At 40.7% G+C, this 505,279-nt stretch overlaps 17 protein-coding genes and 1 long non-coding RNA gene across 69 annotated transcripts; 7 read left to right on the top strand and 11 right to left on the bottom strand.

Moving 5' to 3' along the window:
* The first annotated feature begins 60,398 nt into the window (after positions 1–60,398).
* Positions 60,399–73,135, top strand: dpys (dihydropyrimidinase). 2 transcript variants are annotated; one of them, XM_058053530.1, is made up of 10 exons: positions 60,399–60,556; positions 61,276–61,549; positions 61,930–62,088; positions 63,017–63,196; positions 63,460–63,649; positions 63,732–63,888; positions 64,048–64,189; positions 65,405–65,547; positions 67,052–67,259; positions 68,047–73,135. In XM_058053530.1, exons 2-10 carry the CDS (start codon positions 61,298–61,300, stop codon positions 68,104–68,106), a joined length of 1,491 nt encoding a protein of 496 aa, XP_057909513.1. In that variant the 5' UTR covers positions 60,399–60,556; positions 61,276–61,297; the 3' UTR covers positions 68,107–73,135. The 2 variants fall into 2 exon arrangements, with proteins under 2 accessions (XP_057909513.1, XP_057909514.1); XM_058053531.1 differs by lacking the exon at positions 60,399–60,556 and adding an exon at positions 61,030–61,162.
* Positions 69,539–72,718, bottom strand: LOC131105424 (dendritic cell-specific transmembrane protein). Its single transcript, XM_058053536.1, has 3 exons — positions 71,408–72,718; positions 71,000–71,335; positions 69,539–70,424 (listed from the first exon to the last, which is right to left on the bottom strand). The coding sequence occupies exons 1-3, from the start codon at positions 72,452–72,454 to the stop codon at positions 70,374–70,376; spliced, it is 1,434 nt and encodes a 477-aa protein (XP_057909519.1). The 5' UTR covers positions 72,455–72,718; the 3' UTR covers positions 69,539–70,373.
* A 1,919-nt stretch (positions 73,136–75,054) lies between the features above and the next one.
* rims2a (regulating synaptic membrane exocytosis 2a) lies at positions 75,055–187,062 on the bottom strand. Of its 32 annotated transcripts, none has more exons than XM_058053505.1 (33): positions 186,584–187,062; positions 186,001–186,186; positions 165,622–165,654; positions 164,825–164,917; positions 160,277–160,487; positions 150,710–150,999; positions 130,023–130,972; positions 123,261–123,328; positions 121,508–121,627; positions 120,587–120,686; positions 120,348–120,471; positions 118,613–118,659; positions 118,333–118,445; positions 117,375–117,422; positions 115,001–115,131; positions 114,710–114,881; positions 113,396–113,549; positions 113,273–113,296; positions 112,040–112,108; positions 111,826–111,964; positions 109,923–110,039; positions 107,567–107,752; positions 105,274–105,380; positions 105,050–105,082; positions 99,868–99,968; positions 97,271–97,437; positions 96,480–96,719; positions 88,742–88,959; positions 79,673–79,814; positions 79,142–79,254; positions 78,973–79,074; positions 78,747–78,886; positions 75,055–77,742 (listed from the first exon to the last, which is right to left on the bottom strand). In XM_058053505.1, the coding sequence occupies exons 2-33, from the start codon at positions 186,168–186,170 to the stop codon at positions 77,539–77,541; spliced, it is 4,926 nt and encodes a 1,641-aa protein (XP_057909488.1). In that variant the 5' UTR covers positions 186,171–186,186; positions 186,584–187,062; the 3' UTR covers positions 75,055–77,538. The 32 variants fall into 32 exon arrangements, with proteins under 32 accessions (XP_057909488.1, XP_057909483.1, XP_057909478.1 ...); XM_058053500.1 differs by lacking the exons at positions 109,923–110,039; positions 123,261–123,328 and adding exons at positions 110,564–110,629; positions 122,852–123,063; XM_058053495.1 differs by lacking the exon at positions 123,261–123,328 and adding an exon at positions 122,852–123,063.
* Positions 187,063–188,022: 960 nt separating this feature from the next.
* On the bottom strand, positions 188,023–195,062 carry dcaf13 (ddb1 and cul4 associated factor 13). The gene is made up of 11 exons (XM_058053532.1): positions 194,850–195,062; positions 194,296–194,495; positions 194,083–194,190; positions 193,897–193,986; positions 193,638–193,793; positions 193,393–193,470; positions 193,222–193,304; positions 192,832–192,996; positions 192,178–192,313; positions 188,774–188,937; positions 188,023–188,254 (listed from the first exon to the last, which is right to left on the bottom strand). Exons 1-11 carry the CDS (start codon positions 194,917–194,919, stop codon positions 188,167–188,169), a joined length of 1,338 nt encoding a protein of 445 aa, XP_057909515.1. The 5' UTR covers positions 194,920–195,062; the 3' UTR covers positions 188,023–188,166.
* Positions 195,063–195,183: 121 nt separating this feature from the next.
* On the top strand, positions 195,184–198,102 carry LOC131105423 (mitochondrial folate transporter/carrier-like). 2 transcript variants are annotated; one of them, XM_058053534.1, is made up of 8 exons: positions 195,184–195,381; positions 195,565–195,773; positions 195,866–196,016; positions 196,084–196,169; positions 196,654–196,808; positions 197,095–197,208; positions 197,325–197,470; positions 197,547–198,101. In XM_058053534.1, the coding sequence occupies exons 2-8, from the start codon at positions 195,581–195,583 to the stop codon at positions 197,668–197,670; spliced, it is 969 nt and encodes a 322-aa protein (XP_057909517.1). In that variant the 5' UTR covers positions 195,184–195,381; positions 195,565–195,580; the 3' UTR covers positions 197,671–198,101. The 2 variants fall into 2 exon arrangements, with proteins under 2 accessions (XP_057909517.1, XP_057909518.1); XM_058053535.1 differs by having other exon boundaries at positions 195,266–195,352; positions 197,547–198,102.
* A 416-nt stretch (positions 198,103–198,518) lies between these two features.
* LOC131105449 (collagen triple helix repeat-containing protein 1-like) lies at positions 198,519–202,769 on the bottom strand. 2 transcript variants are annotated; one of them, XM_058053582.1, is made up of 4 exons: positions 202,633–202,769; positions 200,307–200,525; positions 199,917–200,133; positions 198,519–198,961 (listed from the first exon to the last, which is right to left on the bottom strand). In XM_058053582.1, the coding sequence occupies exons 1-4, from the start codon at positions 202,744–202,746 to the stop codon at positions 198,819–198,821; spliced, it is 693 nt and encodes a 230-aa protein (XP_057909565.1). In that variant the 5' UTR covers positions 202,747–202,769; the 3' UTR covers positions 198,519–198,818. The 2 variants fall into 2 exon arrangements, with proteins under 2 accessions (XP_057909565.1, XP_057909566.1); XM_058053583.1 differs by having other exon boundaries at positions 202,675–202,763.
* Positions 202,770–202,967: 198 nt separating this feature from the next.
* On the bottom strand, positions 202,968–211,632 carry LOC131105264 (frizzled-6-like). The gene is made up of 8 exons (XM_058053208.1): positions 211,495–211,632; positions 210,036–210,418; positions 207,283–207,479; positions 206,630–207,209; positions 206,100–206,519; positions 205,467–205,615; positions 204,983–205,372; positions 202,968–204,023 (listed from the first exon to the last, which is right to left on the bottom strand). Exons 2-8 carry the CDS (start codon positions 210,207–210,209, stop codon positions 203,873–203,875), a joined length of 2,061 nt encoding a protein of 686 aa, XP_057909191.1. The 5' UTR covers positions 210,210–210,418; positions 211,495–211,632; the 3' UTR covers positions 202,968–203,872.
* A 727-nt stretch (positions 211,633–212,359) lies between these two features.
* Positions 212,360–235,657, top strand: klhl32 (kelch-like family member 32). 4 transcript variants are annotated; one of them, XM_058053211.1, is made up of 11 exons: positions 212,360–212,534; positions 213,493–213,608; positions 215,614–215,791; positions 220,933–221,040; positions 225,132–225,230; positions 226,907–227,122; positions 231,339–232,065; positions 232,882–232,940; positions 233,990–234,182; positions 234,547–234,641; positions 235,244–235,657. In XM_058053211.1, the coding sequence occupies exons 2-11, from the start codon at positions 213,496–213,498 to the stop codon at positions 235,403–235,405; spliced, it is 1,950 nt and encodes a 649-aa protein (XP_057909194.1). In that variant the 5' UTR covers positions 212,360–212,534; positions 213,493–213,495; the 3' UTR covers positions 235,406–235,657. The 4 variants fall into 4 exon arrangements, with proteins under 4 accessions (XP_057909194.1, XP_057909193.1, XP_057909192.1 ...); XM_058053210.1 differs by having other exon boundaries at positions 212,360–212,726; positions 215,617–215,791; XM_058053209.1 differs by having other exon boundaries at positions 212,360–212,726.
* Positions 235,526–250,326, bottom strand: mms22l (MMS22-like, DNA repair protein). 8 transcript variants are annotated; one of them, XM_058053202.1, is made up of 27 exons: positions 250,237–250,326; positions 250,120–250,170; positions 249,859–250,042; positions 249,507–249,632; positions 249,313–249,365; positions 248,514–248,601; positions 248,233–248,410; positions 248,022–248,115; positions 247,464–247,594; positions 247,205–247,318; positions 246,946–247,122; positions 246,498–246,560; positions 246,277–246,396; positions 245,640–245,875; positions 244,147–244,363; positions 243,596–243,885; positions 240,604–240,785; positions 240,182–240,332; positions 239,466–239,605; positions 238,982–239,124; positions 238,550–238,706; positions 238,309–238,454; positions 237,999–238,210; positions 237,732–237,898; positions 237,083–237,179; positions 236,807–236,974; positions 235,527–236,728 (listed from the first exon to the last, which is right to left on the bottom strand). In XM_058053202.1, exons 3-27 carry the CDS (start codon positions 250,023–250,025, stop codon positions 236,653–236,655), a joined length of 3,693 nt encoding a protein of 1,230 aa, XP_057909185.1. In that variant the 5' UTR covers positions 250,026–250,042; positions 250,120–250,170; positions 250,237–250,326; the 3' UTR covers positions 235,527–236,652. The 8 variants fall into 8 exon arrangements, 7 of the variants coding, with proteins under 7 accessions (XP_057909183.1, XP_057909185.1, XP_057909187.1 ...); XM_058053204.1 differs by having other exon boundaries at positions 250,120–250,154; positions 250,237–250,318; XM_058053203.1 differs by having other exon boundaries at positions 250,120–250,154; positions 250,233–250,309.
* A 10,795-nt stretch (positions 250,327–261,121) lies between these two features.
* Positions 261,122–365,934, top strand: LOC131105409 (uncharacterized). Its single transcript, XR_009119929.1, has 3 exons — positions 261,122–261,349; positions 338,142–338,222; positions 365,713–365,934. It is a non-coding gene; the product is annotated as an uncharacterized LOC131105409 (long non-coding RNA).
* Positions 365,935–382,431: 16,497 nt separating this feature from the next.
* Positions 382,432–383,899, top strand: pou3f2b (POU class 3 homeobox 2b). The gene has a single exon (XM_058053350.1). It carries the CDS (start codon positions 382,504–382,506, stop codon positions 383,644–383,646), a length of 1,143 nt encoding a protein of 380 aa, XP_057909333.1. The 5' UTR covers positions 382,432–382,503; the 3' UTR covers positions 383,647–383,899.
* Positions 383,900–390,100: 6,201 nt separating this feature from the next.
* fbxl4 (F-box and leucine-rich repeat protein 4) lies at positions 390,101–400,701 on the bottom strand. Of its 3 annotated transcripts, XR_009119966.1 has the most exons (10): positions 400,343–400,701; positions 398,771–399,405; positions 397,326–397,653; positions 395,571–395,815; positions 395,180–395,393; positions 394,858–394,929; positions 393,643–393,767; positions 393,319–393,506; positions 392,314–392,569; positions 390,101–392,033 (listed from the first exon to the last, which is right to left on the bottom strand). XR_009119966.1 is itself a non-coding variant. In XM_058053955.1 (9 exons), the coding sequence occupies exons 2-9, from the start codon at positions 399,265–399,267 to the stop codon at positions 392,406–392,408; spliced, it is 1,833 nt and encodes a 610-aa protein (XP_057909938.1). In that variant the 5' UTR covers positions 399,268–399,405; positions 400,343–400,701; the 3' UTR covers positions 390,101–392,405. The 3 variants fall into 3 exon arrangements, 2 of the variants coding, with proteins under 2 accessions (XP_057909938.1, XP_057909939.1); XM_058053955.1 differs by having other exon boundaries at positions 390,101–392,569; XM_058053956.1 differs by having other exon boundaries at positions 390,101–392,569; positions 400,460–400,701.
* A 14,545-nt stretch (positions 400,702–415,246) lies between these two features.
* Positions 415,247–424,286, bottom strand: faxcb (failed axon connections homolog, metaxin like GST domain containing b). 4 transcript variants are annotated; one of them, XM_058053577.1, is made up of 7 exons: positions 424,138–424,286; positions 422,825–422,946; positions 421,428–421,563; positions 421,150–421,346; positions 418,857–419,074; positions 418,150–418,266; positions 415,247–417,639 (listed from the first exon to the last, which is right to left on the bottom strand). In XM_058053577.1, the coding sequence occupies exons 1-7, from the start codon at positions 424,171–424,173 to the stop codon at positions 417,317–417,319; spliced, it is 1,149 nt and encodes a 382-aa protein (XP_057909560.1). In that variant the 5' UTR covers positions 424,174–424,286; the 3' UTR covers positions 415,247–417,316. The 4 variants fall into 4 exon arrangements, with proteins under 4 accessions (XP_057909560.1, XP_057909562.1, XP_057909559.1 ...); XM_058053579.1 differs by lacking the exon at positions 424,138–424,286 and adding an exon at positions 423,096–423,389; XM_058053576.1 differs by lacking the exon at positions 424,138–424,286 and having other exon boundaries at positions 422,825–423,390.
* Positions 424,287–424,581: 295 nt separating this feature from the next.
* coq3 (coenzyme Q3 methyltransferase) lies at positions 424,582–429,095 on the bottom strand. The gene is made up of 6 exons (XM_058053575.1): positions 428,761–429,095; positions 428,107–428,244; positions 427,233–427,332; positions 425,974–426,240; positions 425,662–425,821; positions 424,582–425,291 (listed from the first exon to the last, which is right to left on the bottom strand). Exons 1-6 carry the CDS (start codon positions 428,913–428,915, stop codon positions 425,119–425,121), a joined length of 993 nt encoding a protein of 330 aa, XP_057909558.1. The 5' UTR covers positions 428,916–429,095; the 3' UTR covers positions 424,582–425,118.
* Positions 429,096–429,724: 629 nt separating this feature from the next.
* pnisr (PNN-interacting serine/arginine-rich protein) lies at positions 429,725–436,648 on the bottom strand. Of its 3 annotated transcripts, XM_058053572.1 has the most exons (12): positions 436,464–436,616; positions 435,922–436,027; positions 435,636–435,809; positions 434,157–434,422; positions 433,671–433,833; positions 433,213–433,400; positions 432,998–433,126; positions 432,813–432,912; positions 432,277–432,330; positions 431,691–431,885; positions 430,524–431,604; positions 429,729–430,097 (listed from the first exon to the last, which is right to left on the bottom strand). In XM_058053572.1, the coding sequence occupies exons 2-12, from the start codon at positions 436,007–436,009 to the stop codon at positions 430,064–430,066; spliced, it is 2,472 nt and encodes an 823-aa protein (XP_057909555.1). In that variant the 5' UTR covers positions 436,010–436,027; positions 436,464–436,616; the 3' UTR covers positions 429,729–430,063. The 3 variants fall into 3 exon arrangements, with proteins under 3 accessions (XP_057909556.1, XP_057909555.1, XP_057909557.1); XM_058053573.1 differs by lacking the exon at positions 432,277–432,330 and having other exon boundaries at positions 429,725–430,097; positions 436,464–436,617; XM_058053574.1 differs by lacking the exons at positions 429,729–430,097; positions 430,524–431,604; positions 431,691–431,885; ... (1 more) ...; positions 432,813–432,912; positions 432,998–433,126 and having other exon boundaries at positions 433,249–433,400; positions 434,221–434,422; positions 436,464–436,648.
* Positions 436,649–438,907: 2,259 nt separating this feature from the next.
* usp45 (ubiquitin specific peptidase 45) lies at positions 438,908–460,950 on the bottom strand. Its single transcript, XM_058053733.1, has 18 exons — positions 460,297–460,950; positions 459,458–459,566; positions 459,100–459,269; positions 458,646–458,746; positions 458,056–458,156; positions 451,534–451,685; positions 449,346–449,441; positions 448,936–449,066; positions 445,617–445,704; positions 443,468–443,549; positions 443,146–443,237; positions 442,796–442,852; positions 442,554–442,685; positions 441,826–442,432; positions 440,950–441,047; positions 440,789–440,875; positions 440,536–440,677; positions 438,908–440,041 (listed from the first exon to the last, which is right to left on the bottom strand). The coding sequence occupies exons 2-18, from the start codon at positions 459,558–459,560 to the stop codon at positions 439,911–439,913; spliced, it is 2,370 nt and encodes a 789-aa protein (XP_057909716.1). The 5' UTR covers positions 459,561–459,566; positions 460,297–460,950; the 3' UTR covers positions 438,908–439,910.
* Positions 460,811–463,704, top strand: tstd3 (thiosulfate sulfurtransferase like domain containing 3). Its single transcript, XM_058053735.1, has 4 exons — positions 460,811–461,041; positions 461,181–461,348; positions 462,445–462,604; positions 462,767–463,704. The coding sequence occupies exons 1-4, from the start codon at positions 460,903–460,905 to the stop codon at positions 462,819–462,821; spliced, it is 522 nt and encodes a 173-aa protein (XP_057909718.1). The 5' UTR covers positions 460,811–460,902; the 3' UTR covers positions 462,822–463,704.
* A 7,580-nt stretch (positions 463,705–471,284) lies between these two features.
* prdm13 (PR domain containing 13) lies at positions 471,285–477,279 on the top strand. The gene is made up of 4 exons (XM_058053372.1): positions 471,285–471,559; positions 472,527–472,658; positions 472,766–472,886; positions 474,792–477,279. Exons 1-4 carry the CDS (start codon positions 471,392–471,394, stop codon positions 476,267–476,269), a joined length of 1,899 nt encoding a protein of 632 aa, XP_057909355.1. The 5' UTR covers positions 471,285–471,391; the 3' UTR covers positions 476,270–477,279.
* The last annotated feature ends 28,000 nt before the right edge of the window (positions 477,280–505,279 follow it).

The following is a 505,279-nucleotide window of genomic DNA, read 5'->3' as shown; positions in this document are numbered from 1 at the left end:
TTTATAAAAAATTGCCAAAATTATTACACATATATTAAAAACAACTGTTTATAATATATTTGAACAAACACACTGAATTTGTAGAATTTTTACGGAAAACAAATGTATTGTCATTTGATTTGATTATTATTTTTCACATATACCTGTATGTTTTTTCTTGTATTGTTCATATCGTTACATTTTGATATTGTATTTATTGTTTTATTGTTTACAATCTCTTGGAACATATTATTGGACACAGGTTTGAAGGATACAAATGTTTGTTTAAGCAATAATAGAGAAGAAGGGAATAATTTTGCTCATTTTTTATAATGTAATTTTGTCTTATAATATACTTCTATATTTTGAAAATAGTGCTTTGCCTAAAATCTTTGTCTTTGAAATCAAATCTAGGAATATGAAAATGTTCAAGTGAAAAGTATACCGTAGGTATCAGTATTAGAATGACCAGTACTGCCTTGGCTTTACTCTGTATCGAAATCGATAGCAAAAATTTGCAGTATCACGCAACCCTACTTAACATTTTTATACCACTTTATTTTTAAATCTACACGGATATAGAATTTCCAGACTCAGGATGTGCATTTTCCTAATATATATATTCTACATATGCTGTGTATATATGTATATATACATAAAGAAAAAGATATACAATATTTAAAAAGTAATAATAGTAGTCATAGTGATAACACATTCATATTTGAACAGCCATGTTCTGAATAGTTGCCTAAACTGGAAATCACTCCCTTCAATTAGCCTGTTGGACTGCAAAGGAAGACAAGCAAGTGGCCTGTGAAATTATCTCATAACCCAATTCCACAAGTTTGGAATGGAGTCTAAAACCACAGAATAATTCATGTGGCAGACGGTCAGCGGTGGTTCACCTCCATAAGAGCATCTGCTTTGCAAAACTCCTCATCCTGTGTTCCCTTCTATCCTTTGGCGGCTCCTGGTGAATCGGAAAATTTCTTTCCATTGATCGCAAGGAGCTACACATAGTCATTGTTGTCCGTGCCCTGAGAGTATATACAAAAATTGAGATTTTTGTTCATAAATTTATAAATAATAACATTTAGACAACTAAGAAAATGTGTTTATTTGAAAAAAAACATCATAAAGTATCATTTTTATCTGTGTTAACCTGATATTATTATTAGACTTATCATTATGAATTAGAAACATAATCAAACATATCATTAAAATAGAAAAATCACCCTCTGCATACATATCAGCAACAACTCAAATTGCCAGCTAAACATTAATTTAACGCCACTCCTAAATCCTGTGACTTCAACATGATTCTTCTCTGCTGTTCCTGAGCCCCGGTGGCTCGTTTGTAACCATGTGTGATTGACAGGTACATATCTGAAAGAGAGAGTTTTTTTTTTGTTCCCACTGCTCAGACCAGATGGTCGTGATAATTAACATGATACTGTTTTCATCGCAGGGGAAATCACTGACACAAGGTTGGTCATATTAATAGGTTAAGGTAGATACTGTTTGCTGTTGGGAGGCTGCACAGTGCAACCACATAATCAGATTATTAAGGGAACGGTCGATTTGATGTGCTAAATCATTTGATTATAACTGCCAAGTTACATTTAGGGGACTGCCATTCAGTGTCAATGCAGTGAAGGTGTTCTGTCTGGTCGCTGCATCATGTTCATGATTAGAAAAGGTTTTTAAAGGCTCATATGAAGAGGATGTGTCGGGGTGGGACGTGTTCGTATTTACTGACAAAGTTTCAACCAGATTATATGCGCCACAAGTGACTGGTTTTACAGTGATTACAGCTCTATTTTCTGAAGCAATGGTGCTTTCACAGTGGACATGAATGACTAATAACATTACACTGTTGATAAATGACAGGACAAACAAAGATGAACAAAAATATGAAAAATTTTGATACGAATCGTCACACCTCTAAAGCTTACGCATGATGGCAGTGCATACACAGCAAAGCACAGCATCTCCCCCACAGTTGCAATTTCATAGTATTATATTGCTTAAATCGAGTCCAACGTATTTATCACCAATTTTTGACTCTCTCTGAGAGCGCGACAGTACCACCCACCCGGGAAGAAGTACTTGCAAGCAGTGTTGAGAATGTAAACAAAGCCAAAGTAGGCTGTCTTTTTTTGTACATTTTTATGGGTCAGACACCAAAACTCAATTATTACTGAATGATACTGTTGTTGAGAGGTAAAGAAGTAAACTTCCCCCCTTTAACCAAACAGTCAGCTAGCTAGACTACATAGCTGGATAGTCTGAGTGTACCGGGCGGCATGGCTAAGGTGGTAGCGTACTCGTCTCCAAACTTGAAGGTTGCTAGTTTGGGCAAGATACTGAACCCCCAGTTGCTTCTGATGCTGCATCATCAGGAGGTACATTTGATAACAGAGACTTACTATTCTAAAATGTTGTTGTATTCAATATTAAAATACATGTCTCTCAAGGAAATACATTTGTGTACCTTGGCTCTTGGCTCTCTTAGCCCCAAAATGTCCTACCCCCTATTCTGTGTGAACTGCTTCTTGGGTCCCTAAATAAATAACAGTACCGCTGTTGCACACCTATCATGTTAAGTAGTACATCTCAAGTGTTTTAGCCTTTTCTTTGAGGCGGAAAAAGTCGTAAATGAGATCCGTTTATTTGTTTATCTGTTTATTTGTATACTTTTGCCACTTTTCTGACCTAAAAATATTGTCACAATTATGTATTCTCATGTTTAACGATGCCCAAGCATCAGATAATGAGGTTTTGGATGGTTCTGCACTCTTGTTTTTTTTCTAACACTGAGTTCTGAATGCGATCCGGACTTCCTCATACGGGCTGCAGAGTGCCTGTACTCAGTAAAGGCGGACAGACGTAGAGTATATAAAAATCCAAGGGAAAAGACTGTTGTTCCATGGAAAGACTGCAGAAAGAGGTGAAGAATCTGGAAGCTCTGGAAAGCTTTCTGTATGGGTTATTGTGTGTAGTTGCTCTACAGGAGTCCATAGCTCAATACAAAGCGGGACAAATTTGTAACTGAAAAGGAGTGCATATGCTGTCAAAAGAAACTCCATCAATCCTCCAAAAAAGTACCAAAACAATTTTCGGACCACTCAATTTGGGGTAATTACTCAGTACAAAATTAGAATTAATCATTCCTTTATGACAAAGAGTTAATTAAATATTGATTCATTTCTTTCCAAATTCATACTTTGACAACACTTCGTTACAAACATGAAGGGATAAAAGTGTACCATTATTGTGCTAATTTGCCTGAATGGAATACTGCCATACTCACAGCTGCCTGTTCCCTCACTATTTGCTAGTGAGCAGCTGTGCTGCATGTAATGTCACAGTGCTGGGCATGACAAATTATTCGCTTGATGTCGTGGAGTGGATCACACATGTCCAGTGACAGCCATCGTTTTGGACAGGAACTCCATCGTTAAAGAGCCGCTTCAGCAGCTAAAGTTGGACAGCAGTGTTATGAGTTTGCCTGCTGTGGTGTCACCCTCTGGCTGTTGGGGATTGGTTTGTCTCCATAGGAGTGTGCGTATGCCTGAATATGTGTGTGTGTGTGTGTGTAGGTTTTAGACACAAGTATCCCATTGGGAAATTGTAACATTGCTTTAAAATTATTATTTTTTTAAACAACCATAAACGGCCATTGTGGCTGTCCAGTCTTTCTTAGATGTTGTTGTGCAGGTTGTGGCTAAACACTTGAGGCCACAATCCATCCAACCAGTAGCAGCAAGCAAACAGATGTCTGAGCGAGTGCCCATTCTGATGGCTAAGCTGCCAAAACCACCGGCGGGCCTGGAGGCCTTCGTGGCACTTCTTTCCAAGCAGGCTTCATTCTCCACATCACCATCTAACACAAATTCTCTCCTCTTTCCCAAAATTATACCATTTCTTAACATTACTACAGAAATGTATCCTCATATGCATATGATGAAAATTATGCTAAATTACACCAGACGACTACAACTACTATTTGGTAGTCTTAAGTTATAAAAATAATTATTATTTTTGTATTTTATTATCATATTAAAATACAAATAAAGCATGCATCCCAGGAGTGCAAATGTGTAAATAAAGGAGAAAGTGTGAGACGGAGCAAGAAAGGCCCAGTATACTGCTAATCAGTGTCTTATGTGGTCAAACTGAGATTGTAACACCTCCTGGGAAAAACAAATGCTTTTAATGGATTAGAATCGTAGTATATGCACCATTCGACTTTCAAGGACGTACTTCGGTTAAATAACACTTGCTTTTTTTTTCAAAAGACTGCAAATTGATTACAGTTGTGAGGGAATGCAGCCTGTCGAGGGAGCAAAGGAAGTGATTCTTAAACGGTGCATTAGATCTGTAAACATCAGTTTACTACAAACCTCTACACTATGACATCTGAATCAATATCGAATATCTCCAAAAATGTAATAAAATACATCAATACATTTTGAAGCATGAACCACGTTTTTAAGGTCATGCCACAGCATCCTAGTAGGATTCAGGTCAGGACTTTGATGAGGTATTCAGACGTGGACGTGGTGGTGACGTTTTGGGTTATTGTCCTACTGCAGAACCCAAGTTCATTTCAGCATGAGGTCACCAACAGATATTCTCCTTTAGGATTTTTTGGTAGACATCAGAATTAATGATTCTATTTATCACAGCAAGTATTCCAGGTCAAAACAGTCCCATACCATCACACTACCACCACCATATTTTACTGTCGGTATGATGTGCTGTTCTTTTTCTGAAATGCGGCCTTACTTTTTTTGTAATGGGACACACAACGTTTGTCTTGGGGATCATCAAGATTTTTCTTGCAAAATTGAGACGGGCCTAAATGTTCTTTTTGTTCAGTAATGGTTTCTGCCGCGGTTCTTTGCATGTTCTTGCAAGTTTTTTTTGTGACCTCTCGGATGAGTCATAACTGCGCTGTTGGGATCATTTTGATTGGCCAACCAAAAAAACATTTTCACCACTTGTGGATAATGGCTCTCACCGTGGTTCAATGTTTTAACTTGAACATTTCTTAAAAACAACCGACCATAATTGCCCTATAATACTCACATAATTAGGCAATACATTTAGTAAACTGTATTATTTTGGATGATATATACAGTACATTCATACAGGATGTGTATCCATCTCCACCTGGTCCCTCCTGGGACCCACAGAGGAGCAGGAACATAATATAGTCTGTTGGTGTATTTTATGTGTGTCTGCTGGTTTATTACATATGCAGAGGCATCAGTGCATAGTAAAATGGAAAACTGCATCAGTGTATTCAGAAAAAGGCAGACCGAAGACAGCTCAGAAAATAAATCTACATCTGCCAGGCTCCATGCAAACGGCAGGGCCATCCTTAATGGTGAAACCATTGATGAAAACAGATAAAAAATTTTAAATATTCAGACATTCCTTTCACCCAGTATCAAAAGCGTCCAGATGTGGGAAGCTGAAGTTGTATCATGAAGGGGAAGACAGCCATTGAAAGGAATTCCTCTGAATTTTCAACCATATAAAAGTATTTTATGGCATGCAAATAAATGGTAATTTTGGATTATGGAGAAATAAAAACATGCCAATAAACCCTATCATTTGGGACTAAAACTCCACAAACAGGAGACACTTTCAATTTCCCTTGCCTGTCTCCCTCTTTTAGATGCTTGCGATTGCCGCAAAATTAATCCATTCAACAATCTGTGGCTTAAATTTGAGGATTTACAGTTTTTTTTAGAATATCAATAAGTTCCAATTGAAGGGAGGATTCTTTTGCAATTCAGGCATGTTCAGGCGATAACGCTAGAGTTGGCATGAAGAGAGGCGAAGATGGATTAATTATGCAGAGAACATGGAAATTCTGCTTATCATCGCTTAGCAAAGGAGCCCAGCTCACATAATCAGAAAACGAGGATGAAAAAAATAACAATGCAATGGCACCTTCCAGCCCATCGTGTTACAAGTTAGATTTTTCCTGTAATTAAAAAGTAACATACAATTATATGCATATCTCTTATGCAGGCTATGAGTGGGTGTATATTAAATAATTGCATTGCAATATGAGGTTTGAAGTGAAAAACAGAATAAAAGTTTAGAAAATGGTATATAGCTCCCCTGGGTTGGATTGAACTACTTAGAAAGTGGGCATTTAAATTATCTTTGCAAAGCAAGCGAAGACAAAAGCAAAAGAGAAATGAAGCTGAATATATATTTATTTACAGGCCAATAAACAGTGATTATGTCTAAAGGCAGTTATTAAATCCCCATTGAGAGTGTTATGATATTGAAAGATACAGTAGGCGAAATAATAATTTATACATTTCACCCCTTGACATGACAAGTCCAGAATTTTTCTGGAACAGAGACATACTAATATTTTTTGAATCCTGAAAAACATGTCTCAACGAACATTTCAGTAACACTATGGACACCTTGTGATCAGTGTAGAATACTACGTCACTCACAGGACCTTTGAATGCATCTTCTGAATGTCAAATCTATGCATTTCATTCAATTTAGCCATTTTAAGTAGTAGTAGTCTGGAAGTTCCGCTGTGTGTGGAATAAATTAAAACAGACCGTCACCGACACAATTACAAAGTGGGGTTCGGCAGTAGTCTGTAAGTCCTCTGGAGCACTTGGTAGTGTGACCAATCACAGCGGTGTGGAAGTGCCTGGAGTTACGCTGTGTGTGGAATAAATTAAAACAGACCGTTACCGACACAGTTACAAAGTGGGGTTCGGCAGTAGTCTGGAGGTCCTCGAGAGCACTTGGTAGTGTGAGCAATCACAGCGACCTGGGAGTGCCCGCAGGTAGGCTATGTGTGGAATAAATTAAAAAAGACCGTTACCGACACAATTACAAAGTGAGGTTCGGCAGTAGTCTGGAAGTCCTCGGGAGCACTTGGTAGTGTGACCAATCACAGCGGCGTGGAAGTGCCCGGAGTTACGCTGTGTGTGGAATAAATTAAAAAAGACTGTTACCGACACAATTCTAAAGTGGGGTTCGGCAGTAGTCTGGAAGTCCTCGGGAGCACTTGGTAGTGTGACCAATCACCGCGGCGTGGAAGTGCCCGGAGTTACGCTGTGTGTGGAATAAATTAAAAAAGACTGTTACCGACACAATTACAAACTGGGGTTCGGCAGTAGTCTGGAGGTCCTCGGGAGCACTTGGTAGTGTGACCAATCACAGCGACCTGGGAGTGCCCGGAGGTAGGCTATGTGTGGAATAAATTAAAAAAACACCGTTACCGACACGATTACAAAGTGGGGTTCGGCTGTAGTCTGGAAGTCCTCGGTAGCACTTGGTAGTGTGACCAATCACAGCAGCGTGGAAGTGCCCGGAGGCGCACTGTGTGTGAAATAAATTAAAATAGACCGTTACCGACACAATTACAAAGTGGGGTTCGGCTGTAGTCTGGAAGTCCTCGGGAGCGTCCGGGGAAGTCCCCGGAGGCGCAATGTGGGTGGAATAAATCAAAACAAACCTTTTTGGAAAGCCAACAAAATACAGTTGGAATAGGTGCAGATTCTGGAAGATCTAGAAAGATTTCTATGCGGGTTACCGTGTGTAGATACTCTATAGGAGCCTACAACTCAATACAACCTCAGAACAGAGGTCTTTGCCGCATATCAAACCCAGAACTACCTTCTCCTGATGATGTAACATATTCGCCCATCCCGACTTTCTCAACACATCCCGTCGAGCAAACCCGTTGAAACTTTCCAGTCATTCTTCTCATCTGAGATAGCTTTCCAGTTCAGTTGCGGATGGCGGCAGCCTTTCAGACCGCGCACCTGTTGCTGGAGCCTTGATTTAGCTTCAGAGGGCACTTTGACAAAAGAGGAGGAGACGAGGATGAAGAAGAAGAAGAGGCAAGGGGAAAGATGCTTATCGAAGGCTCTCCGCTGGACAATGCATTTTCACTCACCATTCAAATGTATCTGTGGAATGCTTGAGTGATTCATTACAGCAGATTCTTAAGTGTGACAATGGACCTCAGAAATGAGTGATGGTATCTTTTTGCTGATTTCATTTCCCTGATCCTCCTTATCCCTCTGGCCTGTGTACTTCTCTTAATTAGAAAGTAGAGATTTCCTCTCATCAACGAATGGGTTTCATGCTCTTCTCTGTCACAAATCTCCTGTCCGTGCTATCTCTCTTCTCTCAACCCGTGACTCCTCCGGAACGCGTATTGTCCACTTCAGCTTCAATCTCGGCTGCAAGTCTGGTTGGCTTTGGGGATTCATAAATATTTATAAACCGATTAAGAAAGAATAATAAAGTTATAAGACATTGGGTCGGTTACCCTTGAAGAGTGCTCTGGATGACTCCCCAAGGAAGGGGAATGTATCCGAGTGTGACTGAGTCCTTCATTTCTTCATTTTATTTACTTCATTTCTTGCAGCATTACTAAAGAGTTGTTTCCATAATGGTAGAGATGGCAAACTTTTTTTTTTAAATTTAATTTTTAACTTGGTCAACCCTGATATTTATAAGTAATTAATTATGAGCTATGATTAGCAGGACGGTAAAAATGAAAAATCTATTACTCATGTTTCTTTAGCTCATAATTGCAGTATCATCATGTTATCATGCAATTTAAACTGAAGTATGATTCGGGTTTTTACATCCCAAAGCTCGTCAATGCATCCAGTGTAACAATCTGGTGCACTTAAGGGACTAACCACGGGAACGCCATTCTGGGTGACCAGAAATGGCTTCCTGGGTGGGAAAATCTGAGAACGGCGGCTTGTCGTTGCCGTGTATACATAAAAATACGAAAACATCAATGTCACCGATACTGCATTGTCACCATCGTTCCCATGTGTTTTTACTAAAACCTACTAAAAGTCTTCTAAATGCAGCTTAATGCAAATGTGATGGCGTATCTGTAGGACCCTTCGATTGCATACTTCATACATCTTTTATTCATCATCAACTGTCAGTGGAAGTCGGCTGGGTTATCTTCATTTAGCACAGCATGCTAGTGCAGCCGTGTGTGTGCGACTCAGGCTGGATGAGCGTGTCCATTTTTTAAATACTGGGCCAAATTGTCTAATGATGCGTTGCATCAATAATTAATGGACATTTTATTCGCTGACACAAAAAAACACACACACGCTATGGTGGTAAAATGTGTAGAAGATAATTTTGGAAAAAAATTAAACAGATTTTATAGGTCCTTAATACCGTTATGTCATATAAAATGCAAGCAAAATTATAAAAACCTCTTTGGACATTTAATTTATTTGTTATCAGTGGTTGATGCTCAACAACGTTAACACAAAACATGTTTTTATAGTTTTACAATAATACTTTTACATGCAGAAACCAATTCAAAATACAAATAAATGATGATTTGAAGGGATACATTAACATTTAAGGTTCACCTTGAAGACATGATTATTCCCAAAGACACAATGTGACAGCGAGATCAACCACCAGTTATTGGCTATTTTTTGGCTCTACGTATATTGGGTTATCGAGGTGAGAAACAAGAAATAACTCATGGCAAAACAGGAAGGAGGCTGCATGGCGGTCGTGTGGTTAGCGTGCAGACCTCACAGCTAGGAGACCAGGGTTCAATTCCACTCTTGGCCATCTCTGTGTGGAGTGTGCATGTTCTCTTCGTGCATGCGTGGGTTTTTTTCCGGGTACTCCGGTTTCCTCCCACATTCCAAAAACATGCTAGGTTAATTGGCGACTCCAAATTGTCCATAGGTATGAATATGAGTGTGAATGGTTGTTTGCCTATATGTGCCCTGTGATTGGCTGGCAACCAGTCCAGGGTATACCCCGCCTCTCGGCCAAAGATGGGATAGGCTCCAGCACCCCCCACGACCCTTGTGAGGATAAGCGGTAGAAAATAGATGAATGAAAACATGAAGGTGGTGTTAAATAAAGGTAACCTTTAATGTTAATTTATCATTTATATGTATTTTTATGAATACATTTGAGGGCAACATTAATATTTTGGATTAATTTATTAAATTTTTTAATGTTTTTTTGTACGTTTACTTTACTTTTTTACTTTTTACTCAAGCATATCTTGACCCTTCAAACTTCAGACAATTCCACATCTCCAAAAATGCAGTCCTTAGCGATGTGGTGAGTCTTTTTAAGAGGACAGATTGCGTCACACCCAAACTAACTTGTGCTCAGGTTTTTAGGGACGGTCTAAGTCTTTACAAAAGTGCCATGTATAATGAATAAAATGACCAGTTTCCCCGTTGTTGTTCATGGTGCTCGGGGGTGAAGTCTTACAATTATCTATTATATGTGGGTGGCCGTTCACGGCAGCATCAACTCTTGTTAGTAGCATGACTGCAGAGGAAATGAGAGCGAACCGCCCCAACTAATTATCCTTCCCCACTTCCTTCAATATTAAGACATTAATGTTGATTAGTCTTTCTAATTAGGTTATGCTTTTGATACCACTTGTGTTTTTTCCTTCTGGCTTTTAAGTATGATAATCTCTTTATGCATACTAGCCTGTAAAGTTATTCCTTCATAGTCACAGACATTTGCAACTGCATACAAATTGGAGAGGTATGTAATTCTATTAATGTATGTATTAAATGTGATTTATTTTATTTTATTTATTGGTGTCATTGCTGTCACATGGTTTCTATGGATTGGACAAGTTTACAATAAAATAAACTACTAGAAACTGATAACCCAAATTGTGCTTTCAAATAACGGCTACATGCGATACAGAAGCGCTAGTACACGGGGACATGACTTGGGAGAAAAAGTCAAGTCCGTTGTAAGATTGGGTCTGGAGTAAATTATAGTGAGATTCTCTCAGAGATGACAGATGGAATCTGTCTGTTAAGGCTTGATGTGGAGCTGCAGGTGATACATGATGTGTGATAAGGCGCTGACGTCACAGCCGCAGGTGCCTCTTGTCATCCCCCCACCACCCGCCCCTGTGACCCCCCCCCCCCCCCCCCCCCACCACTTGTGTGGAAAATGGCATCTCTCTGAGTGACTCACAGAATACTGCAGTGATATCCCTGAGGACACTCTTTACGACATCTTTAAAACTCACATTCATACCTATGGACAGTTTAGGGATTCAAACCCAGATCTCCTTACTTTCAATGACAGCAAATGTAAATCTTATACTTTAATTGTTACTTCCAAATATTAATATTCAATCTACATATACCCTTTCCCAGTAGCTCTCTGCACATGAGGGGACAAATATACTACCTGTATACAGTCTGTGTATGCTATGTTTAATTTATTCCACCCCCGGCCCTCTTCTAGATACGCCCACTCCACCGTGATTGGTCACACGAGTGATATTAAGTATTCTGTTCACGACACAAAATACTGATGAGACAAGTCATGAAGTCAGCCATGGCATGTCCGACATTATAGTGAAAAACGGTCTCCTCCCTTTCAGTGTGGAAGTGGTAAGTTTTTCGCTTTTTAAGTTTAGAAGAAATAAATTCAAGGATAACTGGTTAGCTTGCTAGCTCGCTGACTTGCTCGTCTTGAATCCCTGCAGCATAAGAGTTGTGCAATATGATGTGAAGAATGGATAATACGAGTGTAAAGGTGACTATAGGTGTGTTATTTCATGTCTACAGGGCTCTAATATTACTAAAAAAATATTTCAAAAGTGATAAACAATTTGGATTGCGAGTTCAATTCCACCCACAGGCCATCTCTGTGTGGAGTTTGCATGTTCTCCCCGTGCATGCGTGGGTTTTCTCCGGGTACTCCGGTTTCCTCCCACATTCCAAAAACATGCTAGGTTAATTGGCAACTCCAAATTGTCCATAGGTATGAATGTGAGTGTGAATGGTTGTTTGTCTATATGTGCCCTGTGATTGGCTGGCGACCAGTCCAGGGTATACCCTACCACTTGCCCGAAGACAGCTGGGATAGGCTCCAGCACCCCTCGTGAGGAAAAAGCGTTAGAAAATGAATGAATGAATATTTTTTGTTTATTTTTCAGTTGCTGCCATGAAACGTTTATCAAAACCCCCACTTCTCGCCCGAAGACAGCTGGGATAGGCTCCAGCACCCCTGCGACCCTTGTGAGGATAAGCGGTAGAAAATGAATGAATGTGAGGGAATGTTTGTCTATATGTGCCCTGTGATTGGCTGGCGACCAGCCCAAAATCATCTGGGATAGGCTTTGGCATACCCCCGTGACCAAAGTCAGGACAAGCGACATTGAGAATGAACGAATGAACTAAAAAGACACGATTTGTTAAAAAGAGTGAAGTTAAGAGTAATATTAATATGAATAACTTGACTGCATACTATAATGGGAGGGAGGGCATATTATTGGAAATGCTTTGTGAACAAACAGGTATGTCTGTAGTTTTTGATAGTGACATCTTTCCACTGCAGACATTGAGTGGGGTTTGAAGGACTTATCATTGTGAAATGAGGAAAAGTAAATATATGTTGCTTGTCAATAATTATGAATGCTTTGCCTTTTGTTTCGACGCAGCCGCTATGTATGTTGTTGTCAATGTGCCATTTGGGGCTCGGCTGCACTTGCGAGATATACCGTAGAGAGCAGTCCGTGTTGCCTTCGCTGTATTGTGATATTACAGCTTGCCACAGTCCTTTCATGTTAACGGATAAACACTGGCTAACGCTATATCAGCTCTCAGGTTGTGTGTGTTTATACATAAAACTGCCTTTAATAGGAGATTGTTTTAAGGTTATTCCGTGCAGTAATGCCGGAATTCAATTAAATCCTATGGCTGTGTATGAAAACGGGACAGGAGGGCAGCATTCAGTTATATAGCTTTGAACTACAAATATTTTCCATTAATTAAACTGGATTCCAAGTTGTTTAATCAATTTCAGAGCGCCAAATAGTGACAATCAACCGCCTGCGGTCAGGGTGTGTGTAGAAAGTGTGCAGAAAAAGAGAAAAAAAAAAATACAAATGCATTTGTCTGTTTGCAATGCTACCAGTGGTGCTTGCGCATAGGGTCTCACTAATTAACCCCCACACTGATAATGTGCTTAATTACTTTATATTGTGATTTCGTTTCTTCCAAGTGGTTATTCTCCTTTTTTTTTTTTTTTATCCCTTTCAGACGGCAGAAATAATCTTACACGCCTCAAAGGTGCTGAGCTGTAAATGCAATGTCCCAGTGAAACCTCAACATAAGCAGGCATCTGTGGATAGACTTTGTGATTACCACCACATTGACATCAATGGAGACACCATTTGACACCTGGCCCAGTGAGGGAGCAGCGTCTGGCTCCGAGAACTCTGATTAAATAGAAAAAAAAAATACCAAAAACTTGGTGTAATTTCGTCTGATCCTCACAGTGGTCCTGTGTCTGATAGGACACAGGACCTCTCGTCACCTTTACATTTCTCTGGGCTCATGAAAAGACCAGACACAGGTTTGATAAAAAAAAAAAAAAAATGAAAGGAAAAAAAAATGTGCCAACACAAAATGAGGTGGAATGAGCCTCTGATCCTCAGTCTTTTGATATCTGGAGGAATGACTGAGCAACAACTTACCTGGAGCACATTATTTAGTCATTTGAATTTGGTAATGGTAATGGTTTTATTTCATTTGAACATGCATCGGATTACAATTGAATGCATCACATAATCAGTTCACAGTTCCACATGTCCAAAAGGAGTAGGAAGAAGCAAAGCTTATTAAATCCTACCCCTCCATCTGGTACTTTTACAATCAGTAACTGTTACATTTGTTCACTTCCTGCTTTCCAAATATAATTTTTTTTTTAATCGAAGTACGAGGTGAATATACAATATATTATACAATAAATATACAATATACAATGACATCGGTACCATAGTAACTGTCAATATAGTGATATTTATAGCATATCATGTCTGGTTCAAGACTCTTCATCATATATATATATATATATATATATATATATATATATATATATATATATATATGAATACATCCTGGCATGCAGAAAAGGGAATATGAAAGTGAGACGCATTATTGAATATTTATAAATACCCCTCCATCTGGTACTTTTGCAATCAGTAACTGTTACATTTGTTCACTTCCTGCTTTCCTAATATAATTTAGTTTTTGTTTTTTTTTCAATTTTTTTTACTGAAGTACGAGGTGAATATACAATATACAATGACATAATCGGTACCATAGTAAGTGTCAATATAGTGATATATATAGCACATCATGACTCTTCATCACATATACATATACATATATATATATATATATATATATTTGAATACATCCTGGCATGCAGAAAAGGGAATATGAAAGTGAGCCACATTATTGAATATTCATAAATGCACCGTTAAATGCATGTTAAAGGATAATACATTTAGATTTTGGCAACAGTTCTTCCTACATAACACGCAAAGAGAGCAACATGGCGGCCATGAATTCGCCAACAATCACTCAATTTGAATGACCGCTTGAATTCAAAGAAGTTTATCTGCATCTATTTATGGAACAATGCACTACAAATGAGTGCTGAAGCTGTGGAACATCGGCTAAATACAATTTGCTTTGGTAATGACTTGGGATTGTTCGTAGATAACCACACACACCTGCATTAACAGCATTATTCACCGCCCCGCCCTCCTGTTTGCGGTGGGCAATGAGGATAACACCTGTCTCTGGTTATTTTAATTTATGGCTCAAACCCATTTAAAGGCCTTACACAATTTGTTTAATTTCTTATGTCATTTGCACTCTGTAATTACAGTTATTCCCCTCATATTTATCAGGCTATGTACCTGTAATGTAAAAATAAGACCTCGCCGAATCAAAATAGTGTTTAATTTGATGTCTCGGGCTGTCAAACAACATTGTTGGAATGGCGTAATTAAGATACATTTATCTTGCTTATTTTATTTTGTGGATATTGCGAGGACATGTGGGACCTTTATGATAAGAAGGAGGGAGAGAACATTGAACACTGCTGTCCAGTATCTCATGGTTATTGTGAGAAGCTTTCAGTGAAATTAATGGCATGGCCCAGACTGCGGTGTGACCATGTTAAAAAAAGGATGCAGATGTGCCTAGAGGGCATCCAGGAGAGGAAGCAGCGTGGATTCACACATACGCCATATAGGCATGGCCATCAGTGTCACTTATTTTGGCAAAAGTGTGGAAGTTACACTCCGGGACCACCAGCAAATGGAAAAAAAACACAAGTAATTGAAACAATAAAAAAAGGCCTGCACTTTGATTTCAATCAACATTTGCAATAAGAGTAACTTTCAGGTTCAGGACCTTCCCCCGTCTCTCTACAGGATGCCTCACACACTTACATGCATAGGTATTAGCCACTAAAGAATAGACGGAACAGACGGAATCAGCCTCAACATTTTGGGTCTCACAGCAACTATGATGTGTTCAAGGAACAGCGAACAGTATTAGTGAAGCAAAAAGACAAACATGTAAAAATTATGAGTTTCTTCTGCTCAGTTTTTTTTTGCTGAAAACAATTTTGTAGAAAAAACTCAAACCAGTGCTTCTCTAATAGTGGGGCGGCAGCCCCCCTGCGGGGTCGCATTTTACATATACAAATTTCATGTTCAGTCTGTCACAGATTAATGAATAAATATGATCAGTTTCTTTAATATTTCAAATCAGACAGACCAACAGATGGAATCAGCTTCAGTGTTGAAGTTATATATATAACATTTTGGGTCTCACAGCAACTATGATGCGTTTGAGGACCGGTGAACAAAGTGTAAAATCTCAACATTTGCTGAAATACATTATTAGTGAAGCAAAAAGACAAACATGTACCAATTATGAGTTTTTTCTGCTCAGTTTTTTTGCTGAAAACAATTTTATAGAAAAAACTCAAACCAGTGCTTCTCTAATAGTGGGGCGGGAGACCCGCCCCCGGGGGGTTGCATTTTACATATACAAATTTATAGTGCTCAACATGCAATTATGCCTGTATTTCATGTTCAGGCAATAAAGTACAGATTGATGAATAAATATGATCATTTTTTTTAATATTTCAAATCAGACAGACCAACAGACGGAATCAGCTTCAGTGTTGAAATTATATATAACATTTTGGGTCTTACAGCAACTATGATGTGTTCGAGGACCGGTGAACAAAGTGTAAAATCTCAATAAAAATACATTATTAGTGAAGCAAAAAGACAAACATGTAAAAATTATGAGTTTTTTCTGCTCAGTTTTTTTGCTGAAAACAATTTTGTAGAAAAAACTCAAACCAGTGCTTCTCTAATAGTGGGGCGGGAGCCCCCTAGGGGGGTTCCAGGGGGATCACATTTAACGTTTACAAATTTATAGTGCTCAACATGCAATTTGACTCTTGACTATGCCTGTATTTCATGTTCAGTCTGTAAAGTACAGATTAATGAATAAATATGATCAGTTTCTTTAATATTTCAAATCAGGGTGATGTAAAAAAATCCCTTAATAATTGAGAATATAACAAATTTCATTCATTTTGTACTGTTTTTTCCTCACAAGGGAAAAGCCGCCAGGGTGCTGGAGCCTATCCCAGCGAGAGGCGGGGTACACCCTGGACTGGTCGCCAGCCAATCACAGTATAATAATTTTCTGAGCGGTAAATACAGAAATGCCCGATTGCAACATTTTATGGTTCTAATTTCTGTAGTGTCAGTTAGGTTCTCATTCATTCATTCATTCATTCATTTTCTACCGCTTATCCTCACAGGGGTGCTGGAGCCTATCCCAGCTGTCTTTGGGCAAGAGGCGGGGTACACCCTGGACTGGTGGCCAGCCAATCATATTATAACAATTGCATCATTTTATGGTTCTAATTTCTGTCGAGTCACATAGGTTCTCTTCATGCACAAAACGTTACTCTTGTGTTAAAGCTGTTGGTTTGACTGATCTGAAAGAAAATATGAGACAACTGCTCCCAGCTAAGTGAAAAATTACTCCTGTGGAGAAACAGATTTTTGGAAGGTTTTTCCTGTACGCAACCTGCTATATTTCAAGAGTGATTTTTTTTTTCATAAGCAAATGAAAATTAATTGCAATGAGGGCCGAGAATTTCCTTTTGGTTTTGCTTGAAGCAGAGTGCCAGAATGGAAGAGGACAGCTGTAGGGGAAGGCTGGCCGACCCGCTGCCTTCTGCCTCTCCCATGCCTAACTGCGCAGAATGGGGGACCAAAAAAAAAAAAAGCCTCCAGGAATACTGGGTAAACACTAAGAGCTCCTCACATGGAGCTGCACAATTTCCTAACCAACAAGCTCCGACAATGTCTCTTCACTGCTGCACTTTTTGCAGCGAGTCATGATCAGGGGAATCTGTCAGCGACTGGTAAATACGATCGCACGCACACACCAAGGTGCTGAAATTGCACACAAACATTCATTGCTAATGTGCTTCAACAGCTCGCAACAACAAATAAGGTCAAGCATGTTGTAAGTGATTCCGGCTCTTCTCAATTTGCGTGTGCTCTCACTGTACGAGTCTGTCAAGGCTGAGCCATGAGAGATGGGCCAGATAGTGCAGGCTGAGGTAGGAACCATTTTCACACTCTTACAATTACAGGAACCGTCATTACATTGCTCACTCTTACGCAAATACAGATAGACGACCCCCACCCACCACCCACCACCGCCACCACCCAACCCCCTCCAAAACTTACGCGTAGACTAGGAGGAGAAAGCAGCTCACTTCTGTTTGTTAAATTAATCGCTTCCTAAATGGCTCCAGGCCAGGCAAAGTTAACATTTGCAGTTTCAAAGGTTTTCAGCGCTTGCAATGAGCCATGAAATTACTGCATGCCGTCGAAAATGGCAGCTGATGAAAAGCCCAAGGAGCAGGTCCCACAGGCAGAGGGAACTTGGAAGTGAAATCTTCAGCACAAAAGTCGCATTTGTGATTTGGGATCACGGACAAATTCACAACGAAGCTCGGAAACGTGCGATCCCAGCGTTCAGGAGTGGGGAAAGTTTCTCCGTGAGACCAAGATGAAGACCACTCTGTTTGTGGCCTGGCGAAGGGGGGGGCAGTGCTCATCTGCAGCCAAAATGGACTGACCCAAATTTCATTTGATGAAATCAGGGTCGACTTTGCAGTCCTGCACTGCTTATCACCATCAGAATAATTAGGGTGAAGGAGTTGGGCTCAGCCTAACCTGACCAGTTCACACCAGCACACGAATGCAACACCTCTCATTTGCATATTGACTGCATTTGACTACATCCGTGGTTTGACACAACTTTTGCATTCCGGACAGATCACCACGCTATTAAGATTCGGTGAAACCAATTTTCTTGTCAAATCATAGCACATTTTTCTGTTGTCGACTTGAAAAAAAAAAAAAAAACACAAACGAGATGAACATGAACAAGATGTCCTCAAATCTCCCACGGTGCTGTGATCGCAGCTTTTTCTTTGCCAGGAAAAAATTTGCAATCGGAGAACCAAAATGTTGATCTATGTTTTAATGTTGGTATGAATATAGAAGGTATTTTTAAAAATAACATCATTTTAGAATATATTTATTTATTCATTCTATATGCCTGGTATACCATAGAATATTAAAATCTCATCTACAGGGTCAAATTTAGAAGTATAGAGATTTATTAATTAAAGAATGCATTACATTTTAATGGTGATTTGTTAACTCAGGCTGCAGCCTCATTAATAAAGGCCCCATGGGGATTTCAGCGCCATCATCTCAGCAGCAACCCGCAGGCTGCGGGTCCTGTGGCCATCTTAATGGTATGTAGATTGATAGTTGACAAAGCAATTAATCACAGGGGGGAATACCATCTCCTCCGTGTCTGCAGCTGGAGCAGGAATGTTTCCCCAAATGTTTTTTTTTTTTGTACGATTTCAATTTGCAGAGAACGTTTGGCCACTACTTAAAACTGGATTTAAAGTGGGAAAAATTTAAAAAATAAAAATAATAAATTAGCTTTTTCATTCTGGCTGATACTAATTTTAAATTTTACATTTATATGAGTTAAAAGGAAAAAGACACCCATCATGATACATTGCTTCATATCATGCAATAATAAAGAGAACGACTCTTTAAGGGTAACTGGGAAAAAGGGGTTGCAAAAGTTGCAAATTGGAAATGAATCAATGTACTTCATTTGAGTGTGTATTTTGGTGCAAGTCATGCATATTATAATGGAGAATATTTATTCCACTTTTTCCCACAGATTTTTCTGTTTTTTTTTTTTTGTATTATTTCAATTTGCAGAGAATGTTTGGCCACTACTTAAAACTGGATTTAAAGTGGAAAATTAAAAAAAAAAATAATAATAATAATAAAAATAATAAATTAGCTTTTTCATTCTGGCTGATACTAATTAATTTATATGAGTTTTGAGAACACATATTTTAAAATGCATGATTGAAAGCTGTAATGATATATTGCTTCATATCATGCAATAATAAGAGAGAAACTCTTTAAGGTTAACTGGAAATAAGGAGTTGCAAAAGTTGCAAATTGGAAATGAATCAATGTACTTCATTTGAGGTGTGTATTTTGGTGCAAGTCATGCATATTATAATTAGAAATTTTAATTTTAATAATTATAATTAGAATATTTATTCCACTTTTTCCCACAGATTTTTCTGTTTTTTTTGTACTATTTCAATTTGCAGAGAACGTTTGGCCACTACTTAAAACTGGATTTAAAGCGGAAAAAATAAAAATAAAAATAAAAACAATAAATTAGCTTTTTCATTCTGGCTGATACTAATTAATTTATATGAGTTTTGAGAACACATATTTTAAAATGCATGATTGAAAGCTGCAAAGAGGAAAAAAAAGACACCCATCATGATATATTGCTTCATATCATGCAATAATAAGAGAGAAACTCTTTAAGGGTAACTGGAAAAAAGGGGTTGCAAAAGTTGCAAATTGGAAATGAATCAATGTACTTCATTTGAGGTGTGTATTTTGGTGCAAGTCATGCATATTATAATATTTATTCCACTTTTCCCCGCTGATTTTTTCTTTATACAATATCAACCATAAATTGAATCGATTTGACATTTATTGTGAAGTATTTTTACAACAAGTATTGAACTCCACCACCGATGCTGCCGGGAGAAGCGAACAGAATGTGAAAGCGTGTTAACACGAACACAACAATGGCATGTCGAGTGGACAAAGGCCACGCGAGTCCCCGCGCCACTTGAATACTGTTGTTTAAAGAATCTCCCATTTTCCCTCCTAATTACCATACCCTCTCCAGAAAGTCCTCTGTTGCTCCATCTGTCCCCTCCGCCGCTGACAGACATGCTCTAATCACCTCGCATGGCAGGCCTCACATGGGAAAAGACTACACAACCGCCATACTGTCACAGATACAGAGCTGCTACTGGATGCCAGCACCTCACAGGGGGTAAGCTATAAACACTAGCCTCAGCCTTGTGTGGGATATGTTCAGTGATGTGCACTGAAATGGAGCCATTTCATGTTACAGATCTCCCACAAAGCCCAACAACATTGATGCCAAGTGGGGTTTTGTATTGAATATATGTGAACATATGACGGCCCGCCTGTAGTCCATCAGTAGCTTACATCAAAATGGTCTTAAAAAGAATAACCTGGATTTTGGACCGAGGCTGCAGGTTTACATTAGGTGGCATTGAAAGTGTGCATCACTAATCACAGCAGGAGGGCGTTTGGAAGGAATAACAGTATGTTTTTCATTTTAAAATAAGTCAAACTGAAAGTGAGGTAAAAAAAAAAAACAGCCCCTCCAGGATATTGCAGGTTTTTTTCGTAGCAGCTTTTTCACAAAGTTGCATCAAAGTTGTGGTTTTTTTTTTTTTTCAATAACATACAGTGGCGTTATTAGGCCTATTTTAGGGGGACTTCAGCGCCCCTAAAATGTTCTTAAGCCCTCCTAAATAATTTGATATTTTTTTATTGATTTTTATTTTTTATTTTTTGTTGATTTTTAAAGAAAATCTCTGACAAATTTAATATATTAGGGCAAAAGCAGGCTAATAAACAAGCCAATAAGCAGGCTAATACTAGCCGACTACTACTACTACTAGTAGTAGTAATAATCAGAAAAAGAATATTGATGATAGTAATAATAATAATAGGCTAATTAATAATATAATAATGATTATTATATAATTGATCACTGTCCACTGTACTTGTGTAAATTTAATGGTGGCCTAAAACAATTGAGTATCTCTACTAAATCTGTCAAAAGTGGGAAAGTTATATCCCGGTTCTTGTTCCTTATTTGTGTTTTGGATATTTTGATTTTTTGGATTTTTTTGAATGTCTACTACATTCATTCATATCCTGTGCATCTCCGGGGGGCTAAGCCCCCCCTTTCCCCAGAACCTAGTGCCGCCGCTGATAACCTGACATCAGTTGTGTTTTGAAAATTTTAACATGGACAGCAATTTCCCAGTCCCTCCAGGATTTAATGGAACTTTTTGAGAGAACTTAATAATAATAATAACAATACATTTTATTTGTATAGCGCTTTTCAAAATACACACTTTACAGAAGAATGAAGTTGAATAAAGCAAGTAAACAGAATAGAAAACACACCAAAATACAACATTCATTGGTTAATACACAGTTAAAACATGAGTAAAAGTGGGGCGGGGCACTTTTTTGATTTCCTGAGTACATTACTGCTTAAGAACAATGCAAAAACTCTCAAAAGCCATTACTATATACATAAATGACACTTTCTATAGCAACTGTACACTGACTAAAGTATATCAATGCATATTCAAGCACATTTACATGAACAATAACAACTTTATTGTTCAAAGACACACAAGCACCTGACTTGCTGGAACAACAGGCTTTTATCGAAGGCTTGAATTATCTCACAAAAGTCACAATAATACCAAACATGAGCTACTATTGTGGCTGTAAAACTCAACACCTGACGCTATTTCCTGTCCGCCACACACTGAGCTCCCCCAGCAGCCTTCATCCTTCTGTGAATTCTAGCTTCAGTTTTATTTTACCGTCTTGACAACTTTCATGTGTTCCCCATCGGGCCTCTCCATGGTCTCCCAAACTTTTCCCCAACGCATATACCGAGGAACTTTCCGATTTTGCCAGAACGCTTTCTCATCTTGACAGAGGAGCAGCCGAGGGATCGCTCAAATGATGACAGCCATCGTGAAAGGGCAGATAAGCCCGTGTGGCTTTGCCTCTGATTGTATGTTCATCTCATTCTGATCCAGCCGCGATTCTAAGCCCCTGTCTTGCAGTCCTCACTCTCCCAAACGTTGATCTTCTGCATGTCATTGAAATCGTCTTATAGCTGATCCAGGAGACATGGGAGAAAGTCACTGTTTTTCACCAAACTTCAAACATGGCAAGTGAGATAGCGTTAGCTTTTTTGTGTGATATGACTGACTGACCATTTAACTTTCTGAACACCAGACAGTTTTTTTTCCCACACACGCTATTATGTAAAATTTATTCATTTTCTATGCTGCTTATTCTCAATAGAGGCACTGTTATATGCTGGAGCCTATTCCAGCTAACGTCTGGGTGGGATGCACTATGGACTGGTCGGCAGCCAATCACAGGTCACATAGACAAATGACCTTTCACACTCACATTCATACCTATGGACAATTTAGGGATTCAAACCCGGATCTCCTTACTTTCAATGACAGCAAATGTAAATCTTATACTTTAATTGTTACTTCCAAATATTAATATTCAATCTACATATACCCTTTCCCAAATGTACTATCAAAATATAATATACTACCTGTATACAGTCTGTGTACGCTATGTTTAATTTATTCCACCCCCGGCCCTCCTCTAGGTACGCCCACTCCGCCGTGATTGGTCACATGCGTGATATTTTTATTTATTTATTTAATTTTTTAATATTATGTTATTCTGTTCACGACACAAAACACTAATGAGACAAGTCATGAAGTCAGCCATGGCATGTCCGACATTATAATGAAAAACTGTCTCCTCCCGTTCAGTGTGGAAGTGGTAAGTTTTTTGCTTCTTAAGTTTAGAAGAAATAAATTCAAGGCTAACTGGTTAGCGTGCTAGCTCGCTGACTTGCTCGTCTTGAATCCCCGCAGCATAAGAGTTGCGCAATATGAGGTAAAGAATGGATAATAGGAGTTTAAAGATGATTATACGTGTGTTATTTCATGTCTACAAGGCTCTAATATTGCTAAAAAAATATTTCGAAAGTGATAAACAATTGGGTGGATTGAAGTGGTTAGCTCGCAGGCTTCACAGCTAGGAAACCCGAGTTCAATTCCACCCTCAGCCATGTATATGTGTGGAGTTTGCATGTTTCTCCGGGTACTCCGGTTTCCTCCCACATTCCAAAAACATGCTAGGTTAATTAGCGACTCCAAATTGTCCATAGGTATGAATGTGAGTGTGAATGGTTGTTTGTCTATATGTGCCCTGTGATTGGCTGGCGACCAGTCCAGGGTTTACCCCGCCTCTCGCCTGAAGACAGCTGGGATAGGCTCCAGAAAATGAATGAATGAATGATAAACAAATGAAAACTATGAAAATATACCTGTTATTAACATTGAATGCTATATTGCTATATCGTTGCTATAAATGAGGGATGACCGTATATTCAACCAATCAGATCAGTGACACCTGCTTAAAGCAAGTAAAGCAAAACTGCTGAGTTGCAAGCGTAGTGATACAATATCATTGTTTCCACTTCAGATAGCGCTACTCCTGCATCACGTTTATCACAACTTCATTTCCTATTTAATTCCACCATTTGCTATGAAAATCACGCCAGTCGTCGGTGTGAAAGTGTCTCTCCCTCACATCTCCCCCGTGGGGAGTTGGTTCACTGCTCACTAGAGTGTGCAGGGGGGGCGAGCAGCTCTTTTCACTTAACTTGACATTTCCAGCTCCACTGTCTGCGGCGGGTCCTGTGTGGTGTCGCATCTCAGGCTCTTGCATCATGCACTGCTGAACTCTGTGGGCCTTAAATGAGATCCCAAAGGGAGCAGAGAGGTATTATCTTAGCCACTAATGAACACTTTAGTTGGAAACTATTCTATATGGTTTATACCAAGAGGCCGCTTCCTTTCCAAGGTTCTGCAGTACATGGACCAGCCCAGAAGGTTTGTACCTCCATATTTGACAGGATGCATCAGTTTAGTGCAGGGGTGGGCAAACTACGGCCCGGGGGCCACATCCGGCCCGCCAAGTGTTTGAATACGGCCCGCCCAATCTTTCAAAAGTATTTAATTTAAACTCAACATACAACCTGGCATCATGGCCTGAGCCAAACTTTTGATGGTTGTATCAATTTCGTTGTTTGACATGGTCTGTTGTTTACAAAGTGCTCCTGAAAAAAGAGACACAAGCACATAATAATAATACAAATTTAAATAATAATTATTATATTATTATTATAACTATTATGATTATTATATTTATTATATTAATGCTAATTATTATATTAATTATATATAATAATATTGTTATATTTGCATATTTTACATAATAATAATATAATAATTATTATTTTAATTTTATTTTAATTATTATAATATTTTATTATTTTTAAAATATTTAAATATAAATATAAAATAATAAATAATAATAGCAGATTGCATGACAATTTTACAGATACAATAATACCAGGTGGACTGTTACGTGTAAAATATATAGTCTGCCCCCCGGAAATTTTGTTATATCAATGCGGCCCGTGAGTCAAAAAGTTTGCCCACCCCTGATTTAGTGGATGCCAATTTTGGTCTCATTTGACCAGATCGCATTCTCTCACTCTGTTAAAATAAACATATAAAAATGTATCGTAAACTTAGAAAACTACAACGGATCAAATCATTACTTCCGGTATTGTCGTATCTTCTTTAAATACCGTCATGATAAAGGGGTCTCTAATAGGGGACGGAGGAGGGGAGGGACTCGGAGCTGTCAAGAGAGGCCACCGTGGTCAGGAGAATGGCAAAAAAAAAAGGAAAGCCTCCCCGCCTTTATCTGCCATTTCCTGTTCCATTCCCTTCCTACATTAATAATCTGTTAGAGCACACAATCGCACAGAACCATGAGAGATAAAACACGGATGACAAAATATCAACTTCCTGCTACAAAACTCGAAACCGTTATTAGAATATCAGGCTCAGAGGATAATTAATTTCGACTTTAATTACTTCCACTGTTGCTGTAGATTAGATCGCAGGTTTGAGATGGGTTATTAAAACAACTGGGGAAATCTGCCAACATAAAAAAAGTTAATTTCTCCAACCTTGTCTCTTAACCTGCTTGTTGAGTGATGTAATTACGTGTGTGTGGTGCAGACAAGGGGTGATAGGATGGAGATGAAAAAGACACTCGATCACTTCAGAAGCTTAAAGGATTTTGGCCCACCATACTTGGAAATATCAAAAAGATGGCAGTACCATCTCGTGATGAGGTAATAAAACAGGTATCACTTCGAGAATATGAGTCATTGAGAAATACGTTTTATAATACAAAAACCATATTTTTTTTATTGCTGGCATTTATTGCCCCCCTACCATTGTTTCATGTTGGTGGAATCTTTATACTTTATTCTGGAACAATTTAATTTTGAAATTATTTTTATTATGGATTGAATGTAATTATTGAATGAACTTAGTATGCTAATACAATCAGCACTTTAAAATGATGGATGGTAATATTTTCAGTGCGCATAGAGAGTGTTGCATCATTTTTTTTTTTAGGTTTTTGCAAACGATTGCACATACAGAGTGATGCTGGACACTTTATACGAAAGGACTACATTTGTACAACATCAAAGCTTATACAATACCTAACAAAAGTCAGTACTCATATTCTCATATTTCTGCAATTTTGAAGTGACTGAAGAAGTGACACTTTGATGCAATGTAAAGTAGTCAGTGTAGTATAGAAACAGTTTCAAGGTACTGTCTTCTCAAAGTAAGTCTACTTGGCCATTAAAGGAAAACTGCACTTATTTTGGAATATGAAGTCCATGCATGGTATTCTTCTGATGTTCTGATACTTGTTTATACAGGGTCAGGAAAAATGATCTGACACATTTGTAGGTTAAATAAAAGGCAAATAAAGTAAAAAAAAAAAAACAAAAAAGTGTTTTTATTTTCAAAAAGTACATATAATGACATTTGTTTTTCATATAATGCCATTTTGCTTTGTTCCTTTATAATGCCATTGTTTTTTGTTTGCTGCACGGCGGTCGAGTGGTTAGTGCGCAGACCTCACAGCTAGGAGACCATGGTTCAATCCCACTCTCTGCCATCTCTGTGTGGAGTTTGCATGTTCTCCCCACATTCCAAAAACATGCTAGGTTAATTAGCTACTCCAAATTGTCCATAGGTATGAATGTGAGTGTGAATGGTTGTTTGTCTATATGTGCCCTGTGATTGGCTGGCCACCAGTCCAGGGTGTACCCTGCCACTTGCCCGAAGACAGCTGGGATAGGCTCCAGCACCCCTCGTGAGGAAAAAGCGGTAGAAAAATGAATGAATGAATGAATTTTTTTTTTTATTTTTCAGTTGCTGCCATGAAACGTTTATCAAAACAAACTAATCTGTAACTGCAACACAATGAGCGTTCCGTTTGCACTTCAATCTTGGTAGATATGATGTCACGATTGGGATTCACCCCCTCATGACAGCTCTTAGTTTTCCTCTATTCCTCTGTTCCAGTGTCTACGCCCTTATTTGGCCACTACTTCCTTTGTTCCCGTTCTAGCTTAGTTTCCCCTTGTATGCTCTTATTTTGGTACTCATTTCCTGTCTCGTTTTCGTTTCCTACCTTCCACATCTGTTTCCTGTTTTTCCCTCTCCTATTTAGTTCAGGTGTGTGCTCCTTCAGTTTGCTGGTTCATTACGTACTTTTGGTTCGGTTTGAGAAGTTGCCGTTTTTCCCGCTGCTGCAAAGCAATCATCAATAAAGAAAGTAAACCTTTTTATCTGCACTTTTGGTCCTGGGGTCTCCACGCAACGACGTACCCGCCGGACGTGACACATGATCCCGTACCAGCTGGAAACACCATCTTGTTATGGGTTACCAACTTCAGAGCTACTGGATCTGCATTGAAACGAAAATCAACCGGTCGACCTCGCACCACCAGAACTGATTTAACTGAAATTTTGTTTCTTTACTTTATTTGCCTTTTATTTAAACCTACAAATTTTGTCAGATCATTCTGTATAATCATCTCCAACAAAATGTTTTCTCTCTATGGAAGTACGGCAATGACAAGCTCCACCCAGATCACACACGCCCAAACCACTTCAAGATGAGAAAATGCATTCATGTATAATAAATATTTCTGCAACATTATATCATTAGCGACATTGCTATAATATTTTGCTATAATGGGTGTGTTCATATCAGCTGATTCAATGCTGACTTGTCAACATCAGTCAAGATAGCATCACATTCCCTCTCAATGTTACTCAGATGATTCATATCAAATACAAAGTGCGTATTTAATACAGGATTTGAAAGGCTAATTAATTTACCTCAACAGTAAATAATTAATCATCTTCCGACCAGGTCACACACCATAGCAAGGCATCATAATACACATGCGTGGGAATGACTAATCTTAAAATCCCTGCCACACAATAAACGGAGTGACAGAAAGAAAGGTTATATGAGATAAGTCTCCAATCATGAAAGTGGATGCCAAAAGAAGAGGACAGTATGTAATGAAGTGAGAGCAGGGGTCGAATGTTTAAAATAAGTTCAAGAACAAAGATAAAGCCCAAGGATGATGTTATCTGCAGGATTGAAGAAAGCATTTCAGTAAGAGATTGGTCGCAATCACCTAATCAGCCCGATTCCACCCTGCACTGTTCATGTCTTCCATCATATGCTATTTCCACTGCCCCAAACAGTCAATTTTCACTGTGTGTGTGGGGCGGGGGGTCTTTGAGCAAAAGGGTTTCAGAAATCACTGATGGGTCTGTCATGGTGGAGGGTGGCCTTGCATTACCAAGCCGAGAGAAGTGTGAATTGAAATTGTGTCAAATGCACTCGTTATTTTCCTCATGTTTACAACTGGACATTAACCACCCACCCCGCCCCCCAAAATGCATATATATATTCATTCATTCATTCATTCATTCATTCATTTTATACCGCTTTTCCTCACGAGGGTCACGGGGCTGCTGGAGCCTATCCCAGCAGTCTTCGGGCCAGAGGCGGGGTACACCCTGGACTGGTCGCCAGCCAATCACAGGGCACATATAGACAAACAACCATTCACACTCACATTCATACCTATGGACAATTTGGAGTCGCTAATTAACCTAGCATGTTTTTGGAATGTGAGAGGAAACCGTAGTGCCCGGAAAAAAAACACAAATGCACGGGAAGAACATGCAAACTCCACACAGAGATGGCCGAGAGTGGAATTGAACCCTGGTCTCCTAGCTATGAGGTCTGCGCGCTAACCACTCGTGTAGCTCCATGAAATGTTAATATAAATGTTAAATCTAAAACCAAGACAAAGATTCTGAGAGGTCCAGGAAAAAATTGTATATACATATATATATATATATATATATATATATATATATATATATATATATATATATATATATATATATATATATATATATATATATATTTCACATGGGAGTGGGGGATATGTGCATCTTTTTGTGTACTATGCTTGTTTTGGCATGGTTGTTCATTTCAATAAAGTTATTATTGATGGACAACCTCTTGGTCATTTTCATAACCTACCGTATTTTATACCAAATCACAATCAAGACAACCAGTCCAGGGTGTACTCCGCCTCTCGCCCAAAGACAGCTGGGATAGGCTCCAGCATAGCCGTGACCCTCGTGAGGAAAAGCGGGAGAAAATGAATGAATGAATGAAAATCACAATCAAGACAACCAGTCCAGGGTGTACCCTGCCTCTGGACCAAAGACAGCTGGGATAGGCTCCAGCATAGCCGTGACCCTCGTGAGGAAAAGCGGTAAAAAATTAATGAATGAATGAAAATCACAATCAAGACAACCAGTCCAGGGTGTACCCTGCCTCTCGCCCAAAGACAGCTGGGATAGGCTCCAGCATAGCCGTGACCCTGGTGAGGATAAACGGCATATTGAGATAAGCACTTTTCATAAGATCCATGAGGCAGGTCAACTCAATGTTATTTTCCAAACAGTTCCACGGGCCGGATGAAATTTCCGTGCGGGCCGGATTTGGCCCCCGGACCTCAGTTTGATACATAGACCGTAAGTGATGCCGAATGGAAAAACCTCATGATTCGTATTGAATAAACAAGGCTCTCTAAACTACAATCCAATGTTTTACTCTGCCATCTCCCTAACAAGCTTATTTCTAAAAGCTGCTGAAGATTTACCCAAATCCTCTGGATTCCAGTGCGCAACTGAGATCCTCACAAAACACTGGCCCATAACATTTGATTTGGACGACACCCGTTCGCCACACTCTGTGAACAATCTCTGTGCTCATTTGTGAAGCCTTTAGTTGGTCATGAGTTTGCGATTATCAGCTCTTTGGTTTTGGCGGCAGCTCACCAGTTGTAAATGTCGGCATGGACAGAGGCCCCCCGCTGAGAGCGCTCCAAAACTTGGACTCTCATAATTTGACCGCACATGCACGAGGCAAAGGCCAACCACGCTCTGAGCACCAAGCGCCTTTGTTCGGCAAAACATTACAATGTGTATGTGAGTAAGGCATCGTTACATAAACACGTTTTATTCAAGTTGAGCCAAAGACAAAGTGTAGTGTAAATAATATTAAGGCTATCCAAAATACTGCGCGGGGAACTTTTTTGGGCCACAGTTCATAGTTACTGATCCTCAGTATATTCTAAATATAACATTTATTCATATTTGCCCGAAGACAGCTGGGATAGGCTCCAGCATTCCCGCGACCCTAGTGAGGATAAGCGGTATAGAAAAATTATCCCTCTAGCTTGAGCTGTCCTCTTCATCATGCAGTAGCATTTTGAAACATGGTGGATTTTCTGACACACTATAAAAAAAGACACACTATAAACCTTGCAATCCCTCAGCCACTCGATTTTCCCACTCGATTATGAGACGTGAGATGGTGAGATGCTTTTTTCATCAGGGTTTTGATTAGACTGCACGGTGGACGAGTGGTTAATGCACAGACTCACAGTTCAATTCCACCCTCGGCCATACCTGTGTGGAATTTGCATGTTCTCCCCGTGCATGTGTGGGTTTTCTCCGGGTACTCCGGTTTCCTCCCACATTCCAAAAACATGCTAGGTTAATTGGCAACTCCAAATTGTCCATAGGTATGAATGTGAGTGTGAATGGTTGTTTGTCTATATGTGCCCTGTGATTGGCTGGCAACCAGTCCAGGGTGTACCCAGCCTCTCGCCCGAAGACAGCTGGAATAGGCTCCAGCACCCCCTGCGACCCTCGTGAGGATAAGCAATAGAAATTAATGAATGAATAAAAACACGATTACACCATAAGACTTTAACATGTGATATTAAGCATCCACTTCCTGATGCTGCACTCTAAGCATCATGGGAACTGTAGTTCTTTTCGTCTGGAATTAGTGTCAGGGTTCAAAGTCTGAAAAATGACACACAGATGCCCTCCCAGCTCTTTAATAAGTCAAGGTTCTGTTTACAACGCCAAACAGGAAACAACAATACCAAATAAAAGCACCAAAGCGGAAATAACAGCAAAACAAAAACAAGAATCCAGAGTGTCAAACTGTTTCACCCCCCGTCATAAACAATACATTTAAATATAAAAAAGCATTGTGGCTAATGCATGTTGGATTAGCCAGAGACTGAGAGAGGGCAAAAATAATTAGTATTGAGAAGTGATTGCGCTAATGAGAGCAGAATTTGAATAGGATACTTTACTTGACCTTCAGTGTTATTTTGCCGTCCAAGAAAAAAAAAAGGCAGATTCATAATTATGCTCTAAAATGCACCATGAAATTGTTATAATGGACTACCTTTCTGGAAATGTTATCAAACATTGACTTTAATTTTTACAGCAACAACCGTTGTTTGTGTGCAACCTGAAAAAATGAGATGCCGGGTCCCCGGCCTTGACAACCGCTGCTGTTCATGCAGATGAGCTTTTTTTTTTTTTTTACTCGTTTCCCCTGAGTCTCTGTTCCTAGGGATGCTGTGGCAAATAAAATAATACTCTGATAAAACTGAAATATTTTATGACAGAATGATAATCATTGCAAACGTACGTGCCACTGATATGAGACTGTTGCAGTTGGGGGAGGAGAGAAAATAATCCTTTTTGTGGGCTTTAAAAAAAAATGAATCTCTGTTGAATCACATCAGAGAGAGGAAAAAAAAAACTCAAAGACAGTTCCAAGATGAGCCAACTCTAGGAGAAAATGACCTCCTCGTTTTGGTGATAAAGTTCTAGCCAAAATATGATATCAGCCCACGACGTGACTCATTAGAAATGTGTGTATGGCGTGGAGGCAGCTCTCCCTATCTGCCAGTGCCTGGCTTGCTGACTGATAAGAGGCAAATGCAAATGTCCTGATAAGAACTGAATGCAAATATGTATGATATGATATTCCCTGGGAATTATGTGCGGATAAAACAAAGTGTTTTATTTTCCTGTAATTCTTTCAGGTTTGCCAAAAAATGTTCTCTCTGTTTCTCCTTTTTCCACTCGTTTTAACTTTTGGAATTTGCATTTCTTCAAAATTGATTGGGCCTGCGTATTATGTTAAGCTATTTGTTTGTCGAGGATGGTAATTAGTTACTGTAATTACGGCAATGACAGTTTCTAAATTGTTTTTAAAGCATTACAGTGTGTCTGTGCCAGAAGATTGTAGTACTTATTTTAGGATTTAAGCATTTGCTGGAAACACTCCCACTCTAAGGCCAAAGTGGGAATTTTTGAACAACAAAGCAGCCGTTTTTCAAGCAAAGACATTTTTGAAAATGTCTGTTAATTTGCACTAATTGCTGGTTTGACTGCGTTGTGTAGTTTCTTCTCCAATCGGGGACTTGTTACTGATAGGATGTCTTGGGGGATCAGAGTTGGCTTGAAATAGTTGAAATATGTTTTTTTTTTTTTTTTTGCCGGGCACATTCATTTCACTCGTACTTTTTATGTTTGCTGTGACCCAATAAACAAAATGTTGTTAAAGGCGTATTTGTAATTATTGCTCTCGGTGTAGGCTATGCACGCTTTCAAGTGTAGTAAACATTAATTAGTGTGGACACACACAGACAGTTGGAGGGTTTAGTGGGTGTTTTATGTTCAGCAAAAACAAGACCTATATGGAATACACGTGTAACAGGACTGCCAAAGCTGCTTGACAGTACTTTCAAATATAAACATACTTGTCCCTATGGTTAGATGTAGCGTCTACATCGGGCAAAACCTCTTTGAGCCCAGGATCCCTGGTCTCGGCTATGAACCAAGGCAACATCTACCTTGAGACATTTTTTTTTTTTTTTTACCATTTTTCGGGCCATTCGGGGCATTGACAATTGAGCCACAGACCACAGATGGTCCCTGGACTGCGCCCCTGCTGTTGTGGCACTGATTTGATAATGCATTTATTTTTATTATGCATTAATGCATTTTATTTTATAATTTTTTTAATACGATAATACGAGTATAAAGATGATATAGGTGTGTTATTTCATGTCTACAGGGCTCTAACATTGCAAAAAAAAAATTTCAAAAGTGATAAACAATTGGGGCTGGAGAAGTGGTTCGCTCACAGGCCTCACAGCTTGAAGACCCAAGTTCAATTCCACCCTAGGCCATCTATGTGTGGAGTTTGCATGTTCTCCCCGTGCATGCGTGGGTTTTCTCCGGGCACATCCCAATTAGACAGCATGATAAATGCACAGGTGAGCCTGGCTACATTAAAAGGCCACTTCAAAGTCGATGCTAGAACTTACTAACGAAAAATAAAACAAAGCAGAAAACAAAGCATAATGGCTGCATGGCAGTTAGTTAGTGGTTAGTGCGCAGGCCACACAGCTTGGAGACCTGAGTTTAATTCCACCCTCGGCCATCTCTGTGTGGAGTTTGCATGTTCTCCCCGTGCATGCATGGGTTTCCTCCCAAATTCCAAAAACATGCTAGGTTAATTAGCGACTCCAAATTATCCATAGGTATGAATGTGAGTGTGAATGGTTGTTTGTCTATATGTGCCCTGTGATTGGCTGGCGACCAGTCCAGGGTGTACCCCGCCTCTCGAAGACAGCTGGGATAGGCACCCTTAAATAAAATGTAAGGATGAAAATAAAAAAATGAAAAATAACTAAAATGTAAGCTTGTCCCTTACAGAGGGCAAAATGAATAGCTTGGTCTCATGAGGATGTAGAGCCGGAATAAATATGCCAAGCCAATAAAAAAAAAAAATCAAGATTGTTGATGTCTTCCAGTTTTTCACAGCAATATCTAATCATATTTTGTATATACCTTTGCATGACAGTGATGCAACAAACAAAGAAATCATGGTAAGAACAATCTCGTCCTCAAGGTCTTCATGGCTCCACCACTCCAGAAATGCAGCATTTCAAATACAGTACTTCCACGACTTGAGAACCCCATGGGCAAGACGAGTAGCATCCTTTTCAAGTATTATACTTTAAGTGCATAATTGGATTTATTATTAACATAATCGAACCTCGTGCATGTTGACTTTGGCGTTCCCCTATGACCCGCGCTGCTTCAGGGAGGGATGCTGAATGTACCTCCTTGTCCCAGGAGCAGCCTTTTGTCTCCCAAACCTCTAAGTTCATGTTCAGTCCTGATGGAGGTTGTATCATTGTGTTCATTTCCAGGGAAAGCCTTCTCTAATCAAACACGGAATGTTTGTAGAGGGGAATCGCCTCATGTTCTCCAAACTCTTTGTTTCAATGATCCAGGTTCAGTCGTCCGTCACCACATTGCGGTTCATATTTTGCGACTTCATGCTACAGTTTTGAGTCTCTAATTAACCTAACGTGCTTATTTTTGGAACGTGGGATGAAGACAGAGAACCCATGCACGGGTAGAACATTCAAGAGATGCCATTAGGGTTCATGCAAGCATATTGTGGGAAATATACTCAATAAAAACATCAATTAAAACATTGCATTGTTATATATTTGCCATGATCCTTTAGGTACAGAAGTAGGACATAATTGATATTCCACAGGGACGATGTAACATGATCATCAATCATTACTTTTGAATTAAAAGAAACTTGACAGACGACATTCTTTTCTGTTTTATGTTTATTTGCGATCAAGTGTACATGCATAATAATTAGGCTATTATTATGACTATCATCATTCTTCTTCTTCTGATTATTACTGCTACTTCTAGTAGTAGTAGTACTACTACTAGTAGTAGTAGTAGGCTAGTATTAGCCCGCATATTGACTTGGTTATTAGCCCTATTATATGAAATTTGTCAGAGATTTTTTTTGTAAAAAAAAATCAATAAAAATATCTATATAATAAAATAATAAATAAATAATAAAATAATAAAAAATCATAAAAAATATCAAATTATTTAGGGGGGTTAAGAACATTTTAGTATAAAATAGGCCTAATGACGCCACTGCCTTCGAGTCTTACAACATGAGAAATGCTGACTACAGTCTTGGGTGCGCCGCTCTAATTTACCTATTTACCCGAAAACAGCTGGGATAGGCTCCAGCATGCCCATGACCCGAGTGAGGATAAGAGGCATAGAAAATGGATGGATAGAGTCGCAATATTCCATCCATCAATAGTACATCCGGCTGCACGTTGGACGAGTGGTTAGTGCAGAGGCCTCACAGCTAGGAGACCTGAGTTCAATTCCCCCAATTACATCTCTGTGTGGAAGGTGCATGTTCTCCTTGTGGGTTTTTTCTGTGTACTCCTCCCATAAATTGTCCACAGGTATGAATGTGAGTGTGAATGGTCGTTGTAGCTGCTGTACTTAAACTGTGTGTATTAAACACAGTATATGCCGTGTTATACAGTATATAGAGTATGTATTATGAAGTTATAAACTAAAATTAAATCACCTAGTAAATAATAAAAAACACAACATTTTGTCACATTGGTCTGATTGGTCATGAACTACACACAATAATTATGTTGTGTGAAAATACAGCACAAGCTCAGCCATCACATTCATAGATGCACCCACTAGTTACTTTCTAATTAAGGCCTAATTAACTGCACGTAACAATAGAATGATATTCCTCCTTTAAGAAATCCCTTTGAAATTATGCAAGATTAAGGAAAGTTGCTTGCTAAATTGGTGTGTGCATCTGTAATTTAATTGCATGTGAGGCCATTAATTAATAAGGTGCTTCCTTTAATAGTTAATGTATAAGTGCAATTAATTAACTCGCCCGGTCGTGATAAAGTGTCAGCAAAATCAAACAAAAACAATTAGCTTTTTGAGGCAAGTGTCTAAAGCTTTAAAAGCTTTGCTCTTCCACTACTGGAGTTATGCAGTGTAGATTTTAATTTGGATGGGGAGCAAGCCAGAGAAACACAGTTGGCATTCATAAGGGAATTACTATGTTGTAATTATGGGATAAGCTTATTGTTACATGATAAATAATTTGAATCTGTCCCCGGCTGGTTAGGGTAGTTCCTCTTTTTGCGAGAATGGACTTTAACTTTGCATTTGTTTGGATGAATGCTAAGATCATATAATATTAACACAAAGGCTGTAGATTATTATTGTTTTGAAGACTGTGTGTGGTTTGCACTTTTAAACATATCTGACTCCTTGAAAACTTTTGATGAAAGCGTTAATGGGCTGTTCTTGCATCACAACGTGACGTGGATTAAACATCCCATGCCATCATTTAGAGAAAGGGTACAAACATCTCTGACGTCTTACGTAGATGGCGTCGGGAATGTATTTAAACAACAGCGATATGAGGCATATTTAAGGAGAAATAGCACCTAAACAATCTGTTAGCTTTATCCTTATCTGGTATAAATCAATGGCTTGGGGTTTTAGCCGGGAATTACATGCCGTGTGGCTGTTGAGGCACAGTAAATTGGGTTCCAGGTTGCAAAGCATAAACACATATCTGGAGCGTGTTACTTTAAACAAGCCCCAGCTATTATTTGCACAGCCATATTACCTTGAATACAAATGACAGCATGACCTCAATTTTCTGCACAGTGTGACTGAGTGGAAGAAACTAACGCTTCAAGTGCTTTTCCTTTGCAAAGTGCTTGTTTGGTCACAGTTTCACTCCAATTAGAGAGTCAACATTCTGTTTAATATTGAATTTGTAAAAAAAAAATAACATACAAGGTCCCTCTGCTGTATGCTTTGTTGAAATACATGCCGGGTTTATGCTTAGTTTAATGTCGCACACTCTTGGAATTCACTTTCTTTTGAACAGGTAACAGAAAGCATCTCACTTAACAATTACAGCATATTAGCTCCATGTCACAAAATATCTCCATTCATTTCCCTTTGCATTAGCCCCTCTGCTCCGCACTCCCAGACAAGCTGGGATGTTCACAGGGTCCGCAGGGAATTAGGGAATATTTTCCTCTGCCAGTGATGCACCCAGTGGGAATAGAGGTTGAAACTGTGTGACTATGTATCTAATTAGTTCAGTTATGTAATTGGTGCGCTGATAATCCTCCAGGACTGCAAGTTGTGCACCTTCGAAACAAGAGACAGAGTCGTCAACATGCAGGCGAGCACGGACTAAGCTGCTAATTGCTGCATGTGGTAATGACTTGCAATGTAGTACGTTATAGCCCTCCGTGGTATCAATAGAGGATTTAATACCTGCTTTTTCAAACCCACTTACACACTATAAAATGGTGAAAAATATAACCAACATTTGATATCATACATGTTCATATTGTTAAAGTGATATTACTGTATATTATATTACCCCGGGATAGGCTCCAGCATACCCTGTGACCCTAATGAGGTAAAGCGATGTAGAAAATGAATGGATGAATGTTTGATGGATATTATTCATTCATTCATTTTCTACCGCTTATCCTCACGAGGGTCATGGGCGTGCTGGAGCCTATCCCAGCTGTCTTCGGGCGAGAGGTGGGGTACACCCTGGACTGGTCTCCAGCCAATCACAGGGCACATATAGACAAACAACCATTCACACTCACATTCATTACCCGATTACCTGGGGTAATCGTGTTTTCATTCATTCATTCATTTTCTATTGCTTATCCTCACGAGAGTTGCAGGGGGTGCTGGAGCCTATCCCAGCTGTCTTCGGGCAAGAGGCGGGGTACACCATGGACTGGTGGCACAGGGCAAACAACCATTCACACTCACATTCATACCTACGGACAATTTGGAGTCGCCAATTAACCTAGCATGTTTTTGGAATGTGGGAGGAAAACCCACGCATGCACGAGGAGAACATGCACACTCCACACAGAGATGGCTGAGGGTGGAATTGAACTCTGGTCTCCTAGCTGTGAGGCCTGTGCGCTAACCACTCCTTTGTAGTTTTTCTGGAAAATTTATTTTTTTAAGAATGCTATGACACCAAAACTCTTCCTTGACCACCGTAGCCATTATTGTGTGCTGACATTCGAAATCGGCACCATTACTAACAGAGTTTATACGTGACATCAGCCAGCACTCCTGATTCTGAAGGCCCTGGCCAGATTAGAGAAGCTGACATCTGATTGGACAAAAAAAATCAATCAAAAATCTATCATACACATACACGTACTAGAAACAGTGCAGCCAAGAGACACGCTACAGAATGATGATAATTGAGTGTTAGAAGTACATTCATACAAGTTCATGGAACAAATACTGTTTGTCATACTAGTGTCTTATCTTTTATCTGAGTAATAATTTGCATATTTGTTAATATCTTTTGTTAAATGTGATTTATTTGATTGCAAATGTCATGTGTTTCTGTGTGTTACATTACTTCTATAGATACAAATTGAAAAAAGATCAATTATTGATATGCGTTTAAATAACTACATGATTAATGGAATATAGATTTAATTCACATGGCTGTATGAAGTGTTTTTTTCATGTTTAAAAGATGGGATGTCTGGATTTAGTGAGAGACAATATGAGACGTATGTGTAGTCATTGCAGTTTCATCGCAGTACATACTGGACCTTTGGGTTGAATCCAGTACAAATGACTGAGTTTTCTGGTCGGGTTCACTGACTCTAACTCTTGACCCTCATCCCGAGGTCATCGTACAGCGTCAGTCTCAACCCCACAGGGAGCCAGGAAGTCTGGAAGGCAGAGAAGGTGTCAGTATCCTGCGGTGTGACTTGTCATGTCCAATAACAACGAACAACATAACATCATTTAACCTTTACAACATGTGCATCGATCCATCTGGTTGTTATCATGCTGTGATCATTGCTCGGCTCAGAGCTGCTCAAGCTTTAGGGACTGCTTGTATCTCCCTCACAATATTACTCGGAGACAAAGAGATCCAGTTCTCTTTTTTTTTTCCAGCCTGTCCTTCGATCATCCTTCATAGACGACTTTGTCTGCAAAAACAGTGGGAAGACATCACTGACTGTTTTCTTTGAAATGCACTATGGGAGGGATGAGATGGAATCTCAGCAACACACTGGGGCGGGATGATACAAAATATGCAAAAACATGTTCAATTTCTACATGGACTTTATGCACATTCTTCCACTTCTTCTGCAGTTTCAAAATAAATAGTAATAAACAACTGATTCATTTCCTAACATACTGCCTTTTACATTGAAGTCTTACTGAAGTATACAAAACATTTAACCACCAACATGATCTTGAATTCATTCATTTTCATTTTCTACCGCTTTTTCCTCACGAGGGTCGCGGGGGTGCTGGAGCCTATCCCAGCTGTCTTTGGACGAGAGGCGGGGTCCACCCTGGACTGGTCGCCAGCCAATCACAGGGCACATAGAGACAAACAACCATTCACACTCACATTCATACCTATGGGCAATTGCAACAACATGCAAACTCCACACAGAGATGGCCAAGAGTGGAATTGAACTTGGGTATCCTAGCTGTGAGGCCTGCACGCTAACCACTCGTCCACCGTGCAGCCCGTTTTATAAATACTTTTTCCAATTTCGAACTAAACTAAAACTAAACTAAACTAAACTAAACTAAACTAAACTAAACTAAACTAAACTAAACTAAACTAAACTAAACTGAACTGAACTGAACTGAACTGAACTGAACTGAACTGAACTGAACTGAACTGAACTGAACTGAACTGAACTGAACTAAACTAAAGTAAAATGTACTAAACTAAACTAAACTCAAGTAATTGTAGTATTTATAGTATTATATAGTATTTGGAGTCGCGAATTAACCTAGCATGTGTTTGGAATGTGGGAGGAAACCGGAGTACCCGGAGAAAACCCACGCATGCACAGGGAGAACATGCAAACTCCACACAGAGATGGCCGAGGGTGGAATTGAACCCTGGTCACCGTGCCGCCCTATCTTGAATTCATTCATTGTAAAAGAAAAGTACAAAGTAACTAAAACATGGATCATTATAAGACATTCACCGATCAGCAGCGTGTACATTAAGCTTATTAAAATGTAACCTGATCCAGTACTTATACATTAAGTACTTGTACATTATACATGCTGATAAGCGTCTGGGAGGAATTCTCTTATCAGATGGATGCTGCCTGTGCTACAGGTGGCGGCCACATTGAGCACTCGTAAGACGGGAAAATCCACAACAAATTGCCATCAACATCACAGCAAAACCAGCAGCAACTGGTACTAGTACTACGTAACTAATACTTGTATTACATCAACTACTCTATGTGAAATCAAATAGCTCAATTGAGTTATCGTAATTTCCATTGGACATTATCCAATATGACACTCTGACTCACGGTATCATCTTACAAAGAATGCTGAAATCATCACACATCAACTTAACACTGAAAAGGTACCTATGAAATATACAATACAAAACTGGTTTAAAATTTAAAAAACAACATTTTAAACTTTTGCCCATAATGCATTTAGTCCTAGCAAAGCATTTCATTGGTTATTCCTGCTGGGCGATGCGATGACGTCAGCCTCTCTCTGGGCTCTTCTGGCACCCCCAGTTTTTTCATAGGTCACGAATGGTTCCTGTGAACCACATTCCAACACAGGAACCAATTGTGACCGATGAAAAAACTCACAAACTCTGTACACTAGGGGGTGCCAGAAGAGCCCAGAGAGAGGCTGACGTCATCGCATCGCCCAGCAGGAATAACCAATGAAATGCTTTGCCAGGACTAAATGCATTGTGGGCAAAAGTTAAAATAGTTTTTTTTTTAATTTTAAACCAGTTCTGGTGTTCGATAAAGAGCTACCTGGTCCTCACGTACGCCGTTTCATGACGTGAATAAGTGCGACTTATAGATATACATCGACAAATCTGTTTTTCTCTCTAAATTTAGTGGGTGCAACTTAAACATCGGTGCATCTTTACACTAGAATTTATGGTAATTATTTTGATATACAATGTGTAGCGTAAATATAGTTCACTGCAGTATCACACCGTTATTTAATATGTAATATTTTAAAGCTGCATACAGTATTCAGTAGTCAACTGGCAGAGGAACGGGCATTAAAGGAAAGCACAATGAAGGTAATGTTAGCGAGATATGTATGCTAAGTAAAATGGCGCTTTAATAGAGTTTTTAACTGTAGATCTAGAACAGAAAATTGGACATACATTCTAATTGAATACCTGGTGGAAAATGCACCTTACACACCGTTATAAATCATCTGGAATCAGTTTTCCTGAACTCCTCTCTCCCACTCACACACTTTGTGAACACAGAGCAAGGCTTTTTCAGCCTCTGATAAGTGTTAATAAATTACCTGAATTTGAAAATTAATGGCTAGCTGCCTGCTTCAGGGAGATATCATTGTGTTGAATATTTTGATTTTGTGATTAGATCAAAATGTCGTGAATTCCTAAACAGGCTCCTTGTCCGGGCTCTACTGATCATAAACTCTTCCCCTCTTAAAAAAAAACATTCCATGCAAATGCGCTGATATGAAATAATTAGAATGAGTTTGGCCAGTATTTTTCTGCAGTAACATTTGCATGACTTTAGATCTCATCCGACTGATCTGCTCTATGCTGGGAGAAAATATATGTTTTTGTGCAGCGTGCCCACACCGATCCACCCCCAACCCCACCTCCATAAAAATTTACCTTGCCAGGCGAGATAATGGCTCATATTGTGATGTTAAAGAGGCTTGTATTTACAAAAAGAAACAAAGGCTAGGCATTCGCCAGCCCTGGAGAACATTCATTAGGCTCTTGCTGTCTCTGTCTATTCATACACTGTATCAGTGGCATTCCAGCTCCGTGTGCTTCTGTATGAGGTGAGCATCAAATAGATTTCCACATTTTGTCACATTTTCAGCTTCGTGGTGAGGTGGGGGAAAGTGTGAATCGCTAAAAGCCAAAAGCTAATCATATTTTTTTCAACAAATATTTGCAGTTTCTTTGTGTCGTTATATCCATATATCACGTCATCATTAGGCAGAACATAAAGAATACATTTGAGTAATATGCATATTAAGTTAATTAATATAAACCCTAATTCCCTATCCCAAGCCACTGGAATCATAAATCAGCTGGACAAAAGCTGATAAAGTATGTAGCACAAACATTCCAGCACAGCACCTCAGATTTGTGCTGATTTGGCCTTCATTGAGGAACGCATAGCAGCATACCATAAGGTGTCTTCAATGAAGACGCTTAGTTCCATGACACATTCATCAAAGTATCCCTCGTTTATTGCGGTTAATTGGTTCACGACCCGGCCATGATAATTTCCGCAAAGTAGGATTCCTTATTTATAAATTAGATATTTACATAAATAGAGCACAGAAAATGTATCAGCCTTATAAGAGTCCTCTAAACATGAAATAACACCCATATCGTCATTTTTATACCCAATATAGTAGACATAAACAATAAGTAATCTCTGGCATAACAAACTGAGAATTTGACAGCGTACTTCCTGTGGTGCCATCAAAGTCATGTTACTGACACCTCGTCACTGACACCCAGTGAACATTGTACAGTACTTGACCCTAGTTATGGAATGGAATGGCCTTTATTGTTAGCTGATGTCAATCACTTCCCAGGTCCCGCCCCTTAAAGGTGCAGAAATTACACTAAAGATCATGTCTTCTGAATATTTTACAAATATAAGGCATAATTTATGCTGAGAATACCTAAAATATGCCATATATATTAGATCATAATCGACCAACAGAATAGCAATAATTTATTAATTGGTTTATTTTTAAAAACTGAAGCTGCAGAATTCAAATCACAAAGTGGCGAAGGATGATTGTAGCTCATGGTGGTTATGTTTCAGGACCATCAGCGAATGGCAAAAAAAACAGTAATTGATTAAAAAAAAAAAGTCTATTTTTGATACAAAGGTTTAAACTTCTCGGCTTCACAAACTTGTTAAACAAATGCAATTATATAAGCTGATCAATGAACTGGACAGCCTAACCTGGTCATTAAGCTAGCGCTAAAGCTAAGGCATTTCCCCAGTCCGCGTCTACATAATCTACACTGCTTACCAGTACTAATTCCTGTAAGAATTTAATAAGGTCGGTTAATTTGTGTTCAAATTAACTTGCTGCAAGTTTTGAGGCTTGAAACATCTCACAGCAAATATGGTGCATTCAAATACTGTTGACCAAAGTGTGAAATCTCAATGATTGAACACTGAATATTCCCAGTGAAGCATCAATACATAAAAAATGATGTGTTTTCTGACAGTGGTACAAGTAAGCGACACAATTTATCTTTATTATCATGTATTTATCAATCGTTAACGACTTAGAGTGAGTGAAATGTAATTTCTGTGGTAAAAATTTTCCGAGGAAAAAAAAAACTAAGCATTTTTTGGGTCATGAATGCTGAATGGCAAATGTGCGGTGATCCATTGTACGATGTGAAGACATTTACTACTACCATAGTTTGATCAAATGACAGAATTGAGCTAATTATGACATAATAGCTCATATATATTATTTTCTCAGCGGTATGTGAAGAACCAGTAGTTAAACCAGTATTATTGTCATTGCTACACCATATTATTGTAGATTTGGCTCCATACAGTAACTGTGTTTTTGTTTTTTTTTCACTATGGTCGTAACTATATGCAATAGTATGCATGCAGGACAAGGCTGTGGAGCCAGAAGATAGCAGATACTCAGATCATAGATTCCCAAGCTATGCTTTCAAACATCATGTTTGACACGACTAGAAGCTGAGAGCTGTGTTTGTGGAGCCGTGGAAGCGTGTGCACGCACATAAGTGTGTGTGCTCAGCAGCTGCATGGGGCCCCAGGGACCGGCCTGTGTAGAATGGGTCTCCACAACCCGTAGCTCATTAGTGGATAGTGAAAGGAATCCACACAGATGGCTGTCAATCTTCAAAAAAAAAGTTGGCTATATGAGACATGTCAATTGAGGTTCAAGCTCCTTCTGCTTATTTCACCGACACTGTCGAATTCAAACGATATTTGTTTGAATTAGTCTGCCCAAAAAGTACAAAAACCCAAAAGCATGTTGACATCAGAAAATGTGTTTTCTAATGAACGCTCAGCCAACTGAACAGGAGCCTGCACTTGTCATTCATCGCTATAAATTACTCCTACTAGCTTGACATTTTTTCACTGCTACAGATGATGGGCTTGTCTGTTTTGCGGGATGCTCTGTGTTTGGACTGGAAATATGACACCCAACAGTCTGTTAAGATTAAAAATCAATTACATTGTTTACCTGTCAAAGTAGGAATCGAGGGCAAGCGTGCTGTGGCTGTTACAACTCAAACACCGTTACCTGCTCCTGTTACTGTTATTCAATTAACTAAATAACTACTTTTGATGCAGTAGTATAATATCACAACATGCTTCAATATGTTTTTGCTTGATTTTTTTCTCTCCGAAAATAGGCCGTTCATTAGAACATACAGTAAATATATCATTGTTACACTCAACAAATATACGTATCAACGCCATGCTTTGTTTTCATTCATTCATTTTCTACCGCTTATCCTTATGAGGGTTGCGGAGGCTGCTGGAGCCTATCCCAGCTGTTTTTAGACGAGAGATATATATCTTTCTTGCAGGTGATTTGAAAGAAGTTAGGAGTATAATATAGAAATGCATTCATTCATTTTCTACCACTTATGCTCACCAGGGGTGCTGGAGCCTATCCCAGCTGTCTTCAGGCGGGGTACACCCTGGACTGGTCGCCAGCCAATCACAGGGCACATATAGACAAACAACCATTCACACTCACATTCATACCTCATAACTCACATGGACAATTTGGAGTCGGCAATTAACCTAGCATGTTTTTGGAATGTGGGAGGAAGCCGGAGTACCCGGAGAACATGCAAACTCCACACAGAGATGGGCGCGGGTGGAATCGAACTCGGGTCTCCGAGCTGTGTGGCCTGCGCGCTAACCACTAACCACAGTGCAGCCATTATATGCTTTGTTTTCTGCTTCAATTTTTCATTAGTAAGTACTAGTATCGACATTTTGAAGTGGCCTTTTATTGTAGCCAGGTACACATATGTGTTTATCATGCTGTCTAATCAGCATCTTGATATGCCACGCCTATGTCACAGCTATTTCCGAATTATTATAATTTAACGATGTGTTTATTATTGTGGTTGTAGTTTGTCGTGTTGTTGGACCGAATTGCATCACACTGAGAGGCGATTGAAATATTTTGACCTCCACAAGTTGCTAATGTCGTTGTGTCCGGTGAGAACAGTACAGTGAGTATTGAGTGTAAGACACAGCTCAGTGTTTTTAAGTGAGTGAGGCAGAAAGCGAGGCTTCTCCGAGTTGCTCCGGTCCAAAGATGCCACTTTTCAGTAATTGTACATAACAGCAATCTGAACACCACTTGAGCTGACCTACTTATGAGGCTCAGAAACTTTCTATCCTGCAGCCAAGTCTAAAAATAACCCTGTGGCCAGTTTTAGATTCATCTCAACGGAAACCCTGACAGTTTTACAGAGTGCCAGTGACAGCAGCAGTGGACGGCCACATTTTAAACATTCTTGGTAGAGTTGCCGCACAGAATTTGTGAACATGGATTTTTGAATTTCGATAATAAAAGCACTTTATACACTTCCATTTTTGTGTTACTGTTGTTTTGTGTGTGTGCGATTGCAGTGAAGTAGCACTTCTTTCATCACTTGCTCTGAATAGTAGTAAAACCACTATGAGGATAAATTGGTTTCATGTCCAGGCATGTTTTTGTGATGCTTTTTCTTTCCCCTAACATTTCTTTTTCGGGGTATCTTTGTGCAGTCGTCGTCTCTTGTTGTACGCGTGGCTCCTTTAAGATGATTGGGAATTAGAGGCTTTTCATACAGCGCATATTATGCAGCTTGGTGGGACTCTATTAGTGTGAATCAAAGAGGACAGCAGACAGTGTAAAGCCGCACAATAACGTGACGGCATGTGTTTTGGCCAATAAATAACAAATCCGACAACAAACTGCACCAGCCGACGCAAAATAAGCAATTAAAAGATGATAGTGGGATGTCTCCTTTTGAGCTAGATTGGGATTTTTCTTAAAATAGTTTGATTATAATAAGGATTTATATGTTTTGTCGCATGCAGTGCAATTAGGGCCAAAATGTTGTCCCTGAACTGACACTTGCCAGTGGCTTGAATAAACTCTTTTTTCCATAAAATCTGAGGTCTACTTCCCTCCCCCTCGTGACTTACTCTCCTCTAGTGTTCCTCCTCTCAGAGCATCTTGGGAGCATTGAGCTCAGACAGCAGGATTAGTCAAGGATCCATCTTGAGACGCAGATAATGTTTTGCACACAGACTTGCCTACTCTCCACTGCAGCTTCTGCCGCGCTGATTAGAACTCCAAACTCCACCAGAAATGGCTATTTGTTCTTAAGCTGTTTTTCCCCCCCTCCCTTTGTTGTGCCGGTTTGTCAGCCATCCCTTTAATTCGGTGCAATAACAAGTCACAAGTAGGTCAAGACAATGGAAGCAGCTAGCAGTGGCTGGTGTCACAGCGGACTGACAGCGACATGGAAGAGCCACGGGGCTGTTCGGATATGCCCTCCGGCCCCCTTGCACTGGCTAAATGGCTGCAAGTGGGTGGCAATGCTAAGTTTTTGTTTTTTTTCCAATATGCTGTCTATTCTTAGGATCAGTTTGAGATACAGCACGGCATGAGAGCAACATCAGTGCAATACATATGAACACTCCGCTTACACTCTACTGTGCATGGCTACAATAAAAGACCAGTGGCAATGCTAAGTTTTTTTTTTCTCTAAGATGCTGTCTATTCTTAGGATCAGTTTGAGATACAGCACGGTATGAGAGCAACATCAGTGCAATACACATGAACACTCTGCTGTGCCTGGCTACAATAAAAGGCCAGTGTCAATACTAACTTTTTTTCTCTAAAATGCTGCCTATTCTTAGGATCAGTTTGAGATGCAGCACGGTATGAGAGCAACATCAGTGCAATACATATGAACACTCTGCTGTGCCTGGCTACAATAAATGGCCAGTGGCAATGATACGTTTTTTTTCTCTAAGATGCTGTCTATTCTTAGGATCAGTTTGAGATACAGCACGGTATGAGAGCAACATCAGTGCAATACATATGAACACTCTGCTTACACGCTGCTGTGCCTGGCTACAATAAAAGGCGAGTGGCAATGTTACATTTTTTTTCTCTAAGATGCTGTCTATTATTAGGATCAGTTTGAGATACAGCACGGTATGAGAGCAACATCAGTGCAATACATACGAACACTCTGCTTACACTCTGCTGTGCCTGGCTACAATAAAAGGCCAGTGGCAATGCTAAGTTTTTTTTTCTCTAAGATGCTGTCTATTCTTAGGATCAGTTTGAGATACAACAGGGTATGAGAGCAACATCAGTGCAATACATATGAACACTCTGCTTACACTCTGCTGTGTCTGGCTACAATAAAAGGCCACTTCAAAATGTTGATGCTAGCACTTACTAATGAAAAATGGAAGCGGAAAAGAAAGCGACAGTTGCAGACACACATCTGTAAGCAGAGTGTGACTGACAGGTGAGCCCACCAGCTACATTCACTCACGTTTCTATAAAATGTATACTCCAGATACTTTATTTGTTTTCTCTTGTTTTGACATTTCCTTCTGGCAATTTGTTGTTAAAATTATTTTGCAAGGAAAAAACCTTGTGCAATGACTTATTTCTGTACCTCATTATTTGAGGTGTAGCAGCTAAGATAAAGCACACAATAAATACAAAAAAAAACAGTTGGGGCCAACACTGAACAGTGAAAAGTCTGTTTTGGCCCAATTTAAATCTCACAATTATTGAAATCAAACAAGCTGACATTTGAATATTAATAGTCTCCATTTTGCGCAAATGAAAGTATTACATGTTTTGTGTGATTGTCAAGAGGGGTGAAAAAGCGTTTCAGTTTCAAACGCACAAATGTGCGTACGCAACACTGAGGCAAAGCCTGTGTGAATTTCATTTGGAGACGGTCTCTCCTTCCCTCCACATTGTGGGCTTTTAAGACACTGAAGTGACTGTTCTTTGTCCATGTAAAAGGAGCCCATTATCAAAGCATTAAGATGTGATTAAACTGACATTTTCTTAAGGGAAACCAAAAGACTATGGAATAAAGAGAAGAAGGGAACTACATCCAGATCTTATCAGTAGAGAGGTGGTACGGTCGGGGCGGGAGGGTGGGGGGGGGGGGGGGGGGTGATAGAGGCCGATCTCTGAAGGAGCTTATTATAGAGCAAGTTAAGAAGACCAGCGCAGTGGTGTACTGATCACGGGCATGCAAGCCAAATGCACCTGTTAGATTTCACTATCAAGTCAGCACTGAGCACCGGATCCCCCTCCACCCCCCCAGACCGCTGCTAGTGCAGGCTTCAAGGTCTGTTTAATAAGGCATTTTAACAGCATGTGACATTTCTAACTTATATAACTTCTAACTGCCTTAATATCACCTGCAGAGTGGTTAGCGCGCAGGCCACACAGCTAGAAAACCAGGGTTCGATTCTCCGCTCTTGAGTGGGTTTCCTCCCACATTCCAAAAACATGCTAGGTTAATTAGCAACTCCAAATTGTCCATAGGTATGAATGTGAGTGTGAATGGTTGTTTGTCTATATGTGCCCTGTGATTGGCTGGCCACCAGTCCAGGGTGTACCCCGCCTGGGATAGGCTCCAGCACCCCCTGCGACCCTCGTGAGGATAAGCGGTAGAAAATGAATGAATGAATGAAAGCACGTTTACTCCATAAGACTTCAACACATGATATTAGCATCCACTTCCTGATGCTGTACTCTAAGCATCATGGGAACTGTAGTTCTTTTCGTATGGAATTAGTGGCAAGGTTCAAAGTCGGAAAAATGGCACACAGATGTCCCAGTTTTCTATAAATGAAGGTTCTGCTTACAATGTCTATATGTGCCCTGTGATTGGCTGGCGACCAGTCCAGGGTGTACCCCGCCTCTCACCCGAAGACAGCTGGGATAGGCTCCAGCACCTCCCGCGACCCTTGTGAGGAAAACCAGTAGAAAATGGATTGATGGCGACTCCAAATTGTCCATAGGTATGAATGTGAGTGTGAATGGTTGTTTGTCTATATGTGCCCTGTGATTGGCTGGCCACCAGTCCAGGGCGTACCCCGCCCGAAGACAGCTGGGATAGGCTCAAGGCACCACTGGTAAGCATAAGCGGCAGAAAATGAATGAATACATTTCTATATTATACTCCTAACTTCTTTCAAATCACTTTCAAGAAAGATATATATTTCCAATACATTTCAATGAAAAAAGGAGCGATCTTAAATGAATCTACTTTTTATCCTGTTTGTGTGCTTTCTGATTTCGATCTCTGCTATCTAACTTGATGTGCATCCAGGGACATGTCGCACAATGAAAACAAGCAATATTCTGTCAAAAGATCTGAGCTGAGATACAAGAGGCACGTTTTGATTTATGGTCTGGTCAGCTTCCTTCTATGTGACTTGCATGATACTTCCTCACTTTAATTATACCTTACACTTTGGCTTTACATGATGTGCTGTATATATCACTATATTGACAGTTACTATGGTACCCATTATGTCATTGTATGGTCATATCACCTCGTACTTCAGTATGTGACAAAAATACATATGTATATATATTAGGAAAGCAGGAAGTGAACAAATGTAACAGTTACTGATTGTAAAAGTACCAGATGTAGGTATAAGATTTAATAAGCAAACTGTGCTGACTCTGTGTTTTTTCAGCCTGCAATTATGTATGTACGTAAGGGGCAAACCTTAGGGGAACTAAAAGGAAAGATGACATTTTCCCCCCACATTAAGATGGCAGGTAATTAATTATACAAAATTATATTTTTGTAATCAAGAATAACAATTTTAACATGACATATTTGTCAGAATAGCATAATTGCTAACAAGTTAGTCAATACTTTTCACAGTTTTTATTTCTTTGAATTGTTTTTCTCATTCAATTCAAAGTACATTATCACCTTGCACTTCGATACGTGACAAAAATTGAATAAATAAAAACAAAATAAAAAATATAAAAAATTATAAAAATTCATTAAATACATAAAATTATAAAAAATATAAAAATTATAAAAATTATAAAAATTATAAAAATTATAAAATTATAAAAATTATAAAAATTATAAAAATTATAAAAATTATAAAAATTGTAAAAATTATATTAGGAAAGCAGGAAGTGAACAAATGTAACAGTTACTGATTGTAAAAGTACCAGATGGAGGGGTAGGATTTAATAAGCTTTGCTTCTTCCTACTCCTTTTGGACATGTGGAACTGTGAACTGATTATGTGATGCACTCAATTGTAATCTGATGCATGCAATGAAATAAAACCATTACCATTACATTTCAACTCTGACATTCCATCCTACCTGGTTCATCCGACCAACTAAGGTCAGCTATCAACATACAAACACAAAATAAACAACATTAACAAAATAGTTTCTTTCTAAAATATATATATATATATATACTGTATTTTTGGTGAAGTGCTAAAATGTGAAGCGGTGTGTTGAGTTGCACAACGTGCTGCATTGTTACAGTCCAGACACACTCCCGCTGAGTTAATAAATCTGACCTCTACTTAATTAGAATAACAGAACATCCTCCACTGAGGAAAAAATCAGCATGAGAATTTTTTTAACTAATCGCTAATTAAGATTATACAAAAAGGTAAAAAAAAAAAAAACATGTCAATTAAGATGGTAAATTTTGGTAAGGGAGAAAGTGCATGTGGAGCTTTAAGTTGAACTATGTTGCTAAAACACATTAGCAGTGAAAATCAGCATATTTACATATACGTATGCTTGTGTAGGATATGACCATAGTCCACCATTTTGTAAGCAAAATGGAAAAGTGTAGCTTTGCTTCTTTAATTGCTAATTTGGTAGCATTGCTCTTTTGACCAAGTGAGGTGAACGGGGCCAGAAACACAGCCACAACATCATAATTGTGCTGTAATAACTGTGGCTCCGCTCTAGTTTTGAATCTTGGCCCCTGCTGCTGTGAGGGCTGTAATTCTGCAGCAAGGAGTGTTAAGAGGATATCATTATCATGTGTTTTCTCCAGTAAGCTGCAGATTTAGTTAAATATAGTAGCATTTTTGTTTCCTCTTCTTTTCAGTTTTGCATTAAAGCTGGGTCAAGCCGACCCCTCCCATGGCAATTCTTTTCAAACCGAGCTGCCAAAGCGCCTCTTCTGCCACAAATGTAGCCAATATCGATGCCATGCGCGAAAACTGATTGAAAAGAGACTTACATGTTTCAAAGCATGCTGGGAGCTGGGGGCCAGGCGAAAGCCCAAAGTATTAAAGCTGAGATAGCCACCAGTATGCTACAAACGAGCCGCATAAGCCTACAAGTCAGACAGAGCATCATTATTTTGCAAAGATAAATGTACTTATTAAATGCTTATACTCTTATTTTGTAATTGGGAAAACCAAATTCAGGACTTAAAGGGACGGCATGGAATTAGATATAATACAAGAACACCACCAGTTAGCATACATATGTTCCCAGTAGAGGGTTAAAAAAACTGATTGTTTTATTAAAATTCATTCATTCATTTTCTACCAGTTACCCTCATGAGGGTCATGGGAGTGCTGGAGCCTATCCCAGCTGTCTTTGGGCACCCTGGACTGGTCGCCAGCCAATCACAGGGCACATACGTATAGACAAACAACCATTCACACTCACATTCATACCTATGGGCAATTGCAACAACATGCAAACTCCACACAGAGATGGCCAAGAGTGGAATTGAACTTGGGTATCCTAGCTGTGAGGCCTGCACTCACCACTCGTCCACCGTGCAGCCCGTTTTATAAAAATACTTTTTCCAATTTCGAACTAAACTAAACTAAACTAAACTAAACTAAAATGTACTAAACTAAACTAAAGTAAAATGTACTAAACTAAACTAAAGTAAAATGTACTAAACTAAAACTAAACTAAACTAAACTAAAGTAAAATGTACTAAACTAAACTAAAGTAAAATGCACTAAACTAAACTAAAGTAAAATGTACTAAACTAAAGTAAAATGTACTAAACTAAACTAAACTAAAGTAAAATGTACTAAACTAAACTAAACTAAAGTAAAATGTACTAAACTAAAGTAAAATGTACTAAACTAAAACTAAACTCAACTAAAATGTACTAAACTAAAACTAAACTAAAGTAAAATGTACTAAACTAAACTAAAGTAAAATGTACTAAACTAAACTAAAGTAAAATGTACTAAACTAAAACTAAACTAAAGTAAAAAAAAATTCCTTGCCATTTTAATTTTCTGTATTTTAAGTTTCACAATAAAATGTTTGAATCCTCTCTGGTACTACCAGAGCGGCTCTCTGCAACACTTGGGTAATGTTGACATACCACATCCTGTTATTAGCCTATTTATACCAGAACCCTTCTTCCTGTCTGGACATTTCTCTTGCATTTCCTTTATTATCCATGATTTTCTGAAAAAATCTTAATTTCAAATTTCAAAATGCAAATGTTGACAGGCATGCTAACAATACAACATTGAGTGATGTAATCATTATGACACCGCAGATTTAGATGATAAATGACAAATACTCAACTAATCCTATTCTATCATATCGCCATATCAATATAGATTAGCGTTCTTAATTATTGAACGGGATTATTTTTTTGTGTCATATGCTTGTAGTTCATCAAAAGCTGGCAAAAAAAAAAAAAAAAAAGATTCCCCTCGGACCAAATCCCCACAGAGTCCCATTGTTATCTCAGTATACTGCTTGCCTTTAAATTTGCAAGCATAATAGAAATTCCGTGGCCAAGTGTCGAGCTGAAGACTGCGTTTGCATATTTATTCAGCTGTCATAACTATCACTTCAGATCATCACAGGAGATAAACCCGTGAGATGAGGGAATAATGGCACTCGCTGAGAGGCTGCTGGATGATACAAGCGTTTTCTTGAAAACACAAGGAACTTGGGCAAACAAAGAAGGCGCTCTATACCCGGCTATGAAATTCTAAACGATGGTAATGTTGTTGATGAAGTGGAATTATGACAACCTGTATGGTTTCTGTGGAAAAAAGTCATTTCAGCACCACGCTCCACTCTGCAGGCACCTGCCACAACATCAGCAACAATATAAGATATTTAAAACATATGTATTTAGTACACAACATGTATTATTATTGGCTCTACGCTCATACATATACTATTAGTGGAACAAAATATTATTTTCTGTATGTTGACTGATTCAATTACATAATTCATATCATTCCTGCAATGCATGAAGTACTACAATATTTCTGAATATACATGAAAACATGATTCAAATGATTTCACCCATACAAGTAACAAAAGGATGCCGCAGCAGACAACCTCGGAGGAAAACGCTGACAAAAAAAAAAAAAAAAGAACACAGTTGCTGACATTTTGTGAAAGAAGCATCTAAGGTCATGTTGTTGATACCTCTTGCAAGAAAAAAAAACAAATGAATCAGCATCTGGGGAATTGGAGGGAGGGGGGCATGGACAATGCACATTTTGATTTAGACTCATGTATGAGATTTTGACTGAAATAAAATTTTAAATTTTCATCTACATATGAGTTTATTTATATTGTGCATTGTATCCTTCGAGTACATGCATGCTCTTTCCATGAGGACAGCATAGAGGAGTTAATTGAACAATATTGCTGCAATCACACAAGACATCAGTAGAAACTCTACTCAACGGTGCCATCTAGCGGTCGTTTTGCCTCATAACCACCACTCGCCGTTACAGTAAGACTTCCTCCCTTGCTACATCCGAGTAAGTTCGGATAACAATTATCTGTTGTATTTGCATTAATGTGATTACTTTGTGCGCAGACTCATCTGACTGCAATTATAAAGAGTAGCATTAAATCGCTAATTAATTAACTCAATTGTGACTAGATTGATTAATTCTCGACAAACATGAGATCTCAGCGAGTAAATGAGCTCTGGAGTGCCGATGCATGAGGGAGTGCTGCTGCGGAAGTCATTTTGATTATCTGCAGACACATGTAGTTGCAAATCTTTTAATTAACAAAGGCACTATGTGTGCTGCTTGGCCGACCATCCTGCTTTATTACTTGGACTGAGAAGTTGGTCAGTTTGGGCAAGTGATTGAGAGACATCTTTGTTATAAAGTTTTGTTACAAGCACACAAGGAGGTGTTTTGTTTTGTTTGTTTGTTTGTTTGTTTTTCCTCAGTCGGTGAGAGTGTGTTCTGGTAACAAAAATGGGTCTTGACATGAGAAGCCATCACATAAAAAGAGATTAGGATCCACGCAAAGCAGATGGTCACATAAATCATCCATTCATGTGTCGGACTGGCATGTCTGTTGCAAAGCAATGAATCACTGTCTATCAATATGCAAATGATTATATTCAAAATGCAATATATATACAATGAAAAGTTCACAATTAAGCTGATATATTTTTCTTTTAAATAAGTGGGTCTAAATTGATCCCACTGATGGCCGCTTATTTTTTATTTTTTTTTATATTCTATCAATTTTCGCCCTTTTTGTTTCATTTCATGTGTAATTTGTTGGCCAGTTAAAAACAATCCCTGGGACGGAAACGGCCCCCATGGGCACACTTGGACATCCGTGTTTTTAATAGATAACTCATGATTAATTGATTTGTGAGATGGAATGATTAAATGATTGCTAATAATCCTAAAATGTGTTTCTTTTCAACTGCATTTTTAGCACGCCATTTAAGACACGTCTCAGATGTTGATCCAGAATGAAGAGTAGTGAATCAAAGCTTTTTCTTTTCCATTGAGCACATAAAAAAAACCGCTTCATCCGTGAGATACCATTAATACTTTAAAGATTGAAAGTACTTTTTAATTGGATAGAAGCAAATTATTTTCAATCCAGAAGGTGCACTGAGGCACACAGAGCTCTTGAAATTTATTTTTTATTTTTTTGCAGTAGTGAGCATAATGATTAATCACGGCACTAAATTTGCCTCACAAAATGAAAAGCAAACTTCACGCAATGCGTAATTTAATTGTTTCTGTACACATTTTGTGCCTCCTATTGTGGGAGGCTTAAGATTTTTTTGTGTGCGCTAAGCAGCTGCCTTGTGATGCTTGAGCTCCAATTGTGTGACTGACAAATGTTTTGAAGCAGTTGCAGACTGCAGTGTCTTTGAAGGCATCACTTTTGTCACATTTGGGCGATACGGAAAATTTTGGTAGCGATCCAATACCAAGTACATTTGAGGGGCTTATACCGATACTGATACCGATTACTACCGATGATTTTTAACTTGAATGTCATTGAATGACTGTATGTTCATCACGATTATAATTGGAAAAAGACACAGGATTAATATGTGCATGTGCACATGAACATATTTTCATATTATATATCTTATATGATATGTATTATTACAAATATTCTTATTTGTGAACAATTTAACCATACAGAAATATAACATTATGAACAAAATAATACAAACATTTTTATTACATACAACAACAACAAATTTAAATTAGGAAAAATAACAAAATCGAGTTTATAATTAATATTAATTAAATGTAATTAATTAATATTATATTATTGTATTAATTATTTAATATAATTAATATTGTGTCAATAAAACAATACCAACAATATAACAATACAAACAACAAAACAAAACAGAGGTATTTGTGAAAATCAACATTGAAAAGCACTCAAAAATATGTATTGATCCCCATACTACTCTTTGGTATCAATAGTATCGATATTTGTATCGCTTCACCGGTTCTCTAATTTGCAGATTACACACATGGAATATTTATTTCAGAGCTGAAAATGGCCTCCGAATATGATATCCATGTTAAGAGGTCATATGCATGCCCTATATTATTTTGCTCAATGTTAAAATACATTTTTTGATGCTCCAGTCTCATTTCAGTATAATTTTAATACAATTATGACATAGATTAATTGATTTAAATAAAAGAAATAAAATGCCAAATCATGGGAAAGATTCCCTGATATCAAAAATACAAAATTGTGTGATTTTAATGAGATACAGCATACAGTATTTATATATAGTAGTACTTAATTGCACCTTGTGTGTAGTAAATACACACCGAGGAGAGCAGTGCCATCTAGGTGCCAATAGGTGGTACTGCAACCTGACAGCCTTCATTATTGTGTTCATGCGTGCATGAATATTCAAGACCAGACTTTTTTTTCCTCCCCTCACGCGTGCACACATTATAAAGTTATCCACCATGCAAAAAAATTAATCCAGGTATTACAAACCAGATTAAACACAAAAGCAAACATAGAGACACAGACATTAAAATGCAAATGAGTGAATCGAAATGTCTTCATCTGTTTCCTATTCCACACTTAGTCATTGTAAGTAATGTGGTGGTCAACTATCACTTGTATTGGTGTAAAGAGACTGTGGTTTATGGTACAAGAAAGCATGTTTAGTGTCACTGACGGCGTGTTCAGCTGATTGCCAAAGGCTGATTGCCAACGCATTCACACACAAACACATTCTTTATTTTAGATGCAGCAGCAGTTGTTGTTTGTGTAGGAGTGTTCATCCTTGGGGGGTGCATATTGTCAAGCAAACTGTGCTGACTCTGTGTTTTTTTTCAGCCTGCAATTATGTATGTATGTAAAGGGCAAACATAAGGGGGAAAAAAGTAAAGATGACATTTTTTCCCCACATTAAGATGACAGGTAATTAATTGTACTAAATTATATTTTTGTAATCAAGAATAACCATTTTAACACGACATATTTGTCAGAATGGCATAATTGCTAACAAGTTAGTCAATACTTTTCACAGTTTTTATTACTTTGAATGGTTTTTCTCATTCAGTTCAAAGTACATTATCACCCCGTACTTCGGTATGTGACAAAAAATTAAAAAATAAATAAATAAATACAAAATAAAAAATATAAATTAATAAAATACATTAAAATATAAAAAAATATAAAAAAATATAAAAAATATAAAAAATATAAAAAATATAAAAAATATAAAAAATATAAAAAATATAAAAATATAAAAATATATATACAAAATATTAAATATAAAAAATATAAAAAATATAAAAAATATAAAAAATATAAAAAAATATTTAAAAAAATATTAGGAAAGCAGGAAGTGAACAAATTTCCTGGTTACTGATTGTAAAAGTACCAGATGGAGGCTTAGGATTTAATAAGCTTTTCTTCTTCCTACTCCTTTTGGACATGTGGAACTGTGAACTGATTATGGGATGCATTCAATTGTAATCTGATGCATGTTCCAATGACATTAAACCATTACCATTACCATTACCATTACCATTACCATTACCATTACCATTACATTTGTGGTCTACATTCACCTTGGACGGCCAAAGTCACATTCAGTCACACAAATATGTGTGTGTGCAAGACATACGCGTCCAATGCCACAGTCCATCACACTCAGAGGTATATGCCCACTCAGCTTCGCTAGTCGAGAAGCAACTAGCTAACTAACTCCTCTGGTTTGTAATGCTGCTCGACAAAAATAAATAATGACAAGCGTCTGTTCCTAAATCCAGCCAAGTGGTAACTTTTCTCTTTCAGCAACACAACACAAGACTTTTGAGGAGATGCCATTGCTGCTTCACTGCTTTTTCACTCCCTCTGATTACTCCTCTCATCTTATGTAAATCCTCTTAAGTCACATGTTATTGTTTATTGCAACTGTGAAGGTTAGGTGTTCCTAAGCCCCGTGCGTGCGCTTATCTCACCAGCGCATGCATCTTTGTCTCTCCAATGTGTCTTGCTTTGCTAATACACTAATGGATGAGGAAAGTTGTCTGTCTTGATGCAGGGCAGACAACCAATCTACTGCAGTTGGAAGCTAATCTCTCCCATTGGCTAACAACTCCTCGTGAAAGGGAGGCAGACGTATGCATCAGGGATATCTCGGCACTATCAAGAGTTTGATGTTTGGAGGGGTTGGGTTGTTTAAAGAAAGTGACATTATAAACAATTCCAAAACAAAAAGTGCAATGGACTACTTTGCTTGCATAACACAGTTTGTTCTAAAATGATTAACTTTTAGTTAGAATATTCTCGAGTTAAACAATGTCATAGTTGGTTTGCGCATTTGGAAGTGAGCCCTGAAAGAAGTTTGGGATAGCTCTGAACGCTCAGTATCAGACTGTGTTGTAAAACTGTACCTTTGTGATGTCACAGAGGGACGGGCTTCCTTATGGGCGTGGCTGTAGGCGATATACACTCTATGATTCTCTGTTTACAAGGCAAGCTCAGGAAAAAGTTATTGGAGCAACTGGACTGTTTTTGTGAACATGAACGTGAAATTTTGACCAAACTGAAGCCGAAAGTAGCATAAATGTCAGACATGCTGTGCGTCCATGGAACTTTGACAGAACCACAGTCCCGGAAAAAAACATTTTTCCACATTTTCTAGTGTTGTGCCAAGATTGACTGCAGTTCGTAAAAGTGGAACCCTTCTTCTGAGCTCCACTGCACCAATGGTGCATCTGACAAAGTGTGTCTGACAATGAGTGCTCCTCCTCAGGCAGGTGAGGTTGGAGTAGCTGCCAGTAACTTCTAAACACTTTTCAATTAGCTCTCCAAAGACTTTATTCATTTATTATGAAATCCTATACCCACTATATTAGAAAGTGGGAACCAATCACAGTAGAGTGGACATGCCCGGAGGTGGGCTGTGTGTGGACTACATTAAAACAGACCGTTGTGGCGGGAAGCACAAATACAGCTAGAAAAGGTGCAGATTCTTGTAGATCTAGAGAGTTTTCTGTGTGGGTTATTGTGTGTAGCTGCTCTACAGGAATCCACAACTCAATACAAAGGGTCAAAAAATGAGCATATTACATCCCCTTTGAGAATAGGAAAGATAATGGCACTTATTTATATATATTTAAATAATTATTACTATATTTACAGAGTGTAGTGTTTACAAAGTGTATGTATTTGCATAAAGTAAAAAACATGACAAACATTACATTTTGATTACAAATGGATCTTTTAGATGCACACAGTAGCGCCCGCAACACATGCTTTCATGTCATGGTCTGCAAAAGTATATACAAAATCGGTGGTGGATTGATTATAAAGCATATTCATATGTAGTTATTGCCACACAATCAACAAAGCACAGAAATAATAAACAATAACATATCAGAAATAACTGCCAAATGATTTAATAATGGAGTTTTGATTAGTTTCTATTCACCTGTAACGAGAACAGTCGCCATTGTCAAGTGTGGGAATGCACACATTTGTCATCGAACTACACATCACAGGGATTTATTAAGTCTGTTCAAAGATTGGAGGAATGAACAGCAGCTTAATATGGCAATGACATCCGTATGAATGTGAAAGGCATTTCTTAAAGCGAATGATTGTTTGCTTGCCAAAACTGATAACTTGAACTGCTTGCAGTAAAAAATCTGATTGAACCGCTCCCCATTTGGCTGGATTAATTTAAGTGATAAAATGCAGAAACAGTGTGCTGCCTGCAGATACCAAAATCATCAAAGGCATTGCCAAGAAGGTGGATCACTCTTAGCAATAGTCCCAGAAAAAAAGAGAAATCAAGCCCAGTTCTGTGGACCTCCACATTTAGTCAAATTTGGAGGTTTAGTTTCCTGATAATGCCAATTGGAAAAGGGCTGAAAATATTTTTTTTCATGTTAAAAAAAAGTCCATATATATTACAGGCAATGCAATACGAAGAACTGAGTTATCTTTTCTGTTCATTAATTAACATTAACACATTTAGAATTATATAAAATGTGTTTTTTTTGTAAAACATGAGAAGTAGAATGGGAACGGTTGAGTTTATTTTGACATATATTTTCATAAAATTACATTACTTTGCAAGCTTGAAGAGAAGTGAGAAGAAACACAACTTACCCAGTGGCGATAACCTTGTAAGAGCGACAACAAGTGAGTAAAAACACCGTAATTACATTTAGAACTACAAATACATTTGATTCTTGGTTTGTTCATTTAAAATTGGCCATCACTTCATCAAAATGAAGTAATTTAAATATTTTATCTCGGCCAGTACCTCTCAAAAAGTCTATCCAGCTTTATAATTACATTCGGACTCTCCTCCAGCCTCCACCTTTTATCATGCAGTTAGGACTACTTGTTTAAATTCATGCCAGAATGTTCTTCCATCACACGTTTTCACACCGACAGGTAAGTGACCGAGTCTGAATGAGGCTTGAGTGTAATGAGTAGTAATTGCATGAAGATTAAGAATCATTTATGTTTTAGATCCAGCTCTGTAAAACTGGACAGATCCACCCCGGCGACATTGCGTGTCAGGCATGTGTGATTCATGGATGCTTTAGCTCCACTATGCCCTCAAGTGTGACGCGGGAGCTGACTACGCAATAACCGCTTGTGACGGTTTTGGGGCGGGGCAGACCCCTTTTCCACTATAGCGAACTTTGATGTTTGTGCTGGATTTTGGAGTTTGCACTACCTACCCACCTACCTACCTACCTACCTTATTATGCTTTGAGCAGGTTTGGACTTAAAACACTGGTTGTTGTAAATAAACAGAATTTTGGACAACACATTCACATTATAGAACATCAAAAGTAATAACAATGCCATTACTGAAATTAATTTTGCATTGTGTAAATACTTCCAATTAAAAATCCATATAAGTACGCCTGTTGTTCCTCCTTAACTCCTATTGGCCGCCTAACCCCGCCCACCTCTTTTGCCTTCCATCATGGCGGACTTTCAGCTCCATCCCATACGAGTCCCATTCGTTCGCGTTTGCGTCTGGAGCTCCAGTTGTTTTTTTATACGGTCTATGATGGTGGAAACTCATTCTCTGTTCTGTCATTGGTCCATTTACCTGTCAATCATTGTCGTCAGCCAATAATGTTCATGAGTTCATGAGCGTTTGGGCGTTAGTGAGGAAAAAGAAAAACAAATCCAGGAAGCTACAGTTGGACAACTGTTCTGCACACCGCTGCACACTGGTATATATATATATACACGTATAATTTGTGTTGTTGTCTGTGGTCATTATAGTTCTTCCGAGTTTTGAAGTAGACGATACAATCTGGCTAAATTTTGACAGCATATTTGATTAATGCCCTGTCTTTCTGTGTAATGTCATTTTCCCCACATTCTCACCAATTCAAGCTAGCTCGAATGGGTTCGTTTGGTCTTCTTACCGAATATATTTTTTATACTAAGACTCGTCTTAGAAAGTATATTGGAGTTTGTTTTTTTCTTCTTTTCACCTTCGACATGTTTCAACGGCCACCTGCAATGTTTTTTCTGAAAAGCAACAAGTGACGTCACACTTCAGGTGACATTTGAAACACTTAATATACATTTCACTGCAAAGTAATAATGTTACTGGCATCCTGAAACCGCCATCACACATTGCAAACAATTGTAATGACAATTTGTCGCCCTCTAGCGACTCAGTTTAGTCAGGACCTCCAGTGAATTGGAGGGATTGTATGTCTGCTTCAAAGTGTATTTGTAAACTGAGCCATCACCTGTTTGGTTTGTTTGGATTGCTTGCATAAACTCAGCTCAAACAAACAACAGTTGTCAGAAGAAAGGCCACTAAGGTTTGATAAGAATCCACCGTTTTGTTGACCTGCTGAATAACGCCATGAACTTTGGAACAGGCACTTGTCAGTTATTAAAGCTATTGGTCTGTTCACTCTGCATTCTTTTACAGACATTTATCCGTGCGCAACAGAATGGCTGAACCCAGAGGGATCCTGATAAAAGGAGGCAAAGTCGTGAATGAGGATTGCTCTGCAATCAGCGATGTCTACATTGAAAATGGGAAAATTGTGGATGTTGGACAGAATCTTCGCATTCCGGACGGAGTGAGAGTCATTGATGCCACTGGTAAACTGGTGATCCCAGGCGGCATTGACCCCCACACGCACATGGAGCTTGCATTCATGGGTACCAGGACTGTGGATGACTTCCATACGGGAACAAAGGTAGCTGATTTTGGTTTCTGAAACGACAGCGTTATGTATTTACCAAAGTCGTTATTGTGCATAGAATTTAATTCAATATAATATGCAGTGTAAAAGGCGTAGATGCTAGTTTTGTTGTTGTAACACAGCGTAATAATGATATATATATATATATATATATAGTATACTAAATATCTACCTCTGATCTGAGTTCAGCATTACACAATGAAACATTCACCATAATGTATCCCGTGTACTGATGTTGTAATCATCCCAACACTGCATATAGAAGTAGTTGTGAAGCATCCCACTTTCAAACAGGTGACATTGTGCAAGTGCGTCAAAGTCTTTTACCAGTTAATCTTCAACTACCAACGTTGTGCTTGTGTGTATTTCATCAGGCTGCTTTAGCAGGAGGGACCACAATGATCCTGGACTTTGTCATCCCCCAAAAAGGCAAGTCCCTTACGGAGGCCTACGACTGTTGGCGCAAGGCAGCAGACAGCAAAGTATGCTGTGATTACTCGCTGCATGTCGCTGTCACCTGGTGGAGTGACCAGGTGAATAGTTAGCACCACACAACACTACAGTATGCATTATAAGATAAGGTATGCATTATATGCACTACAGTATGCACTATTTTGGTCATTTTCATATGCGGTTCATCATCAAACTTTGCAAGAATGCTTTGAGTTCATTAGTGGCTGTGTTCATAAAAACATTTGCAGTAGATCAACATTTTTAATGTTAGGCATTTAAGACTTAATTTGGTTGTAAAAACAACATATTGTTGTCCAATGCATGTTGACTACTTATTAGCAATGCATATTCAATCAAATTGTACTTACTATTGGTATAAATTAAAGTAAGTAAAAGTAAAAAAGCGGTAAAAAACAAGTAAAAAAGGCCCCCAACATCGAAAGCTTTAAGTCTTGACTTAAAACCCACTTTTATGAGTCTTATGGTCCTGTGTCTTTTAGTTCTTTCTTTTTATTTTAATTGTTTTTATTTTTTATACTTTTATTGTTTTGCTTCTTGTTTTTAATATTTTAATATCTATTTTACTATTTTATTTCTTATTTGATTTTTTTAGTTTTGGAATAAATTCAATTTGTACCTTTTATTTATTGTATTTTATTTTTACTTTTTATTTTACTAGTCTGTGCAGCACTTTGTTTATAAAATATATATATTTATCTAGAAAATATAAATAAATAAATAAATAAAAATATATACATATATACGTATATATATAATATATATATGAATATAAATAAAGTGGATTGGATTGGATAAATTAATCATTTTCAATCATAACAATTGATAAATGAACAGAAATACAAATAGAATGCATTCAGAAGACGCATTCAAAGACATATGATTTGTAGTATTCTACACTGGTTACTCAGTAATTTTACATTGATACTGCCCAGATACTGTCTTCAGAACTGAACATGATGACAGGTGTTCCATTTTTGTCGTACCCAGGTCAAGAAGGAAATGGGGGTTCTGGCCAAAGAGAGGGGAGTTAATTCCTTCAAGATGTTTATGGCCTATAAAGACGTGTACATGCTGCAAGACAGTGAGCTCTATGCAGCCTTCTCCCAGTGTAAGACCATCGGAGCAATTGCTCAAGTACATGCTGAGAATGGAGACCTCATTGCTGAGGTTGGTGGGACCTGAAGTACACGTCTAGTAAATTGGAAAAAAACACCACTAGGTGGCAGCAGATATTAAATATACAGTATGTATACAACTGTGGCCTTTGTGTCAGACATTAATATTGTATGATCTGACTGTTCCAGGGCTAATAATTATTACCATTGATTATTTTTTATGTGAGCTTTTTGAAGATAAACCACAGTCTTAAATTCTTCTTTTATCACCTTTTATTCTGCTTTATTGTTCTCCCCTCCATTGGGATTCATCAGGGGGCCAAGAAGATGCTGTCCATGGGCATCACGGGGCCTGAGGGTCACGAACTGTGTCGGCCAGAAGAGCTGGAGGCCGAAGCCACCCAGAGAGCCATCACCATTGCCAATGCTGTCAACTGCCCTCTCTATGTCGTCCATGTCATGAGCAAATCTGCTGCCAAAGTGGTGTCCAACGCACGCAGAGATGGTGTGATGTGATATTTAATCATGTCCTACTGAAAAAGCTCTCTTTAATTGAACTGAAGGTTTTTTTTTTTATCTTGTAACAGGTAGAGTGGTGTTTGGGGAGCCTATTGCAGCTGGACTGGGAACTGATGGGACTCACTACTGGCATAAGGACTGGGCTCATGCTGCTTTTTTTGTCATGGGTCCTCCCCTTAGACCTGACCCCAGCACCCCTGGGTACCTCATGGACCTGCTGGCCAAGTAGGTGGAGCATAAGAGAGAAGCAGACGTGTAGATCTAAGATGGCATGGCTATTAGTGCATAACCTTATACAGTATTAGTGTTATTGTTGTTATTGAACACCTATTCTCTATCTCACCTATTCTTCTCATTCATTCAAACGTTTGTCCTCTTAATTAGTGATGATCTCAGTGTGACGGGGACCGACAACTGCACATTCTCAGTGTGCCAGAAGGCCCTCGGAAAAGACGACTTCACCAAGATCCCTAATGGAGTCAACGGTGTGGAGGACAGGATGTCTGTCATTTGGGAGAAGGGGGTGGTATGTCCCAATCACAAACATCTACACACATGCTCATTTTTAATAAACATGTTAAATAAACACATGTTAAACACATGGAACACGTGGAAGTGCTTGCAGATGTGAATGTCAGATTGTCAATATGTGTCAGTCCTATCACTGTAACACCTAATGGACAGAGGAAGCAGAAAAAAACCCTTAAACTGTATTATGGAAAGCAGGAAGTGAACAAATGTAACAGTTACTGATTGTACCAGATGGAGGGGTAGGATTTAATAAGCTTTGCTTCTTCCTACTCCTTTTGGACATGTGGAACTGTGAACTGATTAGTGATGCACTCAATTGTAATCTGATGCATGTTCAAATGAAATAAAACCGTAATGGTTTTATTTCATTATTACCAAACCTCATCGGGCCCCTGAAACGCCTGTGGCCCGGGTCTTGCGATGTTTGAAAAGTGTTTGCAAGACACAACCCAGGGTGCCATAGTTTGTTCTTTTTTAAATATTTTGTTAATAGTAGTGTTGTCATGATATTTGGTACTGTCAAATCTACAGGTACAGTTTGTCAAATCCAAAACCGCTCTTAACAGACACAATCAGATTTGAACCATTGTTGTATATGTCTGCTCATACAATGTGCATTTAAATCAAATAGTGGTTTCATTCGGGTGCCTTGCAGCACACAATTAACACTATTCTTCAGCTTGTCCAAGCCTGTGCTTTAATCTATACTGCTTCCTCTGCTTCCTCTGTCCACTTAGGTGTTACAGTGATAGGGTTGACACATATTGACAAGCTGACATTCACATCTGCAAGCACTTCAGATGTTCCATTAACCTGACATGCATGTTTCTTCACTGCTTGAACCGCTTCTTTATTTTGCCAACATCAGTGAAATTTCGGACTCAATGAACTCCATGAAACTAGGCCGTTGTATCCCACTGGGATGCTTTAGATTTAAGAATGTGTGCCATCTATGTAGAACAGAGGCCATTTTTAAAATTGAGAACACTTAGAACAGTACTAGAAATTTCAACATGTCAAATTAATTTTCCTGTATATCAGATTTTGATGGATTTCATTTGATTTTCTATGCGATTCTACAGAAATGGCTGTGTAGTGCTTTCAAATCTCACATCGCCTCACATCGGGTCTGGTCTGCTAATTGCGCACCGAGCCATCAACTGAGCTCTCTTACTCAAGCAGCCTTATTTGTGCATATCCAACTTCCCAGCACAGCGGCAAAATGGATGAGAATCGATTTGTTGCCGTCACCAGCAGCAACGCAGCAAAAATCTTCAACTTCTACCCCCAGAAAGGCCGCATCGCCAAGAACTCGGATGCTGATGTGGTTATTTGGGATCCCAAGTTGTCACGGTGAGGAGCCCGCAGAGAGTTGTGATTTTTATGGCGACGTTTCAGGCACTAGGATTATTTGCTTAAACTGCAAAGTACATTATAACATTGAACATACATGGTTATTAATGTTTTAATTAATCCATTAATAAAAATAAATGAATAATGTTTATTTAAATAATATTTAATTTCATATTTTTATTTAAATAATATTTAAAAGCCATGTTGTATACATAGTTTAATCATTTACATAAAAAAGTGGGTCACAGAGTTGTTTTCAGTGGGTCTTGCCGAAAGAAAATTGACCTGATGCAAAAACAACCTGATGTCCCTGAAAGCACCTCATGTCCGTGTTATGCGCTTGCTACACCACCGCCATACGCTTGCTATGTTTATTGCTGATTTGTCCAAGCTTGAACAGGAGGGAAAGGACATTGATCGTGAATGTAACGTGCCGTATGCAATGCATACGCAATGTATATGCACATACACGTTGCATCACCATCATCCAAAGCGGCCAACTTATGAGACATGAGGCCATTGACTGAGCTTCTGGTTATGCAACTGTTGGTAGCCCCCGGTGCCGGATGTTATGGAGCAACACTTGCAAAGAGAGCAATTAATTACACAGTTTTACGGATGGATTCACTGCAGCAATTAAACACGAGGCATTCATGCTGGAAGCCATCAGTAGGATGGATGCATGGATGGATGCATGGATGGATGGATGGATTCACATATATAGATGTAATTTACAAGAATTGTTCACAATATTAACTGTTATTTCGTATTTACTTACAGGAAGTTGCATTAGGTCCGAATGAGCTCTTCTCCAATCCACATCAGTGCTTAGCGATCTCCCTGAGGGACTCAGCCCAGATTCTCTTTCAAGTAGAACAGTTTTCTGGGTTATATAAGCGAGCATGTGTCGTAGACCACAAACTACTGACTGTCTCCGTGCCTTCGATGACACGGACATGTGTTTGAAAAGACCACTTGTGTTGGGACTTAAATTTATTTATTAATGACAAAACGGTAGTTAATAATTCTGAAATCAGATTTAATTCTGAGTAATTTCCTCATAGCTTCATACTGTCAATTCTGTAATATAAAAATGGGATAATCTCCTCCATGAACTATTAAGTCTTAACCCCTTTGCATGAAATGCACTAATGTTGTGAATTATCTTACAACCAGATTAGGTATTTTGGATGGCGTGTGGAATGAATGAAGTTCTGTAGCGTTCACTGTGGGAACAGAACTGGAAGAGTCAGACAATGATGTAGAGAAATTCCTCCAATCTCTCACATAAAAGCTTTCCAGATTTTGTCCACAGTTTACAATATGTCCTTTTGCTGGTTCTGCTTCCCCCCAAAAAACACAGCAAAGTACAGGACACTAGCAACCACACACTGGTAGAAGATCTCCAGCAGCTTGCTGCCCAAATTGAACCACCTAAGCTTCCTCAGGAAGTAGAGTTCAACCAGAAAGAATGACCCTTGCTTGGATCTCTGTGTCATGACAGGAAGATTTCAGCCAAGACCCACCATCAGGCTGTGGACTATAACATCTTCGAGGGCATGGAGTGTCACGGTGTGGCCGTGATCACCATCTCCAGGGGCAAAGTGGTGTACGAGGACGGTCAGCTGAAGGCGACGCCTGGCTGGGGAAGATTCATCCACAGAGAACCATTCTCTGACTTTGTCTATAAACGAATCAAACAGAGGGACCAGGTCAGTAAATATTTGCGGAAAGAGAACAATTACAGAAAAGTCAAGTGCGTAGCGCGGTGGTCTTGTGGAGCACTTAGACCAAGCAATCCATAGAGGAAATTACGGTGATGTCATGTCACAGTGCACTAGGATGAGAAACTTAGTTTATTTGAATTTTATTTTTATTTTTTCCTGATTTTTTTTTTATAACCACTGCTACTCCTACTAATACTACAGTTGCACTCGTAAGATTTCTAATTCAGAAAAAAACTCATGGCTACAAGGCCTTAAGATGATAATAAATAAATTAATTTATCATACAATATGTGAAAATTAACCTCACAGCTAGGAGACCAGGGTTCAATTCCACCCTCGACCATCTCTGTGTGGAGTTTGCATGTTCTCCCTGTGCATGCGTGGGTTTTCTCCGGGTACTCGGGTTTCCTCCCACATTCCAAAATCATGCTAGGTTAATTGGCGACTCCAAATTGTCCATAGGTATGAATGTGAGTGTGAATGGTTGTTTGTCTATATCTGCCCTTTGATTGGCTCGTCTCCCGCCTCCAAACAGGCAGAAAGAGGATTTACACCATAGATTGGTTTCAGCACCTTACCGCATTTCTTCCATAAAACAACAGCCTGAACAGAGTGAGCCATTTTGCCAGCCATACAGTCTCTTTGTGTCAGTAAAGCAAAAATATACACATCAAAAAAAATGTCCTGACCACATTGCCTTCTATCTGTCCTCTGAGTTGCTTTCGACTGCACAGAAGATAACCTTTCTGTTTGCTTTGGCTTCGGCCTGCAGGTGGGCCAACCTACAGCTGTGATCAGGCAGCCCTACGAAGGGAAAGTCATTTCTGTGTGAACAAGTCAGCCGCTACATGAAAGCCACGTTGAATCTCCAGCTGTGTGTGTGTTTTTGTGAACGCACACCACCTTCAGTGCCTGAACAAGTCAGCGCTCTACATCTCATCCAGGTATTCCTGCAAGTCATTTGTACAGACTACTGTCTTTAATTAGTGAGGATGGGAGAATGGTGACATTGCTATATTTCTTCCACTATGTCCGCTCACTTATATCAGCTTTCACATTTACATTACAAATTATTGCAAAAATAAAAGTGGCAAATAGGAAACAGTGCCGCATTATGCTTTATAGGGCACAAATGATGAATGAGCGTGTGCTGTGCTGTTATCCCAAGCATTCCCTTTGATGGAACACACCTTAAATAGACCTGTCTTGTGTGACAGTAATGAGACTTTTGTTGACCCACAGTGGCTCCGCATTTGCATATTCAGCAGCATTACATATTATCATAGCCGCTCCGTCTATGCCCATAAATGGAGCGTAGTCTTCACCTCCTGTGTTAAATAGGTCTGCAGCTCTTGGCGAACATCACGGGGAGGTTGCGGTCCGGCTGGCATGCCGGCGTGGTTTTCTGCCACAGGGCCGGTTGAGACATAATGTGAGCTTATCAAGTTGCCTCATGGGTCAGTGGCAGCGTGTGACTCACACAAGGCCCACTCTTTTTTTTTTTTTTTTAGCTGTATCACTTCCTTCCTCTTACTGCTGACCGTGGATGGGATGGCGCCACGCAGGAAGGAATAGTACAGTTGAATCACGTAATATTATTTACAGTACTTTGCAGAAGTCTAGCTAGCTTTGATGTTCTGATGTCACCGTCAACGAGTCATTCTGGAAAAAGTAAAAAAAAATAGATTTATTGGTGCCATCAATGTCAAATATCATAAAGATAATGAAAGGCTGCAAGTGTCCACCGTACACCTGTACGCCGATGCGTAGTGACAGTACCGTGGGAGTGGAAGAAATGCTGTGGTGTTCGCTGCACATTGAAGGGACATCTGTCTTGGATTATGTAAGCTCCCTTCTTGTCTATGCGCACACATAAGCATACGCACAAATACAACACTTCCTCATGTTGCATTATTAAAACATGCGCTGTCAAACAGTATAACATTCACAATATATGTCATAATTTCTTATTATTGCTATTGTTTTGTTGTATAAAATCTATCTAGTACCCCAGGTAATCAATTTACCTGGGGGCCACTGGAGCTAGGGTCTGGGCGAGCCCCCCCCCCAAAAAAAAACCGCATTTATTAAAAACAGAAAAATATACAAACTTTTTCAGTGCTTTGGTTCCGATTTTCTACAATAAAAGCTCAGATAAAACATTCCACTGTTCTCAAATATCTTAATTTTTATTTTTCTGCATAAAACAAGATGAAAAATAAATAAACAAATCAAGAATAAAGAAAATCAATCAATCAGTAATAAATAAATAAATATAATAATAATAATAAAACAGCAAATAATAAAAACCTAAGAAACCACATATAGTTGGTGGGTAGACAAATTATTTTTTTCAGATTAAAATGAACAAAGCATTATTAGAGCCCTGTAGACATGACAAAACACGACTATAGTCACATTTATACTTTTCTGTATTTACAACATATTGCGCAACTGCAGGGTCTTGAGACACATGCTAACTCGCAAACTAGGGGGCCTAAATTAGCGTCCTGCGGGCCACATTTGACCCGCGGGCCGCGTGTTTGAGACCCCTGATCTAGTATATATGCAGTACACACACACACACACATTATTATTATGATGATAGCATAAAATCACATACAATATTCTCAAAAATCATTAAGCATATAAATAGATGATTTAGGTAGCAAGTTTACTAGCTAGAACATGATGTCCGTGCAACCTGTCTGGTACTCCGCTGTACACGCTCCGAGCTCGAAACATCGTCCACCGAACGAGCGTGGAGAGAGCTCGCAATCAAGCTAAAAGTTGTCAAATTGATGTCCACCATGACTCACGGAATGAGGTCCTTCCTGTAAACTTCACTGTCATCCGGGTTGACATTGTATTCCGACTGGTCCTCTGGTTCTTTAACCTTGGTCACCAGATAGGAGATGAACCATCAACTTGATGTTCAGCATGGCTGTTGAGACATGAGGGAGGGAGCTAGCATTCGTTAACAATTCAAACTGATTTAAAGTACTGGATATCAGCTGCCATCGTCATTGCACGTGATGTCATTAAAATAAGTCGCCATGCAATGGATGAAGTGGGAATCTTTGAAGTCCTCAACTTTCCTCACTCAACATTGTCCTCTTCCGGGAAAAGCAATGGACACCAGAAGTGTGGCTGTTGGGTGAAAAACATAATTTAACATCGAACCTCAACTATAACTTTATTACAGTAAACCTCAGATATATCGTACTCGGATATATCGGAAATTCACTCACAACGGACAGATAAAAAAGAACCAATTTTTCTGTAATGCATTTCCAATAAAAATTCATTGCATATATCGGATTTTTTATAACGGATTTCGCCTATTTCGGACAAAATCTCCAGTCCCGTTCCAATGCATTTCCATTAAATTTCCCTCGCATATATCGGATGGCTGCATCGTGGCGCTCCGATTCGCCGAATCGTGACAGGCCGCTATACGACATCATTTGCAGCGTTTGCAGCGTTGCCTGCGCATCCAGGTACATTGGAAACATAGTCAAGGAAGTGCCTTTTTATAACGGATAAAATCCGATTCACGCATATATCGGATTTATATCCGGTATATGCGTGAATCGGATTTTATCCGTAAAACGGACATTTTCCGGTATACGCATATAACGGATTTCGCTTATATCGGACAAAACCAGTGGGAACAATTGAATCCGATATATCCGAGGTTTACTGTATTATGGTATGATCCATACCTTACTGATGAGTGAATGAAAGCTCCTATTCTGTGCTTTTTCCCTCCCACTCGTTGACCTTTCCCTCAGGATTTTGCCATGCAGGTACTTTATCCTTTCTTCTGCTGCGTTAGAGTAGAATCTCTCAAACACCAAGAGCTTGAACTGCACGGCTTTGGCCGCCGCTGGTGCCATCATGAGCAAGATCAGCAGAATGGCAGCCAGCGAAAACACCGAGCTGTAGAGCATCGGTTTGGGATTGGGGAGGCACTCCTTCTCAAAGAGTGTCACAGAATAAGAAAAGTCCTTTTGGTGGTTCTCCTCAGCCAACTGTATTCCGATTAGAGTTGCTACCCCCTGAAAGAAAAAAACGGTTCATAAAGAAATATGAACATTTTAAAAATGTCCGATTTGTTTCATGAAACTTACTTTGAGGCTTAGCAGCAGCGGGACGTGGAAGGGTTCCATCTCTGATAGCTTGGTGGTTACTATAGCAACAAAACAGTACAATAAAGCATCCACGGTTATAAAAATAACCCAAGCAAATAAATGGCACACAACCGGAAGGCCAAATTTCAACAGCGCTTTTCCTTCCTGGGTTGTAGGACGGAGGGAAGGGAGAGCGGGGTAAAGCTTCTCCTCCTCTGATGTGAGAGGAAGAACGTGACGCCTTCCCGCCGCCTTCTGCTTCTCATCATAACGAATGAATTTGCCGCTGATAAAGTTGTTTTTGTATGTCATGTCTGTGCAGTAGTTTTTTATGTGCAAGGCTATAAAGATGGCGAGCACCAGGAAACTGATGGCTGGATAAACTCCTTCCTTCACGGACGAGACTGTGTTCACAAAGGTCAAGGCGTATCTGACACTTTGATTTAGCTTCACTTCTGCTTGGCTGAGTCGCTCCCTGAATTCTTCCAAGTCCACTTTGGATGAGATCTTAAGCTGAGAGTCCAGGTTAACCACTCCGAGATCCGTCACCCCTTGAAGTACATCAGCCAGCCATTTCAACATGGCCACGTAGTTCCTGAAGGGAGCCGTGATGGACATCTTCTTCGCTCTTAGGTTACAAATCATGCTCCGCACCAAACCTGTGAGATTGTCCAAAGTGTTGTGAATATTCCCGAGGATCACTAGACTTGTCCCAGCTGTCAAGAGCAAATTCCGACTCTTTTTGGTGAAAATAGAGACGATCAAAAGAGTCAGTAAGCATCGTATTTTCTTTGACAGGAAAAGGGCTACCGTTAACACCACCCCATGGAGGGCGGAGATCCCCCCAGCCACTGCTGGGTTGGAGTTGAGAGTATAGAGGAGATACAAGAGGAGCAGGATGCTCAATAGGATGCTAGGGAGGACACATACGATGAGGAGGACAGTGGTTCTCTTGAAGTTCTCTCTGTTACCGCTGATGAAAGCATCCACTGCCATAGCCCCGAAATCCTTCAGGCCTTGGTTGAGCCTCATCCACAGGGGTAACATCTCTGGACTTCCTGAAGGACAGTCTTGATGTGTTGACGTGGACCCGGGCAACTATTATTGTGTGTGTAGTCTGCCGGTTTCTTAAATAGTACTGGAACAGGAAGTGGTTGCTAGCCGCTGTCATTCGTCATGTTTGTCATTGCTGTTATTTTTTTACCCAAACAAAAGAAGAAGTAAGATGTGGAGATGGTATTTGAAAGATGATGTTTTACTTGAAAAAAACATTATGTTGCATTTTGACATCAAACATTTACAGACTGGTGGAAGGACCCCCCCCCCCCCCCCAAAAAAAAAAAGTAATTCAATCAGGTATGTGTCAAAAAAATAAATACAAAATAAAAAAAAAAAACGGATTCTGCGCGGTGGAGTAGTGGTTAGCGCGCAGACCTCCCAGCTAGGAGACCCGGATTCAATTCCACCCTCAGCCATCTCTGTGTGGAGTTTGCATGTTCTCCCCGTGCATGCGTGGGTTTTCTCTGGCCCACATTCCAAAAACATGCTAGGTTAATTGGCGACTCCAAATTGTCCATAGGTATGAATGTGAGTGTGAATGGTTGTTTGTCTATATGTGCCCTGTGATTGGCTGGCGACCAGTCCAGGGTGTACCCCGCCTCTCAGCTGGGATAGGCTCCAGCATCCCCCGCAACCCTCGTGGGGATAAGCGGTAGAAAATGAATGAATGAATGAATAATAAAAAATATGTGACAACAATATAAAAATATAAAAATATAAAAATATAAAAATATAAAAATATAAAAATATAAAAATATAAAAATATAAAAATATAAAAATATAAAAATATAAAAATATAAAAATTAATCAAATACATAAAAAAAAAATAAAATAAAAATTATATCAGAAAGGCAGGAAGTGAACAAATGTAACAGTTACTGATTGTAAAAGTACCAGATGGAGGGATAGGATTTAATAAGCTTTGCTTCTTCCTACTCCTTTTGGACATGTGAACTGATTATGTGATGCATTCAATTGTAATCTGATGCATGTTCAAATGAAATAAAACCATTACCATTACCATTAAGAACACTCCTGATCAAAATGTTAAGCCCAATAGAAAAAAAATGAGTAAGCAATTTATTGCAAACAAGCATTCAACTGAAATAAGGCTGCTCATCAGCTGATCAAAAGTTTAAGACCATCACTCAAAAAAGCACCCAGAGACCCGACCTCGGAAAGATGGATGAATGGATCATGTGGAGGCACTTTGTAGGCTATAACACCAATACAACATGTCCCTTGACATAATTGTGTCCAGAGAGAGAGCGTGCTGGAAATAAAAATGTAAATTGATATAATGTTGAGGCATGCCGATTTAAAAAGGCTCCATTTCTTTGGCGTCTGCGTGAGCCGCAAGCCACGGGCATCAGGACTCAGTGTTCCAACGGCACATTAAGGCACCATGCAGCTGCGCCTCACAGCACACGTGCAGCAACATTTTGGAGCACTTAAGCCTGAGGAGACGTTTTGCAGCAGGCTGCTACAAAAGAATGCAATAACAGTGCCAGCATGTGACAAATCATTCTGCTTTTACTCCTGGAGAAGAACATATTGATGAAACATGGGAGAGAAAGGATTTGTCATTTTCTGTGGCTTCCCGAAACACAGAGGAATGAATTTTCACTCGTTTCTCCGAGTTGACATTGCTTTGGATGCTGGGCCACAACAGATTTAGCACAGAAGCTAGCTTGAGATGTAGCATTTCTGCGTGGAGTTTGCATTGTTTGACATTGTGTGTGGGTTTTTTTTAATTCTTCGGGTACTTCAGAGACATCCACTAGTGTGGAGTCCTTCTGTGTATGCCTCTAGTGGGTGTGTCCCCAAGGACTGGTTAGTATATTAGTATAGGGTTGGAGTTGTTGCCGACATGGCTGGTGAATGACCGCCATGTGTGGTGGCAAAACAGCTCGTTAGTAGCCAGTAGACAATATTTGGGGGAGAGATGTGACGACAGTCTAAGTAACTTGTTCTAGTTTGATGTACCGGTGGTCGGTACCGGTGGTTCTCCCCATCCAGTGTGTGTGTGTGTATACTGTATATATAATATTTGGCTCAACTAAACCTATGACAGTAATCAAGAACATAATGATATCCTTTATCAACATTGTAATATTTATAGGTCAGAAATGAGGAAAAACCTAATAGGTCCCCTAATTTAACTTAGCCCTAGTTTTAGCTTTTTTGTTATGTTCATTCATTCATTCATTCATTTTCTAGCGCTTATCCTCACGAGGGTCGCGGGGGTGCTGGAGCCTATCCCAGCTGTCTTTGGGCGAGAGGCGGGGTACACCCTGGACTGGTCGCCAGCCAGCCAATCACAGGGCACATATAGACAAACAACCATTCACACTCACATTCATACCTATGGATAATTTGGAGTCGCTAATTAACCTAGCATGTTTTTGGAATGTGGGAGGAAACCGGAGTACCCGGAGAAAACCCACGCATGCACGGGGAGAACATGCAAACAAGGGTGGAATTGAACCCTGGTCTCCTAGCTGTGAGGTCTGCGCGCTAACCACTCGACCGCCGTTTTTTTGTTATGTAAAGTACAAAAAACTAAAATAGTTAAGTGATGATGACATTTCACTCAGTGTAGAGATGCAACCACGTGTTACTACGCCAATTCGCCAATGTATTCATCCGCCTATGGATTAATCCGCTCATCATCTTCATATTTATGAAATTCTAGTCCATGTACCGACATCATATTTACATCGCTAATCGTGCATCAATTCCAATCCCGAAGAACACACCAGTCCGCATTAGTGTAATATCATTTTTTAATTTTTAATTTGAAAAATAACTTACATAAATCTCTGTACTCAACCATACTTGACCAAGACATAGCCTTGGCATTAACACATTGCACCAAAAAAGAGAAAATGAAAAGGCATTCAAAAGGATAAATTGATAAATGTCTTTTTCATCATGTGAGGCATTTTTCCTGCTCCAGAAGAGTGTCATCACGGAATCTTGTTTATTCAAAGTCTGACATCTAAAGGTATGTACAATGAAAATCAAAAGGTAAAATATATACTGCAGTGACATTAAATTCATTATCTCCGCGTGGAGAAGGAATAATGCCCCAGTTCAATTTCATTCAGACATACTGCAACCATAAGATTCTTATACTTCCCAGACATGAGAAGTCGTTAAAATTACCAAAAATAGAAAATAAAAAATAATCAGGTGTTGGCTTTTAAATAAAACTAACAAAAATATAGTCAATAAATGTCATTTTCATTGAAACAAGAACATTTTCTGTGGCAATATCCCATGTTATTTGAACCTGTGATTAGCTCGTTTCATAAAGAGTGCTTGTATTGAACCCCAGCAACGTGTGTTCTTTTTGCAGGTTTGCTGCCTCTTGATTACTTATAGACCTTTTGCTGCACCGATACACAATATTTTTGCATGTTTGTCAACAATAACGAAATAAAATACACAACTTGTCAACCCCCCCTGATAATAGAAAATATTTTCCTTGTCACTTTTCTCCTCATATCCTCAAAGAAAACACAAGTGGAATGTTTTGTTAAAACGTCAATAATTGGTCATTGGAAGACGGAAAAGTAATTTAGTTGACTTCAATTTAACGTGAGGGAGGAAAAATGAATGAAGCTGACATGCACTGTACAAGAAATTGCAAAAATTCCAAATATCCTCTTTATCAAACATGCTAGTTACTTTAAGGTGTGCCCAAGCCATGTTGCAGAGAATCCTTTTCAACATGCTTGTTAAAGAAATCAAATCCAAACTCAAATGCATACCAAAACCATATTGAAACCGTGAAATAAGCGGTCCTAAAATGTGGACACTATCAGGGGACTGGACAATGGTAGTAATGAACAGTACAATGTGAAGTACCCTGGGACAAGGAAGAAAAAGAGAACCATGTACAATTTGCACATCATGTTAATCTTTATAAGGCTCGAGCCTTTTTTAACCATGAAATAAATCATTTACATTTAATTTCATTATCACTTTTTTTGTCACACAAAACATTATCTGTTAAATACTCCAAAATTGTCCCCCCGCCCCGCCTCGTCTTGCTGACTCTTGAATGTTCTAAAGACTGATAAGAGATGACTTTTATCTCAGTCACGATGTTGCATTCACTCCCCTTGAAAACCATGCACGAGTGAAATTTATCTTTAAAAATAATAGAAATTGTTGAAAACGGCTGATCGGTTTTATTTACTTTTCTTCATCTTTTTTTTTTTTTGCAAGTTACAGCCTCAAGAAAATAATTTTCTTTTTTTTTTTTTTTTACTCAGCTAAATCGGTTTGTCCATGCAAATGAACTAAAAAAGGAAAATATATTTTTCTCAGATAATTGTCATACAATATATCAAAAGAGAACGAAAGAAAGATGGTAGATTGCACATCTTTTTATCGGGTTCGGATGACTCGCTGATTTGTAGCCACTGCAGGATCGCCTCTGATTCATTCTGTCTGCTGAGTTTCCAGCACATAAACCGAGAGTCTGCAGGCTATTTTTTTTTTTTTTTTTAGAGGATTTAGAGTGGAGTGTGGATTCAAGCGGGGGACGCACCTCACCCAAAGTAATGGACTGCAAAAACTCCTAGGCCTGCTGGCGTGGCGTGACCAAGCATCCGATGAAAACCACTGTCACCCAGGGAAAAAAGAAACAAAAAAAACAAACAAAAAAAAAAAAAACAAAAAAATGAAATCAAAGCCAAACATCTATTTGTCATTCGAAAAGGGCTTCTGTAGAACTCGTTTAGTGGTTCCCAGTGCTGAACCCCATGGCTTCGAATTGGATGAAAACCTGGAGATGACAGATTCCTCGTGCTAAGGAGTTCATTCCAGTTTCGTCCCAAGAACAACAACAACAACTCCTGGCAATCCCGGCCGCCAAGCGCTTGCGGTGCGCTTCACCACGTGCACCACGTGTGCAACGTTTTTTGCTCAAAACACAGGCTCACATTTGCTCCCCTAGAAACAGGCTCAGAAGACACAACATCAAGCATGCAGTGTAACCGGGGGCGTGACCTTTCATCGCAACATTGGCTGCTACAACAACGCTATCGGTCCGCACGCTGCTATGACCGCGAGAAACTGTCCAGTGAGGACTGGGAAGCTCTTCTTGTCAGGGGGGCCAGAGTCGGGTCCACCAGCGAGGAGGGAGGAAAGAGCTTGAACCAGCCAATCACCATGTTGGACAGGTCCAACTCATCTAACAGTATCTGAACCGCTCCCATGAAAGATTTATGGTCCATGCGTCCATAGTCGCCCCAGACAATCACCTAAAAAACAAGAAGCCGTGTCAAAGACTTGAGTCCAACAGACAAGGGGACACAAAAAATGAAGGATGTGGGGGCCACGTTCATGATAACCATTGTCAATATACCCATAATGGTACCCATTGTCAATGTATGGTCATATCACCTCGTACTTTGGTACGTGACAAAAAACTAAAAAACAAACAAAAAAAACTTAAACTATATTAGGAAAGCAGGAAAAAATTATAAAAAAAACAAAATACAAAAATTTATAAAATACATTAAAAAATATAAACAAAACATATTAAAAAAACTAAAAAACAACAAAAAAATTAAACTATATTAGGAAAGCAGGAAACAAATAATTAAAAAAACAAAATAAACAAAATAAAAAAAATACAAAAATTAACAAAATACATTAAAAAATATTAAAAAAAACATATCTGACGGTGTATTTATAAATATTCAATAATGTGTCTGACTTTCATATTCCCTTTTCTGCATGCCAGAATGTATTCAAATATATATATATACACACAAGGATGAAGAGTCTTGAACCAGTCATGATGTGCTATATATATCACTATATTGACACTTACTATGGTACCCATTATGTCATTGGATATTGTATATTCACCTCGTATTTCGGTAAAAAAAAAAAAAAAAAAAAGAAAAAAAAATTATATTAGGAAAGCAGGAAGTGAACAAATGTAACAGTTACTGATTATAAAAGTACCAGATGGAAGGGTAGGATTTAATAAGCTTTGCTTCTTCCTACTCCTTTTGGACATGTGGAAATGGGATGCATTCAATTGTAATCTGATGCATGTTCAAATGAAATTAAACCACTACCATTACCATTACCAAAACCAGTCCAATGTAGGGCAATATGTGCTATCTGAAGAAAACCATCCCCATCTTAGCTTTGTGTTCTGTGTGACAAAACAATTCTATTTTTACACTAATAAAAATTGCCCACGGGCCGAACTTTGGACACCCCTGCAAAAATATGAATGCTTTTTTCTCACCTGTAAAACTTTGCCTCCAGGTTTCTCCTCGAACGGCAGTTGCTGCTGGTAGAGAGGATCCAAGGTTTTTCTTGCTACTTTTGTTTTCTTTTTGGCTATGCAGACTCCGTTCTCCAAAAGGTAGACCTTGACATATGGTGCTGGGAAGAAAACAGAATCATATATCGTTTTTGCTTTCTTATCAGTATTTCTATATCAACATTTAGCGACGCCCGGCTGTAATTACCTGGCAGTGCCTTGGAACCTGGTTTTCCTACAAGGCCGCGAGCTCTGATGACCTCCACCTCCAGTGCTCCCTTCTTCTCCACCATGCCGATTTGGATGTCACCTAAACAACGAGCAGAACATCAGAATTTCTTACTCCGGCATAGAACAAGGATAGTTATTCTTCTTACCCATGGGTGGAGTCGCCAGGGTCTGTCGTCCAACCAGCTGGGCGGGCCCGAGTCCATCCAGAAAATCACTAAACTGGGCATCGGAGGACAGCCTCACACCAGGGAAGATGAGACTACATCAGAGGAAGGACAATCCTGTTAATATCTACAGTATTTAATAAATAGCTTATTGGATGATGAATCAAAATATGTTTATATACTGTTTGTTCGCCTTTGGAATGCTGGAGCCTATCCCAGCTAATTTTCACCAAGAGGTGAAGACAGTCAATGACAGGAAACATCCATACATTCTTTCTATGCCGCTTATCCTAATTAGTGTCACATGGGTATGCTGGAGCCTATCCCAGATGAGTTTGGGCGAAAGGCAGGGTACACCCTGGATCGGTCACCAGCCAATCGCAGGGCACACTCACAATTTTGGGGGTGAAAAAGCACCACGAATCAGCAAACTTGAAGATCTGTGGATGATGTGTGGGGCATCTATGACCGATCGTTCGGTCTAATTTCAAGACGGATCCTTAAATGACTCACTTTCCTTCGGAGCTGTAGCTGTTCATGCTGCCATCCGTGGACTCCCGGCTGGCCTGTCGAGTCATCCTGCTCCTCATTTCCACTGCCAGTCCCGTCTCCGTGCTCCTCTGGATGGTGCTACGCAACTTCTTGCCTCCTGCTTCTGCACGTGAACAGACAAGTGCAAGAGAAAATGGACGAGTCAGAAAGTGTCGATCTTCTCAATACTGCAGCGATACATACAACTAAACAATTCTATGAATGCACCTCCACAACAACAGACAACATTTATATTACTTTAACCAAAAAAAAAAATCATCAAAAGAGCGCTGTGGCTTTATGGCAACCTGGGAGCTTCTCCACCTTCAAACAACCAGTGTCTCTTTTTCTCCGGCTAATCCAACATGACAGCTGACTGCCTTCATCAGCCTGGAACCAATCATCTGCTCAGACCTCCCAGCCTGCATGCAGGCCACATGATGTACCTAAACTAAAGCGCATAAATGATCCACCAAAAGACACAACGCATGCCTCATTGGAATGTTCTACTCAGAGCTAAATGTTTGCAATCTGATCCACATTGTGAGAAGTACAATGTCCGTCTTCGCAGGTTCGTTAGAATGCATCCTTTATGGTTCGATTTCCTTCCCACTCCTTCCTCTGCATGTCTTCTTCTCAGCAGAGCAGCTCCTGTTTGCGTGTGTGTGTCTCACACACAACATGTTTAGCCTTGAAATCTCAGTGATTTATTCGCCTCTTTCTGCTCAATGCATCTTACAATAAAAGCAACGGTGACGCAGGCCGTGTGACGTTCGTAGCGCACAACAACTCATTGAGCTTGGCTGCTGGATGTTGTCAATGAACATGGGCCATTTTACACAGAAACGCATAGATTGGAGGAACCTCACGAGGGCAGGCATAAAGAATCAAGTTTGGGAACAACATGGTCCGAAGTAGATATTGATCATCAATTAATCAATAGACCATTAATTGTGGGTGGTGTCACTCAAGTGTGTGAATGGTAAATGGGGGTCCACTTATATCACAATTTGAGCATGAGCAGTCCATCACAGTCCACCCAATACCCTGACAATACGATGACCTGTATGACTTTAATAGTACTTCACCACGGGAATCGAACCTACAACCATCAAGTTTGGAGGTGACCACTCAAACACCTGAGCCGCACAACATATACCACCTCATGTACCACCTGACAAATGAATGAAACGTTTGGACACAGTAATATTATCATTAAGGCTGATCAAATGATTAAAAATTTTAATCAGATTAATTGCATTTTCTGTGATTGGCTGGCGACCAGTCCAGTCCAGGGTGTACCCCGCTTCTCGCACGAAGACAGCTGGGATAGGCTCCAGCATTCCCGCGAGGATAAGCGTTAGAAAATGAATGAATAATTGCAGTTTTGAAAGAAATTAATCACGATTAATTCTCATGATTAACTACTGTATGTCTAAAATTTGGCCATTTTTACTCTATTTCAGTTCAGTTCCAAATGACCTAAATATGTCAATCAATCTCAAAAATACCACACAAGTATCTTTAATAGTTGCAAAACATTTAAATTACTGTGTTTTTATGAGTTATGAGGGGCTGCGTTCAATGACATTATGTAATTTAGGGTACATTTACTTGTTTTTCAGTGTTTTCCAGCATACATAAATGTAGCAAATTGTACTTCCTGTCTATTCACACACACAAACACACATTATAAAGCTCTAATTGTAATATTACTATAACATATGCCAACGTTGAAAAAGAAGTTCAATGCCCATGACTCCTGCGTGGCAGGTTTGTTTAAAACGGATACCAACCATCAATCAAGCTTAATTTTGTGTGAGCCGCATGTTTACTTTGAAATGCATGACTGAAGATGCCCACAATGTAGCCCACCAGACATCGTCTGAATTTTTTTTTCCTGCATTGCTAAAGTAAATAAATACTGTTGGATGCCTAAGTGTAAATCCGGTAGAACCACAAACTGCACAATAAATTCCAGGCAATCACTCTCATTCCCAATACTAAATCTTTGGTTTCCATTAGCTGAGTATTTCTCCACATATTGATGGGATGTTGGCACATCCAATGTTCAGTTCATATCAGCAAATGAACCAACAGAAACTTTGTCAAATCCTTTGACTGACCAAAATGTACGTAATTCAACCAAACACCTGCTAACATCACATGGTTCTCCTAAAAAGCGAGGCATCTTCTTACCTCCATCATCTTCATCAAAGGAGTTCATGCAAGGGAAGTAGACAGCCAGGGCTTCAAAAGATGCAGATAAGCTCATCTTGCTCTGGGAGCGCTGGATACGCATCCCAGCAGCCGGAGCAGAGGTATCGTGCCCCTGCCTGCCCATGGTGACTGGTGGTCGGCTTCTACGCGGCGGATCGATTGATCGACGGCTGAAATAATATCGAGTCTGCTTGGAGATTGAATATAAGCTCGTCTGTCTCTGCGGAATCTGGCGTCAGCTGTGGATGTTTCCTCAGTGGCTGCCTCAGTGCTGCTGTGTGCCTGATGCTCCCTGCAGCCCCTCTTTCTTCAGGGGAGGGGGGGAGGGGAGAGGGCAGCATCACACTCAACCAATCAGAGGGCTCGGCTTCTTAAACCAACTTCAACAGACTCTACCGAGAGATCCTGTTTGCCTCCACTAGTCCATTTGCACCAATTCATTTACCTCCATTGACTTGTTCCTTTCCATCCCGGTGCTTCATAGCGCTATTCATATCTGCTATTTTCATTCATATTCATCACTATAATTTTTTCCATCCCTCCTCTCCACATGCTATGCACAGAGGCCAGTGAAAACAAGCCGTCATCATGGCTGCCAGCAACCTTGTTCCTTCTTCAACCGCACTTGAACGTGCCAGAGTCATCTCCTTTATTGTTCTCATTGCCATTACTATCATAACACAGCTGTGTTGACCGCTGAGGAATTCTGTTTGCACAAAACGACAACTCCAGATGATCATCACATTCGTATGCTCAACCTAAAAACGCCATTTACCATCCGTCAGCAACTTGGAGTTCACTTTTCCTTTAACAATAACACAGCACGTGCCCACGCAAACGTCAAACTGTGCGCTTTCACGTCAAACAAATCCAAAAATTAACCCTTTTGGATCCACTTCTATGCTGAAGACATCTGAGGTCAACCTGATTTAAATGACTTGAGGAGGACATTGGTGCTTCACAGTTATTATTATTATAATGATATTATTATTGTGCCTGTTGTGTGATGATTCAAATTGGCCGGTGCTTGTTTTCCTCACCAAACTTTAACATTACTGACACCTAGTGACCAGTGTAAAATACTACATAACGTCTTTGAATGCATCTTTTGAATGCCGTATATTTGTATTGTAGTTCACAAATCAGTTGACAAAATCTTAATTTAAAAATAATTTCAATAATAATTATAAATAATAATAATAATAATAATTATAACTTATAATAATAATAATAAATAATTTAAATAATATTTAACATAATTTAAAAATATACAAAACTTGCTAGTTTTACGTATGTTTTAGTTGTACTTATAAATAATTTAAATAATAATAATTAAAATAAAAAAATACAAGTCTTTGAATGCATCTTATGAATGCCGTATATTTGTATTTTAGTTCACAAATCAGTCGACAAATTCTTAATTTAAAAATAATTTAAAAAATAATTATAAATGATATTTATAATAATAATAATAATAAATAATTAAAATAATAATTAACATAATTTAAAAATATGCAAAACTTGCTAGTTTTACGTATAGTTTTAGTTGTACTTGCTAGTTTTATTATAAATAATTTAAATAATAATAATTAAAATTTAAAAATACGTAAAACTTGCTCGTTTTACATCTAATCGCACATAAGCACACACACAAACACACAAATTGCTAGTTCTTCCGCCTCCTTGCTAAGATGCAGCACCTATTTCCGTGAATGAGCCACTTAATGGTTGGAATTGATTTGCAGGTTTCTTCTGGGTCAGCACAGCCAATAACAACTCTAAACATCCATCTGGAGGAAAGTGGACACAAGGTAACAATTGGGTAATTTTAATGGGTACTCTTGTGGTGTTTCTTTTTCCTATTTGCTTGGCTTTAGACTGCCTGCTATAAGAACAACATCACCTACTTTGCTTGTTTTTGTCAGCGTCTCCAGCCATCAGTCTGACAGTCCTCTGGATTGAGTTCTGAACAGAAGTCCATATTCTCCACTGACTTTTCCTCCAGAAAAAGCAGCAGTTTACATATTATTATGACTATTCCTTATAAGACTATTCCTTATATGCTAAAAGGGGACTACTCTTAGAGTTCAAATTAAAAAAAATCCTCATATGTGATCAATATTTGGTTATAATTACACACTAACCATATATTCATTTATTTATGGTGGCCCGCCACAGATACATTTGAACCACCGCACTTACTGTACTTGCTACGTGCTAACTGTTTGCCCTCACTCATAAACACATAATAATGGGACTATTTTTAACACAGCACTTACACATCTGGTGTGCAAGAGAATAAGAAGACATAGCAGGAGGGACAAATGTGTCACATTTCTGGACTTAATAACATAAATAACATGCTGGTGCAGCATGCTGGGCTTGATTATATCATTGTAGAATTAGCATAATTGGGCAATTATGCTATATATATATATATATGTATATATATATATATATATATATATATATACATACATATATACATAAAATAAAAAATATATATTTTAGATATCAATGTTTTTATATCATTGTAATATTAGCATAACTGGGCGATTATGCTAATTATGCTAAATTATAATCAAGCCCCAGCCACAAATAGATTGCATTAGGGTGGGAAATACTGCGTAAACATTGTTAATTAATCTTCGTATACAGTAATTCCTTGTTGATTGCGGTTAAGTGGTTCCAAACCTGAACATGATAAGCACATGTCCACAAAGTAGGATTTTTTATTTATAAATGGAATAATTTTATGAACTTCTAAATACTAAATACTGTTTTTAACATAATTATTCGTGCTCTAAACTCACTTTTACACTCATATTAGCCAATATAGTAGACATAATACCAGACAATAAGACATTAGATGCAACAAACAATAACAAAAATGTATCAATACTGACACCTAGTGAAATTATACATATTGTGTCTTTAAATATGTCTTCGGAATACCTTTTATTTGTATTGTGAGTGGCTTCCTATCCTATGTTTGTACTTTACAGAGTTTCTTTCACTACTTTCATTCTGCCATGTGTCTCCCACACCACACAGGAACATTAAAGATGATAAGAACAACATGTCCTCATATAATATATTGTATCTGATTAGAATTCATTAGAATATAATTAACACAGTGCTGATTGATACTCGGCAGTCAAAGAAACAGAGGGCAATACGCCGTCCTTTCAACAGTGCCAACAAAGTAATGATCCCAGTCAAGCAAGAAAGACACAGCAATTACTTTCCCGTGTGTCTCAGTCTCCCCCGCCAAGTGCGTCAAAGGACACGTGGCGACAGTCAATGCCGCTTCCTCAAACAACACACTCAGCACGTGACGGTTGGTTCAACTTTTGCACCCCTGAATGTATTCTTAACCAGGCACCTGCATGGACAACGGAAGGCGAGAGGCTTTGGAATATTTTTCTCCGTCGTACACGTACCAAACGTGACATGTACTGTACTTAAGAGAGTTAATTAGAACTGCTGCACGTGGATGCATGTTTACCACCTGAAAAGTCATAATTATGTCTTACTGCTAAGACGCTAACAGTGTTATCAAGGTTAATTGCCATCGTATTTATATTCGCAAAAGAAACATAATATTGGTTTCAGCTCTTTAACGCTTGTTTTGAAGACTTTCCATTGTAGTCCTGAATATGCGCTTGCATCACATCAGCATGACTAATATAATTTACCATTAAAGCACGGTGACACATACGTGGTCTCAGTCACAAGCACATCAACCTCAGAGGACTGGAATCTGAAGAATGTTGCCAGTTCTCCCGCAACAGGAAAAGAGTGTAACATCCCAGAAGTGTTGCGTGAAAAATGTCTTGATTAATGAGACCGGTCGACCAGACAGAGCGTCAGAAAGCGATGCCGGCCCCGGACACTTTAAACACAACTTACAACGGAGTGCTACTATCCAGACGCACACATTCTTAGACTTACAAACGTACACATAGCCAGACACGGTATAATACCCAAGGGTAGTTTACACTTCCTGCAGCCCATCTTTGATGTTGTCCAGTCTTAGAATATGATCAGTGTAGCAAAATGAAATAATTCAATAGTTATTCACCTCATAAGGTGAAATATTGTGTGAGATTGTTTCAATCAATCTCATTAATCGGCTTTTTGGCAACACAGATTCAAAAAGTCATAACGCCGCTGAATTTAATGACCCAATGAATAACATTGAAAACCAGGGCATGTTCATCACTTTCTAAAAATAAAAAATAAAAACTCAAAAAACAGGGTGACCAGGAAAGGACTGTGAAAACAGGCCATGTCCTGGGAGAATAGGACGTTTGGTCACCATGCTGTATAATTATGTCCTGATATCCACAGGTGAGTGCTTGTATTTCATTGAATATAAAAATAACTAGGGCTGCAGGGTGGACGAGCGGTTAGCATGCAGGCCTCCCGGCTTGGCGACCCAAGTTCGATTCCACACATTTCTGTGTGGATTTTGCATATTCTCCCCGTGCATGCGTGGGTTTTCTCCGGGTACTCCGGTTTCCTCCCACATTCCAAAAACATGCTAGGTTAATTGGCGACTCCAAATTGTCCATAGGTATGAATGTGAGTGTGAATGGTTGTTTGTCTATATGTGCCCTGTGATTGGCTGTCGCCTGAAGACAGCTGGGATAGGCTCCAGCACCCCCGCGACCCTCGTGAGGAAAAGCGGTAGAAAATAAAAATAACTACATCTCATACTGAAAAAAGTATTATTGCCAGGCTTCCTCATGTCAACATTTAGAGAAGGTAAGAAGAGGAAGTGATTTATTTTGGTTGCAAAAATGTAAAAATATCAAGTTGGAAGTCAATATTTAGTCAGAAGCACATTTGCCCGGTAGTCATATGCAATTGAAGGTATCATTTGTGCTGTCATCTGTATAGCACTCAACTGATTATGCTTAAAAAAAACATTGAACAAACGTTTAATGATATTACGCCATTATTGTTTCACTAACCTGAACATCTATACATTAATACATCTTCTTCATAATATTTTCACCACTGTAGAAGCTGCTTGCATGCATGTTGAACTACCAAATCCTGATGTACAATCTATGAATATGAAATAAGAGGAATATAAAGATGGTAAGATAAATGTCAGAGAGGAGGAGAAAGCACTAGGAGGGGTAAGAAGGCAGCAGCAGGGTACTGCTTTCCTTCAGTTTTGATTGTACCTGTGCTACTGTATTCCTTTCATGCATCATCCTGAAAGCAGCATGTCTGTTCCGGACCTCTGGGAAATTAATTAGCAGCCTCAGCCGGGTGAGGAGCTGCTGAGATAAGAGTCCAGCGAAACACAGATAAATTACCTCTGCTCATAGTTCAGCTTTAAAAAAAAAAAAAAAAACACAGAAAAAAACGAAACAGTCATTTTGAAAAATGTGTCGGTCCAAAACAAGTTTTGCTTATTATAAAAACAGCAAATGATTTGGCCTAATTTATTATATTATCCACATCATTAAGCAGCAAAACCTGAATACTGACTGGCCTCCAAAGTCTACTTTTGATTATTATTATTGCTTTCATAACTTGTGAACAGAAAAACAGCTGACAGTGTGGCACCGCCAAATCAATATAACACAGTCTTCCCTCATTTATTGCATTTAATTGCTTTTAAAAAAGTTTTTTTTACATTATTAGAGCCCTGTAGATATGAAATAACACCCCTATAATCACCTTTATACTCGTATCTTCTTATATAGCAGACATAATATCTCACTGTTGGCATTAGGAAAGGTATTTGTTGTTCTCTTAGTCTCTCTTAGTCTCTCGAATGTAATGTGGGTTGATGGTGTGGCATTAAAAAATAATACTTTGTTTACACCAAATTAAAGAAGCAGCTGTCACTATAATAGAAATCTAAGCTTTAGTCATAACTTAAGAATAGTTTTGAAACTGAGTGGGAAAGAAGGAAAAAGTAAGAAGCCAAAAATGTACCACTTCCACACTAAGAACGTTTTTTCCACTATGTCTTTCACAATGACTCTTCATCCATGGCTTACTTAATGCAGGCAATGTCTCGTCAGTGTAACACACCGAGCTCACCAAGGGTACCACTTTGGGTCAGGCTGTTTTAGCTAGAGGACTGCAGCTGAGGAGGGCAAGAGGACCAATCGGATAAACTTCACATAAACTGACACAATTTTAAAGAGTTTAAAGAGTTATAACGTACATAAAAACAAATTAGGTCAATGACGTCCAGGGCTTTACCTACGACTGGATGCAACCTCAATGCATAAAAATAAAAAATCATTCAAAAGGAATCTAAATTTAAAAAAATCAGCATTTGCCAACCCTTCCCACTTCCTGTCTCAATTCTGTCATTTACACCGAGACACACCACCGACAATACGAGGCATCCTTTATAAACACCGCCACCGTATTCAAATGAGCATCAGAAACCTGACAGCCGCATCGGGAACATGGCAACAAGAGCAGCGGTGACACAAATTCCAAACTTAAATGATAAATGATCACAGACGTCATAATCAGCGTCATTATGCATGAAAACGAAACAAGACACAACATAACAGAAAGTAATAAGTAAGCAGTAGAGACATTTCCAGAAGTGACGGAGCCTAGAAGAAAGAGGGAGATATGAGGAAAAAGTCACACTGTTGGCTTCATCTCCAGCAAACGCTTTTGCCGAGTCCAAAGCCTCCCGACAGCACGCTAAAAGTTGTAAAAAGGAAAAGCTGGATAAAAGAGAACACAGACATGATGTAACGACATAAGACGACCACAGGACAGATGCACATATAAGACGCACAAACGGACACAACGGCGATATGAGCTTTGACTTCCTACCTGTTTGGCTTAGCTGAGAGGTGCTCCGGCTCTTGCGCGACATGCCAACCATGGCCTGCATTTTGGCACCAATGCTGGAGCGCCTCTTCTTGTCGTCAGTGCCTACCGTGCCTACTGCCGTATCCGACTGACTGCCGTCCGTCTTTTCCAGGTTACACATGTCACCGCTGATGCTGGTGCTCTTCGTCAGGTTCATACCGCTGGACGAGCCCATTTGCCTGTTTTTCATTTTGGATGCAAAGTCACTGTCAGCCACCACCATTGACATGGGGGGGAGGGAGGGAATAAGGGAGGCGACAACAGAGATGGCCAAAGGACAGGAAGACCAGCAGAGAGGATGTGACAAAGTAAAGGAGAGGATGAAAACAGAAAAAGGAAAGACGACAGGAGAGGGAGAGGAGATGAGGAGGTGTGGGGTGAAAAGAAGAAAAGCACAGTGTTCAGGTACAGGAATTCATGACAGACATTACAATATATAGTCCAGGGTGTGTATGCCTGTGTGGCGAGCTTGACATTTATTACTTAAACAGCATCAGGCTGCACGTTGTAAGTGGATAGTTAATATTTACAACTCAAAACAAGACGATGTGTGATAGGATTGACTCAAGTTTTTTTATCGACTGCTGTTCCCAAAGTGGCGGCTGAACGGTGTGAGAGTGGTTAGCGCGCAGACCTCACAGCTAGGGGACCAGGGTTCAATTCCACCCTCCGCCATCTCTGTGTGGAGTTTGCATGTTCTCCGCGTGCATGCGTGGGTTTTCTCCGGGTACTCCGGTTTCCTCCGACAAGGGTCGTGGGAGTGCTGGAGCCTATCCCAGCTGTCTTCGGGCAAGAGGCGGGGTACACCCTGGACTGGTCGCCAGCCAATCACAGGGCACATAGAGACAAACAACCATTCACACTCACATTCATACCTATGGACAATTTGGATTCGCTAATTAACCTAGCATGTTTTTGGAATGTGGGAGGAAACCGGAGTACCCGGAGAAAACCCACGCATGCACGGGGAGAACATGCAAACTCCACACAGAGATGGCCGAGGGTGGGATTGAACTTGGGTCTCCTAGCTGTGAGGTCTGCACGCTAAACACTCGACCGCCGTGCAGCCCATTCCAAAAACATGCTAGGTTAATTAGCGACTCCAAATTGTCCATAGGTATGAATGTGAGTGTGAGTGGTTGTTTGTCTATATGTCCCCTGTGATTGGCTGGCAACCAGTCCAGGGTGTACCCCGCCTCTCGCCCGAAGATAGCTGGGATAGGCTCCAGCACCCTCTGCGACTCTCATGAGGAAAAGCAGTAGAAAATGAATGAATGAATGAATGTTCCCAAAGTCGATGGATACATTTTAAAACCAAAAAGGCCTTAAGCATTTCGACTTTACTGTAAGATGTGAAGGATCCGACCTTGATGCTGCTTAGCAGTCCACCAAACAGAAAGAAACTAAGCTAATGGTTTACATTTCTGTGTCATATTTTTTGTCTTCTGCAGAGTTGATTGTCTTGTGCTTCCTATTGAGGGCGCGGCCTAAATTAACATCTTATTTTAGCTCATCATGTTACGCTATTTTTGAAGGGTGCTGCAGAAGTCATCTCATCAGCAGTACGGACACCCTTGGGCTATGGATCACAATGGATAATGTTTAACGTTAATCATTTATTGCATGTATGGGGTTCTTTTATACAGCGTGTACTGTATTTCAGTCATTTCAATTGGGAAAAGGCAAATCTTGAAGATGCCTCGTACCTGGGAATCAATATCGTTATCTGGCGGTACCAATTTCTTTTGTGTGTGTTTATGTGGTAATAAATATTTATTTAGTTCATAAACACTGTGTGCCTCCGGATCGGTTGTGATCATTGTTAATGTTAATTGTGACTGATAATATAACTTTTCACAGCTCTTATTAGTAATAGTAGTAGTATGGCTGAAGCTAAAATACATTTTAGTCAAGAATCTATGATTACTGGTATTATGTTATCAAAACTAATAATCACTCATTGCAGTGCTGGCATTGAGTGGCATGTTTGGGAAGGAACGCTAAGTTTTGTCATCGCCGCTGAAAGAAGACAGATGTCCACGGTGTGGACACGCTGCTATGCTCTTCCTCGTAATCCGCTGTGTTTATGTGTTTATGCCAGTACCCGTGCCTCGGGGTTCTGCAGTGGATCAGTCTTCCCTCCACACATAAATATTGAAAACTTGCTGTGGCATCAGTGCCTTTAATTAGTTAATGTACTCCAGAAGCTTCAGGGAAAACCTGATTGTTTGAAAGGTTATTGGCTAACAAGCCCGTGCAGCAAATTCAGAAGCCTGCAATTTGATGTCAAGTTGTTCTAATAAAACGGGACACAGTGTCCCATACGGTATATGTAGTCAGCAGTCAGTATACTCCTAAATAAAATCAACATTTTAGAAGTACAAACTCTGCCAGAAAAAGCACAAATCAGATACACTCATCGCTCATCATGTCCGTGGATGTGCTGGATGCTTTTTCATTGGAGGTGGGAGGGATGGAGGCGTGGGTGCGCAGCGCTGCGCCAGACTGCGTGACTACGAAATTAGAGCCCTATGAGTCTGTGCTCAAAGCTCATTTGCCTAAGCAGGAGTATATCTGTTAATGACGTCAATGATCATTCGTTCATTCATTTTCTACCGCTTATCCTCACAAGGGTTGCAAGGCGTGCTGGAGCCTATCCCAGCTGTCTTCGGGCGGGGTACACCCTGTACTGGTCGCCAGGCAATCAGTACACTCACTCACTCATTGAACTCGGGTCTCCTAGCAGTGAGGCCTGCGCGCTAACCACTCGGTTGCCGTGCAGCCCATGTTAATGATCAATTTTTGTTAATTTTATAATTAACAAAATAGAGTCCTATTCGGGCTGCACGGCGGTCAAGTGGTTAGAGCGCAGACCTCTAAGCTTGGAGACGCGTGGGTTTTCTCCGGGTACTCCGGTTTCCTCCCACATTCCAAAAACATGCTAGGTTAATTGGCGACTCCAAATTGTCCATAGGTATGAATGTGAGTGTGAATGGTTGTTTGTCTATATGTGCCCTGTGATTGGCTGGCGACCAGTCCAGGGTGTTTCCCCACCTCTCGCCCGAAGACAGCTGGGATACGCTCCAGCACCCCCGCGACTCCAGCACCCCTGCGACCCTTGTGACGATAAGATAATGAATAATAATAACGATAATGAATGAATGAATGAATGAGTCCTATTCCCAAATCTACTAATGGGTTCATTAATGAGTCTGATCATATCCTCGTCTCATTAAACATTACTAAGTAAATGAGCTCAACTCTGAAGCCAAACCCTATTAATATGTTGATATAACTTTGACCTACGTATGCTCCAATCAACAACAGAACCCACTGGCATCATACGGTTCTTCGACAGTTCTTCCCTACAGTTTCGGCTCTCACGCTAATCTCACTTAGCAAATGTCCTTGCTTAAAAAAATAGACCTCTGTTAAGGTTTGGGATTTACACCTCTGGCAAGGAACATAATGTTCCTTATAATGCAGATTTTGGAACACATTTTTTTTTATCTAGAGCATGATGTTCCCAAGGAAGAGCAAAACCCGGACTGTTGTTTGTTTTTGGTTTTGTCAGCTTTAGTTACAGTGTTGGTCACACTCTGAAGGTTACTGAGAAAAAAGGTGACAAACCAATTACTGTCAAATGTAATAAACAAAAAGGATAGAAGGAAATGACCCAAATGTAGATTTGAAGTCAAAAATCCTTTAACAGCACATATCAAAAATCATATAAAAAGCCTGGCTTAGGTTATTCAGTGAAGTATGTGTCCATGTAAACTGCTGTGCTCTTAAACTATACATCTGCAATGCCTTTTCCGATCTTCGATGGGAAACATGAACTTTGCTTTTGTTAATGAGATGAGCTGTTGTTGAATGAGGTGGATGGGTTTTAGCAAATGGGATTCAAGCAAATATCCTTTCCTTCCTTTCAGTAATGATCGGTCCCTGTCCTTGAAAACACTGGTCTTACTCACATGAATGAACCGTTACCGGGGCAACGCGAGTGGACGATAGCGTCGAGGAGAAGAGGTGAGAGATTTAAAGTGCAAATGGAAGCCTGGACCCATCTTGGAGGCAACTGGACACGTGTGTGTGTGTGTGTGTGTGTGTGTGATTGCCTCTGTGTGAAACCAAAGTGCTCATAAGACTAAAACCACATTTGGCTGTTATGATGTTTTTAACGTGTAGTAGATTAGTATTTACACTGTGACCTGAATACACAGTGGATGAGTCACAAGTAAATATACCTCAAAGCCATGTTTCTGTTGAATCAGTTTGCTTCAGTGCATTCATGGTGTGAGCATGGCTGAACAATGAACAAACCTTTTACAATTACAAGCCAGCTGCCTTACAGTATTGGTCAATTTCAGTATTTTAAGGTCCTCGTGTGGGTTTAATTTTGTTTTTAGTGTGTGTTAGCTCATTATCTGCAGAGCCACAGCTGCATGTGGGTCTTCAACATAGCTGTTTTGATGCTAATGGTTGCAGATCCATGGTGTAGGCTAACGCCAGTGTTGTCAACAGCAGGAGATAAGAATGTATCTCGATTTAATGTTCCTTTGTCCTCTCAAATTAATATTACACTAAAATTGAGGAATTTTTATTTTTAGTTTTATTTAGTTTTTAGTGCAGTGAAATCTTGCTTATGTTGTTTAGTTATCATTTAGTTCTCACAAAGACCTTTGCACTTAAAATATTCTACAATATCAATCAACACATTTTTTATTATTATATATTTTTATGCATTAATATTAAAAATAAAATAGTAATTAAATTTATATTGTAGGGTATTTGTATAAGTATTTTATTAATGATAAATTAAAGTAATTGTTTAAAATTGTGCTTTTTGGCTCAATGTATTTGTATTGTGTGATGAGTAAAGCTAAAATACATACAGAAACATGATCATCGAATTTCTTATTGTGTGATTTCTCCGAAAAGCACAACTTGTGAGTTTATACTGTATACTGTCACAAGTTTATACTGTAATCGTCATGAAGGACACAGTTTATAGTCTGATAAATGCAGGGTTGATCCAGATCACTTTCAGTCAAGTATTGGGATCCTGCTTGAATACAGATTGGTGGGACTAAATACAGTCACGGTAAAAAGGAAATATTAGCATGCCAAATATGTTTTTAGCTAAAGATGCCAATGCTTTTTTGGTCATGCCTGTATGAAATACAACCAAATCAGCCTAATATATGCAGCCAAGGCCAAAAAAATTGTCTTTTTGGCTTATATGACTATACATCTTTAATATGTCTCATAAATTTGGTCATGCATTTATTTAAAAAAAAAAGTTTAAATGGCTTTTTCCCTTTCCTGAAAGTGACCGGTCAGTAGCCGACAGGTGATGAATGATAGCTGTAGCATGCCTAAAAAAGAGGTTGGGTAGGTTGTGGGAATGCCAGGGTATCGGAAGTGGACGTCACACAGTAACACACAGTAACACACAGTAACACATAGACATTCAGACAAACAAAATACTGGCAATACAGATACAACATTCAGCAGAGCGGCACAGATAACAGTGAAGCAACGTACAAAGTACAGCCATCAAAGATAAATATTGGGACAATTGTCTCAACACTCCTGAATAAAAGCCGAAGAAAAAGCCTATAAAAAAATCTAGCGTGGTCAACTATGGCTTTTAAGTTACATTTACAATCGTTTTGCATGTTTATTTTTCAAGAAAGATTATATTTCAGTGTTTGTATTTTGCACTTTCTATGCTCTTGTGTTTTTCCACTAGTTCTACTCCTTCCCGAGATGTGTATTTGCAGACAGTTCACACTGCTGTAGTGTTAGTCCTATATAAAGGGGTAATGCTATTAGCGTAATGAGTTTTGACTCAAGACAAGAAGATACTGAGTATTACTTGCTGACAAGTAGAACTAATGTGGATCCTGCTGTGAACTCAATTTGATGGTGGGGACATTGTATTAGCTTTGTAAGCCACTCTTGCTCTCTCAGCTATAAATACGTTTCTTCTTGACATACTTTAGTTTGGACAAATAGGTCAAAATAACTCTTTTGGGGCCGCAATAAAAGTGCCATCATTGATTGGATAATACTCAAAATAGCTATAAGGTCCTTACTGTGATATGGAGTTCACATTTAGTGACCGGTGAGTTTGCTACAAACGCCCCCTTTTGAACTTTGACCTAAACTAATTGCGTTATTATATTGTGGGATGTAAACAATTGTGCATAATCACAGGATCAATTTAATGTATGATCAGCAGAGAGCTAACAAAGCTACACTGTATGTCTAAGCAGTGGGATGAAGCTAATCCAATTTAGCCCCCTTGCTATGTGGGGGCTTCTGATAAAAAAACAGCAGACGATCCCTGAAGATCAACTACTCTCTTATACCTGGTTTCTCTTGAAATAACACAAGCATGAAAATGTACATGTTTGGTGCTTGTGTGTCTCTACTTGATATACAAAGGATCACCGCTTTTCGTGGGGGATTTATTGTAAACATATTAGCGACTGGCAAAAATCTGTGAGGAATTAAGGCCCTGTCCACACAGGAATGTATTACTGGGTGAAAACACACATAAGGAACACATACAAAACTGTGAGAAATCAAAACTACTGAAGAAACAAAAAAAACGCATGTGTATCTGTCGTCTTCCATTTCCACTTGATTTTTTCCAGACTGATGATCAAGTGGAAATACTTGTGCCAGTCAAAATAATCTGATATTATACTGGCTCTTCGACAGAGGTAGAAAACCTCGATGTCGTCATTTTCAGAAAGTAGTGTTTTGCTTGTTTGCATGGCCGCATCATTATCAGATTTTCGCACTTTGCAAGACATTTAAAAAAAAATACTTTAACCTGAAAACATTCCTATGTGGACGGACACTAAGCGTTTTTTAACAATTTTTGACACAGAACTTTGCAGCACGCAACAATAGCGTGTTCATGGCGTGTTTTGGGGGGCACAAATGCTGAATCAAGAATGCTTGAGGATCCACTGTATGTATGATATTTATTAATGATTTTTGTATGATATATATTGTCCTTGTTACACCAGCAAACGTAATAACTGCCCACAAACGTAATACAATTTGCTACTGCAAACGTAATACTGAATTCATGTATGAATGTCATAGTTATTACATTTGCAGGAAATTATTAGATATGTGGGAAAGTGAAAAAATACACAGAAAAAATATTATTCAAAGAGTATCGTTTGAATACATTAAAGGAATCTTTACTTATTAAATTATAATTTATTTTAAATTAAAAAAAGATAAGATAATTGTGATAATTGCAATTGCTTTAATAAAATTATTATTATTATTATATTTTATTATTTTTTTGATTATTTCTTCCCCATATACACACAAAATCACACATACATTAATATACTGTAACTAAAACGCACATGTAGGCCCACAAACAAAATGTAATAATAATGCAATAATTTGTAATAAATTCAGTATTATGTTTGCAGTGGGCAAATTTTATTACGTTTGTGGGAAATTTATTGCATTTGCGGGATTATTACATTTGTGGGCAGTTATTACGTTTGCGGGTGTAACAGTCCTCCATTTTAATGAATGAGGAATAGTCACTCTACCTTTAAACAACATTTTGTAAACGTGCAAAATGGTGGACACATGGCAACTGGAGGCCTATATTGACTACTGGGAGTGTGCAGTTCGAGGCTGCCACACTTGTTACCTGAGGTCAGTCTCTGAGATACTCCGCTGGTGCAAGTCGTCTTCTTTTTCCAGCAAATCTTCATGACGCTGTTCGTGTGTGTCTACTTCGCTCCCTGATCCCTTTCTCTCTCCCTGCACCATCCCTTCCTTATTGGCCCTCGTCCCATCCCCTCCGCCTCTCCCGCCCGCCTCTTCCTCTTCTAGTACTTCAACTAAATGCTCATCCCCCTCCCGAGACGGGCTCCTTGATCGTAAATGGCTGTAGATGGAGACAGAAGCAAGACAGCGGCACATGCACAGCAGAAAGAAAACCAAACAAAGCATGAGAAATGTCAACAAGTGGAGAAAGAAAGCCAAACACACTTAAGTAGTACAGCCAAGATCAAAAGCAAGTGAAGACAGAAACATAGACTTACGGCAACGTATCATGCAATACGGTACATTTGTTTTTCTCTCATGTAAGAAACACCAACATGATGAATGTGTTTGATGTTTCCGCAGATGTGGACAAGCTTCACCCACAGCTTCAAATCAGTGGAGTTCAACCATTTGGTTCTAGATTTTTCTACAACAGAGCCAAACCTGAACTCACCGCGGGAGGGGAGGCGAAGAAAATGGCAGTGCATTTTCATCGAGAGGAAAACCATGTGCAAACAATTTCAATGCAGAAAATGTCTGAACATGGGAACGTATACGGGAACAAAACACATTTCAGCTGTGGGGGATTTGTCCACTTCTGAAAAAATGGATTCACGGTGAAAAACGTCGAACGTCGTCTGGCCCCCCCCCTCCCACTAGAGGTCAGCCTACCGGATCTTGCGGTTTCCTTGTGGCCGTTCAGACTGGACAGACATGTAGCTCGTGCTGCTGAACCGAGAGGCACTACTGGTTCTCGACACAGCGGACACGTCGCTTACATCACTGTCTGAAGACTTGGCGGACAAGTTATCCGAGCCCCGTGGATCTCGACTGGAACGCTGGAGGCAAGACAAAAACAGGATAACACAGGATATGGTAACCTTTTTGTGCAATGCAGCCGATTAACAATAATAAAATAGGAGGTATAAAACCATAACTTTAGATAGCGTTTGCTGAAACAGAGTGTTATTAACTTCTCCGTTTCATGGGTGACTATGATCTATTATTAGTCCATATGTCACCAGAACACTACATACGTATTATGGTCACTAGGTGTCAGTATTGTTCATCACCTTACATTACATTACCTCAGGGGTGGGCAAATATTTTAATACTATTTTTACACTAACTTATGCTTATTATATTCCTTGAATTATTTTACATTTTATTTAAATTTTATTTTATATTTTACAGTTGTGTTGTTTTTTTAAAACTAAATAAGACATCCGACCTGCAAGTCATGTTGCCAGTTTGCATGTTTAAAGTTGAAATACGCAACTGGCTGGATTCAAATGCTTCGTGGACCACATGTGGCCCCCGGGCCGTAGTTTGCCCACCCCTGCATTACCTGAACTTATTTTTTTGCTTCTGAATTTGTCCTTTCTTAAGCTTAGATTAAATACTTTGGAGGCTAACGAGTTAGCTAGGTACCTTGCTATGCTTAACGCAGCAGGAGTCGCTTGTATCCCCTAGCATGCGCGTAAGATGCTAATTACATGCTAATTACATGTCAAATTGACATCATAGTGAGGATAATAATAATAAATAATAGACTAATGTCATGCGATTGACCCACGGATGCTACAACAAGAAGGAACCAATGCTAACACCAATGCTAAAGCTTAGAGTAAATACATTGTAGGCTAACAAGTTAGCTCGGTACCTAGCTAGTATGTTTAACGCAGCAGGAGTCTCTTTTATCCCCTAGCATGCACGTAAGATGCTAATTACATGCTAAATACATGTCAAATTGACATCATAGTGAGGATAATAATAATAAATAAGAGACTAATGTCATGTGATTGACCCACGGATGCTACAACAAGAAGGAACCAATGCTAACACGTGAGTTATTATGTCTTATAATCACTTGTCATATCTACTATATTTGATAATACAAGAGTAAAGATGATTATAGGAGTGTTATTTAATGTCTCCACGAATCTAATAATGCTAAAAAACATATTTGTTATGTTTGGAACCAATTAACCGCAATAAACAAAGACAGACTGCATATGTAGATGCTGAATCATTCCTGCTGTGTTGATGTGTATGTTGTAAATAAAGTTTTGAAGAATAATACCAGGTGAAGTCATGCTAAGTGCTCAGCGTGACAAAAAGTGAGTGATCTTTTCTGGTAATTGTGAACATTGTTTTGTCAATGGCACTTCCGAGAACTATATTATTCAACAGACAAGGACAAGTCAGAAGCTCTCATCTGCTTTTTATAGCCAACAGAGCACACTTGGCTAGCGACGTATCATGTGAGCGTTTTCATAACACAGACTTAAAAGGAAAGCTGGGCAGCCACACATGAGTTTGTCCCAGACGATAGCAAGACAACAGACTCAGGCCAAGGTCTCCACAAATGTACGGAGTAGTAAACACTTAACTCTGCAAACGCTCAATGCCACATTCCTTGGCTTTAATAGAAGTCAGGAGATAGTTCATCCCATCAACTAAAGACATTTTGACATTTTCCTTCAATGTGAAAAATTCAAGTACGTTTACAATTTTTCTTTAATTATTTGACATTTTATTTTCATTTAATTTTATTTTATATTTTACAGTTTTGTTGTTTTTTTACTAAATAAAACATTTTGACATTTGCCTTCAATGTGAAAAATTCAAGTGCCTTTATAATATTTATTGAATTATTTTACATTTTATTTTCATTTAATTTTATTTTATATTTTACAGTTTTGTTGTTGTTTTTTTTTACTAAATAAGACATTTTGACATTTGCCTTCAATGTGAAAAATTCAAGTGCCTTTATGTATTTCTTGAATTATTTTTAATTTTATTTTCATTTAATTTATTTTATATTTTACAGTTTTGTTTTTTATTAAATAAGACATTTTGACATTTGCCTTCAATGTGAAAAAATTCAAGTGCCTTTATAATATTTCTTGAATTATTTTACATTTTATTTTATATTTTACAGTTTTGTGGCAACATAGAAAACTTTGCCCCTTATGGCGGTGTGCCACAAATACACACAATACAACACAAATACACAAATAAAACTTTTTTTTTTACCCTTGCTCGTAAACACATTGCTAATTTAGCGAGTATTGTGACCGTTTTAGATTGTGTTTTTCTGCTAATAAATGTAGCAACGTGTTCTGGTCTCATTAGACACTTTTGGAGAGTCTAGCGTGAAAGCACGTTCTTGGCAACAATTAGTCGATGCTGCTGTGAAATTTGATTGTATCAGCTCAAACCCCTCCCTACACAAATGCTCAACCGTCCATCATTTTATGTTTTACCTTGTGGTAGTCCTGCTCAAGTCGTGAATCGGAGCCAGCTCCCTGCTTGTACTTGTTCATCTTCATCTTCATCTGTCTCGTCCTCTCCTCCATGTCCATACCTGAGCAGAGAATGACACATTTCATACAGAAATCCAGTATTGAGTAAAATACCTGCATGTGTGGGGAAATATTATATATACAGCAGCGAGACACAAGCTTCTGCTGTGCTATATAAAAAGGACAGATCGTGGGGGGTGGAGGGGGGGCTGAATGGTCTGCCTGGTCAGCAACAATATACTTGAGAAACAATCTCTTGTCGGGTATCTGGTCTTCATAGAGAGCATTGACCCGTCGTGTTTACACCAGGCCTATAGTTTATTACACGAATGCACACGTGCTCACACACACACACACACACACACAGAAAAAAAAGCTAATAAATGGAAAGCGAAGAGATGCACATTGATTTTTCTCATACAATTTTAAATTCGAAAATTAAATTTTAATTAACACATTATAATGGGACTGTCTATACAGTACATACAGCCAATGGCATCCTAACTCGCGGCTTTCTGGTCTTACTGGACACTTTTGGAGACAAACATGAAGGCAGGTAGTGTCAATCCCTCATTTTTCACAGTTAATTAGTTCCGGACTCAACCATAATCAGTGATAATCTGATCACCCTGATGGTCACCTTTGCATTAAAAAAAATATTTGTGCAAAGAAAATTTTTATTTAATTATTTTCTAGCCAATTTGCATGTTAAAATAAAGAATCACTTGTTCTGTTTTAGGTTATGAATGAAAACCTGCAAGAAAATATCCCATTTTGGTATATTTCATGACATCAGGGCAGCACTGTTAACTGATATACTATTTCTGTTATAATTTATTGATGAATTACTGTACAAAATGCTGTAACTTATTGACGTATGATTATTTTTTGTTTGATAAATGCTTCATTTGCTAAGAAGGTAAGCAAACCACGTACATTGCAAGCCACTTAGCATGCACAAAAGTAAGATTCATTTTTTTTTGCAGGCTTCTGTCATAAATCAATAAATAAAACTGTGTGTAAAAGTTAAAAAGGTTAAAAGTGCAGAAAAAAAAATCATCCAAAAACAAGAAGCCACAAGCGTAAATCGTGAGAAAAGCGTGAGAAAAGCGTACAAGACAAGTGAGTTGATCGGAAGTGGGTGGGAAGGGCAAACCAGGAGGATTCTTGGTGTAACAAAAGAGGAAGCGGAATTAGAGAAGAAACACGATGAAAGAAAGACAGACCTGAGTTCGTCCCACTATGTGAGGCCGTGTCTTCTGGGTTCACATCCAGAATGGACAGACACAGACAGAGGAGAGGAAGATGGGTGTGAGAGGGAGGATGTAAGGAGGGATTGGGGTGAAGACAGAGAGAAGGCAACACAGAAAAAAAGGGGATAGGGCATAGGGAGTGAAGGATTAGGGGAAGGGGGACACAACACAACAATACGACACAACAATGACAAAGCGATAGTCAAACAGCAAACACAGACGACTCAAACAAAAACACCAACACAAAAATTCCACCATGGGCAAAGTGAAAAGTCAAACATCGAGATGTGAGGCCTGATGAGGCTGAGGTAGAGGCTGAGATTGTCATTATTAGAAACTAGAGACGACGAGGGGGGGGATTGAGGAAGAATGAAGATCTGTGCTTGAAAAGGAAAAAAAGGTATGTCATAATCAAGACATGTTAAAGCGCTGAACCGGAAAGCTGAGCTCTGTAGACTCGGAGGAGCAGGAGAACGGCGGCTAGCAGGAGAGGTCAACAATAAAGTCTTTATAGGCCAACTTTGTACAGACTGGAAAATAGCTTTAAAAGAATAAATCAAATGCAAACATGCTAGAATCAGGAAAGCACACCAAAGAGCACACAAGTAGAAATAAAGCGTACAAACATCTGTATACCAAGTCTAAAAGGAAGTCAAACATTTTGTATCCTTTCACACAATTTCTCCATTCCATCCTCCCTTTCAGCAATACTAGAATATTCTGACAAATATTTTCCTTGCCTCCACTGCATAAATAATATCCAGTGCGGCTGTCTAAGCAAGCACTTGACTTCTTATTCTTCCATTCCAACCTCCTTGGTGCCACAACCTGTGTGTCATCTAAAGCTAATTCTGGAGATAATTTATCCTACGCTTAATTAGTTCACAATTCAGGTCAATGACGGCTTGTCATGTGAATTATTAGGAAACTATGTGTCCGCACTGGTTAGCATCTCTTTTTTGGGTCAAATATTTACACCAACATTTTGCCATATGTATTCTTAACATATACTATATAGTGATACATACATACAGTATATGGTATTGGAATTGTGCTACTGCTGAGGTCAGAATGAAAATACAAAAGAGCGTCAACTCCGTGTGAGTGTGTGGGGACGATCCACTGTGCTTCTGTCTGCCGCCATAACAGAGAGGTACAAAAAAATGCACAAAAAAATGACATGTAAATAACAACCAGGTCAAAACTGGGGGGTGGTGGTGGTTGATCTCGCTGCCACATTGTGTCTTTAAGGACAGTCATCAAAAATCACTTATTGAAAGTAACATTATTATCATTATTATTTATCCCTTTCATTCAACATGTATTTATATATGTATGTGTGTAATGGAAACAATTGTTTTATTCATTCATTTTCTACCACTTATCCTCGCAGGGGTCGCGGGTATGCTGGAGCCTATCCCAGATGTCTTGGGGCGAGAGGCGGGGTACACCCTGGATTGGTCGCCAGCGAATCACAGGGCACATATAGACAAACAACCATTCACACTCACATTCATACCTATGGACAATTTGGAGTGGCTAATTAACCTAGCATGTTTTTGGAATGTGGGAGGAAACCGGAGTACCCGGCAAAAACCCACGCATGCATGAGGAGAACATGCAAACTCCCCACAGAGATGGCCGAGGGTGGAATTGAACCCAGATTTCCGAGCTGTGAGGCCTGCGTGCTAACCGCTCGGTCGACGTGCAGCCCCTTCATGCCAAACTATAATTGTAAAAGCATAGAAACGTGTTTTATGTTAACATTTTTGGCTTATTTCTTATGGGAACGATTGATTTGGTGAGAATTTGTTTCTGACTCAGACCCTCTGGAACAAATTAATGACGCTAACCAAGGTACCACTGTATCTAGACATGCAAAGTACTGGTGTCTTTTGGTTTTGGGACAACAACTCAACAGCTACTGCTAAATATAATATAAAATAGAAGGTAAAGTGTATGAAATCATGTGTGCAAAACAACAAATGAAGAGTGTTGTGGCACCATAACATTGTAGTATTATACTGTCAATACACAGAATTCATAGGAATTCGTTAAAGCTTAAGTGTCTTAATGTAATTCTGTTGTAAGAAATAAGATTATAGCCATTAGGTATAAAATATCATATCCAACCATACAGACCAGCCATCCAGAGAGGCAAGAGAGAGTCAAACTAAATCCATCCGGAATGTCGCCATTTTCAAGACTGTATCAGTATCCAATAATTCTGCTGCATCATAACACATAGATCTACTACATCTGGCATGACTCGTTCCAAAGCAATCCACACAAGTTGTCAACAGAAGAACATGATGTCACTTTTATAGAATATGATTTGGTCTGGATGACAATACTCTATGAAAGTGACAGAAGGTTTGGAAAAAAGAGGCAGAATGCACACCCAGACCAACAAACCTGTGATACAGAGGGAGGGGTGTGTCCCTCCATTAGACAGCGAGCCATTTAGCCCCCGCTGCTGGTCTTCCCATGTTACTTCTATAATAAGGCACACACATATAACAATACCTGAGGCATGGGTTACTATGAATTACTATAATTCAGGTTGTAGGGTACACACACACACACACACACACACAGTGTATATATAATCCAAAAACAAAACAACAATATATATAAATTTGACCCAGTTTCAAAGCCATGAACAGACCTAAAAAATAAAATGATTAACTTACAAAACCAGCAACATATCAAATAATATTCCCCCAGTCTATATATATGCACGTGACTGTCAAAAAAACTGAGGTACAGACAAAAAAGAAAGTGTGCGCGCCTGCCTCTTCAGCACCACAACAATGGACAGCTCCCATGTAATCTAAAAGACTGGTGCGCCATCTGCTGGTCACTCACTGTAATGATGTCTTGGCTTTTTAAATAGCATGACCTGATTTAGAATTTGCGAGGTAAAATATTTTATATTCCAAAAATCAATATGTATTTTACCATAATTATTATATCTAAAATTAGTTTTGTGTGTGTTCAGTAATCCAGGTCAAATAGTTTTCCATTTCATAATAAGATGAAAATGAGGGACTCCTATTAAAGAAGAGGGCACAGATTAAGGCTAGGATGCCGTATGGGAGCAAGAGCGGAATAGAGCAGCAGAGATCACAATGACAGTGCTCTGTCCATATTAAATTCAAATTCAACTGCACACACATAAAGCACTCTCATTTAATCACATTAAAGCTGCTGCTGCTGCACAAGGAACGCAAAACCACTCAGAGTAGCAACGTATAAAGAATGCCACACATCCAATCCGCCTTCATTAGAGAGCAAACACACACAACCACACATGGACTTGCCTTTCCTGCCATTTACGGGTGCGCCTTGCATCTTTTCAGTGCAGTATGCTACTAGTAGAGACAAAAAAGGAGGCTGTAACTTCCAAACTATAGAAGACAATACTAATATTAAACACAAAAGACAATATTTTTGCATGAAGAAGACTTTTGACCATTATTCTGTTGTTAGCATTGGGATGGTAGTGATAGTAGTGTAGTGTGGAAAGGTCCAGACAGTGAAAGTACTATTTAAATACTATGACATAGGTACAGAAGGAAGGATAGATGGGGTTTGGTTGCCAAATAGAAGCCACGGAAAGCTCCGATGTACTCACACAAACCACAAAAGACTATCTTTGACAGGTTTTCTATGTTTTTGTAACATTTGTCCCTGAACTGAGCAGACCCAAGTATCTAAACACAACGGCTAATCAGACTCAAGACAAAGACATGCTAGTAGAAACACCACTATGTCAAACATATCTGCAACAGTGAGAGAGTGAGGTCCGTGGACCCGACCCATCATCATTGCAGACAGGGTTTTGGTGTTCAGAATGAAGACTAAACCCTTTACATACAGGTACAGACCTTCACAAGGCTCTGTTCCTTCGTCTCCATCTTCTATGAGAGAAATGGAAAGGGAACCGTGTATGTTATGAATGGAAAACAAGTCAAGACTAACCAAAACCTCGTTGCAAAACTGCAGTACCATTCAGACACCAAGACTAGTAACACTCAGAATCATTTCTCGTCTTTGTTTCTGACAGTGATGAAGCACGTAGTAAATATAACAAAACACCACCATGACTTACTTCCGTCTTTCCCTATGGATGGAAGCTGTGGGAGCTGTCGACCTCGTCTGCCCGACATTGGAGTACTGGTTGGGCTGGTCTGGACTGATCCACTACGAGGGTGAGCCCTATGTGACACAAAGTGTTTGAAAAGTGTTAAGTCACAAATCAGTGGCGAAGTGGATGCAGCTTCTGGCATGTTGCACCCACATACGTAAAGCCTGTTTAACTTGCAGCTGACTTAAGAAGAAAATGTAAAAAATAAATCTACAAAACTAACACATTTAATATACTCTATCAGATCATAACTCCAAATATTTAATTTGACCAAACTAGAATAACTGTGACTTCACTCTTTTAGTATTCCTAAACAATGAAGTTTGGCACATGACATGGGAGTGAGGGGTCTCATCAACTGTTGGGAACTGAGCTGCAACAAAAGAGGCGTGGAAACGCATGTGCAGTCAGTCATCAAGCTGCAAGAAGAAAAATGTTCAATGCAGAATTAGCAGACCAGACCGTTGGCACCATGCGTTCGGACCGTCTCCATAAGGACAAATCAGAAAGGAAAACAAACATAGGATGTTGTCGTAGAAAGATAAAATGCATCAGTTGATGTTAGCAACAAAACAAAAAGAAAATCAGCCCAACACTGCTATACTCTCACAAAAGTATGAGCAGTGCGTTCCAAAATAAAAAATGAACCAGCACCATACCAGGGTGTCGGGATTTTCGTGCTTTGGGCATGGAAGGAATGCAGCATCAGTGCTTTTGTGGACAAAACAGAAATGGGCAAGGTGAGTGGGGTGGGGGTGAAATAAGGAAAAGGGAGCAGGTACTGGAATTGTGTGTGTTAGCTGATGTGGTTTTCCTGATTTATCTGTGTTAGTGAGGTGAGTTTGGTCGGGGTGTTTGGGATTTCATGAGAAAGGGTTCAATTTTGGAGGAACAAATGTTTTAGTCAGGAGGTAGAGCTGCACTGAAATCCTTGTCGTTCATTTAGGACCCCTGGGCCATTGGGTTGATTGAAAACTGTACTTTTTAAAATTTGACTATTAATCTGTACATTTTGCATAAGATATACACTGCTGATGAACATATTAAGACCAAAAATTGCATGAATGCGCTGTTGGGTCATAATTGGGTTCTAAAAAGAGCTTCAAAATGCAAATATAAGAAATTAGAGTGAGACAAAATTGGAGTAATGCAAACAAGCATTGAAGTGAAATAGGCTGTTCAAGGTTAAGACCATTGGTATCCTTTAAAAGCCAAATCTTGGCAAAAACCGGGATTCAATGTCAGGTTATCACACTGTCATGATCTCTTGATGGCAAAGGCAAAAAAAGCTCTCTTTGAACGCAGTCATATTGAATATTGAACTCTCACAGCACGCCATTGGCTGTCCATCAGGACACAACATGATCCTTGGCTCCAATTGGCTTCCAAAATGACATAACATTTTTTTTTCCTTCAATGGAACAGTGGAGTTTCAGGATGTGCATGGGCGTCAAATGGCGCTCATCTAGAGATGTTACACGGGGGTCAACCCCATGACTGACGGACCTCATCTGCGTGGTAATGACTATGCTGACGCTGCAGTTCACAATGACATCCATCCATCCATTTTTCTACACTTATCCGGGTCCGGATCACGGGGGCAGCAGTCTCAGTAGGGAAGCCCAAACTTCCCGGTCCCTGGCCACCTCGTCCAGCTCCACCGGGAGGACACCAAGGCGTTCCCAGGCCAGCTGTGAGACATAACCCCTCCAGCGTGTCCTAGGTCTGCCCCGGGGCCTTTTCCCGGCTGGGCATGCCCATAACACCTCACTAGTGAGGCATCCGGACTAGATGCCCGAGCCACCTCACAGTTCACAATGGACTAACCTCACTCTTTTGGACCATTCAGGAAGAACATTTGGGTCCGGATGGTAAGGGACGTATACGTATTCCAGTTCCAGACAGTGGATGCCCTCAGTGAAGCCATCTTCATTCCCATGAGCCTCCTGAAAGCGTGCCAAAATATTTGAGGTATGGTCTTAAAAGTTTTAATCAGCTGATGAACCGCCTATTTCAGTTTAATGGTCATTTGCAATGAAGTGCTTATTCAAGATTTTTTTTTTTTGGTCTCACTCCCATTTCTTTTTTGTGCATTTTGAAGCTCTACTTAGTGTATAGCGGACTAAAAGCTACATAAACGTCTATATCAGTTGATTTCTCATTCCTGAGTGAACATCCCTCAGGGAAGCAACTGGCTAACAAAGGTAGGACCCTGAAATGATGCTGAGTTGGTTGACGACTCCAATCTGGGTCACACCTCGTCAAGGCAGGTGAGGGAGGGGCCGACCTCCCAGATGGTAGAGATGGCATGGACCTCATCATCGATGAGTCGTGGGGGCGTTCAGTAGAGCGTGAACGGGATGCATGGCGCTCTATTGTGGGCCGCTGGTCCGCAGACCGGGATCTGCTGTGATACTCGTGCCTATCCATGGCTCCGTGGCTCCTACAGAGGTTATTGAGAGATAGGCAGGAACTCAGTGGGGCCCCACGGGGCAGGGACAGGAGGCTGGAAGGGAGGCCAGTGTGGATGATAACAGGTGACCTCCTATAGGTGCATGTGTTTAAGGACCCCAGCGGTGTTTTGGGCTCGTGTTTAAAGACCACACCTGTGTTTTTGCCTGCTGTTATTCATTCACTAGCGGTTTTGTGTGACTTTACATAGAATCATCACAAATATCAATAATGCTGTGGTTATGATCCAGATGTGGTATTAAATGGTATTAAACACACTTCCATGCCGTACTTGTTTTTAAAACATTAAATCTTACCAGGCATTTGGAATAAATATATCTAAAGCATACGCAAAAATACAAGTGTGGTCCTTTAAAGCTTACATTTATAAAATCAGATGATTCAGCAACTCAGAAGAACAATTGGCTTTGAGTTGACAATAAAAAATGTCAGCATCTACAATACCTTAGTGGACATGTTTGAAATATAATGTATATTTGATTCAAATTACATGCAATTGTGTAGAATTAAACCTCTCTGAGTAGCTGAATTATTAAATTAGGAGTGTCAAGTAAGGATCAAGTGAACTAGAAGCATCTATTGTACTTAAAGGAACCCGTAGTGAGATAACTGTGAGTTGTGCTGGGCGTGGTCTCATTCCGGTCAGTGTTTATGTGCAGTTTTTTTGAGGTGCAGTGCAGAAAAGTGTATTTTTATACTGCATCTGGCTGGAGTTAGTAAGTGTTAAGGCACACAAAGTACAGATACAATCTTTTACAAGGAACTGTAAAAAAAAAAAAGAATCAAAGCATTTATCAATCATACAAAATGATGAAATAAATCAAATGCACGAATCTAAAGAATCACAAAAATCACGTTACACATTTTTCACATATACTTTTGGTCATGTGTCCAAAAGCACTGGAGTTATGAGCATGCATACTTTAAAGCCATTTGCTGAAATAATCATTTTAAAAGAAATTTAAAAAAGTAAATTATAGTGCAAAAAATTTCAAGCCCTGCAGAGGAGAATTTAGTCTAAAATAAATGCCTTAGAAACATATTTCCATCATTAGCACCATTGAAGAAATCAAGCGATCATTATTTGCAATAGCACACAATGATTAGTTGTTGTGCTCAAATAAATACAAAAGTACCATTCCCTCGTCGCTCCCGCATTGAGGAGATATCGCAGAAAGGCAAATGTTTACATTTACCCATTTATGTCAACATACAGCATCCACACGACTGTTTCCTCGTTATGTTCCTTCATTTCTCTTCAAGCTTCTTTGCTGCATTTAAACAGCCCGAATGCTGTGAATGCCAAACTGTATCGAGACGAAGAGCAGACAGCGTTACTGCGTCGCTTAGTAAATAACACTTTTCTTTCTCCGCTGCTTTAAAAGGAAACGGGACACAGAGCTCCGCTTAATGGCTATCTGTTCTATAGGCTGAGCCTGATTTGGAGTCCAGCTGAGCCTTGGGGGAAATTTTTATGACACTTTAATAAAGACAGCCAGACTCTTTGGAAGAGTACTGAGAACTCATCACTTTCCCACCCCAGAGGAGAAGCAGAGAGGCACAAGTGTAATTTCTGACTGAAAGCCAGATGGCAAAAGATTGAGGGGTCATTTACAGTGTTTCTGGGAAAGGGAGCATCTGAGATATTTCATTTTATCCGAGCACTGGGGCACTGGCATGGGTCCTAGAGGTGTATTGGTGTTATCAGCCCGACATCACATTCTGGCCAGACACCAGAACTTAAAGGGCAGCCATATTTAACACAGCCATTGTCAAAGCAGTGTTGCCAATAGCATGTAAAAAAAAAAAAGGACAACACTAAGAACCATTGCTTACACAATGTACGTAAATGGGGCGAACATAAACAAGGACGTCAATGAAGCAACACGTTGCTGTCACTAAACAACTGCTCTACAGTTATACGACGGACAGCAGCAACACAAATAGCTCTGAGCCTCAGACCACAAGCAGAGAGGCGGTTGTGTACCACACGTCTACACAATTCCAGAGCAGTGATGTCTCCTTGGCAGAAACCGATATCAAACACGATATCATTTTCTGGCATCACAGTCACAGAAAAATTAAAAAAAAATGGAGACGTCAACATGGGCGGATGATGCAGCGGCGCTGCATGTCAATACCTCTCGAAGTCATAGTCAGAAGAGTAGGTGCCCTCAGAATAGGCACGGGACATCCTAGTGGAACGCAGTAACCTAACCGCTTCCTCACGGCAGATTGGGTACACACGGTGGTTGCGGCTGGCAAGAAATATCACAGCTTGTCAGCATTGGTTGTTTACCCCCCCACCCCCCTACCCCCCGCCACCCATCCCCACACACAAGGGATAGCAACAACAAAATCTACCTGGGAAGGTAGAAACAAACTTTGAATGAACCTCTAATGTTCCCTATAAACACGCTCAAGTGAATGCATCATGAACTTCAAAATGGCTAACCTGAAAATGATCACTTTAAGGACCGCGTGGTCACTTAATGAAGGGAAATGATGATGAAATCCAGACTATGAAATGCTGATAATGATGATGATTGTATGGTCGCTTATGTTTTTTTGAGCAATCCCATCAATTAAAGGGAAAATACATTTTTTATTTAAAGAAAAATACATCGACAAAAGCTAATCTGGATACCGACTTAAGATCATAGCAGCAATAGCAGAGATACTGTAATAAAAGAAAACATGCCATATGGTTTGAAGTGTTTTAGGAGTATTTGGGCTGGAATGTGCAGGGCGGGGCTTCATGCAAGCTCAGGTTAACATCTACCTGGGTTCCTTTTGAGGAGCATCACTAGGCTGATTATGTCTGGGTCGAGGAAGGGTGAGAAAATGGCTGCGACCACATAGAGGGAGGACAGAAGACAGAGATGGATCTAAGATGGTGTGAAGGAAGGAGAGGGGGGGCTGGAGATGGACAAAATCACAGGCAAGCTGCTCCAACAATGAGGAAATCAAAGGTGAGATTCTAACATATTTCCAAATGTTGCAAGGCACCTTCAGAAGTTTCTTAAAACGTTCCTCAAAAGGGAAAAAGGAGCAGTTGAAATGTTCCTGCGTGGTTGTAGCATTACTGTACATAACAGAAGATGGTCCACTGAACACCTCACCAAAGGTACTGCAACAAAAGTACTCGACCCAAATCTGTATCATATAGACACACACCCCCCCCCACCAGACATTCATGATTTACAGTATCTTTACGAAATTAAACTTATTGAGCTATTCCATCATTTGAAACTTCTTAAATAATAGAATGCTGTCAATAGAAAACGCTGATTTAGCAGAGTTTCAGACAATTTAGATAATAGTGTTTTCGATGCCCGACACTGATTTAGAGGGAGCTTCAGAGAAATACTAACTTTAATTGGACGAGGGAAAGTAGCTACGGTCAGACCGTGCCAGGAAAATAGACACTTGGAGGGTGCGTTCGCACTTGTAGTCCAGACTTAAAATTCCTGGGGAGTCGTTTAGTTAGCTTTCACACGTCAGCAGGCCAAATAATTAAACATACGCATAATTTGGACCACAATCTGAATGTGTTTCTATGAAGAATATTTTGACTAAGAGGATGTAAATTACAAAAAGACGACAAAAAGTTATTCCGGACTGAGAGACATCTTTCTGTTTGGTCCGGTCCTGGGTTCAGCGGACTGTGGTCAGACGTTACCAAACAAAGTCTACTAGCAGAAAAAAATGATTACAGTTCTTTTTAAAAACAACAAAAATTATAAACGCAACATCCCATCTCTCACGAGCTGAACTCAAAGATCTAAAAGCTTTTTCGATGTACACAAAAGGCCCGTCTTTGTCAAATATTGCTCATAAATCTGTTCAAATCTGTGCTAGCAAGCCTTGTGGTCAACCCAAAGCACAAAGCTTAGGCTGGCCACAATAAAAGGCCACGTCAGTGTATTTTTACCTCTCAAATGGTAATGGAATACAAAGAAACACAACCACAAACAAACCAGCAAATGAAAACAAACAAAAGCATACACGGGTCATCCCAGCATTTTACTAATCGGTAGTTACCTTGAGGGTGGGGGGACGCTGGGGGACCGTGAACGTGCTCTATGTATTTCTGCAGACCGAGAGCAGTGGTTTGAAGACATCACCTGTTCTGGGACAGACAAAGTGGAACTCTGGAAGTCTCTTCCGTTTGGCCGGTAGTCTGTGAGAACATCAGAGAGGAAGTAGTCAGCACACCGAAGACGGTTTTAGTTTGACCATAGTTATTAGTTATTACCTGTTATGACCCCAACCCCGTCTTCACAATCATAGTCTGAGATCTCTCCGTCACTTATCCTCTGCGATCCTTTGAGATAAAGATAAAGAGAAGTTGACAAATGAAACAAAGAAAAAGGAAAACACAAACTAAATTGTATTACTTCATACTTCATTACACATACGGCATGTTTTGTTGGTACACTGACCCTTCTTATTGGCTATTGGCTTATTGGTTATCATCAGCAAAGTGCATTTTCTATGCCACTTATCCTGACTAGGATCACAGGTATGCTGGAGCCTATCCCAGCTGTTTTTGGGCGAGACGCGGGGTACACCCTGGACTGGTTGCCAGCCAATCACAGGGCACATATAGACAAACAACCATTCACACTCACATTCATACCTATGGACAATTTGGAGTCGCTAATTAACCCACGCATGCACGGGGAGAAATAATAAAAATCATAATAATAAAAATGTATTTGGTGCACAATAAGGTGCTATACTTCCGGAATCAGAATTTTTTTATGCATTTTCTTTGTATGGATGCTGGAGCCTATCCCAGCCCAGGCAAGAGGCGGGGCACACCCTGGACTGGTGGCCAGCCAATCAAAGGGCACATATAGACAAACAACCATTCACACTCACAATTTGGAGTTGCCAATTAACCTAGCATGTTTTTGGAATGTGGGAGGAAACCGGAGTACCCGGAGAACATGCAAACTCCACGCAGAGATGCCCAAGCGGAGAATCGAACCCATGTCTTTTTGATTTCCTGACTGTGCTTACATGCTAACCAGTCTGCTATATAGTATATTGGCACATAGTCACATAAAAAACACAAATATTAAGAACAAACAAAGAGCACAATGAGACAGTACTATGCTTTAAATTTTAAAGGGAGCTCTTAATAAGGATTAATATCACAGAGGAAAAGGAAGTGGTTTATATTTGTCAGGACTGGCACATTGGAATTTCATTAGAATGAGGGCTTAGTGCAGTTTTGTAGGAAAAGTTGCGGCTTGCAGGTTGGGACAGTAGGGGACCTGCGTCTGCTACCCTGAGTGGATTTCTAAAGAGCGGTGTAAGTAAGACACCGGCTCATCCCACTGAAAGATGTGAGGGAGCAGACACATGCCTCCTTAATGGACGGGAGGTCGAGAATAAAGCCACAAGAATGCATCATTCAAGAGGACAGCAGACACTCAAATGCACCACAGAAAGGCTCTGCTTGGGAGTGCAGGACCTTTACCTGAGTATGAATACGAGCCTTTGTCTGTAAAAGCAAAAGCAGCACGGTCGATGCGACACCCAGGACATATGGGGCTTGGATTTTAAATTCAATTCACAGGGCTTTATGACAAATAATACTTACTCTGCAGGCGCCGTGTTGGGCTTTCTCCATGGAGCTGCCTACGCTGTGTGTTTGGGGAGGAACGAGGGAGCGGGATGGAGGACACGTCATGTGTCTGTAGCTTGTACCAGTGAGGCTCGTCATCCAGAAGAGCTGTCTCCAGCTCAATCAGGATCTAGCAATAGGAAAAGACACAGTGTTTTAGACCATTCATTCATGTTCTACCGCTGATCATCATGAGGGTTGTGGGCTGTTTTCGGACAAGAGGCGGGGTACACCCTGGACTGGTCGCCAGCCAATCACAGGGCACATATAGACAAACAACCATTCACACTCACATTCATACCCATTGACCTATACCTACGTATGTGGGAGGAGTACCGGGAGAAAACCCACACAAACTACACACAGAGATGGCCAAGGGTGGAATTGAACACGGGTCTCCGAGATGTGAGGCCTATGCGGTAACCACTTTACCACCGTGCAGTCTTTCAAATGTTGGACAAACTATCCATGTCAGAAAAGGGAACTGAGTTTTTAAATGTACACCATTGTACAACAGAAATATACTATTACATGTAGACAAAAATATTAGTATACATTTAGCCATTCACCAACATTCATTCATTCATTTTGTACCGCTTTTCCTCACAAGGGTCGCGGGGGTGCTGGAGCCTATCCCAGCTGTCTTCGAGCGAGAGGCGGGGTACACCCCGGACTGGTCGCCAGCCAATCACAGGGCACATATAGACAAACAACCATTCACACTCACATTCATACCTATGGACAATTTGGAGTCGCTAATTAACCTAGCATGTTTTTGGAATGTGGGAGTAAACCGGAGTACCCGGAGAACATGCGAATGGCCAAGGGTGGAATTGAACTTGGGTCTCCTAGCTGTGAGGCCTGCACGCTAACCACTCGACCACCGTGCAGCCTTGCAAATGTTAGACAAACTATCCATGTCAGAAAAGTGAATTGAGTTTTTAAATGTACAACATAAATACACTATTTTATGTCAACAAAAGTATTAGTATACATTTATCCATTACACCAACATGAAGTGACAAAAATAGTGTTTGTAAAGCTAGAAAAGCATTCTGGTAAAGTTTTTCCAAAGTTCTTCCACACTAATTTGCATATTGGGGAAATGAGTCTCACTCAGACAGATCCGACAAAGTTGCAAGAATAGAAGAACTTAAAGATTAAGACGTTAATGAATAAAGGTGTCTAACCCGCCTGCTGGTAATGAAAGACTAGATGAAGACGTGTGTCCCAAGAGTCGTGTCTACATAGTGTACACCCCGGTGAGTGTTTTTTCCTCGTCTTCCCTACCTCCCCCAAGAATTCGCTCTCCTCTTCCCTCACTCTGGCTTGGTCCCACAACGTGATCTCCAACATACGTTCCCGAAACTCCCGCCGGTGCACCGGTGAATACATAAAGGTCTGGTTCCATTTGGGCTCTAAGGATTTCTTCACTGTTTTTGTTCTCCTCTTGCTTTTGTCACTGCGGGAACAATAATTCAAAGTATTTTTATTCACAACTATTACATTAAAGAGCCACAGAATGACTACACATCACTACACATTAACACGAAGCGTTCCTACGATCGGTCCTACACTTACCTTCTATCGGGGAGGAAGTAGATTTTAACATAAGGATTCCTGGGCCGACCATCTTCCCTGGGTGGGAGGTCCTTGGCTCCCAGGATGGTGACTATTAGTTGATGGCCGACTTTGTCGTACCACAGTTTGACCTGCAAGTGCAGAACAGAGACACAACTCAGTAAAGGTGATCTGAAGGAAATGTCGAGAAAATGCACAAAGGGGGTGTAATGCAGGAGAAGATACATTCACACGATTTTATTATATTTGGGTATTTGGTCTTTTGTTTCAACTTTGTAGTACACTTGAATAAAATATGGGGTCTTCTCCTGTATGCACCCATTATGGGAAAAAAGTTCAAGTCACATGCTTGATGGGGTTTTGTTTTTAAATTAAATATACTGTTAGATCATAAAAAAACATGGACACTTGTAGCAATAATGTAGTACTGATTCAATATTGTACTCTTAGGTATGTGACTAAAGAAAAGTGAATGTAATACCAAATAAAACAAATATGTTTGTGTTTGGTCTGACAATTTATCCAGCAGTGTTTCTCTTGCACAGATGAATAAAGGATATCGAAAGGAACCAAATGCAATTGTCTGGATTTCATTTAAACAAAGGTGAAGTGAAATGCTACAAGAAAGATGCTCTAACATTACCAGCATGTGCTCAAGGGAAATAATGCCATCTAGCAGTGAATAATGTCATAATGTCGCAGATATTGGACAAAGGGCACCGATATTGACATATCAATCATGCTCCTTCAAGTGTAATCAAAGGTAAATAGAAGTATGGACTCCAAAAGCAGACACTTAGAAGAGGTGCAGTACGACTATTTAACAGTGGCCTTAAAGCAATTGAAATGAAATGACAAAATAAATCTTCTAAGCTTTTTGTCCATACTTCATGGAGAGTATGATTATGGAGAGGGTCGGGTCGGAACCACGAGCTAAACTACCAGCGAACCATGCAGCATCGCAAAAGAGAAGAGTCAAGTTCATAGTAGTGTTCAAGTACGCGAGTGTACAGCTTTATTATCTTATCTAGTTAGGTTGGGAACAGTCTACAGCCGGGGTGGGCAAACTACGGCCCGGGGGCCACATGCGGCACACCAATCGTTTGAATCCAGCCCGCCAGTTGCTGTCTAAATATTTCAACTTTTAACATACAAACTGGCAACATGACTTGCAAGTCAGATGTCTTATTTAGTAAAAGATAAAAAATAAAATAAAACTGTAAACTTAAATTACATAGTTTGATGTGGTTTAATGTTTAAAGTGCTCCTAAAAAGGGACATGAGAACATACAGCTGATAGTATAACACTTTTACAGATAAAATTAGACAAATAATTCAAGGAAAATTACAAGCATAAAATAATGTGTGTGTGTGTGTTAAATATATGTTCTAGCCCCCCCCCCGGACAATTTTGTTAACTCAATGCGGCCCACGAGTCTAAATATTTGCCCACCGCTGGTCTAGAGTAACACATACAACTCTTACATACCGTCCCGTTTGCTAGGTAAAAGTCAAATGTTCATTTATCCATTCATTCACCATTTATATGCATTTTGCTTGTTTTCTGCATGTATACGTATAATTATTATGTTACTTTTGATTTTTTTCTGGGATGGATTAATTAGGTTTACCTTTAGGAACAGATTAAAAATGAAAACTGAGAGTTCACAGAATGGGGAAAATATGGGAAACTATTAAAATGGGAGCGTGCCAGGAAAGAAGGGCAGAATACGAAAGTTTCCCTTGGAAAACTGGAGGTTTGACAGGTATGGCTAAGATTGGGTTGCAATAAAGGAGAGACTTCAATAAAAAGGTGCGATGTTGTTAGGATTATCTGCAAGTGGTTTGTCAGTTAACATTTTCACTGCAAAATGTAACCATAGACCATTTAACACAAACATTCGACTAACTTTGACTAACACTCCATCATTCGAACTCACACAAGGAAGTCCTTCTGTGTATGTCTGTCACAGTTAGTGTATCACGGTGCAATGAATCATAAAATAACTCAAAATCCTTGTCCCCAGAACACCCTCTTGCACTGCAAACTTCAACATCCAAAACAGCGTGTGTACCACAAGATACAGTATAATACAACTTGAACCAGGCAATGGAAACGTTTCTAGAATGTTGATTAGTTGTGCATGCACTGCCAAGGCAGACTGACATGAATGGGTTAAAATGAGCAATAATAACTCCAATCAAAAATGGTGACAGCAAAAAAATCATAGAGAAGAATGTAACACAAGGCACTGAGAGGGAAACTTGAAGCATCAATTTCCCTGGAAATGCATTTTTTCCAACAAAAAAAGGCCAGTCAACAGTCAAAGAGCAAAGACCAAAGAGAGAGTGCCCTTCAGACAGGGCCCATTACCTGGACCCTAGGGGGAATAGGCGTTGTTCTTCTACTAAGGCTTTGGCTCTGGATAAGCAAAATTAACAACAAAAAGGAAATGTAATAAAACTAAAATCCCACAAAACAACAAAAGCTTATAATTCACCCAAACACAAAACAGAAGGGTTTGGCTTCCATTTGCATCTTAAAGATTTATTTTAAAGATATATTGTCTCTGCTCTGTTCATCAGATATTGCAGATGTAATAATCATCATATTAATGCCACTTAACTGGTCTTTATTTTTTTTTGCTACAATTTTTGTTCACATGACAAAAAACTATTTTACTAAAGACAACACAAAAACACACAGACAATAAACTAGGGGTGCTCCGATCCATCTGCCATCGATCTGTATTGTCTGATTTCTGTGAATAATCACCTCCGCCCCAATTGCAGCATCCAGCCAATAGCAACCAATGTTGGACTTACCTGTCGTTGTGAGAGTGATATAGATTTTGTCCCCATTGGTGACCCCTGATATCGCCAATAGTACATTTAAACATTTACACTGTGATCGGTAATGGTATCGTCCCATTTCACTCATGGATGACGAGTATCGGCAGCATAAATCCCAGATCGGAGCATCCCTACAATAAACATGTTAGGCAAATACAAACGTGTTCTTATGAATCCAACATTTCATAGTTGGTTTTGTCTTGTTTCAATGCAAATGTTTAACCCATTCATCCCAGGAGGGTTTTTTTTAATTAGAAAATGGACGCATCCAAACACGGTCAATGCAGAGTCGGCGGTCGGGTCTGCCAAATAGATGTGACGCTGTGCCTGTTTGTCTTAACAAACTAGCAGACCATTTTCTTGACACTTTGTGTCGCTATGAATATTGACAACTCGCAAAAACAGGAAATTAGATCAGCTGGATGTTCGTAAACCCATCTCATTAACCGACAAGGTAATTTATCACAAAAGTCACTTACTGAGAGCTGTCCTGACAAGTACTGGGGGGCATCCCTCAGCATGTTGGGACTCATGGGGGATGTGACAGAAATGGACGGGCGATCCATCTTTTGGGACTCAAAAGAACTAGAACCTGAAATATGACATGGGGGGTATAATTGGGGAATATAACACAAAAGGGAACAATGCAACAATGTGCGGTGGAAGAGAGATTGCAATCCAGAAAGAAGAAATTCATTCAGATTTTGTTCTTGTCTGATTAGCTGGCCACGGTGAGATTACGTAACAGACAAGACTCACTTGATTCCAGTTGTGCATGTGTGCTGTCTGGTATCCTTGGAATATCTCTGGAAAAAGAACAAAATAGAACGTGTGAGGATGAAAGAAAAGGATGAGGTGGAGTGAATCAATAAGCTCATGCTGAATGCGCGGTGCTTTAATGACCTTAAATACAACATTAGTCTTCATTCACACGGCAGAACCCTCAGCAGCACAAAGCAGGTCAGATATAGGAACTGACTGAAAACTGGTGCTGTTTGTGTGTCTGTGTGTGTCTGTGTGTGTGTTAGAGAGGTTTTCTAAGCTGAGTCAGAGCCAGAGAGAGAAAAAGACAAGTAAGAACATAGAATAACATAGGATGCCTATAGTATGTAAATATGACTGCAGTGATGCATCCACTATCATTCCCAATTATTCATTCATTCATTTTCTACCGCTTTTTCCTCACGAGGGTCGAACCTATCCCAGCTGTCTTCGGGCGAGAGGCGGGGTACACCCTGGACTGGTCACCAGCCAATCACAGGGCACATATAGACAAACAACCATTCACACTCACATTCATACCTATGGACAATTTGGAGTCGCCAATTAACCTAGCATGTTTTGGGAATGTGGGAGGAAACCGGAGTACCCGGAGAAAGTAGTACCACGCATGCACTGGGAGAACATGCAAACTCCACACAGAGATGGCCGAGGGTGGAATTGAACCCTGGTCTCCTAGGTGTGAGGTCTGCGCGCTGCGGTTACCGACAGTCAATAGAAACTTAGATAATGATGAGTAGTCATTGCACATAGGTTGGTCTCGCAAAAGTGGACCAGATACACATTGAGGATTGGTTTTGGAGCCCTATATAAAGGGCCAAAAAAGGCCAGCATTGTTAGTCCAGTGAACGGCATCACACCACGTCTATCAGGTGAACGTCTCCATGCACTGGTTATGGTGGAGGCTGGTTTGAGCTACAGTGATATAGTCAGGCGTATAGGCTGGTCCCAACCCACAATCAAAAACCTGAACGAATGCCAAAACACAACAGGCTCTATTGATGATAAACCGCCGTGTTCAGTGTGAGAGAGATTGACAACTCCTGATCAGAATCGCTATATCTGGTTGCATCACCTGTGAGACTGGTTTCGTCGTGCCTTTATTATTATTATTACATGTTTTATGATGTGTTCTTAATAATTGGCTTGTCAATTATTTCTTGCTTTTGTTGAGGAAGAGTCACAGTACAGTCCAGATATGAGGCTATCCCATTATAATGCATAATAAACACAATTTGATGTTTTATTGATTTGAACCAGGCTGCACGGCGATTGAGTGGTTAGCGCTCAGGCCTCACAGCTAGGAGACCCGAGTTCAATTCCACCCTCGGCTATCTCTGTGTTTGCATGTTCTCCCCGTAAATGCATGGGTTTTCTCCGGGTACTCCGGTTTCCTCCCACATTCCAAAAACATGCTAGGTTAATTGGCGACTCCAAATTGTCCATAGGTATGAATGTGAGTGTGAATGGTTGTTTGTCTATATGTGCCCTGTGATTGGCTGGCGACCAGTCCGGGGTGTACCCCGCCTCTCGCCCCAAGACAGCTGGGATAGGCTCCAGCACCCCAATTAGAAAATGAATGATTGAATGATCTGAACCAATGATTTATGTTCATGTTCTTGTTGATGTAAAATAATTCCTTTTGAAAACACGAACACGCTCATAATACAGAAGCACCAAGTGAGGTCTACTTTCAATGTGTGTGAGAACTCACCCTATGGGCCGTGAGACCACGAGTTCCACTTGTGGCTCAGGCTTGGATTCTAGAATGATATTGTAAACTTCTTTAAATGTGGCTCCTTGTAAAAGCTTCCCATTCCACTCCAGCACCTGGTCACCTGTAAACATGTCAGAAAATACATTATTGTGCATATTACCGCTACTAGAACTGTGGTGATGACTTTGGATGTTGTATTTAAATGCAAATGTAAACGTTTGGGTTGTCCTGAATACCTGGCCTGAGGTGTCCTACGGTATCCGCTAGACTTCCTTTCCTCACTTTAGTGATGAAAGCACAAAGTCTACCAGATTCCGTCATCTTGCCTCCGACCACCTGCAGTAAAGAGGAGAGGAGATCATATCAGCGTTGACATATTGATATCGATATTGATATTTTTGGCCCTGAGTTTCAACCAATGTATAGTTGTAACTCCCTACGGCTACTTCAATAAAGCTTTTCAAATGGAGAGACAGTGATAAAGTTGCGATTCTTAGGTTTGTCTGTTTGTCCAGGGTATGTTCAAGTCCTTCGGGGTACACACTAGTAGTTTTCTGTGACTCCGTAACATAATGCAAGCCTCTGGGCTAGAACTGTACCGTCGTCGTAAGACGCCGTACTCCACTCTCATCATACAAATAAAATCCTGCTTAATGGAGGCTGAATGCCAACATACAAAGGAGCTTAGGGAGGTCTGCTAAATGAAATGGCTTTATGTAACAGGCTGAGGCCAAAGCCGGGGGCTCGCAGAGGAGAAGAGAGAGGGATGGACTGCGAGGGCGAAGCCTGCAGACTGAATGATAGACTGACTGGCTGGCCGAGCTGCGCGGTGCATTTACTGCTGCTGAGGAGACTGAAATGCAAAAGGCGCAAACATGCATTTTTATGGTTCTCGTTTAATCAGTAATCCTTTTTTCCCATCTTGTTGTTATTTGTTCTCTCTTAGTAATCAAGCCTTTTGGAGCTGGAGTTGTTTTATAGAAGCATCTGGAATAGGCCAATAGACAATGATATGTGGCGCCTCTAAATGGCAGTGATTTCAAGATCATGAATATGAATCTAATAGTCGAGTCCCATTGAATAATAATATGGAGTACAGCTATGATGTAACACACAAATAACAGTCGGGGTCCATCACACAACCAAAGTAGACTCACCTTAAGACCGAGCAGAGCTCCCGAGTCTCTAGGCACACTTCCATCTTTCATTCTTTTATTGAGCAAAATGCGCCCTATTAGGCGATCCCCATCTTTGGACGGCTGCCATGTCACCGGATGCTACGAGGTCAGAGCAACAACAGACCTTGTGTTTACCAACTTCATTGTGATCACTCCAGGTATGTTCACAGTGAATGGGGGGCATTTTAATTCACTTAGGGGGAGAAAGTTCACACAAACTCGCTGCAGCAACAATAAAACATGAACTATCATATGTTTTAACGTGTGTGTTTATGGACGTTTCAATATACAGTACAGGAAAATAAAGATTCAAATCAAACAAAACTTAATAACAATAATGAATGTTATTCCCGGAGCTTGTGTGAACCTGTCGGGAGTGAGGGGTGGAGTGGGCGTCATGCAGCGCCCCATGCAGAGTAAAAGCAAGCAGCCCTGGCACTACTAAACCAGCTCATCAAAAGGAGGAGGGGGGCAATAAGGATCAGAGTCTCACATGGAGGATTCAGTACACACATCCAACCAATGTCAAGTGGGGGTGTGGGGGGGAGAGGAGACTATGAAAAGGGCTAAAAAGGTCGTCTTTGATAGAAGAACAAAATGACTGAGACAGAGATTAAAAAGAGGATGAAAAGCATGTTGAACACAACAAAGCCGTGAATACAAACAGCAGTGGAAGGGAAAAAAGAAAAATATATCTTCTAATAGTTTTGGTGCAAAACAATCCAATTTTCCCTACGGTGATTGCTAACAATCAGTTGGGTTTTTACAGAGAAGTGAGGGGGATATTGGCCAGGGGCGGGTTCTATCTGGGTTGGTTGCTGAGGGGCAGGGCAGCAGAGTGAGAAGGACGGCCTTTGTTAAAGGTTTGCCTGTCGCTCTAACAGGAAGTCTGCAGAGCAACAACACAACATACGGAAAAAAACAAGCATGCAACTAGAAGAGACCCACATTCCTTTGTGCCATGACAAACAGAAGGGTTCAGTGTCAGTGGTCATCTTTACAGCTACTGTAAGGTGTGGAGTTTGTCTACTGGGGTGCAAAACAGCAAGTACAAGTACAGTAGCAAGCAAAGGGGGGTGTCCCTGCAAGACTTTTTTTTTCTTTCAGCCACACCAAGCAAGGTGCAGCCAAAATTAACCGAAAACAAAAGAGGAACAAAATCGTAAAAGAAATCATTTTATACAATGTCAAATAAAACCCAAAAAACAAACATCTCACCTATTTACACTTGGTGACACAGAGCAAACAAAGACGGGGGAGGTCATATATATATATATAGATTTAAAAAAAATAAATAAAATGCAGGCTAGATTGTCTCAGTACCTTCTCACTATGGCTATGCTCCTCGTTTAGGGTAGTGCTACTGCACGTATCAACTCCTGAGTCTTTAACTTGCGGCTCACACCACGCCAAGTCCTCTTCAAATGAGTGTCCCCCAAAGCGCACCATTTTCTTTTGCCTCTCAGATAAGGTGTGTGCCGGCTCAGACATAAATGCCTGTTCAATTGTTTTTCTTTTTCCCCTTTGACTGTCCCCTAAAGGTGTGGGATAAAACAGAAAGAAAACAGAAAAACAACATGCAAAGGTGTAAATAAAACAAAGGAAACGTGAGATGACAAAAGACTCTGGAACACAAGGGGATGAGGGGAAGAGAAGGAGAGAGAGAGAGAGAGACGGATAGAGGTTACGAGGCAGGAGGGAGGGGGGGGGGGGGGGGCTCCACATGTCTCACCAAAGACATTGGGGAGGCCTCGCTGCTATGCCAAGATGCATGGTCCCACCAATGGCCATCCAAATCTCCTGTAAGGTGGAGGGGGGGAGGGTGCACGTACATGAGAGAGGACAGCAAGAGGGAGCAGTAAGGAGACCACAAACCACAACAAAGACACAAACCAGCACACTCACTGTCATGTACACAAACACATCATTTCACCCACTGCCTAATTTCTCAATCATCCGCCCTACAGTATGATCCCTGAGGGAAAATGACAGCCGAGGTTATAACACAGAAATGACAAATTTGAAAAAAAAAAATAGTTTTATAGTTTACTAGAGCATTCCGGTTGATTCGCCCAAGGCTTGTTGAAACAAGATACTTCAAGTCCTTAGTCAGCGTGTGCATGCTGATCATCTTCCATGACAGCACACCTCATCATGACTGAATGGATGAGTGAGTAAGCAACATTGGAAGAAAGTTTTACTTTCAGGAGTTAGATGGTTTCAGCATGATTATTATATTATTACATATGCACCCTCAGGTCACTAATTTCCATTGCACAAAATACCTTTTTATGCTTTTACACTTCTATTTAGATGATTTTTTTACTCAGATTTTCATGATGACCAAGCCTTTTAAGGCCAAGCTAGTCAGTGACTAAAAGACCAGGAGCACCTCATTCATTCATTCATTTTCTACCGCTTTTCCTCACGAGGGTCGCGGGGGGTGCTGGAGCCTATCCCAGCTGTCTTCAGGCGAGAGGCGGGGTACACCCTGGACTGGTCACCAGCCAATCACAGGGCACATATAGACAAACAACCATTCACACTCACATTCATACCTATGGACAATTTGGAGTCGCCAATTAACCTAGCATGTTTTTGGAATGTGGGAGGAAACCCACGCATGCATGGGGAGAACATGCAAACTCTACACAGAGATGGTCGAGGTTGGAATTGAACCCTGGTCTCCTAGCTGTGAGGTCTGCGCACTAACCACTTGACCGCCACTTAATACCTCAAAGTAACATGATTAGCTATACTGAAAGGCAAAACAAGTCTTGTGGTCAGAATAAAAAAACCACACATTAAACCACTAGAAGCCTTATAATTGGGCAAAATTCTACAGCATTCCGTCACATGTTCCTCGCATGTGCAGTTGTATCCGTGGGACAGGAATGGGGGGGATTCAGATTGCAGTGTCACACAGCCTTAACTGACCTCAATCTAAAGTGCACTTGGGAGAGCTTTAAAAGATGAGGCTCTGATTACAGCTGTTGTCATAGCAGGAAGGGGACACGGTAAATATAGACTGAGCCTGGACATATAACTGTTATAGCATGTCGTTTTTTTTTTCATAAATCGTTATCTTTTCCACTTTCAGATTCAGATCCGGATTAAGTTTTGACAACAGTTAACTTGTCCATTTAATGGACAGAGTTCTTCTGACACAATACTAGAAGTGAAAACACTTTTTGTTTTTACTACGCAAAAACAGACAATTTTGAGGGGAAGCACGGAATACAAAGAAAAACAGCTGGAGTAGGTGCAGATTCCGGAAGATCTAGAAAGCTTTCTTTGTTGGTTATTGTGTGTAGCTGCTCTATAGGAGTCCACAACTCAATACAAAGGGCCGGAAAATGAGCATAATAATGATAATAATGATCCAATGATGGGTGATTCTACACTTGTTTTCATTCCACATTGAAATTTTATACAGAAATTAAATCATTTAAGGCATCTATTAAACACATTCGGTTTTATTGGGGTTTTTATTCCAGTTTTATAACTTCGATGTCAAACATAAAGCTGCCATGCACATACTGTGCTATGATGGCAATAACTCAGAATAATTGTGACACACGTCATCTTTGAATGACGCCTCCACTAAATGATGACAGTGACGGAAAGATGATTTCTCCAAACACTTCTCCCGCCCCTCGACTCCTCGATGGAATTTCAGGTGGGAGGAGCTAACGTGCAAAGAGAGGATCGAGGAGCAAAGAAACGAGGAGCTTGCAAATTACAACTCGAGACAGACCCTGAGTGGCTTTTCAGGCAGGAGGAAACTCATCACAGCCATGAATTGTGAGCATCAGCAGTCTGCGCCCAGCCCTGCATGCAAGCCCCGGCTCCCAGGCCCCACAAAGTGCTGATTCAGGGCGAAGGCTGAGAGCAGGCGGTGGTGGAGTTCACCACCGGCATGCTCTCCATCACTTTGACAGCTCAATAAAAACCAGTGTAAACTATTAATTGGATCATTAATTATTGATGTTGTTTTTACTATAACTCACAGGGAGCACAAAAGAGGCAGGTCCGTGTGTATGATTAACCACAGTGTTACCAAGGTGATGGTGGCAGGTGACAAACATTGACGCAGATCACATGTAATAAGTTTTAAAATATGAACTTTGCTCATTTTATAAAATTAAGATACTATTTAAGTAATGTATATTACATACACAATAGCACAGGCTTATTTTAGCCTCAATTTAGGAACATATTTTCCAAAATATTTGCCGTACGGAGGCAAAAAACAGTTCCCACAATCATTAATCATTACGGACGTTTGACTGTCACTGCACATTGCCTACCTCTCTGCTGTAGTTAACCATCCAGCCCCCTTTTCTGTCTGTTCGGCACTATTATGAGACTGCATGTCAGGGGAATCAATAAAGAGTAAAACACAGGGAGAGGTTCATAGCGGTAAATCAGTTTCCAGCTCTCACAGGCTCGAGCCAGGCCCATTACAGCTGGCACACCCTCTCTCTCTCCTCCTGACTCCCCTTCTTCTCATTCCATCAAACCCTCCTCCCTCCACAGCAGCACCCTTGGGGTTTGAGAGGTTTGAGAGCATGAAAAGAACCCTGCTTAGCCTGCTATTACACTCGCATCTCCTCACCCGGGCAGGCTGAGTGCACAGACCCTGAGATGTTGACAGACCACATGGGGTCAAAAGGTGCTTTATGCAAGTATTTTCATCGCTTAAGGTCAGTTTGGCAATTCGCTAGGAATGTCCCATCATATCGACTGACCGATATTGGCATACAAATGAGATTGTAAATTATTAGTATTAATTATAGACCAAATGGTCCTCATTGGATTATAAAAATGAGATATAGATATCATTTTTCTGTCAATAATTATATTGTGCATGAGTAATGACATGCTCCGCAGAACAAGATGCTCAGTATGTCGGCAGTGTGGAATTTTTTTCTACATTTTGCCTTTATAATGCAAATATGCAATGATTGTAAAGTGTTACGTTTTGCTCTGCGTGTAATGCAGCGACACTTTAAAAATAATATAAACAAGCAAAACAGGAAGTGACGTAAAAACATGAGAAAACTAAAACTCGAGTCCAACCTGCCATGCGGAACATGAGCTAATACCCAAGGGGGGAAAGTAAGGCGTCTTCCTTTATTACCTGTAATATAATATCATACCACAGCACTTTTTATATACCATTTTTTCTGGACTATAAGTCGCACAACACCAAAAATGCATAATTAGGCACAAAAAACATACATAAGTCTCATTTTAATTTATTTTATGACCAAAACAGACATTCCGTCCTCTTGGAAGGCAAATTCTAACAATAAAAGAATAGAGAACAGGCTGAATAGATGTAAGATATGCTAACACAATGGTTATTCAGCTACACAAAAAATAAACGTAAACAGAAAAAGTGCTCAGTGTTTATGTAACATAAACTGTTTTTTCATTTATAAGTCGCTCTGGAGTATAAGTCGCAGGAACAGCCAACCTATGAAAAAAAGTGTGACTTATAGCCCGGAAAATATGGCAACTTGTATTGCCTATTGCAGTACTTGTCTTTATTTTGTACATGACATTAGTTTGAGGGAAGAGTTGCTGCCGACATTGGTAATGAAGTGCTGGATGACATTGGATAACGCTAAGAAAGTCAATCCCCAGCATCTCTACTTTTTATCCCTGTTGTATATTTTGCATGGGGAAGGTGACCGGCATGTACACATGCTCATTTGTTAAAAGCCCTTAATAAACTAACTAAAAGACAGAGAGCTACATACGGAACCAACACAAACCCTGAACCTAAAAACAGCCCGACTCCCTCCTTTTGTTGAGTGGCTACCTGGAAAGCCCCACATCAATAATGTATCACCGGTGCCAGGCCGCTTTCCTCAGCGCGCAGAACAGTTACATAACAGAACAACGCAAGATGAAGACTAAATGTATCAGACATGTGACAGAGGCGCTCACAAAGGCAAACTGTGCTACTGTACTCTCATCATCTTCACCTATTCAGTTAGTTTTACATCCTTCTCTTTCTGTTGTGCAGATCAAAGCCTTTCAAATAAAATCAATTTGCAATTAGAATGACCCTGGCAGAGCATTGAAGAAGCTAACAAACTAAACAAGCAAAAATAATCAGCCACACGTATCTCCAACAAGCATGATATTTGTAATACTTTATCCTGTTTCTATTTTCCTGTTGGAGTTAAACTGCGATTCAAAGAAGTACATATAATATATTGAATATAATATTCAAGAGGCGATTATGTCAAAATGGACAGTGATAATTAAACAGACATAAACAGCACAAAATGTAGTTCCATCACTACCTTTCACTACATTTAGTGGAGTTAGATGTGCCACAATAAAACATTTACCTTGATGATAATTATTCTACAAATTATTGTAAGAAAAACGATATTATGGTCAACACTATTTTGAGAGCATTTTTTCATTAATGTAACGATAATGCTGGAGCCTATCCTAATGCTGGAGCCTATCCCAGCTGTCTTCGGGCGAGAGGCGGGGTACACCCTGGACTGGTGGCCAGCCAATCACAGGGCACATATAGACAAACAACCATTCACACTCACATTCATACCTATGGACAATTTGGAGTCGCCAATTAACCTAGCATGTTTTTGGAATGTGGGAGGAAACCGGAGTACCCGGAGAAAACCCGGAGAAAACCCACGCATGCACGGGGAGAAATAATAATAAAATCATAATAATATTTTTTTTCATGGGGCTCAGAATTCCTAGCGGTGTTCCTGCCTCAGACTTCCAATAAAACTGCAGAAGCGCTCTGACGACGTGGCAGTGGTGGCGTATTAACCATGGAGTATCTGAAGCAGGAATCATCCTGTCATTAACAACTAACAAAACTAAGAAGCTAATGGTGGACTTTAGAAGGACTAGCAGGCGGCAAAGCAGGATTAATAAACCTATTAAGAAGGGCCGGTGACACCGTGGGATTTAAGATGGAGTCATTTGAGTCAGTGAGGGACAAGAGATGACGGAGCAAACTACTCGGGCTTCATGGGAAATCCTCCTCATCCTCTCCGTGATACTCGGCAGCAGCAAAATGAAGTCTTATTCAGCTCCACTGTCATATACAATTCATTCATTCCACTTACTTATTACATATAAATATGCAACCAATAAGCACTGCATATGCCATAAAATGCCCATATTTACTATAGTGTTATAGACTGAATACTAGAATGTACTACACCATTTGGACAGCATCCTATTTAGTCCCATCTCAAACGGGATTATCCAGGTGTACAAGCTCCCCTATGATATTACATTTGGTCTGATTTCAGTAAGACTAACATGTTCATATATACCTTAAAAGTCTGGTTACAATTATTATAGATTATTATATCATTTTTTGATGCAGATGAACACCACAGGCAAATTCATTCATTCATGCAGACATAGTATGTATTGACTTGGATTTCAAAGGATGCATACACACATTCATGACTAAGTGCATACATTCATACATACATACATTCATACACACAGACTAAACATACAACACACAATAGACTACAGGTAGACGTAAAGAGAAAGTATACATATAGACTGAAGACAAGGTTATACCTGAGCAATAATAACACAGCAATAATTATAAACATGAGACAACAAAACAAATAATATCTGCATCCTCTGGAAAAAAAAATGTAGTTAATGGAATTACCGTATTTTCCGGACTATAAGTCGCACTTTTTTTCATAGGTTGGCTGTTCCTGCGACTTATAAATGAAAAAACTCTGGACACCTTTTCCGTTCATGTTTATTTTTGTGTAGCTGAATAACCATTGTGTTAGCATATCTTACACCTATTCAGCCTGTTCTCTATTATTTTATTATTGTTAGAAATTGCCTTCCAAGAGGACATAATGTCTGTTTTGGTCAAGTAGTTTGTAAAATAAATTACTTGCAAAAAAATGGGACTTATACTCCAGTGCAACTTTCATTCATTCATTCATTTTCTACCGCTTTTTCCTCACGAGGGTCGCGGGGGGTGCTGGAGCCTATCCCAGCTGTCTTTGGGCGAGAGGCGGGGTACACCCTGGACTGGTCGCCAGCCAATCACTGGGCACATATAGACAAACAACCATTCACACTCACATTCATACCTATGGACAATTTGGAGTCGCCAATTAACCTAGCATGTTTTTGGAATGTGGGAGGAAACCGGAGTACCCGGAGAAAACCCACACATGCACGGGGAGAACATGCAGAGATGGCCGAGGGTGGAATTGAACCCTGGTTTCCTAGCTGTGAGGTCTGCGCACTAACCACTAAACCACCTGCCAGTGCAACTTATGTATGTTTTTTTCTACCTAATTATGCATTTTTGGCCTTGTCCGACTTATACTCCGGAGCGACTTATAGTCCAGAAAATACGGTAGAATGGACAGTGACCGCAAACTGGTTCTGTTAAGTAAAGAGAATGTCATCAAAAGAGTGATAAAAAAGTGCGAGCCCGTACCTTTCTCACTGACTGACTCACTCTCTATCTCCACATCCTCACAGCTGGTGTACTCAGGTGTAGTTGCCAGCTCCTCCTCCGAGCTACTCAGCGACACCTGCCGCATCTTCCCTCCCTTTTTGGTTTTATGGGGCTTGGGGGGCGGCGGCCGCACCGACTCCGACTGATCCGAGCTCAGCGAGTCATTCCTCAACATGCTCTCCATCTTCTCCCTCTTGGTTTTGCGGACAGCTGAGCTGGGGTCTAAGTGGTGTTGTTGTCTCCTCATAGGATCCCCGCCTCCACCCAGGTCACCCCTCCGAAGATCCCCAGATCGGTCACCCAGCACAGGGCTGCGGTGTGGGGTCGGGGGACTGTGGTTTGATGTTCTGTGGCCTCCAAGACCAGGACCCATAGGTCCTGGGGAGGAGCGGTCAACCGAGTAAGATCGCTGTCCCACCATAGGCGGACGGCGTTCAGTGAGATGTTGACGTGACAACCGGATGGGGGCGGGGTCGTCCTGCTCCGTGTAAGCAAGAGAGACATCGCTATGACGTCTCTCGTGCCTCAGGCGGCCCACCTCCGCATGCATTCTCATCTGCTCTTCATACGGCTGCGGCTTCACAGGGTAGCGTGCCAGGTTGGGGTCACTGCGATAGCGTGTCTGGAACTCCTCTTGTCGCTGTCTCTGGAGCTCATACTCGTTATGTGGCCCATCTAGCTCCTGGTCCAGAGGGTATTCCTGGGAGTGCCAGCGTCCAGGACCCTGCCGGTCTCTGTAGCCAGTCCATGCTGAATTCACATCTGGGTACATGTGTGGGCCCCGCGGAACCCGCCGAGGGTCCCCATCTCCGTAGTCAGACGGTGATCTGGGCATGCTGCCGTCTGTCGGCGCATACTGCGAATGGTCCCCCCCCTCCCTTTGGTCGTATATTTGGTTTGGATCCCTGGATGCAGATGGGCTTCGTTTCCTGTGTATCACATAGACACAAGAACAACAACATTAGCTGGATTGTTTTTACGTTACTTTTCTACGTATTGTTCAGTTGTGATTAATCGTAATGAGATTAAGCACATATTTTTTATGTTCAGTTTACTTTAAAAAGCTATTTTTTCTAGTGTAGTAATAGTAAAGTAATTATATTAATGCAATAACCAAAATGACACATACATACACTTTTAACCTAAATTTCGCCCTATGCTTTTCTGCCGTTTATCTTCACAAGGGTCACGGGGGTGCTGGAGCCTATCCCAACTGTCTTCGGGCGAGAGGCGGGGTACACCCTGGACTGGTCGCCAGCCAGCCAATCACAGAGCACATATAGACAAACAACCATTCACACTCACATTCATACCTATGGACAATTTGGAGTCGCTAATTAACCTGGCATGTTTTTGGAATGTGGGAGGAAACCGGAGTACCCGGAGAAAAAGCCATGCATGCACGAGGAGAACATGCAGGGTGGAATTGAACTCGGGTCTCCTAGCTGTGAGGCCTGCGCGCTAACCACTCGACCGTAAATGTAATATCATTAAAATCTTCAGCCATAAAACTATATAAATTTGTTATTTTTATGTTATTTCTATGCCCTTTTGTTAACAAACCCGATGATTTTCACAATGGCAACATTGTAAAGTGGAATATTTGGGATAAGTTTAGTTTCAGCGATTAATACTGATACTGAATTAGCATTAAAGTCGATTAAAACAAATAATCATTTTACCCATGAGCCCAAAAACAGTCCAATAAAAATTATAATTTCTACTGTAAGAGATAAAGGATGCCTTTTGAGGTCTTTGCGTAGCCTTTTTCTATTGAAACCTAAAAATATGATAGTTCAGGCAGGGACAGTATGATGGATGAGCATTTTGTATGGTTCACGAACCGCTGCTCGGCTAAGATACGGGGTGCTAGAGAGGAGAAGAAGTTGAGCGATAGCGCCCTGCAAATGTGAATGAGAGTCACACTACTATATGAATGCTGGAAAGGAGCTGAGCCCTTAAATTATATAATAGTAACACAATACTTTGTCACAGTTCCAAAAGTACCACTTTCACAGGGTTACCTTGTACCACGTATAGACCTACTAAGGAATACTCTTTAGAAACATACCAGTGTTTCCCCGACCAGTATATTGTGGTGATGCCCTGCTCCTAACCCCTGGAGAGTCAAATTAATTTAATTTGATTGTGGGTACACTTCACTAGGAAGTACTAAGTGTCTAAAAGTATATATATTTTTGCTAAAAATTGAGTATATTTGTTGTGAAAACTAGTTCGACATGCAAACAGCGAGATGCAACACCATGTGATTGTGATGCCTAAACAGCAGCACTGAGGTCTGTGTGACTGCTGTACTTATTGAGTCACCAAGTACACAGTGATGTACTCCCCTCCATCACATCCCCTTATATGGAAAGATTCAACTGTGATGTCTCCACAGACTGCGACACGGCTCGGAACAGGAGGTAGAGATGTGTGCAGCAGATCAAGCAGCTGTGAATCATCTGAACAGATGAAGAACCGAAAGGAATGTTTACGGGGCTGCAAGTGGAAATAAACATATAGAAGCCTGGGTTACTGTTCTTATCCTAGCTAATTATAGAAGTCCTCTGCTGTGACACTGTATGGATTGTGAGACCTCATTCAGTGGAATGACGGAAAATTATAATAATAACAAAGAGAGTGACTGGCAGTAGAGTTTACCAGGGACAAATACAGTACCATCATTTTAGGTCATCAATGAGTGAGAACATGGTTCTTAGTTAGACCAAGGAAAGCTTTCTTCCACATTCAGGCAGACTGTCCCTCACTTGAAATATATGCAGTGTGTGGAAATGGTAATGGTAATGGTTTTATTTCATTTGAACATGCATCAGATTACAATTTAATGCATCACATAATCAGTTCACAGTTCCACATGTCCAAAAGGAGTAGGAAAAAGCAAAGCTTATTAAATCCTACCCCTCCATCTGGTACTTTTACAATCAGTAACTGTTACATTTGTTCACTTCCTGCTTTCCTAATATAGTTTAAGTTTATTTTTATTTATTTTCAATTTATTTATTTATTATATAATTTTATAATTAATATTTATTAACATTAAATATTATAAAATATTATAAAATAAAAACTTTTATAAAAATAATAAATTTTAAAATTATTATATTTTATAAATTTTGTTTTTGTCACGTACCGAAGTACGAGGTGATATGACCATCCAATGACATAATGGGTACCATAGTAAGTGTCAATATAGTGATATGTATAGCACATCATGACTGGTTCAAGACTCTTCATCCTGTGAAATGTGAAATAACTTGGCGGGGAGGGCATTTTGACGCCTGGACCGAAGGAGAGAAGCGTCATTTTGTAAGTCAAAAAATTAAATCTGAAAAATGTCCCAATGTCATTCAAAGTGACCAAAACAGCCTTCCTTTTCCTTTACTATTACTCCTCAAGCTCTATGCTTGGAAGTGCTGCATCAACAACCCATCTCCCTCCTGCCCCTCATGTGATTCCACACATCAGTCAGCTGTCGCTTCCGACATCCCACATTTCTCCTTGCAGCACAAAGCCAACCTCGTGGGAAGGATGAGGCAAGTCGACTACATAGAAAGAGGACAAATGCAGTAACAGAAGTGAAATCATATACAATGTGTCTTTCTTTTTTTTTTTTTTGCTTTGTGTGAAATAAATTGTAGAAGAAGAGTAAGGAAAAAGATGAAGACATCCACTACACACGGTTCATCATAATACATTCACTCTCTCCAAGAGTAGACCAGATCTACATCAAACCGAGTCACTGAAAACCAGCTACATCATCAAAGTGCCAGGCCTGGGAGAAATATATTTGCATTAATATAATGCATAGAATGATGAGGTGGAATAATTCTACCCACCTGGACTTCTAATCTGCCCCCCCCCCCCCTACTTTTTTTCCCTCTGTTGGCTCGATGCCGAAAATGAATCTGTATATAATACCAAATAAAGTCTATTATAAGAAGACTTCCTGTTGAATTAGTCAGCCTAGCACATCTTCCTGCTCTTGTGATTGGTAATCGATGCTCTTTGCTAAGCAGACTGGTAGCTTGAACGGCGTAGCTGCTTGACCTCCAGCCAGTCCTCGCCATCACATGATGGTATTAATTCTGAAACTGAGCTCTCTTTAAGACCGCCAGTAGATTTTGCAGCAGGGTTATAAATTGTGCTTTCCAGCCACATGCAGTAAGGTGCAGGAAACTGTCGGTGCAGCAGACTGGCGGCGAAAAAGCGGACATTTAACATGGGAAGATATTATCAGATGGACATTTTTCATTTGTTATTTTGAGCAGTATAATAGATATACATTGTATTAGTGTAGGCAGGAATAAATGATGACATTTTTGTAAGTGGGCTATGCATTCTTGCTTCTCTTGTCGTGACTAATGATTGATCTTATACAAGACTTGCACATTCAGCGTGCTGATTTTTTCTTGCGTTATCTTCTTTCAATGGAGAGCGTGCCAAAGATGTGTTGTTGTCATTAGCCGGGCACGTTCCCTCTCAAGCAAATACAGGCTTTAACATTATTAGAGACCTGTAGACATGAAATAACACCTCAATAATCACTTTTACAATCCTAATATTGTTTGTTTACATCACATTGTACAGGCTATGGGATTAAAGCAGGAACATAACAGATGGTTGCCGCTAGCACCGCAAGCTAGCGAGCTAATTAGTTATCTTCACCATGGCTACCGCTAGCATAGCAAGCTAGCGAGCTAACTAGTTATCTTCTACAATTTACTACTCTAAAGCTAGTGTGTTACCACTTCCACACTGAGTGAGAGGAGAATTTTTTTTTTTTTTGCTCGGCTCTGCTGGCTGCATAGTCTCCATGCATCACAGGAAAGGAGTGCATCATTTGCTCAAAAACGTGATCATACAAAAAACGAGATTTGACGGTCTATAACTATATACAATACAACTTGTTGGAAAAAAAAAATTCCCCTCTTCTGGTAGCTTTTTTTCCCGTTCTTTTAATCCTAAGTAAAGAAATGGTTACATTTTGGTCAGTTATGCTATCTAAATCGGGGTGCCCATTACGCAGATCGCATAAACACCATTTGGTAGATGTCATATGAAATCAGTCAGCTTACATTATTCTCCCCTTCTGATTCGCTGCTGCTCCCCCACAGCTAAGAGTACATGAAGACACGTCCCACACAGATATGCAACTTTCATTATTATTTATTATTCCGATTCTAAACTAAATGCCTATAACAACAAAAGTCATTTGCTCACTTGTAGCAGCTCCGTAGTTACATACAAAAAGTGAATTTAATGCTTTGTGTCCTGAACGCCACTTATAGAAATGCGGGTTTTCTATACTTCCGCCTGTGAAACTATTATTTCTTAATTTGTTGGAAATTACGCCCATTGCTCATGAACGCATTATAGTAAGATTCTGCTCACCCCATACGCATCATGTCTGGCAGAGAATAAGAAGATGTAGCAGGAGGGATCACTGTAGCCAACTTAGCCACATTGGAGACTAAACCGGAGATGCTCTGAAAAGTGTGAATCTAACTAGTTTAGAGCGGAAAAGGTATAGATTTGAGTGTTGAAGTTAAATAATCCTTCAAAATGTCTTCCTGGCGAGAGGTTGGGCACAACCTCATCTGGTTAAATATACTGTACATGATCACACAGAGACATTCTGTCCAATCAGTGCCTCATGCTGTTCATACTGCGTATAGCTAAGCCTATGCACTGTACTGTACTTTCCGGTAGGTCTCCTTTATAAGACGACACACGGTTAGCATTCTATGTAGGCCAAGCCCCCAAAGAGTATGACATCAAAATTAGATACAGATCAAAACTGGTATGCTGTTCTTTCCTGTTCCTTGCTGCAGAAAAAGGTTAAAGGTGCAAATAATGCATTACTTTCTATCACGCTGAAAAGGCTAACATGCACAAACAAATCCCTTGCAGTAAACAAAGTATGACTATATTATACAGTATTTGCTAACTTGAACTTGAAGTACCGTGTGATACGGATTGTTGGGTTGGGTGTCATCTGACAGGGCTGTAGGTACTCAGTAGTTGATCATGAACATTTAGTAAAGTGTAATTTAAAAAAGACATCATAAGGACATAATTTCCCTGCAACATAACACAAGTCCAAAACTGGCAAAAAGACTCCAACGTCATTCAAGAACAACAATGATTAGTATCTAAAATACTAAGAGTCTGCTCATGTTTTAATGCTGGCTCAATGTTATACAAGCATGGATTCCTTCGCTTGGAAACAAAGTACCCCACATACTTACCATGCCATATATTTCATGCCTTTTCAAACAGTTGCCCAGAAACTACACAGCCAATTATACAACAACAGCCAAGCATGACTGAGGCATTTTAATGAACATCTAAGATGGCTGAATAGGAGATATTGTGACAGTACATGAACCACTGCAAAAAAAAAAAAAAATCTCTCGGAAGCTGTTGAGCAGCTGATGCATGTTTGGATTCAGTTTTGTCAACAAGCCAAACAAAAGAGTTGTATGGCTAATAATTTACAGTTTATATTCATTCATTTTTGGGGGGCTTTCAAAAAGAAGGACATTTGCTCCACAACTCAACTGATTGATCGGTCTGTGACGTGATTGGCTGGGTGTAAAAATCACATGGTCCTCCGAGTCCAACCTCTCGGGAGAGGTGAGTACATCAGTTGAGCACAAGCAACCAAATATGGTAACATGAACACCCGATGAACGACAACAAAAAAACAGACAGATCATAGATCCCCACGCCGCCATTTTTGGCCTCGTCTTTTTCTGACTGTGCAGTTTGAACCTGAAGAGGTGATAACTGAGGCTGAACTTGTCACAAATAAGCTGTGAATACTGTAGTGATTCTCCTTTAAGAATACAAGTGTACGTTGTTGTGGCTGAATAAACCCTATTTTTGTAGCCTCAGTCATAATATTAGTTAATTCTTCAACAATTTTCACTGTTTATTGCAACTTTCATTTCCTCACGGAATTTTTGTATAAACACCTAAAAATCTCCAGTGCAATTTTTTTTGGCAAAACCTCCAGCAAATCAGACTTTTCACAGCAGCAACACTCACAAAAAAAAGGCCTGCGAAATGCCGGGTGAACTGGATTGCACCCTCTGTCCTTTCTCTCCCCCACACAAACACAGCAACACACCAGCACTGGGTTCTTGCTAAGTATGCATTTTTCATACCAGAAAGCAACCCGCATTTGAAATCCGAGGCATTGATGCTGTCTGGCTCTCTGGCTGTACATGTGGAGAGGTAATGAAAAAAGCTGAGGGGTGAGTCAGGAGGAGGAGGCTTTAATTATTCTTGGAGACCAAAATAACATCTCAGGGGCCGGACAAAGTGAGAAGCCTCTTAAGAAAACAGCCAACAGTCACCCAGGCTGCACTCCTCACACCAATTCCACAGCAAGGTACTAGGAAGTAAGGTTATACAGTATGTTCAAGGTGAGCAGTGCTCCTTTGTTTATACGGTCGTTGCTGACAAGTGATGATGGCGTTCAGGGGTAACACCGCAAGTTTAAAAAGCAAAATCTGCCGACTCATTTGATATTCCGAAGACATTTTTGACATTCCCAACTAATCCTGCTAATACTCAGAACATTTACCTTTCAGACCAAAAGACCTGAGATCGAAAAGTGGAACTACAGGCGACTATTACTGCACAGTAAGTCCTTTGGGTGGGCAATCGAGGTGGAGTCTTTCATAAAAGAATGTTGCAAAAATCACTAATGGCGGAAACTAATTTATTTAATTATTCTGTAATTAACGGATTCACACCAGAGCATCCCCACACAGTCGCACAGTCTGGCGGAATCTGACCACAACAGCAGTACAATGCCAACACCATATATTGTACAATATATAGTACAGTTTTAGTATGCTGGAAAATACACTCCAAACAACTACATTCACCTTAAATTATGTAACGCAGGGGTCTCAAACTCAATTTACTTGGGGGCCACTGGAGCTAGGGTCTGGGCGAGGCTGGGCCTCATCAGGTTTTACAAAAAAAAAACAAAAAAAAACGCATTTATTAAATACAGAAAAATGAATAAACTTTGCTTTAGTTCCGATTTTCTACAAGAAAAGCTCTAACTCGCAAACTAGAGAGCTAGCAACCTAAATGGTAGCCTTCAAGTTATTTCCTTTAAACTTATATAGCCAAAAACTTACCACTTCCACACGGACAGAGAGGATAACTATTGACAGTTATTTAACCTTTAACATGAACATTAATCAAACATAATAATTTTTTCTGGGTACATGATACCATACAGCATCCATATCAAACTTGCGCAGGCCGCACTAACATTAAACTTTCATATCAAGGCGGGGGCCTCAAACTAGTGTCCTGCGGGCCACATTTGGCCCACAGGCCGCGTGTTTGAGACCCCTGTAACGCCCCCCCCCCCCCAATAACACGGTTTAAAGTGTGAAGTTCAAATGTTCTGCTACTGTGAAAGACCGTACCAAACAGGTTTTTTGACTTGTGTGGTATCTTTTAGTTTGATTGACATTGGGTACATAGTTTTATTATGAATTATGTGTAATTTACACAGAGTGAAACAGTCAACTAAATCTTACAATAAGCGGTGCTGTAGGTTCCAGAATGTCTGTTCACTTGGCAAGGCCAAGCCCCATTAACTTCTCATAAGTGATCATGATTGACTGCAGATGATAGTGGCTCTTTGTCCGCATAAACGGATGTATTTGACGGCACTGATTGTTGGGGCACCAATTTACGGTATACAGTAATCCCTTGATTATCACAGTTAACTAGTTCCAGACATGACGTGATAAGTACATTTCCGTGATGTAGAATTATTTAAGTATATAAGAGCATAAAAAACGTATTTGCAACCTTTTTACATTATTACTTGAGAGTTTTCACTAAATGCAAAAACGGTTTGCCACAACCCATGGGATTAGCAAAGAGACCTTTTTGCTTGTAGTCAGTGGCATTGACCAGCTGGCGTCTCAATCGATGAGTACACATCCAGACCTTTGAAAACAAGACTCAGACAAAAGGGCTGCATGGGTTAATTGTAATTGTAAAGGACAGCATCTGTGACATACGCCTTAAAGCCAGGCCCCTGAGAGACGAAATAGCGGTTTTGTATAGTGTCGCCAAATAACCTGATTACTGAGTGAGCTGGAGCCGATCACGACTGACTTTGAGTGAGAAGCGAGGGGGCACCCCGGACTGGTTGCCAATCAATCACAGTCCTTGGATTTCTCTGTTTAGGGCATCCTGTGTTACGTTGTTTTGTGATTACAGTATGTTCATTCATTCATTCATTTACTACTGCTTATCCTCACAAGGGTTGCGGGGTGCTGGAGCCTATCCCAGCTGTCTTCGGGCGAGAGGCGGGGTACACCCCGGACTGGTCGCCAGCCAATCACAGGGCACATATAGACAAACAACCATTCACACTCACATTCATACCAATGGACAATTTGGAGTCGCTAATTAACCTAGCATGTTTTTGGAATGTGGGAGGAAACCGGAGTACCCGGAGAAAACCCACACATGCACAAAATAGTGGTGTCCCAATGAGCTGAAATCAACATCAGATCATATGTTATACACAAGAGACCAAATGACTGCAGGAGGGTTCATTCCCTATTCTGCTATAGAACCAACATGCCCCAAATGCACAGAGTGAACTCTCTTGTCATCCAGCCTGTTTGGTAGAGACAGAAACGGGGAGAACATGCAAACTCCACACAGAGATGGTCAAGAGTGGAATTGAACTCGGGTCTCCTAGCTGTGAGGCCAGCGTGCTAACCACTCGGCCGCCACAGTATGTTCAGACTCCCATAAATTAATTAAAAACAGAATTTTTGTCCGTAAGCACAATAGATACCAAAGACCTAAATACAGTGAAGATAATACATTATGTGGTCAGTTTTGGCAATCACTTGATAGTTATGACCATCATCTACTCGGAAATAACGATGATCTTTTTTTTGCAAAAAAAAAAACACAACTGTCGGCCAAACAACGCCAAAACAACATGAGAGAGAAACTGGATGAATGCAACACAGTTCAATAAACCATCAAATGATAATGCACCACGTTTTTCCCTGATTGGGAAATGTGAACAAACTGAACGTCAACTTCTCCTCTTTTCCAGGCCACCCCGGGAGATCAGATCAACTACTATCCTAAAACCTAATGAGCTAGTAAATACTGAGAATGAAATGAATATTACATGGGGCTTCATTCACGCCGGCCAGCAGACTACAAAAATAATGAAGATGGAAGAAGTGCATACAGGAGGAGACAGTCACTGCAGCTTCCTATTCCCTGTTTACTCAGCATCTGCATGGCATGAGTCGGAGGCGTTTGATCAATCCTTGGCTGAGTTCTCTTCCCCGTTTGCATGGCGGAAGAGGCCCAGCGAGACGGCCAAATATCACGAGGGCCGGCTCATTTGCAACCCAAATGAACTGAGCTAATTGTACACGTTCCGGCAGACAGGGGAACCGCACACAGTGCAGTGTTTGCAAAATATGGAGATAATTAATTTCATTGAGCTTGTGAAATACCATCAGTGCTTCAAAAGAGGATTTGAGAACAAGCTAAGGATGAGACGGATGACGATCGCAATGGCGCCGGATAGATGCAGATGTTAGATTAAGCTTTTTGTGATTGTGTTATGACACGGCTTCTTGAAGTGTATTTTTGGTAATTGAATAAATTGGAGCATGAAATAGGTTTTAGGATTTAGGATTATGTGAAAAGCAGCCTCTTGGCCATTCATAAAACAATGAAGGCCGGTCCATTGTGTAGAACATATTAGAGGTGGAAATAGTAACAGGATTTCTTTACAAAAGCAGAATTTTTGATACAACCAACTCTTCTGTCATTATCAAAGATAATGTACAATGTTTTATTGTATCATTACATCTAACATCTACACATCCAGCAAGGCCCTACACTGTCAGCAGGCAATAACAGCAAAGTCAGACAAAGTTAGAGTCCCTTCAAAATAGTAAATAGCTCCTGACATTGACAAATTGCATCACACACTGAAGCATATGGTTGGAAAAAAAACACTGTCCATGCAGCTTATCTTCTCTCTACTGTCTAAAATGTCTATATCTACTGTCTATCTGTATGGAAGCAGAAAAAAACAAGGATCTGGTCAGTACTGGGTTGCAGACACAAAGTCAAATGCATGCTCAGTTCCAAACACAGAAATAGGGTAGTGCATGTATTCCTGTCATTAGTCCATTCGGTATAATAACATACGCTACAATAGCCACGTTTACATGAGGTGTTTTTCGCTTTCCGAATGACCTTTCTGAAAGCAATGGTATACATGGAAAGGAATATTCCAATGGCGTGTCTACATGTGCCGCTATAATTAACCAGAATAGTCAATGGGGCATGCGCAGTAAAGCGTAAACACCAACATCGAGTTTTTCTTTCACTTGTTGGAATAACTCCATATTGCCAGTTTTTTGTTCGTCTAGTCTTGAAATTTAGTTTGAATCAAAACGAACTTTCCGCAGCAGTCCAGTGCCGATTGCGCGCCTACATTTTTTTTAAATCGAAGAACGTCTCGAGCTGCGTGTTACGTCATATCTCAGCATTCGCTGAAAGAACGCACCCGGGAACAGGAAAAGATAAAGTTCAGTCTTGCTAATATTTTATTATTAAGCTCGGCACATGTTTTATATAGATATGTATTTTCTTTTTTAATAAAACTGGACTTGTGAATGGCGTATAGAAGGGTTTAGATTCTGTTCCACAGATGGCGGTACTGCACACAAAAGCTTGCCAACCGCCAATAAACAACAGAAGAAGAAAAAACACCACGAAGAAGAACGCAGTCTGACAACTTTTCGTTTGATCGGATTGGGGAAAGGTATATTCCACCCCTGTGAATCCGATTATATATTAATTTGGATTGGCACTTTTCTTTCGGAATGAGGTGTATACAAAGGTTACATTCTTTCCGTTTGAGCAAATAACCCGAATGGAATTGGAATATTTGAGTCCATGTATACGTGGCTAATGTTTACAACTTGGGGCAAAGATGAAAGTACACTCTAATGCTGAAACTTAAATGTCACTCAACCATTAATGATGCTTTAAGGTTAAAGGTCACATACCGAAATGCACTAACAAATGCCCTTTTGTGGGAATCAGTTTCGCTTCATGGGCATGAAAAGTGTACTCTTGTTTATTCCTTGTCGCTGCCTTGCTCATCCCATTTCACTGTATAGAATGATCTGCCCGGTCAGAACTATACATAATGTACAGCAAGGCTCGACAATAACGTTGTACCGATGGCCCGGGGCAAGTTAAAACAAAATTCGGGCAAGTAAATCCAATCATTAATATTCCCGTCGGGCAAGTGCACTTTAGCATGCCGTACTGCCAAGAGTTTTTTTTTTAAAGCGGTTCTTGTTGGGTGTTGGTAAAACACGGACTGCATAATTCCGATGGTAATTTGCAAACCAATCCTTGCAAATCTTGAAATGGACCAATCAGAATCGTTTATTTAGACCGCGGTCCGTAATCCACAATCCGCGTTTTACCCACACCCGTTCTTGTTCGCAATCAACCAATCAGCGATCGTTTTACTAGGAAAACATCTATCATGGCGTCCCTGCCAACATGGTCTAATTCTTCAACAACTTCTGAAGGAAAACACCAAAAAGTGATGAAACAGTGCCTCCTAAACAAGTATTTTATTAGCGGCAGCAAATCAAATGATGGCAAAGGTGAGTGAATCACATTGCTGTGACAATTTGAAGTGGTCACAATGAAACACCACCCATTAGATCCAATACCAAGTGCTGATTTTGCACAAGCTACAAAACCTAGCGGTTTCATTTCTCTGTGTATTTTTCTCACCTTTGCTTCACAAATTATTGTTTGACCATTGAGCATTTTTTCTGGATTAAAAACACTTTACTAGTACACAAATGTGTCAAATGTTTCATTGAGGTGCACAACTTATAAATATCACTGCTTACTACGACTACCATGTGTAAGGTAGCATGGCTTGCCATGTTAACATACATCTCCACAAATTTTCAGACATTCCTCCAAATACAATGCATCAGTACTATTATCTGATGAATTATCAGCATATATTGATATATGATATCATTATGGCAGTCTTTTCATTTTACATGGGGCAAGTTCGGGCAAGTAGTTCTCACCTTAAGGATTCCCCATGGGCAAGTATTTTTTGTTTTTAACGTAGAGCCCTGTACAGTACATCCAGCGGGGTGACATCACGTGTACCTCCGGCTGTGGGACTCTGCTGAGGCAACCTGCAACCAAAGCTGTCAAAGGTAATTTCACCTCCCTTGTGCGGAAACAGGATTGTCGTCCGGCGAAGCAAACCAGCGGTTGAGAACATTAGTCTCTCAGTACACAGCTAACTGCAAGCTACCTATACCGTCAACTTTTTTTTTCCTCTCTTTAGGTCTTGAGAGATATGATTTTGTGAGAGCAGAGAGACACCGATGGCCTCAACTATATTGATTCACTACTCATCCACTTTCCTCTGCACTGCTATTATTTTATCTTGACCATGCTGCTCTCTTTGGACACTTCTTTTTGCTCACTCTCCAGTGTGCAATCATCAAAACTCCTCTCTTAGACGCCCAAGTAATAAAACAGGACCTCCCTTATTCCTGCATACATCTCCCTTGGTGAAGACAAAGCCAATAAAAGGCTGGTTTAATTACAGTTGTTGAGTGCTGCCAAAACCCGGGTACAACATTACAAGGTTGAGGGCTGCAGAGAAGGGCAACTGTGAATGATGGGGAGCATGATTTGCACCCAAATTAGAGGTGGCACAAACAAAAATCTGGAAAAAAGTGGCTGGGAAGGGCTGACAATCATGGATGTATAAGGCATTTAAAGGGGAATTGCACTTTTGGGAAATTTTGCCCATCATTCACATTGAACACACATTTATTTCCCTTTTCTGTGCATTGAAGTGCAAGAAAACAAGTTAATATGAGCTAGCTAAGAATGGACATCATTGGAAGTACACATTTTGATGCTAAAAAACTCACAAAAAAACAACAAAAACATAACTGACTTAATATTACCCAAGCTACAGCAATATTGTTATTATAGCAGCTAAATAAAAACTATATTTATCTGGTGGACACTCGTCTCAGCGTCGCTCACAGACAGGACAGCCGGAAGAGTGGATTCCGAGCTCTCAATTTTGCTACAAAGACTCATGATAACAGCATGTAAATCGAATGTTAAAACTTTGTGGTTGAAATAGGTACGTCCCAAAATATGCATTGTTAGCTAGCTCATATTAAGTTCTTGCCTTGTGTTAAAATGCACAGAAAAGGGAAATAAATATGTATTCATGTTTCACTTAAGGATTGCGGATGAAGGACAAAATTCCCCCCAAAAAAGTGCAGTTCCCCATTAAGTCCATGTTGTTACCGGTGTGGTATGACACTGACGGTTCACTGGAACAGACGGAAACTGTACTGACGGAAACAAACAAGGACTGAATAGCAATTTGAGAGCGACAAAAGGTGTATATACATACAACAACAACTTTGTCAAAACTAGCCATGCAAAACTACAGAAAGAAAAACCCACTTCCCCACAACATAACTCATAAGAGACTCCAAATCGTCCACTGGTTGTGGGGTGTAACCTGCTTCTTGCCTCCAGCTCACAAAAAATGGAAGTATGAGAAACATAGCCTCTGTCTAATACTGTACCTTTTCATATGTCCAAATCTACTAATAAATGTAGAACACCCGACTGAAAAACGACTAATAGCAAGTGTAAGTAGAAAGTGACAAAGACAGTCGCTTCAGTAATGTCAGAAAAAGGGAGGGTGACAAGTTGAAGTTGCATTGTCTCAACAGTATGTGTGTTAAATGTCGGCAGCACTCAACTCACAACCATTCACATCTTCTGAGAACAGATCCCCACACCCCATTAGGACGTCCGCTGACACGCATGCATAATACATGGAAGTTGGATCTAAAAGCAAGCCGCCCATTAGCAGGCATGGCCTAGGCAAGGAAGATACAAAAAGAGAGCGAAAAGGAGGCCGCCTCTGACACAAACAGTCAAGTTCGAACCTTCGGTAGCCTCTGGTAATAGCGAATCACTTAAGTTCTGCAGCATGTTATGAGCAAATTCAAGAATTCAAGAGACAATACAAGCAGTTGATGTTTGCTAGAGTCTTGAACCAGTCATGATGTGCTATACATATGGTAATGGTTTTATTTCATTTGAACATGCATCAGATTACAATTGAGTGCATCCCATAATCAGTTCACAGTTCCACATATCCAAAAGGAGTAGGAAGAAGCAAAGCTTATTAAATCCTACCCCTCCATCTGGTACTTTTACAATCAGTAACTGTTACATTTGTTCACTTCCTGCTTTCCTAATATAGTTTAATGGGTTTTTTTATGTTTTATATTATCACTATATTGACAGTTACTATGGTACACATTATGTCATTGTATGGTCATATCACCTCGTACTTCGGTACATGACAAAAAAAAATATATTAGGAAAGCAGGAAGTGAACAAATGTAACAGTTACTGATTGTAAAAGTACCAGATTTAATAAGCTTTGCTTCTTCCTACTCCTTTTGGACATGTGGAACTGTGAACTGATTATGGGATGCACTCAATTGTAATCTGATGCATGTTCAAATGAAATTAAACCATTACCATTACCATGTTATCGTGTTGTATTGTAATCACAGTTTAAAAAAAAAAACAATTGCTAGCCTAAGGGTCATATAGCCCGCATTTTAAATGGTTGCCAGTTTCACCAGCACACCAACTCTGCTGCATCGCCTGCCCATGCACAGCTCGGGCGTGCTATTAATGTACAGTATATGCACGCATATGCATGTAAACATGACATGGTAAATGAGGCCAAGCAAGCCTTAAATACAAAACGGGGGAACTTGATGATATATAAGATCACTTCAATTTCCAGAGAAGCTTCAGCTCTTCCAGTTTCTCAGTGTTCTGGTCATGCCATGTGGCAGGGAGCCCGGCAATGCCGTAAATCATTATTGGTGCTATGGTGGAGGACAAGATCACAGTGCGGATGTAGGCAGCATAGGGACATTGTACTCCTTCCTCAATCTGCGTTATGTGTCTAACACTTATGACCAGGCTAATCATACCATGCTAAACCACATCCAACTTCTCTCAACATGCTAAAAACAGGCACTTTTGTTGGAGCTACATGAAAACTACTGACAATTGACATGATAATGGCAGCTGTGGATGTTAACTGTTTTGTGTGGAACCAGATTGTGTGTATATATTTGACAGTTTGGATCTGGAGTCTGGATTTCTGATCCTCAATACATGATGCATTTGAGTGTGTGGGTTGATGAGACATGGTGGGTCTGGTGTATTTACTTATTTTCAACTATACACAACCACTCCGTATTTGCCATACACACACACACACGCCTGAGCGTACGCGCTGCAGCAGTGTTGCGCTGGAACACACACACACACACACACGCACACGCAAACACAAGCGCAATAGGTTTCACCTCCGAGTGATCCTAATCCACGAACTAGCTATTATTTGTACTTGGAGCATGCAGCATAGGGTGATTTTAGATCTGCAGCAGCCTGACTTCTCTACCGGAGGTTGTTATTTAGGGGGGGGTTGGGGGGGGGGCATGGCTGCAGATCAATAAACGCAACAATCCTCCCACCACCAATACTCGTTTGACACCAGCGACGGGGAAGCCCTTCCTCATAAATTAGGGCCCGTCTTTGCAAAGGAAGCACTCACCCTATGTTGCTCAGAGCCTGCTCCAGCAGCTCAGTCTGCAAGATGTTCTGAGGCGCAGTGAAAGCCCCATTAAAATGGGATAGAACCGAGCTACAGAACTGACGCAATGTCTCAAACTGCATTTTCACCCTCTGCTTTCTGTCGCTTTATGCTCAGCGGCTCCCCTCTTAGCGGGCTTTCTTTCAGCCACAATATATCCCGGAACCTCCGTCGCCCCCGTCACACATTCTTCTCCGCGGTGTGCGTTGATTATTATCCCCCGGGGCGCATTAAACGCGACTACGACGCCGATCCAGTTCCATATTTCTCCTGCAGCTCCTGGCCAGAACGTGTCTTCAGATGATTCCGGATGGGATCTTTTGGTCATAATTCTTCGGACGTGAGGCAAGAGCGCGGTGCCGGTGCCGGTAAGGCGTCGTTTAACCCCCTGGTGTCGGCAAAAATGTCCTCTCGCGGGGCTGCGATAGGCGAGTGGCCGCCCGGAAGGCAGAGGCGGAGATGCATCCTACACCGCGGCCAACACCGGGAGCGGCATCTCCTGCCGTACATCAGCTGCTCCGCCTCGCGTAAGACCTATGAGCGGCACGCGCGGGCACACGCACGCACGCGCGTGCACGCGGACGCTGCTGCACTGGGATGCGTCCACGCTTTGTCATATCGCTCACAGATAGACCCGCTAAAAAGGCATTGCTGTCGTCAGGGGTTTTCCTTGTCTGGGCTGGGGGGGGGGGGGGGGGGGGGGGGTCGCGCAATCCGCTCATCTTTACAACACAGGAGCGTCGATTCCAGGGGTGGGGGGCACTGGGGGGGTCTCTAAAAGGGACGCCTTCCATCTAATTGACAATGTTATTTATCACCTGTCCATCTCGCAAAACGATGATATGCTATTTTAAAGGCACAATAAATAGTACACAAAGATACTTTACAATAGATATTTATGTGATATAGTGACTTTGAAATACACAGTATGCATGCATACTGAAAAATGAAAGGATGCAGGGGTTACTTTGATATTTTTAATTTTGTAAACAAGCTAAAGGCAACCCATTAGATATGCTAAGATGTGTTTTGGAAGGAAAACAGACTGCCAGCACTGACTTATAAGTGATAACATGTATTTATATCATTATTAATGTTAGTATTAGTATTATTAGAATTAACATTTCAATATGTTCTCATTACATAGTACATTTTTGCTGGTGTTTATGTCTAAGTAAATTGCTTAATTGTATTTTTTTGAAGGTGCCGCTAGCCAATAAGCAACAACCTGCAGGCGAGAAATGGCCCCAGGGCCGCACTTTGGAAAAGCCTGGTCTAAGCAGTGTAACGTTTACATATATTGGTTCAATAAAATCCTTCTCTGGCTGTGCGGTGGTTGAATGGTTAGCACGCAGACCTCACAGCTAGGAGACACGAGTTCAATTCCACCCTCGACCATCTCTTGCATGTTCTCCTCGTGCATGCGTGGGTTTTCTCCGGGTAATCCGGTTTCCTCCCACATTCCAAAAACATGCTAGGTTAATTGGCGACTCCATGAATGTAGGTGTGCCCCGCCTCTCGCCCGAAGACAGCTGGGATAGGCTCCAGCACCCCCGTGACCCTTGTCAGGATAAGCGGTAGAAAATGAATGAATGAATGAAAATCTTTCTCCTTAGACCAAAATAAAAGAGAAAACAGAATCGGAATCCATCCAGCAAAGGGAAAAGTAGGATAATGTTAACCAGTTTACTGCAACATATCATGTTTTTAGTAAATGTATTTCCACTCCACAAAATAATGCGCAATAAACACAGGAAGAAAAATGGTCTAACAATAAATAAAATGAAACTTTTCACTCTAATAACCTGTGAGCCAAAATGGGTCTAAACAATAAATAAAAGCATCCCATCTCCCTTTGGGAAAAGAAGGAAGAGGAAAGGAGCCACCATGTGGAAGTTAACTGCCTGACATGTCACCGACATTGAGAGATATGAAATCAAATGAAATCGTGCCTGCAAGCACAGCATGTTTCTCTCATGGGTGCATTTAGACTATTTTCGGGCTACTAGAGATCCGCTAAAATGAATTTTAGCAGTTCTAAAAACCTCTGGTTATAGTAATACTAATACATTGAATAAAACACTGCCACGGTGAGGAGAAGGAACATTTGTGTGGGGAAGTATTTACTCGGCGGACCACTCAACCGCAGCACAAAATTCATATAAACACTAAACCGCCAAATGGCGATAAACACAGTTGAAGGTTGGTGGAATCTCGCAGCATGAATGGAAAGTAGCGAGGTTAGCTTAGTTTAGCACGCTCGTGTGGTTTTACCTGATGCCGACATCACAACTGGTTTTCATTCACATTCCCAACAAACACAGGACACACTACCGACTTTATATGCTTTTATACATCCCATAATATCCCGTGCTAAGATCCATATTGCTCATTTGCATACTAACAGTGATTGGATGTTTACTGAGGGAAGGAAGGCGGGGCTGTGAAGACACATGAAGCACTGACACAGAAATGATGAATGAATGGTGCTGCTTTTTTTTTAGTTTTTTTTGGGGGGGGGCAAGCTATTTATTTAAGGTGTTGCTGCCCCCGACCCATTGTTGAGCCATCCCGGTTTATAACAAGTTTCGATCCAACCCCTCCTGCCAGTTTACAGTTGTTCTGCTCAGCTTCAGAACCCTCTCTCTTCAATTGCCATTGTTCACTCGCAACAGAAGCTAACAAGCTAAATGCTAAAAGCAGAATCCACGTTAACGACCTAACTTATTTACATATAAAAAGGTATAGGTACTCACTACTAATGAATGATGATATAAACAACAGCTTAGATCAGAGTACATAACTGTGGTGCGTTCAAGGAGTGCAAACTGACAAATGCTTGATTATCAGCGAACCACAAAGACATTCATTCATTCATTCATTCATTCATTCATTTTCTACAGCTTATCCTCACAAGGGTCGCGGGGGTGCTGGAGCCTATCCCAGCTGTCTTCAAGCGAGAGGCAGGGTTCACCCCGGACTGGTGGCCAGCCAATCACAGGGCACATATAGACAAACAACCATTCACACTCACATTCATACCTATCACGCAAACTCCACACAGAGATGGCCGTGAGGTCTCTGCGCTAACCACTCGATCACCGTGCAGCCAAGACATAAATGCGTAAAAATATAATAAAATAAAAAATTAAAAAAATCAAACAGGTAAGGATATTTCAACTTCATTTTACATCCCGACTGAGGATTTCAATCCAATACATTCGGTTGCAAACAGAGTTTTGGCAAGTTTCTGTTTTTCATGCCATGTTGTTTATTTTATGTGCACTTTTCTGATGTGTGATATGCCCGCTTGCTGACAGCCACCGTGTTTCGCTTTTGTTCATCTTGCTTTCTGTGTCACTCCATAAATAAATCAAGTTTAAACACAATATTCTGTCTAGTCCTGTTTGTATTCTCTACCTCAAACATTAAATCTGAAATGCAGTGCATTGCCTCGTATGGCAAACGCTATCGAAACATCTTCCTTTCTTAACAATTCACATTGACAATAACTGTCAGTAGACCACCTTACATACTGTAGCTGTTTTTTGGTGTGTGGGGGTGGATGATAGTGAAAGAATTGCTGAGTTAGTGCCCAATACGGTATCTGTGGCTCCTTTATTGGCCTCATGGGCTCCGGGTACAAGCTGAGACACACCTTGAATCATCGATCGGCGCCAACCAATACAACAGTCGCACATATTTGCGTTGCTATTCTGTTTAAAGTAAAAGCAACCCTCTAATAACTCATCCGAAACACCCAGAATATATTATACATATCCCAACATCTGTCAAATACATTTCAAACACAAAAACTGACCTGTCAACGGGTACGTCACCGTGTCCGGAGTACCTCAGTGACCCATTGTCGAGGGACACCTGTCTGGGCAGAAGCCCGCCGTGACGTCTGCTTCTGTCTGACGCTGGTGTCAAGTCCCCTGAGGCTCCCTGGTAAGGGTACAGTGACGGGTCCTGCAGTTTGGCCTTCTTCCCCTGCGGCCCGCCTTCAAACACACGCCGCACCTGACCAGGCACCGAGCCATAAAACCATGCCCCAGATTTGGTGAGGATTTCTTGTTGTTTTCGGCACAAGTTGCATACCCACATCACCTACAGGGAAGAGAAAGAGAAATATTAACAGGGAGAAGGTGGATCTTACTTTGTAGTATCTATGATGGGCTGCAATGGAATGATGTGTAAATGTATGCTAGTATGTCAAGTAATGCGTACCACTGTTGAGGGGTGAAAATATACACAAATCCAAAATATCTTCTTCCGAGTAATAATAATAATAATATGTGACTAATTAGTTATGAAATGTAAGATTGGCATTTTCACCCCCACAGAGACAAATTCAAGTACTTGAAGTACAAATAGTATTGATGAGGTGAAGGATGATACATTGTACACATGCAGCAGCCTGGATAGAGTATAATTCTACTTGTTTTTTTTTTTTTTAATCTCATTCATTAGGATGTATGATAGTACATTATACTGCGTTTTTTGGTTCACAGCATCCGCAAAGAGCCCACATAAGACAAAGCTCAGAATGCAGGTAATGAGAAATACATATTCCGCCTGTAAAGCCGACTCTCATTTGCATATAATGTGATGTGCATATTAACCAAGCTACAGTGAAAATGCTATTATTATTATTATTATTAACACATTATTAACACAGTTACACCAATCAAACTACATTATTGGCGTCACAATGTGCTCCAAAAACCTCAGGCGACTACTAAAGGGTAGCGCTACATATTGGAGCTGCTATTTTTTTTTTCATTATATAATGAATGAAGCATTTTAAGGGCGTATGCACGGTTTTTAATCGCTAAAATACGTGTTTTGGTAACAATGCTAGTTTTGGGAGGGGCCTTTCTAGGCAGCATATGTGTGTCCCATTACGTGTAGCTATGAGCTGTCTCTTTTTATCTCTTTGTATATCTTTAGACTACACAGAAAATTAATTTCTCGTATAAGGATTGTGGAAAATGGACAAAATTCCAAAAAAAGGGGCCCGTTTTCCTTTAATGAGGGAACAGTATGTAGAGGTGGCATGTAAGGCAATCTCAGTTAATGATCTTTAGTACAACAAAAAAGTCGGAAAAAAAGAGAAGCAGCATGTTCCTTTTGTTAAGCGCTCCAAGGACCGGAGAGATGGAGGTTTTTACTGCTCTGTGAAGTCGTGCTTTTATCTGCTCTACTCTGCAGCCGCAGCAGCCAGCTCACCACATTGGCCTCATAAATTCAGGAACAGACAGCAGCCCTGATCACTATGCACACACACACACACACACACACACACACACACACACACACACAAGCACTCACAGGAAAGGTCAATACCTCCTGGTACAGTGTAAAGTGACAGAATGACACACTGGTCTGGTCCCGGTGACCACATCTGGCCCATTAACATCCAGCACATTCACTTATTTTGAAGCGTGTCTGTGTAGATGAGGAACTTGCCAAATTATCGACAGGCCAACAGGCCGACAGACGAGCCAACACCTTTAGCGCCCCCTCCCTGGCAACCAAACTCCCGGCCTTAAAAGTCTCTGTGCTGAGTCAGTGCATTACTGCAGTTGGTAAGAACAGGACTTAAAATGTTTCCTCTCCTGCTATCAAAGCGCTCTTGAATCAAACACAAATGGACTCATCTGTGAGGATTTTATCAGTTTTAGCTCATTGGGTGACACCAGCTACGTTCATTAAAAGTAAAAACCTAATAACAAGCAGAAACAATACAAGCAGTTGATGTTTGCAAGGATGAAGAGTCTTGAACCAGTCATGATGTGCTATACATATCACTATATTGACACTTACTATGGGTACCCATTATGTCATTGTATGGTCATATCACCTTGTACTTCAGTACAGGACCAAAAAATGAAAAAAAAAAACCTTAAACTATATTAGGAAAGCAGGAAGTGAACAAATGCCAAGTTATTTCACATTTCACAGGATGAAGAGTTTTGAACCAGTCATGATGTGCTATACATGTCACTATAATGACAGTTACTATGGTACCCATTATGTCATTGTATGGTCATATCACCTCCAAAAACAAAATTTATCAAATATAATAATTTTAAAATTAATTAACTTTATAATATTTTTATTTTATAATATTTTATAATATTTAATATTAATGATTATTAATTACAAAATTATATAATAAATAAATAAATTAAAAATAAATAAAAATAAACTTAAACTATATTAGGAAAGCAGGAAGTGAACAAATGTAACAGTTACTGATTGTAAAAGTACCAGATGGAGGGGTAGGATTTAATACGCTTTGCTTCTTCCTACTCCTTTTGGACATGTGGAACTGTGAACTGATTATGTGATGCATTCAATTGTAATCTGATGCATGTTTAAATGAAATAAAACCATTACCATAATACAGTGGAACAGTACAGTTAGCGTACAATACGACATTGTATGTAATTAGTTCATATGTTACCTTTGTAGCCACATTCTACTCAAATGTACCCTCTCCTCAACAACAATTGAGTGTGAAACACAACACAAAGTAATTCATCCTCTTAAAATAACGTCATCGGACACGGACTTGGCAGCAGAGCAGGTAGGATACTGTATCTGTGTAATGTAATAATGTACTGTACTAAATGTCCCAATATTTCTAGCTGACACAGCAGCGCTACAGATCTCTGTTGTGACATTAACAAGCGGTCGTTTCTGATTGGTCAGAGACACTCACTTAATATGAAAAAGCTTTTTAAAATTGGAAATTGACAATTAGGATGAATCGGTTAGATTTAAGAACTGATTGGACGAAGGCGAGAAGGCGAAGAGAGAGTTGCAAGCAAAGGAAGAATGCGTCCTTACTTCAAGCTGACACATACTGTAAAGGGTGTGGCTGCCATCTATAATGATGAACTATTCCATATTCTAAAGTCAGCCACTTGCACACTCGCAGGCATGATGTAGCAGCCTCTGTGATATTGACACATGAGGCATTTATGTCCAGCTATCAATGTTACAGATGGCCGATAACTGTACTGACACACAATGGAAGCGGAGAGGCTACAAATTGTGCTTTATGCGTCCCAGTGGAGTGTAGTCAGTGAGGCCATGAATGTCTCTTTAACCGGGGTCATGAGAGAGCTCTTCCGTCAAACGTTAGTCATTGGCTAAGACCCACAAGAAAGTGGGCCCGGTTTTCCATTTCTGCTGAACAACTGTTTCAATTTTTGCAAAACACGTTGAAACTGAGCAGAATAAGCGAGAACATTAACTGGAATGAGGTCATCTGTCTAAGAAAATAATTATTTTAATGTGTTAGAATGATTACATTTTTTTTCAGCCATTGCAATACTGACACGTCAACCATATTCAGATACAGTAGAACCTTGGTTAGTGCCATTAATTCATCCCACCAAAATGGATGTTAACCAAATCAACTTTTACCATAATGGAAATCCAATTAATCCTTTCCAGAAAACCAAACATGTCCAAACAAATGTAGAAAACAAAGTGAAATGTATATAAATGATGAACTTTTCAGGTTACTTTTACTTTTGGCGACTTGATCCTTGATTCTTCCTGGAAACAAGAAAGCGATGGTGGATGATTTATCCCTTTTGTTCATCATTAACATCCATTTAGAATTGTTTTATTATGTAAAACTATAATTGTAAAAGTATAAAAAAAAAACAATACTGACACACCACCTACATTCAGATACAGTGGAACCTTGGTTAGTGTCATTAATTCATTCCTCCAAAATGGATGTTAACCAAAGCAACTTTTCCCATAATGGAAATCCAATTAATCCTTTCCAAAAAGCCAAACATGTCCAAACAAAATACATTTTTATGGTTTCATACATGTAGAAAACAATGTGAACTACATATAAATTCAGGTTACTTTTACTTTTGGCGACTTGATCCTTGATTTAAAGAGGAAGGCGATGGTTATTAATTTAGCCCTTTCGTTCATCATTAACATCCATTTAGAATTTTTTATTATGTAAAACAATAATTGTAAAAGTATAAAAACGTGTTTTGGTTCACATTTTGAGGGTCACTGCTGAGCTAACTAAGAGGATGCTAACAAGAAAGGATGTTTTATGATTATTAAAAAAAAGTACATTAAGAACAAAGTTGTACTCACGCAGTGTTTTAAAGGAAAAGTGCACTTTTTAAAAATTTTGTCCATCATCCACGTCTCTCTTTTTCTTGTATTCTAAAGATATAAAAACAGCTAAATAAAGGAATTTAAGAACGCACATAATGGGATGCAACTATTCTGCCTATAAAGCCTTATGAAAAAAAAAAAAAACCTCCAAAAAATGCCAGCAATGCATTTACATAATGTGACCAGCATATTAACCAAGCTACAGCGACATTGTCATTATTACTGTTATGGACACAGACCAGGAGCTGTGCATTGTGGCCCACAATCCATCCCAACAGTCTCTGCTGGTGAATGGTACATGCTGCTCCAGAATAGACTCTTAATGTGGGATCAGTCTTAACTGAAAAGTCCAGGTGCATCTTTTTGTCCCAGTTCACATATACTGTAGATCCAGACAACCAATTGACATTGTCAGTGGGTGGGGACTGAACAGAAGTCAGGCAACCACGAGATCATCAGCGACCTCTAATTAGAAGTAATGGGTGACAACAGGGGGCCGCCCATAGGTATGAATGGGAGTTTAAATGGTTGTTTATCTGATTGAACAGTTTGATGGATTTCGGTTTGACAGACCTGTGACACTAATGAGGACAATGAATGAATGAATGGCAGTAGTATTGATGCTTTCATAAAGAGGAATGTTGAAGTAAATTCAATAAATGATTAGCTCCATTACTGAAATATAGTTTACATTATTAAAAAATAGCCTGTATTTACTTCTGAAAATGTATTTCTTAAATTTAGTTGCGACTATTCATGTTCATAATCAATCATTAATGTGAACAGAGAAGGTCAGCGCAACGCACTAGTAACATAAGAAGAAAAATAGAATTGCTTTAACTCCCTAAATGCTATAAACAATGTATGGAATGAATATTAAAAGCCAGTCACATTGTTCCATGTGCATTGTGGATGTGCATGGAAGCAAACATATGGAAATGACATCACTGCCCCAATACTAATGGATCTGACTGTATATAGACACACATGCACACACACTTCCCTTCATCTTAACTCTTCACAGTTGAGTGCAGGAAGGGGGGGTTGGGGGCTGCAGCCCTCAGGCAGGGCCATTTCTCCTTGTGTTTGCACATTTCATAGTCATTGAACCTGCAGCTAAAAATAGAAAGCTAAAAACCAAGCACTACCGCACGTACCAACCGCTACAATATGTACAGTATACCCGACTAAATGAGCTATGAGGGATTTACTGATGCACAAAGACGCATTAAATAATGACTTTTTGCCTTTGCTGTGGTTCAGGTTGTGATAGGTCATATCAGCCATATACGTATGAGATACTGTATATGTACAGTATATGTGTGGTATATGTATGTCAAGAACAAATAAAGCAATACTAGCTAAGATGAAGGACAGACCAGTTATGTGTATGCAGTTTTCACTCCACTCTATTACAAACTTATGCGAAATAATAACAATCATAAACGACAAAGAACTGTGAGATGGGACGTGCTGCAATATTGATGGGGCAGCAAATGAGCTGTCATCGAGATCATATTGCCTTGCTTATATCTCTCCTTCACCTGGACTAAGGTGAGGTGAACTACTCATTAAAGACTAATTGTTCAGGGAGTGGAGCCTTCCTCGGAACATCCGCGACTGGATCAGGTCCAGATGAAGCTGCAGTCATTAGTAAGGATAGTAGCTAATTCACTATAGAAAAAAAATATATATATCGCCACAGTCGGTGGGACTGCAGTCATTTAACAGTGCATGGTAAGTCGATGAATGATGAATTTAAAGTAGCAACATTGTACAGATTATATCTATACTGTTTTTTTTATTGTTGTTGTTGCTCCACTGTCACAAGGCTTTCGGGCCACTTTCAAGCGCACAACAAATTACATGACATTTTAGTTGTGATTCACTGCATGTGCGGATGACGAAAATAAGGCAAGCTGCTACATTCACATGCTCCAATACTGGCTGCACGTGGTGAATTACATTTTAATGAGCTTCTAATTTTAGTGTGTGCGCCAGCAATAATAATAGACTTCATAAATATTTATGTTCCCTGTTTGAAGCTCAGAGACATGGGAACAGAGAGGGAAAATACTAGAATAAATCTGCAAATATATTGTACGTTTATTGGTGAATATGCGGCTTAGACACACACACATTCATTTTCATGGTCAGGCTTTGCTGTCTGCACATAGTGAGAGTTTCAAGCATGATAAAAGATAAATCATAAACTGTTTTCAAAAAGGTACACGCAGCCGTGCGATGCATCGATTTCAGAACACAACATATTAAGAGAGATTGGACAATTCGGCTTACCCATGGCACCGCTGAGAAAACAGTTCAGTCACTCCACAAGACGGTGACGGCTGTCTGCAGCTCTCCTAACAACTAAAGCGACCATCCGACCTTCAGCACCACAGACAGCTCCAAGTTCAGACAACAGCTGCCGGGAACACCGTGAAGGTTATACCGAAGACTTCACTGTCCACATCCGCTCCGATCCCACCAACAAAAAACGCAGTCTCTGCCCTAGTTTCTATCATGCAATAGCAGAATCCAAATATGGAAGGTCGTTGAGGGAAATGACTGATTTTTCAGTTTGAAATCCTTCCAGCCGATGCAAGCGGACTGTTAGAAGCTCGAGGAGATACATGCAAATCAAGCGACAACCTGACAAATGAGGTTAAGCATCCCACCACCACTGCATTAGTTCATCCACGACACGGTCAGACTGCCTTTTACATCAGCGAGCTTCATTTCTATGCGACAGCTCCCTCGGTCCAATAATAAGACGGAGACACACGCAGCAGCGCCAAATCTAGAGCAGAAATATTTATGTGTTGTCGTTAAGGACACTTTGTCATTTCCTGTGTGCTGTGCCCACTCTTGTTGGCACTGTCATCATCGTGCATTTGTCGTCATACTGTAACTGCAGCAGGATGAAGTCATGGACTAAATCATGATGTGAACTTACAGGAATGATGCTGCGGTCACAGAAAGTAATAAAAATAATCATATTAGTATTATTTTCTCCTACACATCAATCAGGACAGCTGACAATCATTTATGACAGACGCACAATCCTTTTCTTCTGCATATTTAATTCATTTTTCACTAATATTGACAAGTACAGACCACCAAAAATGTGACTCCATGACAGAGGCTATGTTGTTTATCCAAATTATTGATATATTGTGTGCCATATACAATATAGGCTCTCAACACCAGACACTTTGAAATAAAATCCTCAGAATCAGTAATTGATTTTCTGGACTCAACCGTGTAGCACAATATGGATATTGAAAAAAAAAATTTCAACCTTCCAAATTCAACCACTTTCAAAGCATTTCTGTGATTCTTAAAATTGTTTAAAAAGCCGTAATGGACAAATTTGTAAACAAAAAAAAGGGGGAATTTATTCATTCATTCATTCATTTTCTACCGCTTATCCTCACAAGAGTCGCAGGGGTGCTGGAGCCTATCCTAGCTATCTTCGTCCGAGAGGTGGGGTACACCCTGGACTGGTGCCCAGCCAATCACAGGGCACATATAGACAAACAACCATTCACACTCACATTCATACCTATGGACAATTTGGAGTCGCTAATTAACCTAGCATGTTTTTGGAATGTGGGAGGAAACCGGAGTACCCGGAGAAAAACCACGCATGCACGGGGAGAACATGCAAAATCCTCACAGCGATGGTCGAGGGCGGAATTGAACTTGGGTTTCCTAGCTGTATGGCCTGCGTGCTAACCACTCAGTCACTGTGCAGCCCACAAGGCAATCTGGTCTAAGAACACTAACCATCCATTTTCCAAACTTGTCCTCACTGGGGTCACAGATATGCTGGAGCCTATCCCAGCTGGCAAAGAGGTGGGGTACACCATAGACTGATCACCAGCCAATCGCAATGACCAGAAGTAAAGTAGCATAAACATTGAAGATGCAAAAAGCACATGTAGTGTCTTAAAGAGTTGATTTAATCGCAACTGCGATTAACTAGCTGGTTGCTCAGTTAATTTCAGAGTGCAATAATAGCTTTGCTACCTGCTCCTCCAGACATAGACTAGCCGCTTCTGTCACTGACACACCAGACTAGCGATGCTAAGGCAGCATATTCTATATTAATGATCATATGGTACATATAATATACGACACATATAATTGTGGTTCACAGTGGTAGTAGTCGGTTGTAGTTATTTCCGTCTACATCTACTCATTCATGAGATTCTATTTTGTCCAATTGCACATGAATATTTAACGCTACCATCCAAACGGTGTGCAATGAAGGTTGACGTTGAGGGCAACAAGGCCACCGCACTACTTAGTGAGCGATGACATCACCATTATTTACTAAGGGACACTTCCCAAAGGCCATTTGCCAGATCTCCAAATATTATTCCAAGTGAAGAGTTCAACATGGTAGTCAAAGTAGTAGCAAAAAAAAACATCAGGCCGACATAACTTAAGTACTAGCTATGCTTGTTATTTATTTTTCCGTAATAATCACCTTTGATATGCCTTAATATTAACAATAGTGTTCCAATGGGGCTGCTCTTCCATTATCATTCATGTTGGTTTTAAATCATTTTGGGCTGCTGTATGTGCATGTGTACATTTCACAACAACGCTTAGGACACATTGAGTGAATGTAAAAAAAAACAAAAAAAATGTTGCTAACCACTTTGTCCTCCTGTTGCAATTCCATGAAAGCAGGAATGCAGCACAGAAATAAAATAATAAAAGGGGGGAAGAAAGGGAAGATTGTGAGTGGCATTAATAGGTCCTGACAGTACCATCACATAGTACTAGTAGCAAATGATTGGATGGGATTGCATAGAAACATTTAAGCTTGTGATTAATATTAAAGCGGTCTAAGACTTTTTTTGTAAACTGGAGCACTTGAAATTCCTTGGTCGGAAAAATGAGAGGGAATAGTTCCCTCCAGTGGTGAAAATGAACAACTGTAGTTCAAGTGACCATGATGATAAAAATAGGTGTATATAAACAAGCTGTTCACCTGAATAGTAAACAGAATGAGAGCAGAAATATACTATATGTTTAGTAGATGGCAAAATACTGAAAAACAGGAGTTCCTGTGAGAGACATCATTGGCTCCACTCCCAGATTATGAGTCCACTGTGTAGCGCAGGGAGAAATGTGCCCGAGGACAGGACATCTGTATGTGTGTCCTTTATAAACGGAGAGTTCCAAGCATGCAAGCCAGCATTACCTTATTTGACCGCAGAGACACTCGTCCTCCGCACCGAGCACAGAATTTCGTTTGGCAATATGAACAGAGGTGGCCACAGCCGTCGGCAAATTTGGTTTTGTGGCATATCCCGCAGGTTGGGGCTTCGCTCTTCTGTTCCTGAGCCTGCTTTGTCTCGTCCCCCATCTTCTTGACCTGGTCCTTGTATGACTCAAACTGCTGGTGCAACTTCCTGTAGGGAGATAGATGCATGTTAAGCAGGACTAATGATGGTTGAAAAGTGACATCATGGCAAGGTAGGTTCCTGAAGTTAAATAGGTAAGAGCTCATGTCGTCGTGGTCTCCAAGGGATGTCCGGGGGGGGGTCACCTTCAAAATAATACAATTAAAAGTAGTTATTCCTATGGTTGGGGCCTTTGTCTTTGTTTTTATTACATTTTTAAGTTCTGACTGAATTGAATTTGAACTTTTACTTATTAATAACAGGTTTTATAAGTCTGTACAGCACTTTGGAAACATTGTTTATAAAATGTGCTATATAAATAAAGTGGATTGGATTGGATCATATGCCAAAAACCATAATGCCAAATAAGCCCCTCTACCTGCCCACACACACAACTTTAAATTATTAGTATTTATTCAAAATTATTTTAATTATATGTACAATTTACTGTTTACGCTGTACATTGTTGTTCATATTTGATGTAATCTATTTATTCTCCACATTATTATTATTATTATTTATGATACGGGAGCCAGGCAATGACATTTCTTTGGCAATTTCACTGCTGTGTTATTGTGCAATGACAATAAGGGAAGTATCTATCTATCTATCTATCTATCTATGGTACGCAGCAAAAAATATATACTTTATACTGTGAACACGGTGGCCAACTTAAATATCTACCTGATGTAAGGTTTTGTATTTTTTCAATGACAAAGGACCTTATTATCATTAGCTTTTGCCAGGAAATTGACCAGACTCCGAGAAGTGGTTATGTTAAGTTACACTATGTCTATTCTGCATCATAAGACATGATTAAAATGATATATGTTTTTTTTTCATGAGGTTTTCCAAAATAAAAATAATTTGTGAAAGTGTACTCCTAGTTCCAAGTTCAATGGTTTGATGTTGAAAATACCCCAATAAGACATTCATAGTAAGGCCATAGTAAATTCATAGTACAGTCACTCGATTGATAGCACATCACTAGATGTCCTATAGATGGCCTCCTACTGCTGCATACTGCAGCGTGTGATCTTTTGCAGAAGAGCCTGAACTCTTGACACATCCTTACAGCCTACTGAAAACACATGGACTCTTCGCATGCATTTTGTATGACACATGTCAATTGAGCGTCTCCTTAGAAACTAAACACTGGGCTGACTTCATAATATGGCGATTAGAATTGGTTTCGCCCACATATCCCCTGCAACATTCATTAGTGCTTGTGAATTATTAAAGGAGCACTATCCTTTTACCACATACAGCTCTGTGTTTGAGCTAAACGTGCTTCCTTTACTCTCGGCTAGTGCTTTGGAGCCTACAGTAAGCCTCGTTTATCGCGGTTAAGAGGTGACTGTGATAAGTGAATTCCTGAAAAGTAGGATTCCTTATTCATAAATGGAATTTTTAATAGGTAGAGCAGAGATAACCTTTTTGCACCCTTCTAAATACGGCTTTTAACTTTATTAGAGCCTTCTAGACATGAAATAGCATCCCTATAGTCACCATTGCACTCGTATTACCCAATATAGTAGATAATGTATAATTACACAGAATAAGCCGTCCATTCATTTTCTATACCGCTTATCCTCATGAGGGTCGCGGGCATGCTGGAGCCTATCCCAGCTATCTTCCAGCATGAGGACTGGTCGCCAGCCAATCACAGAGCAATCAAAGTCGCCAATTAACCTTTTTTGGAATGTGGGTAGCACCCAAAGAACATTCAAACTCCACACAGAGGGGAATCGAACCCGGGTCTCCTAGGTGTGTGGCCTGCGCGCTAACCACTCGACCAGTGAGTGAAAATCTGAATCACAATGTGACACTACCCGACGAACCGTGTGCACGTGCGGACGCTATTGTTAGAGTGCATGTGGCATCAAAACACGAGTGTGTCTCTTGTTGCACCCAGGAATTAGAAGTGTGATAACCAAGAAGAGATCAGTGTTGGACAGATCTCACTAAATCTCACTCAAGGGGAACACTGTGAAGCAAGGGCCACTGTCAAATACGACTACAACGAATAAACATGTTTTATTCTAACTTCACCACTGTACTATATTGAAGTATCTATTGTGATAAAGTGGCAGCAGGAAGTCGGTCCACCGTGTCCATCTTTGAGGTTCTCCCTATTGAGTCAAACTCGGTCAGATGTAGGTGAAACTGCCGATCAGTAATCATACACTCTTCATTGTAGCATCCCGTGCTTGCATCAGTATCCACGCTCTGTTACGTCTGGGATTTGCCCCCGAAATGACACGCTGCCAGTTACATGATCCTCTCTTTTGGACATATGGCAGACTCAAAGTATCCACAGCCAGGGTGAAGTACACATAAAGCAGACCTGTTCTTGTAGTCAATGGAACTTATCATGGAGAGGCAGGAGCTACGATACTCGTAAAATGTAGTCATGGTTGGCAGGTCCCTGAATGCATCTGTGAGTTGTGTGAGTTGGACATACATACAGTATACATGGTGTTGCAACTGTACTGCTGTTGATGCGTTAAGGTCAGAATTTAGTTATAAAAGCGCGTCAGATGTCCCACTGTGATCAAAATACCGATTGAAAAATTTTAAGAATTTCCATTTTACACTATTACGTTCTAAGCAGAGATTCAAAATGTAAAACAATTCATAAATAAACATAAATGGGACAAATATGAAACAATTGTGAGACAAAAAATAAACAAAGTAACCAATTTATTTATTTTAACAAGCATTAAAGGGGACCTATTAAGCTAATTTTTGTCCCTTTGTATTGAGCTGTGGACTCCTATAGAGCAGCTACACACAATAACCCGCACATACACTGTAAAGCTCTCTGGATCTTCCAGACTCTGCACCTCTTTGTGCTGCGTTTTCATGGATTTACCGATTACCGATCCTGATAATCCATGAGTGAAATCGGCTGATACCAATACCGATTACATACATGCAGTATAAATGTTTAAATGCACTACTGGCTATATTAGAGGTAGCTACTTTTACAAAATGAAAATGGCCAAAAGCTACTTTTCCTAGCTTATTTCAAGCCAAACAAAGTCGGCGGAGGGGATCGACGTTTTAAAGCAAGTATCGGCTGATGTCGATACCGTCCTTTTGCCACTGATATCAGTCGATAGTGTTCTGTGGCTGATCGATCGGAGCACCCCTAAAAAAAAAAAAAGAGCATTTAAACCGAGCGATCAGAGCCATCCCAAACTTCTTTCCAGGCTGACTTCCACATGTGCAAATTCTCAATTTCTGAAACTTTGGCATAGTTTAATAAAAGATTAAAATAAAATAAAAGATTCTAACAATATTTAGGTCAGAAAAGTGGGAAAAAGGACAATAGGTCCCCTTCAAAGTGAAATAGGCTGTTCATCAGCTCATCAAAATTTTATGACCTCTTGATGGCAAAGGCAAAAGAGCATTCTCTCTTTGAATATAATTGATTATTGAACAATTGTTGACGCAGTGAAAGTCAAGGTCAGGTTATTATGATATGAACATTCACTTTGGTCTCTCTTGGTTCCTTGGAGAAAGCATCTATATTTTGTTGGTGTTTCTTGTTTGGTTCTCTGCTCAAATCATGCTAAATTAATTAAACAGCTCTCATAAAGTTTAATCTGACTTTAGTGCTAATTTTAGCTTCATTATTTTTATGACATGTAAATATACATAAAGAAATCATTCTGATACCATGTTAAATGAATAAATCTCACGCTGTACTTTGAGGAATTGTGTCAAACGCCTTAGTAAAAAAATTGCTACTATATTTTATAACATGAGTCATATTATTATTGCATAATTGCAGGACGTTGTGAGTTTAATATATAATATATATGATATAATCAAAGTGAATTTTGGTAAATGAGCTTGCAGTATTTTCAATGCTGTAATTGTTTTTTCAGTTTGGCTCCACAAGAGGGAGACAAACTAACTTAAAGTCTTTTTCTTACACAACAGGATGCACACAAGTGGCTTCATAGTGAACTGAAAAGTGATTCATTACAGTTGCATCTCCAAAGCGGGATGTTGAGCAATATTAAGGCTTTTTATAAGCAATATGGAATAAGTAAGTCAAATGTATGTAAGAGTAAGTAAGTATGTATGCGTGAGGAAGGATGGTGGAACAATTAAACTGCACACATAGAGCTAAGAACGGAAGTTATCAGATCTGTTGTAAATTTGTTTAAAACTCTAAAACATAGTATGATTTGTAATGGATTATATACAGTATCACTGCAATCACACACACACACATACAATTATACTCTACTGTACACTCAGCTGCCGAGGTCATTGCTGTGTATTTGTAACTGCTGGCAAACAGATCCAACTGAGTCTGATCTACTACTTACGCGTCTGGTTCGGGCTCCTTGTCATTTTGGGACTTTTGCTGTGGCTGAAGAACATTATTTACCAGCTCTGTAATCCCACTAAAGGGAAACCACCTGTTCAAATAAGCAAATATAAGCGTGACTGGTACATTGTAGCCAGTTATCATGTCATCAATACAATATATATCCTGAGAGGGATTTGAAATATATACTTGGACACATTCACTACAACCAGAGCATAGAGAGAAGGCCGAGACATGGCGGAGAAGCAAATACTGCGACATTAAAAACCAGTGGGAAAGAAATAGAAAGAGGAAGCAAGAAAGCTGAACAGCCAATGGAAATGAGGCAGCACTAAATACTCAGCTGAGGAAAGGAGAGCCACTATACATTAGGGTCAGGTTTGCCTAACAAGTACACAGATTGGGTTAAGGTACATCCACGGTACAGTAAAGTATAGCACAACTGCATCTAGGACAGTGATTGTATTTCAAGGCTGCGTAAGCTGGTCCAGGCATAAACAACACACTAGGTAAGAAATAACAGCCACAGACATATAGGGAAAGATGGGAGGATTTTGCGTTTAATAATAAAAGTCATCAGAAAGGAAAAGCCATTGTCATTAACGTCATGGAAGTCATCCGCATAGCACGATGACAAAGTCGAGCCGTCCTACTACAGCGGCTGCATTCCAGGACTTTAGCGACATTTCTTTCCTCAGAAAAAAAAAAAGAATAGAGCGCCACATGAAGCATTACAGCACCAGATGACGAGAAGTGTCAAAGCCTAGAGCACTCTGGGTAATGTAGTTTACTTACTGTGCTGACTGAGGCTTTGGTTCTTCTTTGATCCTACAATGTAAACAAATGAAGAAAAAAAAAAAGATGCACAACTCAGGGCAGTAACAACACAAACAGATGAAGGGAAACACAAGAAACAAAATATAGAAAACGTAAAGTGATATTCAGCTTCAAAAATAGCTATTATTAGAATATAATATAGTATAATATACTACTATTATAGCGTGATAATATGATAATGATGATGGATTAGTCACACTGTAAACCCAAATAAGTTAGCAGAACTCAAAAAAACATATGTTTTGCATTCATAAACTCCAATTTTTAAATTTTTAATTTTTGTATTTATTTTTTTATTTTAATTTTGGGGTGAAAAGAGAAATGGTGTCTTCCCTTGCTTTCTTTTTCATGTTCTCTCTGCCATACATTCTCCATTCTTTAATGTTTGTTGTCATTTCAACTCTTTCCATAGGAAGAAGGTAACCTACACAGTACAAATATATCTGATTTATTCTTAATTAATTCTTGGTTTGATTTATTAATCTTTAATAGATACCTTTTTATATAAGTAACTATGAGTTAATTATTTTAAGTAGGTTACACAAATCTGCAAAAAAGTTCATATTAATCAAAAAGTTAAATAAACTGAAAAAAACAGATAATGCAACTGGCTATCAACATTTATAATTTTATAACTTTTAAGAAAAATTTAAGTCAACTGTACTTATGCTAATTAATTATTTTGAGTATTCGGATTTACAGTGTCTTAAGTTGTATGTGAACTATGTTTTTAAGTTAATCTTACCTAATATAGCCATAGTTCAATTTAATCAAAACAGTTAAAAGTACTCAAAATGGAACAACATGTTAAATAAACTTGACATATTTAAGTTATTAGAACTTTTTTAAGAACTTTGAGTACGCATAACTTCATTTATTTAAGTACTTTAAACATTTGGGTTTACAGTGCAGCATAACCATGAAGGTAGCAATGATGTGTCAATGATTGTGTAGGTTTACTCCTTTATTAAATATACGCCCAATTCATAATTTTATGGTAGGTTTAGCTCCACAAAGCATCCAATTGTTTTCTCTTTTCTGTCCCACTTCTTCTGAGATTTTTTTTTTTTTAATACTCTTGAGAACCTGCAATAAGTATTCATTTATATGTACAAACCACTGTATGAGTTGCTGGCACCAGCATAATTGAAGTACAAGTAAAGACACTCCAGTGGTTAGCACGCAGGCCTCATAGCTAGGAGACCCGAGTTCAATCCCACCTTCGGCCATCTCTGTGTGGAGTTTTTGTGGGGTTTTTCCAGGTACTCCGGTTTCCTCCCACATTCCAAAAACAGTTCTCCTCCCATTTTGTGTGGAAGTGGTAACTTTTTGGCTTCTTATTTTGTCTTTCCCCACCCTCGGCCATCTCTGTGTGGAGTTTGCATGTTCCCCCCGTGCATGCGTGGGTTTTCTCCGGGTACTCCGGTTTCCTCCCACATTCCAAAAACATGCTAGGTTAATTAGCGACTCCAAATTGTCCATAGGTATGAATGTGAGTGTGAATGGTTGTTTGTCTATATGTGCCCTGTGATTGGCTGGCCACCAGTCCAGGGTGTACCCCGCCTCTCACCCGATGACAGCTGGGATAGGCTCCAGCAACAACCGCGACCCTCGTGAGGATAAGCGGTAGAAAATGAATGAATGAATAAAGACACGCCCCCTCCTGAGGCTTACAAAAACAACCAATAACAAGAAACAAATGACATCTGCTGGTATGCTGGAGCCTATCCCAGCTGTCTTTGGGCTATACCACCATGGGACACTCAATCCATAACACACGTAGAGTAGCTTGAAGTCCCTGTTCCCCTTTCCAACATAATAGTTCCAGGAAAGTAAAAACGTGTACTCATGTGTACTAAAAGTGGCAGCTAAAAACAACACGGATCGCTTACAACTCCGGCAGCATACAATAGCAACTTAACGTCACAGGCCATCTTACATTAATCACATACTAAAAACATGTTTATAAATTGGTTATTATTGTGTCACAACTTCATGAATATGATATAACTTTCAATAACAATAACAGCTTACCAGATAATAATCCATATTTAGTTTCTTTGTTAGTTATTAATGTTTGCTTCTCATTATTTAATCATAATATGTCATATAATTGCTAGTAGCTTATGTTGACCATGCATGTATTGTGTTTAAAACTACTATAATTCATATATAATTGTTTATAAGCAGTATCGTAAGAAATTAGCCCACTTAGTAAAGCAAATAAACACTTAAGTCCAGGTACGGATTCTATCAAACACACAAGAACAGATATAGTTCTCCGTACCCCTCGGTCTCGCCGCTCTGTTTCCCGATGAGCCAGTCCATATTGTGTCTTCTGTAATATTTCTCTTTATGATCCCATCATCCCAGTCTCTGTGGTTGCAATACCAGCTTCATATTTATCTGATGGTGCCAACATGGTCGCCACTCACAAAGTGTGAGGCTCGTCTTCTATGTATGAGTCTCTGTGAGCCCTGCATGATCCCACGTGGGTTTTGTGCGTCTGTACAGTGTGTGAGTGTACAGCTGTGTGTGTGTGTGTAGCGTATTGTTTGACACGGGGCAGGAAAATGAATGAGTGTAAAATGTCACAAGTGACGTAGTCGGTACTCTGCCTGCTGAACACGGCATCACTAAACTGACATGTTACATTTCCACTGTCTCCTGTGAAACATGACACAACAAAATAAGAAATATTCATACCTAAATAGGACTTTTTGTCAGATATTTTTATCCATATATGTTCCATGTTGCTTATCTTCACTAAGGTTGCGGGGTATGCTGGAGGCTATCCCAGCTAACTCTGTCTAAGTCAATCGTAGTGTACAGATATTTTTATGTGAGGGATCATTTAGATGACATAAGATATTGACAAACTCACAATATTCTTGATATAATTACTTTGAGGTATAAAGAGAAAGTACACAAACTGCGGCCTGTGGCACACTGGAAAATTAAACCATAAAATTTTAAAAAACACGAGGAAAAATAGAGCAAAAAGTCAAAATGCAAAGAATGTTGACGCTAATATCTAACAATAACAAAGTTGTTATTTGTTTTTTTTAAAAGAAAGTTTGTTTTTTTTTGTAACAAAATGGTAAAAAAATGGAAATTTGTCATTTAAACTCTTTCCATAGGAAGAAGGTGTGCATGTGTAACATACACAGTACAAATATATCTGATGCAATGGATTTATTCGTAATTAATTCTTGGTTTGATTTATTCATGTTTAAGAGATACTTTTTTTTATAAGTAACTATGAGTTAATTATTTTAAGTAGGTTACACAAATCTGCAAAAAGTTCATATTAATCAAAAATTACAAGTTAAATAAACTGAAAAGACAGATAATGCAACTGGCTATCAACATTTATAAGTAGAACTTTTAAGAAAATTTTAAGTCAAAAACCAATTAATTATTTTGAGCATTCGGATTTACAGTGTCTTAAGTTTTTTGTAACAATATAGGAAAAAAAATGAAAATATCAGAAAACTATAAAATGAATCTGTTATTTTGAGGTTCTGATGTTTGCATTCAGCCATGGTTCAGTTGACTACTGATGCTACACTGCCCTCTAGTGGACACACATGATGCATACACATTTCACAGTAGTCACTACACTGCAGGCTTTTTGGGGAACACACATCATTCTTCCTGTATGTATACCCAAAGTGAGACAATCCATCCATCCATCCATCAATTCTCAATGACACTAATCCTCTGAAGCCTATGTGGAGATGCATCCTATAGACCTATAGACCCCCCAATTACACAGGGTCTACATACTATAGTATGTACTATAGATGTTTTTGGTCAGTGGAGAAAAGCCAGAGTACCCTCATACCTATGCAGATGCAGTATTTTCCATTTTTTAAAATTTATAAATTTTCCTCACGAGGGTTGAGAGGCGGGGTACACCCTGGACTGGTCGCCAGCCAATCACAGGGCACATGTAGACAAACAACCATTCACACTCACATTCATACCTATGGACAATTTGGAGTCTCCAATTAACCTAGCATGTTTTTGGAATGTGGGAGGAAACCGGAGTACCCGGAGAAAACCCACGCATGCACGGGGAGAACATGCAAACTCCACACAGAGATGGCCGAGGGTGGAATTGAACCCGGGTCTCCTAGCTGTGAGATCTGCACGCTAACCACTCGACCGCCGTGCAGCCCCTAGATGAGTATTTATTTAACAATTTGTTTATTATTATGGTTGTAGCTCAATCTAGCTTCAGTTATTCAACGTATACACCGCTTATCCAGTTCAGGGTCAAAGGTGAGCTCATTCACAGACTTGTGGTGAGTTTCCAAATGACCTAACACACATACTACGTGCATACTGTGGGAGGAAACCACAGTAACCAGAGTACAGTACACAAGCGCGGGAATGATAACTTAGTTGATATAGGTAGTAACAACTATCGGAGGAAAATGTTACATGCATATTTTAGTTTGTGTGTGAATTCCATTCATGTATTTTCATTCATCATGACAACAAACTGTCCAAAAAAAGTACTGCAAATTTCCGCAATTCTCACTAAAGTCACAGTGTGGCTTGGAAAGTAAGTGCAATATGACTCCTAATATTTTCCACTTTGGCGGGCGTAATCGTTCTGCCGCTCTTCCGCCCAGCGTACATACCAGCTGCTTCACAGAAACACTGATGCCACAGCTCTTGGAGTTGTGAATCATCACATTTCCCCACAGCTGAGCCAAGGTCAGCAACGTGTCACAGACACCTCGGCAGGTCCAGCAACTTCTGAAAACAGCCTTAAAATAATACTAATCATAATAATAACACAATAGCACTGGTGGGAATGGGAGTTTAGCAGCATTTTGGTCGAAAATGAGCACAAAAATGAGCATTTCTATCAATATCAGACTCTTGAAGAAGCATTCACTGTGGTACAACTAAAGTTGTGACAGTGATATAATGTTGTGATTATTATGTTAGTGATATTATGTTGTGATTATTATGTTAGTGATATTATGTTGTGATTATTATGTTAATGATATTATGTTGCCATAGGTGGAACAAGTTGGATAAAATGTGTATTTTTGAAGAAAAACCTTCTGCGTTCCATCCATCCATTTTCTATACTGCTTATCCTCACAAGGGTCGCGACCATGCTGGAGCCTATCCCAGCTGCCTCCAGAGGGAGAGGCGGGGTGCACCCTGGACTGGACCTTCTGTGTTATTATTAGTTATTTGTATCAATATTTCAGCTTTATGTTATGTGTTTTGTTTTGTTATGTTATAGGTTTTGTGGAAAAATTCCCCAAACTTAAAATTCTAATAATCGCTATGTCTAATTAGATTGCAGTTAAACCAACATCAAATACATCTGCATAGGTTAGCGTTTGTTTTTTTTTTTGTTTGTTTGTTTTGGGGCTGCACGGCGAACGAGTGGATAGCGCGCATGTCTCACAGCTAGGCAACCCGAGTTCAATTCCACCCTCGGCCATCTCTGTGTGGAGTTTGCATTTCTCCGGGTACTCCGTTTCCTCCCACATTCCAAAAATATGCTAGGTTAATTAGCAACTCCAAATTGTCCATAGGTATGAATGTGAGTGTGAATGGTTGTTTGTCTATATGTGCCTTGTGATTGGCTGGCCACCAGTCCAGGGTGTATTCTGCCTCTCCCCCGAAGACAGCTGGGATAAACTCCAGCACCCCCATGCGACCCTTGTGAGGAAAAGCGGTAGAAAATGAATGAATCAATGAATGTTTTGGGGCTGCACGGCTTTAAAGTGGATAGCGCGCATGCCTCACAGCTAGGAAACCCAAGTTCAATTCCACCCTCGGCCATCTCAAAAAAAGACTCACCCATGATCCTGCACGGGATAAGTAGTAGGAAATGAATTACTTAAGGTACGAAATGTTGAAATGCTTCCCAGAAGAGTAAAAATGTCAATCATAAGTGGCATCTCCACATTGTCTTCTGTTTACATTTCCTATCGATGTATGAGAATTGTGCTTTATGTATAGCGTCCAATGCTTATGCTCTTGCTTGTTTGCTTTGACCATGATTGCATGGACTTGTCCTCCTTTGCATGTGAATGCTTGGCCGTGTTCCTTCTCTGTCAGCCTCCTTTATTCATCCCGACAGATACATTTTATTCCAGCTGGGATCAGCACTTTTTCTTGGCAACTGACAATGTCCCATGTTAATGTCACACCTCCTCCCATTCATGGGTGTATAGCACCTCTGGGACTAGTCCACCACAAGGGTCATCAACACCAGGGTCATTGCCCTCTGAGCTACCCTGATCCCAAAGTGCAACATTCAGACAGAGGCTGCCGACTCCGGCTCAATGCCTTTTCCTCTAACCGGCTACCATTTAAGCATCAAATCACTTCACAAGCACAAATTCTGTCCAGTCTTGCTATCACCCGATTATTTCCAGTCTCATAGACAGCAAAAGCCTAGTTTTCTTGCCGCTTGTGCCTGGGGAGGGCTGTAACTGGAGCAAATTAACTTTAAATCCCCTTTAACACAACCTGTGAGATAAATAACAACTTTGCGGGGGAATTGTCCACGGTGACTTCATCTCAGGACAAACACTTGTCTCTCTGAACCTCACCCTTTACTGTTATAAGAACATCACGTGCTACATCTTTAAACACACACACACAAATCTCTCCATGATGCTGTTGATTCTGGTTGGCAGCAGGTGGACTAGACTCACTCGGTACCATAATAATAGCACAGGCATGTCTAACAATAGCCTGGTAATAGATACCCTGCCTATTGTTGTCCGAGCCTGCTCTACTCCTTCCTGTCCCAATTGATTGTCATCACTATCGGTGTGCTTAACTAAACTAGTACAGTGTACACACGGAGACAAGCAGACAGGCAATCTGATATCACCTCGCTGCTTCGGAGTCCCCACCCATCGCTTTTGCTAAAATACTGACGTAGAGGCCATATGGTGTCGCACACTCAAGCTGAAGTATCTGTTACCTGTTGCCATATTCAACGTAGAATAATATAGTACGGAGAGTTAAGTAGAGAGCGAGAGTAGATAGAGTTGAGAAGCGGTATTGTGCGAATGAATATAACTTTGAACATCTGTAGTATTCTACGGTAATCAGTATCAATTAGACAATAACCACTGCAGGAAGTACTGTGCAACAATGTACAGAAACAACAATTGTAATTGTAATTTGTACAAATTACTGTTTACGCTGTACATTGTTCATATTTGATGTCATCTATTTATTTTCCACATTATTTTTTATTTTTTATTTTTTATTTTTTATTTTTTATTTTTTATTTTTTATTTTTTATTTTTTATTTTTTATTTTTTATTTTTTATTTTTTATTTTTATACGGGATCCAGGCAACAACATTTCGTTGGCAATTTCACTGCTGTGTTATTGTGCGATGACAATAAAGAAAGTCTATCTATATAACAAAGAACTGTCCAAAGGCTAAAATTTCTTATTATTAAAAGTTCTTATTATGTCTTACTTTTGTCTATAGGATTATTGGACAATATAAGTCTAAATGTGACAATTATGGTGTTATTTCATGTCTAAAATACTCTAATAATGTTAAAAAAGTGTTTCTTTGCCATAACTATGACAATAATTCACTTATCATGGTCAAGCCTGGAACCAATTGACCGCGATAAACAAGGGATTACTGTATTTTAATGGTTTTGCACTACAACCACTACCCCCCCCCCCCCACACCACCCCACCCCCTCACCCAACCTGACCCTATTTTACTTACTAAACAACCAGGCCTCGGCATCGCAATGTGTAGCTCAGTGGAACAAATAATATTAAGGGATTACTGGGAGACAAGCCATCAGACTTTGGTAGAAGGGCACGATCCCTGGATCACCCAATCTCCTCTCTTTGTCCGTCCAACCAAGCTTCCTCATAGTTATTTTCATGGTGGATCATACACACCGGACCACACACTAAAGCATGCACGTATCCACACACTGGACCTGCGGAATAATGCATTTAAAGCCCCAACAAATACCTTCACCCCCTGGCAGGGTGAGCGCCAGCCCAGACTATACCATATGGAATATGTCCCAGTGTAGAATCCATGCTAGTGTCCTGTGTTCAAAAGACCGGACTTATGTAAGGCTCACAGCTACATTAGTGATGTCATGCGAATTACTTCTCTTTATCCTACCTTATTTACAGTAGGTCAGTAAGTGGCATCCGTAATCTACTGAAGCACTATCAGCATGTCACCTAGGTTCACCGAGGGAGGGGGTCTGACAACCCCTGACACAGATCCATCTGCATTCATCAACATCGTCTTTAATAAAACAAATCAGTAGAAAGATTCCCAAATAATCCACAGTCAAGTATGCTGAAATAATGATGCTTAATATACGGTGATTGTAGGGAAACACTGATATTAATACTCAGAATCAATATCATCATAAACCCTATGACACGCTATGATCCAAGACATGAACCACCCATTACATGTGGCGTAAAAGTAACGTCGCATTTCAGAAAAAAAAACCATCATACCAATAATAAAATAAGGTGGTGGTAGTGTGAGGGTCTTGGACTGTTTTGCTGTCATACAAAGCCATGTCGGTGTGGATTTTTTTTCTCCCTTAATAATAAAAGTTTTCACTTAAAAATGTCTTCACATTGACTGATATTTAAATTTGATGATCTGAAACATCTTCATATATACACTGTGATTGGCTGGTGACCAACCGAGGAGGGGGTGTCTGACAACCCCTGACACAGATCTGCATCATAGAATGGGTTTAATGAACGCTCAAACATAATTTTTAATAAAAACAAATCAATAGAAAGACTCCCAAATAATCCACATTCAAGTATGCTGAAATAATGATGCTTAATATACGGTAATTGTAGGGAAACACTGATATTAATACTAAGAATCAATATCATCATAAACCCTATGACACCCTATGATCCAAGACATAAACCACCCATTCCATGAGGCCTGAAAGTAGCGTCACATTTCAGAAAAAGAACATCATACCAATAATAAAATAAGGTGGTGGTAGTGTGACGGTCTTGGACTGTTTTGCTGTCATACAAAAGCCATGTCGGTTTGGATTAAAAGTTTTCACTTAAAAATGTCTTCCCAATGACTGATATTTAAAATTGATGATCTGAAACATCTTCATATGTCCACTGTGATTGGCTGGTGACCAGTCAGGAAAGTAGCACACTTCTTGCATAAAATGGGCTGGGAAAGACCCTAACGCTGTGACACCGCACATGAACGCTAAAAATCAATGCCGTGATTTGTAAATAACGCTTTATAGTGTTGATGAGACACGAAATTTGTTGCATCATGAACGATTCCACAGGAATCGATGCAAATGCATATAAGAAGGGCCAAGTAGGTGGCGACTATGTGTTTGAATTGCCAGCTTGTACCTACTTTAAACAGCTGAGTCCTGAATGAACACACACACACGCACACACAGAGGGAAGATTACAGAGCCTTGTGTAAACTATCTCTAGTAAATAAAGCAGCACTCACACCCAAACAGACCAACATGCGTGTGCACACTTCAGCAATTTTACATAGAATTTCAAAATATTAAACAAAGCAGTTTTATATCGGCTCCAAATGAATCGGTTAGGTATTGGACACCAAAAGAGGCAAACACACACAAATATGTATTAATGTGGCCGCCATACATATTATTAGTATTTACATATACTGTACGTATATACACTGTATAATCCATTTGTGGTTTCCTTTGACACCAGTTTTGATGATATCAAACCTGCTGGTTGGTCACCTGCTTGGTGGACTGAACATGTCGATGCTTATCAGGCTGATGAGTGAGAGAACACATCCTGTGTGCAAAGCGTCACGTTCACATACTGTAGGCTGCATTGATTTAACATATTTGATGGGGGGCCAGACTATAGTATATTTTACACATATACCGTATTTTCTGGACTATAAGTCGCTCCGGAGTATAAGTCGTACAAGGCTAAAAATGCATAATTAGGTAGAAAAAAACATACATAAGTCGCATTTTTTGCGGGTAATTTATTTTACTACTTGACTACTTGACATTACGTCCTCTTGGAAGGCAAGTTCTAACATTAATAAAAGAATAGAGAACAGGCTGAATAGATGTAAGATATGCTAACACAATGCTTATTCAGCAACACAAAAAATAAACATGAACAGAAAAGGTGTCCAGTGTTTATGTAACATAAACAGTTTTTTCATTTATAAGTCGCTCTGGAGTATAAGTCGCAGGAACAGCCAACCTATGAAAAAAAGTGCGACTTATAGTCCGGAGAATACAATAATTCATATAAACAGTCCACCTGTAATTATTGCATTAATGGGAATAAAAAAAGCTACCTTAACCATCAAAAGGTTGTCTCAAGCCATGATGCCAGGTTGTATGTTAAGTTTCAAATGAATACTTTGGAAAGAACGGATGTTTCCAAAGAACATTTGGCGGGCCGTAGTTTGCCCACCCCTGCTGTAGTGGAACAAGTCAGTTCTAGGAAAGAAGTCGATTTTCACAACTGCTCGGAGCCGGAAAACTCACCAGTTCCTTTTGATCAGTACTTACGACAACAGGACCTTTTTTTCCACTGCAAGAAGTTGGACTACAGAAAATTGGATCAAAATCAATTAGCATTTATTCTAACCTATCATCTATTAGTAATGTCTTTCCTTTTTGAAAAGTAGAATCTATCCATTCATTCATTCATTTTCTACTGCTGGAGCCTATCCCAGCTGCCTTCAGGCGAGAGGCAGGGTACACTCTGGACTGGTGGCCAGCCAATCACAGGGCACATATAGACAAACAACCATTCACACTCACATTCATACATATGGACAATTTAGTGTCGCAAATTAACCTAGCATGTTTTTGGAATGTGGGAGAAAACTGGAGTACCCGGAGAATATGCTAACTCCACACAGAGATGGCCTAGGGTGGAATTGAACCTGGGTCTTTTAGCTGTGAGGCCTGCGTGCTAACCAGAAATTATCCAAGGAAGCAATATTTTGCCTGGAATGTTCTATTTCCACCAAAAGTCAAGTGTATTAGTTTTTATATACAACTTATCAGCCTAAAACGCTCAAAAACATCAAATTGTTAACCAGAGTGTGATGTGTTGTGTTGTGTTAGTTATCACTCGTTTGTTATGACAAATGACTTAAGAGTATAAAACAATCATGTATCCCCAAGGGCATTTCAAACTGTAGCACCAGGTGCTGGAAAATCCCTTCAAACTTTGCTAAGAGGGATAAGAGCCCAGAAGAGAATAAAACCTATGCTGACGAGTGCAGATGTTATTTAGAACAAAGCCTGCGAGACAATGGAGTCCGATGTGCCAAGCGGGCTACAGGAGATGGCTGATTGCTTGTCAGTGGGGACTGAGGCTGTCATATCAGCAACGAGACCTGATAGCATCTCAGACGTCAATGTCTCTCCTCTCGTCTTCTCCCTGATGTTCTCTTCTCATTTCCTCACCTAGCTCCCATCCCAACGCCGCTAAACTTTCCACGTTGCCTTTTCCCGTTCCCTGTCCTTCTCCGCATCCTGATGTGTCGCAATTGGAGCAAACCATAATATGTACATATCAACACCATACTATCCAATCCAATCCACTTTATTTATATACGTAGCACATTTCATAAGTGAGTTTCCACAGTGCTGCACAGCACTAAAAAAGTAAAAATAAAATACAATAAATAAAGGCACAAATTGAATTTAATCCAAAACTAAAAGATCAAATAAGAAATAAAATAGTAAAATATTTAAATATTAAAAGCAAGAAGCAAAGCAATAAAAATATAAAAAATAAAACCAATAAAATTTTTTAAAAAGAACTAAAAGACACAGGACCATACGACTCACTTCAAGTTAAAAGCCAGAGAATAAAAGTGGGTTTTAAGACGAGACTGTTGGGGGCCTTTTTTACTTGGGAGGAGAGAGAGTTCCATAGCATGGGGCCAACCACAGAAAAGGCTCGGTTCCCCTCGGTCTTAACTAGTCTTAACTTAACTATACTAGTCCAAAACCCAAACAAAATGGCCAGGGGTTCGTTTAGTTTTATAAACAGACTCCGGCCAGGGAATCTTTCAATCATCTTCATCACGTCTGTGTGCGTGTTTTGTTTTTGTTTATAAAGTGTACACAGAATGATGACTAACTCAGTGTCTGTTTCCTTTCTTTGTCATATCCAGCACTGTGTGTCCTACGCTGATGATGCATTCAAGCACACTGCATAACAATCAATAACCCAGTTTGCAAGAAAGTTCTAACGAGGAAGTATGTACTGTACCTATCACTGTACACTCTTTAACGTTAAAGTAACTTTGTAATGGAGTGAAACAAGGTCTGTATGGTTCTTCCATCCTTCCGCCCTACTTCCACTCAACAAGAGTCTTCACTAAAGCGATGTTAAGTGTTCATTTGTCCATTAAACTCATCATTTATAAGTATTCCGCATTGTTTTCTGCACGTAAAACTAATTCATTCATTCATTCATTTTCTACTGCTTTTCCTCACGAGGGTCGCGGGGGTGCTGGAGCCTATCCCAGCTGTCTTCGGGCGAGAGGCGGGGTACACCCTGCACAGGACACATATAGACAAACAACCATTCACACTCACATTCATACCTATGGACAATTTGGAGTCGCGAATTAACCTAGCATGTTTTTGGAATGTGGGAGGAAACCCACGCATGCACAGGGAGAACATGCAAACTCCACACAGAGATGCAAAACTAATTATTTTCTGTAAAATGTGTTTTTGTTGACGAATTTACAAGATTTACATGACTTCCTATGGATACAATTGCTTCGGTTTTCATCTGACCTTTGGATGAAAACCAAGGTTCCACTGTACAATCATGGCTGAAATGTCATTCTGCATCGTGGATTAGAGAAACAGAAGGAGGAATGCTGCACTTGTCCAGGCCAACAAAGCTTATAATAAGTCACCTGTAAATACATTATAGATCTTTTTTTTCATGATGGGAGTGCTTTTCTAAGAGCGTTCCCCATCCAGCTGACCGTACTTGACAACTTGCCAACCTTCCAGAACCAAAACACAGTGTTACTTTAATTAACATGATGATGTATTCATTTGGCGTGTGTTCTGCTTTATATAGTCAAAGCAGCTTCCTCTCATCTACTCTCTCCCTTGGGGGAAAGGGTGGGGGGATGGGTGGATGGGTGCCTGTGAACCACTTATGACTGAATCTGCTCTTTGCCTGGGAAGACAAGCAACCCAGGAGAAGAATGGTACGGAAGAAAAAAGGGTGTGGGTGTGTTTGCTGGACTTCGGTATTTCATTGAACATAGTATAACTATCACAACATATACTTAATAAAAATATTACATAACTCCTGTTGTTCGTAGTCGAATCAGTAAAATAAATATGCATATTTAAGCAACTATAAATGCCTAAATGAAGCATTTTCAAGCATGGAAATTACTAAATAAATAAAAATACAAATACGAGGCATTTGAATGATGCATTCAAATACGTTAAGATGTAGTATTCTACGTTGGCCACCAGGTGTCACTGATGTTAGTGTGATGTTCAGTGAGACACACCAGATCCTGGCAAAATTATTATTAGTTATTGCAACTAATTAATCTCTCAGAACAGGCTAAACAATCTTTATTTAAAATCTGTAATTATCTTATTGTTGTCTACTATACTGTAGATTACTGTATATACTGTATATACTGTAGTAGAACATGTATAATGTATAATGGATGATATGTAATCTGGTTGAAATGATATTGAATTAAAACAAACAGCTTATGTTTATTAATTAATTGTTTTTTGGCTTATTTTGTGATTTTTTTACATGTTTCTTGTAAATTTATTATTGCTTTTTAACCAAGATTTTTTTTTCAATACTCGATTAATCAATGCAATGTCATTTTTTTATTTTGATATGCAAATGCACTTCTAGATACATATGATACATATAATATCTGTTATCTGTATTTTGCATATTGTTTTTATTTGCTAAACTAACTTCCTATTTCCTGTGGGGACATCCATGAAATCGTCACTTGACGTATGATGTGTTCGGGTGCCTAAAAGGCACTCAGGACACTCAAGTCGTACCATACTGTACTTGCACATTTGTACCACAACCTCCGCTCCTCTGAGAAGGTTTATTGTCAAGAGAACATCGAGCTTCCGTGTCGCTGTGACCACAGCTGGTACACCGAGCTCTCGATCAGATAAGTGTATGTAAGGTGGGGGGGGGGGGGGTAATTGGGGGTGGGAGGGGGTACATAGGATGTAATCAATCAAAGCTAATTCTAGGTCAAAGCTCGTCATGGTAAACATAAACCGACCCCCTATAACATTCACCATAATTGTTTACATACTAAATATAATAAAATAGAGTTCTTAGCAGCTGATTTGATATTTTAATTAGGGAACTATTAAGGTTAGCCCTTTGACCCACATATATTATGTACCCTATATTAACAGTTTTTTTCTGAAAAATGATTGTTTCATTACAAGTACAGTATATTAGTTTTAATGCCACCAACATCACACACGGGAACTCACACAGGGCGCCCGTGACTAGAGTGACTAGCTGTGTCAGCAAGCTACCAGCTAGGTTCTGCAACTGTGAGCCGCATTCTCGGAGAGGTGTGCCATGCTGTATGGATTTGGCACCGCCCCCACTCTTTCAGATGGTGCCGCTCTGTACTACGGGTTCCTTATACTGGAATATGCACGTAATGGATGCAAAACACGGGCCTTAAGGATACTCAAGGTGACACCTCGGGCCCCAAAATAGATGCATCTCAGTGGGAATCCCTCCTACAAGACAGCCAGAATAATTAACACCTCAAAGGAGGTCCCTAAGAAAATAACTTGACCATGACGCAATACACAAAACACATATGAAATGTGTTGGTTAAGTTAAACACTTTAGTTTAGATGCTTTACATGTCGGGTAGTTTAACCGTGTTAGATTCAAGTGCATGTTAATCACAGGCTCATGCTTAACTGCTTCAACGCTGCCGAGTGGGGCAAAGTTAGAGCAAAGATAGAAGCTAACCCCACTGGCCCTTCCTTCACTTATAGCCACCAAGCAGAAACAGGAAGTAGCCCCAGAGGAGAAAGGAGAAAAGGAGAAGTGGAGCCCCGGGCATTGTGGGGGTCACCCCATCGCAGGCAGCTGAAGCTTGCTTCAATTATATACAATGTCTGGTTGGATGGGGGATGGGGGATGGGGGTGCCATAACCATCATTACTGTTCTGTTCAGAGATGCACTGATGCATAGAATGCCGAGCTAGCCGACAAAGATTTAATGGCGCAAATACACCTGGAGCCATACTTTGTTATAGCTATGCACACATTTGTATGGTGTTCCACAAAAGGTATCTCCACGGCTGCATCTCCTTTTGAAAATGCACAAATAGGAACGTCGCTAATTACATGCATACGTGCTGCCTTTTCAGCCTAGCTCTCTCCAGCACCTCCAGAGAAATGACAGCAAGTTGGAGAGCCCGGCAGCTGGAGGCTTCTCTCTCTCTCCCTGCGTCCTCCACAATTCCTAGGATTCCCTTCGTTGGATTACACACTTGTATGTTCAAAACTGCCACTTTCCTGAAACGCATTCCAAGCTGCTGCAAATCTGGGACTGCACACATGCGCAAGCTATACGCGTCGTATATATGTGGCGGTGTGGGTGTTTGATTCTGACACCCCTGGAAATGCGACAAACCATTCAAAGACAAGCTAATCCACTGCAGCTCTATCTGCGCCGGGGCTGAGCAAATAAATGCTACCTTCATATATGCTTTAATGTATGCTGGTGTGATTCACGGGCAAAGAAGACAGTGGGGATTTACTCATTTAATGAGTCATGATGACTCATCTTGTCTACATCGGCAGAATACAGTATGACGAGCCAAGATGGTCCGACAAACCAAATTTAAAACATTACTATTTGACCATGAGAAAGGTCAAAAGGGTGGCTAACTACACATTTTATCGACAGTTGCAGTAGAATACTACGGAATATGACACATTCTCTGAACATGGTGGACAAAAAAAATATAGAAAACAATAAGTGACAATAATGATGATGATTGGACACCACATGATTTTTATCATTGCATAATTGATAGTATTTTATTTGGCCCCATAACTACAGTCTCGCTTCTTGTTTTTCTGCAACAAAAGACCTTTGAGTTACTTCCAACACAAAATAATGCATGTGATGGTGTAGAAATCCTCCCTCTTAGGACTCTAAGTTGGTTTCGAATCGAGGATAAGGGACTCTTAAAGAACCAAACTATAGAATAAGAACCAGATTGTTTATAACTGACAACAATACCTAATACATATGTCCGGGTTTATCTGCAGTCCCTGTATGCCTACAAGTAAGCGGGTCTTATTACAGCACAGCTGCAAAAAAACACCCTTCCTTTCCCTGCTTGGTCTTTTATACACTCAAGATTGTGTAAGAGGCTGGAGTCCTGGACCAATCAGCTTTCGTCACTGCCCTTGCTTGAACCGCTTCTTTCGTGGTGTTTCTACTTTGAGACTTGAGACTATGTGTTTGTTTTAGCTTTTATCTTTAGCTAGCAAAATTGAGTGAATACCTTCAATGGCAACTATTGGTGTAACTATTCAAACCATGGAATTTTCACATCACCTACAATTAAACAGTTTCAAAATACACATATAGACGAGAGGATCATAGTAAAGATCTCCGCAGGTTCCAAGAATGTGACATAGTATATCAACCCCAAGGAACTAAGGCTATAAAGTGAAGCAACACGGCAAAAAAGTAATAATTTCTAATACAGAATGTAGTTACCTTTTGACCTTTTATATGCCGACAGTCTTAACGGTTATCTAACATTCATTCATGACGAAGCTTTATCAGATGATGACTAACTAAAATGTAAAAATCCACTTCGTTTCAGAGAACGGGGATGTTTGACAAAACACTCCACTCTTGTATGGGGAGGGGGTGGATGTTGCAGGGTTGTAAAAAAAAAAAAAAAAAGGGGGGGGGGGAGAGGGAAGATAGAAAAGGCTTTAGTGATTCACACAACGACACATGGTAGCAGCTGAGGTAGCCGTGTCTTGGAGTACATGAGTCATGTTCCTCATGCAGCAGCACTAGGTAGGGGTTGCATGGCTTTCTTTCCATTAGGAATGCTGCCCTAGTGCAAATATTTACCTGATGGTGGAAAACAACAGCTCTAATGCATCCTAAAAGCTTGCAGCGATAGCTTTCACACTGAAGTCACTGGGCAAAGCTTGCAATAGATCAGACAGTCAGGCCACATAAAGCTGACATGAAAGAGCGCTTTTGCAAGACACACACAGGTCACTTCATTAGGGACACCTAGAAAATCATATGAGATCCTTCTGGCTTTGCAAAAATTTAAAAATAATAACAAGTTGGCTTTACATTGTGGATGATTGGCATTGCGCGGTGGACGAGTGGTTAGCAGGCAGACCTCACAGCTAGGAGACCCAGGTTCAATTCCACCCTCGGCCATCTCTGTGTGGAGTTTGCATGTTCTCCCCGTGCATGTGTGGGTTTTCTCCGGGTACTCCGGTTTCCTCCCACATTCCAAAAACATGCTAGGTTAATTGGTGACTCCAAATTGTCCATAGGTATGAATGTGAGTGTGAATGGTTGTTTGTCTATATGTGCCCTGTGATTGGCTGGCCACCAGTCCAGGGTGTACCCCGCCTCTCGCCCAAATACAGCTGGGATAGGCTCCAGCACCCCCCGCGACCCTCGTGAGGAAAAGCAGTGGAAAATGAATGAATGGTCCGAAACCAGGCTGCGTGGTGGTCGAGTGGTTAGCGCTCAGACCTCACAGCAAGGAGACCAGAGTTCAATCCCACCGTCGGCCATCTCTGTGTGGAGTTTTCATGGGTTTTCTCCGGGTACTCCGGTTTCCTCCCACATTCCAAAAACATGCTAGGTTAATTGGCGACTCCAAATTGTCCATAGGTATGAATGTGAGTGTGAATGGTTGTTTGTCTATATGTGCCCTGTGATTGGCTGGCTGGCGACCAGTCCAGGGTGTACCCCGCCTCTCGCCTGAAGAAGACAGCTGAGATAGGCTCCAGCATCCCCTTGACCCTCGTGAGGATAAGTAGCAAAAAATGAAAGAAGGGTCCAAAACCTATTATTTATTTACTACAAATAATGTGTATTTGTTCACCTTGTGAACCAATGACGCATAACAACGTGTAATGACGTAATGGCGTAATGACGTAATGACATAACGTGTGTATCCAGCTGTTGCCATTCATTCAATGTGTTTGTTTGGTGTTGTGCCGTGAGATCTTCCTCATGTAAAGTACGTACCTTGCCTCAATAAAGGTTTCCAAACATTAACCTAATCTACATGATAAACTTCACAGTGTGAATCCGTCCATTCGTTTTCTACTGCTTATCCTGTTCAGGATTGTGGCGAGCTGGAGCCTATCCTAGCTGACTTTGAACAAAAGGTCGACAGTAAATCATACATAAAAAGGGTTGCCAAGTGCTGTGTTGTCAGACTGTACCTATTGGTGTGTCTGAGAGTACACAGTACAGTAGAGAGCAGTACAGTAATCCCTCGTTTATCAGGGATAATTGGTCGGATTATTTAATGACTAATGAAGTCCTTTGCATCCATCCATTTACCACAACGCTTGTCCTCATACCAGGTTAAGCTGGAGCCTGGCGCAGCTGACTTCGGATGAGAGGTGGGTCACCAGCCAATCACAGGGCACCAATCACACTCACACCTATGGACAATTCAGTCTCCATTTAACTCGACAGTTTGCAATGTGGGAGGAAGCCGGCTTATCCTGACAAAACCCATGCACAGGAAGAACTTACAAACGCCTCACAGAGGTTTGAACCCAAGTCTTGCAACATTCTAACCACTAGTCTAACGTGCGGTCAGCTAATTAAGTCTTGTAATAAAAAAAGTGTGCACGATTGATGCTGTTTAACTAAGGTAGGTTGTTGTTCCTCATGTGAGACTTCAAAGAAGGGTTATTTTTTTTTCAACAGTTATGATGTGGCCAATGTTACAGGCGTTGTCAGCCTCCCTGTTGGATTCAGGATTGCATTCACCCACCAAATGTACCGAACCATAACAGCAAACAGACTCTAGTCCATTTCAACTGGCCCAAAGAGAGCAAACCCTAAAATCAAGGAGGTTCTATCTGCTTTATCACGTACCCACACACGAAACCTTCATCCTAATGATTACGTTGCAATAAAATATTACAGTCATTCATGTTTATTGTGGTTAATTGGTTCCAGACCCAAAACTTCTGTACATTTCCACAAAGTAGGATTCCTAGTTATAAATTGAAAACTTAATAGGTAGGTAGAGCATAGAAAACCTGTTTATGACCCTTATAGTCAACGCTACACCCATAATTCCCAATATATAAGATAAATAAGGTATAGAATATAGACTCACATATTAGCATTGGGAGTCTGAGTACTTCCTGCAGTGTTCCGTCTTGTAACATTACGGAAAAGATAAGGGGAGGCCTTAGAAACTTTTTTTTTTGGGGGGGGGGGGGGGGGTAGGAACAATCCAATACTACAACCACAATCCACAAGTCAAGAACAAATGCATAGAAAAAAATCCAGTGCATCCCATACACTGAAGAAGGAAATATAAATCTATTTTTCTAATTAACAATACATCAACTGCTTGAGTTTTTATAACCTGGGCAAGACTAGCAAGTGTAACATCCCACCATAAAGGAGAGTAATGGCCCACACTGTGAAGGTGAAAGGAACCGCTTAGAAATCCACGTTTTAAATAAACAACAAAACTCCAAGCCTTTCCAGTGGACAGCGCCTGGTGCTGAAAGAGACATCTGTGCACGGGAGGGTGTGTGCGTGCGAGCGTCTGCATTCAGCACTCACGCACACGCACACGCACACAGGACACCTTATATGATCTTTCCAGCGTCATGTTGTGTAATGTCGATGACTTACATGGGAAGAGGTGAAACAACTTGACGTATTTTTTTTTTTTTTTGACGTGAAAATGGCGCCGGTTGCTGCCACTCACCCAGCCCATCACAGTGTAGTGACACAACTAAGCACATACTGAATGTGCTATTATACAATATGAGTATTAAAAAAAAGAAACAAAACATAACTCAGCTAATATGATAGTGTTTTATATTTAAATAAAACAGGAAAATGTCGACCACACGGCGTCTATTTAATCCGTGTCTTGGATGTCAAGGGGCAACATGACCCACCACACAACTAGCTAGCACCCACAGCACCACTGCCATTAAAACCACCGTAAAAAAAACCAAACTCCTTACTTTAACATGGACTGTTCCTTCGCCTCTTCCTTCTTCTGTCGGTCCATGACACCGAGGATGATTTTCCTCTCCTCCTCGGTGAGGTGGCTGAGGTCCGGCATCTCCGGCATGGCGCCGGCCGCTGAGGCAGTAGGGCCAGGGCCGCCCTTGGGCCCTTGTGGAGCGGACATCTTTGACTCACAGTGGCTGCAAACATCAGAAAAGAATAATCAAACTGATGCATGTTTGTGTGACACTTCCATGTCGTTGAATCGAATGAAAAAGACGTCGTTGGAGCCGCCGAGGCTAACAGATGACATGTCGATCCTTACGCACATGAGGATGTGCTGCAGAAATATTACGCGTAGTTCCATGAAAAGCTCATATAATGACGTTGTCGGGTGCTTTGCAGAATATGAACAGAAGCTGTAAACAGATGATTGGTAGTGTCAGGTTGAGATCTACAATTAGTGCTACATGGAAAACACTAAGGATTAAATGGATGCCCTGAACAGACGGAAACGCTTCATTCTGCAAACCCGATTATGAAACGGGACAAAAAGATAAAAGAGAGGACTAAAATGTAAGGAAAAACAAGTCTTGCCTTTTACTTTGCAGTCATGTTAAATCCTGTCTAACCCATCGCTGCCATTCCTTAGAATTTCACTCGCATATTGAAATCAAATGTAAGGTCCGTCCGGTCCTTGTTTGTTTTTGGAGTCCTGACGCCTCCTCTGTCACTCAGCTTGGCTCGTTTTCATCCAGGTTGGTTAATTCTTGGAGATTTCTTAAATACACAAAAATGGATGCAATGAGGGAGTGATGGAGAGGGAGGAAAGGGGGGGAAGCAGGAGGCGGAGCGATGGGAACACATAGAAGAACCAAACCCAGAGGACGCTTAGCTGTTCATTGACAGCAGGAGCAAAGCAACATGGGAAACACGGGGTGGAGTCCCTGTGCATCTGGAGCGGATTCGTTCTAATCTAGGAGCATGGGCATGGAAAAGAACAGTACATGAAGACAGTTATGTACTTTTAAAAGGCATTATAGAGTGACACAGGTACGATTAGTTATGTCATTGTTTTAATGTATTAACTTTACCACTATAAATTGCAGCAACTTAATTTTCCAAGTTTCATAATTGTAACCACAACGATTTATTACGCTTTGTGGTTACAATTATTTAATCGTGTTGGTAAAAAAATACCAAAATGTGAATAGCATGATGAGGACTGTTTGAAGGACACCATTATGCTCATTTTTCAACCTTTTTGTATCAAGTTGTGGTCTCCTATAGAGCAGCTACACACAATAACCTGTACAGAAAACCTTTCCATCTTGCAGAATCCAGCTTAATTTCCTTTGATTTGCACTTCCTGACAAAAATGTGTTTATTCCATTAATTTATTCCACCCACAGGTGTGCCCACACGTCCAAAGTGCTTAATAAAATATAACCATATAAGGAAGTCCACCCATCTGTGATGTCACAAAGGAACAGTTTTACCACGCCTTTTAAAACCGAGCGTTTTGATCCAAAAAGCTGTTTAGGGCTCAAAACTGATTACTCTGAAAACTCTGAAACTTTGGCATCGTTTAACATGAGAATACAAAATTCTAACTACATTTACAGGTCAGGGGAAAAAGGGTGTTAAATGGATCAGACAATTATGAATTCAGTGCATACAGAAATTTCACCCAGAATCCAAACATCCCTAAGTTTTTGTGAGCAAATTCCTAAATGAAGTTAATCAATTTATATTACAAAAAAACAGTTATCAATGGACTAAACAAAACCTATGATTGTCTGACCTCAAGCTGGCTCAGGTATCAGTGTTGACAGGATTTAAAGGACTACATTAAGAGGATAAGAGGACGTACCTCATAAGCAAATTAGTACCCAGATTAACAACACACGCTTGAAGGAAAGCTTTACGTCAAACGCTCATGAAGCCCAAGTGAGAGTTGAATTACAGGTGGTGCCGATAATAAAACATCTTATCTTATTTAACTTGATAGGCCTTCACTGAGAACCAATAGACAGCAACACGTTTGGAGATGAAGGAAACTACATGTAAGGAAACTGATGTGTTCTTTATTTTTGCTAATTGGTATATATAATCACATTATAATTGAAGTCACATATCAACGCCACCCTGACGGTGTAGGTGTGTTTTGCCCTTGTGTTTCACTTGACCACAGCCACAACATGCTTATCCTTCTCAGACACCACAGGTACACTTCCTGGTTTGCTGTGCTTGCGGAGATTCCTCTCCCTAAAAGAGAAGGAAGAAACAGAAGTGAGTAAAAACATGTTAGTGATCATTTTATGAATGGATGATTACAGATGGGGATGAGAAAACAAGTAGGTGGGGGAGGAGAGCGATTGATCAAACACCTAAATCACTGGCGGCACTAACGTGTCCTGATAATAACACATAAACCACACAAGGTAAATCATTCACAGTAGCAGTCATGCAGGTCTGACGTGTGAGAATAGTGCTAGTTGAAAAAAAAAAAAAGTGGGGGTGTACACTGCAACTATGACTCAGTAGCAGCAGGTTGAAGTGGGACAATCAATCTAGCATCCGAACAGTGAATGAGTATGTACGGCTTATTGAGAACATGTCATGGGAGAGGAAGGTCCATCAGTGCCATTTTCCATGAGGCGAGTGGGACAACTAAAGGTCAGACGTAACCTGGCAGCAGCCCAAGGTCACTTTCACCTCCGCGAGTGGACGTGTGTCACTGCCGCAATTACCACTAAGAAACAGCAAAAGGAAATGAAAACCTACTTTTTGCGGCGAGCCTCTTTCATTAACTTCAGCTCCTTCGACTGGTTGAAGAGGGTCTTGGGGAGATGTCGGTGTTGAGCGATACGTCTGATCTGCGGGAAGTCCTTGTACTTCTCTGTCAGCTTTTTCCTGTAGTTGGTGGCCTCCCTCTCTCGGGGGGTCAGCTACAAATCATCGGGGGAGATTGGTCAGTTGGATTTGAGACACAGAATAGACAAAACTGCTCATTAACCAAACCACTTGGTGCCCGTTTGACAAGGTTCTGTAACAAGTCCAGAAACGGATAACAAAGATCATTCATCATGTAGATCATTAATAATCCGGCTGTGATAAGTGAATTTCCGCAAAGTGGGATTCATATTTATAACTGGAATATTTCCATAACATTAATAGCACCCTATAGACATAAAATAACACATATTTAGTCACCTTGCATTGTATTTGTATGCATTACCAAACATAGTAGAAATAATCAAAGAAAATAAATGTAATATTACAGCAGTAGCCCATGTTATTAAGATTATGATTGTGTTATTACTGTGCATGTTGTGAGATCATTTAAACCTACAAGTCTGGTGCTTGGCTCACAGATCAATTACTGACACCTAGTGACAAATGTAGAACAGTACATTCCCAATTAGAACATAATTTAGGCAAAACATGTTGCATTTGCTTCAATATGCATATTTTTCGAGTGTACTAGGACCCATTCAACCATGAAACAGCATGATTTATTTATAAAAAAATGTTTTTTTAAAAACCTTGACAGAGTAAAGCCGCGAAATTGGAACGACAACATGGCAAGGGTGGACTGTGCACAGGTAAATTATGCACCTTCTGCCATCTAGAGGAAGATAATTTAAATATTCTGTCTGTCATAGATGAAAAATATATATTTGTAGGAGATAAATAATTTCAGGAGTGAAATCAGATAACTTCTGCGAAATATCCAATGATCTCTCACAGCACACGGCACAGTGGTTGGCTAGGGACTAGGGGACATTAAAGCGTATATTTTTTTACTTTAATATGTACTTGTCTCGAGTGGTGTTACTATTAGTACTACTAGCAACAGTTGTGTTCTTAAGATGCTGAAGTGTTGACCTGCGCAGTAAGTAGCGACTTCATCCCAGCAACGTGGCCATTCAAAAGTGAATCAATGTCTATTAAAAAGTGACGAGAGAAGCTTAATAACGTTCATGCCGCTCATAAAAACCACAAGCTCCCTGAACTTGTGCTGGCTGAGGCCGCCATCCTCAAAGGCTTTTATTCTAATTAACAGCAATGATTTGTCTGGATTTAGTTTGTCAGAGCCGTGAGACGCTGATCTTGTTGGACTACTCTAATTCTTCAGGTAGCCGGTTAAAATCCCTACAAGACACAGCAAAACAACTTGCAGGCAATGGGGATTATTGTCATAGGAAAATGCTCTTTTTTTTTTAAACTGTGTCCCTCCAGTGGAACTGGGGAAGGTAGTCGGAGCCAGGGAAGTCTGGCCTACTGAGACTGCTGGCCCTGTGAACCGGGCCCAGATAAGTCAAAGAAATGGTTGGTTATGTGAAGAACAGTAAAGTGGACTCACATTCAAGACTTCAAGTAGTGTGATTTATTGTGTGACACGTACGAATGCTAGAAACATCTGCTTGTTTTTAAAATTGTCTACGCAGTTATAACTGATTTCATATTGGGAAAATTACATTGAATCACAAACACTGAGGTCGACCAGTGTCCTTTCAGCAGTCTCAACTATTCTTGACTATATGGTGGCTTTACCTTCCACTGTGAAGGAGTCCATTCAGAAGAATTTAAAAATGATTTAGTTTAAAAGGGATAGTTCAGAGTTTTTGACATGACACTCCCATCAACAGTGTAGTGCATCAAAGGTGAGTTCTGGGTGTTGAACAAAGTTTTCCGGCTACTTGGTGGAATCACTGTAAACGATATGCGTTCAAAAGAGTCATACATTTGCATCACAAAATCGTTTTCCATGACAAAGTCAGACGTCACAAATCGCTCTGCATTATTTTCTTTCCCTTTCGAATCACTGCACATTACCGCCTACGTATGTGTTTTACAGTGTTTACATGCATGGATAACGACCACTGCAACGTTGAGAGAGTTAAAGTGACAGCTAGAGTGGTATTGTCACAGAATAAAACATCTTAAAAAAATGGTGCGGACAACAAGAACGTGTCTGAATGGCCCTATATATTCCATGGCTGTTCTGTCACAGACTATCTGTGCTGTACTAACTAAGCTGTCTGTTAGGCAGCTTTGGCTTCAATGGTTGTAAAGTGGGAACCAAAGTGGCAAGGATCAGTGTGTGTGTGTGTGTGTGTGTGTGTGTGGTGTCCACAATGAGGACAATTACGCTCCTACTCACCCAAGACAGATTATCATGTTTTGAATAGTTTTGCTGTTCCAGCATGTGTTCAACAAATCAACTTGCCGGAAAACTTTATTCAACACCAAAAACTGACCAGAACACTACTCATGTAACGGAGTGGGGGGGAAAGTCAATGATGATGATGCACTACACTGCTGATGCGAAGTCTCTCTTTAAGAGCAAGTTTGCATTGCATACAATATTTAATGTTAAATGAAAAGTTTTAAAGCAGAACGGGAAATGCAGCAACTAGAAGACTGAAGTCTGTGATGCTTTGATTCAGCAGTTCAGTATTTCTTGATAATGAAAGACACTCTCCGTCCAACTTGATTGTTAATGCTTCATTATGTAGCGAACGGCCGTTTTAAGTGATTGGCCAATTTAAACTGCTGATAGGAGCAGGCTCCGTTTGATCTCTTTAAGTGCAACGCTTGCAAATAAATCTTCTCTTACACAGCGACAGTAAAACAAGTGCCAAGTGAGCCCATTCCGCAATCTGAAGCAGCATTAGTAGAATAAGCAGAACTGACTGATTTGGAATGAAAGATGGCTGTTGGAAATAAGGGCAGGACACCATTGATCTTTATTATATCGTCATAACTGATGTTTGGAGCATTAGAACATATCACGGCCTCTTAAAATGAGTTTTATTTGATTGTTAAGCCCAACATTAAACTTCTGTGGTAACAGACTGCACTTTTTGACTGTGTAAAGTTGTTACAAAAATATGAGGTCTGTGAGGACTTCCTACTGCTCCAGCTGGTACTTTTACTTAAATGAGTGATTCTGCTCTAAATCAGGCTAATCCTGACACTGTCGCCCACTGCCAAGGTGGGTATGCTGGCACAAGTAAGTCATTGATGAGTCAGGTAATAAATTGGAGACGGTGTGACACGTGTCTGACATTTGACAAAGATCGAAATGTTAACTGTTTAGTGTTAAAGTGTTTAATGTAATTTGTTGAGCAGATGCCCCCAATCTTCACCTGAAGTAAAAAGGTTTAAAAGGTGGTACTTACCACTCCTAGTTTTTCAGATGCAGTCGCTTTCCACAGCCGAATATTCATTTCATCCGACCCGCTCAAAATGTAGCGGTTGTCTGCTGACCACTTGATGCAGATGACATGCTGCATGCGTTTGGTGTGGTACACCTCCCTGATGGCAGAAGAACAGTCAACAGTGAACCTCATTCAGTCCCAGCCATTTTTAAAAGCTGATTCCTCTCAGTACCGGACATTTTGATGCTATTGACTGACTTTTTTAGGGCACATACAATATTGTGTTCTTGAACGAAATAGACAAATAGATTCTAATACAAATACATTAGACTCATATTTCATCAGAAAAAAAATTGTTTAGCCAAAATGATGAAACAATGCTGCCACAACATAACACAAAAAGTGGTTGTTTTACATGAAAATAAGTGTGTGTGCATATATATATATATATATATATATATATATATATATATATATATATATTCCATATAAAAGGGGGACCACTTATGCTCATTTTTCGACCTTTTGTATTGAGTTGTAGACTCCTATCGGACAGCTACACACAATAGAATATATACATGAAAGTTCCTATAAATCTGTAAACGAACAAAACTGTATTGCTTTACCTTGAAATGCCAATTTCAAAGTGAAAAATCTATTTAGGTTGGTACTGACCTACTACGGCCACTGTCCTTGGGGAAGATGCGGATGCTCTTGTCAAAACTAGCAGACACAAACTCTTTTCCAGTGGGGGAATAGTCAACATCTAGCACTGCAGACACGTGGTCCAAGTGCACGGTGACTGGCTGATGTAAGTGTCTCATGTCGTACGTGTAAAGGCTGGAGAAACAGAAACAAATGATCTGGCATTCATTTGAAGAAGCCTACATTGTAAAAGATACTTTTTTCATTCCAATGTAAAACAAGGGCATAGCGACATATATACATACAATTCTTGTTTTTGATATGGATATTGTATAATGCATTCCATCCTATATTTTTTTCATATAAATCATTAAAAACCCACAATTGATAGGACTTTCATGCCTGTCATATTTCACTCACTTATAGTCTTCATTACAACATGTGAAGAAATAAGCTTCCATTGGGTTCCATGATAACGTGTTGCTCCTCATTGTCATGATAACCTACAGATGATTAAGAAAAATACATAAATGTCCTTTTATGGAGTAAACAAACATCAAAATCTACAGAAAAGGCATGGTGTGACTGTACCTTTTTAAGAGGTGCTGCTTCTCTCATGTCATACAGCACAATGCTTCTGTCAGAGGAACAACTGGCAAGAAGTTGAGTCTGACAAAATAACATGACAATGTTACCACAATGTACAATATGTAATATTTGTGAGCAAGACTTGAATATGTCTTTAACAGGGAACATGGGGGAACATGGGGCATACGATCATTTCAATGATCAACTCAACTCGTATTGATGGGAAATACATTCTGTCAGAGACTCACCTCCACGGGGTTGAAACGGACAGAGGAGAAGCTGTCTACGCCCCAGGTGAAAGAACGGATGGGGCTGCTCCTTTGCTCATCCCAGATGTCCACCTGCTGGCCACATGTTGCAAACACACCATCCGTCTGGTGATGGTCAAGTCCTGTGAAGACTGTCTGTAATGAAAATGCACTTATTTTCACCACATGACAACTTAATTTATTGCAGTTAAACTTACAACCTTTGGTGGAGAACAGCCCTTGTGATGCAAGAACATACCTTGCCAAGAATTGTGTTAAGTGGCTCCTCTGCCTCCCCATAACCTGGGGCTTCCATTTTCCATTGCTTGATTGTTTTGTCATCACCAACCTGTTACAAAAACAATGTACGTTACACACAAAATTAAACAAAAAACATGACATAAAATGCTACATTCATCTTCAGTATGGTGAAAGGAGCAGTCACCGTGAAGAAGGACGTCCCACAGAAGCGTACAACCATTCCCCGGACAAAACCTTCATGGGCTTGGAGTGTGCGGATGCATTTCCGTGTGGAAAGATTCCACAATTTAACCTAAGGATGACATTTTTTAATGTTAATGTTTATGTGTCAAGCATTTGAAGAATTAACACAGACCAAATGTGGGTTATATGAAAGATAGGAATATTGAGAAATCACCTCCCCATCACAAGAGCCAGACAACAGCAATGAGAGGCTGGAGGTGTGCTTGGCCATGCAGTTCACTCCATCTCTGTGTCCATCCAGTGATGCAAGGAAAGGCTTTGCAAACACCCTGTCCAGCTTAGTGGCATTAAGAGCCCGGGTGTATTCTCTGCACACCTCGAATGGGTGAAGTGATGGGTCATAGTTTCTGGGGACTGGAAACAAAGGACACTTCAAACCATTGCTCAAATTTTAAAGATAACATTTTATAAAGTTAATGTTTAAATCACGTTTAATCTGGTTGACCCAATCTCGCGTCTCGTCTCATGAATTGAGTGTCTTGTGACACGTCTACTGTATAGGTAGGTAGGTGGGTAGACAACAATACATATTAAGGTTGCTTCAGACAGGGATTACATTGATTACATTTTACGATATATTTTACTGCTAACTCGATAGATATATTCGTCTCAACTTTTCAACGCTCGTACGTGCCGATACACTGGTGAATTTCAATGTGTTGCTAGCGAAACTAGCAATACTAGCAAGCCAAGCTAAACAATACTTACCACGCTGAATATCGAATTTGGTCTCCCGGACGTAGTCGTCCGGGTTCCTCGAGAGGACTTTTACTTTCATAACAAGTCGGACAAAATTCTACTTAAAATGTACTTGAGCTTAATTTTAAAACAAAGTTTGTAAACACAAATCAGCAGCCCATGTGTACAAATATCCGGGTAGTAAACCGCGGTGCATTGTGGGAGCTCAAGCCATGTCGATTATGGCGGCTAGGTGGCGCGCCAATATTTATACGTAACATTGTTTTGTTGTTCTGTAATAATTACATTTAAAATACTTTTGATCATTTCTGTTTGTTAAAATAAGCGTATTGTATTTGTATCGCATGTTTATTCGTAAAGTATGTCAAAACCGGAAGTACTTTAATGTTTCGCCACCCAAACGAGGGGCAAGCAAGCGGAAGCACAACATCTTCCCCCATCCGGTTGATGGCGATCAACTTTTGCTTTACTAACCGTCAGAGACAGGAGAAGAAGAAGCAAGGTTGACTTTGGTAACTGCTTGACACTATGCTGACTTAAGGTAATACTACCGCATGTCAAAAACGTGGATCACAAGCTAACATGCGTTTGTAGTTAGGTAGTAACAAAGAAGTCTATAGATATATACACTGTTATATAGTACTATATTTCTTCATTAGCGTAACGACATGTTGCTGTAACTATGCCGGATGAATGTAATGTAGATTTCTGATTCCGATCTCAGGGTAACATCAGCCAACATGAGCACCGGGCATGACCGCGGTACAGTCAGCCTCAGTGATGCCAAGCCGGACTCTGCCTCGTCATTCCCCGGGCACATCATGCAGGTTTTCAGGCAAATGAAGATAGAAAACCTGGTTGCTGGTCTCAGTGGAGGAGTTGTGTCAACTATGGTTGTTCACCCTCTCGACCTGGTCAAAATCAGGTTTGCAGGTGAGCCATACAAATGTATTTAGCATGTCTATAATGGACTGTGCATCCACATGAAATGGGACTTACATTGCTTTGACATATTTTTGCTGCAGTGAGTGATGGTTTGGAATTACGGCCCAAATATAACGGAATACTGCACTGTATGAAGTGTGTATGGCAGCAGGAAGGACTGAGGGGACTCTACCAAGGAGTAACCCCCAATGTGTGGGGCGCCGGAGCATCCTGGGGCCTCTATTTCTTTTTGTAAGCAACATTTTGATTGATATTGTATCGCCTTCATCTGATCTGTGATGCACTTCCTTCTCTACAGCTACGAAGCAATCAAAGCATACGTAAAAGACGGACGTCAGACAGAACTGAGTGCTGCTCAACACCTGGTGTCTGCAGCCCAAGCAGGTCAGTTTGTAACAATTTCAGTGTTGACACAGTCTTATTCTCAGCACTCAAGTCCACAACATTAACCAGATCCTCTGGAAGAAGTTCTTTGTCAGGTGGGCATTGTGAGCTGCAGACGGGGGGTCAGTCATCTTGTTCTATGACCCTTGGGATCTTTTAAAATAGGTTTAAAATAGCTGCCTTACAGCATTCAACCTCAGCAGCAATGACGCTCTGCTAGAGGCCTTGTTTGATTCTGTATTTATTTAGTTAAAAAGATACAAATACAAGTAGAATTAGCTCTAAGGGTAATTTACATATGTAACCCCGAGCAGGTCAAAGGTAGACGCCAAACCGTCACACAGAAAACCTGCAGTTTCACTCCCATGTCTTCCTTTAGGCATTTTTAAAGGTCTACTTAAAACCTCCTTAAGATCCAACCGTGCAAAACATGAAATGTATCATTTTTTCAACTGTATATACTGTAAATTATACATATCTCCAGGCATCCTTACACTCACCATAACCAACCCTATCTGGGTCACCAAGACCAGGCTTGTGCTGCAGTACAGTTCTGACCCAACTAATAAACAATACAAGGGGATGCTGGATGCACTGATCAAGATCTACCGCACGGAGGGTGTGTCAGGACTCTACAAGGTCAGTGTGTATTTGTACTACAGTGGAGGTTATTGTTTATTGTTTGTTGTTTGTTTATTGCAACAGCTAATGCAAAACAGACAGTAGTGTGTCTACAATGGTGCTGCTATTACCATAACCGCCACTAGAGGACGCTAAAATTGCATTTAGTCCACCTTATATTTTGCCAACATTTACAGCAAAACAAATATTCATTCACTAAATTGAGCATTGAATTCCCTTATGTTTATGTTTAGTGGCAATGAATGTGTCTTAAAATGACTTACAAGGTATAATCTTGTCTAAGGGTTACGTTCCTGGTCTCTTTGGAACGTCCCACGGTGCCCTGCAGTTCATGGCCTATGAGCAGCTCAAGAGACGCTACAAAAAATACAAGAAGGTTCCTGCAGATGCAAAGCTGGTGAGTTATTTACTAATTGATTGTACTTAGACATACAGAACCAGGGTTGATATTGTATTTTGTATGACTTGTATGCTAGTTTTTGTTACTCCATTGATCGCTTCATTTGTGAACAGAACGCATTGGAAAACATCACGACAGCAGCACTATCCAAAATATTTGCCGTGGCCACGACGTACCCATATCAGGTGGTGCGAGCTCGACTGCAAGACCAGCACAATACATACAACGGTGTAGTCGATGTCATCACACGGACATGGAGGTATGACTGACGGCTTACCAGCGATGCCTTCCACAGCTCTGTATGTTAAACATGGTTGTGTAATCGCTGTCTGCAGGAACGAAGGTGCCACCGGGTTCTACAAAGGCATCATCCCAAACGTGATTCGTGTCACTCCAGCATGCTGCATCACTTTTTTAGTGTATGAAAATGTCTCTCGCTTGCTTCTGGGTACAAGTTAACAATGTTTACAAGTAAAAAGGAACATTCACTCAAAATATATGAAATGGGATTGTGGAGCCACTGAATGGGGCGAGTCCTGATGCCTGGAAGGATGAATGCTGCTGTAAAATCAGGTTTTTTACAATATTAATATGTACATGTTTCAAAGGAACTTTCATAAAATGTTTGTACAGTGAAGCTAACATTTTGTTTATTCTGTCTGAAAAGATTGAGCAACAGTAGCAGAAAGCTTACATTAGATCATAAATATCAAATTCAAGGCTCAGATTTGGAAAATAAAGACATTTTTGTAGCCATTTTTTTTACTTTTTTTTTTTCCAATTATGGTTGTGGAAAATGTTTCAAAATCTTGCTTGTTCTAAATCCAAAATCCTTTAAAATTGCATGAAATATTGAATTTCTTCAATATTGTTTATATAATACTGTTTATAAAATATATAGAAAATCTGTAATGTGAATCATTTTCAATTAAAAAGTGAAAATACTTTTAATAGCTCACTTTTTTTTGTTGTCTTGTGCCATTTTCTTGTAATTTCCAGTCAGATGATACCTATTCAAAAATATAGGGCATTGAGCATAACTATTACTTATAATATTATTAAATTGGACTTTAGTTTAAAGAAAAAAATTCTGTGTCATTTTGGAAATTGTATTTCTCAGCAATAGTATTAAATGCTGGATACGCCACTATGTCCCTGACAAAGTATTTTGTCAGTACTCCATCGACTCGCTAGTACAAGGAGCCTTTTTTCGAATCTAATAGAGCACTGATAGAAATTACACTACCAAATATGCAAATACAGTTCGCCCAAATGAAGGACTGTATTTGATAATATGGATCGTTTACAAAAGATCACTTTATTGACAAGACTAGCGCGTATAAAAAGTCGAATGAGTACATGTATACATAAGGGCAATGACTGCCAACAGCACCTGTGAGTAGAAAAGTTACAGTACAAAGGTTTGTTTTGTTCTTTTCCTGGGAAAAGGAATGTCAAATCAAAAAACGTCCCAACAAAACATTCAAGTTACAATCAGTCATTGTTGTGAGGCCTCGGCAAACCATACCTGCTCATTTGGGAAGGCCAGATATCATATCGTTCCTCTACCAGGGCTAGTCCCGTTCCTCTTATGTAACTTTTTTTTTTTACTTGGGAAGCTCTTCAATGATAATCCTAGAAACTGAATTCCACCCCGTGGATGCATCACCGCGCGGATAGTCGGCGCAGGTCCCCACCCATACGGCCACGTCCACCAACCCTGCTTTCACACCCTCACACAGTCCCTCCACTGAAACAGAAAAAGAACAGGGACAAAGACATGACACATAAATTGTAGGCAACACCCAAAATGCATCGCCACAAAACTGCTGTACGGTATTACCATGTGACCTCTCCCAGTGCGCATTGGAAAATGTTTGCTTCCCAGACTACAAAACAGTTTAACAGGCATGACAATGACTCCTGATTTTCATGATTTCTTCATATTGTTTTCCCCCACAATCTAGATTTAATGTTAATGTGACTGGCAGCATCCATAACACAAAGCTGAGATGAAGATGTTTTGTTCAGTTACCAGAACATAAATTGTATTAAGGGTGAGGAGCTCAGTCATCCGGGAGGGGCCGAGGAGTCAGTTGAGGTGGCTCGAGCATCTAGTCTGGATGCCTCCCGGACGCCTCTCTGGTGACGCCCAGCCGGGAAAAGGCCCCGGGGCAGACCTAGGACACGCTGGAGGGATTATGTCTCATAGCTGGCCTGGGAACGCCTTGGTGTCCTCCCGGTGGAGCTGGAGGAGGTGGCCGGGGACCGGGAAGTCTGGGCTTCCCTACTGAGAGTGCTGCCCCCGCGACCCGGACCCGGACAAGCGAAGGAAAATGGATGGATGGATGGATACTGTATTGACCTACTGTGTTTCCGCATCCTTACATTTTTCTCTATGTAGCCCCGGGTCGATGCCAACCAGTGTTGGACAAGTTACTTAAAAAAAGTAATTAGTTATAGTTACTAGTTACTTCTCCAAAAAAGTACTCCAAAGAGTTACTCCACTACAAAAGTAACGATTCATTCATTTTCAGCTTCAGTAATATGGGTGTAGAAAACAGTAACGGCGTTATGCTGACAGTAAAAATAATTAGTTAGTAATTAGTTAATTAATTAGTTCCCATCATTGATGCCAACCCACGCTAGAAAAACCCCAATGGACATACTTTACACGGAACAAATCCTCACAAAGTCCATCATACCTGAGGATGTCCTGTGGATGTTGATGGTGGAGTTGAGCTCTGGACTTCCTTGGTCCAAATAGATGATGGACTCTATTGGCAGAGGCGCCACGCATTCCGCTCCGTTGAAGGTGAAGTACCATCTCTGGCAGCAGGCATTCTTGCACTTGAGTCTGAGGGAGCCACTAAAGAGGACTCGGAGGGCGCTGTCTGAGCGCAACTTGGTGAACGTACAGTCCTGAAACACAGACATGTCACGCCTTATAGTTAGAGTATTCCGAAGAGGAATGTCTGGAAGACATTTTATTAATACTTCCTGTCAGAAGCTATCATCCATCACTTAATTCAACCGTTATGAATCGGCCTGTTTCACTCGCAGCTCCAAACATCCGTCAATGCAAATACACTTACAGCGATTTTTCCCAGGTCAATCCCATAATTTAAGGAATTCCAGGCACACTGCTTGTAGTTGGGCTTCCATGGTTCCTCGAATATTTCGCTAATGCATTCGCCCTTCTCGCCTTTGAGCCCGTCACGTCCAGGAATGCCCGGCGTTCCCGGGATGCCGTTGGTTCCGGGGTTACCGTCTCTGCCAGTGGTTCCCGCTGGACCCTGCATGCAGCTGCCATACTGTAGGAAAAAAACAACAAGAGTTGAGACTTCCTGCTTTCTGGGAGTTAAAAGTTCACGCAGGGCGGACTGCTAAATTTAACTAAGTCATCATTAAGCTAGATAGTTGGAAAACTGTGATTATCCTGATGTTATGGTCCTGCTCGGAAGTTTAAACAAATGCAAGTAACTTGCTAATTACATTGCATGACTTGGCATAAGTTTTGTCCAGACTCCAAATGTCCAGATCCCAAAAGGAGGCGAGCCTTTAAAAATGCCTTTTTTCCCAGCATGCAACAGTTTACAGCACATGACCAAAAAGCAAAGGAATAGGAACAAAGAGCTTTTACTGCACATTCAATCTCCTTTCTCAGCTTGAATCCCTTTGGGTGAAGTCTAAAACTGCACTTCAAGAGATCACAATCTGGAAAACTGCCTTCATGTCGAAGTAATGATGGTGTTCTAATGTCGGATGAAGCAGATGGTCCACGGTCTGTTTTAGACATTATCATCCTTTCCCGGCTCAACCTGGAGATGTGATATCAAGCGTGAAGGAAACCCGGGGAACCTGCAGTTAAAACAGCAGACCTGAAATCTGCTCAGTTTGACTTATGTAAAATATCCAAGTGAATGTTTGATTTAAAGCAAAATGAAGGAACGGTCTGAGTGTTGCATTTAAGGGTGAATTTTCTCATGAATGGATCCACTGTCTGCCCGTCCACAGTGCTGACTTTTATACCAACTTCCTGCATCTGAAGCGCTGTGCTGCTGGCATGAATTATACAGAATATTCCCAACACAGTCCGTTTCTGTACATGCTGAACAGAGGATGAAATCACTGAATCTAAACTACTGGAATCACAGGAGGACTGCAGCTTTCCACAGCAAATATAAAGCTTGGCTTTTCAGGATGATGACATTTTTTTTTTGAATGAGGAGGTCGAGCTCGGATTTCCAACACCACAAAATTAGATTATGGAATAACATGCTGTTCATCCTATCCGTCCAATGTGGTAAGAAAAGTGCACTAAACATCTTTGGAAGATTATAAAGGCAAATTTGCTGCTTCTCCGAGCTTTAGGAAAAAAAGTGGGCTGTGAGTGCTGACTTCTATTGGGAGCTTCAGGGGGGTCTGGGGGGGGGGTCTCAGCAAAATAAACAGTTTCACTTTCATTTGATTCATTCCCAAGAGAGTTCTGGGGAATGGACTATAGCACTCTGTTTCACTAGTGGCCACCCACTAAATCTTGAGAGTCCACCGAAAGAGGGGTTATGGGAGAATACAATATTTGTCATTTTGACCCCCCCCCCCAAAAAAAAATAAAAACACAACCGAGAACCCACATTTTTATCTTGTTTCAAGCATCATATTTATAAAATATGTGATTTACATTTAAATAACACGTTTGGCCCCCCCCCAAAAAAACACAATCGAGAACCCACGTTTTTATCTTGTTTCAAGCATATTTGTAAAATATGATATGTGAAAATGTGTGACGTTTGCCCCCCCACAAAAAAACCACAATCGAGAACCTACGTTTTTATGTTGTTTCAAGAATCATATTTTAATAAAATGTGCTTTACTTATAATAACACAACATTGGCACCCCCCAAAAAACCCACGTTTTTATCTTTCAAGCATATTTATAAAATATGTGATTTACTTTTAAATAATGTGATTTACCCCCCCCCAAAAAAAACCCAAAACCGAGAACCCACGTTTTTATCTTGTTTCAGACATATTTGTAAAATATGATATGTGATATGTGAAAATGTGTGACGTTTGCCCCCCCCCCCCAAAAAACACAACCGAGAACCTACGTTTTATCCTGTTTTAAGCATCGTATTTAAATAAAATATGTGCTTTACTTATAAATAACACAACGTTTGCACCCCCCCCCCAAAAAAAGATGAGATCATGAGAGTCAATACAATATTTGTCATTTTGCTCCCCCCCCTCAAAAAAACACAATCGAGAACCCAAGTTTTTATCTTGTTTCAAGCATCAAATTTTAATAAAATATGTGCTTTACTTTAAATAACTCAACGTTTGCACCCCCCCCCCCCCCCCCTCCAAAAAAAGATTAGATCTATCATGAAGGCACCCGGTATCTCCATTCCCTCTTACCTTATCAGCGTCAGGATCCTTTCGGTATCCTCTACTTCTCACCTTTTCCACGCCATTCACGGGTAAAGTCAGGCAGACGAGCAGCAGCAGGCGCCGGGAAAGAGGAGACATCATACGGTGCAACTGTGCCTTCTCCCGGGGAACTTTGGTAGTATAGAGTCGGTCTGCCTCCAACATCACACCCCTCTCAGTGCACAGGAGGGCAGGACCAATGGGAGGGGGGAAAGGGGGATGCAGCCAACGTGTAAAGACGACCTGGAAGAAGACCATGGTGCTTAAGAGTTTAATAAATGTCTGCACTCTTGAATGCATAAATAGAAATAACATGCATAACTTTATGATTTCCAATATTTATTTGTCAAAATGGGTAGAATATAAAAGATACACGTTTCACAGGTTCTCTCAAAAAGTAACAGTATTATTTACGCAGGGAACTGCCAATAAATCAAAATACAGAGAATTGCCTCAAAAAAGTAGTACAATAGTTTGACAGTAGTTGAAGTATACTTGTTTCATAAATAATGACTTATCCTTTGTTTCCAGAGGATGGTTTTACAAGTCTGATCCCAACACTGACATCACTCCACTACACATGGAACAAATATTGGTTTACCTTGGAACACAAATTAAAGACAGATTCATGCAGTAACTTAAAAATACTAATTCACAGGATCAACCATGATAGAAAGATCTATACAACAGAATGACAAAAAAGGAGCAAAAACTCTTTAAGAAAACATTCTAAAAAGACAAGCTCTGCATTTCTACTGTAAAGTGGTTTTTTTCTTTTTAAGTAGAGTATGTTTGATGGGGTTTGAAGGCAAACTCTCTTGGTGGAAGACATAAAAAAACCACAAGGACACTTTCCTCTTACTGTCGGTTTGGAAACATAACATAATGACATCACATGCTAAAATACCCAGTGTAGTGACTAATTCAGCTAAAGAAAATATAATATTCACATAAATATGTCCATTGAGCTTCCCATAAAAAGTAGAGTTCATATTCACTGCATTTTATAATAGTTGGCATGCAGCTGTACTAATAAAAGCTTGGTAAAAGTACAAAACCACCCAAATTCTGTTAAAAGGCTGATAAAAAAATAAAAATAAAGAGGTAAATATCACATTGTAGAAATGAACATTCAGTGTCTACAACTCAACAGATACAATCAGGGTCGAAAGACGTAAATAAATACACCTGCTGCTGGTGTACTAGATCATTTTTGGATAGCATCGTCTCAGCAATTGCCGTCCTTCATGTCTTTGCTGTCCTCAGGCACCTTGGTCACCTGATGGTGGGTGGAGTCTTGGACGCTTAAAGCTGAATGCGGTTGTGCGACGGGATCCGGGACCGGTCTGACCTCTGATTGCTCGCTCATTGGAGTCATCCTAAACCGACCAGGACACACTAAATGTTATTCCATGCACATGCAAGATGTGTTTATGAATAATATTACGTGAGGAGTTCCCCAGGGGTCAATACTGGGACCAAAACCGTTCAACTTGTACATCAATGATATCTCCAAAGTTACGAAAGCTGTTTGGTAAATTTCTGGGGATCATAATACATGAAAATATGAGCTGGAAATCTCATATTACACATATACAACATAAAGTGGCCAGAAATATTTCAATATTGAACAAAGCAAAATTTGTTCTCAATCAGAAATCACTCCACACTCTTTATTGCTCTCTGGTTCTACCATAACTTACTTATTGTGTGGAAATATGGGGTAATAACTATCGAAGCTAAATGTACTGCAAAAATGGTAGTAAGGATAATTCATAATGCTCATAAAACTCCTTATTTCTAAAATTACAAATACTTAACGTTGCTGATATAGTTAATCTTCAAACATCTAAAATAATGCATAAGGCTAAAAATATCACTATATTGACAGTTACTATGGTGCCCATTATGTCATTGTATGCTCATATCACCTCGTACCACTTCGGTACATGACAAAATAAAAAAAAAACCTTTTCTAGGAAAGCAGGAAGTGAACAAATGTAACAGTTACTGATTGTAAAAGTACCAGATGAAGGGGTAGGATTTAATAAGCTTTGCTTCTTCCTACTCCTTTTGAACATGTGGAACTGTGAACTGATTATGTGATGCATTCAATTGTAATCTGATGCATGTTCAAATGAAATAAAATCATTACCATTACCAATAATGGGAGGTGTGGTTTAAATGAGACGAGTACAGTGGAACCTATAACGGTGAATTAATTTTCAATTCTTTCCTGGAACTAACTGTGTCCAACCTGAGAGGCATCACTGTACACAAGAAGGTTAGAAGGTTCACCAAGAGGTTAGATGCTAACAGTATTAATGGCTACCATTACCTTGCATCTGGCACTCTGCTGTGCAAACTCTCAGAATGGCTGCTGACCTTCCCGGAGCTCCCCGCTTTGCTACGTCTCTCTCCCCCTTCCCTGTCTCGCTCCTTGTCATCGTGCCTGGAGCTTCGGCTAGAGGTGCCCTTGTCCAGGTGCGCCCTGGCAGCGCATTGGAAGTGGAGCTCATTATTTCCCAGAGGTAAGGTTACTGAATTGGCTCCACCGGTTGAAGCAATGGTTGGTGTGGTGCCGGTGCTTGTGCCCATCGACTTTGAGATGACCTTGAGCTTGTGGGAAGTAGACTTGTAGTGCTTCTTCTTGTGCTGGACACGGCTGTTATGCTTGAGGAAGAACTCACAGGACTCTTGGAGCACCCTGCGGCTCTCGCTGATTGGACTGTGGGTCACAGAGCAAGACACAAATGACACAGAAATATACATTGTTGTAATTTGTGGAAAAATTAACGACAAGGCAACAAAAATGCCCTCACTCTCTTTTTCGAGTCCTGTTGAAGAAGTAGGCCCACTCAGAGCAGGTCTTTTTGCTGCTGACCCAGAACACTGCAGATATCCCAACCACCAGGGTCATCAAGTACTTGACCAAGAACAGAGTGAGGTCTGGGCGCTTGTGCACTATTGTCTGAGAAGGTATTGTTCATGTCATTATTATGAGAGGAAAAAAATCATTTAAAAAATCATTTTAGACTGTAACATTACAAAATATTGAAAAAGTGAATATTTTCTGCCTGTACTGTTTGTGTGACATCAAATTAAAGTGTTGCTGTGTAATTCCCTAATGTTTTACATGAAGAAAAGCAACACAAGAATGATACCATGGCTTCCAATCACATTCTCATTGTTCAAAGTGACAATTCTCTGAAAGTGGTAATCTGCTATTTTGGTTTACTTCACAACTCTTGACAATGAAAACAACGGGAATTGTTTTTTTGTACTGAATTGTACCTCTTTGCTTTTTGGAATTGTGTCTTTTTGAGTAAAACTAACCATTTGAAGACGTGAACCATTTTTTATGATGAGTTCAATCAAACAAAAAGCAATTTTATAAGAAAATGTTCTCCGATTCCCCCCCCCCCCAGCATCTTCAGTGTTACAGTGCTAGTTACCTTGTATGAACAGGGGATGCTGTATTCTTGGCATCGGTCATTGATCCACGTGTTCTCCCAGGTGCTGCGGTGACTCTGCTCATAAGTGTAGCATGCTAACAGGGTGACCAGCGGGACCAGGTAGAGGCAGCTGAACACGCCAATGCGGATCATGAACTTCTTGAGCTTTTCCTGGTTGCGCTCGTCGTGTTGAATAACTTGGCGTACGTTATTCAGAGAAACGATGCCGGCGAGGATGAGGAAGAGCCCCACTATGACGCCCACACATAGAGGAGCGATAACAAAGTAGCGGAGGGCGTCCAGATCGTACAGTCCCACGAAGCAAACCCCACTAATGTTGTCGCCTTCGACCTTATTAAGAGCTAGCAGCATGACAGTTAGCGCACCGGGGATCCCCCAGGCAGCAGAGTGGAACCACACCTAAAAAGACAGAACACACAGGAGGCCTTTGAAGCTTATCAAAGTCACTTCTGAGCATACATCAACCCTAAAATTAGTTTTTGTCAACACACGAGGGCCCACAATCTTACCGCTTTCTTCTCTATAGCCTCACAACTCCATTTGGGGCCAGCTGCGAGGAACCAGGTGATGGTGAGGATGACCCACCAGACGATGCCGGCCATGGAGAAGAAGTACAGGAACATAAAAAGCAGAGTGCAGCCTTTGCTCTGAGAGCCTAATGCAACTGTATCCACACCAGCAGGATGGGACGCCTTGCTGCAGGCTGCATTGTTGCCCAGCAGGAAGCCAATGAAGTATATGAGTGACACAAAGCTGTAGCAAACGGCATAGAAGATTATTGGACGCTCGGGGTAGCGAAAGCGTTTGACATCGATGAGGAACGTAAGGAAGGTAAAGAGAGTGGCACCCAAGCAGATGATGGAGCATATGCCAATGAAGCTCTTGGCAAATTCAATGTCCTTGGGTTTGAAATACATATTGGAACAAGGTGGAGCACAGTCCTCGGCGCCCAGGAATGATGCACCATAGCCGGGTTTGGTTTTCAACTGGAGTGGACACCAAAAGCCCAGGTCTCTCTTAGCAGAAGTTGAGCTCATTGGGGTGGTTGCTGGAAGATCGAAACCACCCAGAAAGCCACATGAGTCAAGTCTGAAGAAATAAAAGCCACATGTAAACGGACCGAGAAAGAAAATGTTGCATGATTGCTGTGGTTGTTACTTACTTGTCACATTGTAGCTCGGGAGGCCAGATGATACCAAAAATCCGGATGTCCTCCTGACAACCAGACAGAACAGTTTCACACTCCTCTCGACATGGTAGATGAACCATGTTCTGTTCTGTGCATGCTGGAAAAAAGGCTTGGCACAGGAAGTGGTGGACATTCGGGGAACAGTGCAGATTTGCCAACGGCATGAACGGCTGCAACAAGAACAATGACACGATGTTCAAAACTTACACAATATTGACCAAACCAGAACACATTGCACATTTGTTCTTGGTCTATTTCACATTCTGACATCTTTAACATTGGCTGAAGTTGCAAGTTTAAAGGAAAACTGCAGTCAAAATAGGTACCACCCAATCACATGTCATGTTAGCTAGCTCATACTAATTTGGTTTCGTACAAAAAGGGAAAGAAATATGTATTGATGTTTCATATAGAGATCTCGGTTAGGCCCTAGGCCTGGGACCATACTAAAAATGAATTAATTAATCACACAAAAATGAAAATTAACTATATCATTTTGCCGGGCTCAATACATCGCCATGTGCATGTGTGTCTATTTTCCTCATCTCCCGCCTCCAAACAGGAATTGCTCTCTTGGCATGTTTGAACAACACGAGTTGGACACGCAAACTCCACACAGAGATTCGAACCCCACTCAATTCAAGGCAACCAAAAGCGGATCCAAAAACCTAAAGACATTTTCTGACATTTGTATTTTAAAAAAGGGACACTTGACTGGCTTGAATCCATATTCTTCATTTGCCATATATACGTGGTCAGAAATGAGTGTGTGATTGTTAGTCAAAGAGGCCACTCTTGTGATTGGCTGGTGGATCACATTTGGCACAGATCACAAACTATAACATTGAAATAATATTTGAACTGTTTAAACCAATTGAGAACTCATAAACCTTTACATCAGACACCGATAATATTTATAATCATAATATACTGCAACACGGCCTACTATTCATGTCTATACTTTTTTCAATCTTTGCTGAAATTCAGTCTGGCAGCAAGTCCACTTCTCCGACAGTAAGCACCATTGTTTCTCAAGAAGCCGAGGTCAAGAAGTCCTTCCAAAATAGTCAAAAGAATGGTTTGATGCTACGTTTCATAGTTGAGGAGCCTCCAACGATCCAGCTATGTTCCAGCACATCAGTGACTCACTACATTTACTGAAAAGCTAACTGGTTCAATCTTGTATGTGTTGTTTTAATGTGTTCATAAATGACATCTGCTTTGACTCTTGTGGTTATGGTGCTCCTCAAAGGCATAAAAAAAAAAAAGATGACTGCTGGTGTCGTGTAGTCCTGTTGCTTCTACTATAAACTATCACGCAAGCCTGCAAAATGAAAGGTTTATCTTCTCTAGTTATTTACAAACAAACAATATTTTGCTTTAGTAGAGTCCTGTTTAATTACTCATCTGGATTTTGTCGTAAGACACGGTATTGTTTCTAAGAGGAGGTGCGATTGTGTACAGGAAAGAAAGTTAGTGAGTGATTAACAAGGAGAGTGTGTAGTCGACGTGGAATGCAGCACAGGCTTTGTGTGACTCTGGGCATGACCATCCCCTTCCTGCACAAATCAAAGGATCCACACAACAAAGTCGATGAAGTTGCCTGCAGCCAACAAGGTCACTGTGAAATCAGAAGCCTTTACTTTTTGCCAGACGCCACACAAAAGATTCCCTCAGCACATAAATCTTCATGCTCGATACTCTAACACAACCAGCGTAACCCAAACCTCCAGCCTTTGGGAAGGCCACAACCTATTACGCAACTGAACCTCATGTGTGTTCAGCAACCGTGCTATAAAGTATATACCTACAGTTCCTTTTTACTGACAGACCATTCCCTCTGGAATATGTCATCTCTTGCATGCTAATTGACTGTCATGGTGGTAGCTTGTGGCCTAACGATCCACCGTTATAGCTCATGCATCAGTGCACAGGAGTCGATCTGAACCAAGAACCAAGAATACACTGCAGAAAAACTCTGATCGGTGGTTTTTATCTGGGAAGTGAAAACACTAAAAACTACACAACATGAACAAAACTGAAAACTATTTTAGTTTCAAATTATGCTATGGGAAGGCCGCACAGCAGTCAAGTGGTTAGCACACAGACCTCACAGCTAGGAGACCAGGGTTCAATTCCACCCTTGCATGTTCTCCCCGTGCAAGCTTGGGTTTTCTCCGGGTACTCCGGTTTCCTCCCACATTCCAAAAACATGCTAGGTTAATTGGCGAATCCAAATAATTTCCAAATTATGAATGTGAGTGTGAATTGTTGTTTGTCTATATGTGCCCTGTGATGGGCTGGCGACCAGTCCAGGGTGTACCCCACCTCTCGCCTGAAGACAGCTGGGATAGGCTCCAGCACCCCCGCGACCCTCGTGAGGAAAAGCGCTAGAAAATGAATGAATGATGCAATGGGAAATCTCAGATGATCTCAGCAAACCTTGTGGGACACCATGTCAGATTCCTTTGCTTTTTTGTGATGCTTATTCCAAAAGAATAACAAGTCTTAACATGGGATGTTAGAAATGCAGGTCATCAGACAAGAGGGATATAAACTGACACTTAGTCCACCTTCAACATGTCCTCACTTGTTATCAAAGTGAGAGTTATGATGTTTTTTTACACTTAGGTTATATGTGTTGTGACAGTTAAGAATGTTAGAAATTGAGACGTGTGCACCACATTAGCTTGTTTCATGTTTTTTTTTTTTCTGAGACGACTCACCTCCATTTTACTGGCTGCGATATCCTGATCATAGTGCTCCATCATGTTGGGGAAGAAAGTCATGTTGTAGGAGAGTCCCATGCATCGATGAACCTCGATGGGCTCACAGGTAAAGAGGCTGTGAGCATCGCAGCGTCCCACCCACAGCAGCAACAGGCACGTCAACATGAGCATTGTGAGGGCTGACTGCAAGTTGCTGGATACTTTAATTTACAACGTGAAAAGGGTGGCTTCCTTTGGCCCAAATATGGAATTCCCCCAGATCTTATTGTGCCACCTATCCTGGGGTCATCTCAGGTTAGGCGATGGCAGTAGCAGAGGGTATGACTTCCCCATCAGCCCACTGGACGTACGTTTATATTAGTGAGAGGTCGCGGCCATCACTGTAATTACAAGAAAATACAACAGAAACTTCAGAGATTTTGTCGCACAAACTTATAATTTTGTTGCATTGGATCATTTGATATTCAGGTGATCATCTATTCACTGTATTTTTATACATCTGACAATGTAAATACTCTCGAAGTATTATACATTATATGTGCATCTTGTCATATTTTATATGTGATACCTCAACACGTCATTTATACAGGTAAATAAAAAATATCTACTGGGTCACAACTGGCTTTCATTTCTATGACAGATGTTGGTGAGGTCGATGGACCTTCATACTGGTCTCACTCAGGACTAGAGTCCACCGGCAGGCACATCAAGGCCTATCTCTCTCTCTCTCTCTCCCAAGTGGTCTCAGTCTTCCTGTTGGGTTTGATGCTTTTCATCCTGGACAGTGTTCACCTTTGACCAAACCACTAATAGCACAAATGGACTCTAGTGTGAACACACCCTGAAGCTCATCGTGCTACCAAGAACGCAGATGGAATTTAACTACCCATTTATCTACAGGTTTAACAACAGTTTTGGAAGTCCTGCTTTGGAACCCAGATGGCTGATGCTACAAATGTGATTAAGAAACTAGTTAGCTAATGGTAAAATTGCTTTATAACAATGATTATACATAAAGTATTCCTGTTTACTTTGGTGGAAGTACAGTTGCCCTTAAAATATTTCTAGTCAGTTTAGTGGTGTTTCTTTATTGCCACTAATCATGACAAATTAACTATTTTTGGCTAAATTAGGCAGTAGCATAACTTTATAAACACATATCGGGCCCTTTCGTACACCATAATAACAGTAAGTTAGCGAAACACAATCATTTAAAAATCAACAGCCGACGTGAGAAAGCATTTTAGAAGTGTTTGCATTCTGGTTAAAAACAGTGTATCGACTCGGTGCGGTTTGAATATTGTTTCCCCGTCAATGAAGCACCAACACCGGGGAGACCGTGAAGTAAGCCTCCATGCCTCAACTGCTAACCGTGGATAAAGGGGCCCAAAACTTTCGCTAAACAAAAATGCAACACCCGTAAAAGAAAAGAAATGGAACAAACAAGTAAACTTACCAACGAAGGAGATTGCAACAGTTGACTACATGGATTCACTTTGGAGTAATCGTGTATGATATTTGATAGTTTCCTGAAAAACTCTCAACACATTCCCCTTGCTCTGCTCCAGTCTCGTGCTGCCTTCAAAATCATGGGAAAATTTAAAAAGCACTATTCTTACCAAACGATTACGCTAAATATACTGAGAAACAATATAAAAAATAATACATTAAACCATTTATACATTTTGAAAAGTGTAATGGATTCTTTTTCTGACGTTTTTATACAATGAAGAATGTTCTTTATGTACATTCCCGATGAACTTAAAGGCAGCACGATGACTGCTGCGGATCCAGGGCGATCCTGCAATTGAAACTACAAGATTCGATACCAAAAAGATACACATCCATCATTGCCGATACCTATACTTGTTACTGTACAGTACTTGGACATTTTTAAGCTCACTAAATGATTTATTAATTATGTCATACACACACACACACACACACACACACACACACACACACACACACACACACACTATGTATATAGTTATAGTTATAGTTGGAGCAAAAATAAAGTCAATAATGCAAAATAACTACATAAAAAAATAAAAAATATTACGTATTATATTTGATGGATTGACTGGATATGTAATTCATAATTAAACCAAAACACTGGTGATTTATTTAATTAGCCTGGCTCATTCTTGCTACATTGTTGCGTAATTACGTCATGACGTCGTCCTGTCCTCGGAGGCCCCCTAGTGTCCAAACAGTGTCCAGCAGTGATGGACTCACATTGATACATTGCTATTTCCATATATACCACGTGGAGGCGCTATGTCCCCCTATTTGTCCACATTCATGTGACCATAGGGGAGGCGGAGTTTTGTTGTTACAATTTAGGTGCTACACTAACACAGATAAAGTGCCGTTTGCTCGCGGTTGTTGCTCTTTCTCTTTTCTGTCGGCTGATGTGCTTCAAAAGCGGAGTGCCTGGACATGAAATGACATTTTTGTCACAGAGGACGCTGACGAGGACTGGACGCTGATGAGGTGTGTGAGCTATAACATTGCCACATGTGACTATGTTCAGTATATTGTGTGTTATGGAAGTTTACGCCAGCATGGGAAGACCACCTTCCCGGTTTTGGAGCGAGGCGCTGGTCTGTTGCTAGGAAACCTTTTGACAGCTGGAAGCTTTTTCCCAAAGTGACTGTCAATGCAACAAAGATGTCTACTTCTCTGGTAGCCCAAACCTTCCTTTCATCACCATTTCACGACGTGTTTGTGACTGAATCTTTATTTATTGTATTTTCATCCGGGTTTTTTTCCCCTCACAGATCATCATATTCAGCTACAAATGACTCAGTCGAGTGTCACGTACAATATTGTGATTATATGTTCCTCTTTCATCATGTACTGTAAGTTAATGTAATATGTCAGCCTGCCACTGGAGATGTAAGGTAGCTCCCCCTGTCCGCCATCAGTCAGATGCATTTGCCTGTGGCCGTGTATCTGAAGGTCACTCATGAATGGATCGATAACTACATCTTGCCGGGAACTACTCTCAAAAGGAGTCAGCGGTACACTCAGTGCCGCCATCACTAGAGACGATGCTTCCATGTGTGTTCGTAGGTACACAAGCTTTAAGATACCCACAAATAGCCGCTATGTACAGTTCATGTGCCGTGTGGTCAGTAAGCGTGGAAAGCCACATGAATTTCACAGTACTGACCTCTACTGTACTCACATGCACTGAGAGATATTCGTAGGATCCAGTGTGTAATCTATGAAAAGAACATGGCGTCCGTTATTTCTCATTGGCTGCCACAGTTCATTGTGTTGAAAAAGGATCAATGATCAAAGTCAGAGTCAAGACAGAAGTTGGCGCCAGTTGCATCTTCACGCATTCCACGAGGTGTGTGTGTGTGTGTGTGTGGAGGGGGGGGGGGCACACTGCAGTTGAGTGGATGGACTGACTAAAGCTGACACTGTGTTCCGTCCTATCAAGCTGATGTGTGTTGCCACCGAGGAGACTAAGGTCCTCAGGAGACGCTTAGCACCCCCTCCGCCACAAGAGTCCCTTCGTTCTGCTTCCAGGGGCATGCCTTCTGAACCAGGCCTCAGGTAAAGAACCTGGTTTGTGTATACAAACTGAAAACTGTGTAGCTTTTTTAAATGCTCTTGACACGCCAAGGTATTCATCAAATGCAGTATTGGCCGCGATAGCAGGTATTTATCGGTTAACGCAGATGTGTGCCTCATGCCTGACTGTCCTATATAAGAACACGAAGATGAATGGCAGTTTAACACAGCAACTGTATCAAAAACGCTGCCATACCGTAACATTCTACGCCTTTTGCTTTAGGAATGCGCCATGCTAAGCCAGGCCGTGTTAAAGCTAGGATGAATTTGCTTCATTTCAAAGTGTTTCCCATTTAATTTGGGCCGCCACCAATACATTCGGCCCAAACTGTTTGCCCTCACCCAAACACATTATAATGCACCTGGTCTGCCAGATAATAAGAAAACGCAGCAGGGGAGTCGCCAACTTCGTGACAAAGTCGCTATAAGTAATCAAACCCTAGCTACAAATCTAATAGAGTCATTTGGCGACTAACATGAACGCACATCACTCTTCTCAACAAGCGGCGGGTGCTGCTGTGGGCCCCTCTCTAAACAAATAATAGAAAGAAAGTTCATTTGTTCTCTAAACATATTTGTTTTTACCCACTTTTTACTAATGCATTATGGTCTGTTATGTAAATCAGATGATTACATAAGTGCGCCACCAACCCACCACCACCACAAATAGATTCCAGTCATGTGGGAAACACTGCTTTTGCTGTATTTTCTTTAAAAAAAGAAAAACCTGTTGAACTGCCACAGGAGTACTGGAGCAATATGTTTTAACAAGGATACAAAAACGCTGCGGTTCAGGAGAACGGTGCCAGGACGAAAAGGCACGGTCACAGGAGTGAAATATGGGAGTAATGTAATAATTTCTTGTCTCCAACCTGTAGGTTGATCATTCAAATTCAAAAGGAAGTGTTGAACATTTTTGAGAAAATGCTATTGCGTGTCTACAGAAGTATACATATATTATGGTGACTGGTTTTACAGCCTTAAAACATATATAATAATTGTTAAAAAAAAATGAGGTTGTTTACTTCGGCTTTTGGCTTATTTTGGGAACCTACCCATGATGAATGAGGGAACACTGTATACATTTCATCATTTTCTTAAAGTCTTTTGCACAATATACAAATTCTACATAGTAAACATCCCTCATCAGGTTTTATATAATGTCACTTCCTGTCACATCCATGCAGCAAGGTATATATTGTCATTTTCTCCTTGGGCGCTTCCATCAGGTCCAATCTCCAAACAAACAACCTGACTCATCATTCATCTCACTTGTGGCCCGTAATGCACACACTGGCATGCAAACCCACACACGCCCATTATGTTCTCTGTCTTTCACCCCATCACCACAGAGTGTTGCCTCCTGGCAGGCTGCAGCACTCACAGGGATGGCCGACACTGTAAGTGGACAGAGATGGATTTGGATGCTCGGGTGGCATACTAATGATAGAGCAGCACAAGATTTTAGAAAATATGTCCTGGTCTGGCCACATGAGCCCAAAGCAATTAGAGTGTGTCAACCTGTCAGTCATTTAGACACAGTGACTGACACATTCAATTCTCCAGTGTCTTATCAATTGTGGGAAATTAGTAAGTCATGATGGGCAGATACAGTCATCAAACAATGCGTGTCAGGATGCTTTTTTGGGATGTGGGAGAAAACCCACGCATGCAAGGGGAGAACATGCAAACTCCACACAGAGATGGCAAAGTTTGCATGTTCTCCCCGTGCATGTGTGGGTTTTCTCCGGGTACTCCGGTTTCCTCCCACATTCCAAAACATTCTAGGTTATGGTATGAATGTTAGTGTGAATGGTTGTTTGTCTATATGTGCCCCGTGATTGGCTGGCAACCAGTCCAGGGCGTACCCCGCCTCTCGCCCAAAGAGAGCTGGGATAGGCTCCAGCATACCCGTGACCCGAGTGAGAAAAATGGATGGATGGATATTGTACTCGGTTATACTGCATAATGTATGTGTCTCCTTCAGCAGGGAGATGCTGACAGGACAAAGACTCTGCCAGTCCAAGTCCCATCAGGACACCGTGCTTGCCGCTCTTAACCAGCAGAGGAAGGACGGACTTCTGTGCGATGTCACGCTGGTGGCAGGGGAGCAAAAGTTTCATGCCCACAAAGCCATTTTGGCGGCATGCAGCGATTATTTCCGGGTGAGTTTGGAACCTAATTATATATAGTGGAACTTCGGTTAGCGTTCGGGACATTTTTCGGGTTTTAATTTGAACGTTTTTTTTTTTTTGAGCCGTCACTGCACAGATCAGAGCACTCAGTCAAGAGGGAAAACCTGACAGTGAACATATTGTCAGTGGGTCATTTTATTGTGAAACTCTGAGACCGCCCTGATTTCCTTTGTCATAACAGAAATCTAATACACTGCATATCATAGTGATGGACTGCATCACAGATATGAAGCCAAAATATTTCCTCTGTGGCTTTCAGCAGTGTAGGTAACTGTTAAAACTGACAAAGGCTACAGATTTTATTTTATTTCCTGAATTGTATTGTATCCAGCCCGTACAGTTTTCGACAAAAAATTCCGAACCACCTTCAAACTTTACATAACACGACTAATTTAGACAGAAATAACCCTTATGAGGCTTGTGCATGGCTTTGTTCATAGTTTATTGTCTAACTAAATTAGAATGAATTAGACACACTATATTATTCACAGTGTGATGCCCCCCATAGACCATGTACCCACACATGGCTGCAATGGAAATTGTACTTGCTACAGGGTGGTAAAAGGGCTACAGCACGGAAGCTACGGCTAACAGGTCAGATGTGGCTCTTTTGAGACTGCATTTTCCAATTGAAAATGGGCATGAAAGGATACGTGTGTAGTCATGTTGTCCGATGGACAAAAAATAGAACATTAACACCGAGTAAATAAATACACAAAGGGCATCTACCAATACTCCATGGAATGACAAAAAGCTAATTATATAACAAACCTGTAATATTAACAACATTTTAAAGAGCAGAGCAGCAATGTATTATGGGAATTAGCAATAGAATAACAGCTCAGTTAGTAGAGCACCTGGTTCTTAGTCTTAGCACACTGCACTTCACCATGTCAAGTTCATTTTCTTTAACTCATTGGGAAAATACATTTGCCAGACAATTATCGAATAATCAGAGAAGAGCTAAGAAATCACACTTTTCAGTTCCAGTTTTCATTTGCACAAAATATAAATCACTGACACAGTAAAGAGGCTACAGCACGTTTCTTCATCTGGTTGCACCCCTCATGTTTCTTGTCAAAGCTTTCGTCAATTTAAGATAAATGCAAAGCTCCGACTGCTGCTATCTGCTGTCAGATGAGATGGACTGCGCAAGGAAAAAAAAGCACCAATGAGATTTGTTTTAGAGACACAGAGCAGATTAGGAAATCAAAACTAATCCCTCTTGAAAATGAAGGGCAGCTTAAATTCATCAAAGTTGCCGTAGGATTACATCTCCTGTGTGAGTGAAGGTTATTTTTACCTCACACTTCAGAAAGGGTAGATGGGTGAGGCAAACCCCTGTCTGTCCTCCTTCCTCTTCTTCTTTCATCCAATTTTCAAATGCTGCTATGTGTAATGCGGACGGCTTGGATTATTAGATGAATCAGAGAGAGGTCTTCGTGTTTTCATGATATTATTATCTTAATTATTATTATTGAGGATATGAACAGTTACCATGTGTTTAATTGATTGATTGAATATCTTGTTTTGGTTAAAACAAAAAGATACTATGCCTGCTTTCATGGATGATTAAGGAAATTTGAAAAAAAAAATATTCATACTTCAGAGGCTGAAATCAGAGGATATTTAAATAAAAAAATTGTTTCAAAATAATTGTCAATTAATTATCGATTAACCATTAATTCATTGATTAATTGTTGCAGCTCATTATAGAGTCCAAGGAATGGAAACTAAAAGTATGGAAAAATATTCATATGTGAAAGACCGTTACCACTGTTCTGTAGTGTAAAAGTATAAAATGATACATAGCTAAAAAATAAAGAAATTAATTGATCTGTGTTTCTAAAAAGGTGCTTGCTAGGGCAATCCTGGAAAACATTTGGGAAGATTAACTAGCTGAATGGCCAATTAACAATTAAAGCCAATTCATTAATTGATTAATAAATTGTATAATCAATTAACTGTTGCTACATTAATTGTTGCAGCTGTAAAGATACACATCTATTTACCGAGTCCGGAAAAAAATCTGGAAAAAGTATGGCATTTGGAAATGTCCGATCCGTAGGAACCCCGTTTCTGTCACCTTCATCTAACTCCCTCAACACGCATACAGTACACGTAGGAGTGACTTGGAAACATGAATGCATTATCCGGCTCAGCAGATGTGAGTGATTGTAATGAAATACCTGACCAAGCGTGAGTTACTTGAATGCGTCACCTGCCTCTTCCAATGTCGTCACATTACTAAGACGTCTGGACATTAAATCAGTCACACCAGCATCTCTTTCTCACTGTCACACACACACACACCCTTGAGTTGGAACACAAATCTCATTAAAAGCTATTATTGTCCTAGTGAAACATTACCTGTGACAGTGCAACAGGACTCAGTGCCACTGCTGCAAGCCCTTAATGAAGATGCAAGAAGATGTAAAAAGTCATACAGGTGCTCCTCAGTTTATGGCTAATGCCAACATTCACTTTATTGCAAAAACAAAACAGGCTACTGTCGGACGAACCATGCCAAACAACATCAGCAAATTCAACTGTCCTACTGTCAACTATAACCTTTTTTCCCTAACCTAATTTTAAATCAAATTTGTTTCTCACAATATTAGGACTTTTTTCCAATTTTCTGACCTATAAATGTAGTTAAAATGTTGCATTTTCATATTAAATGATGCCAAAGTTCCAGATAATGAGGTTTACGGATTTGGAAACGAGCCCTGAAAGAAGTTTGGGATGGCTCAAAACGCTCAGTTTCAGAGGTCGTTGTTAAACTGTACTTTTGTGATGTCACAGAAGGGTGGGCTTCCTAATGGGTGCGGCTGTAGGCGAGATACGCTCTCTGCTTCTTTGTTTACGTTGTTTGCTACATTTGTTTTGATGCCACCATCAGGCACACGTGGTTGGAATTCCTGATTCCCTTCCAGTAGAAGAAAAATATTTGAATCTGTCAGGGGCATTTCACACTGGACTGTTTCGGGAACATGGGCTAGTATGCAGCTGGACTAGCCGACAAATGGTTACTGAAGCTTGACGCCTTTACATCGTTACTTGGTCATGCCAAAGAGTCAGAAGAGTAACAATAAGTAACAATTTATCAGTGTCCTAACTGTGTTTATTTTATGTAAGTAGCTGTCTGTGTAGCATTATAGAGTGTGCATACAGGGAGCGGGGTTGCTTATAGCTGTTTCCCACAATAATCAGTAGCTCTACCTGAGTTTTCTAAACACTGGTAGTCCCAAAAAAAATGTGTAATGACCGCATTACAAAAATAAAAATGCCGCCAAAAACAGCGCTGGGTCAAACAATGCGTTTTTATATCGTTAACAGATTAGTTGTCCAACAAAGACAAAAAAAACATTCTTCTAGCTTGGTGTGAGTACTGGCAAGTACCCAGAGTTGCAGTACTGATATTTGCATTGGATTAAAGAAAGTCACATTTAATCTAAATGTAGTTTTTTGACTGTATGGCTTAAAAGAGGAGGATACTGGAAGCTTAACTAAGTTCTGGTGTCTCTGATCAAACAAGAAGCCATGTTTATTTTGCCAGAAGGTCAGGCTGAGTTCATCAGCGTATTCCCCCTGCAACATCATTGGGAAAGGGACTGCAGTGAACAAGTGTGTTTCCGCACTGGATCTATATTCCAGGTCAGCAGAGCCATCCATCATCAGCTGTCCCTCAGCACCTACACCAAGGTCAGGAACATTCACGCTGACAAACAGCTCTGCAAACACTGCCTGTGCCCACAGTAATAACACTAAAGGGTGGATGAACATGCAAAGTACAAGCAGTTTTCCCTTTTCGCTCGGTGCCTGTGTCTCCAGCCGCTTTACTGTGTTTAACACTCATGTGTGCAGACTACGGTTTTGCCACAGGACTCCATGCTCAATGGACCAGTGGATTTTTAATTAGCTCAGTCTTAAATTCAACGAGGCTGTGCTCACAGCAGAGATGTGCAAGCTTCAAGTCCTTCCTAGTCTTGCATGGCCATTTGCCGCAGGAAAGCATTGCATTGCTGAGTTAAAGTTCATGTGTGTCATGAATCAGCAGGAATTGGATTGGGGTTTTGGGACAACTGTGCGTTTACAGGCCAGCCTCTGGGCCTATGAGGCATATAATGTGGTTGGACACTGGACTCTCAACACTAAAATCTGTGTTTGCTTGTGCTATTTTTTTTCTGACGAATGTCTGTTATTGAATTCCAAAATTTGACTCCATAAATCAAATTATCTTAACCGCAAAATTAGACACTGACATGCACATAACTAAAATGTGATGGATGTGCTGGGTGACTGCATCCCTTTGCCCTACTGAAGTGGTTCTCAATTATTTTCTGTCATGCCCCCAATGGGGGACAAAAATGGTTTTGCAAACGAACTAACCAACAAATTAAAATATCACCAAGTCAAATTATGAACTGGTATTTTGGGGCTAGGCAGATATTGCTCAGTCAGACACACATTGAAAAAGTATTGCTTTCAACTTTTATTTTGTATTCGCCTTATATTGCTAAATTAAGTGGTGATATTGATTAGATTTATTTCTCTGTATGATGCATTCACTGAAAAACCCAATTAGTTAACCTTACTTAAAATAGACATGCAAACCGATTGACTTGAACAAACTAAGTAAATGCAACTTTATAGCCATAGTTGACCAGAATAGATGTTTACGTTTTACTTGGTTTAACGTTTTTTTTCCCTAATTTCTTATCAGAGTTGAGAGAGTTGATATAAACACGAAGCAATCTGCATCATGTCCATGTCTGTAACATCACCCATTTGCCTGATCAATGGCTTAAACCCTATGTAGTTATTGATTGCAGCAATCAATAACCTCCTTTCCATTCCATTCACACAAATCTGTAATTGCAATCAGCAGGTTCAGACTGCATGGGCGTTGATTTTGCACGTCTGGTGGTGGTACACACGCTGCTTTGTGCATGACCAAAGGAGAGAATATATATATTATAGTGAGATATATAATCTATGCTAATGCAGTTCATTTTGCTGTCCAGATGTGCAACACCAACTCAAAGAAGAAGAAGAAATACACGTCAAAATCCTATAGCTGACCTCCATGTTTGGCTGTGTGTCTTCAGGCCATGTTCAGCCTGTGCATGGTGGAGAGCGTGGCAGATGAAGTAACTCTACAAGGAGTCACCAGTGTCGGACTGAAGCACGCCTTGGACTTTGCCTACACTGGACAGGTAAGCAAAACCAGACCAAGACTCTTGATTGGAGATATTTTGAATATAAATTAGCATATTTAGGAAACTTTTACTTCCATTGAAAAACACAATGTGGCACAATGTGTGAGAAACACCATCGGATTTAAGAAGTAACTCATCAAAATAGGAAGATGGCGTGTAAATAATAATTCTAAAACTATAAAAATGTGTTTTGTGTTGACATTGCTGGCTGTCTCTCTGGAACGGAATAATTAGATTTAAATTAATATAGTAAAAATGTATTCGGTTAGCGTTACTAATCCATGAGTCGGCAACCCGCAGCTCTTATGTCTCATTCTTGTGTCTCCCTTTGCAACGCACATTTTTGAAAAGAGTTAAACATATCCAAATTTCTGTAAGGCAGTAAATGCATCATGGATGAGTGAATGGATGCTCACCTGTGGTAAACTTGTACATACATACTTAAATATTTAAGTATACTTATGCTTCTTTCACCAGTGTGAGCCAGCAGAACAAATATAACTATATTTACAAATATGATTAAATATATGTACTGTAAATGAAAAGATAGATAAATGAAGATGACTTTAATATCGTACCGACTGTCACTCTTCACCAGTGCCAACCACATCACCTAAATAAATCATAACAAGGCTTTTGCAGATTACCATTTTAATCTCAGCAGCATAATCTCATTCCGCAGCGTGGCTGTGGATCGAGTGGTGGGAATGTGTGGCGGCGGCTCAATCACGTTGAACCACAAAAGAACAGTTTTTTTGTCAACACACATCATTGGAAGACACACTGTTCGTTTTCTGCTGTTTTCGTACTCTTGCAAGTCATAACAAGTGTGTGTTCATTTCTTACGACCTTTGCTGACCTTTGTACCGTCAGGTTTATTCAGTCCAATAAAGAGCCGAGCGACAGGCCCCGGAACTCACGTTGTAATTACTCCTAATTTTATTTCCATGGTGGAAATGAGCAAATAGTAGTTGGTTAGGGAGTGTATCTAGGTCAACAGCAGGCTTGCAAGCCTCTCTGCATGGATTGGCTCAGCTCCTGTCTGCCTAGAGGAGATGATAGCAGATGAGATGAGGGCAATATGCTTATCCCCACACCGTAAATAATGACCTACTAAAATCCTTCAGCCACATGTCATACGGGCCTGCAGGTTGACGAGACATGCTACCACATGAGGTCCTAGCGATACCGACGAATAAACAGCTCGAATTTGCGATGGGGGTGGAAAAAAACGGTTAGTTACACCCTCATTGTGTTTGGGATTTTTAGCATCAGCTGAGCAAGCATCAGCTTGGGAGGGAGCGGTGAGTAGCAGAGAGAAGATGCGAAAATGGAGCAATGGAAGACCAATTTAGCAAGCCAGAGCAAAGTTCTTCAGTAAAAACAGGCTGACAGGCGACGTGTTCAATGACCCGTTATACAAACCTCCATGCCGGACTATAGCAACAACCAAAGTCAGAAAAAACAGCAAAAAATAATTTTGTTTTTGGTGGAGGATCCCCCTAACTGTGTTGCTATAACCACATATTTCTGTCCATGGACTCTGATATGTTATTTGGTTTTCATGTTCTAATTATTTGACAAAGGAACACAGCAATAGTCCCCCCTGGTGGTCAACTAAAGATTGCAGGGACTAATCTCATGGCTACATTTGCCAAATCTGCCAATTCATGTCTACGGCCTGTCCCACCACCACCAAGAATTTAGTCACAGTTGTGCAACAATGCGGGCAGCACCGGAGGCAAGGTGGGTGACGTGTCTTGTTCAAGGACACAACAGAGGATGGATGACCTGCTCTCTTTCCTGAGGCACCGGCACCCCAAATCTTATGTGTCTTATATCAACTGTAATTTAATATGTTGCGTTCACTGACCCTCACCTTGGCTCAGACAAACCTTTACGTTATTGTTATTCGATAAAAGTCACTGCAGTTGATATTTTTTGTGATATTCATTTTCATTTTTCTGAAGAGAATGGGATGGGGGTGATTAACTCTGTGGCCCTTGGACCTTTTTCCAAATGTTACCATGCCTTGCCTTAGATTGACTTTGAATGCCATGACGCACGACAGCTATTTTGGCATTTTTATATGGTTGTAAAACTACATTTCTCTCAAAAATATATAAGTTCATAGCAGATGCGTGCCCTTTACACGCTCATTACAGCAGTTGTTCGTCTCCAGGTAACAGCTCGTAAGTACTTGGCGCAGTAAAAGTCCAGAAAGAGCTCTCCTCACTCCCACACTGAAGCAGACAATGTGTTGCAAAACACTGACTTTGGTCATGTGAAGTTCAGGTGCATTAAACGCAGCATAGCTAACATTCATAGTGGGTTTATTTTGAAAAAAGAAAAAAAGTTATATGACGCAATCGCATAGGGACCTATTATGGTCATTTTTCGGCCCTTTGTATTGAGGTGTGGACCCCAATAGAGCTTCCAGAATCTGCACCTATTCCAGCTGTATTTCTTTGGATTTTGTGCTTCCCGTGAAGCGGTCTGTTTTAATTTATTCCAAACACAGCCCGCCTCCAGGCACGCCCACTCCACTGTATTTGGTCACATTCCCAAGTGCTAACAAGGACTTCCAGTGCTAGCTACCCAACCCAACTTTATCGGAGTTGATAAACGATATAGGAGTTGTAATAAATAACAAACCCTAATGTGATGAGGAACAAAATGCTGCAACTTCTGTCAAAATCAAGCAGAATAATGTGTTCACATGAATGCTAATGAGCCGATGTTGGTAAAATTACATCATAATGTGGACAGACAGTCACACATTTCTTTGTTCCACCAAGATGAAAAACACCTATTTTGCCGTTCTCCGACCCATAAAATCTGAAGGTAAGATTTTGCACACAAAAAAAAAATACTCCTAACACTTCAGCCCACCACTGAGTAGTTGTGACAGGCAGTGGAGTCAGACACTGATGTTGTCGTTTTTCTCACCTCGTACTACTGATGCAGTCACGGCTCTGTGGTTAAGTAGGACAGCACTGCACAGTGGATTAGCAAAGGTTTGCTTCTGCCCTCTAAAGCCAAGGTGAGTCCACTCAGGCCGCACGAGTTGTCTGATTCGGTCGGAAAAAGTCTGGTGATAGTATAGGAGAACATGTTATTTTAGTTGACTATTGATCATGATGTTTTTAATGACTTGTTGAGACAATAGGGCTGTCAGAAATAGCACATTAATGGCGGCAACTCATTTATTTCATTAATTATGTTCAAATTTAGTGTGTAATTAACGCTTGCACATCACGTCAAGCCACACGTCTGTTATGACGGCAGATGGGAAGCATAGTGTAATTTCCACACATGGTCACGCAAAGTGTGACGGGATTTTGTAACTTTATTCTCACCTGAACACATCGACTGCAGTGTTGGAACACCAATGACACGTCCTCATTGTCACATGACGGCCATGAGATGCATTCACAGACTCTCTGAAAATCACAATAATATCTTAATCTTAATAAACAGAAAGAAAAACCACTGCGGAAGTACTATTTGCTGCCGTATTGTAATTGGGCACATATAAATCTAAAGACGGAAAGGAGGACAGAACTGATGTAAGCTATAAAAACAGAGCAGCATCTCGAAATGATGAGGGCAGCAGGTGCAAAAAATAATGCAACATAAAATAACAGCAAAATTCAATTCAGCCGACGATTAAGCCCAACAGACATGTCCATCATTGTAATTCATTTTTACATTACACTTGAAAGTACCTTGTCTAGACGGTCAGACCTCAGCATCTGCACACATGATGGAAATGTCAGTCTCATGGTGGCTTGGTGAGGACACATCCAAGGTAGGCGGATCATGTCATCTTGTTGGAATAAAAATAAGGGACAATATGATTACATGTATTTTTTTATTGATAATTATAATTAGGGATCTGTTCTTTTTGTGTATAAGGCTACAAACTATGGTTGTGTTGCTCCAACTCAACTAAGAAAAAACATAAAAATGCTAGGTAGGCTACATTCTATAGGAAAACTAAAAAATGACTCCAATTACTCCAAAAACTCCACCTGCACTTTTATATGAGACATGCGACTCAACAACTTTTCCTCTACTTTGTCCAGATTGTGCTGGAGCCAGCAGTGATTCAGGATGTTTTGTCTGCTGGGAGCCACCTCCAACTGCTGGAGCTCCTCAGCATTTGCTCCCACTACCTCATCCAGGTACTAAAACCAAACATCCTCTTCGACAATTCACTAGATCCAGTACATGATGTCGTGACCACTACACACTGCACAAAGTTCCAGCTAATCTCTTTTAATTACACAAATATTGCTATTGAATCCATTGATGTGTGTACTTTTTATACAGAGAAAGTCGTATACACTTGCTTACACATTAGTATTACTACTATCATACTACTGTTTTACTTCTAGTGTGGAAGCGGTTTATCTTATTACATGTTTAGATGCATGAGTGACAGGACCCTACACTCTTCCATAAGTGGGTCAAAAATGACCCATACTAGAATCAATGTGTTTTTATGCCAATTTTGCCATTTTGGTTAGGAAAAATCACTTGTATGATATTTAGTATTATATTTAGGAGTTGATAAGTTGATAAGAATCAAAGGTTCCTATTGGATTCCATAGAAAATGCATGCAGACCCACTTATGGAAGGTTGGGGTAGTAACACAAAAACTTCTTAAAATGTATAAAAGGTAAGTTAAAAACGTGAATGGCATAATATCAAAAACATGTTTTTTGAGGAATACCTGGAATATGAAACGATAAAAAAAATGTCATTACAATGATATTTCAAGAAAACAACCTGACCAGGTCATTTTTGACCCACTTATGGAAGGTTGGGGTAGTAACACAAAAACAAAAATGTCTTAAAATGTATAAAAGGTAAGTCAAAAATGTGAATGTCATGATATCAAAAACATGTTTTTTGAGGAATACCTGGAATATGAAATGATAAAAATTTTTCATTACAAAGATATTTCAAGAATTTGTCCATTTTTGACCCACTTATGCATCTAAGGATTAATGCAATGTACTGGAGAGCATATCTGCACTGTTTTATATCAAAAGCTGCCACAAGATGGCAGTGTCCTTCCATTTCAAGCTCAGTTTACCAAGATTAAAAAAAAAAAAAAAAAAAATCCACACGTACTGCCTTTCTCCCTCACTGCTTTTTCATTACACAGTGAGATTGAAATCAGCTAACACTTAATGTAAAAACTGCACATTTGTGGCTTGTCTGATAAAGCCCATGCACTGTGTAACAAATGTTTAGCAAATGGGACTGTGTAGCATTAGTTCTTAAATATACCGCTTCAGCATTATTGTAGTATTTTGGTGTGTGCAGTCACTGAGAGGATGCTAACGGCACAGTTGACCAAAGTAAGAGATCTTTTCTTTGGCTTTTCTTTGTCTTAATATCATTTCTACTGCACATATGTATGCAAGTCATTTTTCATCATTTTTTAAGGACAACTGCACTTTTTTATTTTTTTAAATTTTGCCCATTATCTACAATTCTTATGTGCGACATGAACACACGTCTTTCTCTTTTCTGTGTGTTCTAAAGATATAAAAACAGCTAAAAAAGAGGCAGTTAGTTAATGCACACAAATATGCCCACTATTAAAACACCATGGCTTTATATCCAGTCTACATGATAACAAGTAATACTTACTGCCAGTACTGCATACTACCTCTTTAGAATGCGCATAAAATAGAAATACATGTTCATGTCTCAAATTAGGAATGTGGATGATGGGCAAAATTCCCAACACAACACAGTTTTCCTTTAAATCTTATAGACCCTCAACTGGCGTCCCTTTTTCCTGCGCTCTGAATGCTCCCCGTGCATGTTATCCTTCCCCTGCAGGAACTGAGCAGCGTGAACTACTTGGAGTTGTACCGAGTGGCCGACCTCTTCCACCTGCCTGCCTTGGAAGAGGCCGTGGTGGACTTTTTGGTAGGTCACCTCTCTGAGCTGAGCCAGAACCGCCAGGAGGAAGCCCTGCAGCTGCCTTATCGCCTACTCAAGGAGGTGCTCAAGAGTGACCGCCTCACCTCGCTGAGTGAAGAAGAGATATGGAAGGTATGGAAGAGTGTGTGTGTGCGCGTGTGTGATTACTAGTTTTGCAACAACTTACGGCATTTAACTTAAGTGAGACTGAATTTAATAACACATTGATGTAATTTCTGTGTAACACCACTAGATTTTAAATGTGCGATTAATGCTTGCGTGTCCTGTAGTTTGGAGGAACGGGAAACAATGCAACTGAAACGTGTAGTTGGACAGCTACAGATTAAAGTCTTGTGAGTAGCAAGTTTAGCTTTAAAGTCCTGCAAGATGGTTCTAAGTTATTTGTATTACAGTACCTCATGTCTCATGGAATGGAAACGTCCATATTTATACAATGCAAGAGGTCCAGACTAACATTTTTACAAGGAGCACAGTGCCCTCTAACTTAACATTTTAGGAGAAAATTCAGGGGTGCACAACGAAACCGAATTGCAAAGTAAATAGCCATCTTGTTTCTGTCCATAGCTTCTGGAAGGCCTCATTGGTGGCAACATTATAACTCCAGTACCTATTTCCTTTTTTGGTGTTTGTCTCCTTGTTTCATCTTGTAGGAGTTAATGTTAGTTGGCAAACTAACTCATTTGCGCATTACTATCAACTACTGCTCCATAGACAACATGTCTATGATTGAGGGTGGTTCGGGTCCATGGCTGCACACTCACCATTTGTCGAGTGTTGTTGGTGGGGTCACAGGGTCAGTAGCCTCCTTCTGACGGATGTTTTGTTCCTACGACGGCGTTATAAGTCACATTTTAGTTATCCAATACAATTTTAAAAGATGCAGGAACAAGGGGTTACCGGTTAAAACTTAAAACAAATAGCTCTCCAAAGGGTTTATTTAATTATTAACTTACCCCGACATCGGCAGTAGTCCAGAAGTCCTCGGGAGCGCTTGGGAGTGTCACTAATCACAGTGGAGTGGGCGTGCCCCGAGGCCGGGAGTAGGTGGAATAAATTATAAAATTAAATAAATAATAGAATAAATAAATAATTTTAAATTATTTAATTATAATTATGGGCGGCACGGCGGTCTAGTGGTTAGTGTGCAGACCTCACAGCTAGGAGACCAGGGTTCAATTCCACCCTCGACTATCTCTGTGTGGAGTTTGTATGTTCTCCCCGTGAATGCGTGGGTTTTCTCCGGGTACTCCGGTTTCCTCCCACATTCCAAAAACATGCTAGGTTAATTGGCGACTCCAAATTGTCCATAGGTATGAATGTGAGTGTGAATGGTTGTTTGTCTATATGTGCCCTGTGATTGGCTGGCGACCAGTCCAGGGTGTACACCGAAGACAGCTGGGATAGGCTCCAGCACCTCCTCGCGACCCTTGTGAGGAAAAGCGGTCGAGAATGAATGAATGAATTTATAAATAAATAAATTTATAAATAAATAAATTATTTATTTATAAAAAAAATAAAATTATTGAATAAATTAAACAGCTTGTTTTGCAAAGCCAAGGATATACAGCTGGAATAGGTGCATATTCTGGAAGATCTACAAAGCGGGTTATTGCGTGTAACTGCTCCTTTGGAGTCCACAACTCAGTACAAAGGGCCGGAAATTAGCATAAACGGTCCCCTTTAAACTTAACTACACACTCGTAACTGTAAAATAACTTGAAATAGAACAATACATGCTTGCACTGTCGCTTCAAAAACAATACCGAGATATGAGAAACAATAATCAGAGCTTGCAACTTAAGACTAATTTCAAAGCCAGCCAAACACAACTAAAAAAAATGATTGACACAACACATAGCACATGCACAGTCTAATAGAACAAATGAAACACTGCCATCTGCATCTCATATACTGTTTGTTTGTGTTAGCCTGCAATCACAATGCTCTTTTTCCTGACTGTGTGTGTGTGTGTGTGTGTGTGTGTGTGATTGATTGTCATCCATTCATGCATGTGTGTAAGCAAGCATGTGCGAGTGTGTGCCTGTCTGATGAAGTGTCAAGGTGTGTGCGTCGACTGTGGTGTGAAGCGGCGGTGCCGCGTGAGGACTTGCCGTTTTGACTGTTCATTTGCGCCAATCAGCCTCCCCCCCCTTGCGCCCTCCCTCCATCACTCTCTCTCTCTCTCCCTTTCTCTCTTTTGCCCCTTCTCGTCTCTGATTAGGCCCTCCGCGCCTCCATCAGGGCCCCAATCCCCCAGCTGTCAGTCGCCTGCTCGTCTGATTGAAAACAATCAGGCCTCTGATGGCACAATTACCCTGACCCCTTAACCAGCCGCCGCCGCCATAATCAGTGTCTGATTAGGCTGCTTTGGGCCTCCTTCACTGCGCCCAGAAGGTTAATTTGAGCATCAGACGGAAGCGAACGGGAAGCGGGGGCCATCGTCCGAAAGTGTGAGGGGGAGGTGGGCACACCAATATCAGACCGATATAGCTTAGCTGTCAATCATCATCACTGTGAGTTTTCTCAGAGTCTCTCACGCTAGGAAAATCACATTTTCTCTGGCTTTGTTCCTCCCTCTTCTTTCTTGCCATCCTTTGCTATGCCTTCATGTAGCTCACCCCCCCCCCCACCCTCCCCTCCGCTCTCCCCCCTCACTATCTCTTCCCCTCTTTACCCTTTTTACGTACATAGAAGCGTGCACGCACACACTAGCACTTTTTCTTTCAGCGTGGGGCGGAAGGAGTTCATTTATTCTGTGCCCCGAGGAAGTTGTGTGATGCGGCGTGACCTTCACAGTCAGCTGTCACCGCGCAAACCCGCACACATGTGTATACACACGCACACACACACTGTCACCGCTGAGCTATGAAGAGGAGAGAGGCAGGGTGAATGACAGAGAACGGAAGGCAGAGATGCTTTTGAAGGAAAACTAACGCAAAAGCTATGATAACGACGTAACGGCACACAAAAATGCACCGCATTCTGTATTTTTTTTATTGCTTTGACGCAATTTTGACCAAAGTTGCCTATCAGAGCATTTTCTACTTCAAGAAAGATCAGTAAAAATGCACTTTGTTTGCACGATAATGAAATGGGTAATCTCCAGACATCTTGCCCACATTCACACCTCTCAGCATCTAAATAACCTTCCACAAGTCAAGTTCAATTACGCAGTTCGCCCGCATGAAACAAAAGAGTGCGCCCATGGATATTTACAGCCTTTACTCGTGGATGTTGTGTTTGCTTGAGTCTTTCCATAATAGCCTGCAGGCATCTTGAAAAATAATTACGATTAGGAGTCCTCCACTGTTTCCCCCCCCTCAAGTCAGCCTTTCGCTGTTGTTTGCAAATCTGTGTTTTCTTTACTGATTTTTTTTTTAACTGTTTTGAATTTCTTCACTGTGGGACGAATAAAGGATTATTGTATCTATTTTTATGAGCGCCGGTGCTGATAGATCATATTATTCTGTGACAAGATGTGCACCTCATTTGGGATGGAGCACAACACGCTATGATGTCATTTTTTTCTGCTGCTGTCCACCTATTGGGTGTATTTTTGTATGGCATTGTGGGAGATTTGTGGGTTTTTTTCTGTGATGTACTAATCAGTTCTGTAGTTCTGTCTTTTCCTCAAGCTAAGATTGTAAATATTGCAATGCACTGTTGTCATGATGCTAAAAAACTACAGATTAGTTAAATTTAGTGTAGTGGAACCTTGGTTAGAGTCCGCCCATGTTTTTTTGGTTAACATTGGAAATTGACCCCAAAATTTTGCTTTGGTTTTCGTTCATTTTACGGTTAGCGTACAATATGGCGTGCATCCTGTAGAAGCAGATTAGGTATGTTGCCGGTCTATGATGTCATGACTGGTCGCCAGCCAATCACAGGGCACATATAGACAAACAACCATTCACACTCACATTCATACCTATGGACAATTTGGAGTCGCCAATTAACCTAGCATGTTTTTGGAATGTGGGAGGAAACCGGAGTACCCGGAGAAAACCCACGCATGCAAACATGCAAACTCCACACAGAGATGGCCGAGGGTGGGATTGAACAAGGGTCTGCGCGCTAACCACTCAACCGCCGTGCAGCCCCTTGTTTTCATGTCTTTATTGCACAACATGCACAGATATTGGTCTCCATTACTGTCAATATGGTTTTTGGTTTATGATTGTAAGTAAATATGGAGATCTTCAAAGTTTTCAAATCAATCATGCCCACTGACTTATGAGCAGGTAGCTGATGGTGACAATGTTTAAAAGTTATCTTGCTGGAATTGAACAAGTGTATCTTTATCACCGCTTTGTCTCCCCTTTCTTAGTTTGTGGTGATGTGGTTGGAACACGACTGCCGCTACCAGTACACCGAGGATCTTCTCCAGCATGTCCGCTATGGCCTGATGGACGTCTCAACCCTACATCATCTAGCCTGCAGCCACCCACTGGTCCAGTCCAGCCCCACTGTCGCCACCCTGGTGGAAGAAGCCCTGAATTACCACCACGCCACCTTTGCACAGCCCCTCCACCAGTCAGCACGCACCAGGCCTCGCTTCCAGTCCCTAACGCTCTACATCGCCGGTGGAAGGAAACGGGAGGTATGCAGAGTCCAGGAGTTACGTTACTTCAATCCGGCTGCACAGGACCACGTACGTGTGGCAGGCGGGTCAAACTGGAGCGAGCTGGCGCCAATGCCCACTGGGCGCAGCCACCACTGTGTGTCTGTAATGGGGAACTTCCTCTTTGTTGTCGGAGGGGAGATGGAGCACACCAGTGGGAGGACGTGTGCAGTAAGGACTGCGTGTCGATACGACCCCAGGGCCAACCGTTGGACCGAGATAGCTCCCATGAAGGCTTGCAGAGAACATTTTGTACTGGGAGCTTTGGGCCAGTACCTTTATGCGGTTGGCGGCAGGAACGAGCTGAGGCAGGTGCTTCCCTCGGTGGAGCGATACTGTCCCAAGAAGAACAAGTGGATGTATGTGCAACCGTTTGACCGCTCGCTTTCCTGTCATGCTGGCTGTGTGGCTGAAAATCTGCTCTGGGTCTCAGGTACAGTACACACCAAAGGTGATCTTCATTCTACACGTACACCATGTGGGTAAAAGTAGCGGAATAGTCCAAAGCAAACTTGGGGGGATATTTAAGGATCTTTCCATAGAAATGGGAATATCCTGTACTATATGTGAATGCATAGGTAGTGTTACGGTACACAATGCTGCCTTTCATGCCACCCGTGCCGGGTCATTTCCAGGCAGTGCCCTAACACCCAGCCGTTGGATTTATCCATATTACACTGTATTCGTTAATTCCAGCATTCCTGTCCATAAAGCACTTGTTGGATAAGTTTGGTATGGAATTGCATCAGATTGCTTTGGGATGAAGGCTGCACGGCGGTCGAGTGGTTAGCACTTAGACCTCACAGCTAGGAGATGAGGGTTCAATTTCACCCTCGGACATCCCTGTGTAGAGTTTGCATGTTCTCCCCGTGCATGCGTGGCTTTCCTCCCACATTCCAAAAACATGCTAGGTTAATTGGCGACTCCAAATTGTCCATAGGTATGAATGTGAGTGTGAATGGTCGTTTGTCTATATGTGCCCTGTGATTGGCTGGCGACCAGTCCAGGGTGTACCCCGCCTCTCGCCCGAAGACAGCTGGGATAGGCTCCAGCACCCCCACGACCCTCGTGAGGAAAAAGCGGTAGCGAATGAATGAATGCTTTGGGATAAATTAGAACAAAGAACAACAACGGTAACCACAAGCTGCACTAGTACCAGTACTGGTACCAGTTAATAGTACCAGTACTAGTATCAGTCCAGTAAAACACCATTGCCTGCAAAGGTTTACTCTTTGCTATTTTTCCACAGGTGGAGTGACAAACACAGCTCAGTACCAGAATCGTTTGATGGTCTATGAGCCGGAGCAGGTAGCTATCTGTCACCAAGATGGTGGACATAAACACTATGCCAGGGGTACCCATTATGTTGAAGGTAGTGTGGGTCAATCGCATGTGTCACCCATGTCATAAACGTCACTTTGTAGATGTCATATGACATCAATCAGCTGCTGCGCCTCAGATCTCCCTGTTTCTATTTTTTTACCAGCCAATCAGCAAAAAAGTAAAAGCCTAAAGCTGTATCTTTATATGTATAATTTTTTTTTAAATCCTGTAATGTTTGTGTGCTTTATAAAGGCATTCCTTTAACATAAAATCGTCAGTGTGTTATGAAATCAAATACTGTATAATAAAATATGATTTTAAGCATGCAATATTCACACAGTCAATTACAGTGTAATGAAGTGAGCTGCAGTGTGTGTTTGTGTATGCATATGAGCCAGCTGTTAACGAGGCCCGTCTTAGTAAGGCATCGGATAACGTGGAGGTATGCGGCATGTATAAGTGTGAGGCGTGCATCCATATGGGTTTGTGTTTGTACATGTTGGCCTGGAAGGGAGGGAACGGATGCACGAGAGAGAGAGCGAGGGAGAGAGAGAAAGAGAGAGGCTCATTTGTATTCACCATGAATTTACATTCACCTGCCAGAGCAACAGCAACCCCCCCACCCACTCTACCCTCAACAGATGGCCACCCGTCAGCTCCCAGCAGACACACACACACATTCTGTTCCTCAATCAAGCCCTCGCTCCCTTTCACACACACACATTCTCCAACACAAAATAAGCTTCAACACACTTAGTGAAATGAGCAGGGACTGTGTGTGTAAAATGGAGTGGCTGAAACATATGATTAGAAATGGGGAGGGAAGTCATTAGTACAAAGCAGAGCCCCGGTGTCACGTTATTTATCTACTATACTGCACATACATCAATTACCCATTGCATAGATATGCTTAAATATTAATATTCCTATTCATCTGCCTCCCCTTCACTTCTCTCCCTCTCATAGTACATACATTTCACCTTCGTCGTCCCACTTTCTTTTGCCGATTAACCCCTCGTTCAACTCCTTTTCAGGACCAGTGGTTAGCTCGCAGTCCCATGTTACAGAGGCGGGTCTACCATGTCATGGCGGCAGTGAGAAGGAAGCTCTATGTGCTCGGGGGCAACGACCTGGACTACAATAACGACCGGATTTTGGTGCGCCACATCGATTCCTACAACCTGGATGTGGACCAGTGGACACGGTGCTCCTTCAGCCTCCTCACAGGTGAGGGAAGTGTGTGTGTGGGGGGGGGGGGGGGGGGGGGGTGCTCACAGGTGAACTTGTACACACCCCTTCAAAAGTGTTGGAATGGTGCAGCTCGGGAAAGAGGCGGGGCACACCCTGAACTGGTCGCCAGCCAATCGTAGCCACTTTAGGGGGCCACTTTTGGTACATTCCGTGCATTAAATAAAGGACCATTTACATCCCACTTAAAAATAGAGGGAAGATAATGGCTCCAGCTGGGATAGGCTCCAGCATAGAAAATGAATGGAGTATCTTCAACAATTTAAAAGTCGATATTTCAGCCTAAGACTGTCAGTGTCTTCTACTTGGGGGTTAGTAGAATTATCTTACTTCTCCTCCCCAGGTCAGAATGAGTCTGGAGTAGCAGTCCATGATGACAGGATCTACGTGGTTGGAGGCTACTCCATTTGGACCAATGAGCCTCTGGCATGCATTCAGGTAACAGATGCCGCCAACACGATTGTTTCATTCCTAATGATCTAAACGTTTCATGGTTGAAAAAAATAAGCGTATTAAATCAAACATTTAATGACTTTCCTCATACTATACTGGATGTAAAGGCAACTATAGGGGTGTTAGGTCATGTCTGTAGGGCTCAAATAGTGTTAAAAATGTATTTCTAAGGTGGGAAACTGCTCACTTTCCTCACATTTCTTTCAATCTTGCTCCTCTCCTTCCTTCCTTTTTGTGCGCTAACATCTGTGATATGTTTGTTTAACCCCTCCTTCCCAATTAAATTTGGACCAATCACATGCAGCTTTTACAGACAAACAGATGGGGAAAAAAGCCATCCCGCTCACGTAGCATTGTGGGATACTGTGTTGCACATATGCCTATTAAGTACATATAATATCTATTCTTATCCGTAAACATTATATTTACTTAACAGTAGACATTGCGGGACCAAATTTAAGAAATAGTTTTTCTCATATTAGTTTTTCTCATATTGTGAGTTTCAGTCAAAAATAAATGAAAGTTGAGTCTTTCCATGTCTTTCTTTTGAAGTATTCAATATATTTTTAAATGTACGTTATCTGCAGGTTCTGGATCTGAGCCGAGAGGGAAAAGAAGAAGTTTTCTATGGGCCAACGTTGCCATTTGCCTCAAATGGGATAGCAACCTGTTTTCTCCCAGCTCCATATTTCACTTGTCCCAACCTTCAGACTCTCCAAGTACCCCATCACAGGATTGGTGCTGTTTAATCACGATGCAAACATTAACGAATGATGGAGTGGACATCATTTTTCATCACAGTATTGATGCTTTCCTAAAATCTAACCATTATGGTGCAGTTTTAAGAAAAACAATCACCCCAAAGACATAAAACATATTTTTAACTGGCCTAATTACTCACTAACATGTTAATAAACCCGAGCATTTTGATTTTTTTCCCATATCCAGAGAAGGCAGCAGTTTGTGTGTGTTATCAACCTCTGTATTTGAAAAATGCATAACATGTTGCGACTTGTTTACTGTTAAACAATATATGCTTAATATTGTCAAGGGTATGCAAATGCTCAGATAATACATACTTGTATGTTTTACCAAGAGTGTGACTCAACTGATCCCTTGTTGGTGAAAGTGTATCAACTTTTCAAAAATAAATAACTGAATTGCAATGGCATTTATTATTATTATAGAAGAAACATAGATAGAAAAATGAGGTCTTGATGACTGAGCAGCAATAGATAAGTGAACAGTAAATTGAAGCGCTACGTGAATTCTCCAGCCAACATTGAGAGTGCAGCAGAACGGCAATGTGAGACCAAAGCGATGCAATGAATTGAGGCTGGAAAATGACAGAAAATGATACTTGGTGATTGTGGTAGACCGGAGTGACATTTTGTGTGATTAGGAGCAAACTAAATGATATTGCAAAGGACTGCTATGGATTGCAAAGGGACTAAAATGCAGTCTCCTTATAAAAAATATAAAAAATTCCTGTACAGAATCTTCTTTTGGCTTATCCAGCATGACTATCTTAAATTTTGAAATTCAGAAATCCAACATAGAGAGATCCAGGACCTGACTGTCTGCATCACTTCCCCATTCAAGCCTGGACTTAAAGTCTTTACACCATTACAGTGCAATAGAACCTGGCTTATTGATCATGATTACAGTTATACTTACGAGCTACAGCTGTTCATATATAGCATAATGTAATTTACTAATGAACACTAATTTAATGCCAATGTTTGTAATAAGCTAATATTTCATTTTTGAGTGCATTTCAGTGATAGAAAACGGAATTACTTCAGTGCAATTGCATGTAATTCAACACAAAAAGCCTGATCACTTTTAGTTTGACTTAGCCAGCTGACAACAACAAGTAAGTAAGACATCAAATCATTTGTGAGGTGTACGTACTTGGATTCCCCTTTTCTGTTTCTGATCAAATGGAGACATGAAAATAATGTTTGGAGATGATTTTCCGACTTTGGTAATTGTTTCAGTCCAATTCCAAACTTGCTATTTCTGCCTGCCCACTCTCCCCGAGTAGGCACAGCAATTTCTTATAAGCATTCCTGTTAAGCAGAGAGGAAGCAACATTAGTTGGCACATTAAAGTGAACACAACAATGAGTGTTTCACATGCTTATTCACCTTAAGGTTGTGTTCTTGCCGAGTCCCCTCTTGTGTTCTGTGTTTCTCAGACTGAGAGACAGGGTAGGAATGAGAGCTTGAACAGCAGGAGGATCTAAAACAGCCACTGTCTCTAAAACGCTGTAAATCTGCTTGTCATAGACTCTCTCATTCTCCTCCACAAATGACCTTGGAGTATAAAAAAAACACAACAGTACAATCATGACATGAGTCTACAAAGCGCTATTCAGTCAAAGTGTTGGTGCTGGTGTGTATTGCAACACTGCTAAGCATTACTTTAAGACAGAGATTAAGTGCAGGCATGCTCCTTCTGCAGATGCCGCTGCACAGCGCTCCACCACAAGTTGTACTGCATCCGTGCTCGTCTTCCTCACTGGACAAAAATATTGTAGATGGGACTCAAAAAAAGTCTCCATTTCGCTGAGGATATTCTGCAAGTACAATACTACTATATGCTGTGATACATTTTGCAGTTTTACAAATTAAATCAAGCATCTCATTGGAGGCTAGGTTCCCGAATTCAGTATGGGGTATTTAAATAAATATTAAAACCAGTGTGATTACAGTACATTTACACTTAACACCGAGTTATGTAATGCGCTTCAACGCTTCTGTATTTTATGTGTAACGTTAGTTGCATTCTTTTACTCAATATTATTTGTTTACCATGTTGTTACAGACATGCATGAAGATCTTAAGTGTGTATGAGTAAGGGGCCACCATGTCTGCAGGCATATGGGACTGTAAAAAGTTAACCATAGCATTAGAGGATCCTAACCCCCAAACATTGGAAGAGTGTACAAACTAGCTTCTAAAAACTAATTATTCTAATGTACTCTGTGTCCAGAAACACTGGTCACACAACTCCATACAACAAAATACAAGCGGTCGCCAACTCCTAACACACAAGTCCTCATGACCTTACCCTGCGGCTCACTGACAAGCATCAGGCAATGCAGTAAAGAGGGGAGTGGCAGAGTGAGTAAGGCGGGGTCCGAGTCACTGTTACGCCTCAGAAGTTCGAACAGGAACAACAGGACTGGCGCTAGACGAGGTGGAGGGGAATGACCTTTGAACTGAAGGAAGTTCTCACTAAGGGAAGAAAGACAAACAGGAACCTTAAACATAGTTGCTGCAAGATTGCTGCTATTAGTCTTGAGAACGGAAAATGAAGCCTGCTTTGGAAACTTACCGGAGCACCTCCAGGATGGTCCTCCTCAGGGAGGCTCCAGGGATGGTCGGGGTCACCTCGCATGCACCAAGAAGCACCGGGTGATTGGCAATGGCGCCAACAGAAGGTGAGGCGGGAAGGAAATGGTCAAGATATCTGCGGATGATGGAGTGTAGCTGCTGTTTTAGGTACGCCCCTTGCGACTGGGACACACTGGATGCCACTGACAGGCCCTGCAGGGGTTAATAGCAAAATAAAGGTCTTTTACAAGGCAAGGTCACACTACATTGCTGTATAGTTGTGTGTGCATGTGTTTCACATTTGACGTCACCTGCAAATATAACGGCAGGCTGTCCCTGAGAGCTTTGTCCTGCTGAGTGAGGTTGTTGGGGAGCAGCAAGCGATCCACAATGCGGAACAGCAACTGCTGTGCTTTGGATGTTACCAGCAGGGGGCTCCAGTGCTTCACGATGCAACCTGACTCAGAGAGGTGTCCCAGCATAAGTAAGAAGAGAAAGGTATAGAACCCCAAGAGAACGATACATACATATTTTCGGAATTGTGGCACTCACCAACAGCCCAATAGGCCAGCTGAATTCCGTTGGGATTCTTGCTGACCAAAGAGGGTTTAATATGTTTTAGTATGTCTCCCATGTAGTCCAGAGCTCTAGTCACCATGGCTGAACGCTCAGACAAACTCTGCAGTCTGCTGTACACAATGCCTACGGCCTGACACAAGAAAAAAGCAGATAAGACGTTTGGAAACATTTGTGTCTAGGTGCTGTTCTACTAGTAACTGGGAGGGGTATGCCCAAAACACAGCTCCCACACACACATACACATAAAAAGGGCAGATAGGTTGAGTACAGTTTGCTGTGTTTGCATGGGACTCACAGCAGGAGTTAAATCCAAGAATGGCATGCCCAATAATCTTAAAGAACACACAAGGACACATGCATGTTGCTATGGTTACGGCACATCTGTCACCTGTGCATGTGTGTTACCTTTACAAACATCTCCAGGGCTGAGGTGGGTTCTGTCCTGGTGCCGGAGCGAAGGAGGTTGGCTGTCTGAAGAAGACTTTCCACCTCAGGAAGCAGCAGCACCAGTCGGGTCAGCTCACACAGTTGCTCCTCCAAAACCCGGTCTAAAGGGTAACCCAGACACAAATCACTGTTTTAAACATGCACTTTCATCTCTACTATAAACTGTAACATATGTAATAGTATAACAATAAATTGGATGCGGTTTGATTGCACAACTTGATTGAATTATTATTTATTTGTTACACTTTACAGTAAAACAATATTTAGCTATTTTCTCTAATAACTGTTGCTGCAAGCTGGAGCCTATTTCAGCTACTAAACCCTTGACCGCGACCGTAAGTCAATCACTGGGCAATTGTGAACCGAAGTGCTCAAATTAGAACAATAAGTCACTATATTATATCACACTTGTCATTGGTGATGCTCCGTGCATTGGTCTCACCTGCTCTGCTATCAGATCCATCAAGGCACTTGTGAAGGTGCTGCTGGAGAACACATCGGAACCAGGCCCTCACTGACTGACATTGTGCCGAAGCTGACGAAGAGACACCAGGGTTGCTGCTAAGTGAAGACACCAGCTCTCTGAGGAAGAAGCAGGAATTTGAGGATTCATTAAAAGGGGACCTATTATGCTTTTTCCACTTTTCTGACCTATAAATGTAGTTAGAATGTTGTATTGTCGTGTTAAACGATGCCAAAGTTTCATATAAAGAGGTTTGCGCATGGGGATGGCTCAAAATGCTCGATTTCAAAAGGCGTGGTAAAACTGACCCTTTGTGATGTCACAGAGGGGCGGACTTCCTTAAAGTATGTTTCTTAGTTAGGAAGCACTTTGGGCGTGTGACCAATCACAGCTGAATGGGCATGCCCGGAGGCGAGCCGTGGGTGGAATAAATAAACAGACCGTTTTGGCAGCTTGAATGGGTGCAGATTCTGCAAAATCTAAAAAGTTTTCTGTGTAGGTTATTATGTGTAGCTGCTCTATAGGAGACCACAACTCAATACAAAGGGCCGAAAAATGAGCATAACAGGTCCCCTTTAATTGCGGAACGCTTACTATACAGTAGGTCTTTAAGCTAGTTTTCTTCCCGGGAGGAAGACAATGAGAAAGTTTTGTAACAAAGCGATATAGTGGCAGCTCCTGAATGCTAGATGTACCTGTTTTGAAGTAGATGCGGAAGGTAGCGTGTGACAAGAAGCGGATGAACCATGTCATCCCAGCCAAAGCATTGCAAGATGGAATGAACTGGATTAGGTTGAAGGTCCTGAGGAGCAGAGGCGGGCAGCTCGAAGGCCAGAAATGTGAAGCCTGAGGACATGAAATAATAATTCTGAATATTAAGGGTGTCCGTGTGGTTTTTGCATGCATGATCCATGTGGTTTCTCCTCTTTCTGTAAGCTACCACAGTTAAAAATGTACCTTCCTTATCATTTATTTATTCAAAATTCTTTAATCAATTCACAAGTTATCAAAATATAAGTTTGCCTGAACTCTTTTTCCCTGATCTCAACCTCCTTTTCGTCTTTCAGCCTCCAGTCTCCTTTTCTTCATCGTGCGTGATGATGATAATGATGCTGACCTGCAGCAGCATCTGCAAGTTGAATTGGAGGAGTCTGGGAGAGGCGTAGGTTGCGGAGGAAGGGGAAGAAGTGCAACCAGAGGGCCGCCGCTACCGCTAGGTGAGGCTCTTTCACCACACTGGTGTTGGTAGTCGTCCAGGTCAAGGGGGGTCCTGGCTGGACACAGCGTTGATGCGCTTGCCTGAAAGAACACAAACACATTTCTCAAATGCAAAAGCCAAACATTGCATGCAAGATTACAGCCATCCACAACTACACCACTTATTCTAAACCTTATTCCTCCACTGCTGCTCTCTCTGTCACTGCTCCTTAAGTGTTTTGTCTTTCATCCCTCCTGGGGGATTACTGGGGGCTGTGTGCCCTGTGGTGTGGAGCAGCAGAGAGGAGGATGGGATCTGGAAGGAGAAGGTGATATTATGAGTATAGAAAGGGAGCCTAGTGCTGATAATCTGTACACACAATGTACTTTGGCTCTTCTGGCTCATCCCTGGCCCTAGCCACAGCCTCGCTCGCAGCTCCACAGTGGCTGGCATTAGCCCAGATAAGCAGCTGAAGGAGCTGTAATCCCATTTAGACTGGAGGTGATCCTCCTGTCCCCCCTCCTCTGCCCAGATGGGGGGGTGTGGAAGCGGGGATCGAGATGTGCTGCAAAAGTAAAAAGTGTCGGAACCCCCTTCCTCATACACACACATTATCCTATCCCCATCTGTACACTCCAGAAACACACACACACATATTTTGCTTCTTGCCTTCCAGCAAGGTTGCATCTAATCCAGAGAGAGCTGAGACAATCGATTAGACTCTGAATTCATTAGCCTCGTTACTACTGCAGAATGGGCCTTTCACACCCATCAGCTCTCATTGTGCAAGACATCGTCAGAGACCCCACTTAATCCTGCTCACTGATGCTGTTTACAATGTGTACCCACAAACATACACACAGAAACTGGGTGCCAACAAGCCACAATGGGCCCCGTTTTAACCTGCCCCTTTGACGTACATACCTCAAAAATACATATTTGACAAACCATACTATCCTTTACTCTCAGACGGACAGACCTTCGAGGTTATAGAATGAAATAATAACAATAATCTTTAAGATAATGAATATACAGAAGATCACTGCATATGTGCGGTTAAAACCAGTTGTATTGTTTAATGTTTTTCAACATTTTTTATATCTTATAAGAATTTTTCACTTTCAATGTTCAAGATTCACCTTCAGGATTTCAGTATCAACACTATCCTGCCTGTTTTTCAAAAATGACCCAACCTATGAAAGTAGAAAGGCTTGGCATCAAGTGAGAGTTCGTCATGACCTCAAAGGAAAAACGCTTCACAGGGAGGCCTGCCTTCTATAAAGCCTTCAAGATTGGAGTTAATTGTTTGTGCCGAAAACAGTTCCAACAGGTTGTGCCACTGCCAGCTCACCTCATCAACTAGTGACACCCCCCACCTTACCAAAAGCATGGGACATGGGAAGGAATAAAACTGAGGAATTAGGCTTGAGACTGGCTTCGTGCCGAAGTGCCATGGCAACAGCCATCAATTGTGAGCGTTCAAACCATCCACTTCCTCAGCCACTGGCACAATAATTATCTTCATGCGTGCAGAATCTGCATGGCTCTCAAAAGGTATATTGATGTGCTGGTTGAATTTGCTGGTCATCATAGTTACAAATTAATTGTGTAACAGATAAAGAGCTCATCACAAATATGCCAAGAATTGCCAAGCTGAAGAATCACACTTAATTTGGGGTTTTAATAGGAACAGAAAGGATTGGATTCTTTTTTTTTTTTTTTTGGTCTGACCATGCCGCAGAGAGCCTCTGGGATTTCTGTTCTTCACTCTCACCTTGGCCATTAATGTGCAAATGTGTGCCCTCCCAACCCTGTGATCTGAGATGGAAAGTTAGAGAATTAACGGCGCTAACGAGATACGGGTTATGGGAGCCAGACAGTGAAATATGAGCGTATACTGAGTTTAGTGTTTCACTTTTGGTGTGTGGGGTTGTGTCTGAAGGATGGACGTATTTGCTCAATTGGCCCCTTTTCACCACAGGAACATTTCTCATTTACTTGCAATTTGGAAATATCTTGTTTCCCTCCAAATTATCCAGGTAACAAAAACATACTCCCAAGAGCCCAACCTTCCCTTAAAAAGTACAGAGTACCGAGGTGTCTTTTCAGACTCCTATAGGGATTTCTGAGGGGCGGCCTGTGTGCTGAAGACCGCTAATTGGTTTAACACACTTGTAGTGTTTCTGTTCATCCACTATGTTTAAGCAAGTGTGCGACTGCAAAGTAGTTGTTTTTTTTTCATTTTTACCATATGTTTGATCATTCGGAAAATGGTGCAAAAGAAGCGAAGCTACAAGAAGTAGATGAATGACTCTTTCACTGTATTTGCAGGGGAAGATATTCAGTGGGAATTTGAGTTGACAACTCGAAACGCTTTGTAATATACTTATATATATATATAAAAGATAAGTCTGACCTAAGATCACTTCTTTTACAATCAATGTAAAAAAACCCTGCCCATACGTCGTCATGATTTGAATAAAATACCCTGAACTTGTAAGTAGGAAATACTAAAGATACACAAGCCCTGTTCTAAATATATTAATAGTTAATTTATTCCTCCAGTTTCACCTCTTTGCTGCTGCTGCTGCATCTCAGCTGTGACTCTCACCTTCACCTGAGAACCGCCGTGTAACTAAAGCCGTGTCCTACAGGTGAACCCGCCGTGACCAGCCTCTCAAACATACCGTCAGCTTTGCTACAGTTCCCATGACCACGAGGGGGCCATATAGAGTGTCCCATGAGCCTGTAACACTATTCAGGACTCAACCTTGTGAGTCTCACCTCCTGAGAGCATCAGAGGCCTGTACAGAGGCGCATGTGTTAACTACGTCATAGAGAATATCTTTGAGTGTAAAACAAACATGAGAGAAGTGAAGATACAGTAGCACTAGCAGATGATGACTCTCACCTGAGCTGGGCAAGGACCGTCTGAAGAAAACCAAGCACAGAGTTCAGTTCAGACTGACGGCAAGCCGGCAGCAGCCACACAAAGCCTTCGTTGAGGAGTTTTTCTTCCGATAGGTTGAGACTGATGCTCGTTTCGAACACTTCCGCCACCCCCTCCAAGTATGATCCTAGGGGCCCCCAGAGGGCAAGTTTACGGGACATCTCTGTAGTTTTATCGTAGAACTCCTTAGCGGTGTCACTGAAGGATGAGGCCAGACCGGTCGCCAGTGGGCCTACATCCAAACCCTTTTCCTGGAACAAACATCACATCTTGTATGCACATATGACTTTAAAATGTCATTACTGGACAATGCTTCAAAATTGTATCACACACACGCGCCTGTATAGTGTAAATACATATACAATATGTTAGACTACCACACATACAGTACCTCCCCAGGCTACTGAATGAGGAAGTGTTTCTTAACTTTTGAATGGTAGCGTAAATGTGTGGGTGGGTGTATATCCCAACCTTATATAGTAGCTGCGCTGTTTTGTGATTGTCAAATGTACCTGAAATAACAACACCAGTGCCAGTTGTCCCCTCCACACCAGAGTGCGGTGTTTTGGGGGGCAGTCAGATGGCAAGTAGCCGAGCAGCTCACACGTTTTACTGGCAATGTCTTCCAGCTCAACCTTCTGAGCGACCACCAAAAAAAGGAGCAGGAAGTTCATGAGGCCTGCCTCCGACAGTTCCTGCATCTTCTTTGAGGAGAACTTAGAGCAAATCCTGAAATAAAAATGGACAATAATATTAGCAATCAGCTAAAACAGCCAACAGTAGAGCCCTGATGTTTTACACTATGACTGAATACAAAAGCATGGTTGAATTGTATTTTTTTTTTTTTAGATAACCTGTGTCAGACGTGTGTGTGTGTGTGCGCGCGCACGCGCGCGAGCAAAATAAATTGGGAGAGGGAATAAGAATAGAGAACCACCCAGCATGCTGTTAGATACTGGGGGTACTGTGGAGAAATGCCTTTAAAGATCATGTTAAATGTCAGAGACACTCAGATACACAGCAGTAGGTGCTTAGTCCCTCTCTATACCCGAAACAATTTACTACAACACCAGAGAAGGATCAATATAAAAACACACAAACACACACTCATATGCTTCCAATTCGCCTTTGCTCACCTGGTAATAAAAAAAGCAGAAGGCTGGCTAAAGCCCTGTTTCCCCTGCCAAACCCACAGACAAACAGATGCAGCCTACTCAGGTGAGTAGGGAAACAACACCAACAGTCAAAACAACAACAGTAAGTATCCAACAGATATTAAAAAAAGTAAAGTAAAAAGGAACAGTGCTTCAATTCATTCATTCTTCAATTGTGGTGACCCACCCCAAATACATTTGGACCACCACAGATAAGCTCAACATGGCTCAAGTCTGTCACACTGGTATGGCCATAGATGAGCCTCCTGAGGGATGAGGGGGGTCGAGCAATAACGGGAATAAAAGGGAATTGGGATCTGGACTTGTTCCAACCCAGTCTAGCTCGAGCCTACCACCCACATTCGCCAGCCCCCACCATGCAAGCTCCCTCTCTTTCTGTGTTGGAAACTACAGCAGCTTCATTAAGGCGAATTAACCACCACGCTCGTTAGTTAATTAGCCCCCATGTCTGCAATGCTACTGAGCACATTCCAGACATAGGGAAGTCATTAGACGGACTTATCTCTGGCTACCTCACATTGGCACCCAGCCGGCCTGTGTGCCAATGTGAAATCATAAAATCATCAACTCAATTGTGACGTGTTTGTGATGTTTTTTTTTTTGACCACCAGTTAAAACATATTTTTTGAAATCACACCACCACTCTTATAATGCAGGTACAGATTATGCAGGTTCTCAGTGGATGATTCCTGAGACACCTGCACCACTGGGGGCCCAAGTAAATGTGATATGATTCACTGGAAAACTGGCACATACAGTACATCTTCAGTCACTTTATGTTTGTGATATCTATTTGTTGTGAATGTCAACTGTCAATCTTCTATCGTTACCTTCCTTTGATCTGTCTCTGTGGGACTCCACCCACTCTGTCCTGGGACAGGCACAGGGCCAGCACTCGGAGGAAGATATGGAAGGAGTTGGCTGAGCAGTACAACTGGGTGTGGCCTAGAGAGTGGAGAGGGAATTGCACACAACAGTTGCGTGCCTGCTCCAGCAAAGACAGTGGAGTCTTGCACAAAGTGCCCAAGCCGCTCAAGCCAAGCCAAGGCACCGTGAATGAGGCACCCTAGATTGGAGAAACACAAAACAATGCAACCATATTGTAGAGCAGTTTGGAAATCACAGCAACTTGGTAATAGGCATCTGAAGTAGAGTTAATGACATTTATCACAGACACAAAATCAAAACTTAAAAAAAATAGTAGTGATATATTGTGATACAAAAGTTTGCAACCCATGTGACTAAAAAAGAGGTGATTCATGAGTGTCGAGGTTATATAATAATGTCTAATGACCAATTAATTGCTGGGTGTATTGCTCACTCAAATAATAAATGGGAAAGCTAAACATTTCAACACTCTATATTCAACTCTTACTCTCGGCAATACCAGCCATGATATGAGGAAAGAGTACCACCTAACATTACAGTGGATTTCAATTCTTAACTGAATCCAGTATTTGCCCTCACCAGGTTTTTGCTGAAGAAGTCCCAGAGGGTGGAGACGGCACTGGTACTGGGTTTCCATAGCAGACACAGAGAGAGACAGCAATGGACATGCATCCTGATTTGCTCCTCAACAAGTCCTCCCTGTTATTACACATATAGATACATGCAGACCAATGTAATCACTGTAAACCTATTAAGACATGTTGTTATTATATTTGAAATGTTTAAATATGAATGCTGACCTGGGGCTTACAGGTAAATTTAAGCAGCTCTTCCGCAAATGTCCAGTTGTCATTTATAGGTTTCTGGAAATGTAGATGAAATAAGATGACACAATATGTTGTTGAAGTCACCATTACATTCCATGTATTAGTGATTAAAAAAAATCATAAAGCCCTAAACTGGATTTTCCACATATGAATGATTTGTTTAGGATATTAGCATCCAAAAAAATCTAACATTTTTCAAAAAACTTAAGAAAATGACACATTTAGAGTTATTTTACATTTTATGTTAAGTACATAATTCCACATGTGTTCATTCATAGTTATTATGCCTTCAGTGAGAATTTTGTCATGAAAATACAGAATTGAATGAGAAACTGTGTCCAAACGTTTGGCCTGTACTGTATATCAAGGTTATTGTTTTTATATCTTACATAATATCACATTGTAGTGTCTTGCTTCTTACCTCATCCTGGATTATACCATTTTGACTGTACTGCCCCAACATTGCTAAATGAGTGATCAGCCACCATGTGAATCCTAAAGGGTCCTTACAATGGGCAGGAAGGCCACGGAATTGCTCAGCTGCTGGTGTCCCCGCCACAAGAGGCTTCAACAGTGAGTTCATGTAGCTCCAGAAGGACTACGGGAAATAGATTTACAAGTTGATGAATTTGTTTGGGGAAAAATTAAGATATTATTTGCATATTAAATATCTGCACCACCTGTGAGTGGAGCCTTTTACTCCTGTATTCCAATAGGTGAATGACCAGGATCCACAGCTCTTTGGTGCAAGAGCAAAGGTAATGATGACTGCTCAGAACCTCTGTAGGCCTCACCTTCAAGAATAGAACCGCATTTATTTTAATCTATAACAGTTTACTTTGTAATATTTTAGATATATTTTAACAATCCATACAAACTAAACTATACCACTGGTACATCTCAAAACTAAGTTGTAATCGGCTATTGCTTGCCACCCACCTTGCTGTATTTGCCCATGGCCAGACCAGTGAGGTCACAGAGGAGGCTGCACAAGTGCTCCTCAAACAGACTTGTATCAGTCAAGTTCTCGCCGGTCAGATTCACAAACTGATGTGCGTACACCACCTGGCCTGGAGAGATGAGCAGGTAACATGGTTATTGGGACGCTTTACTATTAAATAGGGATGTCCCAATTTTTTGGAAAAGAAAATGGATGGATGAATATGGTTATGAAAATAGCTTTAGAAAGCATGATGCCCTAGTCTACTTTGCATAACTGGCCATGTTGCACATCCAAGCAGAGTTACAATGCGATCCACGGTACGGAGCTGGAACGAAAAGATCCAGTCCAGTCCCATTATAATGTGTTTATGAGCGAAAGTGAACAGGTTGTGAAAAATATATTTATGGCTGTCCAAATTCATTCGTGAAGGACAAATTCCTATATCAGCTTGTTTGATTAATTTAAATTTAAACAACAAGAATGACATAATTTCAACATCTATTATTGAGCTGGTACATGAAACTTTATTTCAAAGCAAACATACATAAACATACCATTCATCTTCTGGCCAAGTAGATGCAGGATCTCCAACACTGACCAATGGATGTCAAGATGAAGGTGCAGCAGATGCCAAGGAGGAGGAAAAATCTGTGCAGAAAATAGAGAATACACAGCTGAACAATATCTTTAGACTAAACCCACAATTTCCATTGTAGGTTTAGGTGTATAGCAACCATCAAAGTAATTAACAACCAGAAGTCCTACCTTTCCTGGGTTCTGTATGGTAAAAGCATTCTGAATGTTAGCAGGGAGGTCTTTAAGTCGTCCAATGAGGAGTGTGATGGCAACCAGCTCCTCCAATAGAACAGACGAGAGCAGACCTTCCAATTTCTCATAAGGGTGCAACGGATCGGCATCCAGACTGCAAGAAACCCTAAGGTACCTGAAGAAATCATTAAAATATATATGTATTTATAATAGATTACACAGAAATCCATCAGTTACTTTATTCAGACCTCTAAATGGGATGGCCAGGATAATGTTACCTGTGCAGAAAGACTTTGACATATTGAAGAAATGAAACACACTGTTGTCTTAGCTCTGATGCTTCATAGTGGAGGTTGCCTTTTTGACCTAAAACACACAAGGAACATTGGAGGCTGTATTCTTGCAAGGGCAGGGGAAAAATAATTTTAAAAAACATATTGATTTAAACTGACCTCAGTGTATGAAAAATGGGCTCTGATCCAACCAGTTATTAAGCAACAGATGCACAGCCTTAAAACGCATATTGGTGCTACCGGTTTGATGCTTTCTTGGCTTAGATCTTATCTCCGGGATTGGACGCATCGTGTAGTACTGTGGTGTCACTTGCTTGGAGTCCCACGAGGATTAGGACCCCCCACCCATGTTACATAATTCACTGTCTATGCAGTTTGTCTTTTGCATAAAGCCCATTGCCCGTTTCACTCTTTCTTCTACTGTATGAGCCAATACTTGCATGCGGAATCAACCCACATTTCAGAAAGTCATTTAATAATCCAATGCTGTCGAAACACAAATATAACTGAATTCTGTTTTTGTTTGACATTCAGGAATGCATGCTTTGTATCTCGATGTGGGTTTTGTTTTCCAGATGGCAAAACTGGCTCGAATAGATATGTCTGAAGTGGGCAGGTTCTTTTTCTTGCCATCACTTTTGAACAAATTTGGGATACTGGCTCGTCCATATTGATGGTCTCACCTTGCTCATTCGGTTTGAGGTCACAATATCACAATATAATACACCCTTTTTCTGAACGTGAAATCATATCACATTTTTAATCTACTGACATTCATGCTTACCAAAGTCACGTGAGCTGCATTGTGCCAGAGTCTCAAGCTTGCATATCGTTAGCCTGAAATATAACAAAAAAAACTCAAAATGAAACCATTATGGACATATTGAAGTTAATTACAAGTGATACAATTATGTATCACTTACAAGTGATTTAAGTATGTTTCCTTAAAAATCAACCATAATTTGTGTCTTGTTTTACCTGAGTAGGCCAAAGAGCAGCTTTGTAGATTCCACCAATGCTGTCTCTGTAACCCATGTAAAACCAAAGAGCTCCACGGTGTCCCCTTCATAGTCAGCAGGGGCTGGATCGAGACTCAGCAGCAGCCTTTGTAATGAAAAGATTCTCATTATGGCTTTGTTAAACACTTGGACATAATATTTTACAATATTATACAAAAAACAATTCATGAAAGCGTTAGAATGAGACCAATGAGACCTGCGTTTTCCCGCAGCACTTGCTTTATGGTGTTTGTGTGTTTTTGTTTTGAATCATTGATGTTTCTTGGCCGCCTTTGGTCAATCTAGTTAAAACCTTACATGCTTTTTTTTACCTTTTCAAAGAACCTGTAGCAGTGTACCCCTCACTTGAGAGTGCTCCAGTTGGATCCTCCTTTGATTCACAGCAGTAGAACCAAGGTGGTTTGGCTGAGGTTAGTTCACACAGACTGTTTGTAGGCGATACCGGAGGGGTGAGGGATTGGCTGAAGTCGTCTGCCATGTTGTTCCCCACTTGACCTATAATATCAAAAAGACTGCAATGATCAACCATTGTCAACATGGAGCTGGGGTGATTTGTTGTAAGGTTAACGTACCTCTCTGCTTTCAGCGTTTGTAGGCAAAAAACTTACTTCAAGCATGTATACCAAATAAGCAAACACAGCCGGATAATCAAATGGATGTAATCGATAACAAACAATTTACTTACTTACTGTAAGCAATATCCAGTGTGTTTGTTGCAAAGTACGGAACTGTCACAAGTGTGCCATCGCTCCATTGTTTGGGTTCCGGGACTCTCCCGCGTATTCGTACTGCGCATGAGCGCAGCCCATTTTGAACTCGTTGATTGGTCCGAAGTTTCACAGTAGGCACGGCTTTGTGAGTTGGTGAAAATGAGATGGAGTCTCACTCCTCCTGTTTTAAAGAGTCCAACTTTGAACCGTATATTTAGTTTTTTCAGCATTGTTTTCTTTCCATTTATTTGCTGAGCTTCGTAACAGGTGTCATTAACATGTGCTTTGATAATTGTTTTGTATTCTGTAGCTCTCTATAGAATTATACCGAACCACACAGAGAGTATTTTACGCTACACATATTGAGAATGTACATATCTATCACATAGTACCCCGTTTAGTTGTCTTACATGTTCCACAGTACAATGACTCAGAAAATGAAAGACACCAAAACAAGCCTACATTTCTATGTTTACATATGTACAACAATATGTTGAGGAAATGATCAGGAATGCGTGGAGAATGATTTGACCTAATCAGAGATACAGCTGGGAGGTTGTCAACAATCAATGAAAACCCCTTGATCCCATAATGTACTGTACTTGTTTTGTGTGGGAAGCACATAAATGCTTGCTTTCCAGAGAATATCATGTTTAACTGTTAAACATTTCTCCTAGGTTGGGACCAACAAAATAAGAATGATCACTTCTTTATAACATTTGGTGAATATCAGTACTTTTTTTTATTGAGCAAGTTTATTCAGTGGTAAATATTAGTTCATGAACTCACTGTTGGACTAGTGCAGGGGCGTCAGATGGTTAGGATTAGGAGGAATTTTTGACTCATTTGTGGGAGGGAAAAAATGTTAACCCTTGTATTATGTTGCGGGTCAATTTGACCCGTTTCAGTTAAGGTTAACAAGGTTAACTAGCATGATTTGTTAACAAATCATGCTAGCATCATGGTAGTTAACCCTTGCATTATGTTACGGGTCAATTTGACCTGTTTCAGTTTTTGTGTTAATGACCCTAGATGAGGAAAAGTCACAAAATTTCATGAAGAAAAAGAAAGGATAACCAGTACTTTGGTCAACACAAAAACTGAAACGGGTCTAATTGACCCGTAACATAATACAAGGGTTAACAAATCATGCTAGTTAACCTTGTATTATGTTACGGATCAATTTGACCCGTTTCAGTTTTTGTGTTCATGACCCTAGATGAGGAAAAGTCACAAAATTTCATGAAGAAAAAGAAAGGATAACCAGTACTTTGGTCAACACAAAAACTGAAACGGGTCAAATTGACCCGTAACATAATACAAGGGTTAAGAAACCCCTGGTCTGACTTGATTTGCCTGACTTCAGGTGCAGGTAATGTGGGTTCACTCCCTGCTCAGTGACGGTGCGAATGGGAGTGTAAATAGATATTAGTACAGTATATATATAGTCTATTTCTGCAAGTGGCTTGTGATTGGCGGGTGACCAGTCCAGGTTGTACTCGCATTTGCCCAACGTTAGCTGGGATAGGCTCCAGCTCCCTGTTGGCTAAGAAAATTAGGTTTACTTTATCTGATCCTTTAGTTTGGCAATGACTGTAATGATCATCCATTCATCCATTTTCTATATTGCTTATCCTCATGAGGGTCATGGGATGCTGGAGCCTATCCCAGCTGTCTTCGGGGGAGAGGCTAAGTACCCTGGACTGGTCACCAGCCAATCACAGGGCACATATAGACAAACAACCATTCACACTCACATTCATATACATGCAACACTATTTACATAATCCTAGTATTTATGTTCGACTGCTCGATGGCTTTTCTTTATATTTAACAGTAATAATCTTCCGAAACAATGTTTTCATACAACTGGTCGTTTGACCTCTAAAAATCCTTAGGATACAATTTTACCATGAACTTCATCTCTTTAAGCAGAATAGTCGGAGGCCAGTAATGACTTTGCATAATGAGTCACTTTTCCCCCATTTTTTCATTGGGTCTGCTTTCTAAAAGATCTTTGTATTGTACAGGCGAGAGTGGTAGTCCCTTTTATCTCCAGAAAAAACCCTTGTGGCTACAGTTTGATCAATTAAACTCCTGAAAGCACCCCCCGCCCCTCATCCTGCTGCCTGAGAGGAATATAAAGTTATCAGTCTTCCCAAGTGATATGAGGATAGAAATAAGTAGTTTGTCTATAAAAATGTCCAGGTATTTTATCAGTGTCCCAGTAGACCCACAGGCCCTAGCACTATTCAATGTACCCTTCTGGTTTTTCTCCCCCCCCGTTCTCTCCTTGTCTACTTTGTCTCTGCCCATGGTCTGCTACTCTCTGGGTGGGTGTACGCTGCTGGGTCTGTACCTCAGTGGAATTGGCTGGAACTCAAGCCCTGAGTTAGGTAATCAATTTCAATCAGAGGCTTGAGAGATTGGAGCTGAAAGGTGCTGTAGACTTTCAACATCTGTCAGCCATTCCAAAACACTGCAGGGTGTGTGCAACTGATTTGGGCTCGAAGTGGAAGAACCCGAATATATACTGTACCGATATTTGTCTGTTCACCGGATGCACCCACTATGGGAATCTGCAACGTCAGAGAAGTGACATTTTGTGCCGTCACAAAGAGAGAGATAAGGTAAAGAAGTTTTCTCTGCCCTTTCTGAGTAGAGTAAGTTCACACAGTGAGAGAACTGCTGGAGCTGCCCTCAGAAGCATTTGCATCAAGGCCAGGAGATTAAACATGTGGGTTGGGAACTGGAGAGGATATGTTGTCTCGCTTGGGGCCCCCGATGCCAGAGTTCTAGCTTTCATCGGACTGGGTGAATGATATCGCCTGGACGTTTCACTCTCTGGCTACAGGTGGGTGGTTCTCATGCTGGATGTGGCACCCACTGTGGATTTCAAGCAGAAGAAAAGAGGAGGCGGGTGTAGGCAAGTTGTTTTGCAGTTGCCAATGTTCACTACCGTGTGAAGTGATACTGGATGGACTCATGGAGTTCAATTGTATTGTTTGTGTTCTGGTAATATTAAAATTGTAGACTTTTCTGATTAGATATTTAGAATTTGACAAATGTGAATATTCATATGCACAATGGTGCCCGGGTTTGAATGTGTGCTGGTGCATCCGTCTGTGTGTGCAGTTTGCATCTTTTCCTTGTGCTTGTTTTGATTCTCTCCAGGTACTTCAACATCCCACAACTAAACCCCAACTTTTTGTCCAAGTGCAGCTCCAAATATGTAACCAAACAAACATTATTTGATTTTTTTTTAAATTAAAAACATGTCTAATTTTCAGCTATGAATGCCTGAAAAAATGTTTTTAATTATTTATCATCACAATTTGACATGTAATGAGTAGAGCATCCTGTTAAACTGCCAAACCTCTGTATTGACTCTAAGTGTGTTTAATAGCTGTTGTATTCAACACTGCTATTTGCATAGAACTACAATTTAACATTAAAAGTCGGACCAAATGTTCTCTATTTCAATATGGAAGACAATGGAATTGAGTTATGGTTGATGTATATGTCTTCTAATTGGTTACCATTTATTTTAAACTACCCTTGCACCATATTTTCTTCCTTCATGGGAGTAAATATTTCTTGTTGGTGGTGTTGTAGTGTTAGCCAATGGCCACAGAGAGGCATCATGGACCAACCATCATGGCTTGATTGTTGTGGAAGTGGATGGAGCATCCAGTCTGCACTACTGTTGGCTATAGATAGAGCTATAGCTATTCTACATATGCACATTTTGTTTTCATTTGCTATATATGTGTATTCAGAGATTTTATTTTTAGTCCCACATGATGTCGCTACAATACGGAATGGACGATCATGGAAAGCTGGTGGACTTACCTGTCTGCTGAATTAGTTCTATCCATGACAGTGTCACATCTGATTTGTCCAAATTTGTATTTTGAAGTTTACAGAAATTGTGTTGGCATTTATGTCTGTTTTATTTAAAGGACAGAGCAGCTGTGGGTGAGTTATGCTGGGGAAAATTAATTTTGAGCAATGATCATCTCCTAAACAACATTTACTACACAAAACACATCAATAAGCATCATTATAATTACAAATAATTTCCTAGTAAGAATTACTTTATGACAATAACGAAGGATGGGCACGATGCATGTTGATTTGTATAAAACTAGTAACATTTATTTTTATTCATTCATTCATTTTCTACCGCTTATCTTCACGAGGGTCGCAGGGATGCTGGAGCCTATCCCAGCTGTCTTCCGGCGAGAGGCCGGGTACACCCTGGACTGGTGGCCAGCCAATCACAGGGCACATATAGACAAACAACCATTCACACTCACATTCATACCTATGGACAATTTGGAGTCGCCAATTAACCTAGCATGTTTTTGGAATGTGGGAGGAAACCGGAAAACCCACGCATGCAACATGCAAACTCCACACAGAGATGGGCGAGGGTGGAATTGAACTTGGGTCTTCTAGCTGTGTGGCCTGTGTGCTAACCACTCGTCCAGTATCCAATTCTTGTCAATAAAAACATTCAAGATATATATTGTATTATCATTCTATCTAGGAAAAAATCACAAAACGATAAACATTTGTGTTTTTTGCTACCATATTTCTTGAGCTGTACTCAAAAATGTAATATGTCTTCCATGTAGACATCAGGACGACAGTTGTACGATGGTTCAATATGGCCTATTATAAGCAAAAAACATATTTAACTATACTTTTTAAAGCATAACAATGATAAACTGAGCTAAAAGATGCATTCAAAGATGTTGATATGTAGTATTCAACACTGCTCACTAGGTGTCAGTAATGTTACTGTAATGTTCAGTAAGCATCTAAAACACACACCTGTCCTAAGTCATGGACACCATTGAATATGAGCATTTGCCTGCTCACGTTGATTATGACGACACACTGCTGTCAGGCCAAGACTCCGATGAGGACAGCGAGCATACAGACGAGCTTCCTTGAGACAATTTCTGATAGTGTGTGTAGAATTGTTTTTTTTAGACCTATTGTTACAGTAGCTACCTTGGTGGCCAGTCTCAGATGATCTTGGAGGTGCTGAAGATGCTGGATGTGGAGGTCCTAGGTTACACGTGGTCTGCAGTTGTGATGCCGGTAGGTTGTACTGCCAAATTATTTTCATCAGTCAACATGCTTATTGCATGTTCCCTCAACACTTGCAACATCTGTGGCATTGTGCTGTGCGATAAAACTGCACATTTTGCAGTGGCCTAAAGGCATAGCTGTTCAATAATAATCCTGTCCAATCAGCATCTTCATATGTCACGCATGTGTGGAGGATGACATTGAAAAAGTTTTACATCTGTAAGTTCAGCTCATGAAAGATGGGAGTATTTTTTTTAAAAACAACACGTAACTAAAGAGAATCCATAAATAATTTCCAGAAGAGAGAAATGAAATAATAAAACCTATTTAGAGCTTTTTGCCAGCTGTTGATTTTCAAACCATACATTTAGTAGCTAAAATGATCTTTTATGTCATGTTCATTCAAAATAGAGTTCATGTAAGGCAGACCATGAACAATTGTGATTTAGAGTTATTGATAAGTGATACTGGATGCGGGTGTATATGTTGTCATTATTGACAAATATGTGGGCAGTGTGTGCTGGCCTCGTGTGGAGCTTTGGCTCAGGGGAATCAGGATGCAAGCTCATTTTAACCTTGGCCCTGGCACTGTTGCTGCTTCTGCTGCCTGAATCATGAATAAAACATCTCTTTGACCTTTACCAGGAGTGTATTGGACAGTGCATCCCTGTCTCTGTCTTCCTCTCACATTGTCCCTAATGTATGCACACAAACACCATCCTGCATCACACTGTGCTCCTTTCACACACAGAACAGAATCCCCCCAGCACATGTAAGGGATATTTTTGTAAACAAACTATACACAATCACATAAACAGTATTTATTCATAGACAGACACAGAAGTGCACCCAAAAATGGCAGCGATAGTTTCTCTTCTCACGTATGCATTGCAATATTATGATATTTCTTGTTCTTTTATTAGGTTATTAACAAGTCAGTCACTAATTTACATGCAGTATATATTCCGATTAAGGTAAATATTCCGATTTCTGAAACATTCAGAATGAGTCGCTTACATGACTGAGCAAACAGGATTATTCCTGTATACATGGTAATTGTAAACGATCCGGATATCCCATTCAAAACAGCGATGCAACGTCATTTCCTCTTCTTCTTCTGACAAAAACAACACCAGCAAGGCGAATAATAAACAACCCGGAAATGGTTAGCATAGTGGTTAGTTTCCTCCTTGCTCAGTTTTGCGTGCCGCCATGTTTTCAAATTCAATACCTCCTGTCAAAGACGCAAGATTCCTTCCTAATGGAACATGCGCAGAAAACCAATCAATAATCCTTTAGATGGAGATATCCCGATAGCCGTATACATGACACAATACTCAGGTTAGAAAAAGGGTAATTTGGATTTTTAAACAATGGAATATGAGCATATTCGAGTTATTGGTGTTTACATGGCCGGGTTATTTGACCGCATGTAAACGTAGCCAGTGTAATAAGTACCTGTAAGTTAGGTGCTATTCCGCAAACACCTCCAACAACTCCTAGTTCCATCGTCCCTCAGGTCCTATCTGCTGACTTGCCTCTTCACTAACGGTGACACTAAACTGCCTTTGTTCAGATGGACCTGTTTTAATCGTGGCAGCTGTTATTTGTGCCTTGTGTATAGAGCAAGTACGGGACATATCACATTAATTGCATGTGAGAGTTAGTGCATTATGATTTATTTACTTAAAGCAGTGAAGTGTAATGAAACTTCTCCCAAGCACACCACCTGCTCAGGTGGATTATAATTCAGTGGTAAAAATAAGAATCAAATGTTTCTAATCCGGCACTTAAAATAGTGCTGTTTTTAATTTAGTGTGCATCACTTCAAATAAAAAATATAGTATATACTAGACAGTATATAGTCATCCCTCACCACATTGTGGTTTGAATTCCATACCATCATTCCATCATGGTGTATTATAGCATTGTTCTCGATAAAGAAACGTGCAAACGCAGCAAATGGAGTCCTCCTTGTAAGCATATGTGATTGTCATGGCTGTGTTTTATCATTGATATGCATCCAAAGATTGTCAGTGCAACAATGGTTCTCATCCCGAACTGGCGCTGGGATGTGTTATGTTTAATAATGGCCACTGTATTTAGACGTATTGATATATAACTTCACTTATGTCAGACGGGAATATCACGACAGAACCCAGCTTTGCGCCAGACCTCTCAGAACTGGACCTGGACCATGCACCACTGAATGCAGATGTGTCTGGAGATGAGCGCAGAGTGGCGCACATTGGTGAAGTGGTTTAGTTTACCACAACACTGGCATCTTTGTCCAGTGGCTGGCACGATAATGTGAGCTTGGGGAAGAAGGACGAATTGTAGTTTCCACACACAGGGATGCCAAGCTGTGGAGCCCAGCTGTTTTGCACCGTTGACCTCAAGGTTGATGTGAGGGGAAATGCGGTCAGACAGTTGACCAGTTGGGCCCAGTGTCGATGCCAGTAGAAGGCAAGGCTGTGCCGGGGTCCCTCCTCCCCACAATGCAAACAGAGCAGCACCGCCTTTGACAGTAATGGTCCTGTTACATCAGGAGTGGGGGCAAACTTTTTGGTAGGTACATTATTAAAAAAAAAAAAACTTAAACTGTATTATGGAAAGCAGGAAGTGAACAAATGTAACAGTTACTGATTGTTAAATTACCAGATGGAGGGGTAGGATTTAATAAGCTTTGCTTCTTCCTACTCCTTTTGGACATGTGGAACTGGGAACTGATTATGTGATGCATTCAATTGTAATCTGATGCATGTTCAAATGAAATAAAACCATTACCATTACAATGATTTTATTGCACATCGGCGACCATTACATTAACAAACTTGAGCAATGATGTCACACTGTCCTAACTCAGTGACACAACGGTATACGTCTGTATGCTGCAGGATGGGTTATGTATGTAGACTCATTATGAGGGACAGAGAAGGATGTGCTCTGACTAGGCAGGTAATGACAGTATTACCAGTATTCCCAGTGACAGCTATTATCAGTGCACAGTGTCAAAGGCAATGACAACAATCTGGCGTTGATTTAAAATAGGTGATTTTCTGTTTCTTTGCTTTCACAGCAAAGGACAGCTGCAACCTTCTGACTCTGAAAACAATATTGACTTTCAAGATGCACTAGCACTCAAAATAGCGGCAAGCTAGTGTTTATTTGTTCACAACTTATTGGTTTGATGTCTTGCTTAGTTAAAAGTTTGCAAATCAGGATGGTAACATTGCGGTTTTGTTTTCCTGAAGAGTAATTCTAGCAGCGCTTGCAAACGTGTGTGTAGGCAAGCATGTGTGGTGTTGTTTTGTCTTGAACTCTGACATCACAAAGTCCCCGGTCTTTCACCAATGGTGAAAGGCTCTCAAATTCCCCTTTGCTCCTGTGAGGAGGAATACTGCCTGAAGATTACCATATCATTACCATATCATTAGCATAACATTACCGCTGCACAGCTTGGCTCGGTGTCTCGCTATCAGCTCATCGAGTGATCCAATCTCCAATCCGCTCCATGGTAGCAATCCCCCCCCCCCCTTCACTTCCCTTCCGTAAGTACACTAGAGGTGTGTTTTCCATCTGAGTAACGCAAATGTAATTGATGTGACGTCCTGAATTTACCAGCTAAATGAAATCACACGAATGTCTCGCATTCAGGTTGCTGTCTAAGACAAGAAAAGTTCTTCTCATACATCTGGGAATGTTGGAAAAAAACACATGTTGCATTGGAATCGGCACAAAACGGGAAAAGGGACAAAGGAAAAAGGCGACACCAATCCTCTAATGGTTGATCATGGGTCCATTCCATTAGGGAGGACCAGAGTGCACTCTGACTCCTCAGCTCAAAGAGAGTAGAGGCAGTGAAATGAAGGCAGGTTTTGGCTAGGGGCAGCATGGAGGGCGACCCTGGACCAGATGCATGCTGGGAAATACAGATCATTTCCCTTCCCCCCTCACATCACCTACCTCTTTGTCGATTTCTCTTTCCCTATGTAAGATGCACACTGCATGTGAATAAAGTATGCGCATTGCACACACACGCACACACACACACACACGGTGTCTTCCTATCACCCACTTTTGTCCCCCAATTTAATTCATTCCATTGAGCTTTTTCTCCATTTTCCTTATCTCTTTCTCCTTCTCTCTCTCTCTCTCAGCATCACACAACTGATTCACTCTCGCCTGTCCCCATCTCTTTCATATTTGCTCTCTCTCTTTGCTTACTGTCCTCCACTGCTGACGCCCTTCCCCCATGCCTTCCCTGCCTGACTCATACCTCACTCTCATTTGTAAATGAAGGAATCTTGGAGAGGGAGGACTTGACTGTGGGGAAGATATGGGCTCCGTCTCAGGTGGGAAACTCTGGTGGGAAATGAAGGCAGGAAAAAGTGTAGAATGGAGGGGGGAGGAGAGTACCCTGACCTGCCCCGCACCCCCCCCCCCCCCCTCTGGCTAAGATGATATATAGCTCCAAAGGCCACATGTTGGCCATGTGATGGATTGAAGCACTTTGTAGGAAAATTACAGAGAGCGCCTTAGCACACGGGAATCTAGCCTCTAATAAAACTCTGTTCAATATTGAAATAGGGAGTGTGCGAGAGAGAGAGAGAGAGAGGCAAAAAATATGACTGCAGATCATAATGGAAAGATACAAGTACATGTAGCAGCACAAAAGTTGACATTTTGACATATTGTTTTTGTTTTTGGATAACGTGGCTGATATTAGGTTTGTTTCTTATAAAAGTTAGAGACAGACAACGATGTCTTGGTTTTATACGGCGTTACCCAACATGTTTGGAGGTTGGGTGAAAGGTTATGGAAGGTATGGAAAACACATATAGTATCCAGAAAAAGATAAGATATACATTTTTAAAACTGCTTGCGTACTGAAATTGTATTCCTAAATAAATATGTCAACCCAGGAAGTAGTGTTTTGTGCACTGTTTACTTATTTGTGTTGAATAGCTATTACAAGCGAGGAGGGGCTGCACTGTAAATATATAATGGGAGGAATAAGTAATTGATAGCTGATTGATGGATAACTTTGATGACTTTAATGGGTGGTTGATATCACAAAAACTGCCAAAAAACTCTATTTGTATTAATTGAGGTTGTAAACAGATTTGTTTATGATCTAGCTGCAGAAATATAAGAAATAGAAATCCTAATTTGCGGAAATTCTTACAGTCTGGTCTGGAACCATTCAATCATTTATTCATTTTCTACCGCTTATCCTCACGAGGGTCGCAGGGGGTGCTGGAGCCTATCCCAGCTGTCTTCGGGCGAGAGGCGGGGTACACCTTGGACTGGTCGCCAGTCAATCACAGGGCACATATAAACAAACAACCATTCACACTCACATTCATACCTTGGAGTCGCCAATTAACCTAGCATTTTTTTGGAATGTGGGAGGAAACCGGAGTACCCGGAGAAAACTCACTCATGCACGGGGAGAACATGCAAACTCCACACAGAGATGACCGAAAGTGGAATTGAACTCTGGGTCTCCTGGTCTGGAACCAATTAACCACAATATATGAGGCGTTACTGTACTCCTAATTTCAGTCACTTCCATTCAAACCCACAAGGGAATGGAACTATGAGACCTTGACCCGATGAACAAGGTGGTAGCTCGTGTTATGTTCCGCTGTGCTGCCACCTGTCTGCTATTTATTGCTGTGCACTGCTTGTCCTACGGAGGCGGAGCCACTGGTGCACACCTGAAAGCAATTAAGTCATCATGCCTCCTTAAGCCTGGCAGAGGGACTAGGATCCTAAATTGTTCCTTGGACTTCACTTCGCTTTTGCTGTTCAACCGTTCTGCGTGTTGTGCTGCCCTGTCACAGAGTACCTTTTTTTTACCTGCTTTGTTTTTGCCACAGTAGTACTTTCTATCTTTGAAGAGTATCCGTAAAGAGGAGTTGACCAAAATCCCTCCTGAGATGTGCGCAACCCTGGTGACCTACTTTCCTCAGCTTCTACAACAGTAAGTTACATTTTGCTTGGGGATGAAATACTTATTTTGTGTTTGATCGTATCATTGACTCATTTATGCTTTGTAAACAATGGTGCTTATGCAGATATTAGGAAAAAAAATCCAAGTATAAAAATACCATTTATTCTTAATGATAGCTTATGACAACTCCAACTACAAGGTACTCCGGAAGCAATCAAATCCTGAAATGTTCAGTCCACCCCCTCTTGCCAGTACTGTAACAAGGTGTTGACCTCATTTATCCCTTAGACCGCCTCTCCATCTCTCTCTCCATCACTCAGTCCTCCTGCTCTTTCTCTTCTCTTCTTAGTTGAGATGATATAGTGTATACGTATACACTTGGTGCTGTTTTTAGAACCAAATGCATGACTTTTTTTTCTGAAGTGATCCATTTTACACTGCTTATCATAGTATGCCATTTCGTAAGTTTGGTCGTTATGTACTTTTATTATACATTTATTGGCGAAAAAAGTATGATTGATTGTTAAGCTGGAACAAGCTATAGAACTTCCCAATTTATATGGAGTCTCCGTACAGTAACCCAAAGTGTGAGTATGGGTGTTTCTGTATTTTGAAAACATTTGATTAACTTGACGTGATTAGTGTTCTCAGTGACTGTTTGTTTGGCTGATGGGGTGGATTTCCCCAACAGTGCGCCGTCGTGTCAGCCAGGCTCGGCGTCCACATTGGAGAACATGAGTGAAGGAGCAGATAATTTATAGTGACAAGGCACTCCCTGCCTTAATTGCAGCCGGTGAATTAGATTACCTTTTCAAAGTGCCTTCATTAGTAGTGAGAGAGTCATACCAGTGGTCCTCCTGATTGGCCTCATATTGTTTTGCTGTGGCCCGTTTTGGCTCGGGCGTAACGTTTGTTTATTAGGGCTCGAGCACTGACCAGTGCGAAAGCCCTATTGTAATCGTAATGTTTATTATTATTATTATTATTATTATTATTATTAGGGCTCGAGCACTGACCAGTGCGAAAGCCCTATTGTAATCGTAATGTTTATTATTATTATTATTATTATTATTATTATTCTGCCGATTCGACGGCCATTTTGAGGGCCTGAACATGCCCGAAAACTCACCAAATTTTGCAAGCGCGTCAGGTCTGCCGAAAATTTCGATCTGGTGGGGGTCCCGAAAACAATGTTCCAAAATTGACTCTCTAGCGCCACCTTTTATTTTTGAAAAAATTGGCCCCCGACACCAGTTTCACCTATCGTCACGAAACTTTGTGGAGACGTCTATCGTGACAGGACGGACCAAAAAGTCTCAAGAACCCATATTGTAAAACGGACAGGAAGTCGGCCATTTTGGATGGCGCCGGCCTTTTTCGGGCCAGAAGTTGGGGTCGTATCTCGACGAACTCCTCCTAGGGGGTTTGACCGAATGAGTCCGTTGTTGCATCAACGGACATTAGACGGCTGGCCGACGTTAAATTGCGAAGGATTTTGGGATATTCCATACGATGTGGGCGTGGCACGCCCCCAAATTTTGCCCTTTTTCATCTGCCCGGGCCTTGCACGCTGAGCGTAACTGTAGACGTGAATAACTTGCCTCCACATGGTCAGATCTTCATCATACTTGGTACATGTGATCATGGCCCCGCCCCGAACGTCCCCGTAGGTCACTTCCTGATTTCGTCGCAGCGCCACCTATTGGCGACAGGTTAAAGGCGTGTCATCTACATGAGGCCTTTTCTGGCAGGAGATTCATCAGGTGAACACCGAGGTCACAAGGTCACTGCCTGACAGCCTGGTGAAGCCTGTTGATGGACCATGATGCAGGAAAAGCGCACGTGGTGGGCGTGGCCTGGCGGCGAATGCTCAGGCCTCGCCGTTTACAAAGAAAGGGTCATCATTCGCCCGCAGAAGGTCGCATGTGCTTGAAAACTCATAAGGGGGGTCAGATTCCAGGCCTGAGGGCCCTGGTGGGGCCCCCATTTGAAACCAAGCCAAATTGACTCACTAGCGCCACCTACAAGTTTTAAAATAATTATCCCTCGCCTCCCGTTGCACGTATGGGCATGATTTTCGGAGGAGACATCACTCGTGACAGGACGCACAAAAAAGTCTCAAGAACCCATGTTCTAAAACCAACAGGAAGTCTGCCATTTTAGGTGGCGGCGGCCATTTGGGGGAGGATGTAGGGGTCGTATCTCGACGAACTCCTCCTAGGGGGTTTGACCGAATGAGTCCGTTGTAGCATCAGCGGACACTAGACGGATGGCCCACGTTAAATTGCGAAGGATTTTGGGCTGCTACTTAGGATGTGGGCGTGGCACGCCACCAAACTTTTACTTTAACCTTAACTTTTACCTTATCTGGCCCTGCCTGGTGTCTGGCCTTGCCTTGAAGCAATGTACATCTAAGTCAATACACAGTTTGACTGACAGACTGATGATGTCAGTTGATGGACTGTGATGTGTGTAAAGCACATGTGGTGGGCGTGGCCACGGCGAATGGTCAGCCTTCGCCATTGACCATCGAAGGCTCATATTTTGCCCGCAGAAGGTCACAGGCTGCTAAAATCTTACACGTAAGGTCAGAATCCAGGCCTGAGCGCCCTGGTGGTGCTCCCATGTGACACCAATCTAAATTGACACACTAGCGCCACCTAGAAGTTTCAATTCATTATCCCTCGCCACCCGTGGCACGTATCACTATGATTTTCGGTGGAGACGTCTATCATGACAGGACGCACCTAACGCTCCAGAACCCATGTTCAAAACACAGCGCCACCAACTGGTGGAAATGTATATCTGCTGTAACTTCCTCACGCATGGTCGGATCGTCTCCTAATTTTTTTGGGTGGGTTCGGTCACCCTCCAGTCTGTGACTGTGTGTGTATATGGACTCTATAGCGCCACCAACTGGTGGAAATGTATATCTGCCATAACTTCCTGATTCATGGTCAGATGGTCTGTTATACTGTGTGTACATAGACTGTATAGCACCACCTATTGGTGGCAATGTATATCAGCTGTAACTTCCTTCCACATGGTCGGACCTGCCCCAAATTTTTTCTGGTGGTTTGGGATACCCTCCAGTCTATGACTGGGTGTGTACATAGACTCTATAGCGCCACCAACTGGTGAAAATGTATATCTGCCGTCACTTCCTCCCACTTGGTCCGATCTGCCCAAATTTTTTTCTGGTGGTTTGGGGTACCCTCTGGTCTATGACTGTGTGTGTACATACACTATAGCGCCACCAACTGGTGGAAATGTATATCAGCTGTAACTTCCTTCCACATGGTCGCATCGGCCCCAAATTTTTTCTGGTGGTTTGGGGTACCCTCTGGTCTATGACTGTGTGTGTACATAGACTGTATAGCGCCACCAACTGGTGGAAATTTGTATCTGCCGTAACTTTCTCCCACATGGTCGGATCTGCCCGAATTTTTTTCTGGTGGTTCGGGGTACCCTCTGGTCTATGACAGTGTGTGTACATACGCTATAGCGCCTCCAACTGGTGAATATGTATATCAGCTGTAACTTCCTTCCACATGGTCGGATAGTCTCTAAATTTTTTTTTGGTCGGTCGGGTCACCCTCCACTCTTTGAATCTGCGTGTCCATAGACTCTATAGCGCCACCAACTGGTGGAAATGTATATCTGCCGTAACTTCCTCCCACATGGTCGGATCTGCCCGAATTTTTTTCTGGTGGTTCGGGGTACCCTTTGGTCTATGACAGTGTGTGTACATACGCTATAGCGCCACCAACTGGTGGAAATGTATATCAGCCGTAACTTCCTTCCGCACGGTCGGATCGGCACCAAATTTTTTCTGGTGGTTCGGGGTATCCTCCGGTCCGTTACCGTGTGGGCGCATAGACTGTATAGCGCCACCCACAGGCGGAAACGTATATCCGCAGCAAGTACCTACCGCACGGTCCGATCGTCGTGAATTTTTTTATGGCGGTTCGGGGCGCCGGACGGGACGTGACCGCGCACATGCCTCCCCGCCGGCGTCGCCCCCTCCGGGCGGAAAATTGCAAGTGCCGTAACTCCCTTACCGCTTATCCCATCGTTGCGGTTTTTCGTACGGTGCGTCCGCGCGCCCGTCCGAACACGCGCGCGCCCCCAACCCGCGTGTACCCCCGACCCGCGCGTAGCCCCGACCGCGTCGGGGTGCTCGAGCCCGCTCATCACTGCTTGCAGTTTTAATTATTATTATTATTATTATTATTATTATTCTGCCGATTCGACGGCCTTTTTGAGGGCCTGAACATGCCCGAAAACTCACCAAATTTTGCAAGCGCGTCAGGTCTGCCGAAAATTTCGATCTGGTGGGGGTCCCGAAAACAATGTTCCAAAATTGACTCTCTAGCGCCACCTTTTATTTTTGAAAAAATTGGCCCCCGACACCAGTTTCACCTATCGTCACGAAACTTTGTGGAGACGTCTACCGTGACAGGACGGACCAAAAAGTCTCAAGAACCCATATTGTAAAACGAACAGGAAGTCGGCCATTTTGGATGGCGCCGGCCTTTTTCGGGCCAGAAGTTGGGGTCGTATCTCGACGAACTCCTCCTAGGGGGTTTGACCGAATGAGTCCGTTGTTGCATCAACGGACACTAGACGGCTGGCCGACGTTAAATTGCGAAGGATTTTGGGATATTCCGTACGATGTGGGCGTGGCACGCCCCCAAATTTTGCCCTTTTTCATCTGCCCGGGCCTTGCACGCTGAGCGTAACTGTAGACGTGAATAACTTGCCTCCACATGGTCAGATCTTCATCATACTTGGTACATGTGATCATGGCCCCGCCCCGAAGGTCCCCGTAGGTCACTTCCTGATTTCGTCGCAGCGCCACCTATTGGCGACAGGCTAAAGGCGTGTCATCTACATGAGGCCTTTTCTGGCAGGAGATTCATCAGATGAACACCGAGGTCACAAGGTCACTGCCTGACAGCCTGGTGAAGCCTGTTGATGGACCATGATGCAGGAAAAGCTCACGTGGTGGGCGTGGCCTGGCGGCGAATGCTCAGGCCTCGCCGTTTACAAAGAAAGGGTCATCATTCGCCCGCAGAAGGTCGCATGTGCTTGAAAACTCATAAGGGGGGGCAGATTCCAGGCCTGAGGGCCCTGGTGGGGCCCCCATTTGAAACCAAGCCAAATTGACTCACTAGCGCCACCTACAAGTTTTAAAATAATTATCCCTCGCCTCCCGTTGCACGTATGGGCATGATTTTCGGAGGAGACATCACTCGTGACAGGACGCACAAAAAAGTCTCAAGAACCCATGTTCAAAAACCAACAGGAAGTCGGCCATTTTAGGTGGCGGCGGCCATTTGGGGGAGGATGTAGGGGTCGTATCTCGACGAACTCCTCCTAGGGGGTTTGACCGAATGAGTCCGTTGTAGCATCAACGGACACTAGACGGATGGCCCACGTTAAATTGCGAAGGATTTTGGGCTGCTACTTAGGATGTGGGCGTGGCACGCCACCAAACTTTTACTTTAACCTTAACTTTTACCTTATCTGGCCCTGCCTGGTGTCTGGCCTTGCCTTGAAGCAATGTACATCAAAGTCAATACACAGTTTGACTGACAGACTGATGATGTCAGTTGATGGACTGTGATGTGTGTAAAGCACATGTGGTGGGCGTGGCCACGGCGAATGGTCAGCCTTCGCCATTGACCATCGAAGGCTCATATTTCGCCCGCAGAAGGTCACAGGCTGCTGAAATCTTACACGTAAGGTCAGAATCCAGGCCTGAGCGCCCTGGTGGTGCTCCCATGTGACACCAATCTAAATTGACACACTAGCGCCACCTAGAAGTTTCAATTCATTATCCCTCGCCACCCGTTGCACGTATCACTATGATTTTCGGTGGAGAAGTCTATCATGACAGGACGCACCTAACGCTCCAGAACCCATGTTCAAAACACAGCGCCACCAACTGGTGGAAATGTATATCTGCTGTAACTTCCTCACGCATGGTCGGATCGTCTCCTAATTTTTTTGGGTGGGTTCGATCACCCTCCAGTCTGTGACTGTGTGTGTATATGGACTCTATAGCGCCACCAACTGGTGGAAATGTATATCTGCCATAACTTCCTGATTCATGGTCAGATTGTCTTGAAATTTTTTTTTGGTGTGTTGGGTCAATCTCTGGTCTGTTATACTGTGTGTACATAGACTGTATAGCACCACCTATTGGTGGCAATGTATATCAGCTGTAACTTCCTTCCACATGGTCGGATCTGACCCAAATTTTTTCTGGTGGTTTGGGATACCCTCCAGTCTATGACTGGGTGTGTACATAGACTCTATAGCGCCACCAACTGGTGAAAATGTATATCTGCCGTCACTTCCTCCCACTTGGTCCGATCTGCCCAAATTTTTTTCTGGTGGTTTGGGGTACCCTCTGGTCTATGACTGTGTGTGTACATACACTATAGCGCCACCAACTGGTGGAAATGTATATCAGCTGTAACTTCCTTCCACATGGTCGCATCGGCCCCAAATTTTTTCTGGTGGTTTGGGGTACCCTCTGGTCTATGACTGTGTGTGTACATAGACTGTATAGCACCACCAACTGGTGGAAATTTAGATCTGCCGTAACTTTCTCCCACATGGTCGGATCTGCCCGAATTTTTTTCTGGTGGTTCGGGGTACCCTCTGGTCTATGACTGTGTGTATACATAGACTCTATAGCGCCACCAACTGGTGGAAATGTATATAGCCGTAACTTCCTTCCACATGGTCGGATCGTCTCTAAATTTTTTTGGGTCGGTCGGGTCACCCTCCACTCTTTGAATCTGCGTGTCCATAGACTCTAGAGCGCCACCAACTGGTGGAAATGTATATCGGCCGTAACTTCCTCCCACATGGTCGGATCTGCCCGAATTTTTTTCTGGTGGTTCGGGGTACCCTTTGGTCTATGACAGTGTGTGTACATACGCTATAGCGCCACCAACTGGTGGAAATGTATATCTGCCGTAACTTCCTTCCGCACGGTCGGATCGGCACCTAATTTTTTCTGGTGGTTCGGGGTACCCTTCCGGTCCGTTACCGTGTGGACGCATAGACTGTATAGCGCCACCCACAGGCGGAAACGTATATCCGCCGCAAGTACCTACCGCACGGTCCGATCGTCGTGAATTTTTTTATGGCGGTTCGGGGCGCCGGACGGGACGTGACCGCGCACCAGCCTCGCCGCCGGCATCGCCCCCTCCGGGCGGAAAATTGCAAGTGCCGTAACTCCCTTACCGCTTATCCCATCGTTGCGGTTTTTCGTATGGTGCGTCCGCGCGCCCGTCCGAACATGCGCGCGCCCCCGACCCGCGTGTACCCCCGACCCGCGCGTACCCCCGACCGCGTCGGGGTGCTCGAGCCCGCTCATCACTGCTTGCAGTTTTAATTTTGGTTGCTACCTAATTGTACGCCTGTAGTTACTTGTCATACAACGTAACATCAGTATATCATCATTATTCAGGTTTCTTCTTACACTTCTCTGTGGAGTCTGAATTTACATTCACTGGGTTAACTTTTGTGCTTTGGCTTATTACATTTTTGACAATGTTTTTTGCACCACAATTCTAAGCCGGAACAATGGCTACCTTAACAGTGTACATTTTTGTCTAGTTGCTTTTTTTTTTTCATTAGCGGAAAAAGAAGCACTGTTGCGGTATTTTGTTTACTGTATAAGTGTGTAATTGTTATAATACAATGGGTGGGCAGGCAGTCAGTCAACTTTTATTCAAATGTGAACACAATACAAGAAATGCAGTTTTGGTGTTGACATATGCCTGTTTTGATATGTTTCTCCCAATGCGGATTTGTGTCATTAAGCTTTAAAACAGTCTTTTATAGTAAGTATAGCAAAATAGTATAAGTATTACATGTTTTCATGAATATACATGGTTACAGCATGTAAATAAAACCATAAAACGTCATTGTTTTTTTTTTTTTACAGACTAGTAGGGTTTATGATAAAGCCCTTATCCAATTGTGCTATGCATTTGGAGTCGGTGTTCCATCCCCACTAACCTCCTCACAAAAACACACCAACATCCCCATCTTCTTACTGTGCGTCATCCATGGCCCCAGTCAGCCTGCAGCCCCCCCGCTGAGTTTAATGGAGTACATCAGCATCGGGGGAGTAGCATGTGCTCAACGCTGCTCAGCTGGACTTCCAGCATGAGAAAGTTTCTGTGATTATTGTAGGAGTGAGTCTCCGCCACGCCATACATGTCGGTCTGTGCTGATGATTACCGTGTCACAATGTCGCCACGGATGGGCGCAGTAAAAAGGAGGAACAAACACAGGATAAAGAGAGGGAAAATCCTTTAGGATGTACTAACTGGGATCATTTGAGAAAGTTAAGAGGAAGAAGCGCCATGGTTGAGAATCAAGAAAGGGAAAAAGTCAACGCAAGCAAAGGACCCATCAATTCATAGCAGACAAAGACACGGAGACACTGAGGGAATGACATAAATAGAAGCAGAAGAATAATGTGCTCCTTGAAGAAAGGGAGGCATCGGGGAAATTTGCAGTGGAGAAAAATGGGGAGACAGGGAGGCTAGTCAGCAGGGAAAGGTAAAGAGTGAAATTAGTGTGAGAATTTAGCAAGTGATGTGTGTGTGCTTTGATTGTTTTCTCTCTTTCTCTTCCCTCTCTGTTTTTCCTCTAAATGGTCGTGATGTGGCCTGTATCTGCCAGCAAGAAGGAACTCAATTTGGGACAATTTACTCTGCAGTCCCAGCCCTGCTGCACCTCGGGGACACAGAATAGAGAGAATGAAAGTGAAGGAAGATAGAATCAGTAAGGTGCACGCACGCACATACACACACAAACACACGTGCACCTTGTATACAATTGCAGTCGAGTAGATTTCACTTAGTTAGCTCTAACTCTCCCAGGCGGTCAGTACGATTGAGTTTATAAGGCTTGGAAATGAAAGGCCCAGGATAAGGTTAGATAAAGTGTTCGCTATTTGATTTCAGCCCACCTTTTACAGAACCCATATAAAAAGATTGGCAGAGGGCATACCCTGAAATTATGTTATTTGTCTGAATATGTTCAGCTGTATTTCTACAAATATCTTTACTGTCCCTCAATAATGTCATATTAGTTACTACAGTAAACCTCGGATATATCGGACTCGGATATATCGGAAATTCGCTCACAACGGACAGATAAAAAAGAAACGATTTTTCTGTAATGCATTTTCAATAAAAATTCATTGCATATATCGGATTTTTTATAACGGATTCCTATTTTGGACAAACTCTCCAGTCCCGTTCCAATGCATTTCCATTAAATTTCCCTCGCATATATCAGATGGCCGCATCGTGGCGCTCCGATTCGCCGAATTGTGACAGGCCGCTATACGACGTCGTTTGCAGCGTTGCCTGCGCGTCCAGGTACATTGGAAACATAGTCAAGGAAGTGCCTTTTTATAACGGATAAAATCCTATTTACGCATATACCGGATATAAATCCGAAAATTGTGGAAAAACATTACGTTTCTGCAAATGCCAAGACAGGTGGGTGTGTTAGCATTGACAGACAGCAGGGGGCGCTTTCACAGACTGGCATCTGCTAACAGCTAATCATTTTTCTAATACATACCAAGTGTGCTGAATAGATTCCTCTCACATGTCTGGGTCTACAGACTTGATCGGGCCAAAGAAACCACCATTTTTTTACGACCTGATTGGGATTGTTTGTGTAACACTGCGGGAAGTAGATTTGCAATGCTGGTAAATCAGTGTCATCAGCTACTTAGACATGACTGTGTGATACAATTGCATGGCCACCTTAAGGTGAGCTCACACCTTCATTTTGATTCTGATTTAACACAGCATGTATATGCAAATGAAAATTCATTTGGACTGGAGCTGCAGTTTTAATCAGTGTCTAGTTGATTAGTAGGGGAAAAAAACAGTCATGACTGAAAGTTATTTACTCCTCCTGCGGATCTCTTTGTGCCCCGTCTCTTGCCACCTTCAGCCAACCTTTCTGCTTCACGCTAGCAGTTCACAATGCAGCTTTTTGTCGGGCTTATGTTACCAGGGAAACCGTCACCCACTGAGACATCCCATGACAGCAAAGAGTGAGAGAGGAGAAATGGGAGGAAAGGGTCGAAGCTTTGGCCCCGTGCTTTCTCCAGGGTGCAGCAGACCTCTGGCCTCTCCCTCAGCATTACACACAAAATACACATCATGCACTTCAGCAGTGACATGCATGTAAACACAAACAACAAAGAAATGAGAAGCCCGGATATGTTTTTAATCATCAGTTACAGTAATCCCTCATTTATCATGGTTGATTGGCTCCGGATATCATGTGAATTTTCCTTATTTATGAATGAAATATTTTTGTAAATGGAGCATAGGAAACCTATTTACATTTAAATATGGTTTTAACAGTACAACAGACCTTTACACTCATATTACCCAATATTGTAGACATAATAACAGCATACAGCCCTTACTGTCTTGCACCTGACTCTCATTACAGCATGAACATTCCGCAATATTTCCTCAATCTCTTATTCTACCCTTTTTCCTACAGACAAGACGGTACGTGACAAAAAAAAATAAAAATTAAAAAAAAAAAACTTAAACCATTTTAGGAAAGCAGGAAGTGAACAAATGTAACAGTTGCTGATTGTAAAAGTACCAGATGGAGGGGTAGGATTTAATAAGCTTTGCTTCTTCCTACTCCTTTTGGACATGTGGAACTGGGAACTGATTATGGGATGCACTCAATTGTAATCTGATGCATGTTCAAATGAAATAAAACCATTACCATTACCATGCTGAACCTGACTGCCCCCTATGGATTACACATGAAACAGCAGCTTAGAACAACACAATATACCCAATAATATTTGATTAGTTTTTGGTTCAGCCATCGATGTGGTTATGGCTGTTATTATTATATTCTTTTCCTTACAGGTTCATTGGTGGATTTATGAAAATGAACAATTCTAATTACAAATACATACAAAATATACAAATATTTTTTCCGACCTCAAGAATAGTTGTCTACATCAGTGAGAGACTATAGTACGGCCATTGCATGCATGGCATGTGCGGATAATGCAAATGCAGAAATAAATAAATCAAAACTGAAAAAAAAACCACCCTTCACTTTTTATTTGGAATGACATGACGGACTACTTGAAGCAATCAGACTAATAGAATCCACCCAGAGTGTACACTGCAGACTAAAACAAGCAATATTGTATTATATGTGTGGATGATATATTTATGGCAGCTTATGTACCACCACACACAATTAAAGTGTGTTAGCTACAGTATTTGGCCATCTGCCAAAGGCAAAGTAGTATTTCATCCACCCACGTCTGACTTGGCCTCTTTTCATAGAAACCTGCATGCTACTTATTCCAGTTCAGATGTCTTGGTGACTATGGGAAATGCCATTTATTGATAGGACAAAAATGCAAAACTGCATTCAGAAACACAATTAAAATATGAAGGCATGACAAATAGAAGATGAATTAATTAACAAATTGGAGTCGCCAATTACCTAGCATGTTTTTGGAATGTGGGAGGAAACTGGAGAAAACCCACAGGGAGAACATGCAAACGCCACACGGAGCTGGGAATCGAACCTGGGTGTCCTAGCTGTGTGGCCTGCACGCCATCCACTTCTCCACTGTTCAGCCACATTTTGTAATAATGAGCCAACCCTCTGTTACACTCCAGCTCCAAAGGCTGCAATCCCAGTATCAAATTAAAATGCAACAAAATTCCATTCTGAAGTTTAGTAATCCGCATGCATATTTTTTCTTTGGCACCTTGGGCACAAGGTGAGGTCACATCAGCAACATCATATCTAACAGTTTTAACGGCTCAACGGGAGAAACCGGTCTAAATGTTGATGTCAGCAATCCAGCAATTAGTAGCTTATGTGTTTTTTTTTTATGTTAAGTCTTAGTGAGGGCTTGACAAGCGGGTGCTTGATATTCAACTCCTCTGTTGCAATATTACATACACTTGCACAATTGATTGCAGTCTTCAGAGGGAAGTATTTTACAATATGTTTGTGCTTGGTAGTACTTTATAGTGTAGAACTGCACCGTGACTCCTATATTTTGATAATCTCATATGACGAAGATTACCATATTTTAATTGCAGATGGTGATCCTCAATGTTTACGCACTTGTTTTTAGGTACCTTTTTATAATTTTGCTACATTTAAACTATGCCTGCAAAATACAATCTGGAACCAAAGACTCAAAATACCAAAGAAAAACGCTCATAAAATGGCAACAAAAATGAAAATAAATAAGGGCTATGCTGGAGCCTATCCCGGGTGACTGGTTGCCAGCCAATTGCATGGCACATATAGACAATCATTCACGCTCACATTCATACCTATGGACAATTTTTAAACTAGCATGTTTTTGGAATGTTGGAGGAAGTCGGAGTACCCGGAGAAAACCCACGCATGCACAGGGAGAACATGCAAACTCCACACAGAGATGGGAATCGAACCTAGGTCTTCCCGATCTCCTGACTGTGTAGCCAACATGCTAGCATGATCTTTTTGCCATCACTAATTTAAAAACATACCTGCACGGCAGCCTCAGAAGGATTACATCATATGCCCTAAAGCCTGTCAATTTAATGGCCCAATAAAATCCAGGACGTTTTCACTTTCTAAAAATAAACAAAAAAAACGGGATGGCCAGGATAAGACGTAAAAACGGGACTTGGGGAAAAAGACATTTGGTCACGATACATATGACTAAACCTATAAAACATAATGATTGAGTGCAGCAATATACCACTATAAACCAAAATAATAATCATACTGGTGTCTCTAGAGAGTGTCCTCCTGTCATAGATGTAAGATGATTGACATGAAAATAGAATCACAATCGTCAAGCAATTTCAGAGAGGTATGTTTTTTTATTTCCATATAAAAGTATTTATCATGTTGAGTTCTACAATATGTTCCATGCATAAAATGCTCTTAAGATGATCTCTCGTTTTCTATTCTCCGTCTGGGTCTCCCCACCACCCACTCCCATGTCCAAACGTAAGAATGAAATAACATAGAAATTTCCATCGGTTCCCTCACTGCAGAAGCATTATTTTTCTCCCCCCCCCTCCCATTTTACTATTTCTCTAAAGACTCCAGTCACATCGCCAATCCTGCAGCACTATAAGGAGCTTTCACGCTTTTTGGTTTGCTTTAGATGTTTAATACCCCCTCTCTTTTGTGTCAGAGAGCTGGAGAGGCGTTAAGAAGCGCTGATAAACCCCACTTAGATCCCTTCCTGGCCCGTCACCCCGGCCTGCCGGGCCGCTTTAGCAGGGAACTGATCTGTGACGGCCTGCCACTCAAACTGAGCACTTCTGAAGGCTGACACAATGGAGTGAGCAACACTAGAGGGCCCAGGGGTGGGGAGGGAGAAGGGGAGGGAGGCGAGGCCAAGAGGTGCCCTGAAAGAAGGCGAGAGGAGGGGCCAAAGTGTATCTCGCCGTTATCTTTCTCCCCTCTTTCACTTTATGCATTTCCTCTCTCTCTCTCTTTGCTGCTCGGTGCTGCAGAATTCTTCTTTTTTTTTTTTTTTTTTACTTCATTCTCTCTGTGTTGGTTATCATTTGACTATTCAGTTTTTGGGGGTGCAGCAACACACACATGTCTTTATCCTTTGTGTGACAGGTGGGAGTGTGTTAGGGACCAGATATGGATCAACAATGCATCAAGGTCTAGGTCCTGTAGGGTAGGTCATGCGGTGCATTCACTGCTGTGTGGAAAAATGGCAGCCCGGTTAGTGGCCAACAGAGCATCAGGAGTTGTGATTGACAAGTGAGGTGGGGAGAAGGGGGGGTGTAGGCGTGTGGCCGCTGACACTGTCGCTTTCCCGGGAGGCAGTGGGCGGGGTGACGGAGCCTAAAATGTCAGCGCCGATATCTGTGCAGTTCGGTTCGTATCATGCTACTGCAGCCTCTCGCTAGCACCCGTAGCCACTCATTCAACGGGAGACATGGATGAACACACACACACACACTTCCTCATGACCTTGCTCAATCACACACTCCTCCTTCATACAAACTCTACCCACAGTGGGTAAAAAAAACTGGAAGCCCAGTCTGCATGCATATGAAACTATAATTGCAAAACTATAAAACGTGTTTTGTGCAAACATTCTTGGCTTTCTGTGATTAATTACTTGGATTTATACAATGTCTTATGGGAAAAATTATATTGTTAGCTTTCGCTTCGATTAGAGTCAGACCTTCTGGAATGGGTTAATTACGCCGACCATTTCTGATTATAGTAAATAAAAATAAAACTCAAAATACTTAAGTGCTTTGTTCCCCCGCTAATCAGCAACACATATTTTTATTTGATTACATTTAGAGAACTGTACATGCATAATCTCAAACGTCCCTGTTAAAAGCCTCCCTTTCAGCATCTTCAGGTATGATTTGTACTGTAACGGCATTAGACCGCAAAGGCCTCAGACTAAAATGTCTGTGTTTGCGTCTACATAGCTGCATCTAATCTATTTGATTTACTGCAGCCACGTTCCAAAGCCCAAGCCTCTTATCAGATCAAAGCTGCATGCAGCAACCCACGGAAGCATGTGTGTTGTGTTATGGAAAGTTCTGTCATTGTTTTTCCAAACATACAGTTCCAGCCAGAAGTGTATGTATACATTCAGTTGGTTACTACTTCCATAGCCATGAGTGGCATGCACCTGCGTACATTCAATATTTGGTTAAACTGTATGTTCCCTGACAATCTCTGAAGTCATCTGATCAACCTTTGTCGTCCGTCCTGCCAACAAAGGTAAAAAAACTAAAGGTGACAGCGACTTTGAATTCGTAGCTCCCATTCTATGGTACGATTTGCACTTTTCCCTGCAACCCCTATTGATGATAATGGCTCAAAACAGTCCATATCTTGATGTTATTGTATGTTTATTTTGATCTCTGAAGGCACAACAATATTACTTACTTATATGAATGTCATATCACTTTTGATGTCATATGTGGACTGTTATTTTTCCATGGTGGAATATTATAGCACGCACCTCTTCAAATCTTTTTTTTCATGTTAGAATTTATTTGAAAAATTCTGTAATTTGCACATGGTCACAATTATATATTCATAATACACCCCTCTAACTCTTGGTTAAATGTCTCAAGTTCCACCTGGACCAGAAACTTTTTGGAGTAACTCTGGATATTAGTTGGTTTACTCGCATGACCCCAGATGTTAAACATGGTCCACAAATGTTCTATGGAGTTGAGACTGGGGCTTTGGGAAGGCGATTTGACCAGTTTAATGTTGGCATGCATTATTTTGATATGCATTTTGTATCATTCTCCTGTCCTGTTATACAGTGTACTGTGTTTACAAAAAGCTTCTAAAATATACTTGTAAAGAGTGCTGTTGAGACCATGCCATTGGACGCAATGTCATGCCTCTCATTTGACCACATCCAAATCCCCTAAAACTTGCATGCCCATGTGATGGTTTTGCGTGGTTGTAAGGCCCAAAATGAGCATGAATCTTCTGACGAATTTTCACTTTCAAGCAGGATGTAATCTTTTGTGTGCATGTTAGTGCATCCCCACCAAGCTTTCATGGAAGTCTCCACTCTCCGCCCCGTTCTTGTCCACACGGTGAAGGATTTTCCTCTGACAGGCATAAGTCAGGCAGGTTTTCATGTGTGACTGGAGACGGAGACGCAGGAGATCTAGAACGGATGCCTGGGTTTGATGAGCCTTGGTGTAACCCTGACATACAACTGTGATACATCAACAAGTCATTCTACGTTGAGCGCTATCTTGACATTGCCCAGTATCACGCTAGCAATCTCTTGTGTACAAAATGAAACAAAAATCACTGTTGATGGGGATATCATACAACTTCATGTCAAAAAAACGTATCAAACGATTCTTTCAAAGGTACATCTCAAATAGATGTGGGCAGGGAACAGGAAGTCTGAACTACTGAGCTGCTCCCGCAACCCGGGAAGTGGGAAAAAAAATGGAAAAGGAAAGTGATTCAAATGCTCTGCTACTGTTAAAGAAACTGGTGTTAGGTAAATACCTTTTCTATTCAGAGAGGGTCGTGGGTGGAATAAATTAAAACAGACATTTTTTTTTTTTTTGCAGGAACCATGAAATCCAAAGAAATTCAGCTGAATAGGTGCAGATTCTGGAAGAGCTTTGTGTGTTGGTTATTGTGTGTAGCTGCTCTATAGGAGTCCAAACTCCTATACAAAGAGCCAAAAATGGAGCATAATAGGTCACATTTAGTACAAATATACATAGCTAATACTATCTTTCAATAAAATACAATAAAAACTGGCGTATTTCAGACACATTGTAGTTGCAAACGGTGATTAATTTTAAAACTGATTAGTCTGATTAAAAATTGTAAATCTTTCGACAGTCCTAATTTGTAATGGTTGGAAAAAATAGAAACTATTCAGCTTCCTGAGTAATACTCACAAGCTTCATGGCGTCATGCAACATCGGTTCTGTTAAATAAAAGAAAGCTCATGTTGATAACAGCCTCACAGTTGCTTGTTTGATTTATGTTGAATCGGCCTCTGGTGGTCATGATCTTGATTGCCGGTAATCTGCTCTGGGTTTAGCCAACTAAGACCATTGCTTTATTTATGTGTGTACACCGCCGCTCCTTGTTCAAAGCCGTTTCGAATCTCAGAGGAAGTGTTTTCTTCTTATTGTTTGTATGTTTGAAAGCTTGTGCAGCAATTTTTCACATCTGTGTATATGTGAATACACGTGTTTTTTGCATGTGTATTCCAGTTCTTTTTGTAAATAATTATAACTCTGTATACATTCGTGTGTGTGTTGTGAACCAGCACCGGAGTTGACTCGAAGTTGACTCTATATACGTTTATATCCTAGTTGTCAAAGGTGTTCCCTTGGGCCGCTTCTGTGGTGGACGCTAGCTGGCTAGATGCCGTCATTCATCTTCCTTATTCTCAGCCACTACAAAGCAGCGCGGCTCCCTGGTTGTAACCTCCTCAAACACACACATACACACACTTACTCACACACACACACTCTACCCCCTACAGAGCTGCTCTTTTGCAATTGTGTTATTTCTTCCTCCTATTTTTTCTTTCCTCATCATGATAACAACAGAGTCTCTTGAAGCACTCACTTTGAATATCAAAATGTTTGCGTGCATAGTACTTCTCAGTGTGTGTGTGTTTGTGCGTGTGACAACAACTGCTGACATTTTTACTCGTACAGACTGTTGTCTATGTTTTAATATGGCTGCAGCCCTTGGCCTGCTTGATGATCAGTACGCTGACAACCAAGGACCCAGTATAAACTGACTCAGGAACAGTTTTGGGTACCCAACCCAATGTTTGGGAAAGGATGCTTTTAGCTTTGTTTTCAAATTGATTATAAATTCAACATTTACAACCTAAACATTTAATGGAGTACAAGACCGTTTTACCTTTTTGTGACTTTTTCACAAGGGTCATGGGGGTGCTGGAGCCTATCCCAGCCGTCTTCGCGCGAAAGGCGGGGTATACCCTGGACTGGTCGCCAGCCAATCACAGGGCACATATAAACAAACAACCATTCACACTCACATTCATACCGGACTGGCTCTGCTCAGTTTGGGGCAGCCTGTTAGCAGTACCCCTGGAAACTGCAAAAACCAAGCCGTATTGAACGCATCATTTGGAACAAGACCACCCACAAATGTCTCATCATTTGAATATAATTCAATTATTCATTCATTTTGTACCGCTTATCCTTACGAGGGTCGTGGGGGTGCTGGAGCCTATCCCAGCCGTCTTCGGGCGAAAGGCGAGGTACACCCTGGACTGGTGGCCAGCCAATCACAGGGCACATATAGACAAACAACCATTCACACTCACATTCATACCTATGGACAATTTGGAGTCGCCAATTAACCTAGCATGTTTTTGGAATGTGGGAGGAAACCGGAGTACCCGGAGAAAACCCACAATTGTGCTCTGCCACGAAATTAGAGCCCTGGCGTTCAAAATTTAGTTTCTTTCTGTTGTCTTATTAGGGATTTTTAATGGGAATTATTGTGCATGTTCTGATATAATTCAAACCTGCAATAAAAGACTGTTGTTCTGACAATCAAGTCTCGTGTTTGTGTTTTTTCTCACTGGACATTACAGTAATGTTACTGACAAGAAACCTGATAGAGTGAAGCCACAAAACTCAAACTGCAAAGTCACTGTATTGTGATTAGGTGGCAGGCCACTAATGATGGCCAGAATAGGCCTTTAAGATTCATCAGTGAAATTGCAAGTTCCACCTTGTCCTGTGACAGTGCCAGGGTGTCCCTGCAATCAACACTGTCCTCCACCCCCCCACCCACCCAGTGAACTTCTATTGATCTCCACTCACGTCACTGTCATTGCATGTCAGCAGTACACAGAGAAACAGGGGACAAACATTAGACTTCTTAAATGTGTGGAAATGATTGATGAATGGGTATAGAGAGAAAAGTTGAAGGGTAAATTATTAAGGAGAAATAAACCATAAGAATAGTGAGAGAACGTTAAAGACAACTCATTACTCAGCGGTTTCTAATGCAGCGATGCTTTGTAGCATACGTTTGGATACTCATAAACTATAATTGTCTTTATTTTACCCTGTGGTATTTTTCCATCATAATAATTACAGACTAAGGTAGTATGTACTACATTGTCAAGGCAATCCTTTGTGGAGAGGACAGTTTTGATGCAGAATTATCTATTGATGTTGGAGGTTTGATAAACCATTTCGCAACTTACTATGTAGGCTTACGCCGCCACTTTAAGAAATAGACTTTTGTGCCGTGTTTTTCCAGGTTAGTGACTTAATGATGTACAAAATGTTCATCCATTCATTGCTAATGCTTACTGGTTGGTGCCATCCAACATGTGGAAGACAACAATAACAAAAGTTCCAGCCATTCATCAATTTCACACTGTTTTCTCTGTGTAAAACTATAATCATTCTATGTAACAATTATTTTTTGTTCATATTTTGTGGTGTCTGGAACGGATGAATTTATGATTTCCAATTGGAAAAAGTGCCTCTTATTTTGGGATGAGCGTTGTCTGACCTTTTTGGAAGAAAATTAATGATGAAAACTGTGGTGCAGTACACTTTGCAGTTTGAATTTTTAGATTTTTATGTTTTTTCAAAAATATATGAATAAATCACTCGGTTTCTTGGTTTAAAAGGGTCTATAATTAGTCCAAAAATATGCATATTTAAGAAAATAATCTTTTTCTAACAAATAATCTTTTTCTAAAATAATCTAACAAATGGCTCGATTGACGATCAATGTTCAGTGAGACAAGCACCAGACTTTATCGCCTGAACAACCGGCTTTTAACGCAGGTTTCATTGTCTTGCAACAAGCACAATAATAACACATAGTAATATTAACAATAATAATATCCATCCAGTCATTTTCTGGACCATTTTTTTTCCTCACAAGGGTTGCAGGCAATAATAATAACAATAATAATATCGGCTGCTCTTATGGCCGTTTATTGGCCAACTCTAAACTTCTTGTCATTCAGATCCCCAAGGGTAACACATTTATAATAACACACGAGCACAAGTCTTATTTATGGCTGAATATTTATTTATTCTTATTTTGTCTAATATATCGTGTAATACAATGTGTGTGTTAGTGCTCTGTTTCAACCATAAGTAGCGTGTACGTATTGGAAAGACAGACCATGATTTTAACATATACATGATTATGGGATGGTGCAAGAATTATCTGCATCATCAGCATCTTGTTGTTCCTCACTATTCAGGTGAATACAATCCTATTATAGTATTAAAGAAAATCAATATCAAGGATTGCAGCCAAAATGTAGAGCAATACCTTTATTTTTTTGCGTATAAAAAATTACACATTTGTCATGAATACAAAATTTACATTTCCATAGAAAATAGCTGCAATAACAAAACTATTAGTTGAATTTCAATATTTTTGTCATGGAAATATAAGTGTATTCAGGTTGGTATGTTCACACCACTTCTGTAAATAACTGTTTGTATGCTCATCGTGTGTGTGCATCCATGCATGAAGACCAATGCACGGATGCTCCAGTCCAAAGATTGTTATAAGCCTGTATGTGCATGTATGTGTGGCGTGGGATCCTCGGTGGAGATGACACCGGCCGGCTATGTAAAAGTGTGTCTGACAGGGAGAGCGACAGAGTCAGCGCTTTTTTTCCCCTCCATCCTCACCCCCCGCTGTTCAATCCATCCAGCTGCTGTCACCACAGGGGAGCAGACAATCTATCAAGGCATCGGGATGCATTCTCCTCACCTGCGCCGCGCCTTTAATGAACAGCCAACATGATCCCGACTGACAAGCAGGAAATGGATGTAATAAAGATTGTTTCTGCATGCTCTTTGCATCCCTGATAAATCACCTCGCTGTGCAACAGATTTGGGAGCTTCATGGAAATTTGATTTCACACTGTAAGGGGGAGGATGAAGAGAGCAGTGGGGGGAAAAAGAGCTGCTAGTGGCAGGGTCACTCAATTTTATTTCCTTTTTCTCTCCAGCGGAGCAGTGGAGCAAAGTGTGTGGGGGTTGAAGGAGAATGAAGGAGGCATGTTTTTTTTTTTTTTTTTTTTTTATCCTCCAAATGCTCGGGTAAGCCTGGAACACACTTTTGTGTCTGTAAGTCTATAAACAATAATAATATGTCATTCAAATAAATGTCATCTGCTTGGATTTAACCAACCATTCCAGAATGTAGTGGAAAATCCCAAACAAACAGAAAATAGCTTTCAAGTACAACAGCATATGCCTTGCAGTGAATCATGTGTTTGATTTACGGCAATTCCTGCTCCATATGTACAGTAACAGTGGTCATTCGCGCGGCCCAGTCCTCGGGTTCGAACCGGCGACTACACATCTCAAAACAGTATTCCAACCAAAGAGGCCTCACAGACCTCACAATCCCTCTTTGTTGTTTTTCTTCCCCTTGGTATCGCTGCGTGATGGCGCCAGCTGTCAACAGTTGCACACATTTCCATCATTTGTTTCACTGTGTTTACTCCTGGAATAGTGAAAGTAAACATGTCTGTCTACGAAACAAGTGATGACGGCATTTATTTTAGTACAAAGCCAAAGGGACAAGGTTATGAACCGGAAAACACTGATGCCGAACTTTGTCAGATGGAGTTAGAACGGGCAAAGAAAGCAAGAGGTGGGACAGAGAAGTGCTGAAGCTTTAGCTGTGAGTTGACGATACCCATATTTAGTTTTTCCCAACTTATTTTGACTGATTTGCAAATGACACGCTAAATATATGTCAGTATTTTGAGAAACTAACATATATATATTGTGACTATTATAATAATAATAACAGACATCATATAATGTTATATTATATCGTGACTTCAATGGTAATGCGGACAACACACGTTATTAGCTGATTCTTAAGAAGGTCTGAATCGGCGGCATCGAATGCTAAGAGTCCACTGGGCGCCACAGCGAGCCACTACACGCCAATCACAATCTTTGGCGCGAACTGGCACCAACTGGCGTCGGCTCAGTGGACTCCTAGCATGATTGGCGCAACTTGGCTCGCGCCATTACATTCCAGTGGGTTCCAATTGGTTCCAATTGGACATTTGGTTCCACTTGGTAGACACTTGGCACTGATTGCTTGATGCAAGTGGCGCGATGAAGATTTTAAACATTTTGACATTTTCTTGCCGCCAAACTCAATTTTATGCCGCCGTTATGGGTCACCACGAGGCACCTTGAGCCACTGCATGCCACTAGGCGCCTCATTGGCGACACTAGGCTCCACAGCAAATTGCATTGGCGTGAACTGGCACCAACTGGCGCCGGGCCAGTTGACTCTAAGCATAATTAACTCATAACTAGTTCTTATATTTGTTCCTCTTTCTGCTTCGTCTTGGCCACTTTGGTTCGCATGTTATAACCAATATGGCAATAAGTTTCCTCATAGCAATGTCCGAGACAGGAAAACGATTCTGTCACATTCTTGTTGCTACAGCCCGGATAATTACAAGTTCACACTATTTTCTTTGAGATCTTTTCTTTTTTTGACAATATCACTCCAGTCCTAGCTCTTAGTAGTCATCATCCGTACATGTAAAGACATGGATACTCAACAATGAATAAGCGTGCACGGATACAATGGGAGAGAAAATAAAGCTGAGCGATTGAGAAGTCTGACTTTGTCTAATGTATTACTCGTTCGAACGAGAAGCAAAATGCTTTACTTAGTGACCCCACCAAGAATTTGGCTTGGTTAAAAGCGGGGGGGGAGTCACTGTTGATGGGAGGTGTCATTCAACTTCATATCAAATTATCGGAACCATCCCTATAAGTCGAGCAGTGGTAGTCAATGAACTGAAAGCCCTTGGCTATCATCTCATTGTCCAGTTCAGCTCTTAAGGCCTTGGGGGGGCTGAGGTTCACGCAGCACTAGCTGCAATTCTTTACACATACTATCATATTTACTGGTATACTGTATCATTATGGTATGGCGTATCATTTTGACAAGACAAACAATAATTTTGCTTCTTTAAATGCTGTCACAGATGTTTTTTTTTTTTTTTCATTTCAGACCGAGACATATTAGCACATGAGCTTCCTTCACACCGCATCATACACATATCACACTTGCAGCCTAACACTCGCGTATAGTTGCTGCTGCCAAGAACCTCTATAGCAGAGCTCCATTGTATAGTGTAGCGAGGGGAGGAAATCAGGAGTGAATGGAGGGAGAATAATGATTCGGGTTGGAGAGAAATAATAGTAGAAGAGCAGAAGGAATACGCATGGAATGGAATAGAGGGGGAGAAAAAGACAGCCAGATTGTGATAGGGAAATAACCACGGAGGATAGGGAGGCATGGGGAGGGATGCAGATATGGGGGTGGGTGGGTAATTTATGATTTAATCTAATGCGGTCTGAACCTGTTGTAAGTCACACAGACCTCAGCTGGGAAAGTAAGGGCGGAGTGGCGGAGATGTAGAAATTGAGAGAGAGACATTAACCTTTCCTTGAAGCACGTGTGTATGGGGCTGTTTTTATCTGACCATCATCCACCATGTAAACCTTTCCTCCTTTCCACCTCCCTTGGTCTTTGGTTTGGCTTCACCAGCTGCTACTCTCTATTATTACTGCCACTATTGCCTGCATCCTACAATCAGCCACATCTGCATTTTGAATCCAAAACTATGATGGACGCTGATCCTGTTGCAGTGTATCACTGATCAATATGCAATTTGAAACTTCTTCTTTTATGTACTAAAATAAATAATAAATCATTATAAATCATTGAAAAATGCATGGCTGCACGGTGGTCGAGTGGTTAGCGTGCTCAATGTCACCCTCGGCCATCTCTGTGTGGAGTTTGCATGTTCTCCTCGTGCATGCGTGGGTTTTCTCCGGGTACTCCGGTTTTCTCCCACATTCCAAAAACATGCTAGGTTAATTGGCCACTCCAAATTATCCATAGGTATGAATGTGAGTGTGAATGGTTGTTTGTCTGTATGTGCCCTGTGATTGGCTGGCTGGCTGATTGATTGGCTTTCGCCCGAAGACAGCTGGGATAGGCTCCTGCATGCCCGTGACCCTCGTGAGGGTAAGCGGTAGAAAATGAATGAATGAAAAATGTGTTTTCCATGTATTTGTATTACTCCAAAACATACATCCAATTAAATTCAGGTTTGAGTCAAATAGATTAAAAAAAATCATAAAATAATATAAAAATTCATACAATTTGTAAAAAAATAACCTGTTTTTCTATCAGAGGCCTCACTGGCCACTCTTTATTCATACAGCATTGATGAGAATGGAAAAAGCGATTCCGGAAGTAGCTGACAGAGATGAAAAAAATCAAGTGTGGAAGCCGTTCGGTGAGGCCATGAAACACGATTTTCTGAGGTAAACCATTTGATGCCCCAGAAAGCAGTGCCCGGTCCACAATGTTTACAGTGGAGACGGCGGCTGGTGACTTCAACAGTTCCTTGAGGCTGCTCCCCACGCGATCCGAACCCGGATAAACTGAAGATAGATGGATGAAAAGTCAATTATAGAACCCTCATCTCCTGACGGAATAAAGGTAGAGGACTGGAGCAATGATCAGGACAGCTCAATCATCACTGGTTTACATACATAATGTTCATACACTGTACACATGTATAATAACATTTTTGGAATAGCTTCCACTCATCTAGGATGACTTTCAACAAGACCTCCAACCCTCACCGTAATCCTCAAAAAACCGACCGTGATAGCAATATTGAGCGAATCGACGAGCCATCACAGTTAACTGCACCAGCACCTCCTACTGGAGTACAACTCTTGCGTCTGCAATCATCATCCCTCTCGTGAGAACCATTTGCTTGGATAAATATTGGTTTTGCGTTGGCCCTTGTAATGGCGCACTGTGCAGGCGGCAGGGCCCGTAAGTGACGCTGTCTGTCACACCGATGGCAAGCCAGCGGGGGAGTCGATGGCACATTGTTGGGTCTCTCCAACGCTCATTTGAATTTGCTCGTCCCCAATCACGCCTCAACATTCAGTGACTACACACTTCCACACTCCACTCACACACACTACTCCCACTACCTGTTTGGGCACCAGCTCTCTCATTTGCATGAAATAAGATGGAAATGGAGCCCTTATTTATGCCAACAGAAATGAAGTGTGTTATTAAGGGCACTATTGTGCAAAAGAGACTATGGCAGTAAGAATACATTACAGAGGCTATTTCTGGAGTGGCTCGAGTCACACAGAGGCTAATGCTTTACAGGTCCCCGATGACTTCAGTCTGGGCGCCGACACTCTGAATTGACTCTGTGGTGCTTGTTTATGGGCATTCTGTATGCAGCTGTGTGTATATATTTGTTGATGTCTATCAGTCCGTGCATTAATTAATTAATTGTTGTGTATGTTCTTATTTGGGTAATTATTTGGAAGGCGGTGCAAGTTTGTGAAATGTTTGTCTTTGGGGTTCAAACCCTGACCCGTGCATTACATGTGTCTGTATTGTGAGTTTCAATCTGGAGTAAATTGAACTGTGAATATGAAGGTCAGAGGTCATTTTGAAAAGCGATTTCACTAATTCCAAAGTAAATGGTTAAGCTAAACCGTTAAGGTAAAAAAATAAGGTAAATGAATACATCGGTGGATGCTTTTTGATATGGGCAAAGTGCAATGGGTGCTGTCATTCATTCATTCATTCATTAACTTCAACTAAGGCAATCATACTGTGCTTGGGTCCACTTTATTAGTTGATTAGTTGATAGTTTTATTAGTTTTAGCGCACTGAAATGTGATCACTCCTTGCAGGTTAGTAATGATGACAAAATTTACAACAGAAACAAAATACAAAGACTCAAAATCATCCAAAAGTCATTTCAGGTTTTTATGGGCATTTTTTTTGCCAAAAAAACAGCCATTTCCCTAACCTGACCCCGATGACCCTTTATTCCCAAACCTTAACCTGCCCTGACAACAACCTTTACGACCTTCAGTGACCTCGGTTTCTGGGTCCTGTGTGTGTGGGGCTAGTCCAGGTTAACTGTTCTGGGATACTTGAAAAAGCTGTTGATATATGTATGTGTGTGTACATTAATTAATTCATTCATTCATTAACTTCAACTAAGGCAATCATACTGTGCTTGGGTCCAGTTTATTAGTTGATAGTTTGATTAGTTTTAGCACACTGACAATGCTTCCCCTCTTCCTGAAATGCGATCACTCCTTGCAGGTTAGTAATGATGACAAAATTTATAACAGAAACAAAATACAAAGACTCAAAATCTTCCAAAAGTCGTCCCACCCGCGACTACATTCGTGTGCATAAAAAAAGACATTCATTTTTGCAATTGGAATTGCTCCTCTTGCAAGTAATTAAATATGTCCTACTACATATCATTTCAGGTTTTTATGGGCATTTTTTTTGCCAAAACAGCAGCCATTTCCCTAACCTGACCCCGATGACCCTTTATTCTTAAACCTTAACATGCCCTGACAACAACAGTTTCTGGGTCCTGTTATGGGGCTAGTCCAGATGAACTGTTCTGGGATACTTGAAAAAGCTGTTGATGTATGTATGTGTATGTGTTTGTGGGTGTGTGTACATAATAACAAAAATGGTATCTGTGTGGTTTCCCTCTATTTTGATGGCCGTGTGTATGGAGATACCTTATTTATGCAGTGTGTGGCAATGGGGTGAAAGGAATTACAGAGGCGGATTAGTTTTGAAGGCATTACCTTGTTTTTTGCAGCTGTTGTTTTCTTTACAGGGCTGGTAATGGAGTTTATTAGCATGTGAGTACAGCTGCGTGGCAGTGATTCTCATCTATCCTCCTGAAGGGGTGTCACATTGAGAACAAGATGCTAATACAAGAGGCGTAGCAAAAATGTTGTATTAGTGGAAATACCGCCCTTCCATGGTTAAATTGGTGCAAAGAGTATTGTTTCCTCTCAGTCAAAGATATATTGAATCATTTTGCTGATGGTTTCAGTATTGTGCATTCAAAGAGACTGACAATAAATCTGCTCCGACCCAGCATCTAACCACTGGACTATGTAACTGTGCTTTTATAGCATTTGTCATGTGGCGCCTATTCACAAGCATGGAACACAACAAAACTAAAACAAGTAGAATAGAAGGACAAGAAAGAAGGGAAAAGGGAGGGGGGGAAGAGAGTGCTGCTATTGGAAAAATACACATCAAATAAGCTAATGTCAAGTCCAGTGTGGTCTCATAACTTCTCCATTCAACGAGAGGTCAAACTGAGGTCAAACTCTATTGATTTCTTCCCAGGCTTTGTGGCAGTATTTCTTTCCATTTATAGCATGCACATGTCTTCACCGGTATTGGAGATGATTTTACTGAAATGGAGAGCATGGTTGCATTTTTTTGACAAAGTCAGCTGGGATAGGTTCCAGCTCAACGAATGATAAGGGGTATAGAAAATGGATTGTTACTAGTAATCCTTTATCCATTATGTATTTTAGCTTGCAATTGTCAAAATACTTAATTCAGGCCAGAAATGCATGTACAATTTACTTTAATGAGGGTTGTGGGGGGTGCTGGAGCCTATCCCAGCTGTCTTTGGGCGAGAGGCAGGGTACACCCTGGACTGGTTGCCAGACAATCACAGGGCACATGCAATGACCTATGTGGTAGATTCACTATGGAGTTAACTTTGTACTTTATACACATATAGACAAACAACCATTCACACTCACATTCATACCTTTGGACAATTTGGAGTCGGCAATTAAGCAAGTTAGCATGTTTAACATTTAGCATGCTTTTGGAATGTGGGAGGAAACCGGAGTACCCGGAGAAAACCCACGCATGCACAGGAAGAACATGCAAACTCCACACAGAGACTGCCGAGGGTGGGATTGAATGCGGGTCTCCTAGCTGTGAGGTCTACGTGCTAACCACTCGACCGCCGTGCAGCCATACATTCATTCATTCATTTTCTACCACTTTTCCTCACTTTTCCTGCACGCTGCCGTGCAGCCGTACAATTTACTTAAATATTCATATTTTTTTTACTAATAATAGGCAGTAGTCAAACACAAAACAAGCAATGATTTTGTTCCAATATTTGTAAAACCGTGATCAACAAAAGTTGAAGCACGAGGCCCAAGTGTAGACATACTTTAAAGGGCAAGTGTTTATCTTGGTGTATTTAGATGTTGAATGCGGCTGATTTCCAGCATATTGTATCGCTGCACTTGTGAAACCTTATTGTGTTTGTGCACGCTGGTGTACACATTTTAGTGTGTCTTTTCTGGCACACAGTGATGGATCGCAGCAGCCCCCTGTTTACCGAGCCTCATGATTTCCTTTGCGTGCATGTAACATGTGGAGTTTGGCAGGATTAATGAGCACGCAGCTTGTTGAATGGGTGTTTGGCTCTACAAAGCACTCCATCCCTGATGCTGAGGCTGGCCCTCCTCACATACACAAACACACACAAAAACACACACACAAACCCTGGTCTTTGCAACTTAACCATTTACACTTGCGAATAGTTCAGCATATCCTGTTAACGCCAGACATATTGAAAACCACTGGCTTATGTTGTTATTATTATTATTCATTCATTCATTTTCTACGGCTTTTTCCTCACGAGGGTCGCGGGGCTGCTGGAGCCTATCCCAGCTGTCTTTGGGCGAGAGGCGGGGTACACCCTGGACTGTTCGCCAGCCAATCATAGGGCACATATAGACAAACAACCATTCACACTCACATTCATACTTATGGACAATTTGGGGAGAACATGCAAACTCCACACAGAGATGGCCGAGGGTGGAATCGAACCCTGGTCCTCCTAGCTAGCCACTCGACCACCGTGCCACCCTGTTATTATTATTGTTATTAATATATATTATATATCACACTCACATGTATGACACTCTTACGTATAGTCACATCTGGTCACAGCTGAGCAATTTCGTCATTAAACATGCCGGGTTCCCTCTTATCATTGTCAGAGTCAGTCTCGTATTCAGGTGCTGGGAAAGCTGGGACAAGTTGAAGCAAATACAGATACTTTTCCATTCACATGTGGCGGTGTGACTGCCTCCCAGTCGAGTTGTAGTGAAGGTGTGTTCGCCGTCTTTCATCCATCGTTCTCATGCCGCTCGGAACCTCACTTTGAACACCCCGTTTTCACCAGTGTCCAGTAGTTGGAATGATTGGAAAGCAAAGTACCTGGAGAAAACATGTTTTAATCTTCATTTGATTAGTATCAAGGCTGCACGGTGAAAGGGTGGTTAGCACACAGGCCTCACAGCTACGAGACCCGAGTTCAATTCCACCCTCCACCATTTCTGTGTGGAGTTTGCATGCGTGGGTACTGGGTACTCCGGTTTCCTCCATCATTACAAAACCATGCTAGGTTAATTGGCGACTCCAAATTGTCCATAGGTATGAATGTGAGTGTGAATGGTTGTTTGTCTATATGTGCCCTGTGATTGGCTGGCGACCAATCCATGGTGTACCCTGCCTCTTGCCCAAAGACAGCTGGGATAGGCTCCAGCAAACACCTGCGACTATGAATGATTGGTATCAATTTGACTGTATTTATTTACATTTTGATGTATTGAACCTTTATGGGTGAAGGAATGTATTTATCAGACTAGCTAGTTCAATATACCAGTTCTTGAATCTTGTTGCACAATAAATATAATTCAGCTTTCACTTCTTATACTTTACACTTTACAGCATTTAACTGATAATGTGTGCATGTCAATAAGTGCTCTATTACGCACATTTATGACCTTGCGTTTATGTGCGTTTGTGCACATAGGTTGTGCAAGGGAATCTCACACTGGTGTTTCTTATTCTGCACATGTATTTTGTGTGTATTCTGTTTGTGTGTGGCCAGAAAAGTGGCTGGTAGAGAGAAATACAGAAGGCTAGTAGAAATCAAATCACTTAATTGCTGCATTTCATCTCCATCTTTTGTTCCATGGCGGCCAGCGAGCAACTCTGGCTGTGATTCATGGACGTGAGGGAGGCCTGTGAGCAGCGCCATCCCTCATCAGCACCCAGCCACTTGCGTACCCGCAGCACCCACACAATTACAGTGATTAATATGACTTGTTTTGCTTGTTTGTTTGCTTTTCCGTTATTTTACTTCACTTTCACTGGGAATGGGGGTGGTGTTTAATGCAGCCTATGACTATTCAGAAATAAACAGTTTACCATTTTAAGCTCATTCCTTTCTCCTTACTTATCCCTTGTGGTATTTTAGCCCACCGAGACTCAGAGAGAGGGAGTGCAAAAAGTTGAGCGTGCAAGAAAAGAGGGAGAGTGCAGTGTAGATAAGACGGGAGATAAATATAGGGAGATAGGGGAGGATGTGTTCATAGATGCTCCTAGGAGATGGAAAAAATGTAAAAAATGTAAAAAGGGAGTGCAGATGTTGAGGAAGAGGCAAAAAAAGATGAAAGAAGATGAGATGTGGAGTCATATGCTATGTCTGAGAAAGCGACATACCCGTATAAACAAGGAGAAGGAGCTGGATAAGGAAAAGGTGAGAATTTGGTGTCTAACAGGTCATGCAACAGCTTCCTACTTTGTGTCTCATATAATGTGGAATGAAAGTTTTTGGCACCCCTGGTCATTTTAAAGATTTTCCTTTATAAATCACTGATTGTTTGGATCATCGTCATAGCAGACACACACACTGATGTATGAGAAGTGAAATTACGTTTATAGGATTTACAGAAAGTGTGCAATGATTATTTCAACAAAATTTGTTGTTTTATTATTGTTCCCACATTCCAAAAACATGCATGTTAGGTTAATTGACAAAAACAACTGGGATAGGCTCCGAGTGAGGATAAGCGGCACAGAAAATAAATAAATGGCTGATCCCAACAACCAGTGACTTATAAAGGACATTTTTTTTATACCGTTGTACAAAGGGTAAAAATTATGCATAAAGGCTGAAATACTGTAAATTCACCCACACTACCGCTCAAAAGTTTGGGATCAGAAATTTCTTTGTTTTCCAAAGAAAAACATTTCACAAACAATTTTTTCCATTTCACAAAATTTTTATCGATTTCACAAACAATTAAAATTAATCAGATGATTCTCAAAGAACAATCTACATTTTTGCATAGAGGCCTACTATCAACAACAGTCAGTCCTCTGCATCAATCTCCTGGTATGGATGCTAATCCAAGTTAATCATTTTATAAGGCTAATAGACTATTAGAAACCCCATCTAAAAATCTAAACTAAAACTAAAATCTCTTACCATGCTGTTAACTACTCCCTTCAGAGAGCAGCACAAACTGGGTCTAACAAGGACATAAAAACGATGCAAGAAGTCAAATATCTGATTGTGTGTAATTTAACACAAACACGTCTCACAGGTCGTCACCTGGCAGCTGCACTAAATAGTACCCATCAAACACCAATGTCAGTATCAACAGTGAAGCGGCGACTTCAGGATGCTGGACTTCATGGCAGGATTGTCGAGAAAAAGCCATATCTCAGACTGGCCCAAAAAAATTCAAAGTGATCCCAAACTTTTGAGCGGTAGTGTAAATTTTTACTAAAGCTGTACGTTCTAGTCAGTTTTGCTGTAGAAGTATATGAATATATATATATTTAGTTCAATATAGTATAATGTAGTATAATAGTTCAGTTTCAATTGTGTGAGTAATAGCATCATGTGAAAAATATTTATTTTCTTACATGTCTCACTTACTAATTTATTTCTTATTTATGTGCCTTTAAATACATCACATTTGACAAGTGTTAAGGTTAAAAAAAATCATTTCATGTATTATTACGTTTCTAGTTCAATACGATCTTAGTAATATCTTAGATCTTTGATTCATTATATATTTACTTTCTTTTTTTCTTGGCGTTTTCTAAACTTCAGAAAGTTGAGGTAAATTACTCCCAACATGACGTCTCCTGCTGTTGCTCCTTCACCTGATGAAACGCCGGGTGGTTTTACCAGTGTGAAACACAGTCTGACTTTTGCTCAAATCAACATTGACAACGATCACTCCTCAAAACCATTGTTGTTTTCTACGTCAAAGTGGATTGCAGTATTTGTGTCTGATAACTAACAAAATAGTTGCTCAATGGCAGGAAGGTGCAAACTCCAAACAGAGATGGCCGAGTGTGGAATTAAACCCGGGTCTCCTAGCTGTGAGGTCTGCGAGCTAACCACACGATCGCCTTTCAGCCCAAAACTAAAACAATACTACTTAAACTTATTTTCTCTCACACTGAAAATGTCATGATACTGTTTTACTCTGCACAGCTGTTCTTCTCTTTGTGTCGGCACAGAGCCATATATGGTTGTTCCTGGGCGGAGCCACACATTGGTGCATTGTCAATTAAGGTGCTCATGTCGCTTTAAATGGAAGTGCCGGCATAATAAAATATTTTTGTTTTGAGTCTATAGACACTGTAAATCACTATAAAATACAAGTGAAATGAAATAGTGATTCCGAACTGCTTCCATTTTGGCTGTGATGTCATGACCAGAATATTTTCCGAAAACCAGATTCAAACAAGGAGGCGTGGGTGTGCGGTGCTGCTCACAAAAAGCACGCTGCCCTGCACCGCCCCTGCGCCTGGTCTACGAAATCAGAGCCCTGTGTGTCTGCTTTGGGGTCCACCTTACGTATTGAGCCGCCTTAAGACTTAGAAGAATAAGCCTTAAGAATATTTTTTAAAATATTTTTAAATTTTTTTTTTGATATTTTACTGTGTCTATATATTACCTTTGCAATCACGAGTATATAATACAGTAAAGGGTTAGGATATAAACAGTATTTATCTACACATGGATCAGAACAGTTAATGAGGAAGACTTCAGTGCACCCGTGGCCTCAGGGCACACCATGATCACTGTGTACTTGATGTGTTTGGGTGTGTAGACTCGAGCTGGATTTTAAATATTAATATCAAGGTCAAAGGGACAAAGCTTTTTGATATTCATGCAGGGTTCTGTACCCTCTGCCTGGTGCTGAATCTCTCCTCTGCTGCTTTTCTCACTGGGTCATTATGTGTGCTGCACGTTCTTTCTCTTACTGAGCTGTGTTAGCACAATATTGAAACCAAAGGATTGTTCGCTGAGAGGCACCAATGTGCAGTCATTTAAAGGTGGTTAAATGTCCCAGTGAAAAATTATTTTCACGACCGAGAGTGATTATATTATTCTTGTGCAATGACATAACCGTCCCATTAGGAGAGAGCTAGCTGACGGACAGCATTGCGGACTCCTGTGTATTCATACCCAGCCTCACGGGGTCCGTTCGCACAGGGGCGCTAAAGCATATCGGAAAACCAAAGGTGGGAGTCTGATGGGAACTTTCCACAGTCAATGTCAGACTGTATTATGTTTACTTTTCACACTATGTCACAAATTATTGTTTACATACTGGAAGTAGCATACACAAGACTGTTGTGAGAATACAGACCAAGCACACTGCAGCATTCATTATTGTCATTGGATGTTTGAATCAAGTCAGGCACCCATTTAAGAAGCATAAGTCCCTTCCTCCAGTGAGCTGATCAGACCACAACCTGCTTTAGTACCTCAGACCATGTTATGAACAATGTGTCCTGAAGCGACCTGAAGTGCACACACTGGTATGTATTGCAGGAAACTGGGAAATATGGTAATGGTAATGGTTTTATTTCATTTGAACATGCATCAGATTACAATTGAATGCATCACATAATCAGTTCACAGTTCCACATGTCCAAAAGGAGTAGGAAGAAGCAAAGCTTATTAAATCCTACCCCTCCATCTGGTACTTTTACGATCAGTAACTGTTACATTTGTTCACTTCCTGCTTTCCTAATATAGTTTAAGTTTTTTCATGTTTTATTTTTTAAAATTTTATTTTTGTCACGTACTGAAATACGAGGTGATATGAGCATCCAATGACATAATGGGTACCATAGTAAGTGTTATGATATGTATAGCACATCATGACTGGTTCAAGACTCTTCATCCTTGTATTTAGCAAACATCAACTGCTTGTATTGTTTCTTGAATTGGCTCATCGTTGTGCATTGTTTGAGGGTCTTACTCAATCCATTCCATAGTTTGATTCCACATACTGAAATGTGGAATCAAACTATATAGATATAGATATAGACAGGGTTGACTGTTTTACCAGATGCGGCTATGTTTGTGGCGTCAAGAACTATACGTTTCTTTCCAAATAATAAACTTTGGATCGCCAGTGAGATCAAATCGCTGCTCAACCAAGAAATGGCAGCCTTCAGGAAGGGTGACAGGGAGAAATCTAGACTGGTGGGACAGGAATTGCAGAAATGAGGACTAAGGTGGAGGAGGAAGATGCAACACAATAATATTAGAGAGGTATAGAAACCATGGACAGTAAGTTGAACCATTTCTTTAACAACTTGCCACTGCAGAAGCTGTTCAAATGAAGGCTCTAACCAGAGTTCTTTTTGGTAGAAATGTCTGAACATCTCCAAGAATTGTTTCATATGAACTTTTCACATTTCTTACAAGGCTATTTTCAACCAATATACAAATATCAAATCATTTAATATTTGCTTAGTTCTCGTAGATTAGACTTGTTCCACTTCTACAGGTATTTAATATTGATACATATTTGAAATGCATGACATGGGGATGTCACCTTCATATTCTCCATGTTTGCTTGTCCATTTCCTACATTTTTCTTTTGTTCCAATATTTGGTGTGTCAGCCCGGCCATGTCATGAGATGTATCTGTCATTGTGTTTTAAGAGACTAACTCCCGGCTTAGCCCATCAGTGTCACAGTAATATCCCAGCTCTGATCCGTGCTGCACTCAGGTGTGTAACTGACTGCTCTGTTTCCACATAATTACACTTTGAGCTTGATGTGGTCTGAGTGTGTGTGTGTGTGTGTCTGCGTCTTTTCACCCTCGGCAGAAATATGCCATTTCCAATGCTCCTGTCCTTCTGCGAGACAGATACAATATTAAGAGCCACAAATCTGAGTGCGAGTTGAGAGGAGACGTGGGGTAGGTGTAGGGGATGGGGAGGCCAGGCGAGAGAGGGTGTGTGTGGGGGGGGGGGGGGGGGGTGACAGTAATAATAGTGCATCGAGAATTGTCAGGGAGGCAGACAGCCGCAATTGTGTGCAGTAGTACAAGTTGTGTCGACAGACAGGATGTGGAGACAAAACGGATATCTGACATAAATCTAGGTTTGAGTAGGAACCAGTTGAGTACATTGGTGCTTCAGTGTCTTATCTCTGTCACAGTATTACAAAAGATGTGAAGACCAAACGGATATCAAACATAAATCTCGCTTTGAGAAGGAAATATTTGAACATAGTGATGCTGCAGTGCCTTATCTCTGTCAGCATGGTTAATTATTTTGAACCGGATTCATATGAATTTCATATATATATATATATATATATATATATATATATGACACATTGTATGTTGTTGACCTAAAACATAAACGCAAGGCATTCAAAGGACGCATTCAACGATGTTAACGTAGTACTCTACACTAGTCACTAGGTGTCAGTAAAGACACACAATCACCAGACTTGATAGCCAGAACAATATTCTTTTATTTCAGGTTTGAATGATCTCACAATATGCCCAGTCCATTCATTCATTCATTCATTTTCGACCGCTTTTTCCTCACGAGGGTCGCGGGGGGTGCTGGAGCCTATCCCAGCTGTCTTTGGGCGCGAGGTGGGGTACACCCTGGACTGGTCACCAGCCAATCACAGGGCACATATAGACAGACAAACAACCATTCACACTCACATCCATACCTATGGACAATTTGGAGTCACCAATTAACCTAGCATGTTTTTGGAATGTGGGAGGAAACCGGAGTACCCGGAGAAAACCCACGCATGCACGGGGAGAACATGCAAACTCCACACAGAGATGGCCAAGGGTGGAATTGAACCCTGGTCTCCTTAGCTGTGAGGCGTGCGCGCCCCCAGTTATCCATATTAAAAATAAATACACTGGCTACTGTTGCAGCACTAATCCACGGCAACCTTAAAATGAACTCCTCGCACCTGACGTCACTTCCTGTCCACCACTCACTCTCCTCCCAGAGGGAACACATTTATAACAACAACTTACATGAATGTCTTTAATAGCTGATTTATTATGTCTTCTACAGTGGGTAATATGAGTGTAAAGTTCACCATAGGGGTGTTAGTTTATGTCTAGAGGGCTCTAATAAATGTTAAAAACTGTATTTAGAAGGCCGTAAACAAATCTATGCTCTAACTATGGAAATATTCCATTCATAAATAAGAAATCCTACTTTGCTAAAATTCACATATTATGGTGGAGTCTGGAACAAATACTATATTATTATATACTATATTGATCTATAGTTGAAAATGAGTATGACAGCTAGTGACTTTTTTCAACACCAGAACGGGGTAAATGTGACTAATTGAAAATATGGAGTGGATTTTTTTACTGATTTTTACTATAAAGGCAGAATTTTTAAAGTATGTTTATTGGACATCACTAGACGTTAACGTGTGCACCTAGTGAAGTTTCTGGTATTTATTTATTATATTATATTGAATATATTTACTAAAGGGCAGGCCCCTTAGCCTGCATAAACCTAGCTAATAATCACTGTGAAAACACAAGCATACACTTCCACAGTCCGACCGCTCCCCTGCTCCCGCCCAACCCCGCTGAGCCCGGAGCCCCACCGCACAGCCAGACTGCTGTTCTATAGGTCACATGACAAGACTGGCACACTTTACACTTTAGCCCTGTTGACAGCTTGTTGTTTACAATATGTGCAGCCAGCGTGGTGTAGACACTGCAGATCAGGGGCCTGGTGGGAGGTGGATACCACAATGGGTGTGCCTACAACATGGAGGTGTAGCGGCATAGCGAGTGGGGGTTGGTGTTGGCGGGGGGTCTGGGGAAGGTTGCGTACTGGGGAGCCCCTGGCGTGAGGCCCAGCAGTCTTTGATGCCGGCTGCTTCTAAAAGAAAGAGGCAACAGAGGGAGAGAGAGGAGGAGTGGGGGAAAAAAGAAGATGAGGAATGAAAGAAGAAAAAGGTTACCTGTGGATCAGCCAACCTTCAGCGCAGAAAGGTGGGGTGGATGGGGTGCGTAGGGGACTTTGATGTAAGTCCAGGTTGGAGGAGAGCATTGATCGTAGGAGGAAATGATGTTGTGTGTGTAGAAGAGTGTGCTGAGTTTTATATAAGATGATGATTAATTGCGACAACCTTTTGGAGCAGACGTGTGCACGGGAGCTGTGGCTCCATGTTGTATCCGTAGCATGAACAGGATAAGTGAATGTCAAGCTGGAAGTTTGCCAAGGAAGTTCAAGTTTCCTGCCTGCTGCTTGGAATGCGGGAGTGTCTTTCTCCCGAAGCTTTGCAGGGGGTGCGTTGGGATTTTTACCTCCTTTTTAAGTGTGTGTGTGCATCATTGCCACGCAACCCACTGGGCCTGCAACTCCCCACAGCGCATGCCAGCTCCCACGTTTCAAAGTGCCACATCCCAGGAGACTTTGATAACACTGAGGTGACACGCCCCCCCGTTGAGACTCAACTCTCACAATGCACCAAAATGGCTCCCATAGAAATATGCAAAAGATACATATTTCCGTTGGAGTCCTGCTGCTTTGCATTAGTCCGTCCAGTGTTAACTGGATGCATTTTTTTCCCTTCACTTTTCTTCTCCATCTTTTTTCTTTTCTAATTTAACAGAGTATTTTCCTTCTTGACCTCATAGTTAAGGTTCACCATATCGGGTTCAAGGGTTGACGGTATGAAAAATAAAGCCAGCGACCTTGTGCACATATAAAGATGTTTAACAATAACCCACGGCAAAAGACTGACAGATCACATATTTGATCTCTTGCTCGGTTTACAGTGGGTGTAGAAAAGGATTAGACACAGTAAACAGCCTGCCATTCTCCAATGTATACCAACAGCACTGAATATTAAAGTAGTCTAAGGCCGAACACAACAGTCACACATATTGTAAAACAACGGGTAACTAAAAGACGTATTTATACATTTTTTTCAACCCAACCGCTCACTCCCAAAGACATATTTATGTTTGGGGTTTTTTTGCACTATAGAGGAGATGGTGCAACTCTACAATAGAAGTTAACATGTTCGGTGCAGTTTTAAGCCAGAAAAAACATCCACAAGGTGGCAGAAGTGCATTTTCTAAGAACTCGGCCTGCAACTTTCCCATAGAAATACACTCTACACAGCCACCAGGAAGGGAAAAGAGTCTTGTGGCGTTGAAGAGATTAATGGGAATCTTAACGCCAGGGATGCTGACATCAAAGTGCCAAAAAAACAACAACATTTGAGTATAGAATAAAAATGTCATGAATTCTGGGAATGTTATCACAACATCTCACTGACTGATTGAGCGGCCGAAATGCCCATATTTGAACAGAAAATCTAGCCTATCCCAGCTGTCTTTGGGCGAGGGGTACACCCTGGACTGGTTGCCAACCAATCACAGGGCACATATAGACAAACAACCATTCACACTCACATTCATACCTATGGACAATTTGGAGTCGCCAATTAACCTAGCATGTTTTTGGAATGTGGGAGGAAACCGGAGTACCCGGAGAAAACCCATGCATGCACGGGAGAACATGCAAACTCCACACAGAGATGGCCGAGGGTGGAATTGAACCCTGGTCTCCTAGCTATGAGGTCTGCGCGCTAACCACTAAACCGCCGTGCAGCCTGGATGCTGACATCAAAGTGCCAAAAAACAACAACATTTGAGTATAAAATAAAAATGTCATGAATTCTGGGAATGTTAATGTGAGTGAATGTGAATGTGAGTGTGAATGGTTGTTTGTCTATATGTGCCCTGTGATTGGCTGGCCACCAGTCCAGGGTGTACCCCGCCTCTCGCCCGAAGACAGCTGGGATAGGCTCCAGCACCGCCGCAACCCTCGTGAGGAAAAGCGGTAGAAAATGAATGATTTCTTATTTGATATTTGATCTTTTAGTTTTGGATTAAATTCAATTTGTACCTTTTATTGTATTTTATTTTTACTTTTTACTTACATTTTTACACTAGTGTGTACAGCACTTTGAAAACCCTGTAAAATGTGCTTTATAAATAAAGTGGATTGGATTGAAAACGAGACAATATAATAGACAGTAGGTGTAATACAACGCGGGAAGTGGGATATCCTCCTCCAGGACAGAAAGCTGACCAGCTCAGGCTTAGATACAGCACGCTGATCATGTCTCATTATTGAAGCCACTGCCCTCACATTTAGCCTCGTTAGCTGCTCCGAATGAACATCCAGCAGCCCGCTAGGGATTCAAGGGTTAATTGTAGCTTGTGTCAGAACTTGGACCTGGCCAGCTCAATAAGGGGCTTCAGTTATTGGCTTGCCAGCTCGTGTGTATGTGATTACGGTGCTTGTGTATGCACGTTTCTGCTGGCTGTCTTCAGGTATTGGCTTTGGTGTTGACCCAGGACCACCTCTGCCTCTCCACACTGTGTGTATTGACACGGATCAGACTCCAGGGAGGGATCTGAGGTCGGGAGGGCTCCGCACACTGGTTATATGACTGGGAAGGACACCCATGTCTCTTCCCACACACAAACACACTCTTAATGGCGCACGTTTACTCTGTACGTGATTAATTTACTTAGTTTTTGACATACGCAAACACACAACATACACAATTTTATCAGCATAAGCCCTGATTTTGAGCCTTTAGGGGGGGGGGTCTCTGCACCAATTCATCTTGCCATGACATAAATCTAGCAGGTGTGATGAACTGACCTTCAGGCCAGACCCCATGGCAGCCTTATTCCTTTCCTACCGTGCTGCTTCATTGGCCGTGACCTATCACAATAGAACACATTTGTTGCAGTCCTACAGCCAAAGGATGGACATTGAAATTACAGTGGAACTTGAATGCTTCTAAGTACAGTCATCCCTCGTTTATCATGGTTAATTGGTGACAGACCAAACCGCAATAAGTGAATTTCTACAAAGTAGGACTCAATGTTAAAAAACAAACATGTTTATGAATTTCTAAATACAATCTTTTCCATTATTAGAATCATATAGACATGAAGTAACACCCTTTTAGTCACTTTTACAACTCTATTATTCTTTGTTTACGCCACATTGCAAAACAAAACAAAACAAAACCTTAAACTGTATTACTGAAAGCAGGAAGTGAACAAATGTAACAGTTGCTGATTGTAAAAGTACCAGATGGAGGGGTAGGATTTAATAAGCTTTGCTTCTTCCTACTCCTTTTGGACATGTGGAACTGTGAACTGATTATGGGATGCACTCAATTGTAATCTGATGCATGTTCAAATGAAATAAAACCATTACCATTACCATTACATTGCTCAATGGCTTTAACCATCGCAAGCTAGTGAGCTAACTAGTTAGCCTTTACAGTATTTAAACTTAAAGGAACTTCTTTTCAATTTAGTATCATGTTGGACAAGCCATGACTACATGATTCCATGTAGTGTGTCTCAACAATGGAACATTACTGATACCTAATGGCCAGAATACTACATATAGCTTTTGTCTTTTCATATTTTTTGACTAGTAATATGCTATAGTCAACCACAACACAGCGATCATGTGTCGTGGAAGTCAAACAGTTAAGCCGACATTTAAGAATGATCCCGTTTCTGGTTGACATCCTGGGCTGCATGGTGCTCGAGTGGTTAGCGTGCTAGGAGACCCGAGTTCAATCCCACCCTCGGCCATCTTTGTGTGGAGTTTGCATGTTCTCCCCGTGCATGCGTGGGTTTTCTCCGGGTACTCCGGTTTCCTCCCACATTCCAAAAACATGCTAGGTTAATTAGCGACTCCAAATTGTCCATAGGTATGAATGTGAGTGTGAATGGTTGTTTGTCGATATGTGCCCTGTGATTGGCTGGCGACCGATCCAGGGTGTACCCTACCTCTCGCCCAAAGACAGCCAAAAGACAGACAAAAATGATTGACATCCTTAATAGAAAAGTACAAAGTTAACTCCATAGTGAATCTACCACATTGGTCATTGCATCATATTGCACAAAATCAACAATCACTCTATAATTTATTGATTGCAGTTTAAGTTTCAACTTTCAAATTAATGTAACTTTCACTGTGTCAAAAGTGCACAAGCTCAGCAGAGAGAAGGGTTGTCTTTTCAAGATTTCTTATTTTAACGAGGGCCAGGTTGCGATACTGCACCCTGCTGTAGTGCCCTCCGGTGTGTCTTGCATACAGTGAGGAGTGTATGACTTGACTGTATAAATGAATTGCTTTCCTTGAAACAGTACACGCACAGGCATGTGTGAATGTGTGTTTGTGTTGTGTGCTACCGGCTTCAACAAAATGTCTCGGTGAATGTGCGAGACTGCATTTCAAACTGTTGTCATAAAAAAAACACAGCATTTCATTCTCACTTTCTTATAATGTGTTTTCTGGGATTTTTTTTTTTTTTTGCCTACTACCCACTCACCCTCCTACGGAAATACACACCTGCAGAAGCACACACCACATCCTCCATCTCTGTTGACAGGGTAAATTGTACAAAAAGCTTTTAAGGCAATTAGTGGATTGAGCTCGAGCCTTTCTTCCCATTCGCTCTGTTCATTAGCAGCTCCTCCAGTGTCTGATATTACCATCACTCCAAGCTGGCATCAACACCACTCAATTCTTGTGAGTGTACGTGTACACATCTGTGTGTATGTTACACATCTCCTTGTGCAATTCCAAATGCAAATGTAATTGTCACAAATACTGCAGATACTTTTTGATGTCGATTAATTACAATAAAAGCAAAAATGGTTCTGAATTCTTCTGAAAGTGTTATTTGATGACGTTACTTTATCGTCATTGATGCTTAAATCACAGAATCGCAAACCAAGTGCCATGGCACAATGACACCATGCTTATGAATTTACAACTGGTGGCAATCTGATATTTTTCAATATCGTACATATACGCATGTTTTTACCTGGGCATCCTCCCCATTCGCCATCTTTGTTTTGATTTTAACTAATATCTATGAACCGAACCTCTGTGTTTATTCTGTCAAATGGTAGAGATGTTTAATCAGATGAATCACAGGGCTACTGTGGATTAATTTAGATTAACAAAGATTAATATCCATTAATTAATTCATTAATTGTGGTGTATTTTCATTTTGCAGATGGCAAAGCAAAGAGTGTGTTGAAGCAAAGTGTTGAAGCACCAATCTGCATCAGTGAATTGAATTGTGAGATTTTGTGTCACTGAATGCTGCGTATGACTAAATTGTATTGAAATTAATAATCAAATTAATTAAAATTAATTTAATAAATTAATATTTATTAGTTATTAATTAATTAATTACATATTATTGAATTTAATAAAATAAATTGATTAATACAAAATAATCAATTAATCTGAATTAATGCATTATCATTTAAGGAAATCGGCCAATATTAATCGGTATCTGATTGATCAGAGCCTTCCTAATAAATATTACATGTGTATTTGGCAGCGATCCTTCCCACAGCGTATTTAACAGCACTTGCTGACATACTTCCAGTGCCTGCAAGATATTAGTCTTCCAACATTTCCCTCATATGGGACAGCAATTGGCCCTTCTTGCTGTATTATTTAACAGAGCCGGTATCTGATTCCGTAGCTCCAGCTGATGTCAGTTCATCATTGATACGGAAGTTGGACTGGAACCAGAGTACGCTTTCATGGCTGTGATACTCGCATACACATAAACACAACTTATTAGATGTGTCCTTGTTATGATCATCTATGTAAGAGTTCCTAAATTAATCATAGCATGTTCATTTCCTCAGTCTAACTGTGCTGGTTTACTTAGTGGCATCAAAACCTATTTTCCAGTTTGAATATGTTTTTTTTTCCCTTGCTTTTCATATAAGAAATTCAGTTTACATCGTCAGTCATCTTGAGGCTTTATTGCTGGGTTTCCTGGAAAATAAACAAAGTATGACAAGTCGGTGGTGCAAATTGCCTCTCGCACAAAAAACGCTTCGATAGGTTCCGGCATAGCTTCGCGGGTATGAATGAGAATAATAATAATTTTTCCTAGTCATATTATGTTTTAGTAGAGTCAAGGGTCAAATGCGTATACTCTAGGCTGTAGCTCAGATCGATACCATACAGAGCTGCCCAAGCAGCAGAAATATTGATTAATAAATATATGTAAATCATATGTTTAGCTTACTCACTCACACACATGCACATCATCAAATACAGTAATTGCACACTATGTACTGTATCTAAATGCTTGCATAGCATGATGCATGTATTGGTACAGTCCTCTTGACGTGCTGAAACTGAAATGAACATTCGCTAGGAGTAGCCTCTGATGGCCGAGACGTGTGTTCTTGTGGTGATGGACAGTAAGAGACTCTGGAGATCATGCTGATGCTGTATTGACCTTTTCCCTCCACCAGCTATACATTATGGTACTTTAACCCCTTTGTTGCTTTAGCACTAACTTGGACTAAGTAACACTTAACATTTATTAAACTTTTTTTAATTGTAATCCATCACTTAATAGTGGGGTTGTCTTGCTTTGGTAAGAAAGCGTGGTCCAAGACTGGACTCAACGCCATTGTTCTGTCATGTGATGTTGAGTACACTCACTGCATTCAGTGCACTAAGCAAAGCCTCCACATGCAAGTCACACGGCGAGTATCACACACACACTAAAAGACCATCTCACTGTTATGTTATGCAGTGATGGAACACCCATGCCACACACTATATCATCATCATGCCATTTATAGTCATATTCTGGCGCAGTTATGACTAATATCTCACTTCATCTTGCAGAGTAACACAACAGTTGCCCACATTACCATTTTTCCCACAAGGGGAGATGATGAGACATCAGCTCAATCGTTAGCATTGTGACACGCCAGCGTTGGAAAGAAATGGTGCAAAGTGAAGACGCGCATCAGTGTGAACGATGCAATGTGCCCACCGCTGATGTGAAAGTGTGGACCGAGGCGCCTGTCCAAAGAGAGGCTATCTCTTTATTTCGTATTCTTTCTGAACAAAAAGTGGAGTCAAACATTGTGGAGGATATTTGCTCTTTTTATCGCCTGCCTATCTCTTGCTGCCACTTGCTGTCACCCATCCAGCTAAACCAGGGTGACACGACCGGTCCTCGGTTGCTATGGCGATTGTCACAGTGGCAATGACAGTGATAGTCATTTGTTGGTGTGTGTATTTACTTCTTTCTGTACTTTTCTGCCAAGCAATAGTCAAATGTGTAGATATTCGCATTGTGTATAGTTGTGCATGTGTGTGTTTTTGCATGCAGGCGTGATGCGTTTTTTGCCTCCTGCAGATGTTCTCTGGCCTCAGTGCCTCCTGCCAGCTGCTCCGCCCCCAGAAAACACACGCACACAAGCGTACACATGCAGAAGCACACTCTCCTCTTAATTGAGAGACCAGTGCCACTGTGGGCGACTCAACAGGGGCGAGATAATTTACACACACCAACTAGTGTGTCTTTTTGCTATTTTCTTGTGTCTGACTGGTGCCAGGAGCTGCCTTGCTGTTGCCCCTGTGGTTACGGCCACGGAGATACTGACAAACAGTCCTTACTTCTTGTAAACAGGGAAGAAGAGTTGGGTAAGAGGGAAAATAACCACAATTTGTGAACTTGTTGATAGAACCGATGATAGATAATAGAACAGATTTTGGGAGTTGAGAGTCAACAGTGTGATGTGTGACTGCCCGAGACAATATTTTTTGTGAAATAATACAAATTACGATAATCCCTTCCAGAGTCAAACAGTCGCGGTTATTAACTGTCCATAGTTTTACCTCATTCACGTACAAGATGCAATTGGCAAGTTAAAAAAAAAACATCTTGTGTTGCATTGGTCACACTGTCTCCATTTTATTAGCTTTTCTTCAGTTCTGATATTTGTGACTTTTTTTGCTGCTGTATTTAATTAAAAACTGCATTGAACGCTCAGAAATACACAGTGCTCTTGAATACCTGACCAGCATACGAGGAAGAGAAAGAGGAAGGAGACAGATATGAGTTGTTCTTCGTTCTGTGTGTGTTCTATGAACAGATAAACCACACACACACACACACACACACACATTTCAGGCGATTAACGGATTTCCTGGACAGAATCTGGCTATGGTATCCCAACTGTAACTGAACCATAATCCATTCTTCACAGAGGCTGACTCACCAGCACATGGATGCTTTGTTTGGGCACTCGATTCCAGGGACTAGTTTTTTTTTTGTACGATAACCGAGAATTTGTAGAAAAACCAGGATATAGTATTTATTTATCAATAATTTACAGTTTTTGTAGAGAACAGAAACATCAAGGTTCCCTCTGTTGTTGTCGCTTTCCTTACTGACAAGCCAGGGGAAAGAAAATGGGGTAATAAAATCACAATAAATTCCTTTCCCAGTTCTATGGTTATCATCACACTTTTTTGCTTGTCTTATGGCATCACAAAAACAAACAAAAAAAAGAAAAAAACACGTGTAACCCTTAGACTAGGCTGAATAAATTTTGTTCAGAATATTGATGTCTGTATAAAATATCACGTAAGTTGTGGTTGGTTTATAGTGAAACACTACATCATCAGTGATTGTATTATCATCATACCTGCTAAAATCAAACCCCCCTGCACCAGTACAGCTTTTTTTATTCCCAATCAGTCTCTCCATTCTTCCCTTCTCTTCCTCTGTCAGCTCCCCTGGTCTGATTCTAACACTTTCGGACAAGACAGAACAGTTGGGTAGTTAATAACTCTCCAATTTCGACTTTTCACGGCGTGTCGAAGGTGTCAGAGATAACCTGATTTATCAGTTGGCAATTAGGATGTGAAGCCAGGGTATTAATGCATTGGACGTTAACGTTCACATTGTTTAATGCATGCCAGGGGACTAATAGATTCCAGAATGAATTTGTCAACACTGTTTTACAGTATGTGGACCGTAATGAGACAAACGAGCGCAAAGCAGTGGAATATGTTAGTGTAGAATTATATGTGAGTATACTTGTAAGGGGCTTTATTGAAGAAATGAAGTCATGTAAGGTACAGGGTCAGGCAAAATGATCTGACACATTTGTAGGTTAAATAAAAGGCAAATCAAGTAAAGAAACAAAAAAGTGTTTTTATTTTTTGCCATTTTGTTTCATTATGCTTTAAAAATTAAATCAGTTCTGGCAGTGCGAGGTCGGCCAGTTGATTTTGGTTTCAATGCAGATCGAGTAGTTCTGAAGTTGGTAACCCATAACAAATTTCCAGCTGGTACAAGATCATGTCTACCAAGATTGAAGTGCAAACGAAACGCTCCTTGTGTTGCAGTTACAGATTCATTGGTTTGGATGAACGTTTCGACAATGAGAGCGCAATGCTTACCAGTCCAATTCATGGCAGCAACTGAAAAGGAAACGAAAAACAAAGCAAAATGGCATTATATGAAAAAACGGCATTATATGTACTTTTTGAAAATGAACTTTTTTGTTTCTTTACTTTATTTTCCTTTTATTGAACCTACAAATGTGTAAGATCATTTTGCCATGAAACTAAGTAGCTGAGTTTTTGCTCATGAAGAAAAATGGGCCAATGTTATTATACCAAAAAAGACCAAAAATCCTGGAGTCCAATGAAAATAATATTAGGAAAGCAGGAAGTGAACAAATGTAACAGTTACTGATTGTAAAAGTACCAGATGGAGGGGTTAGGATTTAATAAGCTTTGCTTCTTCCTACTCCTTTTGGACATGTGGAACTGTGAACTGATTATGGGATGCATTCAATTGTAATCTGATGCATGTTCAAATGAAATTAAACCATTACCATTACCATTACCAAATTTAAATTCTTAACTAAAAAGATCAAACGTGACGTCTTTCCGTGTTACTCCGCCCGTCTGCCAATGTATTACGTATACGTAGTTTTCCTTTTCGCAATTCGATCAGCCGCAGATTGGAATTGGAATGTGTGGGACTTCTTTGTTTCAAATTAGTAGAAAAAAATCATTAAAAAAAACTAGCTCACGGTGAGTTATTGTTTTTAGTTCCATCTACTTAATTCAGTACATACTCGTGACTTCCCATTGTACGTCTGCATGGTCTAATGGTCAAAACTAATGCAGTACGCTCCAGCAATGCAAAATGGCTTAGTGGTTTCAGCCGTTATTCACTGTTACTTGCTGAAGCCTAAACAGCCAAAATGATACATCAGTGTTTTGTTTTGCTTTTTTGGCCTCTAAGCTATTCAACTCCCCATGCATCTGCATAGTTATGCAAACCTACAAGCTGTCAGAAACATTGTTATTTTTAAATACTTCTCTCTTTGAACATTACAAAACCCAGGCGATTGAAAATGAGGTTTCTCCAGAGTGATACATCTCTACTGGAGAAGGCGTTAAAAGTGCCAAACTTGAAAATTGTTCTCTTTTACACACACACACACACATCTTCCATGCCACATGCCACTCTGTTTGGGTCCTCTGCTGGAGAAGAGCTGGCCGCTGGGCAGCCAGGGAGGCAGAACGTGGTCGGGGTGCGGGTGGCAGCTGTGTGTGTGAACGGCCGTAGCCTGAATACTAATGTGCCAATTTTGAAGTCAAAGTCTTCTCCATCTTCCCACCCCCTGCTCCGTCCCTTCCCCTTTTTGCCCCTCGTTCACCTCTCTTTCTTTTCCTCTTTCCTCACCTCCTCGATGCTTCTTCTGCCTTCTCACTTAGGTTCCCTTTTACTTTTCTTCCGTTCAAGGCTTTCCATCTCTCCCACACAAGCATAAAGAGAGCTAATTACAAGTTACAAGTGTCCACTCGAGCACTTCTTAAGCAGAGCTACAGAGCTGATTAGCCAGACAGAAGTGCATAGCAAAGAAATCTCAAATACCCTCTGCAGTCTCGCACACACCACTTATTATTTCATGTTCACACATGAGAACACAAGTCATCCATGTACAGCGTTCACACAGTGGTATCGACATTTTATACCTTGTCGGCTTTTTGTGTCTATTTAATACAGCAGAAGCCTGTTGACTTTTGCTCTTTCTTTTTTGCGTTTTTTTTTTTAATACGCTAAGGTGAGAGCCATCCAGAAAAGGGAGGGACAAAGGTGGAGGTGGGGGGGCTCTCATCTAAAGTGATGCTCATTTTCTCAGAGGCAAAACAAGGACTCGGCGTCAGCTCAGACTGGCCTCCGACACGTCCCTGTGTCTGATTTGTGTGTGCGTTTGACCCCGAGGATGGGTGTAAATGTTGTGAGAGCAAAGAGATAGAGTGCAGCTGCTGCTACTGAATGCTGACACCCAAGCGGAGCACCGACACACACTTGCACAATCACGACTCAGACTGGGTCAGCCAGGTTCAAAACATTTGTATTCACTAAAGGTTTTTGCATTGGCTGCACCACCTGCAGTGATTCATCTAACTGCAGGATGTGGCTTTCTACTTTTCACGCTCGCAAGACCTTGGACTGTGCTAGTGTGTGTTTGTGGCTGCACGTGGCCTTACAATGTATATACAACTATTCATGAGTAGTTACCCATCAAATACACACATTTCCCCCTGTAATCACACTGGTTAATCGAGTGTGTAGTCGTCAAATTGACCCAGAAGGGATCCGATGTAGACCTGAACGCATCAGTCAGAACTAGAACCATTTTCAGTCAACAACAATATAGACGCATGATGATCTAATGCATGTATTTCTAGGGATGCCTCAGTCATAGATATAATGTACTGTATAATTTCATTCAGTCAATCAAATTAATACAATTTGGAGTCGCCAATTAACCTAGCATGTTTTTGGAATGTTGGAGGAAGCCGAAGAAAACCTACACATGCACGGGGAGAACATGGAAACTCCACACAGAAATGGCAGAGAGTGGAATTGAACCCTGGTGTCCTAGCTGTGAGGTCTGCACGCTAACCACTCAACCGCCGTGCAGCCTGGCATTATTTTCATTGGTTCATTTTCTACCGCTTATCCTCACGAGGGTTGCAGGGGGTGCTGGAGCCTATCCCAGCTGTCTTCAGGCGAGAGGCGGGGTACACCCTGGCCAGCCAATCACAGGGCACATATAGACAAACAACCATTCACACTCACATTCATACCTATGAATAATTTGGAGTCGCTAATTAACCTAGCATGTTTTTGGAATGTGGGAGAAAACCGGAGTACCCGGAGTAAACCCACACATGCACGGGGAGAACATGCAAACTCCACACAGAGATGGCCAAGGGTGGAATCGAACTGAGGTCTTCTAGCTGTGAGGCATGCGCGCTACCCACTCATTCGCCATGCAGCCCCAATCAAATTCAATCGAACACTTCATTCATTCATTCATTCATTTTCTACCGCTTATCCTCATAAGGGTGGCGGGGGATGCTGGAGCCTATCCCAGCTGTCTTCAGGCGAGAGGCGAGGTACACCCTGGACTGGTTGCCAGCCAATCACAGGGCACATATAGACAAACAACCATTCACACTCACATTCATACCTATGGACAATTTGGAGTCAATTTGAAAACCCACGCATGCACGAGGAGAACATGCAAACTCCACACAGAGATGGCCCAGGGTGAAATTGAACTTGGGTCTCCTCGCTGTGAGGCCTGCGTGCTAACCACTCGTCCACCATGCAGCCCTTATCAAATAATGAACAGAAGTAACTAAACATCTATAAATGTTCCAAACTATGTTGTGGACAGATTATTTAAAATCACACCTAGTGCTCCACATTGGAAATAATTTTCACATTTTTGAATGGTTCAGATGTGGCCATATACGTATATATATATATACTATATATATATATATATATATATATATATATATAATGTGTGTGTGTGTGTGTGCCATAAGCACGTTTTTGATTTGATCCGGTGATACGCTAAACTTGAGTGCTGCCTTTTACCCACGAAACTCATTACTGGCAGGAACAAACATAATCCAGCGTCACCACACACACCATACGTACTTCTCTAAACCCACTGATCTCCATGGCATATTCATTCAGGCAGAACTGACTGGGAGAAAGACAGATGAAATAATAAACAGATATATTAAATATCCTGTAGACACCAAAGCTAGCTCATAAGTATACATTCCAAAACACGCTGTCTAATATATGTTGCATTGTATGATACAGGGGCAAAAAAGTTTTGGTTGTGATGCAGACCAGTGACAGGAAGAACCTTATCAGAGTCATCATGAAAAAAAAAATTGGCATCAAATCGGCACATTTACCAAGCAAAAAACTGCCTTTTATGGAGACAAATGGTAAGAAAGCAAATGTTTTTTATTTAATAAATGGCCTACAATGAGGCTTAACTCAGGACTCCATCCTGACTGAGCTCAACATCCAGTTCTTAACAGCTGACCCCCCTGCAGGTTAGCATGACAACCCGTAGATCGGGTCTGCATGGGGCAAAGACGGGCTCATTGTGAGATTTTGTAATTGAGAAGGTAGAGCGATGTGTGGCGCAGGAGGCGCTGCCTTCCTGTGGCCTTCGTATCGTTTGCCTCTCGCTGAGACCACATGACGCACAGCAGAGACCAGGGATGAGGAAGATGCGACACGTAGAGGAAGGCACACGGCAAGCGAAAGACACACAACCCATGTGGAAAGAATAGAAGGAAATAAATATCACAGAATAGACTGAAAGCATTTGTTCACTCATCTATCAATCAATGCTTGACAAAATGTGAACTATTTGGCAAACTAATTACAGCAATTAAAGGCCACTTTAAATTTCAATTTAAGGTAACCTGTCTGCTACACTGCAATTTCAAGTGACATTGAAGCAGTGCTTTGAAACAGACCCACATTTGTGTATGCAAGTCTACACACTTCAGCTTTCTCAAAATATACAATATATACAGTATATGAGAAATATACAGTATATGATCCATACCAAAAAGACACATCAAATGTCTTAGTGTAAACAAACTGAGTCATGGTGTTTTTTTTTTATTTCATAGTCTCGGAACGGAACTACTTTGTAACCCAAGAACCAGCAGTATATAGACAACAACAGTGACTGTCATTGGGGGGTGGGGGTGGGGGGGGTGTATACAAAATCACATACTCTGGAACAAACTGGGAAGGATATTTTCATTGTATCAAATTGTATGTAGAGTATCATCTTATGGAGAAATTAGATTTTATATAATAATGCCAGGCTGCACGATGGTTGAGTGGTTAGCGTGCAGGCCACACAGCTAGGAGGCCTGAGTTCGATTCAGAGTTTTGCATGTTCTCCCCGTGCATGTGTGGGTTTTCTCCAGAGACTCCAAATTGTCCATAGGTATGAATGTGAGTGTGAATGGTTGTTTGTCTATATGTGCCCTGTGATTGGCTGGTCACCAGTCCAGGGTGTACTCCAAAGACAGCTGGGATAGGCTCCAGCACCCCTTGCGACCCTTGTGAGGATAAGCGGTAGAAAATGAATGAATGAAAATAATGCCAGGCTGCACGGCGGTTGAGTGGGTAAAGCGTAAGCCACACAGCTAGGAGACCTGAGTTCGATTCCACCTTCTGACATCTCTGTGTGGACTTTGCATGTTCTCCCCGTGCATGCATGGGTTTTCTCCGGGGACTTCAACTTGTCCATAGGTATGAATGTGAGTGTGAATGGTTGTTGGGATAGGCTCCAGCACCCCGCGCGACCCTTGTGAGGATAAGCGGTAGAAAATGAATGAATAATAATACCATAGCACATGAATATGCTCTGTAATTAGCAATACAATTATTAGACTTCCATTAGTCTGCTGTACTGACTGTCTCTTAACCTGTGCCTCTCAATTAGTATATTACTGAATACATGGAATATAACCCTTATGAAATAGTTTTTCACTGACAAGTTTAAAGCATATGTAGAGTGGGTGTATGTTTGCCTTGTCATTTAGACTGCTATAGGCAATCTGAGGCAAGTAGACATACTTGTTCTTTTTCAGAGCAGACTGTTTGGCATGAAGAAGGCGGTTTAACGGGATAGAAGGAGCAAAAGGGATACATAATTGCTTGTGTACATTTTACTGCCAAGATGTCATCTTGTCATGCCTAAATATATGCTGGCAAACGGGTTCCTCCAACATGTGCTTGCATGAGGCGCGCATACTGTATAGTCAGACATGCTCTTCTGTGGAAATGACGGCGAGTTGAGGAAAAATGTCGACAAATTCAAACTGTTGTGTGAGGGGTTTTTGGGTGACGTTTGATGGAATTGTGTCGCTTTGATCTCCACCATTATTTATAATACCTGCAATACCTTTTGTTGTCACTACGTTTTCCATACTGCATATTAACATACGGTATATTGTATATATTGTTCCAATAAATTATAATAATTTCTTCCAAACAGTCCATTTCTAGTTCCTAGTAGGGTATGTCAGATTTCTATCATCCAATACCCCAAGACAGCTGGGATAGGCTCCAGCACCCCCCGCAACCCTCGTGAGGATAAGCGATAGAAAATGAGTGAACAAAAATAATGCCAGGCTGCACGGCGGTCGAGTGGTTAGCGTGCAGACCTCACAGCTAGGAGACCAAGGTTCAATTCCACCCTCGGCCATTTCTGTGTGGAGTTTGCATGTTCTCCCCGTGCATGCGTGGGTTTTCTTCGGCTTCCTCCCACATTCCAAAAACATGCTAGGTTAATTGGCGACTCCAAATTTGTATTAATTTGATTTATGAATGTGAGTGTGAATGGTTGTTTGTCTATATGTGCCCTGTGATTGGCTGACCACAACTGGATAGGCTCCAGCACCCGCGTGACCCTCGTGAGGAAAAGTGGTAGAAAATGAATGAATGAATGGTATGCCATGTCAATGTAATCTGCCCAGGGCCTTCAGAATCAGGAATGCTGGCCTGCGTCACATCCACAATATTAGTATCAATGGAGGTGTTTCCTTAGCCATGATTGGCTGGTGACCCTGGACTGGTCACAGAAATGTCTATATAATATATATGTGAATAATGCATATTCAGTAGATACACATAAATTAACATTTGTGGCACCAAGTTCAAAACTGACACCACCTTTATGTTTTGCTAGGAGTTATTTCATAAATCCTATCGGGTTTCTACCTTGAATTCAAGAAATAACTCTCGACAAAACACAAATGTAGTGTCTGTATCGATCTGTGAGTACACAGAGATATGTAAATCCAATGTAACATAGAGATGTAATGAGTATGACTTTGAATGCCCACCATGGAGTGAAAACACACGAACCGTGTGATCTCTAACCTAACCTCAGAAATGGAGGAGTTTCTTTCACATGTGGAAGTGGAAGGGAAAAAATATTCATGAAGCAACACCAGGAATTTTATTTTAAGAGTTATTCCAACCAAAATGTGTTTTCATAAACAGAACGCAGCAAACAAGAGTTGAAGGGCTAAGACCCAAATGAAAGATGCATGTTGACCTACTGGGTGTTGTTGAAGCCTGTGCTCACTGGCAGCCAATTAATTATGCCTTGACTTTGGGGATCTAGTTGAAATTCAGAGTGCCTTTAACATAGATTTGTTGGTATTTGTAAATGGAGATAAATCTACAGAAAAGAGGAGTTTCTGCATCTGGATATGGTTTTTCCACATTTTTGGGATTGTACAATCATTAAGGACCCACCAAAACAAATAAATATGGAGAGAAATTTGTGACTTTGTTCAATCACACAATATATTGTGTAACAATATATTATAAACAAGGCGCGGCCTCTTCTGTACAATGTTACAAATGATGGGTGTCAATAGCCACGTTTGAGGAGTTTTTGTCTTTCCGAATGGAATCCTTCCGAATGACCTTTCCGAAAGCAATGGTATACATGGAAAGGAATATTCCAATCGCGTGTCTACATGCGTCGCTATAATCAACCAGAATAGTCAATGGCGCATGCGCAGTAAAGCGTAAACACCAACATCACGTGATACCGACTTCCTTGAGTTTTTCTTTCACTTGGTGGAATAACTCCATATTGCCAGTTTTTCGTTCGTCCAGTCTTGAAATTTAGTTTGAATCAAAAACAATCTTTCCACAGCAGTCCAGTGCCGATTGCTCGCCTCCATTTTTAAACCTGAAGAACGTCTTGAGATACGTGTTACGTCATATCCCAGCATTCGCCGAAAGAACAAACCCGGGAACAGGAAAAGATAAAGTTCAATCTTGCTAATATTTTCTAATTAAGCTCGGCACATGTTTTATATAGATATGTATTTTCTTTTTTAATAAAACTGGACTTGTGAATGGCGTATAGAAGGGTTTAGATTCTGTTCCACAGATGGCGCTAATGCACACGAAAGCTGCTTGCCAACCGCCAATAAACAACAGAAGAAGAAAAACACCACGAAGAAGAACGCAGTCTGACAACTTTCCGTTTGAGCGGGTACAAGATACCTCAATCAGATTGGGGAAAGGAATATTCCACCCCTGTGAATCCGATTATATATTCATTCGGATTGGGACTTTTGAGGTGTATACAAAGGTTACATTCTTTCCGTTTGAGCAAATAACCCGAATGGAATTGGAATATTTGGGTCCATGTAAACGTGGCTAATGTCCTGGCTTTCAACATGGCTGTGCTATACAAGAGGATATCAAATATACCTTTGTTACTCCTTAGAACATCTGACGCCAGATATATATGGCTTAGTGTGACGTTTGAAACTTAAATTTGTGTTAAAATATGAGATTTTAACGATCATAATGTTGATCACCACCTTGCTGTGTTTTCCTCCATTGCGATGTTGTTCAGACTTGTACTTTAAGTAAATATCGCTATATCGCTACTTTAATGCCTTAATAGTGGTTAGTGCAGTTTTTGGCTTCATTACTGCAATTTGCACCGCAACTAGTGACACTTCCACTGCCAGTAGTTTTATTATAAGCAGCCCTGCCCTGGCTGGACCTGACTCGGACCAGAGCGGGAGGTTCATTATCACAGGTTAGTGTGAGAATAAGGCATGTCACATTGGAAGCACTGTTTATTATTAATGAAGGTCCACCTGAGAGTGTGTGTGTGTGTGCGTGTGTGTGTCTTTGACTCCGGTGAGATGTAGGAATGTTGTTAAAGATCGGCCACCAGTGTGATATTTATAGAGGCCTGGCAAATGACCGAGGTGACACGCACACCTGCATAGGCCAAGGTGTGTTAATTGGAGGTAAATCCTCATTCTAGAGGCGGAAAAAAGAAAAGGAAGGGTTGCAGGTGTTAATGACAGCAGCAAGAGTGGAAAGCATTGAAGAAATACAGGAAACTCTGATTTAAAGGTCAGTTTTATATGCGTGCTTTCATTTTTATCTGCACACTTTCCAACTGTTTACACCTTATAGCGGTGTGAAAAGGTGTTTGCCCACTTCCTGATTTCTTTTTTTTTTCGCCTGTTTGTCACACTTAAATGTTTCATATCATCAAACAACACAAAATGCAGGTTTTATTATTATAATTTTTTATTTTGTTTTTTGTAATACATATTTTTTGGTTTAAAAAATGCAGTTTTTAAATGAAAATATTTATTATTAAAGCCAAGCTTATGGGCCTTATGTGAAAAACTAACTGAGATTAATTGAGCTCTGTCAATCTAGAAAAGGTTATGAAGCCATTTCTAAAGCTTTGGGACTCCAGCAAGCCACAGCGAGAGACATTGTGGATGTTGACATTTAATCAGACAGCTCATCTGGTTGCTAGTTGGTGGGCTAAACCGTTCATTTTAGTGAACCGGATCTCTCCGGTTCCTTCAGTAAAAAGATCCGTTCATTTTGTTCATTTCGGTCAATTGGTCGTTAGCCTGTGATTCCCCCCCCCCCCCCCCCCCCCGGTCAGTCCGTTCACTCATGTTCACGTTCATTCCGACTCAACAGCGCAACAACATGTGATGACTTGTGGTGTCTCGGTCATGAACGAATGGGTCAAAAGAACTAGTTCTTTTTTGTGAACGGAATGAACGAGGTCTCGGCCTTTCAGTCAGCTAACCCCACTCACCCACAGAGCGAGGCACAGCGATAGGATAAGACAGGCTAGTACGCAGATAGTCACGCCCTGCAAAAAGAATGGTGAACTGACTCTCCAGCCAAATAAACGGAACGGGTATTTTTGGGGCGGTGACCTCGTTCATTTTGTTCACAAAAAGGAATTAGTTCTTATGACCCGTTCGTTCATGACCGACACACCACTACTGATTGCCCTCCACAGCCCTGGCATGTGACCATGGTTTAATTCCCGTAATTGGCAGAGCATTCTCAGACCCTGTCCACACATACGTACAAGTGGGTATCTTTTGTTTTTTTTTTTTTAGTTTTATCAGATACTACTTCCTGTTGAAGAGAAGAGACGAAGAAGCACACTGAGGTCGCCCACTTGCCCTCAAATAAGCATGCCACATCCAAGGCAACTTCCTCGTAACAGGCTTCAATGCCAATCTTGGGTCAGACCAAGACGCACTGCCAGCTGGTGGGAGAATTTTCAGATTCCCGGAGGAATGGCATGACAATTTCCAAATGTCACAGTCCTCGCTATTTATTATAAATTGCATTTATGCGTTATGTTATGTGTGGATGCATTTTTGTGTGGACACCATAGTGGGAAATTTATGGTTTGACAATACTCTTCTACGTATAGATAGTCCTTAGTTTATCTTAGCTGGTGCTATGGTTAAAAAAATAAATCTGCTGGCTTTTCCCCCTGTATGGAAGGACAGCAGCGACAAGCACCTTCCAGCTCACACACGCCCGTGTGTACATTTCTCAGTATTGTATTGTCCTATTAGCAAAAAATAGTGATACCCCACTGACATTAAAAGCATCACAGGGGCTGTAGAAAGCCATGAAAGCCATGTGCCATGTATTCCATTCCAAAATTAGCAAATTCGGCAATTAAAAAATAAATAAAAGGATTGGAATCATAGGAAAAAAAACAGTTTCTTCATCTTCATCCCCTCTAACCAATGATAGTTCTCTTAAGATAATTATGCTGGAACTGCTAATTGTATAACTGCGGGTATGTTTGTCTTCATTGGTTCAAGTGAGGAGACTCGGCGACTATTTTGACACATTTACAGAAACGTAATATCTGCACGTAACCAGGTGTGTGCCTTATGCCTTTGTGACTCGCTTGTACAGGAGCTTCCTGTGACAGCATATAAAAACAGACCATCCATCCTTCCCCTCCTTTGTCTCCTCTCTTTCTTCCAGGCATTTCCCGAGCCCATTTTTCCTTCATTCCTCTTAACTCGCCAGCTGTCGCGTGGCCTCGGGCCTGGTGTTTTGTGGCGATATCAGCGGTGCTACACCTCCTTCATGTTATAGATGGTACTAGAGGCCGGCATTACTGCTCCAGCTGTCATGCCACAACATCTCAGTCTCGGTCGCTCGGCTGTAAAATGGTGCGCTGGTCCCCTGGGCGACACAACTCCCAGGACATTACTGTTAAAAGGCTTTTTTGTGACCTCTGCTACTGACTTAACTATACATCACCTCGCTCGCTCGCATCCACATCATTCTGCTCACGTATTTAAAGAGCTTCATTCTTTCCCTCTCTGTTGTTGTTCCTTTCTCTTTTTTTTTTTACACCTGTATTTTCTGCATCACACCATCTCCCCACGTTTCAAACACATTTCTTTATTTCATTAGAAAAAAAGAACACTGCTCATTATCGCATCTGCAACATCCAAAGTATTAACCATCGATTATTTGTCTTTTTACTGGAGCTCTTAGCTAATCCATATCAACGTGTATTTATTGTATACACTTTGTGGTAACGGTTTTGTGTTTATGAACCCTAAAATTGGGGCAATGGGGGCAACTCATGACTGAACAAAAGATAGCAGAATATACCACTACACTTCCAGTGAAATTACCGTATTTTCTGGACTATAAGTAGAAAAAACATACATAAGGCTGCACGGTGGTTGAGTGGTTAGTGCGCAGACCTCACAGCTAGGAGACCAGGGTTCAATTCCACCCTCAGCCATCTCTGTGTAGAGTTTGGGTACTCTCCGGGTACTCCGGTTTCCTCCCACATTCCAAAAACATGCTAGGTTAATTCGCGACTGCAAATTGTCCATAGGTATGAATGTGAGTGTGAATGGTTGTTTGTCTATATGTGCCCAGTGATTGGCTGGAGACCAGTCCAGGGTGTACCTCGCTCGAAGACAGCTGGGATAGGCTCCAGGACCCCCCGCGACCCTTGTGAGGATAAGCGGTAGAAAATGAATGAAGTCGCACTGGAGTATAAGTTGCACTTTTTGGGGGTAATTTATTTTACAAACTACTTGACGAAAACAGACATTACAACCTCTTTCTAACAATAAAAGAATAGAGAACAGGTTGAATAGATGTAAGATATGCTATACGTAAGATATGCTATACATAAGATATGTAAGATATGCTAACACAATTTTTATTCAGCTACACCAAAAATAAAAATGTCCAGTGTTTATGTAACATAAACAGTTTTTTCATTTTTACATCGCTCTGGAGTATAAGTCACAGGAACAGCCAACCTATGAAAAAAAGTGTGACTTATAGTCCGGAAAATACGGTATTGTAATTTTTTTTACGCGGTTAACTGGTTCATCTGACCGTGACAAGTGGATTTCTGTGAATTATCATAGATAGCATATAGAATCAATCAATCCTACATGCACGTTATGTATTAATTGAACAAAAAGAATGACCGCCAATGTTCGGGTAGAGTAACCTATATCAAAAGGACGCACCTATACTTGCTTTGCATCATTGGCACCAGTGCTATGATGCTATTCGGGTTTCTTGTCTTGTTACGGGGTAATAAGCCTCGCATAGGCGCATACAAGAAAAAGGAAATTCCACTCTCATCTATTGACGCTACACCATGGCACTCATTTACGCACACACAAACACATCAAGAACACCTCCAACCAACACCAGGTGTGCAGAGCGTCCCCTGCTTCTGGCGTCTGATGAGACTACGATGTTCTCTGTGTCTCTGTCCTCGCTTCATCTTGTTTAATTTCACAGTAGCAAGGCATGGACTGGTAAGATGCTTCACATTCCCTGTAATCGTCTCTTAATGTGCTGCGCTCTCGTAAGTGCAGCCTAAGTGAATCTATTTGGAGTGACTGTGAGCCCAGCGAAATTCTTCCCATGTTATCTGAACAGGTCTAACTAATGGGTTTATCAATTTGGTTGAATCCAATAACTGCTTTTAGGACATATAATGTCTTCCTCAAACACACTCCGCCGAGGTAGACTCAATTCCTTTAGTTCATTAAAGTGTTCAGGACATTGGTATGCCTGGATATTTATTGCATCTGGCCATTAATGCTTGTACTTGTTTTGCAAGTGTGTGTGTGTGTGTGTGTTTTGGAGTTGTCTGTTTGGCTTGTATGGCTGTAGAAACACATAGTTGTCATTGGCGCTTGTTATGGAGTGTTTACTGCAAATTCACTTGGTTATGATTCAATGTGGAAATTTTGCCTTTCAACTATTGGTTTGATTAAAATGTTGGGACACCAATAAGTACTGTACTGGTGTGTACGCAGTAGCGGCATCAAACCTGTATCGCTATGGTCAAATACTTGCAATCATTGCCATCATTTTCATGAACCACCAATTTCACATGAAAGAAATAATTAAAGAAATAATGAAATAATAAAGTCTTACAGATCACTTACACACATACACAGTACATATAGCAGAATAATCATAAATATAGCAATCGATCAATCCATGCCAATTTCAGACTTAACATAATGTACTGATGTAAGCCCCACCCTTTTTTGGTTAAATCTAGACTATTTCCTGTTTATGCCTCACCCACTGTGAGTACAGATACGGATAGAGATAGTGATGTACTTGCTCATCACTATTACCATATTTTCCGGACTATAATTTTCGCTACGGAGTATAAGTCGCACAAGGGCAAAAATACATAATTAGGTAGAAAAAAAACATACATAAGTTTTTATAAGTATAAGTTGCATTTTTTACTTGACCAAAACAGACATTACGTCCTCTTGGAAGGCAAGTTCACAATGGTTATTCAGCTGCACAAAAAATAAACATGAACAGAAAAACTGTTCAGTGTTTATGTAACATATTTTTTCGCTCTGGAGTATAAGTCGCAGGAACAGCCAACCTATAAAAAAAAAAAAGTGCGACTTATAGTCCGGAAAATACAGTAATTCTCCTCTCTGACTCCCTGTGGCGGGTTATTTAGCAGTGGTGCTCACTAAAAAATTATTCTTGATACTGCAGAATGATACAGTACATAGCAAAACTAACAAGTTTGTGGCATGTACCGTATTTTCCGCACTATACGGCGCACTGTGTTATAAGGCGCACCTTCAATGAATGATATATTTTAAAACTTTTTCCATACATAAGGCGCACCGCATTATAAGGCGCTACAGTAGAGGCTGTAGTTACGTTATGCAACCATTAGATGGTGCCGCGCTAAAGGGAATGTCAACAAAACAGTCAGATAGGTCAGTCAAACTTTATTAATAGAGAACAAACAAGCTTTCCACAACTCCATTCACTCCCAAAATGAATAAACAGCTGTTTTATTATTTTCTCTGAGGTAAAGCCATCTCGCTTTATTGCCACGGAAACTTTGTTTAGTCTTCTTTACTTGGCGCAGCTCATCCTCATGCTTCCTCCACTTCCGCACCATAGATTCATTAATGTTAAACTCTCTTGCTGCTGCTCTATTTCCGTGTTCTACTGCGGGACTGATCGCCTTGAGTTTAAACTCTGCGTTGTAAGCGTGTCTCTTAATAGGAGCCATTTCAGGGTCTTTATACAAACGCACAAATTAAAGTGAATCGTTGTTTAATATTTCCCAGTATGCACAGCGCACTTCTTCTTCTACGGGAAAAATGGAGTCGGTGGCTGCTTACCGTAAGTTGCGAGACCTGTCGCGGCTCAGTATTGATCCATATACGTATAAGGCGCACCGGATTATAAGGCGCATTGTCAGCTTTTTAAAAAAAAATCAAATTTTAGGTGCGCCTTATAGTGCGGAAAATACGGTAATATTGTACAATAACCAAGACACAAGATTTTTGGGCAAAAAACGTTCAAAAAACCAAGATTCCACGGTATTGGGATAATATGTATAGTTGTTTTCATACTGTACATTTAATGCAAATGGTGTAATGTGTTTAATAAATTGAATCAGACATAGCTGACTTGAAAGTAGTTGTAAATATAGAGCAGTTAATACATCACATACAGGCGATAATCCGAAATGGACACTTGCTCCGCAGAGTAAATCCAGCCCATTTTTTCATCTTGCAGTATTGGTTAAAGTACTATTTGACTACTGCTCCCTACAGAATTTCTTTGTTTACTGGAATAATATTGAGGGTAATAATTCTAATGTTTGGGAGCTGACAGTGTCGTCCATTGGGTCCTGATCTTTGTCTTTCTTCACACCTTCATCTTTCTATTCCCTCAATTGGCAGTGGTTTGGCAATCCCTCCCTTGGGCTGCACACTTTGTCCTTACACCGCATTGCTCCTCCTCTACCTCTCTTTTGCCCACGTCCAGCGTGAGTGATAAATTATTCGTGGGCATGCTCGAAGGGCCCAGGGCTGCTCATTCCTGCACACAGCGGACTAGCATTGATCTGGCCTGCGGTTCAACTTAATTGGAAACCTTGTTACACTGTCTCCAGACACACTGTGACACACATACACAGCACGCGCATGCAAAGGCTTGAGAACACTTGAGCACACACTTTTCCCGTAAGTACACAATTCCACACATATGCATATGTCAACATAGTGAAGGGAAAAGGCTGTGCGTTTACTCGCGTCTCTACTTTAACTGTGAGATCGATGTTGTGGTAAAATTCACTCAGTCATCGTGGAAGGTTTATCACTTAAAGCCACAGAATTTTTCAACATAAAAATCCCCCTTCTTTTTTTTTCCAAGCAAATTTTTTAATGCAGATAGAATACTTGGTTCCAGACCCGACCGTGATCAGTAAAAAGGTTTTCTTATTTAAATTTGTAATATTTTTGCAGTTTGAGCATCGAAAATCTATTTAGGATCTTCTAAAGATGTTTTTTTAACTTAATTAATTAAGAAATAACAGCAATACCCTGTGGTCAAAGTACAAAAATGATGAATAACTACATTTTTGTCCATTGAACTGTATTATAAATGTCTTTTCTGTATGACTGCCATCATTTTGAACATTTTCTTTTGTAAAAAAACCCTGAATTTGCAGATTTCCCGATCAAATACAAGGAATAAATCTAAGGTGAGGTCACCATGTGTGTGGCTTCCCGGTTTAGTGCACAAGACCCGCCCACTGAGTTGGTTCATGGCGCCTGCCAGTTTGTTTTTATCTGCACGTCGCCAATAATATAATGTTATAAAAAGATTTATGATACACCATTACTTTCTACAGACTATGTAATGTCTTTAATGTAAGTCTGACGTCATTGTTCTTGCAAATCAGACAATAATAATAAATAGAAATATCATACGGGAGGCACTTGCAGTACTGCTGCATCCTGAAAAGGTGGGAGAGCGTGCGTGAGCTAAAAGGTACTTGTCACTGATGTCCTATTATTTTATTTTATTTTATTTTATTTTATTTTATTTTATTTTATTTTATTTTATTTTATTTTATTTTATTTTATTTTATTTTATTTTATTTTATTTTATTTTATTTTATTTTATTTTATTTTATTTTATTTTATTTTATTTTATTATTTAAACCTGAAATAAAAGCCTGTTGTTTCTTGTCTCACTGAACAATTACTGACACCTACTGACCAATGTGGAATACTACGCTCACATTCACATCGCAATGTCTTATATTTATATTTGACTAAATTTAGCCACTTTTGTGCATAAAAATGCTGAATGTAGGCAAAAAAATATGTACCACACACTTAAATATGCACATTAAACATTAAATATTTGTCAGCCTTGCTTCATCCCCCTCACCTCCACAATGTTATAGAATGTTATGCTTGTGAGTGGGTGCATGGATGATATCTAAATTAACATAATTACTTAACAGACACAGGCAATCCCCATGTGCATATTTGCATTAAAGCGGTATAAAATTAACATCTGCGTGTGTATCACTTGAATGTATATGATTAGTGTTTTAGCATTGCGGCAATACACCATGCATCCATGTTTACTGGATGTGCAGATACCGGGGCACTAAAATTTGCACACATTCCAACACAAGTCCGGATACAAACACAGACGTTGGCTGGCATACACCTAATAGTCACCAAGCCTGCATTCCAAGCAGTACTAAAGAGGAGTAACGGTCCACATTGGAGCAATATAGAGGCCCAGGGTTATCGATTGGACTGAGACACTGACTATCATGCAGCTAATAGATTACATCAGACACATTGAGGCGACCCAGTCAATGAGGCCTGATCCTATTAAGTGGGATTTGTAAACAGTCGTGTGCTCACCGTGACGGCTGCTGTGCTGCTTTGTGAGTCTTGGCAAGGGGATAGAGGCTGCCAGATTCTGGAAGAGGCGCGTACTTTGCTGCGCTCCCTCCCTGCAGCCTCTCATCAGCTGGTGCCCAGTCATGGTGTGATTGCAGAACAACAACCCAGCACATCTGATCTCATTTTCACAGTTTTAACGCAAAAATGCCAATTTATTTTGTGCGGGAATAAAAACAGGCTTCGCTGTGTGATACTGGAACAAAACATTTAATGATGATGAGTTTTGATGTAGATTTTTCTGCATGAATTGGTTTTAATTTTTTGATTTCATTTTCAGCTCCGACGAGCCTGGAGGTATTGTTTTGCTCGCCATTTGTTGCCTTAGCTAAATTATGGGTATCATCTCTTTTTGCCATTTGAGCAAATAGAACTTTGCCACCCCCTGTGAAATGCAAATGGTTCTGCCCGACTTTGTAAAGTTTTACATAATTCCAAAGGAATAACAAAGTAACCTGCTACGTAACAAACATATAAACAGACAAAAAGACAAAAATACTGGTGTCCAATCAAAATTAGGAGCACTCAATTTGCACCAAGTGATACGGTTACATTATACAGTTTGCTTATTTTGTTGTGTTGCACCAGGAGTTATCTGTTTTTTTAGACGCATGTCTTTTCTGTGTGGCTCCAAAATAAAGGCCTTTCACTGCTACTACTGTCTTGTTTCTGTCAGAGCACAATGAAACTGTCACTTACCACTGGACAATTACACACACAATACACAGGCAGGTTTTCGATATTATTTGGCTATTTTCATGAATGAAGGTTCTTGTCTTTATTGTAAAGCCAAAGGCAGATTAAAGCAAAAATATTTAGTAATTCACTCAAATTAGTCTCCATAGTGAATGGGAAATCATGTTTTGGTGAATCAAAAATAGTGAATCATGACTGTATAAGTAAAACATAGAATTGGGAAAAAATTAGTCAAAACCTCTTATCAACAGCTACTGTATGATAGTTATTTTGTGAATATTATATTATTATTATAATTGTGCCTGTTATAAGATAATTCAAACCTGAAACAAAAGGCTGTTGTTTTGGCTATCAAGTCTGATGCTTCTGTTTCACCTAAAGACACCTGACAGTGTGGAATACTGTATATTGAATGCGCCACTCATGGAAAAAAAATCACCATTTTACAACATACACAGACCCATAACAGCTTCAGCACCATGGAGAGCAACTGTGTCATTTTGAATGAAACGGACATGAAGTATAAGACACTGAGAATAACAAAAAGGAGGTCGGGCTCTGTAAAGTCCTACCTCCAATCAGGCCCGGACTGGGGACTGGGCACCCCCCCCCCCACGCCCTGCCGTCGTGGAGCACATCTTTTTATTGCCTATTTGAGTTCATTTAGACATTTTTATGCTTGAAAATGTTTAATTTAGGCAAAAAAAGATGCCCAATTTGCTTAAATATGCAACCTAAGGATGTATTCAATCACAAAAAATATGATTATTAATATTTTTTGCCAAACCGTGATAGAATAGAGGGACTAGTGTAGTACATCAAGAGTTCTTATTGAAGGGCTTACAAATGTACTTCTATTGTATTGTAGATCCAAAATGTAGTAAAGGATTCCCATATTATACAAATACTCAGCTTTAAGATGATATTTGTATGTTGCAGTAGCCCACTGTGATTATTATTACATTCTTTTTATGCTGAAGCAAAATGACCTGGAGAGAACACATGCATATATACTACGTACTACAACCAAATAGAAATAAAATAACTTCATCTATGTACAGTAAATATCATACTTTACCACACAAATTCATCTAAGGACCATTACTTCTTCTTACCCATGACTATGTTATATAATATCAGGATCTTCAGCTGAATTCTACGACCTTAACCATTCACATGTCCCTTCAGGGGGTGTGCTGCAAAGATGAGTGAAATATAGATAACAAAAAACTGGATTTGCAGCCAATGGTGTGTTTTTAAGAGGAAAACGACTTTTCTAAAATAAATAGATCTATGTCAGAGACTGCTTGGAGAGAGAAAAGCCTTGGGTTCAATAATTAATTCCCAAGTCGAGTTTTGGAGAGCCACTGAGTGGATTGATATATATATTTCTTCTTTTATTCTGTTAAGATACAAAGGAGTTCGTTTGAAGTAATTTGTCCCAGAGAGAGCGGCTTGGAATAACGTACATGCTTTGATTTAGCAAAGCAAATTTAATTTTGTTTGCTTTATGCAAACCAGACGAGGCCACAGGGTTTTCTGTAATTCCACCAGAGGGGTGATGGTGGTGATGGTCCTGATGATGATGGAGGTGGGGGAGTGCACATATTAGAATCACACTGCTGATACTAATATGTGATGCTCTTCACACACACACACACACACACACATATACATATACATATGCACAGGCAGGAAGTAGCAACAGCTCAGTAGTATAAAGCTTATTCCCCTTTTACCGATGCGTATGCACACTAATCCCTTTGGAATCACATCTTAAAATAATTGTTTGGGCATTGTGTTTTGTTTCAACCCCCCACTGCCACCCGTAATTGTATTATATGTAATGGTATTGTCTCTTTTAAGTTGCTAAATGTGCTTATTCCTGCTGCCCGGGTGTGGTTTTATTCCATTAATTAAAACGTTTGTGCCAGCTACATTTTTTCCCCGTCTTTAAAAAAGAAAAAAAAGGTAATATTTCCTGAGATGTTCAGGATTTTTAAAGGACTTTTCTTCCTGTATCGTTAATGATTGGGAATAAATACTTGGTGCTTGGTTTTTGTAGTACAGAAAAAAAAATTCTCCTTGCGCAGATGTTGAGCCTGATGGACGCTGCATTTCTTCTCAAATATATATAAAAAAAATCTTAATATTTCCGGAAAAAAAAAAAATTCCTGAAACATTCAGGATTTTTAAAGGAATTTTCTTCCTGTATCATTAATGATTGGGAATAAATACTTGGTGCTTGGTTTTTGGAGTACAGAAGAAAATTTTCTCTTCGTGCAGATGTTGAGCCTGATGGAAGCTGCATTTCTTCTCAAATATTAAAAAAAAATCTTAATATTTCCTGAGATGTTCAGGATTTTTAAAGGACTTTTCTTCCTGTATTGTTAATGATCAGGAATAAATACTTGGTACTTGTTTTTGTAGTACAGAAGAAACTTTTCTCCTTGTGCAGATGTTGAGCCTGATGGAAGCTGCATTTTGTCTCAAATATAAAAAAAAAAATCTTAATATTTCCTGAGATGTTCAGGATTTTTAAAGGACTTTTCTTCCTGTACCGTTAATGATTGGGAATAAATACTTGGTACTTGTTTTTTGTAGTACAGAAAAAACTTTTCTCCTTGCGCAGATGTTGAGCCTGATGGAAGCTGCATTTCTTCTCAAATATATAAAAAAATCTTTTCAACATGGGTGGCCAAGTGATTTTCACATCCTCAATTCATGTAATTTTTAGGGAACAATAATGAGTGAGTAAAGCTGAAAAACCCAATTTCCTTCATGCTTTTTATATTCAGAAAAAGCCCACAATGACGGCCCTTTGGTCTTTTGTTATAGAAAACTGAGCTAATATCCTCCAGCTCTTGCGGCAGTTTAAAGGTCTTAATTGGATTCCATTAGTATATTGCTTGACATGACACTTGGGTCCGCTCTATTAGAATCCCCCTGTCTGGAATTAGAGGACTCTCCCTGGACTCTTTCGATAAAGTCTCCGGTATTCTTTGTTGGATTCACAGTTTTAGTGACAACATTATTAAAACAGTAAGCGTGACTTAAACCATTTTTTTTTAATATCCACAGGACCTACCGTAAAAACTATGACAGTATCTCATTGCGCTATTTTATGTATCAATAAACCTCTGCATTAATGCAGTACATGCGTCACCTAATAGAACGTGCAGCAAGCCTCATAAAGTGGTCCTCGAGTTCCTTGTAGAGAATACCACGGCGTATTTGGGGAGCTCCCTGCAGGTTTGGTCTCAGATTATCACACAGCCTTGTAATATTTCCTCTTTAGTTTTTGCAGTATGAGAACAAAAGCTGAAGGAACGCCGTGTTTGATATTTTCTGTTTTATGTATTTTGCCCCAGTCTTGAAGTGACATTGAGAATGTTCAGGATCTGATTACCGAGACAGCCAAGAGCGTCTCTCAGTGATCCGTTTTACATGACATTAGTGTGAGTTAAGACGCTGGCGGTATTGCCACCTAATTAGTTACTGTTATCAATTTTTGTCTTTAAGTAAATACAGACAAATGGCACAGTTTCATAATTCCATTTGTTCGAGGGACTGTTTGTAACTTGCTCCAGATTACATTTCATTTTTTGTAACTAGAAAATATGACAACAACGCCACAGCCTTATTATTTATTATTTATCTGCATATTGTTAAAAATAAAGTAAAAAACATTTTCAAAGATGCACAGTCGATAAGCATGCAAATTCTAACAAGGCGTGTGTGTGACATGATGGTTTTTGAGCCGTAGACTGACTGCAGAAGAACTGAGGTTGCACTAGAACTGGAGGTAGCAGAGATGAGGATGCTGAGGTTCTCATTGGGAGTGACCAGGATAGATAGGATCAGGAACGAGTACATCAAAGGGACATTACACGTTTGAGACCTTGTAGATAAAGCTAAAGAGGCCAGACTGAGATGGTTGGGACATGTCTAGAGAAGACCAAAGAGGAGGTTTATGGATGTAGTGAAAGAGGACATGAGGGTAGTTGGTGTGGGAGAAATAGATGCAGAAGACAGGGTTGGATGGAGGAGATTGATTTGCTGTGGCGACCCCTGAAGGGAAAAGCCCAAAGAGAAAGAAGAAGAAGAAGACGCAGTACGGCCAACACAGGTTCAGATATTCTGTGTGTCGAGATCAAGGTCGCAACATACGTTCTCTATGAATGAAAAACAAATGCAGTGATTTGTGGAACGCCAAAAAACGCACAGCAAAAAAAATCTATCTACAATTGCAATAGGCGTAATGTGTAATATTGTTACTTTTTGTAAAAATCGAGTCATCGTTTACTTCTGCCTGTGGTCAAATCATCAATAAACACCAGTGATTTGTACATGTACACTACCACCACAATATTTTACACAATGTCACATCACATCGATACAAGGTGACCTTGGTGAAACTGGCAAAGGAATCTGTGTTGTGTCAAAAAAAATGGCAACACCTTTACATAGTGTTGCCATGTAATTTGCTCCCGAGTTTTACACCCCCCATAAGAACGTTACAGAGTCGCAGTCAAGAGCTGATTTGAATTCGTCCATTATTTATAGTCTAGAAGCAAACACCTGTCATTGATAGCATGACAACAGCGCCGACATTACCACTTATCTCACAGCACCGCTGTGAATGTGTGTCTTTGGCGCATTACATACGCAACGACTATAAATACTTCACTGTTAACATGTCACAGACGCCCTATAGGAACACAGTATTTGTAGCGCAATATAAAAACCTACAGTGACCACAGGGAGATAATTGCTGTGTTTATACAATGGAAGATTACAGCAATTATCCCTATATGAAACCTGGCAGGAATAATTATTTGTAGGTACAATAAAGAATTATAAATATATTATCCAATTAATACTTCTTAACGTCACCTGAAGGTCTTACAAAGGAAATGTGTCTAGAAAAAAAAAAATCCAAATTAAAAATTGTACCATCAACGCAGTGTCCTTCCATAAAAAGAAAGAAAACAGACATCTACTTTATGACGGTCCAGACAGGTGATCTTGTCCAGGGAGGAGTGACATTGTAATTCTCTAATGTTATTATCACACCCACTGGGTGTCTGAGTGTCTGTACCAGCTCTGATTTACAGAGACAGGCTGCAAGAAAGGGTTCTTCGTGCGTAGTAGTATAATGCTTTACAACGCTTTTGTAATGTAATACATGTGATGACTTATTGGGAATCAGTCAGGGTACTTCTGCCCGTCATCTCACTCACCTTAACATTTACCATTTTCTCGTCCTCCTCCTTCTGTCTGTTCAGGATTTTTCTCTGTTTCCCCCCCTCTTTCACTGTATGTCATGTTATAAAATAGAATTTCATGACTGTGTTGCTGTGAGAAGAATGGATTAATTAAAGTATAATGATGCCAATCACACCAGCGGGCATCTGGTGAAATCTGTCCATTTAGGGGTCTGGCAGATGACTTGTAATGCCCTGATCATACTGCAGCGACCACGCTAATTATGAAGAATGGTTTATTACATGGATGTGGATGGAGAGATGGACGATACAATACAGTGAACACGGGATTTACTTACCATCATTTAGCTGGTTGGAGTACATTTAAGACTAGAATTGCCATGGGGGTTGGGGGGGGGGGGTATTCATGTTCATGATTACGTTCAATGTAAGTACTTTGCACGGAATAATTTTATCTGAAACTAGATATTTAAGTTATGTTGACTAAAACTAAAAAAAATGTTGTATACTTAAATTAATTATATTATGAAAATGCTGGACTATTTTAAGTAGGTTTAAAATTTTAAAAAAATAAAATCAAATGAAACCATGTTGAATATATTTAAATAAATTAAGTATGCTTTTTAGAATATTTTTTTACACTTTAAAATCTGTGAAATTTTCTAAATACTATCAATTTTTATTTTTATAAAATATATTTTATATTTATTTTATTTTTATAATGAAATATTTTTAGCTATCATACATCACACAGAAGCACAAAATACCAACTTTGACACAGTAAAAGTATTTCACATATCAGCTCAGAGCAGTCTAATGACCCAAGAATATCTTAAAAACTATAAAATACTCAATGCATAGATAGCAATATTGTTATCTTTAACACATACATTAATCTGTTTGCAAAAAAAAATGTTGCTCGAGATCACCAGCGTTCACTGCAGTTCACAAAAACAACAAAATATTTTTTTTTTGTCTCAAGACTATGGAGGAAAGCTTTTCTCTGTTTTTGAAGATATTTATTTATATTTATTCTGACTGTACTGACAAAACGTCAGAGAAAAAAGTTATGTTATTCGAATAACATTTTAATAGTAAAAGCAAAAGGGGCTTGAAGCGGGTGTTTTTTGCTACAGTATATATTGCATATGCAACATTGGCTACTAACACCTTTGACTGACGACCTCAATAAATTCAACAACATAGACAATCAATCATGACACTGCTACATAGAGCTGTTATGTAAGTATGATTATAATTATAGTTTTCTGTTATTTGCACGTAGTATTCTACAGTTTTGTAATGTCACTGAGCAGCAGTGGATTGGAACTTGGACAAGAGCACCAAAAATGTGCCATTGAAATGTGGAATAAAGATGTATTCTCTAATGAGAAAAGTGTAACCTTGACAGTACTGATGGCTTCCAACATGACTGGCATGACGAGAGGAGCATCCACCTGAGATGTTGTCCACACGGCACAGTGGAGGGGGGAGCTATCATGATCTGGGGTGCTTTTTTTTTGTTGTTCTATAGAACAATGGAGCTTCACTTTGTGCAGGGGCATCAAGGGACAGCAGGAGATGTTGGAGGGGGCATCCCTCATGGCTGAGGTCCCCCGTTCTGGCTTTTGAACAGGACACAATGTTGGCCTGACAAAGGACTTCTTCCAGAGGAATAACTTGACTCTTTTGGATCTTCCCGCATGTTCCGCTGATCTAAGTCCAACTGAGAATATCTGGGAATGGATGGCAAGGGACATTTATGAAAATGGAGGGCAGTTCCAGATTTCCAGAGGGTGGATGCCACATTCCCACAAGCCTTTTGGAAACATTGGCGTCAAGAATGGCCAAACCAATTGCGATAACAAGGATTTTTTTTTTTTTACTGATTTTTATGTGTGTGCCATGGATTGTCAACATCCCAGAGTTTCCATCTGTTGGCCCATCATGTAGGGTGAAAGCCTTAGAAAGTATGATGTCAGTACCCAGCACCCCACCGCCGCCGCTGCTGCTCCCGCCGCCATTGCAACAATAAACATGTCAGCCGTCACACACAAGAACAATCTGCAATCAGATTTACTGTGCATGAAATATGGTAGCGCTTTTATTGGTCCAAAGGCTTGTCACTCATAATTTATTGGCTATCGCCAGCAGGGTTGTGATGTCAGCAAGCTCCTAGTACCCTCAGGAGAGTCAGAAGAGAGCAGATGAAAGAGATAGGGCTGTGAGGCGTGGTGCTCGGTTGGGGGAAGGAGATGCAAGGAGAACTAAATTGTGTGACTTTATGCGTGTGAGAGAGAGAGAGAGAGGGAAGCAGGAGAAAGGGAATGGGGTGAAAAGGTGACAGAGATGACTGGAAGGAGTGGGGGAAATAACGTGCATCCATCCTGTTTCTCTCTTTGGAGGTTTATCAGGTGGAGGGAGTGAAAGTATCATGGCTCTGGAAGAATGTCTCTTTTCTTTATTTCGCTTTATTTTAGCATCCTTTCCTTTGCTGACCTTTCATTTACTTTTCACTTTTGAATCACTTTACTTTTCACTTTACCCTCTTTCCTCTGGATCATGTGGATATTCTCATTCATCAGGGTCATTGTCTTTTAAAATCTTGTAAATATTATTTATAGCAAAAAAATGGTAATAGTAATGGTTTTATTTCATTTAAACATGCATCAGATTACAATTGAATGCATCACATAATCAGTTCACAGTTCCACATGTCCAAAAGGAGTAGGAAGAAGCAAAGCTTATTAAATCCTACCCGTCCATCTGGTACTTTTACAATCAGTAACTGTTACATTTGTTCACTTCCTGCTTTCCTAATATAGTTTAATGTTGTTGTTTTGTTTTGTTTTTATTATTTTTTGTCCCGTACCAAAGTACGACCATAGTATGACCATACAATGACATAATGGGTACCATAGTAACTGTCAATTTAGTGATATGTATACACATAAATAGTCATATATGTTGATATATGACATTATATATGTAATGATATTATAATGAGTAATGGCATGTTAGTATTGATAATAAGATATTTATGGATAACAGGAAATTCAAATACTGGATATAAAAAAGAATATATACTAGGGCCGTCAGTCGATTAAAATATTTGATCATGATTAATCGCATTTTGTCCAAAGTTAACTCACAATTAATCACATTTAATCATGGATGGAAATAAGTTTTTATCTATAATAAGTAGGGGAAATCTCTTTGTGGTAAACGATTTGATGTGCAACTACAACGATAATTACATCAAATATTATGTCAAGGGATATCAATTTATGTATGTATATATATGTATATATATATATATATATATATATATATATATATATATATATATATATATATATATATATATATATGTGTGTGTGTGCTGTATGTATATTACATATGTATTATTTGTATAACACATTGCATATTGTATTAATGTAACTAGCTTTAGTGCTACATATTTATAAATACAAACAAAATATTCAAATGAAGTTATAACAGCAACCATATGAATTATGTATGAATTTGGGTGGGAGTAAAAAAGTTCTTCTTCCTGCACCTGCTCCCTTTTAAGCTTATTAATATTTAGTTGAAACGTGTAAAGCCACTCAAAGTGGACAAACTTATGGCGGTAGAGGCAACATCCCAACCCAAAATTGGTTGGGAGGTTGAATCCCGCACTATCTCTTCAGGTTAGAGCCGTGCTATGTAGTCTTTGAGCCTTCACTGATGAAGTCTGCTGAGAGGCAATCTGTATCCTTTTATCACACCTATTGATCACATGGTTGGCAGAGGAAAATAGCAATTAGTTAGTAATTCACATCATCACTTAAATCCTCCCTGATCCAGAAATAGCAACTGATGCAGTTCTACTTTTAGGGCTGCAATGCATGTCAATAACAATGAATGAAAAACATTTAAAAAATATGCAATTTTCACATTTTTGCTTACTTGCAAACCACAGACACTAAAGACACTGAATGACAAGAGGGTTCACTCACTATGTTTATTCCGCTATCAAACACACCTCGGTAGTGAGTCAGATGCACTCAATGAAGCCTCGGTCATCCAGCCTGCTTTGTAGCGAGAGAGGGAATGCACATGTCAATATATCGAAGCCGGGAGAATTACGGTGTTTGATATATTGATTATCGTGACAGGCCTAGACATTAGGTAGTACTTTTTTTATATTTTCAATGTCGTCCTAGCACTTAAGTATATTTTATCTTAAATGGTGCACAAATAATCACTACCCTAAGTCAGGGGACAATCTTTGGGACTTGGCGGGTCATATGCTGGAGCCTATCCCAGCTGTCTTTGGTCATATATAAACAAACAACCACTCACATTCATACCTATGGAAAATTTGGACTCGCCAATTAACTTTTTTTTTTTTTTAGGAATGGGGAAGGAAACCGGTTTACCCGGAGAAAACTGGTGATAAACAATACTAGACAACCTGGAAGCAGGCATCCTGGGCTCAAAAAAGAAAGTAAGAGCCAAGGAAACGATGAAGGAAACTCTGCCCTCTGCAAAGACAAAGGGAATATGAAGGAGACTGCATGAGTAGTGAAACAGCCGTGTTGTGGCATTAAAAAATGACTTAAGATTGAATCCCTCCAATGAAAAATGATCTTGTGTTCCCAGAAAACTATTAGAATGTTTACATTTGTGGCATTTTGCTCCATATTAAAATAATTAATCACCTCCGTTTTCAAATTAAAAGTACATTACAAGACAATTAAAGATGCAAATGAGTCTGGGCCTGTCAAGAGGAGAGCGAGCAAGTGAAAGGAGTGACTGTGTGTTGATGTATGATAGTTTGCGAGGAGGGTGTGCGTTTTTGTGCGCGTTTGTTGTGTTGCCATGCATCATTGTGCATCAGCGCTTGTGTGTATAGGACTAAAAACGCTTTCATTCGCGGCACGTTGAGGGAAACGTGGAGGAAAACTCAGTTCAAATTACATCAGCATATATAGATAAATCAGAGCTCTGATTGGTCAGACGCGTAGATACAGTAGTTTGTTATTTGTGTAATGAGAACATGAAGAAGCACGCTTTCATTTTTCTCCGTCTCCCTCACAAGGGCTCTGACTTCCAGTGACCGTGTTCCATGAAAGATGTCTACATGGTGGTGGAAACTAGGGACAGTAAAACATAATTTTGTCATAACCTCCTCTCTTTGCAGGGAAAACAGATATAAAAGTATATAGCCTGTGGTTTACTGCAAGTCCCCCTCACCCAGCATGGCAGCAGCACGCAGGGCTGATGGATGCCGGGCGTCAGCCAACTTTTAATTGCTCGTAAATTCTTTGATCCGGGGAAAACGCCACATTCTCCTTGTCCCCCGTCGACATGAGTGACGAAGCCTCTTTGGGGTGAATAACAGGGTCTCAGTGAGAGACACAGACGGAATTGGAGGCAGGGAAAGTGGGTTACACTCAGAGATAGTAACATGCTAACAGAAATACAAGTATACTTCAGAAGGGAATTAAATACAATCACATATTTGAAGGACAGTCACGATCAAATATACGTTCACGCTGTCAGGTGATCTATCATTTTTGTTCCACGACATGAAAGGCAAATTAATGAAAGCTTTTCATGTTTTGATAATACCATAAATGTTTATCTATAATTATCTTCCTTCCTTTTGTCACTATACAAGAGCTTTTTTTCCATTATGCACATCACATGTTGATCTGTACATAAATACTTCAAAACAATAGTATTATTTTCAGAAAAGCTACCGTATATGATCTCCATCGGTCAATCATTGGAATGGGTTTCCTGCGAAAGCGGAGGAAAAAATGGCGGCACCGATGCCAACATTAAATTCACAAGAAAAGACAACAAAGCTGTAGCTGATTATAAAATAATATATAAAATAATAATATAATAATATAATAAAATAATTGTAATAATTTTATAATAAATAAAAAAATAAAAAAAATAAATACATAAACATAAATAAAAAATAATATAATAATTATATAAATTATAAACAATTATAATTATTTTCCTTCCTTTTGCCAGTATACAAAAGCTTATTTCTATTGTGCACATCACATGTTGATCCGTACATAAATACTTCAAAACAATAGTATTATTTATTATATATATTATTATAAAAGCTACCGTATATCATCTCCGTCGGTCAATCATTGGAATGGGTTTCCTATGAAAGCGGAGGAAAAAATGGCGGCACAACATTAAATTCACAAGAGAACACAACAAAGCCGTAGGTGATTATAAAATCTAGTCCAGTCCAGGGTGGACCCCATTTTTTGCCCCCCCCCCGATCCTAACGAGTATAATGTATTTGTATGGTCGTAGCTTCAAACGACTGTACTATTTAAATGTGTTCATACTTTCCTCACTTTTCCAATGTTGTCACTTTTAACTCTCTCTCTCTCTCTCTGTGCCATGCTGTCTCCGTAAAACCCCCCCACCACCCCCACCCCAGCCCCCGCTGGGACCTGGTAATCTCAGCATTACACCGCTGGCTGTCAGCCATTGTTTCCCTACTTAATTGTCTATGCACAGTCTTTAAAATCTATGCTAGTTTCAGTTCAATGGCGTATGCTTGTTTTTTTTACATATGCTGACCTCATTCACGTTTATATTGACCAAATACATTGAGGGTTTGTGTGTATGAGTAGAAATATACTTCTGAGTATTTACTAAGGAACGGCAAAAGTGAAGTAAACCCTGATGTGACAAGGTGCCTTCATTTGCATATCCTGTCATTTTCCCCTCCCTCACAGTGGAACAGCTCTTTAAGTGCCTGAGCGCCATTGACAGTAATGGAGATAAGATTGAGAAATGGGGTTTAAAAACGTCTCTGTAGACTTGTCAGCTTTGCCAAGCCTAACAGATGCTCATGTGATCAATGTCCTACCCATTTGTATTGCTTTACATGTAATATGTATAGTAGGGCTGTCAATCGATTAAAATATTGGATTAATCGCGATCGAGATTAATTTCTTCTGTAGTTAACTCAGAATTAATCATCAATAGAAATACGTTTTTATCTATAATAAGTAGGGGAAATCTCTTTGTGGTGAACTACAACGATTTTTACATCAAATTTTAATAATAATATATATAATAATATAATATAATAATATATAATATATGCCCTGTGATTGGCTGGCGACCAGTCCAGGGTGTACCCCGCCTCTCGCCCGAAGACAGCTGGGATAGGCTCCAGCACCCCCACGACCCTCCTGAGGAAAACGCGGTAGAAAATGAATGAATTAATATATAATATATGCCCTGTGATTGGCTGGCGACCAGTCCAGGGTGTACCCCGCCTCTTGCCTGAAGACAGCTGGGATAGGCTCCAGCACCCCCGCGACCCTCGTGAGGAAAAAGCGGTAGAAAATGAATGAATGAATGAATCTATATAATAATGATATATATATAATAATAATAATCTTAATTGTAAATAGATAATTTCGGAACTACAGACCTTAATTTAAAACAATACACTCAGCAAGTATATTTTTGTATTATTTTTCTTTATTATAAGCATATTAGCTCTTAAACTCAAACGTTCAGCAAATACAAAATGAGTGAGCGAGACCTCTCACACTGACGCAAACATGGTGCAGGGGGTGTTCTGTGATTGGCTGGTGACCAGGGTGTACCCCGCCTCTCGCCCGAAGACAACCAGAATAGGCTCCAGCACGCCCTATTGAGGATAAGCGGTAGAAAATGAATGAATGAATAAAAAAGGAGCATCATATAAAATATGTAATATAGTTTGCAACTTACAGCATGCAAATGTGAATAATAATGGCATCCTCTGAAATAACTGTTGTTCTTTTTAGGGTCACTCATACTGTCCCTCATCTGTGTGTTGACTGACATGGACTCGGGCTCATTTTCAGCGCACACAAGGAAAAAGATGGGTGAGTCTGATCAGCCCCAGTCGTGTCATGCCAATTATTCATTGTATTAGAGGGCTATTAAAGCATGATTGCCCAGCAATTTACATTAAAGTTAACACTGGCTCGAGATAATTCATTTTATTTTTTCCATAAGTCCTTTCTTTTGTGTGGAGACTCCAAGTGTGTGCGGGAGACCGAGGGAGACGCTAATTTCCTGAGTCATTGGGAGAGGCATGCAAGCAGACCTGTGTAATTGTTTAAACCCCATACTCAGACACCTTCCAGTAACCCCCTTTTAATTCTCGTTATCGCTCTCATTAGCTCTGGGTCAAAGGTGGGCCGGATCTCCCCCAGAAACCCAAATGTAGCACTGGTGTCGGGAAAGAACTGACGGTGCGCTAGATGAGGGGACTGTGATAGAGGCGGCCATTTTTAGTGAAATAAATGTACTTTTTTTGGTGCAGCTTTTGCATAATGAGTCAAGTGCATGGTCTTTGAATTTATAGTGAATTTATGATGAATGAATGGTATTGATTGGTAGTTAGCATGTTGGCCTTGGCTAACAGCGAGGACGTCAAGGGTTCGAAACTCCATTTCAGAATCTCTGTGTGGAGCTTACATATTTTACCCATCCAAAAACACGCATGTTCGGTTAATCAGAGACTCTAAATTGTCCATATGTGTCATACTTGGCTGGCGACCAGTCTAGTATTTGGCCCACTTCTTCACCATTCATCTGGAATTGGCTCGGAAAATTGATAATAATTGATATTGACAATGATAACCTACTCATAATACTATACAGTAATCCCTGGTTTATCGCAGGTCATTGGTTCCAGACCTGACTGCGGAAAATACATTAAAAAGTTGGATTCCTTACAAAAACAAATCAAATATTTTCATACTTATAGAGCATTAAAAAATTGTTTACAACCTTTGAAATATGTTTTGTAGTAAATTGAGAGGCATGAACTGAAACCGCTACAGTTACTTTCATTACCTTCTGTTCTGCCATGGCTCTATTGTCAGGTGACTTTTGTCTTAATTCCATCTAACATGTTTCTAAGTGGTGCAGAATGGGAGTTTCCATGTTTTATACAATTTACACCGTAATTAAGTGTTTACAAATGCTTCAGTATATAAGAATGTAGCATGTCTATGTAGCATGTCTATGTAGCATGTTTAAGCTTGATGTGCTTACTGTTACAGTTACATTAAATGCAGCCAAGTCATATATATCTCCACTGTAAAATACACAAATGTATTAATTTGACATGATTTCCTACAAGTTACGCAATGATCAATAATTTCCGCATTAGGAAATAACAAGGTAGAATATGATAATGGATTGTGTTTGTTTATCTTGGAAACTGAGTGTGTTGTTTTGCGTAATTGTGCCAACAACCCAGCCAACCAAGATATTCATTCATTCATTTTCTACCGCTTATCCTCACGAGGGTCACGGTGGTTGCTGGAGCCTATCCCAGCTGTCTTCAAGTGAGAGGCGGGGTACACCCTGGACCGGTTGCCAGCCAATCACAGGGCACATATAGACAAACAACCATTCACACTCACATTCATACCTATGGACAATTTGGAGTCGCCAATTAACCTAGCATGTTTTTGGAATGTGGGAGGAAACCGGAGTCCCACACAGAGATGGCCGAAGGTGGAATTGAACTTGTGTCTCCTAGCTGTGAAGCCTGTGCGCTAACCACTTTTCCACCGTGCAGCCCCAGTGACATATTGTGTACCAAATATATGTGTTTAGTCAACATCACCAATGAGCGGTGACAACTAAGACCTCCAAGTCAGGGTAAAGTGTCCGTGGACTTTCCCACTACCACACAAGAAGAGCACATTTTCCACCAGCAGAAATGAGATGTGACAGAGAGATAAGATGGATTAGGCAGAAGGAGAAGTGACCCATTCACAGGACAGCAGGGCACCTGATGGGGCTGCCATGAGCTGACAGGACTGTCAACACACTTCATACAGCCAAGTGTGTGTGTGTGTGTGTGTGTGTGTTGCTGCCTGAGCATGTGTGTATGTGCCATTCCACATAAGAAGTCAGTTCATACTGTACTTCTATGTGCTGGTTTATGATTATTTCACCCTTGATCGTGAATGAAAGATTTTTGTGAGTCGTGCCGTTTCATGTACTAGTGTACACTTTCAGTAGCGTGTCACCATCAAGCAGTTGCAGGCCCACATCGGGAAGCTCATGGTTATTCTACCAGTGTTTTTTTATGTGCCCACAGTCAGTCTTTACTGCTTCCCCAGGCCTCCACTAGTGTGGAATATGGACAAATTAAGTATCCCATCATTCAGTCCGGACATGCAATTAGAGCCGTAGTCGTCACTTGCAGTAGACATGGCATGAGTCATGCTACTATATTTCTCTAGCAAACTGATGCCTGCCATTTTAATGTTCTAAGAGAGAGGAGTAAACACATCAATGGGTACACATGCACACACTTAAAATGCCCCCACGCTGCCCATGTTTGCATCTCAGAGACAATAGGGACGACTACGAGGCACACTTGATTCATGTTTGCTGATGTCACACTTTTGTAAATGGCTTTCGAGAAAAGCCTCAGCTAAATTGCACAGTATGAAACTAAATATTATATTAAATGCTATTGTGGTAACTTGTGTGTATGTTAAATGTGATATGTTTGATATGTATAGCACATCATGAACCAGTCATGATGTGCTATACATATCACTATATTGACAGTTACTATGGTACCCATTATGTCATTGTATGGTCATACCACCTCGTACTTCAGTACATGACAAAAAAGTAAAAAAATACATATTCATATATATAAAAGTATACAAATAACATAATAAGATGGTATGCATTGTAGGAATAACATCTAGCAATCGAACTGTTGTGTATTGTAACTTTTCAGATTTGGTGACTGATGTGTCATTTAAAAATAAAAATAAAAATAAAAATAAAAATAAAAATAAAAATAAAAATAAAAATAAAAATAAAAATAAAAATAAAAATAAAAATAAAAATAAAAATAAAAATAAAAATAAAAATAAAAATAAAAATAAAAATAAAAATAATCAAAATAAAAATCTATTAGGAAAGCAGGAAGTGAACAAATGTAACAGTTACTGATTGTAAAAGTACCAAATGAAGGGGTAGGATTTAATAAGCTTTGCTTCTTCCTACTCCTTTTGGACTTGTGGAACTGTGAACTGATTATGTGATGCATTCACATGTTCAAATGAAATAAAACCATTACCATTACCATAAATGGCTGCTAAATGAAGAGCTGCTACCAATATCGGTATCAGTTGATATCAATATCGGAAGTGAAGTGCTGCAAAATATCAGCAAATCAAATATCGAGCACCTTTAATTAAAATTCCTTCCTGGTGTATCCTCTACAGGTCTGCATGGAAGCTACAGCGCTTGGGGTACGACGCCGTGTTCACATAATCGGTCAATTGCACATCTAAAGAAGTTTAAACTTCTCTATTGTGTCTCTTAAGTTTGTATTACTAATGAAATGTTGTCAGCCATTGTGAAGTGGCTAAGTCCAAAATAGTGAATTACAGATAAAGTTAGATAATTGCCAGTCACACTAGATATTTGGCAAGCATCTTCCCCACGAGACTCGGATGAAATGGTGCTTCAACCCCCAAAAGTGTCATTCTTAATGAAATGGTAATTACAAACCCAGCGGAACAGCTGAGGGGCCTGCTGGGGCCCACAGAGCCAAACTACCAGAATAAACCTGCTACAACATCCCGCGGAGAAGTGGGAGTTAGGGGGAGGCGGAGAAGATGGGAGGGGGGAGGTAAGACAATCTGAAATACAAGACATGTCTGGAACAACAGGAATTTGGGATTTATTTCAAATGCAATATGTAACGCACACACTTGGTTGAGTGTGCTGTACACAGCGACCCTCATCAATAATGCCGACTGTGAGGAAGGCAGCAAGGGGGGGTTGGTTAAAAGCGCCCCCACAGCCTGGGTAATTGATTGCTTTGTAAGTGAACGTGTCTTTAACCTTTAGGAGGTCAGGCCCAGTCGGACACCATCAGTCCTGCCTGGGGTTGAACCGCTTCCAGCCGTTTGTCTTCAGCTGCTCCCTCGTCTCAGGGCCGATTTGTCAAGCATGAGATGTTTTGGGTGTTTAGATTAGAGGCGAGATGGGAAAACAAAGGCAAAATGCCACCCCAAACAAAAGGCCCGGGCCCGGATCTCCTACTGATCTGTGGGCTGGGCACAGGGCCAGCTACCTGGGGTGCTGAAACTGTGAGCAAGAGAGAAGGGGGGGTGGGTGCTGTGGGGTGGGGGCTTTGCTGAAACGGAGCCACAATGAAACCCCTGAAACACATCAACCGTGGTGCTTGAACCCGAGCCAGAATGGAGGCTGAACAGGAGCCAGGGTTAAAATTGAACGACAGCCAGAGCGGTGACATGAGATAGAGGCAACATATCGCCTTGAGATGCAGCCAAAATGGCAGCCATAAACTCGGGGGGGGAATGAAGGGGGAGCTTGTGGGTTCCTACTGTGTTCTTGCTAGTAATACTCCACATCACTGGAGATTTTAAAGTGCTCCCTCTACCACCCACCCGGGTACTTAGGCTTGTCTGTCAGGCTGTCACAAAGTGACTCCAGGTGATTTATCTTTTCGATTGCCGGTGCAGGTAGTTGAACTGTGGCTCATATAATGATGTGAGGAAACGGGTTAAAAAGCAACACCTCAAACATCCACATAGGTGGGTTGCATCCGCGTGAAAGTTGTCAATCATAGATGACCTGCAGCTTTTAACACATTTAACAGGAGCTTTTCAAACTGACATATTAAGTTCATGTATGTATTTTCAGATACCTGCTACTGGGGGGCAAAAGGCAGTCTCGTCTTTAAGTTCAGCGTTGTTGGAACCCAAAAAGTGACGCAAAAAAAATGTATCACTTAAACAGCTAAGCAAAAAACAAAAAAAAGTATCAAGCAATAGAAACTAAGTAAAAGTCAATGCGAAAAAGTACAAGAACAAGGAAAAAATACTTGGCTATGAAAAAGCGTCCAAATTGCAAGGCATGGAGCCAAAAACAACAAAACAAACCCACAACGGAATGAACAAAAGACAGGCTTAAGAAGGCCAGAAAATCAATACTGCCAATACAAATGCCAACAAAGCCAATAAAGTAATAATAATAAAGTAATAAACCAAAATTTAGGACATAACATTGAAAATGTTATGCATTGCAAGTTTAAATATACATTGTGTACATCGGCCAACTACTGTAGCGGCTCCTCCTACAACGGGTGACGTCCTCCTCCAGCTTTACACTGTGGTTCTCCCCACTTGGGTGGACATATGGCGGCTATTATTTGGAATGTCCTGAAGAAGAAAGAAACCACTGATGTACGAAGTAACAGACGTCAGGTAGACCGAAAGAAACATCAGACGTTGATGTCGGAAACATTGTGAGCACTGTGAAGAAAGTGGGGGGGTGAACCCCCCCTAAAATCTTCTTTATTTGTTCTTTATTTTATTTTTTGTTGATTTTTGATTTTTTTTTTACAAAAAAAAATCTCTGACAAATGTCATATAATAGTGCAAAAGCAGGCTAATAAGCAAGCCAATAAGCAGGCTAATACTAGCCTACTACTACTACTACTAGTAGTAGTAATATTAATAGGCTAATTAATAATATAATAATGATTATTATATAATTGATCACTGTCCACTGGGCAGAATGGTTTTGCAGTATAGATTGTGTGTACTTGTGTACATTTAATGGTGGCCTAAAATAATTAAGTATCTCTACTAAATCTGTCCAAAAGTGGGAAAGTTATATCCTGGTTCTTGTTCGTTATTTGTTTTTTGGATTTTTGGAATTTTTTTATGTCTACTTCATTCATATCCTGTGCATCTCCAGAGTGCTAAGCCCCCACCTGTACTTAGAACCGAGTGACGCCCCTGCGTAAGATGCTAATAACATTTTTTGAATGAGTCGTTCACTTCCTGATAGAAAAAGTATACAATATAAATAGTCTTTGGTGACAAGACATGACTACGAGAAGATGGAGAATCAAACCCGCAACCTTCAGGTTTGGAGACGACGACTCTACCACATGAGCCATGCCGTACCACACAACATTATTATATGGTTTACACGCTATGATAATGCATTAGCAAGTACATTGATGATAACACGTATGCTTACAGTATCGTGTCTTATTTATTACCGAAACTTTTTAGCCCAGGAGCATATGTTACTTCCACCAACATCATTACACACTGTCCATTCTCATTGGGATGGCTGTATCTTCCAGCACAAGACTTGTGCTCGGGTAAAAAATACTGACAGCAAAAAACAAGCATCTTGTTGATTCTTAGCAGCAAATTTCAGAGCTAGGTGTCCACTCTTTTGCTTTGGCGAGGCGTCGCCAAATATCGTTTTTCGTGTTTGCTGCTCCACTATGGTGGAGGGTATCAACTAATATTGATACTGTGCTTTTTTTTCACTGATATCGGCCTATCATGATCAGTGGCCGATTGATCTAGAACTTATTACAGTTTTTTGGTTTTTTTTGCCCCACTGAAACCAGCTCTGCGAATCAGTGGTCTAGAAGATGTGTGTATATGTGTGTGTGTGTACCAGGCTTTTGTCTTCCTGTTGGGGATGCATAACTGGCCTTGGGTTTCTGCCACGGCCAGATAGAGTAATTAATTTTACAGACCTTCTTCTTCAATGCGTAGCTTGTTACTCCATGACTGAGTTTCCCAAAGAGAGGCTATCTTTGGGAATGTGTGTGTGAGTGCGAGCGTGGATGTGTGTATGCAGGCCAGTTAAAGGCTGAGGTCATTCATCAAATAAAGATCCCACTTCCTCTCAACGTTTGAGTAGTAGATGTCTGATGATAGCGTTTTCCGTGAAAGTAGAACTAATGTAAGTGTGTGTGTTTGATGGATGAGCCAAGGTGACTACCGGTACACACACCACCATCAGCCTAAGGGACAGAGGCAGTAGAGCGCTACGCCTCCTGCAGGGGGTGCCATGTCTCCCAGCAGGGAGGTGCAGCAACCAAACAGAGGGCTTCCTGCATGGGGATGCTTCTAAACCCCGAGACACACCCTCACCACTACCAAACTCCACCCTGTTGAGGCACAAGAGGGTTGGCGGGACCCTTGCACCCCTTTATGCATAATTCATCCGCACATAACATAACAATTTTGATATTTTGCATGGGGATTGCTGAGAACAATCCAAGATTGACTTCCACAACAGCTTGTTCACTCTTATTATTCAGACTTGATAACAGTTATTTTACAGACTATGGTGAGTACTGCACCTGATTTGCACACACTTTTTTTTTTCATTTCTTTATGATTATATGTTCAAACGCAAACCTGAGAAAACAAGTACTTAAGTGTTATGTACTTATGTAGGTGAAGATACTGTCTCCACAAATAAAGCAAGCGTGACCAGAAATGGCAGAAGACGCGAAAGATGGCAGGACCCTGTTATGCGTAGGAATCTAATAAAATTCTACAAGGGGAAGGAACTTCTGTGTGGGAAAATATTTCCCCAGAGTACTCCTCATCCAGGGTGGTATTTCCTTACATTTCCAAAGCCGCTCCTCCCTGAAATGTCAGCTGAAAGTCACCTAAACGGGCATTTCAGTTCATGATTTGTAGCCATGTGGGTAGATGCTGACATCTGATTGGACAAAAGTAACAGTGCTTAATTAAATTATTCATTCATTCATTTTTTTACCGCTTATTCTCACGAGGGTCGCGGGGATGCTGGAGCCTATCCCAGCTGTCTTCGAGCGAGAGGCGGGGTACACCCCGGACTGGTCGCGAGCCAATCACAGGTCACATATAGACAAACAACCATTCACACTCACATTTATACCTATGGACAATTTGGAGTCGCTAATTAACCTAGCATGTTTTTGGAATGTGGGAGAAAACCAGAGTACTCGGAGAAAACCCACAAGAACATGCAAACTCACACAGAGATGGCCGAGGGTGGAATTGAACACTGGTCTCCCAGCTGTGAGGTCTGCGCGCTAACCACTCGTCCACCGTGCAACCGTGCTAATTTTCTTGGAGGCTGAATCAGTGAACGAGATTACTCCCCTTCCGCTGGGAGAACGTGTGCCAAGTCCGGACTCAGTCTGGGAGGGATTGTGGATCGTTGGAGCTAATTAACCGAGCTAACGTTTTGCGCCATCATTGTTGTGGTTTAGTATTATTAGTAGTAGTAGTAGCAGTGGCACTGGCAGGGCTCAACATTGACTTATTGCTAATGGAAACAAGCAACACTCTTTGCCATTCTGTCCTCACAGGGCAACGCCATCCCAAATGACTTTATATGTCCAACAAAAGCTCTCAACTGAATTTCATCCTCTTTTAAATTTGTGTTTGAAAAACCTTCAGGCTACAAATCAAAGGATGTCGGACATGGAGCGTTAGGTCATGAGGTATAGATCATTGTGGCTTCCAGAGACATCTCCTTGGAGAGAAGAAGGGGACGGCTGGCTGCTACTTTGACTGATGGCACAGACTGAGGCGAGGGGGGGCGTTTGGTGCCCATTCTCCTGAGACTAAATCCATGTCCGTGACAAACCTCTCATTTCCTTTCTACAAAATATTTCATTAAGCTTTTAACTCTTTGCAAGGTAATGGACTTGACATTTTTGAGTTTCTTTTTTTTTTTTTTTTTGTCTGCCATTTGAAGTCCACCAGATGTTTACTAATTATTCGCTGAAACTGTATTCCAAAATGCTGCAAAGTGTAAAAATTGTGAAGCTGTGTATACCAACCAAACTCGAAATGCAGAGCAGCACAGCAGAACATTTCACGGGTACAACCATTCAGGTCCCAGTGGCATCGATATAATTAAGACCTCTTCTTAATTACTTAATACGCCTAATTAGCAGCATTTCTGAGCAACAGATTTAGCGGTAAGAGTGATAAGAATTACAAGGATGTTAACTCTATTTGTCATTCCCAATGTTAATGAAATTAGTGCAATGTATTATAATGGAAACCATGCTGGATTTTGACCAAAAGGCACAGCCAGGAGGATTTAATTACATGGTACTAAGGAGGGACCCAGCTCATACAAAACAAATACAATACTTTAGCTATATGTTGTATCGATTAGTGTATACGCCGTATACGCCGCTCACTTCACGGCCAGATGTGATGCTGATGTGATGCTGTCATCGGGAAAGGTGACGCAGCCTCCAATCCCGTGAAGGAGCGGCTGCTACTGCATTCTCTGCCACTTAATTAGAAGTTGTTGGTACCACAGAAGGTGTCACTAACCTTTTCAGGGGCTGAACAGATGGTGTCCCTTCTTTTTGAGGTCCTGCCAATGCCCACTCTGTGTGGCTCCTGGGAAAATGACCTAACTCGCAGGCAGCTGCTTAGTGCGGCTTGAGTGATTCTTTACAGCCGCTTCTATTGGGGGCAACTTTGTGGCAAGTGTCCTGGTGAAAACAATACCCAAACTGCTGCAGCTTGGTCCTCACTATTTGCAGAGAAATTTGAAAAGTTTGCACTATTTCGGTTATCGCTGTTTTTACACGGAGAAATGCTGCGCATCTTCTCCGTAACGCCGGCAGATGGTGTGAATGTCAGCAGAGAAAGGACCTGCGAGGGCAAGCAGAACAAAAAGTGAAAAGAGTTCCTTGACAGTTACAAAGAGGCCCCATGGAGAGCTCGGGGGGAGTGGTTCTCCTTAATGGATAAAAAAAGGAGGGAACACATCTTGTATGGACGTTAGCCATCAAGAAATTAACGTATATCAGGAAAATGCGACAATGCAAATTTCTATATGTATGGGGGTGCTAATTTTGGGGGTTTACCATGCTCTGTGCTGCTTGGACAGAAGATTAGAAGATCACTCTTTAACGACTTGGCTCAACCGCCTTCCGACCACGCAGGAAGTTGAGAGTTGGCTGACTGTTTTCTGACTAATTTAGTGATATGCATAACATTGTGTGGGTTTCAACATAAAGCCATTTTCACGCAGTTGTGAAAAAGTTTTAAAAAATAAATCAATAAATCTTCAATCCAGCTGCTCTCCGGGATCCTCATTCCTGATGATGAAATCGCTGAAAAGGCCACCGAGTGTTGAGTGTCAGCACAGCGGCGTTTCAGTAACATGTTAGAGGTAATAAAATCTGTCATTTTCATCATGTTTTTTCAGGGGTAAACCTGTTTCCTGCAGCTATCGCCATCAGATATATGTCTTTGCCGCTTTATGGCCACCAAGCAGGGGCAGGCTCCATCGATCTTTAGAGCAATAGGATTTAATAGGTGCACAACACTGGCTAAGGGGTATAAAGTAGGGTGGGTGTATTTAATCCCTAGAAGAGCGCACCCATATGTGCGCACCCATATGTTCAGCTCTATGAAGAGATTGGGTATTTTTGCCATATATAGTGTTTCCCCCTTCCTGATTGCCACAGCATCGCAACTGAGGTCAGGACTTTGACTAGGCCACTCCAAAGTCTTCATTTTGTTTTTCTTCAGCCATTCAGAAGTGGACTTGCTGGTGTGTTTTGGACCTCAGCTTGAGGTCACAAACAGATCCTTCAGGATTTCTTTGGTAGACAGCAGAATTCATGGTCCCATTTGGCGAGCAAGTCTCCCAGGTCCTGAAGCAGCAAAACAGCCCCAAACCATCGCACTACCACCACCATATTTTACTGTTGATATAATGTTCTTTTTGGGCTGCACGGTCGTCAACGGGTTAAAGCGCAGACCTCACAGCTAGGAGACCCGAGTTCAATTCCACCCTCGGCCATCTCTGTGTGGAGTTTGCATGTTCTCCCCGTGCATGCGTGGGTTTTCTTCCGGGTACTCCGGTTTCCTCCCACATTCCAAAAACATGCTAGGTTAATTGGCCTGTTAATTGGTCCTAATTGGACTCCAAATTGTCCATAGGTATGAATGTGAGTGTGAATGGTTGCTTGTCCTGTGATTGGCTGGCGACCAGTCCATGTTGTAGCCCGCTTCTGGCCTGAAGACAGCTGGGATAGGCTCCAGCACCCCCCACAACCTTTGTGAGGATACGCGGTAGAAAATGACAGCCTTTCCAAAAGGTTAAACATTAGTCTTGTCAGAACACAGACTATTTTGCCAAAAGACTTGAAAATCCTGGTCATTACCACATAGATGATGGTCTTCAGTTGTGACGGATGCCCCATGAAACATCTCCACACCGCCACCTGCCATTTGACAACCCTGCACAACCTGAACCTTCATAATTCCATTGAAGAAAGAAGCACGCCAGATCACGACGTCTCAGGTGGGATCTCCTTGTCATGTCGGTAATGTTGAAAGTCATCAGGACAGTCAAGTCAAGTCGCAGTTAAAATGACTGACTCAAGATGTTTTATCCTTCAAAGAAATCACATTACAATTCTAATACAATAAGGAAAGTACTAGTTTAAAGTACCATTTTTTAAATTATCTTTGCAATGATTATGTATTTTTTTATTTTTAAACAGCTGACAGGACACTTGAAAGTGAATTGTGATATCACTTTCAAATTTAATCACACGGGAATGAAAACTACGATAAAATAGTTTTTACAGGTGAGACATTTCGACCTGGAAGAAAATTAAAACGCAATCGATATTTCTGTAATTCTTAAGACTTTTAGTAAAGAGCACCCACTGATTGCTCAATAAACAGTCAGTCACCAGTCAATGCAGTGCAATGACTCCCTAGCTGGGGGCTGGGACCCCCCAAGATCATTGATAAGGTCACAAGATAAATATTTATCATGGAATGTTAATTTATTTGTGAAATGCTGAAGGCATATTAATAACAAAGTGTGAGGAAAAGAAACGTCTATAGTAAATTCCGAATCGAAGTATAACAAAAAAAACAGCTTCTGCAAATGTTTCTCTTAATTTAAATCCATTTTTTATCGTTTTTACTGAACAGTTGTCAGCTTTGTTTTGTTCTTACTTTCCAAACCCCCTCCCCATTGAATGACCTTGGACTTGAGCAGCGCACCTCAATCCTGCACACCCTTCCTGCTAATGCTATTATGCCGGGTCCTACATGCTAAAAGTCAGTGGTGGTGATAGCGGCTGATTAGATTGTGTCCATTGATCGTGCAATAGGCTGTTAGAACGTGGACAGTGTGGGCTGTGGCTCGAGTCTCTCCTCTTCCAGCAAGAAGATGGAGCCCCATGCAGGGCAGAAGATTGAGTTATTGATCAGCTCTCTTCTTTTTTTCCCTCCCTGTCTCCGTGGGCTGCTCCAAGAGACCCCTTCATCAGGATAATGAATTTCACTTATTGCAGATTAACGGTGTAATGTCTGTATGGTAATAATGGCAGAAATTAGCTCTTTGTCACCCCCTTTGGATTTCCGAGAGAGGCTGGTGGCGGGGGGAGACAGAAGAATGGAGGTTGTTAAGGCCTTATTACTCACTGAAGACTGTGATTTTTACCAAAGTTAACCAAAAGAGAGACATATTTGCAGGATAATCAAGACGCTTCCTGTGATTTCAGCCCCACCGAAGCACTGGAGGGGCGTTGGGATGAAAGTGGTGTGTTTTATGTGAGTGAAAGAGAGCAAGAGCTGTGTGTAGTCGGCTGTGATGTGAAAAGGAAAAGGAAAGGGCAAAGAGGATAGCAGATGATTCAGAAGAGACAAAGAGGTGCCGAGGATGGAGCAGTGAAGTGGAAGAGAGACGGCAACACTGGTGATACTGTCATCAGACGCAGGCGGTCTCCGGGATTTGCCGTCATGTCTCCAATACTCAGATTAGGGTGCTAACGGATGAATAATGAGTCTTGATTACGGTCCGTGAGATGGAGCGTTGTTCGGCATCAATCCGCTAGGCAATTACAGGCGGCACAAACAGCCTCCGCTCAGCCGCAGAAAGAGAGGACGTCATCTTTCTCGGTGACTTGTTGCCTCTTCATGTCGCCGCCATCAACACGTACTTTGCGCTTACGTTAGCCTCCTTAGAGCCTCTTATCCAAAGGCATCTGAGGAAGGTTCATGCATCATCCCAAATACATAACAGCGTGTCCTTATCCTGTAACCGGAACGGTATTTGAGAAGTCACACCCTATCCCAATGTTTTTCCCAATCTTTATTATATATATATATATTATATATTTTACAGTAGAGACATTTCATAACACACCACCAAGTGTGCCATGGCTTCTCTTATTCTGTCGTGTGGATACAGGTGGATACATCATGTATGTGATGTACACTCCGGGTTTTAGAGCACTCCAATTTCTCCATTTTTAAGTCTTTGTCCCACTCTTCATTTCCTCTTTTTTTGCAATTTTTGGAGCAACAAATTACTTTCTCCACTACAGTGCTGTGCAACTGATGTTCACAAGGGTATAGGACCACAGTGGGTTCTGAACACAGTTTTTATGAAGACAGAGGATGTAGTAAGCACTCCAGAACTTGGAACACCATACAATCTTATTTGTAAAAATAAATCTATATTTAAGAAAATTGTAAATTTACCGAAATGAAGCATTTTCAAGCATGAAAATTGCTAAATGAACAATGAAAGTATTCCTTTCATAAAGAAGGAATCCTATCTATCATGGTCGGGTCTGGATGCAATTAACAGTGATAAATGAGGGATGACTGTATAACACCTGTAGGAATTAGTTGCACCAACTACCATGGTTTGATCAACCTCCATTTCTGTAGAACAGCTTTAAATTGTTGAACATTTTGTGATCTGCGAAACACACAATCATTCAATTAACAAAAAATAACACAAAATAAATTATTAGAATACTGAAACCTCAATTTGAAAATATCCAAATAGCATTGGTACAACACCAATAAACATATATATTTTGCCTTTAAATAAAGGAGATTTTTGTTTTTTTAATCAATCGCTGATGAGGACTATTAGGGGGTCTGCTGACATGTAGTAGGTTTGACTCTACTAACCGCAAACAAATCGGGGTGTTCTAAAACTTTTTACCGGTAGTGTACCTTCTAGAACACTCCATTGTCCTGCTTGAGGTGTGGATTAGAGTTACATGACTTGGACAATTTTCATGATTATGGACTCGACTTGAGAGTAGCATTAAAGACTTGCAACTTAACATGGACCTCGAGACCGATGACTTCAGACTTTAGTCTGACTTGAAATTACCTGAGATTTTTTGTGACTGTGTTGAATAAAAATGTGTCACCATTTAAAGTATTCACACTGACGTGACCGTCATTGTATCATGACTATGGACTCGACTTGAGTGTAGTGTTAATGACTTGTAATTTAACTTGTACTTTGACATCAATGACTTGGGATTTTGATTCAGACTTTAGTCTGACTTGAAAATACCTGAGATTTTTCCTGAATGTGTTGAGTAAAATTGGCCCCCATTCAAAGTATTCAAACTGACGTGACCGTTATTATGTCATGACTATGGATCGACTTGAGAGTAGTGTTAATGACTTGCAACTTAACTTGGACTTTGACATCAATGACTTGGGATTTTGATTCAGACTTTAGTCTGACTTGAAAATACCTGAGATTTTTTGTGAATATGTTGAGTTAAATGTGTCCCTATTCGTTATGTCATTTCCAGCAAGACAACATAGTTTCCCTTTAAATCGGCCCCATTGAACGCATCTATAAAGTCCAGTCAGGTTTAAGAACAAAGAACAAGCGTGTGGATTAGAGTCTTGCCACATTGGTCTGATTACATTGTTAAAATGTCATTTCATTTGGGAGACACGAAGCAGTGCTTATGACTTGTAAGGACGAAAACATTTCAAGCCTATGACTTCGGACTTGGCTCGACTTGCTTTGTTTTGACTTGGATTTGCACGTCATTGCTTCACACTTGACTCGAGACTTCCCAACAATGATTAGTCAACAATATATCCAGAAAACTATGTTAAAATAAAAAGGCCATTCATTGGATCATCGCAACAGAAAGACAAGGAGGTCGTCCTGCGTATATGCACATATGACTAACATGTATAAGTGTGTGTGTACTTGTGAATTAGAAAGTGTGTGTGTGTGTGTGTGTGTGTGTGTGGGTGTGTGTGTGTGTGTGTGTGTGTCAGCATGTAAAATGAAAAAGGCTTCATCTTTGCAGCTCTGCTCCTGGCAGAAAGCGTGGGTCAGGCCATCACGCCGAGGTGTGATTGATGGACATGTTGCCGTGGTAACACACTGTAAACAGGAGCAGGCTGTCAGTCTTTTTGCAGCTCGGTGGCTCTCTCTCTCTGATGTGCCATTGTCACACCAGATGTGCTGCTTGTGATGAACGGGGACAACAAGAGGTGGGAATTGGGTGCACACTTATCATAGTCATTTATCTCATGGCGTCGTTTCTGTTTGTTTCCTGCAAATTTTCAAGTCTTCTTCTGTGGTTGGTGATGAGGAGATGATTAGCTCATCCATCTGCCTGTCTACCTGATGGTAATTATGTGTGATATTCAAGTATTTTAACACAGTTTATTATTTGCTTTGTTTTTTTTGGTGTTTTAAATGTAGTGTTGTAGTGCCATAGTCAGCCTTGCCAGATTGTTACTGACTGAGTCTGCAGCAGGAAAAGCAAAAGGCCTCTGCAGTTCTTTTGTTGGCGCCAACTTTGAGGAGTGTTTGTACACGTCTATATCAATCCAATCACACGGCAATCATGCAAAAATTGCCAGATCTGAAACACAACATGGAATATTGCATTGGCTGATTTATATTGTGTGTGTATGTGTCCAACTTGAATACTAATCAAGGTAATGTTGCAAGGTAATACTCAAACATTTAGGTTCCCTTAACATAATTTTATTATGTAGAATTTATACTCCAGTATTAAAAATGGGAAATTCCTGGCATTTTCCAACCCTCCCCTCGTTCAGTCATCTAGAACAGAAACGCTAGTTCTCATTCCTTTACCTCGTGATATAAAATATTATGTTTTTGTCAAACCTGAATACTAATCAAGGTAATGTTGCAAGGTAATACTCAAACATTTAGGTTCCCTTAACATAATTTTTTACTCCAGTACTAAAAATGGGAAATTCCTGGCATTTTCCACCCACCCCCCAGTCATCTAGAACAGAAACGCTAGTTCTCATTCCTTTTCCTCGTGATATAAAATACTATGTTTTTGTCAAACTTGAATACTAATCAAGGTGATGTTGCAAGGTAATACTCAAACATTTAGGCTCCCTTAACATAATTTTATTATGTAGAATTTTTACTCCAGTACTAAAAATGGGAAATTCCTGGCATTCCCCCCCCCCCCCCCTCCTTCAGTCATCTAGAACAGAAATGCTAGTTCTCATTCCTTTTCCTCATGATATAAAATACTATGTTTTTGTCAAACTTGAATACTAATCAAGGTAATGTTGCAAGGTAATACTCAAACATTTAGGTTCCCTTAACATAATTTTATTATGTAGAATTTATACTCCAGTATTAAAAATGGGAATTTCCTGGCATCCCCCCCCCCCCCCTCGTTCAGTCATCTAGAACAGAAACGCTAGTTCTCATTCCTTTTCCTCATGATATAAAATACTATGTTTTTTGTCAAACTTGAATACTAATCAAGGTAATGTTGCAAGGTAATACTCAAACATTTAGGTTCCCTTAACATAATTTTTTACTCCAGTATTAAAAATGGGAAATTCCTGGCATTTTCCAACCCTCCCCTCGTTCAGTCATCTACAACAAAAACGCTAGTTCTCATTCCTTTCCTCGTGATATAAAATACTATGTTTTACACTTCACATTGTCCTCCTCCAGTAGCTATGGCATATAGAAGTTTAAAAATAGCACAGCTCAGCTCTGCTTGGTTCAGTTCATTTTTCCACAGCAATGTGAATCATCCTTTACTTTCATCTCCGAGCTTCAGCCAAGCATGGCAATCTTCATTTTCCTCCCTATACTCTTTTCCTTTTTTTTTTTCTTGTAGATGTGCTGATGTTTGATACGGAGGAAGGAACTAAAATGGAAGGGAAATTAAGACTGGAAGGTTAAGTAACCTTGGCCAGGTTTGACAGACACAGTACTGCCGGCATCTGATTAGAATCCATAGTCGCAGACTGTAGCGCACTGAGGTCATTTACTGTATATGCATGTGGGTGGTATAGCAGTTGAGGTGGGGGCTGCCTCACTAACTGTGTGTGTGTGTGTGTGTGTGTGTCTGCGGAGATAGGCAGCAGTCCTTGTAAACAGTTGGAAGAGAAAAAGCTGTGAAGATGAAAGACACCCACCCCCTGTCCTCTATCACCTAGCTCTTCCTGTAAACTCACACAAACACACGCTCTTCCCTCGCTCTCCTTCTCCGGTGCCTCTCCCACGTCCTCGTGCAGATTTACTGTCCCCTCTGTGACCAATTACCAAGGCGCAGCGCGTTGCAAAGACGGGGAGGAAACACTGAGAAGCCAGGCCACGTAATAGCACTACTGCTCATTATAGGAGGGCCGGGACAAGTCACTGTGATGCTCGCAACACAAATTAACACTCACATGGGCTGTCGCTGGGCCTTAACACGCTGCTAATCAGTGGACACACTTGGAGCGCTTTCACACAACTTGTCAGCATTACAGTAGGTCACGGACGGACAACTTTATGAGGTGCCGGACATGACAAGGTTATGTTTTAAAGTCTGTGTAAACAGCGACTAAGCCAGACTTTTTTTTACATGTGTTTTTTGTTTTGAAAACAGAAATACTGTAATTTTAGTTCCCGATCCACTATGTGTTTTTTCTCTGGTGTGTGTGGTAGTGGACTCGTCTGCGAATGTGAACTTTTGGGCAAAATTTATACATCAACAATGACCTAATTGTTTCTATCTTTTTCTATTCTTCAATATTTTGCAGTAGAACATGAGGAAGAAAAACAGCTTTTTGAGAATAGATAGATAGATAAATATCGAAACTATATCTAAATATACATTAATTTCAACATAAACAACACAAAAAAGGTGTTGTTTTCCAACTAATTAATAATATATTTATAAATATAACACTGTGCGTGCTTTAAAATTTCCCTAAAATGCCTAACCATTCTGTCATGTATGATTTTCCATTGAAATTATCATGATTTTTCATATAATTTATAAATCAGGTTGTATTGTGGTTGACAAATACAGCCTCTTATTTGAAAAATTAAATCTATATTTAAAGAAAATGTAAATTATTTACCTAAATGAAGCATTTTCAAGCATGAAAATTGGTAAATGAACTATGAAAGTATTCCTTTGATAAAGAAGGAATCCTATCTATCACGGTCGGGTCTGGAACCAATTAACAGTGATAAACGAGGGATGATTGTATAGTAGATCCCGGTTTCTTCTCTAAGTAAATTATATTTTTTTTTGCAGGAAAACCAGTCCATTTGTGCCTTTTGTCGGGGATAATAGGACGTATTTGTATCAGAAAACTCATGTCAGAACTAATTAAAAAATAATAAAGCATTGCAATAGAGCATAATAATAAAGCATGTTTTAACTGCAAGTGCTTCCAAAAGTGTTGCCAGTAGGTGGCAAAATAGCAGCAGGTAGGTATCTATCTATTTATCTATCTGCAACCTGCATGTTAAGGCAAGAATGCAGAGAGAAGGACACAAGGTTGTTTATTGTTAGTTGCAAACAAAAGAAGCTAGCTAAGACCAGCATAAAGACAAATTAGATACATTTTATTTGCAGAGCTTTAACAGCTTTTTACCACCTAAAAACCTTGCCAACGTCAACGGAATTGTGTCTAAACCCGATTTAGTGACTAATCCAGCCGCATCCACAATCCTGCTGCTCGAGTTCTGACTAGAACTAGGGAATGTGACCATATTAGTCCGGTGCTCGGGATGCTGTACTTGCTTCCTGTCTCTCAAAGAAGACTTTTCATCTCGGCCATGACCATCTCGGCCTCTGAGAACCTCTGGGAGTGGTTCCTGTGGGTTCCAAAGTCAGGTCCAAACCCGGCGAGGCTGCATTTTCAGTTTGATGCTGTTAGAAGATATGAGAAAGAGTCCTCAACTTTGACAGTGTTCAAATCCAGATTGTAAGATGTCAGACAGCATATGCTGAAGAACTTTCAGTATCAGTGTCGTCGTGCTCTGACATATGCATGATATTCATGCTTCAATAACAAGCCCACAGCTTGGTGGATGCAGTTCTCAAACTAATTACCTGTTCAACCCAGTAGAAGACAGTAGAACACAGGAACAATGGTGGACACGTGATGGAGACATATCTAGCAGGATGAAAAAAACGAAGGACGTCAGAGGCAAATATGACAATATTTCATTATTTTCAAGTTCATAAACTTAACTTAAATTATTTCACTTTTGATAATCGCGCGATTGGATGCAGAATGCTATGTGCCAGCAACTCATACAGTGGTTTGTTGTGAAAACATTTCTGTCCGAGGGGGCATGACAAAACAAAAATTTAGAACTACTGATTAAAAGAAATCTGGGCAACTGCTTTTGATTGTTTTGATGGTGTCGCATCAATTTATAAAAATAAAATATGGAAGGAGTATCACTGCATACAAAACCACAGTGACACACTCCCAAACAACTAAGTCATGCCAAACATTGGGTGAAAAATGCAATATTTTGGCAAGATAATAAAGCTATTTTATTACGCAACCAGAAAATTAAAAAATTTGTTCATAAGGAATCCTCTTATCGAGCATTTTTTTTTAAGAGAAAATAGAAGCTCTCCAAAGAGGACTTTTACTGGACTATCTGCTGGATTCATGTTTGAAAACTCAAGGGCAGCTCAAAGAGCCGAAGAGGAGGGGGGGCTGTGGAGAGTTTATATTGATTTGTCATGAAGACATTGTCAAAGAGAGCTGCCGTGCCGCTGAGAGAAAAGTGGGAACTGAAGTGAGAAGAGTGAGTGTTGGGACTTTTGGGCTCTGCTGACCTTCCAGAGTTGTGAAGGAGACAAGAGGACAATACGCATTCTGAGCTTCTTCTCTCCGATCTATTCTTTCCTCTGCTCGATCCGCCAGATTGGTGTCTTTGTTGGGATGTGGGAGACGGAAAAAGCCACTGACCAGCAAAACTAATAATATCAAGTCGTGATTTCAATTAAGTATATATTGTGATAGATATGCTGCATATTGGCTTTCTTATTGATATTGACCTGCACTTCACTACTGAGCTAAATGGTATCTAACCGCAGTTTCAGAGTGTAGGCACTCTGTTATTGAACATACTGCTCAGTATATAAGCAACACAATAACATAAGTTGACCTGTTTTCTTTTTTTTTAACCCTTAGATGCATAAGTGGGTCAAAAATGACCCGGTCAGGTTGTTTTCTTTGAAATATCTTCGTAATTAATTTTTTTATCATTTCATATTCCAGGTATTCCTCAAAAAACATGTTTTTGAGATCATGCTTTCGCATTTTTAATTTACCTTTTATACATTTTAAGAAATTTTTGTTTTTGTGTTACTACCCCAACCTTCCATAAGTGGGTCAAAATTGGCCAGGTCAGGTTGTTTTCTTGAAATATCTTTGTAATGAAATTTTTTTATCATTTCATATTCCAGGTATTCCTCAAAAAACATGTTTTTGGTATCATGCCATTCACATTTTTAACTTACCTTTTGTATATTTTAAGAAATTTTTGTTTTTGTGTCACTACCCCAACCTTCCATAAGTGGGTCAAAAATGACCTGCATGCATTTTCTATGGAATCCAATAGGAACCTTTAATTCTTATCAACTTATCAACTCCTAAATATAATACTAAATATCATACAAGTGATTATTCCTAACCAAAATGGCAAAATTAGCATAAAAACGCATTGATTCTAGTATGGGTCATTTTTGACCCACTTATGGAAGAGTGTAGGGTCCAGTCACTCATGCATCTAAGGGTTAATTAAAAATGTATAACACTTAGTGTATGACATGCATTAGCATTATTGCTAAATCACACTATTGTTTTGTTTTTGCTTTATTTACAAATATTTCCTGTACCAGAATAATATAGAAAACACCGGGAAACAGTTGATGTTTTCTAAATACAAGTCATGATGTGCTATATATATCACTATATTGACAGTTACTATGGTACCCATTATGTTATTGTATGGTCATATCACCTTGTACTTCAGTACGTGAAAAAAAAACACAAAAAAAAACTTAAACTATATTAGGAAAGCAGGAAGTGAACAAATGTAACAGTTACTGATTGTAAAAGTACCAGATGGAGGGGTAAGATTTAATAAGCTTTGCTTCTTCCTACTCCTTTTGGACATGTGGAACTGTGAACTGATTATGTGATGCATTCAATTGTAATCTGATGCATGTTCAAATGAAATAAAACCATTACCATCACTGCAAAACTATAGAAAACCTCACACACACTATCAAGTTTAGTGTTAACACAGTCAAGGCAAAAAAAATGGTTGCTTCAGTTCTAATCGTGTACTTTCACCTCCAAGCTCACACACTAACACTCTGGCCCAAGGTGCATTTCTAGAGGTCCATATATTTGCATACATATGCATATTTAATGAGTTTTGGGAGATCATGAGATCCAAGCGTCCCTTTGTGTATATTCTTCCTTTCTTTTGTGTGAGTGTGTTGGCGGGGGTCTCCGTGTAACTATCACCTGCTGTGTGTTGGCACCCATCACAGATGGTACTGGGCGAGGGCACGCTGTGGGCACAGGATACCTATTTCTGTTTGTCTGCGGGCTTTGTGTGACACTTGGTGTGACACCGCAAGGCACGGAGAAAGTGTCACAGTGTGCAAGCATGTGTTTGTTTGTTTTGTTTTTTTTTGCAGTACGAGTGTCAACTCTTTTGTGTACTTTTGCAATGGTGAATCTCTCTATCTAAGTGAATGGTTATTGTTGTCAGTGTGTAATTTTAACTGTGTGTGTGTGTGTGTGCGCCGCCACGTGCGTGTGTCTCCCAGCATGCAGCGTGGCAGTGATGGCCCTGTTTTGTATGACTGATGTGCTGGAGGGAGCAGAGGGGAGCTCAGGTTGGGCCAAAGCCTCAGTCTGACACGCTGCTGCTTCCCCGCTGCTTTACATATGTAGTCGCAGCAAGACTCTGCCTCCGCTCCCATCTGACACTTCCTCCTTCTCCAAATCAGCCTGCACTCATTGCTTTTTTGGAACTTTTGTTTTGAAGCCAGTAGGGGCGTCGCGAGACCCCCGATTCACCACATGAGACAAGGCACAAGACTGACTACATAAGAATGAAAGGAGATGAGATTTTAATATTTATTTTAAGAAAAGTACAATGAAAAAATTGAACGGGACATTTTATTTGACCCAGTCACATAAAATATACAGGTGCGTTATGGAATGTTTATTGTCACTGAAATATATTATTGCCAACATTTTTTTTAGATTTTTCCAATTTTGATGTGTTTTTGTTTATTTTAATTCGGCAATCAGCCAACTTCCGTCTTCATTGTTTGCCATGAAGTTGTGACGCAGCAAAGCAACATGAAAAATGTGTCGAAACTCAACTTTCTTAGCTTGTTTGGTTAGGGGACCAGCCCTTTGTATTGAGTTATGGACTCCTATAGAGCAGTTACACAAGATAACACAAGATAACCCACACATTCAGTTAAAAAAAATAAAATAAAATAAAAAATCACAGTTTCATCGAAGAAGACAAATTGCCAGAACGTTTCTTCAGTAGGAGTTGTTTAAAACCAACTTGATTTTGTTTATTTTAATGAGTTATGGACTCCTATATAGCAGTTACACAAGATAACACAAGATAATCCACACATTCAGTTAAAAAAATAAAATAAAAAATCACAGTTTCATCAAAGAAGACAAATTGCCAGAAAGTTTCTTCAGTAAGAGTTGTTTGAAGCCAACTTGATTTTGTTTATTTTAATTCCGCAATCAGTCAATGTCCATCTTCATTGTTTGCCATGAAGACGTGACGCAGCAGAGCAACGAAAAAATTGTGTCATTTTCCAGCCCTTTGTATTGAGTTATGGACTCCTATAGAGCAGTTACACAAGATAACCCACATGGAAAGCTTTCTAGATCTTCCAAAATCTGCACCTATTCCAGCTGTATTTACTTGGATTTCCAAAACGATCAGTTTTGATTTACTTTGCGTCCCATAAGAATGAATGGAGATGAGATTTTAACATTTATTTTAAGAAAAGTACAATGAAAAAATTGAACGGGACATTTTATTTGACCCAGTCACATAACAATACAGGTGCGTTTTGGAATGTTTATTGTCCCTCAAAGATATTATTGCCAATATTTTTTAGATTTTTCCACTTTTGATGTGTTTTTGTTTATTTTAATTCAGCAATCAGCCAAAGTCCATCTTCATGAAGATGTAACACAGCAGAGCAATGAAAATATTGTGCCTAAACTCAACTTTCTTAGCTCGTTTGGTCAGGGGACCCACTATGCTCATTTTTCAGCCCTTTGTATTGAGTTATGGACTCCTATAGAGCAGTTACACAAGATAACCCACATGGAAAGCTTTCTAGATCTTCCAAAATCTGCACCTATTCCAGCTGTATTTACTTGGATTTCCAAAACAATCAGTTTTGATTTACTTTGTGTCTCTCTTCTTCAGTCAGATTGAATTCTCGACTGGCAATCCACGTGACAATCATGCAGTCCGAGGCTAAGCCATCCTCGGTGTTGACCACACACATCCGGATTTTTCAATCGTAAATATTGAACATATTTAACATTTACACACACGATAATCTGCCAGGATAAATGTTAGCGACACCAGCTAATCGGGCCTTTGCTGACTTTGGTTGGAAGAAGGGAATCGGGCTCCAAATCGGGGCGGTTATCTTTATGTGTGTACCGGGCTTAACGCTGCCTCTTTCCTGTTCCACCACACTCACTCATTGCGATATCCTGTCATCGTTGGCCCATCACTAATCCCCTCACCTATCCGTTTTTTTTTTTCTCTGAATTTTCTCTCTCTGCTTTTGAAATCCTTACCCAGCTAATCCTCTCATGTCTTTGTCTCTCCTTTGTCCAAAAGTCAGTTTTATTTCTGCTGCTTTTATGTTCAGCTCGGCTCAACGTATCAAACCCTCATACTTTCATTTCATTACATTCAGTTAAAAAAATAAAATAAAAAAAATCACAGTTTCATGTCACGATTCCGCAAGCAACTTCAGAAGAAGACAAATTGCCAGAACGTTTCTTCAGTAAGAGTTGTTTGAAACCAACTTGATTCATGATTGATTTTATGTCAGGCTCCACCCACTGTGAAGGTTCTTTCAATCAATTATGTCCACATATTTTTGTATAATGGACTTTAGTCTCATTAGAGAGTATCCCAATTGGGAATATGTTGGTCAGTAACGACTATGAATTGATGCTTGACGTGACGACTGCGTTTTGGAGAGCACAAAATCAAACTTTGAATATTTCTCTCAAAGTAGAAGTTGTTATTTCAGTTGGAACACAACAGATATGCAGATTTATTTAAGAATTGAATTTAAGGATTGAACAGGACTATTTTTGTGGGTGTCACAGATAATACACTTGATAACCTGGCGATCAACAAAGACAATAAAAAAAAGTATTACATTGTACTTTATGTATTACATCATTTTCTCCCAGTGTGAAATTCCCATCTGGATGCATTCATTCATTTTTTATCGCTTGTTAATTGGCGACTCCAAATTGTCCATAGGTATGAATGTGAGTGTGAATGGTTGTTTGCCTATATGTGCCCTGTGATTGGCTGGCACCCGAAGACAGCTGGGATAGGCTCCAGCTGTAGAAAATGAATGAATGAAGTCCCCTTCTGAATGCTCATGTACCAAATGCAAAATACTGCAAAATAGTTATCAAGCCTTTAACTAATACTATTTTTTTTTTTAAAAAATGAAACTTTAGACGTTTTCATGCAGGTCACAACTTCAAGTAGAAGCATGTCAACCTGGTTGGAAGGCATGCTGGGAGGCATGCAAGGCATATTGATCCAACTATAACATCCAGCTGTTTGTTTACCAACAACAAATCAATGCAGGGCTCGGTTGGGGACTGACATGACTGGCCTCTGGTCGGCTCAGAGCACACACACACACACACACACACACTTAGAACACACACTAAGCATGCAGCGTGTTGTGTGTACGATGCAGTCTGTTTTTGAGCAGGACTCTGAGCTCAGAGTGTATATTGCTGTATTTTTGGGGTTTTCTCCTTATTTGCAGGACGTAGTTCAAACAATGGCCAAATCTACTGAAACGATGCCAGCATTTACTGAGACTGTAATAATCATAATCAGCAGATATTCAGGAGACATTGCAATTTCACACGATTTAGTTGGATCTTACAAACACTGCCCACGTGTACTCTTGCAAATGAAAAAGAGATGGCTTTCCGAAAGAGTTCTTCCTGTGAGTACGTAGACATCCTGTGAAAATGACTTCACTCTTAAGTGATCAGGGACAAAATTACACACTCCGAGATGCACTCCGAGGTTCACTTGAAGTTAATGTGAATCTTTTAGTACAGGAATCGCATTTTGCATACCAGTCAACACCGTGACTGGGCAAGGATATTGGGGAGGAATTTTACACCTTATGGATGACCTATGGTAATGGTAATGGTAATGGTTTTATTTCATTTAAACATGCATCAGATTACAATTGAGTGCATCCCATAATCAGTTCACAGTTCCACAAGTCCAAAAGGAGTAGAAAGAAGCAAAGCTTATTAAATCCTACTCCTCCATCTGGTACTTTTACAATCATTTGTTCACTTCCTGCTTTCCAAATATAGTTTACACATACCGAAATACAAGGTGATATGACCATCCAATGACATAATGTGTACCATAGTAAGTGTCAATATAGTGATATATATAGCACATCATGACTGGTTCAAGACTCTTCATCCTTGTATTTAGCAAACATCAACTGCTTGTATTGTTTCTTGAATTCACTCATCGTTGTGTATTGTTTGAGGGTCTTACTCGATCCATTCCATAGTTTGATTCCACATACTGAAATGCTATGGCTTTTTAACGTAGTCCTAGCATATAAGTGTTTCAAATGTAGTTCTTCCCTGAGATCATATTTCTCCTCTCTTGTAGACAAGTATTGGATGACATTTTTAGGTAATTGGTTATTTTTAGTCTTATGCATTATTTTAGCTGTTTGAAGATTAACTATATCAGACTGTATATTAACTATATGGAAGAAATCAATAATACATTTAGGTGTCTGTAGTCACATTAGTCAAATTTAGCAGCGGAATTTCACCCATTTTTGCCAATACCATGTTTAAGGTAATAGTCGTTTTACAGAAAATTTCACCCTATTCAAAATGGCATTCCGTGGCAAGGAATAAGGGTGTCCTCCACATTTCTTCCAAAGTCAGCTTTGATTGGTTCCAGCTTCCTGCAACACTGAACACAAAGGCTGCCCGATCATTGAAGTGAAATGCTACGGTTGGTCTAAGGTCTGCTTCACAAGATGTCCGGGAATATTCTCATTCAATCACAACTGCTCTGTTCAGGTCGTCTTTAGAGGACGGACAAACACTAGTCTGACTGTCCGCTGTCCTACCAAGTCGTTGAGCATGAACGGATAAACGACAACTTGAACTGTCTGTGTTATAAATGAAGACTGTTCACCTGGAGTCTGATTAAATCAATGCAACATTTAATCCAGAGGGAAAACAGAGTCAAATGTGTCTACAACATTAGTTATGTCAGTACAATTGAATGAGATCTAAAGGAACAAAAGCATCAAAAATGATTCTCAGCTTTGATTGACACACAGTCACATATTTATTTAATAATGGATATTATTCATTCATTCATTCATTTTCTACCGCTTATCCTCACGAGGGTTGCGGGGGTGCTGGAGCCTATCCCAGCTGTCTTTGGGCAAGAGCCAATCACAGGGCACCATTCACACTCACATTCATACCGGACTGGCTCTGCTCAATTTGGGGCGGCCTGTTAACAGTACCCCTGGAAACTGCAAAAACCAAGCCATATTGAATGCATCATTTGGAACAAGACCACCCAGCTGGAGCCTATCCCAACTGTCTTGCGAGAGGCGGGGTACACCCTGGACTGGTGGTCAGCCAATCACAGGGCACATATAGACAAACAACCATTCACACTCACATTCATACCTATGGACAATTTGGAGTCGCTAATTAACCTAGCATGTTTTTGGAATGTGGGAGGAAACCGGAGTACCCGGAGAAAAGCCACGCATGCACGGGGAGAACATGCAAAGAGAGGGTGTGAGGGTGGGATTGAACTCTGGTGTCCTAGCTGTGAGGTCTGCGCGCTAACCACTCGACCTCCGTGCAGCCCATGGATATTACTATGGTTTTAAAAAGCAGTAGTGTAGTATTGCAGTACTATAAAAAAAATGTGTATGGCTTTAGAATGACTCTATGCTGACCAACAAGGTTATGATTGATATTATTATAGATTCACTGATCACTTCATGACCCCAAATTTTGAGTACAAAAAAAAAAACTCTTATCCCTTTTATTTATTATTTATTTCATTAGTACTTTTTTCCAGATTACCATAAAAGCTCGGCAAGGAGCACCTTGAGACCAAATGAAGAGGAGGCAGTCGGAGCGTTGCGAAGTGTAACACTGTGCACTCTGCAGCACTCCCCACCCACACAGGACCATACGCATGCAGTGTGAGAACGTGTCTGCCGCCCGTATGGCTTTGAACACTGGGAAACCGAGGTGAGCGTATAGCTGCAGAGGCTGGATAAATCATGTCCTGATGATGCCTTTGTAAAACAATGCAATAAAAATGGATTGAATGACATACTATGCTTGCTGTTGTTTTTCACCACTAATCCTCCCTGAACTCACCGTTAGCCGTCGCTGCTTGTTTAGATGGACCAATGCAAACAGAAGAAGTCAGTCATCGCTACTGACCGCAGAGACAGTGATGTGTAATTACAGTGTGATCCCAGGTCGCAGCCCCCTGACCTCCAGCCCCCTCCCCCCCATCCCCACACACACACACCTTATTAGCACTGCCGGCACTAAGCCTTCATTCCTGTACCTGCCAGGGATTTCAGAAAAATAAGCAAGGCATGTTGGGAGAAAGGCATCAAGGCCTTTTTTTGTTGATCTCTGTCAACAGGGTCTCTGGCTAGTCTTTGGGGTCCTGGGTTATCATGGACTTTGGAAAGACAGGAAGGGCATAGTCAGGAATCAGACTAACCTTCTGGCATAAAACTCAAAATAGATGATGGAGGGTGGGAAAGTGGAATACTAAGGACATTTTACCAGAGTGTTTGAACTGCACATGGAGATGCTGATCTCCCATCCAAGTATCATCTTTAAGTGATCAAGCTTTTTTAGCATCTACTATCTACACAAAAACACAGAGATGCTACATTCTCCACCTTAGACACATGTGTGTAACTTATAATGTATAATTACCGTATTTTCCGGACTATAAGTCACACTTTTTTTCATAGGTTGGCTGTTCCTGCGACTTATACTCCAGAGCAACTTATAAATGAAAAAAAATGTTCATGTTACATAAACACAGGACACCTTTTCTGTTCATGTTTATTTTTGTGTAGCTGAATAACCATTGTGTTAGCATATCTTACATCTATTCAGCCTGTTCTCTATTATTTTATTAATGTTAGAACTTGCCTTCCAAGAGGACGTAATGTCTGTTTTGGTCAAGTAGTTTGTAAAATAAATTACCCCCAAAAAATGCGACTTATACTCCAGTGCGACTTATGTATGTTGTTTTTTTTTTAGGCCTTGTGTGACTTATAGTCTAGAAAATACGGTAATATTAAATTAAATACTTTAGTTAGTTTTGAATATTATATTATATTCAAAGTCTGCACAGTGGCCAAAGTGGTTAGCGCACAGGCTGCACGGCTAGGAGACCCGAGTTCAATTCCACCCTCGGCTATCTCTGTGTGGAGTTTGCATGTTCTCCCCGTGCATGCGTGGGTTTTCTCCGGGTACTCCGGTTTCCTCCCACATTCCAAAAAAACATGCTCAGTTAATTAGACTCCAAATTGTCCATAGGTATGAATGTGAGTGTGAATGGTTGTTTGTCTATATATGCCCTGTGATTGGCTGGCGACCAGTCCAGGGTGGAAGACAGCTGGGATAGGCTCCAGCACCCCCCGCGACCCTCATGAGGATAAGCGGTACAAAATGAATGAATGAATTATATTAAAATAATGAGACATTTGTGGGTGGTCTTGTTCTAAATGATGCGTTCAACACAGCTTGTTTTTTGCAGTTTCCAGGGGTACTGCTAACAGGCCGCCCCAAACTGAGCAAAGCCGGTCCTGTCCAGTAGGAAAGCACATTAGTTAACACAAAAAGTGTTCCCCTCACGTTGTGTAAGATTCAGCTATAGCTTTAATTGTGCGTGCGTTATCAGCCTCTGTATTGTGGGCTTGACCCGGCGTGTGTTTGTTTGCCGGCTGTGCGACAAAGGAAAGTAAATTGCTGTGATTATATGGCGGTAATTGAGCAGAGACGGTGTGCTTAATTGCGTTGTTGCTTCTTGATGTCTCGATGACAGGTGCCTTTTTTTTTTTTAATGCCGCCACGTCAGACATAGTTATGTCTGTTTTACCTTGCGTTCTGTGTGTTTAGCCTAATGCTTTGTTTGGCTGAGCGCCGCTACTGAGACTGAGATCTGACAAGACTGCAACGTACATCTTTGTGGTTGATGTCTTTGAAAATGTGCATTTGAATTTTGCACCCGATACGATACGTGTTTATGTGCAACCGTGTATAAGAAGTGGATGTAAAGTCTATGTGTGTATCTGATCTGCCTCCTGGGCTCTATGACCCAAATCAAATGGTAGGAAACATCAATTTCACTATCCTATCTCCTCCTCCCCTACCTCCTCACTCCTTGTCTAATTTCTTTTCTCCACTTACTCTCCTCCCCTGCAGCTCCTCTCCTCGTCTCATTCTGTTGTAGAGGTGTGATTACGTTCCTCCTCGGTGTGTACGTGCGTGATTGGTGACTAGTTGGTGATCTGAGCAGCCTGGCACTGGGTATTGTGCGGCGTAATTCATGGACGGGGTCTTCAGTTGAATGCCTCTATTCACAATTACGGCCTCTCCATTAGTTGAAGCGCTCACTGCCGTGTGCTTCCTCTGTGCAAAAAGACGCAATTAAAGCAGGACAAAAACAACCTAGGACGCAAGCGGTGTACCTGGGAACAACACTTGATGGAAGAGACTTGTGATTGGCAGTCTCTTCTTTGTTTATTTGTTTATTTTGCTCAGGGTACAGCTTCTTGGAGTTTGTCACAATATGCTCACCACACAAATCTATTATTATTCTGATGTTCGCAGATTGTTTTTTTCAGATTTATTCATAGATTTGACACTCAGAATCGATGCTCTTGTTTAAACACCTAACGGTAAAACAGTAAAAACATATAAATTATTCTTAGCCAACCAGCACATAAAGGTTATGACAATAATAACACATGTATAATCACCAAATACATTAATCCCTCATTTATCACATGTTAAGTGAATTTCCGCCAAGAATGATTCCTTTTTTATGAATGGAATATTTTCATAGTTCAAACCCTTTTTACGACCCATTATTAGAGCCCTCTGGACATGAAATAACACCCCTATAGTCACCTTTACAATCACATTACCCAATAGTGTAACTTATACACACATTCCTTTGCATGCAAAAGCAGTCTAATTAAATCCCAGTAGGTGTGTTACAACACAGCATATTACATGGCAACAAGGAACACTGTATTTGTCTGGCAGAGTAAAAAAGACTACACCGTTTGTCTCACAGGCGGAACAGATGGAAAATTTTGCTACAAAAACAAAAAAAGATGTCAGGGTTTTTTTTATCCAAGTCTTGTGCTGGAAGACACAGCCATCCCAGTCATCATTGATGATGCTCATGTTTAAACACCTAACTGTAAAACAGTAAAAACATATGAATTATTCCTGGCCAATCAGCACATAAAGGTTATGACAATAATGATATGTATAATCACATAATACATTAACCCCTCATTTATCACATGATAAGTGAATTTCCGCCAAGAATGATTGCTTATTTATAAATGGAATATTTTCATAGTTAGAGCATAGAAAAACTTTTTACGACCCATTATTAGAGCCCTCTGGACATTAAATAACACCCCTATATTCACCTTTCCAATCATATTACCCAATATAGTAGATATAATCAGAAAAAAACAAGTCATCAAAACTTGTGTTCATGTGTGTTGCAATAAATGTGTGTGTGGACAGGAAGTGATTCAGAATAAAATGAAGTGTAAAGTTTTTCAGCTACTGGATCTGCATTGAAAGTTTTCAAAAAATAAAAACACTTTTTTTTGTGTCTTTACTTTATTTGCCTTTTATTTAACCTACATTTAAACATCATTAAACACCTCTAACAGGAATTAACAGTTATAGTCACTTTTAGACTTGTATTACCCAAAATAGTAGACATCATGTGTGTTGCTATAAATGTGTTTTCTAGGGGAGAAGAATGAGTGGCGGACAGGAAGTGACATTGGGGTTTCAGAGTTGAGTTTCAGCTTGCTGATTTTTATTTATTTTTCCTGTGGTTTTTTTTTTAACCCCCACCGGAGGGTCTTCTGGTGAACACCGCCTGTATCATTCGCCCCTTTTAGACAGTGTCGTTGATTGAGCCGTTCTGGAAGTGACCTCATAATGACCACATAAGGAAATCCAGGAAGTGGCAGGTTGCTGATGTCACTATTCCGGCCAGACGCACGATGTACATCGACACAAGACACATGCTGTGATTTACTACTCCAATAAATCACTGCTATGCTCTAATTTTCTATGGATTTCAATTCCCCCCTTGACATATCTGCATTGATCAACTTCACATGTCGGGATGAGCCAGGATTCGCTTAGGGTGAGAAATGTCTGACATTGTAAAGATACACGGAGAGGATTTGTGCACATGCAGCATTTCTTTTTTCAAAGCTGCTTTCTCTGTCGAGGCTTTTGGATAAAAATCCTTGTCTCCGAGTAATAACATCTGAAAATGTCAGAATCAGAGCCACTGAGATCGGGATCAGACAGGTGAATCAGGGCTTATGATATTGTTATTCTGATCGTATCTGCACACAACACTCCGTGCACGGATATATAGGAAGAAATAAACAGAGTAGAAAAAGAGATGGGTATTAAATGGGAGGATAATTGGTGGTGTGTTTTGCTATCTTGCAACAATACAGTACATCTTTCAACACGTCTTTGCAAGAGTCCACTGGCTTATGGCCCTGACAGCGTCTTTACCCCCAATTCTCACCCTGGAGGCACATCTGAAGGGATTGTAGAAGCAAAGAGGAATAAATTGGAAAAAAGGACAAATCGATGTTTGGAGGAGGGAACGACAAACAGACCCTCCAACCTCTTGACCACACACACACACACACACACACACACCTTCAGTGAGCATGTTTCCTTGGGCTTTATTTGATTGGTATGCAGAGCCAAGGGGAGGGACGCTCAGAAAAATACTTGGCCTACAAATGATGTCCTTTGTTTGATGCATTAGGATGGTGGTGGTGGTGGTGGTGGGGTGGGGGTTTGTCGAAATAAAAATCTCTCTCTCTTTCTGAGCCTCCATCTCCTTCTCACCAAAGGCTTCTCAAGTAGAAGAGAGCGATCCGCTCCAGGAAAAGATGGCTGTCATCTGTTTGTGTTGACGAGCTAGAGGGCAGAAAAGATTTCATTGCTTGAATGAACGCGTAATCTGTCAGTTTGAAGCTTTTACTGTGAAAGGATCATTGTGGTTTATCATGGCTCAAGTCTTCTTTTGTAGCTTCTTGGCTCAGCGTGATTACTAAGGTAATATATGGGATTCATTTAACCCCGAGCATCCACATGAGAACATACAGTCACTGACAAAACATACAACATGCTAAATTATTCACTTTATTTATTGATTTTTTTTTTTATTTGTCACAGAAAAAGGCGTAAGAATTTAACATTATGTATGTATGTATTATGTATAATGCCATTTATGGGAAACACAAATATTAGTGTATTTCTTTGTGCAATCCACTGTATGTGTTTCTGGCACCAGCATCATTCAAGCATGAATAAAGATACTCAAGACCTGCCAACCTGGAAGAAACCCCAAGAAGTCTCTAAAGCCCCCCCCCCCCCCCCCCCCCCCCAACAACACTTACAGGGAGGAAGCACTATTGTAGATTCATCTACAGCAGTAGGTGGCGATATTTTTGCACAATAAAGCTTGGAGAAGGACCTTCTAAATACAGGGTCAGTCAAAAATTCTGACACATTTGTAGGTTAAATAAAAGGCAAATAAAGTAAAAACGCAAAAAAAGTGTTTTTATTTTCAAAAAGTACATATAATGCTATTTTTTTCGGTACTTTTTCGGTTGCTGTCATGAATTGGACTGGTGAGCATCGTTCTTTCATTGTGGAAACATTTATCAAAACAAACTAATCTGTAACTGCAACATAACGAGCGTCCCGTTTGCACTTCAATCTCGGTAGACGTGATCCCGTATCAGCTCTAAACACCATCTTGTTATCGGTTACCAACTTCAGAGCTACTATGTAATAGTAATGGTAATGGTTTTATTTCATTTGAACATGCATCTTATTACAATTGAATGCATCACATAATCAGTTCACAGTTCCACATGTCCAAAAGGAGTAGGAAGAAGCAAAGCTTATTAAATCCTACCCCTCCATCTGGTACTTTTACAATCAGTAACTGTTACATTTGTTCACTTCCTGCTTTCCATAATACAGTTTAAGGTTTTTTTTGTGTGACGCAGGACCTACTGGATCTGCATTGAAACTTTTCGAAAATAAAAACATTTTTTTTTGTTTCTTTACTTTATTTGCCTTTTATTTAACCTACAAATGTGTCAGATCATTTTTCCTGTACATTTTTTAACGTCATTAGAGCCATCTAAACATGAATTAACAGTTATAGTCACCTTTAGACTTGTATTACCCAATATAGTAGACATCATGTGTGTTGATATAAATGTGGGGAGAAGAGTGAGTGGCGGACAGGAAGTGACATTGGGGGTTCAGAGTTGAGTTTCAGCTTGCCGTGTGTTACAGACTCAACGGTAGTAGGGATTTTTATTTGGGATTACGGTGCCTGTTAGATATAACTGAGACGGCTCGCTTGTTTTTTTGTTTATTTTTTTTTTGGGGGGGGGGGTGAGATTGGAAAACTTTGCTTCAAGTACTGAACGCTGTACACAGTCTTACAGATCACTTACACACATACACGGTACACATAGTAAATCTATGGCAGTATCATACACAGGGCAATGTATCCATACATGTTGTATGTCAAATTATTGTCAATGAATATTCAACATGGAGGTCAATGTCAAGAAGCCTGTTTGCCAGACAAACTTACACGTTAGCAATTCATCACCCCCGTGTCTTGTTGTGCACTCTTTTTTTCCTGTTTCTCTCATTCAAAGATGCTTTTTAGGCATTTAAATTTAGATTTTCAACAACATCTTAACTTGAATTGGTTTTTTGTGTCATTAGAGCATCAATCTGTATACAATCCCCCCCCCCCCCCCCTCCCCGCCTCCCCTCTCCGGCAATACGCACTCTTTGTTGAGCTTTCACCAGCCTGGGAGTTCTGTTTTCACTCTGTGTTTTTCTTTCTTTTCTTATAGGTTTGTCATACTGTACTCCCCACTGTGCTTCTATTTTCGATGCTTTTTTGATTTTTTTTTGATGCGGCGAGAAATAATTGAAAGCACTGTGTACAGTCTTATCTGTTACAGCGCTCCCACTTCCACCAGCCTCATAATATACACTGTGGAATCCCTGATGGCTGAGGATCTTCTCACTCTTGTGAGCCGTTAAACACTCGTTGAGACGAGATCAAATCTTCAGAGACGAATACAGTCGTTGATTAATTTGAAGATTCGGATTCACTGTCATTGTGGGCCCACATTTTGCAGATTTGCTCCATTCATCCAGAAGAATATTCTTCTCATAGTTGTTTGATGGGATTGAGACAGGCAAGATCTTTCTCACGAGGCATGGATTCTGACAGTAGGATAAACTTGGGCAAAAATCTCACAATATCACGGTATTACAATACCATTTAAAATGTGTTATTTTGAGATATCTTTATTGAAAAGAGAGGAAAAAATGTTTCTTTTGAACAATCATTTTGAAGCAATAGAATAGAACATGATGAAATCATTGTCAAGCTGTTTTCGCACAGTTGTATTGTGTAAACACAACATTTTTATTTGACTTAACATGAGCTTATTTTTTTATTTTCAATACACAGGACACAATTTTGTAAAAACAGGGTAATTAAATAATCTACTATACACTTTTATATAGTGTAACTAACACATTCCTTTGCATGCAAAAGCAGTCTAATTAAATCCCAGTAGGTGTGTTACAACACAGCATATTACATGGCAATAAAAAAAAACAATATTTATCTGGCAGAGTAAAAACGACTACACCGCTCGTCTCACAGACAAAAAAGTTTCAATTTTGCGACAAAAACTCAACAAGATGTCAGGGGTTTTTTTAATCCAAGTCTTGTGCTGGAAGACACAGCCATCCCAATGAGAGCAGACAAGTGTTCTCAGTGTTGTTGTTTCTATGATGTTGTCATTGATGATGCTCACGTTTAACACCTAACTGTAAAACAGTAAAAACATATGAATAAAAAGTCATGACAATAATAACACATGTATAATCACGTAATACATGAATCCCTCATTTATCACATGATAAGTGAATTTCCGCCAAGAATTATTCCTTATTTATAAATGGAATATTTTCATAGTTAGCATAGCATAGAAAAACTTTTTACGACCCATTATTAGAGCCCTCTGGACATAAAATAACACCCCTATAGTCACCTTTACAATCATATTACCCAATATAGTAGATATAATCAGACGAAACAAGTCATCAAAACTTTTGTTCACGTGTGTTGCAATAAATGTGTGTGTGGACAGGAAGTGATTGGTTTACAAGTGAATGGAAATAAAATGAAGCAGGCATTTGCAGTTTAACACTGTAAAGTTTTTCTATGTTTGTGTCGCAGAGTCAAAATGACTAAAGTTTCAATTTTGCTACAAAAACTCAACAAGATGTCAGGTTTTTTTTATCCAAGTCTTGTGCTGGAAGACACAGCCATCACAATGAGAGGAGACACTGTAAGTGTTGTTGGTTCTATGACATTGTCGTAAGCTCCTGTGCTTATAGGTAGGCCGTAATGATGTGCTTTGTTAGCTAGCTCATAGTTAGTTCATAGCTCATAGCTAGTTCATATTTTTGGATTGTGGATGACTGGCAAAATTCCAGAAAAAGTGCAGTTTTCCTTTAATAAAGTTCACAATGCTTAACACTAGACCAGGGGTGGGCAAACTACGGCCCGGGGGCCACATGCGGCCCACCAAGCATTTGAATCCGGCCCGCTAGTAGTATTTAAACTTTTAACACATGACTTGCAAGTCGGATGTCTTATTTCGTAAAAAAAAAAAAAAAAACACACAACAAAACTGTAAAATTAAATGACATAGTTTGATGTGGTGTGATGTTTAAAGTGCTCCTGAAAATTAGACAAATAATTCAAGTAAAATTATAAGCATAAAATAGTGTGTGTGTGTGTTAAATATATGTTCTGGCCACTCGGACATTTGCGGCCCACGAGTCAAAAAGTTTGAAGTTTTAATTTCATCACACAGCAACTTAACATTCAAGTTTGCCCACCCCTGCACTAGACTCTTTCACCTTTTTAGAAGAAATATTTCTCACAATAAATCATTGTTTTGGAGCGCGTATATGCGGCCGGCTTGAAATGTTTGCATTTGTTTGTAAGGTATGTGGTAATAATAAATGATTTCAAATGTAATAACAGCAGCAGCTGGTCATGCTGTGACAAGAAAATATATCAACAGATCAAATAACAGCATCGGAACTTTGAACCATAATGGATGTTTGCAGCAACGGTGCAGAACAGAAGATCAGGTGGAGAACAGAAGGAAAAATTAAGTGGTTTGAAAAATACTTCAATCAACAATGCAGTGATTAGATAATCATAAATCAGCCCCGTCGCTTCCTAAGGTGGATTACCGACTCGGGTTTAGAACTCCATCACTCTGTCACCCGACAGTACAAGCATAAATCATTCCTTCAAAACAACGTCCCCGCCCACCCACCGGTTCCACAGGTTAGAAACAGATATGTTTGTCTTTTTCCACTTGGCTGAAGTGTGAATTCACAATCCAGACAGTCGGAAATGTCTTTCATTAAGGGGTTTTCGTCACTCCCCATTGGCTTGGACAAATAACAAATTAATTTCTAGCCGCCTAATTTCTCTCTGTTCTCCACTGAGTTCTACGGTAACATCAAATTAAAGCCATGTGAACACCCTCAAGTCTTTATCAATTCATTAAAAAATGTGCCACAAAGGAGGCGCTACAGAGGAAAATCTCTTTTTAATTTTCCTCCATGGCTCCTTCACCACCTCCACACTGTACAAATAAACCACATGATGTTTTTTTTTATTCATTTTAAGATATTCAAGACACCTGAAACCAAGGGAGGGGGGTGAAAGCAAATACCGTAACTTACTTTCTATTAATTACAGAGTTGCCTTTCAACTTTTCAAAGTGTAAAAACAGCTTTTTTTTTCCTGTGTGGATATTGTTGTTTTGTGTATTGACAGGACCGTATTGATGTTTCAATTAGAGCAGCGTTACATAGTGCAGCAGCATGGTAACACCGTGCATCTCCTGCCATCTGCTCTGCCTCTTCGTCTGACGAACGACACACGTGGGGCTAATCGAGCCCCACATGAGTGATGGGAGCGTAGCTCTGACACACACACACATGCTCGTTCGTTCTTTACGTGCTTCCTGAGACAGAAAAACAGAGGAAGCTTCTAAGGGTGAGCTTCTGTTTTAACACCCTTCAAAAAGTCACCCCCTCTCCTTTTCATGAACATGCAAAAAAAAAACAGATGCAGGGGTTAAAATTCATCAAAAGCTCATCTGAAGCAAAGATGAAAAATGAAAAAAAAAAAACACCAGGTTTGCCAATGCTGGCCTTATTCCCTGCCAAGGCACGCGAATCAAAGACCTCATTGTGTAGATTATTCTGTTAATCTATTGATTCTATTGTGGAATATTGCAGGTGTTAATGTGCCAGCCCCCCTGTCCCCCTCTCTTCCACAGCCCCCCCTTTATAGGGGAGCTGTAGCGTTAGGTTGGGTAATCGGTTTTAAATGCTTTCTGGGGAACGAGACACTGAAACGCAGCCAAGAGAAGTCTGCTATTGTGAAGAGCTTTCCCTTAATACAACACAGAGGAGAACGCTGCCAACGGGGATGAGCCAAGGAGCAACACGGTCTCCGCCACTTGTTGAAATATATGACTGTCTGAATAATGGAGGAGTGTGGGGGGGGGGGGTGATATTGCTGAAGCAGTCCCGTACTGACATCCATCACACCAACACCTCATCGCTTTTCTTGTTTCTTCTTGTAGAAGATGTGTGTCTTCTATCCAAAACTCTGATTTAGGGCCGTCTGAGCTGATAGACTTCAGAGGTTAAAGCAAAGCAACGGAGCAAAAAAGAATGATAAAGAGGCAGAGATATGAAAGGTAAGAGAAAAAAGGAGAGAAAGTGAGGTAATCCTGCCTTTTTTTTTTCCACTCCCCGGGGTGGTCTCTTCATCCAGAGCTTCAAAAAGAAGGACAGAATACACCTCACTGTGACAATGGAGGGGACCCATAGGGGATGTTGCTGTCCGTGTGTGTGTGTGTGTGTGTGTGTGTGTGTGTGTGTTGAGGGTACAGCTTTAAGCAGGCCTTTGAGTGGCCTAATTGTATTGAAATACGGCAGTCTGAGAGCTGGCTCAGATCACGGCGGGCTGCTAGAGTGGGGTTAGAGCCCGCACCTTGGACTCTGCAAAAAAAAGAGAGCTCAATGCATGCAATTAATGCTCTCCCTTCTGGTTAACTCTCTCCACACTTTTTTGTCCTCCTCAACTATTTCACCCCCCCCCCCTCCTCCTCCTCCTCATCCCACATCTTCTTTCTCGTTCCCTCCCTCATGCCTCACTATGTCGTCACCGGCCGCCGCATTAATCCGCCCTTACAGCCTGTCAATCTCATTCTCCTTTGATGCCCACAACAATTACACCACGCATGAAAACCGTGGGTCAGCTCTCGTTATGTAAGCCTTGCAGTAAGGCCTTGGCAGCCATTTTTGGTGCCTGAAATCAAAAAACCTAAACAGCGCATGTTTTGTTACGTTTTCTCCCACGTTCCACAAATATAGATGCTAGGATAATATGAGACTCTGTGTGAATGGTAGTTTCTCTCTATATGTGCCCTGTGATTGGCTGGCGACCAGTCCAGGGTGTACCCCGCCTCTCGCCAGGATGTCAATCCATTGGCAACGGCAGGAGGTCATTTATTACTCAATATAACAACCTGTCAAAAAAAATGCTAAACTCATCACACAGCAACTTAACATTCAAGTACATGGCAAGGCAAGTACCAATATGAGTTTAAAACAAAAAAAATTACATTTTTTAATATATTTTCTTATTTATTTTTTAATTTTAAAATTTTAATTTTTACTTTCATCGCACAGCGACTTAACATTCAAGTACATGACAGGGCAAGTACCAATATGAGTTTAAAACAAAAAATATTTTTGTAAATTTTTATATATTTTTTAATATAAATTTTAATTTCATCACACAGCAACTTAACATTCAAGTACATGACAATGCATGTACCAATACGAGTTTAAAACAAAAAATATATGTTTTTACATTTTTTATATATTTTCTTATATATTTTTTTATATTATTTTTTTATTTAACTCTATTCCATAATGCATTTCGTCCCAGCAAAAAAAATCATTGGTTATTGTTGCCAGGGGCATTGTCAAAATTTGCCTGGTATGAAATTCCAGCCAGATATTCATTTTAAATGCTATGTTGGAACATGTATGTTAGCTACAGTCAAATATTTCTTTCTTTTCGTCCAGTATTTTTACATGTTAGGTTTTGCCTTGGTTTTCATACACTGTCTTGGTTTTTGTACAGTGTTGCATGTAACGAACTAGTCTGTTTGCCCTGTACTGTATCGTTCCACTAAATTGAGAGCCCAAACAAAGCACCCGACTAGCTGCTATCACAGTGTCCGTGCAAGATTTATTGAGTGAGACTACTAAAAAAAAAAACGCCATTGAGCAAGAGGAAGCTACAAGTGCCAGTCATTTGATAAGGAAGTTGAAAAACACTATAAATTCGGTCTCACCTTTTGGAAAAAAAACAATCATGTTTTTTGCTGAGCACATTTTAAGTTGTCGCCCATCCAATTTTAAAATCACCATTTTAGACTTGAGGCCATGTTGAAAACATAACATATTTTACCGGCCCCTCCTTGCTTTCTCTTCATTACACGACCCGTGTCTTAACAAATGTAATTATTTCCACTCACAGGACGCTTTCTAGTGAGAAAATGGCAGCGTAATGTGAACTGATGTATGGGGAGTCGGTTGCCTAATTAGAGCATTAGAAATTGAATCTTTAGCGCACACGGGTCATATAATTATCCCACTGTTAATTTAACGCTTACATTGTCTGCTGTTCATGTTTCTACGCTTAAATGTTGGATGTCAGTGGCCCTTGGTGCTCTTTGAAGGGTTTTTTTCTTTTTCTTACATATACAAGAGGAGGTAGCTTGGCCCCCCACACATTGGCCCCACTAAGTGATTGAATAACTGCGGACCCTGCAGTCCAAATAACAAGGCCCACATCATTTATGCATTATTAAAGCATGTAATTGAAACAAGACATATTTTGCATATTACATCATTAAAATAATGTGCTTTGCGTTTCTCCCAACACGACTATTTAAGCTTGTGTGGCGATGTGGTAATTCCATGAATTACAGTCTAATTACCACAATGTTCTTTTGATTTGGCCGATTTCGAAGTTACGCCACAATAATGTTCAGTATTACCAGAATGAATTACTGAGCCGTGCCCGGAAACTTTATCTTTTATGACTTGAATCCGTTCATAGGATTATTAGCCTATAAAATGATCTACATTAAAGGCCCACTCGGCTCCACTTTGAGAAGAGTTCCACTTGGAAGTGGAACACACACTTGGTGGGTTTCCCATCAAGCTTTGGAGGCTTACTGCTGAAACCATCCGTGTGTTCTTAAAGCAGCAATTTGCTCAGTCTTGACGACTTCCAAGCATTGTTGGCAAAGTCATAAACCATATTAGAGCTGCAGCAATTAATCGATGAGTCGCTGATTAATTTATTATCCAATTAATCGACAACAATTTTGGAATTATCATTATTTTTTTCTTTCAAAATGTAAACAACCTCTCATATGTGAATATTTTTAATTTCTTCAGTCACCCATGAAAGCAGACCTATCATCTTTGTGTTTTAGGTCAAGATTAAACAAGATTAATCACACACATTAACTTTGACTTTGGAAAACAGTGAGTGACATGTTTACCAGATCTTTTCTGATATCTTGTGAACCATTTGGGGGCCTAACCAATTAGTTGATTAATCGAAACAACAAGCTTCAGATTAATCAACAATAAGAAAATAATCATTAGTTGCAACTCTAAACCATATTCTGCTAAAGTTGCTAACATTCATTCATTCATTTTCTACCGCTTATCTTCACAGGGGTCGCGGGGGGTGCTGGAGCCTATTCCAGCTGTCTTGGGGCGAGAGGCGGGGTACACCCTGGACTGGTGGCCAGCCAATCACAGGGCACATATAGACAAACAACCATTCACACTCACATTCATACCTATGGACAATTTCGAGTCGCCAATTAACCTAGCATGTTTTTGGAATGTGGGAGGAAACCGGAGTACCCGGAGAAAACCCACGCATGCATGCAAACTCCACACAATTGAACTCGGGTCTCCTAGCTGTGAGGCCTGCGCACTAACCACTCAACCACCGTGCAGCCTCGTAGCAAACATTTGTGTTTGAAAACATAGGAACTCTTTTGTAAAAATAAACTACAAAAATGTCAGGAAATACGGGAAAATGAGGAGAATGGGAGTTTTTTTAATGGGTATTAGCTAAAGCAGCATACTGTAAATACAAATTGGTTTTAGCATCATTTGGAACGGTGCTTGAAATGTTCAGTTTGCGGTTAACTAAGACAACACAGAACTTCCGGTCTTTGTTTGCAGTTGTCGTATTGTGAATATTGCATTTTCTACAGTCAACTACCACGCATAGAATTCCAAAAAAGTAGTCCAAATGTTTTTAAAAGAAAACATATTTTCAACAAGCTTTGATTTTAATTGCGTCATAGAGTTAATAATTTCCCAATATGTTTATATTGCACTGGTACTTTGTAGAGGTGTAAAACTGCAATGCATTATGTACTGATGGAAGTGTATACGTTCAACTACAATGTTGTTGTTTTGGATACTCTGTTTAATAACCACGTTACTTATTGAGGAATCGGCGATGTCTTCTATGTGATAGTGGGGGTCTACCTTCAAAGTTTTTCTCCTTGTTTGCTTCATCTCAGTGGAGTGTGAGGAGCAGCTTTGAGGAGGGACATAATCTCTCTCATCTTTTTCAGTGTTCTGCTCCTTTCTCCCTCTCAGGACTCTGTGCTCTTTACTCCTCCCTCCTTTATCCCCAACCAGGCTTTGTCCCCACAGCAGAGTCTCTCTAAATAGAGGTCTTTAGATAGCACAGGAGCATGCAGGGAGGGAGAGGGGGAGGGAGAAGCAGCCACGCCACTGCTGTTGTTTCATTTACGTCTCCCTATGGCAACCAGCAGTGGTGGGCCAGGAATGTCCCCTCTCCGGACAAAGTCCTGGTCCCTGAGGCTGACCCAGGGGACGACAGCTGGGACGGGATGGAGAGCTGCTCGCTCTGCTCTCGGACTGGAGGCCCCAATCTGGACATTAAACTGCCTCTTCATTCATTTTTGTCTATTTGTGCTTGACTGGGTGATGAGCGGCCAGTTTGGCACACACCATTAAACTTTATGAATGACTGAAGTCCTGGAGATAATGGAAAGATTTCTTTTTGGTGATGTAGTAGATTCTCACAGTGGTCTCTGCATGCCAGAAAATGTGCTAAACAAAAGAATCGTGTTAAGATGTGCTATTATAATCCTTGTCGCTATTATTTTTCAATAAAATAGCTTTTGTGATTAACCTAATTTTTTAATTTTTTTTTAAAAAGCATGGGTGTCCACACTTTTTCCAACCTGTGCCACAAATTAAAAACTCAAAACTAAAAAAAATGGTTTTATATACATGCAAATACAATGATTTGTGTTATTATTAATTATTATTATCATAATTTCAGTCTTTTTTCTTTAAATTGAACATTTCTGAAATATGTTTTTCATTTTAGTTGGCTTTTTTGTTTATTTTTTTCCTCTTACAGTCAACAATTTACAATATTAACTGACAAAATGGACTAACACCTTCCTCCAAATTGCATTATTCATTATTTATATTCACCTGAATGCCATGTTAAATATTTCTATTAGATATTAGTGTCTGATATTAAAATTTGGCTTGAAGCTCCAATGAAGTGTACTTTTAAGTTCCTCAATTTTTCTCAACAAATAATGTCACATTAGAAAACAATGGCAGGGGTTTAAATAAGCTTGTTATTATGTTATATTTTCTGTGTTGTAATCTAATTGAATATAGTGTAATAAAAAATGGCAAAATTCTCCAGGATGACAAATATATGGAGAGCACACCATCACAAACGTTTCACCTGCTATAATGTAAGGTTTATAAAGTGCAGATTTATGAAGCTGCAATTAAAGATAAATAAATCAGGACGTTTTATAAGGACATTTAATTGCATGAATACGCACATCACAACAATTAGCAGCATCGGTCCATAAAAATATGCTGCGTGTCGTCCCACTCAACAGACGATTTTCAGGCATGACATACGCGATCATGCAAATAAATCAACTATCTTACAGTCGCCCCGCCGAAGCCGCCGCCGCGTCCCCTCCGTGCCGCACTCCAACGCTCCTTTTCCTCTCAGCCTCCACTCGCACCCCAATCAACAAAGGGAGAAAAGCCCGCAGCCAATCAGCGCGCCGTCGCCCAGAGCAACCACGTCCATCACTCCCCCCCACGTCCAATGAGCTGGCGAGGCGGAGCCGGATCCAGGTGCGCTCCGGCGCTCACTCGGCAAAGCGCCTGGGAGCCGCCTGTCGGCAGGAGATGATCTGTCAAATGCGAGTTTCTTTGAATAAGAGCTACCAGTCCGGCTCCGAGCGTCATGGCGACCGCAGCGTCTAACCACTACAGCATCCTCACCTCCAGCGCCTCCATCGTGCACTCGGAGCCCGGCGCCATGCAGCAAGCCGCGGCGTACCGGGACGCGCAGAGCCTGTTGCAGAGCGACTACCCGCTGCAGAGCAACAGCCACGCGCTGAGCCACGCGCACCAGTGGATTACCGCGCTGTCCCACGGCGAGGCGGCGCCTTGGTCCACCAGCCCGCTCGGCGCGGACCAGGACATCAAACCCGCCGTGCAGAGCGCCCGGGAGGACATGCACAATTCCAGCAGCAACCTGCAGCACCAGTCGCGGCCGTCCCATCTCGTGCACCAGAACCACCACGACGCGCGGGCGTGGAGGACCACCACGGCGCCGGCGGCGCACATCCCCAGCATGGCGACCACCAACGGCCAGAGCCTCATCTACTCCCAGCCGAGCTTCAGCGTCAACGGGCTGATCCCGGGCAGCGGCCAGGGGCTGCACCACCACAACCTGAGGGACCCTCACGAGGACCACCACAGCCCGCACCTGAGCGAGCACAGCCACCCCCCGTCCCAGCATCAGCACCAGCACCGACCGCAGAGCCACCACGACCACTCGGACGAGGACACGCCGACCTCGGACGACTTGGAGCAGTTCGCCAAGCAGTTCAAGCAGAGGAGGATCAAGCTGGGCTTCACGCAGGCGGACGTGGGACTCGCCCTGGGGACCTTGTACGGGAATGTCTTCTCCCAGACCACCATATGCAGGTTTGAGGCCCTGCAGCTCAGCTTCAAAAACATGTGCAAGCTGAAGCCTCTGTTGAACAAGTGGCTGGAGGAGGCCGACTCCACCTCGGGCAGCCCTACCAGCCTGGACAAGATCGCCGCACAGGGGAGGAAACGGAAAAAACGGACCTCGATCGAGGTCAGCGTCAAGGGGGCCTTGGAGAGCCATTTTTTGAAGTGCCCAAAACCTGCAGCGTCGGAAATAATCACCCTGGCGGACAGTCTGCATCTGGAGAAAGAAGTGGTCAGGGTTTGGTTTTGTAACAGGAGACAGAAGGAGAAACGAATGACGCCTCCCGGAGGAGCTCTGCCGGGGAGCGAGGACGTGTATGGGGACACGCCGCCCCACCACGGGGTCCAGACCCCGGTTCAATGAACCCCTCGGTTTTTTGTTTTTTGTTTTTTTTTTGCTCTTTATTTATACAAATCACTTAATAGTGGCTCTTTTATGTATCATAGACTGCAGTGAGGAGGAAAGCACCTTCTTCTAAAGGAACTAGAGGAACATGTTGTTGTGTTCTGAGGAGACCAGCCCAGCACTGTGAGTCCAAGGTGCAGACACCATTGTGTCAAGGAAACAACAACACATGGAGGATGTTGTTGTTTGCAACACAAAAAACAGCAGGATGGGGTCCATATATATATATATATATATATATATATATATATATATATATATATATATATATATATATATATATATATATATATATATATATAGCTGGTTGATTGTTTGCTGGGGGGGGCAACTAAAGAGTCCACTCTATCAGCTTTGCATTCATTTTATTGCTCTTATTTATTCTCAGACAGCTGAGGTTGATAATTCCATTAAAAAAAAACAAATATAATCATTAATAGCAGGAGTAAAATGAAGATATTGATGATTAGGTCCACCAAAAACATTATTATTATTATTATAATTATGATTATTATTATCTTTTTTGGCACTAACATGCAGGATGGGTTTAATATCTGTAAGGATTTATGTCACCAGGATTTTTTTTGATCCACTTTTGTAAATATTGTATAACTTTAAAAGTCATGGTTCCATTTTTTTTCCACTGGGGCACTTTTTGAATGAATATTTCAGATTTTTTTTTTGTTAAAAATCCTTCATAATCTACATGTCTTGTATCTGTGTTGTTATTTATGGTTCTTTTTTATTATTATTCCGGACATATATTGCGCATTTGCGTGTGCATTTTTTTATGATTAATTCAGATTAGTTACTTTGTTTACGTTATGTAAATTCAGTTAAATGGTTTCTATTTTTGTAGGCGTTTTCTTTGGCCGGATACAATTGTGAATTCGATGAAAATGATTTTACATTTAGAGTTATTAGTGTTCTAACTGCTTAAGCCCCAAAATATAAAACCACAAAACGTTAAGAGGAGGTTAAAAATTATGATAATTATTATTATTATTTGTGAGTTCGTTTGCATAACGCGTTGGTTTCATCCATTTCCTTCCTGCTTGTCATTATTTGATTTAATATTCTGTTTATTTTTTTTTTCATTTATTATGCAGTGGCGTTTCGAGATGACACAAAAGGTGAATATTCATGTTCTGTTGCGAAAATATGTTTACATTTAAATGCAACCACAGCTAAATGTATATACATTTTTTATTCCCTCTTTTATGCAAACAATTCCAGATTTTTTTTTTTTGAGTAATTATTTTTAAAAAGGTGAATAATTTCTTTATTCCCTTTTAGAAAACAACATTTCCCCCTTCAGTAGCTTTAATCAATTCATGCAACTCCAAATGATCTCCAAGTGGAAGTTCTGGGACGTGGAAGCGTCCAGCAACGTTTTAGGTTGGATTGTCAGGCTGTTTAGTTGACATATGAAGTTATATTCCCTGGATGAAGCAGGGATTATTAAACAGAGCTAGGAAATGCCTTGGAGGTGTTTCATCACTTGATATATGAACAAAAGAATTGCACATTTTTAAATGATGGGGTTGCTATTAAACAGCTTTTTTGCCCAACGTTGAGACTAAATGTGTTTTTAAGTCAAAAGTCAAATCGCATTGTTTTTTATTTGTGCACTTTTGGTTTCTAAACATTCAAATAACGTACAGAAACGAAACGTACAAATGAAAGCTTTGGGGCTTAAGGTGTATTTTTTAAATGAAAATAGTCCCACGGACCCAATAATAACTCTAAGGTTATTATAGTAATATTTTCAGACATACACTCTTGTTTTATTGGAGGGAAAACAAGGTTATTTTATTGCTGTAGTCAAAACAATTAACATAATGGCTCGCCTGAGGTGACTAAATGTAGTTTCCATATTATAGTCACATAATTAAAAACTGAATACTGTTTAATGGTCTTGTGAAACAAAATGACCTTAAATATGGTTCCCTGCAAAAACTTAAAATGTGCATTTTTTAATGGTCTTTTCTATTAAATGAAAAACTACATAAGTAAATACTGTGATATACATGGAGTATATAGGCCTGCTACGGACTATGTGGTCCCATGGTATGGAGAAAGTACACTCCTGTGTAGGTGCAATTAATAGTGCGTCACTTTAATTACACCTTGCTTTTTATTTAGGTGAAATTCCCCCATCAGACTTCCAGTGGCAGCAAACACGTTGCACGTATAGTCGGTGCTTTAATGCCATCTAGTGGCCAGAGGTGGCAGCGTTCTTGAAGGAGCACAAGGTTCATTGAAACGTCACTTTACCAAACAATTGGGGCATGTGATGAAATAGTGGGTAGATTTAAAAGGTATTACTGCCAAAAGATGCTGGAATACATCCTGAATATGAATATTTTGTTTTATAAATGGGCACCAATTATATTCAATTGTCAGGAAAGTAAACTTTTATAATAGCTATATACAAATGCAATGACAATATGAGGGATTCGAATGTTAGCATGTTGGCCACACAGTCAGGAGATCAAGAATATCTGGACTCTAAATAGTCCATAGTTATGAATATGAGTGTGAATGATTGTTTGTTTATATATGCAGCCTGTGATTGGTTGGCGACCAGTCCAGGTTGTAACCCCATCCCAAAGTCAGCTGGGATAGGCTCCAGCATAACCCCGTAACTCTATCAAAGATGGCTGAATGACACAAATGTGGATGTTCTAAAACGCCTACATGGGGGTAAACCGCAAAGCACCATGGGTAATATGAATACTCCAGCTTAGTGTCCGTTCATAAAAAGTCCTCCACAAAAGACGAACGTGTGCTCATCCGAAAGACTCTGAAGATCATTGGAGGCAAACGTCAAGACATTTTTTGGTTCCCGCTTCTTCCCCCGCCACTTTGCTGTACGCTTCTCTCGGCTCCAGCTCATCGTAAAACTGATTACGTTTTGGCGCTCGCTCAGATCAAACGGAATAGTCGCCTCGTGCCAAAAGACATTCTGACGAGTCAAGGTAAGACAAGCATGAGTGTAAAATGAAATTCGGTTTCGCAGCTTCAGGAGTTCCCGGCCGGCGCCACCGGAATTGAACTGGAGATTGATTTTTCTTCAACTCATTACAAAGAAATTGCTGTGTAAAATCAGGACTAAAGACAGGTTTAAGGAAAAACATCCTAACCTAGTAAAACCAAAGGCCTCTGTTAATGAGTCAGGGCTATTGGCCAATGGAACCAACCAAAAAGGTCAAAGGTGAACACAACCTGAGCGTTTTTTTTTTTTTAAACACAGTCATTAGTTTCTACTGTAAAAGTTGAGTTGCTACTCATGTGAGGATGAACGCTGCACATGTACAGCCCCCCGTTTGACATTGTTGTTCTTCCATCACGCTCCGCTGCTAATGACGCTCGCCGCACTTAAGCACACCAATGTGTGAGTGCGTTCATTTGTAAACGAGTTAGCGTTTAATTAGAACTTCGTATGAACTTTGCTGATCGCTGGAGCGAAACGTGTCACCCCATCAGTGTGTTATTATTCCGGCTATAATTGCTCGACACGCTCATCTCTCAGCAAGGCCATCCTTGCTGAGAAGCCCCACCACCACCACCACCACCACCTAGACACTGGTCAAGTTAAACCAATCAATTGTAAATCAATAAAGCAAAAACTTTCCCTTACAATCTGTGACATTCAAATATCATGTCAAGCTAATATAATATAATAGCTAAATAAGAAAGCAGAAAATAGGCCAAATTAGGCTTAAAAAACAAAACAAGCGTGGATATGGAAAGCATTTACATACATTGTGTTGACATGGTAATACAAAAGTACTATGTAATACTACATGTATTTTGGTGCGATATACTAAAAAAAATTTCAAAATTGAACTCCTTCAGTAACGGCCATTTTATCTGAATTTGACTGATTTTTCAAGGCACAAAGAATATTTTGTTCTATGCCTCGTATGTAAACATGCAACATATAAACACCTTAACCTACCAAAAGAAAGATCAGACTCTCATCTTTCATCAGAAAAAAAGACTGTGTTTCTACCTTTTTCCTTTCCATTAGAACATATAGGTAAGTTTCAGGAAAATATCAGTTCCTAACAAAAAAAATAAAGGGAGAAAAACAGCTTTGTGGGAAAAAATAAAGTTAAAGCTTAATTTTCCCTTCAATTTTGTGCTTTCGTGATAACTTAAATATTTAAACAACATTACCACAGTCGATGATGTAGCCTCTCCATCACAATAACAATTTATTTACAAATGTAACACCATGAACTACTTCCAATTTTCAAATTTGGGCCTATAGTGGGTATACCCATGCATGTGTGTGTGTGTGTATGCGTTAAAATGTATCTATAATGCGTAACTTCTGCACACTATACTCCTCCATGCTCATCTTGTAAATACTGTACATGCTATCAAATTCATTCCTGCCCCCTTATGATTGTTTTTATGGCTTAAAACTGTCGTTATCACCTCTTTTGGCCTCCCCTAAAAAAAAAAACATAAAAACGTCTTTAGGAGAGAGCGTTCGGGTTTAAAAAAACGTATCAATACGTCTTTGGTATTAATGACTTTAATATTAAATGAATGTTTCGGAGAGTCAAATGTGCCGAAATGTTAGTTTTTTAGTTTTAGTTTTTTAGAATGTGCAATGGCCCCCAAACCGCACTTTGGAGACCACTACACCATGGTATTGCCAGTCCATCTACTTGTGCATATTGGAAGGGAAGCTGCACTCTGCCTGCTACGTAAGCCAACCAGTGGATTATAGCATTAAGATGAGTGAACCTCAGTGGTGACATTTTCATTCTGTTCCAAAACAGTGCAAAAATAATCAGATTCAGACACACATTCTTCAGACACCACAAAAGGTCACATTTTAAGATCATCATATCCGAGTATTTATGATATGGATGTTCAACATAGAGTACTGATACGTCTCAGCACTGACTCCATTAACAAACTGATCAAATCATCGAGAATGGCAAAGAAAGCAGTCTTGCACGACTCCCAGATCGACTTCATTAAATTATTTAGTTTCATCTTCCAAGCCTCCTCCCTCATCTAACCCCAAATTATGAGGAGGAGGGCCACCCGACTGGAGAATTTTGGAAGGTGGGCAGATCTACAGCTCACCCCCATACTTGATGTAACCGCAGGTCATGATATTCCTCTACCGAAGCTGACTGTTCACGCGGCTTCCAATGGGTCAGTAGTTGTGATTAGAATACAGTTGAATTAATGACTCATCAGAAAACTCAACCTACTGCCGCTTTTCCACTGTTCACCCTTTCTACAAGCTGTGGGCTTTGGCAAATGCAACATCATTGTTTAGTTATCGATAAATTATTTTTGGCCATTACCTTTCAGAGTGGGCAACTTCTTCAGCAGGATGCTAGTCTTTCTCATACTTTCTCCTCCACACCAAAGTTCCTGATAGTGACCAAGGTCAAGATGCTCCAGGATTGGCCAGCCCAGTCACTAGACATGAATATAACTGAGAATGTTTGGGGTTAGATGAGGGAGAACATTGGCATAACATATACATACCGTGTCCTGTAAAGTCAGGCCTTCAAAACAAAAGAAGCATGGCAGTAAAACAACAAGGTGAGTTATACTGGTGGAAATTCTCAACCAGAATTTACCCCATTTTCTCTTAATTTGTGGAAAAAGTCCCTTTTTTCAAATGTTGACAGGTACGACTAGGCACCAATAACAATCCAGGTATGCCATCCTTCACCAAGAAACTAACAAAGGTTGCCATTTTCCCAAAGTATATACGTTTTTTTCTTTATCATTTCAGTACCAGTTGAGCATTAGCAACACCACAGCTGACTTGAACACTGCTGAGCTGTTAAAACACACCGTCTTAACGCTTAAAACACTATCATGTCAACATCGACTCAAAGGAAGCTTTTCATCCCAGATGATTCCGGGTGAAAGATGCAAACAAAGCATTCCAGTGAACATAATTAAAATACTGTAATGTCATCAGGAGATCCATGAAACCTATTTGCACCATCACAGTGAGCAGTGGCTGAGTGGCTAATAATCATTGGGGAGGCAGCCTAAATGAATGCTCAAGCCGAGGCCGCCTCATTGTCTGTCATTAGGGCACATTATAAGGCCACAATATACACCATTAATCCAGGCACAAACAATTCATTAAAAGGCAGTTAAGGAGACAAGCTCATGTCACTTCTCCCTGTGGTTTTAATAGACCGCAAAGCGGCAGAGGCCTTAGTCAAAACTGATCATTCCGCTATTAATTTTCAGTCCGTCATCCTGACTAATAGCTGCACTCACTGCTGTAGAGTCAGTAGATGACCCTATATGTTCCCCCACATGACTCAACTTAAGGAGCCGGAATGACAAAGAAATAACATCCATGTCCTCGTAGGAAGACAGCTAGATCATAATCAAAAGGAGATGCGCGTCACACACATGGATTTTATTTCAAATCTCATTCAAGTGAAGCACCCACTTTCATGAGCACAGAGGAACAATCTTCTCACACAACAGCGGCCATCAAACTGGAGAATGGGGAGGGAGGGGGCATCAATGCATGCCCAAACAATGTGAAAAGAAATGAATGACACATCCTGGATGGTGGGGGTTGTTGTTCAAATATTGCACTGATATAATAAAGTGGTCAAACTAACTACTATTATTATTATTATTATTTCCAGTGTATAAGCCGCTACTTTTTTCTTAAATTTTCAACCCTGTGACTAATTTATGGCTATGTTCTAATCTCGTGACATCCCCTTAACTTCAGAACTACTACTAATTGTTTAAATACTGCGCCGCTTGCGAGTTGGTGAGAAAACGGTAAGTTAAGTTGTGTTAAGTTGCTGTGTGATGATTTTTGCGTTCTTCGTCAGATGAAACCGTGAGTCAAGATTGTAATATTCAGTAACGACCTCCTGCGATTCCCAATGGATTAAGCTTTTTGTGAGATTTGATGCCGTTTTATGATGTGGACATGTGTGGTGTATATGGCTTATATATAGAAAATTCTTTTTCTTTCTAAATGTAGTGGGTGCGCGTTACACACTGGAAATGACGCCATATATGGTATATCTGTGGTTCCCAATGGTAAATACAACATAACATTTCAAACAAAAAATGGGTATCGATTCTTTTAAAATTTTCAAAAAAAGGTAATAAATATTTTTATAACTCAAATTTAAATTAAATGCATATTTTGCATCTTCAAATGAACTCAAGTTTTCCAGGGGTACACATGATAGTAAAAGGTTGGGAATGGCTGCTACATGATGAGCAAAAGTAGGATTTCTCCAGTACGACATTGTTGTTAAAGTATAAATACAACAGAGTACCTTAAACCAACAGTCAAGCTTTACATATTATTGACATGTTCTGCATTCTCCTTGTGTTGAGATGAGATGATCTATTAAAGAAACAACAGTGTGGTGCATACATTGTATATCAAATACAACATACCGAGATACAGCAGATATGTTGGCTTATGTGAAGCCAATTATGCATGGCATTTAGAAGACAGTCCATGTAAGGATTTAACATAAAATCTGTAATTGTAAAAGAATATTGCTAAAAAAAAACAGACCAATAACTAACTGTAGGTAGTACACAGGAGTCTTCTACTAGAACATCAACAATGTGTGTTTTTGATGTTTTCATAATGTCACAGATAGCGCTGCCTGACAATCATATCATTAGTTGGGTCTTTGTCATTCATAGCAAGTCATTTACCAAGCCCTGTATTCCCCAAAATTAAATAGTCTTTCAGTAGATAATAAAACAGACATATGTACATTAAAATAAAACCCTTGCAAAGAAATAGAAATAAATACTTTTCATTATAATTGACACTGCTACACACAGTATGTGGCATATGAACTAGAAGGTAGGCTTGTGACAAATAGGACCGGTATCTCCATATCACTTTGGTTGAGGGGCACATGTCAAACTAAATACTGTACACTATAATATAATCAAGAATATAAGGCACAAATACATTGTACATTAGGAGAGATGACTGGTTTTGTGATATAAAAGAGCAACTGCGTTTTGACTGAATGATTTTGGATACAACTATACAAACTGGTGAAATGTTGACAGGTTTAATATTAGTCCTGTGAACAATAACCATGGCATTAATAAATGCTAATTCTTGGGTTACATTTTCACTGAAATAATCCACAGACCTGTGTGGAATAAGGCCTTCCTTCCCTCATGATCATATTCAAAATGAATTTGAACATATGACAAGCATGGAGCAGACGCCATGTATGACGGCCTTCATGTCGAATGGTCAATCTGAGAAGGCACTAACCAAAGCTGCACCTGATCGTTGCTCATAAAACGTCCTGCTGATGCGTTCCCTGCAGTTTGAAACAAAGACTGATTTTCACACTTGTCTTTTTTTTTCTACCAACATGACTACTGCTAGTGAAGCATCATTTTATAAATAAGTCACATTTCTTTCTCACGATTCATATTTCAGGAAGATGCAATTGCTTCACTGCAATAGCCCTGATGTCCAAAAATAATAAATTAAGCCTCACATATCAGATGAGAGTCCGTGGTTGTTTTTTTTTTTCATCCTGTGCCATTCCAGTTCAAGGGACTTTCTCACCCAGTTAAACGGCCTTACTTACTTACCACTAATAGAAGATCCTGTAATCCAGAGGTATCTCTCCAGCATCTGCTGTGCCTCAGTTTGCTTCTTCTGCAGTAATAAGACCGTGCTAGGGTCAGTGTGTGAAACTCCTCTTGATAGCTACACTGGGGAAGAGGCTGGAGAGCTCTTGGATGACCCGAGTGTCTATCTGCGAGCAGAAGGAAACATCCAGGAGGAGCAGCTGCGGACATGACTGGAGGAGTTTCTTCAATGAGGCAGCACTCACAAGCCTTGTACCTGCCCGATAAACAAGGGATGCAAGATTGATTATCCAGATTATAGAGTGAATTACAACTAAACTATTCAGGAGAATGAACAAACATCTGATTTGACAAAGGTTTTTACAAAGCCCACAATGTTTTAATAAATTACTTGTTTTTTTTTTTTTGCAAGTGGCTGGTGCTCCTGGGTGTAAATCACGCAAAGAGCAGGGATTTATTGCATACTGGAATCTTGCCAGTGAACTAGGGAGCAGAATTCAGTAACATTTATGCAAAAATGACACCTCCAAAGTCCCAAACTCATACTGCCACCATGCACAGCGCCATGTGAGACATCAGCATAATTCCTCGGTTTAACAAACATCAAAAGATTAACTCTGTGCGTGCTTTACTTTTTTTCATCTTTTTTCAACACATCTTCCAAAATAAGGAAGAGTCTCAACAAGGTCTGTTCGGAGAGAACAAGCATTGAAAGCGGAAAACGTGTGCGAAGTAGACTCACATTACACAGTCCATACACATTAGTTAAACTAGCATTGGGGAGATGTTGGGTCCATCACAGTGCACATATAGGCAACCATTCACTTTTAATATTTATACATTTAGAGTTTCCAATTAACCTAATGTGTCTGTTGTGGGGTTCAGGAACCGATGCAAGCTACATGTGCTGGTATTGCAGCACATTTAGCATTTAATCACTGAAAAACTGCTGTTGCCAACCATGACAGGTATGTTGCTTATGTAATCTATAAGGAAACAACTTACCCAGTATGTCAAGGTGCTGTAGCAAGGGGCAGCTGGTGGCCAACTCCTCTATGTCTGAGTCACAGACTGTGCGATTGGCAGTCAGGAAGAGTTTACGTAGGCGAGGAAGGCTGCGAGCAAGGTGCTGAAAACATCCAGTGCTACTCTGCAGTGTGGGAGACCAGCCCAGGTCCAGCTCCTCTAACATTCTGAGTTGTCACAGACCAAACAAAAATGTGCTGTGTAGTTGGTGTGACTCCAAAAATATCTCTCTCATCAAGCACAGACGAACCAACATCAAATAATCATGTTGTAGTGGTCACACCGTAGCTGCTTTTGACTTACCTGCAGCCAGAGGCAAGCTCGTTGAGGCCTCGATCCGTCAGGTTTCTGCATCGCCAAAGGTCCAGTGAACAGAGTGAGCGGCAACGAGCAGCCAGCATGCTTGCTAAAACATCATAATCTTCGATCTACGGAAAATTAAAACAAGAGTTTGTTTCATAACCTGCATGTGCAGCACAAGAGAAATACAAACTTATAATTATCAGCTCCCCTTTGGTCTTAAAACCCCCAAAGCAGCAACGAGTGGCTGTACATTATCTATGTTGAATTACCTTGAGTATAAAGGGGTAGGGAAAATGATTAGTGCATGTACGTAACTAACAGTTTGTTGTTCATAAGTAGTCCTATCAAGTAGCTTGAACAACTTACTTATATTATATTTGACAATTAAAAAGAGGATACAAACACTAACAGGATTAAACCATTTTGATGGCTTTGGGCTAAAAATGGTCCTTCAGTATGCGCAGAAAGAAAATGGCACAGCAATGACAACAACAAGAACTGGACGTCCCTTAAAAGTGATGAAAGCTGGTCAGGGAAACTGCCAACAAGCAAGTAGCATCCTTAAACTGCAAGAATGTCTGGCAAATGTTAGTTGTGCACCGCATGTGATAAAACACATTTTTGCATTACTCATGTCTGCACTGTGGGTTCGTTGGGCACGATGGCCAAAATGGCCTTGTCAGGAAGGAGGGGGGGATAAAGCCTTAATAAATTCAGTTTAAGTGTTCTGATTTCATTACACCAAGGGTGAACTTGTCAGGCATAATTTCAAAAAGTATTTGGCACAAAACAACCCTCCACAGCACCAACTCATCAAGTACACCATACCCACATTGAAGCATGGTGGTGGCAATACTGTATCATGGGAGTTTTTCCTTGTCTGGCACTGACTGGGGTGTTAGTCTAGGTGGGAGAACTTGTGAACAGACTCAAAGACCACACTAAAATGTCGGTGTCAGCTATAAAACTGATTCTGATGATTAATTTGACCAATTTCCAAATCAACAGGACACGAAAAATAATTGTCTTACTTTTTCTTACAAAACTATTTCAATGGACAGTGGCAACTAGTCTATCCATCCAACCGCTAGACAAGACTCCACTTAAGATGATAGTTGGACGTCCTTTCCATCCAGCATTTGATAATGTCTGGTATGTTTTGGAAGACCTAATTCCTGCCACCAATGCGATGGTATACTGTATGTAGATTCTCACCCTCACACAGCTCCCCAGGTTGAGGTGTTTCAACTCAATGCAGAAAGTCAGGATGCTAAGAATAGCAGTTTGCTGCAGAACACAAAGAGAAAGTCAAAATTATTAGTTATTCGAGTGACAATTTTACATAAAAATAGACTGTTTGCAGAATATATTTTTGTCAAATTCGTATTTCAAGAACCCCTCCAGACGTGTGTTTGATTCAATATGATTCAATCACCTCTGATAAACAATGGCATATAGACAGCTGTAAACAGAGAAAACAGAATACACACTTGGCACAAAGAACAAAAGTCACTTGGCTTGTGTTAGCCCCACCTACCCCGATCTTGGTACGGTAAAGCACCAGTCGGCGGAGGCGCGTAAGTTTTGAAATGTGTGTGAAGGCCTGCGGGTTGAGGCGATCGCAGGAGGCCAGATTAAGCTCCTGTAGCCCTGGACAAGTCTGGGCGATGACCTCCAAACAGGCCTCGGTCAGAAAATGGCAGCAAGACAGTTCCAGGGACACCAGGCTAAGCCCACAGACCTTCATGAAGCTGAGGACAAAAGACTGATAAGGACGGAGTAAACAGGACAGGCACGTTTGCCAAGCTTCATTTTCAGAAATGAACAATATCATCTCACTTTGACTATAGCTGTACTTCTTTCACAACTTTCTAATTCTTCAAGGCCATTTCTTTTCTCTAGAACTTATGGCCAGCTGACAGTCTGACCTGCTGAAGCTACTCAGGGTGAGAGCTCCCCGGTTGCCCGTCCAGGAAAGGTTGAGCCTCTGGAGGCGTGTGCAGCGGCTCTGCAGGTGTCCCAAGGAGGTGTCACTCAGCCTCGCCCAGTAGGGCTGCAGACTCAGCTGGGTGTACTGGAGCGGGTCACAACAATGCTGGTGCAGCAGCTTACAGCTCTGGGCCAGACGGCAGAGGTCTGGCAAGGTCAGGTGGCTCAGTATCAACTGAATGAGCTATAGATGGAGGATGGGGAGAACACAAGAGGTGAGAAAGAAAGTTAGAAGAAGTAGGATGCAACATAAATAAGAAATATCAAACAAGTTGCATCAATAACTTAGGTTTCAGGGTAGAAGAGACAATGCCTCAGCAAATGGTGCTATTCCTAATTCTTTCTAATATGGATTTTAGATTTAACACAGAGCACGGTTCCATTAAAAAACTGTGTTTAAACTTGTGTTATTACACTGGAGTAATTTGCTTAGTGTCTGTCTAACTTCCTGCCAACTGGAACACCCGAGTGTTTTCTTTTTAATTGCATTAGTTATGCTTGAGACCTTTGAATTCTTCCCGGCAACAAGAGGCATACATGATGTTACATGACCAAGAAGAAAAAAAAATCAGTTTTAGAATGAATAAATGAATACTATACTCATAAAAAAATTATTCACATTATTCATTTTCATAGAAAATCCTTATTTTTACAACACACAGAAATGGAAAACAAATCTAAACATTTTAATATAGCATTGAGAAACAATTGATAAAACCCATTGCATACTGGTGGCGCATACAGCTAATATGGTATAGTATAAAAACCATAAAATATAGTTTCGTTTTACTTTTATTCTGGAAGATGTGTCCTATAATGTCCACTTTCAATAGTAGGCAAATGTAATTACATTATCTGCAAGTGGACATGTAGTCCCAAATGCATATTTGCGTAGTGAATAAAATAAGTTTTGATAACATATTAAATAAGATAATGAGAAGTGATCACATTTAAATGTTATCTTATTTAAACTTGAGGCACTGATTCCTGAATCGATGCCTGAAGCTTCAATAAGTCTGAGTTCCATTTCGTTGCCGAGTCCCAAAAGTGGAAAAGAATGAATAGTACTTAGAAATCATCAGATGGCAATGGCACCTAATCAGCATTTGATTGGCTCTGTTGTCTTATTACTTTTGCCAGGTTTTAGTTTTCGACAAATTCCAAGTACTTTGCAGGGAGCTCTTGCCATGTGAAGAAAGCGGAGACTGTTGCTTTTTGGTTCGTTACAACTTGAGCTGTTCATCTTCTTCCCTGGGAGAAAACTAAAAAACTTTTGAAATCGCCAAATGATAGCCAGAAATTTAAATGTTATCTTTAAATGTCAAGTATCTCTTTGTGTTCAACAGCCAGCCATTTTCTACTGAATATCCTGTTCCTGATTGTCCTGTTTACAGGCACCTGAAGGCTATCCCAGCTACTACCCCATCCTAGACTGATCGCTAGTCAATCACACACTTCATACAGTGGGGGAATCAGTGATCTCCCCTCGTGCATTTAGGTTGATTCTATGAAAGGGATCTGAAACTTGAGCTGCCAAGTGACAGCCTTGAAACCTTCAGGATTTGTCGAGTATCTGTAAAATCAGATGTGCACTACTGACCAATCACAACCAATGTTTGACCTCTGTGAGTCAACCACTAGAATCAATGACTCTGTATTAAACATGAAGTGCAATTCCTGAGCTAATCATTCACCTCATAGGGCAGTTTGTCAAAGAAGCCGTTGCCTGTCCTGCTGTTTGCACATTGTCTGAATGGACCTCCCACATCAGACAGGTCTTCCTCGCTGTCGCTGAGGTCAGTGATGTCGATGACGGGCATCTTGTAGAGTGCGAGCATGGGCCTCTCTTTCACACCACGTAGGATGACGGCGTCCAGCTCGGTATAGTAATCCAACAGGGAGCTATTGACCTCCAGGCGCAGCAGGTTGGTAGGGAAATTGATGTGCTTGATGTTTGGTGAAAATTGGCGTGCCTGGGGTGTCAGTACCTTGACGGGCTCCCCTGACCATAACACCTCCCACCTGAGTTAGAGAAAGTAGGAGGGGCCTGGCATTATACCTTTAAAAATATCCTCACAGTATTCATATTATAGTATCATACGACCCCCGCAGGATGACACTGTTACATCTTTGGTGTCAGAAATCTGTACCATGAGACCTCATCTGACATTTTTTTTTAATCAAACCTGCAGTTTCAAAAGTTCCACGCCTCAACCAATGATGTGCACGCTAGAAAAAGAATGTGATTTATTACACTGCACCTCATGACACATTGTTAGTTTAGCTTAAACAAAAGGATGGAATACTAATAGAAGTTGACTGATGGGACTATCAACCCTGATAGCTTCCATTACATCTGAGCGATACAGAAAGATCCAGAACTGCTGCTCATGCTCAGCAACTGAAATCTTGTTGTCTCACTGCTTAATAGATTCATTTCGTATTAAAAGACAACAAAAGATAACACGGACACATTTAGTATATCTTAAGCATAGTGTAATCAATCAATTTAACTCATTTGGACTAGTTTTCCGATAAAATGCCATCAGTATCTTTGCGAATTGACAAGCTGCAAACTGTCAGTTTACAGGGCTAGACAGTCTGAGTGTTTTCCTCGTATATCGATGTGTTGAATTGGAAAATATGTTTACTCTTGATTGATTTTCGCTTGTCCATCCATCCATCCATTTTTTACAGTATATCATCCACCTATAAATGTAAAACACTAATTCAGCTAGCGAACATGTTTACATTGTTTCCTATGCCTTATCATTCGTAATAATTACTGTGTACTGTGTTGGTCATTCATTTTTATTTTCTTAACGCCTTCTGATTGGGCTGATCTGTCTACCGTTTTATTTTATTATTTTATTATTTTATTATTTAAAAAATATCTCCCTGTCTTATAAATACTACTGTGTTTTGAGTAGTGGACTTGGATGTGGTAAACAGAAGAATTGTAGCAGTTTAAGATCAGTAATTGGGTGTATCACAAAGTAACGTCCACAAAGTAAATACTGATCAGGCATCCAAATGAGCTAGCTAGAAGCATTGATTATGTCGTGAATTCTCACAAGCATCACATATGTGCAATTTTCGTGTCTGATGATCGTTTTCCAAATCATATGGTTGTCTTTACCTGACATCCGTTGGAGGATTCTGGGAAAAGGGGTTATGTGAGCAGGCCAGAATCTGGACAATGGCACCGGGGTAGTAAGTCTCAAGCACCTCCACAGCTGTAGGGTAAACTGGCTCCTCAAAGCCCAGCTCGATATAATCCTGGCTGTAAAAGCCTTTAGGGGTGCGCCGTAATTGTGGCGGCGTGCTTGCACACTGTTCCCACCATGTTCCATAAGTCCTGAACAGAGCAGTCTGTGTAAAGTCCCCGGAGCTGGGATAGACATTGGGTACACCAGCCAGGTTCCACATGGTGTACGACATGCTGTTTTCACTGCCGTAATGAGAGCTGAAGTCCAAAACCTCCTTTGCATACTGCTCCACTTCCACGCTGACAGGTAATATCGCTCGTTGACCAGACTCCACAGCTCGTCGACTGGTCAGTGCTTCGCCGCGAGTCCCGCTCCTGGAGCGTCGCCGCAGACAGATATAGTAAAACATGCTCAACAGAGTGAACATAGGGAACTCTGGACTTGTCGGAGCCAGAGGGGGGAGAATGGAGAAAAAAGGAGGAAGAGCCTCCACCTACTGGAAGCACACTGGCTCTAGGGCTGGGGTGTAAAAAGTGCAGGTTAGAGGCCTGGCTGCATGCATGACCTGTAGGGTTAGAGACAAAACATAGAAGAGTGAGATGTGCCATAATACGTATGTCATCATACATATAATTAATTTCAGAATATTCAAACGACAATCTAATGTTTGTGCACTTATTTGCTCGGTAATTTTTAAAGATACCGAAAACGACAAATGTTTCCAAAGGCCTCTCTGGAACACAATAGGGCTAATCCATTATCTTATTAAATAATGACGCATGCCTAAGAAATGCATGGGTGTAACCAAAAAGACAACAGATATCAATCATTTGTAATTACTTAAGGTGTGGCGTTAAATTTACAAACAAGCGACTGTTTACAACGCGTTTCTTCATGTCTAATGTTAATGCAAAAATTATAAGAAAAGAGAGTGATCAATATTTTGTTCAGTTGTCAGTATGTGTATTGCCTCAACACGTAGTATCTCAGGTGATCACTTACTATTGCTGTAGCTTCTATAGCTTCCGCAGATAGTGACACTTCCTATTTTCTGTCAGTAGTGCTTTTTTTTATTTATTTTTTAAATTATAGCCTCCATCAATCAATCGCCCAAAAGTGGAAGTGCTTAAAATTGCATACACAGAACTGCAGGTATTATTTTTAGCACACACTTACTACTTGTACAAAACGTAAATGTATAATAGTTACCATGGGGAAAAACCACGGAAATATATTGTTTTTACGTGATGTTCATCGGTGAAGTAACGAGTTTTAGTTTCGTGTTTGAGGTGCTCTTCGTGAAGTTGTGTTAGCTGTGTTAGCAAGCGTTAGCTAGCTAGCTTACAGATTCTCGTTAGCTCGCCTTTCCAAACATCCATTGTTAGCAATCACAGCAAAACAAAACAAAATGCCTCTATATATAGAAGGATGTAACCATTCATTAAGGAACATTGGCATATTTCCTGACTAGAAATACATCCACGAAAGAGCCCATACGTTACCTTGTGATGCCTTCCATAACATGGGACACTGAATACACACATCCAAATCGACATTATATCAAAAATCCTATACACCGGAAATTGTGTATAGCTTAATACTTTTACATAAATACATACTTGATAAGTCGTGTTGATGACAAACCGCAGTGATGAAACAAATCATTTAAAGAAATAGTAAAGATTTGCAAAGTGTCAAAATTACTTTTCCACAACGGCGAATGCACGACATGGTATATTTTTATGAGGACTATAATACGTTATATAATGTAATATGTATTAATAGTCGTATAAATAACTTAATCGAATAACACTCTTTCCTTTGAAAGCGGAATGCTACATGGTGGCTACAAGAGCAGCAATATTTCCGCATAACAAATGACCAACTTCCGGTTAGTGTACAAATGCCTTCTGGGAGTTGTAGTTTATATTGATTATTATGCTGTCTCGCCTAATAAGTAGACTGTAATAGATGGCAAAATTATGACGGTGGTATTTCCAGTGTATAAATGCTTCCATCAATAAAATCTGCCAACATTTATCAAGAATGACTTCTTAATGATATGAAATGTGCTTTGACAGGAAATCTTAATAGATATTTGGATGTTGAACACTAAGTTACACTAAATCATACAATTGATGATATCCACTGTCTAAGAGGAGCTCTTCTCCTATCACTTTCAACAGCCTTCTTGCCATCTTTAGAGCTAACAAAGTGTGATGAAATTGTGGCTGGTGAGCATGCATGGTGATTGACAGGTGGGGCAGTCGTCAGCTCTTCCATGCAGGCATCAGCGAGCAGCAGCAATCCCACTACTGTCAAAGCTCCGTTGTGGTCCACTGTGCCACACACACACACACATGCATATGCACATGGCCGAGCACACTCAAATGCAAATGGGGATGGACACACACGGACACAATATTCAAGCACAGACACACCAATGCTTTCTTTTCTTTCCATGGGAGTCACACAACCGTGCAATCCACTACTTTGTCCCTGTCAGCTCAATAAACTCTTCTTCATTTTTATGGTGCAGAGTCTGGTTCAATCTAAGCTGAAATGTAATTGAGAAATTTTAAACTGTTCTGACATTTAGCGTATTTATGCTTTGTTTTTACTTCCTGGCAGTTGACAAGGTCTATAAATCTCATGGTATATTGAGGAAAAAAAAACACTTATCAAAATAGTTAGTTTTTGTATTTGTTATGAATGCTAAACTAGGCTCCAGCGCAAATACAAATGATCAAGTAGAAAGTCCTGCTGACTGATTACATTCATCATCGGGGCCCAGACACGGCATCTGACTCCTGATAACAAATATGAACAATTGCAAACTTCTCCGCTATTCCAGAGTTAATGACAGAATCTGCAAATATAATTAATGCTGCAAGAAAACACCGGCGCAGATAACAGAGAGAAGCTGTCATCTGCTATTGTTTGGCTGCGTGTGTCCTCCAAGTGAACTTCACCAGCCAACACTTTAATTGGTTTCACAGAATCTGGTGTGAGGAGGAGCCATGACCTTGATCTTTCTCCCGGATAAGTGATTTTTTAAAACCATCTATACATGCAAATATACGCTATGTGTCAAGTGTGTGTTGTGAGGGAAGTAAACAGATACAGATTGTCTCATTTTCTTGTGTGTTTAGTGGCTGATTAGCTGCCTAATTAAATAGAATGCTGCCAAGTTCAGACGCAAACAGAGGAGACGCTGACCCCGCAACTTCTAATGCACCCTGGGGATCATCTGAACAAAGAGAATAGATGCACACAGCCTGATAGCGAACATGCCTTCCGAGATTTTGAACAAACAAGCATTAAGAGACCACCATCATACAACCATGTCTGGAATTCACCTTTTACCAACCGATGGCGTTCGCACGAGTGATAGGCATTGCTGTTTGGGATTTCGGTTAAGTTAAACAAAGTGGGAAAGGGCATGTAAGTACCCCCCTACGACATTTCTGTGCATTTATTGTCCAATTACCATTCATTCATTCATTTTCTACTGCTTATCCTCACAAGGGTCGCGGGGGTGCTGGAGCCTATCCCAGCTGTCTTCGGGCAAGAGGCGGGGTACACCCTGGACTGGTCGCCAGCCAATCACAGGGCACATATAGACAAACAACCATTCACACTCACATTCATACCTATGGACAATTTGGAGTTGCCAATTGAATGTGGAGGAAAACCGAAGTACCCGGAGAACATGCAAACTCCACACAGAGATGGCCGAGGGTGGTATTGAACTCTGTTCTCCTAGCGGTGAGGTCTGTGCACTAACCACTCGACCGCCGTGCAGCCTTATGTTAAAGACATTACATCGTTGTATAAAGTCATAGTCACATGCCAGCTGTGAGACATAATCACTCCAGCTTGTCTAAGGTCTGCCCCGGGGCCTTCTTCTGGCTGGGCATGCCCTGAACACCTCACCAGGGAGATGTCCGGGAGGCATCTGGACTAGATGCCCGAGCACCTCAACTTGCTCCTCTCAATGTAATGGTAATGGTTTTATTTCATTTGAACATGCATCAGGTTACAATTGAATGCATCACATAATCAGTTCACAGTTCCACATGTCCAAAAGGAGTAGGAAGAAGCAAAGCTTATTAAATCCTACCCCTCCATCTGGTACTTTTACAATCAGTAACTGTTACATTTGTTCACTTCCTGCTTTCCTAGGTAATTGTTTATTTTTAGCCTTATGCATTATTTTAGCTGTTTGAAGATTAACTATATCAGCAAGTTTAAGTATTTGTTATTTTAGAAATGTGAAGAAGTAGCGGCTCTACTCTCCCGGATGACCGAGTCGCCATAGTCTCATACATTTCGACTGGAGATAAAGTGAAAGCTCATCAAAATGACCAGGCTGCCTGTAACAACATTGTGTCGACTTTCACTGTGACAACAAAGACTGTGTTTGAATAATGCTGCTCATTAGTTGGGGGACAGGGCCTCTCTCTGTTGGTGCCTGTCTCTGGTCACTCTGCACTGCTGCAATGGGCAAACACCACATCATCACCACACTGGTCAGGGTAACGTGTTGGCCAATAATCCAAATTTTAAGACCAGTTGAAAAAAAACCTTACGGAGGTTCAAAGTAGAGCTTACAAATGCAAAAAGAAGACATTTTGAGTAAGCAATTTACTGTAAAAACAAGCATTGAAGTAAAAAAGCTGTTCATAGGGTATCAAAAGTCAGTCTCATTTGAAACTTCTTAAAATATCCTGAGGGTTATGGAACTAAAAAGTCAACCCGTAGACCCGAAAAAATGTTACCGGCCGAATTGGCTGTCCTTCAAGACACAGACGATCCTCAGCCCAAATGATGGTTGGCACAGGTGCTGAATGTAGTCCAAAAACCATTAGACAGGGTTTTACAGTCATGGAAAAAATGATGCTTGTTCACTTGAATGCCTGGTACAACAACAGGTACATTTATTTCTAAAAATATAATGATGACAACAAAAGTAAAGAAAGTAAAGTAAAGTTCATCCATCGATAGCTTTGGCATTGTACTGCAAAAAAAGGTTCTTTTACGCCTTCCATGTTGTGGATACATAAAATACTTGTAGTGGTACCAGGCAATAAAATGAACAAGAAATTAAGGAAAGCAGGCCGGTGTAATAATTTTTTTCCATTACTGTAAATATTGTATCTAATTTCTGAGGAGACATTAGCTTGTGCACAGTTTCAAACCGACATGCCAGTTCTCTGGTGCTGTGCTGTGCCAAACAACTCAAATGTGAAAATCAAACAGAGCTCTGAGCTCCAGGAATTGAGAACACGAGCTCTTGTTCAGTATCTCATCCAAGGAGAATGTTTCAGGCGAGTTCCACCTGAACCCTGGACCCTCAAGTAAAGATTTCTGTTGAGGAAATAGTTGTGGAACAGGATGCATCTTGGCTTTCTTGTTCATAGTTATAAGAGAAATGGCAACTTTTGTCATGTTAAGTACGACTATAATATACAATCATCCTTCGCTACATTGGGGTTCGCTCAAAGTCAGCTGGGATAGGCTCCAGCATACCCCCACGACCTTAGCGAGGGCATGTTACATTGACAAAACATGACATTAGAGTAGATTATAGTTGTCCTCCCATTCCATGTGGAAGTGGTAAGGTTTTGGCTTCTTACTTTGTCTTTTTTGAAACATTTGGTTGGAATAAGTAAATTAGAGAGGCTAAATAGTTAGCTCGGTAGCTTGCTATGCTAACGATGGCTGTCCCTGCAGTAGGGGTGTCACGATATTCTCATTTGGAGAAAAACTACCTTGAAGGAACAAGGCAGCCAATCACACAGTGAATTTTGGCATCGTTACTATGAATAATAATACATGTACTACATGTAGTACACTACGTAGACGCCGCATCAGGTGAGATAAGTCAACATCGCCGCCATAATGGTTGTGGCAAAGCTGCGCAGTAAATGAACACATGTGAATGTAGTAATTTTCATATTACATTATTGCAAATATATGATGGGAAACTATTTCTTTTTTTAATAAACATAAAATTACAGAAAAAACAATGTATTGACTCTATTGAAGGAGATAATCTGCCATCTGCCAAAGAAAGCAGAAACTAATAATTGCCTGCAATATGATCGAAGGGAAAATTAGCTCTTAGCTGTCATTTTCTTGATGAAGAGTCAATCAAAAGCAGAGCGAATCATTCCATGAGGAAGATTGTGTTTTGGAATTCAAACGGGCAATTCTTCAATATGACAAATCAGCCTGTGTGGTGCATGTTGATTGATTTCATTCATGGAAACTTAATAGATTTAGCCCTCTGCGAATTTGGCTCTCATTAACCTCACAGCATTTTCATATGAGGACGTATTGGATCCATTTTATCCAGCACTCAAAGGCAATTCACTGGGCGATAAATCCTTTGGCTTATCTGGCTGCAGGTGACAGCACAGCAGAACGCCCAGCTCACCGAGCCACAAACACACACACTCACACACACACACACACACACACACACACATGCATCCTGCAGCTACACTTTCTTCCTTGAAAGGGTCACTATGTTGACCTATACCTGGAAAAAAAAAAAAAAACTTGTGATCCAACCGGAACCGAAGACATGCTCATCGACCGCAACCGGAAAAAAAATATTCTCAGCCTTCTGGAAGTAACAGGAAGAAGATGGAGCAGGTGGAAAAAAAAAAAATCAGAATTCAATTACACAGCCGAAGCCCAGTTCTCGCCCTCGGGGAGTGATATCAGCACCATTTAAAAGTCTGATTACTCACAAAACCAATAACATTTTGACTCTTTGGTAATGGACCAGTAGATTAGAAAATTTAGATTACATTTAACTGCCTGTAGATTCTCATTAAAACGCCACCAACTGGTTAGAAACAATAGGTAATTAAGAGTGTAATGAAGCACGATAGCGTTACCACACGTCGGCTGCATGCTATTCTTCGGGGACCCGGTCTTACTTTGCACTTATCCTGCAGCAAAGCCATACCAGTGTCTCATTTGGGCAATATGACATATCTAATTAGATTAATGAATTTCGGCGGCGTCTCCTTGGGGTTGACTGTGCTCCTTGAGGTGACAGTAAATCAACAGATTATATATTAGGGATGCCTCCGAGCTGGAGGCAGGCCAGTGGAGCTTGCTCTCTTGATGGAAGCGCAGCATCGGAATGGGACGGGATGGAACCTGTGTCAGCTTTACTCCTGTCAAAAACAAATAACCATAAGCAAAACTCCGGTTGAGATTTAATGGAGTGAAGCATATTGAATTAAACATGACTGACTATTGCTGGGAGAGCACGGAGGCAAGAAGACCCAAGGTGATGAATAGATTATGTTTGGCTTGAAGTTCCTTGACTGTGGCCAGCCACGAGTTAATAGTTGCGTCTTAAGTGGGGCCCAAAGTTCATTCGGAGAAAAACTATGACATGGTACAGTTGGAACGTTGCACCGGTTGATGTTTGAGGACCAACACCAAATGGCAGAAAAACGGGAGTAATTGATGCAACCATTCAAATTTTTGACGCACAACTCAACACAATCCACGTTACGCCAGAAATATGCCTCGTATAAAATGTTTTGGTTCTCTTCACTAATAAATCAATGAATAGTGGAACTGGAGTCAGAATGTAAAAGTTATACAGTAATCCCTTGTTTATTGCGGTTAATTGGTTCCAGACCCGAACGTGATAAGTGAATTTTTGCTTTTATTTATAAAAGGGATATTTTTGTAGTAAAAAAAAAAATACATAGAAAACCATACAAAAAAAAAAGATGGAGAACGATCGTGCATCAGTCAGTGACCGTGTTTGGTTTTTTTTTTTGGTGTCCTTTTTGCCCACCTTCCTTCTGGTCCAGTAGCAGGTTGTTTTCAGTTTTTTAGTGTCTCTTTTATTTCAAGTTTTTGAAATATTTTGTCACGGTGCTTCATTGAGTAATTTTTTTCAGCATTTTTGTTTTTTGTTCCTACATTCCCTGTTTCATCGTTAAAGACTTTACATGTTTGAATAATAAACCTCTTTACGATCTTCTAAATACAGTTTTTAACATGATTAGAGCCCTGTAGCCCTGAAATAACACCCCCATAGTTGCCTTTACACTCACATTATATGGTAAATAAGACTTACTAGACTCACACATTAGAATTAATAGTTCCTTGTTTTTGTCTTGACAGCGTACTTCCTGCTGTGGCTATTGTCTCACCAGTGTAACACTACTGAAACCTCCCTCGAGGCTCTGGGCTCCTCTGGCTCCCCCTGTAGACAGACACAGGTATTGGTACATGTATATTACTTAGATAGAGGCACATTTTGAGTGTTAAGTTGCTGTGTGATGATCTTAGCGTTCTTTGTAAGATGACACCCTGAGTGTCTGTTATATTGAGTATTGACCTTACTTACTGTCCATTTTTTCTAAACACTGAACACGTCCCAATTGTCCCAGGTGTCGATATTTAGTATGAGCACCATCGTTATCGAGCGCTGCCTTAATCCTCTTGGGTATGGAATTCAACAGAGCCGCACAAGTTGTTACCGACTCCTCCTCCACTCTTCCATGGCACAGAGCTGGGACCCAAACAGGCACTCAATTGGGTTCAGCTCTGGAGACATACTTGGCCACTCCCTCACCTTCACCTTCTTCAGCGAGGCACTTGTCATCCTGAAGATGTGTTTGGGCGGGTTATGGTGGGAAACTTCCACCCTCGGCCATCTCTGTGTGGAGTTTGCATGTTCTCCCCGTGCATGCGTGGGTTTTCTCCGGGTATGAATGTGAGTGTGAATGGTTGTTTGTCTATATGTGCCCTGTGATTGGCTGGCCACCAGTCCAGGGTGTACCCCGCCTCTTGCCCAAAGACAGCTGGGATAGGCTCCAGCACCCCCGCGACCCTTGTAAGGATAAGCTGTAGAAAATAAATGAATGAATGTTTTGGGGCTGCACGGCGATCAAGTGGATAGCGCGCATGCCTCACAGCTAGGAAACCCGAGTTCAATTCCACCTCTGTGTGGAATTTGCATGTTCTCCCCGTGCATGAGTGGGTTTTCTCCGGGTACTCCGGTTTCCTCCCACATTCCAAAAACATGCTAGGTTAATTAGCGACTCCAAATTGTCCATAGGTATGAATGTGAGTGTGAATGGTTGTTTGTCTATATGTGCCCTGTGATTATTGGCTGGCCACCAGTCCAGGGTGTGACTATGACTTTATACAACGATGTAATGTCTTTAACATAAGTATGACAACATTGGGGTCTGCACGGCGGTTGAGTGGTTAGCGCGCAGACCTAGTTAGGAGAACAGAGTTCAATTCCACCCTCGGCCATCTCTGTGTGGAGTTTGCATGTTCTCCGGGTACTCCGGTTTCCTCCCACATTCCAAAAACATGCTAGGTTAATTGGTGACTCCAAATTGTCCATAGGTATGAATGTGAGTGTGAATGGTTGTTTGTCTATATGTGCCCTGTGATTGGCTGGTGAATAGTCCAGGGTATACCCCGCCTCTCGCCCGAAGACCGCTGGGATAGGCTCCAGCACCCCCCCCCCACGGTAAGCGTTAGAAAATGAATGAATGTTGGGAAACTGCCTTGCTGCCTGGTTTCTGACTATAGTTCCAGTATATGTGGACCATGTCTTCTACTGTATATCATACTGTCTACTTGAAATATACTGGAGGTTCAGTGTTCAATATCTTTTTACAGTGTATTCCTGCCCCCTATAGGACAAGCTCCTAACTGCAGGAGAGTCAGCATCCCAACAGTGTAATTACTTTATGATATGAAGCATTTTAGCATCATCTTCCTGTGTTGAGTCGAAATGTACGTCACTTTAACAGCGAGATGTAACCGGGAATACTTACACGAGGAAAAACACACATCTTCAACTTGAGTGCTGAGTGTTTGTGCTTGTAAACACTTGAGATGGAAACACAGAAGACGACATAGAAGCGGGAAAGAGAAGGCGAGCAGATGGCCCAGAGCAGATAGTCATGGCGAGTGTGAGCGAGGAGTGTTCTCTGAAGGACGAGACCTTGTATTGTTGTGGCAGCGAGGGCTGCTCTGTCACACAGCGTAGCAGGGGTCCCCAAAGACTCGGGTCTTATGGTGTCAGTGTTCCTCCATCGCCACCCACCCCACCCCCCGCACCCCGCCGGGGCCCTCATCTCCAGCCTTGGCCTATTGTCACCGCTGCTTTTTAATTTCTCAAATGCAATCAAGTGTGACACAACCTGTTTACGGAGCATGTCTGCCACGAGCAGGGAGAGGGGAAAAAACAGACGCATAAGCTGGGATCTCTGCACAAAATAATCCTCCATAATGCCAGAGAGTTTAAAGAGGCTTTGCCACCACACTGCCCCCCCCCCAGTCCCCCTTCTTCACCTCCCTTGGCTCTTATGAAACAGAGGAGGGGGAGATTAAGAAAAAAGTGTGGAACACATCAGAAGAAGGCTCTTATATCTCTCCCTCAGTCTTGTTGAGGATTGATAATTATTGTTTTTTTTTAGCACAACAATTGGGGTCTTAAGATAAGATCCAGACGGGAGGGGTAAAAGAGGCAAGGTGAGTGGACTCGGTCATTTCTCTGCAATGCAACACCTTTCTTACACTTAACATGTTGAGTGTATAAGTTCATCCATACTGGGAAGTACAATATGCACAGACAATATGCCCCCAATGGGGGCGATGATGGAGGGTTAGCTCGGCTACGTAGTGAACACTTCTCTCTGGTTCTACCATATCTTAATTATTGTGTGGATATATGGGGTAATAACTATAAAAAGTAATCTTCACTCGCTAAATGTACTGCAAAAAAGGACAGTAAGGATAATTCATAATGGCGCCTACAGAGAAAATACTAACTCCTTATTTCTAAAATCACAAATACTTAAACTTGCTGATATAGTTCATCTTCAAACAGCTAAAATATGCATAAGGCTAAAAATAACCAATTAGCTAAAAATGTCAAAGTGTTTCACCTTGTACTTTGGTACATGACAAAAAAATGTAAAAATGTAAAAACTAAAAAAAAAAAAAAACCTTAAACTATATTAGGAAAGCAGGAAGTGAACAAATGTAACAGTTACTGATTGTAAAAGTACCAGATGGAGGGGTAGGATTTAATAAGCTTTGCTTCTTCCTACTCCTTTTGGACATGTGGAACTGTGAACTGATTATGTGATGCATTCAATTGTAATCTGATGCATGTTCAAATGAAATAAAATAAAATAAAATAAAATAAAATAAAATAAAATAAAATAAAATAAAATAAAATAAAATAAAATAAAATAAAATAAAATAAAATAAAATAAAATAAAATAAAATAAAATAAAATAAAAAGGTACTACTGTAACTTCAGTGGTTCCCATTCACAATAAAAAAGAAACTGTCAAATACAAAGCGCCAAGTGGTGAGGTATGACCGTACACAGATGCGTCTGATAAAGATATTACAATCCGAAGGCGTATATTCGACTCGATTCAACGCCTCTGACTCCCAAAAAGTTACTTCCAAAGTCCGTTTGTGCATCATCGACAGGCAGTGAATGTTAACTTCATGATTTATTCACAATCACTTTGCTCACTTCACAGGCAAAGGCTCAGCTCTTGGTGCATGAACTTGTCTCCTTCCCTGCTGGGAGCTGGACCAGGAACATCATGTTGATAAATATGTAGCGAGAGCATTCACAGCGTATAATGACAGGAAACAGCTCGCCTGGCTCAGTCTGTTAGCAAGAAATTAAAAAAAAAAAAAAAAAACAACACCCCTGAGGATCACTAATTAGCAAGTTATATCTCCATTGTTCACACTCTACAATAAGTGTCAACTCAGTTGAGCTATTGGCAGAAAATGTGCTGGACAATGATTTACTGCAGACCGGAGCCCTGTGGGTTGCATGGCAATGGAAGCTACCATGATCGCTACAGTTGATGTACGACACTGCTGACGGGGATGTCATGCAACTTCATGCCAAAGATCCAAACTATCCCTTTCACTATGTTAATAAAGACTTAATGATTCTAAGACCACGACCCTCAAATTGATTCATTGTGAGCCCGCAAAGCAAAGCACACATTCTAATATTTATTATTCTATCTTAAACCCGCCTGAATGTGTTTTTTTTGGTACATCATACATCCATTCATACTCACATTCATACCTATGGGTTGCTAACGACCTTCAAAATACGTGTTTTGGTATTATTAGTCTTCTAGACATGGAAAAACAACCCATAGAGTCACCTTTACACCCATATTACCCAATACATTATATACATAAGACAACTCATTCATTCATTCATTTTCACAAGGGTTGCAGGGGGGCTGGAGCCTATCCCAGCAGTCATCGGTACACCCCGGACTGGTCGCCAGCCAATCACAGGGCACATATAGACAAACAACCATTCACACTCACGCATAAGACATTATAAGACATAAATAAGATATAACACATTAGCATTGGGGCTGCAGGGCGGTCGTGTGGTTAGCAGACCAGGGTTCAATTCCGCCAACGGCCATCTCTGTGTGGAGTTTGCATGTTCCGGTTTTCTCCCACATTCCAAAAACATGCTAGGTTAATTAGCGACTCCAAATTGTCCATAGGTATGAATGTGAGTGTGAATGGTTGTTTGTCTATATGTGCCCTGTGATTGGCTGACGACCAGTCCAGGGTGTACCCCGCCTTTTGTCTGAAGACAGCTGGGATAGGCTCCAGCACACCCCTGCGACCCTCGTGAGGATAAGCGGTAGAAAATGAATGAATGAATGAATATTAGCATTGGGTGATTGTCTGATTAATGTAACATTAGTGACACCATGTGGCCAGTGTAGAATACTACACATCACGTCTCCATGCATCTTTTGAATGCCTTATATTTTGTACTTTAGGTCATATAGCCATTTTATGCTTGGAAATGAGCCAAGGTCAAGATTAACATTAGTTTAAAATACATAAATAAGATAACACATTATAACATTATATATATTATACATTATATATAACATTAGCATTGGATGATTGTCTGATTAACGTATAATTACTGACACCATGTGGCCAGTGTAGAATACTACACATCACGTCTCCATGCATCTTTTGAATGCCTTATATTTTGTACTTTACTTCATATAGCCATTTTATGGAAATGGGTCAAAGCCAAGATTATTTAACATTAGTTTAAATACCCCCCTCACCCCCCACCCACCCCACACACCCCACTCCACACACACAAAGCCTGGCTCTTGTCTTGAAAAGGAACAGGCCAGCCAAAGTCATCTGGAAGCTGCCTCATGCCAATGAATAAATAAAGCTGCAATTAGCTAAGAAAACAGCGCCACCTGTTGGTGTCCCGCCCCTGTGAGCTGAGACCATTACGTTAGGCTGCGGGAAGCACCTGAGCCTACATATTAAAGCGTTGGCCACTGTCAAGAATGTGTGTGTGTGTGTGTGTGACTTTTTATTTTTTTTTTACTTTGATTTAGTTGACCCGTACCGCCATGTGTGTTGCGGGGGCCTCCATTTGTAAAGCAGCTTACCCAGCATATGTGTTGCTATTGTGGTTGTGTTTGTGTTCTCCGACCGCGCGTGCTGGGGCGCACCTGGCAGCGATGTGCACATTCTGGCAAGCAAGCAGCTGGCCCGGGGGCTGCTGAGGCTGTTGTGTGGGATCGGGGGGGTTTGAGAGGGGTGAAGGGGTCTTCCGTGGACCCCTTCCCACCAGACTCAGACAGTGGGAGGCAGATGGACAGGCCGGAGCCACAGCCAGAGGGCCAAAGGGGCCCGTGGGAGCTGAAAGACAAACACAGAGAAGCACAAATGAAAAACCAAGACTGGGAGATGCTTAGCTTAGCAATATGAGAAGGAAGCACAATATTCATTCATTCATTCATTCATTCATTTTCTACCGCTTTTTCCTCACAAGGGTCGCGGGGGTGCTGGAGCCTATCCCAGCGGGGTACACCCTGGACTGGTCGCCAGCCAATCACAGGGCACATATAGACAAACAACCATTCACACTCACATTCATACCTATGGACAATTTGGAGTCGCCAATTAACCTAGCATGTTTTTGTGGGACGGGGAGAACATGCAAACTCCACACAGAGATGGCCGAGGGTGGAATTGAACCCTGGTCTCTTGAACCCTCGACCGCCGTGCCGCCCAGGAAGCAGAATATTCATTCATTCATTTTCTACCGCTTTTTCCTCACGAGGGTTGCGGGGGGTGCCGGAGCCTATCCCAGCTGTCTTCGGGCAAGAGGCGGGGTACACCCTGGACTGGTGGCCAGCCAATCACAGGGCACATATAGGCAAACAACCATTCACACTCACATTCATACCTATGGACAATTTGGAGTCGCTAATTAACCTAGCATGTTTTTGGAATGTGGGAGAAAACCGGAACATGCAAACTCCACACAGAGATGGCCGAGGGTGGAATTGAACCCTGGTCTCCCAGCTGTGAGGTCTGCGCGCTAACCACATGACCGCCACGCAGCCCCAATGCTAATGTGTTATATCTTATTTATGTCTTATATTGTCTCATGCGTGAGTGTGAATGGTTGTTTGTCTATATGTGCCCTGTGATTGGCTGGAATGATTGGAATGTAGGAGGAAACCGGAGTACCCGGAGAAAACCCACACATGCACGGGGAGAACATGCAAACTCCACACAGAGATGGCCGAGGGTGGAATTGAAACCTGGTCTCCGAGCTGTGAGGTCTGCGCGCTAACCACTCATCCGCCGTGCCGCCCAGGAAGCAGAATATTCATTCATTCATTCATTCATTTTCCACCGCTTTTTCCTCATGAGGGTCACGGGGGTGCTGGAGCCTATCCCAGCTCTCTTTGTGCGAGAGGCGGGATACACCCTGGACTGGTCGCTTGCTAATCAGAAGCAGAATATTGTATTTTTAAAATAAATTCAATATGAGATGAGCATGTAAGTAGCGAGTGAGTCGGGGGTTGAGGTCAGGTTCTTGTGTTAAGATCGATAAGGAACTAAGAGCTAATTGGTTATTCATGACGTGAGTAATAAACGCAGGGATGGCGTCGTAGCGTCGTAGGTGTGGAGCTGGTGGCAACGGCGGCACCAGTCGTCCACAGAGCCACAGATGCTCCACAGTTTGTGTGTTGACTCTGCGTAATTTGTTTGCTCTAATTTGTTTTGCAGTACCAGGGGAGTTCCTGGGTTTAATTTAGCTTTGTGTTTACCTCTCTTTGTGGCTCGCTGATCTGTTAAGCACGGAGACAGAGAGGGAGCGATAGCGTGGAGGGTGGAGGGTGGGCTCCTCCACAAAGCCAAATTAAAAAAGGAGCCGTGCAGATTGTTTTAAGCTCTGGCAGCCCCTTCAGGCCCAAAGGCCTCGCTCGCAGCTCACACCTGCTCCGTCCCCCCCGGGAGCTTGGTTCCTGATCCGTGGCCCTTGTTTTCTCCTTGTGGGCCGCCTGCCCGCGACCGCCTCCTCCTCCTCCTCTTGTGTTCCCTCCATCCTTTTTTACCTCTTCTCCTCAGCCGCTCCCGTGTCAGTCCAAGCCTCTCAGAAGTCCTTCTGTTGTTGTCCTTCTCCTCCGTGACTTCATGCCTCAGGTCTGGCCCCCCTTCACCTGGTTTCTTGTCACCACCACCTGCTTCTCCTCACCCTTTAAACTCTTCTTTGCATCCAACTTTTTTCCTTTGTTGACGTCGTTCAACAGTTTGTCTTCCAGCCATAGATCCAGACAGACGGATGACATATGTTGGATTCTCTGACGAAATACACACACGGGCAAAGCCGGCCGGCTCATTAGACCTCCAGGAAACGCAAAAACATCGCCTTTAATACAATTATATTAAAATTCGTGTATAAAAAGTATTTATGTAGCATTACAAAAATGTGATTAAAATTGATTAATTAAATGTATTTAATTCAATTTACTAATACTTATATACCTATACTAATACTTATATATATTTATTAAATATTTATTTATGTATTTATGAAATACACATAAAGTTATGATAACAGAAAAAATGTCATAATATAGTTGGAATTCATTTTTGAATTTATATATATATATATAAATACATTCAAAAATGTAATTAATTTTTTTATTTATATATATATGAATTCAAAAATGTATATAAATAATATTTTTGTTTATTATTTTATTTTTATATATAAGATAATAATAATTATATATATATATAATATAATATTTATATAAATAAATTAAACAATTTGAATATTTTTTTTATTTTTATGTATATATACATTCAAATTAATTCCAACTATATTATGACATTATATATATATATATATTTTTTTTTTTTTTTCACCCTGTGAGCGTGGGAAATGTTCGAACACCAGTTATATGGATTTTTATGTAGTTATCAGCCACTGTAAATGTAAACGCTAAAACGCATCAATTCCCAAACACAATAGAATGTAGTCAATTTAAAACGGTCTCCGCTTTTCTTTATTGAAACGAGTCAAGCCAGTTTTCGACTACACATTCACAGATAGTGTGATCGGTCTGCTCTACATACGGTATGATATGGTACACTTTGTCACACGTACAATATTTACACGGCCTCAGCAGAGATGCTTTGACATGGTTTGAGACGTGTGTAGCGGTACTTGGGTTTTGGGGGACATCATGGAGGACAACATGATGGAAGTTGTTTACTTCAGCCTTCATTCATTCTTCAACAGGACCTCCTCAGATAGTTTGTAGCCATGCACAAAGCTTTGGTTCTGTGTGTCCAAGTTTAGAGATGACCTTCAACCCAACTGAGGTCAACATTAAATCAATTGTAAAACTGCATAAAACGTAGTTTTATCATGAACTCCATGAAGTGACTCCTGAGGGACACAGTGTATGTGTCGTTTACATCAAAGTACACTAGCGTGTTTAGCAGGAAGCTGCCATAGATCCTATATTGTGTTCAGCTGAAAGTGATGGGATGAAGAAGTGGGTCACAAAAAACACAAGTTGTTATGATGCTAAAATGCTTGGGTTACCTGCGTCCATCCGTTTACTATATTCCTTGTCCATCACATTCGCACCTACGTGAACATACAAAATGGTGGGATTTGGGGAGGGGTGCCATTGCTATGAGGAGAACATGAAATTAGATTGACACCAATTAATTAGGATAATAGCACTGAAAAATTAAACAAAAATTCATTGAAATTTTTGTTTTTAAATCAGGCTAGCAAAAATATTTTTTTGCCTCCTATGAATATTTATTATATACTGAAACTGGACTTTTTGTGTACCTCACTGAGGCAATAAAGAACAATATGATTACTGCCAGTCAGTCAGTATGATATTATAGCGATGCATAATTTCAATGAGATCCAGTGATAATAGCCAAAATCGTGCAAATAGTCATATTGCAATGCAAGTTAATGTTTGCAGGGTTTAAATATATTTACAAAAAAAACATTTATTTTAAATACATCCCACCTTTTTGTAATATTGTGGGGTTTTTTACGTTTTCATCAAATTTCATTCACACATCAATAACACCCACATCCACATCAAGCAGGTTTTAGTAGTCCCTCACAACACAAATACTACATTCCCCCCCTTTTTCAAATCAAATCCTTTCTTCTTACGCAGTTCTTACATCAAAAATAATAAAGTGAAAATAAATTTTCACTAGTGCAAAATAATGTCTCCTTCCAGAGCAATAATACATAAAAGGCTAATAAAAAAATATATGTATTTAACAAGTAAGATCATTAATAATAACTGAATTTTCCCTTCAGAGATTGTAATCAATACAGCAAATTTTAAAAAATAAAATTAATCTTTCATAAAAAAATAAATAAAGCGGCACCGGTGAACTAAAACTCACAGAATAATAAAAAATAAAAAAAAACAAGCACTAAATTTTACTGATGGTTTGATCTCAGTAATAAGCATGAATTAGTTGCTGCTGATGCAACCAAAGATCATCCTTGCTGACAGGATGCTTACTCCATCTACTGGTGATTTGCTTTAATTACAACCTTAAATGTTTCTACATTATGTAATGACCCATTGGACTGATGACTAAATATAAAATAAACAAAGTCCGCTCCTGATTGATGTTTGGTGGAGACTCGCGTATTCATTTGATATGTCGTCTTCCCATAAAGAATATGATCTCTAAATGTAAATAATGTTTCAATGACTTTCAGCTTTAAGACAAATGGCAAAATGGTGATTATTCCCAGCAGGGACTCGGTGCACCTCCATGAGATGTTTACTTCCTGCTATAATTTCCCACATCATGTTTCGTATGACAGGACCAGACAAATAAGGCAAAGAGAAACTGCCACATTGACACTTGTGACATTTCGGGAGAGAACAAGCTGGACCATAAAATGTAAAAGTTAAGATTCAGCTCTGATGCTGTGCATAACATACCCACACAGTCCGCCTTTTGGGTGCTGGAGACTCGGAGTCGGAACAGCGATGTTCTTGGTCCTCGCTCGGCCTCCATAATTGTAGCCGTCATCGGTCATGAGGTCAAACCTCCAAATCAGGCATGGCGTCTTCCTTCAGCTGAATCTCATTGTCCGACCCTGTGCCCACATCAGAGTCAAACAGCGAGTGGTCAGAGTTAGGGGTGTGTGTGTGGGCGTGTCCGGCCGAATGGCTGCTGCCGTCGCTGTCGTCAAGCGTGTCAGTCCTGGAGAAAAGCCCAAAGTCCAGTAGGCCTGTCGGAGACTGGGTTCCGCCGCTGCTCTCGCTGTCCCCGTCATAGTAAAGGTCCTCCACCTCCACGAACCACTCGGGCCAGAACTTCCTTCGCATCCGCTCACAGAACATTGCCAAGTTGATCAGTTCTCCTGTGAGAACAGAAAGGTTCAATGTTTGAGCTGTGTTGTGAAAAATGTAATCCCTCGTTTATCACTGATTATTGGTTTCAGACCCGACTGTGATGAGTAGCATTGCTTATTTATTAACTGAATATTTTTGTAGTTAGATCATAGAAAACCTGTTTAACATTATTAGAGCCCTCTAGCCAAAAATCTAGCACCACTACAGTCACATTTACACATGTACATAAGAGTAAATAATAGCAACTTAAGACATATATATGGTGGGAGCGGAGTGGCGGGCGGACAGGAAGTGATGTCGCAGGTTCAGAGTGGAGTTTTAGTTTGGTATGAGTTACTGCAGCAAAAGTAGCCCAAGTTTTATTAGGGATCTTTAAAATGGATTATTGTGCCCGTTGTGTAATAATTCACACCTGCAATAAAAGCCTGTTGTTGCAGCGATCACAGCCTATATTATGGTAACCATCATGTCATATGTCATAAGATTGACACTATTTTACTATATTATATTGCACAAACCTTTAATGAGTTGCTCTGGTCGAGTACCAGGCAGCGTCCACATGGCCTGGGCGAGATGTCCAAACACTGTTGCATCTAATGTTGATATCTTGGAGCCCATAAAGTATTTTTTATCCCCTAAAGAAATAAAGACATAATAAGAGTAAGAAATAATTAAATGTAAATAAGGGATTGTCTGTGTAGCAATATATAGTGTGCATGCAAGGAGCGTCTTATCTGCATGTATGCAAATTACAAGCTCACCGATGTCTGGAGTTGCTAATAGCCTGTTCCACCACAATCGGTGGATCTATCCCGAACACGAGTAATCCCGTGAAAAAATATTTTATGACCAAATTTACACTCCCAATAAATGCGGAGCTGCGTTATTAAGTCAGGGGTCTCCAGCCAATAGCTCACAAGCTAGCTGTAGCTCCTAAACACTTTTTAAGTAGATCTCCAAAAGTTTTTTTTTTATTTATTATCAACTCCTAAACTAAGAAAATTAGAAAGTGGGGTTCAACAGTAGAACAGAAGTCATCAGGAGCGCTTGATACAAGGAAATACAGCTGGAATAGGTGCAGATTCTGGAAGATCTAGAAAGCTTTCTGTGCAGGTTATGTTGTGTAGCTACATAATAGGTCCCCTTTAGATTTCTGTGATTATTTTGTCCTTTTTTTTACTAAAAGGTATTCCCAAAATAGAGATGGAATAGAAGTCCCTCCTACCCAGCAGTGTGGCCAGTGTCCTCATGTCCTTCTCCATCAAGTCGTACACTTCTTCCTTGGAGAAGCGCCCGATGCCGTGTCCATACATCTCTCTGCGTACCATGCTACCGTTCAGGTGGCTCAGCAGCCACTTCAGTGTGTTGCTAAATGGGCCGCTCATGGCCAGGAGCTTCTGGGTTTCCTCCAGGTTGTCCACCCACTGACAATAGGCGATAGTCCTGGAAGAAACACAATAGACACAATGCAAAAATCAATACAACCTCGGCCTAGTTTTAGATTTATATTTACTTTATTGTGTTGTTGTTCATTTGGCAAATAAAAAAATCATTGTTTTTTCTTTGCAGGGATAAATAATTCAGCTCCCATGCATTTTTTTCTTGTCACATTCTGACCCTCCCATGCAGCTCTTTGGCGCCCTCCAGTGGAGTTTGGGGAAAACAACACTGAAGATTACAATGTACGTTTGTCTCAAGAGTTCATTCATTCATGTACTGCTAACCTTTCACACAGCTAGAAAGACCTTCCCATTGCTCACCCTTAGCCTAGCTAGTCTGTGTCGCATGGAAATGAACCTGTTAGCTTAATATCCACAATCAAGTAAGAGTGTTAGCATGCTGTGTTAGCATTCATCAGTACAGGTAAATGTTTAGCGCAGGGGTGGGCAAACTTTTTGACTTGTGGGCCGCGTTAAGTTAACAAAATTAGCTATAATAACTAGCTAATAATAGCTAAAATAACTAACTATTTTATCTGTAATTTCCATAAAATAGTTTATCATAGTTGTATATATTTTTCTTTAAAAATTTGTATATATATATATATTTTTTTTTTACTGAATAAGACATCTGACTTGAAAGTCATGTTACCACCTTGTATGTTAAAAGTTGAATACTTGAAAGCAACCGACGGGCCGGATTCAAATGCTTGGTGGGCCGCATGTGGCCCCCGGGCCATCGTTTGCCCACCCCTGGTTTAGGGTGTATTATTACATGAGTTGTCCCTCCCCCATTTACCAACAACTATGACATGAAAATGAGTCAGCAGCAGCCCATAACTTTACCCCCTCCCTGTCCCGGTAAAGAAGGTGAGCAACACTGTGTTCAATGACGTGTCACTTATTTGAAACTCAAATCTGTTCCGATCAGAGTCCTGATAGGAAGTACACAAAGTAGAGTGTCATCATAACGGAAGATAGATGGACTACGTGTGCATGTTTGCAAACAAGCCTGACTCAGAGCCTCGCAATCCCTCTCTAATTCTCCTTATGTTTATTCGGCTGCGTGCTTGTGTGACAACTCCAGATTCGATAAGACAAACAACACATGGTCACCACACCTGATGTAACCTCATTAATCTGCTTAAGTCAGGTTAATGGTCTTCACATTTGGGACTGGAACTGTATCTCATGTTGGTGTATTTCGTGTCCTGGCCATCTTATTGTGCGTGCAGACACTAACGAGATTAAGCTCTGAGAACCTTACACACTTACACTTCACCTCACGCAGCCTCTTTGAAAATACAGATTAGGGACTATTTCCCTAAGACCTGCTGAAAGTCTAGACTAGTCTTCGTACAGTATATTCATATTCTATAGCAGGGGTGGGCAAATAAATATGGGCTAATTTAAATATGTACTACAAGATTTTGCATGACTGCATCGCAGTCTCTGATTCCTGGTCGATTGCTGGCTTGCAGCTTAAAACAAGCCAATATACTGCCCTTCCCTGAGATAAATAATTCAACAAGGTGTGCAGCCAAGCCCACACATGACACAGGGGACAGGAAACACAAGATGAGTGAGAAGGTCCACAGAGTGGGATACATCACTTAACGTTTGTAGATGTAATGCTACGTATGAGAATCGCCATGATGAGCTTATAGGAATTCATGGTAAAATTATACTCAAAGCAGCGTGTGAGTGTGTGTTTGTCACAGTGGCAATTTAGTAATGGAAAACACTCTCGGCTTGAGTGAGGTGGAAAAAGAGTTCCCACCCAAACAAGGTCGAGTGACTCACCACAATAATGACTGACACAGTCTTTTGTGTTGCTCACAAAATCTCCGCCATTTTTTTAAAATAAATTAGTTATTTGTATGAAACAATTACAGACATACAGTATCGCCAAAGCATCTTCCTGCAAGAAACTGTTAAGGGACTTGACTTATGATAGAGTGCCTCCTGTTTGATTCATAGCTGCAGCACTCTTGCAATCAAACCAATTTCTATTTTTGTTATCATTGCAGAATCCCATTGCCCCAAAGCTGCAGCATTTCATGCAAACATGCAACTTACCAGTAGAGATGTTCTTCCACCATTTTGGTGACAGCTCGTGACACAGCTCTCTCCTCCGGCGTGAGGTTGTGATTGAGGTTGACGCCCAGCCTCTCTTCCAGGAAGTCTACAATGAACTCTGACCCTGAGACCTGCTCATAGTTATACTCAAGCCACGGCATCTTGCCCTGAGGGGATAGCTTCCCATCAAAATAGTTCTATGGACACACAGAATCATATCAAAATATTAGGATATTTTGTAATAACAGAAAAAAACACACCTAGTAACCAACACTCACCTGGTAGGGCAAGTCAACCATTCTTAAATAAGTCTCTATTTTGAGGCAGAAAGGTGAGAGGCTGGGAACGCCGTTCTTTGGCCTGGAGAACTGATGGAGGATGATGGCATCTTTAGAGTCCAGCTCCTGCTCCTTCCTGCACGCATACAGGGAACAAAGAAATCCCTTAAAAGTCATCTTGTCTCATAAAGTCACAGTATACAATCAATTATGCAGTATCTCACAAAAGTACTGTGGCTTACTGGATCTGCAACCCATTGATTATAGTATCTTACACCGGTACAATATGATGGAAATTGAACTTGGATAGAACTTTGACGGCTATTTAGATACAAATGGCTTAGCATTGAGTCAATCCATATCGCTACACAAGCTGTACACTGACTACTCTATAAGTATTTGTCCACTGTCCACTTGTGTGTGGTGCTGATGCATCTGTGTTGATATAGTTTTTTGTATATACTATACAAAGTACATACTTTGTATAGTATGGGGGGGGCATGATGAAAAATAGAGCAAAAAGGCACAGTATAAAAAGAAAATCTCAAATATTGACACAAATATTTCTCTTGGCTGCACAGCGGTCGAGTGGTTAGCGTGCAGATCTCACAGCTAGGAGACCAGGGTTCAATTCCACCATCGTTTCCATGTTCTCCCCGTGCATGCGTGGGTTTTCTCCGAGTACTCCGGTTTCCTCCCACATTCCAAAAACATGCTAGGTTAATTAGCGACTCCAAATTGTCCATAAGTATGAATGTGAGTGTGAATGGTTGTTTGTCTATATGTGGCCTGTGATTGGCTGTCGACCAGTCCAGGGTGCAGGACAACGATGGCCATACAAGGAGAGTACATGAAAAAAAAAAACAGCTCCACTACACAAACATGACATCACATGCCAGAAACAGATGATGCTGGTAGGCTGCCTCCAGCTTCAGTAGGGCGCACGTGATGCTCTGCAGCAGCGCTCGTGCACGACATGCAAGGTTACACCGATTATCATGGAGGAAGTGTGTTTACGGGATGTATTTATTCAACACTGGCCTAACTATAGTCCATTAATCTGTTGGCATCGCGTCTAATTAAACATCTACAGGGATACATGTGAACAGTAGCAGGGTTCATTAAAGGTCGGCGTGACTCCGCAGCGCCGGAGGAGTGCTTCGGTTTAATCACGCTCAGGTGCCGACGGGGCGGGCACGAGAGCCGGCACACGAGCGGAAACGTGACTCGACTATTATTTAAATATATTTTTCCTCGCTCAGCGAGTCGTGCCCTTGGAAGGAAGAAACCGAAGATGAAACTGTGTGCGTGGAGTTCTTTGTTATTACAACAAGACAACAAAGTGCCCTTGTGGATGTGGGAGGTGGCAAAAGCAATTGTTGACAGACCGAGCCTACCTGATGGCGAGCAGCTCGTGTAGTATGTAGGCTGCAGCAGCAAGGAGGGCCCCTCCGGTGATGTAGAGGGTCTTCTTCCACCAGGAGTCTGACGCCAAAGCCGTCATGATGCCTCCGTAGTCCTGCAAAGGGAAGGCGATAATATATCCATACAACGACTGGTGCTGCTCGGACACACACAGCCCGAGGGGGAGGCTGTGATTCCGCCCGAGATCTACCACACACGGCCGGGAAGAGGCGAAGCCAGCAGCCCAGTACATCCTCCCCTTACTCGGTCACAGCCCCCTCACTTCCTCGGTCCTCGGCTTCCAGGAAGGCTTCATGTATGCGCCTGCCTGGTCTACGACATGGCGGCTGGAGAGGTTAATGTTGGTCCATAAAACTAGAAAGAGTAAACATCTTGGCTCCCCCTGCCCAGGATGATGATGCTCAGCTCCCAGTTCACTTTCCTTTGGGCTTTTATAATAGTCAAGTTACGGAAAGCGACAGCTTCACTTCCGGATCTTGCTTTTCAAAGTAAATCACACAATTTGTCATCGTTTATAAAGATGCAGAGGCTCTGTTTACTTTTAATGACGTTTACTTTACTGTGTTTGATTGTGTTGTCTTTCACCTTGCTAAAAAGGTTTAATTATGTAGCATCACAAAAGGTAACCATAATAATATCCATCCATGTTCTATGCCACTTATTGACGCTTATGCTCACTACTGTCGCGGGTATGCTGGAGCTTATCCCAGCATACACCCTGTACTGGACCATAATGATAAATATATATATTGTTAATACTCTAAAACAGTGCATTATTTTCCAGCGGTCCTTGTGAGGACAAGCGATATAGAAAATAAATTAATGTGCATTTTTTTTACATTGCTCATTTTTAATGCATCTCTTTTAATTGAGCAAGTGAACACGTACTGTTCAGTGAATTTAAATAGTATATACAAAAAACTAACATAGCACTCATGGAAGGTTAAGCTTCTCTTATTTTCTAAGCAGACTAGCTTTAAGATCCGGTCCCAGCGGACGAATTAGTGCTAACTTAGCACAATCGGCCTATTGTCAGCGCCAGTGGAGGAGCCACCCCGCCCTGAAGAGCCCCTAACCTCATCCCAGTGGAACCAGTGATGGACTATAATGATGGACTATGAAGAATACACAACAGCCCACATGGAGGACATCTCACCGATGCTCATAGTCAACATTACTCAAGTAATGAAACCTGCACTGTAAACAAAACAACACTAAGTGTATGTCATGTGTAATTGTGATGACATATCACACTTTGTATCAAGTAGTTTGTGTGTGTACTCACTGTGGAGCAGCACCGGAAGTGCAAAGGGTAATTCATGTTGCTGGTGTGTTCCTGGACGCATGCCTACAGATGACTGCGATCAACATCAAATGGAAAATATGCTCAAGGTCCCTCCAACATCCGGGTGGATTAACAGGCTTGGAAGTCTCCAGATCGATAAGATCACTGATTAGAAAAGCAGCAGGATGATGAGTGAATGTACCCACAGACTTGACTTCTGCAACTTACACGCTCGCTCCCGCGCATTGGGTGAGCGCGCATGAGCACTAAGCAGACGAAGCGTGGGAGTAAAACCCCACGCAGGATTACAGTCGTTAGCAATACGCACTATACGGTTTAAATGATTCACTCATTAGCTCGCTTTGACCGAGATGGGATTCCTGCAAAATATACACGAATCCCCTTGCAGCGTAAGTATTCAGACATCAGACAAAACATGATTTAATCCATGCCACTGCCTTTATTCTTATTACATAACAGTGAAACATGAAATGCTTTCCACTCCCTGAAGATGTGACTGCCCCCCCTCTCTTGCTTCCCAAGCTATATGGTCAGCAGTATGCAGAGATGGAAACCCACTTACCGCTTGTATGCACATCATAATAAATTACGCATCTTCTTTCTTTAGCCAGTCACAGAATAACTGTACTTGCACATTCATAATAATAACCAAAACTAATTGATAAAATTAATAAATGAGTATTCATTATATTATTATTATGGATGAATGATATAATAAAATGGAAATAATCCAAAAGACACTCACCTGCCACTAGACTGTCTTGACTATGTGATTGATCTTCATGGAACTAATTCATGAGCTGCAGCAAAGTCAAGGAAATTGTTATGAAACAAAGAAAAATGGCCACCAGCACAAACGCTCAAGGTCCAGCAGAGTATGAACGGCCTAGTGTGAGTACGACCTAAGACACTTGTACGTGAGGGCTCTATGTTTTCTTGACCAATGTCCATGTATGGAGTTTACTGTGTGGCTTGAGAGTGGTCCTGGTTGTCCAGTTGGGGGTCGGACTGAGGGTCGTCGGCCACTTTGATAGCATGCAAGGCGTAGTTGATAGCTGTGCTGTTAGCCCAGCTCCAGGCTCCTGATGCTGGATTATAGAACATCCCTTGGACTGACTGCACTGAGAAACCATCTGATGGGAGACGATGGGAGTTACTGCAAATACGGTTATACGTAGAGGATATGCAACAGTAGGGAAAATATGAGTAAAATTGTTGTAAAGATGAGCAATATGTCGGAGTTTCGGCCATGTGGGACATCAGCACATAAGCAAGCATTGTGCGTTTTGCTTATTCTTTGGCTTTTTAATGACTTGAGTATCCCCCAGATAGAACTCACTTGAGTTCTAGGGTCTGATAATTATAGCATTTAATTTAACAAGCAGTTGGTAGCTCCTGTACTCAATGCTGCATTAACAACTGATAATAAAAGTCTACACTATGGTAAAACATACATTTAGCTATCATTTACTGTGTAGGTGAATGACATTGTTGCCAACTTACTGGACTCTAGATGGCGCTCCAGTTCCACAGGGCTGATAAACTTGTCCCAGTCGTGTGTCCCACTGGGAACGATGTGCAACAGCTGCTCAGCTACGACGATGGCCAAAGCGTAGGATAGGTTGGTTTTATTAATGGTGGTGATGAAGAGCGAGCCGCCTGGCTGAATGGGACAACATGAACAGTTTTGATAGCAGCGGTGAAATATTTTCTGTATTTGCATTAGCGTTAAAATAGCCAATAGCACCATATGTGTCTCATATGAAGAGGCGGACACTATCCGACACAAGGGAGCAGCTGGAAGAAAACACACACCTTCAGTACGTCACGGCAGCAGAGGAGGAACGTTTCCAGGTCGGCCAGATGTTCCACCACCTCGGATGCTACAACGGCATCGAAGAGACCGGCTTGGCCTCCCTCCTCGTCTCCAGCCACATCTGCCGACAGCTCCTCCAGGGTGCATGCTCGATACCTGACCCGCTCACCAAGATCGGGGTCATTCGACGAATGCAGCTGTGCCGTGCTGATGCTGTCTTCCACGGGGTCTATACCCAACATAGTGGCTCCCAGGCGACCCAGGGGCTGGCGTTGGAGTGGGGGAGGTGTAATGTAACAGAGAGAGATGTTAGTTTGCAATAGTTTGCATATAACCCTGGACTGCTGTAATATCTCTGGTAAATCATCAATTAGTTTGAATACAAGCAAATTGGAGGTGACCAACGCCTGTGCTGAAATGGATTGATTGCTTCAGGGATGGACATATAATTCCCTGAAAAATAATAATAATGTAGCAGATAATACAGCTTGAGTGAAAAAATACACTTTAAATACTTTTCATGAGATTCTTTTTTTACATGTAACTGTACAAGTACACCAACTGCAGTGGAGTTATTGAAATTACACAGTAGTGCCCCCTTGTGGACTAAAGCTAAACATGCAGCCCAGTGCGCATAGCTGCACTAGCTTGCCCAAGGCCGCCGGCGTCTCTCTACTAAAGCTGATCCTCTGTGATGGAAGACGTACAGTGACAAAAACCTCCACGGACACGTTCCCCCACAGACAGACTCTGTGGGTTCCTCCTGTGTCGGCCATGTAAATGACAGCCAGTGTGAGCGGCGGTAAATACAGGACCCGATTTTGTCTTCCCCGATCACAAATCGAGGCTGGTATGTCCTCAGTGTAAATGAAAGCTGAGACAGGCGCTCGGTCCTGGTGGAGCGGCCAACAACGCTAACAAACACATAAACAACTGTAAACGACCAACTGTCCGCTCCACCAAACCGAGACCAGTCAAGTCAACAATGACTGTGAAGTGGTCAGACATTGCAATGTACAACTGGCATGGGGGTGCACTGAAAGCAAATTCTCACGCTGTGACAGAGTTTTTTTTTTTGTTTTGCCGGGAAGACAATCTGATGTGAACGGTGGTCATTTAAACAATTGCTGAAAGACCAATTGTGTCAGAGAAGGGTGGGGGAACTTTGCACACTTCTGTCTGCTTGTCCTTTTTTGTCGTATTCAGTATTTTGTACACACCGACACATATACACATACATGAATGCACACAATATTACCTCAGTGAGCAGGCCGCCCCCGCAGCCGACATCCAGTATATGCAGTCCTGCAAGTGGTCTCCCGGGATGATGCGTTTTGTGGACATTCATCAGATTATCCCTGATCAGAAAAACAAATACATTTGACATCATTAATTCAGTGAATTAAAAAAAACAGTTTAAAAATGATAATTACTGATTAATTAAGGAAATAGTCAAACAACCAAAACAGTAAAATGGCATCACGAGTACACAGGGATTGCACCACAGATTCCAGCAAATGTGGTTCATAGAGACCTTTTCCCCTTCACTATTCTATTAGCCTGCATTATTATAGCAGAATGTACTACGGCTGCATAAAGCGCATCACAGTCTGTATCACAGTAAGTATCTCACAAGGTGACAGTCCAGCAGCAACAGTAGAAAGAAGGCTACGTCTCATTCAGACACGCCCCGAGGCTCGAGACACATCAGGCAAATCAGCCACACTCAAGACATAGGCACACTGGCATTGGATCTGTCATACTGTCACCATGAGCTCACATCAACAGCAGCAATAGGACCACAATGGGGGGGTGGGGTGGTGGGTAGCTATGGACTCTCTGCCGCATGGATCAAGTAATAATTATGTCTGGCCCCAACAGCAGATCTTATCAATCAAAAAAACATGCACACATATGCAATCTTGTGGTGACTCAAACGCTGTTGGCCGGAAATGTGCTGATGTTTGGTGGAATCCTGTCACCTTCAATTTCACTTATTTGGGTACAGGCGTTGGCTCTCTCTTGGCTCCAAAATAACACAAAAACAAATGCCCCCCCCCGGTTGTTTGGACAACTAATACATCTACAATACAAAATACAGTATTAAATATATAATCTGTACAAACACACACCTTATAAAAGGCACTCTCAGATCATTCATGGCATGAAGGGCTTTGAATTCTCCATTTTCATCCCACCATTTACTGGCCAGTGTCTGGAACCGTTTCAGTTCTTCATGGTCCACTGAAGCTTGATGGACTGATCGAGTACTATGGAGGGAGACAGACATGGGACACAATTAAACCCCCTAAGCAGCATTTCACACCATGTTGCAGCATTACTATCTAATTTGTACACATATAAAATAACTTAAAATTATAAACAACAAAATCATTGTGCACATACTCTAATTAATAAATGAAAATGCCCCATTTTTTTAGATTTTAACAGTTATAAATTACAAACTTCTATTTTTTTTTCATTTTGTCTCTGCCAATTACAATAAACATCATAGAAGTTGTGTACTGTTGATATTGTACATATAGATATTATAAGGCAGCAAACCTACCAAAACAGAAAGGGATTCAATACTTATTTTTCCCACTGTATAACGAAAAAAAAATCATTCATCATTAGCGTTAAGCATACTTTGATGACATAACATACACCGATTCAAGATTATCCCCATGACTAAACAATACACAATAAATATGACTTTGAAGTGGCTCTACCTAGCATTACTGTGTGTTTTAAAAACAATAAAATTCCACATATAAAACAAGTACCTGCTTTGACATTGCCGTGTCAGCTCCTCCGTACACCTCCGGAGCCACGGTGTCCGCTGTTTACAAACCGCCGTGCAACTGAATCCATTCCTGCCCACGGTACTCTGGACGACACGGCGTAGGGACGCTGACCTGCGGCTGTACAGCCCTAACATGACCAAACTAGTTCGAGAACATTCTAATGTTATATACAGAAACAGCACTTGACATTCAAGTCGGTTGCCCACTGTGCTGAGTTCATAATTGCTCGACCAGAAACCTTGCGCACTAAAGTTCCTCTGGAAACCAATATATCCAACAGCACATACTGCGCATGCGTACTTCAATCGCCATCTTGGAATTCTATATACGGTAAGCCAGAAGTGACAAAAGACCGTACAGTTCAGCACAGCAAATATAAAAACTCTAAGCATGTACTGTCCGCAATGGTACTATTGTGAATACAAGTGTCTGTTGTCATATTCGTATATTTTCAACTTTGCTTTCCACGCAAAGTATATTTATGCTGCTATTATTGGTACTGTCACGTCTTCTAGTGGAATATAATTTAGCATTTCGCGAGATGTATTGTATTTATGGGTATGATGGTGTACCCAACGAAATTGACAGATTGAACACACCAACTGCTATTATAAATTATACTGACTTCCTCCTTAAAGGGTATCAATCAACCTTTTCATCACAAATGTTGGATATCATTTTGCAGATGATGTTTCATCTAACTACAATGCTATATATTCCATGTATTGGAAATATGTATTTCATTAATATGTAATGTGTCCACATTTCAGGGACATCCTGTATGTTCAATACACTCATACAAAAACATTACCATGTATAATTGATACAAGCAGTTCTGTTTACATTCAAACTGAACTTAAAGAAAGGGTACATAAAAATAGGTAAATAAAAATTCACCTCATACAGCTAAAATTACTATTGCTAGTAGGTTGTGGTGTTTATACCAATTTGTGCACTAAGAATGTAATTGTTGAGCCAAAAAATGAGGCAAAACAGGATGAAATAGTTTTATTGGACATCTTACAATAAAGTTTTGGGGGAAATTGAATCCTGTTAAGATTTTAAATGATACAACTTCAGTTCTTAGTGTTGACCGAGGTTTATGCTTTACTGAGGATACAAGAAAGACTGCAAACCATTAATGTTTTGTTTTTCAGACACACTAAAAAAGAACATATTTACAAAGGGGAAAGAGATGTAAAGGGGAGCATCACCTACATAAATGCCTCTATAATGAGACAAGCCACTTAAACTCTTGGAATTTAGAGGTGGGGAAACAGCCTCAGCGCCTGCTACGATGAGAGGGGGTAGTTGACCTGAAAAAGATACATGGAAACTAATTAATAAATACACAAATCACACGCAATCTAGAGTGCAAAAAGTATTAAAAACAGTACACCGACTCTTCCACCATGTATCATCTCCAAAATACATGAAAGAAGTGTTCTCAAAGTCCAACCGGTAAAGCCACTCAAGTAACCTTAGGCTACTTAAGCCTTCATAAATCTAACAAGACAAACTGCAGAAAAGGTCTAAGCACTGCTACATGGAGGTAAAGCCACGTTAGAGATGAATCTACACAATAAGCACATGCAAGTGCATTTGGTAGCCCATTCCCAAAACACTTGTCCCAGAATTTGTAAGGCATTAATACGTTGGTTAAGATGACTTAAGATAAATCATAATCACACACATACAATGACAACACAGAATGGGAATAAAAGAGAAAAAAGGAATACTACCTTGATCGTGACTTAGACTTGTGTTTGCGGCTTGCCTTCTTACCAGACTTGTGAGATTTTTCCGTCGACCTTGAGCGACTACGTTTGGATTTCTTAGATTTCTTTTCCTTACTAACTTCAGGCGTGGGGGATCTGCTTGAATCAGAGTCATACAGTTTCTTGCTAGCTTTGGCGGAGCCTTTTTTGCTGGATTTGCTATCCTGCCGGGAGTGCTTGTCGCTCTGAGAGTCAGCATAACAGTCCACCTCTTTCGGTTTCTTTGATTTGCCATTTTCATCATTAACTAAAGAGTTGCTTTTTTCTTTAGTCCTTGCTTTGTCTCGTTTTCTATCAGAGTCTCTCTCCCTATCCTTATCCTTCCTTTTCTTGTCTTTGTCAGGGCTATGGCTTCGATCTCGCTTCCTCTCTCTGTCTTTGCTGGACGCTTTCGGTTTGTGTTTCCTGCTATGGCTGCCATCCCTGCGCTCCCTACTTCTTTTCCTCTCCTTATCCCTGTCCCTATCCTTGTCCCTATCCTTGTCCCTGTCCCTACTGCGACTGCGGCTCTCTCTTGCTCGAGCCCTGCCCCGGTCTCTCGATTTGGACCTACTCCGGCGGCTCCTTCGTTCTCTGGAATTGCTTCGATCTTTCTTACGGTGTCCTGTTTTTCGATCCGTACTGCTTCTCCTCCTGTCCCGGACCTTTTCACTGCGACGTCTATGAGAACTGTGGCTGCGGCTACGACGGTGGTTCTTGTAGGAAGAAGAACGGCTACGTCTCCTCTTCCTTCGAGGGGAAGAGGATCGAGTAGAACTACGAGAAGACGATGTTGACGATGAAGAGGATGTCCGACTGCTGCTGTGACTGGACGAGGAGCGAGAGCTGCTGCTGTGACCGTTGGCCGGTGAACTGCTGCCACCTCTGCCCGATCGCTCCTTGCTTCTGCCTGAATTCCTGCCCTCACTACTCTCCATCTCACTACGGGACCTACGTCTCTCTACGAAGGGCTCCGCCTCCCTCTCTTCCTTTTGGTGAGAATTCTCTAATGGGACCTCTTCATATTCACCCCTTTCTCTGCTCAATCGCTCCCTCAACATCTCCTCTATAGAAACACAGAAGATAAAGCTCATTATTTGTGACCAAGTTATCACAAATGAAACATTCGGAGACAATCGTCCAAAGTCTTACCACGTGCAAGCTGAGCATCTTGTGCAAGTTTTTCTTGGTGCTGTTGCATTTCTCGCTCTTTACGAAGGAAGGCGTCCTGCTTCTCCCGGATACGATGGCGCAACTCCTCCTCATCAGTGTCAGACGATTCAGACCCTCGGCCGCTGTGGTCATCCTCATCCGCACTCTCCTCTGAACCATATTCACCCAGCCCGCCTGCCACAATAAAACCCCCATGTTTTTGAGTGTTGGCAAATGATCAACATCAAGTTCTCACAGTTCATGTGCAAAACCACAAATCAATGTCTCACCAAACACCAACTTGTTTTTTTCCCCAACATATTTCACAATAAGACCTTAAAGGAGCATTCAGGACAACTGCTGTTGAGTTTTTAAATTTTGTATTTGAGAGCATGCTTCTATGATTAAAAAGGAGACAACTTCACCCAAAGCTGTTTGTTCTTGCATTCTAAAACATTAGCTTATTAAGTGTTACGGCTTATCGTGGAAGCCACCCCCCCACAACCCAGTAAGCCCAGTCACTCCAGTATAATAAAATGAATTATGTTCCTGCCCTCCCACACACTGTAAAAAAATGGATACTCACTGAGACCAGTCAGAGAAGCCAGTGCACTTGACTGTGCCAGCTGTTTTGCAGGAGCTTTGATTCACATCAACAACAGGAACAACATGTTAAAACACATACTGCCATTCTCTCAAAGGCAAGAGTCGCTAGAGAAGGGATGATGATCACAGATAAAGCACTATTCACACGTGCTGCCATTGGTAACAGGAGAAAAATAAAAAATAAAAAAATGGAGAAAAGAGAGAGGGTTAACAAACAAACTTCTGTCAGACAATCCAAGTCAACAGTGGAAGAAGAGAGCCGTACTAGTGCATCACATTGCATGTATGTGTTGGTGGCTGCTGAGCAGCAGGACCGTAAGTACCATGCATCAGTGCAGGTTTCAAATGTTCATCTCTTAATGCATTAGCAGAGAATGGTTTGGAAATGCAAATCTTTTTTAGTTGTTGTTGTTTTCATTTCTGCTTAAATCGCCGCTTCTTTGCACTTAAGATTCGCTTCAGACTGAACTGTCTGCGTGAAAAGCAATGTATTTGCGGGACAAGACAAGAGCAGACCTCGCGTGGCTTTGCGGTGAACTTCTTTTGCCACATGCTGGATCTCTTCATTGGTGACCTCTAAAAGGATCTCTGTGAGAAGAGTTTTTGTGATGATCATCTAAACAAAGAAAGGAAGCCAGTCAGTTACAGTCGCACCGTGATTGACAGCCAAACTGCAGAAATCTCTTTTGTGGCGAACAGACCAGCTGGAATTCTTTTTCCTCCTCAGTCATTTCAGGCTCGCTTTCTTCTGCTGGAGGCGATGGGCTTCGCACAAAAAACTCTTTTTGTACAGGAGGCTTTTCTTCATAATTGTCTTCATCATCACTGTCCTAAAAGGCAATGGCACGTAGACTTGACCTCGAACAGATCATGACCTCAGAAATCATACCTTGTTTACTAATAAAGACAGACTTACAAATTTACTCTTGCGGGGTATGTGAGGCCCATCGCCATCATCCACATTGTGCTCTTCGCCACCGTCTTTTGACATTTCTGCGCGCTCCTTCTCCATTCGTTCTTGCTCTAGTTTCTTCTGAATATCTCTGTCCCTCTTTTCCAGTCCCTCTCGAATCCATGCAGGTAGTGTGCGCCTTTTCACTGCATCTGCAGAAGCAGTCAGGAGGTCAAAATGAGTGTTCCATATAATACTACAGCAGTGGTTGGCAACCCACGGCTCCTCAGCCCTTTTGCTGTTATTTTAACCAGGACAATCCTAGTTATTCACGTTTATTTTAGTGTATGATGATTACTACAGGATAGGTTGTTCCACCTTCAGACGTGCACATTGAATAAGCAATAAGAAATACAAAAATAACCACAAACCTTAAAACTCAAATCACTTAAAAATCGTATGAAAGGCTGCACTCCCCTTACCAAGTGGTGCCGGGGCTTCTTGTTTGAGCGGAAGCCGGACGGGGGATCTGGGCCTGTCCCTGAAACCAGGTGGTCGGGCATCCCGTCGGTTCTGAGGGGGTCCCGGCCAGTACGGTGAATGAAAACTGGAGGGTGGCGGGGCAAAGGACGAAGCAGCCCCATGCTGTTAAAAGACAGCACACAATCAAAGTTACACCAAGCGACAACATGGCTTGCTGAATGCTGGGTTGATGTAGTCTTCTTTTGGAACAGCAACAGCCAAAATTACTCATGACTGTGCTGGTTTTGTTTTGTAGTTCAAAAAGCTAAAAAAAATAAATAAATGGTGGAAAAACAATACCAAACCATGCTGGATCCTCTACATGCCAATAGTTCCTTTGAACGGCCTCAAGAAGGCATTGACTGACACTTAAGATGATGGGACCCGGAAAAGTTTCTAAGGAATACCCAAATGCGTCAACAGTTTTTATCGTATCATCTGCATACCTGATAATCAAACTGGTTCATGGCCATGGGGGCCATGTCGTAGCTGTCGGGCTGTGCCCCATACCCATGGCTGTTCTGAGGAAAAACCCCGCGATGCGCTTCAGAGTTGAACTCTGCGCTGTCCTGGCTGTTGCTGTCCTCACTGGGGTTCACCACATCCATCGGTGCCGGACCAGGAGGGATCCAGGTTTGTTCAGGAGGTGGTAGGGGAGGAGGCGGCGGTGGTGGCGGCCGCCGCGGTGGTGGCTGGCCATGCACTCCCCATTCTGTTAATGATAAATTACTGAATGAAGATGTGCTAGGCTGATAGAAAAACAATTACTGTAGGTCAGTACTGTAACACCAGGTTTTGTTTTTACAAGGTTAAATATAATACTCACATGACATAACGAATATTCCAGATACATATCAGTAGTAGTGCTGTATAACCTTTACAGATGAACTTAACTCATTCACTGCCAAAGGCGTCAACAGAGGTCTTTTCAAAAAGTAATGTTTACTGCCAAAGACGTCTATCAACGTCTTTTGCTTGTTTCCGCAGGAGCTACAGATCAAAGTCTTCTGCATCTTGTGTGTGAATTTCAGACTTGTCAACAAGGTATTTCTGTCTCAGTAGGGGGCAAACAGTTCTATTTTCCTCCGATTGGCAGCAACAGCTTGGATATAAGAAAACAGAAGTTGTTGAAATGTAAGCTGACGGAAGGAAATGGCGACGAATCCAGCAAAGACAAAAATACAGGCAGCTTATGCTGGCAGAGATTGTCTGGCTGTGGATCTGTTGCGATTGTGAAAGGATGGGGTGACGTTGGTGACGGCGTTGTTGTTGGTCTATAAATAGTTTGCACAAATTCACACACATCTACTATAGTCTACAGTTTACACAACTGTAAATAGATGAATATTTTGTGTTATAGTGTTTCATAGAAAAAGTGTTCAACTGTTTGAGGTGTCACTCAGTCATCGTTCTGCTTGAATTTACTTCTCTGCAGAAAAAGCGAATTTTTTTGTCTTTTTTTTGTCAAAATTGGGGGCTTTTGCTGAAACCACCCTATGTTCTACTGCCGATTTATGAAGACCCAAAAAGGCTAGAAACAAAAAATTTTCAGATGAAAGCGACAAAAGTTTCTACACATAGTTTCAGTGTTTATGCAGGCCTAAAACTCAATATTCTGTGGGTCTTGAAAGTTCACCAGAAATGCATCCTAGTCTAACCACTCGTGACACTGTGGATGCACCATAAGAGTTTTTCCACAACAACGAGACTCCTCCTAATAAGAATATAAACAATATAATAGTAATACCCAGGACATTTGAGCAGAACACTATACTGCACACAGGGATTGCTATATGTTAGAATAATAGAGGTGATTGTTTTTTGTGATCAGCATGAAAGTCGTTTATATACATTTTGTGGTCTGTGGCTGATTGGAGCATCCCAAAGAAAACCCTCGACAGTGCTAGACTCGTCTTGATGCATACCTGGCTGCCACATCCGACCGAAAGCAGGGTCGCCCTGGAAGGAGCCATGGTTGCCCTGTGCAGGTGGTTCCAGACCTGGGATGTCCTGTCCGTTGGGCTCAATTTCAGGCTCTGCACCAGTAGATTCCTTCTGAGCTATCCATGCTTGGGCCAGTGCAGCCCAGTCCACTTGACCTGTGCAAAACCAAGACATCCACAACATTTAAAAAAGGCATAAACGTGGTGGCACAAAATACACCCAAGTGGAGCAATAAGGACGTGCACAGAAGGTGCATTGCTCACTGACCTGGATCGTGTTGGTGCTGGAAAGACTGCATCCACTGCTGCTGGCTAAGAGGCCATTGCGGCCAGGGCTGACCTCCCTGGTCCCACATTCCTCTCCAATATATTACCTGAAAGCAGAGAAGCTTGAGTCGGATAACAGTTTTACTTGCCGACTTGACATGAAATAACTGACTGATCATCAAACACGACAAGCGTTTGCGTTGTGCTAATGTTAGCAACAGAAAACGGGCTAGCTATGTGCGGCTCCATTTCATGAGTCTGCCAATATTAATAATAAAATCACAAAATGCCGAAGCAGATAATGCATAGCAAATACATGAATGACAAGCAATCAATGAACAATGCAGCCTGAAACCCTTTTGGTAGCCAAGAAAGCTCAACAAAGCTAGCATGCTAACTAGATTAGCATGGACAATGACGGGCAAGCCGAGACTCTCCCGTTATATCTAAGCAAATAGACACTGAAATCTGAGCATTTACACCGAGTCCTTACACGATATGACGACAGAAGCGCGAATTATACATATCTATGAAAAACCTTACCTTTTTAGGACAATTTCTCTGAGGCGGTGGTGGTCCAAAATGGCTGCCGTGCACAAGCAAGCCGCTATGATATCGAGGGAGCGATACTCTCCTCTGCTTCCTGTTGAGAATTTCACAGCGACATTTGTTGTGCTAAAGCAGAGGTCAGCAAAGTGGTAGCACAACAAGAGCACACGACTAAAATTAGTGAACACTAGAAAGAAATGTATTCTGAAGTACAAAATGTGAGTTGTGTATGCCAGCATTTTGTTCATGTTTTTAGCGTGTTGTTAATATTCTACCATAACAAGCATATTCGGTTTTGTTTGTTTGTGTAGAAATCACGTATGAAAATAAATTATCCAAAAATGAGTGTGAAAAAAGTTGGAGACTACTCTTCCAAAGTTTACCTATGTGCTGTTGGGCTTTTAAAGGGGAGGTATTATGCTCATTTGAGTGAATAAACCCTTTGCAGAGCTACTTGAAATCTGAATTTAAGGAAATACATTTGGTTATTGCTTGTCAAGATTCACATATGAAGTCGCTTCACACTTTTTTCCCCTTCTCGGTCACTGTCATCCGCTGCAGGCATCCTGCTGCAGCAGGACTGGTATATAATGTCACTTGAAGGAGCATCTATAATCACCATGGTTACCGCTCCAACCACAGCAGAAACTCTGCTGTATTTAACATTTACAAATGCTTGCAGAAATGTAGTGTCCGTGTAAGCTATGGCGTTATTTGATCAGTAAGATACCTTCACTGGATGTGGGAAACAGCGTAACAATGCTACCCACAACACTGCGTATTGGAGCAAAGTCAGCAAAACTGACATTGGTCCTACAAACGCATCCCTGACACCCTCTGGCTTCACCTCACAGGACACTGACAATCCAACAACTAACTCGCCAACTCCAGTCACAAATCATCACCTAACTTCACAATACAGGTATTTACCTCTTTTTAGTCTGGATTTTTTTTCATTTTTCATTAGGTTGTCGACCAACAATGCCGAACTTCTAGTGCTCTTTGCATGTTTCCGCAGTTCTGCTGTCTCCATCTATGGCAAACACACAGCAAATAGTGGGGGGTTTACATTACCAGATGATTAAACGTGCTATAAATAAAGAAATTCAGCCGGGCCTACAGCTTGTGCTCACTGTTGGTACACTGTGACATCACAAAGAGCCGGTATTGGGAAAAAAACTCACTGAAAACGAGCATTCAGAGAATCATAATTAAAATAATAATTATCACTACATAATAACTGCATAACGGCTGCATGGTGGTCAAGTGGTTAACATGCAAGCCTCACAGCTAGGAAACCCAAGTTCAATTCCACCCTCGACCATCTCTGTGTGGAGTTTTTGTGGGGGTTTTTTCCAGGTACTCCGGTTTCTTCCCACATTCCAAAAACATGCTAGGTTAATTGGCCACTCCAAATTGTCCATAGGTATGAATGTGAGTGTGAATGGTTGTTTGTCTATATGTGCCCTGTGATTGGCTGGCCACCAGTCCAGGGTGTACCCTGCCTCTCGCCCGAACACAGCTAGGATAGGCTCCAGCACCCCGGTGACCCTTGTGAGGATAAGCGGTGGAAAATTAATGAATGAACTATACAATATATGGCCCCCGGGCCACACTTTGAACACCACAACCTAATGTATCTATTATTTGTATAGCTCCAAGTTAATGCTACATTAAGTCGCATTTTCTTTTGGGTGTGTTGCACATGCAGTGTCAAAAGCGAAGCCTCGGGCAAAGCGTAGAGCGTTACATGAAGGGATGTGTTTATATTACATTAATACGTGTATGCGAGATATGGCGTCAAGCCGGGTGAGGCTGACAGTGATGATGGCACGTTTGGTGAGAGAAGCAAAAATGAACCTGCTGGTCGACAGTGATGAGCCTTCCAGCACTCAACCATTTGTTTCTTACAAGTGTCTTAAAATCGGAGGGGGGTGCATTTTTGTTAACTGAGATTAACTCATGTCTAATGCATCAGCAGCATGTTCCTGAGCCAAAGGCCATTTTAAAAATAGACAAATACATTTCAGAAAAGATTTGCTCTTCGTTGGTGGCAGCTTGACAACCCGTTTTTATGTTCCAGCAGCATGACTTGTATGTCACAGCTTGTAGTAACAAGAGGATGCACATGGCGATGTTTGTGGACGTTGCCCTTTTCCTGATTCCACACCCACCTCCTCTTCACCAGCTCGCGACATGTTGTGGAGCAGTGCTGCTTTGCACCTGTCAGGCCACATCAGCGACTACAATGTGGCACCACTGGACGCACAGTGGCAGTTGAGAACGTTTGTCGCCACAATGCCAAAGCAGGATGACAACTCCAGAGCCGAAACGCAAACAAACATCATCACGCTCTCCTTTCTAAGTCGAGATTTCATCCCAAGAGTGGCTAAAACATTAAGAGCAGAGTCCTGAATATTTAATCCATACATTTGATTTATTTTGTTTCTGATACATAACAGATCAATGCATACCAAATGTTTATTATTTTAGGATGAAAACTCATCCTTGGAAAAACCCTGCATGCCTAAAGCACCATGATCTTGCATTGTTTTTAATACATTTACATTTATTACATATACCATTATTCCAAGCTACAGTATATGCTGTACATGAATGCCACGTCCGCAAAAGCATTGAATATGAAACGTTTTCTTTCCACCGTGCACCTTTCATTAAGCTTAGGCACTGAATCTGTTTAATCTAGTATTAATTGGCATAACTCTATAGACCTCGTTACACATGCCAACCAGTTCCCGTTCGGCAAACAAGAAATATATTCACTTGGAAAACAACGATTTCGTCAATGATTTAAGAGTAGTACATACAATCAATAGAGCAGTACATGCACGTTACAGCAAAAATGTTATTCTAGTAAGGCTTGGAGCCTTGGATATTTTTTATTTCTATCATTTTGTCAGATCTTAGCGATAGTAACAGTGTAGACACATTTACACATTTGATTTCATCAATTGACTTATTTACAGTACAACTTGAATACTGTACAATGAAGGCAAACATGGTGACTTGTTACGATAAAAATGGGGTATATTTGTGAGTGAACCAAAAATACTGACAAAAAACTGCAAATATTTAGCGCAAAAAAACATGCACCGATTGTGACATGGCAACATCTACCGCAAGCATGAAATGAGTATTATTAAAAATGAGTTTAGGTGATTGACAGAGCAATGACAGATAAGACATTCACACCCCTGCATGCGGTTAAAGAGGGGCGGATGCAAAACAAAAGTGACGACCCAGAGTCCGTCAGCAAGCAACAGCACCTTTAAATGGTAATCCTTATGTAAGAAAAAAAACAGAAGTGCAAATTAACTATTGAAGAAAAGAGTCCAACCCCCCCAGCCCCCTAATAATTACACATTTTACGTAACTCCACAGAACAACACTGGTGTCTGTTATGAAATGGATTCAGTCCAATTACAGCATTTCCTCATAGAAGAGCAGATATGCCTGAGCGTTGAGAACCCTCGACTCTGGTACCGTCTGGACCGTAGCATCACTGATATAGAACCACTGGCCTGGGGAGCTGCTGCTAGAACCCTTGGCACCTGGAAAACACACACACAAGGTTAAACGGTTGAATATAATGTTAACAGTAAATAAGCAAAGCATTCATTTCAATGTAATCATGCTACAATGCTGTAGCTGTCAACCCGTTAGAAATCGCAGGACGCCATTATACTGTATATAACAGTCTCACTGTGTCATATTACTGAGAACACAAAATTCAACACACAGCCACTTAACCCCCGTGGTATGCTTCAGAAATAGACGAACATATACCAATACCAAGTTTAAAATGATAACAAGCACAATTGTACAGTTTTCTGTACAATGGGCTGACATGATTGACACCTGTCTGGACCTCACAGACTCATGCATGCCAAAATATCTCATTTTATGACACATACGGCTCATATACCAGTAAAGCTTATAGTATATGAACAAATCTGTTTCTCCCTCTAAATTGAGTGGGTGTGGCTTACACACCAAAGTTTATGGTAAGAGGTTCAGATTTGATAAGATATTACTGAACCCAAACCTGTCAAGTTCCTGTGATGTTCAGTTTTCTTCTGGGGAGCACGGACTTTTACATATGCAGTGTAGTGACCGCCACGCATTGACCCGCTATGTTCCACAATCCCATACAGGCTGTAAAGGACACGGTCATCAGTTACCAGGTTCTGTCATCGAGAAATTGAGAATAAAAAAAACAAGGAAAGCTCAACAAAAATAAAATAAAAACTTTGAAAAATTGTGCATTTGTTCTTAATATGGTGGTGAGTGTAAATTACTTTGCATGAAGCTGAACAGAATGGGGCCAGGTCCAACACCAGAGGGAAGTCGACATGGCGGTTCACCTTTCGTAGATTCATCCCTGCCTTAAAAACAGTACAGTAAAAACATTTTACTTTGATACCACAATTCACAATAATTATATTAGTAGACAACAAACCTGGTGGAAGCGTTTCAGATGCAATGTGATGACAGGAGGAAGTGAGGAAATGAGCATTTGTTTCCTCGCACTGGTGTAGATCTTTTCCGCCTTTTTATCTACACCACCAATGCAACGACAAAGCAATGTGAGACTCTGAGGTTACAACTGGGGATGCTCCGATCAATCGGCCAATCAAAAACCAATCACCTGTGGCCCGTACCATTGAAGCCTGTAGAGATCCCTGTGTGCAGTGTAGTTTTGTGCTCTAATGTCTCGGGTACTGCCCCCCCCCCCCCCAATTTCATTGAAAAACTATTATCTATTTCTTTATATGTACTGTACAGACTGAACTTGAAAATGAAACCAGGAAAATACAACTGTGAAGCGTATTCATGAGTCAAATTGCATATTAGGTATGATACATTTTTACATGTTGGCAGGTCTGCACTAACACTGGAAACACTCCCTGCCTCTCGCGGCCCTGTGAGGGACCCGTCCCACTACTTGAGAAGCACTAGTCTAAAACAAGGTCATTTTATGGTTACTATTTTTAGAGCGTATAGCAGCGGTGCAGCCAGGAATTCTGGTCCCCATTAAAAAATAAATAATAATAATCATGTTGAGCCCGCCCCATTTTTATTTGTATATTTTAATAATTACCATTTTTTTTCCTGGGAATTGTCCTAACTTTCGCATGTAGTATATGGTGTCCGACCACTAGCACTCACCATAAATAAACTGAAACATTTACAGTTAATCCATGTGATCGACATCGATATTGGCACATCTCACTCTATCTACTGAAATTCACAGCATGAAACCCCAATCAAAGCACCCCCAAACAGCATACACAACTGTATGCCTTTAAAATGCTGTACAAGGATTTGGGCTTACCAGCTGAGCTGCTCTTGCGTATCAGCTTGTGTCTGCGTTCGGTGCAGCTCTCACAAAGCAACCTGTTGTTGCCCATCAGTAGTTCCACGGATGTAAACTGGTGAAGGCAGGACTGAACGGAGCACTCCTTAGAGCTGGGAGTGTAACTGTGGGACAGAGCCTGGAATGCTGTCTGGTGGTAGTGACTTTCTGCGGGCTCCTCTGGAGAACATTGCAAAGAGGACGAGCTGTCCCCTGAACCGAGCCCAAGGCTAACTTTTGACAAACTGCTAAGCAGTGGCTCTACAGCGCCACCTTGCCTGGAAGAGGATGATGATGAGGTAGAGTAAGATATTGGGGATGGATTGACAATGGGAGTCAAATGAGATTGGACGTGACTGGAGCAGGATGTCCATTCGCTCTCTGAAGCTTCACTGTCGGCATCGTTACTGCTGTCCCGAGCACCAGTGTCTCTCTCACTGCCATCTGAGAGGCTTCCGCAAGCAGCCATCTTGCAAGCAGGGACACAGTGGGCTGATCCTGCAATCCTCTCCTCCTCAAGCTGATCCAAACTGCAGCTTGCCCCCTTTCCGTCCATCGAGCTGGAGGACCTCCTGCCTTGTGTTTTCTGAAGAAACAACACAAATGTTAGCCATTTTCACACTCACAGGCACTCCTCCTATCTGTAGCTATACTGTAAGATGTAAAGATGCTAAACAAAGGCATGGCAATGAGTGCCAATCACCAACCTGTCTACTGAGATGCCTTGTGTTTCTGTTGGCTGTATTTACGGTGGAAAGAACCTGCTCATTATGTGTCACGTTGGATTCGTGGTCCCGGCTTCCTTTCCCTGGTCTGCTGCTATTGGATGGTTTCGATATCTGAGGACAAAAATGCAACATTGTTTATTCTTATATGCGCAAATACAATTTGTACGTCTCAACTCAATCATTGCCTAAGAAGTAATTTACCGCAATGACTTATATCTTACCCGTTCCTCTATTATAGGTAAAGAAATATCTATGAAGGCTTCCTTTACAGTTGAGATCTGAAAGATAAATCAGTATATAAAAAACACAATTTTTACACAATATATATATACTAAAAAAAGGAATAAAGATTATATTCATTTTCATTCATTATTAGGTACTGGTCATCAATCACTCCACAAGCCCAAAACATCACTACCATAATTCATCACAACTATGGTGTTCATCTGGTGGTGATGTTGCTTTTGTAGTTCCACCTCGTATTCATCACACCCAAACATATTTTGCTTCTTTTTCCATTGCATATATAAACCTTAGATTATCATTCTATTGTGCATCCAAGCATACTTACATGTTCACACTCTTCACACATAATTGTGTTGGTTAGCTCTCCAACAAAGATGCGATCAACAAAGTTCATCCTTACACCTTCCTTCCCATATGCTGTGGGGGGGAGACAGCATTCAATTATTTACAAGCATTATTTTATTTTATCAATAGCAATTGCATATTTGGTGTATTTGTGATATGATGTCATGGTAGTCCCAATTAAAACGATCTGCTACTGCTGTGAGGTTTTTCTTATAAATCTTGTATTGTATTTCCTTTAGCTGCCACAAGATGGAACTATGGCTCTTAGCTATTAGCCATCCCATTTGTGGAGCAGAACAAACCTTTGACTTGACGCCTGGTTTCCTCATCTGCTGTCTTCTCCGTGGGATTGTTGAATGCTCTGAGAATTCCAGCCTTCACTCTCTGAAAAAGTAGTGAAAACATTGTGACTTCAAAAAGACTTTAAAATAAAGAAATTACAGCATATTTATCATGACAGATTTGTTTTTTTACATCAATGTGTCCAAACATTCTCCACAATGACAGGATAGTGAGCCCAATTTTATTTAAAAAAATTTTTTTTTTAGTTAAAACATACCAAAACCACATATGGATAATATGTTAAACCGTTAAATATACCTGAAAAATAAATCTCTGATTTGTGTTAAAGCAAACTTATTCTAAAAAAATCAGACCTTTTTTCGATCACCTTTGTTTTTTTCTTTGCCGCAGGCCAATACAAACTGAGCCGTGGGCCGTAAATGGCCTCTGGGCCAAACTTTGGACACCCCTGTCTTACATTCTCTTAATTACATCCATTAAGAAAATATCAGCATCCTCGGGATAACACTGTGACAGTTACATTTATAAGCATCATTAGTGTAAAATAATTATTGTCCTTGTCTGAACCTGTTAACACAGGGCTCTCAGCACTAAGTGGGCATGCGTGTGTGTGTGTGTGTGTGTGTGTGTGTGTGTGTGTGTGTGCGTGTGCGTGTATGTGTCTATGTGACATTTTTTTAAAGAGGGCTCTCTGATTAAAGGTGACATGGTCAGTGAGTTGTTGGTGAGAGAGCTGTGAAGAGGCACAGCCACATTAAAGCACCAATCAATACATAATTGGCCATGGTCTATGGCTGCATTTGAGACCAGTCACCCCCCCGCATCTACCCCCACAGTCCCAGGACCCACGCACTGGACTGGGTATTTAGGTCAAAAAGCCTTGTTAATCCCAGTCCAGCCAGTTTCACCCCACTCACAGTCGCTGCGGTCACATCAGTGAGCACACTGAGACCAGGCTGAAGCTCTCCTAATTAATTACCGGTAACCCCCCCACCCCTCCTCTCCAATGTAACAGCATGCACAGTCCCACACTGGATGGATAGGGAGAGGTGGGGGTGCTGAGGGGATGGGAAGGGTAGCTGGTGCAAGGGTGCAGGGGTGGAAACAAAAACGAAGATGGGGTGAAGAAGGACAGTCCATGCCCTGAGAGAGTAATACCGACCATCTCAGTTAATTGCTGATAATTGACTGGGGCCAAATTAGCATATTTAGATCTCTGATACTAATGGCCAATGAACACAAACACTTAGGGCCTCTAAAAGGACATTTACACCCATCTCGCTCTCATGCTCAGCCACACACAAGCATGTACTATAATGTTCACCGTATGCCAGTGGACGCCTAAAATGTTGCAAACGCAGCATTTGCAGACTAAAACCCCACATAAATTAATTTATTAGTTTGAATTCTGATTTGTTGCGTGAAAAATTTTACTCAGCTCTACAATACTAGAAGAAGCTAATATGGTGATATGTTAGTGAACACGCCTGGTTGATTAAATTTGTTTGATTACATGAATAATGGAGGCTGTACCTCATCTTATATGCCTCCTTTATTACATTGGAAAATGGCAGTGTGCGTGTTTTAGGAGGGGGTGACGAGTGACCCTCAAGCACAATGGGACAGCCGCAGAGTTCATTCAGCAGCTGCGGGTTTCCCAAGATCACACAATGACGCCGACTATGCCACTTGCAAGTCCACTAAGTGGCACAACTGTCAGTGTTCACAAGTTTGAATGGGAGATGGGGAGCCGAGACTGTGGAGCCCCAGGCTGACCACTAAACACACCCGCCAACTTCTCTTGCTAGGTTTACACAGCCACTGGTGGGGCAACTGGGAACGTGTCAGTCTTCAAATAGGTGGCTGTGGATCTGCTAATTGCATAATTTACATGTGGGGGCATTGCCAAAAAGAAGAGGGTGCCAAACACAGAAATATGTTGTCCCATGTATATAGAAGTTAAATATGCCAGGATATAATTAAATTCAAAACAATATATAACAAGGGTGTACCTCTGATTCATATAAATGCAATGATATGATTGCATTGCTAAGGTTTTATTTTATCCATGAAACAAATATGTTGTGCAAAAAATATATATATGATATTGTTCCTGATCAAAGAAATGAAAGCATATAAATCCCTCACTTTAGTTTCCTCTACTCGTATGGAGTCCAGTAGAGAGTGAAGAAGCTCCTGGCTGTCCTGTTGTTGGTAGCCCTTAAAGCGTGGAGCCCTGTGGGAAGGGGAGAGGGAGTTTCTACATTAAAGAAAAACAATTCTGCAGGACAAAACAAGCATATAACAATGACAAAGCTCACTTTTGAAAATTTACACAAGAGGTAATGTTTTGAAACAGACAAAAAGAGCCAAATTCTACCATGTTCGCCCATTGTGATGCTTCTATAAAGAATAAATGTAACTTTATTGCATGGCTGTATGGATAATCTCTGAATAAAATACTGTAAAATACTGCTTGTATCCATTAGCATGCGTGTCAGTCAACCAAATAACAAGAGATGTTATTCAACTGGCCGGCCAATAGCATCTATTTTCAAATCTTCATCTTTCAGCTAGTTGGACATCTTGCAACGATAACGTGTTGAGAGGAGAGACTCTCCTTGGTACCGTCCCCTGGCTGTCAACAATGAACAGATGTGTGGACAGATGTCAGGCCAGATGGGCAGCAAAGGACGGAGCCACTTCGACCTGTTGGGCCGAGCCACATAACCACAGGACAGGTTGGTCTAACATCTCTACACAAAGTAAGAAGCAAGTCGGACCAACCAAACGGATAAATACCATTGGGCAGGGAGTTAGTTGGGGGAGTGGCTTATCACAATTAAAACTTTTTTGTAAATAGTTTGTTTTTTTTTTTTTTTTACATCCAACAGTTAATTGGTGAAAAAAAATAGATGGCCATCACCTGTCCCCAGGACAGGTCACAGACAGGGGGGTCCAGTGTTGCCTTAAGTCAACCTTCCCCCATCCTTAAATACTGGCACGATATGCGTGCATTAAAACGGGAAAGGTGGGTGGGTGGAGGGGTAAGAATGTTGAAGGGCACATATGTCATTTATTCGCAAGACCTAAAAATTAACAGCGTGCAATGGAATGTACACCTTTTGTTTCATGAACGAGTCTGTCGACCTCTCCAAAGAAACCAGGGAGGATGAAGATAAGTCCGAGAGAGGTAGCAGGAGAAAAAAGAATCGAGAAAATGTAAAAAAAAAAAAAAAAAAAAAATGAAAAGCTTGGTTAGAGTTAATGTGAGAGAAGAGGTCTGTAAGCTCATCCCAGCGGAGGGAAGCAGAAGGGCCCTTTAGCGTTGCTCTCAATCTGGCCAATGCAAACAGCTGCGGTGCTAACACAATTAATAGCCGGATGAGTTAGTACCAGACACAAGGCCACACAAGCTCATCCCCCAAACACACACATATGAGTTGCACAATGCATCCAAAAATAAATCAAATAAATTAATCCTGCACTTACTCACATGAAGACAAACAAGACAATGTTTTATAGAATGATCACCCAACTGTGCAACAATAAATGAAGAGAAAATCATAAAACACAGATGATATTTTAGGTGCCTTTTGTTTGGTGCTCTTCATTTGCATATTGTTTTTTTATGTTAGATCATAAGAGTTGTTCGTGTCCAGAATTATTCAACAAGTAAGCTGACTTTATTTTCATTTATTAATGATTGTGAATATTTTAGCTTAGGATTAGTGTTAGGGTGGTGAAGTGTTGCCAAGTGTTTGTGAGGCAAAACTGAAGTTTTCAAACATTTCAAACATCTTACTTCAATTACATTGTAATCCACTCATGAGTTTTTGCAGGTTTTCCTATTTCTAACCTGGAAATACTTGTGTATTTCTACAGCAGTCCAAATGGAATAGACTAGAATGTTATTGCTTTTGACCATGCTCCGGCAAAGCACACAAGCACAATATTTGTACTTTTCTACAATGTCTTTCTCTTGTGCAGACAAACATGTCAACCCCGCTTCATTGTATTTATACTGTATGTGTGTGTGTGTGTATGCATGCGAGTACGTGTGACAGCAAGAGATGGAATTCACTGTTGTTCTTGGCTGTTTCTATCTGAGAAGCAAGACTTCTCATGAAGGACTGTCAACAATATTTGAAAGGTGTGGGTATGTTGACATTTACGTGAAGTACACTAATAGAGAAGAAACCATATCTTTTTCAAATTACAACCAAGTGTAGTGGGTCTTCGCTGTCTGAGGAAGAAGCAGGTGAAGATGAATGTCTCGTAGCGACATCTCAGAGTACAGGAGCACTTCTACAGTAAATCTAATTATTAACAATAATTCAGTATGATGAAATGTAGTTATTCGAGGTATTTCTCACAGGTGCATTGAGGAAATGTTGATCTTTCCCTCTGTCGCAATATATGTACATGGTTTGAGTACATAATACTCACCAAAGGTGGAAAATCTCAACAGTAGAGAAGAACTTTTGTTCTTTTAATCTCTGATCACAGACTATACAGGTAGTGGGGCAGTCAGATGGCTAAATCACACAAACTGTATGAGCACACTTAAGTAAAAGCATCAACACAAAGCTGGGCTTATATAGGATACAAGTGGAAAATAAACATACACTGGTCTGAATACAAACCAGAAATCCACCCACAATAGAATACAAGTTGGAATAAAATTGCACTTGATGCATAACAGTAATGGGCACAAAGGCTTAGCATAATATATCTCATTTCAAATGCATGCGAGTGGAATAGATGAGCTCAACATTAGATTAGTTCCATCTGATTGCATACAGGTGGTTGCAGTGCTTACTGTCTGAATGCACATTGACTGCATGAGTGCTGCTGGCTGAAACAATACCAGGTGAGGTTGAAGCACGAACACACACACACACACACACACACACTCGCTCCTGCTCAAAAGCTAGGTACCAGAATAAATGTCAAAGCCACACCAGAGACGTATCTAGTCATCCAATATCAAATGTCCTGGTCACCCACCTGCACAACAGTGCAAGACCAACCTTAAACTGGGTGTATGCACAAAAGGTGTGTCCAACCTGCACTCTCCCATGCTCAAAACAAGAACACGGCCCAGACAACATACCTACGATAAAGTAAGCGTGTGTTTTTGTCACAAAGTCTGTTGGCCCTTTCTTTGCTTTTAATGTATTGTAGTCTATGTATTATGGCAGTTCCTGCTAGTGTGTAGGGCAGAGGTCTCAAACTTGCTGTGACTTAACAAGGAAGAGTAGAATAAATGTGGCCCGCGAGGTCTGAGCCGAGCCAATGCAAAACATTGGACAGAAAAGTGTAAATCAGTCTTTAAGAGAGCCCAGATGCTCTTAACTGGGGGTTGGCTACCACTGATTGACATATCAAGAAGTACTTTCTGACAATGACTTGCCGTTACAACAGGCTTACTAGGAACATATCATACATAATATTCGTGTCTTACTTCTGGCAGAGCTGATTAAAGAGGATCTTGGGACTGACGGGACCTTTCCCTGGTTCTTTCATGGATTGGAGGAAGAGAAACATGGCTGCAGTCAGGGGCTCTGGACTGGGCAGCGTTACTAATAACGGACCCTGCAATTCATAAAGACAGCACAAAATAAAGTTTGGCAAGTATTTTGTACTACAAAGAAAACTTGCAAACAAGCATGTTAGTTTGCGCATTTTGCAAACATCACTTTCTGTAAAAAGTCAGCAGATACTGTATGTAGTGGCCTAGATCGAAAATCACTAGATTGTCAGCATACATCAGGTTGTTTATGGTGGTGCTGGCAACCCAGAAGCCAGCCAATTTGACAAATTTGCAATTAAAAAACAAAGTAAAGAAATCAAGAAGAAGAAAGTTAGCCATACCAGATGGGCGTCAACGAGGGGGCAGATCCTCAATTTGTACCCTTTCTCCTTCACTTCCTGGATGAGGTCAATGAGCATGTGTGTTTGGGACAGATTCTGCAAGACATTTTTAATATTAATTCATCCATTCACATTTCTGAAATCTCATTACTGTATACAATACATTTAAAATGTACCAAGTATACAGTGTATGTTATTAACAAGCAGTATCCACTCCCAACTTAATAAATAATCATTTCAATGTGATCATTTCGAAAACCTTTTTGAAATGTTACACCAATTTCAGTCGGATTAGTTGAACTTGTGGTGCGTTGATTTGATCAAAGAAGGTTTTAAATTTGTATTTAAATGAAGAACGTGTCAGTGAGGAGATATCAGGAAGTGTCGGTGAGGAGATTTCATTGTCCCATCGTGAGAGAGAAGTATCTTTTCTTTTCTTTCAGGAGACTTGTTTTGTCACATCCTGGCAATGAAGACAGTTGCTATGGAAAACGCACAATGTAGCTGGCATTGTGAATGCAGACACAGCTCATCCTCTAACAATTACCTGTTTCCACCCAAAAGATTGCAATTTTCAAGGAGACAATACAAAGCATAGAAGAGAGAGATAAAGAGAGAGAAAGTGAGAGAGTGAACGAGAGAAAATAGCAAGTAAATCATGCTCACTCCAATTTCAATCAGCGAGAAAGGTCCTGGGGTGATTAACAAAATGGTGGAAAAAACAGGTTCATTGTTGAAGAGGCGAGCCAGTTTGCAGTGACCATGACACACAGCCAGAGAGAGACTGGAAGGATCCATGGTTAAACTGGTGATCATGCTCTGCAACTGAAAGCCACTCGTGTGAGCAGGTAAACATGTGAGCATTACATTTGCCACTGTATTGAACACGTTTCAAAATGACATGGTGTGTTTGCATTGTGAGTTGTAAGTACATAGGAGACAACAAGGTCGTTGCAATACAAGGCAACAAATATACAAAAAACAACAACAACAAATATCATTTTCACCACTTGGTAAACAAATACAAACAAAATGATGACCTTGGAAAAAACAAAAACAAAACATCTACACGAAGCAGTTATGATGCCAATGCTCTGTCTTTGTCAGGGTCGCAAAACACGTTTGACAACAATGTCCCCTTGGTAACGAAGTACTGAACTTTTCAGACTCATCAGTGCATGAAAATTTTGGGTAGTAATGTAGCAACATATTTACCAGTGTTGTTTTTTTTTGAACATATCACAATTGATGACAGCTGAGAATCTTTTAAAAATGTCCAAATGCCATAACTAACATATAAATAAGAACTACAAGACAAAAAAACATTAGTACATATGTACAGTGGTGTGAAAAAGTGTTTGCCCTGCATTTTTCCTGATTGTTTTTGTTAAATTAACTGCTTCAGATGACCAAACAAATTTCAATATCACAACTGAACACAAAATGCAGTTTTGTGAATAGTTTTGTGAATTAGGAGGAAAGTTGAACTGTTTCTGCATGTCAGAAAAATACCATCAGTAAAATAAGGTGGTGGTAGTGTGATGGTCTGAGGCTGTTTTGCTGCTTCAGGACCTGGAAGACTTGTTGTGAACTTGGGTTCTGCAGCAAGACAATAATCTTAAACACACCAGTAAGTCCACTTGTGAATGGCTGAAGAAAAACTAAATGAAGACATTGAAGTGGCCTCGTCAAAGTTCTGACCCGAATCCTATTGAGATGCTATGGCCATGACCTTAAAAGGCCGCTTCATGCTGGAAAACCCTCCGATGTGGCTGAATTACAATTCTGTAACTCTGACCATAATTCCTCCAAAAAGCTGAAAGAGACTCACTGCAAGTTGAAATGCTTGATTGCAGTTGTTGCTGCAATGGGTGAGCCAACCAGGTTTATGATAAAATCACTTTTTCCACACAGTGCCGTGTAGGTTTGGATCTTTTTCCCCTCCCTTATTAATATTTTTTGTGTTCAATTGTGTTGTCATTGACTATTAGTTAAATTTCCTTGATAATCAGAAACATTTAAGTGTGACACACATGCAAAAAAAAATCAGGAAAGGGGCCAACATTTTTTTTTTAATATGAATAGTGCACGGACATGCTGATGCTGATGTATATTTGTTCAACTCTAGCAACTGAAAAACGTAAATAAATAAAAGATATATAGAAATACAATTAAGAAATCTACAAACCTGCATAACAGCATTGAAGAAGCATGTGTTGCCAAGGTTACTGATGCCTTTAACAGGAACCAATGCATTGCTGTTGACGGAATTCTTTCCCCTTGGAGGGTCACTGTAATTTGAGGCTTCCTCTTTTGGTTTGATGATCTTGGGGCCTGATGCTAGAACAGAAGAACACAAATAGCAAGACATGACTCAAGAGCCTGGCGGTAAGTTGGCTATATATTAGTTGCTACTAGTTGATGTGAGACATGAACACGTCTGTCTTTTCGGTGCTAGGTAGCCACCCTTCCATCTGTGAATGACGATGAGACGAGCGGCTCGTGTTTGCCAGATAAATATTTTTTTTCAAGTTAGCTGCTACAATAACAATATCGCTGTAGCTTGGTTTATATACAAGTCAGTTACTGTATGTAAATGGAACACTTTTTTGTGAGGGTATTTCCCATGACATTCCGTTTTTAGCTATCTCATATTAACTCGTTTTCTTGCACTTGTGCAGAAAATGGGAAGAAATGTGTTCATGTTTCACATAAGGATAAGGCCAAAATTGAAAAAAAAAGTGCAGTTCTGCTTTAACAGGACCACTTCCGCTGCTTAGTGGCTTTATTGAAAAAGCTATCAAACATTGTTAATAGGCCTACTGTTGTCTGTGACCCAGCAAATCTGTTCTGTTCAAGGCCATGGCCGTTACACAGCCAATAAAATATAAAAGATGTGCTTTTCAATTGTGGCCTGCCAATTCACATTTTATACCGAAACTTTACTCACTGTCTGCAGCCTGCTCTTCCATTCATATCAAATTAATGCAAGTGCAACAATGTGGCTTCAAATTAAGTGGAAAGTGTTAAATGCTGATGACAAATAAGGAGTCGTTGAAGGTCCAATCCCGTGGTTCTGGGATTATGGAGGTTCAGCTTGTTGAGATTGCAGGCTGTTGCATTCCACTCAGTGGTGATAAATACATCTGGCCCCCCTGTGCTGGCAACATCTGGGGTTTACAGCTCCTCTATGAAGCCATAAGGGAGCTCCCATATGTCAAGACACACAATGTGGCGGTAGGAAAATCCTGCTCATAAAAAGTGTATTGCAATACTGGGGTTGAAATTGAAAAGATATGGGACATGCCAGTTAGCTCGAGTTGTGGCCTACGAGAGAACAAGAACTCAACAAACCTGATGCAACTTGAGTGATCGAGTTCTAACAGGCACTAGCTAATAGAGAGGAAAGGGACGAAGAAACTAAATGGGTGAAATGGGGATGCCTATGGACACACACTGCATCTGGGACCGTCACCCAAGGTAAACAATGTTCAGGGAGCCATCTGGTTGAGACTGGAGAGAGGGGGGCAGTAGAGGGCAGTTGTGGAGTGGGGGGCAGTGGGTGGAGGGAAGGGTTGCAATGAGCACAAACATATGGAAAAGCAGATTTTTCCTCTCCCTGCAGCAGTCAACGATGGCAAATGTCAGCATGCGCCATGTCCACGCTTGACTGTGCCGCACTAAGCACCACCACCTGGCCCTTCTTGCTCAGCCACCGAGTGTGGGCAGCAGTAACAGCGTGGAGCCTTTCCCCAGGGTGGAGAAAAGCATCGCGGTGTTCAGAGTCATCCACATGCACGCATATACACCAACACCTCCTGAACTCCCTGCTCTTTTCACACAAGACATAAACAAATAAATATAAGACTGCCATTACTTTACACAAATATGTATTGGATTGAAAGACACACAAGACTTCACTAAAGAGGAACTGAATGACCGCAAAGCACCCATTATTTCTGGAATATTCAAATTTATTACTGTATTCAATGAATAGAAAGGTAAATGGTTGATATTTATGTATTAAGAGCTACGAGTGAACAGAATATGTTAACGCAAGCCTCAAACTCACCACACCCTGCCCAGTGCTCGTCCCCATTTGCCGCGCCAATCCAAAGCTTTTTAAAGCGCCATCCCGGGTGAGACATTTTTTAGGCATGTTTTGCAGGGTACAAAACTTATATTACTCTCACAAAGAGTCCCGCACATGGCAGACAAACTTGTTCTGAATGCTGTAGCGGGGGCAGCGCTGCAAGTATCGGCCGATATCGATACCGTGCTTTTTCCACTAACATCAGCCGATCGATCAGAGCACCCCTGAAATATATATATCAATAAATACACTGTATGCCAGTATATAGTATCTGTTATTGTAAATATATGATCAAGCCCAAGAGCCCATAAAAAAAAATCATATTTATACAACAGTTGTTTGGCCACTCGGGTTCAATATTTGCTTACACTGTGGAAGACCAAAGTCAGCTCCCTTCATGCAGAGCAAGCAGTCATGAGGAAGGACGAGCAACACCAAATTTCTTATTAATTCACTAATTTGTTGTGACTGCTGGGCATAAAAAGCTTGCTTCCTTGCCATCTGAGGCCAGGCGAGCCCAGTGACATTTTACTTACAGACACATACACATGCCAATATATTAAGGGCACCTTGGTAAACTGAACTGCATACTAAGTGACTAAATTTTCATAAAATCTTACTGAAAAATTGTTTTGGTTGAATTTTGAACGGCTGTATTTGAGATTTGATTCTTAATTGTGATTTTATTAATAGTAATCATACACATAAAACAAAGATACAAGCACACACACACACACACATTGGCCTAGTTCTATGTGCAGTGGTGAGAATTAAGGCAGAATCACCCTTGATTACATCCACGAAAGCACCACCAGGGAATGGTATTACAGTATTTTACTGGCCACTGACTTGACTTGACACATTAGTGTGTTAGTGTTCTTCTTCTGCCTCAGATTTGGACCAATGTTATCCGTCAGAATGTTAATGCTAATGTATAAGTCCAAGCAAGAGTGAGCCAAAATGGAAGTATAAATGAGATAGACTCACCACAAAGCAGACACTAAAGTTACAATAGAATATTTTTCATCACATTTCTTTATTTGCATATGTTGGCATGGACATCATCCTTCGGTCCATGCCAAAATTTAGTGCAAAATTGCATGCATGTTGTCAAATCAATCATGTTGTCTGTACGGCATAATTCTGCCAAATCAAATACCCAAACAAAGCACCTACGTGTCGCTGACTCACTGTCTGCATTTTTTGAGAGAGACTGCTAAATAACCTGCCATGGGGCCAAATAAAGCTGAGCGTTCCAGTAAGTTGGTAAGATAAGATAAACAATATTGAATTGGATCTTGCCAGGATGTACGGGAAGTACACATTAAAAGGGATCATTCGAGTTGATTCTTTCCGTCATTTATAATTATTTCAGATTACTGTCTGCATGTTTTTGTATGTTTCGGTTTTAGTCTAAGCTTTTGGAACTAATTAAAACACAGAAACAGAGGCACCACTGGATTCTAATACCATTAAAGAGAATAATTATATATTCTAGTGCAGATGCATAGCTATTGAGGATTTGTCAAATCACCAGCCAACATTCTAGACTTAATGAATTCATTCAGTATATCAATTAAATACAATTTCATTATATGGGTGAAAAAGACTGGAGAAAAGAAGATACAATTCCACTTGAGGTGTGAGAAGATTTTGATTCAGAAACCAAAACAACAACATTTTACTCGCCCAATTACAGAGTACTATTGATTCAATAAAACAATAAGAAATTAAATGATTCTGATCAGAAATGTCTATTCAGGATGTTTTAATTAGCTTCACAAAGACTCCCCAGCTGCACTGTTAAAGAGAAACTAGCTCCTGAGGTCAATCCTCTTTTTACCAGGACTCTGGTACTTGAGCCAAAGACCTTGATGGTGAGAGAGCATAGTTAATCGACTTTCAGTCTTCCATGGGCTGTTGTACCATATTATTGTAGATTGTGAAAAATCCTTGCTAGGACTCTTTTGTCATTGGGGTGCATAGGAGAAGCACAACAGCAGCTTTCTTTAAAAACCTGGCCTTCACACCAAAATTCAATTTTACAAGCTCTTCAACAACAACAATAGTCTATTTTGCCCATTAATGGCTGCCGATTTCTATAGGCATTTGCCCAACCAGTGCAGGACACTTGTGTGGCAGGAAAGGTGACTGGTAATTTGTAAAGTCAAAAGAGGAAGCATATTCCCACTCGGTAAGTTGTCCACACATATTGGAGTCCGGGTTAGAATGACTACTCCACCAGCTTTAACACTGCAATACAACATATGCCAAACAATATATAATTCTTCTGTCCTTAATTTATTGCAAAGCCTAACTACAGTGTTTACGCTACATGATCATGGCGCAGCACCACAACAAAATAACAAAATAATACTCAAACAATGTTAATCCTTATGTATTACATAAGGATTGTAGATGATTGTGTTGACATTCAATTTGACAGTGTTTGTTTATATGTGCAAATGAAGACTGCTACAATGCTAACTCTCTTCTCTTGCGTCACAAAGGTCTTCATTTGCTCATGCCAACACGGGAACACATACATTATTTTTAAGTCGAAGATGAGATCCCCATTAGTTGTGCTCTTAAAATAATTAAATAAAATAAACAACAATTAGTCAGCTATAGACAAACTAACGAATCAGATCCGACTATCGAAGACGGCGCTAGAGATGAGGTTTTTCTTCAGAGAGATGAAAATGTGACCCTTTGCCAAGAATGATATCTAATTTCACTTGTAGAGTGTTGCTCATTTCTTGTTCTTTTTTGGGTCCTGTTTGTTCCGGAAAAATGTGCGGGCCCGAGTGAGACTGAATGATGCAAACTACATACACCTTTTAATAACAGAATCTGCTATCCCTCAGGTATGTTATGTACTTGGCAACTCCATTTAATTTACTCTTCTTTCAGAGCTTACACCTTCTCAGTGGAAAAAAAAAAAAAACATTGTATCCTGTTTGCTCGTGAAAATGTAAAATCACTGTGTAGTAGGAGGCAAATATGTGATATAGTTTCACAATAAAAATAGTGTTCAGTTGAAAATAATGTTCTTCTGAACATTATCTGTTTACAAGTCTACAGAGAGTTAGCGTGGTCCAGCTGTGGAGAGTGATCCAGTTTCTTTCACTCGCTCAGGACCGTGGCCCCCACTGGAGCTGCACACAGGCCCAATGTGGAAATACAGAAACAAGGGACAGGAACAGATAGAGAAGGAAAGACAATAGATATAGGAGTGGAGGCCTAACTCCACACAGCTGCTCTTGTTCTTCAGGGAACTCAGGCGGGAGGCATCACTCAAGCGCCTAATTCCTCTAATGTGTGCAGTCATGTGACGCACGGGGCCAGGGTGGGAGACTTACAGCATCAATCCTGTAACTCTTTTTGAGAGACTAACCGAGGACCAGCCCTAATGTGCATGGCTGGCTGGCCTACGGACACTGGCAACTGGACACCGGGCTGCCGAAACCACTGACACTGCAAAGGGAGGAGGGGCCACAACGCTCATCATCTACGGTACCTAAGAAGCCTTTTATCATGGATGTTAAAAACAACAACCTACAACTACATTGTGTCTGACATTTGGAGTGATAAAAACAGTTCAGTGAAACTGTAAAGAGATTTTCTTCCTCACTGTGTGAGGAAGAACATGGTAGGAGGGTAAAAACAGTAACTTCATTGACACTTCACAGATATGATAATATGAGGTCCATCAGTTGACGTTATTCAGAATATTAGAGACAAGTTTCTTCACTACTTTGTCTAATTTAAATTAATAAACCTAATTGGCACTATTGGTCCAGATTTATGGGTGATTTAAACCAGTCACCCAAAGTATGGTCTCAAAAAATGTAAATATTATACAAGTATATTGCATTTACAGACAAGTACTGACATATCAATGTCCACGTCAGATTGTATAATGCCTAAACAGCCAGGCACAATTAATTAATGAATTAACAGATATTTCTCTTGGAGATTAACAATATCTATTTATCCATCTAGTAGGAGTTATTGGTGTGAAACTTTGATATCTGTCTTTTAAAAAAAAAAAAGCACAGTGAGACATATCTGATATAAGCAAAGGCAGAATGTCCCACCTCCTTTAACCATAACATTCCACTGCTGTAAAGCCTCTCTCAAATGAATGCAGAACATCTTAAGACTGATCGGGTGGTCTGAAGACAGGACCACGAGTCACATTTTGCTATCAAAAATGTCTAATACATCTCAATTATTTTTCATCGGTAAGTAGAATGGCTATTGTAACCAAAATAGCCTGATGATGCCGCCACTACTGAGAACTTCATCCACCAGGGGGAGCAGGTATGCTACAGTGCAGTGATTGCATGAAGGTAAATCTATGACTGCACATATACACAAGTACCTTTGTGAGATGCTGCTTGGTGTGTTACAATAATATCAATAATTTGGTTAGAAAAATGGCAAAGCAAAATGAACATGGAAAGTCATGTTTCCAATACAATTATATACTGTACCATGTTTGAGAGATGTCTATATATACATTCAACAGAAATGAACACTTATCCTTGTTTAAATTGCTTGCAGCAAGAGTGTTTGTAATTAGGTGAAAGGCTTAAGAGACAAACACCTTACCAGATGTTGCCTTGACAGAGTGCTTCTGTAGAAAATCCAGAGTCTGCGCCAGGGCTTTTTTGTTACAGTGAGTGGAGAGCTCTTCATTACATTCAAAACACCTGGTACAAAGGAAGTAGAAAATACATAAAAACTGTCAGAGAGTGAAAACAAATAATATTGTTCATACTTAGAATACAATTCTCCAAATTAGTCAAAAGCAGTACAACTGAGGCCGCAGGGTGGAATAGTGGTTGGCATGTTGGCCACACAGTCAGGAGCTCCACTACATCTGGGTTCAAATCTCCGTTTGGGCACATATGTGTGGAGTTTGCATGAGTTTTCTGCAGATACTCCAGTTTGCTCCAACATTCCAAAATTGTGCATGTTAACTGGAGACTCTAAATTGGTATGAATGTGAGAGTGAATGATTGCTTGTCAATAGCGCAAAGTCAGCCGGGGTAGGCTCTAGCATACCATAGTGCCATAGGTGTTACCACAGTGAGGACAATCAGCATAGAAAATGGATGCATGGACAACAAGAAATCCCATATATACTGGTTAAAAAGCACTAAAATACTGTCTATATCAGAATTTGAAAGGTTTCTTACCAGGCCCTCCATGTGCTCAAGCTTATGGTGATGCAGTGTGGCTCAGGGTGGAATGCTTTGTGGTGCTGGACAGCGTGTTCAATCCCTGAGTGGTTACAGCCCTGTAAAATATAGGGCATGACATGGCAATGCTTAGTTCATCTCTTATTCAATGCACAAGTTAAAATCTGCAACCCTCTGGTGCCCATGCAAATTCCTTACAGACTGAGCTACTAAACAAAACTGCTAATGTGTTTTTTTAAAGTGTGTGTTAAAAAAATCAATTAACACTCCCACAGTTCTGTTGACTCATTTAGGAATGTGGAAACCATTTTTTCAACCCTTGTTCTGATATTTTATCATTAGTTATGTTTCTAGATACAGTATTGCCATCTCATGGAGATAAATATGTCCCTGAATGTGCATCTTGGCTGTGCTGCTGAGGTCCCCTGTGTGAATCTGAAAGAATTCTTACTTGGAAACCACACTTTAGGCAGACTAAGATGTCTTGAGAGGCTCCGGGCTCGCTGTTGATCATCGTCCTTTCCTTCAGACACTCAGAACACACTAACCACAAGCTGGATAACATTGCTTTCTTCACGGAGCTCAAATCCACTGCCTTTGTCACATGCTGGCAAGTCAACCCTGGTTAAGAAAAAGACACATTATTCCAATCAATTTTGTAACGCAGTTTGAAACTAGCATTGAAACTAGCATTGAAACTAGCACACTTTATGTATATGATGTATGGTGCCAAACCAGGAAGAAGTAAATTGGATGCTACTATTAAGCAATCATATACAGCAATCATGTTGTCTACCTCTGTGACTTACCACTGACTTCATCCGATGATTCTTCATCTCGAGGTTTTCTTGGTTTATTTGTCCGCTTAGTCATGTTGGCGGCTGTCAAGGACAGGGGGTCCTTAAGACGCATTTGGAGCTTTGGAGGTTAAGGCATTGGCATTAGCACACACAACAACCACAGTGTTCCAAACTCTTCTTTGCACAAGGCCTGTCAGTTTCTAGTTGCTTTTAATCCCGGGTATTTTATTTGTCGTGTGCAAATCTTAAAAAGTGTCTTCTTTGATTATTACTTGACACTTGGGTTACTTGAGTTATTCATCCAATATGGCTCTTTATGCTCCAAACAAGGCAAACAAGCAGGCGTAGCATGTGTATGTGTAGCATCCACGTATATAAGCATTATAAATTTACCAGTGAAAATATATGTACTGGCATGTATAATTTTGACTAGTATGTAATATGCAAAATGATAATGCTTAAGATTTAATGTACACAAAACTTTAAGAATAATCTTCATTGTACATTATTGTAAATGGTTACACTAACCTTAAAGATTATCAAGTTGTGCTCCGGTAAAAGAAGCACGTCAAAAGCAATGATCTCGGATGAGAATTGAAAATATACTCCAGTTAATTTGAAATTATCATGTTGTACAATCACTTACACTCTGTAACTTCAATCACGTGATCTTTGTAAGGGTCTAATTAAAGTCATTGGAGTCATTCGTGAGATTAAAGGCCTCAATTAACCACATTTAAATCAGAAGAAATAACACAATAACTCAAGATCGATCTAAAAGATATGCTGAGCGACACCATGCTTATGGGATTCTTGGGAATAGTAAAAGTAAATCAAAACAAACTCACCTCTTTCCTATAGATGTCTGACACCAGTGATGCTAACTCTGTCTGGCTAGCAAACAGGCTAGCCACCGACTTGTAATACTAACTGTACAGTTAATAAGCTTGTTTAACATGTGTACGCCTGGCAATAAAGTCATTGAGACGTAAAGACGACAACATGACATGACATTTAGATGCAATGTTCAACTAAACTTTATAAATGTTGTCTGGCCTCGGAGCATCAATTAGCACACCAAGTAAACATGTGACGCATTCGGAAGCAATATGGCAAGCAAGGGTGTTGCATTCAGGTTCCACGGGAAACTGGAAAGTAGACGTTGATACCCGTATGGTGTAGTGCCTGAAAGGCAGTAGAATATTATATAAAGTAATACTAAGAGATTAATAACTGAATATGCGTAATTCGTGCAAACACGAATATAATTGGCACTGTTTCGACATCCGTCTATGCAAGTGTACCCAAGATGACTTTTGTCCTTTGACAGACCCGTACTTCACGCATGCGCTGTGCGCTTGACTTGTGGTGTTCCATATTTACACTTGGCCTTTACGTAACTGTTACAAGAGGTCGTCTTAAATTCAAGTTAGTTAGGTTTCTGTTGGTCACACATGGCTCTCCGAAGGTGTCTGGGATTTTTTGGAGCCGACTGCCGACGTTTATGGCACAGTTATGTCCTTCACAGTGCCTCAGCCCAGCGCGAACGAGTTTTTTCCAGTCTGAATTTCAACACCCACCCATTTTGCACTAGTGAGTTCTCAAATTCACTTGCTGTGTTACTATTAGCAGAATGCTGGTGACGCATTTATGTAACATAACAACAACGATGCTGTGGATTTCATACATTTCCAATATGTGGGAAGTTGTTTGATACTCCCTTCATCCCCAGAGGTATGGCTGGGTAGCCGCACATTCGCCTCAGTCACAGCGAGCACAGATGTGACTTACGAACAGCTGCGGAAGCTCCTGGCGGGTGGCAAGTCTGTTGTTATAGACGTCAGAGAACCATGGGAGCTCCGGGAGTACGGCTTCATCCCGGGTTCCATTAACGTCCCATGTGAGTGTTGTTTTATTTCACCTAAAATGTTTGTTACTGTGGACGCACTTGTTGGAACATTCACTACCGTAACAACATTTTGCATGTTTGGATTTCCGGTGAAAATTCAGACCTTAAACGCACCATAACCTTTTCAGGTGAACTTAATTTGACCTCTAAACTCAGAGTGCTGGGTTCAAATACAAATACAGTTTTCAAAATAGGACCGTCTGATGGTTATTGGATTGCACTCAACACAAGTAATAATCTTAATTTGGGCAGAAAATTGTTCAGAGTTTTGACTGACAGGCAATCAGATCCTCCAACTCCGGCCCACTCCCATTTTTTTAGGTTTACAACGTCACTATTTTGTTCCATAACACTCAGGATCTTTAAATAAGTTTAAAATGACTGATGAACAGCCTTTTTCACATTAACGGTTGCTTGCAATAGATTACTTATTACTTTTTTTTTGCCTGATTCTCCCTTCTTAGAACCTCCTTAAGATCCAGTCATCCATTTTCTATGCCACTTGTCCTCACTGGAGGTGCAGGGGGAGCTATATGCTGGAGCCTATCCCAGCTGGTATTGGGCAAGAGGCAGTTTACACCCTAGACTAGTCACCAGCCAATACCTATGGACAATTTTAGAGTTTCAAATTAGCCAAACATGCATGTTTTTGGAATGTGGGAGGACACCAGAGTACACACAGAACCCACACAACTCCTATCTGCCTTTTTTCTTCTTCTAATAAACACATGTCCCCGTTTGCTGTAGAGGTGCTTTGCGTTTTTCTGAGTGTAAGAGGAATCTATGTTTTTTTTTGTTTGTTTGTTTATTAACTGTAAAAGTAGGAACCTTTAACACAAGTTGCAAAGGGGAAGTGACCTTAAATGTTCAGTTCATTTATAAGTACTGTATTTTGCTTCGTTTTCTACATGTTTAACTGTAACTATTCTCTGTAAAATGTTTTGTGTTAATATTTTGGTTGTCTGCAAGACATTAAATGAATTTGTTTTTGTACGTTTCCTTTTTCTTTGGACATTATGGAATGCATTAATGATGAAAATTGAGGTTTCACTGTACTCACGTTTTTTGTGCATACGTGTTTTTGCAGTGGGCCAGGTGAACGCAGCCCTGCAGCTTGGTCCAGAAGACTTCAAGGAGAAGTACGGTGGTGAGATGCCTGAACAGGCGGATAAGATAGTGTTCACTTGTCTGAAAGGCATCCGGAGCAAGACTGCATTAGATGAAGCCACCTCTCTGGGATTCAAAGAGTAAGACCTTCTTACATCAAAATGAATACAAAAATCATCCCAAAACATAAAATTAACCAGCGTTATTGTTGTTTGCATACTGCACATTTGTGAGAGTGCTAATGCACCCACTGCTTTACCAGCCAGGGTATTCACACTGTCTCACTCTTTCCTCAATTTCAGTGTCCAGCATTACCCAGGAGGATGGCAAGACTGGGCTAAAAATGAACGAAACTGAAGACTCATCTCCAACCCAAGCATTTTTTTCCTTTTCTTTCTTATAAATGACAGCTGTCAACATCTGCGGTAATCTGAGATTGTTAATGATTTTTTTGCACGCTTGACTTTATCACTCATTGATTTTTTTGAATTTTGCAACTACAGCACATAATCAGATTTAAGGGCTAACACCATGCAGCTTATGTCATTAAAGTACAATGACTGATAGTACAGCAATAATACTTGCCATAATTTTTCTTTTTGGTTCTGCATATATCATGGAGTAAAAAAACAAGAAATAAAGGTAAAATTGCAACATGTAAAATGTAGTGAACGCACATAACGACATGGATTTTGAGTTGGAAGGCTACGAGAGTACGGAACTCAAACAATCAACAACGATGAGCGAATTCAAGAAACAACACAAGCAGTTGATGTTTGCTAAATACAAGGATGAAGAGTCTTGAACCAGTCATGTTGTGTCATATATCACTATTTTGACGGCTATTATGTTAACCATTATGTCATTATATGGTTAAATTACCTTATACTTCAGTGTGCGTTAAAGAAAAAAATAATATATACATTAAAAATCATATCAGGAAGGCAGGAAGTGAACAAATGTAACAGATACTTTTACAATCTGTACCAGATGGAGGGGTAGGATTTAATAAGCTTTGCTTCTTCCTACTCCTTTTGGACATGTGGAACTGTGAATTATGTGATGCACTCAATTGTAACCTGATGCATGTTCAAATAAAATGTAACCATTACCAAAATAACGGATGATTAAAGGAGATTTACAGAAGATGCCAATGTTTTGTTTTTTCCTTTTCACTGTAATTCAGTGTAAACATTTTATATTGTGTTGAAATGTCAGTGCATCTCATTCTGAATAAATGTTGATTACTAAAATGTTTTTCTGATTCAATCCAACTGCCCTTTGTATTAGGTTGTGTTTGTTCTATAAAAAGACAAAGTACGGTTTGACATGACATACTGCAAACAAGATTATAACAATACAAATGAAATGGATTTATATAACACTGATGGTATTTACTATAGGCAATAAAACACAAACCGACCTCTGCCTTACACCCTGCATTGGTAAATAATATCAGTGTTGTTGTTGGTGTTGGTGATTTTTTTTTCCCATTTAAAATCTGTTTCCAGTGGTAAGTTCATGATACTGTATTATATTGTCTTGTTTGTTTGGTAGGTTTTTGTTACCTCAAAATTGTTCCCTCACACTCGGTGTCTCTTGTGTGCTGTGAGCTTGCACTCAGAAAATGCTGCTGCCGCAGAACCTCCCGTCTGATTACCTGTTTTATCCTTGAAATTGCTGCTGTGTGCTGCACACAATTGTCTGCTGTCACTTTCTTCTGCCTCAAAAAGTGAACTGATTAAAATGTTTGATCGGAAACCAAGACTTGGAGAGTCATTTATGCTGCATACTAATTTTAAATTCATTCAATCAAAAATATGCAGGCACTACTGTCTATTGTTCCTTAATGAATCCTTAAAAAAATGCAAGAATACCAATATTTAAACCTAAATTGTATGTGGTCATGTGTTAAACTCTACATTTGTACTTCACAAATTCTACTTAAGTAATTACTGTTCCAATAGTTAGCATGCTAACTGAAAATCACACATTGACACATCTCCTCAATATTTTGCGGAAGTCAGGAACCTCAGTACCTCTGGATTGGCAGACCGGGGTTGTGGTCCTCCTTTTCAAGAAGGGTGACTGGATGGTGTGTTCCAACTACATGGGATTACACTCCTCAGCCTCCATGAGAACATTTATTCCAGACTGCTGGAGAGAAGGGTATGACCATCGAACATGAACTACTGGTTGTGCAATCTTTTTTTTCCCTACACCCTTAAGTGTACTTTAGGAAGCTAAGATGTTCAAGGTATTGAATTTAGGTCCTTAGGATCTTGTCTCTGCTATACACGGATGATAACGGTCCTGATGGTCTCTTCAAGCTCTGACCTCCAGTGGTGGAGGTTTGTGGAGGTTTGAGTGTGAAGCTTCCAGGATGAGCACCCAGCACCTTCAAATCTGAAGCCACAGTTCTCAGACGGAAAAGGGTGGACTGCACTCTTTGGGTTGGGCATGAGTTGGTGCCCAATCTCGGGCGCCTTGTTCATATTTGATTGAAGGTTGGGGCAGGAGATTGACAGTTTTGTGTGCACAGTGTCTCCAGTAATGCCGTACCAGATTTTCATGGTGAGGTCTCATGACTGGTCAATCTTTAAGGGGCTCCATGACATCGCAAGGAGGCAGTTGAGTTGGCTCGGGCATCTAGTTCGGATGACTCCTGGATTCCTCCCTAGTGAGGTGTCCATGAGGAGGCCTTAGGGAAGGATACGCTGGAGGGATTATGTGTCTCACTGCTGGCCTGGAGACTCCTCTGCTTCCTCCCGGTGAAACTGGAAAAGATGGCCGGAGTACAAGAAGTCTGGAGGAAACCATGTGCAGTACTTTTGTGTCCACTGAGTAGTATTTAACCACATGCCAAAGCTGAATTTAGCAGTAAATCCACCAGAAAGGTAACCCAAAGCAAGTATAACCGAACCAGCACAGATCGCCAGATTCTACTGTCAATCCTAACGCTTACAAAATGGCCAGGTAAGTAGACGGTGTACTGATCACAAGTCATGTCTTAGGTATCAATAGATAATCCCCCGAGGAGGCCTGACCACTCTGTTGTTTCCTATCATACCACGATGCTATATGAACCGTAAAATTCAGACTACACCCCCCCACCCACCTCCTGCCTTCTCCTCCGTAGCAGTTAATTCCAGTTCTTTCTGCATTTCTGCATACTCTGGTTTTAATGTGCTGAAAACAGACCAGACTAATAAATACTAATTTATGTCAAATCTTGCCAAGGCTCTTTTGTTACTCAGCCGCCTTCATCAGGTCACCCTTCAGCTTCCACTCGACATTCAATTAAATTCCATCACCCCATCAGGGCAGATCACATCAGTTCTGCATCTCCTCTGTGCTCGGAATGACCACAGCCTGACCTGCTTGTCTGCTTGCAATTGAAAATGATGTGCTTATGTAAGATACATAAAATCAAGCAGCAAAGACGATGTCAGTTATGCACAATATATGACCAGACCCTCAAAAGAAGCATGCAAATGTGAACGTTTAAGATTCCACAGGTGAGCCTGACAGATTTATGGAAAGGCTGGTCATTGAGTAACAACCTTTAATTTTTTCTGGATTCGAAGATGCTGAGCTCTGCATTCCTAGCCAACCAGAACAAGACATCAACTTTGTGTTTTCAAGGTCCCTTACCAGGTAAACAGACATGTTTCCCTGCAGGCACTAGAGAGCTGCCTTATTGTGTTTATGTGTCATGTAGTACAGCGATCCTCGATTCTTGTTTTATGCAGAGATAAGACAGCTTTTCATTTGCACACACACACACACACACACACACACATGCAGAATAATTTGATCTGCATTTTGCACACATTCTTGCACACACCTCCAACTAATGGATGACCGTATTACTTCTGGCATGATTGTTTTCAGTACCAAATTTCCTTGGCAGCTAAGGAACCCACGGCTACTCAACTTGAGGATATCTGTCAAAACTATGGGTAAGGAAAAGATTCAATCCAAATTTTTGCCCAGAATATCACCTCCTTGTTAAATTTGATGGGCTTTATCTGATCATATTGCCCCCTGGTTATGGTGGCAATGGAAGAGTGATCAGTGATTACTACCACACTGTTTGGTTCCTGTCTGTACCTACATTCAATCCATCTACATGAACCATCTTGGTTGCATCTTGGGTGCAGCTAACCTGCACAAAGAATTATAAGTGGAAATGTTTTCATATACTCCTCTTTCAAATAATAAGACAAGGATATTGTTGAGGAGGTTGAATATTGGGTTTACACCAACTCTATACCTCCTGTTTAATACAGCTGATGACTTTGTGATGGACTAGCATTAACAAGAAATCTCCAGTGGCTGTGTCTCACCCTTAAACCTCCACGCCCCTTTGTGCTTTGCACAGACCGAACCCGATGTCTGAACACTGACCTTCGGCCTTTGCTCCACAGAAGATCATGAATGGTCTTTACTAAGGAGTCAGACATGTTGACCCGGCAGGGTTAAAATGACCAATGTCTCTGCCTTGGAATGTTCATTCTCCATTTTTGTTGCAAATAAAGCCATCAGGAGCCATTTACACAGCTTTGCTTTCATTTTATATTAGCATACTGTATCTAAAATATAATGTCAAACATTCAAATAAGATTTCTTACACTGAAATAAATGTTTCCTGTGTCGTTACGGGCAGGCAAAGATGTAGAAAGAGGAGCGAGCACAACTGAAAAGGAGATACAAAGTCACCTTAGGGTTGAGGTATGTTGTCCTGACACTTTCTGGAGGGCCCAAACTCCCATCCGTCAAATGTTGTCCTTTCAGCCAAATGACAGCGTAAAGCCGTTTCCTGTCCTCATTCCATCCCCTTCCACACCTTTTCCTCGTGCTGCTGATTGAGAGCGATCGAATTTGGCCAGCAGATGCCAAACACACTCAGTGTCTCGCAGTGGGGCTTGAACAAGAGAAATGCAACACAGGCTGAAGAAAGGGAACGACTAGAGAATGTAAACAATGCTATATCCCCATTTTTAATAACTGTATTGATCAATTAAGATGTAAAGCAGTAAGTCAGAACATGTATTATGTGCCTCAGTCAATTTTATAAGTAGGTTGCTAAATAAAAATAAATATTTGAGCAAGTGACAAGATTACGACGCCCATCAGCAAACACTATTCAAATATGTATTTGTATACATTTCATATACAGCAATCAATATTGTGAATCTCCAGAGTTTACACACAAACCTGGAAGGGGACAATTACTGTAAACACAGAAATGTCAATCATTCTGTTTACGTCATCTAATTACATTTATGCTAGCGATTCCCCAATGTGCATCCAATCTGAACGTATATCTTTATAAGCGTGATTTAAAGGCATTAATCACAATAGTAATCAAAAATGATAGCGACACGATGAAATTTGCCACGGAAATAATTAACAAACGTCATCGTGTCTTCACGTGTGTGTGTGTGTGTGTTCGCGTGTGCGTGAGAGCTGAACGAGGAGCTCTCCATGGTGCCACCTTTTCAGCACAGACGCAGCAACAATGAATGGCACTTCCATATGATCAAATAAAATATAAACCCCCTGAAAAGAAAATCCAACTGAATGTATATTTACGTTTGTATAGGCATGTACGTAAATTAAAGTTAGATTTTAAAGTGTATACATTTATTGTATTTTATTTTTTTTATGATATCTACCAAAGTGCATCAATGTGGATTTGTTATGTATACATTTTTGGTGGCGTTTAGCTTATAAATAATGGACGTTATAGTTATAACCACAATTGTTAAATTATTAATTATTATTATTAAACGTCACTCTCCAATAATGAGCTAAGCATGCAGATATAAGGACAACTTTCCTTCAGATCTAGATATAAATGTCCATCCGGTAATAATTTGTCTTATTGCCCATATTGCACATAATGGCCGAGACCACTAAACAGGAGGTTCTTTTCAAACTCATATACAGGCCAGTGGAGGTTACATGTTGGAATCATGCTCTTTGCCATGAGTTTTTTCTTTCATCTTTGCAGAAAACCCAAGTGTGTCATTAACCTTCATCCTGCAGTTTTTGCCCTGAGACCAGAGAAGGAGCCGCTCGTATTCAGCGAGAAGGGCAAAAGTTGTCACTTTCTTAGAAACCGGTGATCTCCAGTCACTTTGTGCATATGCTTTGGTGGCTAAATCCCAATTAGGGTCGGCTGACACGCTGCTCTATTCATGCTCGGCCTCGCCTGCATACATTTGCTTAGGAATGGATGTGCCGCTAAATGCGTTGGACACCACAGAGAATCGGCCTGAGTGACACTTTCATTCTGAGGCGGTCGAGTGAGAAAAGGTATGAATTTATAAGGTACACCGAAACATATCAATTCACACGACTTCTCACGCCATTGTGCGCGTCTTCTCATGCAAAACAAAGTGAGTTTGAACCCGGCAAATGCTCTTCTGAAAAAAGCCAGGCGCGAAAACTCTGCAAAGAGTCTTGAATGGCAAAATGGGCGCACATAAAAAAGGGGAGACTTTGGAAACAAAAGCAGGCATGAACACAGTCGAATGATGTGCTGTTTATTTGCGCACTGTCTAATGCGATTTGGAATATTTGTCCGGGTTAAAATCCCAATCGTGTCACCTGGTGGGAGTCCCATACAGGCACAATTACTATTCACAAGGACGCCAATGTCCCACCCGCAGAATAATAAGCAGCTGGTCGCTGATGCTGCAGCTTGCATCTTTCCCATAAAAACAAACACAAACATATCTTTGCAGAATATGGTGCAGAAAAAAATGGACAGAAATATTTAACATTACATTATAATTCATTTTTTTCAAAGTCACTTCTAAAACGTGGGAATCTTTGAGAAATTGGTTGCACAATGATTGTGGGCTCTTGAATGGAGGCACACAAAGTTTTATGGGTCGACATAAAAAATGTGTTTTCTTTTGAGCTCAGAGGGGTCTTAAATAGTGGGGCCATTGAAAGCAATCCAGGAGAGGTGGTGGTGAACCCTTGGCACCGCTCAAGTATAGTCAAGGAGCATGAATGGAGATCCCTGGTGGGGCATTGCTCTCTGTATTTACGCCTTGCTTTGCAGACAGGTTGTTGCTTCTATATGCAGGGATCACCAGTGGCCAACCAGTTAAATCAGAGCCCCGCCGTGGAGACAGAAAAGAAATCCAAAAAAGGCTGAGACTCCTAAATAAAACTTTCAAAACTTCAATCCCTCTCAGGTCGTAATTAACCAGCTTTACTTCTATTGACAATATTGTCTTAGAATAAAAAAACAACCTTGTAATTAATGTTTGGAGCAAGAAAAAAGACACAATACCTCTAGTCAAGACATTTAAATTCATTTCATTTTCCATCCCATTTGCTTCCAATCCAACAGTTGACATCAGAAAGATTTTTTTTTTCAAAAACAGAACAGCCCATTACATCACTTGGTGGATGGGAACCAACGGTTAATAAATAACTCCTCCACACAGCCAGGCGCAAACACTGCAGCCCAGTGGAGACGCGCAGAGGAGAAAGGCGCAACACTGAAGCCTGCGCATTCAGTCACACTGAAATTGACGTGCATTGTTTGTTTAATTCACTATCACCACCCAAGTCACATAGAAGAGCCCATAAATATCAATGCGATTGATGAATACATTGTGATGTTGTGGCACTTATTCTAATTGTACACCTTTGACTCATTATTACTGAGTTTAGAGACGTCAAAAATTACCTAATATTATATCATTTTTTATTGTGTTTTTGTCTTTTTACCTTCATAATCATATTATAATAATGTTATATTTTTGCATGTAACACATTGAGCTTATAAACAATAAATAAATTAGCATAGATTAATCAATCAAATGCATATTTTCTGTGTGGTTACTTATATTATTATTCTTAATTTTAAAAAAATAGTACTTTGTTAATAGAAAATGTAAATTACTGCTACACACGGTGCATTTTTGAATTTTGCCTCAAATTAAAAAATATAAACATTAACACAATAATTTAAAAAAGTTTATGGACAGTGGTGAAAATTGTATAAAATGTGTGTGTGCGTGTGAGTGGGGTTTATTTTCCACGTTTCTGGCCTCTCCTCCCGCTGCTGGTTCTTCCTTTTCAGTACCTGCCTCATCTCAAGCCGGCACACGCCGAGAGTCAATAGAAGTTAACAAGTCCTCTAAACTTTCTGCCCCTTTTGTCTCAGCAAGGAAACAAAAGGAGGGGGTGAAAATGCTCTATGACGACTGTAATAGACCAAAGGATGCCAGCGGAGTAGATTTAAAGTAACCATTGATTTCTGAAAAACCGGACTTGAATAGGAAGCATGCAAAAGGTTGGGGATTTATGGAGAAATTATACAGTGGATTTGTCAGTTAAAATATCGGAACTGTCTGGAGGACAAAGCCACATGCTGAGGATTAATGGTCGCTCTGGACCTTTGATTCTGCACCCTCTTTTCTCTGCCCTTGACAAATTGGATTTTGGGGATGGGAAGGTCGCCTGGCGCTTTGTTCTCATGACCGGTTCGGAGCCATTCATTATGCGGCAGGGTGAGGGAAAGTCTCCGTGTGAGCAGGCCGGTGTGTTTTCCACTGTCCCCACAGCTGCTGGAAGAGCACAACTCTCTCACACACTCCCACTCACACGCACACAAACTCAGCACCACTCTCCATCTGAGCCACCTTGCAGCTCACACTTGCATCCCTATAGCTGGGGAGAGAGGAGAAGAGAGAGGGGTGGGGTGTGGAGAAGAGGGGGGTGTGGGTTGTGGGGGGGTGGGGGTTACCTTGCCTGCACCCATCACTAGAAAAGCGGGGTGCATAACGCCACCGCGTCACTTTGAGGGCGGATATCGGCCAGTCCTCCTCCTCCTCCTCCCAATCATCCTTGAACCATCTTCCCTGCACTCTCCCACTCTGCTTCCATCAGCCTTCATGGTTCTGATCTCACCCCACGCCATGCAAGCCACCCGGGCGTCCACCACCGTGAGTGTGGTTGCAGACTGTGGAATCCCGGCCGGGCTCCGGATAGGACCGGTTCCGGGCGTCTTTAAACTGGGGAAGTACGTGTCGGATCGCAAAGAAGTTGGGCCCAAGAAAAAGGTAACTTTTAAACTTTTAAAACAATACAAACTAATAATATTTGCATAATAATTCTTAAAAATCTAATTAAAATAATGCACAAATATCTCCAAGACGAATTATGCGTATTATTGAACGAAATAACTTGTTTTGGTTTTTTTTTTTAAAGCAGCACTGTCAAGCTCAATCGGCTGCTGCCTTATTAATGGCTTTGGGTTGTCAGGCTGGAAATAATTGAGCCCAATAAGTAGCCAACTTGTCAGTCTGGGCTTCTACTTAACCGTCCTAATGGGCAAGCATGGCTGCTGTGTGCAGCTTCCATGCCCCCAGAAGCCTCACATTTACCCCTCCTGGCGGGGAGGGCCTGTTATCCCGATCAGATGTTGACTTTTAATGGAATGTGGCCATAGAAAGATGTCACTGCAGCTTGGGGCGAGGGAAAAAAAATACATAAATACAGTGATTTCATATCAGTATAGATCATAGTTTTAAGAATTATTTTAATATCTAAATACCATTCATAGATTTTTTTTCAATTTATGAAGAAACAATAGTACAAAAAATGCCCTTATAAATGCAACCAGGGGCTCCAGTGTTATTGTTGCGGCTGTCAGGGCTTGTGATTGATGCATCTAAATGCATGGCCCCCGGGCTGCAAGCGATCATCAGGTGCAATCTCCGTGTCAAATGTCACGCTTGGATCTTTAATGTCCTTGAACAGTTTAGAAACGCTCTGACACTCCTCAAATTCGTTTCCCATATCAAGTCAATTAGCCCTGTGTGTCATTCACTTTAGTAAATTATCAGCAGAGCGGATAAAGACGCATTAGGAGCGCCTTTTTTCCTCACGCTTGAGCGCCATAACACCTTAAGGTGGCAAAATACGCACTTGAAAGTAATGATGCTGCGGTATGAAAACGAAAAATTGAGTTTAAAATCTGTTAAATGTGGAAGTTTAAGTGTTAAAATATGAATTTGTTTTTGTTAGATTCGTTTGGTGAGGGAGGAGTTTGTGGACGAGTCTGGCTGTCCGGTTCCGGACTGGATTGGACTCATTCGAGCAGCCAGAAACAGTCAAGAACAAAACTTAGAGGCTGTGTCTGATCTACCTGGCGGACAGGTAAATATTCCCACATTCTAACTGTCTGTTTGTGAATATTAATCACCACCTTATGGACTCTTCAAATAGCATCCCTCATTTATATTTTATTCTTTTTTTATATAAAGATTTTTTACCGAGTGATGCGAGAAATCCCAGCAGGAGAGGAGCTGAGTGTTTGGTATTCTAACGCTTTGGCTCAGTGGTATGACATCCCCACCACGGCCACCCCCACGCATGACGAAAAAGGTATGGATGGAGATAATGCAACAATTGTGATATAATCGTAATAACCGAGTGAGTTAGAAATCATTTTGTTCATTGATGGATGGATCAGTGCTCTGTTAAAGGCTGCCAATGGCGGCCTCTTTAAATCAATCGAATGTTGTCATTTTCCTCGGGCAGCCTTGAAAAAGCAATCCAATAAAGTTATTTGAACAAAAATCCTTTACAGACATTTTGCCATTCGATACGGTGTTGCATTTAAATGACTCAAAAAAGTGCAGGAAAAACGAATTCCAAAGAAATATACTGCAATAATTCGAAAACATCCAGTTTTAAAGTTGTGAAGCTTGATTAATTCTTATTTAATCTCAACGGAAACATTCCCATAATGGCTTTGGTGCTTTGGGATTATCCTAAATGCTCGTAATCTCAATAGAATACTCAACTCGCTACGAGATAATCCGTTTGGAAAATATCATTTACACATATAATTAAATACATTCCTTTAATCGACAGTGGATAATTATTTCACATCTGAGGGTTTCTTTTTTTAAAAAAAAAAAAGATCAAAACTATATCAAAGCTCCGTTTAATAAAAGAGATTAATTACAGCACTTGAAATTTGGATAAAAAAAACCCAAACAGAAACACAAACCGGCGCGTCTCTGCAGCCCTGAAAAAGAAGAGCGTTGATTTATATGGAGGTTAACGAATGTCACCATGCCATTAATATTCATGCATTCAAAAGCAAATAAATTAGAAAAAAACCAAGTGCTTCACGGTAAATTAGGTGGGTGCGTTAAGGTATTGTGGCCTAATGAATGCTGACTTTTATGTGGGGTGTATATTGCCCTGATTCCCCCGGCCCAGCACACCGTGTATACGCTCCTGGACATACGCTGCGTCCCATTATTAGGCGTCAACAGATGGGCCGGCCTCATTGTTTCTGCAGACTTGCGATTTCAAGCCACAGCTGCTGTGACTTCCACGGCAGAGGAAAGGAAAGTAGAGCCTTCAATGCATCGCTTTCTGAGCGCCAGATTGGGCTGGGCGTGTGCGCTTTTTGATGGGAATCATTAACAATGGCGAGGGGTGAGGATTACAAAATCATTACATCTATATCAACCTCTGAACGCTCGCCTGGGAGTCATTAAAAACATGACCCGGCCCGGCTGTCACCCTTTTGCAACTAGTGGAATTAAGACCTGGTCAAAGGGTTCTTCTCTTTGTACAGGTCGCCGTACCTGTTACGTTTACCAATGAATAAACAGACTTCGACCAAAATCGAATAAACTGTGTCAAGGTTTTATTAAAGTCAAAAATTCGATTGCATTGTAAAGATAGGTGTATACACATCTCGTGCAAAAGGGATTCGATTTCGTTGTTCAATTAAGAGGCCAATTAAGACTCGAAAAGTATTTGCATTTAATTACCTAATTAAGCACGAATATGCAGTACTTTTTACAAATGTATCAAATTTGATTATACTTAATTAGGTATATTTATAATCAAAATACATGATTGAAATAGTGATTCTAAAGAATATATAGCATTTTTTAAACTGGGCTGCTGAAATAAATGAACGTTTCAAAGATATTATAATGTATTAATTTTCATTCTCAAAAACAAATTATTTATATTGAAAATTAATTTATAAATACATTTTGAATTATAAAAAAATTTATTATATTAATAAATAATAATAAATAATATTAGAACGAGCCATCAGTGTGATACAGAGCCATCCCATAATAAACATTTAAATGGAAAAAAATATATATGTATTAGTAGGGCAACAGACATTACCTGGTTACTGTATCTTTAATTTCATATATGATTTCATAATGTTGTATATCACCTATAATCATTATGTCACGCTCAAGAGGCACTGTCCATCATCACTGATCATTTGATGTTTCTGCCACGCAGGCGAGGAGCGTTACATCTGCTGGTACTGCTGGAGAATCTTCAAATACCCCAACACACTCAAAGCCCACGTCCACTTCCACTGCGCCCTGAGCAACGGTCGTGGCTTCGTGAACAGCGAACAAGCCAGAGGAACTGAGACCTACAGCAGGTCTCCAAAATCTGGGGACATCCCCAACACTTCCTCGTCCCCGAGGATCTCTCAGAACATCTCCTCCATCTCAGACTCCAACAGGCGGCCTCTGTCCTCGCCTTTCTTGGGCAAGGCCGGGCTGGTGAAGAAAAGCAGCTCCGAGGAGCAGGACAGAGCCCTAGACATGAGCGTCACGTCATCCCGAAACCACGCACATATGCTCGGCCTCGGTTCTGCGTCCTCGGTGCTGAGCTCCATGGGCTTCCACCCGGGTGTTCGCTCCGCCTTTAAGCCCACCGGCGTCACCAAAGCCCCGGTCAGTGAAGCCCACAGAGAGGACCCCGGTTCCAAGATGGGCGGATTGGGGTTTGCTAAACTTATCGGGAACATGAAGCCGATGCGAAGTGTTGGCGAGACCCTGAACGGAAGCGGGACCCCCGCAGCTAAGTGTGCCCCAGCCATTATGGACGCTCCTATGGTGCAGTGCGCCAACTCCATCCGGGGCTTTCCGCTGCTGCCTCACGTGGAGGAGACGTCAGCTTTCAAGCAAGTTGAAAGTCGCGTGCACACCGGTCTGTCTCCTTCCCGCTACCCCCACGTGCCCCCGGGACTCCATTTTGAAAGGTTTTCGCTGCCTCATTTCGACGGCGTTAAGACTTATGGCGGCGACTGCAACATCCCACTCATGCCCTTCACCGTCTACAACGGGGAGCTGCTGTACAGTTCACCTTATTACCCTCTTAAATTCCATTTCAGCAACCTCCTCAAGTACCCCGACACCATGCCCTACTTTGGCGCACCCCCCATCAGCCAAGACTTGGGCTCCATCACTAACATCGACCGGGAGATAGCCATGCACACCCAGCAGCTGTCCGAAATAGCCGCGGAGAAGAACCGGGCCAGATTAGACCCCTTACCCGCTGGCAGCGCCGGTAATGCCAGCTCAGGCAAACCCAAAAAGGGACACTTATGTCTGTACTGCGGTAAGCTGTACTCCAGGAAGTACGGCCTGAAGATCCACATGAGGACTCACACGGGCTACAAACCGCTCAAGTGCAAAGTGTGCTTCCGGCCCTTCGGGGACCCCAGCAACCTGAACAAGCACATCCGGCTCCACGCAGAGGGAAACACCCCCTACAGGTGCGACTTCTGCGGAAAGGTTCTGGTGCGGAGGAGGGACCTAGAAAGGCACGTCAAGTCCAGACATCCCGGGCAGACCATCCGGAAGCTGGACGATAAAACGGGTCTGTTTGAAGGAGCAGAACCGAAGAGCGACAACGACAGCGACGTGGACGTCTGCTTCACCGACGACCAAAGTGAGCCCGAATCCAGCAAGAATAACGACTGAGTCGAAGCATTGCCCGTTTTTTGTTTACCAGTTACAATTCAAAGACCCTTATCGACACCTTTGTTGCTGTTTTCTGAAGATTGCCATTTGGTTTATTTACTTAATAACACTATATTTTATAGCAGGGGTGTCCAAAGTCTGGCCCAGGGGCCATTGGCGGCCCGTTTATTGGCCTGTGGCACATTGTAGAAATAAAACTAAACAAATAAGGGAAACAAGGAGCAAAAAGGCGCAAAATAGAGCAAAAAAAATTAACACAAATAACTAGAAATAAAGGAATTATAGAATAATCATGTAAACATCCCCTCCTGCATTCTCTGATTACCAGTGACATTTGGTGGAAAAAGTTTGGACACCCCTGTCTTATAAAAACAAGTAAAAAGCGACGATGGGACTGTATGAAACTGGACCGAGTTGAAAAGTACCGTCTAGTACTTTTGTACATTTTTCTTTTGCAGCGATAAAAAAAAACACGGGCCTGTCTGTTTTTAATGTATCACCCTGTTTCACTCAAGGCATGATTTGAAAATGAACACCGCATTCCACCAAACTGGCGCATAAAAGTGGTTTAAAAAAGTTGTTTTATATTTGTTTAACATTATTTAAATTTTAAAATGAACACAAGTCACACTTCCCTAAAAACTGTCTCAACTGCACTTTAAGGAAAAGAAAATGGACATTTCACTGCAACCAAATGGCTGCCTGATGATTATTATGAGAATTAAACATATTTACTTTACTTCAGATGATCCTTGCGCCTCACTCATGAACACACTGTACTTAAATTTGCACTTTCTTGCCGAGGCACGCTGTTCTGAAAGAACCAACCAGCAGCGCCCAGTTTATTTATGGAATTATTTCTACAGAGAGAAAATGTATTGACTTGATCTATGTAAAGATGTGTAAAGTATGATATTTCACATTACAGTGTTGTATGCACTTGTTTATACGTGACATTGTCAGAGGACACAATTTTACCCCTGTCCGATATGTGTTTGTTTTTTTAATAAATCAAATTGAAACAAATATTTTAAGTGTTTTTTTTATAACTTCAGCTTGAACAGTTCTTATTATTGAGTCCCTGTATGTGTTGTATTAGATTACAAATAAATTACAAATAGGCCTATATAATACCATATTTTATTTGTTCAACTGCAATTATAATGATGAAGATATTGATAATAATACACCTTATTTGATTATTTTGTTTGTTTAAATTTTGATGGCATTTTTGAAAATGAATGAATGATAAAGGCGAGCTTTAGCCTGCCTTATCTCCACTGGGCATGCATGATGTGACATGAAGTGATGTCACGTAAGCCTGACAAGGATGCAGAGTTATGAGGATGTTGTTAAGATGCAGACACAATGACACTGGCATTGTTGCGTGCCTGGGCGTGCAAGTGTGATTTAAGAATAACAGCAATGGAAAGCACACCACAATGCTTTCACAGCAGGTAGCATAACCAGCTAATGCAATTCACCCATGGCCTTTTTTTCAGATAGCATTAATTTCAGAATTATAGAGATCCAAGCATTCTGTTGGGTCTAAAATCATAAAAGTGACATTATGAGCCTCTTGAATTTTTCTTCCTGATATTCACTAATGAAGCAGCATGGTGGGCCTGGTGGTTAGCATGTTTGCCACAGAGTCAGGAGGATCTGGAACATCTGTGTCAAGAATCGGCGTAAGCCAGTGTTTGGAACACAAGAGGCAGTGAGGAGAATGTTAGTGAAATGGTAGTAAACAACATTTTTAATATAAAAAACCTCCACGGGAATAAAAAGTACAATGCAATACAAAAATATACAGAGCCGAAAAAAAATAAAAATACCAGGCAAGGCCACGAAAAGGAAAACAAAGTATGAAACAGGAAGTAACTAAGGACACTGCTGAAAACCAAGCAGGAAAAATAACACAAGACACTGCTGAGAACCAAGTAGGAATTTATCCTAGCAAGAGCTGCTACAAAAACCAATATTGGAGCAAAAAACAGCTAGGCTAAAAGCTAATGGAAAAAAACACAAAGCATGGGAGCATGGTGTACAGGCGAGGATCAAGGAACAATCTGGCAACAAGGAAATCCAACACCCACGCAGGTACTGACCGTACTGTATTCCGGAGGTAGTCCATAGTGCTTTGGAGTGTGACCAATCACAGCGGAGTGGGCGTGCCCGGAGGCGATCCATGGGTGGAATACGATAAAACAGACCGTATAGGAAATCCAAGGAATGTTGCAGATCGTTCTTAAGAGAAACTCAATGCAAATTTGGAGTTTGCAGGTGTATCTAATGAATTGTCCTGTTACAGCAGACCCCTACATCAATCTGGACCAGATTCCAAAGCATTGTTTTCAAACCAAAAACTCTCCCACTGACACCCTCCTTGCAGGTAAACATCCTCTAATTGGAAACAACTGAGGACAAAACGGGTTGCAACAATGTGACTGTGTAAATTTGGATTGAAACCCCAGACCTCAATGGCGAGCCAAGGCTGACATGTTTCCCGACTATGGTTCATTCTCTTCTATAAACCATGTCCTTGATCACGAGGCCTCACTTCAGCTGTTTTCAGGCCATAGACAAGAGTTCAAAAAGATACAATATGACAAAGCAGACTTTTACTGGACTCCCAGGAATGCAGTTCACTGCACTCATTTTCATAGGGAAAGGGCACAAACGTGCAGGGTCACAAAACTGCAATCATTAAGTGACACTTCACTGTATACAATGTGCTCAGGAACAAGAGGAACAACAAAAGGTCAGAGTTGTGGTATTCATTCAGTTCAATATTTGATGTGACCTGCAAAGGTCAGCCTTGTGCAACTGAAAATAAATGTTCAGACCAGACTTGAGTAGAATCGACACATAGACTCAACCAAAACGTGGAATTCTGCCTAGAACCCAACTCATATTGACTACTGTGCTGTATTTTGGCCCATTCATCTTTGCTGAATTGTTGTAATTCAGTCACATTAGAGGGTTTTCCAGTATGAAGCGTCTTTTTAGGGTCATACCGCAACATCTCAATAGGATTCAGAGCTTGACTTTATCTATACGCCACACCTATTGATGTAGGTTTCTGATACTTTGCTGTAAAAGTCTGATCACCTCCTGTTGAGCTTGGGGACACAAACCTCCGTTTTGACCGTCTTTGTTTTTTGTCATTTGGAGGTGAACTTGCTGGTGTGTTTTGGATTATTGTCCTGCTGAAGAACCCAAGTTGGTTTCAGCTTGAGGTCACCAACAGATAGCCGGGTATTCTCCTTAAGGATTTTTTGGTAGAGAGTAGAATTCAAGATCTGGAGCTTGACTAATATTTTTTCTCATTGATTAATAAGCACTGATTCAAGTAATATGAACAAATCTTGCAAAATAAAAAATAGCAGTAATGGCCTGTATGATTCTACCGGTTGCAGAGGCAATTCAGTTAATACTCTCTGGATGAAGGACGTTATTGCAGAAAAACACCCACAGTGCCGTGGTCTGCCATTGTTCTTCTGGTTGCGACACCTATACATGTCTACATGGAACACTGAACACATATACGCATGTCTTCTATTTGTATAGGTTCCGTTTGTTTACATTTTCAGTGTTAACATATGCATACAAAACAAAAATATTCCAAATTTTGACTCCAAAAAACTCCAAAAAGGCTCCAAAATGCTGCAGTTGTGTAAACAACTGCAAAATGTCACCTTTGAATCAAATACAAATATTTATTGTAATATTTCTAAGTCTGGTTTAGACACTATTCCTGCAAAAAAAAAAAAACTAGCCTCAAAGTGTACCTGGATATGTCCTGGCAGTTATGCGACAAAGCATGCTTGATTGAACAAAAAAGTTTGCGACTGAGCGACAGTTGCTGCTTATCCCCGTCTCAGTCCGGCGATCCTTAGCGACTGCTCAGCTGCAGGTAGATCCGGACAACGAACACAGGTAGTCATCATGCACAACTGGTCAGACATTTCTTGACAGAGATGGAACAAATGACATGACATGCACACAGCATGCAAGCAGCCCGACCGCATAAACCGGGACTGATGTTGCCGTTGTTGGCAGCCTGCTCTCCTGAAGCAGGTAAACCAGGTAGAGTAAACCGACACAACTGGTTTCCCAGAACTGCACAGAGGGAGGGAATGAAATATTCACATGCAAGAAAAAAAAATGTAAAGACACCTTGAGGTGAAAGTGATGCATGTTGACATGCATGCACACGACTAACTGGAGGCAAAGAGAGTGGACGGGGAGATGGACAGCTGTGCATGTAAATCAATGCATCATCTACCATTTGCCTTGGTACAGCCCCTTGCTCTGCCTTACAGGTCAGAGAACTCATGCGGTTTCTGATGTCAAAGCGTTCTGAGGTCTTAACTGAACAGGGGCACGAGAAGGAGCCTTAGATTGATAAGGAAAGCCAAAGCGCTTGATGGACGGAGCACGACTTCGGCGGGATTAGTCCCCATAGTTGGGCCTCGGTGTGTCAGTTGTGATAGCAGCAGGTAGAAGGTTGGGACTGTGACACACCAGCTGTGGCCCACTGGTACCCACTCCTCCTCCATCCCTCCACCACCTCTGCAACACATACACATGCTAAACAGGCCACTGTCTCCGCAGCCTTCCACATTCAGCTGCAAATGAGGCCGCTTCGGGCCCCAGCTCTGTTTGTTTGATGTCATGAATAATGAGGAATGAATTTTCATTTGCTCAGGTTTGTTAAAACTATAATACCTATTGTTCACGTCCTTCGCATAAAGCAGTCAGGTCTGAGGGCTCAGGAGTCTATTTATGTTCAACTTGCAAACATTTACAATTCAAATCCAAAACATTAGCAGGGAGATTTGGGAAATTGGGAATTTGAACATTGATGTTTATGTTGCAAAATGAACAATAACCATTTTGGCTATACCGCCCATATCAATTATTGAAGGATAGATAGCGGTATAGCTGTTTTTTACCGTATTTGTTTACTTCAGTGCTGCACGGTGGAGGAGTGGTTAGCATGCAGACCTCACAGCTAGGAAACCAGGGTTCAATCCCACCCTCGGCCATCTCTGTGTGGAGTTTGCATGTTCTCCCCGGCTTTTAAATTAATGCAGCTTTTAAATTAAAGTTTTTATGAAGGGAGGAAAAACAAATCCAAACCGATATTGCTACCTAAACCTAATAACTGGTTGGGCTACCCTTAGTAGCAACATCTGCAATCAAGTAACTTGCAATGAGTGTCTTACAGCGCTGTAGTCGTCTTTGCAGAATTGTTGTAATTCAGTCACATTTCCAGCATGAAGGTCTGGAATAAGGTCCCATAAGGTCATGCCACAGCATCTCAATAGGATTACATTTTTCTGGCCAAATTGAGAAGAGCCTTAATGTTCTTATTGTTCAACAGTGGTTTTCATCTTTGGAACTCACTTCTTTGGATGTTGTTGTGCGGTGTTTTACGAGTTGTCACTGTGCTTTTGGGGTAATTTTGTTCTCTCCCCGGAAAGAAGGTTCACTACTGTTCCGTGTTTTGAGGATAATGACTCTCACTGTGGTTTGCTGGAGTCCCAAACTTCAGAAATGACTGATAGGCCATGCAGGTTAACATTTTTTTCTTCCTTAATACAAAACAGGCTGCACGGCGGTCAAATGGTTAGCGCGCTGACCTCACAGCTAGGAGACCGGAGTTCAATTCTACCTCGGCCATCTCTGTGTGGAGTTTGCATGTTCTCCCCGTGCATGCATGGGTTTTCTCCGGGTACTCCGGTTTCCTCCCACATTCCAAAAACATTCTAGGTTAATTTCCAAATTGTCCATAGGTATGAATGTGAGTGTGAATGGTTGTTTGTCTATATGTGGCCTGTGATTGGCTGGCGACCAGTCCAGGGTGTACCCTCCCTCTCGCCTGAAGACAACTGGGATAGGCTCCAGCAACCCCTGCGACCCTCGTGAGGAAAAGCGGTAGAAAATGAATGAATTAATGAATGTTTACTTCAGAAAGGCAAAAACAACTTTCAGTATGACATTTCTACTGAACTACGAACTAAACGTAAACATTGTTAATTGTTAAATTATCCCGTGTATGCATTTCAAATTTGTTTACATGGCACAAAAGGAACACGTCAAGTGTCTGTCATCGATTAATTACCTAAAAGTTGGATTTAATTGAGGCCCACGGGCAGCACATATTGAACGCTATAAGAGAAAAACATTTGGCTGGTCAATACGGTACTAATTTCTGCTAAAACAAACCTTTTCCAATACATTTATTTTCATTCTCCATCATATGGGCTGTATCAGTGCTAAAAGATAAATGAGCTCGACTGCTGGATGAGATCTTTATTGTTGAGCTGTGTCGGTTGGTAAAGATGTGCTAACTGCGGTTGATTGATTTCCCCATTACCTTCAGCCTAGTAAACAACCAGGCGACTGACTGCTAATGCACTTGTCATTACCATTCAACTTGTTGGAAGAGGTCTCTGACGACCAACCTTTCTCAGTCATCCTCAAGGACAGACATTTGTGCACTACTGTATAACGTTTGCTTCCTTTAAATGGAAGAGCAGTTGGAAATCGGGATAATAAAAAAGATTGTGCTTACAGTTGTTTCATCAAATGTGCTATTTCTGTTAAGAAATGAATAGCAGATATTCACATAAGTGCAAGTTAAAGGTTAATAAGTCACTTAACACAACAAAGCAAGGTTAATGAGGAACAGCTTTTGTGGAATTACAAGGGCCTTATTATGTGAATAACCGCATTCAAATTATGATCAGATTTCTGAATCTTTAACAGTCAAGAGCAATCCTGAACAAAAAGGTATGTACTGTATAGTACATGAAGTAGGTTGAAGATACCACTTATCCTCATGAGGGTCGCAGGTATGCTGGAGCCTATCCCAGCTGTCCTTGGGCGAGAAGCGGGGGAACACCCTGGACTGGTGGCCAGCCAATCACAGGGCACATATAGACAAACAACCATTCACACTCACATTCATACCTATGGACAATTTGGAGTCGCTAATTAACCTAGCATGTTTTTGGAATGTGGGAGGAAACCGAAGAAAACCCATGCATGCACAGGAAGAACATGCAAACTCAACACAGAGATAGCCGAGGGTGGAATTGAACTCGGGTCCCCTAGCTGTGAGGCCTGGGTGCTAACCACTCGTCCACCACGCAACCCTTTTTTAAAATAAAGTATTGCTGAACAAATAGCAGAGGAACTGCTTTTCATTGACAATAAAACTCGATTCCGTGCGGATGTCATCTTTGCACAGCCATGCTACAATATTTTTCCGCGGAATGAGAAAACATGATATCTGGTCATGACAGGTTATGTAAGAGATAGTAGAAAACAATTGGTACTTTATTACTTTATATATGTAGTAATTTTCACTACAGTAAACATTGTCACTATGTTTCTGTATTTGGTGTAAGTTAACTTTTTACAAACAAGATACAATAAAGAATCTTGCATTATATAAATTAAATATAAGACACTGGGCATCCATCTGCCTTTGAAACGAAACTCTCTATGTGCACGAGAGTGCATGTTCTCGAAGGAGAAAAATATGAGAGGACAATCATTACCAAACAATACAAAGGCTGACTATTTAAACCCTTGCTCCCATTGAAGGCCAATTGATATCGACTGAAAATGAGAAGTTAAAAAAGAAAGAAAGGGAGGGGAAAACGGAAACAAAAGCCAAGCTAGACGCTGGGAGAAAACGTGGAGAAGAATAAGAGGACAGATAGACAGAGAAGGGGGAAAGACAGAAAGAACAAGACATGTATTGAGAAAGATGGAGAAGAGGAGGTTCTTTTGGGGTGCACTGGGCTGTGAGACAGGCCCATTCACTCCGGTCTAAACACTGCATCCCACTGCGCATCGGCGCTCTCACCCAGGCAGCCAACACTGGTCGCAGACTCAAAAGTTAACCAGTCAACTCCATTACAGTGCAGGGGGCGTGTACAGACCTGCCACACCAAAGAGATCACGCCGGCCAGCCAAGAATATTAATTGCTTTTAAATGAACTGGAAGTCTCTTTATTGGGTGTCTGGTGTTGGTTTGTTATCTGTGGGGCTGCAAAGACCATGCTGCTCTTTGGTCTTGCCGCCTTTGAAAGCCAAACTGACTCTTGATGAGGTCATTGATCAGCAGGGGCTGTATACTCCCAGTGGGTTTTTGTGTGTCCTGCCCCTTTAACTACTCCCTTTGTATTCCCCCCTTTCACTACTCAATGCGCTTTGGTCAATAAACATATTTGTTGGTAATGTTTCCTCTCAAGTGTTGATCTAATTCAAAGATCTTGTTGTCGCACTCTTGGACTATGATAAACAGTACGGTTAACAACTCAAGTAGATGGATAGAGGATTTGGCTTCATTTGGGCATTTTTAGTAAAAGTTGAACTTCACGGTTAACTCAATTAATTGATATTAACTCATATTCACATGATCCAACTCATTGGACCCCCAGCAAGTTCGCATTGAGGAGGAGGCTTATTGATAACATTTGGAAGGTCAGTAATCAATTGTGTTGATATTAAGAATTGCACATTATTTTGTCCAAAATAGGACGATTTTTTCCCCACAAAAGACTTCTCTTTCGTCCAAAGTCAGCTACACAGTCGTCCCTTGCGGTTCAACAAGTTGTGGCCTCACTCTATCACAGTTTTAATTCATATTAAGGATGAGGATGAGTTTGTTGGGTATTATGGAGACCGAGCGCTGACCATGTCCAAGCCTGGTGACGTCATAATGCAAATTAATGAGTGAATTTAATCCCATCAAACTTTGGCTAATACTACAAATTTTTCCTCATTTACGCTATTCTTTTATTACCATTTTCAAGCTACAATGTTTTGAAATAGTAATATCAAAACTGAATATTTTCTAAATTTAACATTTCTAAGCATAACAATGGCTAAATGAACTGAAATACAAATATAAGACGTAGTCAAAGACGCTGTGAATGATGTTTATTATTTTACCCTGTGTCAGTACTCGGCGTCGGTACTCGGCGTCAGTCAGTACTCTGTGTCAGTACTCACACACACCAGAATTCATCGATGGAACAACAGGCTTTTACTGCAGGATAGAATGATCTGAACAATCTACTGTTGCAGCCATAAACCACACCCAGCTAAAATCAGCTGTGAACATCTGACATCACTTCCTGTTTGAAGAAGAAGAAAACATGACAACTTTTTTTTATACTAATTATTACCATTTTCAAAGCAAACTATATTGCTATTGTATTTTATAGTATAATTTCTGTATTGTTATTGCCAATTAGTTATTTTGACTATAAAAACCCTGTCTGGCATACTGTAATACAATAGTATGATGGCTGTAAATATATCTAATGCATATACTGTATTACAGCACATGCGTACAAGTATAAAGTTAGAAAAAACTAAATGCACGGTGATTTGTGCAAAAGATATGTTTTTGGATGTGCCGTGTGTGTGTGTGTGTGTATCCCAATGTTGCTCGAAGAACATCAGGTTAGGAAAAAAAATGAAATGATTGGCGTTCATTAGGTATCCTGCTACCTCTCATGACAATACGCTGGTACCGCAACTCAAAGCAAACACAGTGTTGTCCACCTCTGTGGCCCCCACTGGGCTCTCCGTGCACCCTTTGCAGGCTGTCAGAACTACATTAACTGTAATTCTCTGTGCCGTCTCGCTCTCAGAAAGGGGGCCCCCGAGTAGCAAACAAAGCCTTGCTGTTGCGTCTTTGGAGATGAAGACGAAGCCGGGATTTCAGGTCCCCGTGAATAAGGTTAGACATTAATCCAGAAAGAGAAAGAAGACGAAGAGAGAAAAAAACATGCTACAGGTTGCTTTCTAAGCTTCCTTTGTGGGAGTATTTCTTTGTGTTTCTATGGTCTGTCTGGCTTGTGAATAGATGCCCCTTTCCCGCTATACCATTGAAAAAAATTGGCTTCTAAATACAAGCTATTAGAATATTTGCGCAGATGAGTAATAAGTTATTAGTTGCAATTACTGGTCATCTATTAGCCTGTATAATAGACTGATTAGGCACTGGGCCTTTTAACTTCTGAAGAAGTAATTTGGAAGACAGCCTACCTTTGACAAGGCAAAGAAAGGCCGCCTTTATTCACAGCATATCTGGCCATTGTACTAACAGACATGTTATAATGGGATTACTGGCGACAACGGTAGACTGATAAAATAAATGGCGAACACATCATTTTGTGTAATTCACAGGTACTGGAGATGAGAAGAATTCTTAGCTAGTGAGAGGGCACTTCAAACTGCATGAATAGGGAGTCATATATGCCTTACGCAATCTATATTTTATTTCATTTCCAACATATAGGTCATTTTAGCTGCCTAATGTTTGGGTTCGTTTCGTCTTTTTGATATTTTGGAGACATCCAGTCTTTAAAATGTGACACATTGAAGGCATCATTTCCCGAGTACAGGTAGTACTTGCTCTTTTTCAGATAGAATTAATAAAGTATGGTGCCTGACAGTGGCAAACATCCAAAGATTTTAAGTAATATTTGACAGTATTACAGAGAAACCTGATTTTTGCATTTAACAAAGACATAAAGCAGGGGTCTCAAACTCTATTTACTTGGGGGCCACTGGAGCTCGGATCTGGGTGAGACTGGGCCACATCAGGTTTTCCAAAAAAAAACAAAAAAACGCATTTATTAAAAACAAAAAAATTAAAAAACTTCGCTTTGGTTCCAATTTTCTACAAGAAAAGCTCTGATAAAACATTCCACTGTTCTCAAATATCTTACTTTTTTTCAACACAAAATAAGATGAAAAATAAATAAACAAATCAATAAAGAAAATCAATCAATCAGTAATAAATAAATAAATATACCAATAATAATAAAACGGCAAATAATAAAAACGTAAGAAACCACATATAGTTGGTGGGTAGACAAATTATTTTTTCCAGATTAAAATGAACAAAGCATTATTAGAGCCCTGTAGACATGACAAAACACGACTACAGTCACATTTACACTCTTTGTTTTTACAACATATTGCGCAACTGCAGGGTCTTGAGACACATGCTAACTCGCAAACTAGAGAGCTAGCGACCTAAACGGTAGCCTTCAAGTTATTTCCTTTAAACTTAAATAGCCAAAAACTTACCACTTCCACACGTTTGGCCCACGGGCCGCGTGTTTGAGACCCCGGACAAAGAAAATATACTTTTTAATTCCTCCATTGGGCATCCTGCTTGTGTTTTTAAAAACGGATATCCCTAACTTCTGTTTTGAAATTGCAGCATTTTGCTATATATGTGTTTTGTGCTGTGTGTATTCGGCATATTTAATATTATTAGAGGTTTTCCAAAGTTTTTTTTGGCTGTTTTTTGTTGTTTGAACAACAAAAAATCTGTACTTTGAACTCAAATATGGTAAAAAATTATTCTGTTTGAGATTATTTATCATCCCCGTCTCAAGCTTTCATTATAAAGAACAATGACAGTGCTTGCGTCCTTATTGTATTGCACTTTCTCACCCAGTTTGTCTTCTGCATTATCCCCAGTCTGAGGATAAATAAGCTGTAGAAATCAGGGGTCATTTTTTTTTACGCCATATGGGTTGTCATTATGTTTACAAACCATTTTTTGAATATGACGGAACAGTCCCATTTGATGAGTAGTTCACCATAACCCTTCACCCTCACTTACTGGCTCAAGCTGTCCTTCTTCCCTTCAGCGGCGGACATGAGAAGTGTATCGCTTTCTTCCCGAGCCACTCGTCAACCCTCTTCATATCCCTGATCCTACCTAGCATGTTGTTTATTTTAATGTGGTCCCGTTGGAGCAGCTGGCAGTGACATGGGCTTGATTATGCTGTTCCCACAGTGACATCCTGAATGGGGCCAAAGGAAGCGCCATTGTCCCTTCAATCTGTGGATGACAGCCCTGCCTGTTGCACCAGCTCCCTGCACTGGTGAATTCATGTTTACAATGGAGCAGAGGAACCACGGTGAAACACTTCCGTCCTTTGGATGTGTACTGCAAAATGTAACATGTCCTCCCCAGTACATTTAGTCCCCATATTGTATCTCATTTTATCTTCATTTAAATAATACTTTTTCTAAGCTATCTGTGAACCAGGGCCCACATAGAGTCAGGCTTTTGGGTATGAATTAATTTGACATGTACACCAAATACAATATATTAATAAATATATACAGTCAACTTAATTTTCTTATGATTCGGTTGTAGACAACATTTTTGGAAACAATGGAAACTTTTATTATATTGAAAAAGCCTACACGGCGCCAAGTGGATAGCACACAGGCCTCACAGCTAGGAGACCCGAGTTCAATTCCACCCTCGGGCATTTCTGTGTGGAGTTTGCATGTTCTCCCCGTGCATGCGTGTTTTTTTTTTTGTTCAACAATACTTTATAAAAAAGGGTGGTGGACGTGGCGGACGAGTGGTTAGCACCCAGGCCTCACAGCTAGGAGACTCAAGTTCAATTCCACCCTCAGCCAGCCCTCTGTGTGGTTTGCCCTGTGAATGCTAGGTTAATTGGCGACTCCAAATTGTCCATAGGTATGAATGTTAGTGTGAATGGTTGTTTGTCTGTATGTGCCCTGTGATTGGCTGGCAACCAGTCCAGGATGTACCCCGCCTCTCGCCCAAAGACATCTGGGATAGGCTCCAGCACTCCCGCGACCCTTGTGAGGATAAGCAGTAGAAAATTTATCATATTGTAAAAAAATATATATATTAAAAATTTATGGAAAAATCCCTTAACAGTAAAATAGGGAAAAATGAGAAAACACCAAAATTTGTACTAATAATACACTTTTTCCACCTATGTCTTAAAGCCATGAAAAATACTAACCACAAGGCTAACAAAAAATGCGGCAAAAAAAAACGCTGCTAACACCAGGCAAGAGGTACGAATACCACAAAAAAAGTCAAATCAAGCAGGCAAAAATGAAGTCAAATACTCAAACCTAAGAATGACCAGAATGGAAAACAACAACAACAACACTTGAACACACGACGGACTGAAGTGCAGGCGATGATCAGGGAACAATCTGGCATAGATTGAAAGCCGACACCCAGCAACATGAAGGCCAGTGGAGTAATTAGCAGGCGTGTGCCTGCAGCTCCGCCTCTGCAGGACTGCATGCACTACAACCATATGGCAGGTAGGGGCAACACAGAGCATCACAGCATAGACAATACAAGTCAATCCGTTTTCTATGCCGCGGGTATGCTGGAGCCTATCCCAGCTGTCTTTGGGCGAGGTCGTTGGTCACATTCCATGCAGTGTTTTTTTTCCCAAAGAAATAAAGGTAATCACATCTTACCAATGCAGAACCCGAATATGATTATGTTAGCACAGGTGGTCAGTCAGTTATTTATTGCACACACCACTCCCCCTTACTGAAAAACACCTATTTCACCGTATATTACCCATAGTGACCTGGCAGCCTTGCTCTGTTAAGTAGAAGAGAGGCGCTCGTCACGCCGTCAGTCCAGCTACTTCATCATAAGGCCCAGTTGGGATCATTTGGTCGGTAATTGCTTCCCACAAGTGAGCCACTCCACATGAATGAAAGTGCAGTAAAGCGTCAGCGGCCATGATCAATGCCCCCCCCACACACACACACCTTGAGGTAATAGCCCCCTCCTCAATTTTAGCCCTGCTTCCCTCTCACGGGCTGATTCTGGCGTTGAATGAGGGGATAAAAGTAGACCGAGAGCCACATAGAAAGGCGAGTATGGGAGAGGGGGAGGGGGGGCGATGTAGGCAGCCCATAATTACCTGTAATGAGACTTTTGTCTTGGAGCATTGTGAGGGTGTTCTTGAAGTCATGCTGGAGGTGGTTTTCAGATGGAGGAAGAGCCACACGCTCCTCAAGTCCTCTCGTCGGCCATCTCATCCATATGTGCAGTAATAAGTAATTACTGAAGTCTCATTGAAGTCCGGGTAGACTATTCTGTCTCACTCTCTCAAGGCAGAGAGGCCATTCACCTATTACGTGAAGTGACACTCCTCGAGATGCAACGTGTCATCTCAATCTTCCTCTTCAGTCCTGTTCCCCACAATCCCCAGTATTTCCTCAGATTGGGAAAACAGCTGGCACTACTTTGATGTGTGGCCAAGCAGTGGGTCATCGCCACTCCTGCGTCTGACGGTATCTACGGTATTCTGACACCTTGCTGTATATTCTGGAAATAAATGCATCACGCTCCTGCAAAATGCAATACATTTAACTGTACAGTACGGGAGGTTGACATTTGGTCCATCGAATTTGAATACGCTGACAACACTAAGGACACTAAAGTGACGGCTAAATGTCTCATCTGCACCAAAGTACCAGGCTAGAAGTGTAAGCACCCTTGCATAATCATGATAAATATTATAACGGAACCGAGTTTTATTGTCACTGTTGCAGAAACAATGAAAAGCAGTTCCTCTGCTATTTGTTCGCCAATACTTTAACCTCCCTCTTGTGTTAACTTTCTGGTATCATCTCTTATGTTAAAGGGTCGGTTTTGACTCATGTATTAAATCTAAAAACATTAAGTTACCATCAAATTTGCTAGTCATCTCTTGGTTAACTTCTTAGGCTTCCTCATCCATGAAAATGTTGGTTTTGATACTTTTGGTTTGGGCATGTAGGCCTTTTTTTTGTCACTATACCCTCAATTTCAATTTCCAAAAATGGTAAAATGAACCTCAAAAGAATCATATTAATAAATTGAAGGTTCTTTTGTTACGTAATATATCTCTTAAATCAATTAGATTTATTTATTTTCTCATTTTAGTATTAATCACTAAAGAAACTTCTATGGTGTTCGGGTCAATTTTGACCCATATATATTAATGTCAAGAAAAGGTAGAAAAAGTTATTGTTTTCAGCAACAGAACTTTAGTATAAACTGAAATCAAAAAGCAGAACAGGCATTTTCCTTGGAAAAGGACAAGATGTTCATCCATAGTCATATTATTATAACCGGGTCGAAACCGACCCGAACAATACAGTGGTCATAATTTCATTCATTAATTTTCAACCAGACCATTTTAAAAATTAGTAAAAATTATTTTTTTGGTTTTATTTTGTTGAAATACCATTTCCTGACAAAAAGCCTTGATGCAATAAACAAATGTCATGTGATTCTTTTTATGCATTAAAATGTAAAACAGGTCGGTGCCGACCCTAACACAAGAGGAGGGTTATAAAGTGGGCTGCATGGTATTCTAGTGGTTAGTGCGCAGGCCACACAGCTAGTAGACCCGAGTTCAATTCCACCTTCAGCCATCTCTGTGTGGAGTTTTTGTGGGTTTTCTTCCGGGTACTCCAGTTTTTTTCCCACATTCCAAAAACATGCCAGGTTAATTGGCGACTCCAAATTATCCATAGGTATGAATGTGAGTGTGAATGGTTGTTTGTCTGTATGTGCCCTGTGATTGGCTGGCGACCAACTGGGGTAGACTCCAGCTGGGTGGTCTTGTTCCAAATGATGCGTTCAATACGGCTTGGTTTTTGCAGTTTCCAGGGTTACTGTTAACAGGCCAAACTGAGCAGAGCCAGTACGGTATGAACGTGAGTGTGAATGGTTGTTTGACTATATGTGCCCTGTGATTGGCTGGCGATCAATCCAGGGTGTACCCCGGCTCTTGCCTGAAGACAGCTGGGATAGGCTCCAGCACCCTTGCGACCCTCGTCAGGATAAGCGGTAGAAAATGAATGAATGAATACTTTATAAAAAAAAAATACAGGCACATGAAACTCTGCTATGGCAAAAAAAACACATAAAAAATAAAATATTGAACATTTCACTCGGAATGGAAAGATGACAAAACAGGGAATATTTGTGGTTCCACTCTATAATGTTTGGAATTTGTCTCATTTGTTTTCTGTGTGGCCTTCTCTTGGAAACATGGGTGGGGGGTGGGAGGGGGGGGGCGTTTTGTGGTTGGAACACTTTTCAGTTGAAAAAATGGTTTGTAAAATGAAGTGCCGTGATTTATTTACGTGTGTTTGTTTTAGTAAAGTCGCCCTTGGAAATGACAAAAGGCACATGCTTTGACTCACACACACACACACACACACACACACAAGTGCGTATACACACATTCACTGGCACACAATAAGCAGCTGTGCGGGTGGGTCTCGTCACTAGTGCTCCTTGTTTTTGCTTTTGATGGAGAGAAGTTGCACGCCACTGGAACACTCGGTGTGTTTCACCGTGAATGTGTGCCATGTGGATCTGTTCTCAGTGTCCACTCGGCACTGGGACTAATTAGCATTCCTTTGTGCATGAATAAAAGACACCTATTCGGAGGACAGATTTTACCAGCTGCCATCCACGACTAGTCCTTATTAGAGCCCTGCTGTTCCTCTGAGAACGCCAGCACATGTTCAACATGTGCTGCTGCTCACACACAAACACGCAGCCGACACGCACGCACACGCTCAAGGACACGTGCGGCCCCCACGGTCATAATCTATTCATACCCAAATGAAAACACACTAACACCATGCAGAAAAGGAACTTTACAAACAGTCATTTCCTGCTCCAATGCTGACGAGTATCAATACAAGGGCAAAAGCAACTGGGCGTGAGGCATGGCCGTTTGTTTAAGCAGGCTGGTAGGGATGTGCGCGCACTCAAGAGGAGCTAACATTGATAACAAATGGAATATTATTGTTTTTAGTCGCTTATGCAGCACATCATATTATCGGGAGTGTCTGTGTTTTTGCAGTGTTACTGCAAAATTTGACTCATTTAATTATTTATAGTCATTCAAGTATAAACAGAAGTCCAGCTACTCATTTAAAAAGAATAAATATTCTTTAAATGCTTTAAATGCTGGATTTGGAGGCCATTCTGTACATATGGTATAATGATAGCAACATAAGCAAAGCTTGAAATATACCAAAAACTTAAAAAATGGTGGAAATTTAAAGGTAACAGTAGTGCTACTAGTAATCAAAACACAAATTCCTAAACCGGATGAGCGACTCCAATCGACCCCAGAAATGCCAGGTCTAATCCAGTTTGTTTATCGGCCCAATCTAAAACTAAGATTATTAATGAGATATATAGATTATCATATATTAAGCCACACTGGTGTGGTTTTAGCATTTTCAATGCACACATTTTGTGCACACTGAAGGACATACCTGGTATAACACACCTGAGTATAACAAATACAGTCGACCCTAAAATATTGCTTCATCGCTATGTTGTGTTTTCGCTAAAAAGAATTAATTGGTTGCTGCTTTGTGGTTTACTATAGCCTATTATGAGTAAAATTATATGTAGTATTTTGGTCACTAGGCATCAGTAATATTAGGACACATGATATTGGATTACATTACTTCCACACTGCATCGGCTGGCTACTGAGCCAGCATAGGCAAGCGGACCTCAAAATTAAAAATTATTAATTTTTTTTTTTTATAAAAAAATAAAATCAATTAAAAATGGTGTTTTCCTCTCATGTGGAATTCATTAACGTCCACAAACCTTGCTTTTTAAGCATATAAGTACGTATTGTACTATTGTATAAGTACGTATTGTACTTATATGTTCAACATGGGAGAAAGTTAGCACATGCACACGACGATGGTGCATTCAAGCACCTTTGAACAAAGTGGGTCACGTAGACGCTGACAATAAATTAACATGCAAAGCTGTGGGATTTCTAACTGTATTATCGTATTTTCTGGACTACAAGTCACATTTTTGGTGGGAAATTTATTTTAAAACAGACACTACATTATTTCTAACAATAAAAAAATAAAGAACAGGCATAAGATATGCTAACACAATGGTTATTCAGCTACACAAAAAATAAACATGAACAGAAAAGGTGTCCAGTGTTTATGTAACGAACAGTTTTTTCCATTTATAAGTCGCTCTGGAGTATAAGTTGCAGGAAAAAAGTGCGACTTATAGTCCGGAAAATACTGTATTTTTTGAATAAAATAAGCATTTACATGAAATTTAAAATTATTTTTTCAAGTGTATTTTTTTGATTGGCCTTCTCTATGGACCACTACTGGGCCGTGACCCAGTGTTTAGGGACCCCTGGTGTAAAAGATTAGCTAATTTGCTGTTTCAAAAAAGAAAGAAAATGTTAATGTTGCGTATTAAGACAAACAAGAAGCAGACAATGACCAATGACGGCCTTGGCATGAATACCCAATTACAGCATGGTCACATGATGGCGCTCCGTCCACAAGGGCAGACAGATTAACGCACAACTCTCAATCTCAGACAGAATATATTTAAAACATTTCAGCCCTGCGTCCATGTGTCTGAAGTGGCTATTCAGGCCCATATAATGTGTTTCGCTGCCACTATTGTTCATGTTCTCTTTTCTCTTTCTTTTCACCAGTTCTTCCTTATCTATTTTGCATTAATTGCAACTCTCTTAATTGCTCATCTGTGAAACAGAGAGTTAGCATGGTGCACAACAAGTGGGCTGCAACAAAGGTACTTCAAAAATGTTGCACACAAGCTAACGCTCTAGTCCACTTCAGAGAGGCAACAAAATACACTTTTTAGTGCTTAATTAAAAATCAGTTTACAATGAATGGATATGGTAATTATGTTTGTTATTAAACACTAAACATTTGGTTTAGACATGTTGTTCCCTGGAAACAACACAGACCGCCATCACAGCCAAGTGCATTTATTTAGATTTATTATATTTACATGGAGTCAGGATGATTTTTTTTTTTTTTTGCTGGAAAAGTATTTAGATTTTTTTTTTTAATAAATCAACCCCTCACCCCACCCCCCATACAGCAGTGGCAAAAGCAACTACTAGAGCTTGTGGTAATTACTATAATGATGTCTCCAAGTCAAGGAATAGCCAGTGCTACGTTTACACAGAAGCTAATTGGGGGAAAAATTCTGGGGACACATAAGGTTATCACATTTGTCTCATTAATGCAAACTAAATAAGGAGAAAGGGCAGATCCAGTATAGTACGGCCATTTTATTATAATAATAATAATATACACTTCAGGTCATGCCTTTACGACTGTTAATGAACCCCATTGTCAGCTACCAAATAGGAACTTCATCGTTTAATTGATTATAATGCGACTGTATCCTCTTATTAAAGTTATTACTTCAAATGCTGAATCTGTACAATTAATATAGACAACATATGAAATTAATATTGAAAAGCAATTAATCTTTTGCCTGTTTGTTGTGCCATTTTAGCTCAAAGATAGCCTGCAACAAAATAAAAAATAACAATAAATCATATCAGGGCTGCACGGTGGTGTAGTGGTTAGCGCGCAGACCTCACAGCTAGGAAACCAGGGTTCAATTCCACCCTCGGTTATCTCTGTGTGGAGTTTGCATGTTCTCCTCGTGCATGCATGGGTTTCCTCCCACATTCCAAAAACATGCTAGGTTAACTGGCGACTCCATATTGTCTATAGGTATGAATGTGAGTGTGAATGGTTGTTTGTCTATATGTGCCCTGTGATTGGCTGGCGACCAGTCCACGGTGTACCCCGCTTCTTGCCCGAAGACTGCTGGGATAGGCTCCAGCACCCCCCACGACCCTTGTGAGGAAAAGCAGTAGAAAATGAATGAATGAATAAATAAATCATATCAGGGCTGCATGGCGGTGTAGTGGTTAGTGCGCAGACCTCACAGCTAGGAGACTAGGGTTCAATTCCACCCTCGGCCATCTCTGTGTGGAGTTTGCATGTTCTCCTCGTGCATGCATGGGTTTCCTTCCACATTCCAAAAACATGCTAGGTTAATTGGCGACTCCAAATTGTCCATAGGTATGAATGTGAGTGTGAATGGTTGTTTGTCTATATGTGCCCTGTGATTGGCTGGCCACCAGTCCACGATGTACCCCGCTTCTCGCACGAAAACTGCCGGGATAGGCTCCAGCACCCCCCCACGACCCTTGTGAGGAAAAGCAGTAGAAAATGAATGAATAAATCATATCAATGCCTTGGAAACTACCAGAAGAAAATGGCGACAAGAAGATGCAGCAAGCGAGTGAGTAGCTTTATTTGCGCCAAATGTAAAGCAGTGGCTTTGGGGATCATGCAAGCGGGCCATGAAGACAGGGTGGTCGTGAAATGAGCGTAGGCCACCTCTGATTTGCACAGATGTTTCCCCTCATATCCACAAGCGTGTGATCACAGTCACTGGTTTGTCCTCGCCTGGCGCCCGCTTACACAGCTTGCCTCACGGTCCCTCCGCATTACACACAGCGCTATTTGACTGTGATGGGTCCTGAAAGCCAGAAGACATACGCGGCGGTAACAACATCAATGCGCTTCACCAGGTTTTCAAGTTAGCGACATGTCTTACTTTAATTACTGGCTTTTTGTTATTTCTTTTCTTTCAAAGAGACAGATCCTTATAGTGCTGCATGGAGTTTGGTGCTTTGCCCAAGTCCCCCCGTCCCCGTCCCCACACACACTTGTCCCCTTCTTGTCCTCCTTTTCAGTCTTTGGAGAAAAGATCCTAGTTTGGGGAATGATGGTGGGGGATACGGTGGGGGCAGCAGTGATCTGCAAATCATTTATTTACATTTGGCATCTGCATAATGAGATGAGGAGCCAATGGCAGCCCCGGCTGGCTGGAGACAGGGTGGCATGCCTTCAGTTTTAATGGGCACACAGAAGAAACTTGCAATCCTTCTTGACATTTCTCATAGCGAAATAAACGTGCTCCGGGTCAGAGTGTCTATTAGGAAAATAAGAGACGAACAAGTCAATTATACTTCAATGACTATATAGCCAGGGGACCTCATTAACATGATCAGGGCGGTCCGTGCTGCAGTAGCCCTCTCCTGTGTCTAACTCCTGATTACGGAGGAATGACATCGCCATTTCTTTTCATGATTTATGAAGAAAAAGATGACAAAAAGACAAATATATTCAAAGACACATAAGCATGCGTGGCGGTTCCACACATGCACACAGGAGCACATATCACCAGGATGAAGTGTCCGCATGGCCAACGAACTAGAAATTGTTGACACATTCAAAAGAGTGAGAGGCGCACTCCCATCAGGGGTTTTGCGGGGAGCTTCTATCCGCTGATAGGGTCACGGAAGTGGATGCTTTGGGAAAACATTTGTGGCAGGGGATGTTACGAGCTGTCATGCACAGCCAGGACGCATGGCCTTGGGTTGCAAGGGTGGCAGCGGCGTGTGTATATGTGTGTGTGGGGGGGGGGTTGGGTTAGTGAGCAGACGGGGGACGGGCAGAGGCATGGTTAAAAAAAGCAGAGCCTGGGGTTTGGTGGGTCTAGTGGTGCATGTTTTTTTTTTTCCCCCCGTTTCCTCTTTGCTAACTCGTTTTCTCGGTAAGGATGCTGCGATCTGTTGACGTTGATGGGATGAGTGGAGACAGGGCACAGGAGAACGGCTTGTCTTTTCTAGTGCTTGCATAGTGTGCATCATATCAAGCCGCTGCTTAGATAAGGCTCTAATTAATATGTCTTCATGCCTATCTGGATCAATGAGAATTGATCAGTCATCTTATCAGTGTCACAGACGCGGAAACATTCCTACAATTACCCTTTTAAACTCTTCCTACATTTAATATAGGATAACATCATTCAGGAAATATGCATACATCCAATATATGCATGAAAATAATGTACGTACGGATTATCAAACCAACAAAGTAAATGTACATTCTAGTTCTGAGGTAGTAATTATTTCTTAGACCAGCCCAGAATTATTTGCTAGGTTGTTATACTAGATTTATTTATTATATTATATAATTTATTATCAGAATATGAATTATATAGTAATTCTGAGCACACATGAAGCACATAAATGTGTAATATTGCAAAAATAATTCCTTCCTGCAGTTGTCAGAGTGATAAAAAATTGCTCCACAACATCCTGTAAAATAACTGTGCAATAAACCATGCAATAAACCTGTGACTTGGTCAACATTCTGATTTAAATTTTTTTTTTTTTGCACTTTATTGTTGCTGAAAACCTGGAATTTGCCCTTATATTATGTACAGCATGGAGTCAGCCATGGCATGACCTAATAATAGACTGAAAATACATTCTCCTCCTATTTTGTGTGGAAATGGTAAGTTTTTCACTCCTTACTTTGTCTTTAAATACATTGGAGACGAACTATAATTAGCTCGCTAGCCGTGGTCGTCTCGTCTCCCTGCAGTGATGTGGTGGGCTGTGCATTAGTAACGTGGTGAAAAGAAAAAATAGTTGACTATAGGGGTGCTACAATTCTACATGACTTGATTGAATTGTATTTTTTTTTTGTTGATATTCTGTTTCTTTCAATTAAAATGAACCAAACAAAATTGGGAATGTTCAAAATCTTTGTGGACGAATAAGATAAAAAAATCTGCATGGAATAAGAAAATATGAGATATAAAATAAACATATGAATACATTTTGAGTGGTTGATTTGAATTCATGATTTCTGATTGCATTGTTGTTTATTTAATTTGTGATGGTGTTTAATTGTGAATACCTCATGTAAACATAAATATACAACATAGGTATTACAGACACCATAAGAGGCCTTTGTCTCCAAGCTCAGCAAGCACACACACACACAAAGACATCCCACTAGGAAGGGCTCGGGCCATGTACCTCAGCTTGCATACCTCCATTATTGCTCTGTGAAACATGAATAATTTGATTATTTGATGACAGCTTATTTCTTATATCCGTTTCGGCACCATATGTGTCTAATATGCTCTTCACCCTCTACATGAATGCCTTGCCTTGGGGTCTAAGAGAGGCCAGAGCCATTTTCAAACCTGGAGGGAACACTTCGTAGTGAAGTCGTAAAGGCATACCACTCTGCAAATGCGCAGCCAACTGAATTCGAGTGCATTATTCAAGGAGAAATTCCACGCCGTGCCCTGCGCTTGTATATTCTTCTCCTGCTTTAGGCGAAATACAGATTTATTTCAACATCTTCACCTAGACAAAGAATAAGCTCCGGGAGAACAGAACTTTCATGATATGTTCATTGTGCTCATGTAAATATGATCGCTTCTTCTACAAGTGCTTTTACACGGAGAACACGCACACAAAGAGTGTCCACCAGTTGAAATAACGTACATTTCTGCAGCCTGTTTCTCTCACTCATTTACTTTAGTTGACCTGACTGGATGACAGGGATGTGCGGTTGGTAGGTCAGGGTACGTCGGTAAAAAAGTCGACAAAATCTTACAACGAAACCATCATTTTCTCTTTAGCCCCATTAAGAGAACAAATTAGAAAATGTCTCCATGATAATATTTTAACAATACAAATTCATCCAGCAATACTAATGTACACTATGTCCATTTAATGTGAATACATGTGTATATATGTGTTATTTGTTTGTTTCCTGGGGCTTTACAGCCACTGCTTATGATTGCATGTGTGGGTCACAAAGGTCAGAGCATTGAGGCCCTGCTCCCGTTTTAATGAGGACCGTGCAGGATGCATCTACTGCATCACGCGTCCCACTCGTTCACAACTCACAAAAGGAACCTGACGGCGTAGCACTAGAATTGGTCAGGATGTACATCTATTAAGGGTCCTGTCAGAAGAATACATACCTTTGGTGAAATGAATGTTGACAGGTTTCATTGAATGTATATGTCTTAAATAGGAGCCGCCATGCTGCATCATGACCTTGACCTTTTGACTTATTGATGCTCTGTATACCAGTTGCTATCTGTTCATCTTCCTCCATACGGCGTGACCTTTCAACTCGAATGCTTCGTAAGCCGTACACTTTGGAGGTCATCCAAAATGTCTTATTCATGCGCGTGTTTTGCTTTTTGTTTGGCTCTTGTGTGTTTTTGCAACAGGAAATGGAACACGAGTAATGGCATTAAAAATAATGGCGTTACTAACACTCACAATTTTATAGTTTTGCAATGATAGTTTCAAAATGTTTCCAAAAATGCATATAAATATATTATATTTCGAAAAAAAAAATTCTCGGACTGTTTCTCTACTCAATAATCCTATAATTTAGATACGGGTGTCTCTCTTGGGGCCTCAGGACCGATGACTAAATCTTTGGTTTTGTACTGGTTAAGCCGGGAAAAAATCCAGGTTGGTCTTGTGTCATCAGGAGATATGGAAATAATAATAATAATAATAATCATATATTTTATTTATATAGTGCTTTTCAGAGTACTCAAATATGCTTTACAGTGAAGACAAAAGAAATTAAAAATAGATGAAGATAAATAGAAAAGATGCATTAAAATACAACGTCCATTCATTAATTCAAATTGTTGATTTGTTCATACTTGCATTGTTTATATTGTTTATTTTTTTATATTGTGTATTTTGTACTGCTTAACTGATTCTGTACTCTTGATGCTGTGCAATGCAAATTTCCCCACTGAGGGACGAATAAAGGCATATCTTATCTTATCTTATCCAGAGCTAAAAACAAGGCTAAAATGTAGTTTTGTGTCAAATGAATCCCTCTCTTCTGACAGGGAGATGTATAAAGATGACATAGAAAAGGGCTTAAAATTGATCCCTGGGGGACACCACATGTAATTTAATGGGTCTTTGAGGATCTTGTATCCATACTTATCAGGGACTTACAATGGGAGGATAGTCATTAAAAACCATACTAACATTTGCACACTAATGGACAGGCAATAAGTATGAACCAAATCCAGAGTGTGCGTTGTTGTGCGTTGGCTGGCTGTGTGCCTTTTTGCAAAATTCATAAAATTATCATGTTTGACTTCACTTTTGGTTTTCCGTTGTGTTCACATCGTTTCCGGTTTGGTGCTCTCTATGGATTAACTGAATATTTCCTGTGGCATTCCTGATGTTTTCACCTGATGAAATTTCAGTTATTTCCCCGACAATTGGGAAATCGGAGCCTTGGTAAATCTCTTTCCCTCTCATTTATTATTTATTAAAACCAATTCAGTATTTCTTTATCCTGTCTTCAGACAAAGTGCCTCACTGTTTCAAGGTTTGTTCCAAAAGGTCCATTTACAGGGAAAAAAATAATAATAATACAAGGGCAACTCCAAATGCAGTTTGAATGTAGACAAAAAAAAATGCAATGAACCTGAGAGCACTTTGGTCTTGTACTTGAGGACCACCGGGCGTAGCTTGTGGAAGCGTCTTATTTGGTTTATTTTTGTATCTTTCTCATTAAACCTCGCTTGCTGTAAGTCGGTATGTTACTTGGCTTGTGAGATCTCAACATGGTGGCACGACAAATAGATAAACCAAAAAAAATAAATGTGCAAACAACTGAAATCACCAGCAGCAGGAATTGAACTGCCTTTTTAGACACGGCATTTCATTTGAGTTGCTGAGTGATTCCATTATATTGCTTATTAGTGCGAGGAAGCGAGGCGGACAACGTGCCTCCCTTCGATAACCTCTGAGCCATACGAAAGCTGTTATGTCTGGAACAGAGAACAGCACGAGTGCCACAATGCATTCTCACGGCAGGTTGTTTTGCATTGCTGCTCAGGCGGAAACTTTTCACACTCACAAATGTGTTGTTTTGGACAAAAACAAAACTGTTTTTTGATCGTTAATTTTGCCAGAATGACACAATCGGAATGACATGCAATACATATTTATGCTAATTTTTCAGCCTTGTGTATTGAGTTGTGGACTCCTATAGAGCAGCTACACATGATAACCAGCACAGAAAGCTTTCTAGTTCCTCCAGTATCTGCACCTATTCAGCTGTATTGCTTAGGATTTTGAGTTTCTCCCCAAAAAACGGTATAGGAGTTGATAAGAAATGGCGACATATCTTTTTAAAATGTCTGCTTTTAACATTAAGCCATGTTTTGGAACTAGAATCCGATCAGGAAATAAAGACTGGACAGTCCGAAGTTTCTCAAGAAAAGGTTACTTCCAGACGTCTCTTAATGGTAAGTAGCTTTAGCATTTTGGCGTTCTACAGCATCGGTAACGTGTAATGTGGTTAATGCAGGTTTTTTGAGGGACTACCAGTGTTTAAAGGGGACCACTTTTTTTGACCTATGAATTTAGTTAGAATGTTGTATTCGTGTTAAACGATGCAAATGTTTCGGATAATGAGATTTGCGCAAATTTGGAAGTTTGGGATGGCTCAAAAACGCTCGGTTTCAGAAGGCGTGGTAAAACTGTTCCTTTGTGATGTCACAGAGGAGAAGACTTCCTTATATGGGCGTGGATGTAAGCCAGATAAGTTCTCTGCTCCTCTGTTTACTTTGCTAGGGAAAGCAACATTTGTTTACAATTCCTAAAGACACAACCAAGTGGTTGATTAACTATCTGATTAACTATCAGCAAAAGAACTTTAATCTGTCAGCGGCATTTCACACCGAATGTGAAAATATGTCACCATTACATCATGTCCTGGTCAGATTATTATTATTAATCACACTTAAGCACATTTAAAAATGTCTAAATTGTTTGACTGAAACCCCAAGTTGAGCATTTATCAAAAAAGCTGATATGTTTTAATATCTATTAATAAAAAAAATGATAAGAGTGAAGCCGCAAAATGAAAGTATTAAAGTATATGCAGACGTTTAATTACCACACCTAAATATTATTTGGCCAGAAGGCAAAAGCAGGTCACAGTGTCAAAATGCTCATTTCGAGACCAGAGTCCCGTTAGAATTCTCACATTTCACCGTGCTGGCTAATTGACCATAATTGCCAAATGAACTGGTAAATAATTTATGTTTAATTATTCTTTTTTTTTTTCCCCTTCATAGCATCCCATCACTTGCTTCCATATTGTCTGCCATAAAGAGTGGGTCTGCTCGGGATGTCATGTTCAATAAAGTGTGCAAGGATGGGATCCAATTAATTTCATCATCTGAACTCTCCAAGAAAAAAAAAGGAAGAGAAAAAAAAGGGCATTTCCTGTGGATGTAATTGAATCTGATTATATCAGATTTAATTTGAGAAATGTTGCCTGCAGGCTATACGTTTGTCTTGAATGTAAATGTCCTAAATAACTGATCATGCTCTGATGCGCCTACCTGTGATGTTTGGCATATAATAAATCATGTTAAAAAATTATATATTTGCAAATTCCACAGTTTCAGGTAGTTTTGGGTTTGTCGTTTTTTTTTCCTCACAAGACCTGGCTTTGGTTTTGGGAGATCTTTGTAGTCCCACTGCCTTTGTAGACAACAAAACAACCTGCTTCTGTGATATTACAATGGGTTTAATGGAGTCTCGTTGTGTGATATCCATGGATGGTAGACATCCCAAAATCTTAATCTGGTCAGATAAGCATTATGATGATTGTGTAAAAAAAAAAATAGGCTCCTCGGATTAAAAGATACTCCTAACTTTCCCTTCCCGTGCCTCTCTCAGTCGCTCTGACAGCCTAATAGTTCTTCTAATGGTCGGGTGGCCTACAAAGATCCCTCCACTGTACTGCGGACCTTCGGCTCACATCACCCATTACTTGTCCAGACTCTTAAAATTGTAACCTTATGATCCTCCAGGCCAAACTCAATAGGACACCAGAGTCTCAACCCGCCCGACCAGTTCAGTGGATTAGCGCTACTCCCATCCGATTATATTCCAGCCATCACAGAGGCTCTTCAAAGCAACTAAATGCAAATTCGGTGCGGCACCTCAGGCCCAAGACCTGCCCGAGTCTCTCCGTAGCCTGGAGCCACTTGACCTGACCGACCGAGCGGCCGGGCCGGCCGGCCTTGATGCCCTCCAACCACAAAAAGTACAACAGCAGAGCAGGAGAGCGAGACCGACCGACCCAGAAAGACCAGCATGGTCAGACACATGAGGGTCACACAATGATGGCCCCCTACTTCCTGCCAATGGAGAGTAAAAGAACATGTGGAGGGTATCGCAGCACGATGAAGTCAAGTGGGGCGTGTCAACAGGAGCAGAGGACTTTTAGGAGAACGCCACAGCACAATACACACACACACTGTGTGTATTGTGTAGTTTGTGTTGTTTGTGTATGTTGTAGTGTGACACCACTGATTCCCAACCACCGTGCTGCGGCACGGCAATGTACTGTGGGAGATCATCTGGTGTGCCGCTTTCACTTAATGGATGTGAAAATAATTATTTTCTTCTCTGACGTTTATTTATTTGCTCACTAGGTTTTGACGTGCTCCAATTTTGGATCAACATTTGCAGGAAAAGTGACAATTATAATTATTGATTAGATTCCACTCCAAAACCCGCCCATCAATGTGCTGCACACAATGACAACGTAAAACTACGTGCTGGAGCCTATCCCAGCTGTCTTGGGGCGAGAGGCGGGGTACACCCTGGACTGGTTGCCAGCCAATCACAGGGCACATATAGACAAACAACCATTCACACTCACATTCATACCTATGGACAATTTGGAGTGGCCAATTAACCTAGCATGTTTTTGGAATGTGGGAGGAAACCGGAGTACCCGGAGAAAACCCACGCATGCACGGGGAGAACATGTAAACTCCACACAGAGATGGCCGAGGATGGAATTGAACCTGGGTCTCCTATCTGTGAGGTCTGCACGCTAACCACACGACCACCGTGCAGCCCACTAAAGATGATGAACAGTGTAAAAGTTATATGGAAATTTCAATTTACACAACTACGGTGTGTTCAAAAAGTACGGTACTTTTTGAAACACTGGTACCGGATGATTTTTAAAAAATAATGTGCACAGTTCAGTCAACAACTTAATTAACAATTTTAGCCCACAAACCCCCATAATTAATTAAAATAATTATAAAGTTATCTGGTTCCCGATGGATACACTGATGAATGAGTGGGCCCCACAGTGGAGTGTGGGTCTTATCGAGTGAGGAGGTAATATCCAAATGTGCAAATTGTCCAGAATATGATGGGAATGAAGTTGAAACACTCAATGTGAGAGGGTGGGAGAAAAGGCTTCAGAGCCTCCTACCAGACCACAGGCAGAGAACGTTGACTCAAACCAGCGAATATCCCGGCTCCTGGTCTTGCTTCTTCGCTCGCCATCAGTGGATTAGATCCCACAGTCAGGCTGGCAGGGCAACAAGCTGGTTCCG

Source organism: Doryrhamphus excisus, chromosome 17 (genome assembly GCF_030265055.1).
Source record: "Doryrhamphus excisus isolate RoL2022-K1 chromosome 17, RoL_Dexc_1.0, whole genome shotgun sequence".
Lineage (NCBI taxonomy): Eukaryota > Metazoa > Chordata > Actinopteri > Syngnathiformes > Syngnathidae > Doryrhamphus > Doryrhamphus excisus.
Note: the sequence above shows the minus strand (reverse complement) of the source record. Positions and strands in the feature narration are given on the sequence as shown.

What these genes read in the sequence shown, in the direction of transcription:
- dpys (XM_058053530.1), top strand. Translation starts at nt 61,298, where the DNA reads ATGGCTGAACCCAGAGGGATCCTGATAAAAGGAGGCAAAGTCGTGAAT. An exon ending in ATGGAGACCTCATTGCTGAG is followed by an intron (nt 63,197 to 63,459) that starts GTTGGTGGGACC and finishes GGGATTCATCAG; the next exon opens with GGGGCCAAGAAGATGCTGTC. An exon ending in GAATCAAACAGAGGGACCAG is followed by an intron (nt 67,260 to 68,046) that starts GTCAGTAAATAT and finishes TTCGGCCTGCAG; the next exon opens with GTGGGCCAACCTACAGCTGT.
- LOC131105424 (XM_058053536.1), bottom strand. Translation starts at nt 72,454, where the DNA reads ATGTTACCCCTGTGGATGAGGCTCAACCAAGGCCTGAAGGATTTCGGG. An exon ending in CGCTGCTGCTAAGCCTCAAA is followed by an intron (nt 71,336 to 71,407) that starts GTAAGTTTCATG and finishes TTTTTCTTTCAG; the next exon opens with GGGGTAGCAACTCTAATCGG. An exon ending in TTCATTCACTCATCAGTAAG is followed by an intron (nt 70,425 to 70,999) that starts GTATGGATCATA and finishes TTCACCCAACAG; the next exon opens with CCACACTTCTGGTGTCCATT.
- rims2a (XM_058053495.1), bottom strand. Translation starts at nt 186,170, where the DNA reads ATGTCCGCTCCACAAGGGCCCAAGGGCGGCCCTGGCCCTACTGCCTCA. An exon ending in CGTAGGACACCTCAGGCCAG is followed by an intron (nt 120,472 to 120,586) that starts GTATTCAGGACA and finishes ACATGTTTACAG; the next exon opens with GTGACCAGGTGCTGGAGTGG. An exon ending in AGCTACAGCTCCGAAGGAAA is followed by an intron (nt 79,255 to 79,672) that starts GTGAGTCATTTA and finishes CCTCTGATGTAG; the next exon opens with TCTCATCTTCCCTGGTGTGA.
- dcaf13 (XM_058053532.1), bottom strand. Translation starts at nt 194,919, where the DNA reads ATGAAAGTAAAAGTCCTCTCGAGGAACCCGGACGACTACGTCCGGGAG. An exon ending in CAAATTCGATATTCAGCGTG is followed by an intron (nt 194,496 to 194,849) that starts GTAAGTATTGTT and finishes CTTTGTTTCCAG; the next exon opens with TCCCCAGAAACTATGACCCA. An exon ending in AAGGACAGTGGCCGTAGTAG is followed by an intron (nt 192,314 to 192,831) that starts GTCAGTACCAAC and finishes TTCTGCCATCAG; the next exon opens with GGAGGTGTACCACACCAAAC.
- LOC131105423 (XM_058053535.1), top strand. Translation starts at nt 195,581, where the DNA reads ATGAGCACCGGGCATGACCGCGGTACAGTCAGCCTCAGTGATGCCAAG. An exon ending in TGGGGCCTCTATTTCTTTTT is followed by an intron (nt 196,017 to 196,083) that starts GTAAGCAACATT and finishes CCTTCTCTACAG; the next exon opens with CTACGAAGCAATCAAAGCAT. An exon ending in GTGTGTCAGGACTCTACAAG is followed by an intron (nt 196,809 to 197,094) that starts GTCAGTGTGTAT and finishes ATCTTGTCTAAG; the next exon opens with GGTTACGTTCCTGGTCTCTT.
- LOC131105449 (XM_058053582.1), bottom strand. Translation starts at nt 202,746, where the DNA reads ATGATGTCTCCTCTTTCCCGGCGCCTGCTGCTGCTCGTCTGCCTGACT. An exon ending in AGGATCCTGACGCTGATAAG is followed by an intron (nt 200,526 to 202,632) that starts GTAAGAGGGAAT and finishes TTTTTCCTACAG; the next exon opens with TATGGCAGCTGCATGCAGGG. An exon ending in TTGACCTGGGAAAAATCGCT is followed by an intron (nt 200,134 to 200,306) that starts GTAAGTGTATTT and finishes TCTGTGTTTCAG; the next exon opens with GACTGTACGTTCACCAAGTT.
- LOC131105264 (XM_058053208.1), bottom strand. Translation starts at nt 210,209, where the DNA reads ATGCTCATGTTGACGTGCCTGTTGCTGCTGTGGGTGGGACGCTGCGAT. An exon ending in TCGCAGCCAGTAAAATGGAG is followed by an intron (nt 207,480 to 210,035) that starts GTGAGTCGTCTC and finishes TTCTTGTTGCAG; the next exon opens with CCGTTCATGCCGTTGGCAAA. An exon ending in AGGCTATAGAGAAGAAAGCG is followed by an intron (nt 206,520 to 206,629) that starts GTAAGATTGTGG and finishes CTGTCTTTTTAG; the next exon opens with GTGTGGTTCCACTCTGCTGC.
- klhl32 (XM_058053209.1), top strand. An exon ending in GTGAAGAAGAGATATGGAAG is followed by an intron (nt 227,123 to 231,338) that starts GTATGGAAGAGT and finishes CCCCTTTCTTAG; the next exon opens with TTTGTGGTGATGTGGTTGGA. An exon ending in AGCCTCTGGCATGCATTCAG is followed by an intron (nt 234,642 to 235,243) that starts GTAACAGATGCC and finishes CGTTATCTGCAG; the next exon opens with GTTCTGGATCTGAGCCGAGA.
- mms22l (XM_058053200.1), bottom strand. Translation starts at nt 250,301, where the DNA reads ATGGAGCGATGGCACACTTGTGACAGTTCCGTACTTTGCAACAAACAC. An exon ending in ACTTCTTCAGCAAAAACCTG is followed by an intron (nt 245,876 to 246,276) that starts GTGAGGGCAAAT and finishes TCTCCAATCTAG; the next exon opens with GGTGCCTCATTCACGGTGCC. An exon ending in ACGGTCCTTGCCCAGCTCAG is followed by an intron (nt 240,786 to 243,595) that starts GTGAGAGTCATC and finishes GTGTTCTTTCAG; the next exon opens with GCAAGCGCATCAACGCTGTG.
- pou3f2b (XM_058053350.1), top strand. Translation starts at nt 382,504, where the DNA reads ATGGCGACCGCAGCGTCTAACCACTACAGCATCCTCACCTCCAGCGCC.
- fbxl4 (XM_058053955.1), bottom strand. Translation starts at nt 399,267, where the DNA reads ATGTTCACTCTGTTGAGCATGTTTTACTATATCTGTCTGCGGCGACGC. An exon ending in TTTACCGTACCAAGATCGGG is followed by an intron (nt 394,930 to 395,179) that starts GTAGGTGGGGCT and finishes TGTGTTCTGCAG; the next exon opens with CAAACTGCTATTCTTAGCAT. An exon ending in GAGCTTGCCTCTGGCTGCAG is followed by an intron (nt 393,507 to 393,642) that starts GTAAGTCAAAAG and finishes GTGACAACTCAG; the next exon opens with AATGTTAGAGGAGCTGGACC.
- faxcb (XM_058053576.1), bottom strand. Translation starts at nt 423,084, where the DNA reads ATGTACTGGGCTGCTGGCTTCGCCTCTTCCCGGCCGTGTGTGGTAGAT. An exon ending in CACGAGCTGCTCGCCATCAG is followed by an intron (nt 421,564 to 422,824) that starts GTAGGCTCGGTC and finishes GTATGCGTGCAG; the next exon opens with GAAGGAGCAGGAGCTGGACT. An exon ending in GTGGAAGAACATCTCTACTG is followed by an intron (nt 419,075 to 421,149) that starts GTAAGTTGCATG and finishes TGTTTCTTCCAG; the next exon opens with GACTATCGCCTATTGTCAGT.
- coq3 (XM_058053575.1), bottom strand. Translation starts at nt 428,915, where the DNA reads ATGTTAGGGCTGTACAGCCGCAGGTCAGCGTCCCTACGCCGTGTCGTC. An exon ending in ACACGGCAATGTCAAAGCAG is followed by an intron (nt 428,245 to 428,760) that starts GTACTTGTTTTA and finishes CTCCCTCCATAG; the next exon opens with TACTCGATCAGTCCATCAAG. An exon ending in GGAGCGCCATCTAGAGTCCA is followed by an intron (nt 425,292 to 425,661) that starts GTAAGTTGGCAA and finishes GTCTCCCATCAG; the next exon opens with ATGGTTTCTCAGTGCAGTCA.
- pnisr (XM_058053572.1), bottom strand. Translation starts at nt 436,009, where the DNA reads ATGTGGGACCAGGGAGGTCAGCCCTGGCCGCAATGGCCTCTTAGCCAG. An exon ending in AGGAAAAAGAATTCCAGCTG is followed by an intron (nt 432,913 to 432,997) that starts GTCTGTTCGCCA and finishes TTCTTTGTTTAG; the next exon opens with ATGATCATCACAAAAACTCT. An exon ending in AAGTCTAAGTCACGATCAAG is followed by an intron (nt 430,098 to 430,523) that starts GTAGTATTCCTT and finishes TATCTTTTTCAG; the next exon opens with GTCAACTACCCCCTCTCATC.
- usp45 (XM_058053733.1), bottom strand. Translation starts at nt 459,560, where the DNA reads ATGCGTCTTAAGGACCCCCTGTCCTTGACAGCCGCCAACATGACTAAG. An exon ending in CTCTGTCAAGGCAACATCTG is followed by an intron (nt 451,686 to 458,055) that starts GTAAGGTGTTTG and finishes CTTCTGTTCTAG; the next exon opens with CATCAGGCCCCAAGATCATC. An exon ending in ACGCAAGAGCAGCTCAGCTG is followed by an intron (nt 441,048 to 441,825) that starts GTAAGCCCAAAT and finishes TTGGTGGTGTAG; the next exon opens with ATAAAAAGGCGGAAAAGATC.
- tstd3 (XM_058053735.1), top strand. Translation starts at nt 460,903, where the DNA reads ATGGCTCTCCGAAGGTGTCTGGGATTTTTTGGAGCCGACTGCCGACGT. An exon ending in CACCCACCCATTTTGCACTA is followed by an intron (nt 461,042 to 461,180) that starts GTGAGTTCTCAA and finishes CTTCATCCCCAG; the next exon opens with AGGTATGGCTGGGTAGCCGC. An exon ending in GGGTTCCATTAACGTCCCAT is followed by an intron (nt 461,349 to 462,444) that starts GTGAGTGTTGTT and finishes GTGTTTTTGCAG; the next exon opens with TGGGCCAGGTGAACGCAGCC.
- prdm13 (XM_058053372.1), top strand. Translation starts at nt 471,392, where the DNA reads ATGGTTCTGATCTCACCCCACGCCATGCAAGCCACCCGGGCGTCCACC. An exon ending in CTGATCTACCTGGCGGACAG is followed by an intron (nt 472,659 to 472,765) that starts GTAAATATTCCC and finishes TTTTATATAAAG; the next exon opens with ATTTTTTACCGAGTGATGCG. An exon ending in CCCCACGCATGACGAAAAAG is followed by an intron (nt 472,887 to 474,791) that starts GTATGGATGGAG and finishes TCTGCCACGCAG; the next exon opens with GCGAGGAGCGTTACATCTGC.